The sequence below is a fragment of the Atheta coriaria genome, unplaced genomic scaffold, assembly GCF_025399875.1.
Source record: "Atheta coriaria isolate IRGN ID8LTWV9N9 unplaced genomic scaffold, Caltech_Dcor_3.1 hic_scaffold_3_pilon, whole genome shotgun sequence".
Taxonomy (NCBI): domain Eukaryota; kingdom Metazoa; phylum Arthropoda; class Insecta; order Coleoptera; family Staphylinidae; genus Dalotia; species Dalotia coriaria.
Window position 1 is genome coordinate 5677833 of NW_027045445.1, and position 501624 is coordinate 6179456.

General features: G+C 35.9%; 70 protein-coding genes, 15 long non-coding RNA genes and 6 other non-coding genes across 137 annotated transcripts; 52 read left to right on the forward strand and 39 right to left on the reverse strand.

Annotated features, from left to right (window-relative positions):
* Window positions 1-18398: 18398 nt before the first annotated feature.
* On the forward strand, window positions 18399-19765 carry LOC135789534 (homeobox protein MSX-1-like). The gene is given in 2 exon segments (XM_065299393.1): window positions 18399-18970; window positions 18973-19765. Coding segments are annotated over 2 exon segments (828 nt in total). The 5' UTR covers window positions 18399-18568; the 3' UTR covers window positions 19399-19765.
* Window positions 19766-31702: 11937 nt separating this feature from the next.
* Window positions 31703-35152, forward strand: Trc8 (TRC8 ring finger protein). The gene is given in 3 exon segments (XM_065317512.1): window positions 31703-32218; window positions 32829-34223; window positions 34226-35152. Coding segments are annotated over 3 exon segments (1992 nt in total). The 5' UTR covers window positions 31703-31926; the 3' UTR covers window positions 34531-35152.
* A 7-nt stretch (window positions 35153-35159) lies between these two features.
* Window positions 35160-36433, reverse strand: LOC135803810 (uncharacterized). The gene is made up of 3 exons (XR_010550875.1): window positions 36419-36433; window positions 35379-36091; window positions 35160-35324 (listed from the first exon to the last, which is right to left on the reverse strand). It is a non-coding gene; the product is annotated as an uncharacterized lncRNA (long non-coding RNA).
* LOC135803811 (uncharacterized) lies at window positions 35922-37571 on the forward strand. Of its 16 annotated transcripts, none has more exons than XR_010550879.1 (9): window positions 35922-36061; window positions 36144-36199; window positions 36308-36359; window positions 36472-36527; window positions 36635-36690; window positions 36800-36855; window positions 36965-37020; window positions 37129-37183; window positions 37450-37571. It is a non-coding gene; the product is annotated as an uncharacterized lncRNA (long non-coding RNA). The 16 variants fall into 16 exon arrangements; XR_010550877.1 differs by having other exon boundaries at window positions 36965-37016; XR_010550883.1 differs by having other exon boundaries at window positions 36800-36851.
* A 14970-nt stretch (window positions 37572-52541) lies between these two features.
* Window positions 52542-55516, reverse strand: Ifrd1 (Interferon-related developmental regulator 1). Its single transcript, XM_065317261.1, is given in 6 exon segments — window positions 52542-53107; window positions 53169-53387; window positions 53445-53939; window positions 53990-54153; window positions 54156-54449; window positions 55114-55516. Coding segments are annotated over 6 exon segments (1281 nt in total). The 5' UTR covers window positions 55145-55516; the 3' UTR covers window positions 52542-53029.
* A 127-nt stretch (window positions 55517-55643) lies between these two features.
* Window positions 55644-57417, forward strand: beta4GalT7 (beta-1,4-galactosyltransferase 7). Its single transcript, XM_065317263.1, has 3 exons — window positions 55644-55990; window positions 56058-56490; window positions 56546-57417. Exons 1-3 carry the CDS (start codon window positions 55885-55887, stop codon window positions 56931-56933), a joined length of 927 nt encoding a protein of 308 aa, XP_065173335.1. The 5' UTR covers window positions 55644-55884; the 3' UTR covers window positions 56934-57417.
* Window positions 57418-57479: 62 nt separating this feature from the next.
* On the reverse strand, window positions 57480-59193 carry Nmnat (nicotinamide mononucleotide adenylyltransferase). The gene is given in 6 exon segments (XM_065317262.1): window positions 57480-58028; window positions 58144-58301; window positions 58354-58455; window positions 58507-58859; window positions 58862-58924; window positions 58995-59193. Coding segments are annotated over 6 exon segments (1281 nt in total). The 5' UTR covers window positions 59071-59193; the 3' UTR covers window positions 57480-57499.
* A 272-nt stretch (window positions 59194-59465) lies between these two features.
* Window positions 59466-64243, forward strand: lqfR (clathrin interactor lqfR). Its single transcript, XM_065299627.1, is given in 5 exon segments — window positions 59466-59712; window positions 60110-60582; window positions 60641-61450; window positions 61607-62012; window positions 62014-64243. Coding segments are annotated over 5 exon segments (3927 nt in total). The 5' UTR covers window positions 59466-59662; the 3' UTR covers window positions 64202-64243.
* Window positions 64045-66227, reverse strand: LOC135789682 (uncharacterized). The gene is made up of 3 exons (XR_010547636.1): window positions 65870-66227; window positions 64253-65643; window positions 64045-64163 (listed from the first exon to the last, which is right to left on the reverse strand). It is a non-coding gene; the product is annotated as an uncharacterized lncRNA (long non-coding RNA).
* Window positions 66228-66751: 524 nt separating this feature from the next.
* On the reverse strand, window positions 66752-71025 carry LOC135789677 (cilia- and flagella-associated protein 58-like). Its single transcript, XM_065299628.1, is given in 5 exon segments — window positions 66752-67107; window positions 67482-68353; window positions 68356-68664; window positions 69608-70724; window positions 70780-71025. Coding segments are annotated over 5 exon segments (2661 nt in total). The 5' UTR covers window positions 70888-71025; the 3' UTR covers window positions 66752-66852.
* A 337-nt stretch (window positions 71026-71362) lies between these two features.
* Window positions 71363-72585, reverse strand: LOC135789681 (retinol-binding protein pinta-like). The gene has a single exon (XM_065299634.1). The coding sequence runs from the start codon at window positions 72357-72359 to the stop codon at window positions 71490-71492; it is 870 nt and encodes a 289-aa protein (XP_065155706.1). The 5' UTR covers window positions 72360-72585; the 3' UTR covers window positions 71363-71489.
* A 189-nt stretch (window positions 72586-72774) lies between these two features.
* Window positions 72775-74316, reverse strand: LOC135789680 (uncharacterized protein C2orf42 homolog). Of its 2 annotated transcripts, XM_065299633.1 has the most exons (4): window positions 73359-74316; window positions 73242-73283; window positions 72903-73178; window positions 72775-72841 (listed from the first exon to the last, which is right to left on the reverse strand). In XM_065299633.1, the coding sequence occupies exons 1-3, from the start codon at window positions 74260-74262 to the stop codon at window positions 73048-73050; spliced, it is 1077 nt and encodes a 358-aa protein (XP_065155705.1). In that variant the 5' UTR covers window positions 74263-74316; the 3' UTR covers window positions 72775-72841; window positions 72903-73047. The 2 variants fall into 2 exon arrangements, with proteins under 2 accessions (XP_065155705.1, XP_065155704.1); XM_065299632.1 differs by having other exon boundaries at window positions 72903-73283.
* A 1-nt stretch (window position 74317) lies between these two features.
* Window positions 74318-76537, forward strand: LOC135789679 (TGF-beta-activated kinase 1 and MAP3K7-binding protein 1-like). Its single transcript, XM_065299631.1, has 4 exons — window positions 74318-74470; window positions 74544-75267; window positions 75328-75584; window positions 75634-76537. Exons 2-4 carry the CDS (start codon window positions 74583-74585, stop codon window positions 76078-76080), a joined length of 1389 nt encoding a protein of 462 aa, XP_065155703.1. The 5' UTR covers window positions 74318-74470; window positions 74544-74582; the 3' UTR covers window positions 76081-76537.
* Window positions 76396-80221, reverse strand: LOC135789678 (4-hydroxybutyrate coenzyme A transferase). Its single transcript, XM_065299630.1, has 4 exons — window positions 79884-80221; window positions 77232-78062; window positions 76937-77170; window positions 76396-76876 (listed from the first exon to the last, which is right to left on the reverse strand). Exons 1-4 carry the CDS (start codon window positions 80044-80046, stop codon window positions 76692-76694), a joined length of 1413 nt encoding a protein of 470 aa, XP_065155702.1. The 5' UTR covers window positions 80047-80221; the 3' UTR covers window positions 76396-76691.
* Window positions 80222-80673: 452 nt separating this feature from the next.
* Vha55 (V-type proton ATPase subunit Vha55) lies at window positions 80674-83182 on the forward strand. Its single transcript, XM_065317777.1, has 3 exons — window positions 80674-80863; window positions 81111-82243; window positions 82291-83182. Exons 1-3 carry the CDS (start codon window positions 80773-80775, stop codon window positions 82555-82557), a joined length of 1491 nt encoding a protein of 496 aa, XP_065173849.1. The 5' UTR covers window positions 80674-80772; the 3' UTR covers window positions 82558-83182.
* A 1516-nt stretch (window positions 83183-84698) lies between these two features.
* On the forward strand, window positions 84699-86306 carry Mlc2 (myosin light chain 2). The gene is made up of 3 exons (XM_065317971.1): window positions 84699-84851; window positions 85141-85592; window positions 85664-86306. The coding sequence occupies exons 1-3, from the start codon at window positions 84849-84851 to the stop codon at window positions 85824-85826; spliced, it is 618 nt and encodes a 205-aa protein (XP_065174043.1). The 5' UTR covers window positions 84699-84848; the 3' UTR covers window positions 85827-86306.
* A 2247-nt stretch (window positions 86307-88553) lies between these two features.
* On the forward strand, window positions 88554-97389 carry LOC135804157 (uncharacterized). The gene is made up of 4 exons (XM_065317929.1): window positions 88554-88736; window positions 92874-93536; window positions 96831-96984; window positions 97058-97389. The coding sequence occupies exons 2-4, from the start codon at window positions 92912-92914 to the stop codon at window positions 97275-97277; spliced, it is 999 nt and encodes a 332-aa protein (XP_065174001.1). The 5' UTR covers window positions 88554-88736; window positions 92874-92911; the 3' UTR covers window positions 97278-97389.
* Window positions 97390-98152: 763 nt separating this feature from the next.
* Window positions 98153-101351, reverse strand: Arl8 (ADP-ribosylation factor-like protein 8). Its single transcript, XM_065317930.1, has 4 exons — window positions 101219-101351; window positions 100980-101134; window positions 100708-100869; window positions 98153-99289 (listed from the first exon to the last, which is right to left on the reverse strand). The coding sequence occupies exons 1-4, from the start codon at window positions 101339-101341 to the stop codon at window positions 99169-99171; spliced, it is 561 nt and encodes a 186-aa protein (XP_065174002.1). The 5' UTR covers window positions 101342-101351; the 3' UTR covers window positions 98153-99168.
* Window positions 101352-105896: 4545 nt separating this feature from the next.
* Window positions 105897-106907, reverse strand: LOC135803974 (uncharacterized). Its single transcript, XR_010550941.1, has 2 exons — window positions 106509-106907; window positions 105897-106442 (listed from the first exon to the last, which is right to left on the reverse strand). It is a non-coding gene; the product is annotated as an uncharacterized lncRNA (long non-coding RNA).
* A 3298-nt stretch (window positions 106908-110205) lies between these two features.
* On the forward strand, window positions 110206-121969 carry LOC135803973 (uncharacterized). The gene is made up of 5 exons (XM_065317725.1): window positions 110206-110946; window positions 117635-117815; window positions 120392-120588; window positions 120654-120831; window positions 120892-121969. The coding sequence occupies exons 1-5, from the start codon at window positions 110673-110675 to the stop codon at window positions 121283-121285; spliced, it is 1224 nt and encodes a 407-aa protein (XP_065173797.1). The 5' UTR covers window positions 110206-110672; the 3' UTR covers window positions 121286-121969.
* Window positions 121970-126938: 4969 nt separating this feature from the next.
* On the reverse strand, window positions 126939-151946 carry LOC135803902 (uncharacterized). Its single transcript, XR_010550908.1, has 4 exons — window positions 151700-151946; window positions 142009-142070; window positions 127821-127950; window positions 126939-127203 (listed from the first exon to the last, which is right to left on the reverse strand). It is a non-coding gene; the product is annotated as an uncharacterized lncRNA (long non-coding RNA).
* LOC135804278 (putative uncharacterized protein DDB_G0271606) lies at window positions 145318-150757 on the forward strand. Its single transcript, XM_065318099.1, is given in 6 exon segments — window positions 145318-145439; window positions 147239-147420; window positions 147477-147621; window positions 147894-148550; window positions 148553-149728; window positions 149731-150757. Coding segments are annotated over 6 exon segments (2658 nt in total). The 5' UTR covers window positions 145318-145408; the 3' UTR covers window positions 150198-150757.
* Window positions 150845-151155, reverse strand: LOC135789763 (uncharacterized). Its single transcript, XR_010547651.1, has 2 exons — window positions 151063-151155; window positions 150845-151008 (listed from the first exon to the last, which is right to left on the reverse strand). It is a non-coding gene; the product is annotated as an uncharacterized lncRNA (long non-coding RNA).
* On the forward strand, window positions 151281-151711 carry LOC135803901 (uncharacterized). Its single transcript, XR_010550907.1, has 2 exons — window positions 151281-151497; window positions 151566-151711. It is a non-coding gene; the product is annotated as an uncharacterized lncRNA (long non-coding RNA).
* A 613-nt stretch (window positions 151947-152559) lies between the features above and the next one.
* On the reverse strand, window positions 152560-173093 carry LOC135789616 (mucin-4-like). Of its 2 annotated transcripts, XM_065299537.1 has the most exons (7): window positions 172940-173093; window positions 169274-169320; window positions 161071-161120; window positions 157417-157475; window positions 156398-156574; window positions 156232-156340; window positions 152560-156174 (listed from the first exon to the last, which is right to left on the reverse strand). In XM_065299537.1, the coding sequence occupies exons 3-7, from the start codon at window positions 161105-161107 to the stop codon at window positions 152693-152695; spliced, it is 3864 nt and encodes a 1287-aa protein (XP_065155609.1). In that variant the 5' UTR covers window positions 161108-161120; window positions 169274-169320; window positions 172940-173093; the 3' UTR covers window positions 152560-152692. The 2 variants fall into 2 exon arrangements, with proteins under 2 accessions (XP_065155609.1, XP_065155608.1); XM_065299536.1 differs by lacking the exons at window positions 169274-169320; window positions 172940-173093 and adding an exon at window positions 165785-165998.
* Window positions 161505-162062, reverse strand: LOC135803713 (kallikrein 1-related peptidase b8-like). Its single transcript, XM_065317389.1, has one exon. It carries the CDS (start codon window positions 162060-162062, stop codon window positions 161505-161507), a length of 558 nt encoding a protein of 185 aa, XP_065173461.1.
* Window positions 167216-168875, reverse strand: LOC135789476 (uncharacterized). The gene is made up of 3 exons (XR_010547579.1): window positions 168352-168875; window positions 167813-167904; window positions 167216-167763 (listed from the first exon to the last, which is right to left on the reverse strand). It is a non-coding gene; the product is annotated as an uncharacterized lncRNA (long non-coding RNA).
* A 5715-nt stretch (window positions 173094-178808) lies between the features above and the next one.
* On the forward strand, window positions 178809-181958 carry Git (ARF GTPase-activating protein GIT1). Its single transcript, XM_065299538.1, has 10 exons — window positions 178809-179085; window positions 179196-179326; window positions 179422-179528; window positions 179588-179905; window positions 179977-180151; window positions 180213-180285; window positions 180441-181042; window positions 181102-181278; window positions 181334-181513; window positions 181581-181958. Exons 1-10 carry the CDS (start codon window positions 179028-179030, stop codon window positions 181770-181772), a joined length of 2013 nt encoding a protein of 670 aa, XP_065155610.1. The 5' UTR covers window positions 178809-179027; the 3' UTR covers window positions 181773-181958.
* On the reverse strand, window positions 181905-182304 carry LOC135789619 (dynein axonemal light chain 4). Its single transcript, XM_065299540.1, has one exon. The coding sequence runs from the start codon at window positions 182302-182304 to the stop codon at window positions 181975-181977; it is 330 nt and encodes a 109-aa protein (XP_065155612.1). The 3' UTR covers window positions 181905-181974.
* A 38-nt stretch (window positions 182305-182342) lies between these two features.
* LOC135789615 (glycogen debranching enzyme) lies at window positions 182343-190083 on the reverse strand. Of its 2 annotated transcripts, none has more exons than XM_065299535.1 (4): window positions 189996-190083; window positions 186846-188207; window positions 186555-186793; window positions 182343-186493 (listed from the first exon to the last, which is right to left on the reverse strand). In XM_065299535.1, exons 2-4 carry the CDS (start codon window positions 187719-187721, stop codon window positions 183016-183018), a joined length of 4593 nt encoding a protein of 1530 aa, XP_065155607.1. In that variant the 5' UTR covers window positions 187722-188207; window positions 189996-190083; the 3' UTR covers window positions 182343-183015. The 2 variants fall into 2 exon arrangements, with proteins under 2 accessions (XP_065155607.1, XP_065155606.1); XM_065299534.1 differs by lacking the exon at window positions 189996-190083 and adding an exon at window positions 188267-188804.
* A 219-nt stretch (window positions 190084-190302) lies between these two features.
* On the forward strand, window positions 190303-192957 carry Lkb1 (Lkb1 kinase). The gene is made up of 5 exons (XM_065299539.1): window positions 190303-191005; window positions 191063-191369; window positions 191425-191747; window positions 191811-191977; window positions 192182-192957. The coding sequence occupies exons 1-5, from the start codon at window positions 190605-190607 to the stop codon at window positions 192313-192315; spliced, it is 1332 nt and encodes a 443-aa protein (XP_065155611.1). The 5' UTR covers window positions 190303-190604; the 3' UTR covers window positions 192316-192957.
* Window positions 192958-193492: 535 nt separating this feature from the next.
* Window positions 193493-195553, forward strand: LOC135789620 (uncharacterized). 6 transcript variants are annotated; one of them, XR_010547615.1, is made up of 6 exons: window positions 194073-194111; window positions 194225-194276; window positions 194390-194609; window positions 194718-194769; window positions 195244-195299; window positions 195408-195553. It is a non-coding gene; the product is annotated as an uncharacterized lncRNA (long non-coding RNA). The 6 variants fall into 6 exon arrangements; XR_010547617.1 differs by having other exon boundaries at window positions 195244-195295; XR_010547614.1 differs by lacking the exon at window positions 194073-194111 and adding an exon at window positions 193493-193847 and having other exon boundaries at window positions 195244-195553.
* A 1515-nt stretch (window positions 195554-197068) lies between these two features.
* On the reverse strand, window positions 197069-201986 carry LOC135789661 (uncharacterized). Its single transcript, XR_010547633.1, has 3 exons — window positions 201777-201986; window positions 201646-201685; window positions 197069-197900 (listed from the first exon to the last, which is right to left on the reverse strand). It is a non-coding gene; the product is annotated as an uncharacterized lncRNA (long non-coding RNA).
* An 857-nt stretch (window positions 201987-202843) lies between these two features.
* LOC135804002 (cilia- and flagella-associated protein 58-like) lies at window positions 202844-206350 on the forward strand. Its single transcript, XM_065317754.1, has 6 exons — window positions 202844-203053; window positions 203109-203473; window positions 203527-204278; window positions 204692-205703; window positions 205759-205930; window positions 205999-206350. The coding sequence occupies exons 1-6, from the start codon at window positions 202934-202936 to the stop codon at window positions 206272-206274; spliced, it is 2697 nt and encodes an 898-aa protein (XP_065173826.1). The 5' UTR covers window positions 202844-202933; the 3' UTR covers window positions 206275-206350.
* Window positions 206351-206369: 19 nt separating this feature from the next.
* On the forward strand, window positions 206370-209719 carry LOC135804003 (cilia- and flagella-associated protein 58-like). Its single transcript, XM_065317755.1, has 5 exons — window positions 206370-207107; window positions 207166-208754; window positions 208807-208975; window positions 209034-209414; window positions 209486-209719. Exons 1-4 carry the CDS (start codon window positions 206454-206456, stop codon window positions 209289-209291), a joined length of 2670 nt encoding a protein of 889 aa, XP_065173827.1. The 5' UTR covers window positions 206370-206453; the 3' UTR covers window positions 209292-209414; window positions 209486-209719.
* On the forward strand, window positions 209501-210238 carry LOC135803714 (copper homeostasis protein cutC homolog). Its single transcript, XM_065317390.1, has one exon. It carries the CDS (start codon window positions 209501-209503, stop codon window positions 210236-210238), a length of 738 nt encoding a protein of 245 aa, XP_065173462.1.
* Window positions 210239-213333: 3095 nt separating this feature from the next.
* Window positions 213334-227074, forward strand: snu (ABC-type transporter snustorr). The gene is made up of 8 exons (XM_065317476.1): window positions 213334-213644; window positions 223707-223955; window positions 224012-224326; window positions 224384-224585; window positions 224654-224947; window positions 225005-225530; window positions 225587-225773; window positions 225833-227074. The coding sequence occupies exons 1-8, from the start codon at window positions 213517-213519 to the stop codon at window positions 226398-226400; spliced, it is 2469 nt and encodes an 822-aa protein (XP_065173548.1). The 5' UTR covers window positions 213334-213516; the 3' UTR covers window positions 226401-227074.
* Window positions 227075-227111: 37 nt separating this feature from the next.
* Window positions 227112-233349, forward strand: LOC135803715 (ABC transporter G family member 20-like). The gene is given in 10 exon segments (XM_065317391.1): window positions 227112-227328; window positions 227331-227388; window positions 227454-227768; window positions 227823-227899; window positions 227902-228023; window positions 231530-231575; window positions 231578-231711; window positions 232078-232436; window positions 232488-232576; window positions 232638-233349. Coding segments are annotated over 10 exon segments (1782 nt in total). The 5' UTR covers window positions 227112-227225; the 3' UTR covers window positions 233117-233349.
* A 136-nt stretch (window positions 233350-233485) lies between these two features.
* Rala (Ras-like protein A) lies at window positions 233486-235449 on the forward strand. Of its 2 annotated transcripts, XM_065317898.1 has the most exons (4): window positions 233486-233820; window positions 233901-234396; window positions 234614-234714; window positions 235278-235449. In XM_065317898.1, exons 2-4 carry the CDS (start codon window positions 233908-233910, stop codon window positions 235297-235299), a joined length of 612 nt encoding a protein of 203 aa, XP_065173970.1. In that variant the 5' UTR covers window positions 233486-233820; window positions 233901-233907; the 3' UTR covers window positions 235300-235449. The 2 variants fall into 2 exon arrangements, with proteins under 2 accessions (XP_065173970.1, XP_065173971.1); XM_065317899.1 differs by having other exon boundaries at window positions 234614-235449.
* Window positions 235450-236181: 732 nt separating this feature from the next.
* Window positions 236182-238986, reverse strand: LOC135804129 (kinesin-like protein KIF9). The gene is made up of 6 exons (XM_065317897.1): window positions 238641-238986; window positions 238491-238584; window positions 238072-238428; window positions 236898-238019; window positions 236569-236838; window positions 236182-236512 (listed from the first exon to the last, which is right to left on the reverse strand). Exons 1-6 carry the CDS (start codon window positions 238892-238894, stop codon window positions 236264-236266), a joined length of 2346 nt encoding a protein of 781 aa, XP_065173969.1. The 5' UTR covers window positions 238895-238986; the 3' UTR covers window positions 236182-236263.
* Window positions 238987-238995: 9 nt separating this feature from the next.
* Window positions 238996-239691, forward strand: LOC135804131 (uncharacterized). Its single transcript, XR_010550981.1, has 3 exons — window positions 238996-239186; window positions 239238-239519; window positions 239574-239691. It is a non-coding gene; the product is annotated as an uncharacterized lncRNA (long non-coding RNA).
* A 113-nt stretch (window positions 239692-239804) lies between these two features.
* Window positions 239805-241100, forward strand: bic (bicaudal). Its single transcript, XM_065299129.1, has 3 exons — window positions 239805-239942; window positions 240007-240123; window positions 240215-241100. Exons 1-3 carry the CDS (start codon window positions 239841-239843, stop codon window positions 240635-240637), a joined length of 642 nt encoding a protein of 213 aa, XP_065155201.1. The 5' UTR covers window positions 239805-239840; the 3' UTR covers window positions 240638-241100.
* Window positions 241101-241530: 430 nt separating this feature from the next.
* On the forward strand, window positions 241531-242887 carry LOC135804059 (structural maintenance of chromosomes protein 1-like). The gene is made up of 5 exons (XM_065317820.1): window positions 241531-241690; window positions 241905-242004; window positions 242062-242378; window positions 242430-242642; window positions 242701-242887. Exons 1-3 carry the CDS (start codon window positions 241542-241544, stop codon window positions 242305-242307), a joined length of 495 nt encoding a protein of 164 aa, XP_065173892.1. The 5' UTR covers window positions 241531-241541; the 3' UTR covers window positions 242308-242378; window positions 242430-242642; window positions 242701-242887.
* Window positions 242888-243650: 763 nt separating this feature from the next.
* LOC135804058 (structural maintenance of chromosomes protein 1A-like) lies at window positions 243651-246009 on the forward strand. The gene is made up of 5 exons (XM_065317819.1): window positions 243651-243742; window positions 243811-244121; window positions 244174-244411; window positions 244477-244787; window positions 245171-246009. Exons 2-5 carry the CDS (start codon window positions 243912-243914, stop codon window positions 245708-245710), a joined length of 1299 nt encoding a protein of 432 aa, XP_065173891.1. The 5' UTR covers window positions 243651-243742; window positions 243811-243911; the 3' UTR covers window positions 245711-246009.
* A 631-nt stretch (window positions 246010-246640) lies between these two features.
* On the forward strand, window positions 246641-248093 carry LOC135803700 (gustatory receptor for sugar taste 43a-like). The gene is made up of 4 exons (XM_065317375.1): window positions 246641-247461; window positions 247519-247758; window positions 247819-247911; window positions 247962-248093. The coding sequence occupies exons 1-4, from the start codon at window positions 246721-246723 to the stop codon at window positions 248013-248015; spliced, it is 1128 nt and encodes a 375-aa protein (XP_065173447.1). The 5' UTR covers window positions 246641-246720; the 3' UTR covers window positions 248016-248093.
* LOC135803702 (uncharacterized) lies at window positions 247373-247954 on the reverse strand. The gene is made up of 2 exons (XR_010550849.1): window positions 247812-247954; window positions 247373-247747 (listed from the first exon to the last, which is right to left on the reverse strand). It is a non-coding gene; the product is annotated as an uncharacterized lncRNA (long non-coding RNA).
* A 680-nt stretch (window positions 248094-248773) lies between the features above and the next one.
* Window positions 248774-249118, forward strand: LOC135803716 (rhinocerosin-like). Its single transcript, XM_065317392.1, has one exon. The coding sequence runs from the start codon at window positions 248774-248776 to the stop codon at window positions 249116-249118; it is 345 nt and encodes a 114-aa protein (XP_065173464.1).
* A 514-nt stretch (window positions 249119-249632) lies between these two features.
* eIF3a (eukaryotic translation initiation factor 3 subunit a) lies at window positions 249633-253784 on the reverse strand. The gene is made up of 4 exons (XM_065317374.1): window positions 253595-253784; window positions 253166-253511; window positions 250156-253105; window positions 249633-250071 (listed from the first exon to the last, which is right to left on the reverse strand). The coding sequence occupies exons 1-4, from the start codon at window positions 253641-253643 to the stop codon at window positions 249976-249978; spliced, it is 3441 nt and encodes a 1146-aa protein (XP_065173446.1). The 5' UTR covers window positions 253644-253784; the 3' UTR covers window positions 249633-249975.
* A 300-nt stretch (window positions 253785-254084) lies between these two features.
* Window positions 254085-256675, reverse strand: LOC135789368 (calcium homeostasis endoplasmic reticulum protein). The gene is given in 5 exon segments (XM_065299159.1): window positions 254085-254170; window positions 254268-254319; window positions 254424-255590; window positions 255593-256417; window positions 256570-256675. Coding segments are annotated over 4 exon segments (2043 nt in total). The 5' UTR covers window positions 256598-256675; the 3' UTR covers window positions 254085-254170; window positions 254268-254296.
* Window positions 256676-256746: 71 nt separating this feature from the next.
* On the reverse strand, window positions 256747-258519 carry Skp2 (S-phase kinase-associated protein 2). The gene is given in 5 exon segments (XM_065317887.1): window positions 256747-257215; window positions 257274-257401; window positions 257474-258239; window positions 258242-258264; window positions 258324-258519. Coding segments are annotated over 5 exon segments (1353 nt in total). The 5' UTR covers window positions 258398-258519; the 3' UTR covers window positions 256747-256853.
* Epac (Exchange protein directly activated by cAMP) lies at window positions 258514-320192 on the forward strand. 4 transcript variants are annotated; one of them, XM_065317883.1, is made up of 16 exons: window positions 258514-258572; window positions 278667-278809; window positions 311525-311616; window positions 313902-314048; window positions 314488-314539; window positions 315512-315679; window positions 315740-315910; window positions 315972-316304; window positions 316364-316508; window positions 316576-316929; window positions 317006-317364; window positions 317437-317687; window positions 317749-317861; window positions 317911-318102; window positions 318155-318504; window positions 319107-320192. In XM_065317883.1, the coding sequence occupies exons 3-16, from the start codon at window positions 311566-311568 to the stop codon at window positions 319229-319231; spliced, it is 2811 nt and encodes a 936-aa protein (XP_065173955.1). In that variant the 5' UTR covers window positions 258514-258572; window positions 278667-278809; window positions 311525-311565; the 3' UTR covers window positions 319232-320192. The 4 variants fall into 4 exon arrangements, with proteins under 4 accessions (XP_065173955.1, XP_065173954.1, XP_065173956.1 ...); XM_065317882.1 differs by lacking the exon at window positions 258514-258572 and adding an exon at window positions 264028-264676; XM_065317884.1 differs by lacking the exons at window positions 258514-258572; window positions 278667-278809 and adding an exon at window positions 309912-310062.
* LOC135789535 (uncharacterized) lies at window positions 259238-262240 on the reverse strand. The gene is made up of 3 exons (XM_065299394.1): window positions 261642-262240; window positions 259717-259902; window positions 259238-259657 (listed from the first exon to the last, which is right to left on the reverse strand). Exons 1-3 carry the CDS (start codon window positions 261859-261861, stop codon window positions 259389-259391), a joined length of 675 nt encoding a protein of 224 aa, XP_065155466.1. The 5' UTR covers window positions 261862-262240; the 3' UTR covers window positions 259238-259388.
* Window positions 269287-270646, reverse strand: LOC135804235 (alpha-latrotoxin-Lh1a-like). The gene has a single exon (XM_065318038.1). It carries the CDS (start codon window positions 270619-270621, stop codon window positions 269299-269301), a length of 1323 nt encoding a protein of 440 aa, XP_065174110.1. The 5' UTR covers window positions 270622-270646; the 3' UTR covers window positions 269287-269298.
* Window positions 280257-281058, reverse strand: LOC135804138 (pupal cuticle protein C1B-like). Its single transcript, XM_065317906.1, has 2 exons — window positions 281006-281058; window positions 280257-280927 (listed from the first exon to the last, which is right to left on the reverse strand). The coding sequence occupies exons 1-2, from the start codon at window positions 281015-281017 to the stop codon at window positions 280340-280342; spliced, it is 600 nt and encodes a 199-aa protein (XP_065173978.1). The 5' UTR covers window positions 281018-281058; the 3' UTR covers window positions 280257-280339.
* Window positions 288206-289088, forward strand: LOC135804137 (pupal cuticle protein C1B-like). Its single transcript, XM_065317904.1, has 2 exons — window positions 288206-288258; window positions 288337-289088. The coding sequence occupies exons 1-2, from the start codon at window positions 288247-288249 to the stop codon at window positions 288922-288924; spliced, it is 600 nt and encodes a 199-aa protein (XP_065173976.1). The 5' UTR covers window positions 288206-288246; the 3' UTR covers window positions 288925-289088.
* On the reverse strand, window positions 289762-295595 carry LOC135803610 (uncharacterized). Its single transcript, XM_065317277.1, has 5 exons — window positions 295516-295595; window positions 294963-295459; window positions 294038-294262; window positions 293871-293985; window positions 289762-290520 (listed from the first exon to the last, which is right to left on the reverse strand). The coding sequence occupies exons 1-5, from the start codon at window positions 295525-295527 to the stop codon at window positions 289924-289926; spliced, it is 1446 nt and encodes a 481-aa protein (XP_065173349.1). The 5' UTR covers window positions 295528-295595; the 3' UTR covers window positions 289762-289923.
* Window positions 293512-294257, forward strand: LOC135804135 (cuticle protein 16.5-like). Its single transcript, XM_065317902.1, has 2 exons — window positions 293512-293574; window positions 293631-294257. The coding sequence occupies exons 1-2, from the start codon at window positions 293563-293565 to the stop codon at window positions 294255-294257; spliced, it is 639 nt and encodes a 212-aa protein (XP_065173974.1). The 5' UTR covers window positions 293512-293562.
* Window positions 297084-297830, reverse strand: LOC135804140 (larval/pupal cuticle protein H1C-like). The gene is made up of 2 exons (XM_065317908.1): window positions 297749-297830; window positions 297084-297676 (listed from the first exon to the last, which is right to left on the reverse strand). The coding sequence occupies exons 1-2, from the start codon at window positions 297758-297760 to the stop codon at window positions 297140-297142; spliced, it is 549 nt and encodes a 182-aa protein (XP_065173980.1). The 5' UTR covers window positions 297761-297830; the 3' UTR covers window positions 297084-297139.
* Window positions 299882-300621, reverse strand: LOC135804139 (larval/pupal cuticle protein H1C-like). The gene is made up of 2 exons (XM_065317907.1): window positions 300522-300621; window positions 299882-300466 (listed from the first exon to the last, which is right to left on the reverse strand). The coding sequence occupies exons 1-2, from the start codon at window positions 300531-300533 to the stop codon at window positions 299903-299905; spliced, it is 576 nt and encodes a 191-aa protein (XP_065173979.1). The 5' UTR covers window positions 300534-300621; the 3' UTR covers window positions 299882-299902.
* On the forward strand, window positions 301833-302600 carry LOC135804136 (cuticle protein 10.6-like). Its single transcript, XM_065317903.1, has 2 exons — window positions 301833-301884; window positions 301941-302600. The coding sequence occupies exons 1-2, from the start codon at window positions 301873-301875 to the stop codon at window positions 302535-302537; spliced, it is 609 nt and encodes a 202-aa protein (XP_065173975.1). The 5' UTR covers window positions 301833-301872; the 3' UTR covers window positions 302538-302600.
* LOC135803611 (cuticle protein 16.5-like) lies at window positions 303045-303687 on the reverse strand. Its single transcript, XM_065317278.1, has 2 exons — window positions 303642-303687; window positions 303045-303587 (listed from the first exon to the last, which is right to left on the reverse strand). The coding sequence occupies exons 1-2, from the start codon at window positions 303651-303653 to the stop codon at window positions 303045-303047; spliced, it is 555 nt and encodes a 184-aa protein (XP_065173350.1). The 5' UTR covers window positions 303654-303687.
* On the forward strand, window positions 306426-306499 carry TRNAI-AAU (transfer RNA isoleucine (anticodon AAU)). Its single transcript has one exon. It is a non-coding gene; the product is annotated as a tRNA-Ile (tRNA).
* TRNAI-AAU (transfer RNA isoleucine (anticodon AAU)) lies at window positions 307632-307705 on the forward strand. Its single transcript has one exon. It is a non-coding gene; the product is annotated as a tRNA-Ile (tRNA).
* Window positions 320193-320557: 365 nt separating the features above from the next.
* On the forward strand, window positions 320558-321281 carry LOC135804292 (uncharacterized). The gene is made up of 2 exons (XR_010551010.1): window positions 320558-320800; window positions 320892-321281. It is a non-coding gene; the product is annotated as an uncharacterized lncRNA (long non-coding RNA).
* AP-2mu (adaptor protein complex 2, mu subunit) lies at window positions 320978-323134 on the reverse strand. The gene is made up of 3 exons (XM_065318117.1): window positions 322998-323134; window positions 322634-322829; window positions 320978-322577 (listed from the first exon to the last, which is right to left on the reverse strand). Exon 3 carries the CDS (start codon window positions 322206-322208, stop codon window positions 321438-321440), a length of 771 nt encoding a protein of 256 aa, XP_065174189.1. The 5' UTR covers window positions 322209-322577; window positions 322634-322829; window positions 322998-323134; the 3' UTR covers window positions 320978-321437.
* A 395-nt stretch (window positions 323135-323529) lies between these two features.
* On the forward strand, window positions 323530-336967 carry Frl (formin-like protein). The gene is given in 14 exon segments (XM_065317776.1): window positions 323530-324054; window positions 329676-329759; window positions 332029-332115; window positions 332875-332954; window positions 333017-333365; window positions 333431-333548; window positions 333551-334192; window positions 334251-334531; window positions 334591-334963; window positions 334966-335099; window positions 335157-335436; window positions 335494-335765; window positions 335827-335940; window positions 336287-336967. Coding segments are annotated over 14 exon segments (3216 nt in total). The 5' UTR covers window positions 323530-323865; the 3' UTR covers window positions 336500-336967.
* Window positions 336968-341624: 4657 nt separating this feature from the next.
* LOC135803875 (uncharacterized) lies at window positions 341625-343361 on the reverse strand. Its single transcript, XM_065317595.1, is given in 4 exon segments — window positions 341625-341954; window positions 342020-342222; window positions 342283-342639; window positions 342642-343361. Coding segments are annotated over 4 exon segments (1455 nt in total). The 5' UTR covers window positions 343308-343361; the 3' UTR covers window positions 341625-341725.
* A 485-nt stretch (window positions 343362-343846) lies between these two features.
* Window positions 343847-347997, forward strand: LOC135803874 (uncharacterized). The gene is made up of 4 exons (XM_065317594.1): window positions 343847-344065; window positions 344126-344684; window positions 344746-344935; window positions 347585-347997. Exons 1-4 carry the CDS (start codon window positions 343855-343857, stop codon window positions 347798-347800), a joined length of 1176 nt encoding a protein of 391 aa, XP_065173666.1. The 5' UTR covers window positions 343847-343854; the 3' UTR covers window positions 347801-347997.
* A 37-nt stretch (window positions 347998-348034) lies between these two features.
* On the forward strand, window positions 348035-349251 carry LOC135803718 (uncharacterized). Its single transcript, XM_065317393.1, has 3 exons — window positions 348035-348314; window positions 348379-348934; window positions 348993-349251. The coding sequence occupies exons 1-3, from the start codon at window positions 348047-348049 to the stop codon at window positions 349249-349251; spliced, it is 1083 nt and encodes a 360-aa protein (XP_065173465.1). The 5' UTR covers window positions 348035-348046.
* Window positions 349252-349255: 4 nt separating this feature from the next.
* LOC135789611 (uncharacterized) lies at window positions 349256-349817 on the forward strand. The gene is made up of 2 exons (XR_010547610.1): window positions 349256-349406; window positions 349465-349817. It is a non-coding gene; the product is annotated as an uncharacterized lncRNA (long non-coding RNA).
* A 213-nt stretch (window positions 349818-350030) lies between these two features.
* Ptr (patched domain-containing protein) lies at window positions 350031-366072 on the reverse strand. The gene is made up of 12 exons (XM_065299109.1): window positions 365866-366072; window positions 355840-356110; window positions 355542-355756; window positions 354453-354631; window positions 353948-354132; window positions 353733-353891; window positions 353479-353679; window positions 353290-353421; window positions 352360-352666; window positions 352080-352299; window positions 351793-352002; window positions 350031-351461 (listed from the first exon to the last, which is right to left on the reverse strand). Exons 2-12 carry the CDS (start codon window positions 356108-356110, stop codon window positions 350451-350453), a joined length of 3090 nt encoding a protein of 1029 aa, XP_065155181.1. The 5' UTR covers window positions 365866-366072; the 3' UTR covers window positions 350031-350450.
* On the forward strand, window positions 362537-362620 carry TRNAL-CAG (transfer RNA leucine (anticodon CAG)). Its single transcript has one exon. It is a non-coding gene; the product is annotated as a tRNA-Leu (tRNA).
* Window positions 366073-368719: 2647 nt separating the features above from the next.
* On the forward strand, window positions 368720-368803 carry TRNAL-CAG (transfer RNA leucine (anticodon CAG)). Its single transcript has one exon. It is a non-coding gene; the product is annotated as a tRNA-Leu (tRNA).
* Window positions 368804-369377: 574 nt separating this feature from the next.
* EcR (Ecdysone receptor) lies at window positions 369378-402292 on the forward strand. 8 transcript variants are annotated; one of them, XM_065299813.1, is made up of 8 exons: window positions 369378-369940; window positions 383635-383730; window positions 385806-386300; window positions 397401-397858; window positions 397906-398055; window positions 398119-398271; window positions 398335-398557; window positions 399174-402292. In XM_065299813.1, exons 3-8 carry the CDS (start codon window positions 385946-385948, stop codon window positions 399422-399424), a joined length of 1590 nt encoding a protein of 529 aa, XP_065155885.1. In that variant the 5' UTR covers window positions 369378-369940; window positions 383635-383730; window positions 385806-385945; the 3' UTR covers window positions 399425-402292. The 8 variants fall into 8 exon arrangements, with proteins under 8 accessions (XP_065155885.1, XP_065155882.1, XP_065155888.1 ...); XM_065299810.1 differs by having other exon boundaries at window positions 369380-369940; window positions 397906-398058; XM_065299816.1 differs by having other exon boundaries at window positions 369380-369940; window positions 397401-397828; window positions 397921-398058.
* Window positions 381304-383221, reverse strand: LOC135789794 (uncharacterized). 3 transcript variants are annotated; one of them, XR_010547654.1, is made up of 4 exons: window positions 382798-383220; window positions 382386-382747; window positions 382086-382327; window positions 381304-382023 (listed from the first exon to the last, which is right to left on the reverse strand). XR_010547654.1 is itself a non-coding variant. In XM_065299821.1 (3 exons), exons 1-2 carry the CDS (start codon window positions 382816-382818, stop codon window positions 382424-382426), a joined length of 345 nt encoding a protein of 114 aa, XP_065155893.1. In that variant the 5' UTR covers window positions 382819-383221; the 3' UTR covers window positions 382045-382337; window positions 382386-382423. The 3 variants fall into 3 exon arrangements, 2 of the variants coding, with proteins under 2 accessions (XP_065155893.1, XP_065155892.1); XM_065299821.1 differs by lacking the exon at window positions 381304-382023 and having other exon boundaries at window positions 382045-382337; window positions 382798-383221; XM_065299820.1 differs by lacking the exon at window positions 381304-382023 and having other exon boundaries at window positions 382045-382327.
* A 133-nt stretch (window positions 402293-402425) lies between the features above and the next one.
* Window positions 402426-402509, forward strand: TRNAL-CAG (transfer RNA leucine (anticodon CAG)). Its single transcript has one exon. It is a non-coding gene; the product is annotated as a tRNA-Leu (tRNA).
* A 299-nt stretch (window positions 402510-402808) lies between these two features.
* On the forward strand, window positions 402809-407324 carry l(3)80Fg (dnaJ homolog subfamily C member 16 l(3)80Fg). Its single transcript, XM_065299822.1, has 9 exons — window positions 402809-403174; window positions 403272-403526; window positions 403840-404301; window positions 404361-404547; window positions 404604-404814; window positions 404883-405076; window positions 405134-405564; window positions 405829-406033; window positions 406095-407324. The coding sequence occupies exons 1-9, from the start codon at window positions 403008-403010 to the stop codon at window positions 406299-406301; spliced, it is 2319 nt and encodes a 772-aa protein (XP_065155894.1). The 5' UTR covers window positions 402809-403007; the 3' UTR covers window positions 406302-407324.
* A 939-nt stretch (window positions 407325-408263) lies between these two features.
* LOC135804352 (uncharacterized) lies at window positions 408264-409521 on the forward strand. Of its 4 annotated transcripts, none has more exons than XR_010551053.1 (3): window positions 408264-409025; window positions 409135-409186; window positions 409468-409521. It is a non-coding gene; the product is annotated as an uncharacterized lncRNA (long non-coding RNA). The 4 variants fall into 4 exon arrangements; XR_010551052.1 differs by having other exon boundaries at window positions 408265-408623; window positions 409135-409190; window positions 409468-409497; XR_010551051.1 differs by having other exon boundaries at window positions 408265-408623; window positions 409468-409497.
* Window positions 409522-415231: 5710 nt separating this feature from the next.
* LOC135803722 (putative serine protease K12H4.7) lies at window positions 415232-416636 on the forward strand. Its single transcript, XM_065317406.1, has 5 exons — window positions 415232-415523; window positions 415584-415731; window positions 415797-416195; window positions 416254-416423; window positions 416481-416636. Exons 1-5 carry the CDS (start codon window positions 415232-415234, stop codon window positions 416591-416593), a joined length of 1122 nt encoding a protein of 373 aa, XP_065173478.1. The 3' UTR covers window positions 416594-416636.
* Window positions 416637-417135: 499 nt separating this feature from the next.
* LOC135803723 (uncharacterized) lies at window positions 417136-417815 on the forward strand. The gene is made up of 4 exons (XM_065317407.1): window positions 417136-417313; window positions 417370-417498; window positions 417565-417748; window positions 417808-417815. Exons 1-4 carry the CDS (start codon window positions 417167-417169, stop codon window positions 417813-417815), a joined length of 468 nt encoding a protein of 155 aa, XP_065173479.1. The 5' UTR covers window positions 417136-417166.
* Window positions 417816-429875: 12060 nt separating this feature from the next.
* Window positions 429876-431167, forward strand: Ntf-2 (nuclear transport factor-2). Of its 2 annotated transcripts, XM_065318137.1 has the most exons (5): window positions 429876-430137; window positions 430205-430276; window positions 430330-430428; window positions 430609-430721; window positions 430894-431167. In XM_065318137.1, coding segments are annotated over exons 1-5 (393 nt in total). In that variant the 5' UTR covers window positions 429876-430029; the 3' UTR covers window positions 430895-431167. The 2 variants fall into 2 exon arrangements, with proteins under 2 accessions (XP_065174209.1, XP_065174208.1); XM_065318136.1 differs by lacking the exon at window positions 430609-430721 and having other exon boundaries at window positions 429886-430137.
* Window positions 431168-431224: 57 nt separating this feature from the next.
* LOC135804304 (uncharacterized) lies at window positions 431225-432990 on the reverse strand. The gene is made up of 3 exons (XM_065318134.1): window positions 432403-432990; window positions 431978-432227; window positions 431225-431914 (listed from the first exon to the last, which is right to left on the reverse strand). Exons 1-3 carry the CDS (start codon window positions 432672-432674, stop codon window positions 431321-431323), a joined length of 1116 nt encoding a protein of 371 aa, XP_065174206.1. The 5' UTR covers window positions 432675-432990; the 3' UTR covers window positions 431225-431320.
* An 88-nt stretch (window positions 432991-433078) lies between these two features.
* TRNAC-GCA (transfer RNA cysteine (anticodon GCA)) lies at window positions 433079-433150 on the forward strand. Its single transcript has one exon. It is a non-coding gene; the product is annotated as a tRNA-Cys (tRNA).
* Window positions 433151-433201: 51 nt separating this feature from the next.
* Window positions 433202-442138, reverse strand: LOC135804293 (uncharacterized). Its single transcript, XM_065318118.1, has 8 exons — window positions 441968-442138; window positions 441724-441912; window positions 441482-441652; window positions 441182-441415; window positions 436051-436242; window positions 435821-435982; window positions 434481-434708; window positions 433202-433625 (listed from the first exon to the last, which is right to left on the reverse strand). Exons 1-8 carry the CDS (start codon window positions 442028-442030, stop codon window positions 433554-433556), a joined length of 1311 nt encoding a protein of 436 aa, XP_065174190.1. The 5' UTR covers window positions 442031-442138; the 3' UTR covers window positions 433202-433553.
* A 2511-nt stretch (window positions 442139-444649) lies between these two features.
* LOC135804324 (superoxide dismutase [Cu-Zn]) lies at window positions 444650-447615 on the reverse strand. Of its 4 annotated transcripts, none has more exons than XM_065318156.1 (5): window positions 447471-447615; window positions 446832-446890; window positions 446569-446760; window positions 446256-446506; window positions 444650-444853 (listed from the first exon to the last, which is right to left on the reverse strand). In XM_065318156.1, the coding sequence occupies exons 2-5, from the start codon at window positions 446883-446885 to the stop codon at window positions 444766-444768; spliced, it is 585 nt and encodes a 194-aa protein (XP_065174228.1). In that variant the 5' UTR covers window positions 446886-446890; window positions 447471-447615; the 3' UTR covers window positions 444650-444765. The 4 variants fall into 4 exon arrangements, with proteins under 4 accessions (XP_065174228.1, XP_065174226.1, XP_065174227.1 ...); XM_065318154.1 differs by lacking the exon at window positions 447471-447615 and adding an exon at window positions 447007-447143; XM_065318155.1 differs by lacking the exon at window positions 447471-447615 and adding an exon at window positions 446957-447047.
* Window positions 447616-448937: 1322 nt separating this feature from the next.
* Window positions 448938-450515, reverse strand: LOC135789404 (uncharacterized). The gene is made up of 2 exons (XM_065299206.1): window positions 450293-450515; window positions 448938-450237 (listed from the first exon to the last, which is right to left on the reverse strand). The coding sequence occupies exons 1-2, from the start codon at window positions 450354-450356 to the stop codon at window positions 449252-449254; spliced, it is 1050 nt and encodes a 349-aa protein (XP_065155278.1). The 5' UTR covers window positions 450357-450515; the 3' UTR covers window positions 448938-449251.
* A 693-nt stretch (window positions 450516-451208) lies between these two features.
* Window positions 451209-455526, forward strand: LOC135803708 (zinc finger protein Xfin-like). 2 transcript variants are annotated; one of them, XM_065317381.1, is made up of 4 exons: window positions 451209-451708; window positions 451977-452126; window positions 452187-452255; window positions 452333-455526. In XM_065317381.1, exons 1-4 carry the CDS (start codon window positions 451565-451567, stop codon window positions 455312-455314), a joined length of 3345 nt encoding a protein of 1114 aa, XP_065173453.1. In that variant the 5' UTR covers window positions 451209-451564; the 3' UTR covers window positions 455315-455526. The 2 variants fall into 2 exon arrangements, with proteins under 2 accessions (XP_065173453.1, XP_065173454.1); XM_065317382.1 differs by having other exon boundaries at window positions 451210-451708; window positions 452360-455526.
* On the reverse strand, window positions 454830-460821 carry Suv3 (Suv3 helicase). Of its 3 annotated transcripts, XM_065317385.1 has the most exons (8): window positions 460437-460821; window positions 459982-460373; window positions 459809-459920; window positions 458981-459726; window positions 458748-458927; window positions 458339-458684; window positions 455562-455613; window positions 454830-455238 (listed from the first exon to the last, which is right to left on the reverse strand). In XM_065317385.1, the coding sequence occupies exons 1-8, from the start codon at window positions 460738-460740 to the stop codon at window positions 455208-455210; spliced, it is 2163 nt and encodes a 720-aa protein (XP_065173457.1). In that variant the 5' UTR covers window positions 460741-460821; the 3' UTR covers window positions 454830-455207. The 3 variants fall into 3 exon arrangements, with proteins under 3 accessions (XP_065173457.1, XP_065173456.1, XP_065173455.1); XM_065317384.1 differs by lacking the exons at window positions 454830-455238; window positions 455562-455613 and adding an exon at window positions 458042-458283; XM_065317383.1 differs by lacking the exons at window positions 454830-455238; window positions 455562-455613 and adding an exon at window positions 458042-458283 and having other exon boundaries at window positions 458336-458684.
* LOC135803711 (uncharacterized) lies at window positions 455912-458114 on the forward strand. The gene has a single exon (XM_065317387.1). It carries the CDS (start codon window positions 456500-456502, stop codon window positions 458042-458044), a length of 1545 nt encoding a protein of 514 aa, XP_065173459.1. The 5' UTR covers window positions 455912-456499; the 3' UTR covers window positions 458045-458114.
* A 3088-nt stretch (window positions 460822-463909) lies between the features above and the next one.
* Window positions 463910-470839, forward strand: IA-2 (tyrosine phosphatase IA-2). The gene is made up of 8 exons (XM_065317912.1): window positions 463910-464256; window positions 464977-465070; window positions 465893-465946; window positions 466011-466203; window positions 466331-466563; window positions 466631-467401; window positions 467462-468010; window positions 468080-470839. The coding sequence occupies exons 2-8, from the start codon at window positions 464980-464982 to the stop codon at window positions 469405-469407; spliced, it is 3219 nt and encodes a 1072-aa protein (XP_065173984.1). The 5' UTR covers window positions 463910-464256; window positions 464977-464979; the 3' UTR covers window positions 469408-470839.
* A 410-nt stretch (window positions 470840-471249) lies between these two features.
* Window positions 471250-486390, forward strand: LOC135803728 (plasma membrane ascorbate-dependent reductase CYBRD1-like). The gene is made up of 5 exons (XM_065317411.1): window positions 471250-471408; window positions 475206-475688; window positions 484113-484336; window positions 485262-485473; window positions 486139-486390. Exons 2-5 carry the CDS (start codon window positions 475528-475530, stop codon window positions 486388-486390), a joined length of 849 nt encoding a protein of 282 aa, XP_065173483.1. The 5' UTR covers window positions 471250-471408; window positions 475206-475527.
* The last annotated feature ends 15234 nt before the right edge of the window (window positions 486391-501624 follow it).

Here is a 501624-nt window from a genome sequence, read left to right on the forward strand (position 1 = left end):
ATTCTGCGCCAAACAAATGCACAAAACGAATTCTACACAACTACATATTGACTGTGCATAGCTGCACATAGTGGGAAGAGTCAATTTTCGTCTCAATGGGAACATCTTCACGGAAATTACGCCCGAGGTCGTTGCGGTAGGTCAGAATCTATTCACAATCACTTTTCACGTTTTATTTGCGTCGAGCACCACTTCAGCATGGTGTACTCATAGGGACAATTGACAAGCGTGCTTCTAACCTCAATTCATTGCTCGTGAAGATAACACCTACACCTTGACGCTTGATATTCGCTTGTATTTTGTGATTTTATTGTCGATTGTGTTGGGATTGTGAGTTGGAGTGCGTGCGGTTTGTGAAAAAAGATGTTTTCCAAAATAGAGAGTGATGTGTGTGTGGTCGATGGGATTGAGATGAGAATTGGACATTTGGATATTATCATCGATCACCAGGGACAGTTTATGTCATGGATTTGATGATGGTACAATGTTAAAAAAACATCTTAATATTTTTCAATGAAAAAATTGAATTTTTTGATAGTTTTTTGCAGATTATGACTAAAATATAAAAGTTAGGTTATGTGTTTAAAATTTTTATAATAGGCTTTGTTGAGGTCTATTTATTGTAGAAAAAATTAGGTTTTTATCTTTGATAGTTGTTGAGTTATAGTGATTTTTATGATTTTTTTGATTTTTGATACATTTTTGTCTGTCACGTCAAAATGGCTTAATATAAAAAATTGATTTAAAAACAGTTTAAATCTCTGATAAATTACCTTTCTAATGATACCTTACTTAATACTCTACCATTTAAAACAAATGAGTTATTTCAAATTTTTTAGCCCTAAACTTATTTTTAATTTTATTTTTTTGCAATTTTTCACATTTTTGCCTCTCACGCAAAAACTATTAAATTTATATTAAATATCTCTACATAATTAAAATCCCAGATAAATTCTCTTTCTAACAACACCAAATTAAATATCCTACCATTCGAAATAGATGAGTTATAGCGCCGACAATTTACTCCTAAACGAATATTGAAAGAGAACAACACCGTATTGTGGTCTGCGGACCGGCGCAACACACGTGCTGCTCTCCATCGCGGTCATCTTCAGTTCTTCGGGCATATAATGTAGCCTTGTGTGCTCTCACAAGCGCACACACGGATGGTCTCCTCGATGGTCGCGCTAATGAATGCCCCGGCGCATTGTCCGCTGCGCCGTGAAATGATCCCTAATTGCACGACAATCGCGTCGGCTCGCACGACGCATTCCACTGCTCAATACGCTGTAAATTCACTCCTCGCGCCGCACCATTATCCCTTCGCATTGATTTTGCCTTGTTAGGCAATGAGCACACCGCCACACCATCGTTTAAGACCATTTATATTCATTTTTTATCGGAGGGAAACTTGTTTTTTGCGCGAATAGAGAATTTTGAGTTTAGTTTTAAGTAGTTTGTGTTTAAACGTCAATAACTATTAAAGTTATCAGTGGATTATGATTAAAATTTGGATATGGATAAAGAAAGTGTTTGTTTAGAGATTGTTGAATGATTTATCACAAAATATTTATAAATAATTGAGTTATTGATAAATTAATGAGAAAAAACACTAAAACTTTTAAAATTTGCATTTTTCTTGAAAATTTGGTTTTAATTGCCAATAACTTTTAAATTAATCGGTAGATTTTCTCTAAAATTTGTTTATAAATAAAGGAAAACTTTATTTACTAAATGTTGAAAGAATCAAGCGATAATATTAATAATCGTTCGAGTTATAGTTGTATCAGTAACAAAAAAACAAAAAATGTTACAATTTTCATTTTTCTTGTCTTCTTTTGTGTTTAAACGTCAATAACTTTTAAACTAATTGATAGATTTTGTTTAAAATTTGTTTGTATCTTAAAAAAGTATTTCTTAATTTAATGGTAAAGGAATGAAGGGAAAATAATTATTATTATTCGAGTTATAAACGAATTAGTAACAAAAAACTAAAAAAATGTTACAATTTTCATTTTTCTAGTCTAATTTGTGTTTAAACATTAATAATTATTAAACTAATCGGTCGATTTTGTTTAAAATTTGTTGGTCTATGAAGAAACTACTTCTCCATTGAATTTTGAAAAAATCAACTAAAAATATTAATAATTATTCGAGTTATAAGCAAATTACTAACAAAAAACACAAAAATACTTCAACCACCACCTATTTTACTTATTTTTATACTTAACATAAGTCACCTTTACACTTTTATGATTTTTTAACACTAAATATTTCATTTTATTTTCTTTTTCAGATGGAAAAATCTTGGAGTCAATGCCAGCCGGGTCAGTGCCAAGGTAATAAATCATGATTTTGAAAAATTAATAAAGAACCACACACGTAATTACGCATAATCAGCCATAATCCTTTGATCTATTCAAATATCTTGCCGGGCCCGCCGACGACTCACAAAATACTCAAACGAGCGCGCTGTTGTCATTTCGGATTACAATATTCACACATCTACACATCGTGAGTGTGAGCGTCCACTCGATCATTTCACACACAATACCGCCATATTAATATATTATACCCACGTTTTTCACGTTTGTTATTATTCACGTTATTCACGTGTATTCACGTGTAGTCGACCGGAGACTTTAAAATTTTATACAAAGTGTTCCAGAAAAAATTTAGAAATTTAAAAATTGTTTTATTTTATCAAAAAACTTCATAATTTTAGTAAAAATTTAATTTTTTTAAATAAAAATTTATGATTTTCGCGAAACACCTTGTATATTTTACATAAAATATTTTAGAAAAAATTTAGTAAATTTTTAAATCAAATAATTTATAAATTTATATCAAAATTTAATTTTTTCATGAATTTCATGTAACACTCTGTATACTTTATTTTTCCAAAAAATATTTTTTATTAAAATTTAATATAATTGCATTTAATCACAAAATTTTATAAATTTTTAAATTTTTTTGTTAAAATTTTTTAATTTTCTCATAACACTCTGTATATTTGATTGTTACAAGTGGCAAGTTGGCCACTTGAGCCGACTAAACGCGCGCAGTATTATTACATTCGAATTTATCACTTTTGTCCACTTATTATTATTATTATCCGCGTTTCTCACTCTCTCTGTATGTGTATGTGTGGAGTTCATTAAGAAACTATTCGCGGCTCATCGCCGCCTCGGCGCACCGACGAACAATTCCTGCCGTTGCTTATAAATTTCCACACAATTTATACACACATGCTCGTAAGCATCGCGGTGTGCTCCAATGATGGGTCGCTTCCTAATTGCGAGCGAATGGGCTGCTAATAAGCGTGCGCGTCGCCGCCGCTGCGACAATCCGCACAAAGGTGAATAATTTATTTTTAATGACACTGGCGTATAAATATCGGATTAACGCGCGGGCGTGTGATGTACGGCTGCGCGCGTTGAACGTTTTCACCTTTTCGAAAAGGCTGAAATATTCGAGGATAACGCTAATTGATTAAAATTACTATAATGCGACAATACCAATGATACATAGCGGATGTTTCATGAAATTTTCTAGTTTTACGGTTTTTGAGGCATAAAAAGTGATATTTTAAACATGGACGGGCAAGGTTGTGAGTAAAGTACTTTAGTCACGGGTTTTAGTCACGGGGTGACTTAAAGAATATTAACAAAAAACGTTTTAAAAATACATTTTTTCAACTTCCAGCTGTAAAGCATCAGTTTTTTCACAGTTTTGAGACATAAAGTACTTTAGTCACGGGCGTTAGTCACGGGGTGAAACTACAAAATACAAATACATAACTTTAAGGTGGAAATAAACTAGAAATAGAAAAAAATAGTATAAGTATCACGTGGCTAAACCTTATTAAACGCTCGATTTACTTTAGTCACGCCCGTGGCTAAAACTCCATTTTACCCACTTGGTACTTAATACTCTATTATTTTTTATTTATTTTGTACACTCGGTGTACAGTTGAGTGTAAGCTGTTTATATTTGTTGTATTGTGGGCTATTGTTGCGCGCGCGATTATTTATCGCCTCGAGTTTGGGTTTTTTGTTGCGTTTGTGTTGTTGTTGCGTGGAGGAGCAAAGCAGAAAATTATTATCGCGCGGTGCGGTTTGATGACGCGATTTATAGGCCGCCGGTGTCTTCATTGTAATATTGTAATATTGTAAGAAGTGCATGGCCCCCACGCGTGGGGCGGGGGCACGTGCGGTATTAATGCGGGTTTAACACTGGAGGTGATATGTTTACACGAATTACATAAAAACGGATTTTAGTTTTGAGTGTATAATGAAAATTGATTGTCAGGGAAAGTTTTTAAAGTTTTCTGGGTTTTGTAAGTTGAAATATTTAACGTTTTTGTTAATTATGGAAAACTACTTGGAGGAATTGTTTGAAATTTGGTAGTTTTGTTTAGGATAAAATTATCTGTAGAATTATTGTTTAAACAATTAATTTCGATAATAATTAGCAGAGTTATAAGGTCCTAAAGTTTGATTATTTTTAATTAAATGTTATTTGTGTTTTATTTTATATTTTTGTTTATAACTTTTTAATTTATTAATATTTTGATGTTTTTTTCTTAAGTATCTTAAAGTCAAGACTGTAGGCTATGTTTTAGACTGAAAATTATTTATTTATTTCTATTAGTTTAAAAGTTACAACAATTTTTAATTTGTATTGTCATAAAACTTCAATTTAAAAAATGCATTTTTGTTAGTAAATCAGAAATAACTAATTGTTTATTAATTATTTAATATTTATTTATCAGTTTTATAATAGATAAGATTGTGGGCTATCTTTTAGAGCAAAAATTAATAATTTATCCCTATTAGTAGAAAAGTTACAACAACTTTAAATTCGTATTGTTATAAAACTTCAATTTAAAAAATGCATTTTTGTTAGTAAATCAGAAATAACTAATTGTTTATTAATTATTTAATATTTATTTATCAATTTTGTAATAGTTAAGATTGTAGGCTATCTTTTAGAGCAAAAATCATTAATTTACCTCTATTGGTTTAAAAGTTACAACAAATTTTACTTCGTATTGATACAAAATCCCAACTGAAAACCTTCAAAACTCATTTCTTGTGTTTGTAAATTAGAAATAACTAGCTGTATCCATTGATATTACCAATGGTATTCCACACAATTCAATTAACAGTTAATTTAGCCATTTAGCGCAAGATTTACGACAATCATTTACGCTCCCATTTGGCAATCGCTGCGATCGCGCTATTACACAATCGATTCGCCGGCCGGCGCCGCGCGCGCTCACTCGTTCGGTAATTAGAAATTCCTTAAAAGAGAGTACCTAGCGATAATAATTAAAACAAACAATCATCCATCCACTCGCACATACATAGGTACATCACACCACGACAGCCATTTAAACAATATAATTGCTTAATTAAAAAAAATAGAAAACAAAAGCGAATCCACGTGAAACACAGGAACAACTTAATTACATAATTACATAAATTACACATCGTTCTAATAATAATCATAATAAATGTTTGAGGAATGTTAACGCATGTCAATGGTGTTGTTTTATCCGGTTTTAGTAAAATACCTACTCGAAACTAGTGAATTTGTTAATTGCGTAATGATGCAATAATTTAATGATTAGTCTAGTTTTGACAATTACGCGCTTTTAATATCGACGCAGTGTGCGTGCGCATGCTGCGCGCCGACGGTAATTGGCTCGTAAAACGACTAATTAAATTTATATCGGTTTTGCTCCAAACGCGACAATACCAATAACGAGTCATTGGTTCAGTGTAGAGAGAAGAAGAAAAAAAAGTTTTATTTTTTGCACACGCGACGGGTTGGCCGATTATTCAATTAGCGTTTTATTTTATTTTATATTTTACGTTTACGCATCGCAATATCTTGTTTAACAAGCTGTAAAAGTTTCACATGAGGTAAATTATTGTTGTTTTGACATTTTGCGGGTTATAACGCGCGCCATCTGTGTTTTAATTATTTTTCTTGTGTGTAGCTTATTTTTGGGTAAATTATCCATCTAATGATTGTTTAAACAATAAATTTTGATAATAATTAGCTGAGTTATAAGCTAGTAAAGTTTGTAAAGTTACTAAATTAAGTATTTTTTGTGTTTTTGTTTATATTTTTGTTAATAACTTCTAAATTTATTTATTTTTGGATGATTTTTTTGATTTAGCTTGAAGTTAAGAGTGTGGGCTATGTTTTAGAGCAAAAATTATTAATTTATCTCTGTTAGTTTAAAAGTTACAACAAATTTAAATTCATATTAATACAAAATTTCAATTGAAGAACCTCAAAAATTCACTTTTTTCTTAGAAAATTAAAAATATCTACTTGTATTATAATTATTAGGTGTTTTTCTATTAAATATCTTAAAGTTAAGATAATTGGCTACGTTTTAGACCAAAAATAATTTGTTTATCATTATTAGTTTAAAAGTTACAACGAATTTAAATTTGAAAACTTCAAAAATTAATTTTTGTGATGAAAAATAACTGGTTTCTATTACATTTTAACAGTAAAGAATTCACCTAACCTAACTTTTAACCTACTTGTTTTAACTTTTGACATTTGACACTCAACAACGCGCGCCATCTGTGTTCAATTCTCTTTTTTTCTTCTCCTGCTTCTTTCCGTAATGATTTTTAATGATTTTTAATGATTGAAACTCGAAACTTGTTTTGGTCCATGCGTCCGCGATGCGCGTGATTGATGATGGTGCAAAGGTTAATTCGATAATCATTCATTATTCATTTTCGTCCGCTCGTAATCTCTGCGTATACATTCCTCTAATTACTGATTAATATTTCACATAATTCCGTTTGTGGTGCGCGCCCGAGAGTTAATTACGATCATCGTGCAATAATTAAATTACCAAAAGGTAATTAGTCAATGTACAAATTAAAAGAAGCAAAACGAAAGAAGAAAAAAAGAAGAAAATGTTGAAAAATGCATGCGCACGTGGGAATAGTGTGGTTTTATTTCATGTTTGGATGAATCTTGCGATTTATGGTGCACACATGTCAATTATGTGTGAAGATTTAATTGGCATCCACCTAGTTTCTGGTTTTCGGGATAATTAGCTATTTGACACTTTCGATAGGGCGGTGCGAAATTTGAAAACGTTTTGCTCCATTAGGACGAAAATGGGAGCAAAAATGAGGAAATATCGAATATCAACAAAGAATTAATTTTTGAAATTCGAAAATTCAAAGAGAAAATTTTTTTTAAAGTTCCTGACACGATAACTCAAAAAATACTTAACAAAATTGAAAAATTTTCTTCTTAATTTGTTCCCAATAAAATAAAGCAGGTTTATAAGCAAAGAAAAGTTAAAATTACTATTAATTACGATTGTAAACATAGATGGCGCCGCCTACAAACAAAAATTTTAACTTTTTCTATATTTTTAGGTTATTTAACACGAAAAATACCTCAAAAATTCAAAAATTTACAAAAATTGACTGAATTTTACAACTTTACACACAAAATATTAAATACTACACTTTATACACCCTTAATTATTTTACTATAGATTTTTAACAAGTCAAAAGCTAATTTAAAGTTATTAATTGAACGGAAATGACTGCACGAAAAACGTTTCTAAATCCACTAGCAACAAACAACGCAGTAATTGAATTAACAAACCCGCTGCCGCCTGAAAACCGAAAACAATAGCCTCGTCGTGTGTAAAGTGTGTGTATATGTGTATAATAATGTGCAATAAATTCAAACGGAGCCGAAATCACTATTACGTACCTACGTACTTACAATTGTATTGAAATGCAATACAATACCATGTTAATAAGCCGTTTACGCTATGTTAATTACCCTAATGAATATATGCGTAATTAGAGGACGCGTATTAATTATATAGGTGACGCTCACGTTTACATTTTCCCATTTGCCTCTGTCTGCGAAATATTTTAATCAGTTAACAAACAATAGATATTTATTGCTTTCGATTGAATGGTGACAATACCAATGACGCATTCGCATGAATTCAATTTTTTGTTTTTGGGCGGTGAAAAATTATACTTAAAATATATTGGGGAAAGTAGAGCAGGTAATAAATCATTTCGGATGAGATTTTATGAGAATCTATGAGAAATTTTACGCTTTTCAAAGCGACGCCGCTTTTTTACCTGCGCGTCAAGCGAAATTTTGGGCGCGCCTTGGATCTCGGATCTAATAATTGCAAGTTGTTAACAATATTAATGATTGTGATTATTGGTGATTAATCAGAAGGAACGAATCGTTATAATTACGATCTGTAAAAGCATAGTTAACGTTCCACTTAATATTATTGATGATGTTATAAATTGATTAACGTGTAACATCTAATAAAAAGAGAGAAAAAAATTAAATTTTTAGAAATTTAAAGGTATTTAGTAAGTTTTTGGAAAATTTTGTAATTTTTCATTAATAAATGTCTTGGAAAATTAATTTTTAATGAAATTAAGTCAGTTTTTCGTCATTTTTTGGGTAAAAACATGACTTAAATTACATTTTTTCCCAAAAACTTAAAAAATTTTTTACTTACTTTGACCCTAAGAAACTAAAAATTGTTTAAAAAAACTTAAATTTTAAGAAAAATTCGTGAAATTTTGAACTTTTTCAATGTTTTTACTTAAACTTTCCTCGAAAAATTCTAATATTTTAAAAACCTGACTGTTTAACAACTTTGCAACTCCTGTTATAACAAAATATTAAATTATTTGCTCAATACAATGACAGCGTACATTTTTCCAAGGCGTCCAAATGTCGCCGACCAAATGGCCTCACATCACTAATGAATATTCCATTGATTGTTTGCCGGTGTTATTAGGCATTGTGATAATTTCCAATTTTGAATGCTTATAGAAAACTAAAGTAAGTACTTACCTAATTAAAAACAAGCGCGTCGTTTAGTCGTCAACCCGCTGAACGCCGCTGAATTAATTGAAGGTTGCATACTATTACCAACAATACTATTTTAATAATATGTTAAAATTTGAGCGTTTTCACCATTAATTACTAAAAAATGCTTAAATGGGCCCGGAAAATGACTTAAGTACCCTACTATGATAAGATATAGTTTAACTTATACTTATAAACATAACTAATATTAATGATGTGATAACAAAAATCAATCATTATGTTGTCACACTAAAGCATCTACTTAACTATTAAGTACTTATTTCGAACAGTTTTCTTTTTTTAATTTCGGTTTATGGACTAATTTTATCTCTGGTTTTATGTGAACTTGCACCCACTTAATAAAAAGCTTCGACTTACAAGATAATGATTGTTTGGGAACGCAAACAAACTGAAAAAGTGACATTCTAGTCTCGCTCGTCTAGCTGCAGATAATTGTTAATGACTTATTATACGGATTGCCACCAGACGATGACCGTGGCATGGCCCATGGCGCCTTGCTGCTCCACCCTCTGGTCTTCTTTTTGCCGAAATTCCAACTTGAGGCGGTGTGTGCTTTGCAATTTGAGACATAAACGAAAACGCCGCTGAAGTTGTCTGAAACAGAAAAAAAAGATACAAGTTACATGAGGTTTAAACATGTTTTACACATAATTAATTTCCTGTTGGGTTAGAAAAATTAATTTTGCTTTAATTTATATTATTTATGATTTTTAGTGTTGCGCGTTGTGTGTCTCGAATAGAAGTGTCGTAGTTGTAAAAGTGAAGGGTATGTTAGTGCGGTTGTTGATTTTATACGATAGTTGCTATGACAACGCTTGCGTTGCCACGGGTAACCGTCGGATGACTCAACATTTGCAACGTTGATGCGTCGCAACATACACACTAATTCTGTGTTCTAAGTTACTTCAACTCCAACTTTATAGGAGTAAAGAGCGTGTGTTAGTGCGGTTGTTGATTTTCTGCGCTGGTTGCTATGACGACTATCGCGTTGCCACGGGTAACCGCCCGATGACTCAACATTTGCAACGTTGATGCGTCGCATCACACACTTTCACTCTACGTTTTGTTACTGCGGCTTCAACACTTCTAACGGCAACACTGACCATAACCTCAAATATTTAGTTTCTGCTGCAATATTTCCCTGTTTTTTGTTATTCAAAGTAAGTTTTTTTGTATAAGTAACTATTTATTATTTTGTAGTTATTTAAAAAATACGATTTATGAATTGTTCGCAATGCGAATTATTTGACTTGTTAGAAAGTTACCATTTAGACTTGCATAATAGCCTCGCGTCAAATAATTTTCATTCGTTAGCAGCAACGCCAAGCGCAAAAAAGCAACGAAAACATTTACATTTTCTCGAGAATATGTTAATTGCGCGTAATTTATTCGCGAGCCGATGATTAGTTGATTTACAATCGGCCGACATGCATCCAACTAACTCTCTTTTATACACGGCGCAATAATTGCCATCGTTACGACAAACTCAGCTCAACAACATTGCAATGCAATGCAATCGAATTCTTGTTTTCGGTGTGCAGTGGAAGTAATTTTTTAATTGATTGAAAATTAACTGCCGAGCGTTTTTCACCAATTAAGCACGCAGCGCGGAACGAGAAAAAAACGCACCGAAGACGTAGGAAAAAAATACAAACAGAGTTTGCTGAACAAAATGAGAAAATGTTACGCGCACAGTTGGAAAAAACGACTCTATCAAGCACACAGCTCGCGGGGAATTGAAAATAAAGAGACAAGCGAGAAGCCGAGAGAGGCTTCATTGAAAACGCGGACGTTTTAATTAGCAAATGGCAGCGAAAAGGGATCATTAGCGACTGGTAATTACATACGTAACAGTCTTCCACTCATTGCTCACTACGCCTATGCTACACCAGCGCAAATATAAAATAAGTAATAGTTTTAAAATACTTAACCTTAAATTTTCATTTCAGATGTCGCCACTTGTCTTCCATTCCACTACAATCAAAGTAAGTGCATTTTTTATTTATTTTAAAAATATTTCGGGTAATATTATGACTATTTGTGCGTGTGGCACACTGTACACGGGGTAATTTGTGACCCTCGAGGAATCAGACAGTAGCCGTTTTGCCGTTTGCGTTGAATAACCCATTCGGCAGGAAAGAAACCGAAACGATTGGCTAAATGCGAAAGAAACTTCCACCTGAGCGTTGAACATAAGCGAATTGACAGAAATTATGTCCTCCTGTCTGTCTTAACTCCTTACACACGCTCCCCTAGGGATTTTTTTTTTAATTTTTTTGTTTTCTCCGGCGGAATATGTTTATAAACAAAATTTCAGTTGCAATTTTGCGCCACACTACGCGTAGGTATAAAACTGGTCAATTAATTAACGACCAATTGGATGAAATTTACAAACTCGTTAATGACCAGCGAAGAATTTTTACCTAATTAAACGTCAATTTTGTTTGTGAAAACATCCCGTATAGTTAATTAAATACATATCATAAATGAAAAACGTATATTTATCGAAAGATAATTAAGTCGATGTGAATGACAACTTAATTAATGAAGAACAAAAGCGTGCGGAAGCATAAAAAACCCGAACGCAGTTAATTAATTGCTTTGGTCATATTTTTCGTGTGTTAATATTATTAATCCTAATGATATTATAACGCAAACATAATAGGAAACCAGATGTTGTCTTTATCCTTAATTCCACCATTCAATTCCCAATAAAAGCTGCGTTTAATTACCGCGTGTAATAAAAAAACACACCGACGAGAGGCAAAAACAATCGAACGGTTTGTTAATCATCGACGATTCATTAGTCGCAAGCCTTTTGCCCCGGAGTTAATTAAGACAATTAAAAATAAGATTAAAGCAACGACTCAATCATTCATAGACGAATGGTGACGCAGCGCAAAGTCGATTTCAACTCACAACGAACTCACAGCGCTTTAAGACGTTTAAGAAGTCGAAGCAGATGTTACCGTGTCCGCCTGTGCGTTAATCACCGTTCGAACGTCGATAATTTCCACCCTTTTTTTCTGTTACCAGATAGCTGTCTAGGTACGAGCATTACCGCCGTCGTAAATTCGTTAATTTCATTAATTTCCTTGCGCTGTTTACATACGCCGTGCGAGAAACGGCCGCTCGGCACGAAACACGCCGGCAATAATTTTGATTGCGCTAATGTCTTTCATGACATAAGTGCCAGTGCCGATATCGGTGCGGTGTTAACACCTTGCCTTAAAATATAGGTTAGGGTATGGCATGGCGGCCATCTTGAATGTTTGCAATTATTGAATAATTAGAAGGCGTGTCCGGCGCCGTGCGGGCATCACTTAAATTAGCCATTAAATAAATAAAGAAATTTCAGCGCGCGCGCGCGCCCGCTGAAGGACAACTGGTGAACAATAAACGTTGCGTTATACGACCGGGGCGCGCTATATAATCACGACGTTTAATGTCTTACTCAATTATTGAGAGCCGCGAGGGCGAGTGTGGAACAACAACAACAACCAGCGAGAATAATTGTCTTGCCAAAGGCAGTTGGATGTTTTTTTTGTGTTGGTGAATACATTGGTATTGTCGCTTTTGGAAAAAATTGTTGAATTTAACAAAGATCATTCAGAAATATAGAAAATGATATAAATTATGTCAAATTCTCGAAAGTTTTTCTATGGGGTAATGTCCAGATGATTAAGTATCGATTTATTTACCGAATGCTTTTGAAACGTGTGGACGAGTTGATGGCGCGTAGCGACATCGATTTGTTACCGATTGTGCGCACAGTTTTCAGTCTGTCACATTATAGGATATTAAGAATCCATTGAGTCATTCATAAGATATTCAAAGGCACACCTGGTTTCAATGTTAATATGTATTAAGAAAAATCAGATAAAATATTATTTTATTACTCATCCAACCAAATTTTTTGTGACGTCATAGTTGAGTATACAAAACAAAATTTTTAATTTTACTAAATACATAATTAAATAAAATAAATAAATCATGGTAACCAGCATATCGGAGGGTAAATTTCATCTATTTGTTGTATGAAAGTGAGTGAATGCATTTAGTAAACGTTTAAGCACTCATTATACCCGTACCACCCCTCGGATGTTGGGTCCATGCAGCCAGAATTGGCCGAAATCACTTTATGATTAGTTGCCGTGAAGTGCATCAATGCGAACGAGAGTGTATCATTCTTTGGTGTTCGGTGTCATTTATTAACTCGACGCTGCACACACATCTGCCCCGAAGCCCGTTTTGTTAATGGGACGCGTGAAAGGAACACGGGGCGTCATGGTCGTTGAGCAGTGGCCATTCAATTTTGATTTCGGAGGATTGACTCCTCTCGCTTTCCAGCGAATAAAAACCCCGGTGCGGTGCTTTATTATTCGCGATAAATAAATTTATTGTATTCTCGGCTGTATTGTGCTCAATATTCCATTGAGGGTTAATACTTTTAATATCAAATTAGCTTATGGTCCTCTAGTGACACTTCAGAATGTCTTTTTTTGCGGTGTTTTAAAATAATGAAATTTTTTGCTGGATTTACTGACACATGTCAGGTGTTAATTAAATTCACATTTGTTTACACATAATAGCCGAGCACTTCAGATGACAATAGCACACAAATGTGTCCCGAAAGCCTCCCACGTCCTATATCACTTGTCAGCCTATTGACAATCGTGACAATTGCCAGTCGTACCTACACCCTGGCGAACAGTTGTGAAAATCCGCAAATTCGATTACCAATCACATTATCTTCATCTCATGACTTTCTGACTAAATCCGATTTTTACGCGTTCGTAGAATGTTTTGCCATGAATATGTAAATAACTACACTTTTTGGCCACGCGTTTACTCGCCCAACAACGTGTCTTGCTCGTCTGATGGGATTTCTAGAATTACAAGCGTAATCCGATAAGTCAGCGCTGCTTAAGCGGGCTTAAACCAATAAGCCAATCATCGCTTCTCCGGCAATTCCGAACTCGAGACATACCTACACTTGCGGAGTATTGTGTTGCATGGGCTTTACCTTGCAAGCAAGCTGCGGAAAAGTCAATAAGGCATGCGGAGATGGAGGTACCTAGGGCTTGGGTAAAATCCGGAAAAAGAGGAATTGCTTGTTTTCAAAATAGAGATTAGCATGCGTAAAGTGTGTGTACAATAAAGAGATTATTTTTTTGCATTCCATCAGGGGCGTTTCACACTTAATTTATTCATGAATGTGATTGCTTTGGGGGTTTTTGGAAGGGTTTGACAAGTTTTTGATTGAAATAAGAAGGAAAATAGGGAAAAATTGACTTTTTTCGAACAAAAATCAAATAAAAACATTTGTAGTCACTCCTGATTTGACGCAGCTATTAAGGAAGTGACGTCAATGTTGAGTTTTTTGGTTAGATTGGTAACTTATCTTCTTTTTCATTTTTTTTAAGAAAATTTCCAAGTTTTTTATTGAAATATTCAAGAAAATAAAGAAAAAAATCGATTTTTTTGGCAGTTGTTCAATTGTTGAAGTTCAATTGTTGAGTTTTTTCTTAAATTGGTAGTTTAACTTTTTTTTAGAAAATTTTCAAGTTTTTTATTGAAATATTCAAGAAAGTAAAAAAAAATATTTTTGACAGTTTTTTAAAAAAAACTTTATATAAAAACATCTCACCCCACTCCTCGTTATAGGGGAGAGTAGCCATATTTGGACCATTTTTATATTTTTTGATTTATAGAGCCACATATAAACTGTCAATAAAAATTAAGTAGCGGAAAAGTAACTCACAAGGCTTACCAACAAAATGATATTTTTGGTTTAAGTAAAAATTATATTTATACCCCTCAAATTTCAATTTAAAAAAATTGTGTTTTTGGTCCAAATTAAGAAACCGGTTTCCTAAATTGGACCGCGCGGTTTCCTAAATTGGACCATGCTTTTTTAACGGCAATTGACACAATAGTAAATTTTAGTTTTAGCAGAAACACAAGCACATTTTGTATAAACCAAAGTGCGGCATTTCATACACTGCATCATTTCGAAGATTTGTGCTCGCCCACAAGCTTTTCTAAGAGATCAAAAAAATGATATACGTTTTCCCTGTTAAAACCCGGTGCCTGTCTCCGGTCCAACTTGGGCAACTTGAAGAATTTTTCTTTAATGATCAACGACAATCTTAATATAACATAACCTCTCCAAATTAATACTATAAATTATAGATAAATAAATAAGCTTTCTGATGATATAATTATAATCGTGAAATCTAACGTTTAAACAGCTTGACAGCTTATGCACTTACGTAGTTATAATAGATTTGATAATCAAGGATACAAAAAGTTGTTGTCACGACGAAAGCATGCGGCAAGTTTTAACCCAAATAGTTGCATCAATTGTTTATAAATACGAGTAAAACAAGGGGCCTGTCTATTTTTGCAAAAACATCAACAGTCCGCGGATATCGTGGTGGTCCAACTTAGGCGCTGGTTCAAATTAGGCTACCTTCCCCTACCTAGCTATAAGAAAAGTGACGTCATAGTTGAGTTATTCACTCAAAATGGTATTTTTCTCTCGTTTTGTTTGTAATTTGCAATTTTTAATATTTAAAAACAATTTCAGTAGTTTTCCAATTAAATTCTTGGTCTATTTGTCTTCAGTTGATTCCTTTTTAATTTTTTTCGCTTTAAGAAGCAGTAAAAAGAAAATAATGTGATTATCTTTAAGTGCTACCATTTCGAAAACGTACGTACCTGGCCTACACTATGATTAGTTGCCATTAGAACCCGTAATTATATCCAACGATGGACGCACACAATAAACGCTATAATTATAGTATGTTTAACAGATTAGATAGGTAAACATTCAATATACTCAACGTAATATTTAGCGCGCCGTTGGTAATTATTTGTTACAATCAGCAGCAGGCAAAATTACCAGTTTAAAAAGTTTGGGTAAAAATAGCGCGCGCGCAAAGCTCAGCGGCATTAAAATGCGTCTCTGAAAAGATATTGCGAATATTTATACGCGCCGGGGGCATTAACATAAAAAGGCGCGCATTGTCGCCGTCGACTACATTTCTGTCATTGTAATAATCATAATAATAATAGATAACGATATGGTCGGGGCGTTTAGACGCTCGCAAAAAAAGACATTGAATATTATTACGTTATTACGTGTAAATTTCCAAGTGCGCCATTAAAAAAAGCGCGCAGCCGGACGGTAGGACGGGAAGAATATGAAAAAGTAGCGAAACACAAAAGCCTACGAGTACAAAAAATAATCGCAAGCGTAGGTAATGTAATAATGGCGGGAAAAAGGAAACGCAAAACGCTAAATGCTGAATTAAATGTACCAGAAAACGAAATTAATACACGCGCTCGCATTTTTTTCCCTCTTGAGTGAGAGTCGTTAAGATTAAGACCAGCAAACCAGCGCGCGTTCATCAGCGGGAAGAAGCAGCGAATTTTTTTCAAGTTTAGCAAAATTTACATTCGCATAGAATGGCAGGGAAGAATTTAAAAGTGGAATTACGCTGGCCGCTGCCCGGCCCTCTAATCATTACAGCGCCACTGCCCACTTTGGATTATGCAAATCGACGGTGCGGTTATGGAACCGCTGAAAATCACATTAAACGTTGATTCATTGCGCACGAGCGCGCTCGTAAGCTTATTAGCTTATTGAATGTTATTGATTTTTGCGGCACGGGGGGAGGTTGTGTCATGGATACGCAAGTTGTGTGTGCCCTTCTACGTAAAACTGCAACAGAATGCCAATTGCAAAGTGCTAATCACTTCCACGCCCGTCGCATGATGGATAAGTTGATAATTTATGATCGGGGCCATATGGAAATTGGTTTTGGATGATATAAACGCTTCAATTTGCAAGTTGTGACTTGTGAAAAGCGCGCAGATTAGCAAAATATCCCATTAGGAAGTACAAGTACAAGATACACGCAGTGTTGTATCAGTTGTCAGTGTTGTCACAAATCACGCTCTCTGGTACCACGAAGCGACGAATTCTCTGTTCAGTGAGGAGGACCACCGGAGGTGCGCTGCGGTCGGACCGCCCGTCGACGGCACATCGCGATGTCAATACAATGTTTGACTTACGAAAAGGATTTGTTGTTTCCTCCACCTCCACCTTCGCCTCTAGCCTTAGGAAAAGTGAAAGGGTTGCGAAATTTACATATTCTAAAGTTTACCACCCAAAAATATTTGTTAATTAGACATTGGATCTCATGGGAATGAGTAGACTCAGATGTTTGCTGCAAATGCAAATGGCCGCGTGGTCTTTTTTGGGATTGAGATGCAAAGCAATTGTGTTTAATTAAATGTGGCGCAAGAAGATATCGAAACGTTTTTTTGCGCGTCCCCTACGGTTGTAGGCTGGCTTTGTCGCCAGCTCGAGAGAGCGAGCGACTCGCGAGAGGGTTTTTAAGCAGACTGTGGATGTGCTCGGCTCGTAAATCGGGTCCGTGCGGCTTTAATGGCCGTCTGCCTGCCTGCGCTCTTTGTGGTTGACTTTCAGTGGCTGCTCCCGCAAAAAGAGACGTTTAATTAACGTCAGCATTACTCAATTATCTACTACTAATAGGACTGCGCGTTCTTGGTTTCTTCATTTCTTCATTCGAACGCAGTTTTTTCATTCAACTCCAAACAACTCTTCTTGGTTCAAGTAGTTTTCATCCACACACAAAAAAAAAATATCCCTGGGACCTTTGTATTTATAATTTTTAGGTTAGATTTGATACTAATTTTGATCAATCAATGTCTGCACTTGTAGTTTACTAGAATATGCAATGCACCATTTCATGAGTCGCTTGCGTGTTGATACGGGAGCATAAAATTGATTTTATTATCCCCCCCTCTCCAACACGTCTCCTGCCTAGGTCTCCTCTGCACCTGGCGGGAGCGGAACGCATCGCTCACAATTCACCACGTCTACTCCACCTTCCAATTTCCCCTCTCGAATTTTCTGCCCGCGCGAAACTCGTCTGCATGCCGCGCGCGCAAAAAACCAGAAGATAGAGAGCGAGGCGGCCTGCGGATCGAACCTCTGCTGGCTGTCGAACCAATCGACAAGCGCGGCAGGACGGCCGAAAACTTATGCAACTCCTGCTCAACGCGCTCACCTGGTGGTTGATGAATTGCTCTCCCATAGACCATTTTCTATTCTCTATTGCGGATAAAAATTACTACTAGTTAGAAACAACTCGTTGGTGTATGATGTGGTGTGTGGTGGGGGTTGGGAAACAAGTAATCGAGTTCAAATTAGTTATTATCTATATTCTCTAAGCTGGTGGTTAGCGAAAGAGGGTAGTCGTTACTGTGGCAACGAGCCGTGACGGCGCAGCGGAATCAAAAACTACCTGTAATTGTCCCGGCGTGCGTTTTGGTATTGACGTGGTGGTGGGGTTCGCAATGGGAAGGTCTTTTGTACGCGCGCGGAGGACGACCCGGACGCTCCGCCTACTGGTCTCCCATAAAGTAGACCCCGGAGCTCGCGTCGGACAAAAAGTCAGTCGAGCAGTGAACGCTGAGAGCGACACACGTTTGTTCAGTTCAAGACCACAAACATACAACCATTAAAAAAAAACATAGTGTTCAGTGTAACCCTCTTTGTTGGATTTCTGGATATCAAAGTGAAAGTGTCACCATACCAATGATCATGATGGAGGATACCAAGTCCGAGATCACCGCGACGAAGGCAAAGATCTCGTTCAGTGTGGAATCACTGCTAGCTAAACAACCCCCGACTAGTCCAGTGGATTCATTGAAGGACGATGATGATCTCCCTCAGCATCCTAGACTCCGTGCGCCTACTGAATCCGAGGAGGAAGCTGATGAAGATATCACCGTTGATGATGATGATATGGACGATTTGGAAAGTCGTGAATCTCTATCACCTCAGCAAGTGATCATCCCACAACCACTGCATCCGTCGATGGCGAGTAGATTGATGGGTTCCCCAAGTGGTCCACCGCATCAATGGCCCTTCCCTTGGCTCCAGCAACCGAATGCTAACTTCCCGGGAATAAAATGCACAAACTCCCAGAGGGTTTTGCTGCAGGTATGGGTTTTCCTAATGTCAACATGAATACACCTCCGATTGTCCGCTGTGCTCTGCGTAAACACAAACCCAATCGAAAACCAAGAACTCCTTTTACAACTCAACAACTGCTGGCGTTGGAGAAGAAGTTTCGGGATAAGCAATATTTGAGCATCGCTGAACGCGCGGAATTCAGCAGCTCGCTGCGGCTGACGGAAACGCAAGTGAAGATCTGGTTCCAGAACCGACGGGCGAAAGCCAAGCGCTTGCAGGAAGCCGAATTGGAGAAGCTGCGATTGAGTGCGCGCCCGTTACTCCCGCCGACGTTCGGACTCTTTCCGGGCGCGCCGGGACATGCGATATCGCCCTTCCTGGCGGCGGCGATGGCCCATCGGCCACAGTTTGCCTTCCCGCAGGATGCCATCATGAACATGCATCATTAACCAGCCAGGGGAGATTTCGAGAATCAGTGGAAACCAAAAATTAATATTACGGTTGTGCAAATTGTATACAAAGTTTCTAGTGCAAATCTAATAATAATAATAATACTAAGAATAATCCAGATAATGTACATTTTGTATATAAGCTTGTATATAACATAATTTTTTATAAGACTGATAAATCTAGAAAGGAGCGTAGATGATTTAGCCCGGCGACAATTCCAATGCGAATTGAATCTCAGATGAATCTCATGTAAATAAAATATTTATAAGCATATTGTTTGTATATGTGACATATGTAATATACTTACCTATTGTATATAAATGAAAATGAACACAGACTAAAGACGATAAAAAAAATTAAAAAATATTTCGTTTTTTTTTCTTCCCAATGCGACAATACCAATGCATTTTTGGAGGGTTTTAGTGAGTATTGATGATTATTTTGTGTGCGGCTCGTAAAAAACAAATGACGATGAACCCGAGAACACTTTAAACACACCGCCGGAATCTTATCTCGGCGCAATAACAATTTAACGAAGCCGTGTGGAAGTAGGCACGCCGAAAATCACCGAAATAGTGTTTTCTGCCAAGTATTCAATACACCTACGCGTGCACGCCATTAAAACGAAAAAAATTAGAAGCCGGTTCGGGCAACATTTTAATTACACCTCTTCGTTTCGAAATTTGAAATGTTAAAGATATACATAATTTAACGCAGCCGTAATTATGTCGGATAGGAGCGTTTTTGAATGAGTTTTCGGTTTTTGTCGAAATCTGGGGAAAATTAAAAAAGCCAGGCGTAAAATTAGCTCGTAAATTCGTGTTCACTTTGCGCTTGGCGGCGATTTTTAGTGGCAATTACCGTTTGTCCTTTTTGTCCACGGGCCTTGTGCGCCGTGTGAAACCGACACGAAATTACAATAACAATGCGCGCTGGTCTAGAAAAGGCAAAACTACCTGCTCCGGTTTTTCTCGGGTCAAGAAAATGACAAAATTTCACCATTGCACAAAAGAAAAAAATTTGTTACGCCATTCAAATAATAAAAATAACCAAATCTTTTATTTTCCATGTTTAAAATTATTATCATCATGGTATTTTAATATTTTTACATATAAATAATATTAATTAATCACTAATTAATATCAATAAAGCGAATTCGCAAAAACGTAAAAATAAAAATAAAACCAAAAGCGTGTTTCTCGTTCGGTCGTTCGTTAAGTTTCGTTTCATGCTTCAATAAATTCGATCCGTTCGAAATTAATTAATTACACAACGCAACACAACAAACAAGGCATCTTGGCCTATTGGCATCTAAATTAAAATATAAAAATGTCATTAGAAGCGGAATTGCGACATTCATTAACCGGTAGCCCGGGCGCGACACACACACACACGTATAACATCGATCGAAACGACGGATTTTAATAAATTACTCTCGGCTCGAAATCTAACGATAAAATTTAAATTAACTCGCGAGCGCGCTGCCGCCGACGAATTAAAATATTTCGACGAAATTTAACGACTCCCAGCTTCCAAATGAATATTAACTAATTAGCATGTCGCTAACAATCCGATCGCGATGATGGAAAATCGTTAATTGGTTTGTTAGGAATTTATGTTTCTCAAACGAGGCATTAAAAATATTTAATTTCGGACTGTTTTAAGAGGTTTATTTATGTCTACGTATTCATCCGGCACAATAATAGATAATAATATATATAAAAGTAGCGCCATCTAGCGAGGAATAGCTTTTAAATATTTTTGTCAAAAATAGGCAACCAGATTTTAATTTTTTATGTTTTTAAGTAGCGCCATCTAGCGTGGAATAAATTTTAAATATTTTTGTCAAAAATTGGCAACCAGAATTTCATTTTTAGGTTTTTAAGTAGCGCCATCTAGTGGGAAATAGCTTTTAAGTATTTTTGTTAAAAATAGGCAACCAAAATTTCATATTTTAGCTTTTAAGTAGCGCCATCTAGTGGGAAATAGCTTTTAAATATTTTTGTCAAAAATTGGCAACCAGAACTTCATTTTTTACTTTTTAAGTAGCGCCATCTAGCGGGGAATAGATTTTAAATACTTTTTGTCAAAAATTGGCAACCAGAATTTCATTTTTTAGATTTTTAAGTAGCGCCATCTAGTGGAAAATGGCTTTTGATTATTTTAAAACTGCTACTGGATTTAAATTTTTTTATTGAACACACTCTGTATGTGTGAGCAAATGAAGATTCTTAGATGTCTCTAGAATGTGGCTGTTTGAAGATGTTTAACTGAAACTAATGGGCGTCACTCATTTTCTCCGCGCTTGAGCGCACGCCGAACGGGCGTTAAAAATATATTAAGGACGCTTCGGAGATGTAACTAATAGCCCCCCTATTAACCATGCGCTTAAAAGATGTATGTGCCTTAAAATAGTAAAGGAAAATTTATTATTGAATTTTTTTACGTTTATGTTACGCGCGCGCGGAACGTGTAGGCCGCGCTTTGTTAGTCACAGCTTATTCAAAATTCAATCAATGCGCCTGAGTGACAAGCGAATGCGAATACGAATACCATATCCGCATGCTGACGAGTTAAAAGTTAAAAGAGTCGCGCGCTGGATATCAATGGCGTCAATACGAAAACGTCGCGAATGACCAAAGACGGTTTGTGGGTATTGTTCGGCCGAAAAACGTGCCGTGCCGCGCCTGATGGGTATGCGTGGTGTATCTCTTGTAGTAAATAAGCGCTGCGGCGAAGAAGTGTGGCGGCGGCAGCGGCGGCGACATGTCCGACGACGCGCCTGCCTATTTAAATCGAGTGACGAACGCCTGTCGATCGCGCGCACATCCTCTATCGCCGTGTGTCGATCAACCATCATCCATTTGAGAAGACTGTTTGTGGATTCCCTATTTTCACACAGTTTAAAATAAAACAAAGAAAATTTATCAATTTTAAATATTTTAAGTGTCAAGTGTGCTAAGTGACACTTTAATAACATTTAGAGCTATTTTTTCTACTTCCACGTTGAGATTTTTGTATTTGAAGCTCCATCTTATGACTAAAGTACTTTAGTCACGGGTTTAACTCCTACGTGACTAAAGTATCATTTTTCGTGTCTCAAAACCTTGGAAAAACGGGCTATTTTAAAAGAGGAAGTAGAAAATAGTATATTAAGTATTAAGTGGCTAAACGGGAGTTTTAGCTTCATCCCATGACTAAAACCCGTGACTAAAGTATTTCCGTACCTAAAATACAATTTTTTATGTCTCAAAACTGTGGAAAATCTGGCGTTTTAAAGGTGGAAGTTGAATGAATATTATTTACTAGTAAAATTATTAGTAAATGAAATAAAAAAAAACTTTGGTGACAATACGTATTTTATGCAAATTTCAATAGCTGGGTCCCTGAATACTGCGCGAGGGTTGAATGCATCCGAGCGATCGCTTTCGACGTTATAGGAAATTACGGCCAGGCGGCTATCTTTCATTTTACGCCCGAAAATTTCTTATTCCAATTTCCCGTTCGCGTCTGTCAGTTGTTATGACTCATTTTCTGATAAGAACCCACCCTCCGGCCGCGCGCGGCGGGCTTCTTTCTCCGCCGAGTTCATATCCTCTCGTCCTCGTCCTTCCGCCGGCGTATAACAAGGCGCCGAAGCTGCCGCCGCCTCCTCTACCGCCGCCGCCGTCGACGTCCTATTCTATTGAGTTGTTGCCGTTGTGTGCAGATTGGGTGCGCTCGGCGAGGAAATGGAGCCGCACGAAGAGAAGACTATTATGCAATAGAACTATTATAAGTGGCGGCACGGGGCGCAAGCCGTTATCGGTCGCTATATGTCACGATGCGGAATTGCCGCCCCACCAAAACACACACTTACACATTCTCACACACAGAGGAGTATAATACCTTCAAACCGCAGTGTAGGCAAAAGTATAGAGGGTTGTCTACCTTGGACGCGTTGCGAGTTAATTAAGCTGTCAGGTTCTTGAGAGGAAAAATCACTTTCCCTATAAATAGGCAACCCCGGATGCTCGTAGGTGTAGCGCGGGTTGCAAAAACAAACCCGTTTCTCGTCCCGCCATTATCATCCGGTGCCTTTCCCTGCACAGCGTCAACCCTTTAGCACTTTTGTTCTCGTCGCGCGGCGGTGGCAAGATTGTAATTTTATTAGGGGTTGGAAAATTAGGGGTTGGTTATTTCGAGTGAGTCTAGCGCGCGCGCGCGCGCGCGAACAAGCGTATCGCCGACGTTTTCCCAATCACACTTGACTTACACCCAAGATATACTGAGTGTTTCAAAAGTTATTTTTAAGAAAAATGTTTATAAATTCATAAAAATTAATTATTTGAAAAGGTAAAATATTTTTTAGTATTTTAGAACTTTCTCTTGATTTATTCTTAGATGGATACACAGAGTGTTTCAAAAAATATTTTTAAAAAAATATTAATCACCAAAAATGTTTTTAAAATCGTAAAAATAATTTATTGAAAAGTTTTGTATTTAATTCAGGTGGTTTTTGTATTTTGGAACACTCTGTATGTGTTCATCCTTGGTTACACTGCTGATTGTGTGCTCGTGTGGTGTTATAAACAGTTTAAGGGTTGTTTGCGCGTCGCGCGGCGCGTGTGTGTAAAACGGAGCGGAAATGGCGTCGTTATCTCGAACACGACGCGCACTAAAACGCCCCAATGCCGCCGCCGCCGCAGCGCGCGACGAAGACGCCCCCATTCGAAAATAGTTTGTGTAATTTCCGCCACTTCTCGCCACTTTGCGCGAGAGCGCGCGCGCTCATCTCTTGACGCGCGGAGCCACTTGTTATAATGTAATAATACACCCTCCGCCGTTGCCGCCGCCAGCGGCAACAATCCGCCGCCCCGATAAAGACCTTTCACGCGCGCCCCTGTTTAAACATTTTCCGTGAAGCGCTTTTGTATCTCTCAACGTTTTGAATTTCTAATATTTCTATTAATAATTGTATAGAAATTCTTTCTCGAGCAGACATAAAATTTGTAGAATACGAAATTAATGAATTGTCCTCGATGACAATTCATATCTCAAACATAATTCATTTCTGGAGATGTTTTTCGACGCTTTGAATCACGGATACCCTTCTGAGCTATTGTGCGCGTGGTGATTTCATTCACTCCGGATTCATTCAGGAGATGTGTGTCCACCTGTGATGGTCCCACATGTGACAACAAATCATATAATGGACGCGGAATAATACGATAGACTCCGAGGCGTCCCCTCGTTGGGAGACTTGCGCGCTGACCAGTCTCAAGACCTGCGAAGTCATCGATGTCCATTCTTGGACGTGTCAGTTTTCGTACACACACGCGTTGTGTTGGCAATTGCGTCGTTATGACATTTTGCGTTCGCAGGTACGCATTCAGCTTTTGTGCCATTTTACAAAACTTGACTTTTCTGGGAGAGTAACTTACTTAAGTCACTTGTGGATTATTTACGAGGTCATTTTGTGTTCAACCACAATGGATTGCACTTCATTTTTCTTTTCATGAATCAAAAATATTTCTCCTACAAACACTCAGTATAGATGCTGAGTAAGTGTATTATTATTATTATTAGTATTGACTTCATAATTCACTTATTAAAGACTTACTTATGACTTAAGTCATATTGAAGGGTTTATTTGTAGGTTTAGAAATGTATTTCTTTGAATTTTTCTGAAAATTCCTACGTTTTGGGTGGCAATTAATCAATGACAAGCGTGAAATAAAAATTGCACGCCATTCAAAAACTATTAACTCATGAATGGCGGACCACTCGAGACTCCCGATACAATGGTAGATGATGAAAGATGAAAGATGAAAGAAATTGACGAAGCGTTCGTTCGCACATTGTGTACGTCTGTGTAAAAATGCGAGGTAAGAAAAAAAACAGGGTTGTGAGTTGTGAATTAAGACGTTTTCGGTGCGAAAAGTGCCGAAATCACATCCACACACTGCGAGAGATTAAAGCTTGACCACATTTATCGCCGTTAATGGGTCGTAAAATCGATAAAAAGCTGGAAATCAATGAAAATACATAAAAGCAAAAATGCCAGACGAGAGATTCACAGGTTCACATGACACTCGAGTGCATTTTTAGCCACTTGAACATTTTCAAAGTGATAAAATTAGTTTTTTTAGAATGTGTTTTTTCTTTCTAAGGTATACCTACAACAACACCTGTTTTCCTCACTTTTCTTGTGATTACCGCCTCAAAATGGAACGTTGTGATCAATTGACATTTTTCTGGCGCATAAAATACTCGTACAAATAGGCCTTCGCCTAATTAACTAACCTCTCTGTCTGTGGTGCGCGCGCTCGCGGATAAAAAAGGTGTCCCCGGAATGCGGTCCTTTTTGTAGCGTTTTCTGTTTTTCGTAGTTTTATGCGGTCGTCGTAAATTAGGCAGCAGCAGCGCAAGACGGCGAAGCCCAGAAGGAGAGATGCGGCCGGCGACGACTGCAGCACAACGCATTAAAATTTATTGGGCTTCCATTTCGTCGCGAGGCTTTTATTTTAATTTCATCGGCCGATTCGGCCGATCGTTTAACGCCGCCGCGTCCCATCCGGTCCAGTATACGCTAATTAGTAGATAAATCAGTAGCAGTGGGCCTCCGAGGACTCGATTATCTACCTGCATAGTTTACAAATTTTCGAGAAGTTGAAGAAGCTTCTGAATTACTTACTTGCCACATTGTAACAGAAATAAGTGACAGCTATCCGTCGGAAGGTGGCAGCACATGTTGAGATTTAAAATGTGTAGTTTGAATGGTCATTAATTGTAGTTTTCAAAACTTTATTTTAGTTTTTGGATTTTTCCTTCAAAAATTTTCAGTTTTGTTTGATTTTCTCGGCGATTTGTAATGACAACTATTCATCGATAGGTGGCAGCACTTGTTAAAGTACTTAATATACAGAACTTTTATGTTTCTATATTGATTAATTGTAGTTTTCAAGTTTTAGTTTGATTTTTTCGAGTTTTTTTTCTCAAAATTTTAAGTTTATTTTAGTTTTTATTGATTTTCTGACACTTTTTGAGCACAATGACAACTACACATCACTAGATGGCAGCACTTATTGAATTTTAAAACGTGCAACTTGTAGGTATATTTCTGTGGTGATTAATTAAATCAAAAATGTTTATCGCCTGTCTAATTATATGTGTTTGCTCTGCGAGCGCGCGCGTGAGTCCTTCAGGAGTCATTACGTGCGCAAATCAAGATCCTTAATTGGAATGTGACACCGCGCGAACAAGATGGCTACATGGCAACCGGAATGCGCGCCCGAAAATAATACAAAAAAAATGAGAAATAAAGCGGAACAAATACACAAACGGCGCATCGCGCGCTGCTGAGCTGCAGCTTTCGGTGGCTCGTTAAAGATCCGATCTTTATAGAGGTGGACGACGACGACGAGTGCGATAAGTTGGTAACTGGTAGGTCGTATAAGTAAGTGGAAATGCTATTGTGTGTGCGTTCCACAATTTCCACCAAACAAAAATGGACAAACGACGCGTCGACGGGAATAATTCGCTCGTCGCAATTAATACCAACAATAAAAGTAATTAATTCGGCGCGTAGAAAGGTTTCACACAAGATATACAGGGTGTTGGGTTTTAAGAAATTTTTCTTTTCGAATTTCGTGTTTAATTCTTTGAAATAAAAGTTTTAAGCTGAAATTAATAGAACGTGTCTAAATGAGACATCGCTCGCGGACACAATTAACATCTAATTAATAATTATAAAATCGTCGTCTTCCGCAATCGGATCCTAAATTAAGATTTAAAAGTTGGTAATTTTATTTTCTAGTCCTGATTGCGAGAAACACCGTTGCGTTTTATAGCGTTTTGATTTCGGTTTTATTCGTTTCTTATTATTCATCGATCTCGTGCGGCTGAATAATAAAGTTTCGCGGTCGATTAGTTTCGGATACATTAATTAGTAGGTTTTATTAAACTTGTAAACGACTAATCTCGCCGGCTACCGAATTCGCGTTCTCGCATACATTATAAATCTCTACGTTTTAATGAATTCGTTTATTTTTCCATTCGATTTTGTTTCTAAAAACGAAATAAAATAAAATAAAATAAACAGAAGTTTGAAAATGGTTTCTGGCGGTCAGAGATAAACGCACGCGGATGGTTTATCTTGCGTCGGTGACGTTTTGTTGGTTTTTGTGCGGGAACAAAAGACAATCAGCCTATTAAAATCGGACACACCGTATACGCGCGCGCGCGGAGATACATTTATTCGCGAATACGATTTATTGTTCCAATTAGCCAAATGGCGAAACTACGTGTTTCGCCAAACCAATGTTAACACACCACGCACAGTGTGTTGCCTACCTTTTACATTCCCCAACTACCCACTTGCCTATCACTTAAAAATATTTTTCAGCTTTAGAAACACCCTGTATGGACTACCGCGCAAAAAGAATACGAATAAAAGTCGCCGGACACAAGTGCAGCGCGGTGGCTAATGTCGCTTGTTAAAATAACCGGTATATCCTCAACACACGCAGGATTTTATTGAGTTTATTGAGTTTAATTTGTTGCAAATGCGTGAAATTCGTCAACGCGTTAAGATAGCGTCCTGCCGATTAAGATAACATTTCGTAATTAACGCCGGCTTTCCGAGAGCGCGCTGCGTTTTCGTCGAATTGTTTAATTAATTACTCATTAACACGTTTCCCGCGATACCCGCCGCGCAAGCGCTTTTTATGGAAAATTCATTAATGGCGCAGCGGACGGACGTGTTAATTGCACGCAACGACAAGAAAATCAACCGCAAATACACAAAAATTAATTTTTATTCTATGTTTAATTAATTACAACCATAATATTATGATTATGTAATATTATTTAGAAATGTGCGTAGAAAAAGTTTAATTGCACAACGAAAACGTTTTGTTCTTGTGTGTTTCAGTGCTTGAGAACCGTTTTCATTGATTCAATGTGTGTGTGTTTGTGTGAGGTTCTTGTTCTTCTTTTGGTTTGTTGCGCTTCGAAAACAGTGGAAGCTGTTACACGGCGGTAGCTGCAGCCGGATCGGTAGCAACTTGTAATTATTATTCAATGGACATTCGTCGTTCGCCCGTTCGTCCGTGCAGAGCGACTCCCTTTTAATTGGTCGTTATCTCGCAGCAAATATCACTCTCTATAATTGTCCATTCGTTGCTGCAACTCCTCGCTTCGTCCTCTTCGGTCTTCACGTACTTCTTGGCGTTTCCAGCGGTGGTGTATTCGAATTTTTAATTTTTAATTTTCTGTTGCGCTCGGGGCGCTGCTCGTGAAAAGCAATTTGTATCATTAATTAACGAAATTAACATTTAAATTATTGATGGTGCTTCTTTCCATGTAGCAACACGATCCATTAATTAAAAATATAAAGTTTCGGTTTTTCACATTAATCAATAAAATTGATTTTTGGTTTGGAAAAAAACTTTTAAAAAGTATATTTTGGTTTTGTTTGATTTTCTCGGCGATTTACAAAGGTAGCAACGCAAACATTATATTGTTATGCTTAAACCTTTGACGCGAAGCGTGGAAAATTAGCCAATATAAGTGTCGGACACACGCATCGTCCGCAGCGGGCGCAAATCAAACTTCAAAGATTTGCCAGCGCAAACACAAGAAGTCCTCATTGGTATCATGTTTCAAAAAACGCTTTTTCGGCTTTCGCACGGCTGCCACTTACAAAATTCAATTTACTTTGTGTAGCGACAATTCCAATGCACCTACCTCTACCTAAATCTTTCCCCGATAAAAATCACGTTGTTTTATTTTTATTTATTATTTTTGGTGACCGTAGAAAATTTCAATAAAATTAACATGCACCGAAATTCACGGAATTAATTAGGATTTGATCCTCGGCGAGTTAATTAATTTAATTGGATCCAAAACGTCCAAACGTTTTGTTCACCATGCACGCGCGCGCTTAAGAGAAGAAATGATTCTTTTATAATTCCCAAGTGTATAATACTCGGTATTTAATATTATTTAGAATGTTCAATATTGAATAATTTAATTATGCAAATACAATGCATGCGTAGATTTGAATAGCACGCCTCGGCCGCCGCAGCGAAATTCATTTGCATTAATTAAAATTATTCAACAGCCATTCAAAATTATCTATTTATTATAATGCGATTCAATAATCGATGAATTTTCGGTGCATGCATGAATTATTTATTTATTCATTGCATTAGTTGCATTGTCATTTATAGCGAAATAAATTATCGAGACAATGTGATGTGCATATTGTATTGAATTGTTTTTCTAGCGAAACAAAAAATAAAATTTTAAATTTATTTTTGAAATTTTGAAATAAATGTACCCGGCTGCTAATTGTAAATAAATCCCGAGGTGTGTGTGTACCTGAATTGCTACCGGCGGTAGCAGGTAACGCAATGGCGACGATCGTTCGTAATTAATTCCGCTCGGCGTTATCGCCGATCTGATCTTCATTCAGCTCCCAGGTCTTGGAGACTACCACGACCATTACGCAGCGAGGAAAAATAAAACATCGTTTTTTTTTCTTTCTTTTTTTATTCTTTAACTCAACTTGAGTGCGTTTTGTTCCATTTTGTCTTCAACCTTCTTTTCCCTCTTCTGCTTCTTCTTCTTCTTCTTCTTCTGCTGCACTTCGTGGTTTAATTGTTGCTATAGTTGGAAACAGCTCACGGAGCGAAATAAAAACGCATTCTCTGGAACTATAAAACTTGGCTTTTCCTCTGCGTGTCAATTAACACTCTCTTCGGGCGGCGGTGGTGGTGGTGGTGTGCCGAGAGCACGCACGATATAATTATCTCACTAAACGCCCGCTTGTTGCGTGCTGCCGGGAGAAAAACAAATATGAGCGTCGATAGCAAACGAGCATATAACTCGAGACGCGCACCCAAAGAAGAGAAAAAGACGCGCGCGCGCGCGCGGAAGAAGACATCGTTTATGAAAGACGCGCGAGACAAGTCATTAATAATTTCGAAGTTTAACTAGCAGCGACGAACTATATTGGTACGTATTAAGCCGTCTGAAAGTGAGACGCACAACTCTTTGCCGGTGTCTTTCCAGACTTGTGTTTAATGCGTTTGGGTTTATCCACGTCCGACGCGATAACTCTGATGATTTAAAACGCGTTAAACTATGTACGCGCATAAATCTACTTGATAATGAGCAGCGACATGAAAATTTACGTTATTTTTGGATGAATTTCCAAGAAAAACATAGTTTTTTATTGTTTTTTTAAAGAAAAAAATCAAATTTTTAAATTTTTTGGTTTGTAACTTGGCTATATTCAGATGTAATGCGTTTGTGTCTCATTTGTATTTGCGGCCGAAAAGTGCAGGAGTCGCGGTGAAGCGCGCACTCGGCAAAGAGGTCTGCGGCGCAGGCAGTAACGCTGATTAATTCGTTATTTTGACGTGCGGCTTGTAAACGACTATTAGCCGGATAGCGGCGAGCGCGACGCTCAAACGCACATCGCAAACGAGACAGGCGCAAAGCGGGGAAGAAGTGCGCCGCTTAATGACCGGTGATGGCATATTAGTGGCTAACACATGTGCGCCGACGCTTTTATAACTCCATTTAACTCCTAGAATGCGCTCACACTGCGCCTTTGGCTCAAAAATTAACACGGAAAAATCAATTTGAGCGCGCGTACATTACTTATTCGGCTGCGCATGCGCGTATTTTTTTCTCCTGCGCGTTTTAACAACTTGCAGTGAAGTCGTAATTACGCCGTTTACTAAATTTATAACGCCAACAGCTGAATGAAACCGAAGCCGGCTGCGGGGCTGCTCGACTTCTTCATGTTGAATACGCCGAAACAATCAATCAAGACGTGGCGAACGACACACTTACTCTCCAGCGCTGCGAAAAATGACACTCGGCATTAAACGCGTACAATTTCGTGCGAAACAAATAAAAGCCGGCGGCGACGTACGCAGAATCGCGCGCAATACGAGCTGGAGCGTCGCGTGGAAACGCGGAAATTTGCGGAAATCATTAAACATGATATTTACGCTTTAATTACGCACGTAAATTATTCTCTCTCTTATTTTGTGACTTAGAGTGTAATCTACCGGCAAAGCTTGGAAATTAGTTGATTTAGTACTGCTTGCGCCCTCTAGTTGTCATATTCATAACTATTCTTTTAACTTTTATATTTTCGCATGGTAGGCAACTCAAATAACATCAATGTCAAGTGACATTGCAGAGTGCTGACACCTGACTAAACTCCTGTCATCTGTCGCAAACGTCGCGTAAATATTACATCGGTCGTGAAGGGAAGCGAAGTTAGTAAACGCAAACGTAACAAACGTTAATAATCTATTCCACCAGCTGCGCTCGACTAACACGACCTTTCTTCGATTTCCAGCTCACACGACCTTCTCGCCGAGCGACGTCAGTTTGGGCCAGCTGGAGCAAAATTCGCAGTGTGCAACACACAAGGCGGCCCCCACGCTCGAGACTCGTGCAGGCGGTGAGTCGTGCCGCCGGAGAAGCACCATCAGGCACGCAGCACGGGCGATTGAGATGAGATGTCGTTGAGAACGCGTGTCCTCTGCCTGGTGGAGGTCGTGCTGCGAGTGCCGCCGCTCTTCGTCATCGATGAGATCCTCAAGCTGGGGCTCGGCGTCGCCGAGTTCACCGAGGGCGAGTTCGTCGAGCTCAACGGCTATGATCCCGGCGAGCATGCGGAGGCGGGTGCCGCCGCCGCCGCTAGTTTTCTCGCCGACTCCTTCAACTACACCGGATCGCGGCTGCAGTACGATTCCAAAGTCTACAAGTTTGTTTTGATTTCACTCATGAGGGTCTTGCTGAGTGCTTTAGGTGAGTACAAGTATGACTAAGCATAAATTTGAAACCTTTAGAACTAAGATTAGTGGTAGACTTTGGTAAAAATTGCTGTGATTTGATGGAATGCGTCAACAGGAAGTTGTTTGATTCCATGCAAATGTAAACATGCAAGAATTACAAATGGAAGGTTTGCAATATTTGCATGACTTGCGCGCTGGTGGTTGCCTTGAATGTTGAGCAGTTGGACAAGTTTAAGCTGATAACTGCTGTGTGGGCTATATGGCTACACTTGTTTTAATTGAATTATTAATTACGCACGCGCGTTGTTTGTTTGAATCGATATCTCATCTTGGTGCAACAATAATATCATTAAATAACGTGTTTTCGGTTAATGACTTGGTCAGTTTTTCAATTACATATGTAAATCCAGGTCGTTACACGTTTTTTAATGAGTGTTTTGGGTCATTTCGGTTTCAAAACGACATTTTCTTTTCTCTATTCATTCACTATCGAAATATTTAGGTTTTTTGGGCTATTTTTGTTGCAGGCACTTCACTTTTTGCTAATATATTGCATATCGCCACGAATTACCATTTTAAACTACTTTGTATGCGTTTCTATAGCTAAACAATATGTTTTTTAGGATGTTTGGTCGCCCTTGGTCTGTTTGTGCTGAACACAAAGCACCTTATGGTCGTCTACATGTATCTAATGTCATTGGGGATCGTTTTCGTCTCGTACTGGACGAATGTGTCCACAATGCGTAGCGTCATCGGCGCAGTCGAAAGCGAGCAGATCAAGTCTTCGATTCTCGACGAGATTCTCTCGCTGAATTTCGGCGAGATTATGCGCCCGGATGGTTGCGCCTACTACGTCGGGCAGAACATACTATTCCAGCTGGCGATGATGTTCCTTTTCTTCAATATTCACCTTGGACCACGCTACGGCTCCCTACAGCGGCTTCTACCTCTATCGTTTATTGGTCCTTCAATTCTGGCTCTACTACCACTGCCAGTGGCAGTGTTCAATCACGCTGCTGTTTTCGCTGCTCTGCTACCATTAATGATGGTGGTGTTTGTCTTATTTGCGTCGATATTCTCCATCGTGCAGACGGTTTTACATGGGTACAACTACGCGCGGACGTATGTGAGCAATTTCGGCATGTCGGCACTCATCGAAAGCGAATGGTTGCGCTTGAGCGTGCCGGAAGTCCTGCGCACGTTTTGGTTACTGCGTGTGTTGGAACACACTGGGTTGTTTTTCATCGCTGGATTATGGCAGATGGATGATTCCGGTTTGACACCGGCGTTCAAATGGATGAAGAATACGATGATTACTGGATGTGACACGCTCATTGCCGTGCTGGGGATTACCAGCGTGGTTTCGTATCTTTGTCATCACATCGGTAAATTCTTCCAGTGGATATTACTCACGCAGGATGAGAATGACAAAGGCATAGGCGCTGTGTCCGCCATTTTGTTTTATATCCTCGCGCTGCAGACGGGCTTGACTGGTTTGGAGCCGGAGAAACGCTTTGTGCGATTGTGTCGCAATTTCTGCCTGCTCTTCACTGCGCTGCTACACTTTATACACAACATCGTCAGCCCGCTGCTGATGAGTCTCAGCGCGTCGCATAATCCGTCACTGAAGAGACACATACGTGCTCTGGCGGTGTGCGGATGTCTAGTCCTGTTTCCTATTTTACTCATGACTTATCTATGGTCCAACCATCGTGTCTCCACTTGGTTACTGGCTGTGTCCGCTTTCAGCATTGAAGTCATCGTCAAGGTCGCTGTGAGTTTATGCATATACTCGATATTCTTATTGGACGCACGCAGGGATACATTCTGGGAGCGTTTGGATGACTATGTATACTACATCCGGGCGTTTGGTAACACCGTGGAATTTTGTTTCGGGATTTTCCTCTTCTTCAACGGCGCATGGATACTTGTCTTCGAAAGCGGCGGAGCCATCCGTGCAGTGATGATGTGTATCCACGCATATTTCAATATATGGTGTGATGCGAAAGCAGGCTGGCGGGTTTTATGAAGCGGCGTACGGCTGTTAACAAAATTGACAGTCTGCCCGAGGCTGAGGAAGAGCAACTTGAGCGTTTGGACGACGTTTGCGCAATTTGCTATCAGGAGATGAAGTCGGCGAAGATCACGCGATGCAATCACTTCTTTCACGGTGTTTGCTTGCGTAAATGGCTATACGTGCAGGATCGTTGTCCGCTGTGTCATGAAATCCTGCACAGCGTCGAGTACGATCATAAAACGGAGGAGAACGAGGAGGAGGAGCAGCATCCGGTGCCCGAGGAGGAAATCTTCGACGATTATAGGTGATGATAAATTGATTTATGAATAAATGTTTGGATTGTGTCGACGTGGACCTCTCGGGCACACACATACACACACACACATTTGTTGTTGTTTTCGTTTATAGTCTCTCAATATATAGTTAAGTGATGCGCGCCGAGCATGAAGCCGAAACATACACGAGGGAAATGAATGTGATTGATTTGTACTCTCAAACGTTAATCTTGTCTTATTTATATATCTCTGGTTGAATAACTTTGTTAAATCGTATATACTTTTGTAATATAATTAAGTAGTAGGCTATTTTTAGGCGATAAGTTTGCAGCGCAGTCACACGGTACTTACTACTGACGTGGAATCTTTATTAAGTTTTTGATTTTTGTTTTATGTTGCACGTAGCTGAATGATGGGCAGCTGAATTGGTTCGTATATGTATATATTTCGAAAACTATAACAACGCAAGTGATAAAACCATGTAATCTTAAGTGCGGCAGGATTTAGCGTGTGGAATTTTGTACATAAGTAGGATGTTTTTCAACGGGCAACTATTGCGGTTTATTCATCGTTGATGTTTCTGTTCAATTTCCGGTTGAATGAAGTGACGTGCAGCTTTCTGTCGAATGGAATAAATATATTTTACAAAGGGCAATGCGGAGTTTATTTTTAATATGTATTCGTTTTATTGTGTCCATTTGTCTAGTATAATGTGTGGTTGCCCCGTGGGATACACTCTGGACAAACGAAACATGTAAGTGGTCTGTGATCCATTCCAATTTCGTTGCATTCTTCTTTTGTTGTTAGATTTTCACAGAAAACGCACGCTGAAATTGAAATTTTTAATTCGTTTTATGCCATTTGATGGTGTAATTTCTTACGTTGCGGTGGTGGTTCTGTAGTTGTGGTGCCATACTTTTCAGTAACTATTAAATTTATACAAAAAGCGAATGTGATTACAACTAATGCAATAGTAAATTGCTTCATATTTGGTGTTTGGATTAGTTTGGTGTTCGATTGTTTACTGCCAGTGTATAACCATAGCGCATGGTTATTAAGGTAAAATTTCACATTCTAGAAATGACAATTTAAGTAATTTTATCTTTGGAATTTAAAGTTCTATATAATTATAATTATTTATTAAAGTAATTTCAGTTGCGTGATGACGTATTGGAAAATATTATTTGTTTTTAAGGTATTTCAAGATCTAGTTAGTTCGGTTTTAGCGATTGGAATCAAAATCGCGAAATATTCGCGCTTCTTTGCATGATTTGTCGCTCTTAAGGTTGATTTTTGGTTGCGCGTTTGAGTTGCGCACCTGTGCACAATCACGCGCACACGGCTTAAGTCGAGTTGGTCTAGTCGTCTTAATCGCGCCGGTGTGTCCGCACGCGTTCCTCTTGCTAGTCTCGTTTTTGGTTGTAGTTTGTCATCGATCGAAAGTGCTAATAAAACATTATTTTCATCTTTACGCGTTTAACGGTGTTTGTGTTGTATTATATTATTTAATTGACTTGAAAGAAGGCGCGCACGTCTAGTATTTCCTGATTAATTATATACAAAGGCAGGTTTGTGGGTTTATCCCTTGGCAAACCTACGAAAATGCATTTTTGTGTTTTTTTGTTGTCTAATTTTTACTGTTTTAGGTGTCTATCGGCCGAACCCGATGTCGTAGCACCACGTCTTTTTCACCAAATTGTAGGTACTAAAATTCTCTATCAATTTGTATATAACTTGTGGGTTTATCCCTTGGGAAACCTACGAAAATGCCCTTTTTGTGTTTTTCGTTGTCTAATTTGTGCTGTTTTAGGTGTCTATCGGCCGAACCTGATGTCGTAGGACCACGTTTTTTTCACCAAATTGTAGGTACTAAAATTCTCTATCAATTTGTATATAACTTGTGGGTTTATCCTTGGGAAACCTACGAAAATGCCATTTTTGTGTTTTTTTGTTGTCTAATTTTTGCTGTTTTAGGTGTCTATCGGCCGAACCTGATGTCCTAGGACCACGTTTTTTTCACCAAATTGTAGGTACTAAAATTCTCTATCAATTATGTATATAACTTGTGGGTTTATCCCTTGGGAAACCTACGAAAATGCCCTTTTGTGTTTTCGTTGTCTAATTTTTGCTGTTTTAGGTGTTTATCGGCCGAACCCGATGTCGTAGGAACACGTCTTTTTCACCAAATTGTAGGTACTAAAATTCTCTATCAATTATGTATATAACTTGTGGGTTTATCCCTTGAGAAACCTACGAAAATGCCATTTTTGTGTTTTTCGTTGTCTAATTTTTGCTGTTTTAGGTGTCTATCGGCCGAACCTGATGTCGTAGGACCACGTTTTTTTCACCAAATTGTAGGTACTAAAATTCTCTATCAATTATGTATATAACTTGTGGGTTTATCCCTTGGGAAACCTACGAAAATGCCCTTTTTGTGTTTTTCGTTGTCTAATTTTTGCTGTTTTAGGTGTCTATCGGCCGAACCTGATGTCGTAGGACCACGTCTTTTTCACCAAATTGTAGGTACTAAAATTCTCTATCAATTATGTATATAACTTGTGGGTTTATCCCTTGGGAAACCTACGAAAATGCCCTTTTGTGTTTTTCGTTGTCTAATTTTTGCTGTTTTAGGTGTCTATCGGCCGAACCTGATGTCGTAGGACCACGTTTTTTCACCAAATTGTAGGTACTAAAATTCTCTATCAATTATGTATATAACTTGTGGGTTTATCCCTTGGGAAACCTACGAAAATGCCCTTTTGTGTTTTTCGTTGTCTAATTTTTGCTGTTTTGGGAGTCTAGCGGCCGATGTCGTATGACAACTCTTTTTCACCAAATTGTAGGTACTAAAATTCTCTATCAATTATGTATATAACTTGTGGGTTTATCCCTTGGGAAACCTACGAAAATGCCCTTTTTGTGTTTTTCGTTGTCTAATTTTTGCTGTTTTAGGTGTCTATCGGCCGAACCCGATGTCGTAGGACCACGTTTTTATACGTTTTATATAACTTGTGGGTTTAACCTTCGGGAAACCTACAAAATTAAAATAAAAGTTCGGTAATTTAATTGCTTCATATCACATCATTTCTGTTATTACGTGCGTTGTTGTTTTCAACTTACGAACATAGATTGTCGTCCGTCCAACTGTGGGTCGGTTATCAATTGTCGTTCATGTTTAGTCCGGCTTAGTCGTTCGTGCGCCGTGGTGTGGTGTGCACGTGTTTTGTTCATTAATCAAACTTCGTGATATTTGTTAGCGTTACTAAATGTCTTAATTCCGTAATTAATCTAGAATTCTGTAATTAAATTTCAGTAATAACAGACCAGTGTAGTGGTTGTTTGTAGGACGTACGTGGTGACCGTCGGATAAGTATGCTCGCGTGGCTAAACATATTTATTATTCATGTATTAAATTTATGTGATTGCACGCTGCTGTGTTTATCAATCGTGGATTAATTTTATGTTCACCGGTGCGCGCGTGACCGTTGACAATCAGTTATCGTTTCGCACATAAGAAAAACTTGGATTTATAATTAATTCCTGCAAATGTTTGTGAGTGCACGGATTGAGTTTGCAATATCTTTAGCTCAAGTGTTGGAGATGTGCGTATTTTAAGGCAAGTTTTTACTACTCCCGAATTTGATAGCTGACGATTTTATTATTTAAAATAATGTGTCTATTGTTATTGTTCTCAATAAAACACATTGTAAAATTACAATCTGATTCATATTTCTTTATGGTATCCTCTTTGTCGTTTTCAGTATTGACATCTTAAGTCATGTTGCATATAAATCTTATGCGCGTGAAGCTAGGGCAACATAGCTGTGTTGTGTTGTTGTTTTTAAAAGTAGAATGAAGTAGAAACATAAATAGAAGAATCAAATATTAATAATAAAAACACTCGGTGGTCGAGTGGGTACGTGCACCTGCTAGCATGCTAGTAGACACGGATCGAATCTCAGGTACGGGAGGCATTTTTCTCAAATATAAAAATAACAGGTGTAATTTGGGTTGCATATGTAAACTCAAATGAAATATAGGAGAAATTGCAATACAAGTGAAGGCAATATGAGAAGCAAGGAAGTAGGTAGAGAAACGGAGAACAGAGAAATAGAAGAAGAAGGAGTAGTAGAGAAGAGAAGGAAAAGAAGAGGAGAAGATTGAAGAAAGAGAACAGGAGTGGATCAGATTTTTAAATTTTTTGGCACGTGTCGTTATAAGACAGTCACAGGTCGATCTCCCAGAGCGCCTCCGGCGCTCTGGTCGATCGCCCACTGCTTCGATGCGTCCATTGCTCCCGGCCCAACCTACAGCTACGATGTCTCTGCGCTTCATCCCCGAAATTATCAGGCATATCAACAATTTTTATGGTGGGGGATCACCCCCAGAGAGAGGGAACTCCTTATAAGGACAATCCTTATAAGGTCTTGTAAAAATATTTCTAAGTTTTAAGTCGCCTCAAGAGAGGTGACACTTAAAAATATTCTTACAAGTTCTGACCTGTAGCTGAAATGAAAGAAGGAGCACACAAATCACACAGGATACCTTAACAATTTTTATAGTGGGGATCATCCCCTGAGAGAGAACTCTCATGTAGGAACTCTGCACCTTTAGAGACCTGTTCCTGAAATGATAGAAGAGGTACACAAATCAAAGAAGTCAATATATTTTACTATTTCTTTATTAACAATAGAATACAAGTTTATATTTTACAAGTCAACAGAATACATGTCGCCATATTGAAACATGACTTACGACCTGCATAGCCGTGCACAAGCAAGCAAGTTACACTTCGGAATGTACTACCGGGATAAAGAAATTAAGAAATAGACCATTTTCTGCGTGAGTGAAAATGGGAACAAATATACAGGGTGTTACAAATAGAAAATTCAAAGTGCAAAAAAGAAAACCCTAAAACAACAACTAAAGCTAAATTTTCACGTACAAAAAGAAAAACAAATATACAGGGTGCTACAAAAAGGAAATTACTACATCACAAAAAGAAAATCAATAGTACAAAAATGAAAATAGTCGAGAATACAAATTTAGAAAACTTATAATAGGAAATAAAAAACATACAGGGTGTTACAAACCGGAAATTCCTAAATTTAAAAATAAAATACAAAGTTTAAGTAGAAAACGACCCAGAAACGACAAATTTAGTCAGTTTTACACGCAAGGTAAAGTAGAACATAGGATGTTATTAAACCGATGATTGACACGACTATACTCTGCGGGTAGATCCAAGTCGCATCCGATGGCACGCATCAATTTTGTGTTGTTACGGTATTCACGTTACATGCAATTTTAGATAAACATGAAAGTATAATGTAATAACGTTTACAAACTTACCAGTTCATCAGGTAATCATAGAAAGTACTGAAACAAAAAACAACAAACAACAAATGATGCACACTTATTTAAATTTGATTTGAGGGATAATGAACCTGCACTATTTTAACACACAATTAGGGCTTCACGCGATACCGAGACTTTTCTCGCTTTTCCGAGACGATACCGAGACGAGACGTGTTTTATCAATTTCTCGGCGATACCGATACCACAGTCCGAGTCTCGTTTTTGGTCTCGTTATTGGTCTCGTTACTTTTTTATGAAGTTGTTATTAGAAAATGGGAAAAGGTCCAATATATGAAATCCAATATATGACCATCTGTGAAATATTTCTTTTGTATATTCAAAATAACAAGTCAGTAACCGAATATCATGACCTTTTTGACTTTTTGAAAGTTTTATGAAAATTTTGTCTTTGTTTACACATCCGGAGACATATTTTTGTGTTTTTCTGTACTTCTTGAAGCAAAGATATTGTATACATCTGGGTAAGTTAGGAATTGTAGACGTGCGCCGCTTACTTTCAACACAAATCAACTCGACTATTGTACCCTAGTATACATTATCGTTTTAAAATTTGAAACATTAAAAAATATATTTTCAATTAAAAGTGATGCAATTAAAAATTAATATTTTAAACTATGTATGTATTTTGGATTTACTTTACAATACATGCAATTAGCAATTAAATGACTAAACTTTTGAACTGCAAAGATCTAAAACTGAGTTCTACTTAAAGCTTCACACGATACCGAGACTTTTCTCGTATCGTCTCGGTCTCGTATCGCTTTTGCGAGACGATACCGAGACCGAGACGATACCTTTGATAGTATCGTCCAGTCTCGTCTCGTGTGAAGCCCTACACACAATTTTCCCGGAATATCCTGCCAAGGACAGTCGTTAATTACACTTACTTAAAATTACGAATAGAATACATATTTCTAAAACCAATTCTCAACATCGAAATATTACAATAGCCGACACGCACATGGAAACACTAGTTTTATAATCATTTTACGCGTAAATCATCCTTAGCAAAACAATCTACATGTCTGTTGTCATTAGGTGTCGTTAGAAATACTCATTTTTAATCAATAATAAAACGTAATGTAATCGGAATGAATGAAAGAATGATGCCGAGCCGCGTGCAGGTAAGAACAGACTGAAGCGGTCGAACGTTCGTAGCATGAGAGGCAGTATTGTGCACGTTTATAGCGAGATAAAAACTTGTTTATACACAAACCCCGATATGCGTGTAGAATTGAAATAGCACATTTTTGAAGTGCACTAAAATAAAATAAAATATAATAATTCAATACATCAGTTGTTAATTTCAGCATTTGGTTCGCGCGTTATAAATACTAACGAAACTACGAGTACTATTGCGTATATGCGTATACACACAACTATCACTATAACTCGCGTTACGGAATTTTCTCGCAATAAATTCCAATACAGGGAGATTAAGAATTAAATTCTGCTTCTGGGAGAATTAATCCAAACCTAGTTTAAGACCGCGTTCGCGTGTTATAATATTAAGAAAGTACAATTCCTAGCGCTACGAGTACTATTGCGTATATGCGTATACACACAACTATCACTATAACTCGCGTTACGGAATTTTCTCGCAATAAATTCCAATACAGGGAGATTAAGAATTAAATTCTGCTTCTGGGAGAATTAATCCAAACCTAGTTTAAGACCGCGTTCGCGTGTTATAATATTAAGAAAGTACAATTCCTAGCGCTACGAGTACTATTGCGTATATGCGTATACACACAACTATCACTATAACTCGCGTTACGGAATTTTCTCGCAATAAATTCCAATACAGGAGATTAAGAATTAAATTCTGCTTCTGGGAGAATTAATCCAAACCTAGTTTAAGACCGCGTTCGCGTGTTATAATATTAAGAAAGTACAATTCCTAGCGCTACGAGTACTATTGCGTATATGCGTATACACACAACTATCACTATAACTCGCGTTACGGAATTTTCTCGCAATAAATTCCAATACAGGGAGATTAAGAATTAAATTCTGCTTCTGGGAGAATTAATCCAAACCTAGTTTAAGACCGCGTTCGCGTGTTATAATATTAAGAAAGTACAATTCCTAGCGCTACGAGTACTATTGCGTATATGCGTATACACACAACTATCACTATAACTCGCGTTACGGAATTTTCTCGCAATAAATTCCAATACAGGGAGATTAAGAATTAAATTCTGCTTCTGGGAGAATTAATCCAAACCTAGTTTAAGACCGCGTTCGCGTGTTATAATATTAAGAAAGTACAATTCCTAGCGCTACGAGTACTATTGCGTATATGCGTATACACACAACTATCACTATAACTCGCGTTACGGAATTTTCTCGCAATAAATTCCAATACAGGGAGATTAAGAATTAAATTCTGCTTCTGGGAGAATTAATCCAAACCTAGTTTAAGACCGCGTTCGCGTGTTATAATATTAAGAAAGTACAATTCCTAGCGCTACGAGTACTATTGCGTATATGCGTATACACACAACTATCACTATAACTCGCGTTACGGAATTTTCTCGCAATAAATTCCAATACAGGAGATTAAGAATTAAATTCTGCTTCTGGGAGAATTAATCCAAACCTAGTTTAAGACCGCGTTCGCGTGTTATAATATTAAGAAAGTACAATTCCTAGCGCTACGAGTACTATTGCGTATATGCGTATACACACAACTATCACTATAACTCGCGTTACGGAATTTTCTCGCAATAAATTCCAATACAGGGAGATTAAGAATTAAATTCTGCTTCTGGGAGAATTAATCCAAACCTAGTTTAAGACCGCGTTCGCGTGTTATAATATTAAGAAAGTACAATTCCTAGCGCTACGAGTACTATTGCGTATATGCGTATACACACAACTATCACTATAACTCGCGTTACGGAATTTTCTCGCAATAAATTCCAATACAGGGAGATTAAGAATTAAATTCTGCTTCTGGGAGAATTAATCCAAACCTAGTTTAAGACCGCGTTCGCGTGTTATAATATTAAGAAAGTACAATTCCTAGCGCTACGAGTACTATTGCGTATATGCGTATACACACAACTATCACTATAACTCGCGTTACGGAATTTTCTCGCAATAAATTCCGATACAGGGAGATTAAGAATTAAATTCTGCTTCTGGGAGAATTAATCCAAACCTAGTTTAAGACCGCGTTCGCGTGTTATAATATTAAGAAAGTACAATTCCTAGCGCTACGAGTACTATTGCGTATATGCGTATACACACAACTATCACTATAACTCGCGTTACGGAATTTTCTCGCAATAAATTCCAATACAGGGAGATTAAGAATTAAATTCTGCTTCTGGGAGAATTAATCCAAACCTAGTTTAAGACCGCGTTCGCGTGTTATAATATTAAGAAAGTACAATTCCTAGCGCTACGAGTACTATTGCGTATATGCGTATACACACAACTATCACTATAACTCGCGTTACGGAATTTTCTCGCAATAAATTCCGATACAGGGAGATTAAGAATTAAATTCTGCTTCTGGGAGAATTAATCCAAACCTAGTTTAAGACCGCGTTCGCGTGTTATAATATTAAGAAAGTACAATTCCTAGCGCTACGAGTACTATTGCGTATATGCGTATACACACAACTATCACTATAACTCGCGTTACGGAATTTTCTCGCAATAAATTCCGATACAGGGAGATTAAGAATTAAATTCTGCTTCTGGGAGAATTAATCCAAACCTAGTTTAAGACCGCGTTCGCGTGTTATAATATTAAGAAAGTACAATTCCTAGCGCTACGAGTACTATTGCGTATATGCGTATACACACAACTATCACTATAACTCGCGTTACGGAATTTTCTCGCAATAAATTCCAATACAGGGAGATTAAGAATTAAATTCTGCTTCTGGGAGAATTAATCCAAACCTAGTTTAAGACCGCGTTCGCGTGTTATAATATTAAGAAAGTACAATTCCTAGCGCTACGAGTACTATTGCGTATATGCGTATACACACAACTATCACTATAACTCGCGTTACGGAATTTTCTCGCAATAAATTCCGATACAGGGAGATTAAGAATTAAATTCTGCTTCTGGGAGAATTAATCCAAACCTAGTTTAAGACCGCGTTCGCGTGTTATAATATTAAGAAAGTACAATTCCTAGCGCTACGAGTACTATTGCGTATATGCGTATACACACAACTATCACTATAACTCGCGTTACGGAATTTTCTCGCAATAAATTCCAATACAGGGAGATTAAGAATTAAATTCTGCTTCTGGGAGAATTAATCCAAACCTAGTTTAAGACCGCGTTCGCGTGTTATAATATTAAGAAAGTACAATTCCTAGCGCTACGAGTACTATTGCGTATATGCGTATACACACAACTATCACTATAACTCGCGTTACGGAATTTTCTCGCAATAAATTCCGATACAGGGAGATTAAGAATTAAATTCTGCTTCTGGGAGAATTAATCCAAACCTAGTTTAAGACCGCGTTCGCGTGTTATAATATTAAGAAAGTACAATTCCTAGCGCTACGAGTACTATTGCGTATATGCGTATACACACAACTATCACTATAACTCGCGTTACGGAATTTTCTCGCAATAAATTCCAATACAGGGAGATTAAGAATTAAATTCTGCTTCTGGGAGAATTAATCCAAACCTAGTTTAAGACCGCGTTCGCGTGTTATAATATTAAGAAAGTACAATTCCTAGCGCTACGAGTATATATTGCGTATATGCGTATACACACAACTATCACTATAACTCGCGTTACGGAATTTTCTCGCAATAAATTCCAATACAGGAGATTAAGAATTAAATTCTGCTTCTGGGAGAATTAATCCAAACCTAGTTTAAGACCGCGTTCGCGTGTTATAATATTAAGAAAGTACAATTCCTAGCGCTACGAGTACTATTGCGTATATGCGTATACACACAACTATCACTATAACTCGCGTTACGGAATTTTCTCGCAATAAATTCCAATACAGGGAGATTAAGAATTAAATTCTGCTTCTGGGAGAATTAATCCAAACCTAGTTTAAGACCGCGTTCGCGTGTTATAATATTAAGAAAGTACAATTCCTAGCGCTACGAGTATATATTGCGTATATGCGTATACACACAACTATCACTATAACTCGCGTTACGGAATTTTCTCGCAATAAATTCCAATACAGGAGATTAAGAATTAAATTCTGCTTCTGGGAGAATTAATCCAAACCTAGTTTAAGACCGCGTTCGCGTGTTATAATATTAAGAAAGTACAATTCCTAGCGCTACGAGTACTATTGCGTATATGCGTATACACACAACTATCACTATAACTCGCGTTACGGAATTTTCTCGCAATAAATTCCAATACAGGGAGATTAAGAATTAAATTCTGCTTCTGGGAGAATTAATCCAAACCTAGTTTAAGACCGCGTTCGCGTGTTATAATATTAAGAAAGTACAATTCCTAGCGCTACGAGTATATATTGCGTATATGCGTATACACACAACTATCACTATAACTCGCGTTACGGAATTTTCTCGCAATAAATTCCAATACAGGGAGATTAAGAATTAAATTCTGCTTCTGGGAGAATTAATCCAAACCTAGTTTAAGACCGCGTTCGCGTGTTATAATATTAAGAAAGTACAATTCCTAGCGCTACGAGTACTATTGCGTATATGCGTATACACACAACTATCACTATAACTCGCGTTACGGAATTTTCTCGCAATAAATTCCAATACAGGGAGATTAAGAATTAAATTCTGCTTCTGGGAGAATTAATCCAAACCTAGTTTAAGACCGCGTTCGCGTGTTATAATATTAAGAAAGTACAATTCCTAGCGCTACGAGTATATATTGCGTATATGCGTATACACACAACTATCGCTATAACTCGCGTTACGGAATTTTCTCGCAATAAATTCCAATACAGGGAGATTAAGAATTAAATTCTGCTTCTGGGAGAATTAATCCAAACCTAGTTTAAGACCGCGTTCGCGTGTTATAATATTAAGAAAGTACAATTCCTAGCGCTACGAGTATTATTGCGTATATGCGTATACACACAACTATCGCTATAACTCGCGTTACGGAATTTTCTCGCAATAAATTCCAATACAGGAGATTAAGAATTAAATTCTGCTTCTGGGAGAATTAATCCAAACCTAGTTTAAGACCGCGTTCGCGTGTTATAATATTAAGAAAGTACAATTCCTAGCGCTACGAGTATTATTGCGTATATGCGTATACACACAACTATCGCTATAACTCGCGTTACGGAATTTTCTCGCAATAAATTCCAATACAGGGAGATTAAGAATTAAATTCTGCTTCTGGGAGAATTAATCCAAACCTAGTTTAAGACCGCGTTCGCGTGTTATAATATTAAGAAAGTACAATTCCTAGCGCTACGAGTACTATTGCGTATATGCGTATACACACAACTATCACTATAACTCGCGTTACGGAATTTTCTCGCAATAAATTCCAATACAGGGAGATTAAGAATTAAATTCTGCTTCTGGGAGAATTAATCCAAACCTAGTTTAAGACCGCGTTCGCGTGTTATAATATTAAGAAAGTACAATTCCAAGCGCTACGAGTATATATTGCGTATATGCGTATACACACAACTATCACTATAACTCGCGTTACGGAATTTTCTCGCAATAAATTCCAATACAGGGAGATTAAGAATTAAATTCTGCTTCTGGGAGAATTAATCCAAACCTAGTTTAAGACCGCGTTCGCGTGTTATAATATTAAGAAAGTACAATTCCAAGCGCTACGAGTATATATTGCGTATATGCGTATACACACAACTATCACTATAACTCGCGTTACGGAATTTTCTCGCAATAAATTCCAATACAGGGAGATTAAGAATTAAATTCTGCTTCTGGGAGAATTAATCCAAACCTAGTTTAAGACCGCGTTCGCGTGTTATAATATTAAGAAAGTACAATTCCAAGCGCTACGAGTATATATTGCGTATATGCGTATACACACAACTATCACTATAACTCGCGTTACGGAATTTTCTCGCAATAAATTCCAATACAGGGAGATTAAGAATTAAATTCTGCTTCTGGGAGAATTAATCCAAACCTAGTTTAAGACCGCGTTCGCGTGTTATAATATTAAGAAAGTACAATTCCAAGCGCTACGAGTATATATTGCGTATATGCGTATACACACAACTATCACTATAACTCGCGTTACGGAATTTTCTCGCAATAAATTCCGATACAGGGAGATTAAGAATTAAATTCTGCTTCTGGGAGAATTAATTCAAACCTAGTTTAAGACCGCGTTCGCGTGTTATAATATTAAGAAAGTACAATTCCAAGCGCTACGAGTATATATTGCGTATATGCGTATACACACAACTATCACTATAACTCGCGTTACGGAATTTTCTCGCAATAAATTCCGATACAGGGAGATTAAGAATTAAATTCTGCTTCTGGGAGAATTAATTCAAACCTAGTTTAAGACCGCGTTCGCGTGTTATAATATTAAGAAAGTACAATTCCAAGCGCTACGAGTATATATTGCGTATATGCGTATACACACAACTATCACTATAACTCGCGTTACGGAATTTTCTCGCAATAAATTCCGATACAGGAGATTAAGAATTAAATTCTGCTTCTGGGAGAATTAATCCAAACCTAGTTTAAGACCGCGTTCGCGTGTTATAATATTAAGAAAGTACTATTCCTAGCGCTACGAGTACAATTGCGTATATGCGTATACACACAACTATCACTATAACTCGCGTTACGGAATTTTGTCGCAATAAATTCCAATACAGGGAGATTAAGAATTAAATTCTGCTTCTGGGAGAATTAATCCAAACCTAGTTTAAGACCGCGTTCGCGTGTTATAATATTAAGAAAGTACAATTCCAAGCGCTACGAGTATATATTGCGTATATGCGTATACACACAACTATCACTATAACTCGCGTTACGGAATTTTGTCGCCATAAATTCCAATACAGGGAGATTAAGAATTAAATTCTGCTTCTGGGAGAATTAATCCGAACCTAGTTTAAGACCGCGTTCGCGTGTTATAATATTAAGAAAGTACAATTCCAAGCGCTACGAGTATATATTGCGTATATGCGTATACACACAACTATCACTATAACTCGCGTTACGGAATTTTCTCGCAATAAATTCCGATACAGGGAGATTAAGAATTAAATTCTGCTTCTGGGAGAATTAATCCAAACCTAGTTTAAGACCGCGTTCGCGTGTTATAATATTAAGAAAGTACAATTCCAAGCGCTACGAGTATATATTGCGTATATGCGTATACACACAACTATCACTATAACTCGCGTTACGGAATTTTCTCGCAATAAATTCCGATACAGGGAGATTAAGAATTAAATTCTGCTTCTGGGAGAATTAATCCAAACCTAGTTTAAGACCGCGTTCGCGTGTTATAATATTAAGAAAGTACTATTCCTAGCGCTACGAGTATATATTGCGTATATGCGTATACACACAACTATCACTATAACTCGCGTTACGGAATTTTCTCGCAATAAATTCCGATACAGGAGATTAAGAATTAAATTCTGCTTCTGGGAGAATTAATCCAAACCTAGTTTAAGACCGCGTTCGCGTGTTATAATATTAAGAAAGTACAATTCCAAGCGCTACGAGTATATATTGCGTATATGCGTATACACACAACTATCACTATAACTCGCGTTACGGAATTTTCTCGCAATAAATTCCGATACAGGGAGATTAAGAATTAAATTCTGCTTCTGGGAGAATTAATCCGAACCTAGTTTAAGACCGCGTTCGCGTGTTATAATATTAAGAAAGTACAATTCCTAGCGCTACGAGTACTATTGCGTATATGCGTATACACACAACTATCACTATAACTCGCGTTACGGAATTTTCTCGCAATAAATTCCGATACAGGGAGATTAAGAATTAAATTCTGCTTCTGGGAGAATTAATCCGAACCTAGTTTAAGACCGCGTTCGCGTGTTATAATATTAAGAAAGTACAATTCCTAGCGCTACGAGTACTATTGCGTATATGCGTATACACACAACTATCACTATAACTCGCGTTACGGAATTTTCTCGCAATAAATTCCGATACAGGGAGATTAAGAATTAAATTCTGCTTCTGGGAGAATTAATCCGAACCTAGTTTAAGACCGCGTTCGCGTGTTATAATATTAAGAAAGTACAATTCCAAGCGCTACGAGTATATATTGCGTATATGCGTATACACACAACTATCACTATAACTCGCGTTACGGAATTTTCTCGCAATAAATTCCGATACAGGGAGATTAAGAATTAAATTCTGCTTCTGGGAGAATTAATCCGAACCTAGTTTAAGACCGCGTTCGCGTGTTATAATATTAAGAAAGTACAATTCCTAGCGCTACGAGTACTATTGCGTATATGCGTATACACACAACTATCACTATAACTCGCGTTACGGAATTTTCTCGCAATAAATTCCGATACAGGAGATTAAGAATTAAATTCTGCTTCTGGGAGAATCAATCCAAACCTAGTTTAAGACCGCGTTCGCGTGTTATAATATTAAGAAAGTACAATTCCTAGCGCTACGAGTACTATTGCGTATATGCGTATACACACAACTATCACTATAACTCGCGTTACGGAATTTTCTCGCAATAAATTCCGATACAGGGAGATTAAGAATTAAATTCTGCTTCTGGGAGAATTAATCCGAACCTAGTTTAAGACCGCGTTCGCGTGTTATAATATTAAGAAAGTACTATTCCTAGCGCTACGAGTATATATTGCGTATATGCGTATACACACAACTATCACTATAACTCGCGTTACGGAATTTTCTCGCAATAAATTCCAATACAGGGAGATTAAGAATTAAATTCTGCTTCTGGGAGAATCAATCCGAACCTAGTTTAAGACCGCGTTCGCGTGTTATAATATTAAGAAAGTACAATTCCTAGCGCTACGAGTACTATTGCGTATATGCGTATACACACAACTATCACTATAACTCGCGTTACGGAATTTTCTCGCAATAAATTCCGATACAGGGAGATTAAGAATTAAATTCTGCTTCTGGGAGAATTAATCCAAACCTAGTTTAAGACCGCGTTCGCGTGTTATAATATTAAGAAAGTACAATTCCTAGCGCTACGAGTACTATTGCGTATATGCGTATACACACAACTATCACTATAACTCGCGTTACGGAATTTTCTCGCAATAAATTCCGATACAGGGAGATTAAGAATTAAATTCTGCTTCTGGGAGAATTAATCCAAACCTAGTTTAAGACCGCGTTCGCGTGTTATAATATTAAGAAAGTACAATTCCAAGCGCTACGAGTACTATTGCGTATATGCGTATACAAGTTATTACAAATATATAAGTTCGGAAAATTCTCTATAAGATAAGATGAGAAAATAATTAAAATACGGAGTGTAAAGGTTCTGAAATTGTGTATAAAAGTGCAAAAACGCAAATTTTTTTCATTTTTGGAGAGTTTTCAAACGCGACTGTCTTGTGTCTTTGCAATACGCGGTGGAACGCAAAAAAAACTACGTAAATAAAAACTTGCGTACGACGCAGGAATTAAAATGAAAAATATAATTGAATTATAAACTTACCAATGCAGATCCAAGGCACGGCATATACTGTAAATAAGAAAAGAAAACATTATATTAATGTAATATTATATTCAAACAGCAGAGAAAAATAAACATCCATGCTGTTTACGTAAAAGTTACTTATTACCTGCAATCAAAACTAAAATATGATGCAGCAATGCGATAAGAAAGTGTGAATTGTGTTCAAAACAAACACACGACTCGTGTCGAATGCTCGCGCTTGCCGATAAATATAGAAATATACAATACATATCTATTTTACGATTTTTGGGTCATGGTAGGGCCATCTATGAATGATACAGTAGTTTCAAAATTTAAATTATTAAAAAATAATGAAAAATTAAAATTCGATTTGTGTAATTCTGATTTCTTCTGCTGACAGAGTGCAGATTTTACATAAAATACTTAAGTGATATCTGTTTCAGTGATCTGCTGATAATAAAAATGTTTTGCATTATTGATGATTATTATAATAAACTATTAAAATCAATATAAAACTGTTAGTTATATTCATGAAAGAATTGAAGAATATTTGCTTAAATTTACGAGGCTAAAATAACAAACAGCCACGGTGTGTTTTGATTCCACGAAATAAAGATTCGATACCAGCAGGTAAACAAACTTATCTCTTGCGCGAAATCGCGTGATCGTACACGGACACGAAAGAGTGCACACTACCACCGACAAGCAATATTTAACGCGAAAACGTGCATCGTAGTGCCATCTAACCGACTATCTAGTAATGACAGGTTTAAATTTAAAACACATTTTATCAAATATGCAACAACTTTGTTATTTTATGAAAATGCCAGTCATAAGCAATTTAATAATGCCCATCAGATCGCAATATTTCTAAGAAATCTAAGAGATGAAATTTTAATTCTTAAGAAAAACAAGTACTACGGCGCACACACACACAACTTTCAATATAACTCGCGTTACGGATTTTTGTCGCAATAATTTTCGATACAGGGAGGTACAGAATTAAATTCCGCATCTGGGAAAATTATTCCGAACTAATTGTGACACCGCGGACCCGTGTTATACTATAAAAAACTACAATTTCTAGCGCAACTAGCACTGTGCTAGAGTTTTTGAGTTTGCGATTTAAGAGCGATAAGCCGGGCCCCGGGGAATTTATCCCAGTTGACCCCCCTTTATTATGTGCCAATATTTATGCCGATTTTTAATTAATAACTTGTAATGTAGTTAATGTAATCAAAATAAATAAAAGGAAGATGCCGAGCCGCGTGCAGGTAAGAACAGATTGAAATGGTCGAACGTTCGTAGCGTGAGTGCAACATTGTGCGCCTTTATCGCGACACAAAAACTTGTTTATACACAAACCCCGATAAGCGCGTAGAATTGAAATCGAAACATTTCTGATGTGCACTAAAATAAAATATAATATAATGTCTCACATCAATTATAAACTTCGATGCAACTTTACAAAGAGGATAAAAACTATCGCATCGTATAACATGACTCTCGTACATACTCCCCATACGATAGCGAAGGCGTGATGAAGATTTAATTTAAATATTTGAAAATAAATCAGGAATATAACACAAATTTTACCTGCAGATCGATGGGAGACTCTGATATCCCACGCGGTTTGCATCACGCGTCGATTAACTTCCAAAATCGCGAGAAACAAGAAATGAAACGAGAGCAAGTCGCTAAGTTCGTTTGATGTCACACATAAACACGAATCCGCCATCTTCAATAAATAAATAAAACCGGCACGCACACAACCCACGACTATGACCAACTGACTCGAGTCAAGCCAGCTGTGCCGGTAGTACTTGCGCCTAGAGCCGAGTATGCGTGGTGCGACCGAACATGCCAAAATCAATTTATAGTACTGCTAGCGCCATCTATCCGCATCAAAATAAATCAACATTAAACTTAACTTTTCTACACGAAATCAAGGTCAACGCTTCTAAGAAATATAACCGAAATTATTAACAAACTTTAACGCCAATAAATATATCTGACCGATTCATTAGTATGCATGTATTTGCCAATCGAAGTAGACGTCAATTCAAACATTCGTCCCTCAAACAAATTTAAACTTCTAAACGTTCTACATAATTATTCAAATACTTAGCCAAAGACAACTAAATTACGCCTAAAACTTGATTACAAACATCAAATCGCAAACAGTGTCGAATTGAATCTACTTCTTACAACTAGCATTAGGTGCGTCATGTATTATATACATTTTTACATCATCACAACGAACTAATTAATACACGCATTAGTTTCGTATGTGTTCAAGTCACATATCAGCAGTGATAGAGTAAGTTTCAACGTCATTTAAATAAGAGAAACGTCAAGAAACATAAAAAGAACGCAAGTAAAGTGAAGGATTCATGTAAATACAACTATCCGGAGAATGAAGTACACATGTATAATAATCAATAAAGTGATCACATCACTTTTCGTGATATTATATTACTGCCTAAATTTGGTTGTCGTGTCGTGCCTCAGAAATCGCAACGTTTGTCACGATTCTTCCCTCTGGATATCGTCCTCGCCTTAAACGCCGCAGCATTCACCAAATTCTAAATACAAAACTACAAAATTAATTATAAGTTTTAAAAATCACATATAATTAATACATACGCGTTCTAATTTTGACGTTTTTGAAGTGGGCACCTCGCCGATGACGACTTTATCTCCCAGCTCGAAAATATCGCGCAGCAATTCATTCTCGGCCAAGTGCGTGTTCAAACCTGAACCTAAACTATTGCACAACGCATCATACTGCTTATGACGGCACCAACTATCTAGATAAAGAACTTCCTTTTGGAATTTCACGCGTTCTTCCGAAAACTGATCATTCTGAAACAATACATTTGTTATTTATGATTACATTTTATAAAATATACAAAAACAAACCTCAATATAGTTGAGAATATCCCTGAAAGTAGCACGTTGAGCTTTCCGGTCCTTTTTCGCGCGGTGTTTATTAGAATCCGTGGCCAATTGATGCAGCGCATCTACTAATTCATCTATATAATTTTCAGCAAAGTCATCGCGACATGACCGACCCAATTCAAACACAAGCGCCAGCGCTTCACCTGCGGCCATGCGCACATCCAAATGCGGCGACGTCAACATGTCCGACAACTGTTCAATCGACGGCGAGAATGAACCCACGCCACTACCAAGCATTGAATAAACATCACCGGGAGACATGAGCGTGAAAAGCAGCCCCCATGCGTTTAGGGCTGCAGCGTGAAGCATTCCAATGTCTACCGAGACATTCGGTACAGTTCCACCGCCTCGAAGATAACTACCGGAGAAAATATGCTCCATTTGTTTCATGATGTCCAAAACATCGCCCATTTCACCGCCGGAGAGGAAAGTTATCAATCCCAGAGCACTGCAACACTAAATTACAAAAATAAATACATTTTTTTATAGAAAAATAAAAATATTACCTTGGCGCGTACTGTGGGTTGCATAGAGTTGTCGTTCGCAATTACAAGTAAAATTGGCTTGAGACTTTTGCACACCTCCTCGCTGCTATCACCAGCGCCAAGTTGTACGCATAGCAAAGATGCTAACTGCGCAGCCGCAGCCTGCTCAGCGCCACGACCCTTTTCAAACCTCTCTCAACGCCGTCACATACAGTCATTTTGCGTTCCTCGACAAAGTCAGGGATGTATTTTTTCTGGAACGCCTTGCACAATCCTTCGTAGCAATTGGTGCGGCCTTGCGCTGATTTTTGCGAGAGACCGTCGAGCGCTTCAGCGATGCGTTCTTCGTACGCTTCCTGCTGTGACTGCTCTTCTTCTTCATTATCTCCATCATTGCTGCGTACTTCGGAACCCATACTGAATACGCTTGCGTTATCATTGCAGTCGTCCTCTTCCGATGTTTGACCGGAACCATTACGGTCTAAATAAAAGATGAAAATTGTTATTATTTATGTAAATGTTGTCATAACAATGTATTGCAAGTGCATATGACGCGGTATTGCACAAGTTGCGCATGCGCAGCATATGTTTTTAATTTTTTTATGCCAAAATTTCCACTGCGTGTTTCGAATAATCACAAAATTCGTAAAACTTTGAGAGCGAATTTAAGGCACTTCTAACGTGATTTTGGGAGGTTGCAATGGCACATCCAATAAAATATCTCTCAAACTATCCAAATATTAAAAAATTATCAAAATCGCACAAACGGTTCCCAAGATAAAGCCGAATTTCCACCTCAAGTTCAAAAAAATTCACGAAAATCATGAACATGACGCGTTATTGCACAAGTTGCGCATGCGCAACACCTGTTTTCCATTTCCTGTACACGAAAATTATCAAAAACAAAAATAATTATACACACACAACAATCAAAAGTAAAACCTAGCCGTAAACAAAATTTAAATTTAGAGCCAAGGTCGCACGAGGTGGTTTCCACCAGTTAGAAACCGACCGTGTTTTTTGTTCCATTCCGTGGTCCATATGTTCGAATGGAATTTAAGGTTGTGCGGTTGTGCAACATGGTGCGGCGCGCGCGCGAGACACGACCTTATGCGGTAATACGATAAGATTGCCACACCACTCACCATACTTTCCCTTTCGCTTCCACTTCGGCATGATGCTGGCGGCTGCTCGACGCTGTCTGAACCTGAACCGGGACGTCGTCCTCGAAATATGCCTAGAAACTACGTATCACGTGTGTCGATCGTGCGGGCGCGCGCGATCGAAATTCGCTAATAATTCTAGTGTGCACGCACGATCAAGACGACGGCGGCGCGCGATTGTTGCACCACTGCGAGCCTCTTTTACCACGTATGCTGCGACTGAGGAGCGCGTTCGCCACTTGACATTTACGGTACGATGCGTGAATGGTGCTGGCGGAGCGCATAAACATTTTTCGATTCGCGATGCACGAGCTGCGGGGGCAGACAGGCGAGCAAAAACGGCGCGGACACAGCGGGAAAAACACCACAAGATCGCTCGTTGCTGCCAACGAGCTTTCTGAAACGGACGTCACTAGCGCGCGCGTTTTTAACCAGATTTGGAGGGGGCGCTGCGGAGGCACACAACTAACAGCTTTACAAATTATTGTGCAACGTTGACGCTGACTTCCGAAAATGCACAATGACAACATTCATCACTTGGCAACTAAATAACATTGCACAATAATATTTATACCGTCATTACTTTCACTTACTACAAACTATAACTATTCTTAGACTTTCTTAGGTTGGCAACACTGATGTTGCACGAGCTTTTGACATCTCAAGCAAATTGTTAGGTTATATACATATTTGCATGTAAATATTTTTAAAATTTAAGAAGATGACTGATAACACATAGGAAAATGCCGCAAAATGTCCAAGAAAACACGGCCAGTGAACCCGCTCCACTGTTTGATCGCTATCACAATTTCCACGTTTATAATCATCGTTTTAATTCTATTATTCCTACTTCCAGGTGGTGAGTCATTTGTTTTCCCATAGAAAAAAACATTCAACTGTTTCTAAATATTATGAAATTGTTGTAGACCACTGCAATTGTCCCAGCAATAGGACAGAATATATAATAGAGAAACAAGTACTCACAGCATCAACCAAAACCTTTGACAGCGCACATAATCTGGCTGTCCTGGTGCCATTCAGAGAGCGCTTTGATGAACTGCTAGTCTTCGTGCCATACATGAGAAAGTTCCTCCATGATCAGCATATCAACCATCATATCTTCGTGATCAACCAGGTGGATTCCTATCGATTCAATCGCGCGTCATTAATAAACATAGGATATTTATACACAAAAACAGATTATGATTATGTTGCAATGCATGATGTTGATCTGCTGCCGTTAAATAAGAATTTAAGCTATGGTTACCCACATGAGCAGCCGTTTCACGTCGCTGCGCCGCATCTTCATCCACGCTATCACTACGCGAACTTTGTCGGCGGTATTTTATTAATTAACAGGTAAAATATCTAAAAATAAAGTAAAACTGGTTAATAATTGAGGTTATGTTCTCAGGGATCATTTTAAGTTAGTGAATGGAATGTCAAATAAGTATTGGGGCTGGGGATTGGAGGATGATGAATTCTTCGTGCGTCTGCGCGATGCGAAACTCGGCGTTACGCGTCCCACAAACATCGCCACTGGTATCAATGATACTTTTAAACATATTCACCCTGCGCATCGTAAACGTGACACAGCAAAATGTTTCAATCAACGTGATGTGACGCGCAGGCGCGATAGGCAAACCGGTTTACACGATGTCAACTATCGCCTGATAGGTGTTTCTAGTTTAACCATCGATGGTGAACCGGTGACGATTATCAACGTTGAATTGATCTGTGATCGAGCTGTCACTCCGTGGTGCGACTGCAGCGCCAAAGCGGGCAATAAAAACAAGACATGATAGATTAACAGCGTCAATTCATCTTTTTCACAACCTTTTACAATAAGTCTAACAAGAAGACATTCACATGTTTACAAAATCACAGATGTGTTCCTCCATTTTGTTTTTTTGTTTTAAAACCTCATCTAGACATCTTTGAATTTAAAGCTAAACACCGTTTATTTACACTTTTACATCTAGTATGATGGGTTGCATACGTTTTCATCTAGAGTAGGCATGCAGGACGCTCTAATAATGCCTGAAACAGAAACATTTATCATGCAACACTTATTAGATCAACACCAATATCGGATGCAAACGTGCAGCTACTTTTAATTTTATTATGTGCTTGAAATATTTGTGTGTGTGAACATTATTGTCCGAGTTTCAAGTCAAGTTTTGATTTTACACATGCAGAAATTGTAGAAATTCGAAAAAACGCGTCAAAATAAATCAAAATACTTGCATATTATGAAAAAATAAATCAAAATACCTGGAAGATTTACGTTTGGTTCTCTTTTCTACTGTGCGCTCCTTGACAAAAGATTTCCTGCCACGAAACTAAAAACAAGATCAAACACAAAAGACTAAACAATCGTCTCCACATCACTAATAACCTGAATACCATGCTTTGTAAAAATAAACCGAATCAAATTCTCATCGCACGATTTGCGATCGAGGAGGTCATCATTCGACCTGCTTGTGTTTTTATCACCGCCTGATTTGCCACCTCCTGCAAGCTGTGCCAGCTCTGTGCAACTCTTTGAATTCTTAAGTGCGGTGCTAGGCGTCGTAGCAGGCGTACGTACCTCTTTGACAACTTTCGTAACGATCTTCACCGCCTGTCCGGGGTGCTTCACGCTGCCGCCGCAAGATTTCGCCGCGGTTGCAGACACCACAACGGTGGGTTTCGGCGTAGATAATATGGATTTACCTACGTCGGGCACGTCGATCGATAAACCCGTCGCTGGTACAGCGGTAAACAAGTTGTTGTTGCATAAATTCATGCAGCTCATCGGCGAGGGCGTATCGATCGACATGTCGCTCGTGCCAGTCGGCGACGGCGTGAGGAAGTTATGATTGTAAGTGTCTAATGAAGGCGGCATTAGATACTTACTGTTTTTCCACGAGAGCACATAACATTTAATCATTTTTAGTTATGATTTTTATATATAGGCAACCAAAAACACAAGATGTATATTTGGTTGCCTATAGTGTAATAAAGACTTACGTTTTATTGCTTGTTCCAAACAATGTGTTATCCTGAATGTAATTGATTACTTTATCAGGAATTAAGTACTTGACACTCTCGGATCGGCGCAGTGCTCGGCGTATTTTTGTCGATGACACTTCATTTGTTATCCATTCAGTGACTATTATAATATTACCCTTGAAATTAATCACTTATTAAAAAATTATTTAAACACTCTGTATAACTTACCATATATTTAGTTAGTATATCAGAATTGTAGATAAATTTAAGTGGATTTGAGTTTTCTCTTGTTATCACCACCAAACCATATTGTCCAACAATTGCTTCAATCTAAAACATTAAAAATTAACATAACCTCAAAATAAAACGCAAAATACTTGCATCTTCATTTGCCCAGAGACCAGGCGTCCCAAAACTCTCCAATAAATCAGCCCCACATAATAATTTCACCTGCACAGGACTATTTGTGTCCAAAATATTTTGATAATAATCAGGAACTATTGAATGATACAGATGATCACTCTCATTGCTATTTGCATCGAAACCATTCACATTCAGCTTGGAATTGATGGCATTCTGATGATAATTTAAAGATTGTCTTGTCCTTGTCCAGGTTTCCTGCCTACTCTCCCAGTCTGAGACTTTTATCCATGAATTATCATCGAGAGCTAATTTTAACATTGCTATTCTATGTTTTGCTGAGACTAGATCTGTTTTACCGTAGGAATCGTGTACGGGGAAATAAATCCGCCAACGACAAGGTGATTACCGAGTCGGTGGAGATGATCTTTTGCTAGTTCTAGAAAAAAATTAAGAAAACAATTGAATGTTGATTTTTTTATGTAAAAAACAAAAGAAATATGACTTACCAAACATTCGTAGATGCATGTTTGTAGGTGGATTGAAGGAACCACACGCGAGTAGAACCACTTTGTTCAGAGACATATTTACCACTTTCTTGCACTTTCATTCACAAATTACGCGTTTATCACACTTGAGTTTACTTATACTTATTCGTAAATGACGAAAACATTCCTAGTCAGTGACATGTGTTCTCACGTCAGCTTTTATACACCAAGTATATAATAAAAGCCCACAATGAATAAAATACACGCGAAAAACTTATTAAAATTAAATAAAAATGGCTAATTTTGTTTAAAAACTTAATTAAAAGTGTTAAAAAAATTATTTTGTTGCTAAAAACCCATTAAAAACATTAAATAAACATAATATTTATGATGACACTCTGTAAATATCTAGTGATATTTTAGTTACTGTTGGCAACACTGACAAAAGTGGGAGGTGAAAGCTCCAAAAGCTTGATAAAGAAGGGCAGGAGTAGGAGGAAAACTGACAGTTGACAGAATTGACACCGCAACACAGATTGCAGCGATTGCAGCGAAACGTCACGTCTGTAATATGGCGCACAGCCAAATCATCGCGCATTAGCCTGGTTGTGTTTTGCTTGCCGTTTCGCGTCGCGCGCGTCTTTTCCTATTATTTGCTCTTCTACCGAACGCGCAGTGAACCCGCCGCCATGGACAATTTATTTAGCATGTGGAAGGTGCGCGAGCTTGCGGACAAAGTGTAAGTACACGAGTCACCTGTGTGCATCTTCAGATTTCCGGTGACAGATGTTTATCTCTCGTCACTTTACCTTCCAATTTATTAGCTTCAGTAAAGTTAGGGCATTATTTCATGCTTGAGACTAATTAATTCTAATAGATTTAGCTATCTGTGCGTTAGAATATTGGTTTTGTAGACTTAAGCAATTAAATATGTGTGTTTGGTTGCATAAACATTCACTACAAGTGGAATATTTCGTAAAACTGTGTCATTGCCGTTTGCAAACACAAAAAACACGTTTAGAATAAACTATAGAACCAATAAATAAACAAATTTTGTTTATAACGAGATTTTAAGGTTATGTTAGGTTAGGAAATTTATAAAAACATAAAATTTACACTCACCATTTTGTTTACAGCACGAATGTAGTCATGAACTACACGGAGATCGAAGCAAAAGTCCGCGAAGCGACCAATGATGAACCCTGGGGTCCAACCGGCCATCAAATGCAGGAACTCGCACATTCCACCTTCACCTACGAGCATTTCCCGGAGGTTATGTCGATGCTCTGGAAGCGCATGCTCCAAGACAGCAAACAGCACTGGCGCCGCACATACAAATCCCTCCTCGTACTCAACTACTTGATCCGCAACGGATCTGAACGCGTTGTGACTTCATCACGGGAACACATCTACGACCTGCGCTCGCTGGAAAATTACACATTCGTTGATGAACTCGGCAAGGATCAAGGCGTCAACATTCGACACAAAGTCAAGGAATTGATCGACTTCATTCAGGACGATGATAAACTGCGCGAGGAGCGCAAAAAGGCGAAGAAGAACAAGGATAAATACATCGGGATGAGTTCGGAGATGATGGGAGGTCGATTTGGTAAGAAAAACATCATAAAATCATTAAATCACATTAAAATATTTTTTTTCAAATAAAGGTGGTGGGGGTATGGATCGATGGGATCGTGATTACGGCTATTCCGAGCGTTCGGACAGTGGACGCGACCGTGACGGCGACAGCAACAATCGTTACCGCGATAAATCATACGATGAAGATTACGAAGGCGAAGCGAATGATTCAGATAACGAATCATCGAGGCGTTATAAAGATACCGACCGGGTTGGCAGTCCGACGAATAACAGCCTGGAGCGCAGCAGTAATCGCGTCAATCTAACGCTCAACCAATCAGCGCAGAAGTCGCCGAGCAAACCAACGAAACCAATCAAACAGGTTGATTTGGGCGCTGCGGCTAACTACGGAAAGGATGGAAGAGACACGTGCCAAATGAAACCGCCAGTCGTCAGTGGTGATCTGCTAAATGACGATTTCAATCCGCGCGCGGATGAAACACAAAACACTCAGGAAAAGACTCAAGTTGAGTTTGGTAATTTTGAGGCTGCATTTGGTTCTTCTACTATTTCTACTGCTACAAGTGGTGAACCTGTACTAGCGCCACCTAGCGATGATGGTTCAAACGATGACTTCGCCGATTTTAGTTCTGCTTTCACCGCAGCGCCAGCGCCAATCACAAGCAATAATTTAAATCTAAATGTGGGCGGTGATTTGTTCGGCGCTCCGAGTATACCAACCGCCATTCCACACATGCAACATATGCAACCTGCATCACTACCGCCCTCTAGCGGTGGCAGTGATCTCCTCGGCGATCTTTCGTTCAATTCGCTCAACATCAACACGCAGCCCGCACAAACGAATGGAAATCTTGATTTGTTCGATGGATTATCAACAGGTAAATACAATTTTTTCCATTTTGGTGAAGGAAATTTAATTTTTTAAAGTAGTTTAAGTTATTTTTCACCCACCTGCATTTATTTCAATGAAGGTGGGGGTAAAACAGCGCGAGATAACGATAACCGGGAAACTCATTTGAGTTTTTCGGTTTCAGGCACAAAAGTAGTGCAAACACGTTTAGATGCCGTGGGTGAATATCTCTTCAATGCGTTCAAGGCCGAGAAAAAGCTTAAGTCAATCGAAGACGTCCATCGAGTGTTGAGTGCAGTTGAAGACTTAAACCAAGAATTACCAGGACCTCTAACCGTTCAAAGATTACTGAATATTGATGACATCTCAACTCCACAACTTAATTTCGTACAGTTAAACAACTACCGCTACATTCTACAGTTTCTAATCGAAGTTTTCGATCATAGATTTCCTTATGTTGAGGAAAACTCAACTGTTATACATCCAGTGATTATTTCACTGTTTACAATCGAAAACCGGTATTATTTTCTTGAATCTCTTGAAGTTCTTGTTACATTTTGACAAATGACCAGAAAAATCCGAAATTTTGACGGAATTACTCGAAAAACTCTTAAAAAGTGAAGCGTTATTCGATGCGATGATTTATTTCTTTAAATCTGACGGAATTGACGTTGAAGATCACTACGAGAAGTTTCTACAGTTGATGATGTCGCTACCAAGTCGCGTGGCGAATGTTTTGGCACAAAATGGCGGCGATAACCTCACTTTTTTCACAATCGAACATTATAGTAGATTTTTACTGGCGCAGATGATGAAATGCTTGGAATTCTTCACCGCAAACAAAAACAATGACGATATTTACCACTACGAACACATGGCGTTGTTTATGAATAAATATTTAGTGTTATACGGCGCTGCCAATGTGGAAACATACTGCAAACTTATAAACATCACCTCAGAAACGTCGCCAAAGTATAAAAACTTACACAACAATATTCTCATGCGGTTACAATCAAAACCAATTGAAATACTTGCTGTGAATTTGTTTAAACACGTTGATATTGATTATTTATCAGAAGATTTACTTAAAAAAGACAACTGGATATTTATTTTGGCGAATAAATTACCATTGATGATGTTTAAAGAAGAATTCACGAATGATTTCATCATTAATTTGGTACAATTCATTGAAAAATCATCGAAAGTGATTGAGGGGTTGATTGTTGACTTGATTGAATGCTGGTGCAGTAAATCATCACTGATTAATACAAGTTTCGAGCAACATTTGTACATCACAAAGTTTTTAATCGCATCTACAGCCAGAATAATACCGAAATGTTCTAAAGAATTTCGAAATAAAATAAACCAGAGTGTTTATTCTGGTATACCTCTACATTTACAATCAACCAATGAAGGATTGAGATGTATCGGAATGACAACTGCGGAGATTTTGTTGAATTTACTACGTAGTAAAGACGAAAACAAAGATAATGATATAAAATTACACTTTGAATATGATAAACTCTCACAGGAGAGTCAAAAGATGTCTGCGGAGTTGTTCAAGATGGCGACGGATTGTACAATCAAACTACAATCACCAAAAGATTATAACTATAAAGATTTGATTGATAGTTTGGTTACAAACCCTGAAAAACCTGAGTATAACTACAAACCACCTACAAAATTGAAGAAATTTAAAGAAACAAAGACTACGAATGAGTTTATAGCTCCTAGTTTATCAAAATCAAAGAATATGCATGTCAAGATTATTGACGAAGACTTCCAGTTGGATTCTGATGATGATTTGGAAGAGTATGATACATCTGAAGATGTGAAAATGGAAAAAGTACCACCGCCTGCATATCTGCGTGATTTGCGTGATGGGTTACTAGAAACAGAGAATTGTGAAGTGTTTACGCAAAGTTTAACCGCTGCGCATGATCTTATCAGTAAACAACTGCACAATGATGATGCGAGTATCGGGATTGAGATATTAAAGATATTAATCTCTCTACGACCGAATTTTTACGTTGAAAATTATGAGGATTTGGTTTTCAACGCTTGTGTTACCATAACCTGTGTTTATCCAGCGATTTATGCTGATTTTCTTTGCAAACAGTTTCATGCAGATACAGGAATCTACAGTATTTCACACCGGGTGCTTATGTTGCAGATTTTGCAAGCTTCAGCTAAAGAATTAGCAAGTATTACTAAAAATACCAAGAAAAGCGATGAAAATAGTGAGGTTATAACCAGCAGGTTAAAAACTAGATACTATGAGTCCTATTATGCGAAACAAAGGTCTAAAGATAAGAAAACGGTGATTAATCGCTTTGCACAGGCTGCTGGACACTTTTTCTTCCCGTTGATGCATGGTTTTGGCTCGAATTACGTTATGAGTGGCCCGAAGAACGATGACGATTACATTTTACTGGTTAATTATGTGAAAACGCTGGCGATTGTTATGTACTCGGCGATGAATTGCCCGATCGCGGTTAAAATGGCGAAAGAAGTGTTTAAACTTGCCTGGGGGTTGAAGTTCCACAAGGAGGCGAAGGTGCGCATTGCTACGTTGGAGATGATCGCTGCGGCCATCTTGGTTATACCACAAGCTATACTTTTGGACGATTTCGTTGGCGAATTGATGGAATATCGCTTGTGGTTGGGATCCATGATGAATCCGAATGTGAATCGGGGAGAATCGGACTCGGAGTGTCGTCTTTTAACTGCGCATGTGTTGTCTATAATCGAGAATGTGTTGAAAGTTTCTACTGAATAAAAAGTTGCATAACCTTGTAGTATTATGCGGTTAATACTGAAACTAACTTACTTTTATTCTTCTAAGGATGATTTCACTCTGTAGGGTTGTGATGGTGTATCACTGGTTGCCTATCACTTCTATGATTGAGTTTACATTAGTAAAGCTAAACCTAAACTTATTTTCTATTCACTCACTGGATATTTCTAGGTTATATTTAATTGTGTTTCTTCTTGCAGGTCCAATGTTAAGTCCGCAATCAGCGCAAGTATTACAACCAATGTCTTCCAATAACGCAAACAATTCCAACGTCGACGCGTCCAACACGAAGCCGACGAAAACCCAGCTCGCCGATGTGGGCGCCACGTGGAGCAACTCCGGTATTAACATTGACTTGGACAACCTGCTCACCAACTCAAACAAGAACGCGGCTGCGCCGAGCATGAACCAACTGGCGAGCAACCCCACCTCGCCGGTGAATCAACCGCGCATATCCGGTTATGGCGGCGCGCCACCCATGAACAACTTCAACAATCTGAACATGAATATGAGTATGAACAACGGTCAGAACGCAAATCAGCCGTTCTTCGCCGCGTTCAAATGATATCGGGTCAGCTAAACCCTCCACTACCCTCCCCCAAAGATAAAGTCACGATTTCTACGCAACCGGAAGTGTCCCAGCAGCAGCATTTATCATACTCGTCCTAGTCTAGATAGTAAAATTGATTTTAGTGAATTTCTCGGGCAGCGGTAGCAAATTCAACGATTTTTATGTGGTTTTAAATAATTGAATTGACATGTTTTGCGGTTGTGTAGAGATTGTGGCGCATGCGTGTGATTTGTGGGACCCTTAGCAGTGTATAAATAAGTCGACGATGCTCATACATATTTGGAGGTTATACTAGGTGCTGGGCATACTGGGTATATACAGAAACGATTCAATAAAACAAACTTAAAGCATTAATACATATATACAAAGAGAAGCGAAGACAAAAAGTATGAATATCTTTAAATTATATATATGATGAAAGAAACAAACAGATGAGATACCTATTACACTATGTTGTTGAATATGAGATGAAATTACTAATTTTGTTATTTATATTATTACGTTTAGCGTTTTTTAGATGATTGTACAGGTTTATTTTCATTGGTTGGTGGGTACTGCACGTTCGAAAACGGAAATCACTTATTTAGATGATAGGTGTACACTATGAGTGGCTATTTTTATCGATTGTATACTTTCTCTTAACTTATCATTTAAAGAAATATAATTAATTGATATTATTTGAGTGTTGGGCATGAGCGGAAGCAAACATAACCTTAAAATTATGTTTTTATGTGTGGCAGAGTGAAAATCCCTGTTTTATCGACATTTTAACCTAAAATTCTTCTCATTCAGCAATTTCTATCACATCTTTTATATTTTCAAAGTCCCCGAATGCATTTTATACATTTTTAACCTAAAATCACAAATTCTTGATTTTTTTCTGCTCTACTATAAATTATCACTATTATTGCGCATGCGCTGATTTAAAAATAATATTTTTCAAGAGTAAAACGCTCGGAAGCAAACATAATGGCAAAGTGAAAAACCCTGTTTTATCGACATTTTAACCTAAAATTCTTCTCATTCAGCAATTTCTATTACTTTTTCGTATTTACAGACTTCCCGAACGCATTTTTAACCTAAAAATCACAAATTCATCATTTTTTTCTGCTCTACTATAAATTATCACTAATATTGCGCATGCGCTGATGAATTATATAATTACTAGCTTTAACCCGCGGCTTCGCTCGTGAATATCTAAAATAATGAAGTTGCTTCCGTACGCGTCTGTAGTCACAGAAGAAGTAACAATGAAGTAGAATGGCGGGAAGTTTAAAATGGCTGAAAGTATAGTCTATGGAAGTATAGTGTACAGTCTCCATGGTGTAGTCAATTGGATTTGATGTTGACGTAGCTGTCGGTAATACAGTGTGATAATACAGTGTGATGGTACTATAGTACTTAGGTTTGAGCTTCATTGCTGGAATGCTAGATGGCGTTAAAGTAGTCAAATAGCCAGATGCAGAGGTATTATTGGCTAAACAATTTCTTTATTTTATTTCAAAAATAATTTTTTTTATTAAATAAAAAGTAGCCTATAACCATTCGGGGACCACTAAGAATATGTGTACAAATTTTCATGATGATCGGTTAAGTAGTTTTTGCGTGAAAGTGCAACAAACATCAGGACGTTCGCTTTTATAATATTAGTAGGGATTATTTTAAAATAATATTTTTCAAGAGTAAAAACGCCCGGAAGCAAACATAACCTTAAAATCATGTTTTCATGTGTGCCAGAGTGAAAAACCCTGTTTTATCGACATTTTAACCTCAAATTCTTCTAATTCATCAATATTTATCACTTTTTTCGTATTTACAGACTTCCCGAACGCATTTTACACATTTTTAAACCTAAAAATTACAAATTCTTGATTTTTTCCTGCTCCCCTATAAATTATCACTATTATTGCGCATGCGCAGATGAATTTCACAACTTATCATTTAAAAATGATATTTTTTTCATGTAAAAAACGCTCGGAAGCATACATAACCTTAAAATAATTATGTTTTCTTTGGTGCAAAAGTGAAAAACCCGTTTTATTTTAATTTTAACCGTTAAAGTTTAGGACATACTAGTATCGGAAGTTTTCATAGCAATAGTCAAGATAGTTTTATCGCTGAGCAACTTCGCCATACTGTTCATAACCTCTTGTCCATACGCTTCCACGCGCCGCAAGTTCTGCATGTTTCGCCGCCGCATTTTCTTCTCGTTCAACAACTTCTGGCGCTCTTTGCGTAATTCCAGACTCACCGTTTTCAATTGCAGACTACACCGGTTAAATTCATCCTCTGTTTCTTTACGTTCATTTGTCAAATACTGGAAACATCAAAAACAACAAATTTTTTGTACTTTTATCTTTAAATCACCAATTTCTCGACTGTTTGAGGAACAAAAAATGGTAATTTAAACACGGACGGCCAAAATCATGACTAAAATACTTTAGTCATGGGCTTTAGTCATTGGGTAGAGTCACACCATTCATAACCTTACATTTCCCAGTAGTCTACGAGCGATTTTCGAAGATTTTAAAATAAAAAATTACAAAACAAAAACTAAACATAAAAACTCCGTGGAAATAAAAAAAATAGCATAAGTATCCAGTACCTAAACGTGATTAAAGTACCACTTAGCGCACTTGATACCAAATACACCATTATACACAACTCATAACCTAAAAAAAACCAACAAACCCTCGATTGCATCTTGCTCTCCTTCAAATTGTCACTAATCGACCGCATACGCTGATGAATATTCGGCCCCGGCTGCTTGGCCGCCATCTTACGCATAGTCTTATACAACTTCTTCATCTCCTTCAACTGCAACCCCCTGGCATTAATCTCATCCGAATGCCTCAGCACACGCTTCTGCATAAGCAAAATCTTCCTCATCAAATTAAACATATCCGGATCCGACCCCTCCAGCTTACTCCACCGATGAATATTCATCGGACTATGCATTTCCGCCCTTAACCTCATCGACTTAACCCTCTCCCTTGTCAAATCCTTCTCCAAGGCCAACACCTCAGCCTTAAAATCATTCATGTTACTTATCTTCTTCTCATACACCGATTTATTCTGCCTGATGTGCATGATCTCACGCTTGAGCAATGTAAGATCATCTAGACGACGTGAATACTGCGCTTCACCATACTCCAACATAGTTTTTAACAAGTGCATTTTACGATACAACAAAGCAAGTTCTTCATTTCTTCTTACCAGCTGTGCACTCAACACATCTCGTTCATTTATAAAAGTCGCGATGGTTTTATCATCTTCACGCAGTTTGAAGTCAGCCTGTTCAATTTGCAACAATAAATCTTTAGTAAACATCTTGTGATAAGCAATAGCCTCTTTTAATTCATGTATTTCTTTAGTGTTATCAACTAATTCCTGTCGCATATTCTCAACTTCAACTACTAATAATTTATTATAGTTTGCGCATGCCTGGGTTTCTTGCTCTTTATAAAACACTTCATTTTTTATCAATTCATTATTACGCGTGTAGTCATATACTTTGTTTTTTAACGCTTGTGCTTGTGACATGTTTTGTCTCAGTGTTTTTCTAGAAAACGTTTGTCACTACGACAAGCATCGAATGCATTGTGTTGCATTTGTAGTTTATTCTGACTCTCCAACAGTCTTTTCTTACTGTCAAACATATGCAACTTCTGCGCTTTTAACTCATCCATTAAATCTTCGATTTGATTGGCTTTCTCAACTGCGTCTTCTTTCAACCTGTCTCTTTCACGTTCAAGGAAAGCCATGTGTCTTTTCTGTTGTTTTTGTTGTTCAACTTGTGCATCTATTTTATACTCTGTTTTCTTTCTTTCGCCTTGTTGCAGAGCGATATGTTGTATAGTTGTGTTTGTTATAGCTAAAAACAAAATATTTTGAGGTTAGTTTTGAGGTTTTTAAAAAGTACTAGCTGACCTGGCGAACTTTGTACCGCCTGATTGATTTTTTATTTATTTAAACTTTATTACACAATAAAATAATATTTATATTATTTTAATGCAAAATCACTAAATATTATCGTCTACAACACAAAAAATCAAATTTTACCTAGAAAACACAATATTTTCATGTTTTACTATAAAATAACCTCAAATATCAACAGAAATTGTGTTCATATATGTTATTTTCATGTAAAATCGTAAAATAACATTTGAATTCTCTTAAATTTTACTTAAAACATTGTTTTTTATGTTTTTCCATAAAATAACCTCAAAAATTCAAAGAAATTGTATTTATTTATATTTTTATTATGCAAAATCACTAAATATTATCTTCTACAGCACAAAAAATCAATTTTTCTTTAAAAACATAATTTTTTCATGTTTTTCTATAAAATAACCTCAAATATCAACAGAAATTGTGTTTATATATGTTATTTTCATGTAAAATCGTGAAATAACATTTGAATTATCTTAAATTTTACTTAAAACATTGTTTTTAATGTTTTTCCATAAAATAACCTCAAAAATTCAAAGAAATTGTATTTATTTATATTTTTATTATGCAAAATCACTAAATATTATCTTCTACAGCACAAAAAATCAATTTTTTCTTTAAAAAACATAATTTTTCATGTTTTACCATAAAATAACCTCAAATATTACCAGAAATTCAACTTATTCTTATTTATTCCTAACATTTTCCTAACATTTTTTTCCGTAAGAACCTTCTACAGAGTATTAGAAAACTGCCAAAAAAAATCAGCCAAATCGGTCTAGCCATTTTCATGTTATGGCTTGACAACGCGAAACGGGTTTCATTTTTATATATAGATAGATATATAGAAGAAGATATAACCTTACCATGTTGCCGTGTAAGATTGCGACTGATCATGTCCTTCTCACGTATGCGATTGACAATTTCCCTCTTGGATGTGTCATTCAACATCTTCTGATTCATCACGATTGCTTCTTGCTGCGCGATGGCTTCACGTGTCTGATTACGGTCTTTTATTGCCTTCTCAGTTTCAAGCAGCATGCGTTCATTGGTGGCGAGCGCGGCGTGTTTTTGCATCGTGCGCAACTCGATATCTTTCTTAATCATGTCTTGTTCGTGTGTTTGTAGTCCAAGCCGACGATTGAGGTTTAGATGTTCGCGTTTTTCTGTGTTAGCCGAGTACAGAACCTGGTTTAGATCGTCGGCCATCTTGCAATACCGCTGGTTCCATATTGCCAACTCGTTTATACACTTTGACGATGATAATATTTGTTCTTTTAAGTCATTTTCTAGTTTTACAACTACATGTTGATCAGCTGATACTGTTGTGGTTTTTTCTCGGATGTATTTCGTTAATCCTTGTACATCTTCCGATAAATCTTCAAGTTCTAACTCCAAACGTTCTTTGACGCGTTTGTTTTTCTGTAATTCGTTAGTGGCGTCCTCTAGCTGTTCAATTACGTCGTGTATTTGTGCATCTGTCTGATCAGTGCGTTGTTCCAACTCTTCTTGATACTCCAAAGCTGTTTCGAACTTTTCGTTCATTCTCGCCACTTCTTTCAAGAGTTTTTCACGTTCGCGTTCTAATCCTTGTCGATGTTTAGCCACAGTTGGGTTTTCGTCGTCTTCAACCACAGTCATCTTGTTTTTAAACTCGATTTCTCCTTGTAGGCTTGTGATGGTGTGTCGTAGGTTGTCTATCACTTCCATGGCGGCTTGTTCCTGCTCATGCGCAGTGTCTAGTAACTTGTGGGAGATCTGCACTTGATTTTTTAATGAGCTTATTAAATGCGAGTCTTTGATGAGAACTTGTGAGGTTTCCACGAGGCGTTGTTCTGTACTGTTGTATTCCTCTTCGAGTTGTTGTTTGGTGTTTTGCAGGTTGAGGGACTTGACGTGGACGCCGTAGGCGTAGTCAAACAAGGCGGTGTATGCGTCTGCGTATTTTGACAGGGCGGGGTCATCACACAAGGTCAACATTAGCTATTTTTAATATAAAATTGTTTAATTTTTTAATTAGGATGTGAATGGATGGTACCTTGTTGTAATCAGCTTCTATTTGCGCGAAAGTATTTTCCTGGTTGTCGGAATCAGTGAAGATCTCGTCCATGGAGTCTATTTTTATGCTTTCCGTGTCGTCCATCATGTTTAATTGTGTTTTTAATTAGTTTCCCAAATATTTTTTACTTTTATGAAAATAAAGTTAGTGTAAATCAATTGTAAGCGTTTTGGGTGTTTTGAAATTGTATGAGTGATAAATTATAAACAAAACAATACAATTGACAGAATTATATGAAATTAGATTACTTGATTATGATATTATCATTTTTTAGGCGAATATCATAACAATTATTATTTAAAATGTTTAAAAACTCAAAAAAGAAGCGGAAAATTAAGGTTTAGAGAGCTGCGACTGGACTACTGGACGACTCAGGCACGACTGAGCGCAGCGCGTGTTACGCGCCCCCTTTTATACCCCAGCCGGCGCGTAAGAGTAGTGGGGGAAGACGCGACGCGTGATTGGTCACACGCAGCGTATACCAACCTCTGTAGAACGACGCTGAAGGGACCATGCATTTTATCACGTTAAACACACAAACTAAACAATACAAAATTCGCAATTATACAGGGTGTACCAATAAATCGAGTATTAATATCATAATAATAAAAAAATAACACATAATAAAACTAATCGTATACATTTCCTTATAATAACCTTAAATATAAACAAAAAAATATTAAATAAAATTAAGTCTCCTCATTAATATCCTTATAAACCCTAAACTGTTCATCAAACTTCAACCACTGCCCATACTCCTGCACCTGCCTCCTCCAAAAATCCACATGCTGACTAAACTTCCCATCCTCCCCTCCATACTCCTCCGGCAGCGCCGCCTTATCCACAAACTCATGCAACGCACTATTCCCACCGAAATGCACCCGAACACGCTCCTTCAACTTCGCCGACATAAAACTCTTAAAAATATTCAACACAACACTAATATACATCGGCGCATTGATGAACTCCAACTGTTTGGGTCTGCAGTGGTAATTCTCCCATGAATGCACCATATGTTTGATAATCGTCGGTGTCATCGGTCGCGCATGCGCAAGCCCCACGCCTTTCATGTCAAACACTGCGCATACGCCGTACACCTGCATCGCTGGACATATTTTACTACACACATCCAGCACAACATAACCAATCTTTAAAACTTCTTCAAATTTAAATTCCTTGGGTGAATAACACGCAGGACGGATGATGATTATAATACGACCATCATTTGTTTTTCTTAATGGGACAAAAGCACCCAGGGATAATAATTCAACCATGCGTGGGTGCATCGGATCACGTTGTGAGAAGATATTCGGAAGATCCGAACGCATTTTGTAGAACTTGCAGAGTTTCACGATGGTTTTTTCCAGGTTATATTTACATCCACGTAGGAAGGCAACCAATACATCATCATCGGATGTTATACGGGTTGCCTGCTCATGTTGCGCGAAGTGATCACGTATTTTTTGTATGTATTCCGATTGTTTTTCTTTTGTTTCATTGAGATTATCGCGAGCGAACGCGATTGCACTGTCGTCGAGTGTGAGCGAGTAGCGATACATGTCGCATAAGGTTTAGAAGTGTACTGAGTGCTGTCTACGACTAGTACTAGGGGAACAAGCGCGGCGTGACCTCGAAACACGTGCATTAATAATTTAATTTTTTGCGAACAGAGTCCACTTGGTAATTATGACTGGTTGACCAAAGTGGGACAGTTAACAATAAAAAAATAACTTACGACTTATCTAATCAGTTAATTAACTTAATATTAGTCATGTATGAAATCAGTTCAGTTTCGTTTAATGAATGTAAACACAAGCTCGCCAAATTTACTTGTTTCGTATAAACTAGACCAGCTGATACGAAATGGATATTGCTCGTTAATTATCAACTGATATGAATTAATTTTTAATTCCATCACGGGGAATAATTGTTCTAATTGTGCAATGGTACTTATCGTGTAATGTAGTGTGGATGTATTGACACAGAATTCATTCGGTTGGAAGTAGTCGCGAAGATGATGTTGCAAGTTGTGGAAAAATTTCTGAAAGTAATTTTGGTGTATAACTGGTTGCCTATGTTATATTGAAAATATGTTCACCTACCTCGTGAATGTGAAACTCTAACTTGATTTCTTGCACGTCCACAATAAGTTCATCCAGAATATTCTCGTTGAAATATGTTTCTGTTGCTTGTAGGTTTTACTGGAGTTGATTCTTTCGATGACATAGCACAACCATTCTTCATATTCTAACCTTTCATTGGTTTTATTGTTGATTTGTCGTTATTTTCACTAGTTTTGATGATATTATCAGAAATCACTTTGATTTGTTTCACTTTTTTCTTAGTTTTGTGTATTTTTGCTCTTTTTAGTGGTAATCCTAATAAATCAGGCCGTAGAATTTCAATTCGTATGTTTTCAAGCGGATATGTTGCATCTTTACCTTCTTCGAGTAACGTGGTTATATCGTACGCAATACAGGAATCTGTAATTCACAAAAAGTAATGCATTACCTCAGATGGCGCTGTAGTATGTTAATGAAATAAAAATATATACTAACCAAATTCACGTTGAATAAACTGTGAATATTTATGTAGAAGTTTAACATCACTAGCGAATGCACACACGCATGCGTAATAATGTAAACATTTCCCTTGCGCAGAACACTCACAATGAAACCGCTCCAATTCTTCTTCACTGGCATTACTCACACTCTTTTTAAACTCAAGCATGAAATGTAAATAACCCAGCGGATTACCAGAGTTCACAAAACATTTTATAGCCAAAACATTACGAGCAATACGCTGCACAAGTGGCCCCTCTGTAGACTTCGCCAATGAACACAGTTTCTTCTTCATGTCATCACAAACCTTCAGATTGTTGATCAGATCGTGTTTGAAGTCGAACGCATGCGCAACTGATAAACTCTTCACTGCTGCTTCGATATGCGCGCAGAAATTCAACACGTTTAGTGTTTTATTTGTTTTATTCGTGTTGGTATCCTCGTCGTCTTCGTCATTCTCATGACATTTGAGAATCGAATAAGATCTCTCGCAGTTATCAACGAAACAAAGCGCGACTTCGGAGAGTTTGTCGCTTTCGTAGATCGCGCATGGCAATTGGACGAAACCGCGTTGATCGGGATGATCTGGATACAACCCATTTATTGGCCCACCCTTTTCACGCACGCGTACTGAATAGATTTGTCGTGTTGCACCACTGACGAGTTTTATCGCGTCGATATGCACGCCTGGTTTGTGTTTGTCGGCGATTTTAAGAACACGATTGCACAGCGGGTTTTTACACGCATAGCAGCGTATACCATTTATGTAGCCACAATCTGGACACTTTTTTGTACCGCGTTTTGTTGCTTTGCCTAAATCCCATAGTATATTATCACAATTTACACTCTCACATGATTCTTGTGTGGGTAACGGACAAATTAACTTGTGTTTTGTCGACATTGCATGAAATATTGATGATTTTCTCGGGGAATTGAGAATAAACTGAGCTATTTTTAAATTTATACGCAGAATATAAGCTTTCATGGTAGGCAACCCACAATACACCAATGTATAATAAGTTAAAGTACAACAACAAAATTATAACATTTTACTGAAAATAAACAAAGTTAAAGATAAATATTAATACAGATATTAATATTATAATAAAGTAAGTTTATTTATAGTCATTTTTTCGTTTAAAACGCGTGGATTCGTTTAAAAATTAATTTTTTCTCTTGTAGGTTATGCATTACTGTGATTTTTACTTGTAAAACAAAACAATGCAATCTGGTAGAGACTCTCGACTGAATTACTCCTCAACATGTTGGATAGACGACCTGCCCGTATGCAAACAGTCCGGAATCGGTTTCTCTATGAATCAGATCTACAGAGAGGATGGCAACAGGCAAGAAGAACATGCTTTTGAAGACAGAAGCTTCCACTGTGGCTTCCACAATGATAACAATTCATTTCTCTACGGTGTATTTGACGGCCATGAAGGCACCAAAGCAGTAGACTACTGCTTTCAGAAAATGCCGGCTGAAATACTCCTCGGACAACTAAATCCGTCAATGAATGATGAAGACATCAAAGAAGTGCTCAGACAAGCTTTCATTGGTGTTGAGAATGGTTACATGGATTCACTCAATGATTTACTAGCAGAGAGAGCTGCTTATGATGTACCTGAAGGTGTAAATCCATATGATTACTTCAAACAAACTGAATTGGAGCATTTACATCAACTGAACGCGAATATATCATCAGGAACAGCAGCTGCAATTGCATTGATATACAATAAAACACTTTTTGTGGCGAATGTAGGCAACTGTCGAGTCTTACTCTGTGAAAACGACCCAAATGCAGTGTTAAAAGTGATTCAGTTGAGTATTGATCATGATACGAGGAACGAAGATGAAGTTTTGCGGATGTCTCAGCTTGGTTTACAGGCGGATCGCTTAAGAAAACGTAATTATTTCTATAAAATCTGAAAAATATTTATTGACAGGTTGGTTTTTTTCATTGCAGATGTCAGGCTAGGCAACCAAGAGAACACGCGGTGTTTAGGCAACCATTCAGTCAAGGGTGGGTATAAAGAAGTGGAAGATTTAATGAAAGCCGCGCAGGAGCCGATCATAGCCGAACCAGACATCATCGGCGGCATAAAACTAAACGATAGTCATCGTTTCTTACTTCTAATGTCTTCTGGATTATACAAAGCAATCGAAGAAGCCATGGGCACTGATCAAGTCAATAAATATCTCGCTCAGAGTGTCGTAGATCAGGTAAATATAAAAAACTCACCAAAATTATTTAAAAACACTCAAATTTCAGTTTAGAGAGCAGACAAACATCACTGGCGTGGCCCAAGCTGTCGTTGATAAAGTCGTTCGTCTGCATCACGATTGGCACATGACTAATTCATTATCCTACGATAGAACACGAGAAGATATCACGTTAGTCGTGCGCAACTTCAATTTCCCCATGCCGAACGCAATCCGCACGCCAACTGTCAGTTTCAATCCGCTGGTGGCGACATCTTTAATCTCCACAACGCCTCAGAGTACACTAACCAACTCAACGAGTCTCTTCAACAGTGAACAGAGTAATACTAACACAAACAACTATGATAATACAAATAGTAGCTCAAGTTCCGAACCGGCGCTGCCGTTTCCCGATCCGGATGAGAAAATCAAAGCGTATGTAAATTTTAAGGATTTCTACAAAAATGTTGAGATTGCGAAGAAAAATGGAACGTTACCACACGGATTACTGTTATAGTTGTAATATTAATACTTTTTTTCGGTTAAAAGTGCCTCGCGTCCTGTGTGATATTGATATTATTAAATATTGTATATATTTAATATTTTATGTTTAATTGACTTATTAGACCGCCAGGGGGCGTTGGATTTCAGTTTGGATGAAATTCAACGCCATCTGGTGGTAAAATTAGTAATTTCTGTGTTTTTAGGTTAAAATATTGCGATTTTTGCAGGAAAAGTATCTTATATCCTTCATAATACCTTTTAAAACATGTACACAAAATTTCATGATGATCCCATGTGTAGTTTCGGCGTGAAAGCGAAACAAACATACTTTTCATAACTTTCAATCTGGTTTATTAATATTCTTCCATCATTTGCCGAACTGATTGTGTAACCTCGCATTTGTTATTAAAAAACTTGAAATGTACAAACAGATTGCAGATTGTTGTGCAGCAGGTGAACGTGTGTGTGTGTGTGAAAAATGGCGGCTACCCGCCGCTAGACGGCGCATCAACAACAGCTACACCTACACTCGACTCGACCATGGTAATTAATTTATATACCTATATATAGTAATAATAAAAGTGCGTTTCATTTAGAGTTTAATAGGTTGGTGTTTTTATCCTTTTAGGCCGATGGCATGACCTTGAGGCGCTCGAAGGCTTCCTTCTCGAGGTTCTCGCGGCAGTCGGGGTGCGCGATGTTGATCAACGCATGCGCACGCTGGCGGATGTTCTTTCCGAACAGCGAGGCGATACCATGTTCAGTTACAACGTAATGCACATGCGCACGGCTCGTCACAACACCAGCACCTAAATTTTAAACATTTTTAAGTTTTATTTATTTTTTTGAGGTTATTTATGAGTACTAACCTGGTTTGGGCACAATGGAAATCTTACTCTCGCCTTTCTTCGTAGCTGATGGCAGTGCAATGATTGGTTTACCTTTCCCATCGAAACCCTCCGCCGCCCCGCGGATAAAATCAACCTGCCCGCCGAAACCCGAATACATACGAGTGCCAATCGAGTCGGAGACAACTTGACCAGTGATGTCAACCTCAATCGCTGAGTTAATAGCTGTCATTTTAGGTAATTGCGAAATAATGCCTACAAAACACACAAAATCATCAAAAATTCATCTAATAACCCATTTAAACTCAATACTTACTTGGTTTATTGACATAATCCACTCGTAACATCTCCAAATCGGGATTATTATCGATAAAATCATACAATTTCTTCGTGCCGATAAGGAAGGAACCTACCAGCCGGCCTTGATGCAAAGTCTTGCAGTGATTGGTCAACGCACCACACTCAACCAAATCAATCACACCACTAGCGAACATCTCCGAATGCACACCGAGATTCTTATGATTCTTCAACTGCGCAAGCACAGCGTCGGGGATATTACCAATACCCATCTGTAAAGTGGCGCCATCTTCGACGAGGTTATCCGCGATGAGTTTACCAATCTGCGCTTCGATCTCCGATGGTGGTTTGCCACCATGCGTAGGCAAATCCACATCACACTCAACCGCATAATCAAAATGTGATTGGTGAATAATCGCATCGCCGAAAGTCCGCGGCATTTTTGCATTTATCTGCGCGATGATGACTTTCGAATGGATCATGGCCGCGCGCACACAGTCTACACTGGTGCCAAGCGAGCAGTAGCCATGCGTGTCAGGTGGCGACACCTGGATGAGCGCAATGTCAGGCTGGATGAGTTTCTGATAGAAAAGCTTGGGGATTTCATGCAGGAAAATGGGTATGCAATCCGCACGACCTTCAGCGACGGCTTTACGGACATTCCCACCCATGAAGAACGAATTCGACCGAAAGATGCCTTCGCAGTCTTCGGCCGTGTACGCCGCTTTGCCTTCGGTGTGCATGTGACACACTTGTATGTCGTGGAGTTTTTTTTCCTTGCCGACTTTCGTCATTGCTTCGATGAGGACCACTGGGGTGGCGGCTGCACCCTGGACGAAAACAGTTTGGCCTAGAATATTGAAAATATGAAATTAGATTATTGCCAATTTGTGTTTTAGTGATGTAATTGCGTATTTTCGACTTTTCATGAGTCATTGACGTCAACGTTGGAAATAATTTATTCAAACATGCGAAACGGGTTATAAATATCGAGAAATACCTCTGGATAAAAATACGCACACACCAAAACATCATATCGATATACTTTGAACTTAATAAGTTGAGATATTGTATTGCACGTGATTAAGTTTATCAATTTTATCTGTATTTACACTGCAGCGTCATGTGAAGTTAATTTTTCAACGCGATAAATATCTATTATCGCTGGTTTGACAATATAATGACAATATAATGACACATACCAATTAATTATTTGTTTAGTGTGTAGATTATGCGTTGTTTGAAATGTTTTTACTGTTATTTGCAGTTATGTAAGCAAGTTATCGCTTGAAAACGCTTTTATACACACGCAGTAATTTTAAACATGTTTATCGCAGTCATAACATTCGTAAAAACGGCTAAAACTGTGTGTTTTTATAGGTTATTATACTATATTGCTGTGTAAACACAATAGGTACAAAATGGTGTCGCGTCTGCGCAGTATTTTGTATAATTTGTGTGTTTTACATCTATATACATCTTAGTTTTATGATAGGCAACCAATGTTACACCAAAATGTCAAATATGTTAGAGAAATCGCATGAAAACGCTTAAAAACCATTTAACTTTACTTGTTTTACATCAAGCTGCATCAATCTGCAAGATAGGCAACCAATTAAACACAAAAACGTCAAATATGTTTGAGAAATGCATGAAAATGCTTGAAACTGATAATAATTTACTAGTTTTACATCAATCTGCATCAATCTGTAAGATAGGCAACCAATTAAACACAAAATGTCAAATATGTTAGAGAAACCTCATGAAAACGCATAAAAAGAAGTTAACTTTACTTGTTTTACATCAATCTGTAAGATAGGCAACCAACAAAACATCAACATGTCAAATATGTTGTAAAATCGCCTGAAAACGCTTAAAAAATATTTAACTTTACTTGTTTTACATCAAGTTGCATCAATCTGTAAGATAGGCAACCAATTAAACACAAAAACGTCAAATATGTTTGAGAAATGCATAAAAACGCTTAAAAACAAGTTAACTTTACTTGTTTTACATCAAGCTGCATCAATCTGTAAGATAGGCAACCAATTAAACACAAAAACGTCAAATATGTTTGAGAAATGCATGAAAATGCTTGAAACTAATAATAATTTACTAGTTTTACATCAATCTGCATCAATTAGCAACAAAACTTAATTAAAAACACAAATGTATGCACACAGCGCGAAATAATTATTAGACGTGCTGTATATTCGATGTAAACGCGACCTTTGTATTTTATATCAATCTCATTGTCGCCGTGTGGCTTAAAACTGGACTTGAAACAGTTGAATCAATGTGTGCCATTGCCACACCACCGACTCTAACCGCTGTTTGCCGTAAACAACTTAAACAAACGACGATTGCACGAACTTTATACTTAATTTGATAATCACGCAACGAAATAAGTTCACAATTACATCAAAATAATGAATTAAATCATAAAATCCGCTTGTATTTTGGTTTTTAATTGGGATTCAAGGCTCGATTGCTCAATTCCCGCTGGCAATCGGCCAAAAAACGATTGGAAACACTAACAAGACGCCAGAAAATCCACGCAATGGCGTCAAATAACAAACTGTCAAAAGTTAACATAACCCAACAAACTAACCTTAATATTTTTATGTGTAAATTGTGATTATATTATTTTTGTGTTGTGAATATAACTTACATGATTCTAGTTTGGCAAAGGCCTCCTCCGGTTGAACGATTTTCGGGCAACTACCCCGAATGGGCATCGCCGGCTCCGGCGTGTACGTGTACAGATTCCGCTGGTTGTGGAAATTCCGCAGCCGCGAAATCGCTGAATTGAATCTCGACGCAGCGCCGGCCATCTTCGGATTGTGCGTACGATGAATTTGGTGAATGAGAGACGAATGAATTTGCGCTGCGTGTCGTGTTGACTGTCGGACCCGGACCGCCAAACGTCGCGATGATCACACACTGACTGTTTGCCTGCTCTAGCAACGCGCCGCGCGCAACGACGCAAACATCAAACACGTACGGCCACCGATTCAAACTATTCACGTTCAAGTATCACGCAGTCGTGGCCTTGGGTTCAATTGCTAGTAAATCATGTAGATACCGACGCGTACTTATGTTTCTAGTTTAAACAAACTTAAAGATAACAATAAATATTACTGTTTTGAGTTTATCCTTTGGGTATACACAATGGTTACGTAAACGATTTTCCATAAAACTGTCATGTTGGTTGCCTAGTCAACATAAAACATAAAAATTAACTTTATTAACTAAATAAAACAATATTTAACAATAAATATACATTAAACAATATATTATTATAATATAAAACTATTTCATTAAGTTTTAATCTGATTATTATCAGTTTTATTAATTTATTGTTATAATATAAGTTTTAGTGTACCTAGCGACATCTGACGGTGAAAGTTGGAAGTTTTCAGTAGAGGTGGTAATCATGTGACAGCACGTGAAACAATTGCCTCTCGGTATTGGTATTGCTGTTGGTAGCTGATTGTCGTCCTGATTTCACCGTCGTCCGTGGTTGATTTCAGTGCAACTCTCCTGTGAACGCCAGAAAGATGTCGTATCCGAGTTCGATGAGCGCCAGGGCGGCGCACAAAGAGCACGTCCTCGCCGTGTCGCGCGATTTCGTCTCGCAGCCACGTCTGAGTGAGTAAAAATTCATTTCTATCGCCACCATAACACATACACTGGGCTGGGTAAAATAGGTCATATGATCACACAAATTTTCATTAATTCAGCTGTTTAAACACACAAATCAACATCAAAACTATCATAAAATAGTATAATACTCAAAATAAACAAAATAAAAGTAAAAATAATGAATTTACACCAATATCAGCTGTTTGAGGCATCACATGATCAAGCCACTCCTAATAATCTCAATCATTTTCAGCCTACAAGACAGTCTCGGGTGTCAACGGCCCACTGGTAATCCTCGACGATGTAAAGTTCCCCAAATACGCTGAAATCGTGCAGCTGAAGCTCGCCGATGGGACTTTGCGCTCGGGTCAGGTGCTTGAAGTCAGCGGCTCCAAAGCCGTCGTTCAAGTATTCGAAGGCACATCCGGTATTGATGCAAAAAACACGCACTGCGAATTCACCGGAGACATCCTCCGCACGCCTGTATCCGAAGACATGCTCGGTCGTGTCTTCAACGGCTCAGGAAAACCCATCGACAAAGGCCCACCAATCCTCGCCGAGGATTTCCTGGACATTCAAGGTCAACCTATTAATCCATGGTCGCGTATCTACCCCGAGGAGATGATCCAAACTGGCATTAGCGCTATTGATGTGATGAACTCAATCGCGCGTGGGCAGAAGATTCCGATCTTCTCCGCTGCGGGTCTGCCGCACAACGAAATCGCCGCGCAGATCTGTCGTCAAGCCGGTCTTGTAAAAGTCTCTGGGAAATCAGTCCTGGATGATCACGAGGATAACTTCGCTATTGTCTTTGCTGCCATGGGTGTTAACATGGAAACTGCAAGATTCTTCAAACAGGATTTCGAGGAGAATGGTTCCATGGAGAATGTTTGTCTGTTTTTGAATTTGGCTAATGATCCGACTATCGAGCGTATTATTACGCCGCGTTTGGCGCTGACAGCTGCGGAATTCTTGGCGTATCAATGCGAGAAGCATGTTTTGGTTATCCTGACTGATATGTCTTCGTATGCGGAGGCTTTGCGTGAGGTGTCAGCCGCTAGGGAGGAAGTACCCGGTCGTCGTGGTTTCCCTGGTTACATGTACACTGATTTGGCGACGATTTATGAACGTGCTGGGCGTGTTGAAGGCCGAAATGGGTCGATTACGCAGATTCCGATCTTGACTATGCCTAACGATGATATCACCCATCCTATTCCTGATTTGACCGGGTATATTACCGAGGGGCAGATTTACGTGGATCGCCAGTTGCATAACCGGCAGATCTACCCGCCGGTTAACGTGTTGCCTAGCTTGTCGCGTTTGATGAAATCGGCTATCGGGGAGGGGATGACACGTAAGGATCATTCGGATGTTTCTAACCAACTTGTAAGTCTTTTTAATTTTTTAAAAAAAAATTAAAATTTTTATTTTAGTATGCGTGTTATGCTATTGGTAAAGACGTGCAGGCAATGAAAGCCGTGGTTGGTGAGGAAGCCCTCACACCTGATGATCTTCTGTATTTGGAGTTCCTCACCAAGTTTGAGAAGAATTTCATCACGCAAGGTAACTACGAGAACCGCACCGTCTTCGAGTCGTTGGATATCGGCTGGCAGTTGCTGCGTATCTTCCCCAAGGAGATGCTGAAGCGTATTCCGGCGACCACGCTCGCTGAATTCTACCCGCGAGACTCGCGTCACTAAATTTCATCCACACACAACACACACACACAGCGTTTGAAACATGAGAAACCTAAGTAATACAATAAGTAGATACGTTTTAGTGCAGTTGCGCGGGCGAGTTGTAAAATGTAAGTGTAAGTAATGTAATTACAAAACAAAACCGAAAAAAAAAAACCAGCGACGATTTTCATCTGCAAATGTCTTCAACATTCAACCATATATTAATTACTTAGTCTACCAGTGGATGAGTTCGTGTACAGATTGATATTGTTTATAGGTTTGTTGTTAGTTTGTATATTGTTAGCTGAAGACACACGCGACACAGAGATTTTATTGTATTTAACATTCCAGGCGAGCTGCAAGCGATTTCTGTGTTTTTTTTTTGGAGAGCAGATTTTGTTCAAATCGGAAACTTTGTTCTCTGTCAGTATTTTTGATTCACACCGTATACTAACAGCGTTGTTTCGATGTGTGCAATAATGAGAGGCGGTTTTCGATAATAATTCGCGGTCATATATGTATGTTATTGTAATATGATGCAGTTTGCTAATTTTAATTGTAATCTATGAAATGAGATGTTAACTTACCAATGTTAGTAGCCATCGTACTTGTAGTTCAATGAATAAAAGTATGAATATTGCTTCAATTGGTTCATTTCAATTATTTTAGCAAGGTTTTAGAGGTGTTTGTGTGGTAGGCAACCAGTTATACACTAAAACTGTGAAAAATTATGTTTTTGTTTTAAGAAAAATGCAGAAATAGAAGAAATGACATCTAATTTGCTTTAGGGGCGTTAAATCTTCTTAAAAATTTGTTTTTAATGATGTATACATTAATTATCAATGATATTCCATGATTTTGTGTTGTTTATTTTATTTTATGCAGTTCTGAGGTTAATTGTATGATAGGCAACCAATTTATCACAAAAAATATGAAATATTCAACAATTTAGCGTTCCACTCTTTTGCATATTACACAAAAACGAGAAATCACACCTAATTTTCCTTAGACAGAATAAATCTCCTTTAAATTCTCTTTCTAACGATGTCTAAATCAATTCTCTACGTTATTGCAAACCGTACTTATTACAACGAGAAAATGTGAAATGTGTTCAATTCAATGACAAAATGTTACGTTGTACTCTTTTGCTGATAACAATAAAACAAGAAATCATACCACATTTTCCTTAGGCAAAATAAAACTCCTTTAAATTCTCTTTTTAATGACGTTTAAATCAATTCTCTACGATTATCGAGACCAGAGTTATTGCATTTTGAAAATCAAAAAATTAAAGGTTATATTACTTTTATTAATGCTTGATTATAACAACGCAGATTTTGATTTTTAAACATCTACGCGAGCTTACGCCCACGGCTAATTATAGCCAAGGAACAAATGCGACGAATTGTTCATTCGCAAGCTTTGCAAGCTCTGAATACAAACCACACTACTATTGTAACTAAACTGTAACCAATTAATTACGACGAACTTTTTTCTTGGCAAACTGAACATCAACTCAAACTAAACTTAAAAAAAATACAAAAATACAACAAAATAAATCAAAATATTCAAAATAAATAAAGTTATCATCTTTTAAATAAATAATATTGATGTTATTGTTATTATTTATGTTGTTGGAAGTAAAATTGGGCTTAAAACTCAAAATATTGAGTGTTTTTGCGTATTTTTGATTGAATCCGCAATTTTGCCTTCAGATGAGCCGAAGAGAAATGTTTATAAATACAAATGTAGGTGAATATCTTGTAAAAATAGACCAAGTTATATTTACGTGCACAGCGCCGTCATCGCGGGCCAACGCAGCTCAAGACTTTTTGGAAAGTGAAAGAAAATACAATTTTCACATTTTTTCAATGAAAAACAAAGAAAAAAATGGCGTCTTTCCTACATCCACCATTTTATAATAACCATACTAAACACACCCCAATAACCTCAAAAACAAACAAAAAACCCTTTAAAACACAAAATATTCAAAATATTTGAATGAAAATGACACGCCACGTATCAAATTGACTTAGCTAATCAGGCTTTGTCCTGGCCGTAACATAACTATGGGCATACGCGCACACCGACGCGCATGAGCCATGCGCTGAGTAAAAAATACTTATTATCGTGCGCCTATAGTGTTTCCACGGCGGCGGCGGCATGCTATTCCCGGCTGGCGCTATATAAGGCAGGCCGCCGCACACACACGCGCCCGCCGCCCGCCACGAGGTTATTTAAACCGAGCGCCGCCCGACCAGAAGGCAGTCACGGGTCGAACTTGGTTAGAGCATTAGGTATACTTCGACACAATGGTAAGTAGTGTTAGAATCTGCAACAAAACCAACAAAAAACACATTCATTCACACCGCATCGGGAAATCACACAGTGCAGTGACCAAAATTATTGGATTACTTAATCAACCTAACAGACTTAAGCAAAAAACGAAAAAATTTGTATTACGTAACACGAGCTATAAATAACTGGCCCCTTGGCATCATGTCAGACTATATTTGGACCTGTGTACGGAATTACACTCTGCGCCGCCATTTTGAATTTTTTTTTTGATGAAGATTCAAATTGTTTTTTTGTGTAATAATTTAGGCGGATAAAGAGAAGAAGGTAAAGAAGAAGAAGAAGGAAGACGCGCCCGCGGACGCGCCTGCTGCCGCCCCCGCCGCCGAAACGAGAACCTCCAGCAAGGGCTCGTCGAAGAGCTCGTCGAAGAAGGCGAAGCGCTCCGGCTCCAATGTGTTCTCCATGTTCTCCCAGACTCAGGTGGCCGAATTCAAGGAAGGCTTCCAGCTGATGGACCACGACAAGGATGGCATCATCAGCAAGAGCGACCTGCGCGCCACCTTTGACACCGTCGGTAAACTATCGAACGAAAAGGAGCTGGACGAGATGGTTAATGAGGCTTCCGGTCCCATCAACTTCACCCAGCTGCTGTCGCTCTTCGGCAACCGCATGGCTGACTCCGGTGGCTCCGATGACGACACTGTTGTCATTGATGCCTTCAAGACCTTCGATAAGGACGGCACCATCGATTCTGAAACGTAAGATATTCACTCTACGCCATTAGAAGTTATAAATTGAGGTTATGTTTATGTTTTGTTGGTTATTGCAGCTTCCGTCATGCCCTGATGACCTGGGGCGACAAATTCACCGCCAAGGAAGTGGACGACGCGTTCGACGCCATGGAGATCGATGACAACGGCAAGATTGACACCGCCGCGCTCATCACCATGCTCACCGGCGCCGAGGAAGAGGAGGGCGGCGAGGCTGCATAAGAATGCGTTATCTAATAAATCAATAATCATCAAATTGTTATGTCAGACAAGAAAATCCAAAACAATTCTTCAACTATCATTCTTCATCCTATTATAACAGTTATTGTTGTAATACCAAAAAAAAAACCAACAACAACACACTCATCGTTATTTTTATTGCGCCGCGTAGCGCGCATGCGCAATAAACTCATCCACACCAAATATTAAACAGAAGCGAATAACAACTCGGCTGTATTTTACCAACGCAGCGAAAACACAAGAAGAGCGACTCTGTCGTTGCCAAACGGAAGCCATGTCCGACACCCGGTGACACGTGTAGGCGCAGCACCAGCGACATCTAGCAACATCATGCCGGCCTACCAAGTGTGCGACCACACTTGCGTTTGTAACCAATTAATTGTTATTTATAAAAATAGAAAGATACGTTTATTAAAAATATTATAAGAACTACGTACATCAATATATTTAACTTACATCATCGGTAACGCTTGTTCTTTGGCCTAAAAGTGATGAAACATTAGCTATGCAACCAAATATAGTCATGTGGTTTGTAATTTTACCGATAGGTGGTGTTAGCGAGCCAGAAACATCGAAAATTTACGTCACAAGTGAAAAATTCGTATTTTTGCTTTTATTAGATTGATTTCTATATTTTTTGATAAATATTTAGTTAATTTCAGTAAAAAATGTAAAACATTACATATGCAACCAAGTACAACCAAAATAATTCACAATTTGACCGCTAGAGTGCGCTAGTGATTCACAAACATCAAAAATTCTCGTCTTAACTGAAAAAATCATATTTTTGCTTTTATTAGATTGATTACTCTATTTTTTGATAAATATTTAGTTAATTTCATTAAAAAATGTGAAACATTACATATGCAACCAAATACAACCAAAACAATTCACTATTTGACCGCTAGACTGCGCTAGAGATTCACAAACATCAAAAATTCACATTTTTTACTTATTTAATCAACGTGTAACCAACTTAGACACTTAAAATTGACAGAATATTACCTATGCAACCAAATATAATCACCAGTTTCCCAATTTCACCGCTAGAGTGTGCTAATTAGTCACAAACATCAAAATTCACGTCAAACGCACAAAATCCTCATTTTTCATGATTTTCATGTTCATTGCCATTGATTACCATTGAATAAGATCTCCGCAGCGTGATGCAGCCCAATAATTACGTCCAAACCAAATCTTCCAAGCCCAAAGTGAGTTTCAACGAAATTGCGGTTGAATATCATGGAAAATACATGAAACTATCGCCGCAATATGTGCACCTCAAAGATGTTGAATGTTTGCAACCAGCGTCACAATTCTCAGCGTTTTTGATGACAAAATGGACGTTGATGAGGTGGACTGTGAGTTGCCACGCGAGCCGTTTTTCTTGGTTCAAATGGACACCAGCTAAATAACAATATGATAATCATGATGATTTTATCTAAGAAAAACTAAATATATGCATTAAACCATTGATTTTTTGTATGTGGCATTAGGCAACCCAACATACACTTAAGCTAAGAGTCGTTTTTATTAATTTACAGGTAAATATACGAAGTGCTTCTATTTTTGTCAAGAAAAACTTAAATATTTACCTAAAACATTAGGCAACCAAATATACACTTAGCTAAAGTTAGATTTATTTCCGTTTTTCTTTTAAAATAATAATTTACAATAAATATATTGAGTTGTTGAGCAGAAGCGAGTTTGACGGACATAAACAGGCAGAAACTTTCACTCGCTGAACGTGCCTGTCCATTAATAAAACATTAATTTAATTAAATTCATTAATTACCACTTGTACCACTCGTTTTGTTCCAAAGTGGTTGTGCAGTTGATTAGCATACGCACATGTGTGAAATTAAAGAAATTCACTTTCTTTCTGTAAATAAATAATATCAAAACATTTCAAACGTTTTTTATTGATAACTTCTCTTTACTTTCCCCAAACTTCATAAAACACATATCAAAGTAAAGATAAAATTATAACCAACAAATACACAAGTGATTTTTATCAAAATTTTAAGTTTTTGTGTGTTTAAACTTAAAAAATATTAAAAACTAGCTTTAACCCTTGGCTTCGCTCGCGAATATCTAAAATAATGAAGTTGCTTCCGTACGCGTCTGTAGTCACAGAAGAAGTAACAATGAAGTAGAATGGCGGGAAGTTTAAAATGGCTGAAAGTATAGTCTATGGAAGTATAGTGTACAGTCTCCATAGTGTAGTCAATTGGATTTGATGTTGACGTAGCTGTCGGTAATACAGTGTGATAATACAGTGTGATGGTACTATAGTACTTAGGTTTGAGCTTCATTGCTGGAATGCTAGATGGCGTTAAAGTAGTCAAATAGCCAGATGCAGAGGTATTATTGGCTAAATTATTTCTTTATTTTATTTCAAAAATATTTTTTTTATTAAATAAAAAGTAGCCTATAACCATTCGGAGACCACTAAGAATATGTGTACAAATTTTCATGATGATCGGTTAAGTAGTTTTTGCGTGAAAGTGTAACAAACATCAGGACTTTCGCATTTATAATATTAGTAGGAATAAATGAAATATTAAGTAATTAAATGACATTGTAATGTGTTTAGTGTTCAGCAGACGAGCAAGGTCCAGAAATGTTGTTTATTCATACCATGCACCTGATACAGTAGTAACATTAGTAACAGTAGTAAGAAAAGAAGTAGTAGCGCACCGCAGGTCGCGAAGAACGCTGTTGCTGAAGTTGAGTCGGTGAGTTAAGTCAGTCAGTCAGTCGCAGTCAGTCGCGCGGTGTTTACGTGCGCGGACGCATCGAAACGCGCGTGCGGGCATTACTCTATGGTGAATTAAGACTTAAGAAACACATTTGTTCTTTTAATTGAGTGCTACAACACGGAAAATCAATGTAAGTGTTTAAATTTTCTTTATTTTCTATTAAAAAACATCATTTTTTAATGTTTTTGTACAAAATAACCTAAAATATTAACAGAAATTGTGTTTATTTATGTTATTATCATGTAAAATCGTAAAATAACATTTGAATTCTCTTAAATTTTACTTAAAACATTGTTTTTAATGTTTTTCCACAAAATAACCTCAAAAATTCAAAGAAATTGTATTTATTTATATTTTTATTATGCAAAATCACTAAATATTATCTTCTACAACACAGAAAATTAAATTTTTCTTTAAAAAACATAATTTTTTCATGTTTTACTATAAAATAACCTCAAATATCAACAGAAATTGTGTTTATTTATGTTATTATCATGTAAAATCATAAAATAACATTTGAATTCTCTTAAATTTTACTTAAAACATTGTTTTTTATGTTTTTCCATAAAATAACCTCAAAAATTCAAAGAAATTGTATTTATTTATAATTTTATTATGCAAAATCACTAAATATTATCGTCTACAACACAAAAAATTAAATTTTTCTTTAAAAAACATAATTTTTTCAAGTTTTATAATAAAATAACCTCAAATATTACCAGAAATTCAACTTATTCTTATTTATTTATATTTTTATTATGCAAATTTACAAAATCTCATCAAATGAAGCATCTCTAAGTGTTTTTTAATGTTCCACTTGTTTCACTCCAATGTTTACGTCTTGATTTGCGTCTACTTGTATTGCAACAACTTTTGTTTCTTTTTTTTCTGCGCGCGTTGTTAATAAGCATCTAAAGAAATGCAAGAAATGCGATATTATGTCACCCGAATGATAATCGACTCGAACATTATTCAAACCAGAGAGTTTCTTTCTTTCTGTGCGCTGCATTAACTTTTTCTTTGAATATTATGTCGTTGATTGCGTTGCACCGCATTGCGTATTGTCATTTACATGGTATTTTGTTTTGTCTTTAAACGATTGTCTCGACAGAACAACAAAAAATAAATTATTCACTCAATTTAGTTGTGGTACTTAGATGTAGAAAGTTTAAATTTATGAGTTTTGGTTTTGGCATTAAATTTTTAGTTAAAATAATTAGTTAGTAATGATTGTTCTTACATAACCTCAAATTTAGACTATTTTTAACGTTTTTCACGATATAATTATATTAAAATTACTATTTGTAGTGTAAATTTATGAGTTTCCTGCTTTGTCATTACGTTTTTAGTCAAAATAATTAGTTATTGACGGTTATTCTTACATAACCTCAAATTTGAACTATTTTTAGCGTTTTTTATTGTTTAATTGTGTTAAAACTGTTATTTTTAGCTTTAATTTATGAGTTTCCTTACTTGTTATTAAATTCTTAGTTAAAATATTTAATTATTAACGCTTATTGTTACATAACCTCAAATTTAGACTATTTTTAAAGTTTTTCTCGGTTTAATTATATAAAAATTGCTATTTGTTGTCTAAATTTATGAGTTTTCTTATTTATCATTAAATTTTCGGTTAAAATCATCAGATAGTAACGCATTTTTTTTACATAACCTCAATTTTAGACTATTTTCAAAGTTTTTCAACGTTTTCACGTTTAAATTACATAAAATCATTTATTTATAAATCCACAAATCTATTTTTGACTATTTTACGTTTGTCACACGTAATTTAAAACCAATTATCACCCAAAAAAACTTAATTTAAGTACTACGTGTTTATCTGGTTGCCTAGTTAAGTTAGTGTTTGGAAATCCCGACGAAATGACATTTTAATTTCCAAAAAATCATTAACTACACTATTACTTCACCGATACATTCCACACACACATATATAAACATTTATATAAGAATCAACGAAAAGTTCACTTGTTTAAACTAGACCTACTTGTTTCTACCTACTATCATACTCATAATCACGTTAGGCAATTCATAAACAATTAAAAGACTATCGTCGTGCAATAACGCAACCGAAAGTTGTCTATATGGTCAACTACAACTAGAAATCGAACGTGAAGAATATTTGTGTCATGAATGCTTGTAGAGAAACCAAGAGAAGCAAAAGAACCAAGAAGTAGGCGTCAAGTCAAATATTTGAGGTTATAATGATGTCTAACGAGAATTTAATCGATGTGGCTAACCAAACGTAACACTTTAACACTTGTTGAGACTATAATTTGCACTCGACATTACACATTACTCTAAATAATCTAAATTGATTTATTTTTTGTGTTTTTATATAAGTTATGAATTGTGCATTGCATAACTGGTTGCATATCGTTAATAAATTTGCAAAGAATGTGAAATATTAAGAATTTAAGATGAACAGCTATAATTATGGAACTGATTTATGGAACTTTGCAATTTGCTTGATAATTTATTACAAATTTACGCATAGTGCTTGGATTATATAATTATCTGTATGTTTTTATTGAGTATCAATCAGGAACTGCAATAATAGTAAAAATATTCAATAATAAATACGGAATTAACGGTGCTATGAAGAATGCGAACCAGTTACTGTTAGTTATAATGGTGTAGTGAAAGGAAAATCACTGGACAGTGGACAAAGAAAAAAAAGAAAAATTTCTTAGTGAAAATAAAATTATTTCTAATATAGGCAACCCAACATACACTTTAGTAATGCAAAACATATAAAACTCTTAAATTTTTGTTCAAAATTTTCTCTTTAATTGTTTTTTTTACGTTGTAAAAGTTGTGTTACGTATTTTGTTTGATTTTATACTCGCTTTGTTTACATTTACTCACGCACTACGTACACGTACTCGCAAAACTACAAAAATAGAATTTCCTCACTGCATTCACAGATTTTCACACAAGATCGTGTTTAATCCACGATTTACAATCCACATTGTGTTCATACCGCGTATTTAAGCTATGTAGTAACATGTAACTTAAATAAAATGTTACTTTTCTTACATATCTGCAACTTTAGTTGAGTGTAACCATAGAATTTTATGTGTTTACAATTGAACAACTAAAACAAACGATGCTCATGAATGTAATGTAATGTAATGAATGTAAAACAGAATTACTCGAACATTTCATTTAAGTTTAACAGTTTAACTGTTTTATTTTATTTGCATTTAAGTTGAATTCCAATTCAAATTTAAATCTGAATTTGAATTTCGTACGTGTTGATGTTGATGTTGATGTTATTGTATTGCACTTGCATGGAATAATGAAGCAGTTATTATGTCACAATTCGTACGCGTACGTACATTCAGCGGTGTTGGGAATACGAGTGAATATCGCGCAGAGATTCGATTACATGCGACACGCGAATTTCATTATTCATCGGCGTGTACGAAAACAAAACGGTACAAATCTACAAATGAGTTGTGTATTCGTATGTCGTACATGATTGCCACATAATGTAGATAATATACTCGTAAATTGCGTGTCAACTTTCCACGCAATGAATTTTCACAATAATCATTTTGTATTTGTATTGTGTTTGTAAAATTATAGATTTTGTTTAATATCTGGTAAAATTTAATATTTGAAACAATTTTTTTAAGAGTATCTTATAGTTTAGGGTAATAGCTTCAAAATGGCGAAAAAATGGCGTCGTTATCATGAATAGTTTCTGAGTTATTGATGTTTTTATCAATTTTTAAGAAAATTGCAACGTTGCACATTTTTACTCTCACGTAAAAACGGCAACGTCTTAAATTATAATCTTTTGCAGGTTAAATCTATAATAAATTCTCTTTCAAATGATATCAAATTCAATATTGTAGGACTTTAAATAACATAGTTACAAGACTTTGAAAAACGCACTTAAATTAAGTCAATAAAATTATATATTTTATTAAATATCTGATAAAATACAATATTTTAAAAACTTTTCAAGGTCTATCTTATAGTTTAGAGTAATATCTATAAAATAAAATTAAAATGGCGTCCATATCATAAATAGTTTCCAAGTTATAGACGATTTTATACGCGCTTTCCTTTTATACCTGCAAACTACCCGCAAAAAGTGGTGGGGGTAGATGCATTAGCCTCTCCCACCCTTCCTCTTCTTTTCCAAAATGTTCCCTAGACTATACTACAAACATAAAACCCAAAAAACCTAAATTATAAAATTGTGTAATCATAAATTTGTGTTTTTTATAATTTCCAGATGCCGACCGCGGCCCCGATGATTTATACTGGAATCCAATGGATTTAGACAGTGATGAATCCATGCCGTACCCCAACAAACAATACATAGACCCCTGGGACCTGGAAAACTACGCCTACATCCGCCAACACCTTGATTCCGTCGACCTCAGCTCCGACCCTAGTAGTCTCGGAGAACCGCAGGAAACCTCCGCGTTCTACTACATCCCCGCACGTCCCCTTGAACTACCCCCTACACATCAAGACGATGAGAGTATTTACTACCATCATCGAACCATGGGCGGAGAACGTCTTGAGAAGATCTACGATACGCAACACTCACAACACTCGCAGTATAACCAAGATGCTGAGTATTATTATACTATGAGGAAGGTGCCCACTGTACCTACGACTAGATATGATACGATAGCTAGGTCTGAGAGGGATAGAGGGTTGAGGGGTGGAATGGCTGGGAGTTATGCGGCGATTGATGAGCTCTTGATTCGCAACGAGATTGCGAGCTCAAGACGCCATCGGAGAGCGTCCCATGCGGGGTCTATTTATGGGGGGTCGTTGCCTGTGCAACCACCGGCGCAGCAATATGGGACTTATGTCAGGAGAGGGTCAGGGAGTAAAGTTATGCCCAGGGAGGATATTTATGAGCAGTACAACTATGAACCAACAGGTAAGTTATGAAAATTTTCATATTTTTGTAAATATTTGGTAAAATATGTTGTTTTTAAAATTTTTTTGATTCCTATCGGGTAGTTTAGGTTAATATCTATAAAATGGAAAAAAGATGGCGTTGGTATCATGAATAGTTTTTAGGTTATAGAGGTTTTTATTTAAGTTTGGGGAAAATTGCAACGTTGCACTTTTTTTGGTTTTACCGAGAAACGGCAACGTGTAAATTTATAATATTTTGTAGGTTATATCTCAAATAAATTCTCTTTCTAACGATGTCAAATTTGATAATTTTAAATAATAAATAATTGAGTTACAACAATATAAAAACATTAATACTGAAAACTAAAAATCAAGTTTTTAAGTTTTCAGATTTTGTTAAATATTTAATCAAATACAATATTTTAAAAACTTTTTTGAAGTTCACCTTCTAGTTTAGATTAATATCTATAAAACAAAATTAAGATGGCGCTGTTATCACTAATACTTCCTGAGTTATCAATGTTTTTATTTAATTTTCAAAAAAATTGCAACGTTGCACTTTTTATCTTCTCACATAAAAACGACAACATATAAAACTAAATCCTTTTTACACGTAAAATCTTAATTAAATTCTCTTTCAAATGATATCAAATTCAACACTTTACGACGTCAAATAACAAAGTTACAACGCCATAAAAACACTCGTCACTTAAACCACATAAACCCAACATAAATAGTGATATGTCTAAATTTCTATATGTAATAACATCCATGGCATCTAAAGTATCAATTTTTTTCCATTTCAACTTGAATGTCCGACTTTCCTTTCGTAATTACCTGTGTACACAAATACTAACTATAACTCGTACCTGGCTGCTACGAATTTTCTAGTGACCGGTGAGCGGTTTTATTTCCTCGTGCTCGTGCTTGGTGGCTTGTGAAATTGTAGGAAAAGATTCGATAAACTTCACCAACCGACGGAAATCAAGCAATTATATCATTACACTGGCCATACACTTGTTACACTTGTGTCACGCTGCTAATAATTGGGCGATTTTACGCTTTTAAATTAAAATTACGTAAAGATACATTCAGATACACGCTGAGATATGCAAATTGGTTTTGTTCCGGCTTTCTTATGCTTTCTGTTTCGTTACGGTGTTAAATATTTATTACACAAGGGTTTAAAATAGTTAAACACAACATTTACATCTTAAAAACTTGATTTTTATTGTTTTTATGCAAAATTTTGACGCCCTTGATGATACAATGCATAAAACACGTTAACCTAGGCAACCTTCGCTACTAATATCTAATTGTTCAAACAAATCATAATTTCACCGGCTGTAGCAATTAGCAAACAATAGAAATATTAATAATCGTCACCTTGTAACTTTTGTAATGCTGTAAATGTTGTACGCGCAGAAAAAACAAACAAATTTAGTTCTTCTGTTGTGTTTTTCTTCTTGGCTGCGTTTGTAAATGTTGTAAATGCATGAATATTGTATGTGTTTGCGGTGTGGTGCGCACCGGCAATTTCTAATTGTGGAGGACGTGTGCCAAAGAAGGTTTATTGGTGTAGGAAGTGGCACATCCGTGCTGAGCGATAATCAGCGATCATCATGATCATCGTGATCACACACGCTACTAAAATGGAAGATTGCGGTGTTTAACGTGTGTGGATGGTTCAAAACATTACACAATCTGTAAATGGGACCTTGTTGCATATTAATATATTTGCATTACATGGAAAGAAGGAATAACTAACGGAGATTAATTTATTTTAGTTTATTTTTGTGTTTTTGTGTTATTAGGGTTGCCTAGGGTGTCAGGTTTATTGAAATTGCATTTGTTGCACTTTTTTGCTTTTTACGTAAAAACGGCAAGGTATAAATTTATAATCTTTTGATGATTAAAACTAGAATAAATTCTCTTTCTAATGATATAAAATTTAATACTATAGGACTTTAAATAACAAAGTTACAAGACTTTAAAAAACGCACTAAAATTAAATCATAAAATTGGCAGATTTTATCAAATATCTGATAAAATATAATATTTTAAAAAGTTTTTCAAAAGCTATCTTATAGTTTAAACATATACCTATAAAATAAAATCAAAATGGCGTCCTTATCATAAATAGTTTTCGAGTTATTAACATTTTAATATATTTTTTTGAGAAATTTATCCAATTTACACACAAAACAACATATTTTCATCTATTTTTTTGTTCAATATGTAAATATAGTTGCCTAGATACTCACACATAACCTCAAATCTATCCTCCTAACCAGTTAACCCATTATCTTAATCTGTCGTGTGCATCAACGCCTTTTCACGCCTCGAAAACCCAACATGAATGTCACGCGAATCTCTTCCACTCTGATAAGCCACAAAATGGCGACCTTTGTTTCACACGCGCATGCACACACATAATACACCTAATACACTTCATTTTCTTCATCAATGCACCATTTTAACCAATAATAATCATCCAACAACTTCATACAATTGCAAACAATATTCCAAACCACAAACCGTGAAGTTCACAACTTATTCTAACTAATTACTACTAATAAACTGTTAATTACACGTATTAATTAAAATAAGTTTTGATTTCATCAAATTTTTAATTGCGGACGATTTAGTGATTGTGATAGTGAAAACAATTACAAAACAATTTCGCAATGCATCAATTAAATTATTTATGAAAATTGTCATGGTCAAAATGGCCGCCATGGCCGCCGGTGGGAATTCGAAATGCTGCTTTAAGTAAAGCAACTTTCGCTGCCATAAAGTAAAGCAGCTTCAATAGCTTATTGATCCAGTGTGTTACTTTAGCTTTTTTATTTTCATCTTCGTCGCTTCGGATGACCGAAAACAAGTCTTTGGCCATGAATATGGACGACAACTTTCCATCTTCGACGCGGCGAATGAAATCGTAAAAGTAATGCCTTAAAAATACTCAGCTTAATTATACCTGTGCTCCATACCGAAATTTTATGACTTATTACTTTCTTTTTCAATTATTTTATGTTTTTCTATGATATTTCAATGGAATTTTGCATATTAGTCTTGTAATTCATCCGTAGATGGCGTTGGAGTATAACTAACCTTAAAATACGTTTAATTTATGTTTTATCTTGTTGTAAATAATAGAAAATGAGGTTTAATCGAGTTGTTATTCTCTAATTGTCGTGTTATAGCAGGCAAATGCGTGAAGAAGATAGAAAGCATTAAATGCGTTGAAATTCTGCGCTGTTATGCCTTGTTAATGCAGCTAATTTCGCGTAACTTTTGTGTTGTGTTACAGAAACCGATTTGTATGGTATTCCGGAGAATACCAGCATGCAAATCTACGAGAAGAATAAAACTCTGCGACGACAACATCAGATGAGTAAGAATGATGGTCCTGTGGCCAAAATGGCGAAGTCAAGGAGTCATAGTTTCTCAGTTGGGGATTTAGAGTAAGTTAAGTCACAAAATGGCGGCTTTTATTGTTTTTGTTTATTTTTTCTTTAATTTTTTTTATTAATTTAGGTATGATTCTTATCGTACGCATCAATCGATCTACAATGATGATCAATACATGCGTTCGGATATATATGATTCGACAGGATCATCTCCGATTTACGATGATATCAGGAGTTCGTTATCACATCGACCTAAACCCAAACATTTCAAGTTAAGTAACTACGGTCATTTGAAGATTGATTATTCTTTTAGTTGGAATAATCTGAATAAATATATTTACAATTAAGACGTTTTATTGATTTTATTGATTGTGTTTTATAATTTATTATTTTAAGGCAGCACGCTGTACTGATAGGCATATATTTTGTTTAGAAAGTATAATAAATAATGTTTTAATATGCTATGTGTATGTAGGCAACCCAACTTACATGCAACTGTTCCCACTCTGTTTTTAGTCGTGCACAACTAAGAACATAACCTTGGTGAGTTTATATTGTCCCATAACTTTGTGCGGGTTGTCTGAAGCTATAAAAAAGTATGAAGAAGGACAAAACAGTGTTTAGAAGGGCCGGTATTATCAAATAGAACAATCACAGGTATGTAGCGCCCTCTTTCTTGTTTATTTTTGGTTTATGCAACTAATTTTTGATCAAAACATCATGAAACAAGTTTTTTAACGTATTTCTTTATAAAATTGAATGTTATTGATTGTGTATTGATAAAATATCGTAACAATTTTGTGTTAAATTAGCAATATATTATGTTTAGAAATGATTGTGGTGTAAATAAACAATATTTTATGTTAACGTAGGCAACCCACACAACGTGTGACTTTCCCCACTCTGTTTAAGTCATGCGCAACCAAGGACATAACCTGTGTGAGTTATTATTGTCCCACTACTTTGTGCGGGTTTTCCGAAGGTATAAAGGGCATCGCACAACGCCAACAGTGTTCAGAAGGACTGGAGTTATCAACCGGAACAGTCCCACGTATGTAAACATCATATTTCTTCTGTATTTTTGATCCATGCGTCGAAATTTCAATCAAAACATGACAAAAACAAATTTATCAATGTATTTTCATAATAAAATAAAAATGATCGACTATATAATGATAAAATATTGCAAAATTTTCTTCTGCAATTAATAAAAAAACATAAATAAATGTTTATTACATTTTATTTGATTCATGATTCATGTTGGTTGTCATTCTATACATTTTTATTTATTATCAATAAAGAGAGCACAGTCTCCTCACAAATTTCTTACACTTCGATTACTATTACAAAAAATAAACAAAAACAATCAAATACATTGCAATAAACAAAACCATTTTCGCATTTTATCAAAATATAAAACAATCTATTGCATGGACACATAAAAAATATATTGAAACAATTGCTCAGCCACAAAATCACAGAAACGCTGAACAAAAACCCAAATTAAATCAACTCAAATCCAGATTTTCGTGCGTCTTATTCAATATTATTAATCATACGCACTACGTATTATAATCTTTCAAGTATTAATCACTACTGAATGAGACTCAATTAAAAGTGTTTAATATAATTGGTTGTTCTTTGTGTAAATTAAACCTAATAACTTGTATATAACTTCGAAACTCAATGCTCATACATTACTCTAATTAGTATTTAGATTAATTATAGATAGTTATACCCTAGGTATCTTTTTATATGTTAATCAGTACAAGAGGTTCCATCTGATATTTCGTGTCTATCATCTTTGACATTCTTGCGGTAATTGCATCCAAGCCGATTTTTTGTTTTTGTTTTTGAAAAGGTAAATGCATTGAGAATTGAGATTATAAAAACAAAATATTTCAACACGTACATTACACTTATGTACATTTTACACGCAACACGCATTCATCTTGCCTCTTGGTTGCGGTTGCAGTTTAAGCATCATATAATTTGAATCTTTGTGCAATTGATGTTGTTATCAACCAGCTAAATTCATATATAATCGATATAGTAATTAATTACATTTACATATTCTTGAAGCCTTTATACAAAACGTTGCGGTTTGCATAAATGTAAATTCTAGTTGTTTTGTTTCTATTATGTTTGCTCGCGCTTCATGATTAAAGTGTTTCCCCTTAATTGGTAGGTTTATCAAAGCACAAGTGAAGCAAGGTTTTTTTTCATAGAAAAACGCGTCTAGCGCATGCCGCTTTTCGAGTGCGCGATCAGCCATTGTAGTGTGATGTCGATGTTGTCTTTCTCCTTACACGAAATTGAATAACAGCAGATTTCACGGTCTTGGATCGCTGACAAGTTCCTAGTAGACAAGAAATTTTGTTGAAATTATACTTTGTTGGTTGATTATGAGAAAACTAGTAGAGATATTTTAAAATTTCAAAAATATTTTGAAAGAATGTTTATTTATGAGTTAATTTGTAAAGTTTTATGAAAATCTGCAGAATATTTTAATATTTATTGCAAAATTTGTTGATAAAAGCACTTGGAGTGTATTCCGCGCTTAATTACAAGAAAAGTAGTTGAGATATTTTAAAATTTCAAAAACAATTGAAAAGAATATTTATTTCTGAGTTACTTTGCAAAATTTCAAAAAAATCCGCCTCATACTTTAATAATTATCGAGTAAATTGTTTAAAAAAAGCGCTTGTAGAACATTTCGCGCTTAATTACAAGAAAACTAGTTGAGATATTTTAAAATTTAAAAAACAATTGAAAAGAATATTCATTTATTAGTCACTTTGCAAAATTTCATGAAAATTCGCTGAAAACTTTAATATTTATTGAGTAATTTGTTGAAAAAAGCACTTGGAGAGTATTCCGCGCTTAATTACAAGAAAACTAGTTGAGATATTTTAAAATTTCAAAAATATTTAGGAAGAATAGTTAATTCTGAGTTGATTTGCAAAATTTCAAAAAAATCCGCTTCATACTTTAATAGTTATCGAGTAATTTGTTTAAAAAAAGCGCTCGCAAAACATTTCGCGCTTAATTACAAGAAAAGTAGTTGAGATATTTTAAAATTTAAAAAACAATTGAAAAGAATATTCATTTATTAGTCACTTTGCAAAATTTCATGAAAATTCGCTGAAAACTTTAATATTTATTGAGTAATTTGCTTAAAAAAAGCGTTTGTAGAACATTTCGCGCTTAATTACAAGAAAACTAGTAGAGATATTTTAAAATTTCGAAAACAATTGAAAAGAATATTTATTTCTGAGTTGATTTCCAAAATTTCATGAAAATCCGCTTCATACTTTAATATTTATTGAGCAATTTGTTTAAAAAAGCATTTTTGGAACATTTCGCGCTTAATTACAAGAAAACTAGTTGAGATATTTTGAAATTTAAAAAACAATTGAAAAGAATATTTATTTCTGAGTTGATTTCCAAAATTTCATGAAAATCCGCATCATACTTTAATAATTATAGAGTAAATTGTTTAAAAAAAGCGCTTGTAGAACATTTCGCGGTCAATTACAAGAAAACTAACAAAGATATTCCAAAATTTCAAAAATATTCCAAAAGAATATTTATTTCTGCATCAACTTCCAAAATTTCATGAAAATCCGCATCATATATCAATATTTACCGAGTAATTTCTGATAAAACCGCATATACCGCACTTTACACTCGATAACAATGCAAATTTTTGTTTGCAAAGTCATTAAAACCCCATTATCATGTTAATCATAGCAAATATTATTCCTATATACTCACATTCTTTCAATTAAACCATTCTCATCCAGCGCATGTGGCAAGTCCCTTTTATTGCCCAAAACCAGCACTGGAATCCCAGCCAACTGTGGCTTATCTAACAAGTTATGCAGCTCATTCCTTGAAGCTTCAATCTTATCAGAGTCGGCTGCATCCACCATATAACTACAATAGAATAATGACATCAACATAAATCAATGGTGGTTTAACACATCAATCACATGACTCATACAAAAATTTAAAAATAAAAAAATGATTTAATTACTTATACTCACACAATAGCATTAACACCCCTGCAGTACCTCTCCCACATGGATCTGAATCGGGGTTGGCCGCCAATGTCCCACACTTTGATGGTGACATTACCTTTGGTGATCTTCCTCATGTTGAAACCCACAGTGGGGATCATGTCTTCACTGAATTGTCCACTCTGCAGATGAAAACATGAATTATTTGAGTGTCTTTGTTTGTACTAGGATTTTATTGTGGTATTGAAATATTTAGAAGGACTTACAGCTATAACATTAACAAACGTCGTTTTGCCGGAGTACTGCAATCCGACGAGTGTTAATTCCATTTCCTCCTTCCAGAAGAGGCTGCGGAACCAGTCCAGTATTCTATTCATAAGCGCCAACATCTTGCCGCTGGCTGTCACTTTTCTCTTATAAAAAAGTGTTTGATGGCAATGTGTTTGGTTCTGCGATGAAACTCCGGATTTTGTGCTAGTCTCACTGCTGCAGAGTTGTCAACTTGAATGACAGGAATATTCCTAAGTTTCACAATCCCTTGAAAAAGTCTGCTTAACCAAACTGCTTCTTTGGCTCCTTCGTTTGCTGCAATAATCTCTGCTTCGGTGGTTGAAGTTGCAACAACTGCCTGTCGCTGACTCATCCAGGAAATTGCACCTCCTGCATACTTTACGGGAACGCCAGAAGTGGAGCGCCCTGTCTTACAGCAACCGCCAAAGTCTGCGTCACTGTAAACTTCTAATACTCCCACTTCTTTATTGCTTTGATAGGTTATTCCAGAGTCTAGAGTACCTGCTATGTACCGAAAAATTCTCTTGACTCGTACAACGCTCTCTTGAGTTGGATTTTCGAGTGTCCTCGAAATGAATCCTACACTGTAGGCCAAGTCTGGTCTTGTTCCAAGCATCAGGTACATCAGGGCTCCAACTGCCTGTCTATAAGGAAATGTGATGGACTCATCAACTTTCCCTGATCCTAAAGTCTCTGTCCCTTTGGACATAGGAGTTGACACTGGTTTGCAATCTAAGAAATTGAATCTCTGTAGAATTTTCTTTGCATAAGCCTTTTGGCTAATCCTAATGCACTTCTCTTCTTGAGCAATTTCTAGACCCAAGAAAAAATTAGCTCTTCTCGAAACAATCTTGAATTCCGACTTTAATTCTTTAATGAAGTCGTCTGAATCTTGCTGATCGGTCGTTGCTAGAAGACCATCATCAACATAGATCACAAGTATGAGCTTCTTACCATTTCTTTCCCTAATATACAAACACGGATCAGCTTCGCTGGCCTTGAATCCATGTTGTTGAAGAAAAACTCCGATACGCTTGTTCCAACATCTAGGTGCTTGCTTAAGTCCATATAAACTCTTTTTCAGTAAGCAAACCTTGTTGGAACCATCCTCATATCCTTCTGGTTGCTTCATGTAGACTGTTTCCTCAAGGTCTCCGTACAAGAAGGCTGTCGACACGTCAAATTGTGTCAGACACATTTTCTCACTTGCTGCAATACTGAGAACCGAACGAATGGTTCCCAACTTTGCCACTGGACTAAAAGTCTCACTATAATCAATCCCGTAACGCTGACTGAATCCCTTGATTACAAGTCTTGCTTTGAACTTGTCAATGCTCCCGCCTGGATGATTTTTCAGCCGGAAAACCCACTTGCATGGAATTGCCTTTGCACCTGGTGGAAGATCAATCAAAATCCAGGTCTTATTTTCTTTCAAAGAAGCAATTTCACAATCCATGGCTTTCTCCCACTGAGCTGAGTTCTCACTCCTCAAGGCATCTTCGAAGGTCTCAGGATCTTTAGGCATTAGATTCACGAACTGATCTATTGTCATGGCGTTAGCATCAAAATGCTGGGGCTTCTTCAGAGTCAAACGATCTCTTAGTATTTTCCTGTTACTGGTCTCAATCTTATCTTCAATGTCAACTGATGACTCATAATCCTTTTCTTCTTCTTCGATCACATCCTCATCACTATCGTCATGTTTTTTGATCTTACCTTGACTTTCATATTCAATGTCTCTCAATGGTAAATCAACTTTACTGTCACATTACGTAATAACATGATGATTACTTTGAAGATAAATTCTGTAACGCTCATCACCATCATATCCGACCAGGATTCCTTTCACTGCCTTCTTGTCCATTTTCTTCCTCTTCTCAGTCGGTACATGAACATAGCAGAATGAACCAACAATACGCAGATGTTTAATTCTAGGTTTCTTCCCGAACCACAACTCGTAAGGACTAACTCCCTTCTTTGATGATTTACCTGTCCGATTTAGTACGTAAATCGCCGTAGTTACCAGCTCTGCCCATATTGCATCTGGAAACTCAACTTCGCGATTTGAGTACTTAAATGTTCTTGCCATCTCAACAACCGTACGATTATCACGTTCACTCCCACCATTCTGTTCTGGGGTGTATGGTGCTGTCAGTTTCTGCACGATTCCACTCTCTGCTAGAATCCTCCTGACTTCTACACAGTCAAATTCCCCTCCATTGTCACTGAGTAGCTCTCGAATATTGTGTCCAAGTGTCTTCGACTGTGCCAAAAACTGCTTTAACACAACCTTAACATCTGATTTGTGTTTAATCACATACCCGCTGCGAAACTTAGTAAAACTGTCTTTAAACATAACTAAAAAACGTTTTTTGCTAAAAGATTCGCAAAATGGACCTACAATATCAGCTGAAACCAATTCTCCAGGTTTCGTTGCTGTCACTCTGGTGCCAAAAGGTAGACGATGTGTTTTGCCAAAAATACAAGGCTCACAAATCTCTTTGACTAGCTTCACATTGATGTCCAACTCTCTTTTGAGCATCTCCTTTACATGTCGCTTATCCTGGTGACCCCATCTCTCGTGATACAATTGCAGTGTCGAGCTTTCTGCTTCTGAGATATTTACCCTTTCTTCTCTTCCAAAAATTACTGGTTCAATGGCTGCCTTGAACAGAGTTCCACCCTTTTCTCGATTTCCGCACAGCACTACTTTGTTATTTACTTCTAGCCAGCACTCAGTTGCGGTTGAATGAAATCTGCTATTTTCATTTTTGTCTTGGGCAGCTAGAACGGAAAGTAAGTTTCTAGAAATTCCTGGCACATACCAAACATCAGTCAAGGATAATTTCAAGGTGGCAACTTCAGTAAAGGATAAAATTTCTACGGTCCCTTTGCCAACGGCCTTAAGGGTTTCTTTTCCAGCAGCCTTGATGATGCGAGGACCTACAAACTCTTGGAACTCAACGAACTGATCCGGACAGCTAGTCACGTGCTTCGTCGCTCCATTGTCGATCCACCATCCTAAATCTTCCAATGAACTGGTATCCATTTGAAGCATGTCTTCATCGGTGATACTTAAGGCTACATTGGTACACACAGTGTTGTTCTGAGGATTACTCTTCTTCGGTCGTCCATCAGAAATCCACTTCTGACACTGTGTCATCCAATGCCCTTTTTTCTTGCAATAATAACAACTGTCATTTTTCCTGGACTTTCTAATAGGTTTGATTTTTGCACTTCTTGCAAATAACGCATCTCCGGGAGCATCTTCTGTGACCGTGACCTCTTTGAAATTTCGTTCGTACATGCATAGTTGTGCTATTAACTCTTCAACTGTCTTATCATCGTCTTTTGATAATAGCAACCAGCTAGACTTGAAATTTTCAAAGTTACTTGGTAAAATATGCAAAATTTTACACACTAGTATTAAATCTGGTAATGCAGCCAAATTCTTGGACTTTAAACCATTATTCAGCTCATTCCACAGACTTCTTAACTTTGCCACCTGAAGTGAAACATCCTCTCCATTGACCCAACAAAATGCAAACAAATCAGTGCATTTCTTGTAGAGCTGATCTTTGGATGACGCTTCAAAATTTAGTTTTAATGCCTCCCATGCTTCAAACGCTGTCTCCTTGTCCATAATTTTCTGGTAAACTGCGTCCGTCACCGAACTAGAAATCATTGATTTTGCATAACTATTTGCCTTACGAAAAAGGTCACACGCCTTCTTATGCGTTTTGACTTCCTCCTCCGTAGCCATAGCTGATATGGGCTCAGGTTTGCTTAACCTCCCCTCAATGACGTCAACGGCGCCTTCATGATAGTCCAACATATCACGCAACTTTCTTTTCCAAATGGGCCAATCCACTTCTCCAGCCAGGGGTCTTATACTCGTATGTTTCGCCAAATCCATTTTTTTTTTTTTTTATAATGCTGCGTTGACGACACTCCACACAAAACAGAAAAATTCAGCAACAATTGCACAAGAAAAAACTTTTTTCTTTGCACCCTCTTGTCTTTACTATATCCTTGAGCTACTAGCGTTATCTGGGCCCATAACCTATTGAGGTTTTTCTAAACCTATTGAGTTTTTCTAGTTAAAGAAAAACACAAGCTCAAGTTTTAATAACGACAATTTATTGCCACAATGACTGTAAGTGAAATGACACAAATATCACTGTTTATATCTGTAAGGTTAGCGCGTTTGCCGTGGAAAAAACAAACACACAATACAAATATATGCCAGCGCCTACTATAGGACACAACATCGAATTCAACTTAACTAAATATAACTTCAACATAATTTAAGATTGAATTAACTCTGAATTTGAGAGTAATGCAAGTAACGAAATTACTTACTTCTCATTAAATTAATTACGATTCCTTCGAGTGAAATGATGTTTGATTATGCGGCGCGTTGCGCGGTGCCTTTTGGCATTGTTTCGTTTTTGTTTTCTCGTCGGCTCAATTATTGTTGGCTCGGTTAGCTTCTTCGTAAGATTCATGCTGAGTCATTCGTCCAGATGAGTCGTCGATGATCATGCACGATTTACAACATCACTACTACCACCAGGGACGGGACGGAAATTATTAACTGCTACATATTTAAGATTTCTGCTTCAATTTATGTTTAATGAAGAAAAACGTTGATTTTTTTATGGAATTGATTTAGGTATTTATTGAATTACATTCTTGCTCTTGGTGATATTATATACTGATGTATATAAATGTTAAGTGTACTTAAAAAGCTTATCATCGAAAGCTTTTATGCAGTTTCCTGAAAGCACTTTTATTGTCGAGGGATAAACAAACACACATAAAGGTAGTGAATTGATGGCGGTGGCGAGTGGCTCATCATTATGTTGCTGTTCACGCCGGGATCCATTCAGTTCCAAGATTTCACTTTGCTCGAGAGCATATATTGTATCATATCATATCGTCGCCGGTTGTTTGTGGTTATTATGTCGGAGAAGAAGAGGCTGGCGGCGTTAATGCACACGAAACTGAAAATGTATTAAAGGTTTCGATAAAGTGGGCACCGCGGGCGTTCTTATCGTAAAAACCGAAGGAGTAAAGAAGACCGCTTTAATGTGGTCCGGCGCTAACGAGGACACAGTGGTTGTGGAGTTGATAACAACCCGAAAACACTCAGAGGTTACAACTTCAATGATAACAAACCACTTTGCGTTAAGTGCACTGCAAAAAAAAATTGTATTTGCTTAAAAAATTAGCAGTGTTGAATCATGTCAAATAAATTCTTACTTCGATTGGATCGTAACATCCTGCATTCATGCGGAATTACAACACGGTATCATCGGATCTTGAAAACATATTGAATTACTTCAAGCTTCAGCTTCTGCGTTTTCTTTTGTAAGGTAAAGGTGCGCGCGCGCGCCGTAAATGAACTGAAAAAGGCTTAATGCGCGCACGGCGTGCGCGGAATCTACGATCTGAACATGCCTGACGAGGAAACACTACTGATACACCATAGATAACGCAGCGAAAATCGAATAAACATCGCGATATTTACAACGCCGGCGTCCGTTATCTTTTAATTAGTGAATTTCATACAGTGTGCATTTGACACGCGATTATATCACTCAACGTCGGATATGTTGCATACAAGTTGAAATATGATAACAAAAAAAACCTGGTTCTTCATGGAGAAAAAATAATTCATTAACTTTTAATGGTCGCGTAGTTTGGCTTGTATTATAAAGCAATTATGAAGATATAAATCGTTGCACGGCACGGCAGCACAGGAACAAGAAAACAACAAGAAGAACTTGAGAAGAGCACGCATGCTGTGTTTGGATCTAAAATCAATATATAACGAAGCTGGATGAATAAATATCAACAGTGTGGGATTATACTGAAAAAGTATAAGAAAAATATTTAAAAATTTTGTAAATAAATCCGGTCCTGTTTGATTAATTCACATGGACGATATTCACATCCAAGTGGAAAGCAGCACGCTGCAGGCGCACCGCGAGCGGTCCAAAAACTGAAGTATTTCTCTACCATGGGCCCTTCGACGAGCAAGCGCGCAAAGTTATGAAGCCCGTCTCGAGCCGCGCGCATTCATCACTCATCCAATTCGAGCGTGCGCGCGTTCAAGCTAGAACAAATAACGAAGCATACCTGATGGAGTGCCGCGCGAGTGGGAGAGAAACGGTGGAGAACGGCTAATGAACCAAATAAGTGACTTAACTGGCGTACCCAACCGACGCGCATACCTTGATATCCAGCGAATGGGACGAAGGAGACGAAGATGATTGGAAGCGAATCATTGCAACAATTGCAACAATTGCTACGTCATCGCGCCGCGCTTAATGCAATTCCCATGGTATAGGTGGTCTTTCTATTTCTGAATAACACGGAATTTTAAATTTTATGTGGATCATGTGTGGGATATTTGCAAAAATGTGGCATTAACATAATTACAGATGATGGTGAAGCGACTCTATAATATCGAGGGCAATAAAAATTTTCGAGAAACGCGAGTGGCACTTATCGTCTGGTCTGGTCTGCCGATGGGTTATTAGTGTTGTCTTATTACGACCCTATATTAACCTGACTTTTAATGGTTCTTGGTTTCTTCTTTGATGTCGAGGACAAATTTTTATTACCCGGGGAATCAAAATTGCAGGGGAGACACTGAAATAAAATAATTGGGGAAAATTATGCTTCGATTGCAACTGAGGTTACCGTTAATCATAGGGTCTACTTGGGACCTGTTGGAGTTTTGCTGAAAGCCATTAGAACAAGTTAAACACATACCTTAGTCAGAATTTTAGTCAGGTAGACATTTGGAGATGTCGTTTGGATGTGAAGCTAAGGAAATAGTCGTCAAACCATCCGAAGGGTCTCGAAATGTAATGACTCACTGGTCTATTGACAGCCGGATCTGAAATATGCGCTGATAGCAATCTAGGGCTACAAAAAAGTGGTGTAGGTATCTGCAAAATGGACACGCAAGGAAAAAATGTCTCCGGACCATAATTTTATCTAAAAAAATATATGTCTACAAAAAATCAATGGCATTATTTACCTATATCTCCTAATTTAAAGTCTGGACATGCTGAGCAATTTTCTCAGTCAGCGCCAGTATGTTTTACGATCGGTAATTACCCCGGCATTTTCCACTTACGTAGGGTTATTGCAAATATTTTCGGATAATTAGACGCTCTGCAAAAAAATAAAATCTTCATCCTCAATCATCGACAGTAGCGACGTGCGTCGCATGTTTTAAAAATCTTTCAATGCGAAAAAAAAGGATTGCAGGATACGGGTACGTAGGCGCATGCTGCTTGTAATTGCTCGTATTAAGATTTTAATTTATGCAGAAAGCGTCATTCTTTTTCGAAATGAACGTTTTGCCAACTTTGATATGACTGAGTCGGTAAACACCGCGCAGCGTGCGCTTAAGCATAGTTTTAAACGGGTTCCAAACGCGTTTAGCTTTTTATCCGCGCGCTCGGTGCGCACGCAGGATAATCAGCTCACCTTCGTGGTTTGACTAACGAGCGCGTAATAAGTATGCAGGCAATAGATGCGAGCAAATAAAAATCGCTGAGAACAAAACAAACTGCGGTATGCAAAGTTATGCGAAGACACACAGGACATGCAGTGATAAACACTATCTGAATAATTTATTGATTCAGAAAATACCGAAGAAGAAAAAAGTGATTTTAGTGACATTTGAGGTTAGGTTATAAAATTAAAAATCAATTTTAGAATGTTTTTTATTCTTGATGCTTCGAACGCAATTTGCCTCGTATGTGTCTTCTTGGTCTCGTGCACCGCGGCGCATCGATGAAAACCAGACAATAAATAAAAAGCCAGTGCGGGCCGCAGTCGCCCGAAGTCGAAGACCACGAAGAACCGCATGCGGACAAAACATGTTTATTATAAATATACGCTATGAGCTATAAACTATGCGCGAGTGCTGAGCAAATACAAATAAAGGCGAAGCAGGAGAGGAGGACGGAGGATTGGAGCACGCACACGTCGCACGCTTCGGTGAAATATCAAACCCAAACGAGCTCGTAATCATGCTGAAGACACAAGACAAACAACCAGCGTGTAGCCAGCCCACGAGATGAAGAGGAAAAATTAAAAGCTCACAATGAACGGATCATCTTTATCCAAGATGGCGGCGAAAAATAGGTAGCTGAGTATTATACTTGGCAAATTCCTATCGCATGTAGATATCGAAAGATATTCATGTGAGATAAGAGATAAGAGATTGCAGTGGCAATGCATGTCATGAATGTTTGTTTTTTGCACGCCGCTGCTGGTTGTGCACATCGCATGTGCATCATGTATTTATAGTTCGCTTGCTACTTCGTTAATCAAGGCCTAAGACAAAAGCACTAGTTGCTTGTTTTTGTCGAGCTGGCAGATGCGAGTTGCAAGTACTTTAGTATCCAGTACTTGTTCGCTGTTTTTGCGCTCTGGTGATGCTTCACTGTCTTGTTTGCATGTTGATTCTTCACTCTGCAAGAAAGGGAAACGTTTAAAAATTTTTAAATTAAAAAATCGATGATGTAAATGAATTCTTCGGGAGGATTTTGAAAAATTTCAAAAATTACTCCACTAGTATGAAATATGCGATGAAATATTAGTGCAATTAACATTGGCATCTCTGATACATAGGTAAGTGAGTCTTTTTTAATTTTATTTTCTTTCTGTTCGTAATTGTGATGGCATTCATTAGCCGAGGATCGCAGTTTATTGTCGCGTCGTCCACGGGCGCTCGATAAAAGCGCGATAGCGTGCGCGCCGGCCGAGAAACACAAAATTTCCATTTAGACCACTTACGCCGGCAGACGAGCCACTTTTGCATACGCGAGATAAAGAAGGAGCAGGCTAATGGACTTGCGTCTTCTTGATTCAGCGTGCTGCGCATGCGCGCGCCGCTGAGCCACATGCGCTAAGGCGCCTTGCGAGTGAGCGGCGCCCGACAAGTCAGTTCGCAGTGAGCGTGCGTTTCGCGCGGTCACGTCCAACGATCCACTCAATTTTACAAACTCGAAAAAACGTGTTGTGACATGTCACAAACCACAAACTTGTAATATTTACGCTGAAAATAATGTGATAGATTATAGAGTGACTTAAGTTAAGTCAAGCGCCAGTCAACTGCAGTGTGCGTGCGTTTTGCGATGAAAAACTTGTTTGGATTCGGCGTGATTTCGACTCGCCGGCGCCGAAAGTGAGCGCGCATCGTTTACGTTTCGGCAGATAATTATATATCGCCGCTGTAAACAAACACAGGCCGAGTGTGCGTAAACTGTTACACGAAGCGTTCGTGCGCATCGATCGTGTAATTACACAACGCGATTATAAACAAAAACGTGTTTCTCCTGTCTCTGTGTGTGGATTATCAATACTTTATATATATAGTTATTTATTGAATTGGACAAGATGGAATTATTGAATGTCGCAATATTGTGCATGATGGCCGGGGTTGGCGCCGTCGGCGCCATGGAAAGCGAGGCGGCAATGCGCGAGCATGTGCTCGACACCGCCAACGAGCGCAATCGCTACGAATCCATAACGATCAATAAGCCGGTGATGCGCTTCGATTATAATCGCGCCCGCCAGCCGTCACCTGTCGCGCTCTCTCAGCAAGGGGATATTCAAACAGATGACGCCCAGGATGATGGACACGTGCGACAATTCGACGACGACATCACTGGTAAGTTACCAAAGTGACTTAAGTTAAGTCATTTCTGCGCTGCGGTGGAATATTATTGATTCTTTGTTAGCAGCTGCATTAATGAGTAATGTGAAAAGCCAAAATATAAATAACTTGTACATTCGGGTGTGTTTTGCACTCCTCGCGCATACGAATATTTTAATTCGGCGTGTAATGTTCGCGTTTCGCTTTCTTTCGATGACTCAAGTCACACGCGGAATGTTGGTTTGGTTAATTCGGTCCAACATCTAAGTATAAAGCGTGTTAAGTGTAAAACTATGTCTGGAAACTTTGATGTCACACTTGTAATTAATTTATTTGTCATCTCTACCTACTTGATTCTGATCCCGTGCAGAAAAAAAAACACAGTTCAATAAACTTGCGCGCGATAAGATTATTGTCATTAATTGAAGTCGGCAAGTCACCAAAAAGAAGAATGCAATTAATTACGGCCGCGCGCAAGCGTAATTAATCGGAATTAATATTAATAATCATTATAATAATTATCAATGCTCTCAATTCACATTTGATCAAGTCATTAATCACACTATCAGTTACAGTTTACAGTATGATCATGTTTTTGTGAGTGAGGAAAATATTTTCTATTTTGCGCTGGCAACGAACGCATAAACGACGATTGAGGAATTTTAAGTGCCTTTAATTGTCGATTCATTAACATCCGACTGTTACTTCTTCTATCCAAACACCTCGCGAGTGCAGTTTTCACATACAGCTGTAATTTCCTGCGTGTGGTATTTTTTAAGTCGACTTATTGTTCTTAAGTAGCTCGCGCATGGTAATACGTGACTAATTCGTAAACAAATGTTTGCGTATTAATAAATTATATCTTATTTTGACAAGATTCCGTTGTGTGCGCAAATATTACGAATTATGATTACATAATAAGTTGATGCAGGAATTGGATTAGATTATGTTTAGAAAGCTGAATATCGCGTGAACATGAATGAAAATTGTCGGGGCGCCGGGCGTGCCATAACCTGAACTGCAAGATCAACGTGCGTGGTGTGTTGCAGTTGCATTCATAGGCCGTGGTAATTCAAGCGGCGTGAAGCGCTAAACTTAAAACCCGACGCGCGCACAGAGCGAAGAGATGCAAAGATATTTCTATTACGGCAGGTCTATTCCCGGTCGCTTCATTTTCAGAATTCATTGCGAGCAGATGCAACCACCATTTTGAAATTGTATATTTTTAGAAATATCTTATCAGTGAGTAGTGTTTTTTTTTAATTGCTATTTAGGCATGCGGGTTGATTTGTATTCGCGGGGAACAATGGCGGGAATGTTAATGAACAATCCCGTGCGACGCGCAACTGACACGATACTGTTTTTAGCATTTGAACAGCGTCGTCGGGGCGCCACTCGGACGCGCGCGCGGTTAAGGCATTTGCATTTACTACGCATATCCACACACATTGGCTCATCGGTGAGTCAAGCGTGCAATTAGGACAGGGGGAACCATGGCCGAATGAGCAACAATCACTTTTGTTGTTTTCGGCCACGATATGCATACAAACTTTGTTTTCATTTATTTCATTGGTTACATTCGCACTCGAAAAAGTCGATACAGGAAGCCACTCGAGGCACTTAACTTAACTTAAGCCATGTGCGCACTTGAAGAGACACGCAGGCGAATTGTATTGTGGAAAAAAGGCACAAGTGTTGTATCCAATTGTGTCCGATACACATTGTGGCGTCGACGTCGGTGCCTTGTCGCCTTTTCGGCGTCTGGTCTTTGCCTGTCACAAGCGCCAGCAAGTCACTGGTATGCTGGGTACCGAAACGACCGGCGCCTGTTTGCTTATCTAATAGACGCGGCTCACTAATGCGTTTGTCTACCCCCCGAAACTTTGCCTTCGCCCTCGCCTTCGCCTATTTCTGTGTTATGTCTAGGTTGCTTTTAAGTTGACTCAACACATGACTTAAACCCAGGAGGCGCATAGTCGTAATATTTATATGGCTATATTTTTACTGTTTCAAAACACACCGAAATTTATTGATAGTTATTTATAGTGACTTCCAAGTTGAGTATTAATATCAATATCAATTTTAGCGCCTTAGATTGCGTAAAATGTAGTATTTTCGCACGCGCTTTGTTGGAAAACAATTTTATGCGTCGTGTGTTGTTTAACATATTCCTGCATGAATTTACTACGCTCCGGTGGCTCTCAATTACTGCCGGCGCCCAGGCGCCACATAATCGCGCACGCAGCCGTCGCCAACAACATGTATTGTATCTAGTTAGTAGCATTTTTTTCCTAACAAATAGCGGTGGGAGCGCATATTGTCTATTAATATAATTAATTCGTGCACGCAAGCGCATTGCGCACATTGGCAACGTATAGTCATTCACACGACGATGATTTAATTATATGAAAAGCAAAACATTGTTTGAAAAATTGTGGTGTGTGTGCGCATGCGCGAAACAATCTTCCATTCTGCATTCTTTACTTATTATCGCATTACGTCGAACATTTTCTCATTTAATTCTTTGATTTTTTGCTCTTGCACTCACGCGTACAAGAATGGCACTTTCGTCGCGCTGGCTTAAACTTCAATTATTATATTTATGCCTACGCCATTCGTTGGCAGGCTGAAGACGAAGTGTACGTCGTATTGGCTTCTAATCAACGCAATAGAATTGCAAAGTGCTGGTGGAATTAACATGAGCAATCTGCGGAACCAATCGAGCGTGAAAGTTTGCGATTTCGTTTTGCGACAATAGAGCCAAACCGTACCTGTTTGCAATTAGCTGCGCGATTATGCGTTGAAATAAAGTTGTCACATTGATAAACGATAAATTTTAATTCAAAAATATTCGCGCGCCGAGGTAGAAAAAATTAATGTTCAACTTCGAACACACAGCGAGTTTTACGGACAACAAACAAAAACAAGTTGAGGCAAGAATTAAGCAACAGAAAGAGTAATTAAAACAACATGATTCGGCCGTTGTTCGTTTCTTTTTCCCATCGAATAGCAGGCGAGGTTGTAAAAGCAAACCGATAATAAAAAGCCCTTCGCCAAGTCTCTCGTATGTGTGTGTAAGTTGTGCTTAAGCTCACTCTTCGCATTGCTGGAGTGTACATCGTGTGTTTGCGCATGCGGCATGCCGCATGCAGAGGCACGGAATATAAAAATAAACAAAGAATTTAATTAATTATCCCGCGGCCGGCGGACGGTGCATGTTCGAACCGGAGGAGGTCTTAAACAAACCCAATCGAAACTCGCTCGGCGTTGTTGCTTGCGAAGGTAGCACACTCGCTTGCTTGGGTCGTGCATGTTGTTTTAAGGCAGCCCCAACAATGACTAAGTAACTTATGAACACACTCGGGGCCCGCAGCATGCTCTCTTGCAGTGTTCTGTTCGTCTTCGGCCGATGCAGGAATCCCGAAACGCAGTGCAGGAACAAAAGCAGCGCGAGACCATGTGGGGCAGAATCAACAACGTGACTTAAGTACACACCTGGGCGCGCGCAGGGTACGAAACGATGGCGAACTGTTCTGCATGTCGGGTTGTGCTGGCGTTTTTTATTCGTTTTCGATTGCCGCTCGTAAGTCGGTTGTTAGCTCCTCTCTACAATGGAAATTCCTTTTGTCATCATGTCAATGCCGCGGAATGCTTTTTAGCGTTTCTTCGGCGCATTTTTTGCGCATTGCCGGTTTGATGAAATGCCAAAGTGGTATTTCGTCCACTAAAGACCTCGGGAGATGTTTCTATCACTCGGGGACGATTTCTGTATCAATAAAAATATGATTACGCTTCGGTGGGTGCATATTCATTAGCCGATATTGAGTAATTAAGATTGCGTCTAAAAGTGTTCTCGTGTCGTGCGCGATACGGCGCTATCTGACATCAGAAATTTTTCTCCTCGAATATATAAATATCGACTTGCATACATGCTTGGCCATGCGGTGGGTCTCTCTCCTTCTTCGCCTTTGGATGCGCGTCTTTATCTCGTCCATTAGATCCGAGACTGGCCCGGGTCCGAGTGCACTAAAACCCGAGATAACTGGGCATCCTCTATCTCCAAACAAGGTAAAGCACTTACGGGCACTTCTTCGTTTTCTTCTTCGTCTTCTGTTCTTCAGGTAAATAAGTAAGGCTTATGCGTCTGTTTAGCGTGCGCACGACACACGTGAAAACAAACACCGAAAACTATTCATAACCGATTTCTCTCTCGTTGGGCCCTGGTAGCAGGTAGTATTGTGTGGGACCTCTGTGCTTCAGTTTCATTGAGAGGTAATGGTGGTATAATTGATGTTCGTAAAAGTTGGAATCTTTTACGTTGAATAATCGCTAAACGGTGTGGAATTTATGCCACATAAAAAAAAACTAGAATTTTTTTGTTGTTGTCTAAGCTTGTCATTTGGGTTTCTAATTGACCAAGTTGGCAAAAACAGCTTAAATTAGGTTTTGAATGATTTTGAGGCTGGTGATGTTGCAACATCGAGTTGATTTTTCGAAAATATGTGAAATCGCTTAATATCTCATACGCGCTATACAAAAATACCGCGCCGACGAATGACATGAAACACGTTGGCTTGCTCAATCGCTCGTCGAGCTTTCGAGCCAGCGACCAGCAGGTTATGTTAATTCCGGCAAACGATTAAACATATTTTCAACGAGTTATTAATACCCTATATTCAAGCCGACCGATTCCGATATCTCGTTGCGCTCGGTGCAAAAAAGGGACTCGAATATGTCATGCGGAAAAAGTGTATATCCATTACTGCGAATTGAAGAAGTCAAGAAGCAAAGGAACGACCAAGAGTTGCGCGTTTGTTGAATGTCATTTTATGGCTTCATTTCTCATTTACTGCACCACCGCAATGGGTTTTAATTGATTTCGAGAAAAGAAGACGCCAACTTTTTTCCTATATATTTTTTAACCTTTAGAACAGAAAAAACGTATTCCCTAGTCACATAAGTACACTATGGACGTAATACTTCCGGTTGCCTATGCTTTGACTTGCGGTACGTGCAACGAACATCATAAAAATTCAATTTAAATTCACGCTGAAACATTAAGCAATCAAATTAAACGTTTTATTTGTTTATTTCGTGTTTTTTTGCCTTTCACGTTACACACATTCTCTTCTGGCACGAATTTGGCAAACATTTGAATGCGAGAAGATTAATGATTGCGATGATCCCCAGCGGAACACTATTCATTGTGTAATTGCGCGTTTATTCGCTCGCAGCTCGATTTGTATTCGTAATACGTGCGGCATTAGACTAATGTTAATGCTAACGTTAATGGCAATCCGACAAATTGCTAATTGCTAACGCAATTATTTATTTTTGCCCCGCGTTGTTCGGTGCGTGGACCTGCTGTGGCTAATAATGGCAATTCTAATCGTAATTGTTGTTGCCGACTGACATTGCATGAACCTACGAGTGTACGCACGCTACGCGAGTCGCGATTTAGATTTTCAGATCGCGCGCCGGCTTTAATTGCGTTTAATTGTTTCGACGGCGCCATGTTTTTACGTTCCAAACAGCAACTCATCATGCCATACTCGTACTCATACTGTAATTCTTGTCAATTCATTTCGAAACATTAAAATTAGATTAGATCAGCTGCGCAGCGTGTTGTGTTTATTCCCATGATTAACAATAGCAACAACCCTTCGTCCCTAGGCGGTTGTCGTCTGAATCTTCTCAACACCAACAATTAACATAATTACATTTTGAAATTTTTCCTCTTTTCGTGCGATTGTTAACTCCCAAAAAGAAGAGAGGAAAAAAACCACGGGATAAATACATGGTACGAGTTGGCAAGTCGGTTATTAAGCTATTATAAACGAAGCAAACGAAAGGAGAGGGATTCTAATTGCATATGGTGTATTCTGCGTGCCCCTTGACCATAACGCGTTCTTCAAACAACCACCAGTGCGGGGTTCCAACAGCAGGTAAATAATAGTTGGAACGTGAAGAAACCGCTTGCATCTAGAACTCTAGAACTCTAGTCCTCGATACAAAGCGTCGAAAATGTGTTTCTAATTTTTTGCACTCCAAGCAATCATTTCTAACGAACCGGAAGACGATGGAGCAAGAAACAAAGTGCATTAGTTGTAAACTTTGAAAGCAATTTCCTAGTAATTTCAAAGCACTTAAGACGGGTGAAAAACTAGTGTTCTGAAATTTTTGTCCATGAGGTGTACCTATGAACGCGGAGGTGCGCTGCAATCATGTTGATTGTTTGTCTGAACGCCGGTGTTTCGGCCGAGCTAAAGTACTTACCGATGCGAAATTACAGGGAAGAGAATCCGCCTTGGGTCAGATCCTTTCCTTCTACGCTTCGAAAACCTCTATACCAAATGATACAAACTCAATCTCCTACTGATGAATCATATTTTGTGTTGGTGTGTTTTGAACACTCTGTATGGCTCGTGCATTCTCATACTCATGCTTATGCTTATAACTGAAAGTAAATAGATATAACGACGTCTGGAGAGTGCATTCATTTGGGGCCGGCGCGCGCACCGTATACTTTCGTGTAATTTACAACGGCTTAAAGATCTTCTTGAGTTTCCACTAACTGATAAACGCAATGTGAAGAAAAAAAAACATTGTTATTTGATTAGTGTGTGCGCTGTGTGTGCTTAAAAGCAAATTAGGAAGCACAGCAACGATTTCAATCGAATTATATGATTTTTTTTTGTTATAGGTCCGCCATCTGCTTCGGTGAGATGTTTCTGTAATCTGCCGTCTTGTATTTCGACGGGGTACATGTGCAAATCGCATTTTGGGGGTTGCTTCTCGGATTTATTCCAACAACATCCTCCTGCATCTGCGGCGAAGACTGTGTATCGAGGGAGACATGGATGTATTGAATTATTAACAGACAAGTAAGTTAAAAATTTTGTTTTTCACTTCCAGCTTTAAGGCGTCACTTTAGCCACGGGTTTCAGACCGGAAATGTAGCACTTTAGTCACGTAGGAGTTAAGGCCATGGTTAATCTACTTTAGTTACGGGTAGAGCTTGCCAAATTTGCCGCTACACGTTGTTTTTCTAATTCCATGTGGCACTTTAGTCACGTATGGTTAAGGTCGTGACTAAAATACTTTAGTCACGGGTGGAATTTGACAAATTTGTCGCTAAAAGTTGTTAAAAACTAAATTCATTAAACGCTCGTTACGCTAACGTGACTAAAATCTACTCTCGTGACTAAAGTGACATTTAGCGCACTTGATACTTAATATACCGACAAATAAAATTTGACCAAAGGATTTCCTGCTCTTGGTTTCTTCAAAAGTCAATAAAGAAACCGGTCACAACACACAAATTATGAAAGTAATTAGTTGGCTAATGAAAACGAAGTTTCGGAATACTTTTATGTTGTCGGTATTTTTAAAAAAATATTTTTTGTGCCTCGTCCGCAGCGTGCGGCTAAAGATCGTGTGTCCAATTCGCGGTCTGCGAACACTTGCCGTAGATGGCAATAATTATATTACTAATAGCTAATAATGTGAAAAAGCCTTGAAAGAACGCCGATGCTATAATTATCGACTGCTGCTCCGGGCGCTGCGTGTCGCGCGCATGGCGCTTGCCTTATGCCATTATGCATTTATAAATATAAATAAATAATGACGCTCGTCATCGCCCATAGCGAGACGTTTTTTTGTTGTTGCTGCTGCGGCTGCTGCTGTCGTAACCAGTGTACATGTTTTGTTTGTTTAATGTGCATTGTTTGCCTGCAATTTGGCGCCGCTGTGTCAGATTATGCAATACGAACACGACTTTAGCATGTTTAATGAATTAGTAAATTGATTAACGTATTGGTATGCAGCAGCTGCGTATCGAAATTCGTTGCTGTTCGAAATGGCACGCTCTTCGGCGCACGTACGCACGCTGGTGAAATTCTCACAGGTGCTCTTTAACAACCTGTTGGCTTCGAAAAAATGCCTCGTATCGCGTTTCGTCTTTCTCTCGGCGGCCGCGCAATTTGGGTCATTGCAAAGTGCCGTTTGATGCGAGCGCGTGTGTGAATGCAATCATAATAAGCGCGCCGCATTATAACGATGATAATATTGAGATAATGCGATCGTGACTCGCGCTGCCTTCTGTTGCGTGTATGCAATTGCACTTGCGGATGGTAATTTACAGTTTTGGATGCTGGATGCCCCGCGGTGTCAACAGTTTGCTGTCCAGCGCGCAGCGCACAAAAGAAGTAAAAGTAAGCCGCTACACGTGTGTGGTGTCGACAGTGCGAAAAACGACTATCTAGGATCTCTGCGTTGCTTCCTCCGTTATATAACGAATCACTCGATTTCTACACATTCGCAGCTTTCGTTTCGCCTTTCTTATTTCATCCGCAGCGCAGTGCATTTCGTGATAACTGTAAAACCAGAATGCACAACACATCGCGCGTTACATTATCTCCTCTCTTCCTGAACCGTTAATTCCTGCGCTTCGGACTTCGGACTCGCCCGATTAAAAGCCAATCAAATCGCATATTGAAACAAAAACTTATAAATTGTTATGTGGGAGTGGTCCATCTCTCTTCGCCGCGGCCTCGATTAGATTGTTTGTGGTTTCTATTATGCAGCGCTATTGTATTGTGAGTTTAGATTTGATTCGATGCGCTTGCGACGCATTCTGATTCAATAAATAATGCACAATGCTTTCTTGAATGGCTGATAGAGACGATAATGAGCTTCGATACACTCGCACGATAATTGTGTATTAAGCTAACAATCAAAACACGCAGCGCATCGAAGTTGAATGAAACAACGCCGAGAAAAAAAGAGCAGCAAAATATCCGCAGAGCTTTTATTGCGATACAAATCGTTCGGGAGGGAATCGTAAAAGTCACAAAATGCATCGGAGTCGATTAAAACGTGCGCCGATAATTAAATTTCTCGGAATTTCAGCAATCATCCACCGCACACCGAACGGTGCGTTAGTTGTTTCTTTAATCAATTTTGCAACGTGAGCGCGCGTTTTTGTCATTGATTTAACTGTCGCTAATAAAACAAGTTTACGCGTGATGGAAGTGCGTGGCACGCTGCATCATCTCGCGCTCTTGCAATTAGCATTAATAGGGTGTATTAATATTGATCGGTTGCTGTATTAACGATATGTTGATGATGGCGTAGGCACAGGACACACGGGAGAATACGGAAATATTACGTATTCCTTCTTCGCGCAAGTCCATAATAACTGCGAAGCGCTTATTAAAATGATTCGATCGTAGGAATATCAATGCGGTGGTAAAAACACCGAATTCCAGCAGAAATCGCACGGCCGTAATATGCGCTGACATGATTGCGAGCATTTCCGCGATGTTTTTTGCGTTTGGTTTATTTACGACTTCCCTAAAGACACGCGCATCATAACTATTCATCAATTTCCTTTCGAAATCGAAACGTTTGTGGTTTAATGAGTCGAGTTTATGCTGATTTGGATGTTTGTGCTTTGCAGGGCGCAACGAGAGCGTTGTCAGCGGCTTCCCAACGGAAACCGATATCCTGCCTCGGCACGAAGCGCCAGCACCGCCGGGGGCTTCAAGAGCGATGAGTATGACCATCCTCGGTCGCTGGTTCATTGCTGCCATGAGGATATGTGCAATCATGCGGATAATCCACAGACCAAGGATCTCATTAACGACACCACTTTAAGTATGTGAATGTGAATGTTAATTTCTTAATCGATTACAGAAATATTAATCTTGATGGTTTTGTAGGTGATGTTGATGAAACTCGTGTGATTGGTAGTCCTGGGTATAGTGATTCGGATGTGTGGTTCAAAGCTGCTACCATTGCAGTGCCAATTTGTGGAGCTGTTATACTTTTTGTTCTGATTGCATTGGCAATGCATCTCCTCAAGAGTGAATCCTTAAATAACACTAATTATAAACTTGGGTAAGTAATTTTTATAAAATTTTTATTTATTGTGTCTAATTTTGATTGTTTCGATTTTAGTTGTACATATCTCCATCGCAAACATGGTCACAACTGTAGGAAACACCATGATCAACCATATTGTCAACCTGTGGCTGCAGAGCCATTTTTACGAAAAGGTTTGGTTGTCCATGAACATCCTGACATGGCGTTTGTACCACCACCACCTGGACCCATCAGGATAACGAAGAATATCAACGAGCGTTTCAACGCCACGAATGATAAACAGTACAATTACAATTTATTACCTGTACGTAACAATAACGACGTGCGGGTACATGAAATGTCCCCAAGTGTTATGATAATAAGGTGTCCACGGCGTTTGGTTCCTTACCGCCGCCATCACAGTCGTTGTCGTACGTTGTCTGTGATGAGAATCATCCGGAGGAACGTGAATGGAAACCTAACAATTTGACATCATCAGCAGCCCACGAGGATGCATGTGATATATCCTTACCCAAAAACGCTAACATTACTCATGAAGAGACCCACCCCAAACCATAATCGCCAATCTTCATTTCTGTCTTGCGTTTCGCTTACTATAGTTTTATTATTTTGAACTGGCACTGATTAGAACGCATAACGTAAAGAAAATCATCTCGAACGGCTGTGATACTGCGAAATTTCATTATATGCATGCGCGCATTCAATCTGGGAAGGGTAGAACGATGGATTTTTAAAATTTAAGAACAAGGATGGTTTGTTTCCATGGCGGATTCTTTGTAGACATGTGTGGGAATAATTCGTGATGATTTGTAAATTCAATTTCATAGTTTTCTGTATGGTTTGTATGTTAAATTGTAGTATATTATATCAACTGGACTGCTCAACACATTTTGGATGTTTCGAAACTGATTTCGAGCCAATCTGTATGTAATCTTTAATTATTTATCAAAGAATTGTCTTTGTTTTTTTGTAAATATGATGTAAGTGTACATTTTATGGCAATTATTTTATATTTGTTTATATATACTGCTGATTCATGTAACTGTAACAGTTTTGTAATTTTCCAATCAGCAGAATTGAACAAGCGATTGAGAAATTGTGTATATTTATTTAATATTATTATATTCATAATATAAACTATTATTGTGAGTGATTTAATGTGTTTTATTACCTTTTTTTCGCAAATTTTCCTCATTTTAGGTGTAAAACACCCTGTATTTCCTATAATATACCAGCAATTTGTGATTTCTTGGTGTCATATGGTAGATGAAGAGTCCCTTTACAATATGCACACCCTTTTTCCTATTTACACCCTTAGGAAGTGCCCTTAATTTCCATTTTTGTTCAAAAGACAGGCTGAAACTTGTTATTTTTGCTCGAACGACAGGGTCGGACTTATTAGTTAAAAAATATTTCGGTCGAAAGACAGGGGCGAACTTTTGAGTTAAAATTTTTTCAGTGCGAATTCAAATATTTTGTTAAAATTGCCAATAGGGCCTAAACGGTCACTGCTAGAGGATAATTGTTCTTAAATAAATTAATTAGAATTCAATAAGCTATCTGAATTCGAAATCAGATTTGAAAGATTCCAACTTTTAAATTTTAACATAAAAAAGAGAAAAGTTTTGCCTTTTTTATGACGAAATCTTTTTCGAGTGTTTTCGACCTCAAAAAAAATGGAACATTTTTTATTGCGGAATATTAAAGAAAACGTGATTTTAAACACTTTATCTTAGTAAATTTTTGTTCTATGATGCATCGTTTAGATAATAATCACCATATTAAAAATCGTTTTTGTGCGAAGTCAAAATTTTTGTTAAAATTGCCAATAGGGCCTAAACGGTGAGTGCTATTGGAAAATTGTTCTGAAATAAATTAATTAGAATTCAATAAGCTATCCGAATCCGAAATCAGATTTGAAAAATTCCTATTTTTAATTCTGCATAAAAAAATGAAAAGTTTTGCCTTTTTTATGACGAAATCTTTTCACGGTTTATGTTTTTTATAGCATAAATTTAAAAGTTGGAATTTTGAAATTTTTTCTTCGGATTATGATAAAACAGGCCATTATAAATCATTTATTTTAGTAAAGTTTTTACCTACAACCGTTATTTAAGGCCCTATTGACCAAACTGTATTCAATTGTTTTATGCGAATATCTTCTAAACTATGCGACTAATTAAAATAATTTATGAAAATATTCCATTCATATAATTGTCCTCTTTCATAATCAGTAATAAAATCTTAACTTTTTTAATTTATAAAAACATGCAAAAAATTAACTAAAATATGGCGGAGGCGCCTGACATTTTATCACGTAATTCTAATTATTGTATGTTTAAATCTTTGAAACTACGCAACGGATTTTGATGCGGTTTTTAATAGATAGAGTAATTCAAGAGGAAGGTTTGTATGTATAATAACATCCATTAAATAGTGGAGAAGTACTGTTATTTTTGAGGTTTCTAATATGATGTTGTAAACTCTGCCGTCTACTCTTTGTGCGATGCTTCGTAGCTTCCCCCCCCTAAGCACAGACGTGTGCATGGGTGTACGTGTGGGTTGAAGTTGATCGGTTGATGTTTTTGTTTGGAGAAGGAAAGTCGCCTTCTCTGTCTGTCCCTTTGTATGCTTAAATCTTTGAAACTACGCAACGGATTTTTTAAAAATTGCGGACGTAGCGTTTTCGGCGGTACCGGCCGGCCGCGGTTTTCTGTAGCACTTTGAATTTCGCAGCGATCGGGCACGTTTATTATATCGGAGCTCTCCAGCGAGGAAAATAGCAATACTTAATAAAAACGTGCTTTTCAGCGCGACAACGTATCAGTAATTATAAGTAAGTTACGATAAATAATTGTATGATAGTAGTTTTAAAATATAAATTAGAGGTATTTCAGTAAAAAAAAAAGAACTGAATAGAATAGGTATCTTTTGTTTTTTATGATTGTTGATTATCTTTTGTTTCTAAATGGTAAGAATTTAGATATTTTTTACTGCGGCACATACTATAAAATGTGAAAAGTAAATAAGTAAAAATGTAGTGTATGAATTTAGATATTCCAAAGATAGCAGGAAATCTTCATGGTATAGGGAAAGGGGGATTGTTTTACTCCAAATTTAACGCGTGCGGGCCAGGGGCAGTAATGAATAAATCAAAACTACTGGATCGATTTTAATTACATGGGCTATATATTTTGTAAAACTACATATTACCATAGTGTTGAGAGACTGTTATTTTTGAGGTTTCTAATATAACGGATTTTTAAAAATTGTGGACGTAGCGTTTTCGGCGGTACCGGCCGGCCGCGGTTTTCTCTGTAGCACTTTGAATTTCGCAGCGATCGGGCACGTTTATTATATCGGAGCTCTCCAGCGAGGAAAATAGCAATACTTAGGTAATAAAAACGTTCTTTTCAGCGCGACAACGTATCAGTAATTATAAGTAAGTTACGATAAATAATTGAATGATAGTAGTTTTAAAATATAAATTAGAGGTATTTCAGTAAAAAAGAACTGAATAGAATAGGTATATTTTGTTTTTATGATTGTTGATTATCTTTTGTTTCTAAATGGTAAGAATTTAGATATTTTTACTGCGGCATACTATAAAATGTGAAAAGTAAATAAGTAAAAATGTAGTGTATGAATTTAGATATTCCAAAGATAGCAGGAAATCTTCATGGTATAGGGAAAGGGGGATTGTTTTACTCCAAATTTAACGCGTGCGGGCCAGGGCAGTAATGAATAAATCTAATTCATTACTCATTAGTACTTACCGTTTATCCAGTAGAAGCATTTAAGTGAATCGTATACTTCCGGCAACACTTAATTACCGATTATCTCCGGAACTAATAGAGATATACAAAAACGGAAAACTGCATTGTGTTCAGCAAACTATTCTATATATGATAAGCTTTTAAAATTTCTACTTTTGAAAAGTGAAAAGTGAATTTTCCGACCCGTTTTTCTCGGAAACTATAAGAGTTGCAGAAATTTTTTTTGCAGTTTCTTCATGCCATGATAAGGATCTATAAAATGGCAGATTTAGTTTTTTGATTCTAAGAAGTTGACCAAACACCACCCGAAAAGTATCAAGAGGTTACACTTAAGTATTTTGTGGCCTAAAAATTGAACTTTAAGCTACAGGAAAATGGAAAACGCCATTCGATAGAGAATAGCAATGTGATGAAAGATATCCAGTCAGTTTTCTGATAACACCAATATTTCCCAAATTACCTGTGAAAATTTAAACAGGCTAAAATGAACCACAACTCAGATTTTCTTCAAATTTTCCAATATGATGTAGAATGATGCCCAGAATCCATTTATCTAAGTTTTGTTCCGATATCTTAATTAGTTCTTGAGTTATTGACCATTTTCAATTATTACATAAGTGTAGAAAATTTAATATTTTTAAGTACTAAATGATGTATAATTATGTCCTCAATCCGAATCTGAAAACCGTTTTTCTTTATCTTTATTAATTTGCGAGAAAAGCGCGATAAACTGGATTTTCAGTTTTCTCCATTATTTCTTATGAGAAAAATAAAAATTGAAAATTTAAAGTTTTTATTGCTGATTATTATAGAGAACAATTATACAAACAAAATATTTCAGTAAATTTTTTAATTAGGCTTTTAGTTTAGAAGATATGCGGATAAAACAATTAAATTTGGTTCAAATCAACCGGCGTCAATAGGGCCTTAACTAAGGGCTGTAGAAGAAAAATTTACTAAAATAAATGATTTATAATCTTTTGTTTTATCATAATCCGAAAAAATTTTCAAAATTCCAACTTTTAAATTTATGTCATAAAAAACATAAACAGTGAAAAGATTTCGTCATAAAAAAGGCAAAACTTTTTCATTTTTTTATGCAGAATTAAAAATAGGAATTTTTCAAATCTGATTTCGGATTCGTATAGCTAATTGAATTCTAATTAATTTATTTCAGAACAATTTTCCAATAGCACTCACCGTTTAGGCCCTATTGGCAATTTTAACAAAAATTTTGACTTCGCACGAAAACGATTTTTAATATGGTGATTATTATCTAAACGATACATCATAGAACAAAAATTTACTAAGATAAAGTGTTTAAAATCACGCATTCTTTAATATTCTGCAATAAAAAAATTTCAATTTTTTTGAGGTCGAAAACACTCGAAAAAGATTTCGTCATAAAAAAGGCAAAACTTTTCTCTTTTTTATGTTAGAATTTAAAAGTTGGAATTTTTCAAATCTGATTTCGGATTCAGATAGCTTATTGAATTCTAATTAATTTATTTAAGAACAATTATCCTCTAGCAGTGACCGTTTAGGCCCTATTGGCAATTTTAACAAAATATTTGAATTCGCACTGAAAAAATTTTAACCCAAAAGTTCGCCCCTGTCTTTCGACCGAAATTTTTTTTAACTAATAAGTCCGACCCTGTCGTTCGAGCAAAAATAAAATTTTCAGCCATCTTTTAAAATAACAAAATGAATTTTTAAAATCAAGTTTGACTGCATTTTGATAGAAAATTAATTTAAAGGTAACTTTCACCCTGTTTTTCGACCGAATTTACAAAAAATGACGCTGAAAATAGCTATTTTTAGTGATCATTTTAGGGCATTTCCCAAGGGTTTAAAGGGTCGGAATTAAACTCAAATTATAGAAGGACTCTTGAACTATCATATGACGTAGAGAAACTTAAAATATCTTCATTGGTGTAGGAGATACAGGGCGTTTTCCACAGCATGTTTTGAAAATTTGAGAAAGTTGACAACTTTTGGAGGGCATTTTAGGGCAGTTCCCAAGGGTTTAAAGGTTCGGGAGTAAAGTCAAATTGTAGATGAACTCTTAAACTATCATATGACGTAGAGAAACTTAAAATATCTTCATTAGTGTAGGAGATACAGGGCGTTTTCCACAGCAAGTTTTGAAAATTTGTGAAATATGACAACTTTTGAAGAGCATTTTAGGGCACTTCCCAAGGGTTTAAAGGTTCGGTAATAAACTCAAATTGTAGATGAACTCTTAAACTATCATATGACGTCGAGAAACTTAAAATCCCTTGATTGGTGTAGGAGATACAGAGCGTTTTCCACACCGTGTTCTGAAAATTTAAGATAAATTGCGAATTGAGCTCTAAAGTGCTTTATTGACTCAAAACAAAGAAAGTACATTCCAAAATTATATTATTTCAGTTTTACATTAATTACAGATAATTTTCGAAAAATTGCACTCCTACGAAGGATCGTACCACTCCTAGAACCCAAAATGCTCGTCGACTCCTTTCCGTACCATAAGGCAAGCAAGACTGGTTGCCTACGTTGAAACTCCACATCCTACAACGACGATTGGCAACATCAAGTCCCGCATTCACTTTTCACCAGAATAGTGCACCTACAACAAGAAAAGAAAACAAATAAATAATCACTATTTATGAATTCAATAACTGGCGAAAAACTGCCGTTATTTTTGCACAAAATAAATTTATTCCTTAGCTGGAATTTAGGTCGCGCCCAAATAATAATTGTTGCGAGATATGGATTCAATTTGAGAACGAAACGCGCAAATACAACGATTACCATTACGGTATAAGGTATAACAATAAGAGCAGCCAACAATGGCCATAGATTTCTCAATTTGGCTGAAGAAATTCACGCAAATACGTGTCGATGCGAAACAATACAATACTTGATGTTCCTTAATCAAATTTCAATCAAAAACAACTAAAACACAACTATTTTCAAACATTTGCAACAAATTTTCATTAAAATCTATCTAAATTAAAATATTATGAATCAAAATCAACTAAACTATAAATAAAATCATTATTAAATTATCCTAAAGAGAATATTCCCAGAGATATTTAGTTTAATTCATTTTTTAAATTTAAAATTCAACATTTTAGCAAAAAATCTTGTGTGAATGTAAAATGTTTGAGTTTTTAAACAATAAACCAGCAAAATAACAAATTCACATCAATAGAATAACATATTAACTTATATTATACTTACAAATAATGTCGATGAAGTCTCCTTTGCCATCACCATCCAAACGTGTCGTTGCAGATTTCCAGCGCAGCGCTGACAAGCAATAATTGTGTTCCTATTGCGATCGGAAAAGGTTAACAGCCAGCCATCAGTCCTAAAAGTAGAACCAGATTGTTTATCGAGAGTATGAAACAAGAAATAGACTGCACGGCGTGCAATCGAAGGCGCATCGATTCCATTCAGTGTGCCTGATCGCCGCCGGCAATCGCGCCGCATCTAATAGAAATATAATTTATAGTTTCGGTAGTTCGATTGTTTTAAACCAGGCGCTTCATGTATAAGTGGAGCACTTTGCCAATCGAGAGTCGAATGCAATCGCTCACTTTAAAATATTCCGATTCGGCGATTGAGATAAACACAGAATTGCATTATATTCGCGCAATAAAATTTAAAATTGGATTCATGCCAACAAAACCAAATATGGAAATTTAAAATATGCAATATAAAGATGAAAAAATATACTTAGCCATTCACAAAACATATTTTTAATTATTTACGTTATATTTGAATTAATTATTAACATCTTCCTCGACAATTACAAAAAGTATAATATTTGTAACGTAAGTGTAGAACAAATTTCCGAAATATTTTTATTTATTCTATTAAAAGCAATAAATAAAAACTACGTCTCTGCTCACTTCATACAACGCAGTAAATATAAAACACGTTATAGTTACGCGCTAAGCGGGGTTCCGACGTTGCCCGGTTAATCAATAATGAATTGCTAGAAAAAGCAGAGAAACAGTTATGGTCATTTATGACAACAACCCTCACCGTGGCAGCGACTCTGGCCCCATTTTACTATTTTATTTTTAAAACCTCAATCATTATAAACAAATAAAATATAAACACAACTAAAAAGATCACGATGAAACACGACGTGTGCTTTATTAATAGATTTCATCGTTATGCGAAGATCGCTGGCATCACGACGCAGCGAAACATGTCATTACAATTGCGTAATTACAATCATTACAATGCATCGCCGCCGAATGCAAATGCGCACGTCAATAACTAACCATATAGTTGGCTGTAATATGCAACTATCGCGCATCATTTGCATTTAAATATTACTTTACACTACAGGATAATGCAACAATCTTCTCTAATTAGTTCTAGGCGTGCGTATGTGACTTAAGTCATATCCGGTTTGACGAAAGCAGAAAACTATTTGACATTTACGTGAAAATATGAATCAGACAATAACGTATGCGGATTTCTTCGATCCGCATGATCTGCATCGACTTTTATTCGCTGTAATTGTGCGAAACAAACAAACAAACAGATTAATGGCAAAGAAAACAAACAATAAAGCATTGAGTTCGATCACGATCGGACACTTAACTCTACTTTACTAAATTTGATGCTTAAAAGTCAATTTGTTTAATTATTTCCTGTTTTTGTTGAATTTTTTGAAGTGAAAACTTCTTAGAATCGTTGTGAATTAAAAAAAAAAACGTAATATTTCGTAAACTAAAAGAGATAATTAAGATCTGATCGCAGCGTCTTAATATATTAAAAGGGAAAAGGGAATAATTAAAAGGGATAGTTAAAAGGGAAATCTGAGAGATGAAATTTTAATTTTTAAGAAAAAATTGCCAAGGGGGGGTGCTTGATACTTTTTTTCGACGATTTTTGATAATTAATATCTCCTAAACTAAAAGCGATAGCTACCAACGAATTGCTGATTCTGATAGATTGGAAAATTCTCTATCAGATAAAAATATAAAATAATTATATTTCCTACAGTAAAAGGTCGAAAAACGCGACTAAAAGTGCTAAAAAGTGACATTTTGCAATTTTTGACGATTTTCTTCAATCGCGAATATCTCGTAAACTAAAAGAGATAATTAAGATCTGATCGCAGCGTTTTAATCTACGAATTATTTTCTATAAGATAGAATAGTTAAAACGGAAATCTGAGAGATAAAATTTTCATTCTTAAGAAAAAAATTGCCTATGGGGGGGTGCTTGATACTTTTTTTCGACGATTTTTGAAAATTCATATCTCCTAAACTAAAAGCGATAGCTACCAACGAATTGTTGATTCTGATAGATTGGAAAATTCTCTATCAGATAAAAATATAAAATAATTATATTTCCTACAGTAAAAGGTCGAAAACGCGACTAAAAGTGCTAAAAAGTGACATTTTGCAATTTTTGACGATTTTCTTCAATCGCGAATATCTCGTAAACTAAAAGAGATAAATAAGATCTGATCGCAGCGTTTTAATCTACGGACCAATCTCTATAAGATAGAATAGTTAAAACGGAAATTTGAGAGATAAAATTTTCATTCTTAAGAAAAAAATTGCCAAGGGGGGGTGCTTGATACTTTTTTTCGACGATTTTTGAAAATTCATATCTCCTAAACTAAAAGCGATAGCTACCAACGAATTGTTGATTCTGATAGATTGGAAAATTCTCTATCAGATAAAAATATAAAATAATTATATTTCCTACAGTAAAAGGTCGAAAAACGCGACTAAAAGTGCTAAAAAGTGACATTTTGCAATTTTTGACGATTTTCTTCAATCGCGAATATCTCGTAAACTAAAAGAGATAATTAAGATCTGATCGCAGCGTTTTAATCTACGAATTATTTTCTATAAGATAGAATAGTTAAAACGGAAATCTGAGAGATAAAATTTTCATTCTTAAGAAAAAAATTGCCAAGGGGGGGTGCTTGATACTTTTTTTCGACGATTTTTGAAAATTCATATCTCCTAAACTAAAAGCGATAGCTACCAACGAATTGTTGATTCTGATAGATTGGAAAATTCTCTATCAGATAAAAATATAAAATAATTATATTTCCTACAGTAAAAGGTCGAAAAACGCGACTAAAAGTGCTAAAAAGTGACATTTTGCAATTTTTGACGATTTTCTTCAATCGCGAATATCTCGTAAACTAAAAGAGATAATTAAGATCTGATCGCAGCGTTTTAATCTACGAATTATTTTCTATAAGATAGAATAGTTAAAACGGAAATCTGAGAGATAAAATTTTCATTCTTAAGAAAAAAATTGCCAAGGGGGGGTGCTTGATACTTTTTTTCGACGATTTTTGAAAATTCATATCTCCTAAACTAAAAGCGATAGCTACCAACGAATTGTTGATTCTGATAGATTGGAAAATTCTCTATCAGATAAAAATATAAAATAATTATATTTCCTACAGTAAAAGGTCGAAAAACGCGACTAAAAGTGCTAAAAAGTGACATTTTGCAATTTTTGACGATTTTCTTCAATCGCGAATATCTCGTAAACTAAAAGAGATAATTAAGATCTGATCGCAGCGTCTTAATCTACGGACTATTTTCTATAAGATAGAATAGTTAAAACGGAAATCTGAGAGATAAAATTTTCATTCTTAAGAAAAAAATTGCCAAGGGGGGGTGCTTGATACTTTTTTTCGACGATTTTTGAAAATTCATATCTCCTAAACTAAAAGCGATAGCTACCAACGAATTGTTGATTCTGATAGATTGGAAAATTCTCTATCAGATAAAAATATAAAATAATTATATTTCCTACAGTAAAAGGTCGAAAAACGCGACTAAAAGTGCTAAAAAGTGACATTTTGCAATTTTTGACGATTTTCTTCAATCGCGAATATCTCGTAAACTAAAAGAGATAATTAAGATCTGATCGCAGCGTTTTAATCTACGAATTATTTTCTATAAGATAGAATAGTTAAAACGGAAATCTGAGAGATAAAATTTTCATTCTTAAGAAAAAAATTGCCAAGGGGGGGTGCTTGATACTTTTTTTCGACGATTTTTGAAAATTCATATCTCCTAAACTAAAAGCGATAGCTACCAACGAATTGTTGATTCTGATAGATTGGAAAATTCTCTATCAGATAAAAATATAAAATAATTATATTTCCTACAGTAAAAGGTCGAAAAACGCGACTAAAAGTGCTAAAAAGTGACATTTTGCAATTTTTGACGATTTTCTTCAATCGCGAATATCTCGTAAACTAAAAGAGATAATTAAGATCTGATCGCAGCGTTTTAATCTACGAATTATTTTCTATAAGATAGAATAGTTAAAACGGAAATCTGAGAGATAAAATTTTCATTCTTAAGAAAAAAATTGCCAAGGGGGGGTGCTTGATACTTTTTTTCGACGATTTTTGAAAATTCATATCTCCTAAACTAAAAGCGATAGCTACCAACGAATTGTTGATTCTGATAGATTGGAAAATTCTCTATCAGATAAAAATATAAAATAATTATATTTCCTACAGTAAAAGGTCGAAAAACGCGACTAAAAGTGCTAAAAAGTGACATTTTGCAATTTTTGATGATTTTCTTCAATCGCGAATATCTCGTAAACTAAAAGAGATAATTAAGATCTGATCGCAGAGTTTTAATCTACGAATTATTTTCTATAAGATAGAATAGTTAAAACGGAAATCTGAGAGATAAGAGAGTGCTTGATAACTTTTATCGAGGATTTTCGATAATTAATATCCCCGAAACTAAAAGCGCTAGAATCTAACGAATTGTTGATTCTGATAGATTGGAAAATTCTTTATCAGATATATAGAATAATTAAATATTGTAGGGTAAAAGGCGAAAAATGTTATTAAGTCATAAATATTGAAATTTTTCTTGTATATTGTTGTTAAAAACGTTTTATCCCAAGAGAAATTAATATAAATTCCCGGAAAAACAAAAATCGTATGTAACTCTTACTTTTAAAGACGATTTATGTCATTTTAATAACATATAAGGCGCTTAACAACAATTTCCTTGTGTTACAAATCCGTAAATCGCACCAAAAGAAGACTTTATTGTTTAAATAAATTGCTACACGGAAATACTCTCCACGCGTGGATTGTTTAAATAAAGATAAAACGACGCAACAATGCCGGAAGGTTAATCTTCGTCTACGTCCATCATCGCATCATTAGCAACACAATTCCAGTGTGCACTAATAAATATTAATAAAAAACCACACGCTCCGTACGGTTGGCTATCATCAATAATGCGCTAATCTGTTTGTTCATGTTTTGGAGATTTTCGCTCGCAGGTAAATTTCTACTTCTCTCCGGATGAACAAAAGCACTAAGCTGAAATTCGTGAGACGTCAGCCCACACATTCGCGTTTTTTGTTCCAAACACGCTGAAATTTTAATTTGCGGATGTGCCGCCAGCACACAATAAGAATAGTGTATCATCAAATTATCATTGCAACGAATTGTGTTTTTCTATCGCGCTAATCACCATTATTACGAGCGATTTCTACTTGTTTGCGTCAAATTTGACGCGTTTTATGTAACTTACTAGTAAAACAAAGAAAGATAATTTAAATGTGTGTTACGCGCATCAATCTCGTTCACAATTTGACATTAATGACACACCCTGTATGCGTCATGAAGTAACTTTCTGTTCAGTGGAATTTGATTAGCGTTAAATTAATTATTTTGCCACAGGGAAAATTTTTCAGTGGCCGAAAGCAAGTAAATGATGTAGAAATAGAAAATCTATAATAATACTTGAATCATCATCCGCGCAACCTTCGAAGAAATAATTTTAATTAAATGCAACGTAATGGATTCTCATGCATGTAATGAATGCAACAATATGGCTGTCAATATGCAGTAGCTGTAACTCACAGATTGGCCAACTGGTTGTAAATTTAAATTCATTTCGATCGACAGACAGCTCATGTTGTTCAAATTGCGAAGCTGCGACGACGAGCGGCACTAAGGTTGGGTTTTATTGTTTTGCGCGTGTTTGGTCTTTCAAAATTCTCGACATTTTCACCGCGCGCGGCGCGCGCTCTGAATCCGGGTACTGATCGAAATTGCAAATATTAAATGCCAAATTTTTAAAATTGCATGTCGCGCATACGCGGCTTATTCACGACCGTAGTCAAGTCATAAAATATACAAACAATAACAACTTAAATCGTTAAAATGCCAAATGGCATTTGAATGCTTTTCCGTAAATTTGAAATGGATGATCTTCAAACGTGAATAATTACCTGGTGCAATTAAATAAAGAATTTTCTAACCGAATGGGGGAGTTGAGTTGGAGTTAGACTTAGAAGTCTAGACGAGAGAACAAAACAAAAGTTGAGCAGCGCGCGCACGCGCATCGCGCCGCTCGTGTGCATGAATCGTCTTCACTTTCTCTATCGACCTTTTCACCTGACGCGAAAGTTCCCATAATATTATCATGTCGATAATGTCACACAAATGCACACGTTCATAAAGCACCGCAAGCAGATTAGACGCCGAACTGCGTGCGGCGACCTTCCGGGTCGGCGTCAAATATCAAAAAATGCAATTTTAAAAACTAATTAAGCGTAATAATTAATATTTCCTGTGTAACTTTGAAAAATATTTTAATTTCAAGCAATTATGATCTAAAATATTTTTTTCAAAGACATACAATTAATATTTTGATAAATAAATGAATTTTTATTAAAAAACAAGCAAAAAATCATAAAAAAATCAATTACATCATATTATAAGGTAACCACTAATTCAAAGAAGGAAGCATCATAATCGCCTAATGAAATTGATAAATTACGCGCATGATGTGTGGTCGAAACGATATAATTTAATTTAATCGGAGCGTATTTGAAGGAAATAATGCTTTCACCTATCTGTGCGGAACGATCTATCATATGCGCTTTTCTATTAGCTGGAACATCGTGCCAAATCAGTGCAGAGCAGTAATGCGCGCAGTTGAAACTCGCAGAGATAAACGCAGTAATGAGCAACTGAAGATGAGAGTACGAGTATCGTACTTACACAGTAAGTGTGACGCAAAAGGTCAAACGTTGGCACTCATCCAATGTACGAGTATTCTCATCCAATATCTGCGATAGAATTCCATCGGAATTTCTAACAACTTCTTTTACTCGTAAAAATAACAAAAATAAAAATAATAATTTTAGCAGAGATTTTACAGAGGAATCTTTGGGTTAATCGCATGCGATCTTTGACATTTCAAATAAAAATGACTTTGGCATTGAAACATTCATAAAAATCTGCATACAATCAACATATTACGAATGTAAATCATTTATTATGAATCAGAGCCCATCATCGACTTCCTCTTTATTAAACACTAGCCTTAACCCGCGGCTTCGCTCGCGAATATCTAAAATAATGAAGTTGCTTCCGTACGCGTCTGTAGTCACAGAAGAAGTAACAATGAAGTAGAATGGCGGGAAGTTTAAAATGGCTGAAAGTATAGTCTATGGAAGTATAGTGTACAGTCTCCATAGTGTAGTCAATTGGATTTGATGTTGACGTAGCTGTCGGTAATACAGTGTGATAATACAGTGTGATGGTACTATAGTACTTAGGTTTGAGCTTCATTGCAGATGCAGAGGTATTATTGGCTAAACAATTTCTTTATTTTATTTAAAAAATAATTTTTTTTATTAAATAAAAAGTAGCCTATAACCATTCGGGGACCACTAAGAATATGTGTACAAATTTTCATGATGATCGGTTAAGTAGTTTTTGCGTGAAAGTGTAACAAACATAAGGACATTCGCATTTATAATATTAGTAGGGATATACACTTGATGTTGTATAATGTAAGTGTATAATGTAATGTATTCTAATGTACAATGATGAAGGCGGAATTTAAAAATAAATTAACACGCGTCGTGTTTGTCTTCTGCGTCGTGCCCGCATGCTAATGAAGAGACTCGGAAGCCAAACTTTGAATCGTAGGAAAAAGGAACTCGTCTTAAACAACGTGCGCCGCATCGCGGATAATAAATGAGAGTTCAGTTAGAATGTTATGCGATGAAGTGAAAGATGCGCACATTTATGTAACCGAATTATAAAAGCGGCGTATGATACGCCAGCATCTGTACTTATGTACAAAAAGAAAATTACAGCTTTGAAATGTATTAATTTCGATGTAATAATCAGCGAAAATGAAATTTTGATAAAAAACTTATCTGGGTTAGAATACAATCGGGACAAAAAGCAATAAATTAGCAATAACAATTTCCAATCAATGAAAACGCATAAATCTAATTGAATTGTGTAATGTCGTAAACACAAAGATGAAAAGATATTCACCGGCGAGACGTCGCGCCATGCACAAATTGGAAAATAAAACCCAAACCCAAACGCCAAACCAAAAGCCGAAGAAGAAGAAAAAGTTGTTAATTTGTTTTATAATAACTTTCGATTCTTGTATTGTTTCTAAAACCGAAGAGAAGAGATTACGCATCAAAGCGGATTTAAAGAAATGCTTTGAGTATGTGTGAATTTTGTTATTCAATCACATTTGTTGGTTTTGCTTTGAAAAATCATTTATTACTTTTGAGACGTTGTGATTCGGTAGTGCTCGTAAATGTGTTTGGAAATATAATTGTGAAACAATGTCGCAAGGCTGTAAATTGTGTTTGAGGAATCTAACACTTCCGAAGAAGGATCGCAAATAGCAAGGTGATTTGTTTGCAACACTGGTAATAAACGTATTAAAGTAAAATGGCGATTATATTATGGTAAACAATGGGAATATTATTGCCAAACGTGAAATACTGAAATTCTCGCTTCCTTTAACGGAATTGCAAGGTTTTTCTTAAATTACGATTAAATGACTGTATTATTACAACTTTTTCATGAGTAATCTTATAGTTTATTTAATAATGTATCAACTGACGATTAAATTAACGCGTTATCAGTATTAGTTTTTGAGTTATCAGTGCTTTTGTAAACTTTTAAATAAAAATGCAATTTTTACTTTAAAACCTTATAAAATAAAAACTATGATAGCTACAAGTATAATCTTTAGTAAATTATTATCTATGTTAAATTCCCTTTTAATAAATAGTCTAAAATTCCAATTATATTATTATAAACAATGAGAAAATTATAGCTAAACTTAAAATATTAAAATTCTTCAAATTTTTCTACGAAATTGTAAAGTTTTTTGTTAATAACAATTAAACTATTAAATTTTATCGATTTTTTCAAGATAATCTTTATACTCAACATAATTATCTACGTACTAACAAAAAATCAACCCTTTATCTCTTTCAGTTCCCCAGTTATCACGAATTTTGTAAAACTTTTACACTAAAATGCAATTTACACTTTAAACCTTAATAAAACAAAAACGACAATAGTTACAAATCCAACCTTGGATACAATTTTTATCACTAATAAATTCCCTTTTAAAAGACATACCATCCATAGCGCTGCGACATTAAATCGCTGAATTATAGCGACTCCTATGTTGCAAGTCATAATGAAATTTCAAATTCAAATGGCACCTTTGTAAGTGCTGCGAAAACACGCGAATCACCGGGTCGAATTTTATGACGACCACATTTAATAGCGCTTTGTGCAAGCCAGTACCTAGAGGCAATGACAAAATGTTAATACAAATCGGATGTAGGTCAAAAATATGTGCACAACACACCGCACACAGCACACGAAAGAAGTAAACGCGCGCGCTCCGCGTCCAAGCGCATCGCCAACAACCTGAAAAGAACACGCCATTCTCAGCGCAGTTGCTTCTTCTTTGGCGAATGAACATGCATGCACGCGTCGTTGTATAAATATGTCTAAACAAACGATCTCTAATTGCCCGCGCGGCGATGCTGGCGATGTTGCGGAATTACGGGCGACGGACGCGTCCATTACCACACACACGCTCGCTCTCATTTTTCGATCTCGGCTTGGTTTTTTGCCCGCTACGGATACTTTATTGCTGCAATTACGCTTCTGTAAGTTACCGCAACAGAAACTAACGCCATCTATCGGCAAACTTCAAATCTACTTAAAAACACATTTTTCCATGAATTGACTTAAGTAATACAACAAATTCCTCCATTTTACTTAATTTTCTTGACCGCCATAAACACTGTATTGCCATGGTAATTATCTGCTGGTTTCAGCAACAAAAAGTAGCGCCATCTATCGCCAGAAACATCAAATCTACTTAAAATTCATTATTTCAACAAATTGACTTAAGTAATGTATCAAATTCCTCTATTACTTGAATTTTTGGATACTTTATTGGTTTTAGCATCGGAAACTAACGCCATCTATCGGCAAACAACCTCGAATCAACTTAAAACAACTTTTCTGTACTACTCAACTTAAGTATAATTAAAATTCCTCTCTTTTTCCTCTTGTTAGCTTGCTAGTCACGTCTCGGTCAATCCTGATTTATTAATTAGCAGTTGATTACAATTAAAAAAGTAAGCGTCTTCTATCTTCTGCGCAAACTGGTTTATTTGTGTGCTAATTGTGAGCGCAGATGTGTGGCAACTTGTTACAATAATTTATAAATGCCATAAACGTTTCAACGTAGATGTAAATAAACTATCCGAGTTGGTTATGAGGTTATATAATGAATGTTGACACACTGGGTCAGTTTTTGCCCGAATTGTAAGATTTACACCTTGTCTTATGTAAATTATGCGCCGATATCGACGAAAGTTTTAGATGAGCGAATCTGGAACGGTCGACAATATTTGGGTCTTGGGTGCGTTTCATTAAATGCTTTTGAAGCAATCGAATGTTTGGTATTACACTATACTGACAAGTGTGGCGCATCAAGGACGTCTTCGTTTTTCTTTGCTAATAATATGCGCAAGAGTGTAGATGAAAAAAATTTACATTTCTTATTTTGTTCGTAATTTATGATCATTTTTATTTGTTTCGTCGGTTATTACGGAGAACAAACACTCCTTTATTTTTTTCTTGCAGATTTCGTAGTGTTTTATGTTTTTGTGTTTATTGCAAGAGCGTTGCTGATGGTAATATTAACGCATAAATAAATTTTATTGTAATTTTTCATTTTAGACGCAGCTGTTTTTGCGGTAATAATTTTAGTAACGCAGAAAATTACGTATAACTCCGGTAATAAAAAAGATAGAGCCGCCATTTTTGTTGTAATTAGTAAATCTTTATTAGGACTATAAGACTGAGCCGTTAAAATTTTAGAAAATTATCTAATTCTTCCGTAATTCGAGAAAAAATAGTGAAATTTTCGGAAATTTTTCATGAAAATTTTGTAAAATCAACTATAACTCCAAAACTAAAAAAGCTAAGGCAGCCCTTTTTATTGTAATTAGTAGATCTTTACTAGGACTATAAGTCTGCGTCGTTAAAAATTTAGAAAATTATCTAAATCTTCCGCAATTCGAGAAAAATAGAGAAATTTTCGGCAAATTTTCATGAAAATTTCGTCAACCCTGCACCTTTATAACTCAGTAAATAATTAACATAATAAAATTATCCAAACATCATTTAACTAAAAATTTAATTATAAATCAGCCACCCAAAAATGAAAATCCTACCTTTTATCATTTTCCTTTTACACAGAAAAAACAAACGCACTACACCGAAAAATACCAAAACTCAATAATTAACCTAAAATGATATTTAATCATTTATAAAAGTAATATTTTTGATTCAAACGAAGAAAGTCGTGACTTAATATTTCTCCAACTCGCAATCGCTTATCTAATTATACACATACACATTTTAATTATGCCTAACAGTAGATAAAGTAATTTCATTAATGATCGAAAACTCTAGCCGGTAACCGCTTCACCAGCGCTTTGATATTACACATACATTTAACATTTACAATCATTTAATACTCTGGCATTAAAATATAATACTTAGGTTTTTATTTACCGTACCTAAAGAATTTCGTTTTGCGCGTTTGGTTTTTAATTTCAATCGGCGTGTGTGTTTCAAATGATGGGAATTATACTTTTTTGTTATTCCATCGCCGTGTGGTTCTCGTATCTATTTATAAAATTGAAACGTAAACAACTTTCATGCTGATGCGTCGATATTTAATTATAATTGTGTTATTAATTTGAATTAAAATGAATAAAAAAAAGTTTGAAAAGAATTTGGTGTGTTGCATCATCGGAGAATCAAATATTAATTAATTAATAATAATTTCATCGCTAGATTGATAATTTATTCATTAGCGCGTGGTTATTATTAAAAAAAGATGTTGGAAGTAATTTATTGTGAAGCTGTGTAATATTTTATGTTTCACATCATGGAATTTGAAGAATTTAAAAATATAATAAAGAGAAATGTCAAGCGATCGATTTTTTTTTTCATAATTTTTCTTAAAAAATTATGTAAAATCAACAATAACTCCGATACTAAATAAGATAGGACAGCCATTTTTGTTGTAATATCGAATTTAGTCGAAATTATCCGATTTTAATACTTAAGTCACTTTGACAATTTTGACTTAACTTAAGTCACATTAAAAATAAAATAAATATTATATACTTTATCTAAACTATTAAAAATTATCAATATTATACACTTAAGTCACTTTGGCAATTCTGACTTAACTTAAGTCACATTTAAAAATACTACGTATTCTTATTCATGATCATCTCAAAACCCAAGCGGATGAACAAATAAAATGCTAATTCGTTCCCATTGATTTTGACTTCGATGCTGAACTTAAAAATGCAAATAAAAACATAACAAAAAAAACCATCAACGACCTTGCGTGGATCCTTAAGCGTATCAGATCGTCGCAATTAAAACCGAATTTACGTGCGCCGCTCATATATTATGCAACAATAACGAATATGAAAAGCAGTTTTTGTTTATTCTTCTTCATATACCTTCATATATCCATACTTATATTTTTTAATGGTCCACTTGTTTGGTATTTAACCGATCGTGATGCGCGAGATGAACTTGAAACGCTCCAACAATAATTAATTTTAATCGAGACCACGATACCGGATTTTGCAATCCATACGATGATAAATGGAGCGTTTCGCACCTGACTAATACGAGAATGATGATTGTGCAATATTAAATTTAAACAAATATTCATTTTAAAGTTGACATTGTGCTATTTATTGATCTAGTTAATTGAGAAAGAAAAAGTCAAACAGTCGAAGAGTCGATATGGCAATTTAAAATTAAAATAAATAAACTTGAGATGAATTCAAAGACATGCCACCTGCGCACGCCGGTAATGCGTTAATGAATTTAATGAACATAATAGCCGCCAACAAACGCCAATTAGCGTGCAAACTCAGCAGTTGGTAGTTAAGTCAAGTCGACGCACAACCACTGTGTTGAAAATCGCGTAAAATCCGTTTCGGAAACTGTGAGATATTTTGCACGCCGTGTCAAAGGCCATTCGCAATCATGTCCATTATATACTTAAGTCACTTTAACAACTTTGACTTAACTTAAGTCACATTAAAAATTTTAAATAGAAAAATACTATATTTGAACCAATTTATTCGAAATTTCTATAGTTTTTACTTAAGTCACTTTGTCAACTCTGACTTAACTTAAGTCACATTAAAAATAATAAGTAAAATTCAATATTTGAACCAATTAAATTGAAATTATCCATAAAATATACTTAAGTCAATTTGACAAGTTTGACTTAACTTAAGCCACATTAAAAATTTTAAATAGAAAAATACTATACTTGTACCAATTTATTTTAAATTTTCCATAGATTTTACTTAAGTCACTTTGTCAACTATGACTTAACTTAAGTCACATTAAAAATAATAAGTACAATTCTATTTTTGAACCAATTAATTTGAAATTATCCATAAAATAGACTTAAGTCAATTTGACAATTGTGACTTAACTTAAGTCAACATCCAAAAATCCTATTCTTTATCCACTCTATTTCTAATATGCTTAAATGAATGTATGATTGTGATAAAACCCGTAGGCGTTCGAACAATCATAAAATGTTTCGAGAAACTCTCCTCCGATTTTTAGCATCATTCACACGGGAATCAAAAACCCGCACCGAGCGCATCTTCAGCTGAACACAACTCTCGAATACATAGAGAAGTTTAGTTGGACGTCGAGTTCAACCTAGAAATTGTGCACGATTGTATTGGCATGACCTTACCGAACACAAGCTCGAAGGAATTCGAACGCGAGAACGTACCACGAAGAAGAAGAAGTAGAAGGAGGATGTGATGTTGGGCTATGTATGACTCTCTGCTGTGTTCTATGGAATCGAATTTAAAAATCGTTTAAAACGTTTTTAAAACGACGCAACTTTCACTGCGCGCACATTGTAATTTCAATTTTACGCCTTTACCTCTTAACCGCGGTCGCGTATCAAGTTCGTAAAGTTCATTAGGGAAATTTGTTAATAAAAACTTTTACCTTTCGGTAGTGAAGTCCTGGTGATGTCATTGTGTCAACCAGCGGCATCTAGATGTGGAAATCTGAAATTAAAAGAAAATTAAACGTAAAAATTAAAATTTTCATAAATTTTTTATAAAATCAGCAAAAACTCCGATACTAAAAAAGATAGAGCAGCCATTTTTGTTGTAATTAGTAGATATTTATTAAGGCTATAAGATTGAGGTGTTAAACAATTAGAAAATTATTTAAAAATCCCGTAATTCGTGAAAAAATGGTGAAATTTTGGGGAAATTTAGATAAAATTAGGTAAAATCAGCAATAACTCCGATACTAAAAAAGATAGAGTATCCATTTTTGTTGCTATTAGTAGATCTTTATAAGTACTATAAGATTGAGTTGTCAAACAATTAGAAAATTATTTAAATCTCCCGTAATTCGTGAAAAAACAGTAAAATTTTGAGAAAATTTGCAAAAAATTACGTAAAATTAGCAATAACTCCGATACTAAAAAAGATACAGTATCCATATTCATCGCAATTAGTAGATTTTAATGAGTACTATGAGATAGAGTAGTTAAAAATATTTAACTCTTCCGTAATTTGTTAAAAACAAGTAAAATTATGGGCAAAAAATTCAAATTTTTCAGAAAACTCACGTAAAAACCTAAAATTATTAACTTAAATTTACAGTATTTTAATATAACATTAATTTATGCGCACACATGTTACAACTTCGCACATTTTGATAAATTCACACAATCTCTTCCAAAAGCAGCGCGGTAAAAGTGTGAAAATATCTAATCGACAACTCCCACACTCTAAAATCCAAATCTCCTCAAAAATCAACTTGTAGATGTTTTTATTGTTCGTTTTATTTATGACTAAAAGATTATTTTATGATTATAATATATTGTACAACACTCTAACAGTAGTATAAAAATAACAACAATAAAACATTTAGAAACATGTGAAAATGTTTTTTCATTATGTTGAAATCAATAATAAAATTGAAAATATTTCAAGAACAAAATTGTGAATTGAATGAAAAGGTTATTGAATATCATCATATCATCTTTCTAAATCTGTTATTGTTGCTTCTTGTCCTCTGATGCTGCGAACATGAGACATAAAACATGCAACGCATTCATCAAATTATCTCTTTTAACAATCCTGCTGGTATATTGTCCTTCACTGCGTTAGTTAGTTATTAATAATTAAATTTTCTATTCATGGTAGGTAGATGAACGCCTACACGATGTTTCGATGGGAATTAATTTGCTTACAAGCGGCGTGTTTCTGGTGCCATTCGCGGTGGTTATTTTTTAACAAGTTAATTAATTTGGCAACTGCATTCAGTTGGAGTTACCGAAATGTTTGTTAGGTTTGCAATGCCATTGTTTGCGATACAAAAGAGCATCGATTGTTTGGGAACAGTGTTTGAGATTCAATTAATAATGCATTCACATATTGTGGAGATTAAATGGGATCAAAGTTTTTGAGGTTTCGGAATTTTATATTGCATATTGTTGCGAAAAAATGTTTAAAATTGGAAAAATTAATAAAAATTTATAAAAATCTAGCTTTAATCTTCGCTCGCGAATATCTAAAATAATGAAGTTGCTTCCGTACGCGTCTGTAGTCACAGAAGAAGTAACAATGAAGTAGAATGGCGGGAAGTTTAAAATGGCTGAAAGTATAGTCTATGGAAGTATAGTGTACAGTCTCCATAGTGTAGTCAATTGGATCTGATGTTGACGTAGCTGTCGGTAATACAGTGTGATAATACAGTGTGATGGTACTATAGTACTTAGGTTTGAGCTTCATTGCTGGAATGCTAGATGGCGTTAAAGTAGTCAAATAGCCAGATGCAGAGGTATTATTGGCTAAACTATTTCTTTATTTTATTTAAAAATTAATTTTTTTTATTAATTAAAAAGTAGCCTATAACCATTCGGGAACCACTAAGAATATGTGTACAAATTTTCATGATGATCGGTTAAGTAGTTTTTGCGTGAAAGTGTAACAAACATCAGGATTTTCGCATTTATAATATTAGTAGGGATTAAGTTTTTTGAAGTTTTTTCTAAAGTTTTTCGAAAATTATGCAAAACTTTCAATTTTTTTTTCATTTCATAAATTTTACAAAATGCTTAAAGATTTAGTGAAATTTTGTAAAATTTCGACAATTTTTCCCCAAAAAAAAAATTTTTTTTTCTAAAATTACCGAAATTTTGCTAAAAATACCAAAAATTTACAAAAAAAAAAAATCAATTTTTTCGCCTAAAACCTCAATTTTCATCAAAAATTACCAAAATTTTGCTAAAAATTCCTAAAATTTGCAAAAAAATGAATATTTTCACCTAAAACCTCAATTTTTATCAAAAATTACCCAAATTTTGCTGAAAATTCCTAAAATTAGCAAAAAAATTTAATTTTTTCCCCAAAAATCACAATTTTTTCCTTTTTTTGCTAAAATAAACTTTTTTTCAACCTAAAATAGCAATATTTGTATTTTATGCCCATTTTCTCTCTTTTCGTCAAGTTTCCAAACAGCAGACCTTTATTACCGCATCTAATACCACTACCATATTAGTCTGCATGATAGGAAGATGATTTTTGACGCGCGTGAATATTAATTATGAATTTATTGCCATTGCTGCCCTGCCTCGTTTCAAAACACGCGCATAATTCCAGATTGCACAACGCGCATTGCTCACAGGTATCGTCTTGCGTTCTCATACCGCCGCAGAAACGCAAAAATCATGCGATAATCACCAACTACGACTACCTTTTACAGAATAACGTCTTTATAATCATAACTAAACACATTCCTGTCTCATGACGTCACAATTAATAAAAATTGATTAAAAATAAACTTTCTACAGTTTCATTTATTTTCGTTTATTTAAATGTTGTAATAAATTAATTACTAATGAAAAACGCATAAATCACATGAAAGCACTTTCTTTATACGAATAGCTAAGCTGCTGACAGCAGAAGAAAATCTCAAATCTTGATTGAGAACAAGAAGTAGACATAAGTAACAAAACAACATCCTGAATGTTGTATGGATGGCATCTTCAAATCTGTCTTGCTAGATGCAACCGAAAGCAAAAGTTGTGTGTGAAGCCGTCGTTGCCGTTTCGGTTTCCACGGATATTAACACATTCGCACGTAACGACCTCACCTCCACCAAGCGAAGTGAGTATAGTGGGAGTCTACGGCCTAGACTCCTAGAGAATCAAAGAGGATCTATTGCCACCATCTAGCCTCCTGCAAGACGAAGACAAGAGAGACACGATTGAGAAGAGAGGACAAGCCTTTCACTTGAGCGCATCGCGCATCGGATAAGCCCCTGTGCGCATCGAGATGCGTTCGCAGAAATTCGTCTTCTTCAGTCTCGCCGTGACTTGCAAACGATGAGGGGTGTTAGTGTATTACTTGTTTTAGGTGAGTACTATCAAGTGGACTACAAGTGGATTATAAACATCACACGAATTTTAAAGTTGAAAAAATTAATTTTTTTGAAAACGCAAAGTCTGGTAATGTACCTATTAGTATTAATTATCTATACGCGGAGTTAAAACTAGCGCAAATGATGTAAGACTGAGACGATTGGTATGTAGATTAACGACGCTACCGATGTTGATGTTGCGTAACTTCGATGCAACATCTTCACATTCACACGTTGAGAAATTGCAAAAATTTAGAAAATACGATGGGAAAATTTTAATTTTTATAGAAAAAAGGTTAAAATATTTTTTTTTTATAATTTGTCTTAGTAAATTCATGTCGAGAATATTTTTCAATTTTTTTTTCCAAAATTTATCAAATTTTATCAAAATTTTTGCAAAAAATCAAACTTTTTCAAAAATAACTAAAATTATGATTAAAAAACAGTAATGTACGGTTAAATACAAAATTTTATAAAATTCATGTCTAAAACTCATATAAAACATTTTTTTTCAAAAATTTTTCCAAAAATTTTCAATTTTTTTCCAAATTTAACAAAAATTTTCAAAAATTTTTAAGAAAAATCTAAAAACTGAACTATTGTACACTTCAAAACAAAATTCTCTACAATTCATGTCAAAAATGAGAGTAAAAGTATTATTACATACTCGCTGATTCGCGTCTTGAAGTCTCCGGTGATACACAGCAATAGTAAAAGTGATTATGATGTAATTGCGCGTACATCGCGAGCGTAACGGATGGCACTAGTACTTGTCTAACATCTTTAACTGATAGTTTCATTATGCAATACAAAACCAAAACAAAAATAAAATAAAAATATTTTCACGTGAATAAAGTCCAGTATTTAATATTACTTTACTATATATGTAAAATTTAAAGTCTCTAAAATATTTTCCTTCAGAATATACAAATAATAATATGTGAACACGACGAAAATGTTCATCCTTGACATAATTACACAGCGCATAGTAAACAAATGATAAATTACACGCGAATGCATGCTTGATGCTCACCAACTCTTTAACTTCTTCGTTAACTGGAAGCTGAAATTATTTCCCACGCTTAGGTTAAGTAAAACTAATTTGTTTGCACAAAAATCCACTCGCTAGACGTTGGATATTGCACCATTCGAAAATTACCAAAATAAAAAAAAGTCTCAAGCATATAGAAATATAAAATTTGCGCAATATTTGCATTCATTCATACTCGTACGAATTATACCGAAGCGATAAATTAATGAGTCGTGTTAATAAATAAATTGTAGCGATTATATAAAAGTCAAGCTCTTACACGATTTGAAATCCATAGAGATTTCAATTGCGTAATGATCGCTTCGAGTTACCGTAATACAATTGATGCGATGAGGAATATAATTACTGTCTGCAACTGTCACAACACAACTCCAGTCAAATCAAATAACAAATCGTGCGTTTTATTATAGGTTATAGACATTTCCGGTTGTTGAAGTTAATGTAAAATTAAAGTAAAAGTCAAAAATTGAAATTTCCACTGTTTTGAGGTTAAATTCATTTAGTGTATTGTTTGTTCAACGTAGAAATTACACACGGCTTGTTCTCACATGCAACTTTTGTTTGTTTCACTTTCGCTGGCGCGCACATCATCTACGCACATCATCTCATCATCTCCTCCCAAAAGGTTATATAATTGCAGATGTAATAATACGCAGTTCACACTATTCTATTTAAATCCCAACGCAATACCACTAATAGAAAATCAATTATGCATTCAAATGTTTTCACTTTTCGCGATTGCAGGTTTAGTAGCGGGATGGGGGGCCGCAGGGTTCTTGAACAATCGGCCGTATCCGACGTACAGTCTGGAGTCGATGCCCGATACGGATTTCACGTGCCGGGATAAGATTCTTGGAGGTTACTATGCGGATTCGCAGACGCAATGTCAAATGTTCCATATTTGCGTGAAAGTCGCCGGAGTTGGTGTAAGTTTTGTGTTTATAAGGTTTAGAAGATGAAAATTGAGGTTATGTGTGTATAGGTGCAAGATTTCCGGTTTCTGTGCCCGAATGGAACAGCTTTCGATCAAGATCATCAAATCTGCGCCGAGTGGGATGATGTCGATTGTGATGCCACGACGTTGTACTACGCCAGCGACAACTTCGACCTTTACCGTCTCGGTTCAGGTACAAACGATGCGCACAGTATGTATACGTGTCTAGTGTGGCCTAACACACAGCTTCAAAAACCGCCTTTGTTGCGACGGAGCTGCTGCCGCTGAGTGAGCTTTTAACACACACTTTCACTTTTAAGAAAGGACAAGTAACGACATCTACACTATGCTGGCGTAAATGATTATGGTTGTGGTTTGCTTGTGTGCTAACAGATGCTAAGCAAGCATTTTTGTTTTTTTATAATGTGGATTGGATTTTATGAGATTTTTGTGGTTTTTGTATAGGGTTCGAGTCCAAGGCGGTGAAATATGGTGAAGAAGAAGAGACGTTTGCGCTGCAACGCGCTGAAACTGGTGATGCTCGTTTGAATAGAGAGCACCAGGCAGCTAGGGTGAACCAGCAGAGAGAGTTCAATAACGCAGCCCCATCCCAGCGCAGACCAAACAATCAGAATACTAATAATAGCGAAAGAGACATCTTTAAGACTTCTAGCAGCTCCAACTTCTTTAACAATCGCAATGGTGGCAAAGAGGTTGATGATGATGATGAAGATGAGAATGTTAATGCCAATCAGAATAGGGATAACTTCCAGAAGAGGAAGTTGGTGAGGAAACAACAGAGGAGGCCAGTTGAACAACAGAATCAACAGCAACCTGCTCAACAACCGCAGCAACAACAGCAGCAGCAGGTAAGGCAACAACAGAGGCCACAGCAGCAACAGCAACAACAGCAGCAACAACAGAGACCTCAACAGCAGCAACAGCAACAACAGAGGCCTCAACAACCAAGACCTCAACAACCACAACAACAACAACAGCAAAGGCCTCAACAGCAACAACCACAACAACAACAACCAAGGCCCCAACAGCAACAATCTCAACAACAACAATCAAGGCCTCAGCAACAGCCCCAACAACAGCAAAGACCTCAGCAACCCAACAACCCCAACAAAGACCAATTCAACAACAGCAACAACAACAGTTTAGACCACAACAGTCTACAACAATCCAACAACAGCAAACCAACACGCAAACAACTGCAAATCTTGAAACACAAACTCCACGCAACAACCGCCCAACTGGTTTCGTCAACAACTTCGCAGGTAGTTTCCCTACTACCTCCCGCCCTGCATCCCAACCTCCAGCATCAGCCTCCACTGCAAATCTTAACCCCGACCAATACTCAACCGCTATCAACAACTTCCGTCAACGCAACTCTCAAAGACGTCCAGTCAACCGCAACTACAACGACGCTGATAACTTCAGACAACAAACAACTCCATTGGCTGCTGTAAGCACCCCAGCACCTTTCCGTCAACCACAACATAAACAAACAACCTACAATAACGGTCAATACAACCCCACAACCTTCAGTCCAAAAACAACTCAATCTCAAACAGAAAATTATCCACCCGCATTCAACAAACAACAGTTCCAAACAACCCAAGCAAAACCAGCACCTTTCAAGAACCAACAACCATCATCAACAACAATTGCTCAAAACAATGGCGGAGTAGATACACATTACGATGTCCCGAAGATTAAGGTCAAACAACAACAAGTGACAAAGGATATCTACCCAACAACCTTCACACCTAATACTAAACAACAGAAGAAGGAACAGTTCTTGCCTACAACGTTTGCCCCTAAGACTCAATTCTACAACAAGCAAACAACGCCTTTTAACAATGCGCAACAATTCAACAACCAATTCCAACAACAACCGCAACAACCAAAAGTAAAACCACAACAACAACAATTTACCACCCAGAGTAATAACAACAACAATAACAACAACCAACAACAAAATACGCAGTTTACGCAACCACCTTCAACCCCTCAGGCATTCAACCCTACAAACCACTTCAGCAGACCTTTCGCTAACCAATTCTCACAGAGCCTAAACCAAAACTTCGAACAGAACAACAACAACAACAAACCAGTGGAAACTTCAACACCTAAAACCACCCCTTTCACTCAATACACCCCAACTGTACCAAAAGTATCTTCTACAACTCCAATCGCAAGAGCTAACCGTTTCGATGAGACCCAATACGATGATGGTTCCTACAACGCCAAGTACGACCACTACGACGATGGATCCAACCCTGGGGATGAATTTTAAAGACAGCTCATAGTCAAAACATCGCTAGCAGCCGGAATGAATTAGCAAAGAACGCAGCAAAGAAAACAACGATAACCAGCACCCAGAAACCTTTCTACAGTGAATCACCAAGACCCTTCTCGACTAACGCTAACACCTATAATAATAACAACAACAACAACAACAACAACAATGGTGGTAGCACAAGAGTGACTGAGAATTACCCCAAGACAACTAAACAGGTTGCTACTCCACGACCCCAACAACAACAACAACAACAGCAGCAGCAGAGGCCTGTACAACAACAACAGCAGCAGCAACCAAAAGCGCAACAACCACAACCACAACAACAATCAAAACCAGCGCCACCTGCCGGTACCAACGAAAAGAACGCTTCATACGACTATGCTTACTATGACACAAACGTAGGCCCCGAACCAGAATATGACATCGAGACCGACTTCAAGAAAACAACATCGGTGTAAACCACGCGCCGCCCAGCTATGGAGAGCAATAGGTCACAATCAATTTTTTTATTATTATAATATTATACTATCGAACTGAAGCAACCGAGAGCTGGTGAATGTTGTCTGTTGTCTGTTTTTTTTATTGCCAAAATTATCTAACACTCAAGTTAGGTTATGTCTGTAATGGATGTGAATTATGTGAACCATCATCATCACGACCACCGAATATCAATCAATCAGTGCCTTGTATGTAATATAATTATCTGTTTGCCATTTGCACTGACTTATGTATTCCTAAAATTTGCACTTTACACACCACCGGAATTTTTAACACACTCACACACACATGCGGTACTGTTATTACCTATATATTGATAATATTTTATTTAAATTACCTTTTTTGTTCTTCTATTTTTTAGTTTTTAGCGTAAAAATATTTGAATGCATTTGAAAATTACCTGTTACATACCAGTATTCGTATATCTTCTCTTTTGTAACAATTGTTTTGTGTATATATTGTGTATTTTGTATTTTTTAAATGTATTTGATAAGAAATAAAAGTAAACAAGTGTAGAGAATGAGTTGTGATTGAGTATAACTATAGGCAACCAAATTTACTGGTTAGGTCACGGGGTTGTGATTGAGTGAAACTATAGGCAACCAAATTGACTTGTTAGGTATTCATTGTGCGTTTATTCTGACACTCATAGATCTATACATAAAGCAGCACAAAATTCTTTAAAATATGCCAAGTTCAAGAAAGTGAATACTTCTTGAAGTGCTACACATCCACCGACACAGTCCGCATCACAGACACGATGACAATAGCCTGAAATTTATAAGTTTCTTGTGATTTAAACTTAAAATTTAACTTTTCACTTACTTTCAGCGATGAAAACTGTCACCAGAAGAATAGCGGTGTAAATTAATGATTTCATCATTTTGTTAACTCTTGAAGGATTGAATAATCTTTTAAACTAAATTCTTAGCTACCTACAAGGTTTATATACCGAAATTTTATCTTATATTTACAAAAAAGTCACATTTTCTTTAAATTTGCAACTTTAATCGTCAAAAAATTCTAATCAGAGTCAAATTTAATACTTTATAGATTACCACGTTCCTCTGCCCAAGATCAATCATTATTCGTGACTTTTTCGCAAAAATATCACTATATATACTTGACTTATTCATGTGACTTAACAGTTAAAGTTTTCTGTAAAATTCACAACAACTACAACGATGAATCTAACTTATCTTGTGCTTTTGTTAGTCACAATTTCATTGTGTCTAACAACAACACTGGCCACCCGGTCCGGTGAGTTAATCTAAATAGTTCTGCTTTTAACTATTGACTTAAGTATTGACTTAAATATTTATTTCTAGATTGTCCGACTATTTGCCTCGCAGCTTGTTATAAAACTTGCGAACAGTACTACTCTTGGTACCTAGGTTATTTGCTCTGTGGCGTATTGTGCATTTAATCGGTAAACATGCAGATAATCTAATAAAGTACTTACCAAGTCTGTAAATCTTGTTGTTTTTATTGTTGTATTGACTATAACCTGCGCATGTTACACGTGAATGTTTTAATGTTATAAAAAGCGAAATACACTAAACCACCAGGTGAAATCACTTCCCACAAAGGTATAATGTCACTATAGAACAGTTTTCAGTTATTTTAATGTTTATTAATGACTTGAAACACAATTAAACACGAATAAACGGACGATATTTTGCGCGCGGTGAAACGACGGTTACACAGGTTAACGCGGCGTGGTTTATAGATAGGATTGCTTCTAGTCTACGCCACCAGATGGCAGCACGTGTATCAAAACTAAAGAAATTCAAACAAAATTTCTAATAAAACAGTAAATAATAAACAATCTACTTGAAAAATACTTACAACATGTTTAAAAATTCAATTATTTTTGTTCACTTCATATATTCATCGATTAACAACACAAAATACAAAAAAAATATCATAATTATTAAACATAAAATGGTAAATGTACAAATTATCGTAAAATAGTTTACAGTTTAAAACGCAGTTTAAAAACGTAATAATTAATATACAGAGTTAACATTAACAGTAGATACATAGGTGTGTGTAAGGTGTATATGTGTAAATTCGTTGCTAGTCTTTAATTTAGGTTATCTTGAATTGCACTAAGGGTCACGCACATCGCGCCGGTTTCGCCTCGGTGCAGACCAATCTCACATCGTCGAAGAACGTCCCCAGATCGCAGACGAACTTCATATCTAAGTATTGCGTCCGTGTGAAGCCGCGAGTACAGTAATGGAAGAGGCGACAATCTCGGGGGTCTGAATAGAAGTGGTTTACTTCTTTATCGACGCAGTTGAAGGTATACTTTCGGTTTTTCACTTGTTTACGGACGTTTATTGCGGTGGATTGGGATATTGGTGTTGTTGGTAAGCGATTGGTGCGTCGGAGGTGTTCATTGCTTAAGGTGGGTTGGGCACTGCGAGCCATTGGTGGATCTGTTGGTAATTCATGGTCTTTTTCTTTTTGGGTTGTCGTCTGATGGGAGGAGGGTGAGAGGGGTTGTTTTTATTCTGTAGGCAAGATTGGCAGTGTATGCGTTTATGTTGAACTCGATCTTGTGGGGATCGTGGGAATCATGGGAGGCCATTTTGTGTTTGATCGCGCCGATGATTTCTTCATTTAGGGTTGGTTTGCGTTGGGTTGTTGGTATGGTTGATGTGGAATATGAAGGGGAAGATGGAAAATCTGTAGTGTTAAGAGGTATAACCTCTATTATTGATGTTGCACTACTACTAGTACTAGTACTGGTTGAAGGTAGGTCTGTTGTTGTAGTTGTTGTTGTTGCTGTGGAAGATATTGGTCTATAACGACTTTTGGATCTTCTTCTAGAGTTGAATTTTGAAGAATTTCTTGATGGGTAAGTATATGGCGTTGGAGAAGGTGTTGTAGTAGTACTAGTTAATGTTGTTGTTGTTGGGGTAGTAGTAGAAGTTGTTGTGACAACAGTAGTAATACCAGGTGTTGTAGAAATTGATTCTGTAGTAACATCAGTTTCCATTTCAGGAATTTCGGAAGTACTAGAACTAGAACTTTCAGGAATCAATGTTGAAGGTGTACCTGTAATAGCTGCAACTTCTAAATTTTCTATAAGTGTTGTTGGGACAGTTGCCGTTGTAATACTGGCAACCCCAACAGTATTTTTAGTAATATCTTCCAACTTTTCAACATTTTCAGTTGTATATTCTGTTATTGGTATTGTTTCTGCTTCAGTACTTTCACCAAGTTTAGCAAAGTCTATTTCTTGTTGTGGTGCTGTACTCCTTTCGGTAGTAACAGTAGGTAACATGGTTTCTGTTGTTTGTACAACACCATCATCTATATCATCTGTTTCCATTTCTTGAGTTCTTCTATTTTCATTGATGGTATACTGAAAATGTTGTGTTGTTGTTTCTATGGTTTTAGGGAACGTAACAGGAGTTTCTGTTGTTGTAGTTGTTGAGGTGGAAGTAGTGGCAGTAGTTGTTGTTGTAGTTGTTGTTGATAATGGTTTTCTGACAAAAACTGAATCATCAGGTACATCCGCAACGTCCTTCAAAGAAAACCTAGTCTTACCCCGATGATGGACTTGATTAACCTGGGGTTTCCTAGTTGTTATACCCAGAATACCCAAAACCTGTTGATAATTTTCAGTTGTAGTAGATGTTGTTGTTGAAGGTGTACTAGTAGTACTAGTTTTATCAACAAAATCATATTGATTTCGTGAATATATCGGATATTCTTTATCCTGAACAACTTTATAACTGTCATAGTCGGGATAAACATCAACAAATGGTTTCAATGTTGTTGTAGTTGTTGAACTACTAGTAGTAGTTGCTGTTGTTGTTGTAGGTACTTGATTATACCTGTCATAATAATAATTCTCTCTAACATGATTCCCATTATCAACAAAAGGTACTTTAAGGGTTGTCAAGGTATCAGGAGTGGTAGGACCCTCTTTAATCCCTTGCTGGTAAACCACAGGTTCATAATTATCATCCACATACTCTGGAGGAGAGTAATTCTGATCACTTTCTTTAATATTTATATTGTTGTTCTGTTTATCTTGAGGGTAATTCTGTACAAAACTCTCTTTGAAGTGCTGGTAATCCACTAGGGCTTGTGATTGTTGAATTTTAGCTTCCTTGGCTTGTTGTCTACGTAATTCCTCTTGATAAGTCAAAGGTTCATAATTATCATCAACATAATCATAATAATTTTGATGTGGAAGAGGTGCGGTTGTTGTTGTAGTTGTAGTAGTAGTACTAGTAGTTATTGGTTTCTCAGTGATTACAACCGGATCCTTTGATGTCACTATCTGCTTCTCAATTGATGGTGACTCAAAGGGAGGTTTCAACAACTGCAAACTCAAATAAGGTCTTTCAAATTCATTCCTCTGGGGAACACCAGCATATTGTTGTTTAGGTTCCACATCAAAATCCTCATAAAGGTAATCCCTTTGTGGATTACTTTGATGATCTTGTTGAGGAGTCAATGCATCATTAATCTCCGTAATGGTTTCAGATTTAACTGGAGAATTCTGTGACCCTTGAGGAGTCTTTTCATGGTTATTATACCAGTTAAAAAGAAATTTCAAAACATCAATAGCTTCCTTCTCCCCAGCTTCCTCAACACTAGGTAGAGTATCCCTTTGGGTACCTGGTTGACCCACCTGCCGTTTTAAACGTATTTTGGGTACATCATGATAAAAGGGATCAGAACCCACATCATCTTCTTTATAATCATCATAAGACTGAGGAGCTTGACCAAAGAATCTGGTATCACCAATGGTACCCAAAGAATAATTAAATTTCCTTCCGGTAGCATCACTTACAGAAGCACTAGCGGATATTACAATTCTTGGAGGTTGATGGTGATGGACCAATTGTTGTTGACTTGCTTGTTGACTCTGTTGTTGCTGTTGTTGTTGTAACCTCTGCTGATGTTGTTGATGTTGCTGTTGTTGTAACTGCAACTGTTGTTGTTGTTGTTGTTGCGCACGATGATCAATAAACCTCTTGGTCTCAACATGTCTACTAAGAGAAAATGGCGCCGGGGAACTAAAAGTCAACGGAGGAATAGTCGGCAAAACAGGTCCCCGTTTCTCCTGCTTCAAAGGGCCTTGATTAAAATACCCGTAATGATTCCTATAAGTGGTAGGTCCCCCATTACCCCCACTTCCACTACTCCCCCTATGATTATAATTAACCTTCAGGGGATTATTCGTAGCTGGATGAAACACCGATCGATACGTATTGGGTTTGTAGGAATCGTCTAGGACCTGACTGGGGCGAAATCCAGGACGGAACTGGTACGTCTTTGGTAGCGCTTCGGTTTGACTCTGATACGCGGACAACTTGAGCGTTTCCGGTTGATGCTGCTGACTATGATATCCATAACTGTAACTATCCTCAGTGGAATCCGACAACTCGGAATCATAATCTTCAAGTTTAATATCATCAGCTTTCGTAGGTGGCGCTGGTGTATTCGCACTTGTAACCACATGCAACGGTTGTTTCTCACTTTTATACACCGTGGTATGCGTGGTCACGATCACTCGCTTGTTATTGTCACTAAATGTCTGAAACGATATCGGTTTACCGTTGTTAGTATTGGCACTGTTTGAGTTTACGTTCACATTGGTCCTTACGCTAGGTGGACCACCACTACTTAACGAGATTTTATACTCCTCCGGGTTGAAGCGGATATCCGTTGATGGGCGTGAACCGAAATGGAGTTGTGGTTGGGGTTGAGGTGGTTTCGGCGGTTGTGGTATCTGCACTTGCGGTTGAGGTGACCTTGAAGCTAATGTAGTTGTTGTGGGTTTCGAAGTGGTGATTATATAACTAGGACGAGGTGTTTTTGACACTGTCGGGCGAGATGTGGTCGTTGTTGTTGTCGTGGTCAACTTTTTGGGGGTTTGCAATTCGGGTTGTTCGGTTTCTGATGATTCTACAACGAAATATATGATTTATAACCTAAAAAATTACAGTTTTCTGTAATTTTTACCTTCTAATATTGGAGGTTGGGTATTTCCATATAATTCCAGGTTTAAGCTGTAGAACTGTTCGGATTTTGAACAGTCAACTTCATCAATACGTTCACATACACGGGTTTCCTATAAAAATAACCTCAAAATTGAAATTTTTAAAAATTTATTTAAAAATTTGAATACCTGATCAAAAACAGTTCCATTTAGACATAGAAATCGTATATCCATGGGTTCATCCAGTTGACCAATGGTACACACATGGAACATTTGACAGGACGTCTCCAGATCAGCATAGTAGCCGCCTATGACCTTCCCCACGCATGAGAAATTCGTGTCGGGAAGATTATCAAAGTCTAAAAACTATAAAATATTCTTTATTAGTCATCATTTTATTATGTGCGACCAAAAGAAATTATTGTAATTGACACCGACGCCATTACATAATACGATGTGTCATTCTTTATAACCTAACCAAATATAACCTTAAAAATGTAGCCTGCAGCCTACAGTCAGTGTGCAATTAGTTTGTATGCGGATTAAAAGCGCCCCGAGTGATTAGAAAGGCAAAATATGCACCAAACAAGAAGAAAAAGTGCTCTTTATCGCAAGACTTGACTTAAGTACGACTACAAGTAAGTAAGACACGACATGAGTAACGCAAGCGTACATTTACGCTGATTATTCATTTATTCAAATCAATAGCTAGACTATTTAGAAATCAACTTAAATTGACAATTTCAGTTGTAAAATGCAAAAAAATTAAAAATGAATTTATGTTGTGTTGTTTGAATCAAGGACATTCTTCTATTGCTGTTGTGGTAATACAGTGTTGGTAATTGTTGTTGAATCGTGTCGGATTCGTAATTGCGTGCGATTGTAATTTCGGCCGCGCAAATTGCGCGCGCGCGCAAATGGTAATTAAGCGCGGAATTAGCAACAACAATGCGATTCGCGATAGAAACGAGTGCGACATCGGTTATAACCTCGCAACCTCTCACCTTCCGTTTGGCGTAGGACGAGAGGAAGAAGTAAACAAATGTAAATGAATTGTAAACAATTGCGCGTGGACAAATTCATTATTCCGATGGTGAACAATGACCAAAGACGAGTTTGGAGTTAAGTTAGGATGTGAATAGTCAACTTCTGCTGTGTTTTAATGATAATTAGGAGTAATTAACATATGTAAATGATGTTAGACTTACCCCTGGTTCAAGTGATGTGACCATGAAACCGTATTCCAAAATAAACAACCATAGAAGACCTAAAAACAACAAAAAAACAAAAAGGTTAGGTTTAAGAGACTAGTTAATGTATGCAACCAAATTTACAACTTGTATTACGGAATGTATGAGTCATTAAATGTCACGCTTTTAATTACTTGTAATAGTTGTAAATCGTAAGCATTCAATGAATTTACATCAATTTATAGTTAATTAGTCATTTAATTAATCAATTAACATTGATTTCTCATCGTTTTTACATTTTTAACATTTTAAAACTATATCAAGGACATGCATCGTAAAATTCTATCATCTGATAATCAATAACCTAAAAACTTGTTTACATTTCTGACCCAGTTAGACAATACTAAGCATATTCTAATTTTGGTGATGCTCATTAAAAAGTGAAAACAAGATTTATATTCAAATTTATATTCAATTTCAAGTTTTCTGATTGTTGATAGACTGATGGATGTTACTTTACTGGTTTACGAGTTTATAACCTGTTTTAGAACACATGCAGATGTTGATATTGCAAAAACATTAACAACAATAGCGATGCGACGGGTGTGAAAAACAATCGAGAGATAACATAACCTCTCGTCGGGTGTGTGTTTTCAGGGAAAAGTTTCCCATCGTTATTTCGCAAGTTGAGAGATACAATTGTGGTATCGGTATTGACAAAGGTCTAATTTAAATACAAGATGGCGGATCATAAATTACCTAGTTAATAGTTAAAGAGAAACATTTTGAAAGTATCTCATCAGGTAAACAAAAATAAAGAGGTTAGAAGAAAGATTCTTCCGGTGGACAATGCTTTGAGTTGCAGTACAAGTATCGAACATAGTAATAGAAATGATTTTAATACCAAATTTTCTTTTGCATTCGACTTTTTTAAGTATTAACCATAATATTAAGCTAGGTTGATATTTCTATATATATAAAAATGAATTGCTGTTCGTTAGTCTCGCTAAAACTCGAGAACGGCTGAACGGATTTATCTTATCTTGGTCTTGAATTATTCGGGGAGGTCCTGGGAAGGTTTAAAAGGTGAGAAAAATTCGAATAATTGCCGGGAAAATCCTCAAAACAGCTCTTTTCTATAGAATAAAATTTGACATTGAAATTCAATCATAGTTATAGTTAAATAGTTGAATTCGAGATGGCGCACTGAAGTGCATTATTGACAAAACTTTATATAATTAATTTCTATAAATTAAAATTGCTAATCTTATTGATAGAATTGATTCTTACTACGAGTATGTCTAGAACAAGAGAGTAAAAACGAATTACATTTTTATTAAACACTGCCGGAACGAAGTCGCGGGCAACAGCTAGTTTTTAATATTTTTCAAAAAAACTCTAAATTTGTACAGAAAAACACCGAAAAAAATGGTTGTTTGTAAAGTAGGTTTACGATCGAGATGTTTACGTGATAACGTCTTATTGGTGATATAAGTTTTTTTTTGTTGCAATTGTTGTAACACTTCACTTGCACTTCACATTTTGTGTCACTGTTAAACATTCAACGAAAACTTAACCGCACGAGAAAATCTCCATTCGTTTGTATGCCGCTAGAGTGAGAGAGACGGAAGATCGGTCCACTCACTCGAACGCTATGCCTGCCTCCGCTCGTGTGGATTCCGCGTGACAAGTTTCACGGAATGACTGGCAGCGCTCGAGATGAGACGGGAGATCGGTCCGTCTCTCTCTCGTTATAGCGATCGACCTCGAGAGGCCTCGTGACAAGTTTCTGAACATGTCACCCGACTAAAACGATTTTAAAGACGTTATCACGTCAAAAAAAGCAATAAAATTAATTCTTCATGTTGACAATGCTTTGAGTTTAAGTTTAAGTACCGAACATAGCAATTCCTATGTTTTATTACAAAATTCTTGAAACGTTTACGATGTCATGCACTAAATACCTGCCACACGACATTTGGTAACTCTTAGAGAAACATTTAATATGATAACATAATATAATAACAATAACAATTCATTTGAAACCTTAATTTTCCATTTAATTATCCACTGCTGTAAAATTTTCGACGCTGCATGTTCTGTTCTTATTTCAAACATACTGTAAACTAATTTAATGCTTTAATGGCCGACACAACGTATTAGAATAGAAAGGAAACACGTCCATATAAGGAAGAATAGTCATTTGGTTTAATTTCAAATTTGTATCGCGAAAAATTAAAAATCTGATGAAATATGAGCAAAAAACGAAAAAGAAACACCAAATTAATTAAAATTTAACCAAATTAATTCAATAAAATTAAATTTTAATAATTTAGAACAAAATTTTTAGTTAAAACTAACTTCCTCATTTTGTAAGTACTTATTACTAAGCACAATTGATGACAATAGTAGTTAAGAGTACAGTGTGTAAAAGAAATAATACTGCGGCATTATTTATACAGTTGAACTGTTTATACGAATACTGTTTACACGATTTTATAAATAGCCGAATAGCTATTACCCTATTACCTGCCGCTTACAAAGTGCTTACTTTCACTCTCTGATGTTCGGTCGCTTCTTCGATTCTCCCACGTCCCACGTCTGTGCGGTGCGGATGCCACAAAGAAGCTAAGTGCTAAGTACCAAACACCGCTAAGTCATAAACGATTTTTTGCGATTTTCTAATTTAAAACAGTTACAACGCAGCTAATTTTATGAAATACAGGTTACTTCCGTGTTGCAACGCCATCTAGCTGTGAGTAGCTTAGAAATTTATTTGTTTTTAGTCTTAAAATCTACAGGAAAAATTGTTTTGTTAATCATATGAGATTTTAATCATGACTTAAGTAAAGTTAAGTTACTTTTTATGTTTTTTGTTGTTATTCATAATATAAGAGGTAATTAATATGTTATTATATAATATTATGCAATATTACGGCTTATAATTTATACTGTATCAAATTCCGTACATTTTTACACTAATTAGTTATTAATCTAATGAAAAGAAAAGTAGTTTTTGTATAAATTCCACTAAAAAACGTAAAAATATTTTTTTAAATTCATTTTTTTTCTTTAATTAACAATAAACTTAAAACCAATTAAGATATTGACTTGAAATTAACTATGGTTATAGATAAATATATTATTTACTTATATACAAAATTTGATCAATATTGCACGTATAGTTTTTGTGTAATTCAGGGTAAAAGTCCAAAGTAACAAAAACTATTTTAATAAATAGAAAGTCTACACAAACGCATATAAATCAGCATCTAGCATACTTAAGCTATATCAGTTTTCAGTTAGTTGTAGCTTATAGCATTACCGCATAATAAAGCGCATAAAACTCCGCAATCAGTTTACCGCACATAACGCCGGCTCATTTCGCGTGATTTATCTCCACGAGCAAATTAAACCGGCCGCGCGATAAGCCTAATGGTTTAATAGTTCTAAGTGCACTTAAATCCGCCATTGCAGCCATTTGCATTCGATTGTTAAACGTATTTACGAATTAACCATCATTACATTTGGATTAGTATCGGATTTAAATTCGATTAATTCCTCTAAAGCATTTAAAATTCACTTTAAATTAAATTAAATTAAATTCAACAAAATCAATTAAAATTAATTAAACTAATTTATTTAAAATTTAATTAAAAGAAAGTAACTTACCACGTAACAGTAATTTCATTCTTGTATGGCAAGGCATCGCTGCTAATCCGCTGGAAAGCAAAGAAAACAACAAATAATTAATTAACATCATTAATTAATTAATAAATAGTTTAAACTTTGACTTGATTGTTACTTTTACCAAAGGAATGTGAATAAAAGTGAAAGAGTTCATAAATTTACATAAAAAACACATAAAAATAACAAAAATTATTTTTTGTATCAACTAACGCCATCTATGTATATTTTACTGAACTATAATATAACCTATAATCTGTGTCATACTGTTAAGAAACAGTTCCGGAGTCGTGCACAGCGTCTAAACTTTCATGTATCAAGTTGCGCATGTTGTAACATACTTAAGTCATCACCCAAGACGACTTAAGTCAACAAAACTCAACACAATTTCTATATTACTTATATTTTCTTATAAAACCTTATAAAATAAAATGCACTACAACATAACCAATTCCAACTGCTATCACTTCTAACCATATCTCAGGAGTTGCCCATTTTGATGAATCATAACCCCCACCAGTAACCCTCTCCAGAAACTTATGAAACGCCATCAAATTCTCAAATTTTGCTCGACCCATCCCACTCCAACAAAATGGAAACTCCGCACCATGGGCAATACCAACCAGAACCCCCGAACATATCAGAGGACCTCCTTCATCACCCGGACACAGATTATGCCCCAATGAATCAGTCCAAATCTCTGATTCAGTCGTCAAATTCTCATTGATGATCAACTCACCAACGCGTAGTTGAAATTTATGTTTATGTGAATAAGTATCTTGACCCCATCCGGGTACTTGACACTCCACCCCGTAATAATCAACTATATCAAAGGGTTGTATAGGGATAGGGAAGATTGCTTGGGTGTGAATGAAGGGTCTGTCAAGGATCAACACGAAGATTCGGTTGTCGGTATCCGCATCAATTACAACCCGCCAGGATAGGCGAAAGATGGGGCAGAGACCCGTGTCGGGCATTGTGCTATAACCCATGCAGAGTTTGATCTTCTGGGCTTCAGAGGGCGCGCCGAAGTTGGTGCTTAGGACGTATTTTGCGTGGATGTAGGTGCCGCCACAGTAGGACCTCTCTTGAGGGTAGTAGATGTAGATAAAGACCATGAAAGGATAGTCGTCGATTTTAGCGAGGGGACCGTGGTAGATTTTACGGTCGTCTGTGCTGGAGAGGTTAAGTTTTATGTTGGGGTTGATTTTTGGGGGTCTTGGGAGGTCGATTATGATTACTTTTGATTGTACGGAGAATAATATGTAGATTGATATGAAAATTAATTTCATTTTGACAAGATGTCAAAGGTTATGATGTGTTATGATGGTTATGTCGTGTATGTTTGGTTGCATACGTTACATATACGTTTTGGAGTGGTGGAGTGTGAATGGGAGTGAAAATAATGAAGGAGACAGGAAATTAATTATATTTTAGTCACAAAATAATATTTATAACACGGGATAAATTTTGTTTAGTAAATAAATTGGTTTCTAAGCATTTTTTTTTTTGAAAATTTAAAGATTTATTAAAGACTAGCTTTAACCCGCGGCATCGCTCGTGAATATCTAAAATAATGAAGTTGCTTCCGTACGCGTCTGTAGTCACAGAAGAAGTAACAATGAAGTAGAATGGCGGGAAGTTTAAAATGGCTGAAAGTATAGTCTATGGAAGTATAGTGTACAGTCTCCATAGTGTAGTCAATTGGATTTGATGTTGACGTAGCTGTCGGTAATACAGTGTGATAATACAGTGTGATGGTACTATAGTACTTAGGTTTGAGCTTCATTGCTGGAATGCTAGATGGCGTTAAAGTAGTCAAATAGCCAGATGCAGAGGTATTATTGGCTAAACTATTTCTTTATTTTATTTATAAAATAATTTTTTTATTAAATAAAAAGTAGCCTATAACCATTCGGGGACCACTAAGAATATGTGTACAAATTTTCATGATGATCGGTTAAGTAGTTTTTGTGTGAAAGTGTAACAAACAATCAGGACTTTCGTATTTATAATATTAGTAGGAATTTATTAAAGGTCGTGCAATTACTCAACGTTTTTTGGCGATTAAATACCTGACACACCTTCTAGTCCAGTCTACTAGTGGGTGAGTGAATTATTAACATGTCCTTTCATGTCATATGTCACAACCTTTAAATTTATTACGAGGTATAAACCATAATCGATTTTGAATTATAGTAATATGATATATTTAGGCCACACGCAAGTGATTTAGGCATAGGTAAGTATGGCGGGTTGCAGAGGTAGAAAGTGCGCATGCGCATTGGATGCTTATATAAGTTAACCTATATTAGCGCACCGAGTTGAAAGAAAGTATATTACGAGTACAAATACGACTTTTATTTGTGTATTAGTCGCGATGACGACTCGACGCGCGCGCATTCATCGCGTTTACTTTCTTTGGCGAACAAATGCTGGGTCTAATGGTCTCATGTAGGAAGAATCAAGTTGTCGCACGATTATTCTCATAACAAAAACATTATCAATTATAAGAACAGCTTTTGAAATTTGAATGAAGAAAATTTGCTTTTTTGTTGTTTTTTTGTTAATTATAAACAAATGATTATGTTTTATAAATTTTTATTAGCTATAACTAATAGTTAATTATAATACGGATATTTTGACGTAAAAATCAAATTTCTATCTTTTATAGTTTCCGAGTTATAAGCGTTTAAAGTTTATACTTAAAAATTAAAACTTATTTCACTTTTTTTTTAAATAACACAAAAACTATAATAGATACAAACAAAATCTTTTTTCAATATTATTTCCAATTAAATTATCTATAAAATGATATATCATTCAACATCCTCCGATAATTATTCCCGGAGTTATCGCGTAGCATACACACGAAACTCTTCCGACTCCAAAAAAAAAGTATGAGTTGATTACGCAACGTGAGCGTGCAGATGATGACGACAAGATGGTAACTTTTAAAGGTCGCCGGAACCGACCGTCAATGTACACCTCCTCTTCTCGTGACTTGTCTTCATACAAATAATCGGAAAGTTTTAATAAGCACTATAAATAAAATACCGAATACTTAATTTCACCTTTTTACATAAACGCCAGGTGTAAAGTAAAGTTGAAAGAAATTTGAACTTCATTGTGCTTCCACTAACCACACAAATATTTACTAAACACACACTTCAACAGAAATGTGTTAATTTTAATTTTAAATTTATTCTTTTGATTTTTTATTGTAAAACTTGTTAAATATCGGTTATTTCAGCGCTAAATGTTGATAATTAACAAGTTTTCTGTGTAGAAATTCCATGAAGTCAATTAAGTCATAATTTCATCTCCGCTTGTCTAGGAAAGTAATATAAAGTTGTAAAAATGTAAAATATCACTACCCACGCACCTCGGACGCAGCCAGTTAACACTTAAATCACTTAATTTCACGCGTCTGGTCATTTACGCAACCAGAATCAACCAAAATCAACAATTTACGTTCTGAGCACTTTGATTCGCAAAAATTTAACCTCTGGTCACCTCGTGGTAATTTAAGCTGACTTAACCTAACTTAACCTCACTTGTAAATTGATTGAGACAATTTTGAATGATTTATTTCGTTAAAATATCAATTTAATTGCTGTGGATTACACAACACGTGTTTTGTGGTATTATGTAAAGTGTATATATCTAAATGAATGATTTATTATGATCCAAGTCGTAATTGTTGCTGATGGCGAAGAAGCGCAGTGCGCAAATTAAAAAGCGTTCGATCTATAAATAGAAGAATCGACGAAAACCGCTTATTAAGTCGTGGCCAGCGGTTTTGCAGCGGAGAGTTCGGAGTGAAAGTGAAAATGTAATTTTTGTCGGCGTACACATATATCAATATAACTCGGAAACTATAAGAGATAGAGATGTGATTTTTTGTAAAGATGTAGAACATTATAAGGACTATCACTTAAAAAAGAGTTTTTGATGTTAACTGTTATGGTTTTTGTTTTATTAGAAGAAAACTTGGTGAAAATTCGACAAAAATGCAAAATATTTTCATCAAAAATGTGATTTTTCAAAACATTGTAACTTTGTTAATAACAATCACACAATGTTGTGTTATACGTCATTAGAAAGATAATTTCAAGGAGCTTAATTTTATATTGTTGTATTTTTATTTATTTATGATATTACTAATTATTTTGATAAAAAAGTGAAATACTAACTTTTTCCCATTTTTTTAACAAAAATCTGGAACTAAAATAATGAATATTTTTTAAACTAATAAAGATAAAGTTATAAACTTTTCACTTATCGATAGAGTTTTAAAAGTTCTATAAATACTACCAATAAAAATGTTGTTTTTGTTAATAACTTTTGTGTAAAACACTAAAAACGTCTCAAAAATTGGAGAAATCTTGAGCGCACCTCATTGCAATTGGAATTATAGTCACATGCCGACACTTTGAAATCAATCATCGATGTGGAATGTAAATTTATTTCGTCAACACACTATCTAGCTCGCAGGTGGAGCGCCGCCGCATACTTAAGCTCTTTGACTTAGAAACTCTCGACGCGGCGCACAAAACCTCGAAAGTTACCATCGTACAAGTTCAACACACACACACAACACACGACAATAAACAAATTAGGTAACTTTCCATTAATACATCCTTAATAAATAAATAAATACATATTTATAAATAAATAAATAAATAAATTAACTTACAGTGATCGGACACGTCGTCTTCATCCATAATAATAAAAATCGAATTAATCCGAGCTGTGCACTTGTTTTCACATTTTGTTATCCGCATTAGAAATATTCACACTGAGAGATTATAACGTGATGGTGATTTTTGCGCACTTGCGGTGAGTGAGTTAAGCTGCGCGCGCACTTGAACGAAACCGAAACCGTCGCGTACGCACGCGTCGAGAGCTCAGCTGGTTCTGGCGAAGAGAATTGGGTTTCTTTTCTTCGACGGCGCGCGGAGTGAGAGAACGCGTTGCCTTGCCGATGGTGGTAGGTGTGTGGCTGAGTGTACTTCACGTGATTGAGAAAATGCAAAGCATGCTAAAGCCTTGCAGTCACTTGCAGATGATCATAGAAAGTCATTTTTGTGCTTAAAACACATAAAAACAACCAAAATCATAAAAATTTTCATAATTTTCGTTATTTTTATGATCTAGCGCCATTTATTGATGATTTTTAATTATTTATGTTTTTAGTTTATAATACAAGTAATGAATACGCATGTCTTCTTTTACGTCTTCGGAATCATCCATGGGATTTCATCGCAGTGTGAGAATAAAATGACTTTATGTCTGAGCGCATGCCGCATGCGCACATAACGCGCTTAGAAATCCAAGGCTTACGACTCTTACTTTATACTTATATTTTAGCTTTTGCTTATTTGTTATTTGCCTGCGCGCCGCCGCGCGACTTTATGTAACTTTTTTTTTTCTCTTCGCGCACAGACACACACATTGCCGAATTGTGTTTTGATTGTTTCACTTGGCTGCTTTTTTCGTCTACATATATCAGATTCAACGAATTTTATTCGATTGTAATTGCACGTCTAATGTGCGGTAAATTCGAAGGCGCTCGAAAACGAGAGCAAAAAACATTACGTCTCCATTTGACGTGATGAATTATTACACAAACAGGACGAAATTTCTTTCGCTTTGATTTAGATTTTGAAGTTTGCGGAATCATGGGAAACTATTTCGACTATTTTGCGAAAATAAAAAGTGGAAAAAATGAGAGATTTAATGATTTAATGTGGGAGCTTGAACTTTTACCTTAAACTTCTTTTTATTTATATTATATAGCATTTTTTGCTTTTGTAGCAGTTTATATGAAAACCTTGAACTTATAATTTATTCTAATTACTGGACATTTATCAAAAACACTTTGAAAAGAACAAAAAATATCAAAATTACGAATTTTACTCCAATTTTTTGAGGTTTTTTGTTAATAACTATTAAGTTATTAGTTTATATTAAATTTAAAATATGTAACCTTATAGATTTTGGCGAGATCTATCCGTTAACATAAAAAAATTGTTGTATCTCTTTTAGTTTAAAAGTTATAAACAATTTTCTCTCCTAATTTTGGTAAAAAATCTCAAAAAAATCAAAACTTTACTTTTTCTGTTATAAAATAAAAACTAACAAACCTACAAATTAATCCTTTCGCATAATTATTCCCCTTTAAATTCCCTTTCCAACCATACCACATTCAATACTCTACGATTATAAACAAATGAGTAATCAAGCACCAAACTCACCGCACTCTCCCGTACTCCCCACAAAAACCAAAATATTTACTTTCGTTTTTACATTTTAACGATTCCATTAATATCCAGACATATCAATCACTCCCAAAGCTTCTGTTCTCTTGTTACACTGAACTCAAACAAGATGGTAATACGCCTTGTAATTAATGTTGAATGAACGTCTATCACAATGATTAATCTTGGAATGCTTCGCTTTCAATTCAATCTAATACATTCAATATAAACTAAAAAAAAATCGTAATAAAAAATCTACCTTTGATTTTTCGATCGGATCAAATCAAAAATGGCCTAGAACATGAATAAATCATGTGTTTACGATCGCAGTGTCACGGTTTCGACTTTTGACGAGCGGAAATCACATTCATCAAACTCGTAAATCTAGTGAAAGATATTAAATCAAACATGGCGGCTGAAACGAAATTGATTAAAACTTCATTTTTTTCTGCATTGTAACTCACCTGGATATTGTGCAACACTAGATTATAACTTAATAAAAGCATAATAAATTGATTTCACGTTTTGACGTTGATGAAAGTGACACTAACGCCATCTACATTAATAAAAATAAATTATTCTTTATATTTTTCATATTTATATAGAAAAATATGAAAAAAAAAAATGTGATTTTACACTGGATAATAATAAATACAAATAATTTTTGATGTGTGATTGTAATAGAGACATAATAAACCTAAATTGAGCAACAATTAATCGTCCCAGACCGCAGCAGTCAGAAATAAATCCAAATAAATCTCACTCACACAAGTCGACGCATTCGAGAGCTGTGTGATCGTGCTGCGTGTGATAATGTGCTCGTTTATTGTCAGTAAAAGTTGTTTCGGACCAATTCTCAAGTGACGAAATAATTTAATCGCGTCCGCCAACGACTCGCCGCAGTGCAATATTTGCAACCACACACATTCATACACACACATATACAGAACTTGTATGTAAATATACAAATTCCACAAGAGTAGAGTAGAGGACGTGTACTTACATAGAACTAAATTATGTATTGCCTTGTCAGGAATGCGAAAATGTCCACTCTGTTGCCATGGATACAATCGCGATCACATACGAAACAAATTCATGAATTGTGGTAATTTCTTCATTTTCTCATGATTTTCGCATGATCGGCGTGACCTTCGATGCGTGAAAGGTAAAGTAAACGCGTTTTGATACGATTTAAGGATATATTGCGAGCAGTGACAAGGTTGTAATTAAAATTATGTAAGTTTAAAATATTGTGGGTAGTTTTTAGAGTTGTTTTAGGAGAGATATTTGTGGAGTGATGAGCAGCGTGATTCAGCGTGCGACTTGCACCTACAATCACCCCACACCCGTTGCTATTAGCAACCGACGGGGTTACTATAGTAACAGCAAACAAACTTGTAGCTGCTTAGTCATCACGCTCAAATTTTACGGATGAAACTTTATAGAAACGATTCTGTATTTGTGTTTTCCATAGAACGATGCACGAGAGTGGGGAATATGCAGCGCGCGATATGCACTCACACTCACCCCACACCCGTTGCTATTAGCAACCGACTGGGTTACCATAGTAACACCAAACAAACTTGTAGCTGCTTAGTCATCACGCGCAAATTTTACAGATAAAACTTTGTGTTTTCAACAGAACTATACGCGAGAACGAAACGAGTGCAGCGTGCAACATGTAGTCACCCTCCTCCCTCCACACCCGTTGCTATTAGCAACCAACCACGTTACCATAGTAACATCAAACAAACTTGAGACTTCATAGTCATCACTCTGCTATAAACCCTTCAATACTAATATTTAATCAGATTATTTTTGGTTTCGCTCACAAACGCATTCTATTTTAAGTCACATTCTACATAATTTAATTTAAAACGTGGTTATGTCTTTTTTGTAAGTTATGCAACCATATATACACTTACCTGAATTAATTCTCTTCATTCTAGTGTGACAAGACATGTCTAATCTCCTGCAAATAATAAAACGATTATTAAGATTATTACGCAATCATCAAATAATTCACACTATCCAACTATCCATATTTAGTTTAAAATAATTTGCATAAATGACCAAATTAACTATTAATTATTCCACTAGAAACAGTGGTAACAAATCACCATTGCCAATATCCGGTTAATTAACTTATTAATTGATATAAAAAATATTTATTTTTCATTCACAAAAAATAATTTTTTGAAAAGAGATTCAACTCGTGCCTTACATAATTTTATAATTGACGCAAGCGTAATAATTAAATTCCGTAGAATAATGACTCTGTGATTAATTATCGTAATTAAAAATTTAATTTACATACGTATATAGTTGAGCGTATTTTAAGTGAATTGTTTTTAATTGTGCTTCCGGTGAGAACAATGTGTTAGATATTCCTGCTCGGCTTTTTTGTATTTTCGTTGCTTGTCGGACAATTTCTCATTTCTTGTCATTTTGCGAAGTGAGCACAAAACGCACGAAAGTGAGGTGTACTCGTTTGCATTTCGCCGAGTGTGGCGCGCGGAGATATCGCGCGTCGGTTTTCATTACATTACTTACGATTACGTAAAACTGCGTTTTAAATGGCGTGCCCTGCCCCCGTGCGCATAATAAGGAAACTAAAGCCGGAATTAAGTCCCACATGCAATCAAAACTCCGTTGTCGCCTTCATATTCATATTGTATAGTCACCAGAATGAGATATTTCAAAGAATTTCAACTCTATCTTTAACTGTTTTGAAGTTATTCAAGATTTTTCAAAAATTTTGAGGTTAAAACCTTATAAAACGTATGAAACCTTCATATTTATATATAATATAGTCACCAAAATACTATTTTTCAAAAAATCATCACTCTATCTTTGATACTTTCTGAGTTATTGATGTTTTTCTCAAAAATTTTGAGGTTAAACACCTTTAAAAGCTCTGCAACCAATTCAACTCCCGTAAATATTTGCACGTAGTGACAATAACAGTTACTAATTTGTCAGATAAGGAAATAAAAGCCCATTAACATTTTTTGACAGAATTAAATCCACAGAAACACAAACAGCAGACATAATAAAAAAACAACCAACAATGGCGAATATTTTATTATGCATACGACGACATTCCATTGTTTTGCACGAGAGGTCCGCCTAAATACTTAAATAGATATTAAACGACTTTTAAGGCCTCGTTAATGCGGACATTTAATACAAAACAGAAAAATTTGTGTTCAGCAGCGCCCTCGCTCGCCGCTTTCTAAAAATATTTTATCTTTTTACCGAAATGAATTGCGTGCGGTGAGCGCGGCCCAAATACGCCGCGTTTATATTTATTACTGTCATGATTAACGTTGTGATTACATTAACCACATTGCGACAGACAACACCGCACCACCTTCACTTCAGCTGGATATGTGTGATAGATAAATGATATTAGAATATTGGTTGCACAATGCATCGAATAAAACGTAAAAAATTTTTTATGTGAACAAATTGCGAGTTATAGACAATGGTAACTGACCTTTGCTTTCATCATCGCGATTAGAATGTGTTCGGTGTCCGAATTATTGTGATGAATCATTTGATTTAATCGATTAGTATCGGTCGAAGGTTAATACTCACCTAACCTACAACCTACACTGATCTAGATATCGCAGCAAATATGTCGCGCACCTTTTTTTTTTCTTGGAGTGTTTATGGTTATGTTTGATAATGGTTAGGTATGCAACTTAATATACATATAGGGGAATATAATTAATTGAATATTGTGGCAAACAATGTGATAGAAATTTATTCGCAGAACAAATTGCAACAAAAGGAAGAAAATTGGAAAGCTTTCCGCAGACAATACGCAATTAAGACAACACGCGTGTTTCTGCTTAAATGGCGCAAATTAATCGACCTCGTATATTCCGACGAAATTAAAACGTGACGCTAAATTATATACGGACTACAGGAAATTCAATAATGAAACAATATTTATTTTATAATGAATTACCCACCGACACGTTTTATATGTGTTAAATTGCGTGTGTTTAGAATAATTGTCGGTGAGTTTCTGATGCAGTTTGTGAGTGTTTCAGTGGAGTGATGAGTAAGAAGTTTCAAGTTTGTTTGGTGTTGTTATGGTAACGTAGTTGGTTGCCAGTAGCAACGGGTGTGGGGTGAGTGAGATTTTACGTCGCGCATTGTATTTGTCTCACTCTCGTGCACAGTTCTCTAGAGAACACAATAAAGTAGACGTTCTTATCTAGTTTTATTTTGCGCGTGATGACTAAGCAGTTGGAAGTTTGTTTGGTGTTACTATGGTAACTCAGTCGGTTGCCAATAGCAACGGCTGTGGGGTGAGTGTGACTGCACGTCGCACGCTGCATTTGAGTCATTCTCGCGTACAACACTATACGAACACAAGCAAGAAAGCGTTGGTGCCTAGATTAATCTGCAAAATTAACGTTTTAAAATTCTCTTGTATTTGCATTCCACGCAAACGCACTCTAATTAAAACCCGTTTATAAAGAGTGTATCGTGTACGCTAATAGAAGTACGTAAATTAGTTTATAACTATTTTAAACTATAGCGAAAGTTCTTATTAATTCATGTAACTAACCATGCGTACAGCGTAGCCGTGTACAGCGTTTTCTTTCGCTTGTGTTCTTTTTCTTTCAACTCGTTTTGCATACTTTAGTTTTGTATAAGTTTAGTTGCTTTACTACCGTTTATTATGTTATGAACATTAACGCGCGATTTCCGACTTTATCTTTGACAGTAGTGGTAAGTAAATCAAGACTTTTCTAAGACGTAAATTATTAGAATCGGGAAAAGAAGCAAAATAGTTTCCTCCTAGTACTTCTAAAGAGAAACATATTTAAAAAAAAATGTTTGCAATGTAAGTTAAAGAATTAATATTTATAAAGCGGAAATACCAATAATGTGGCGACATCAAGTAGAACAATATTTATTAACTGAATATTCCGAATCTCAAGTGTTGAATCTTCGTATATATGCAAATAAAAAGGCATCGGCGCATAAATTCACAACGACCACTTGTTGTGACAAGTGTCACTTGCTAAATCAACCGACACGCGGTTCTCGTATTAATTAACAAGCCGGAATGACCAGCGAGACTCCAGTCTCTGGTCCGGAGTGAAAGTGAAGAATCATTAAAAATGATTCTAGTAGATTTACACCAAAAATCAACACATTACTAACCTACATTATAAAATCCTAACCTAATTTGTATCCTACTCAAATACTACTTTATTTTATGTTATAATTTGCAATTACGATTTCTGCTGATTCTGTTGAGTGAAATTATGTCTACGAGAAATTAGGTATTAACCTACAAAATAATGTTTAAAAATTCTATCTATGCGCACGCGCGTGCTGCGCGCGGAATGCAGACACGGCAGACACACTTCTTCGCGCATGAGCGACTCTTCTTTTCGTTCATCTACCGAACCAGCGACCATTCATTCCTCCACCCATTCTACCGGTTTCGAATCGATGCGCGTTTACTTTTTACTTTTTAATGATTAAACACGATGCACGCAACTCAACTCAGTGCACGTACATTAATAAATTAAAAAGTTAAAAAAGAAGAAAATCGGACTTACCGGACACTACACTTGCATTCATATTGTTTATTTATCCTTTATCCTCTTCCAAAAATTAAATAAACAAAACACTACACATTTTGCACACATTTAACACTAAATTAATAAGTTAGGTTAGGTTAGGTTTAAGTAACGCGTCTGTCTCTTGCTTCGCGACTTCTGTCGGCATGTGACTTGTCTCGGTCAGAAACGTCTCGATTTCTTTCCTTTTCTTTTTACGGAGTCTTCGTCAGGCGCATGTGCGACTTGTGCACGTGATATACACATTAATGCACGCATACATGGTAAGTATACATTCATTATACCACTTTATACATTGTAGAAAGTAATATGGGTTTACTTTTTAGTTTTACAACAAGTTTTTGAAGTTGACGGTCACAACAAAATTTCAACCGCTTAGAATTTGATTATTATGTCATTTTCTATGACATTTATTACCGCTTCCAACGCTTCCAACTTCTGATGACTTGACTTAACTTAAGTCAACTTAATATCTGCTTAAGTAAGTATGGTGTAATCATTATAATCATATTTTCAGATTTAAGTAATTCACTGACATTTAGGTGTGTAAAATATGCGACATTTTGTAAGTAAGTAGAAATAAAGTTCATAAATTGCACTACTTAAGTATAGGTAAGTATGTGATGTCATAGTGTCATATAGAATGCATTTATGAGTAATAGGAACAGGGTGGGTTTTCCTTGTGTTGACATTTTGACATATTATGTGTGTTTTGTGAATAAAATTGACGTCCTGACTGCCGGCTACTGTTGATCTTGCATTATATCGCAATATCGGTACTTGTGATACGCCTATACCAATCATATATTCCAAGAAATCATAGATTGATTGTCATTTCTAAATATAGGTTAGGTTACTTAAACTTTGATATTAAGTTGTAAATTTCATAACACTCATTGAAAAACGATTAAAACCATAAACAATAGACATAATTAAATTAATAGCGAGTAATAAAGTCGTAAAATCATATTGTTGTGACTGTAAACCGCCGAAAAACACGCGTTGAACTTGTTCCACATGCTTTATACTCCATAAAATTGCCTAATTACGAATTTTAATTACTGCCTGGGTGCGTGAAAGGCTTGAATTGGCTGAAATCGAAATTCGAGTTGAAAGTGAATGCCAAGTTTACCCGTGGTTAGCATAATTGTATTGACGCATGTGCGCATTAAGTCATGTTTTCACACCGGTAACCTACGCACTTTTTAATTTTCAATTTCAATTCGCCGTAAAAAGTGTACTTAAGTGGAAACAATCAATGCATTCGACAATGAATAATCGAATGGAGTATTGTGCTAAATGCGTTTTCGAGTGTAATTAAAAATTAATAACTACTTAGTGAAGTGAAGTAGTAGTGAAGTGACTTAAGTCATGTAAATCGGTTTTGTTATTCGTATCATGGTCATTGGAAGTGATCACGAACGCCTTCAAGTATATCACTATCACTTTATTATAAAAAAAATTAAAAATTTTAAAATTTATATAAAAATTTTGTTAGGTTAAGTAGGGTTATGTAATTTTTTAAGGCAATTATCATTTTACTTAACATTTTCTACCAAAAACTCATATAGATTATAACTATGGCTCATTATAAAGAAATCAATGTCAATCAACAATTGTCGAAGCTAAATTAACTCGTCGACAACAATTTACAACTGCAACATTTTCCACAATAGAAATCCAGCGCTACTGGAATAAAATGATGCAATAAATGAGCAAAAACCCGAGAGTAACTAGAAAATATAAATTAGCAATAAAGTCGTCATTTGTGCTCTGTCAGTTTTTTGCGATTGATTTTGATGGCGCAGTTGACGACACAGGAATTTCTTTTTGTTGCATCAGAAAACAACAAAGTCACACAACGTTTTCTATCTTGATTCAACAAAGCGATCATCACGGAACGGAATTATCACCGGTGTGACATGTGACGAAAGTAAAAGTCACTGCAGCGACTAACGAGACGCGAGGTTAGACGTGATGTGAGGTTATGTTAACAGTTAACACAATGAATCATATAAAGTTCAAAGCGTTCAAAAGCTTAAATCATTATATTAATGCATCATTAAGCAATTATCATGTAATACTGCAAGCAGACGCACAACATGAATGCGAATGTCGTTCATTCAGAGAAGATGGTTTTTTTCGCTTTCGAGGGTTCCCACAAATGTAATAATAATTAAAATTATTAGACTGTCTTTTATAATAACTCTTGGAACTTTGACTTTTGGAAACAAAACTTCATTATGAATAAGGTAATTTTTTTTAGTTTTAATTGGTTGCGTATTAATATGAAATGAAAGTAAATTTTTGGTAAAAAGTGAAAAAAGTGAAAAATTTCATCAAATGTTTCGTAATTTATAGGTTAAGTGATTTTTTTGGTTAATTTCTTCATAAATCGCTTTAGATACACACAATACAATACTTTATACACTATAGTGAATAATATATGACCCTATGACACTTTTAATAATAATAATATATCGATTCATGAATAATATGAATTTTGCAATAATACCACTTGGTCTGCAGGCAACGCACAACTTTCTGTGCTCTTATTCCCAGCGCAAGAAAATAGTAAAAGTAAAATATTAATATAAATGCAAACAGCGGACATATTTTTGATTTTTAAGCAATAAACACACAACATTCAAATCTTGAGTATTATTTTCTGTTACGCAAAATCAGAAACAAAATCAATTTTGAATCTGTATGGCATTTCTTTTTGTGCGGCGTGTCTATAATCCGCACTTAATCTTATTTTTATTGCGTCGTACACGATGATAATTGCAGATTGTCAATGGGCAATCAATCATATGCGTAAAAGCAATTTACTTTTACAATTACATTTACAAATTCAAGTAGGTACTAATAATCGTATTAGTTATGCAATAATAATAATAATAATAGGAATAGTGTCTACAAAGGCGGAGATAATTATAATACAAGTACATATTATTATTATCATGATTTTGTAACTTTTGTGATTTGAAAGGGTAACAGATGGCGCTACTTCATAAAAATTTGACAAGTTATGTAATTTTTTGAAGGGTTTTGACTTTATTTTGACCGTAAATTACATAACCGCGTTTTTACTTAGTAGAAAACTGCAAATTGCAGTTATTGAACACGCAGCGCCATCTATCGTATAAAATGTTAAGTAAAATGCAAAATGACGTATAAAATTACATAACCTAAGTTAACCTATCAACATTTTTGTTTTTTTGTGTATTTTTCTTGAAATACTACTAATTATTCATACTATTATCATAAAAATTGATATTTATTGCAATAAATTACATTTTTATTGCTTATTTTTGAAGATAAAGGAAGTTAAGTAAATGTACAAAGTAAATTTATAGTGCAACACGTAAATTAGGGTCGTGCCAATTAAAAAATCGAAATACTTGCATTTATAATCTCGAATCTTGGTTGGATAATAATGCAAATACTTGTAGATGCAGGTGCGCAGTACACACTTATAATTATACACTAACATATGCTTTCAGTTAAAGTCTAAGTCTCAACTCTTGAGTTTGAGTGCAATTTTGACTTCGTTTGGTTTCATTTTACTGCATATTGAAAATATAGAAAGACTTCCTGTAGTAACAAACAAATTTCCTTGTTAATACCATTCCTCCACTCAAAAATAATCAGAATTTATTATGGAATAGTAATAAAATGTATTTATTGTAAAATAATTTTGAAAAGAAGTGGTTGTTAAGTGTTCTTGATACAAAGTGAAACTTTGTTCTACGTTTTTGTTTCGTTTCGCCGTTTTCTCGCCGTTTTTTTTCGTTGTTAACTTGCCTGCTGCTCTAATAATGTAGTCATTATATCGCTTATGGGAATTGATTTGCATTCTTCGCGTTAACGCAGCCAGCAAAACATTGCCTGGCATGATATGATGGTGAAAGAAGAAATCGAAAACAACTTCACACCGTTCACACTGCATGCGAAGAAAACCGAGACAATAAAAATTTATTCAAGTACAAATCGGAAGCAAAAAGTCACAGAATTTTACGTAGAAATCAATAAATAAATAAATTTAATTGATTTTATCTTTCGCGTGATTTATGACTCAAATTTATTCATCTTACATGAGTTTTTGCTTGTTTGCGTTAATGAACACATCTTTTACATTGATGACATAAATAATTTATAGAAAAAAATTATTTAGTAGCTGTAGGATTACATATTTTACTGAATCCCAACAAAACAACTCATTAATAACATTTTTAGTAAAAGTTTAAAGCCTGATTGATTATAAAACAGTAATTTATTGATTTCTATGCATAAATCAATTGAAAATATCAATTGACACTGTTTTTTGTAATTTTAATTTGTTTATGCTTAGATTCAGAACAAAGAATCAACAAATAGTCGCTAATTAAAGTTTTTGTTGGTAATTTATTGTTTTTCTTGTCGTTACAGCCTTATCTCTATTGCTGGGATAATTAACACACTCGCCGACGACCGAAACATTTGCTGTATAAGGAGAATTAAGCAAATTAAGCGCGCTGAAGTTGCTAATGAGCTAAAGTTATAATCTACACGATAAACACACATTGTTTTGTGTTTTTATTTGGTAGGAAACTGTAAATTGTGATAATTGAACGTGCAGCGCCATCTATGGCATAAAATGTTATGTAGAATACAAAGTGACGTGTAAAATTACATAACCTTACTTAACCTGTCAAAATTTTCATTTATTTTTACATTTTTCTTAAAATCTTTGTAATTGTTTATACAACTGTCACCCAAATTGACATTTATTACAATAAATTACACAACCGCACTTAACCTCTGCAACAATAGGCCATAAATTAATATTCACATGAAAATTATGAACTTTGATGCGATTTCTTGACGTTTTTTTTGACCACCTACGGCGATTTGAGTTTGAAAAATTTGCATAAACTTTGAAATGTCATATTTTATCCACGGATGATGATAATTAACTTTGTTTCTCCAACATTTCTTCTGAATACAAGAATAAACACGCAGAGAGAAACAAAAAAACAAGAGTCATCTAATATCTAATTGAACCATCATCTTCGCATACATTATAAGCCACGCTGAGAAAAATAATCAACTAAATATGTTTGCATAACTTGCGCTGCGAGTTTCGAAGCTCAATCAAAGTTAAAGGTTAGCGTTTACGAGTTTAAGCTGGAGATGAGAGTTAATTTCGTGTTTTGGTGACTTTTGCCGATCATCACTGCTCATTCATAAACATTTTCAATAAAAGTAAAAGTAAAATGTCGTTAAATACTTAGTAATACTTTTAAATCAATAAAAATAGAATTAAATTAAGTTTTTATTAAATATGTGACCAAATATACACGTTAGGTGTTTAGATTTACAACTTTGGTTGCCTATTTTATAAAAATTATAGAAATGATAAATTATGCGGTTATTTGATTGGCCATTTCTGAATGTAATCATTCATACGTAATATATGTTACTGAGTAACATTACCTTGAAAGACTTTAACGAGAAATCAACTTATTATTGCAATAAAGATTCGCCCACGATTACTGACGATGATGAGTGCGTTTGTTAACCAATAATCAATAATTCTGTAATATGGTAAAAGGTAACAGTCAATTGATGCATGACATTTAAGTTCAAGGCTTTTAAAGCGTATTTTAATATGAAATTAATGCATTTAAATTAAAATTAAACAACCTATTAAAAAATAAAAGTTAAAATCACACATTTAACGTATGCAACATCATAAACACATTTTACAACTATATTATATCAATATTTACAACTCTACATGTGTTGTATGATAAACATAACGTGTAAAGTTGTAATAATAATAATAATACTAAACAAAACTATCTCTACAATAAACTAACATAGTATTTATTTCATTTTTAGTAGTTTAACATAGGCAACTTTCAATACACATCCGCACTGTTTTTAGCCTGACTCACAAAATGGACGCACACTCGTTCGACGTCAATTAATTCCTCCTAGATTCGCGACATTCTAATTAACGGAACAAGCGTCTAGCAGCCTGTAACATTTATTTGATTGTGTAGAGTGAACACGCCCAGACATGTCCAAGAGTAAATCGCGTCTAAACACGGATGTTTGCGCCGATTGCGGTGCAACAGGTGAGTTAATACACTTGACTATCTAATACTTAAGTAGACTTAAGTGTTGTCCATGTTGACTTAGGGCTTATTTATGAAAATATTTAATTTTACGTGTTTTTATTTATTAGATCCAACATGGGCGAGTATAAACCGTGGTATTCTACTGTGTGTGCAGTGCTGCAACACCCACAGAAGTCTTGGTCGACACATTTCTATAGTTAAGTCACTTAAGAGCATGTGGCCAGCATCATTATTAGCTGTGAGTAATATTTTATTCTATTTATTTGCCATATAATTATTTATATTGAAATTTTGTTATATTTGGGGATTTTATTCAAATATATTTGACTTTAGATGGTGCATGCATTAAACACTGGAGGTGCGAATAGTATTTGGGAGTACGCATTGGATAAAGACTCAAAATTGAGCAAGCGAAAGGCACAACCAAATGATTCATTAGAGTAAGATTAAATATCATCAAAAAACAACACTAATCTATTAATATCATAAATTTATATAGAGATAAAGCGAAATTTATTCGCGCAAAACATCAACACAACGAATTTCTCCAACGTCCATTGCGAGATGACACATTATGCATGGAAAATGAACTTGGGAAACAACTGCATGCAAGTGTACGCAGTAGTAATGTTATTATGTCATTGAAGTTGTTAGTACAAGGAGCAGATCCTAATTATTTTCATGATGAAAAAGGTTCTACTCCTTTGCATGCCGCGGTGAAAGCGAATCAGATCAGTCAATGTGAATTGTTGATTACTTATGGTGCTGATCCAACTTATCCGGATGCCAGTGGGAATACACCTATACATTATGCTAGGTATTTTTTATCTTTTTCCTTAAAAAAATGTTTTTAAATTGATAATATTTGTGTTTTTGACGTTTTTAAAGGCAAGGAATTAATACAAATGTGTTGAATCGTTTGGTGGAGGCGCAATACGAGGTCACCGATAAGTTTTATCAGTTTTTATGCATGCGGAAGCCCGAGCATCAAAATGGCGTGCACTTTTTGGTTCCAAAAGTGTTGACGCAATCATCACCGTCAGCATCAGAGAAATTGAGAAAGGTAAGTTACACAACACAACAAAAACTGTGGTAAACATGATAAAAACACATTTATTACCTAGCTTCCGAATAATATATTTGAAGAACTTGTCAAAGATGTTTCTGATGAAGTGGATCGACGTGAAACTGAAGCTTGTAAGTAAATAACTTTAATTTTATCATAACTAACTAATAAAATTAATATTATTCGATTATATTATGCTAACAAGGAGTTTAAGTAAGTTTTTTCCTCATACCGCGCGCCATTTTATATAAATTTAATTTAAAAAAACAAAATGGCGTCTTTTTAGCATGGTTGGGTAGCTCAGACACAATCGACCTCCCTGTCGTGCCATTTCTGCCTGTAAACCACGCATTTTCAACCACACGCAATCAATCACGCCAAAAACTCGCGCGTTTCGCCACACCTGAATTGAAAGCACTCGTCCGCGACATTTTAGACGATGTTCAACGCAGAGCTAAAGCCCGAACATCTTCTGAACTGACAGATGAAGATCCTCTCTATGATTCTGTAGCTTCTGATGATGATTACGCACAGGTTGCCTCTGATGATGAGAAATCATCAACGGCAACCAAACAAAAACAATCTCCTACACGAGATGTGAATCAGAATGTAAAATCACAAACAAAAACAAACGCACAGGCGAGTAATCATGTAGACAGTGAAAAATATGCGGATTTAATGAAGAAATTACGTGAATCTGATAACACTATCACAGATTTGAAGGGAGAAGTTGGTAATCTAAAGGCGTTGGTGGAACATTTAAGTATTATCAATCATGATCTGAGGTCCCGATTGTCACATGTGGAGATTTCATCGAATGGTAACAGAATGTCACCATCACCAGTCAGGGACAGTGGGTCACAATCATTAGATCCCGGTTTATTACACGTAAAGTTTATATTTTAATTGTTTTCTTTAATTTTATGCAAAAAATTTTAATTTTATAGAATCGACATGAAGATTCTCATTCATTATCATCTCTTACAAATGATCGTGTGTTGGTTGGTGATAACAACAATGAAATTGATAAAAATACAACATCGAAACGTATCCAGAGGCCCAATTCAATGTATGAAACCCGTGAGGGTCTCAGGACATTAAATTGGCAAACAATGAAAAACCAGGTAAAGTTTAACAACATAATTTTATTTATTTTGTGTTAAAAATTGTTTTTGACAGATTAAACAGCAGCCATTACAGAGCCAAAAGAATCAAAACGTAATGCAATGTATTGAACCAGTAACTCGTGGTATTTCTGATTTGTGGAAGTGTATTCAAGGCACAGGACGTGACAATTGCATTCATCATGCTGACCGCATTTGTTTCGCGGTTACAAATCTAACAAAAGCAATTCCTGCGGTAAGTTAATCAAAAAAATGTAAAAGTAATAAAAGTGAGGTTATAAAATGTAAATTTTTATCAACAGGAAGCTGGTAGTGATGTAGTAAAACAACTTTTAGACAGCGTGGCGCAGTTGCAAGCGAATTGTATCGGATTACAAAACGCAAAACCCTCTGACACGATACAATCTGAAAAGATGATGACACAGGTACGTACATGCGCGTATGAAATAGCAAAAGCCACAAAAGAACTCCTTACGAAGTACAACACTCATTAAATTTAATTTTTTTGAGTTTTTGCTTTAAAGTTTTAATATATATAGAAAATAATGAATATCGAAGCTTTAATCAATAAGACTGCAGTATAAGTGCAACGTACAAGCTTCTATCATGGACTGAAATATCATGTATTTTATATTAGTAGAGTTTATTTGAGATAATAATTACACTTGTACACGTTTTAACTGAATGCTCTACTTATTACAAGCATTTCCACACGACAATCGCCATGTTGCCGCCGAAGAACATATACAGCAGATTGGAGCACTCGTAGGTGATTTCAAACCCGAAGCCTTCACCCACCACGACATGAAATGGCGGCCCAAACTTTTTATCCATTTGTTCTTTGATCATCTTCGCAGCTGCTTCGTTATTCGCCGCGAATTTCTCGCATGCAGTCACTGCCATTTCCATTGATTCTTGTTTCATTTCCTCGGGCATATCTGATTCTCTGATTAGCGGATAAGTGTGCACGATTTTTTTCACTTCTATGGGTGCTACTAGTGCTTCATCGGGTACAGCCGTCGCCATTTTATAAATCTTTATAAGACGAGATAAAAATTGCGGTGTTTTCGGTGTCGCTTTGCAAAATATTTATTTCGTGAGCGTAACTATGGTGATATATAAATAAGTATTGATTTTGGGATACAATCATCTTAGGTATAATGTAAAGAATGAAATAACCAACAAACCGCAGATCAAAAACGAGTAGGAAATCATCAATCTGACGTTTTTCTTGTGTTCCTGATACAATTGTCGTTTATTGAGGCGTGGATCCGTGCGGCTTTTGCGTAAAGGCATCATTTGTAACAAGAGTGGTTCCATTATAACCACTTTAGTTGATGAACATGACGCCAATTCAACTGTGGCATCATCATCATCCTCACCCAAGGTCATGGACCTATCTTCATCAACAGGTGATATTTCATCTAAATCTTCTTGTATTTGACGTTTTTTAGATACCAATACAACTGCGTTGTTTTTAAACTGCAGTGGTACACGATTTGTGTGTTTATCGAAAGGTAGATTCAGTAAAGTTGTGAAAGAGCATTTGAAAATTGGCGCTGGTTTATATCCAAGTATTTGACAGAATTGTGAAGGTTGTGTAGATGTTGAAGGTGTAGATAAATCAGTACAAGATTGTGTGTGGTTGCGGTAGTGCTGTGTGGTACTAAGATGTGGGTTCAAGACAGGTTGTGATTGACTGCGTGATGTGATGGGTTCTACGAGTGTGCGGCAGTGTCAATTAGACATTTCAATACGCTGTAAGTCATGCAGAACTTCTAGGATGCTACTCATACTCCACGCCTGTGTTCGACAACTGTCCCTGCAGTAAGCGCCATCTGCGTTGGTCAATTCAGGTAACCCTCGCCATTCAGAGCTCTGTAAGTCTACGAAATGATTCGCGAGTACTGCTTTTACATGTGTGATTGCTTCCGGGAGTTTGTTGACCTTCGCTCCAAAAATCAATTTGGCTCGTAGGTAATACCCAGTGGGCCATAGCCATTCGGGGCCTTGATGGTAGTTAAACCCATGCGCGATTGTTTTATCCTCGGAATCATTTGAGTTGTCATAGTCTCCTCTATAATTCCAATCTTCAGAATCTAGGGTTTTCATCCCGAGTGGACCTAGGAGGTATTTCTCTGCTTGTTCAAGTGCTTTCCATGCTTTTGTAGGATTGAACAACTCTGGGGCTGTTACCATGGCAACTGGGAAGTTGCACCGTAGTTGGTAATCAGTCCATGGGCGACTTGCCCCGTAGCAATCCTTGTAGACATTCTTTTTGTGGATTAGTTTATTCTCAACTTCAGAATCTGCTTCATCAATCCAGAATAACTTCTCGAAGTTCACTTGGATTTTCTCAGCCCATTCTTTGAAGGTCCACCGGACAAATGTACCATTTTTCTGTTTTCTTTGTACGGAATTATGTGGGTAGTAGTGGTCGTCATGCATCTTGGTCAACCACGTGATGACCCCTTTACATAACCCTATCAATTCCACAGCGCTGCCATCCCTAGGCGTTGCAACCTTCCCTTTGATACCCGCTTTCTGGGACGAACCCATTTTATCCATCCATGTCCCACAGTTGTGTTCATTCCCACCGAAGACAAACCCTGTCTCCGGATGGATCCCAATTTGATTGTTGAAGCCCTGATCCACCATGTGTTCATCAATCTTACTCCCAGCGTTTCTTTCCCTGAAGGTCATCCCTTGGAAGTGTACCTCTAAAGCCTCATGCATTACTCTATGTAGAGGTTGATCACAGGTACCCGGGGAATGGGCTTCGGAGTCATCTTTCGGGAATATCCTACTTACAGGGTCTTGGAAGATGCTTTCTCCTCCGGGGACTTCTTCAACGTAGGATTTTATGCTGTACAACCACCACCAGACTGCATCCCGACAGTTGAATCGTGAATTCTTTCCTCCGTCTAGTAAATTCGGGATCAACCCATGTCGTAAACAAGCCGCGTATGCAAGAATCATATATCTAGCATCTTGATACCTCCCAGTTAGGATGTACAACCCTCTCAGGGCGATGAAAGTATCCCTTCCCCAGTTTCTCATGTACCCCGTGGCGAAATGTGGAAGACCTGCTGATAAACTGGAAGTAATCTCAATTTCATCCCCGATTATTACAATATTCGGAGGTGGGTCCTTCAATTTTGGTGATAGAGTGGGCAAACGGGCTGATTTTACAAACGCCCCAAATTGTACAGACCCCAGGGCCAGTGCCCTTACAAACACAGACCCATGTTTAACAAAATCGCCCATTTTCTGGGCAGATGCCTCAATCAACTCCACGTAAATCTTGGTAATAATTGCATCAAAATACGCAGGTATCAAATACCTAGGAATCTTCTTCAATTCCTGTGTGTTATCTTCAATCCAATCTCCCAGGAGTTTGGTGGTTTTGTGGAGTTGTAATCTCCTATGTATATACTCCAATAACCAATCACCTTTCCTGAGGTTATCACACAGGGGATGCCCCAAATCATTATTGGGTCTTATCGTTGCCAAAAGGGACATTACTCCTTGTAGACCCGCATAGACCAACTCCCCATGACCAGGGACATTGTAACAACCAATATTGAACCCGTCATCGTACTCCTCCTGACTACATCTGTACAGAGCACGGTTTAAATCATTCAAGGACAAATCATTAATAATAGATTTTAGTTCCACTTGTGGGGATTCAATTAGATTTCTCAGAATCTTTACAGAACTCTGCGCGCTTTTTTTGAGGGAAACCCTAATGGCTACCACTGATCCCGGATGAAAGTTCTTAAACCCAAATTGTAACATATTGCAATCCCCCGAGGGTTGTTCAACGAGAACTTCTGATTTTTCCAATGGGAAATGCTCTTTTACAATCACCTGCATATTTCGCAATCCGTTGATATATCTATTATCCTTTTGAAAGTCATGTATATAACTATATTCATCTTTATCCGCAATGGATGCTTCGAATATAACCTCATCTAAAGTCCCTTCAACTCGTAAAGGTTTAACAGATCTCTGTGACTTTATATCGCTTTCTTTTGGTGTGGAAAACGAAGTGAAGGCAACCAGTATAACACTACTATGTGTAATAGGGTTATGTCTAGTAACGGCAACAATATCCGCGTCCATTTGATCAACGTAGACTTGCTCATAACCTTCAAAACCCAACGTGTGATGAAGTTTGTTAATAATTTTCTTCGCGTGCAAAATTCCATTGGTGAAGTTAACATATCTGACATTAGTTGGATCTGAACCCCATTCGGTATATTCACGTGTTTCTTCTACCACGTGGATATGATGTGGGACAAGTTCATCATAACCTCTTGTAGATCCACTGGCGCAGCACGCCATGTTGACCAGTGCAGTGGTAGGCAACAAGTCATACGCGGAGCGTTTCTCCACCGGGCTGGGATTATCATGTGTAAGATCCATGAACAGAGCATGCGCGATCGTAGGTGTCAATGGACGTATAGAAGGTTCATAGAAAGCACCTACCGGACTCCCTCCATATCGATAAACAAGTCTTCCTTCTTCATGTGAATCCCAAGCAGATGCCGCTTCACGGATTAAACTGGTAATACCCAATCGATTAACAAAAACATTATCCGTCAAATCTGAGTTGGTGAATAGTTCAGCCACGACGTATAAATTCGGTTTGATTATCCTCGCACAATCTAGTAAGTATTCCGCGACTACCAACGGTGTGGAATGACAGTTGTCTAACCTCACTCCATCGAAGACCCTCGCTGTTTCTTCAACATAAGTCTGCATGTGTTTCCAGAGGAATGGACAGTCTTCCGGACGTTCACCATATCGTAACTTGACACTATCACCCCAAGCGATCAATTCCCTACGTAAGTAGACATTTGCATTTGATGCAAAATTGGTTAGAGGGTCAGAATTCATCACCCAACCATTGTGGGCCATGAGGTACTTAGCATTGGGTGAGTACATTATTGATTCATGCTCAGCGTAGGTTTCCGGTTTACCATAATCGGTAAAATAGCGATAAATCAATGGTTTATCTTCGGAGATTTCTTTCCATTGCATTCCATCCGGTTGGACTCGGTAGTATCTTATCCCGGCGATTGTGTTTTCTACAGCGGCGTTCAAATCATTTTGGAGGTTATCTTCTAGGATTCTGTTGAGTTCATCCAGGGTGTTTTTGAATTCTTCTGTGCACTTTTGTATACGGGTTTCTTCATCAAAACAATCACTCCTGTGAAAAGGTTTATTTTTTAATTTTTTAATTTTGAGGTTATGAATGAGGTTATAAATACCTGTAGACATTGTAATGTTTAAGGGCTAGTTCCATATTTACAGTGCTTTTCATTCGTTTGTATTTTCTATCTGTTATAATTTGTATCCCTGGTAGATTTTCACCATTTCCAGCTGGATATGGTGATCTGGTCCTTACCAAAACCAAAAATTCGCTGACTAATTTGGTCACGTCACAAATAATCAACTCTTGAAGCCTTAGTCTTCTTAAAACCTCTGTTTGAAGACAATGCCTCACAGCCTAGAATAATTTTCGTTAAAATATTGAAGAAAACCTTTTTGAACCCACTTACATTGAGGTGATCCTCAGTAGAAATCTCTTTCGGTATCCCGGAAGTCTCATAAACTCCATCCCTGACATCCCTGGAAAACTGATACAAAGCCGCATCCAATAAATACGCAGGTCTCAAATACGGACAATTCAAACAATTGTAAGTCGCTTCCGGATGGTCCACCAACCATGGACTCTCATTAGCTGTATGGTTCAATACAATATCACAAATAGAAAGCATCTTCCATTCACTCCTCAACTTCTCAATAAAATCACTCAGTTCCTCTTTGGTTACGTGATGTTTATCATTAAACTGCGGGTTGAGTTTGAGTTGATCCCTTAGGGAGTACGAGGAGTTAGAATCTCCTAGTTCTTGGATAGGTGTGAAGTGAATCATGTTGTATCCGGCTTCCTTGGCCACAAGGAGTTTCCCAGGCCAGGTGTTGAAATGTCCAAGGGACTTTGCCAAAACAGTTTGGCATTGGATACAGTCCAATGGCAGGGGTTCATTTGGACCGAAACTGAGTTCTGGGTCAACCAAAACATACCCGGAAGCTAGAATTGATTTATCTGATCTGTCTTCCAGATAATAATGATATCCACCTGGGAGAGTCAACTTCAACTTGGCGTAGTAAGCAGTATCATCGGAGTTTTTGCAGTTGTCATCCAACCTCCATTCTAGGTCTTGGTATTCATCTCTTTTGAAGAGTCTGATACCAACTGGGTAGTTAAAAAATAACTTTCCGCGTTTCCCAAAGAGGTTAGGACCTAACCTGAATTGTAGACTCGTGTTTCTTTTGATTCTGTATATCACAGAATCTTGGTGTTGTCCGAGGGATAAATTCAGGACCCGCACAGGACCTTTATCCTTGCGTACGTCCTGCATTTGTCCACCCATGAGAGTTTTTCGTAATTCTTCACTTCTCGAGAGGATTTGGGTTAGGGTTTTGACGATTTCTTTGTGGGTATTACTAATATCACTTTGGAGGTCTTTCGGGTCCTTTTTAGGTGTCACCACTTCTTCGCTAATGGTCTCAATACTTGTCTGACGTTTAGTTTTGGTTTTTATGTGAGTTATACTCAATTGTTTTTGAAGTGGTGTGGATTGTGGAGGTTTTTGTTGTTGTTGTAACTTTCGGCTGGTTCTCTGACGTAGATTATGATAATTGCCGTAGGTATTGGCGAATTCTTCGCGAAAAGTGTCTTCAATAATTTGATTGAGTGGACGGCTCAGTTGGAGAGTGGCAGGTTGATTTTGATTCGTTTGCGGGGTTGTTGGAAGCTTGTGTATTGCCCCACCATTTAATTTTGGTGCTACCAAATCATCCCGGATTAGTGAAACTTGATTTTGGCGTTGTTGGCGTTCAACATCCGCACCTGTAACCTAAATATTTTATTTAATCTTTAAAATTAACTTCAAAACTCTTAAAAAATTTAAAATACGTTTTCTAGTTGTTTTGATATGGTTAGCATTTGATTAAGACACCATCTTGGCAGCGCCAAAGTGAGGTTAAATGTGTGTTCTTTAGTTTTCTTTATTGTGTTGCCAATTGCACCGATTGTATTCACTGCAGAAGTTAGTAAAAACTGATTTATGCCCCAAATTCGTATCCATTGTCTCCAAATGAAATTCTCGCGTTCGCGGCTGTTGATTCCGTGGTTTTTATTTCGATTTTTGCGCTTTTTCGTCGGCGGAATCAGGCGGTTTTTAACCATTTTATTTCGATTTAACTGCCGCAATTGTTTTGAACTTGTGCAAGTCGCGCGCTCGCGGATAACACATATCGAATTAACTATTTTGCACGGCGCATTTCAGTGATGTGTGATTTGTCATACACACATTTAGCTTAATCGGCGCGCGGCTGGTTGAAAGGTCGGCTGGATCACGTAAAAATCCATTCAGCGCGGCCGAATGTATCGAAAATTTGAATTTGCTCTGCAACGCGATAAGATGGGCTAATGTTGTGTTATGATGTGATGTGTTGGCGCACTCGGTCAAACGATCAAAGCTTAGTTTATGTAATGAGTTTGTTTTGCACGCAGACTAAATAAATGAGTCAATTTTCATTAATAATTTGCATTTGGAGAGAGACACATCGCATTTTCTGATTACTGGGTTAGTATTACATCTTATGCTATTAATAGGTTTTGCTTAATCGTAGATAATTTGTTATAAACAAGTTATTTTTATAGATTTACCACGTGGTTATTTTTGGACTTAATTTTTTGATATTTTTGCTTATAATTCATGAATGCCTTGCGTAAATTCAACAATTTTGGTTTCAATTTGAAGATAATTTATTTATAAATCATATTAAATCATATTAAACAAGAATTGAAGTTGTTAAACCCATAAAAAGTGCGATTTTATGCATTTTATCATATTATGGATAAGAATTTACGTATTTAATGTATGCAACCCAACATACACATAACTTTCACTTAATTAAATTAATAAATAATTAAATTTATAAGATTACTTATAATTTATTAGCAATAAATAAAAATTAAACGGATGATTAAATTACAAGCATTACACAAAAGATTTCCTGAAGAAATAATGAAATCTTGAAACAAATTTAACGATTTCTAGATAAGCATCGCACACGCAAGAAAAACATTGCGAACTAAACGAACAAAACGCATAATTAACACAAGCACGCATGCAATAAATATTAGTTAGTTTATTTATAGGCAGTAACAATACAATAAGAAAAAAAACATACCTTTAACGATCAAATACAACTACACACTTTAAAGTTGTTTTCAGATGCATAAAAAACAACTTTTCAGCTACTTTACGATAAGAGAAACTTGATTGTAATTAACGCCGTCCTGTGGAGTAAACGATAACGCAACGAAATCACCGGAGAGTGTTGATAACGCATTCGATAAAATGCAAATAAATCGCAATCGCGGTGCGCACTCCTTCGAACTCTCGCTGAATTCGCGCCGCTGACCTCTATTCGAAATCCTTTTGGCTCTCGCACGCGTAAATAGTGCGCGCACGGCAATATCACGGACGGGGACACGAGGCTTTTCAAGGTGACATTGAAAAAATTTATTTCCAACCGGTTTTATCAGTGCTACCTAAATAAACGTCATCGATTGATGCGCATTCAAATCGGGCATGCAGACGGCGTGTAAATAATGTGGTAATGATGCGAATTACCTGTTGGAAGTGTTGCTGGAAGTTGTAGGGTGCATTGTTGTGGGCGGAAGGCGGAAAATTGGAAAATTCAATGGAAATTCCAAGGTCATGTTAGTAAAATAACATTTTGCAGTGTTACCAATGAAAGGAAAACAAAATTCCCTAGAAAACCAGCTGATTTTATTGTTTTTTTATAATAAAATCAAGTTTTAAACAATAAAACCTTATAAATATTAACTAAAACGATTGAGTTTTAATTAATAAAGAGTATTTTGATTAAATATTCTATTAAATTTATGTTTTGTTAAAGATTTTAATAATTTAAACTTTGTTTGATTTAGTTTCAATTTCCGCCGATAGGTGCTGCATGCACCAGCTTGCAAAGTGTCAGCGAGTCTGCTAGTTGTCTCTTGAATACAGTTTTCGGCAAATTAAAAATTCCAAACTCTGGTCGCGCATTGCGTGAGCACAACTATGTCCAAAGTGTCGTAAATGATCTACGCGCGAGTCATATTACCCCCCAGCTAGCGCACGGTGGCCGCGGCAGCTTGCCTCGCACATGTCGTTCGGCGGCTAGCAGACGGCATCCGTGCGTGTGCGGCGGACAAACAAACGCGCGTGCACGTAACCATGGACGAGGACACCAGCAGCCGCACCAGCCCCACAATGTGTAACAGCGAACTCGAGATGAACACGCGCATCTTCAGCGTCAACTCCGAGGATGGCGACGAGGAGCGCGCACCAACCACCGCCACACTAGACGAATGGCATGATCCCATCGACGATGACCTGGACAACCTCAACATCAACAGCTTCTTCCATCGGGTAGGCAGTGACCAAATCATCTATGCAGTCAAACCGCGTCGGCTGAAGATGATTGGTAGATATGTCATGGGTGATCTCCTCGGAGAAGGTTCCTATGGAAAGGTGAAAGAACTCATGGACACAGACACACTCTGCCGGCGCGCTGTGAAGATCCTCAAACAACGCAAGCTACGCCGGATACCGAATGGTGAACAAAATGTACAAAGGTTGCCTTCACTTTCAGCACCCAACAAATAAAACTAATACAATCTATTATCTTCCAGTGAAATCAAACTGCTGCGACAATTGAAACACAAGAATGTGATTCGATTAGTTGATGTGCTTGTTAATGATGAGAAGCAGAAAATGTACCTGGTGATGGAGTTCTGCGTTGGGTCGCTGCAGGGCATGCTGGACTCAACGCCGAACAAAAAGTTTCCGCTTTTTCAGGCGCACGATTACTTCACGCAACTGATCGACGGGCTGGAGTATTTGCACAGCATGCGTATCATTCACAAAGATCTCAAACCGGGTAATCTGTTGCTGACGCTGGAGGGCGACTTGAAAATTAGCGACCTGGGTGTTGCCGAGGTGCGATCGCGTCATTAGCACCGCATTGCTAAGTATCTAAAAACTTACATTTTAGACAATTGATTTGTTTGCGCCGGACGATACGTGTCACAATGGTCAAGGCTCGCCGGCGTTTCAACCGCCCGAAATCGCCAATGGGTTGGAATCTTTTCTGGGGTTCAAAGTGGATATTTGGAGCGTCGGGGTTACTTTGTACAACATTACCACTGGTATCTATCCCTTTGAGGGCGATAATATTTATAGACTGTTTGAGAATATCGGTAGAGGTGAATTTACGATACCTGGTGATATTATTGATCCTCTGAGGGATTTACTTTTGGGGTTGTTAAGGAAGGATCCCAATGAACGACTTAGTTTACAACAAATTCGCCAACATTCGTATGTGTTTTATTGATTTTATTGGGAAATTAAGGATGTTTTTATTTTTTGGGTGATTTTTAGTTGGTTTTATCGGAAACCAGCGCGGAAATCGATTGAAGTACCGATTCCAGCGCTCAAAGGTGGTGATGAGCTGCACAACATGACTGTGCTGCCCTACCTCAATGATCATTATTATGAGGAAGCCGACAATAACGACGACGTATATTACACTGAGAGGGAATTAAATGGTAAAAAAAAATATTTTTTAAAATGTTTTTGTGCATAAAATTAAATATTCTGCCGTTAAAACAATTCTAAACCTTTAAAACTATTGCATTTTGATTTAAAAAAAATTAATTTACGGTTTTTACTGTTTAAAAATCAAAATTATTGATTTTTTGTCTAAATTTCTCCTCTGGATGTATTTTTCAAATAAAAATTTGATGTTTCAGAGGAAAGACAAAGACTAGAGGATACAAACAAGAACGGCACGACGTCGACGTGCTCGTCGTCATCGAAGCGCCGATGGAAGAAGCCGATTTCATGTATTACGGTGAAACGACTGCCCGGCTGCAAGCAGTCGTGACTATTCGCTTGTGATATATTTTAATGATACGAAACTAGAAATACAACTATAGAGACACTTAAGTAAGAGTTGATGGTACTGTTTCTCGGACGAAATGAGACGTATTTTTCTATTGCGCAATAATTTTGAACGTGTTTGCCATCATATTATGTATAGCGATTGGAACACCAATACCGAACTCCGTACAAATTAGTTTTTCATATAGACGTATGTACATATAAGCGCACAAGAGTATGCGGAGCGTGTTTCGATTGTTTCAAGCACTGCAACCATGGTCCAATACTTATTTCGTAACGTTTAAGCTTGCGCTACATTTTCGATCGATATTTACGAGCAATCTCACACTCGCGCGAATTGGAGAAATCAATTATTACGGTTAATTCTATCAATATTATTGTATATGTATGTATATTATTGTTGTTGTTCACTCTTTAAGTTTTATTACACCGTTGTTGATATGGTGCGAATGGCGGCGCACGCGAGATGATTGCGGACTGAGTCTGAATTTAATGTTATTGATGTGTGAATGTGAAATGAGAATTGCGTGCGGAAAGATATTAAAAGACTTAACTTCAAAGACGAGAGTGCCATAAGAAAAGAAAATCGTGAAAAGATATAAGAAATAAACAAATTGTTGAATAATTCGTTTCTTTGCGATATTTATAATAAATATTCCTTGTGAGTTAAAATAGAGAATAAGCGTAGAGACCTTAGGGAGCTGCGACTGGACTGCTGGACAACTCAGGCACGAATGAGCACGAAGCGCACTGTGCGCGCCTTTTAAAACTGCGTAGGACCAGCAAAAAGTGGTGGGGGTATGCCTGGGATATTCGATTGGTCGCGTGTGACTGCTTGTAGTAGTGGGGGATAACCCATGTAGAAAAAGAAAGAGAAGAAACCATAGGACTCGGCTATACCTGCAAAAGACCCGCAAGAAGTAGTGGGGTAAGCTGGGCCCACAAGGGTTACATACTGCGTTGTGCGCGAGGGTGCGAGCTATTAGTACCTGTGGAAAACAGGTAAGACAAGGAAATTCAGCTCTCACATGATTTCCTAATTGAATAATAAATAGAAATTAATTTATTTTTAAGGTTTAAATTTATAGTTTTATTTATACTTATTGCTATTATGTATAAAGAACTTAAAGTTGCATATCTTAATGTACACGCCTAGTGTACTGCGTGATCGTTGACCTTGAGAACAGAAACGCGCGCGTATGTTGCGCACAACTTGTGCGCGCTGCAAGCACCTTCGGCGCACGCGACTTGAGTTGAGGTGGCTTAGCCGCTAGCGCCGCTAGTTTGCCCGCACGCGTTGCTCGAGGCGCTTCGCATCGTTTCTTTTTATCATCTGTGTTTTACTAGAATTATTTTGACTTCGCGCTTATCGAGATTTGTGTTTGTGAAAACTTATAATTCGCCACGTCTTGGAAACGGAATTCGATCAATCGTTACAATCCAACATCGACGGCATGTGCAGGCTGCAAACCCCGTGCAAAACCGTATCAATTAATATTCGCCATCATTTCACTGGTAGGTGCAATTGAATTAATATTCTCTTTTGATTTTTCATTTCTAATTAACTTTGATCTGGGTATTGAATACGGCGTATTTGGTCGTTTTATATTCCCCTCGTTCGAGAATATTTCAACATTATGAATATTCGCCAGTACACGCTTTTTAACAAATAAAATTCTCTATCAATTGTTATCGTTTTTGTCTCTACGCGTTTATCAATGTGTGCCCCGTGTTTAGCGGGAACCTGTTGTCGTAGGACAACGCTTTTTTAACCAAATTGTAGGTACTAAAATTCTCTATCATTTACGTATATAACATGTGGGTTTATCCCATGGGAAACCTACGAAAATGCCCTTTTTGTGTTTTTCGTTGTCTAATTTTTGCTGTTTTAGGTGTTTAGCGGCCGAACCTGAAGTCGTAGGACAACGCTTTTTTAACCAAATTGTAGGTACTAAAATTCTCTATCATTTACGTATATAACATGTGGGTTTATCCCATGGGAAACCTACGAAAATGCCCTTTTTGTGTTTTTCGTTGTCTAATTTTTGCTGTTTTAGGTGTTTAGCGGCCGAACCTGATGTCGTAGGACAACGCTTTTTTAACCAAATTATAGGTACTAAAATTCTCTATCATTTACGTATATAACATGTGGGTTTATCCCTTGGGAAACCTACGAAAATGCCCTTTTTGTGTTTTTGGTTGTCTAATTTTTGCTGTTTTGGGAGTCTAGCGGCCGAACCTGATGACGTAGGACAACGTTTTTTCACCAAATTGTAGGTACTAAAATTCTCTATCATTTACGTATATAACATGTGGGTTTATCCCTTGGGAAACCTACGAAAATGCCCTTTTTGTGTTTTTGTTTTCTAATTTTTGCTGTTTTAGGTGTCTAGCGGCCGAACCTGATGACGTAGGACAACGTTTTTTTCACCAAATTGTAGGTACTAAAATTCTCTATCATTTACGTATATAACATGTGGGTTTATCCCTTGGGAAACCTACGAAAATGCCCTTTTTGTGTTTTTGTTGTCTAATTTTTGCTGTTTTAGGTGTCTAGCGGCCGAACCTGACAACGTTTATTTCGTAGGACAACTCTTTTTTTAACATGTGGGTTTATCCCTTGGGAAACCAAATTATAGGTACTAAAATTCTCTATCATTTACGTATATAACATGTGGGTTTATCCCTTGGGAAACCTACGAAAATGCCCTTTTGTGTTTTTGTTGTCTAATTTTTGCTGTTTTAGGTGTCTAGCGGCCGAACCTGAAGTCGTAGGACAACGCTTTTTTCACCAAATTGTAGGTACTAAAATTCTCTATCATTTACGTATATAACATGTGGGTTTATCCCTTGGGAAACTTACGAAAATGTCCTTTTTCTGTTTTTGGTTGTCTAATTTTTGGTGTTTTAGGTGTCTAGCGGCCGAACCTGATGTCGTAGGATAACGTTTTTTTCACCAAATTGTAGGTACTAAAATTCTCTATCATTTACGTATATAACATGTGGGTTTATCCCTTGGGAAACCTACGAAAATGCCCTTTTTGTGTTTTTGTTGTCTAATTTTTGCTGTTTTAGGTGTCTAGCGGCCGAACCAGGCACCGTAGGACAACGTTTTTTTCATCAAATTGTAGGTACTAAAATTCTCTTTCATTTACGTATATAACATGTGGGTTTAACCTTTGAGAAACCTACAAAATTAAAACAAAAGTACGGTAATTTAATTGCTTCAAATCACATACTTTCTGTTATTACGTTGTTGTTTTCAACTTCCAACATAGATAGTTTCCCCTCTAACTGTGGGTCGGTTATCAATTCTCGTTCTTGTTTAGCCCGGTTTAGTTGGTCGTGCGCCGTGGTGTGGTGTGCACGTGTTTTGTTCTTAATCAAACTTCGTGACATTTGTTAGCGTTACTAAAGATCTTAATTCTGTAATTAATCTAGAATTCTGTAATTAAACTTTAGTAATAACAGACCAGTGTGGTGGTTGTTTGTAGGACGTGCGTAGTGACCGTCGGATAAGTATGTCCGCGTGGCTAAACCATTATTCATGTATTAAATTTATGTGTTGCACGCGCTGTGTTTATCAATTTAATTTTATGTTCAGTGCGCGCGTGACCGTTGACAATCAGTTATCGTTTCGCACATAAGAAAAACTTGAATTTATAATTAATTCCTGCAAATGTGAGTGCACGGATTGAGTTAGCAATATCTTTAACTGAAATGTTGGAGATGTGCGTATTTGAAGGCAAGTTTTTACTACTCCCAAATTTGCTAACTGTTGATTTTTTTTTAATTAAAAAAATGTATCTATTATTATTGTTCTCAATAAAACACATTGTAAAATCTTATTCATATTTCTTTATGGTATCCTCTTTGTCGTTTTCAGTATTGACATCTTAAGTGCAACATAGCTGAGTTGTGTTGTTGTTTTTAAAAAGTTGAATGAAGTAGAAACATAAATAGAAGAATCAAATATTAATAACAAAAACACTCGGTGGTCGAGTGGGTACGTGCACCTGCTAGCATGCTAGTAGACACGGATCGAGTCTCAGGTATGGGAGGCATTTTTCTCAAATATAAAAATAACAGGTGAAATTTGGGTTGCATATATAAATTGCAACGAAATATAAGAGAAATTGAAATACAAGTGAAGGCAATATGAGAAGCAAGGAAGTAGGTAGAGAAACGGAGAACAGAGAAATAGAAGAAGAAGAAGAAGGAGTAGTAGAGAAGAGAAGGAAGAGAGAAGATAGAAGAAAGAGAACAGGAGTGGATGAGATTTTTAAATTTTTTGGCACGTGTCGTTATAAGACAGTCTACGGTCGATCTCCCAGAGCGCCTCCGGCGCTCTGGTCGATCGCCCACTGCTTCGATGCGTCCATTGCTCCCGGCCCAACCTACAGCTACGATGTCTCTGCGCTTCATCCCCGAAATTATCAGGCATATCAACAATTTTTATGGTGGGGGATCACCCCCAGAGAGAGGGAACTCCTTATAAGGACAATCCTTATAAGGTCTTGTAAAAATATTTCTAAGTTTTAAGTCGCCTCAAGAGAGGTGACACTTAAAAATATTCTTACCAGTTCTGACCTGTTGCTGAAATGAAAGAAGGAGCACATAAATCACACAGGATACCTTAACAATTTTTATAGTGGGGATCATCCCCTGAGAGAGGGAACTCTCTTAGAGACCTGTTCCTGAAATGATAGAAGAGGTACACAAATCAAAGAAGTCAATATATTTTACTATTTCTTTATTAACAATAGAATACAAGTTTATATTTTACAAGTCAACAGAATACATGTCGCCATATTGAAACAGGACTTACGACCTGCATAGCCGCGCACATGCAAGCAAGTTACACTTCGCAAAGTACTACCGGGATGAAGAAATTAGGAAATAGACCATTTTCTACGTGAGTGAAAATGGGAAAAAATATACAAGGTGTTACAAATAGAAAATTCAAAGTGCAAAGAAGAAAAACCTAAAACAACAACTAAAGCTAAATTTTCACGAACAACAAGAAAAACAAATATACAGGGTGCTACAAAAAGGAAATTACTACATCACAAGAAGAAAATCAATAGTACAAAAAAGAAAATCAAGAAAAACAAACATACAGGGTGATACAAACAGGAAATTCCTAAATTTAAAAATAAAATACAAAGTTTAAGTAGAAAACGACCCAGAAACGACAAATTTAGTCAGTTTTACACTAGAACGCATGGTAAAGTAGAACATAGGGTGATACAAGAAGAAAATTGCTACATTTTACAAACATTTTACAAATATTTTACTCTCAATAATTAATTGCAAAATTACGAAAATACGTTAAAGAGCCGCAGATTTAGGAAATAAAAATAAAAATGCGAGCAAGGAAAATTTCACGTTATTAAACCGATGATTGACATGACCATACTCTGCGGGTAGATCCAAGTCGCATCCGACGGCACGCATCAATTTTGTGTTGTTACGGTATTCACGTTACATGCAATTTTAGATAAATATGAAAGTATAATGTAATAACGTTTACAAACTTACCAGTGCATCAAGTAATCATAGAAAGTACTGAAACAAAAAAAAAACAACACGTGTGTGAGAACTCGCACTATGATGCACACTTATTTAAATTTGTTTTGAGGGATAATGAACCTGTACTATTTTAACACACAATTTTCCCGGAATATACTGCCAAGGACAGTCGTTAATTTCACTTACTTAAAATTACGAATAGGATACATATTTCTAATTCCAATTCTCAACATCGAAATAATCCAATAGCCGCCACGCACATGGAAACACCAGTTTTATAATCAGTTTACGCGTAAATCATCCTTAGCAGAACAATCTACAGGTCTGTTGTTATTAAGTGCCGTTAGAAATACTCATTTTTAATCAATAATAAAATGTAATGTAATCGGAATGAATGAAAGAATGATGCCGAGCCGCGTGCAGGTAAGAACCGACTGAAGCGGTCGAACGTACGTAGCATGAGAGGCAGCATTGCGCACGTTTATAGCGAGATAAAAACTTGTTTATACACAAACCCCGATATGCGTGTAGAATTGAAATAGCACATTTCTGAAGTGCACTAAAATAAAATAAAATATAATAATTCATTACATCAGTTGTTAATTTTAGCATTCGGTTCGCGCGTTATACTAATGAAACTACGGGTACTATTGCGTATATGCGTATACACACAACTATCACTATAACTTGCGTTACGGAATTTTCTCGCAATAAATTCCAATACAGGAAGATTAAGAATTAAATTCTGCTTAAAGGAGAATTAATCCGAACCTAGTTTAAGACCGCGTACGCGTGTTATAATATTAACAAAGTACAATTCCTAGCGCTACGAGTACTATTGCGTATATGCGTATACACACAACTATCACTATAACATTATATTCATGTAATATTATATTCAAACAGCAGAGAACGCTTGCCGATAAATATAGAAATAAACAATACAAATCAATTTTATGATTTTTGAGTCATGCTAGGGCCATCTATGAATGATACAGTAGTTATTAAATAGTAATGAAAAATTAAAATTCGATTTGCGTAATTCTGATTTCTTATGCTGACAGAGTGCCAGATTTTACATAAAATAATTAAGTGATATCTGCTTAAGTGATCTGTTGATAATAAAAATGTTTTGCATTCTTGATGATTTTTATAATAAACTATTAAAATTAATATAAAATTGTTAGTTATATTCATGAAAGAATTGAAGAATATTTACGAGGCTAAAAAATCAAACAGCAACGGTGTGTTTTGATCCCACGAAATAAAGATTCGATACCTGCAGGTAAACAAACTTATCTCTTACGCGAAATCGCGTGATCGCACACGGACACGAAAGAGTGCACACTACCACCGACAAGCAATATTTAACGCGACAACGTTCATCGTAGTGCCATCTAACCGACTATCTAGTAATGGCAGGTTTAAATTTAAAACACATTTTATCAAATATGCAACAACTTTGTAATTTTATGAAAATGCCAGTCATAAGCAATTTAATAATGCCTATCAAATCGCAATATTTTGTTAATTAATATTCTATGGTACACCATAATAATATTATATTCACACATCGGAGAAATACAAACATTCTGTGCGGAGTATCGAAATGGTGAGATAAAAATTACTTACTCAAGCACGAAGGGACCTGCTAAGAACGGGGAACAACATGGCAATCAATCCAATTGATCTAGCGACCGACAACGTCACACAGATTGGAAGATTCTCTATCAGATAAAAATATAAATTAATTATATTTCCTACAGTAAAAGGTCAAAAACGCCACTAAAAGTGCTGAAAACTGACATTTTGCAATTTTTGACGATTTTCTTCAATCGCGAATATCTCATAAACTAAAAGAGATAATTAAGATCTGATCGCAGCATCTTAATCTACGGACTATTTTCTATAAGATAGGATAGTTAAAACGCAAATCTGAGAGATAAAATTTTCATTCTTAAGAAAAAATTGCCAAGGGGGTGCTTGATACTTTTTTCGGCGATTTTCAAAAATCATATCTCTTAAACTAAAAGAGATAGCTACCAACGAATTGTTGATTATGTAAGATTGGAAGATTCTCTATCAGATAAGAATATGAAATAATTATATTTCCTACAGTAAAAGGTCGAAAAATGCGACTAAAAGTGCTAAAAGTGACATTTTGCAATTTTTGTCCATTTTATTCAATTGCGAATATCTCGTAAACTAAAAGAGATAATTAAGATCTGATCGCAGGGTTTTAATCTACGGATCAATCTCTATCAGATATGATAGTTAAAACCGAAATCTGAGAGATAAAATTTTAAGTCTTAAGAAAAATTGCCAAGGGGGTGCTTGATACTTTTTCGGCGATTTTCAAAAATCATATCTCTTAAACTAAAAGAGATAGCTACCAACGAATTGTTGATTATGTAAGATTGGAAGATTCTCTATCAGATAAGAATATAAAATAATTATATTTCCTACAGTAAAAGGTCGAAAAATGCGACTAAAAGTGCTAAAAGTGACATTTTGCAATTTTTGTCCATTTTATTCAATTGCGAATATCTCGTAAACTAAAAGAGATAATTAAGATCTGATCGCGGGTTTTAATCTACGGATCAATCTCTATCAGATATGATAGTTAAAACCGAAATCAGAGAGATAAAATTTTAAGTCTTAAGAAAAAATTGCCAAGGGGGTGCTTCATACTTTTTCGACGATTTTCAAAAATTCATATCTCTTAAACTAAAAGCGCTAGCAACCAACGAATTGCTGATTATGAAAGATTGTAAAATTCTCTATCAGATAAAAAATAATTTAATTATATTTCCAACAGTAAAAGGTCAAAAACGCCACTGTTGTACTCAAAAATTACAATTCCTAGCGCAACGAGTACTACAGCGCACAGAATATACGAATATACAGCATTCGGTACGAGGAGATGGCATCGCAATTTTGCAGAAACTAAACGCAATAGATAAGTACGGATTGAATATTCTTAATTGTCTACAAGATAGACGAGTTAAATTAAAAATCTAATAAACGAAAAAAATAATTTAAAAAGGGTAGCGGTGGAAGTGACTCCCATTCAGGGCACCGTACGAGGCTAGCGGTAAAAGTGACTCGTGTTCAGAACACCGTACGAGGTTAGCGGTAAAAAGTAATGAAAAATTAAAATTCGATTTGTGTAATTCTGATTTCTTACGCTGCGTTTTACAAGTTTGTTTCCAATATTAAATCATAAATTGTATCGTATCAGCGCTTTTCTTGCAATTGTTATGACCGTTGTCCCACCAATAGATATCATAGATAGCAAAGTAGTAATTAAATTTTATATTAATTAGCGATTAAATATTTGTGTATTATATTTGCGTACGGCATGTTAAGTTTCCAAATGATGTATTCTTCCTTTATCACATTTGCCTCTGCTAATCGGTTGTACTAAGGCTTCAATCGTACGTCATTACTTGGACTCTTGTACATGACGTATTAGAGATAAACATATTAAATAGGAGCGAATGGAAATAATAAATCCACCGTGTGTAACCGAAGTCGCAACATCGACTAGGCCACAACACAATAATGAAATACAACCGGGTAGAAAATTTAATTATGCATATTTGGACCCCGCGTCCAAGTTTGTAAGACTCCCAATAACAAAAAAAATTAATTATTTCATGCTAACGCTTTAGTAGAAGGCTTTACACAACGCGGTTGACCACGACAAAAGAAACGTAAATGCAAAGTAATGATCGACACAGAAAATGAAACGAAATATATAATTGAATTATAAACTTACCAATTAATGCAGAACATCAGACTCCAAGCCTCGGTAAATACTGTAAATAAAAAAAGAAAACATAAGTAATATTATATTCACACAGAGGAGAAAAACAAACAATCTATGTTGTTAAGTTAAAAGTTACTTACATCAGCACGATGGGTCATCCAAATAATGAATAAATCAACATGGCCATGAACACTTACGCGCACATAATAAATAACTGTACTAAATTTACTAAAGTCAAGTAAAAATAAAATCATCGATTGATAATCAAATATAATACGAATTGGAAAGTAGAACTCCGGATAAACTATACGAGTCGCGCAAAACACGTGTGGATCAAGCAGAAACCGGCACGAAACTGGCTGCAAACTGCGTAAGCAACGACGAGGCAGTTTATGATAAGAAGCAAGAGGTGCGCAAAGCCGGCGCGTCGATATCACGCGACCTTGTTAGATGCGCAAACCCGGCAGCGCGTTGGTAGCACACGACCTTGTGTACGAATTGCATTTGGCACTTTACTTGGGATCAAAACTAAACTAAGATGCAGCAACGTGCGGCGTGAGGTGCTGGCAACGACGACACACGGCAATGCGATAAGAAAGTGTGAATTGTGTTCAAAACAAACACAATTCTCGTGTCGAATGCTCACGCTTGCCGATAAATATAGAAATAAACAATACAAATCAATTTTATGATTTTTGAGTCATGCTAGGGCCATCTATGAATGATACAGTAGTTATTAAATAGTAATGAAAAATTAAAATTCGATTTGCGTAATTCTGATTTCTTATGCTGACAGAGTGCCAGATTTTACATAAAATAATTAAGTGATATCTGCTTAAGTGATCTGCTGATAATAAAAATGTTTTGCATTCTTGATGATTTTTATAATAAACCAATAGAATTAATATAAAATTGTTAGTTATATTCATGAAAGAATTGAAGAATATTTACGAGGCTAAAATATCAAACAGCAACGGTGTGTTTTGATTCCACGAAATAAAGTTTCGATAGCTGCAGGTAAACAAACTGATCTCTTACGCGAAATCGCGTGATCCACACGGACACGGTGTGCACTCACTACCACCGACAAGCAATATTTAATGCAAAACCGTACATCGTAGCGCCATCTAACCTGTGAAAATATTTATCAACACAACACAACACATTTATTAAATATCCAAAAAAAGTCAATACATCTCTGGGTTGCATACATCCAGTCATCAATTTGATGAAATATTTGACACATTTTTAATTAAATGATTTACTCGATTCTACAATAATTTTACAAAATACAATCATGGAAGAAGAACTAACAATCAATGAAGAAGCAAGCGAAGAAGAAGAAGAGGAGCTTGAAAACATCCCTCCAGCTAATGATGATGAAGCATTCGCGCGATTACAACAGAGTTTCACAAAAGTGTGGCCAATTTAAAAACCGCACATTTATTATTAATTCAAATTGTATTTTATAGATGGTTGCAGAAGCTGAAGAAGATCCATTACAAGCAAGATTCCTACAATGCTACTCAAATCTTTTCGATTACATGTGCCATACTCGCGAGCGCACAATAGAATTAGAAGAATTGCGCGAGGAACTTGTCGGCGCTCTCGCCTTCAATGAAGAACGCCTCAATGAAAGTTCCAAAGCGATTGAAGCAGACGCAACACAAATTGAAGACTTGAAAGCCGAAATATCAACTTCAAAACTATTAGTAGACAATGCACAAGCACGTGAACAAGCAGCCCAGGAAGTTATTGATAACTTACGCAAATCTATCGCGAATTTAAACGCTGATATCGATGTGAAAAATAAAATGGCGCAAGCGGAACTTGAAGAGTAATACTTATCTTTAAAATATTAAACAGTTATATTAATTTTTGTTTATTTAGGAATCCACAGGCGGCGAAACACCGCGAAACTCTTGAACGTGAAAAAACAAAACTCATTTCCGAAGTGTCAAAGTTAAGCGAGAAGTTAACCAACGCATTGGCTTATCAAGAAGAGTTGGAGCGACGCACGTCGCTTACTGACCTGCGCATAACCGACATCAGCACACAACTGGAAGAAACACAAGCTGAAGTTAGTAAATACAAGCGACACAAGGACAAGTTAGAGTCGGATATTATTGATTACACTGAAGAAGTGGAGAAGAAAAGTGTTGAAGTAGATACATTGCGTGATCAAATGTTACTTAATCAGAAACTCATACAGAGGTATGATACGCAGTTGAAGGAGCAAACGCAAGCAGCGCAGAAGTGTTTTCGTGAGTTACACATGTGGAATAAACGCTATGTCAAGATGCAGAAAGATTACGTGACTGTCAGTAAACAAGCCGAAGAGTTGCGGCGTGTGAATGTGAAATCTATTAAAGAAATACGCGTTAAAGACGATAAGCGGGTTAAACTGCAGATTGAAGTGAGTAAACTTACGCAGGAACGTGAACACGCGGTGCATAAATCGAGGTTAATCGAAGCGGACAAGATGAACATTATTGAAGATAAGAATAAGTTGAAGGAGATTGTGCACAGCATGCAGAAGGATAGTGAGATACAGAAGTTGGAGACGCAGCATAATAAAGGGCTGATTGAGGAGCACCTGAAGGAACGGGATATTCTGAATAGGAATCTGCTAAGACAACAAGGTAAGATTTTGGATATTTTTTGTTTCTGGAGTAAAAAATGACTTAAGTTGGTTTTGAACATAATGTCCTGCATTTTGTTTTGAACCAAAGCAAGGGTGAGTCGTGGCTGAGTTGTAGAGAGCTTGTCTATGAACTGCAAGGTCCCGGGATCGATTCCCGTGTGGACTGAGGTTAATAATGGGCACTTTCCTTGGTACATTTGATTCCCCTTAAATGTAATACACACTCCGAACAAATTAGGTAGGCTTGACTGATGTAGAGTGGGGGAAAGTGAAGACGTTGAAGAGCGTTAAGTTGAGGTTAGATTAGGGCGGCCATAAACGGATAACTTTATACGTTAATACAGAGACTAAGGGCAACACGATCTCTTTTTATTTAACATTTTTTAAATTATTTAAAATATTCCCCTGTAGCTGTTGCAAAAGATCATCAAAAAGTACTAAAAGTCCAAGACGAAACAAAAAAGCGCCTCAATCGTGAAATCGACGATCACGTCATTGAAACCCGCAAACAAGCCAAACAAATCCTCTACCTTGAAAAAGAACGCGACCGCCTAATGGAAGAATCCCTAGAAAAAGCCAAGCAAATGGAAAACACCAAGGAAGAAATCAGTATGCAAAACAAACACCTTGAAGACCTGAAAAAACTCTTAGTTCTAAATGAAGCACGATACAAATTTAAACAAGAATTATTCGATGCTGTTCGTGCAGATAGAAACGCTCTACAAAAACAAATGCAACAATGCAATGCAGACAATCACGATATGAAAGAACGACTTAAAATAAATCACAGACAAAGCGAGCAATTGAAAGAAGGCGTCGGTACCAAAGAAGGCGAATTAATCAAAGAAGAAACAATTAAAAGAAAAATCACAAAAGAGAAAGAAAACGTTAAAATTGATTTGAATAATAGCATCGACTGGGTACGAACGCTGAAGACTCAAATCAACGAAATGGTCACTGAGGAAAAACGCTTGGAAAAAGTCATAGAAGCCAGTGAAAAATTAACAGCAGAACAGGCAAAAACAATTACAGCTTTGGTGCGTGAAAGAGACGTGCTGGGGTCACAACTAGTCAGAAGAAACGATGAAATATCATTGGTTATGGAAAAGATAAAACTGATACGCACAACTTTATACGGAGGAGAAGCACAGTATGAATCCCGATTGGATGATATAAGGTTACTTAAAGTGGAAATCAAAAGATTAAGACAAGAAAGCTTTTTATTGAAGAGATCCATCGGGAATTCAAACGAATTTAAAGTGCAAGTTTTCCATTTGGAGCGGGAACTTGCCCGGGAAAGAATGAAGAGTAAAGCGATGGAGGACGAATTACACAATCCTATGAACGTTCACAGATGGAGGAAATTGGGTGGGAGTGACCCGGAAATGTCGGAATTGTTAGCGAAAACTTCACAATTACAAAAGTATTATATTTACCTTAATTTTTTTACCAAAAAAATTATAAGTGATTAATTTCAGACGTTTACTAAAACAAGCAGTGGTACAAATCAGCATCGAGAAAGAATTGAAGGAAACTGAGAATTTATACATGAATCTACGTATTTTATTATCACAACAACCCGGTGCGGATGTGCAAGAAACCCTAAACAAAACCCAGAAAGCTTTGTTTGGTAAAACTGTGCAAAACAAGGTAAATAACCTAATATTACTAGAACATAACCTTAAAACTCTATACTAATCAATTTATTTATTTTTGAGTGTTTAATATCCGAATTAAACATGTTGGAAGTGTCTAATCGTCGATGTAATAAAAACCTAACACGAGCCATGAATCAACTGCGTGATGTGAAGGAGCAGTTGAAATACGAGCAGCGTTTACACGCAAACGAAAGAAGAACATTGATGGAGAGCAAAATGATGATTGAACGATTGAAAGGGGAAGTTGAGATGCCACCGGGGACTGATAATGAAAATGTTAGTGAAGTGCCATCTTTAACAGTGGGTTCATTAACTGTCGTCCCACAGCGGAAGTAAAATATTTCCAACGTATTGTGAGAATGAATAAAGCCCTTTTTGACTTTTATTGATTAAACATCGTCTTGGAAACGTGTTTTCCCCTTGTCGTAGTTATGTATAAAATGGTGGGAATCAGTGACACTTTTGTCATTTATTAGTTAACATAGGCATAATTTTTTTGGGGAAAGTTTTTCATCATGGACCAAGAAGAATTCGATTTGATGCCGGAAGAAGCCCCGGAAGAAGACACTCTGGATCCGAACAACCCGGATGATGCATTCGCAATACTGGAGAGGAATTATCTCAAAACTGTTGCCGAAATGGAGGAAAACCACGCTGCTGCAAAATACCTCGAGGAATTTAATAAATTATTCGATTATCTTCACAATATACGTGAACAGGGTATATATTTATCGGAACAGAATAAAATCATCTCTGAAGAACTAGCTGTTACTGATGAACAATTACAAAACAATCGTGAGATGATAAAAACAGACACAAAGACGATTACACGATTGGAGACTGATATTGAACAATCGCGGAAATTAATTGACAATGCACATTCACGTGAGCAACACGCGCAGGAGATTATTGATAATTTAAGGAAACAGATACAAGCGCTTGAGAACGAGATTGAGTTACAGAATAAAATGGCCGCTCCGAGTTTTTTCGATGAAAATCCACAGGTTGCCAAACAACGTGCAGGAATTGCACGTGAGAAAGACGCGTTGAAGATTGAAGTTGCTAAATTAACTGAGAAACTCAACAATGCTTTGATGTATCAAGAAGAATTGGAACAACGTACTTCTGTGGCGGATTTACAAGTTGTAGCTATTGGAGAAGAAATGGAGGTTTGTGTATAACCTACAAAACTTAACCTAAAAATATCTAACCTTAAAATATTTTTAGATTACTTCAGCTGCAGTCGAGAGACTGAGACAAAAAAAACTTCACATGGAATTATCAATCAATAGATTAGAAGAATCAAACACATCCAAAGATGAAGAGATTGCACTTATGACTAAATTATTAGCTGATACAAAAGTAGCACTGGATGAATGTTCAGTTAAATTAGCAGATCAAACACACAAAGCGCATATCTGCGCTAATGAAATGAAAGCAAGTAATACACGTTATTATAAACTAAAACAGGAGTATGATGCTCTTGTGTTTAACGCGGACAGTTTAAAAAAAACTATTGAACTTGCGCAGAAGAAACTACAGAGTAACGAACATGAACAAAAGCAAATAAAAACAGATACTTCTTTGATAGCAAAAGAAAAAGATGCGACTAATAATAAAATAGCAAGACTCCTCAAAGAAAAAACACACATTCAGATTGAACGTGATAAACTTCGAGCACAATTTAATGGAACAATAAAAGAATCTATTGATTTAAAAAAGCAAATAATCGATACCAAGAGACAAGTTATAGAGCACACCAGAGATAAAGAACAGCTGAATATAAGGGTTGCAAGAATGGCAGAAGTTACAGCGGAAAATCTAAGAGAAATCAAGGTTAAAGATCAAGAACACCAATCATTAAGAGAAGAGATTATTAATTGTAAGAATTTGAAGAAAAAACAAGCGAAAATAATCGTGAGATTAAATCAAGAACAAGAAAGATTAAACGAACAACTTTCAATCAAGAATACAGCTATTGAAGATGCACAAGATCTTTATAAAACAGAAAAAATAAAACTTCAAGAATTAAACAAATCTCTAACGGAAAGTGAAAATAAACTACGCACGGCGAATAATCTCATTGAATCAACCAAGTCTGATCAGAATAGATTAGTTTCAAGTATACGTGAAATGGAAGCAAATAATAAACTCACCCAAGAAAAAATATACAATAGTAATCTAATAAACACCCAATTAAAAGAAGATATAAAAGCTAAGACTCATGCTATAATCAAGGGACAAGCAGACGTGAAAGATTTGATACAGCAAAGAGATGATTTACGTCTTGAACTTAGTAAAAGTTTACAAGAACAGAAAAACCTCCGAGTGGAATTGCATGAGGCGAAAGCTACTGAGCGTAAAGCGCATGCGTGTATCGCCCTTAATGAACGCAATATACGCAATCAAATGAAAGTCATCCAGACCCTGATGAATGAACGTGATTTATTCAATGCGCAGCTTATGCAACGTGATAAAGAAGTTCTCCTCCTCCAGGAGAAGGTTAAATTGTTACAATGCACTTTGAATTTCGGTGATGCACAATATCAGCAAAGAATTGATGATATTAGATTGTTGAAGATTGAGATTAAGCGTCTGAGACAGGAGAAAGCAATGATGACTCAGACTATTCATATTATGACTGATTTGAAACAAGAATTGATTCATTTGGAGCGAGATTTGACGAGGGAACGTGTTAAGAACAAAGCGTGTGAGGATGAAATGTGCAATCCGATGAATATTCACAGATGGCGGAAGTTAAAAGGGAGTGATCCGGATGTGCTTGTTCTTATGCAAAAGATCTACATGCTACAAAAGTAAGTTTTGTAGGTTTTAGATGAAAATATTCAAATTTTGAACATGTTACAGAAAAATATTAAAACAAGATAGTGTTTTACTTGAAAGAGAACGGCAATTGAAAGAATCACAGAAATTATACATGTCACTACGTAAAATGGCAGCTAAACAACCTGGGCCTGATGTAGGACAAGTTGAAACTTTGAAAAAAGAACTTACGAATAGTCAGAGCCTTTTGAAGGTTAGTTTATGATTTGAATTCAAGTAGAAATCAATTTAAAACGATTTTCTTTGTTTAGTCGCTTAAATCAGAGATGTGTATACTTGAATTGGAGAATAAAGAGTCTACTCAACGATTGAAGAAAGTGAATACAGAATTACACGAAGCCAAGCGACAACTTTTAAGTGAAAAGAAAAAACGATCGAAAGATTTGGAAGCGTTGCGTGCGTTGCCTGTACCGGTGCCGCCCTCTACCGCTGTTGTTAAGTACACAGGCGGAGGTTTCCGTATGGCTGTAGTTTCAGCCGCAGCCGCCAGTCTACCGAAAGTACAGTGAATCTTCTCTTGCATTTTACCGCGCAGAGTAACACCGTTGTTTGTTATAAGTGTAACAATTGTAGACGGAATTAGTTGGTGTGTTTGATAGTCTGAATCCAGTATTGAGTGACGCATCGTGTAGGTAATACAAATCGTAATCGAAATCAATAAAGTTGAATACGATTAAAACATTTTGTTTGCTCGATTTTGTAGGTTACGATTGTAGCTATGCCAAGGTTGTTGGAAGTGTGTGTGGACAGTTTCGAGTCGGCACTCGCCGCGATTACAGGGGGCGCTAGTCGACTAGAACTCTGTAATTCTCTTGCTGATGGTGGACTTACACCATCACCAGGATTATTAATCCAAGTACAAAATGCAAACACAAAGAAAATACCTGTCTTTTGTCTCATACGATGTCGGCCTGGAAATTTTGTCTATACTCCTGAAGAGATTGAAATAATGAAAGAAGATACAAAGATTCTGCGTAAATATGGCGCTGATGGTATTGTTTTTGGTGCTTTGTTACCCAATGGCGACGTTGACATGAAAAACAGTCGTGAGATTGTCAAAGCGGCATTTCCGCTTCCGTTGACATTTCATCGTGCGTTCGACTTTTGTCGAAGACCCACGATCGAAATCGAAGTGATTATCGATCTGGGATTCACTCGAATCCTCACCAGTGGTAAGCAACCCAACGCACAGCTCGGCGTGAAACTGATCAAGAAACTCATGGAACAAGTTGGTAATAGAATCATCATCATGCCAGGCGCAGGTATAAACGCTGAGAATATTAAGTTTATCATTGATAACACCGGCGCGAATGAATATCACGGTTCATTCAAAAAGGTAAAAAGTTTGCAACAGGAACAAGATTCTGAGGTTAAATTAGAAGGCGATGATCGTGTTGTTCATGTAACAGATCAAAATTTGGTCGCGCAAATTCTACAAATATTATGGTCCGAATAAAAACCAGAAATAATTAATAAATATGCATGTTAATTGTTAAATGTGCACTAAAAGTCAATATACTGCGTGTATCAGTAAGTATTTATTAATTTGGAGAGCGAAAATGAAGTTTTTGGCGTTGTGACGTTCGAAATATTTTTGTACTGATTCAGACTGATATTTTTTAGATGCGCTTTACATGTTTTTGCCTTTAGTTGTGACTTTGACTCAGATAATTATCCAACACACGTGAAATAACGATAATAATTACTTATAAATGTAATCCATCTTTATGTATCCGTATTAGCTGTAATTCTATATGCGTAAGAGCAGGAAGAAGATGCGGAAGATTGTTTGGACTGATGAAATATGATATTTTCGTAATGTTACTGTTGAATATTGTAAGATGTACCAGAATGACTAAAGCAACAAAAAACTCACTCAACATAACCTTAATTTCTTTTGCGTATTAACCTCAAACCTCAATTCAATTGTTTTGAGTTTTTATTTTGATTGCTCACGAAAAATACGAATTTATTGCTTTCTTTCGGTGAATATTTCTTTGTTACACATTTTCATTGTCTATATAAATGTGTATTTGATAAATGATAAATTTGAGTGCAAGACAAATGTTTTCAATGGTAAATTGCACAAGAACATAGAGTTGAGTTCTTTGTGGTAAAGAGCAAAGAGTTAAATTAGTGTAATCGGTGTAATTCACGACAACGTTGACGAAACGAACTTTTTCCGGCGGGCGGTGTTAACGTACGATAAACTACGGTATAACGGGATGTGCTGAAATAGAATTGTATAACTTTTTGTTTTTCGAGGCGTGAATCATCGGGGTGTTAAATATTTATGTGTGGGTACGTCAGTTTAACATTATGAAAGCATAAACAGGTGGAATATGCGTAGAAATGTTTGAATTTTTAGAAATTTTGAGGTTTAGTGATGTATAGACCAGGGGCGGGGACTAAAAATAAATTTTTAAGTATCATAACCTCTAATTATTTGAAATAATTTAATTTAAAGCAAATTTTCATTGAAAATATCGTATTTTTATACATTTGGCGATTTTTAGCAAAAAATAGATATTTTAAAACAAATTCTGCTTTTTTGAGGCTTAGAATTGAGGTTAGGTACTCCACAGACCAGTGGCGGCGACAAAAAACACTATTTAATGATTAAATTCCGTTTGCCGGTTAAGAAATGTTTTGTAACCTCTAAATATTTGAAATAATTACGTTAAAAACTAATATTTATTCATAAAAACACAATTTTGATAATCATGCAAAAAAAAACTATATATAACCGTCTGATATGTAAGTTTTTTAAGCAATTTTTTAAAATTTGTATAATTAGCACAGTATGTTGTTAGCGCTGAACGCGAACGTAACACTTCCGTATAATAATTTTTGATCCTTATGTTATAACATTCATTCTGCTTATAATTACTAATTAATGTTTAATATCAGTGGCATTTAAAAAAAAGTTTAGTGACGTCAAACATCAAGAATCTAAAGAGTACGATGACTGTTAAACTGTAAGTTTACAAACAATTTCCCGTTTTATAACTTTTGGTATAATTTATTGTTGTATGTATGCAACCAAAGTCACACAAAAGGATTTCAACCCTTTCTAACCTCAATTAAACACTAATTTCACCATTAATATAATTTAAATACTAATTTAACCTAAATGACTTCTTAACATGAAGTTAATTACAAAATCCATCGACATTTATTAGTATTACCGATCGTAATCTATGCTAATAATGCGATAATGTAATATTCATGTCTTCAATGTCAATTATTCCAACGCAAACCACGTTAAATAATTAAAAACCAGTTAAATATTACAAAATTAGTCTGAGGTCATGAACCTGCTGAAATATTAACTCTTTCTGCCTCTAAAAACACCTAAAAACAAAATTTGTGATTAATTTATCGATTGTCAGAGTAATATTCGGGCTTAAATCATTGATACCATCGATGCCATCGTCGAATAAATTAATACTTAAGAAGTCACGAACATTGAACAGTGAATCATTAGTACATTAGCTGTACGGCAGTCATCTTGGTAACACACGTGTTGATTTCCGGTTGAAATAGCAAATAATTGCAAATAAATGCAATGCGAACGCGAAACAAGTTAATTTAATTATAACAGGCGTGAATATTGCGGAAAGTAAAGGGGATCGAAGTGCAAAGTCCAAGGTCATCAGAAATCTACTTAAATACGTTTTATGCGCTAAAGTTTAAACAATAAAATGCAATTAACGTGTATGTTATGTGTGTGCGTGGTGACACAGCGCACAGTTTCAATTGTAAATTGATCAATTTGAATGGCAATGTGCCGATTGCGTAATGGCGAACGGGAACGCAAAGAGCTGAAACACGCGTGTGATTGCAATAAATTTCTGCAGTAAAAGCAAAAGTTTTGTGTCGCGCTGTGTGCACATGCGTGTGGTTCTATTACGGATTCACTTTCGAAAATATAGGCAACCCAACATACACATTTATTGTGTTTGACAGTTAATATAGGCAACCATAAATACTTTTTTTCATTTTCACACACATTACTACTAAGAATTCACTTTGGAAAGTATATGCAACCCAACATACACATTAAAATATACATATAACCTTATAACTTTATATTTTTGATATTTAAAAGTTAATATAGGCAACAATAAATGCTTTTCGCATTTTCTCATAAATGATTAGTTATTATAAAATAATGACAGACATTCCTGGCTTGCATGCATTATAATTTATAATAATTACACAAGTTATAAACGTCGGTGATGCATTAAGCAATGCGCAAAGAGAAACGAACATAATTCCCTTACTAAACAACACCTTGTATAGAGCTAAGCGTTGTAATCTTGTCTATTACTCTTGCTTTTGCATCGCGCTTGTTGCAGTTGTTGCTAATCTGTCCGGAGAAGGAGATTTCATGAACCAATAGAAACATCGCGTGTATCACACACACATGTACATCGCGCTCGAAAAGTGCAATTGCATTCGTATCCACTTTCTATCGCAAATAATATTCTCTTCGCGACTTTCAGTTACGCGAGCAGGTCGTTGCTGCACCTGCGCGAATTTTCCGCGTCGGAAAATTCACTTTTTTTCAACGTTAAATCTGTGTGCGCATGTGCAAGTGATTTACGGAAATCTGCGGTGTTTTATGTGCGCGTAAATATTTGCGTTTATTAAGAACACGGGAAATTTTTGTTTGAGTGTTGAGTTGAATCTGCGACATTTGTGCAAATATTGTATTTTCCACATCGCAATATGAGTAATCAACAAAATATGCCTGGACGCGTCCGTTCGGGTGATAGTATCCGAACACTGGAGTCTTTCGATTCGGCCAAGGAGGAACGCATTCGGAAAATGTTTAGTTGGAGTAGTAATGCCATACGGTGAGTTTACGCACGCAATGACGACGCGAATTTATAATTATTGGTGATTTATGTAACTTTTGCAATCGTTTTGCAATATGGCTACCTTTAAAGACTTCTTAAGTTTATATTACACCAGACGCCATTTTGTAAATATAAATTTCACGTAATCCATCACTCAAATAGGTTGTTTTTAGTTAATTACTTATTAAATTATATTTATTCATCGTGTTTTGTATATATTACAATTCAATAGTGTGAAAAATATAATTTTGAGGTTAATACACTTAAAAAACATGTAAGTCTACTTCCCAGCGTACAAAAATAACAATGGAAGTGCGTAGAATGTAACCTAGAGGTATTTCGGTGGTGTATGTAGGCTAGGCAACCAAATAAACACATTTCACATTGGAATTTACGAATATTTGACCTACAAGAGAGAATTTTCACGTCTTTTTCTTGTTGTGCGCGTCAGGTAAGACTTAAGTGGGTTACAATTTACATTCAACATTATGTAACTTATAATCACATTTGTGAGTACACTTGTATGAATTTAGAGAGCTGTAAGCAGGAAACACAATTATTTCTATTTATAAAATTCAATACAATCGAATTTTTACTTAAAAATTTATTTATATATCTTATAAATCTTATAAAATTGAATAAAAAGTGAAATAGTCTTAAGTCTGGTGATCGGCGTGCGAGAAACTGTCGTGTGCAGACGGTGTTTCATTGCGCGTGCGCTGTGTGCTTAGCATGTGAGTATAATAACTTTCTCTCACCCTCGGGCACATCCTATAATGCTCTTACATATTATTTGGTATGTTGCTCGAACAGACGCGAAACTTATGATGTAAACGCGATGTAAACGCAAGCGCGACATTAAATTCCGCTTAAATTACAACTTAAACGTAAAATGCTGAGTATCAAGCACACTTTGCGCTGTTTTTGATCAAAATTTGACTTAATTTATAGGCGAAGGTTAAGTTGCATTTAATATGCGAGAGTAATAAACATTTTCAGCCATTTAAGCATGGTTATCATTTATTTTTAGATTTAAATATGTCAATGAAACACATACTAATAGATTCATTGTGTTGGACAATGCTGACTGCGTTTTAATAGCGTAATTATTTAATATTTATTCGAAAATATTAAAAAATATATTTTTTAAGGCATAAACTGTTGTTTTTAATGTTTTTCTATTTATTTCTTGATGAATAATTTTTTGTGAGTGTTATGAACGTCATAAATAAATTACTGGCGGCCATTATGATGCGCAGACATGTTTTTCAGTACATTTTATTTTTATCAGCGAGAAAACGCGTTGTCACCATCGTAAAATCAATAAAAACTCATCTTCGAAGGCATGGAACAAGTCGCACCTTTGCACAATTTGCACAATTTGCTTAATTTACAAATAAAGCAAAAACTAAACGCTTCGACACGTGTATCTGCATACATTAAACACAAACACACAAAAAACCTGCGTCAGGCCATCATTACGCCTCGCATTAATTAAATAATAATTAAATAATCAATAAGATAAAAAGCAAAAGCAATAAAACTGTGAAAATAATGTACCACGGCTATTTTATGATGTTCTGTGACGTAAGTTGCCTATATTACTGCAATTAACGCCATCTGGTGTGATTTTTCAACGAATCGCTGTAATATTTAATGGAAATACTTTGTTTTACTTGCTTTTAAGTTGTGACTCGTTGGTTGGACTGATCGAAAGAGTTTGTCCTTGGCACAATTTACTTGAGGCTACTTCACACTCGCGTCTAGCGTGCATAGAAATGAAAATAAAATCAAACTGAAGTTGGAAATAATTCGTACAATAGATTGGATGTTATTATAATTAAATTAAATGCTAGTGAGTGTTATACAACACTTTTGACCGACATTATATTACGATGTATTACGACTATTCACACATTATGTACGGACACAAGTACGCTGAGTTTATGATGTGTTTTGTGTGTGTAATTGTGCCGATCATATAATATCAATTTCGTCGACGCAATGTGTGCAAATGAAATTAGGTAAGTGCACACGTACATAACCTACAAATAGGTAAAATAATATTGGTTGTTAGGGCGCCATCTGTCGGAGTTTTAAGTAAGTTGGTTTGAAAATAAATTTTGTTTTGAGTTTTTCTTTGGAAATTGAGTTGTAACTCGAGAACTAATAATGATAGAGACTTCATCTTTGTTTCTATTTATAGATAATGTTATTGGCTATAAAAAAGTATTAGGATGTTATTTTGTAAAATTTGTGGATTTTCTTTAAAAAAAGAAAAACTAATAAAAATCAATAAAAAATTGTGTTTTTGAATGACAACTTTAAAGTCTTGTAATTATTTTACAAAATGTGATAAGATAATTATTTAAACGTCATTCGGAAGGTTTTTTAAGCATAATTAATCCTACCAAAGGAAAATTTGATACAACTTTTAGTTTTTGTGTAAAATGCAAAAAACTAACGCAAAATAAATTTGAAAATTTTTGTGATGACATAACTTATAGGTTATACCTAAAATGACATTAGATGTCATTAGAGCGCCATCTATTGGGTTTATAAGTAAGATGGCTTAAAATTAAGTCATATTTTCGATCTGAGTGTGGAAATTCCCATGCAAAGCGATAACTTTCTCTTGCTTGCAAGTTTTGATCTCGACCAGTGTTATTAAATACTGGCCGTGTTACAAAATGTACGCCAAGAGTAAAAATCACTCGGTTGCATAAGCGTTTATTCTGGAAATAATTCGTTAAGCTTAAATTAAGTCTGAAGTCAATGAAACAAAATTCATTGATATCCGAAGTTTTTTTCCTTAATAAATTCACGTATATATCTTTAATTTGCTTGGTTGCTGGTCGGTTGCGTGATGACTTTTGATTTTAGCAATTCGCGAATTTTATTTGATTTTATTTACACGCCGCTTTCTTTCCGTCAAATATTTCAAGCGTTTGAACGATTGAATAACACTTGGCCAGTGAGTTTGCGGTTGGATAACCGCCGAAAAAAAAATGGATTACATTTGTTGTAATTAAGTTGGCTGGCTTTTTATGAAGCTAATGTGTGACACACATTTCGTGTCGGATGATGATTATTCGGGGGCTTTTTTCCGCGTTCACGTATTCGGGCCGCGACCGCGCAATACCACGTCGCATAATCAGCGCCGCGCCAAGACGGTCTTGCAGTGCAATATTTGCTGATATAATTACAAGCGCAACAACAGCCATCGGCAGGCCATCGGAAAGAGTCGTTACGAGACACCGAATGGACACAACCTTGACGTCTGTGTGAGGTTACACAACTTTCTTTCTATTTGCATTTTCGTTTTTCGTGCCGCGGTTTGATGCAAAACAAATTCGACATTTTTGCGACGTCATAACTTATGTATTAGAGAAGGTAGGATATTGATTAATATATCATTAGAAAGGGAATTTAATGGGGAATAAGTAGGGTAAATAGAGATTTTGTTAGGTTTTTAGTTTTTTTATTATTAAAGAAAATGTAATGTTTTGATATTTTTAGATTAATTAAGTTTAAAGTTTTATAACTTTTAAACTAATAAAGATAGAGCGGCCATCTTGGTTTCTATTTATAGTCCAATTTAATGTTTATAAAAAAGTATTAGGATGTTATTACGTAAAAATTGTTAGTTTTTGTAGAAATCAGAAAACCTAACAAAAATGCCGCTGAAAAAATTGAAAAATTGTTGTTTTTATCTACTAACTTTAAACTCTTGTAATTATTTAACTAAAAATGATAAAATAATTTTTTAAACATAATTAAAAAGGATATTTAATTGCAATTAATCCTACCAAAGCAAAATTCTCTACGACTCTTAGTTTTTGTTTAAACCTTAAAAAACCAACGCGTTACAATTTCACCTCGCAATATTCAATTTGTTTTGATTCTCAACATCTTATCTTCTTTATCTTCCAAACTATATAAGATAAACAATCGCCGTTTGTACCTACATATAAATCAGATCCTCAACAATCGCCACAACTAAAAATAAACACTAAATACGTCAGAAATGAATCAAAATTTGAAGAAACAAAAAAATTCACAGAATCGTTAATATTATGTATTTAGAAGTGAAGTAGCCGCGTTATAATTTGTGTGTCCTCGCCGCCACGAAGGCAAAGTCCGCGCGCGTCCAGTGTCCAGTCCGGTCCGGTCTCTCTCTCGAAAAAACTTGGACGTCTCGCCGGGGGACCTCCTCGAGCGGGCCGAGCGCGCGGCGCTCTTCGGCGTGGCGCGCAGTCAGCTCCTCGTCGTCGTCGCGTTTCCACCAGTCCGACGCTTCGGAACGGAACCGAATATCGCGAGGAAGAACTTTTCAAGTCGGCGGCACCGCGCCACGCACCGCGCGCCATAACCATAGTGGAATAGTGTTGTGCGCCAAAGCGAAAACGAAAAGCAAAAGTAACGCGCCGCGTAATCACCGGAGCAGCGAAATCGAAAGTCAGGTTGATATTCAAGAGACTGGATTAAATTCAAATCGCAACAAGGAATAAAACACGCATCTGGATTTAGTGTATGTGTAAAAATTTAAAACCCAAAAATATTTCGCAATGAAAATTATTAAAAATTCAAAATGGCGGTCGGGGATTGCGAAATTTGCGTAAAACGAAAAATTTCTAAACTTGTTTATTCAGAAATCTAGAGAAAAAAACTTGTAGCGTTGTACATTTCACAATCTGAAGTTTATAAAATCATAATTAATTTATTATTGTGTTTATGTCGACGCGCGTGCAACATTTAACGATATCGGACGTAAATATAAGGTTTTTTTTGCAGAGTATTATTTTTTTTGCGATATTTTGTCACCGTCATCGTCGATTTATGCAATGCAGTAAATTTTTACGTGCGCGATGACGTTGTTTGCAATAAACGTTGATTAAACGAGAGGAAAAAATTAATTATGAATGAATGTTTGCAGGTTATGTACGTTTTATAACCTATTCATCAGTTTATGACGGGATGACAGCACGTATAAAAGATGAGAAAGTGCAATCTCATTCACTGATTGCAGCGCGTGTTACGCATTTCGGTGAAACATTGACATTCTTGCTCGCGAATTATTCAACCAAACTACGCATCGCCATCTGACGCATGCAAATCGCATGCTAATCACATTACGTGTCTTCTCCGACTGCTTGTATTTATTGTTTAAAATATTTCGTGTCTGGAATTTGGGATTTTTAATTTTCATTGCGATAAGATAGGATTTAATAATAAATTGAAATTAAATTCTTGTAGTTCTAAATGTGTGCGTAATTGATTGTTGATTAACGACGCCCCGAAAAGTATTTCGACGACCAGGTTTCTAATTGCACAACGAGCGAGTGACGACGACTTGAGGAAATATGTTAATAACGTAAGTTGCTTTTTGATTTTATTGAATCAGGTTTTTAGAAGGTAAAATTTTTGATTTTTGTTAAGCGTTTTGATGCGAAACTTTATACGGTAGTTTTGCGACGTCATAACTTATGTATTAAATGAGGTAGGATATTGATTGATATATCATTGGAAAGAGAATTTAAAGGAGAATAACTTGGGTAAATTGAGAAATTTTTGGATTTTTAGTTTTTTGTTACGAGAGAAAATGTAAAGTTTTGTTATTTTAACATGAATAAAGTTTATAGTTTTATAACTTTTAAACTAATTGAGATAGAGCGGCCATCTTGGTTTTATTTATAGCTTATTTTAATAGTTATAAAAAAGTATTAGGATGTTATTACGTAAAAGTTGTTAGTTTTCTGTGAAAATCAGAAAAACTAACAAAAATGCATTTAAAAAAATTGAAAAATTGTTGTTTTTATCAATTAACTTTAAAGCCCTGTAATTATTTAACTAAAAACGCTAGAATAATTATTTAAACATTATTAGATAGCATATTTAATAACAATGAATCCTACCAAAGGAAAATTTGATACGACTCTTAGTTTTTATATAAAACACAAAAAACCAACACACTACATCCATACACTTCTCGCGGAATGGAAAAATTTACTTTTACGGAATAATTCTCGACGTATTCTTATTATTTTCATTTTTCTCACAACTCATAAGTCTGTACGAAACACTTCCTCGCATTCTTTGTTTCCTACTTTTATCGCTTCCTACGCTTCGTATTTTTATATATTCATTGCGTTACCAATAACAATCAATGCAATCGAACAATGCATTTATATTTAATTAATAATTACAAAATAATAATTAGCGATAAAGCAGGAAATAACGAAATGCATTTCCTTCCTAATTACTGCCGCGTTAATTGCGCCAATAGTTAAAAACATTTTTTCGTACAAATTGATGCTAAACGTTTGGTTTTTTTGCGCTGTCGCTGGTGAAATAACACGTTTTTGACTCTCGCGCACGCATTTCCAGCCTTGGACTTTGTCGTTCATCACAATTTGCAATATAAATCAATTTTAATTTCAACGTTTTAACGTTTCCACTTTATGTCACCATGGTGCAGGAAAATGCACAACGCTTAAAAACGCTTCAATACTTTGGTCATTCGTAATTGCGATTCTATATAATGAGCAATTACGATATGAACGTGTGTAATTATTGTGCGGAGAAATTTTTTCCACCAGACAATGTCGATGCGTTTAATCAAAACTGTAAAAATGTAAATGGCGTTTTAATTCGTGTGCACTCAACGCCACAACTGGTTTCTTCGATTAACAACGAAAATATTTGACATTTGATTGTTATTCAAGCGGAAATTGATTCGACAATCAGTGAAGACGTCATTTATGTAATACGATGTGAAATCGACGCGAGGAAGTTTTTAACTTTGACCTCTAGATGACTCTCTATTCTTCGCCTGCAATTGAATTGTGTCTAATTGCGAATTTATTGTGCATATTGTGGCTTTCAACGCAACAAGTCGAAGTTGGAAGTCAAGTAAAGTGATTACTTTCACTTGCACGCGCGTCGCTGCAGCCACGATGAAAACGAAAACACAAAATTTAATAACGCGTCAAATGTCAAAACAGACAAGATGGCCGCCGCGCACGTCAACCCGAACCTAACCTAACTTTCATTATGAAACGATGCATTTCTTCACCATTTCTTCATAAATTCACAACGCGTGATTTCGTATTTCTTTCATTATATAATCAAATTTCGACAGGTTTTTCTTTCGTTGTTTTTACACCATGTGAATTACGTGTCTAACCTATATCTCTCAGGTATAAATAAGTAGACTTAACGTAATCAATTTGTTTTACTCGTGGTTGAATTGCGAATCATATATGGGTCATGATGGTAATTTGTGTGCAGCTCGACAACAAATAAGTTAATTCATCAATTTGCGAGCGGCGCACATCGAATCGCATGACATGCTAATCACAATCACGAATGTTTAAGCCACAGAATTATTTTTTGTATTATAACGTTAGAGTTGTAAGTATTGAAGTATTTTATGTTCCTTTGTGGATGTGAAACGAAAAACCAGTTGAATTTTTTTGTTTCGTGAGTGTGTGATGCGTGTGACGGTGAAAAGACAGGTATTTGTATGACTTACGTCAATGGCGGCTGCGCACAAGTAGAACTCGCATCTCTACGTCTTAAATTAATAAATAAACACATTCAAGTATAACAACTCTTCAAGTTGACATTTTGTGATATTTTATCTGCCTATGCAACCAAACTAACATGTTTAATGTTTAATATTAATTATTATGACTTAAGAATAATGTGATTTACGTCATCGGATGTAATTCATACCAAACGCATAAAAAAACGTTTTTATGATGGTTTTATTACTTTTAAAAGTTAATGGATTATGATTTCTGTTTGGTTAATCAGAGGTCATGGTGCTCTCGTGTTTCTTGCCTACCTGAGTCACTTAAATTAAGTCTAGCTCACATGCGCATTGAAAAAAATAAGTAGGTACTCAGTAAAAACGTAGAGAAGGAAGTGGAAGATTACTAAGTAGAGAAAAAACGGTCCAAAAACGAAAAAAAGAGTACAGTTCGACCTTCACAATCAAGATTGTATTTTAATGACGTGCGCAGACGCTGTAAATAAAATAAAAATAGTTGTCTGTACTTAATATTAACTCTTTACTCGTACAAGCCACGGGGGCAATGTTTCTTTGAGGGCTGAGACACGATATTTATGATAATTGCTGTGCGTATCAGAAACTTGTTTCTCGACCCTCAAAGTGTAGACGCATAAAGTAACTTGGATGTAGATTACCAATAGTGTTGTATTAATGTATCTTTGGTTGCCTATGTATTAGATTAATTTACTTTGTCGTGTATTGCTGAACTTCTTATGTCACACTTTTCGATTTATGTAACGCTCGACGGTGTAAATGTAAAATGTTACTGGCACAGTCGGAAAGTGCGTCGAGCACATAATAAAATACTTTTTGTTCGAGCGCGAGCGAAGAAAGGCGAAAAAAATACGCGAGGAAGAAGAAACTCGAACGATAATCAGAGGATGCAATAAAGTTGCGATTGCGTCACGCATACAAATAAACCGCAACCAAATACACACACTCAATATTAGTATTACTTTGAAATTTTGTTTTCTTTTAAAGGAAAAGTACAGCGATGATTATAAATTTAATGAGAATTAACTAGAGCGCTACGAAAGCGAATGGTTAATAATTTTGATAAATACCTCTAAGTGTTTATTAAATTTTTAATTTAAAAATACCAATGAATATTCATGTCGAGTGGTAGTCTGCCTTGGCGCTGAGGCTGAACATGAAGTTGAAGACTTTGAACTCGAGGATTTTAAAAAACCTACTTTTGCATGCGATCTACGCGTGCAAAACATAAACTTGAACACATTTTTAACCTTCAAATTGAAATTGTGTCAAAAACATGCAAATGGAACAAGTGCATTTGACATCTTTCAAACTTAACCTCTAAAAGCACTTATATTAGGTTATGTTTTGTGATTGTTTCATTTTCAATAAGTGAATGTTCATCACTTTCAATAAAACGTATGATTCATATTCGATAGGAATTATTACAAAACGAAGTCAAATATAAATTGAGAACGTGACAGGAAAACGCATCGAGTTACATTCGTAACAAGTCAACAATGTGTGCAGTCTCGTTCTCAGTCTTAAATATTAATTAGATTGCATAGAGTATAATATGTTAATTAGTACGTAGTGACTAGTGAATTGCGCACCAATAAACGTTGAAACAAAGCACATTTTGACAAGGTTAACTTCTGTTAAGATAAATTAAATTAAATTGGATAATAAATAATTTTGTTCGAGTAAAGTACAAGAAAAACATCATTTTTGCATTTTTAATTAAATAATTAATTAAATTACAAGCAGAAGTTCAAAAAATTTATAAATCAATAACTGTCAGGGCAATCAAATACTCTTTGTAATTAGGCACCCTGTAGTCGGAATACACGATGTGTATCTTCATAATTTATTAATTCATTTCTCATTTAGGTCGCTTCCACTTTCGATCGTTTTCCTAACTAACTCAGTTCATAATATTCAGTTAAACAGAAATGTTGTAAAGAATTTATCTAGTTTAGAATTAATGTGTAACTGTAAGTGATATCAAGGTCAGTCTAAAACAATTGAAAACAAAATGGTGCTTGCATTGCGATGAAATTCAAAATGGCGATCACGTATTCACACTCGAAGGTTTTTTTTCGTGTGTTTTGTTTTAATATTTCGATGTAATCGTTTTAGTTCTTGATGTGATACTGATTGCACACGTGATTTTGCACAATTGCACGCGCGATGCACAAAAGTAACGACAGCGTCCGCGTCAAGGCCGTTTCGACATCAAGACTTTCATTTTTACGTCGATTACCATTATTTCGTGCGCCGTAGTTTATAAATTCCTAGTTTAATGTTTCATGTTACTAATTTTTATATTAATATTATTGATAATTAACTTTTTTTAATGTTTTTATTAAACCAGCTTGGGTTTCACTTCGAGATGATGTGAGGTTTCGTAAAGTAAAAGTGGAAATTTTCCTACCACTGACATAATATGTGTGCCGATCATCTTCGATGATGCAACGCGTTTAAAACTTTCTTTCCTTTGTTTGTTGCAGCGACAATTCGGCGATGAGCGAGCGCGTGGAGCCTGTAACACCAGGCCCGGATTTAGTCGATGTGGATGTGCAAGCACCACCGCCTACAGGCGGCCATCTTCCTCCGCCATTGAACACGCAGCAGTCGACGATATGGACGCGCAAATCGCAGGCGGTGTGCGTTCGACACGCGTACAAACATTATGGATCCAACAAGAATCCGAATCATGTTCTCAGCGATTTGAATATGACAGTTCAAAAGGGCACAATGTAAATTATTATAATTTTTTTAAATCAAACAAAAAATTAAATTTTTTTAAATTTAGTTATGGATTGTTGGGTGCTTCCGGATGCGGTAAAACCACACTCCTTTCATGTATCGTCGGTCGAAGACGACTGAACGAAGGTGAGATCTGGGTCCTCGGAGGTCGACCAGGTACTAAAGGTTCAGGTGTGCCTGGTAAACGAGTCGGGTACATGCCGCAAGAAATTGCTCTCTACGGAGAATTTACCATCAAGGAGACCATGATGTACTTCGGATGGATCTTTGGTATGAAGACTGAGGAGATCAACGAACGACTGCAGTTCCTGCTCAATTTCCTTGACCTTCCCAGTCAGAATCGCATGGTGAAGAACCTCAGGTACCATTTTAAACATAAAACCTTTTTTTAAACTTTTAACATTTAATTTTCTTGTAGTGGAGGTCAACAACGTCGTGTATCTTTCGCTGTGGCACTTATGCACGACCCGGAACTGCTGATTCTCGACGAGCCGACTGTTGGAGTGGATCCTTTGTTGCGACAGAGCATCTGGAATCATCTGGTGCAGATTACCAAAGATGGTAACAAGACCGTCATTATTACCACGCATTATATCGAGGAAGCACGACAAGCACACACTGTAAGATCTATTTATATTTTTATAATAAAAAAAAACATGTGGTGATAACCGCCAATTTGTTGTTTTAGATTGGTTTGATGCGCAGCGGTAAACTTCTCGCTGAAGAATCACCTCAACGTTTGTTGAGCATCTACAACTGCTCATCACTTGAAGATGTTTTCTTGAAGTTGTCACGTAAACAAGGACAAGTCACCGCAGCAGTTCCAGAGAATACCAATATCAGTACCAATATGAACATGGCGCTCAACTGGGATAAAAAGAATGAATCTGTTTGCGTTACTGATGAGAGTGGTGTTGTTGGATTGAACTTCCACCAGAGCAAAGAAGTGCTTATACATGAAAGTCAAAATGGACATTTAGATGTAAGTCTTCTAACAATTATCTCTAATAAATTTAATTTTTTTGTGTTTATTTATTAGAAAATTGGTAAAGGAGGACCAAAAGACGATTCGCCAATGTGTGACGATTGCAGCTGCTCGGATATAACATCCGTGGGTAAAATCAAAGCCCTTCTGCAGAAAAACTTCCTGCGGATGTGGCGTAACGTCGGCGTGATGTTGTTCATCTTTGCGCTGCCCGTGATGCAAGTGATACTCTTCTGTTTGGCCATTGGACGCGACCCCACCGGACTCAAGCTGGCCATCGTCAACCACGAAGCAAACTACACGAATATGACCTACCAGGGCTGCATGTATGAAACCGGGTGTAAATTCTCGAATCTCAGCTGTCGATATCTAGATAATTTGAAAAACACAACCATTGTCAAAGAGTATTATCCTGATCCGGAATCAGCTATAAATGCTGTTAGAACGGGGAATGCTTGGGGTGCATTGTATTTTACTGAGAACTTTACTGATGCTTTGGTTGCAAGAATGGCGCTGGCGAAGGATGCTGATGAGGAAACATTGGATCAGAGTGAAGTGCGAGTTTGGCTTGATATGTCAAGTAAGTTTTTGTGGTTTAGAAAGTGTTTAAGAATGGTTTTAATGAATTTTTTATAGATCAACAAATTGGAATCATTCTTCAAAGAGATTTGCAGTTGTCTTATCAGGACTTTGCTAAGAATCTGTTGAAGGAGTGTGAACAGAACACTGCGATCGCCGATGTACCAATCAGCTTCAAAGAACCCATTTATGGAAGCTCCAAACCATCTTTTACTGATTTTGTTGCTCCTGGTGTTATTTTAACGTATGTTAAACTGTTTTACTCAAAAACATCAAAATAATAATGAAATATTATGTTTTTAGGATTGTTTTCTTCTTGGCTGTCGCTCTGACATCCTCAGCTCTAATCGTGGAACGCATGGAAGGATTATTAGATAGATCCTGGGTCGCTGGAGTCTCCCCAGGTGAAATCCTCTTCTCCCACGTCGTGACCCAATTCGTAGTGATGTGTGGCCAAACCGCCTTGGTGTTAATCTTCATGATCCTTGTCTTTGGAGTGCAATGCAAAGGTGACATCGGTTGGGTCATCTGCCTTACCATCCTCCAAGGTCTCTGCGGAATGTGTTTCGGTTTTGTTATCTCCGCCGTTTGTGAATTGGAGCGTAATGCTATTCAATTAGCTCTGGGTAGTTTCTACCCAACGCTACTGTTGAGTGGTGTCATCTGGCCCATTGAAGGTATGCCAACGGTGCTGCGCGCTGTTGCTACCTTCCTGCCATTAACAATGGCTACCACTGCGTTACGAGCAATGCTAACGCGTGGTTGGGAAATCGTCGAGAAGGATGTTTACATGGGTTTCGTCGCCACGATCACATGGATCGTCCTCTTCTTGTCAATCAGCTTCCTCGTGCTCAAGTTCAAGCGCGGGTGAATGCGGCATTTAACTTATATAGCCTTATATTAATTACTTAAATTAAAGCGAGAAGCGAAACGTACGCAAATGGCGACCGAGCCGCACACAAATTCGGAATTGGGGAATTAAAAGAGATAGCTTTCAATGGAAAAAAATTAAAATGAAGATTCAAGGATGTTGTAAAAGCGTTTCGAAACAATTCTTGTTATTATACAACGAAATGAAACATTTAGTCATTAAATGTCAATATTTTCTTGTTTCTTGACTGTTACCGTAATATTTATCTGATAGAAATTGTTCTTTCGCTTTGTCTCTGTCACAACATTTACTACTTAACGCACTACTTGATTGTTGTCTTTTTCTTTGCCTCTCTCTCTGTACCTTAATAACATTTGGGTTTTGTTTATTTTTTTAATATTGTGTGTGTGTGTGGTTTTCTACTAATTCACGAGTGTGTTGCTTTTGTATAGAATGTGTGCGTGTGGATTCAGACGTAATATCGATCGAGTGCTCAATAATTGTTTAGTTAATTGTAATTTTCTTATTATTTCTGTTGTTAAACAAGATTAGATGTATCTTAGGTGACGAGGAGGTGTGATGAATGTGAATATTATCATATATGATGTGTATATTACAAAATTTAATTGATTGTGAATTTTTTAATTCGAAATAAATTGAATATTTTAAACAAATTCATAAATCTGTCATTTTATGCACTTTGTCAGTGTCAAAAAACATCATCTTTTTATTTTTTAATCCTTTTTAAAAGTTACAACGTCTCAAACTCCTCCATCTACATCCCAACCCACATCTTCTGCAGATGAGTCTTCTGATGAGGTCACAATGCCAAATTCCATTGATAAAACTGATCCGGATTACTTAATATCTCCAGATGTGGGTGATGATAACGCTATATTTGTCCGTAATGGTTTTAAGCACTATGGATCAAAAAGAAGCGAATTGATGTCTTGGCTAACTTTAACATGACTGTTCGGCGTGGTACCATGTAAGATCCGCCATTTTGGACCGTTATTTTGATGTGTTGTGTTAATGAGAATCATAATTACACAGTTATGGTTTGTTAGGCCCTTCTGGAGCTGGCAAAACATCACTTTTATCTTGTCTGGTCGGGCGTAAGCAGTTAAACGCCGGGGACATTTTGGTGTTCGGAGGGCGGCCTGGTACAAAAAATTGTCCGGTACCAGGAAGGAGTGTGGGATACATGCCACAGGAGCTGGCCCTTTATGGAGAGTTTAATATGAATGATATGATGTTCTATTTTGGGTGGATTTATTGTATGACAAGAAGGGAGATTGAGAATCGGAGTAGGTTTTTAATGGAGTTGTTGGAGTTGAAGAGCAAATATAGGAAAATTAAGAATTTGAGGTGTTTATGAGGTATATTTAAATGTGATTTATGTAATAATTTGTTTTGTGTAAGTGGTGGTCAACAACGAAGGGTTTCGTTAGCTGTGGCGTTAATGCACAGTCCTGAGTTGCTTATCCTTGATGAGCCTACTGTGGGGTTGATCCTGTATTGAGACAAACTATATGGAAGCATCTTGTTGATTTGGTTGCTGCTGGACGAACGACTGTTATAATTACCACGCATTATATAGAGGAAGCACGGCAAGCACATACTGTAAGTATTTTACTGATAAAATTATATATTTTTAAATTTATTTTTGCTCGAAGAACAGGGTCGGACTTATTTGTTAAAAAATTTTTGGTCGAAAGACAGGGCCGAACTTTTGGGTTAAAATGTTTTTAGTGCGAATTTAAATTTTTTGTTAAAATTGTCAATAGGGCCTAAACTGTGAGTGCTATTGGAAAATTGTTCTTAAATAAATTAATTAGAATTCAATAAGCTATCCGAATCCGCAATCAGATTTGAAAAATTCCAACTTTTAAATTCTAACATAAAAAAGAGAAAAGTTTTGCCTTTTTTATGACGAAATCTTTTTGGAGTGTTTTCGACCTCAAAAAAAATTGAAATTTTTTTATTGCAGAATATTAAAGAAAACGTTATTTTAAACACTTTATCTTAGTAAATTTTTGTTCTATGATGCATTGTTTAGATAATAATCACCATATTAAAAATCGTTTTCGTGCGAAGTAAAAATTTTTGTTAAAATTGCCAATAGGGCCTAAACGGTGAGTGCCATTGGAAAATTGTTCTGAAATAACTTAATTAGAATTCAATAAGCTATCCAAATCCGGAATCAGATTTAAAAAATTCCAATTTTTAATTCTGCATAAAAAAATGAAAAAGTTTTGCCTTTTTTATGACGAAATCTTTTCACGGTTTATGTTTTTTATAGCAGAAATTTAAAAGTTGGAATTTTGAAATTTTTTCTTCTGATTATGATAAAACAGAACATTACAAATCATTTATTTTAGTAAATTTTTCTTCTGCGACCCTTATTTAAGGCCCTATTGACAAATTATGTTACACAACTGAAATACTGATTATTATCAAAATAATCAGTCTGATAACAAAATGTCACTAAGATAAAGTAATCAGAATCACATTTACTTTAATCTTTTGCAATAAAAAGTTTAAATTTTTGGTTTTTATTTTTTACATATAAAATGATGGAGAAAACTGAAAATCCAGTTTATCGCGCTTTTCTTGCAAACGATTAAAGTTAAAGAAAAACGGTTTGCTGATATGTATATAGGGTATAATTATACATCATCTAGCACTTAAAAACTTTCAATTTTCTACCCTTATGTAATAAGTGAAAATGGTCAATAACTCGAAAACTAATTAAGATATCTGAACAAAAACAAGTTTATTGGATTCTAGGCATCATTACGCAACAGATTACAAAGTTTGAAGAAAATCAGAGTTGTAGTTCTTTTTGGCTTGTTTCGATTTTCACCACTCATTTTGAAAATTTTAGAGATATTGAAAAACTGACTGGATATCTTTCATCACATTGCAATTCTGTATCGAATGGCGTTTTCCATTTTCTCCTAGCTCAAAATTGATTTTTTAAGCCACAAAATACTTAAGTGTAACCTCTTGATACTTTTCGGGTGATTTTTGGTCGACATCATAGAATCAAAAAACTAAATCTGCCATTTTATAGATCCTTATCATGGCATGAAGAAAGTACAAAAAGTTTTTCTGTAACTTTTATATTTTCCGAGAAAATCGCATCTGAAAATTGCTTTTCACTCCGTCCAAATTAAAAATTTTAAAAGTTTATCAGATGTTGAATTGTTTACTGAGCGTAATGCTGCTTTCCGTTTTTGTTTATCTCCATTAGTTCCTGAGATAATCGGTAATTAAGTGTTGCAGGAAGAACATGCTTCACTTAAATTCCTTTACAGAGTAATCTGAAAGTACTAATGACCAGGATGTTGTACCAATAAGGGTACTAAAAGGCTCTCTATCTAAGGATGTAATTAGTTTTGGAATTAGTTTTAGAATAACTAGTCATTAAAATGTCAGGCGCCTCCGCCAAATTTTTATTAATCATAATCATTTTTACAAAAATATTAAAATATTACAGTTTTTATTATAGATTATTAAAGAAAACAACATCATTGATAAATTATTTAAATACATATTTGAAATTGGTCAACAAATTTAAAAGTTATACATTAAAAACAATTTAAATGCAATAAAGGCTAAACTCAAATGGTAGGGCATAAAATTAAAAATTAGAATTTTTTTTGTGAGAAAAAAAAGAAGAGATTTTAATTTTTTATGACAAAATATTTTCGTCAATGTTTCGACAAAAAAATTGTACTCGAAAATATTCGACCCCGAAAATATTAGGCTTCAAAAATATTCGGACCCGAAAATATTAGGCCCCAAAAATATTCAGCCTCGAAAATATTTGGTAATTTTAACCCAAAAGTTCGCCTCTGTCTTTCGACCGAAATTTTTTTTAACAATTAAGTCCGACCCTGTCTTTCGAGCAAAAATAAAATTTTCAGCCTGTTTTTAAAATAACAAAATTAATTTTTAAATTCAAGTTTGACTGCATTTTCATAGGAAATTAATTTAAAGGTTACTTTGACCCTGTTTTTCGACCAAATTAAGAAAAATGACGCTGAAAATAGCAATTTTTGATGCTCATTTTAGGGCATTTTCCAAAGGTTTAAAGGGTTAAAATTAAACTCAAATTATAGAAGAACTCTTAAACTATCATATGACATAGAGAAACTTAAAATATCTTCATTGGTGTAGAAGATACAGGGCGTTTTCCACAGCATGTTTTGAAAATTTGAGAAAAATGACAACTTTTAGAGGGCATTTTAGGGCACTTCCCAAGGTTTTAAAGAGTCAAACGTAAATTCATATTAAAGAGGGTTTCTTGAGCTATCCAGTGACGTTGAGAGACTTGAAATCCGTTAACTGGTTTAGGAGATACAGAGTGTTTTCCGCAGCAAGTTTTGAAAATTTTAGAAAAGAAAGCAAGTTTTAATGGGCACTTTAGGACACTTGCCATGGGTTTAAAGGGCCAAACGTAAATTCATATTAAAGAGGGTTTCTTGAGCTATTCATTGACGTTGAGAGACTTAAAATCCCTTGACTGGTTTAGGAGATACAGAGTGTTTTCTACAGCATGTTTTGAATATTTAAGAAAAGAGGCAAGTTTTAATGGGCATTTTAGGGCACTTCCCATGGGTTTACAGGGCCAAACGTAAACTCATATTAAAAAGGGTTTCTTGAAATATCAAATGACGTTGAGAAACTTAAAATCCCTTAATTGGTTTGTGAGATACAGAGTGTTTTCCACAGCAAGTTTTGAAAATTTAAGAATATAGGCAATTTTTGATGGGTATTTTTCGGCACTTCCCAAGGGTTTAAAGGGTCAAACATACATTCATATTAAAGAGGGTTTCTTGAACTATCCAATGACGTTGAGAAACTTAAAATCCCTTAATTGGTTTAGGAGATACAGAGTGTTTTCCATAGCAAATTATTACAATTTGAGATAAATGCATCATTCGGTGGTCATTTTAGGGCACTATCCAAGGGTTTAAAGGATCGGGAAAGGATGCATCGTTTTATATCTTATTATTCCTCTTACATAACAATGCATGACAAATAATAATCTTACTGACACTAATCCTAAACATAAACAATCCAATATTAACTTATTTCAAAACAAAATGTTATAACCCCAGATTGGCTTGATGAGGAGAGGAAGACTTCTAGCAGAAGATTCCCCGACAATCTTCTAAAAATCTACAACTCATCTTCTTTGGAAGCTGTCTTCTTACAGTTGGCTTACGACCAAGCGCCCAACACGGAGAGCGATCTTGTTCCCATTAAACAAAAACCTATTATGTCCTCCAAACACCACCCCGTAAGTCCTGTAAAACAAATAAACATCGCCCAATTAACCAATTTCATCACCTAGAAAAAACAAACCTAAAAAGTCGCAAGAACCGGCTTAAAATACTCGAAAATCAAATGCGAGCCCTAGTTTTCAAGAACTTCCTCACCTTGTGGCGCAACCCCGGCATCCTCCTCTTCTTTTTAGCACTTCCCGTAGTGCAAGTAATCTTATTCTGCACAGCAATTGGCGGAGAACCATCAAACCTTCCCCTGGCAATCGTCAATGACGAAATCAAAAACCTAACAATCACAAATGAATGCAATTTTCAACCTGGTTGCATATTTAAAAATTTAAGTTGTCGCTACTTACACCATATGGACGCCACCATGTTAGGCATTATATATTTTGAAACCAAAAGAAGCTTTAAAAAGTGTACAAAATGGCGACGCTTGGGGCATTGTACACTTTCACGAAAAATTCTCTTCAGCAACAATGATGAGACAACTCATGCCTAATGAAGACAACATAAAACAAAGCACTATTCTTATCAATCTAGACATGTCAGATCAACAAATTAATTATATGATTCAACGGGATTTGATTCAGACGTACATGGAATTTGGAAAAGCGCTTTTATTGGATTGTAAGAAAGATCCAAGAATAATGGATTTACCGATTGCTATCAAGGAACCGATTTACGGAACGGACAAACCTTCTTTTAAAGATTTTGCAGCGCCAGGGATTATTTTAACGTAAATATTAACTTAAATACTTATATTTGGTTATAATTTTGATTTTTCTAGAATAATTTTCTTTTTATCCGTGGGACAAACCGCTATATCTTTGATAAGTGAACAAATTGAAGGCATGCTAGACCGGACTCTCGTCGCAGGTAACCGAAACAAATTTTTATTTATTTATTTATTTTAAAAGTTAATATTCTCTTACCTTAGGAGTTTCCCCAACGCAGATCTTAGCTGGGCATGTCCTATGCCAATTCATAATAATGTGTCTGCAAGTCTTCCTCGTCTTGTTCTTCACCCTGCAAGTATTTGACATACGATGTGAGGGTTCCATAATCTGGATCGTGATCCTCACCATGTTGGTGGGGGTATGTGGGATGTGCTATGGATACGTTATTTCTGCAGCTTGTGACGTGGAGCGTACTGCAATTGAAATTGCTTTGGGGAGTTTTTACCCGTGTATAATTCTGAGCGGGGTGATATGGCCCGTTGAAGGAATGCATTACATTTTAAGGGTCATAGCATACTGCACTCCTTTGACTCTGGCAATTGGTAGTATCAGAGCTGAGATGAGTAGGGGTTGGGGTATCTCTATGTATGCGGTGTATATGGGTTATGTTGTGCCTTTTGTGTGGATTGTAATATTTTTGGTGATTGTGGGACTTATTTTGAGGTTTAAGAAACGATGAAGAGATGTAACTTGGTTGTATGAGTCTTGGACAAATTATAAGTTTTGATGGGGGTTTTAGGGTATTTCCCAAGGGTTTAGAAGATTGGTAGTAGATGCAAATTATAGAAGGTCTCTTTACCTACGGAATGACGAAGGGAAACATCAAATCCCTTGATTGCTATAGGAGATACAGAGTGTTTTATACTAAAATAACAAAAATCGAAGATAAATTCCCCCATTTTTCAAAGGCAATAGCATTTTTCACTCCTCTGACTCTAGAAATTACTACTCCCAACAAAAAATATTGACCTCGTGGAGTTGCATACCTTATAAATTTAAATTTCGCGCCAAAATGGTTCGCGCATCTGCGTAGTACGAGCACTGGGATTCGGGTGCGTCTGACATTGCCGCACAATTTACGGTACACTTTATTATTCTCCGCAAGTACCCACATACTTACGCGGTACTGGATTGTTGCGATCGTGGCCACGGCGATAGTGCACAGCGTATCAAATCATACGCTTCGCATTGCTCATCAAAGGTGGGAGGCGTTCGTACATACATTCATCATCCGCATCGATTGCGCCTCTCGCAACCACCAGTGACGAGCAGTAAAAAGTGAAAACACGACCAAAGGATTAGTCACCTTTATTGGGCCAATACTAATCAGTGCTGCTCCATAAACAAACACCTACCTTAGAGGTTCCCCAAGTGTCACACAACGTAAGTAATCCCAGTACAATAGACATCACTTGACCTGGAAAAGAAAAAACATTTATTATTAACCAATTCTTTTGTTTTAGTTCAACCATGGCAAAGAAACCATCAGTACAACCAGCCCTGCACAAAGTGATAATGGTGGGCAGTGGTGGTGTGGGCAAATCAGCCCTTACTCTACAATTTATGTATGATGAATTTGTTGAGGACTATGAACCAACCAAGGCAGATTCCTATCGGAAAAAGATCCTCCTTGATGGAGAAGATGTACAAATTGATATTCTAGATACAGCAGGTCAGGAGGACTATGCTGCTATAAGGGACAATTACTTTCGAAGTGGTGAAGGTTTTCTGTGCATATTCTCCATCACAGAGGATGAAAGCTTCCAAGCCACTCAGGAATTCAGGGAACAAATTTTACGCGTGAAAAATGACGAGAATATCCCTTTCTTATTGGTCGGAAACAAATGTGATTTGGAGGATAAGAGGAAAGTGACTTTCCAGGACGCCAGCGAGCGCGCAAAGCAATGGGGCGTCACCTATGTAGAAACCTCGGCTAAGACACGGGAACATGTGGACAAGGTAACAAAATCCGCTTTTGTTATAATATCTCTTAGAATGAATGTGGGTGTATACATTCATATCTTAATACAATGGAGTTTCCCGTAATGGTTCCCGCAATTAGGCGCCGAAATTTTACGCCTCGTTTCACTCCGCAGCGTGCACAACACATACATACACTATGTTTTTACTGTTTGGTACTTATACCGCAACTCAAACATTGTCTATTTTGTTCTAGGTGTTCTTTGACTTGATGCGTGAGATCCGAGCGCGAAAAGTCGAAGAGAACAAGATGAACAACGGCAAGGGCAAGGATAAGAGCAAGAAGAAGAAGCTCAAGTGCGTCATTTTATAATTCCGCTTGTGTGGGGGGCTAAGAGAAGGACAATCCTGCAAAAAAAATCTCGTTCATATACTTTTACTGCTGTATAAGTCGGTGCCGTCTGTCGATCATCGTTTATTGTTTGTTCGGCGCTTGCAATTTGGTGTTCATCTAAGTTTCTATCACCTATCTGTCTGTCTGCTTCTAGATATGTTCTCTAAGCGTGTAAATATTTCTCACAAACGAGCGCCTAGTGTTATAATAACGAGTATAATCAGATAAGACTAAGTCATAATCGATATTTTTACCTGTAATCATAAAACTAACACTTAAAAACAACAGCGGAGAAGAGGAACTCACTATTAGTGGATGCAATTGTACACTTTTATAATTTTATATATGCGCTCATCAAACGTGTTTTTGATACACTCACGTATCAGAGGATAGGAATACTCTTACGTTTCGATTCCTAAGTATATAAGAGAGACATTTATTTATGTAAAATGTCAATGTTTGCGTTCTGTTTCTTGTCCACACTTTACTTTGCATTACGTTTGATTTACTACTCATCTATTTTCAGGTTTTTATGTTTTGAGTGTTGATCAATCAACATCACACAACCACGGGCAACACACGGAGACTAACGCTGCGCAGATGAATTAGTTCAAAGTAAGATTTACGGACAAAGAACGAACAGAATTGATGTATATTTATATTATTCCATTATTATTCTATTATACGATAATATAAAACGTTTGCTTTTATTGTTTCACGGTGAATTTCGCCTCGAAACAACTCTTACCCGCTGCATTTCCATGATTTAATTCGGTTTTCATGAATGTCTCGCCGGAAAATCCGGATTTTTGACTGTCTGCTGGGATTTCCATTGATTTTGCTTCATTTGCACATATTCTACCCTAGTATTTTATAATTTGATATTATTTTTAGGTTATGTTGTGTTAGCTTGTTATATTTACTGCTTTTGTGGACATTGTAAACCCAACATGTCGGAAAACCTTCCCATGACTTTTTTTTCGTTTGTGAGGTCTTTACACAAGTCAGTTTTGATCGGCATTGTCATTCCATTAAATTTCACCTCAGCTTTTCCCTAATAATCAAATAAAATCATTCAAATAACTTCCAGAAGTGTTAAAATTCAAAATGGCTGACCTTAGCTTCCGTATAACCTCTTTCAATCATCACACAACCTTTCAAACGAATTCTACAGTTGTTATCCAACCTCACAGACAAATTCTCCGGTTTCATATTACTCGCCGATGAACATTCTCGAATATAATTCACTTTAAACGCGTCTTTGTTCTAAAAACATTATTTTTTCAAAGAAAATAAAAAGTATTACACCAAAATAATATTTACGCAAGCGCCTGTGACATATGCAACCAAACACATCAATAATACACTATTGCCAAACATGATTACGACGCAACTGCATAAAATGCAAATTTCCAAGCATTTATAATGCATTTTAGCAATAAAAATAGAGAATTTAATGACCCACATATAATTTCCGGTGTCAATCAATGATAAACACATAAATTTTCATGATTACATGCACTTCATGCACTTGAAAGTCATTATCCACTTTTGTTTGCGAGCTTTGCGCTTCGAAACTCTCGCCAATTCGCGTTTCATATAAGCTTTCAACTCTTCAAAGCGCTGGTGTTTCAAACAATCGATATTATCCACGGTTTCATTGTTGATGCTCATCATTTCCGATGGTTTTGCATTGATATTATCTTCATCATTATTTAAATTGTCTATTGCAATGACACTATTACCAGCGTTTTCATCATTCTTAAATATTTATAAATATTTATTTGAATTTTTATATTTTTATTAAAATTAATTACCTGCCCGGTAATATCTTCATCAGTTACATCCGGTATTAGAACACCATACCGTTTCAAACAATACTCGTCAAACGCTTTGTTTAATTCCTTCTGAAGTTTACTTCGATAGTCAATATTCACTTGCATATCAGCTTGCAGCGTGAGTAATTTTTCTTTTTGTTCAATTAATTGCCTAGTGGCTTTGTTTAATAATTGCGTGCAATCCTCTTGAAAGTCATGCAGATCTTGACTGATATGAAGAGTTGTATCAATGTCTCTTATCATAATCGCCTTTAATTATAATAAAAATTAAAACTAAACCGCGAAAAGTTAATTTTTAAATATTTTACATGTGATAAATCATTTTTTCGTTGATTTGCGATGTTTTTCAACTCTTCCAACACAACAACTTCTTTATTATAATCTTTAGTCATCGTATCAAGATCCGTATCAAGCGATTTTAAAGTAGTATGAGTCTCTGTATATTTTCCGTTATTATCAACTTTAAATTTACTCCATGCAACCGAAAACGTCGGAATCTCTTCCGGAACTCGGATGACAGCAGTGCTAGACCCTGTTGAAACCCGCTTCTTTTTACCTATTTTCGACGTTGTTTTACTCTTAATCGAATGAACACTTTGAGCTTTGAGAATCTGTGATTTACTTTTGACATCGAACGTAGCCTTCGACGTAATGATCTTCTTCAATGTCTTTTTCGCGTGATTACTGCGTTTACTCTCTTGGCTAACAACACTTGCAATCGAATGCATACGTTTTGAATTTTTTGATATTACAGTCATCCCGTCATACCCTTTGTTAGACACCGAACGTATTTTAAAATCAGAACCGTCCATTTTCGAAAATTTCGGATATGATTTCCTAGGTTCCAAAGCAGATTTATAAAACGCTTTGATCACTTGCATCATTACAACCGTGTCTGTGGTGCTCAATAAAACAAGTTCACTTTTATCGTTTGATTCTAAATATTCCTTTGCTAAGCGTTTGATATAATCCAGACGTTCGCTGGATAAATCGTAAGTCATGTCTTCGTTACAAAGCATCGCATTTAGATCCATTTCTTTTCGCAGGGCTTCAAGTTGTTCAGTGACAACTTTATACTGTTCATTGACAGTATCCTCATAGAATCTGTTTAGTTTCTTGGGGACCATTCCTTTAAACGCGCATCCTAATCGGAGCATTGATGTACAGATTTTTAAATCTTCGCGTTGTATTCGTACATGAGTTATTATACGGATTAAACTGTTTGAGTTTAATGTATTGCGCAGGTAATGTATAATTATACAAATGCGTTGTTTTAATTCGGCGGTTTTTGAGAAATTCTCGTTGATTACGAGCACGAGTTGTTCGATTTGTGACTTTGCGAGGTTTCCGTTGCCAACTTCATATCCGGTTTTGTGTAAACATGAATTATTTCCGATTGTGTCAATGCCAGCGAGATCCACAACATGCAACTTTAATTTTCTCTTAAAATCTAATTAAATTTAATATAATTTAATATCTTACAGTTCCTTCTGATACAGCCTTAGTTCTTCCTTTAGAATAAATCAAAAATGTTACAATTGTGTTACCCATATTTGATTTATACTGTTCCCGAGTGTTTGCATTAGTTTGCCGCATGGTTTTTCGGGCTTCCGCTTTGAAAATTAACTTTAAACCGTCATACAATGATTTCACCTTAATCGCTTTGATATTATTGTAAGTATTCATATCGTAGATAGTGTCATCATCACTCAATAAATCCATCATGTAATTCCGATTGGTTTCGACGTATCGCATCTTGATACTGATTTTGTATCTGTCGTCGAGTTTTTGTTTACTGTCGAAAAGTGTCTCGAGGACTCTTGGTAATATTCCTCTATCCTAATATTTATTTTAAAATATTTAAGTAAAATTTAACCTAGTTTAATGTTTATTAACCTAACCTCAAATGTACTTTCTAGACCAGTTGTTGTGACTGTTTTGCCACTTCCCGTTTGTCCATAGGACATAATTATACCGTTGTAACCATAAAGAAGTCTATAAACATTTTTTAATGTAAAAGGAATTTTAAAATTGCTTTGTTTTAATTTTACCGGTCAAAAAATCCATTATCAGCTACAGTATTGAATATTTTTTCTTGTGATGCATTGTAAAATATACCGTTTGTTTTAAAGACGAGGTAATTGGGTATGCGGCCTTCATTGCTCTTTGCGAAATCTTGCCAACTACGAACGTAGATAGTTTTTTCGTCGTCGAGAACACGAAAATTCTCCATGCTGCAATTTAATTCGGGTAAAATACGCACGTAAACCTCCACATTCGACGCGGTTGGATTAATATTCGACATTATTTTATATTCTATAAATTATTTTACTTAAATGAATTGAAAAATGTCAATAAAGTCAGTTTGACAGAAAATAATTTTGTTTTTTAACTCAAACACGCAAAGTTTCAAGGTTATTTGATTATTTCCTGTGGGTTTTATCTTTTAATTAATCATAAATTCAATTAGTTTTTATATAAAGCAACTGAATTTTACCGAATTGTTTGCAAAAATGTTGAAAGAAACCAGAGAAAACGTTGTTTTCCTCATTTTTACGTTTGTAATCATAAAATATCGCATTGTAAATGGAGAATGTGTAATTGTTTATTAAATATTGTAAGAATATTTTAATGAAACATTTTTTCAGTCGCCAGATATGCTACAATTCATTTATCTGAAAGATTGTGCACCTGAGACTCTAATTGGACAACACAACTATTCAGTTTACATGGATCGCGACTGCAGTATAAGATTTAACGGATGTTTCAAGATTCGAAAGTTTGCAAATGAATCCAAGGGAAAAGTTGAGACAAAATTTGGAAGAATGACAATACCAATAAAAAGCGACTTTTGTTTAGACGCGACTAAACCCAGAAAAATCACTGGGAAAGTTCTACAGGCTGTGGAATTAATATGTCCCTATCAACCAGTAATTAAATAAATATTAAGATATACTTAAAATTATTTACAAAATTATTTATAGGGTCTACTATGTCCAAAAGGATCAATTAATCTAGCAAAAGAAATTTCACAAATGGGCATCAAAGGAGAATTTACCGAACGAGTAGAATTAAGTCATGAAAATGGCGAAATAACGTGCTTTGAACTAAAAGCTGTATTAACTTAAGTCAATAAATAAATCATTTAAAAAAAAACTCATGTGTTGTGCGGATTGCATACATTAAATTAAAGTAAATTTTGAATTTCGCGCGGTGTCAAGGGTATGAAGCGGAACGCGTGATGCGTGCGCATGCTAAGCCCTCCCGGGAGAAAAGGAAGTCAACCATTTTCTCTTCCCAGCGACCGGTGCCGAAGCACATGTGCGTTCGCGACAAATCGACGTAAATTTTTGGTAAATAATCAACAAATTCACCACCCACAAGTACGACATCATCACAATAATCATCCATTTGCAGTGCTTTAGGTTTCACCAATCACACCAAACAACAAACACAATGAATTCAGAAAAACTGAAGAAATTGCAAGCGCAGGTCCGCATCGGCGGTAAGGGAACCCCCAGGCGCAAGAAGAAGGTAAGCAAATTATATTTAACATTACATAACTGTAAATAATTATAAATGAATTAAAAATATCTTATACTAATGTGTAAATTTGTTTGGTTAGGTCGTACACTCGACCCAGGCGACAGATGAGAAAAAACTGCAGTCATCGCTGAAGAAGCTCTCAGTAAACACGATCCCCGGCATCGAGGAGGTCAACATGATCAAAGACGACGGGTCCGTGATACACTTCAACAATCCCAAGACGCAGGCGTCGCTCGCAGCGAACACATTCGCCATCACCGGCCACGGTGAGAACAAACAAATCACCGAAATGCTCCCCGGTATTCTCAACCAACTTGGACCGGAGGGTATCAACCAATTGAAGAGGATAGCAAGCTCTGTACAGGGCATGGAGAAGATGGTGCCCGAGGATGAGGAAGGTGTCCCCGACCTGATCGGTAACTTCGACGAGGCTTCCAAGCAGGAAGTCGCCAAGAAGGAAACGCCAGCGGCTGCTGCGCCGCCGGCGGACAAGAAGGAATAGAAGGGAGCGCGCCTGGATGGAAAACAACTAATTGCTTTACGTTTTCGATTTTCTTCAACTGTTTGCATTACTTTTGAAACCAAACACACCTAGCTGTTAAGTGATAGCTGAAAAGGAGGGCTCAGAGACGGGGAACCGCTACATTATTAATTCTACTGCTAAAACATCTACATCTTGTTTAGTCTTGTATAGAATATTGAATATTTGAATATTATAGGATACTGATTTGGATGCAAATACACAAATATTCTGATAAAATAACACGCGCATATAAAAACAATTTCGGTGTTGCGGACATTTATATTCTAAGTGTGTGTAATGGCGGCGGCCATTTTTACCAAAACTAACTAATTTGTCAGATTTTTTGGGATTTTTACCCATGACTTGAATAAATGTACAAAGAATCTGATAATGTCTCTTGGTAATTTGCAATAAAAATTGAAACTTTCTAAGTATCACAAAATTCTTATTCAGAGGGAATATTTCAATCAAATTCTCTTATTTTAAGATTTAAACCTTTCCATTTATACATTGATGTATATTTGGTTGCCTATATCACGGTATACTTTATACTCATTTTCTTTAACTCCCACTGTATACTTGCTTGCCTATCAATCAAAAAGGGCGAAATTAAACTTCGCGCGAATGAAAATTCGTTAACTCTTGCACCTCTGTTCTTCCCTCGCTCTTTTTCTATTGACTTACGCTCTTTGAATTTCGCAAATCACGTTGCAGTCGCGTTTGAATGTGAGGTGCAGCAGGAAGCGTTCTACGAAAAATTCAGATTTTTACTCTCAAGATGGAAAATGTGAAGTTAATCAGCATTGAGCTGACGAATTTCAAATCGTTCGGGCATCTACAGCTCGCCGATATGGAAAAATCATCGCTGTTTGCCATTGTCGGCATGAACGGCACCGGCAAATCGAACATCATCGACGCGTTTCTCTACGTCCTTGGCGAAAATCGAGCGCATAATCTGCGGATTCGTCGCTATGTTGATTTGATTCGCGTTAATGCAGCGTCAGCAGAAGGAAGCACGCCAGCTGCTAAGAGGTATTGTAAATATTTTGCGAGTTTATCAATTGTTTCAGCTGTTTTCAAGCTGCGCGCAAAAACACGCAACACGTGCTTTGAAAAAAGTGAAAAGCACGTTTTTTCGGCGGACATTTTGATTTTAACTAGTTCCTGTTCACCCTGATCATGAAAAATCATGATTAATTAAAATTTTAAGAATAAATTCATTTTTTATATTTTTTAAATGTTTTAGTTGTGTTGTTAAACTTAAACTACGAAAAGGCACAGATACGTTGCTGTTTGAACGCTCTACCAACTCGGATGGATTAAGCACTTACAAAATGGACGGCATGGTAAATATCCACCATTAATATTAATTTTAAAAATTAATTTACCGTAAAATATCACAGACTATTTCCTTCAATCAATATTTGGAAGACCTGCGTGTAATCGGCGCGAATACAGCCGTGCAGAATTATTTCATCCTGCAAGGGAACATCCAAGATGTCGCCAGCATGTCTGATAAAGCAATGACGATTTTCCTTGAACGCATCTCCGGTTCGATTGAATACAAGAAAGAACACGAACGTTACATGAAACTACATTCAGAGGCGGTTGAAGTTGTTCTTAGGAACGAGCAACAAAGAATCGCTTGAAGAAATTCGAGAGGAAAGCGCGCAAACAAGTTGAAGCGCATTTGAAGAAGACTGAATTAGAAGAAAAGCTCGTAATATTTATACAGTTTTAAATATTTTTTGTTTAATTTTATTTATTTAAGGAAAAACATCGCGTTTCCCTTGCGTTATTCCTCAGTTATCAATTATCCCATGAAGTTGCGAACTGTAACAGTGTCTTGGAAGGTAAAACGCGTGAATTTGAAACTTTGAAAAGTCAAAGGAATAAATTAGAAGCGGATATTGCGCAAAAACCGAAAAAAGTCGCTGATGCACAGGGTGTTCTCCAACGCGCTAATGACAAAATTACTAGATGTGTAAGTAATTAATAAATAAACTTATTTTGAGATAAATATTTTCTTCATTTGTGTGCAGGAACAAGATATTGAGAGGATTAGTAACGAAGTCGCACGTTGGAAGCAAGAATTCGTCGCGTATGTGTCGAACACAGAGAATATCAAAAAAGACATCGATCGGTTGATAAAATTACAAGAGTTATGTCAAACTGAATATTTACGCAATCAAAATCTCTTGAAACAAACCAAGGAAAACGCCAAAAAAGTCTCTGAAAGTATTGAGCAGAGTATTGTACCAAACAATGAACAAATGGCGGAATATTCGGCGTTAGTTGCGCTTGCCGCACAAGAGAGACGCACAGGAGTCACTTTTCAATCAGCTTCACACACAAGAATTATAAAATTGAGGATTGAATTGAAAGAACAACGAAAGAAGAGGATTGAAAAACGTTTAGCGAGGATTTTAACCACGCATGATGATTACTACGCAAAATGCAAGGAATTAGAAGAAGAACTTCGAGAGTTATCTGTGCCTGATGTTGAAATGACTGCTTCAGTGAAGAAACAAAGCATAAAACGAGATAAAATTAACAAGGAAATACACAAAATTCAATTGGATATTGATAATGTCGAGTATGGTGAAGAACCATTGGATTTAGAAGAGTTAAAGTATCGTTTTCCTGGAGTTGTAAGTATTTTTTTAAATAATTTTTATAAAAATAAAAAAATTATTTTTTTTAAACAATTTTTATGTTTAGATCGCGAGGATGTGTGAATTATTAGGTTTACAATCAACTAGAAAGCGTCATCAGGCCGCTTTAATGTCAAAACTCTCCGATAACTTGCAAGCTATCGTCGTAGACAATCCAAACACAGCGATACGTTTCGGGCAGTATTTGAACCTCACCGGATTCGGTGATGGACGGTTTTTAATCACCAGTAATGTACAGATTGACAGACCCTTGGTACACGCCAATATTCCACATTCTGAGTTGTTGACAAGTCTTTTCGAAGATGGAATCGCTGTTAATATAGTGCTCAGGATGGATCAGGACGCCATTCTTGTCAAGGATGTTGAACAAGCCAGGGCTATATCGCGTGAACTCGGCAGGAGGATCAACGTAATATTTATTATGTGGAATATTTAATAAATTATTATTTAACCGAACAAATGTGTTGATTATTTCAGACCGTGGCAAGAAATGGGAGGTGTTATGAGAAGAATGGCATGGTTATTGTTGATTTGCCGGTTTCTAAAGCTAAAAATGTTCGAAAGATGCAGTGAAGGGGATGATTAAGAAGAAGAATGAGTTGATTGATAGTAGTTTTTTATGCCAGAGGCAAATTATGAAGAAATCTGATGAAGCTAAGTGTAGATTGAAGAGATTGTTGACTGCAAATACAAGTCGGGGAAAACTTGAACAAATTGAGTTGGAATTAAAGAAGATTTCGATGGAGAAGAGTCAGTTACAGGCGGAATTATCCCAAAAAGAAGTTGAGGTATATTTTGGTGATTTTTATGAATTTTGATTAATAATGTTGTTATTTTAAGATAAATGAACTTAAAAATGAATTAAACTCTATTGGGGAACAAAGTGAAGTTTCCAAGCGTATTACCGATGAAATATTTGCTGGTTTTTGCGAGAAATATGGATTTGCAAACGTGGAACAATTCAAAAACTCGTTGGAGAATAACCGGGCGAAGCAAGTTAAGGAATTGAAGTCTCTCCAGGCTAAAGAAGGTGATTTGAAGAAAGTGTTAGAGACTATACAGGAAGAAATCACCAAACGTAAGTATATTTTTATACAAATATAATAAACCTTTTAAGTGTATTATTTTTGTTTTTAATTGAAGATGCCTCAGCAATTATTGCACGTCAAGAAAATATTCAACAGATGCAGAATTATCAACAAGAAGTGCAAAGTGAATTGCAAAAAAACGAAAAAATGCACACTGAAATGGTAAAGAAGCTCCGTGATTTGTATGCTTTCAAGGCGACAAGGGAGAATCCTTTGAGAGAGTTACGCAATGAAGTGTTGCAGCTGCACACTAGGAAATCTGAAGTGGATAATGCGATTGAAGTTCTTAACGAGGGTATCATTGCTACGCAAATTGAGATTGAGACTGTGAAGGGGAATCTCGAGCGACATTATCAAAAATGCAGGGTGAGTAATAGTAGAAATCAAGACCCGAGGAGAAAGAGGAGTGGGGAGACCCTAAAACCTTGCGCGGGGCCCTTTTATACCTGGGTTTTTGCGCACGACCCGCTAAAAGGGGTGGGGGAAGATCCACGCGCGGTAATTGCAGCAGCAGGTACCTGGCGCGTCTACCCCCACTACTTTTTGAGAGTCCTGTGTAAAACCTCAGATATAAAAGGCGGGCATGCAGTGCGGCTTGTGCTCAGTCGTACCTAAATCCTCCAGCAGTCCAGTCGCAGCTCTCTAGTGGTCCTCTCTTCCCTCCTCCTTCTTTTCCTGTTTGTTTTGAGTCAATCGCGAAAGGATAATCGGCATTTAATGCTCTAATTATACAAATTATTCCCCAACAGAGTAAAAATATAGTCCTCCCGACAATATCCCAAGGAGAAACAGAAGAATACGATTATGATCAACTTCCACTCGCACTCCTGACAACAATGACCAAAGAAGTCTACGAAGCAAAAGTACAAGAACTCAAAAATGAATTAAAAAGCATCGAAGATGAAATCACAAGACTGGGTCCAATACACCCTGGTGCAATTGAAGAACGAGACACCTTTCATCGTGAATTTCTAGAAGCTGTCCAACATTTGAATGACTCCATCGCAACACTCACAGAATTAGAAAAAAATGTACAAGAGTTGCATAACCAACGCACAAAACGCCTTAACGATTGTCTTCGCCACTTATCAGACGCTGTTGATAGAATTTACAAAGAGTTAACACATTCGCAATCAGCGTGCGCGCAGATTTTAGCTACAGATCCAGACGCTCCTTATTCTGGAGTCATTTCATACATGTGCGCTGTGCCTAACAAACGCTACTCCCGAATTGCTAACTTGTCGTCAGGTGAAAAAGTATGGCGGCGTTGGCGTTGTTCTACGCGTTGAGAGAATACAAACCAGCGCCGTTGTTTTTACTCGACGAGGTCGACGCTAGGCTCGATCCGGATAATTTACTAAAGTTGGCTGATTTTTTGCATGCGCATCGCGGTGAGGGTTTGCAGACTTTTGTTATAACGCATAAACCGCAACTGGCTAACCACGCCGATGAGTTAATGTCGGTGGTTGAAAGTGACGCGGTTGAGGGAAACCAATTGGAACAACGTATCATGAGATTGGAGCTCAGTGATAAGTTTTAAACAACGTTGTTTCATTGTTTCATTACTTATTTATAGAATAAAGTCGATTTTCCAGCATAAACTATGCTTTATACCTGTTTAGCCATTTTTGTAAAAACTTACACAGCCTGCGTGCGTGCGGGCTTGCTGTGCACGGTAGAAGTTATCAACTTCAGCGCAGCGTAAACAAACGATAAAAACATGCGATGTCATTAAAGATTCACTAACCTGTGCATGTTTCTGGAGTTTCTGGACACTTTAACTGGATTAACTGGATTTATTTCTGAAATTCTTGAAGAGCGTCGGTTAACGCCGTTTAACTTTACTTGTTGCAATACCGGATATGAAACCATCTTGGGATGTCGGTAATACAGGTCGCGTGACCTGCGCAGATTTGACTTTAGCAAACACACCACTTTTTCAAAAATATAACTCATTAGATTTAAACTTATTCAATATTTATTATTAAAACAATCAATTTTTAAACACGCAAGTTTAAACTCAACGAAAAAATTGATTCTTTTACGATTTAACACAGGTTATGCAGTGTAACCTGTACAGATTTTACATATGCAACCAAACATACACCTATTAAAACTCTAACTCTATAAATTCAAACTTATTCATTATTTATCACAAAAAAATCAATTTTAAACACGCAGTTACCACCCAAACCAAACAATTCAGTCCTCCACGATGTTTCCAAGCGATAACCACATAAGTTCTTATTTTAAAGAATCATTTCGTTTGATTTTCATCCTTTCACGTTTTCTTGGCTTAATGCCCTTCTATTACTTCCAAGACAAAGTAAAATACGTCTACACATTCAAATTCTCCCCATTCTACGCCTTTCTAAGCCTTGGAATGACTCTAGCCTTATCTGCACTACTCTGGTACAGTATGATACAAGATATAATCGATCCCAGTCGATTTGTGAAGTCAATCGACAAGTACATGGCTGTTTCCGACGCTGGATTGGTTAGCGCATGCCTCATAACCTCAACAGCAGCAACTATTATCCTCCGAAGGACAATCCTACAATATATAAACCATTTAATACTGGTTGATGACATGTTACAACTCACAGATGCAACCAAACCAAAACGTCACACTTTATTAATGATTCTCATCACGACTTGTACAATGTCGTTCATGGCTGGTTACGCATTCTATGTTTTTAGTTATGTGACTCCACAAGTAACACATTATAAGTTACAATATATCAGTTTTGTGCCGTATTTTATTTCGTATTATATTCTGTTGATTGTAAGTGTTTTATACTGGAGTGTCTCGGATGGTTTGACACGACGTTTACGTGCGTTGAAGAATCAGATGACGCCATTGTTGCAAACGCAGGATGAATATCCTGTGATGGTGAAGAGAGGTGAGCATTTGATGGATGAAAGAAAATGGCGGCTTGAAGCGTTGGATGTGCAGCACATGGTGGATTTAATGCAGTTGTATGAACATCTTATTGAAGCTTTGGCGTTGTTTAACAAGTTATTTGGACCTACAATATTAGTAAGGTTATAATATGATTTAAAATGGTTGTTTTAATGGTGTTTTTGTTGTTTTTAGATGTTATTGGTTAATATATTGATTAATATGATTCTGCGGCCGTATTTTGTGTTTTTTCACATGTTGGGTAATTCTATGTTTGTTATTTTGTTCCTGCACTTCTCCTGGTTGTTATTTCATATTTCACGGTTGATATTAATCGTGGAACCCGCGCAGAAGTTGACTGATGAGCTGGAGGATATTCGTATGGTTGTTAGGAAGCTGTTGTCGGGCATATCCAACAAAGATTCTGACCAAGAAGTAATTTTTATAATTTATAACCTAAAATAATGTTTTTTAACTGATTTATTTACTTTTTAGGTTGAAATCTTTGCAAAAAAGATTATGTTGTTGTCTTCAGCTGCGTTTAGTCCTTGTGGGATGTTTTGTGTCACACGAGGTGTTTATAGTAGTGTAAGTTGTTGTAAAACGTCCGCCATTTTGTGTGTAACTGATTTTTTTAGGTTTTGGGCACGGTTATAACCTATTTGGTCATTGTGATTAACTTTTATAAGTGAAATCTTATGAAGGAAGCGATACTTACTATAATTTAAGTTTTATTGTTGATATTGTTATTGAAATTCAATGCAGATTGTTTTTGGCACGTTCCATTGGAGGCATTTGCCTTGTTGCCTACCACGCACACAAGCTTCACCTTTTAATATTTGTAAAAATATAATTATTAGTAATATTATTAATAATAATAGCGTGTTGGAAGACATTCTGACTTAAGTGAGAACTCAACTTGTTTAAACTTGAATATGAAGCAGTTAAAGTTATCACAACTGTAATATAAGAATAAACATGATCAAATTACATTGTAGACAATGCACAGACGCCATTTTGAAAAAGAAACAGTTTAGTACGTGCCTTGAGGTTGAAATTATTTGCTTTAGTGAAGTACAGTGTTATGGTGATTCCCAAACATTATAATTTATCGATTATCGCTCATAAATTATAAACACACATAAAAACTGATGAACTCTACGAATGTATTGTACTTCCCAAAGTCCCCGCGTGTTGTGCTGCTGTAACTTTCGCGTTCAAAGCGATTAAAGCAGATTAAAACATCGCTGCTTCGAGTATAAAAGCCGAAACACTTTACCAATCAGCATCAGTTCAATAACTGCTAATATTTGAGTAACTACTACCTCAAAACATCTCTAAACACTTAAAAACAACCAAAAAACATCAACAAAGTAAGTTTTTACTTCTAAATACTTAAACTTCTCTTCTTTTATGAATAAAAATATTAATTTTATGGTAATTTTTAAAGATGTTCATCAAACTGGGTCTTTTCCTCGCTTTGGCCGCCATTGCCGTCGCCTACCCTTCGAATCTCGACGCCCTCAACGCTTATGAAGATGAATTCAATGGAGATTTGAATCAATATGTACCTTTGGAGGACGTTGATGAGTATGAACCGTTGTATTTGGTGCGTGCCCGCCGTGAGATCCAAATTGATCCTCATATTAACAAACAAGACGGTACCACCAACGCCGGCGGGTCAGTCACTCACCGTGGGGATAATCACGAGGTGACTGGTCATTGGAACAAGAATGTCGCTGGTCCCGGTAGGTCTAGGGCTAATTATGGTGTTCGCGGCAGTTTCAAATGGTAAACTTTGAAGAAGATTCATTTCTCACATGCTAAATGCTTTAATTTTTCCTATTTATATTTGATATTGTAATTTTTGATTAATAAAAATAATTTGAGATAAAAATATTGATTGAAACAAGTTATTTTACCAAAACTGAAAGGAAAATTGAGATTTTACCAATGAAAAAGTAGAAAAATTGCCATTTTTCATTATTTAAAACTCCCCATGACGAAATTTATAAATTTTAAGCCTAGAAATAAGTAAATAAAAGACTTTAGATAAAAACTTTCTTAAAAAAAGTAAATTCACACAAATTGATTAAAAAATGGCCTCTTAACCTATAAAAATATAATTTTCAATGATTTAAAACTCCCCATGATAAAATTCAATGAATATAAGTCTAAAATAATATTATTTCTATAGAAAATGATGAATAAAAATCTACTAAGATAAAAATAATAATAAAAACAACTCAATTCCCACAAAACAAGTGAAAAATAACATTTTCACCAACAAAAAACATAAAAAACTCATATTTCCATGATTTAAAACTCCCCATGTTTAAATTTATTCAATTTAAGCCTACAATAATATTATCCACGTAGAAAAACTCACCTTACAACATAATTCTACGAAATATCAACACAAATCAACGTTTATTGCAAGAATGTACAAAATGGTTCCAGCTTTAAGCTATGTAATTTAATGCAAACAACAATCGGCTTGTTACTTGTACTCCAAAATCAAAAATAAAACAAAAATCCGGGCATAATCGAAAGAGGTGAAAGTAAACAGAACGGTAAACAATGTGATGCATAAAGGCATGCAAATTGACTTGCAATAAAACGCGAGTTTGTATTTGTATTATAAAATTGTATCTACGAGTGTGAATACAACTTGTGCTGTCGATTTGAGTCACTAACGCCTCTTGGCCACAGACCATCCTTCTTCACCTTCAGCGGCAGGTTCCCGTGCTGCATAAAAACAAAGAAAAACATAAAAAATTATTAGTTTCACATGAAAAACACACAAAAATAACAAAAGAAGAAAAAACTTACGTTTTTCAGCACGTGGTGGTGCTCGACTATCACCATCACGACTTTCCCTTTCTCGCCCTTCCCACGACGGATTTCCTTCCTGTCATCATCCCGACGAATATCCCGGACATCCTTCTGAGCTTCCCTCCTAATCGGCGCACCGGAATCCCTCGCTCCACGTCCACCAGAAGACTGCATACCTCTCCTCGGGCCATCGCCATCTTTCGGCGCGGAACGATCCCAGGTCCTTTCACCCCCAGCCCTTGGACGATCATCCCTCCTGTCACGTGTATCTCTTGAATCCCTGTCTCTATCCCTATCATCACGACGATCATCACGCCGTTCTGGATCTTGTGTACGTGTTCTCCAACTACCTCCATCAGCCTTGGGACGTTCCGGGCGTTCAGACCTCTCTGACCTTTCACCACGTTCCGGACGCTCCCGCTCGCGCTCCCCACGGTCAGCATCAGCATTCCTCAGACGTGGCTTCCAAGGTTCGGACTCTTTCTTAGCTCCTCCTGATCCTCCTTCATCAGTTGCTCCCCTTGTTTCAGTATTACCCCCACCACCTCCACCTCCGCGTCTCCATGGAGCTGGCGCCGCAGCAGGTGTAGGTGCTGAAGCAGCCGCAGGTTCATCCCCAGCCTTCTCACCGGTCTTACTACGCCAAGTGGTGCGTTCCTTCGGCGGCGCGCGTTCTTTCGTCGATGCTTCACGATCCTCTTGCAATTTCCTTTCAATTTCTTCTTCTCTAGCGCGTTTTTTAGCTTCAGCACGCTCCAACATTTCAAGTTTCTCCTTTGCAAGACGATTCCTCTCCTCACGTTCAACACGTTCTTTCTCTTCACGCTCCCTGTCTTCTTGTTCCTTCCTAGCCAAACGCGCTTCTTCCTCCAGACGCAACTTCTCCTCACGTTTCCTCTCCTCCTCTTCTTCTTTTTCTCTCAAATACTTATTCCTGCGTTCCTCCTTACGCTTCTTCTTCCTCTCCAATAAACGAATCCTGCGTTCCTCAGCCAACATCTTCTCAAACTCCTTCAATTTATCCTGATAAACAGCATTACGCTCACGCAGAAGATTCTCCAAGAACGCATCTTTATCAGGCTTCATTCTTACCAGGCGTTCACGTGCTGCTACAGCCTGCTTGCGTTCTTCAATCGCATGCGCAATCTGCTCCTTCTCCTCCTGCTCCCAGAATGCTTGATCTTGTAATTGACGTTCTTTCATACTAGCCTGCAGTAGTGGGATTTCCTCTAAACGTTTAGCACGTTCAAAGTAATCCACCTTCTTCTCTTGACTCTTCAACTTCGCCTGCAACTCACGTCGTTCCTTCTGCAGTTCCTCAGCTTCACGAATCGCAATCTGCTCGGCATCCATCTTTTTAATGTCATCCTCATCCAGCTTCTTCAAAATCTTCTGTCCGTGACTCGTCTGTGAAATCTGCTGCATTTTCTCCTTCAAATGCCGGTCTTTAATCTGTTGGATCTCATTCTGGGCGCGTTTCCTCTCGCGTTCTTCCCGTTCATGCTCCAAACGCTTTTGTTCAGCTAATGCTTGCTGTTTAACCAACTCCTCCAACCTCCTGTGCTCTTCTTCCTCACGCACAGTGTTCAATTTCTCAATGTACTCCTTCCTATCTTCGATTATCTTATGCCGCAAGAGGATACGTTGATGTTCACGTACCTTATTCTCATGGTAGTTATTAACCAGCGCAGCGCGGACCTTCTCACGTTCCTGCTTCTTCTTATTCGGGTTAATCACCGCGATGGCTTGATGTAGCACCGTCGCCATGTTCACCAACTGGCTACGAATCTGCTCGCTGGGCATGGATTGCAATGTGGGACCTTCGGGTTTATCCTCACGCTGACTCTCGCTTAGATCCATCCCGAAGTGCACGCATTGATTACCATGATCAATACGAATCTGCATGTCATTGTGACGTACACAATCGACCAATAAACGCTCAAGATGGAAACTAGTGGTGAACTTGGCGAGTTCAATCAACCGGTCGAATTTAATCGTTTGGTAAACCTGCGCGATTTGACGGACAAGACGCACGAGTGTTACATCTTGCAACTGTGGGACGTACAGTTGCAAAGCATTACCTTCATCAGCCTGCAAGGAATCAATCACTGTCTGTACGCGTTGGCATAACAACAATGGATGAAATTCAACCTCTAACCAAGTGTACAAATTCTGTAGTTGTGGGGAAGCTAGATTTAAAACATTGAAACGTGCGACGTCTTTCAATAAAGAAGCGCGTGTCGGAGGTTGTTGAAGACCTAACAAAACAGCCAAACGCTGTGCCTTTTCCAACGGAGACTTATCTGTTTCGATAAACCTATCAAACTCAGGATGTGCGGATGGTAGAGGTATGGCTAACGTGGCAATCAACACCCGGCATGCCATGCGTTGTAATTCCTCCTGGGTGATGTTCTTCTTCATCTCCTTGGAGAGTTGGTATAATTTAAACAACGCAGCTGCGTGGTATAAATAATTCCCTGCTTTCCAGAAGACCATGGCTAGTTTTTGATAGTAATTAGCCATGGTTTTCGGCACGGGCATCTTCTTCGACATGTTCATCAAGTTGTGGATGTCCTCGATGGCTTTGTAGGCCTCCTGCCAGAGTTCCATCTGAATCGCTGAGTCGAGTTGATACAAACGTGTCTCTAGATTGAGTTGTTGCGTCTCTGGTTTGGAGATTGATACATTGGCGACCTGTACGGGGAGTTTACAGATGTCTTCCAGGTGTTTGCGGAGTTTATCGCAGAGTTTACGGAATTCCGTCTTGCGGTTGTATTTCAAGCAGAATTGGAAAGCCATGCATGCGATGTCGTGGTATAGATTCTCGACGTGGGCGTTGGTGCGTAGTAATTCCAGGCATTGACAATAGGATTCCCAGAGGAATTTCACCCAGGGGGTGAGGATTGTTCGGTCGGAACGGTCTTGAGCATCTTCGCCGGAAACAGCGCTGGATATATAAATATTTATGTTATTATTTTTTTATTTTTTGGTTGTTTATGTGATTTACCTTAATAAAATACTTTCAGGTGTTGCTAAATTGTCCAAGTCATCAATATCGATAACAGCTTGAGCTGACTGCTCCCTGGCATTCTCAGTCTTCTCCTCAGCCATCTTCAAATACCCCCGGATGACATTCTCCAGCGATCCCACATTGACGGATTGAAATAAGTTCCTGTACTGGAACAAACCCTCCTTGGCAATGTGTGACTTCTTGAGTTCGACACACAAATCCAAGTATTTGAACATGATGGGTTCCAGCACCAGCTCCGATAGGTTGTAGGACCATTTCTTGTTGCGGAAGACCTCTTGCAGGGTGTCCAAGGCTCTCGCCGGTTTGCCAACATCGATGAATTCTGCAGGGTGGAAATTGAAAGGTTACATATTGTATGCATGCGACCATATTGGAAGCCGGTGTGTATATGTGGAGAAGACGTACCGTTTGCGCGCTTGAGCGCGTTCTCCGGACGCTGTCCGAATCGAGCCATCTTCACGGGTATTTGTCCAAGGCGTCGTCTAGAATATTAGCATCAAATTCACGGGAAATTATATTTCGTGCGGACGTTTGCAGTGTAGAAATGCCGCGGCACTTCCACAACACACGGTGCACGAAAGAAAATGGCCGCCTGTCGGAAGTCTACAAGTTGTCACATAATAATCACCCTAGTGTCATCTAGAAATACACTTATTTCATGTTTAAAATTAATAAAATCAATAGAAAAAGCATAATAAACAATAAATCAACTAAAAATATATAAAATATAAAGATATTAAGCAAAAATATGTAAAATTTTAGTAAAAAACTTAAAATTTAGTGGAAAATTCAAAATGTTGAAACAGTGTTACCAACCTAAAAACTACCAACCAACATATAATGACCCTGATTGGTTCAAAATTCAAAATGGTTTCTCACACAAGTAAAAACCATAAATCTTTGAAAATTTATTGAATACGTACAATTAAATAAATGTAATTATTTATTTTATAATGAAAGTATACACTATTAAAGTCCAATCTGTAAAAATCATGTCGGATTAATCACAAGAATCAAACCAATTGCACGCAGCGTAAATAAAACCCAAAAATCAAAGAAATAAATAAAAAATACTTACCTAAAAAGCACATCAATCCATCCAAACTATTAATAATCCGTTGGCGCTTGCTCTAAATATAAATATTCATTAATACACACATTTCTCAACAATAAACAAAATAAAATCATTCAAATACAACTCAAATTAATCCAAATTTGAATAAATTCTACTTACTCTCTTGCGCCCTTTCTTCAGCCCTCGCTTTCATCCTCGTAATAAAAGCAGCGCCTTTATTCTTGCGGAAATTCTCATACGGATCATTCAAATTACACCCGACTCCTTTGAACTGATCCTGCCTGTCTCTCACATCTCCACCACTGATGGGCGCGTCAATTCCTTGCTCATTAACACCCAAACCACTGCCACCCCAACCCATCCTCTTCATCATCTGATGTCCTTTATTCGACGAGTCTAAACTCTCCGCCGCGTTGAGATTAATCGGCGCCATTGTATTCGACGGTCTAAAAAGCGTTGGCGAAGGTGACCTTGACTTTGACCTTGAACAAGACCTCGTCCGTTTTCTCCTGGACCTCCTTTCACGATCCCTATCTCTATCTCTGGATCTATCTTTATCTCTAGACCGTTCGCGATCACGTTCTCTGTCACGATGTGGCTTCCTCGGCGGTGTCCTTGACCGTGACCTTGAATGACTGCGACTTCTTTTGACCGCAGGCGATGGACTTTTACTGGTATATCGTCTCCGAGGCGGAGAAGGACTTTTTTCATGGATTATCTGAACAGGACTGGGTGATCTGGACTCTTCTCTCAACCCATTCGCGATTTGTTCCTCTTTTTCTTTCTTTGCGAGGTTTTTCGCTTTGTAATACTCATATAAACCCAATTTTTCCCATCCTTCTGCATCCCTAGGCCTGTCATGTGATGGTAAAGCATAGAAAGCATCCACAGCAGCTAATAATCGATCGCTAGGTGGCGCTGGCGGCGGTAAACGTATCATTTTAGCATCCAGCGGCTTAAACTTCGTATCGTCGAGTTTAATCAACGGAACCATCAACCCAGCGGGTAATTCATAGTAAGGAACAGTCGGCATCAACTCCTCTTGGAGTATCTCCGCTGGAGGCGGGATAAAACCAGGCGGAGGACGTGAAAAGTCCGGAAATATCGGTGGAGGAGCGAAAAACCCTGGCGGAGGTTGTGTGAACTGCGGAGGAGGAACTGACGGATTTATCGGCGGTGGTAAAGTCTCTTCAGCTGTAATCCTCGCTTCTAATTCCTGAATCTGTTGACTTGCATGCAAAACAAACGCTTGATGCTGCGCGCGATAACCTTCAAAAGTATTCTGTGTGTTTTGCGACAACAGCGCAATTTCCCCGCTGAATTTTTCAATTGTTCAGCTTTGAATTGCTGTAAACTCTCCGCAGGATTACGCATGGCTTCCACCGTGAGTGGATCGAGATAATTCGCTTTGGATTCCCAAAGTTGGAGGAGTTTATCGAGTTTAGTTCGTTGTTCGTCCGTTGCTGAGCTACTGGCGCTGCAGAACATCGGAACAACGACGGATTCAAGCGCGTCTTTCAAATCTGCGGCGTTTTTACGTGCGCAATGGTGTAAAACATCATTTACAAGGTAAATTATGTGTAAACGATGCGTGAAAGTAGGCGTACCTTGTATTACCTTCAATAACAGGCTTCTTGCAATGCATAAAGCCTTTTCTTTATCAGTTGCATGCTGTAAAATCCAAGATTTTCCCGTTTGTATGCTGTCTTTTGTACAATTATCAATGATAGGAGCCAGTAGACCATTTAATTCAGTGAGTGTGATCTGTAACTCGTCTGCATCCTGTTGATTGCCTTTGATTTCACACTCCGAGAGCACCACATCAACTTGCGCTTGCTGTTGTTGCATTAAAACAGCATGTTGTGCTTGTAAATTCTGCTCGCTTTGCTTTATTTGCTCCTGGAGGCTCTCAATTTGTGTGCGGAGTTGTATGATGTCTATACTGGGTGTAATTATGGTGGTTAGTGGGGGTGGTGGTGGTGGATTGGTGTTTGGTGGTTGTGTCCATGCGCCTTGCTGTTTGAGTACAACTTGCTCGGCTTGTACTTTATACTGGTAATAATTGTAGTATTCGCCGCCGTAGAGGAACTGAAACTTGGCGTTGCCCTTCTGCTTGTTCTTGGTCATCTGCTCGAACTCGGGGCCATTTCTAGCTACAAATTGCGCCAGTTTGTCTATTATATTTCTTAATTCTGTGTCTGTAAACATAACCTCTGGGTGAGTGCTGGGAATGTTTTGAGTTTGTTTGGATAACAGAAGAGTAAAAATTGCAACGAATTGGTGGAGATATGTCCGGCTGGGTTACCTTGCGGCGCTGGCGGTAGGTCCATCATCCCGGCGGTGGATTTACCATCGTTTTATTAATAAATTTAAATAAAAACTAGCTGCACAATCGCCGCTTGATGTTAAAGACTCTCAATTGGTGTATAACTGGTTGCCTATATTCAGGATAATGCATAAGTTATATAGGCAACCCAAAATATTAATTTAAATATTTAAAGTTTAATAAATGAGGATTAATACATTCTTTTATAAAATGAAATGTTTTATCACAACGCACACACGTAGAAACATTAGCAAATAGAAACATTAGACGTAACAGTCGCGAACGCGAAGATTCCAGATAGATGAGCGCCGTGCACCGACTGTGGGCCTCGCAACCGAACTAAATTTAAACTTGTTGACTTGCACATTACCACCGAGAACCTCCTGTAATTTTCGTAGTTCAGCTAGTTCTATATAACCCCCGTGCACGTCTAGAAACAGCAATGATTCACTTTTCTTCAGCGACAACAACGCGCGATAAGGTATAAGGTAACAACGCGATAACGCTAAGAAATTCAACTCTGTGAGCTTAATTATGTGTTGAATAGCAAAACCAGACAATCCTGTGCAGTCAGAAAGATCCAATTCACGTAGATTCGGACAGGATTTGACTAAATCTGCAACATCTAAGCAGAAAAACATATTTTACTACTAAAAAGACGCCATATTTGAATTAAAACTTACTTAAATCACCAAGTAACTTCCTACAACCAGAAATATTGAGTCTGTCGACTGTAGGCGGAAGATTCGCACATAAATATTTAATACTTTGCGCATCCAGATAAGTCCATGCAATATTTAACTCTCTTAACCTATAAAAACAAATTATAACAAACTATAACCAAAAATCAATTTTTAGGTTATTTTAACCTAAAATAACATACTTGCGACATTTTGTTAACAATGCAGTTAAACCCTCGACATCTATACCCTCAGCCATAGCTAAATTCAAAACTTCCAACTCTGTGCTCCTCGCTAACATCTTAAACACTTCTGCATTGAGTGTAACACGCTCCAAATTGACTTTTTTCAATCGCCGACATTTTGAAAACATCACAACGAATGTTTCTGGTTCCGCATGCACCATTCCCGCATCTAAATACATCAATCTCGCCTGAAAATTCTCATTCGCCGCACGTGCATGTGGAAATATAATCGGGCCTTGAATCTCGCATTGTGCAAGTCGTAAAATGATGACTTGTCTGCTCAAAAACGCCCCTAAAACTCCTTCTGCTAACAATCGACCTGAAGCATCTATACGAGCCCAAAGACTTTCATCTTTTGTCAATCGCTCAAACCTTGTACACACTAATGAAGTACTCAACAGATGTCTCATCGGCAGAAAGTGAAAAATGTGCAGAATAACTTCATCAGATAACATATTGAAATAATCTATTGCAGGTGGTTGTATCTCAGCTTTCTTGACGAGGAATCCACCCCATTCTTCAATGGATATTTGGCATGTGTCTCGATTGGGAGTGTTGCCTCCAAGTGCATGTGGCGATGAATTGTTTTTCTCAAACTGTTCTTCGGTATTCTCAACATTCTCAACCTCACTCAGTGAATCTGAGTCGTCTTCGAGTACACTCACGCCGAAATCGTACACATCGTCTAATTTGACTGAATTGTTGAGACTCCAGCGTTCTTTTGTGGCGAATCGAATCGTGCGCGTTTTCTAATGCAACAGGTTAATTATTTTCGTGGATTTTTATGATTTTATGCTGTATTTAATACCTGGCTGGCGAACGATCCATGTTGGTGTTGTTTACATGTAGTGGCTGGCGTGCGGGAACGTTTTTTGTGCTCATTTTTGCTTAGATCGGCTGGAATTTTGGTTTTGCAGTTTATCACATAGCAGTTGTGGTTCCCTCCAAACGCTGCAAAGTTTGTGTGGATTGGTGAATAGGTTAGGTAGAAAACAGCGCGAAAAGTGAAGTTGGTGTGATTGACGAGTGTTTAAATTTGTTTTGAGGCATTATTAAGGTAATTAACTAAGTATATTTTATATTATAAACATTAAAATTGATGTATTTTGTTTGTATGGTTAGTAAATCAGTGATTTTCGGCGTTTAATTCGGTTTTTTGATGAATTTTGAAGGAAAATTGATGTTTTTGTGTCAAATGACTTTGAAAATGATTTTTTGGCTATAAAAGTGATAAAAAATGCTCATTTCAGTTGATAAATACACAGATAATCATTATTATTAGTAGATATTATGTGTTTTCTATGTTTTGAAGCAAAATTTACGTTTTATAAGTAAATTTCTTTAAATTTCTTTGAACTGTCAAAAATTGACACAAAAAATGCAAATTTAACTTAGATTCTTATCAAAAACTGCTGATTTCTACTGATAAATCAACTAAATATGTTTATTACTACATAATAATATACATTTTGCATGTTTTGATGAAAAATTAACGGTTTTAAAGTAGATTTCTGTAAATTTCTTTGACCTGTCAAAAATGGACACAAAAAAATGCAATTTTAAGCCATTTCACAATCAAATTTGATTATTTCTCAACAAAGAATCAGTAAAACTACTAATTTTCTATCATATTAACGGAAAAACAAAGCGGAAAACAATTTCCTGTTCTTGAAAACAACTTAAACATTAAATAATTATAGGTTAGGTTAGTTAAACACAAAATCCTCGTAAATTTCAGTTTATTTCGTATAAAAAAGTACACATAAGTGCTAATGGCGCGCCTAGTACATCTACTTAACCTCTCAACACACACATTCGATTCGAAACGTATTTACAAAGTCCAAAAATAACCTAAAACCTAACACAATACAGATTAGTATAACATAATGGCTCCGTTCGTCTTCTCCTCAATCATCGGAATAATCGGATCAATCTTCTTGTCACTATTCGCAATATAAATAATGATAATGTTGATGAAATGCGCGACTGTGGCGCCCACTACAAACCAAAACGAATACCCCAACTCAGCCATATTCAGCGATGTCCAACTATTGTCCAAATCCTCTAATGATAACACATTATATTGGATTTTCATGTAATACTGCGCAACCCACAGTGCAATGGCTCCCAAATTACAGAAAACTGTAAAAATAACCAAAAAAATTAATTTTTGTATAAAATTGAGGTTAGGTTATACTTACATGATAGTATATTCCATAAATACAATCCTGGAGTGCCAGAGAAACAACTATTACTCGTAGCGGCGTTAATGGCGGCGAAAACCGCGGCTAAATCAGAGAATAACAACGCTCCACAGACGCATGTGACAGTTCCAAGCCAAAATCCATAGATGAGAAAGTCCGGTTCGTATTTTAACATATGGATAACTGCAAAAGACAAATAAAAAACAAATCAATAAGTATTATTAAATTTTTAACTTTCCACGGTTTATTCTAATCAATTTAATGTCGCCGCGCCAGTTGTTGACGGTTTATCTCACGATGAATGCCAATGTCAGCTGCATGCGTCTGGAAATTTCATTGGAATGTCGGTAGCCGTTTAGAAACAGTGAAATAGTGAAATAGTGAAACAGATTGCTGTGAATGTTTATGCAAAGTAGTTTTCTGCATACTGGCATAATTAACGATATCTAGGACATCTGTTTTATTAATTTTACTAATTGGATTGAAAAATATTGATTTTTTGAGGGAAATTGTGAAATATTTAAATTAGGCAACCAATTATTCATGTTTTAGGTTATATACTGTCATTATCTTAACCAAAATTGACAAAATTATTAAAAAGTGATACAAATTATATGATTAATTAATATTTATGGATTAAATCAGTGTTTTATCACTTCTATCCAAGTTTTTTTACTAATTTTGAATGAAAATGAACATTTTTATGTCAATTTTACGTAAAAAGTGATTTTTAACCTCAAAAACAAACAAAAACAACAAATTTTCATCCATAAAACAACTAAAAATGATTTTTCCTTTAAAACTTATGAATTACATAACTTAGGCAACCAATTACACATATTTTAGGTTAAAAACTGTCAATGTCTTAACCAAAATTGACAAAATAACTAAAAATGCAACAAATTGGATGATTAGTTAATATTAATTCATTAAATTGATGATTTTATACTTTTACTTCAATTTTTTGACTTATTTTGAAGCAAAATTAACATTTTTGTGCCTATTTTAAGTAAAAAATTATTTTTAACCTTAAAAACAAATAAAAACAACCAATTTTCATCCATAAATCAACCAAAAATGATTTTATCTTTAAAAACTAATGAATTTCATAACTTAGGCAACCAATTACACATGTTTTAGGTTAAATACTGTCAATATCTTAACCAAAATTGACAAAATAACTAAATAATGACACAAATTGTCAAATTAATTAATATTAATTAATTAAATCAGTGTTTTTTCACTTTTAATCCAATTTTCCAGTAATTTTGCAGCAAAATTAACATTTTTATGTCAATTTTACTTAAAAAATGATTTTTAACCTCAAAAACAAACAAAAACAACCAATTTTCATCCATAAATCAATTAAAAATGATTTTATCTTTAATAAATAATGAATTACATAACTTAGACAACCAATTACACACGATTTACCTTAAATACTGTCAGTATCATAACCAAAATCACCAAAAATGACAAAACTATCGAATTAACTACCGAAACAAAAGAATGTCATCAATGTCTTTATAAGAATAGTTTCGTTTTCGTCTCAATTAACTCCTTTATTCATTCATTTACGGTGAAACGACACAAACGGCGTGACAATTTCACTTTTCATGCATGCGCATTCACCATACGCGTGCGCGCGCGTTTCTATTCTTGTTCTTGTTTTCACCGCACGCATCACCACCATAAACATTCATGGAAAATGTGCTAATTATTTCTCCCAACAAACAAAAAACCTATTTTTATGCATGATTTACTAAGAATAATCCAAGATTTTATTGAATTTATACTTTATATTGAATTATAGGCAACTTACATAACACTTTTGTATACTCCATAAGAAATTATAGGAAATTATCTAATCTAACCTCAATTATCACCTTTATATAATAATTTATTAATTTTTTTGCACTTACTATCGATGTCATAACTTCTCCATCCGTAAGCGACATTTAGGTCCTTTTTTCCACTGAAGAGGCCGTAGTTAATGCGTCCATTGGACTCGTGCGGATTGAGAGTGCGTTTCGCATGCGCATTCACCCAGTGTTTCGTCCCTAGGCTCGCCACCAGCAAGGCAATTGCAATACACGAGCCAAAGAACGTCGCGAAGATCATCCCGCGTCGAAACATGTGCATTTTGATGCTAATTTGTGTTTTTTACTACAGAATAACTAAATTTCAATTGTTTGTGTCTAGATTGTGCAGTGGTGAGCAGTCGAGCGTAATTCCTTCGTTTCGACCAAACACACTCACTGGACTGGACTTTAACTACCAACACTACACGTTACTAAGGTTTGTTCAATCAATGAATCACTTGATTATTTACTTTGTGGGACACCAGGAAGAATACCTCCGTAGCACACCACTTGACACATTTTTCAGAGCGGTTTCACATTGTCACAGAGCCTGAGGTTGCACATCGCGTTGGAGGTGAGTGGATGCAGTGCAGAAAGGTGTGTTCGGGTGTGCTGCGACCGCGGACGTCAGCGTTGTGAATGTGAATGTGAAAAGAACCGGTATGGCGGTAGTAGGTAGGTAAGAGAGTTGATGATGGTGATGGTGTGTCTGTCGGCAATGTCGGCATTCTACGCTGGTTTTCGGGTCACGTTTTGCTGCACGTTACAGTCGACTGACAATTTCATTAGGTTTTTGTGTTTTGTTGGAGTTTTTATTATGTTGTTGAATGGTAGACATGGTAGGCAACTCAAAATACACAAGAGTGTGTAAGGTGATTGATGGTAGGTAGATGATATGTTTGGTTATGTTTTTAGGAAGGTTTCTGGGTGTTTTAAGTAATTTTTAAAGTAAATTGACGTTGGTGGGTATATTATTAGTTTGAGACATGGTCACGCGTGAATTACTTAACGGTTTTTTATGGTATTGACAAATTTTAACGGTAAAAGGCGATGAGTAACAATATATTGCTGTTTTTGTCGTCAAAACGAAGAAAAATGGTTGAAAAATGACTAAAATTGCTTAAATATCTATTAAATTGATAGTTTATCATTGTGTGGATGAATATTTGGTGGTTTTTATTAGAATAATATTGTTTTATATTATTTAAAAGTCTTTTTGTGGTCGAGGAGCAAAAATAATGCGAGAGTAAAGAGTTTTACCAGAGATACTGTCTAGTTTAATAATTTGCAGACAGATGGCGCCACGCATTCTACCTGCGTGCAATAATTGCTGAATGCAATACGAAAACAATAAAAAAACTTGCACTGCGTGTGATAACAATATCGAAACGTAAATAAATAACATTGCACGAATATTCAACACTTAGAAATCAACACAAAACACATTTTTATTTAGTTTTATTCGCGACATCAACGAAACATAACACAATTTTGTTATTCATTGATTCCAAAGGCATAAAAACATTTAAATAAGTGAAATATAGTTTAACCCTTGGCTTCGCTCGCGAATATCTAAAATAATAAAGTTGCTTCCGTACGCGTCTGTAGTCACAGAAGAAGTAACAATGAAGTAGAATGGCGGGAAGTTTAAAATGGCTGAAAGTATAGTCTATGGAAGTATAGTGTACAGTCTCCATAGTGTAGTCAATTGGATTTGATGTTGACGTAGCTGTCGGTAATACAGTGTGATAATACAGTGTGATGGTACTATAGTACCTACTTAGGTTTGAGCTTCATTGCTGGAATGCTAGATGGCGTTAAAGTAGTCAAATAGCCAGATGCAGAGGTATTATTGGCTAAACTATTTCTTTATTTTATTTCAAAAATAATTTTTTTATTAAATAAAAAGTAGCATATAACCATTCGGGGACCACTAAGAATATGTGTACACATTTTCATGATGATCGGTTAAGTAGTTTTTGCGTGAAAGTGTAACAAACATCAGGACTTACGCATTTATAACATTAGTAGCGATATTTACAAATTACATTGATGAAAGTCAAAGTACAACAATAATTTGCAATTTTTGCTATTAGAATGACGAAAATTTATTTAAAAACCACCAAAATTAATAAAAGTGTTAATTAATTAATATATTCGTGAAAATTTAGTGTTTTTAATTAATAAAACATTATTTTATATTGTTTAAATGTCAATAGTGGTCTAAAAACAAGAGATTTGTAAGAGATATTGCTTAGTTGAGTAAATAACCACAAGATGGAAGCACGCATTCTACCTGCACGCAATATTAATCAAATACAATACGAAAGCAAACAAAAAACTTACTCTACCTCTGATAACAATATCGAAACATAAACAAATAACATTCTACGAATATCCAACATATAAAAATTAACACAAAACACATTTCTATTTAGTTTTATTCGCGACATCAACGAAACACGTTGTAAATTTACTATTCATCGACTTAATTAAAACGACATGAAAAACATTTAAATATCTCTGCATATACAAAAATAAATACAAAGATAAAGTTGAATCTAAAGACATCCGCTTCCTCCGGGCGCCGGATGCGCACGAGATTGTTGACGCGTAGACACACGTAGAGTGAGTCGAGTACAGCCTGCCTGCCTGCCGAAAGGTGAATTCCGGGCGGCCAATAACGCCCGCCCCAGCCGCCGCCAGCCGCAATGCTGATACATATCCATGGTGTTGGCCGGGGGGTGGCGGCAAGTTGTTGCTTCGCCTCGCGCGCGCGGCAGTTGTTGCGCCGACATCGAACATGCCGCGTCGCGCGCGATTCCACACGCATCTGATTAACGTTTACGTCGGTGGCGGCAACGGCGGCGGCGGCAGCAGCAGCAGCAGGTCACACGGCGGTCGTTTCTAATTATTGACAATTGGTAAATAATTACGCGCGTGATTTCATCGGCTACCAGCTGTAATTGTGCATCAAACTATCCGAATACAAATTAGACAATAAATGTTTAATTAAAATGTGTTTAAATTAATTAGTTGAGACATTAATTTGTGTATTGTGCTACAATGGAGTGGATTACAGCGATTGACAAGCGGTGAGATTTTTATTTTTAAGTAAAAATTTAGTTTTTTTGATTTTTTTTGTGAAAATTTTATGAAGAAGTTAATAACTTTTGTTGTAAGTTGTAAAAAACTTTTTACTTGTACGTTTATTGCTGCTTGTATCCTAACAGAAAAGTTTTTAGGTGAATTTTGGTTGCAATCGTTTAGGAAAGTTCACAAAAGTTTAGGAAACTTTTAGTGTTATAGCTTTTCTTGATTTATTGATACTTGTTGAGGTAACTAGAAAGAAAATACGTCATAAAATAAATGAATGGAAGAATACTGTGTGTGGTAATGTTAATAATGTTATAAAGTATTGATAATTAAGTTTATTATCTTTTATCAGAGGGATTTTATCTTGTAAAGAGCGATTTTTTGCTTTAATTTTGTTTAATTTGATTTTTTCTTTGAACTTTCATTCCTGAAAGGGTTTTTCCGAGTGGTTTCAATCTCTTCAATCAATCACATTGAACTCGTTACTGTAGGTTTAGTGTCTACGTGCTCGGTTTTTACTTCTTTTGGTTGATTTTTATATTTAATCAATGTTTTCTTTCCGGTAAAGATGTTGAAATAGGATAAAATGTAGTTTTTGGGAGAAAATTTTAGAAAAATGCAAATATTTTGGTGATCTATTGATAAAAGTATGGTATATTTGATATCAGGAGATAGGTAATTTAATTACGCGTATGATAAAGTCAGATTTGTTTATTTTGTGGGACTGGTTCAAAAGTTACAGGGTGTTGAAGAGAAAATAATTATTATTTTGATAATTTTCGGGAAAAATGCCAGGTTTTTGGCTGTTTCAGTCATTTATTTACAAATATTCTTCAAATATTTGATATAACGGGATTGGTAATTTAATTACGCGTAATATAACGTTTTTTCTGTTTGTTTATTTTGATTCTTTCAAAAGTTACAGGGAGTTAAAGACAAAAAATCGATATTTTGCTAATTTCAAGGACAAAATGTAATATTTTTGAATTTTGAAGCATATAAACAAATATATTACCAAATTATTTAATATAGTGTTATAAAGAATTTAATTTTACATAATATCTACTATTTTTTATCACTTTATCATCAATACTTCAAAAGTTACAAGCAATTAAAAACAAAAAACAGCAAATTTTCCCGTTTTATGCAAAAAATACAAGATTTGCGTTTAATATAAGATTTAAGACCTTTTAACTAAAAAATGTCTAAAATATTTAATATACCCTAATAAAGAATTTAATTCCGAACATTTTGCAACAAATTTCATCATTCTATCAATTCCCATCTTGAAGCTGTAACGATTTTACTCTTTTATTTCGCACTTTTTTCTTAATCGCAAATAAATGAAAATGCAAGATGTAGGCGCTTAGACTCTCGATATAAAAGCCGAAGGTATTACTGAAGTAGAATGCAGGAGGCATGTCTCGACGTCACAGCATCCCAAGAGTTAAAGAGTTTTCCGGACGTGTCGGGTATTGAATTTTTTTTTGTTTGCGTTTTTGTTTGCCTGCAGACGTGCCGGCGAAACTGCAAAAGATCTTAACTATTTCACCGGAATTCTCTACTCGTACACTTACATACACAGCTAGTAAGAGTAAGAGTAAGAGTTGAATTTGTTTTTCTTGCTTTTCATCAACAGGAGGGAAGGATATTTAAGTTATGTTGAGACAAGAAGCAATTTCAAACAGTAGTAATACGAGTAAGTGGTAATTAAGCGGCTGGAATTCAATTATGCATTGTGAAAAAAATCATCGAAAAACGTGAAAAATGTGATTTTGTATGTTTGTAATTGTTTCACGGCTAAACTACTTCAACAATTTTGATGAATTTTGGTGTGGAGATAGATTAGAGTATAGAAAATAACATAGGCTACTTTTTTCCCGAAAATAAAGTGATAAAAGCCTAAAAATTGAGGTTAAAGTTTGTATAACACATAAATCACAATAATACCTATATAATTTGGATCTAGATGGCGTTCTAATATGCATTTCACGATGTTAAAGAGACAAATTCATCTTTTTTAATACAACGTGACTTTTTCTGCTTGTATTTTCGCATAGCGTTAATTACGTACTAATTATAATTACGTAAACACACTCACACTCAGCATGATGATTGCGTAATGTTTTACATAACCACAAAAACCACCACCACCTTTACACTTACACATCGACGTGAGTCTGGTTGCCGCAGTCGTTAGTGCTTGCTGGGTGCGCTACACCCGGCGATAATTGCATGTAATGCGAACATTATGCTTCATTAGATTGTCCGCCATGACACGAACGTGATAAAGTTAATAATGTTGACGAAAACTTAATTAAACGAATCTGGACATGTTAATTAATTCGCATTTCGAGCTTAAACCGAGCTCAAAGCCCTCAAAGTTCGGCTAAAACTTAAAAAATTAATTAAGTTAATTATTCATGATTTTAATTAAATACTTATTAAATGGATGATAATTTAGGATTTGATGATAAATCGCGTTAGTTAATCAAATATTTAGGGTTAATTTACTCTAGTTTATAATAGGTGAATTTAGGGGTGAATAAAAGGGGTGGTAGAGGAGTAGTTGGGTTGTGGGGTAGTAAAACCAACATTATAATGAAATACGATCATGACTATCATCAAACGGAAGCAGTAAATATTCACCTCCTATAATATTACACATAAAATACTGTATTTTATTAACTAGTATCATATTTGCTTATTTTTATTACTTTTTAGTTAAAATATTTGTGTTTTATTGACAAAAATCGACAATTTTAGTTGTTTCTGATGAGAATATCAAAAAATATTGGAGGAAATTTTATTATTTTATGAATAAATTAAGTAAAATGCATGAAAACGTAAAAATACATGATTTTTCATGTTTGTTACTCTTTCGCACCTAAACTATTCAAACAATTTTCATAAATTTTTGTATTGAGATAGATAAGAACATAGAAAATAACATAGGCTACTTTTTTTCCCGAAAATAAAATGATAAAAGGATGAAAAATGAGGTTAAAATTTGTAAAATGCATAAATTTTAGTTATAATCACATAATTGGCGTCTAGATGGCGCTTATATGCATTATAATCACATAAAATACTCTACTTTATTAGCTAGTATAATTTTCCTCCATGTTTATTACCTGATACAAAAAATATTTACCTCTTACCAACTTAAATCTTCAACTTTAGTTGTTTCGAAACATAAAGTTGCCGTGTATTTGCATGAGTGACCATGCTTGTTAAATCTTCTTACTGGCTGCTTTCTGGCGTCTTTTTCTCATCACGTCTTCACTTTGTCGCTTTGTGTGTCTCTTTGAATTTCACTCGCAACTTGCGCTCGTGTTCGAACAGACGCAATTCTTTTTTCGACTTTTTTGCCATTTTGGCGAATTTGTTGACGGCTGCAAACGCTTGCAATTCTTTCGAATAGCGTATTTGCAATTTTATTCTATTTGCATCACCATTATTCCTCCTTTTGTCTTCTTACCTTTTTTTTTGCTTTGCGACAGACTCAGTCATGGTGGATGTGCGCAATTTATTAAACTCTTTCAATTTTTTCAATTTCCTGCGGAATACAAATGTATTTAAGCGAAAAAAGACGTGGAGACGTCTAAATCCTGGAAATAATGTGGATAATAATTTTCTTTTCAATTCATCCTATCGATAAATCTTTTTCTTTCATATTTCCAGTTATATTTTTTATCATAACCTATTTTTTCATTCTTTTTGAGGTTATTTATTCACAGAACCACACTTTAGACCTTCTTGTGTGTAAAACCCTTTATTTTAAAGATTCTGATCTTTTTTCTTTCATTTTTATACAAAGAAAGTCATATTCTAACCTATTTCTTCCAAATTTGAGGTTATACCTTGATATAACCACACTTTTAACATTTTTTATGTAAAAATCCCTATTTTACTGATTATTCTTTTTCCTTTTTAATTTATTTTCAACTAGCTTTAACCCTCGGCTTCGTTTGCGAATATCTAAAATAATGAAGTTGCTACCGTACGCGTCTGTAGAAACACAGAAGAAGTAACAATGAAGTAGAATGGCGGGAAGTTTAAAATGGCTGAAAGTATAGTCTATGGAAGTATAGTGTACAGTCTCCATAGTGTAGTCAATTGGATTTGATGTTGACGTAGCTGTCGGTAATACAGTGTGATAATACAGTGTGATGGTACTATAGTACTTAGGTTTGAGCTTCATTGATGGAATGCTAGATGGCGTTAAAGTAGTCAAATAGCCAGATGCAGAGGTATTATTGGCTAAACAATTTCTTTATTTTATTTAAAAAATAATTTTTTTATAAAATAAAAAGTAGCCTATAACTATTCGGGGACCACTAAGAATATGTGTACCAATTTTCATAATGATCGGTTAAGTAGTTTTTGCGTGAAAGTGTAACAAACATCAGGACATGCGCATTTATAATATTAGTTGGGATAATCATGCATATCATAACCTATTTTCTTCGTTTTTTGAGGTTATATCCTCACATAACCACACTTTTGACATTCTCTCATATTAAAACCCTCAATTTTAATGATTTCTAACCTCCCTTTTAATCTTTTTCAAAAATATGTCATAATATAACCTAATCTTTCAATTTTTAAGGTTATAATGTTACATAACCGCATTTTGTACATTTCTCCGTGTAAAACTCTCCTTTTTAATGATTCTGATCCTTCCACCATCTGGTAAAGTACAATAATCCCTAGGTTTCTTCCCAAATCGATCAATTTCTTCAATATCAGCTCCCAAATTAACCAGGGCCGTCGCCAAAGGCCGACAAAACTTCTGATATGCAAAATGCAACGGTGTACGAAAATCCCTATTAGCTTTCACCGCCAATTTTTTAAGGTTAAGTTTCAACAGTGTATAAAACACATCCATCTTGATTTGTGCATCCAGATTAGCTGCAGCTAGAATATGCAGGATATTATCACCAAAATTAGTTTGTTTATAATAATCTAATTTATCCAGATCAATAATTTGTTGCTCTTTAGGTAAATCTTGAGTTTCCTGCGGATTTTTTGATTTTACTTGAGCATTTTCAATGAGAATATCCAAAATCTCTAAATATCCATTTTGAATAGCCAGATGTAACGCTGTATAACCATCAACATCTTGTTTGTTTATATCTACGTGTTTCTTTATTATTAATTTAACAATTTTTGGATGATTACCTTCTACAGCCCAGTGTAAAGCTGTTCTTTGTTCATTATCCACCATATTAATACTTAAATCATCGATTAAAGCTTTTGTTACTTTAATGTCACCCATCTGTATGCTTTTGAATAGCACACAAACATAACCTTCATATTTACTGTCATTTTTATCAAAATTCTTAGCTCCTGATGCAATTAACACTAAAGCAATATCTGTATTCCCTGAAATGATAGCTGTTTCAAGTGGACTTAACCTCCAAATATTCCTCTCGTTGATATCCACTCCTTTTTGTATGAAAAACATAACCAAACCTTTGTGGCCATTCCGCGCGGCATGATGCATGACATTCTCGCCGATTTTATCTTTATAACTTAAATTGCACTGGTGATTGTATAACAGTTGTACCATTTTGATATTTCCTGATAAAGTGGCGTAGTATAATGCAGAGTGGCCATATTTGTTAAGGAGGTTAACTTCGGCGCCATGTTTGATTAATTCTTGAGTTGTTTCGAGGTTTTTGTGGATTACTGATAGGTGTAGTGGGGTTTTACCTTCGTTGTTTCTTGTGTTGATGTCTATGACTTTTACTAGGCGAGATATCAAGTTGGATGTTATATCTGATAATGGTTCACGTGCTAAAATATGCAGCATGGTGTTTTGGTGTGCGTCGGTGTCGGTGAAGTTGTAGTATGTTGGATGGTTGAGGCACATGTTGAGTAGGATCCATTGGTGGTTTTTTGTGTAGGATATTAACACTGATTCTTCACTTTGAGACATTTTTAGTCGTAGTACGAGAATAGTAATTTTGCGAGCAATAATAGAATTGTGTGACAATATTTTGCGTTGGTGATAAGAGATTAATGATAAGAGATAAGAACTGATAAGAGTATTTTAGTATAAATGATCTTGAGTTGGATATTTTTAGAATTTTATGAATAAATTAATTAGGATAAATGAAAAAAAGTAATAATTTGTGGTTTTTTGTGTGTTTGTTTCTCTTTCACGGGTAAACTACTTTAACAATTTTGATAAATTTTGGTATAGAGATAGATTAGGTCATAGAAAAAGACATAGGCTACTTTTTTCCCCGAAAATAAAATGATAAAAGCATAAAAATGAGGTTAAAGTTTGTAAAATGCATAAATTTTAGTTTTATTTCAATAATTCACATCCAGATGGCGTTTGGGTGTACTCAAATGTATCACATTCACATAAAATACAATATATTGTAATCCAACACTAAACACTTCATTATACCTACAATACATACAGTGTGTTTCCACCAAAATCAATTTAATTAATGATAAGAGATAAGAACTGATAAGAGTATTTTAGTATAAATGATCTTGAGTTGGAAATTTTAGAATTTTATGAATATATTAATTAGAATAAATGAAAAAATGAAAATTTGTGGTTTTTGTGTGTTTGTTGCTCTTTCAAGCCTAAATTAACCAAACAATTTTGATAAAATTTGGTATAGAGATAGATTCGGTCATAGAAAAGGACATAGGCTACTTTTTTTCCCGGAAATAAAATGTTAAAAGCATAAAAATGAGGTTAAAGTTTGTAAAATGCATAAATTTTAGTTTTATTTCAATAATTCACATCTAGATGGCGTTTGGATATACTCAAATGTATCACATTCACATAAAATACAAAATATTGTAATCCAACACTAAACACATCATTATAACTCCCATACATACAGTGTGTTTCCACCAAAATCAATTTAAAACCTCAAAAACAAAAATATTCAACTTCTGTTTCATGTAAACTCATATAAACTTGTTGTATATGTAAAATATCATATTCCATGACGTCACTTCCTTTGTGCCCGCCACACCTGAGCTCTTTATGCAAAATATACTCTTCTATTATGTGTTGAATATTATATGACAAACTTTAAAACACTTTATACCACACGACCATCGCCATCATATTTATTTGTGTGTAATCAATAAAACGGTCAGCGTTTTTTCTTGCTTCTGAGAAAACTGCGCAACCACAGATATTAATAATCCTTTGAAGTGCGATGAGTCGTGCACAAATCGGATAAAAGCCGCCCGATCGTACTGCGTCCTTCGTCGCTGCGCACGTTTCGCATTTCGCCTCGCACGAGTGGTGATTGTCTCATTTATACCAGTATCGATAAGAGTGGAGCATTTCGGTAATCGTCGTTTAAAGGTTATATTGTGTGACGTTATAAACTGCGCATGCGTAGAATCAACTTTGGGAAGAAGTAGAATTAAGATTGAGGTTATGATAATGCTGTAAGATTACAATATAGATGAAGGTGGTTATTATCGTAAAGAAAGCGTCGAATAAATGTCTAATGAAGAATGCAAAACGGCTGAAACCTTTTCCCTTGCGATGGCGACGCGGGGATAAAAGTGGTCCAAGCGGTGAGTGAGAAAAATGGGAAAATGCCTTGATTAAAGCTCAGCGCGGAGAGTTTTGCACCCGCATAAAAGCCACCGGTGGCTGGGAGACGCTGAAAGGGGTTTTTAATGGCCGGAAGGTTTGCTTAATTCTCTACACTACCACCGAAACCAGAAAATCGTAAAACTAAATTCACATTTTAAGAAAATTTTAAGGTAAGATTTTAAGTAAAAAAAAGTGATGAATATTAAAATCGGAGTTTTCCACTTTAAATTGTGACACTGTGGAAAATTTTTACAACCTTTCCGGAAGTGTAGTTGTCATGCGGGTGGAAAACTCACTAGACAATGCACAATGCATCAGAAAGAATGTTGCAGTTTAACTACACTGTCACCGAAGTTAAAATGCAAGTTTTCCGGTTTTCCGGTTTTACTGTTTTGTGTCAATCTATCGATTTTGTACATCTACGGATCTTGAAGTGTTTATTCATGATGAAAAGTGGAAAAATTTGAAACCGGAAAACCGGAAGTGTAGTTTATTCACCGGTAAACTCTAACATTCTGAATATACTTTTTAATGACCGAGAATTTTAAATTTCTAACTAAAAAAATAAGAACCTAACCTATTTAACTTCTTAGCGACATGAAAAGCGTCTAATACCCCGAGGCATTCGAGTCACGAAAAAAATGTTGATAGATAAAAACCGGCTGAGAGAAAAGCCCGTGTGGAAAATCCGATTGTGCGTGCACAATAAGAACAATAGGCTTAGAATTCCAAGCATCCAGAGTGAATAAAACGTGAAAATGGCGCGGATTCCATTGAATTAAGATAATAGACAGAAAATGCGAAAGAAAAACGCGCAGATGAAAACATTTTCTTAATGATGGAACTATAAAACTTACGAATTTCCTAATAGCAGATATTATTTTTAGTATTTTTATTGTCTGGAGGAGTAAAAGTCGTTAAAAGCGCACTAATTGAAACTCTCACGCTGATGGTCATAGTTTTCCACAGCCGGAAACACGGAAAACTAATTCCTGGACTAATTACGACTTTAATTAGTTTCATTAGTTTCAAAAACTGAATTAAAACAAGCATAATATCTAAAAACTAGTTTTTTGCTTATAACTTTTTTGTTTTTAAATTTTTTAACTTTTTTAAAGGTTAATATTTTATTTGAGATAATAATTCATCTAAAAAATCAAAAATGATAAAAATCGGTCCAGGCGTTCCCGAGTTATTGCGACACTAACATACTTCTGGTTATCCGCTGATCCCGTTTGTAGCTCGAATAAGCACGCATGTGAACTTTTTGAACTTTATGAACTGAATGCATGCATGGGATGAGAGTGGTGCCTAAATGGGTAATGGTAACGTAAGCCAATATCGATTTTGCATTCCGGCGGCGGCTGCTCCAGGGTGGGTGCAGCCCCCCACCCCACCCCTGAAAGTAATCGAAAGTTATGGGCGTATTATATGTCGACGTGATGCCTATTATGAATATTGAATATACATCGTATATTTTCACGGACTTTTACTGTCACAAAAAAGGATAAATCACGAAATAATTTTTTTTTTTCATTTTTTTTTGAATTTCCACGACGATAAATAACAAATTACAAAAGTTGGGAAATTTAAATCACCACTCAGCTGGAATTCGAAGCCGTTTACGTTTTGCTTACGTTTGATTTATGATTTATTCAACTGCAAACACAAACAGTTTAAATACTTTGATGTATACAATGTGTTTAGGTATATTTAATCACTTATTAAGTATCAAGTGACTAAAAAAGAGTTTTAGTCACGGGTGTTTAATGAGTCAAGGGTTTAATAATGTTTAGCCAAGCGATGCTTACACTATTTTGCGTTTTGTGAAGTTTTTATTTTAAATTTTTGCTGCCTGTGACTAAAACCCGTGACTAAAGTACTTTAGTCATACCCTTGGCCGTTCATATTAAAAACACCAACTTTTTATATCTAAAAGCCATGGAAAATCAAGTGGAAGTTGAAAAAACCTTTAAATACTTAGTTAAATATACAATGTGTTTAGTTTTATTAAGTATCAAGTTGATAAAAGGGTGTTTTAGTCACGGGCGTTTAATCATTCGAGTGTTTAATAACGTTTAGCCACGTGATGCTTACGTTATTTTGGTTTTTTGAAGTTTTGATTTTAAATTTTTGCTTCCCGTGACTAAAACCCGTGACTAAAGTACTTTAGTCATACTTTTGGCCGTCCATATTAAAAATACCAACTTTTTTATGTCTAAAAACCATGGAAAATCAAGTGGAAGTTGAAAAAAACATTAAATACTTAGTTAAATATACAAAGTGTTTAGTTTTATTTAAATTATATGTTTAAATATTTTTGTGTTTCGGTGTGAAATGGTTGAAGCACTGGAAAATTGCGTGCGCTTATAAATTATTCATGCGTTTGTGAGTCATGACGGCATGCGTGTACCTCCACCACCGCCTCCGCCGCCGCCAATAAAACCACCCCTCAAGCAATGACAACGGAAAACGTGCACGAGAGCAGCGGATTCTAGATGAGTGCAGGAGTGAAAGAAAATGGGACGCAATAAATATTTAAACGTCCGGCATGCTACACCACCGGTTAAGGGGGATGAAAAAGTGAAAAATGAAGAATGAGAAATGATAAATACGTGTGGAGATTATATGCTTGACTATATAAATATTATACTGCAAAACGATTTATATTTTATGTTTATTATAAAGTAGTGCATTTCCGGTTTTCCGGTTTGTCACGCTTGTATATTTCTTCATGAATAAACATCAATAGGATTCGTAGATGTACAAAATCGTTAGATTGACACAAAACACTGAAACCGGAAAACCGGAAAACTTGCATTTTAGCTTACTATACTGTAAAACTATTTATATTTTATTTTATTTTATTTTATTATAAATAAAGTAGTACATTTCCGGTTTTCCGGTTTGTCACTTGTGTATATTTCCTCATGAATAAACATCAATAGGATTCGTAGATGTACAAAATCGTTAGATTGACACAAAACACTGAAACCGGAAAACCGGAAAATTTGCATTTTAGCTTCGGTGATGTAAAGTGAAGTAAAACTGCAACATTCTTTTCGACGCATTGTGCATTGTCTAGTGAGTTTTCCACCCGCATGACAACTACCCCTTCGTAAGGGTTGTGAAAATTTTCCACCGTGTCACTCTATGGAAATGGGAAACTCCGGTTAGCTGTATGATTACGTTTACGTTTCCGTTCCAAACGCATCACTTTGTTTCCTCATCGATTTTTTTACTTTTCACGTTTAAAACTGAAAAACAAAAAAAATTATAAAAATCAATTAATTTTTTTAATTAAGTTTATTATCAACACAATTTTGACGTGAAAAATCTTGAGATAATCTGCGAATTAATTCGGATTTTCTGGTGTGGATGAAGCAAGGATGAAAATTAATACAAATCTGAAAACTGAAAGTCCAAGTGCGTGCTTGAAACCAGCAAACTGAACATTTCGAGGGAAATGCGAGGGAATGATTTTCTTCTTTCGGGGGCGAATGAAAATGAAATATGTATACGGCGATATTTCATTTCGAATGACGCGCAGCGCGCACCGGTGAAAATGTTAATTTTTCGTTTTAATTGCCTTCGCGCTGAACGCAAATCCGATTTATTAACTCTAGTTGTACGGCCTCCGGGGGGCACTAAGTCGGTCACGATTGTATACATGAATGACTAATCAAATAAATAATCAAATGTGGATTTATTTTGCAAAATGGTTTAGTTTTTTGCAGTTTAAGAATATAAATAGAATAAAAAATAGAAAAAAAAAAGAATTTTTTTTAGGAAAAAAACTGATTTTTTTTAGGAAAAAACTGAATTTTTGGGAGAAAAAAAAAAGGAAAAAAAGAAAATTTAAAGAAGGGATGTTTATTTTTATTTCAAAATGGCCGATATTTTTTATTTTACGTTTGAAATTTGAAGTTTTTCTGATTTTTTACGAAAAAAATGATTTTTTGCAAAAAAAAATGGTAAATAAATTGAAAATTAAGAAAAATGTGATAAATTTTTGCAAAATGTTTTCAAATTTTGAAATTCACGTATGATTAAAGATAAAATGTCCCAAAACCTTCAATTTTTTTTTAAATTTTCAAAATTAATTCCAAAAATCAATTTTTTACCAAAAAAATAAATTACAACAATAAAAATTGCCTAAAGAAAAGGTAATCCCTTCATCCGGCTTTAGTGCTTTCACTCTCCTCGCACCGGAAAGACCATATTTAAAGGTATGAGCCGCCCTTAGATGTAGGTCGTAAGACCCTCACAACTTACCGCCCTTTACTGCATCTGTTCCTCTTCTCTCTTCTCTCCTTTCTCCTCTCTACTCAAGAAAACCAAGAAACGCAAGAAAATCATGCGAAAGCACTAAATCTCCCAGGTTACAACTACAGTCCTAATATACGAGTAGAAAAGGACGAAATACAGAAGGACAAATCCCAAATGTCAATATGAGCACGCGCTAGGTCCAAACTTCAATTTTGGAGTACGTGTACGAGTATCTTGCAAGTCTGCTTCTGCCGGCTCCAAGGGGTGCGTTTAAAGTTAAACCGACCGATGAGGTCGGGATATACTTGAAGGCAAACCGGAACTGGACATGAATCCAAACGGATTCGATTTGCGAAGTGAGTGATGTCGGGTTTTGAGGTTTATATGCACTGCGAACGCGGTGAACCCTGCACCGGGCGGGTCAAAGGCGATTTCAAGCCTTCGGGTTTCAATTGGAGCAGATCTTAAATACACAGAGGGAAAAATAATCAATATGTGTTTATTTTTCACTGTCACGTGAAAGTTATGAGAGTAAAATGATGTGGAAAGCAGAAAAACACTTTTTGAAATTTTTGAAAAAAATATTTTGAGTTTTTTAGGTTAGGTGCAGAAAATAGGTTATGTTTAGTCATAAAATTAAAAATTTAGGGAAAAAAATTGGAAAATAATAAAAACTTTTATAAAGTTTTTTATAATTTTGATTTTTTTTGAGGGAAAAGTGGAAAAAAATCGAAATTTTTCGAAAAAAACTGAGTTTTTGCAAAAATTTTGAGGTTAATTTCTACAAAATGTCCCCAAATTTAAAGTTTTCTACTTGGAAGTCTTAAATAAACATAGAAAAATCTGTATATCTTTATTTTCCACTGCTACGCAGAAATTCCGAGCGTTAAAAGATGTGAAAAGAAAGAAAAGAAAGAAAAGAAAGAAAACATTATTATTTCTTGTTTTGTTGACGGTACAAGACGTTGTTAGTGTATTTTGGGAAATGGGGATGATTTCGGTAAGATGACACTGTATTATTTTCTCTGCTTTCGACACTTTCTCAGAAATATTTCATTATTTTTAGGTTATATGACCTAAAACACATTTTTTTAGGTTAAAACACAAAATATCAGATTTTTTTCCCAAATTCAACAAATTTTCATCAAAATTTATACAAAATATTATATAATACATAGTGTAGTCAATTGGATTTGATGTTGACGTAGCTGTCGGTAATACAGTGTGATGGTACTATAGTACTTAGGTTTGAGCTTCATTGCTGGAATGCTAGATGGCGTTAAAGTAGTCAAATAGCCAGATGCAGAGGTATTATTGGCTAAACTATTTCTTTATTTTATTTAAAAAATAATTTTTTTTATTAAATAAAAAGTAGCCTATAACCATTCGCGGACCACTAAGAATATGTGTACAAATTTTCATGATGATCGGTTAAGTAGTTTTTGCGTGAATGTGTAACAAACATCAGGACTTTCGCATTTATAATATTAGTAGGAATTACGTGTTAAATTTAATATAAACCCTTTAAATATATTACTTGTGAACAATTGCATTCCGCACTACACGCGACTTGTATCCGTGTTTCCGGTTCCTACATTTCTCCATTTCCCGTCCTGTTCCGTTCCAGTTTAGGTCCCAACCAGGCTTTAGTCAACGAAATTCTGCCACATTAGAATATCTCAACGTCGAGCTTAAAGCTCTCAAGCTCGCATACACCTTAGTTTAATTTAATTACTGCCAAAGTTTGCACAGATTCGAATTAATTCCAAAATTTCACCAAACAAAACTTACAACAAGACAAAAATGAAATCGAAAACTTAAACGTAGCGAAATAAAACTTTCCGTAACAGGTTTACGCAATTTATTTCGATGTTTTCACGTAAGTTTTCCACGTATTGGATTTTTCCCGTCTGCGCCGCTACATAATTCATGCTTTTCGTGCGAAAAAAGTTGCCGCTCTAACAATGTTGTGTTACGCCCGCTAGACACACACTCAACTTGTTTATTCTGCTTCACATATCAAGACAATTGTTTATTTATAACATTTCACATCGAAATAAACATGATTTTAACGTATTTTATTAAATTTTTAATAAAATATTATATTTTGTGTGTATGTTGGGTTGCAGGCCGTGCGACAGAAACGTCAAGGACGTCGAATTGATTTCAACACGACTGCGACGCGTCGAGCAGCTGTGCAAGCTGCCCAACTCTGTAATCCAGCAGCTCGCCCTTTGTGGATACTACGAAGACCTCGAGAAGGGTGTAACACGTAAGTAGGACATATTTTTCTCTCCCCTTCGGCCGGCAAAATACAAAAAGCAGCGCGGTAATGTGATTTATGTTACGCAAAGTGACAGAAAACATAAAACTAGCACCATCTATCAGGGAATTATTAAACTACTCGAGTCGTGTATTGAATAAGTACGTGATTCAATTTCTTCCGGGAAGAGAGGTTAGGTGTACTCGAGTTAATAACACAATTTTCATGTTTTCCGCGTTGCGGGCTATGTCAGAGTCTAAGATTGGATGCTCGAGAGTTTTTTATCGAATCCTGGAGTATTCCGGGTTTTAAATATCGACATAATCCTGCTGATAAAACGCGTCATCGGCAGGAGAGTGCTCTAAGAGGTCCCAGGATAAGATGAAATTTAATCAATGTTGTGAGAGGAAAAAACTCACAGATTTATATATCTGTAAAATATATATAATATAAAAAAACTTCCGGTTTTCCGGTTTTGGATTTTTGGGTGTAAATGCCACAAAAACGACATTGACGTATTTTTGCATTTTTATTTTTTTAAGTAAACATATATGGTAAAATAACTTCCGGTTTTCCGGTTTTGGGTTTTTTGGTGTAAATGCAATAAAAACGACATTTAGGAGTTTTCCACTTTTATTTTTACTAAATATATATATTATTTCCGGTTTTCCGGTTTCCGGTTTTCTATGTGTAAATGTCACAAAGACGTCGTTCAGGTGTTTGCCACTGCATCGTATTCCATTTCATCTCGGTTTCATTCACTAAGTGAACCAGAATTGTCTCGGGAGCTCCGCCTACTTTATGGGCGGAGCTTAAATTCAAAGAGGCGCGGATATCTCGTCTTCCAGTGACGCTAGAAACTTGATAATAACTGCAACAGCTTGTGATGCTGATGATGATTACGATGTAGAATGTGGAAGCAGATTAATTCTACATCTTGGATTATTATGCGCAGTCATGCTCTGTGCGAGCTGGGCTTAGAATATCTTATGTAAAACTTAACTAATCTTCGTATCAAAAACTCAATTCATAACTAGATTAACTTTCGAAGCGGTCATAAATCATTCCCGAGTAGATTTATTAAAATGTGGAGGATTACGAAATGATTTAGTGCCTTTGTAGCAACAGTTGGCACTTATTCGTACAAGTTCTTATTTGTGTCTCCTCTGGGAGAGGAGATGTGAAGTGAGGTTATGAATGAATGTGAGGTTATGATAGTGGTGTGGTTCGGTGGAGATTTCTCAATTATGTGAACTTTCCCTGGCGATTTGTCGGCGGCAGATAGCGAGGCTTAAGGTTTTCGGGTTTATCTTGACGGAGGCGGCTGTGGGGGTGGTCTGTGGAGCTCCGGGGTAATTTATCGCGGAGATGCTTTGCGTAAGGGAGACTTATGGAGTGGATTAAGGAGTTTTGGCGTGAAAAGTGGTTTCTGGTTGATTAATACACAGTTTTGAGGTTATGTGTAATAATTTAATAAATATTGCACTTTTTATGTGTTTTTTGTGTTGTGTGTGTTTTTATTGTGATAGTGGTGATTATTTACCATCCGTAGTTGGTGGCGTAGCCCAAAGATGGGGAAGAGTAGGAGACATGGGCGACTGGAGCAGCAATGGCGGCCTTGGCGATGACAGGGGCGGCAGCATAGTGAGCTACTGGAGCGGCATGAGCGTAAGTAGCGACTGGAGCAGCATGAGCATAGGTGGCGACTGGGGCGGCAATGGCGGCCTTAGCAATAACTGGAGCAGCAGCATAGTGAGCGACTGGAGCAGCATAAGCTACAGGGGCGGCAATGCTCTTGGTGACAGTGGAGTGAGAGTAGGAGGTGGCTGGGGCGTGAGCATAGGCGGCAACTGGTGCAGCATGGGCGTAACCAGCAGAGTAGGTGGCAACTGGAGCGGCATGGGCGTAGGTAGCGTATGCTGGGGCGGCAATGGTCTTAGCCACAACTGGAGTATGGATGGCACTGGAGTGGGCGTAACTCACAGCTGGGGCGGCACTGTAGGCAACAGCTGGGGCAGCATGGGCGTAAGCCAAAGGTGCGGCATGGGCGTAACCAGCGGAGTAAGCCAATGGGGCGGCGATGTTGCCAGCCCGGGCGACGGCCAAAGCGGCGCAAAGGACGATGAGCTACACACAATCAAACAACAATTAATATCAACCACGCACACTTACTCTCCACACACATCGTATTTTATTCATGCTTACCTTGAATGCCATTTTGATTTTATGGATTTGTATATTTTACTTTGAGATTCAAAGAGAATATGCTCCTGGTGCACTGACGCGGTGTATTTATACTCGCACATAACCCCACCTCAACGCTCCAGCGGATAACTTTCAAAGTCAAATCGCAAAATACGTACAACATCGAAAAAAAAATCATTCGCAAATCGTGCATCATAAAAACTTACATCACACCAAATATTCTACTCAACTTAATACAGCACACATGTGTGATAATAAATTTGCGCCTAATAAAAACCTAATTTACGAGCAAACATCCACACGCATGTAAATTGGGTTGCCTACACACACTCATCATCTCCTCCGCGGTCACCGAATGTGAGCAAAATCGAAACCAAAGCGGGAAGCAAAAGGTAAAGTCAAAGGCAAACATTCATCGTGTCACTCGTGTGTATGCCCAACGAATGAGGACATAAGTGTACGCGTAGAAAACACGTTATTAACCAAACACACACACACACATCAATACACCAACACACAAATTATATCTAGTCGCATGCGAACCGCAAAACCGACGACATCCGAGTTGAGTCGCCGAGTGGGTGCAATGCTGCAGCCGCCCCCCGAGTGCGCCGAAACCGCCCCGGCGGAACGTAAACACATAGTAAAACCGAAAATGTAATTAACGTATGCTACACACACACACACCACCGAACACATAAATTACACGTACGTGTGCTTAAACTAGCATTTAGGGCGTGCGAAGGCGTGCGCTGGGGTTGGTTAAGGGCGAGAGAGCATAAAATGTCACTTTATGTACGGCACCGAGAGGTAAATTTAATAGTTCACGACAGGATCGCATTTATTCATCGTTTTCTTATTTTTAATTTTGATTTATAATGATTAAACTTGCAAGCGTGCTTTTCACCTCTCTACAAAGTTGCAAGTTACAGAAATCGATAATACCTGTAGCTCTGGGTCTAAACACGACTACAAGCTTTACCTAGTAATATGCTGCAACCCAATATACACATATAACCTTAAATTCTCTATTTTCATCATTATAACCATTATAACCTTACAATATTTAATTATACATTGATTTATCGAGGCAACATCTAAATTTACAACCGAAAATAACAATTTGCACAAAATTTAATTGAAAGATTTTTCTTGCTTTTAGGAGCTTTTCCGAAGCTTTCCAGAGCTTTTCTAGGCTTTAGACATAATGACAATGTGTTAAAGGTCACAATATATTTGTTTTTCTATTTTTTCTATTTGTTTTCTTTTTAAAATGAGTTTAAGTAACTTGCGCATGCGCAGTACATAAATGGGCGTGGCTCCCATTGACTTAACTTGTTATATCATCGTTATTGAAGGAATCAAAAAGAGAAAATTAAATTGAAAGATTTTTCTGTTTTTAGAAGCTTTTCCCGAGTTTTCCGGAGCTTTTCCGAAGCTTTCCCGAGGTTTTCTAGGTTTTAGACATAATGACAATGTGCTAAAGGTTACAATATATTTGTTTTCCTTTTTTTCTATTTGTTTTCTTATTAAAATGAATTTAAGTAACTTGCGCATGCGCAGTACATAAATGGGCGTGGCTCTCATTGACTTAACTTGTTATATCATCGTTATTGAAGGAATCAAAAGCAGAAAATTAAATTGAAAGATTTTTCTTGCTTTTAGAAGCTTTTCCAGAGCTCTGGGTCTAAACATGACTACAAGCTATACGTAGTAATATGCTGCAACCCAATATACACATATAACCTTAAATTCTCTATTTTCATCATTATAACCATTATAACCTCAAAATATTTAATTATACATTGATTTATCGAGGTAACATCTAAATTTACAACCGAAAATAACAATTTGCATAAAATTAACTGTAATTGTTTATAATTATCTATGGGAAAATGTTTATAATGTGCATAAGTGGTTGTACTTGTGCTAATTTAAAGTGTGAGTTGGTTCCTCCTTTGTTTCTAACCTTAAACCTGCGTTAAAGACATTGAAATTGTTTTCTAAACGAAATAATTGCAAATCATCAAATCACAAGCATAATCGATTGGATTGTAATAATATTTAAAGGTCACACTCGAAATTATTGTTTATCGATGTTTATAATCTTCGAATCGTGATGGTTTCATTTATTTATGATTTATTTGGATGCAATTCGATTAGGTTGTCATTTATCATAATTACAGAGTTCTGTAATTTGAATTTGAGAAGCGCTCTGTAAATGACTGAAATGTCACATGTCAATTTAATTAACTGCACTAATTATCAAAGTTTAAAGTTGTTCATTCAATGAAAATCGAATAAAATTGTTTTTTTTTTTAATAAAATTTAAATAAATAAATTATTCACCAACGAGATGAATTCTTGCGTAAATTTTTGATTTGACTTAAGTTAAGTCACATGCAGACCTGTGACTTGTGACAAATCGATAAAAATCAAACAATAAATTACACAACTCTTACCAAATAATATTCTATGTCAATCTGGTTTATAAACAAAATCAATTTTGACATATTTACGTCATTTTACACTAAAAAACACGCAAAATGCCTTCTGGCCCTTCGTTGAGCTCCTCCTCTGTTGCTTCGCAATTAGGGCGGGACCAAACATCGAAAATGTCCAAGCACCAATTAGAAGCCTTCATTCGACGCATGCGCAGTGAAAAAAATAGTCTGGAAGAGGAGAAAATCACTCTGCAAATGGAGCGAGAGGAATTGCAAGCGAATTGCACTGTAACCCAACAGGAATTAGACGAAGTGCGTGATAAGATCAGAGATAAGGAGCACGAGTTGCGTGACAAACAGGAGCGGCACGTGCAGGATGTGCAATTCTATCAACAACAGGTTGAGTTTTATGAAAAGGACTCCCAACAACATCTCGAGTATAAAAATGCAATTAATTTATTAAATATTAAATAAATGCTGATTTACGATGGGAAAATATCACTGACATTAACAAATTTTTAGATTTATAAATAAAAAATAGGTGTGGTTGAAAAACGTGTTTGAATAATGAATGAAATCGATAGAAATGTTAGATGCAAATTTCGTATTGTGTAAAACAAGTGAGCGACGAGTGGGCGATGCCCCGAACCTACTTAAAATACAATGTTACTTAAGTTAAGTCAAGTTAAGTCAAGTGACTTAAGTTAAGTAATATACCTATAATAATTTTAAAATGACATAGTTTATTTTATAAAGTGATAAGAGTGTAGAGAGTTGAGAATAGTGTGATAGCAGGCTTTTAGTGTTTTTTGTGGAGAAAATTGAATTCAAAGCTTTTAGCAGCTTTTCAGGGCTTTGGTGAAGCTTTCGGGAGATTTTCTAGGGTTTAGACATAATGACAATGTGCTAAAGGTCACAATATATTTTATACTTGATTTTTATGTGATTAAAATAAGGTTAAGTAAGTTGCGCATGCGCAGTACATAAATGGGCGTGGTTCCCAATGACTTAACTTGTTATATCATCATTATTTAAAGAAATAAGAATAGAAAATTGAATTGAAAGATTTTTTCTGGTTTTAGAAGCTTTTCCAGAGTTTTCCGGAGCTTTTCCGAAGCTTTTCCGAGTTTTTCTAGGTTTTAGACATAATGACAATGCGCTAAAGGTCACAATATATTTGTTTTCCTATTTTTTCTATTTGTTTTCTCATTATAATGAGTTTAGGTAAGTTGCGCATGCGCAGTACATAAATGGGCGTGGTTCCCATTGACTTAACTTGTTATATCATCGTTATTGTTGGAATCAAAAGGAAAAATTAAAATTGAAAAATTTTTCTGCTTTTAGGAGCTATTCCAGAATTTTCCGGAGCTTTTCCGAAGCTTTTCCGACTTTTTCTAGGCTTTAGACATAATGACAATATACTAAAGGTCAAAATATATATTTTTCTATTTTTTTCTACTTATTTTCTATTAAAATGAGTTTAAGTAACTTGCGCATGCGTATAAAGTGAATAGGCGTGGCTCCCATTCAATTAACTCATTATAACATCATTATTTATCGGCATAAAAATTTAATTCTTGTTTAATTGCATTTTTTAGTGCGTTACAGTTTAAATACGAAATTAATCTACTTTGTGAGTTGTGCAAAACTCTCTCAGTTCCAAGTGGAGCTCCAAGCGCGCATAATAATTACGGCATAATTCGAACGTCCTTGACCTTAAAAAAACAAACACGTATTCTGTCTTCGGCGGCTTCGGCATCGACAGTGTCTGGCGCGACTAAAAAATGTCTTTCACTTTTTTACGTCTTCGCTTACATCTTCGCTCTGGTTTCGTTTTCGTTGTGTTCTCGCACTCACCGACAACACAAAGACCGCAATAACAACTTGAACGTTATAATTTATATTTGTGATTATGAAGCAGTTAATTCTTGTAATGACACAATTTTCCATTGAACTCATTGAAATTATATTAATTTTATTTATTTGTAAGAAGAAAAAAATGAAAGAAAAAATGAGTAAATGTTTGTAGTAAATTTGCTAAATTATATTTGGCGGTGTCGATTGATGAAATTTTGGGAGCGTCGTGAGATATTTATCAATATATCATTCCGTGGCTCATACTTTAGTTAATCAAAAAAGTTACAAGCAATTTCATCATTAATTCAGATGAAATAAAGCTCGCAGGTGACAAAAAGCAAAAAATCATTTATCAAATAAAAAAAAATTAAATAAATTAAAAAAAATATATAAAAATACAAAATATTAGTTTAATTATAGATTTTTAGTGATGCAACTAATATCTGCAACTTTAGTTTTTGTCCCCTCCAGCCTTTATTTTACTTAAGAACTTTAAATTATTACAAATTTTGTTTTTCTGCAATTTTCTGTTATTAAATATGAGTTTATTGATATTATGATGCAACTAATATTTGCAACTTTAGTTTTTGTCCCCTGCAGCCTTAATTTTGTAAATAATTGCAAAGTAATACAAACTTTTTTTTCGGTGCAAATTTCTGTGAATCTACGTTGTAGTAAAATAATTTACATAAATTATATTGAAACAATTTTACGAGTTTAAGTCGACTTAAAAGTTACAAAAGTTATGGTATCCGACTTAAGCTAATTAATAATCTGCGTGATGTGATGGCAAGGTCGTCGCTGGAGATATTTATTCGACAGCTGCATTTCTGCCATAATTCACAGATTACGAGTAAGTCTACTACGTGATCAATAATATTATACTTTAAATTGGTGTAAAATTTCGCAAAAAAATTGCTTTCGGCAAAAATCAATCAAAATAATCGAAATAATCAAAATAATTATTTAAAAGTCATTCAGAACAGGAAATTGTTTATTAAAATCACATGATTTGATAATATTTAACGTTATTATAAATATTTTACCTTCAATTATTATATTTGGACCTTTAAATTATCATATTGTTTAAATAATAGTGTTTTCATCTTTGGTGATTTAATATTTCATAACTTTGTGGCTGATTATTTATTACTGTATTCTTTTGTTGTGTTATTTACGATTAAAATGAGTTTAAGTAAGTTGCGCATGCGCCGTACATAAATGGGCGTGGCTCCCATTCATTAAACTCGATATATCATCATTATTTAAAGGAATAAAACTTTTATTTTTGTTAAATTGCATTTTTTAGTGCGTTGCAATTTAATTAGAAAAAAAATCTACTTTTAGATTTAATTTAAAAAACTTTTGCATCAAAAATCAAAAATGCAATCAAAATAATCAAAATAATTTCAAATAAAAAATACAAATCAGGAAATTATTATTTATTAGTTAATTTTAAACATTTCAACAAATATATTACCTTCAATCACCATATTTGGTCCCCTATATTACCATATTATTTAAACAATGTTGTTTTCATCTTGTGATTTAATATTTCACAACATTCTGCCCGAATATTTATTACTATGTTCTTTCTATTACGTTATATTCGATTTTTCATTACGTAACTTGAACCTAACCTCACATAACCTAAAAAAATAAAATTTAAACACAAAATATCTCCGATCTACAATACCGCATGCATTGCATTCTCATATTATTGTTTGTAATTAACGATGAAACTGTTTGCATTGTTTGGGCGAACGCGTTTTAATTAAAGCACAATCGAGTTAAATATCGAGCGAAGAATATCCTTGAATAAAATTAAAGTCTCGGCAATTACCAACAAACAAGAATGAAGTTAATTAACAAACATATTTTAATTTTAACAAAATATGCTTGAAAATTTTATATTTTATTTTGTATTTTGTTTTAAATTTAATAATTTATATCCGTATTAGGAAATATTGGCAAAAAGTTTAAATTTAATTATGTTCGGGGAATTTACTCGTGGTAATGAATTGATTTACGTGAATATTTCGAGGACATTTTAACATTTTCACTTTTTATAATTTAGGTAATTATTATCGATTGGGTACGACCCTCGCGTATCGCGTAATATTCGCCGAAGAGAATTCGATGCTAATGTATTGACTAATTTAATTACTTACGCAGAATTAAATTTGATCGAAATTTATTTTTGAAACAGATCCGTATTTATTTTTATTTTTATTTTATATTTAAAACTTTTAATAATATTTTTGTTCTTTAAGTACTTTAGTCACGGGTTTTAGTCACGGATTTTAGTCACGGACTTTAGTCACGGTGTGGAGTGTGCGCTTGCGCATTTGCCTACGGTGCATTACCAGATCATATGAAATGTCATCACGTGACTAAACGTTATTATGCACTCGATTGATTAAACACTCGTGACTAAAACTCTTTTTAGCCACTTGATACTTAATATACTATTTTATTTTATTTCTAATTATGTTGATGGTTATTATCGATTTGGTAATATAATAAAATGTTGTGAAGAATGTTTTGACAGGTGGCAATAAATAATAAATAATAAATTGTTATTAATGATAAATGAATATCGATATACAATAAATTAACCTAGTTTTTCCACGATATGTCAAATCAAAGTGTGGTGCTAATAAACGACCGCAATTGGAATCTAATTATTTATTATTTAATATTTTTGATATTTTAACGTTTGAAATGTCATCAGAAGACCCTGACGAATTCGCCGAGTAAAAGTGGAAGTGGAAGTGTTGAGTTTTTAATTTTTTAGAACTGGTTATTGACTTTGCTTACAAACTCTCTCATATTGCCCCACCTATATAATAAAACTGAGTATAAATACACCGCGTCAGTGCACCAGGAGCATATTCTCTTTGAATCTCAAAGTAAAATATACAAATCCATAAAATCAAAATGGCATTCAAGGTAAGCATGAATAAAATACGATATGTGTGGAGAGTAAGTGTGTGTGATTGGTATTAATTGTTGTTTGATTGTGTGTAGCTCATCGTCCTTTGCGCCGCTTTGGCCGTCGCCCAGGCTGGCAACATCGCCGCCCCATTGGCTTACTCCGCTGGTTACGCCCATGCCGCACCTTTGGCTTACGCCCATGCTGCCCCAGCTGTTGCCTACAGTGCCGCCCCAGCTGTGAGCTACGCCCACTCCAGTGCCATCCATACCCCAGTTGTGGCTAAGACCATTGCCGCCCCAGCATACGCTACCTACGCCCATGCCGCTCCAGTCGCCACCTACTCTGCTGGTTACGCCCATGCTGCACCAGTTGCCGCCTATGCTCACGCCCCAGCCACCTCCTACTCTCACTCCACTGTCACCAAGAGCATTGCCGCCCCTGTAGCTTATGCTGCTCCAGTTGCTCACTATGCTGCTGCTCCAGTCATTGCTAAGGCCGCCATTGCCGCCCCAGTCGCCACCTATGCTCATGCTGCTCCAGTCGCTACTTACGCTCATGCCGCTCCAGTAGCTCACTATGCTGCCGCCCCTGTCATCGCTAAGGCCGCCATTGCTGCTCCAGTCGCCCATGTTTCCTACTCTTCCCCATCTTTGGGCTACGCCACCAACTACGGATGGTAAATGGTCTCACCAAGAACGCTGTTTAAATTTTTAAATGCCATTTAGAAACAAAAAAATGTAAATAAATTAGTAAAACATATTTATTTTATATGTTTCTGTATTTATTCGATACAGAAATTTATAAACTGTAAATATACTTTTATAAAACACAAAAAAATGAATTTTATTAATTTTCCATCACTTAAAACACATATAAGTAACTTGCGCATGCGCAGTACATAAATAGGCGTGGCTCCCATACAAATAAAACTCTTTATCAATTAAAAAACGTTTCTTTTACTTTCCTCAACTATTATCACAAATTATAACTCTTTAACAATGCCCACAATTAATTATATCTCATTATACGTGATTATGAAGGATTATGAGTGATTACGACCGATTACGCCCGGTTACGAGTCATTAAAAGTTGCAAGCACGTGCTTATACAGTTGTTACTTGTTTGTTGTTACTTGCTGACACTGCTATCAACACTAAACTTTGTTAATTAATTAATTACCCATTTAAATAACGTTTTTCTCCTGCTGTAGTGTTTTTCACACCGCGAGATAGTTTTAAAAACATAAAAATTGAAATTTGCAAACTTTCAGAAAAAAGTTAATATATTCCATTAGATTACACGCCACAAGAACTTGACAGGCAATTACCATCATGCGAAAAGTTTGTAATTTATGCTAAACTTAATTTCTAGTTAAAACTTTTAAAGTGATTTTATGATTTTTGCGAAATATTTACTTTAGCTGCTTACTACCGCCATCTATCAAGTTGAAATTGAAGTAAAACAAGAATTTAAATAATAAATATTTATTTTGTTTTGTTTTGCATTTTTGGGCTTTTATAATATATACATTGTGGTAACAAAAATATACAAATAAATATAAGTGATATTATGGTTCAGAATTAATAACTTACGCCATATTTACTGTTTTTTAATTAAATAAAACAGTATGACGTTGTGTGGCTAGTGTTGTGCATAGAGGTTAAGTTCGTTGTTTTCGTTTAATAATGATGAGCGTAGCCAAGAGCTGGCGCGGCGTAAGCACCATGAGAGTAGGCAACTGGAGCAGCATGAGCATACCCAGCGGAGTAAGCGGCGACTGGTGCGATAGTCTTGGCGATAGCTGGCGCTGCGTAGCTAGAGTAAGCAGCGACTGGAGCAGCGTGAGCGTAACCAGCAGAGTAGGCAGCCACTGGAGCATGGGCGTAACCAGAGTAGGCAACTGGAGCAGCGATGGATTTAGTCACAGTGGAATAAGAAGTGACAGCTGGAGCATGCGCATAACCAGCGGAGTAAGCAGCGACTGGAGCGATGGACTTAGCTACGACTGGAGCAGCAGCATAGGTGGCGACTGGAGCAGCATGAGCATAACCAGAGTAGGCAGCAACTGGAGCATGAGAGTAACCAGCAGAGTAGGCAACTGGTGCGGCAGCGTAAGCAGTCTTAGCTACAACTGGAGCAGCGGCGTAGCCGGAATAAGCCACAGGGGCGTGGCCATAACCGGCGTAACCCAAGGGGGCGGCGATACCGGCAGAGTATCCCAAGGAAGCAATGCCTCCAGCGTTGACACAGGCCAAAGCGGCGAAGAAAACAACAAACTAAACAAAAAAAAAAAAAAATTATTTTTTCTCAAAATTAAAATTATTAGAATTAATTACCTTGTAAGCCATTTTATAGTAGTTGTATTACTTGTATTCTGAACCGAATATGCTCTCAATGAAACCACCGCGCGTATTTATACAAAAAATCAAAATGGCCCCACCTTTCTTTCGATCTGATCTGATTCGTATCCAACTTCCAAAATCCTCTCGTCAATGACTCTCGTGAGACATCGTTCTCATTAAAATCGCGTTCAAATCATACACATACATACATACAGTGTGTTTATATAAGGTAACGACATCTACACCCAAGCTACGTAATGTCGAACGCTCGTAAATCACAATTCACAAATCAGACCGAGAAAAAAACTAGTATTACGTAACTCTGAGCTAGTTTCCAGCGTAAAGTTTGCCAAATAATCGCCATCGGCGATAATTTTATAATTTTATTGAAATGTTCCAAGTTATAATCAAGTAATTTAATCTCTAATCAATTTTTTATCTTTTGGATTTATTTTATTGAATATTGTCGATAATTTTAGGTTATAAATTTGTTTTGTAACCAAAATGATGATTACAGGTTTCTGTTTTATTAAAAGTGTGTTTATATGTGGATAGATGGCGTTACTTGTTAAGGAAAGGTTAGAAATGTGTAAAAATGTTTCATTTTAAGCACGAAAATAATACATTTTTATGATTGTGTCTGATTGTGTGATTCTGTTGCGTTTTATTGCTCAATTTGACTTTTATTGTGCGAAGCAGAAGCAGAAGCAACAAGGTGTTTGGTTTAACGATAGCAGCGTTTGCGCAATAACCGCCAGCCGTGCTCTTGCGTCTTAAATTACGCGTCGCAATTGACAAATTGATAGCCAATTATACTCACTGGGGGCACTAATCAAAGTTAGGCAACGTGTTTTATAACAATGTAGTATAAACACATAAAAATAAACACAAATAATGTTAAAAGTTCAAAACGTTTTTATTCAAAAAGTTTTTATTAACATTTGGATTTTATGTTTTTGGTTTCGTTTTCATACGAAAGAAAGTTATAAATGATGTAAATATGTAGTAAGAGTTAATAATATTCAAGGTTAGGCAAGGCCAGTGCATCGATGCATGTCTGGTTGCATATATTACAAGATTATGCAGTGTGCAATCGTTTTATTCGTTTTAAACCGATTATAAAGTGAAAAAAGATAAATTTTAGTGTTAATCAGATGAATAATGAAGTAAAACACTGTATTATTGTTTATTACATCATATCTATATATATAAAAAAAATGAATTGCTGTTCGTTAGTCTCGCTAAAACTCGAGAACGGCTGAACGGATTTATCTTATCTTGGTCTTGAATTATTCGTGGAGGTCTAGGGAAGGTTTAAAAGATGAGAAAAATTCGAATAATTACCGGGAAAATCCTCAAAACAGCTCTTTTCTATAGAATAAAATTTGACATTGAGATTCAATCATAGTTATAGTTAAATAGTTGAATTCGAGATGGCGCGCTGAAGTACATTATTGACAAAACTTTATATAATTAATTTCTTTAAATTAAAATTGCTAATCTTATTGATAGAATTGACTCTTACTACGAGTATGTCTAGAACAAGAGAGTAAAAACGAATTACATTTTTATTAAACACTGCCGGATCGAAGTCGCGGGCAACAGCTAGTAATGTTATAAATATTTTTTATTTTATAAATAGGATATAATATAATGAATTATTATAGTGTTGGAGGCTGTAGATTAAGGTTAGGACACTGAATGAAATTAAAATTAAAGTTAAAATTAAACCTTTCAAGAGTATTATTAGGAACGGATGTTGTTGAGTTTAATAATTATCACATGTATTCTGTTGTGTTGTGTGTTATTATTTATTACATTATGACAAGTATCTGTGGCTGTGGCTGTAGCTGTACAGCGGTAACATTGTTAAATTGTAACTTTTGCTTTCTCTCAAACAAGTTAGTCGTGGACGTAGAGGTAGACTAGAAGTCTGGCTATAACTAAATGTTAATGTTTCTAGTTCAAGTGCAACGGAAACACTTACGAGGTATGATTCGTAATTTTTGAGACCTATTTTTAATTATAACCTAATTTTTGGTCTTTTAAACTTTATAACACGGTGTATTTATGAAAATTTTATAAGTTTTTACTTAAATTTTAATGTTTTTAGTTACACCCTGTATAAATTTAAGAATTTATTCGTTTTTACACAATTTTTAAGTCTTTTTCTTAATTCTAGAGACAAAATGTATGCCATATCCTATTTTTTGTACTTCTAAACATTATATTTTTCAAAATTAATCTCTTTTCACTTTAATTTGATTATTTTGTTATATACCCTGTATAATTTTATGAAATAATTTATTTTTACATTATTTTAAATCATTTTTTTACTTTCCGAAACAAATTTTCGACCATAACTTAATTTGTATGCTTTTTAAGTCTTAAATATGAATATTTTGGTACATACCTCGTATAAATTTATGAGTGTCACCGTTGTTACATAATTTTTAAGCCTCATTCATTCATATTATGCCGTATACCTACTTAATTATAGCTGCCGTAAATGTTTCTTTCATGCGACATTTCATTGCTCATAAACTAGAGTAATTTATACGCGTTATTCGTTAATAAACTTAGGTTAGATTACTTAACTTAGTTTAACTTGACTTAACTTAAGTAATATAAACTTATTAATAAGTCACATGACTTCCAATTTGGTAGTGACTTTGAAATTCTTCGATTTCATTCGTTTCGGTGATAGTTTCTGCATAAATTAGTTGTTAACATTATAAAAATTAAAGTTGATTAGTAGAGGTTATGCAACACATTGAACTTAAACCAGTTAAGTAAAGAATTAATAATGCAGATTTTGATCTGATTTAAATCATTGGTTACATGTGTGAGCTTTTGATCCTTTGATATTTTAATTTTTGTAGTTTTTAGAGTGGGATATTAAGTATAAATAGTTATTTGTGTTGTGTTTGGGGCATATTCACTTGAATAATCAACCAGTACACATCCCAAAACAAAATGGCCGCTAAGGTAGGTTATAAGTGGATATCTGTGTGATTTTATGTTTAATTTTCATTTTTGTTTAGTTTGTTGTTTTCTTCGCCGCTTTGGCCGCTGTCAATGCCGGAGGTATTGCTCCATTGGGATACTCTGCTGGTATTGCCGCCCCCTTGGCTTACTCTGCTGGTCTCCATGCTTCTCCATTAGCTTATGGAGCTGGTTATGCTCATGCTGCTCCATTGGCGTATTCAGCTGGTATCCATGCCCCAATTGCCTCCCCATTGGCCTATGGTGCTGGTTATGCCCATGCCGCCCCTCTGGCTTACTCCGCTCCAATTGCCCACGCTCCAGTTGTTGCTAAGACCATCGCTCCAGCTGTTTCTTCTTATTCGACTGTTACCAAATCGATTGCTAGCCCAGCTTACGGATATGCTGCTCCAGCTATTGCCAAGACCATTGCCGCCCCAGTAGCTGCTTATTCTGCTGGTTATGCCCATGCTTCTCCATTGGCGTATTCAGCTGGCATCCACGCTCCAATTGCCTCTCCATTAGCTTACGGAGCTGGTTATGCTCATGCTGCTCCAGTTGCCTATTCTGCTGGTCTTCATGCTTCTCCATTGGCTTATGGAGCTGGTCTTGCTTCCCCATTGGCTTACTCTGGTCTCCATGGTGCTTATGCTGCCCCAGCTCTTGGATACGCTCACCATTATTAAGAAGCCTACAAAATTGTTATTTATTTATTATATTTTTATTAATTGTAAACAACATGTATAAATATCTGAAAAAAAAACAACAAAATGCAATAAAAATATAGATTAACCAAAAATATTGATATTTTGTTTATCTAAACACTCAGTATAATAAAAAATTATGTAAATTTTCTATTTTTGAAGTAAAATATGGAAAACTTGCTTCGTTTAAGGTGCAAAGTAATTATTTTATGCACTAATACAAAAATAAACATGTATACTCTTTGTTAACAACAATTAACAACAAATAACAAATGTATTATTAAACTTTTAAAGTGTTTTTTAAACTATTTAATTTTTTGCGAGTTTTTATCAGTTTTGAAGTAATTATTACCTACACTATATCATCTACTCTAATTGTGGCTATAATTATGGGAATTGTTATAAACAATCCAAATTGTTTCAATTGTTTAATAATTACCATTGAGTTACGAAACAAAAACAATTGAAAGTGTTTTAACGGTACCGTTATTGACCTTGCCTCCAATTTTTTATTTAAATTTATTATATAATTATTTGCAGCAGGATACACTGAGTGTTGCAAATTATATTAACAAAAGAAAAACAAAAAATTTGCATTTTATGTTTTTTATTTTAAACTAATGGCATTTTAAACATGTACAAAAATTATATACAGAGTAATACACGAAATAAATTACTATTTAATAATGGAGACCGGAATAAGCCAATGGGGCGGCAATTGGGGCGTGGATACCAGCAGAGTAAGCCAATGGAGCAGCATGGGCATAACCAGCAGAGTAGGCGGCGACTGGAGCATGGATACCAGCAGAATAAGCAGCAATTGGGGCAGCAGCAATGGGGGCGGCAATTGGGGCAGCAATAGCCGAACGAGAGATTTGATGACGGTAAGAGCTGGAGTAAGCTGGGGCAGCGATGGTCTTAGCAACAACTGGGGCGGCAGCATAGGCGGCAACGGGGGCGGCATGAGCATAACCAGCAGAGTAAGCCAATGGAGAAGCAACAGGGGCATGGATACCAGCTGAATACGCCAATGGAGCAGCATGAGCATAACCAGCTCCATAAGCTAATGGAGAAGCATGGAGACCAGCAGAGTAAGCCAAGGGGGCGGCAATACCAGCAGAGTATCCCAATGGAGCAATACCTCCGGCATTGACAGCGGCCAAAGCGGCGAAGAAAACAACAAACTAAACAAAAATCAAAATTAAACATAAAATCACACAGATATCCACTTATAACCTACCTTAGCGGCCATTTTGTTTTTGTTTTTGTGTGTTTACTCTTTGTGAAGTCAACAAAGTGAATATGTTTTGTTCTGTGGTCAACACGAGTATTTATACTAGAACACCACTACCTTCCCTTGGCCGCCAGAAAACAAAATGGCGAAACGTGCGCGCATTACACTTTCTTCATGCCATTAACATTTAAATCTCGATCGAGGCGTTACGAAAATTCGGTAACACACTCACTCAAGTATAATGCAGATAACATTTGCCATAAACGCAATGAATTCGTTTGTTGTCTGGAATATTAAACAAATGACTAATACCCATACATAACAAGTGACAATCGGATAAAAAGCAAAAAACTAGTTTACGTTTTTTATAAATCAATTTTTTCGCTTTTAAAATTACGCAATTTGCGTTAAATTAAATGTCAAACTGTTAAAATACACATGGTTGATATTATTGAATAATTTTATAAATGTTTCATTAGTTATTTTGGTAATGAAATGAATTTTTTAATTAAAATGTTATAATTAAATTCGAAAACAATGAAAATCAATGAAATATTTGCATAATAATTATATAATTAATTTATTTGTTTATGAGTTTTATTATATGCATGGTTAAGAAACTAAATATATTAAATTTGTTCATGGTCAGTGATTGTTTTGTTAATTAATGGCGAATAAAAATAATTAAAGTCAGTTTTTGACAAAAGTATAAAAATTTCAATGATTTTTGCTATATTTTTGTTTATAACTTTGTTAATATTTTCTAAACTAAAAGCGCTAGAATCCAACGAATTGCAGATTATGAAAGATTGGAAAATTCTCTATTAGAAAAGAATATAAAATAATAAAATATCCTAAGTTGAAAGGTCGAAAATTGTGACTAAAGTGCTAAAAATTGAAATTTTTTTAAATTTTGAGGATTTTTTTCATTTGCGAATATCTCGTAAACTAAAAGAGATAATTAAGTTCTGATCGCAGCATCTTCATCTACGGACTATTTTCTATAAGATAGGATAGTTAAAATGGAAATCTGAGAGATGAAATTTTCATTCTTAAGAAAAAATTGCCAAGGGGTGCTTGATACTTTTTTTCGACGATTTTCAAAAATTCATATCTCTTAAACTAAAAGAGATAGCTACCAACGAATTGTTGACTATGAAAGATTGGAAAATTCTCTATCAGATAAAAATATAAAAAATTATATTTCCAATAGCAAAAGGTCGAAAAATGCGATTGAAAGTACTAAAAAGTGACATTTTGCAATTTTTGATGATTTTCTTCAATCGCGAATATCTCGTAAACTAAAAGAGATAGCTACCAACGAATTGTTGATTATGAAAGATTGGAAAATTCTCTATTAGAATAGAATATAAAATAATTAAATAACGTAGGGAAAAAGGTTGAAAAATGTGACTAAATGTGCTAAAAATTGAAATTTTTTGACTTTTTAAATAAGTAATGATTTTTTTTTATTGATTATTTATCAATAACTTTTTTACTAATAATTCTACAATATTCACTGAATAAACAATAAATTTCCATACAGGATGTTGGTGTAAATCACATTCAAAAAATATTTTTCAAATTTTTATTCTTTATAATATTTACAAAACAAAATAAATTAAATCATTTAGTAAACATGGCCATAAGTGGCACCATGGAGACCAGAGTAAGCCAATGGGGCGGCATGGGCATAACCAGCAGAGTAGGCGGCGACTGGGGCAGCATGAGCGTAACCAGCAGAGTAGGCAGCAACTGGAGCATGGATACCAGCAGAGTAGGCAACTGGAGCAGCATGAGCATAACCAGCGGAGTAAGCGGCAACGGGGGCGGCATGAGCGTAAGCAGCAACTGGGGAAGCAATGCTCTTAGTCACAGTCGAGTAAGAGGAAACAGCTGGGGCGATGGTCTTGGCAACAACTGGGGCGGTAGCATAGGCGGCAACGGGGGCGGCATGGGCATAACCAGCGCCATAAGCCAAAGGAGAGGCATGGATACCAGCAGAGTAGGCAACGGGGGCAGCATGAGCATATCCAGCTCCATAGGCTAATGGAGAAGCATGGAGACCAGCGGAGTAAGCCAAGGGGGCGGCAATACCAGCAGAGTATCCCAATGGGGCAATACCTCCAGCGTTGACAGCGGCCAAAGCGGCGAAGAAGACAACGAACTAAAAAAATCAAAAATTTATTAAAAAAACATCAAAAAACATCAAAAAACAAAAAAAAACAATAAAACTTACTTTAGCGGCCATTTTGTTGTGTGGGTTGTATTGCGTTCTGTGATACTCGACAGAATGTACTTTCTGCAACAAGTCTCGATTATTTATACCAATGTCGAAGGATTATCTGGACCCCTTCTATTTTTTCAACTCGCAAGAACCAAAAAAGAAAAAGAAATAGCAACAATTGTTACTACCGGTTGTCTAGCAACAACACTCAAGCATGTAATAAAAAAATAAAAATGGCATTTGGTTGATCTGCACGCAGAAACAAAAAAAACGAGTTATTTTTTCTATCCAGAGAGCAAGAAATAAAAATTAACTTTTAATTTTATTACATTTAGACGTTTTTGGCAAATGCAAACCACATGTTACTACTTGTTACCATTTTTGACAGAAAGTTTAAGGTTAACCATTCATTATCTACTAATAACTCACGATTCTATCACTTGTAATTAGTATAAATCAAAATCACAACTAAAATAACTTAAAATTTAAAATTTACGTGTTTGACGTTTTATTATTTGACATTTTTGACATTTATGACTTTTGACATTTGACATTTGACAAATAGGTTAAAATTTGATCTAATTTCAAACAATTTAGTTCTTTTTTTATTCAACTGCTCGTATTACTTAAAATTGGGTTTCGTAATGTGAGTTAAGTGTCGCGTTTCGAATGTTGATCGAGTTGATTAAATTTAATTGTGTTTCGTTGACACCGCATACAAAATGTCCGCCCCGCCGGCTGTCAGCTGTCATTTTTGTACTGAATTCAATGATTTATCGGATTATCACGCCATTTATACATTCAATATGTTAATATTTGTGCAACAATAACAAAAACGCCCAGCGTCGATTGTTTAAACTGCGTTTTGTTTATTTATTAACAAATCGTATTGTTTTTGAAGGTTTGGAGTGATTTAAGGCAAGTAAACATTCAAAATTAATAAATTTCATTAAACAATTGAGAATAAACAAACAAAATATTATTATACAGGGTGTTAATATTGTTTATATGATTAAAATAGCAAAAATCAATTGTTTAAACATTAAATTGTTTATTTATAATTGTTTATATTTATTTATAAACAAATTTTTATTTATTTATTGCTTTTGAAGGCTTAAACCAAGTAAAAATTAAAAATTAATAAATTTCATTAAACAATTGAGAATAAACAAACAATATTAATATACAGGGTGTTACTATTGTTTATATGATTAAAATAGCAAAAATCAATTGTTTAAACATTAAATTGTTTATTTATAATTATTTATATTTATTTATAAACAAATTTTTATTTATTTATTGTTTTTAAAGGTTTAAACCAAGTAAAAATTAAAAATTAGTAAAATTCATTAAACAATTGACAATAAACATAAACAATATTAATATACAGGGTGTTTTTATTGATTTTATTGTTTATTTTGTTAATAATGTAAACCACTTTTCGATAATTGTGCATTTGATAAACTGTTACAGTTTGCGATTGAGTTTAGTAACAGACGCGCAACACGCCGTGAAACTTGACATTATAAATCACGAATCACGACATCGAGCGAGCGAGTCTTGCATATAAATCAGGTATAAATCACACTTTAACTTACACGCATACAACACACCAAACTACACTCGTAGTGTTACATCAATTATGTAACGAAACGATGGAAATTGCTTTCAAGCTGGTTGTGTATCAATATAATACAAACACTTAACTCTTAGCTTTTACTATTACTATTCAAACTGGTATGTGTGTTATGCGGCAACCCAATTTACACAGTGTATAATTACATGCAATATAGGTATACGAGTATTTTAAGATGGGAAGTATGGAAGTATGGGTTTAAAATGGATGAAAACAAGGTGTAATTATTCATTTTTTGACCTTTTACTGGAAATATGTATCAATAAAATCTGTAATTTTAGTTTTAGATTTGGTAAAAGATAAGAAAGATCAAATTTTAGAGGAATTAAAGGTTTTCATAAATTAAAATTGAGTTATTTGTGGTATTTTGATATACAGAGGTAGAAAAATAAATATTTAAGTTAATATGGATGAAATTTAAAGTAATATACAGGGTGTTCTTTAAAATATCAAAGACATATATTAATTTTATAATTTTTATTTATTCTTTTAAATATCTCTTAACTAAATCAAATTTTTCATGGAAAAAATTAATAATAACGGCCATATCCGTAGCCGAGGGCGGCACCATGAAGACCAGAGTAGGCAGCGACTGGAGCATGAATACCAGCTCCATAAGCCAAAGGAGAAGCAATTGGAGCGTGGATACCAGCAGAGTAAGCTAATGGAGCAGCATGAGCGTAACCAGCAGAGTAAGCGGCGACGGGGGCGGCAATAGCAGTCTTGGCAATCACTGGAGCAGCAGCATAGGCGGCAACTGGAGCAATCGACTTGGTAACAGTAGCATAAGAAGTAGTCACAGCTGGAGCAGCGATGGTCTTAGCAACAACTGGAGCATGAGCAATTGGAGCGGAGTAAGCCAGAGGGGCGGCATGGGCATAACCAGCACCATAGGCCAATGGGGAAGCAATTGGAGCATGGATACCAGCTGAATACGCCAATGGAGCAGCATGAGCATAACCAGCTCCATAAGCTAATGGAGAAGCATGGAGACCAGCTGAGTAAGCCAAGGGGGCGGCAATACCAGCAGAGTATCCCAATGGAGCAATACCTCCGGCATTGACAGCGGCCAAAGCGGCGAAGAAAACAACAAACTAAACAAAACACAAATTAAACATAAAATTACATAAATATCCACTCATAACCTACCTTAGCGGCCATTTTGTTTTGGGATGTGTACTTGGTGATTATTCAAGTGAATATGCCCCAAACACAGCACAAATAACTATTTATATCAAACAAATAAACCCCTACCAGTAATATAAAACAAGTGAAACCATAAATTGCATAATTTTATTTAAAACAAGAGCAGAAGCAGAAATGGCGACAGATCGATTGCGATAAAAATAAAAATCGAGCAAGCTTTGATGCTTTGACATTTATACTACGAGTAATAAAGCGTACAAACGCGGCTAACAGAGTTACACAAGTCGAAAATTTACATGAAAACTTGTTTTCCACCAATGTACTGCTCAAATCAAAGAAAACAGCAACATGGCCGACCTGTCAAACGTCAACTGTCAATTTTCTAACCTAATTTTTTAATGCAATTGAAACTATTCATTTGTCACTCAAAGCGTGGTATTTTTTAACATTTAGGTCATTGCAAATTATTTTTTGCAGCGAATTTGTTTATTAGTGGTCTAAATATTTATAAATATTTGAATAAACCACTTTTAAACCGCAGAAATTTAATTTTAGTTTGATTCAATCTTGGTTTTTACAATCAATGAATCAAAATGGTTTATGCATTCAGTTTAAACTTGATTTTTTAATTAATGCACAACAGATGTTAATAATAAATAATAAAAAGTAATAAAAATAATAAAAAATGAGTAGTATTATAATTTACGTTAGAATTTACAAGACATTGGCATTGATTTTATCGATTACAACCATATTCATTCAAAACATTGAAACATTCACATTCACTTGTTCTTTATTAATAACAATAATAACAATAATGCTTTGGTTTATACTCATATTGGATCAATGTCAATCTATTTTATTATTATTATTATTTTATGTTTTAATGAGTAAATGAACAAATTCAATGTCAATTGTTAATTTATTCTTGTGCTATGTATTTAGTATAATATAGGCAACCAATTATACATTTTAATACGTAATAGGAAGAAAATGATTTAAATGAGGTTATGTAACATGCAATTTGTATGATATTTGTAATGAAAATCAAGTTTGACATAGTTACGTCTTGAATTTAAGTCACTTAACCTAAAAGGCGTGTCTAAAACTCTCAAAATGTGTATCGATATGTCTTGCGAAAAATCTAACATTTAAAAATGTTTATGTTAATCCAAAGTAAACTGGTTGTTTGTTTAAATTTATGCAAACGAGACAAATGTTTCACTTTACTTAACTTTACTATACTTAACTTAAGTGCAGTGGAAGGAGTTTTTAGTTAAGTATAAATAGTTATTTGTGTTGTGTTTGGGGCATATTCACTTGAATAATCACCAAGTACACATCCCAAAACAAAATGGCCGCTAAGGTAGGTTATAAGTGAATATCTGTGTGATTTTATGTTTAATTTTTATTTTTGTTTAGTTTGTTGTTTTCTTCGCCGCTTTGGCCGCTGTCAATGCCGGAGGTATTGCTCCATTGGGATACTCTGCTGGTATTGCCGCCCCCTTGGCTTACTCAGCTGGTCTCCATGCTTCTCCATTAGCTTATGGAGCTGGTTATGCTCATGCTGCTCCATTGGCGTATTCAGCTGGTATCCATGCCCCAATTGCCTCCCCATTGGCCTATGGTGCTGGTTATGCCCATGCCGCCCCTCTGGCTTACTCCGCCCCAATTGCCCATGCTCCAGTTGTTGCTAAGACCATCGCTGCTCCAGCTGTGACTACTTCTTATGCTACTGTTACCAAGTCGATTGCTCCAGTTGCCGCCTATGCTGCTGCTCCAGTGATTGCCAAGACTGCTATTGCCGCCCCCGTCGCCGCCTACTCTGCTGGTTATGCCCATGCTGCTCCATTAGCTTACTCTGCTGGTATCCACGCTCCAATTGCTTCTCCATTGGCTTATGGAGCAGGTATCCATGCTTCTCCTTTGGCTTATGGAGCTGGTATCCATGCTCCAGTCGCCGCCTACTCTGGTCTTCATGGTGCCGCCCTCGGCTACGGATATGGCCGTTACTATTAATTTTTCCATGAAAAATTTGATTTAGTATAAGGATATTTAAAAACAAATAAAAATTACAAAATTTATATACGTCTTTAATTTTTTGTGTAAAAACAAAAATATTTTAAGAACACTCTGTATATTATTACAAATTACATAAAACAAAGCAGAAATATTATACAAACACGTTTCAATGAAGAAATTTGTTTTATATTACTTATATTCTTCGATATTTGATTAAACAAATGTTTTGACCACGCCCCACGCCTATTAAAACGCATGCGCGTAAAGTTCAAGTTCAATTATTACCTCACACAAGTTATAAACGATCGCATAATACCTCACGCACTCAACGCAGCTCTTGACATTAATAAAACACGCATTTACAACATATGCTACAATTACATAACCTCAAACCTTAAAATAAAAATAAAAATTAAAAAAAAAAACTTAAAATTTGTTTATAACATTTTTATTTTACACATTTATACATAATACATATAATACTGATTATCATGAATACAATCCTTAAAAATGATATTTAGATGCGTAACCATAAGAAGGATATCCATAACTTCCATAACCCAATCCATAACTCTTACTAATAATCGGCGTAGACACATGAGCAGAATACAGAGATGGCGCTGCATACGCATGAACAGCCGGAGCGTATGTTTTATGAATCACCGGAGTAGAAACAATGGTTTTGTGTACAACCGGAGCAGCGACGACAGTTTTGGTTATAATCGGTGCGGCAACATGATGCGCATGAGTAGAATACACACTAGGGGCGTGGTAATGCGACAAACCAGCTGAGTAGTGGGAGAGTGGGGTGCTATAAGCCAGTGGCGCAGCAGAAATTGTTTTGGAGATAATCGGCGATGAATATGAAGACAAATGCGCATGCGCACCACTATAAAGTCCAGCTGAGTAAGCCAGAGGCGTGGCATACGAATGGGCGTAACCTAAGTTACCATAACCTCCATATCCAAGGGAACTGTAGCCCAGGGAGTTGTATCCGCCAAGGTAACCAGCATTTACAGCTGATACCAAAGCAATAAACACAAAAATCTAAAAATAATTATAAATAAATAATTTATTATTAATAATAATTAATTTTGTTACCTTAAAAGCCATTTTTGAGGTTATGTTGTTTGTTGGAGAGTATTCAGTGTGTGACTGATGATTCCTCATAGTTTCTGCGTCCTTTTATACAGAATTTCATCGATGGAGCTTTGGAGAGCAAAAACAAGATCTTGATAAAGTTGCAAAATATCCATATCTTTGGTTCTTGCGTTGTTGCGTTGCGTTAATTACGCCGAGACATTGAAATAGCATGTGATCGACGAAGCGCAACGACTTTGCTCTGCTTGCATTACCAAACATTAAAATTAAAGGTTTTCTCAGTGTTTAATTGAAATTGTTGGGTTAAATAACGATAAATGCTGCGTCACGTTGAACATATGTTAAACTTGAAATCGTCGCATGATGTTGATTGAATTTGGCAATAATTAACTGGTTTATTTTTGGGCCGCGCAATAAAATCTGTTGCGATTAATTAAAAGTGATGAAGAAATGTATAAATTATTAAAAATAGTTTAATGGTGTCTAGAAGGTATCAAAATAGGTTAACAGTTACAGAAATCTGTAAAAATAGGTTAAAAATTATAGGAAACTGTAAATTTTTTTAAATATTGGTTAAAAAATTACAGGAAACTGTAAAATTTGTTAAAATTTGGTTAAAAATTACAGGAAACTGTAAAATTATGTAAAAAATTACAGAAAACTGTAAAATTTATCATTTTTACAGGAAATATTAACATAACCTAATATAAAACTGTCAAAATATATGAAAATACAAAAAATAAATAGATTTCTATATAAATTGACAGCAATACAAACGAAAATAGCGAAATTCTTATCATAATAGCATTCAATTTTAAATTTAAACGCTGCAACAGGTTATCATTGGTTTCAAACTCAACTGCACTCGTACTGTCATCCGCACACACACCCATCACATGTAGATAAACACCCTACGAATGAATAATGGAATAATCGTGCGCGGGGGCGCGTCGGCCGGCCGGAAAACTGGGCGGAAATGCGGAAATAAGCAAATTGCATTTCGAATATGCATTGCGACCGCATTTCTCATTTCATATTTTCCACATTTCACATTTCACATTCATACATAAATATTTCTCATTTTCTCATATTAAATTCTATTTTTATTTAAATATCATAAATACACACTGTATATTTTTAGATATTTTATTTTATTTGCGGAATATTCAGGTGTATGTTGGTTAAATGTGAAATTTCTGGCTGTTTCTGTGTGTTTGTAAACGTTGAGTGCTTTCAGCGGTCACTCGACCGCCCCACAACCGCCCCCATTGACCACAATCATTCGCAACGATTAAGAGCGCAAATTTTCAGCCAACACAAATTACACCCAACGTGAACCATGCTTCACACCGAACCACAAATGACGCTCGCGTTTCACAAACGCCACACACGTTACAATAACGTGTACGTTTGGTTGCGTACGTTAGCTGCTTTACGAAATATATATATTTATGTCACGTATCTCAATTTCTCTTCGACTCTGAGCTGCTATTTTTATTATTTCTCTTTATTTGTTTCCACGTATCCGTTTTATTGCGTGTTGTGTGTGTGTCAACGAAAAAAGCGGATGAAAAATGTCGCCGGCGCAATTGAAAAGCTTGAAAAGCGACGGGAGGAAAAAAACATCGACGATACGAAATAAATACACATGCGGAGAGCACATGTGATAAACTAGAGTATAAAGGGCTGGAAAAAGGGATGAAAAATGTCACAAAAACGCTACGGATTACCATAACTCGTGTGTGATGCACACACGAGTGTAAAATCCGGCGGCCAAATCATAGCGAATCACCTGGGATGGGTTTTTGGTGTGTGAATAAAAGTCATCATAAATTTGTTTCACAATTTTTTTTAATGTCAAAATTTATATTTTGGACATGTTGTATGTTTGTTTGTGATTTTTATGTTGTGTTTGTACAGGTTTTATAATTCTTTGATCTTTAATTGAAGATTTTTGCAACGTAAACGAAGTTTTAATTAAAGAAACAGTAAAATGTCATTAATTATTAGTTTGTTTGTTGATATTAAATGATATTTGAATGGTATTAAAATTGTCAAAAGACTTTAATAATAATAAAATCTGTTTGTAGTAATTAAAACTGGTGTAAATACTGATAAGGGAATTATGAATATATAAAAAAATGGTTTTGTGTGGTCTAAAAGTCATAAAACCAGGTTAAAAATTACAGGAAACTGTAAAATGCGATTAAAAATTACAGAAAACTGTAAAAATCGATTAAAAATTACAGAAAACTGTAAAAATACTTAAAAATCATCATAAATTAGGTTTTACAGATTTTTTGATTATAAAAATCCAATATTTTGAACATACTGTATATTTTATGTATATTTTACTTTGTTTACATAAATTTTTATAATTCTTTGATCTTTAATTGAGATTTTTGTCAAGTAAAACGATTTTTTACTTAAAAAACACTAAAATGTCATTAATTATTATTTGTTTGTTAATAATTAGTAGTATAAGCTAAAGTGAGGTTATTTCTTGATCATTTCGGCTTTGGTAGCTACCGTAAATTGCAAATTACCTAGTTTTAAGCTCGAAACCCTTGTCTGTTTCACGTTTTCGTTTACGTTTGCTCTCAACCGCACTTAAAACTCAAGCAAATGGATTTTAATTATTCATTCCACTTGTATCCCTTGAATTTCATGTACATAGCTACATTTGAATTAATATGTTTTAATTAATATTTTGGGACGTATAGTACATATTTTGGAAATTAGAAATTTTTTTAAGTTTTTTAATTTTTCAATAAGAAAATGTGTGGCCCATTAGCTCAGTTGGTTAGAGCGTCGTGCTAATAACGCGAAGGTCGCGGGTTCGATCCCCTCATGGGCCAAGTACATTTTTAGTTAAATTTCTATTTTATTTAAAGACTAGCTTTAACCCATGGCTTCGCTCGCGAATATCTAAAATAATGAAGTTGCTTCCGTACGCGTCTGTAGTCACAGAAGAAGTAACAATGAAGTAGAATGGCGGGAAGTTTAAAATGGCTGAAAGTATAGTCTATGGAAGTATAGTGTACAGTCTCCATAGTGTAGTCAATTGGATTTGATGTTGACGTAGCTGTCGGTAATACAGTGTGATAATACAGTGTGATGGTACTATAGTACTTAGGTTTGAGCTTCATTGCTGGAATGCTAGATGGCGTTAAAGTAGTCAAATAGCCAGATGCAGAGGTATTATTTGCTAAACAATTACTTTATTTTATTTAAAAAATAATTTTTTTATTAAATAAAAAGTAGCCTATAACCATTCGGGGACCACTAAGAATATGTGTACAAATTTTCATGATGATCGGTTAAGTAGTTTTTGCGTGAAAGTGTAACAAACATCAGGACTTTCGCATTTATAATATTAGTAGGGATAATTCGACAAAAATGATAAATAATGAAAATTTGAATTTTTAATTTTTTTTCTTACTTTAGTTGCTCGTAATTAAGTTTCTAATAGAAAATTATAATTTGCTATCGTTTGCAGTGATTGCAAACAAAATAGCGACGCACAAATGCTCAATTTGTAATTACGCCGAGTTTGTTTGACATTGACGATCGCACAAAGCCCGCGACGCGGACAAAATGCCGCACAAAAGCACAAAGAATCATTCTGAGAATTCACTGAGACTCAAAAGGCGACAAAATATTCAAAACATTCAGAAACTCGAATAGAAATAGACTCCGAGCTTCAAAGCGAAGGTTTTCTTTAGTTTAATCAACACAATCTTGATTTTTATCAACACAAGACGAAGAATAAAGAAAAACAAGAAATAAAAGTTAAAAGTAAAATTGACAAAGTTTCCACACAAGATACAAACTTTTACTCTACATAAACTGTTACTTATGTAAATATAAATCAAAAGTTTCTTATTTACAGATGAGAATTGAACATTACGCTAATCTTATTTAATTTAACTTAGAATAAATTTAGATTTGCTTATTTATTACTTGTAATTTTTTATGTTGTGCGCATCTGGCCCATTAGCTCAGTTGGTTAGAGCGTCGTGCTAATAACGCGAAGGTCGCGGGTTCGATCCCCTCATGGGCCACAAATTTTTACCGAAAAAATTAATTATTTGTTCACATTGATTTTTGCCAGCCTCTCCGGAATTAATTTGATCGAGTGAGTTGATTTCACACCGAACAAAAGCGTAATAAAGCCTGTAGGGCCGAGAATAAGCCTTCATTAGTGTCGTTTCTTCAGGCAGTCGGGCAGTCGGGCGCAAACCCGTCGGGAACTAAATACGCGTGCACGTGCTACGTTAAATCAATCAAAATAACTTAATTAGACATGTATACTCACATACAGGGTGTTAAAAATACACAAAACCTAAAATAAACACAAAATATTTAATTTTTTATTAAAAAACATAAAAATTAGTTAAATTTTAAGATAAAATTATGTTTTTAGTTTAAAAATGTGTTATAACACGGACATATTGTATATTAAATGGTTTAAAACAGTCTTTTAGATGCTTTTGTATCCAATTTTGTTTTGTTTGCGTTGCAGAAGTGAAAGAAGCAAGGAAAAAGGGAGAAAAACGTGACAAATGTTTTTAATTTTGAGCTGCGACATTGCCCCCGTTATTTTCTTCTCTTCTTGGTGATTCTTGTGAATCGTGCTTGCCGATCGCCATTAATTGCTGACTGTTTCTATTTTTATTTCAATTTGTTGTTTGTTTCTTACATAGACTACTCCTATTACATTTTATGTGATTATTTGGTTGCCTACCATACTTATGAAGTCAAAAAACAAAAATTAAAAAATAGCTTTTTTATCAAAATTTATGATCAGAAAGGATAAATATAAATATATTTGACCTAAATTCTCTTAATGATCACCTTGAGCGCAATAAAAACCAAAATTTAACTGCAATTAACAAGAATAACAACACTTTGTGCTACGTAATTAACGCGTTTTAATTTTACGCGTCGCCATCTTCCTTTTTTCCCCGCTTGTGATTTTTTACTTTTACTTTTCGGCTGTGTGAATCCAGCTTCCGGTTTCCTACTTCCTTCCGGCGTCGCGCTTTTAATTAAAGCCTAGCGAAAAGTGAAATGCGCGTCAGGCCGGAAAATTAACCTTTAAACTTTCTTTTTTTTATTTCGTTTAACGAAAAGTAAACTTTTGAGAATTTTTCGAAAGAAAAACAAAATTAATATGTTTTACCCACGAGGTAATGGCGCAGATAAACAAAATAATTGAAATAAATAAGTTTTTATCAATAAATAACTGTGAAAATACTTAAAAATGCGAATAATGTATTTCAATGGAAGAAAACACTCGAAAACAATTGAATATCGAGTTGTGTGCTTGAATTCAAGAGTATTGACTCTGTAAACGTCATGTCAAACATCAATTTCGCACCCAGAGACGAGAAAAACCAATTAATTCTAAATTAAATGGCCGCCTCCATCACACCACAACCATTTCGTGTTCAAATCGTTGAAATGAACAAACAAGTGATGAGTGATAGGCTTTAAAAGTCCATACATAGATGGTGCAAGTGAAAAATTACATTTTTAATAATTTTGAGGTTAAAACAATATTTTATAACATTATTTCCGCGTTACTGGAAAAACCGAATGAAATACGATTAAAAAATAAATATTAAAGGATGAGTGTGACTGTCACAAGTCTAATATTAGCTTTAAAAACACATACATAGGTGGCGCAAGTGAAAATTGTAATTTTTTAATATTTTTTGAGGTTAAAATAATATTTTATAACCGTATTTCCTCGTGACCGAGGGAAAATTGTGAAATGCGATTAAAAAATATGTATCGATCACATCAAATCGAATTTCGAGCGCAAATATTTGCTCGCAGGCGTGAGAATTGAACGAAATTGAACGCTAGAATCCAACGAATTGTACATTATGAAAGATTGGAAAATTTTCTATTAGACTAGAATATAAAATAATTAAAAGACTATTTTGATGAATTTTTGAAACACCCGGTGGATATTTGGCTGTATCTCGAGATCAGATGGTACGATAGTTTTATCCTCTCTGTATAGTTGCGATGCAGTTTATTACTGATGTGAAACATTATATTATATTTTATTTTAGTGCACATCAAAAATGTTTCGATTTCAATTCTGCGCGATTATCGGGGTTTGTGTATAAACAAGTTTTTATATCGCGATAAACGCGCACAATATTGCATTTACGCTACGAACGTTCGACCGCTTCAGTCTGTTCTTACCTGCACGCGGCTCGGCATCTTCCTTTTATTTATTTCGATTATATTAACTACATTACAATTTATTAATTAAAAATATCGGCACTTAATAACAATAGACGTGTATAGTGTTTTGCGAAAGATGAGTTTCGGGTAAAATGATAATAAAACTTGTGCTTTATCTATGTGTTGGTGGTCCGCGGGCTATTGGATTATTTTGATGGTGAGAATTAGAATTAGAAATATGTATACTTTGGATAGTTTTGAGTAAGTGTAGTTAACGTCTGTCATTGGCAGGATGTCGCTGGAATATTGTCGGTTAAAATAGTGTAGTCAAATATTGACGATGTTTTTCAATCGCGAATATCTCGTAAACTAAAAGAGATAATTAAGATCTGATCGCAGCGTCTTTATCTACGTATTATTTTCTATAAGATAGAGTAGTTAAAACATAAATCTGAGAGATGAATTTTTCATTCTTAAGAAAAAATCGCCGGGTGCTTGATACTTTTTTCGACGATTTTTGAAAATTCATATCTCTTAAACTAAAAGAGATAGCTACCAACGAATTGTTGATTATGAAAGATTGGAAAATTCTCTATCAGAAAAAAATATAAAATAATTATATTTCCAACAGCAAAAGGTCGAAAAATGCGATTGAAAGTACTAAAAAGTGACATTTTGCAATTTTTGATGATTTTTTTCAATCGCAAATATCTCGTAAACTAAAAGAGATAATTAAGATCTGATCGCAGCATCTTAATCTACGGACTATTTTCTATAAGATAGGATAGTTAAAACGGAAATCTAAGAGATAAAATTTTCACTCTTAAGAAAAAAATTGCCAAGGGGGGGTGCTTGATACTTTTTTCGACGATTTTCAAAAATTCATATCTCTTAAACTAAAAGAGATAGCTACCAACGAATTATTGATTATGAAAGATTGGAAAATTCTCTATCAGATTTGAATATAAAATAATTAAATATCATTGGGTAAAAGGGCAAAAAATGTAACTAAAAGTGCTAAAAACTGAACTTTTTCAAATTTTGACGATTTGCTTCAATTGCGAATATCTCGGAAACTAAGCTTGATAATTTTTTCGACGTTTTTTTATAGTGATAACAATAGCTGTGAAGTGTAAACAAACTAAAACAAACATGGCTGAAACATAAACCGGTGAAAATCAAACGTGAAGTTGAAATAAACGAACAATAAATTCAATAGAAACAAACTACGAGTATGGGAATAACTGATAACACTATGATTTGTTTTTTCATTTGTTTTATTCCTCGCATGTTTAGAAACGTGTTTTATCTACTAATAAAAAATTGAATTGAATTGGAAATTTTGTTTTCGTCCAGTTTCGTTGAAATCGATTTTCTGTTTCAATTCGTGTATAGTTGGTTGCGTTCATGTTTTCAATTTTACGTGATTCTACTCGTACTGCAGTGATTTTAATAGCAATGTCCGCAGTGTTCACATCGACCACAAATACGATTACAATAATTAATCCGCGGTGCGGTTTACGAAATTCGGCGCTCGCATCGATTGCAGCTGTCACGCGAAGCTGAGCGATGTGTTGCGCCGGAAGCGCGTGGCGTATATAACCGGATATCTAATGCATTTACGCGGCGTGTTCAATTAAACATTCAAATAATGATGAATTTATTTGTTTCTGTTGCAGTTTTTCGTCAGGGCGACACCGGAAAATGTTGGTATGCTGTCATGAGTGGAATATTGGATGTGCGGATTGTTCAACAAGACTCTGAACCAAAGGTAATTAGGAATTAATTAATAAACAAAGGGAAAAAGTTGGGAAAAGTGAATTGTAGACTGTAGGCAACCTAATAAACATGTAGCGCGTGTATAAAATTAAATTATCTTGAGACGTGGTTAAAATTTGGAGTTTTGAAGTGAATTTACGTGAAAATTATGCAAATTTGTTTACTTATGCAAATGTTTTAATTCATTTATGAGGTAGGCAACCAAGTAGACAGGATTTTCATGCTTTGGCACTTGGGATTCATTATAATAAATCAATTCTTAACTTAAAAAACAAGTAATCCCTACTAATATTATAAATGCGAATGTCCTGATGTTTGTTACACTTTCACGCAAAAACTACTTAACCGATCATCATGAAAATTTGTACACATATTCTTAGTGGTCCCCGAATGGTTATAGGCTACTTTTTATTTAATAAAAAAATTATTTTTTAAATAAAATAAAGAAATAGTTTAGCCAATAATACCTCTGCATCTGGCTATTTGACTACTTTAACGCCATCTAGCATTCCAGCAATGAAGCTCAAACCTAAGTACTATAGTACCATCACACTGTATTATCACACTGTATTACCGACAGCTACGTCAACATCAAATCCAATTGACTACACTATGGAGACTGTACACTATACTTCCATAGACTATACTTTCAGCCATTTTAAACTTCCCGCCATTCTACTTCATTGTTACTTCTTCTGTGACTTCAGACGCGTACGGAAGCAACTTCAGTGATTTCTAATATTTATTTGATGGATTCAACGCGAGCGAAGCCGTGGGATAAAGCTAGTTAATAATAAAAACACAAAAAACGCAAAAATACAATTTATTTCATTTGAAGTTGTTTTTTTTACTGTAGGCAACCCAACAAACATGTTTTTAATGTACATTATTAAATTATCTGGAAACGTGGTTAAATTTTAGAGTTTTAAACCAAATTTACGTTAAAATTATGCAAATTTATTTACTTATGTAAATGTTTTTAATTCACTTATAACCTATGCAACCAAAATCACATAATTTCACATTTTGACACTTGTGATTCGAAATTCTCCGAAATTCATTATGACAAAATCAGTCCGTGACTTAAAAAAGAAACTACACCACAAAAACGCTTACTGAACAAAATCCAGGCGCGTTTAGCTCAATTATGGATGCTGTGTAACTCACTCGACGCCGAAAACTTATACAACGTCGAGAATCTACGAAAAAAATCCCAAACACAACCTAAAAGTGAACCTGTCACACAAAACAGTGCTCCTACTCTCAAAACATACAAAACATCAAATAAAACCTCAGCGGAGACAGCATTATCAAGTGCTGCATCTTTAGGCACTTGTACAGTACCTATACAGAGTGATACAAGCACACACACGTGTAATAGTAATTTCTATCTTGGAAAATTTTAAAAAGAAAAAGAAAAAATAAAATGGACGAGGCGATTGTGGCTAACCTACCAAAATGGCGTCTGGTCACCGATGCGATCCGTAAAGTCTTCCGCTTCGTCACCGACCACTTCCTAACCTGGATACAATTATACATGTATTGTCGGCCTTCGATTCAGAATAATTAATATTCAATTCGGTGTGTTATGCAACCAATTATACAATAAAACAATATCTGGCGAGTATTCTCGTGGGGATGATTATACAGTTGAATAATTTAAGGTTTCTAGTGTTGAATTGTGTGCAAAATGGCAGCTGAGAGACATATCCGACAAGACAATCGAGAGCAAAGGTGAAAGGGTTGCATATATATAGAAATAGGACGCGACATTTACATCTAACCTAAATTGCGGCTGAATTCAAGATAACTTCGTGTTATGTACAGTGTGTCCGGTGATTATCGACCACAACTTGTTTGTTCGGGTTTTGCAGTTAATATTTAATGTGAGTGAAGATGAATAGACGTGTAGAACAGACTTGGATGTTTGTTTTGTGGTCTGGGGATGATTTTGATTGTTTTAGTCTGTCTAGGTCAGCGTTTAAGGTCAAGCAAGTTGAAATTCAGTCCAGATATAAATAATTAATCTAAAAATAGTATTAAGATGTGTTTTAAGGTTAGTTTTGCGGTTTTAAAGTAATAAAAATGTTGTTTTACGTTACCAGAGAGTTTAGTTGATATGATAGTCGTAAAATTAGTAATGTATCCCGCGTTTCAGGGATGAAAACGGTCGGTAATGTCGTAATCCTTTTAGGGTGCGCGTTGGGTTGCATACAGTATCAACTCCAATCAACAAAAAACATTTAAACTCATTTTATCTTAAAATTTGTTTTTTAGATTCCTGTAACACTCTGTACGTTAAGTGTGGGTAACACATTCGGTGAGTCGATCCTTCAGGACCTGCCCAGGGACACAACTGTCGTCACACAGACAACTTGTGAGTTACTACGCGTCGAACAACAAGATTTTAAACTCATCTGGGAGGTACGTATGGAAAATACACTCATAACTTAACATAGGCAACCATAAATACACATATTTTAACTTAGGCAACCCAAAACACACAAAACACGCATTTTACTAGCTTAAAATAAATTTTCAGTGGATTAATGCACATAAATACTGCACAAAGTGTAAATATGCAATTATTTGACTAAAATACGGCGTGGGTGACGTGTGATTCGCAACGCGCGACTTAAAATAAACACCAAAACACCGAACATGCTTCAGCGTTACCTGTTCCCGTGCCAATTAGGCTCCCACTTCAATTCCCGTCTCTATTTGAGCTTTTAATAATTGAACGCGTTCCAAACTTTGCTGTGTCGAACTAAACATGACAAAACAAATGCACGCGCGTGCCCACAGTCGTTAATTAACCTAAAAACAATCGAAAATGTTCACATGTTGTGGTGTTCTCTTGCAGAAGAACAAGGATCTTATGAATGAGCTGATAAGTAGCTGCAAATTCAAAAATGGTGAGTTTTTTCACTAAAATAGCCATTAAAACACTTTGTATATGTTACATAGGCAACCAAACATACACAATATGTGTGATTTATTAATCTCGAGGAGTTTATTTGTTTTATTTCGTGTTTCGAGTTTTCGTGTTCATTTGGTTGCCTATATTGTTTGTATGTTTGTTTGTTTAAGCGTCCTACTTAAACACAAGCATTGTTAATAACTGGATATTAATATTAAACGCAATGTTGTACGCGGCGTAGTAATCGTACACGTTTCTGTTTGGTCAAGTGATGTTAATTGCGTGCAAACAATGCTTACGCACGCGCTCGCGCTGCAATTAATACTAATTTAACTAATTTAACAATTTAAACCGAATTGAACGTAATCATTCATGTGCAAACAAACAAAACGAATGAAATACGTCCCGTTCGGCGATATTATATCCTCCAAGCACGAATAACCTAAATATAGAATTAATATAGGCAACCAAACATACGCGCAATTAAATATTGTTGTTTTGCGTGCCACAATTGGTATTTCACTGCCACTGCGCTGCAAAACAAATGATTATATTGACGATTTAGGTCAGAGTACTAATTTCCAGCGCGGTTAAACGTCGACGCGACGATTTTTCGACGTTTTCGGTGCGATAAAATGTAAATGCATGCAAATTCTACACAAAAACCAAACAAAACACGTGAAAAACAAGTGAATTGGATTGAATTACAGTGATTTACGCAGAAAACAATCCAGAATCAATCGGAAAACGATTCGAAAGTGATTAAAACAATACATAACCTCATTTTATAACTTTTGTTAGTGTTTATTGTGTTTGGGTGTGTTTTATTTAATGTTTGCAACATGTTGCGATCCGAGCATGTCGATGATCAGTTGTCGGCTCGGAATCTGTCGGTTTTCATTCGGAAATGGTCAACATCCGCCATCTTGTTGTTACCGTGGTAAATCACAGAGCACTTTCTACGTAGGTTTTGGACCGAGTGTCACTGCGTCTACTAAAATGCAACAACAACCGATTTCGCCGCCTCCAAGGAGGTCTTTATCACCAGATCAACCGAATCCTGCGGAACCAATTACAGACACGCCGAGTATTACCATCTCTAAGATTGGAAAGTCACTAAGAACACTTTTACTAAGTAAATATTAAGTTTTTTAATGTTTTTGGTTATAATTCATGTGGAAAACTTGTTTTTAAGGTGAAAATACCTGTTTAAAAGACAGAAAAGTCTCTGGACGGTTAGTGAGGCGCTGTGCGCCTGGAACGGAGCTCGTTGATTGGTTGCTGGAGCTGTCACCGGGGATTCACACGCGTGCGCAAGCCGCAGGCATGTGGCAAGCGCTTCTAGAAGAAGGAGTGATCGCCCACGGTGAGAATAATAAAAAAAACTTCTTTAAAACAATCAAAAACTGAATATTTTTGTATTTAAGTATCACGTGAGCAACCTTTCAAAGATAAATGCTTCCTGTACCGTTTCTGGGCGGATGAAGAAGGAACGGCACCTGCATTACCGACGCATGAAGACGTCGCTGCTGCCGAAGTGCAATTACAGGAATCTATAGTTACACTTATCAATCGTGGACCAGACGCTGTTCTGCGCATGATTATGCGTAAACCAAGTCATGAAAGAAACCAAGATGACTTGGAAACAATCTACGAGGAGTTATTACACATTCGTGCGCTTGCGCACCTTACTAATTCAGTAAAAAGAGAATTAGCAGCGGTTTTACTCTTTGAAGCACATCCCAAAGCAGGCGGTGTTTGTAAGAACTAATAAAACGCTCTAAAAACAAAGTTTTTAATTAAAATTTTGTTTGTTTAGTGTTTCATCAAGGAGATGAAGGCAGATCCTGGTATATAATCCTTCGTGGATCCGTTGATGTGGTGATTCACGGTAAAGGTACAGTAAATACTCTTCAGGAAGGCGATGATTTTGGTAAACTTGCTTTGATTAACGATGCACCAAGGTACGTAACCTAAAATAACCTAAAAATGTCAAAAAACATAACCTAAGTTAACCTAAATGTATTCCAGAGCAGCGACGATTGTTCTGAGGGAAAACAACTGTCATTTTCTACGCGTAGACAAAGAAAACTTCAATCGTATCCTCCGAGACGTCGAAGCAAACACAGTCAGATTAAAAGAACACGGAAAAGATGTGCTTGTCCTTGAAAAAATCTCCCCACAGCAAAAAACAGCGTTTTCCTACTTTAAATACACCGTAATGGCGGGCACACCGCAAAAAATGCTTGAACATCTGCTTGAGACACGTCTGGATAACCTCGCAGGACAATCCAACACTGCGCAGGATCCTTTCCTCGAGGATTTCCTTCTTACGCATATTGTTTTCATGCCGACGCATCTACTCATCGATGAATTAGACAGAAAATATCCTTTTCATGAATTTTGTGTATAACTGGTTGCATAGCATGTTTTTATATATTTCCTTAATGTAGATGTTTACTTATCATTTAGAATCACCGAATCAGGATCGGGATTTTGTCGTGGCGTGTAAAAAACGCGTCGTACAATTTGTTTACCGCTGGATTGTGATCATACGACATCCGGTGTTTGAGGATGAATCCGCCGTGGAGTTTATCGAGGATTTAGCCGCGGAAGTGGAACAGGATTGTATTCAGTACGCTGAGTTACAAGAGGATTGCTCGATGATCCATTATGTGATGACGCAATTGAGACGGTATCAAGAAGATTTGAAAATGCACGAGCAAAAGTGGAAATTGCCACCGTGCGGACAACCGATTAGTTTGTTCAGTGGTGGGGATGAAGAAAATATACGACAGATGATACATCCACAAGATGATAGTAAGTTTATGCAACATAACCTTGTTTTTTTATGTTTTTAGTAACATAACCTCAATTTTGAACTATTTTTAGTTATTTTTCGTGTGTATTGCGCTGATCACACATTCTGCACACTGCGATTACCGATTGATAGCACAGCGGAGACGATAAAACTCATTGCAGCGGATAAATTGAAGCTGCGCGCGACCCATGAGCTTTGTTTGGTTGATGTGCGCTCGAATGGCGAACGTGTTTTCTTCAAGGACAACGATATCAGCGTGCCGACGGCTTTGACACTCAATGGGAGGATATTTGTGTCTCCTAAAGATCATTTAGATGCTTTGGTAAAAAAATTACATCATTTTATCTAACATAACCTTAAATTTAATAAATTTTTGTTTTAAGACGCCATTAGCTGAACAAGAAGAACCTACACAAGGAATTGACAGTGATATTGAACTCTTCAGCACAAAAGAACTTGCGTATTACATGACTGTGTTCGATTGGGAGTTGTTTTGGTAAGTTATGTCGGTATTATAGATTCCTGTATTAATATTTCACCTCTAGGTGTGTTCACGAGTATGAATTGATCTACAACACCTTTGGTCGTCATCATTTCGGGCAAATCACAGCAAATCTCGACGTTTTCGTGCGTCGCTTCAACGAAATTCAATATTGGGTTGTGACGGAAGTCTTGATGTCGATTTCTCTGAGTAAACGCGTCGCCATCTTGCGGAAATTCATCAAACTCGCCGCATAGTAAGTGCTAGGCAACCATATATACATATTGAGTTGATTTGTGCTGTTTTAGTTGCAGGGAATACCAGAATTTGAACGCATTCTGTGCGATTGTAATGGGTTTGAGTAATGTGGCCGTGTCACGTCTGTCAATGACTTGGGATAAGCTTCCGTCGAAATTCCGCAAGTTATTCACCGAATTCGAGGCGCTCATCGATCCCAGTCGCAACCATCGAGCTTATAGGTTAAGCGTGGGGAAAATGCAACCGCCCGTTGTGCCATTTATTCCACTCCTGCTGAAAGACATGACTTTTACGCATGAAGGCAACAAAACATGTCTGGATGGTTTGGTTAATTTTGAAAAGATGCATATGCTTGCGCAGACAATGCGCACGATACGTTTTTGTCGAAGCCGCCATCTTGGTAAGTGAATTTTATTGTAAACTAGCTTTAACCCTTGGCTTCGCTCGCGAATATCTAAAATAATGAAGTTGCTTCCGTACGCGTCTGTAGTCAGAGAAAAGTAACAATGAAGTAGAATGGCGGGAAGTTTAAAATGGCTGAAAGTATAGTCTATGGAAGTATAGTGTACAGTCTCCATAGTGTAGTCAATTGGATTTGATGTTGACGTAGCTGTCGGTAATACAGTGTGATAATACAGTGTGATGGTACTATAGTACTTAGGTTTGAGCTTCATTGCTGGAATGCTAGATGGCGTTAAAGTAGTCAAATAGCCAGATGCAGAGGTATTATTGGCTAAACTATTTCTTTATTTTATTTAAAAAATATATTTTTTATTAAATAAAAAGTAGCCTATAACCATTCGGGGACCACTAAGAATATGTGTACAAATTTTCATGATGATCGGTTAAGTAGTTTTTGCGTGAAAGTGTAACAAACATCAGGACTTTCGCATTTATAGGCGAAATTAGTAGGGATGTGTAAAAACACACTGTATATGATGGTTTCTAATTGTAATCAAGCTGGAATTTGAATGTGAATGATGCGTTGATTAATTTTCGCAGTGTTGGAGCCGCCGTCGCCGAAAAGCGAGGGCGAGGTGAAGTCGTACATCTCGTGCCTGCGCGCCATCGACAATCAGAAAGTGCTTACGAACATGTCGCAGAAATTAGAACCGCGACGTTCGTAAAACACCAACAAAAAAACCAGTAAAACAGTAAAGGTGAAGTATTTTGGGGGTCCAAACATTAAAACTGCGTCTCAAAATGTCTTAAAATGAACAATCAAATTTGTAACACTAGAAAATTAAACATTTGATCAGAAAAACGTGCAGAATTCAAGGTGATGATGATGTAAAACAAGTATTTTAAGTAATATATAACCTAAAAATCTATAAAACTATAAATATGAGATGAATATTGTTGAAAGCAATAATAACTTTAAAACTTCTTGAAAATTTATCGTAAAATTGAAATCAAAAGGGCAAAAATGTTGAGAAACAAATAATTTGTTATGACAATCAATGCTAGTCTTGTTTAAGTCGTGTGAATCCGTGCAAGAACCATTTAACCCCATGAAATTCTTAGTTTAGAGGCGTTCAAAGTTTATAATCCAACTCTGTCTTTGTCTAGTCTAGCAAAAACAAACATTTTCTGTATATTTAATGTGAAACGTCTTCAAATTTATAATCCTAACCTAACTAGTGAACTAGTTGTAGATAGGCGCCATCTTGCTGAAGATTTAGGTGTAGCATAACCTTTTTATACAATCTCTGTGTATATTATAACAATTTGAATGTTTTGTTGAGATTTTTTCATGTTGCGCTTCCATGTTTTATGTTTTTATGGATTTTTTTTTGTTTGTTTTCAAGAGTATTAACAATTAAATTATTTTATTAGTATAGTATTGTATTGTAAAATAGTTCTCACGTCCGTTTATCACTAAAATCTGTAATTATTCCAGTGATAAAACTTGTAAGGTGACACTCCAAAACAAAATATGAATATGTGAGACTTTTAACACAGGAAAAACACGATGAGGTGAAAGTATGAGGTGCGTATGATATGTAAAATGATATGAAATAGGCAGTACATGCTATATATTTGTGAAAAAACGACATAATAATAAATAATAAACATCTAAATACATGATTTAGACTTGTTTATTTACTTTGCAGCTAACTATAGGCAACCTTACTAGCATGTTCAGTGTTCATGTTCCAGCCGTTGCCGGTGCAAGACGTGTTCTGAGTTTTTAATGAAAAAAGTGATAAATAAAGTGTTTTCAACGCTGAAAAAGGGTGCAGGCATACAGGTAAGGGTGTAAGCTATCTAAAACACTATAATACAACCCTTGGTACTTAGTTATTAACGATTTATCGTCAATTTTCTTATTTTTATTTACTGAGTCAGTCTGACCAATAGGAGCACAGCATTGCTGTCTTCCGATGTGTTTACTGTTTTGTTCGTATTCGTTTCGGTTATAAAGTCACTGTAAAAGAAAGTAAACAAACTCAAAGCGTTTATTATCTACCTGGAACATATTCATGGTTTTTGTTTTACAATTTAGTTTAATTTAGACTTGTTGATTTACAGCACACTATAGGCAACCCTATTAACACCTTTTAAGTTGAACTGAAATGCTAACCAAACAACATGGCCGCTCCAACCGTCGCAGATACAAGACGTGTTTCTCGTTTTTAACGAAAAAAGTAATAATTAAAGTGTTTGCGAAGCAAAAAACAGGTGCAGGCATACAGGTAAGGGTGCAGCCTATCGAAATCACTATAATTCCACCCCGATGGTCAGTTATTAACGAATTATCGTCAATTTTCTTATTTTTACTCACAGAATACAAACGACTAACACGAACCAAGCATGACTGTGCATTTCCGTCAAATAGTTCCAGAAAAACGTAAGTAATCAAACTCAAAGCATTTATTATCCACTTAGTATATATTTATTGTGTAACATTTTTTGCGTTTTACAATCCAGCATAATGAGTACTCGTACAATGTAACATGCAATTATATCGCGATTATTTATCTAGTGTTGCACTGACCAGTCACAAAGTTCACTTTGATAACATGAGTCTACTTATTTCATAGAGCTAGGCTAATATTCAGCATGATATTTGCATAATTTTGGCTAAAACAATCATAATTGAAACATAATTCATGACAATAAACTTAAACTCTAATGGAATCATGGGTTTCTCATCTAGTTTCTAAAACATTTACATCAGCACAAGATACAATGGGTTTTTAAAATAATAGGTGGTCAAAATCGGTAATAACAATAATTAAAATTTAAAATATTGTTCTTTGACTAAAGTTCCGTTGTTCCATCCTTCTGCTATTCGAATATCAATTTCGTGGCCATTGAAAACATCAAAATTTAACACCGCGTCTCATACAGACCGCTCTTACCGATGTACCGCACCCATTTGATCACATCATGATCCGAATAGTTGAGTTTCGGCTCGAAGACTTTGAGGTACCTCACTTTGAACCCGGACGGAGCGAAAGGTACCTCGAAGTTCATCGAAATCGGCGGACGCGTCCACTTTTTCTTCGTGTCTGTCTCCAATAATTCAATCTCCGCGGATAATTGCGTCTCTTTCATGCCTGCCAAGCGTTTAATCTTCCAAACAATCGCGTTTTCAGACGCTTTATACTTGGCTTTGCCTTTTAAGCAGATCAATTGTACACCAGAAGTGTTTAATGGCGTCGGGATTTTCACTTCTATCTTCTGACCCAATAAAGAAGGCTTAAAGTTGCTTTTAAGCACAACTTTCACCTCCATCTTGGTCCTTCCCACTTCCCTAACCAAGGGTATAACCCTAAATGGTAGGGAGATATCCTTAGTGGTGCGATAACGCATCAATTCAAACTCCTGATCGGGTGGGATGAAACTAATCGCGTGTTCGGTTTCGAATTTGCTCAGTTTCACACATTGGTGGAACTGGCAATCATCGATAACCACAACAGGTTTACCGGAACGTGTAGCTTCAGTTTCCGCGGGTCCACCAAGTCCTCCTTTACCCTTGGCTTCCATGACGATCTTATCATTGATGCCGAATTTACATTCGGGCATTCCAGAGAGATAGGACTTCATTACGACTTTCCCAGCAACATGAGCAGATAAAACTTGTCCTTGAGGAGACATGAGTAGATTAACATGCTCCAAAACATCAAGGAACAGCTCATTCCTTCTATACTTGATTCCTTCCCTTCTCCAGCCAATTTGTCCAGTAACTTGGGAGGTTATCTGAGCCTGCTCTTCTTTGGTAGCAGATTTGATGCCTTGCTGAGTAATAAACGTTTTCAAAACACCTGTGTCTGAGTTTTGTGGATACCCAAAGTCCAGGATCTCATCCAACAGCTCATAGATCAAGACAAAGTTGCTCTTGATGTTCTCCTCACTGATTTTTCCGAAATAACTTTTGCATTACTTGATGAATTTCAAGAGAAATTCAAAGACCATGGCAGCATTGACATTCTGCTTTGTCACTGCAGCTAGCCAAATGTTAGCTCTCTAAAATAATCATTAAATGGTTAATAATTGTTTATAAATTTAAAATTTGTGCTTACTTTGATGTGAAAGAAGCTGGTGCGAGCAATATTCGTCACTGGCGATCGCACTTGCTGCCTGGCATGGATGACATTCACGCGGAAAGCATCCACTGCGTTTCGGCCGATATCATCGCGATAAACGCGTGATATCAACACCTCGCCCTTGTGGTTGTAGATGAAGAGTCCTCCGATCATCTTGGAGGCTCTACTCTACCTAAAATTCCACAAGAAACATTAATAATCGACCTTAATGCGTGCGCCCGGAATTATTGATTTGTCAATCAATTTAGACTTTAAATTCAAATATTTAAGGTTTTGGAGTGAATTTATATGAATTATTGGGTTTATAAATTAGATAAGGGGTTAAGAAAGAGATACTTACAGTTTTTAGTAAACTGGAGTGATTTCTTCGGTGGTTTCGAGGGCGTTTGGTTTAGTTTACTGCGGACTGTCGCCGACAACGGCGGCCATTTTCCACCCACTTTTACACGTAGATTCATTGGTAGCCCGGGAGATTCTAGCAACTACCGAGTGATTCCGAAAATAAAGGAATTAAATTTTATTTTATTTTAGTAGTAAAATACTAAAATTTAAGGTGAGTAAAACAATATATTTTACTTTAAATATATTGTATTAAAATATTAGTTGTTAAAAGTTGTTAAAATAATTTTTTAACGATTTTTAATTATTTATTTTAAAAATGTGTTTTTAACACTTTGTATAAAGTGTTTAAAAGTTGTGGTACTTTGCCGCTAGGTGTCGCCTTTCATAAAAGTTGTAACCATTTGGAATCAACTTTTCAGTTTAAACACTAGAGGGCGCTAGCAGTATTAAAACTTGCTATTAATTCCAAAAAAACATTCGGTATCCGTCCCGACCGGTCGCACAACTCGCCGCGCCACTCATCACGCTCGACACTCCGCACAGTTGAATTCGGTTCGTGTTCTCGCGCGTATGTTTCGGACAAAACTCCGATAACAAACCTGTTGCGCCGCGTCGAAAGCAACAATGCACAACATGTGATCCTCAACGAAATAAAACCGTGTATTTTGTGTGTTGTTTTGATTGTTTGAATATAACTAAATAGTGGCAATGCGAATACAGCGGACGTGCGATGAAGTGAAACAACGCGCTTTTTATGTGCGTGTGAATGTGCAATAGTGCAGCAATACAACTTTAATCGCTGGAGTTTTAATGTACTATGGATGCGCACGGTGTTTGGGCTTAAGTTGCGGAGGTTAAGTTAGAAGATGGGCTCCTCGTCGTCCAAAGAGGAGCCGCCAATGATGCAGGCGCAGCATCCGTTGTCGGCGGGCGGTGACCATTCTCGGCCGGAGAGCGTGCTCAGCAAGCATCATGCCCGCCAGGCAAGCATTCGCGTCAAGAGCAAACCGATGCCGGATCCATCTGAGCTGGAGAAGCGATTCGGCAAAGTTCTCGTAAGTAATACCTACTTAAACAACTTAAAAACATTAAAAAACACATAAATATCTTACTTATCATACAGTATGTCCCCATTATGAAAATATCAGTGAGTTAGTGAGTAGTTTGTCCAGTTTTGGCTCGTTCGTTAAATATGCAATGTAAACAACTTTTGTTTTCGATGTTGCATTACATGAATCGCATGAATCATGTGCGACTGCGCAACCGTCTCTTCGTGTTCACATGTGTTCATTCATTTGAGGCGCTGGAAAGTAAACTTTTGTGGTTTTATGTGGTGTTTCATGCTCGTTGGTTCCGGGCTTTTAATTTCATCAACAAATCGTCATAGTATAAAGGAAAAATCACGTACATATTCTTTCGTGTTGAATTCGTTTATATTTATTTCTTTATCACTTCGCTTGATAAGGCAGGTCTGTAAAGGCGTGCAATTTGTGTTTGCAATCGTTCGATGCATATTTTGCCGCATGATAAGATTGCGGTTCTTATTAACTTGTTTTTGTTATCGAGGTATTGCGTTGTGGCGCGGTATGAGCGACTAATTATTTACTTGCGATTAGGCAACCACGGTTTTTAGATAATGATTGAAGTCATTGTTTAATTTGGATACTTTTTTATGTGAGTAATATCGATTATGTTTGGTGAATTCTCAGGATATTAGTAACTCCCGGTATTTCTATTTATTTAAAACGTGTTTGTTGCTTTCTGTCAATTGTAATACGTGAGTACGTGAGTTATTTCCGTTGGAATCAAAACCGGGTGCTGTGCATTCTTGTTTGTAACAGTCGCTTTGTGTTTTCGTGGGGTTTGGAAGAAGGGCTGTGGTTATTTTTACTTTCAAACGTCTTAAAATAACTCCCAGAGAATAATTTTTGAGATTTTTTGATTTTAACGTTAAAATAATTTAATATTTTATGGTAAAAAATCTGTAGTAGCATTTTTGATTGTTTTTTAGCCGGTTTGAGGTTATTTTTACTTCCCAACTTCTTAAAATAACTCCCAAAAACAAATTTAACTTTTTTTGCATTTTTTATTGCTAAAATAATAATATTTCACTTCACTAGTATTTTTATTTGTTAAATGTTCATTGAACCACGTTTCATGCGCTTTTATCCACATCAGTTCGTCAGGAAACGTTGGCCCTGTGGAGGGCTCGCCCTTTTTTCTATGTCTACGTACGGTAGTAAATTCCACGCGCGTTTTTTTTTTCAAAGTATTCCCTCAACTAGTTTTAATATACAGTCTGTCCTAATTTCAGTAATTTTCCTCATTAACTTTATTAATTTCATTATATAGTAATAGCTATATCAATTGCTTTGGGACCTGTCGGTGTTAGGATTGATTAGGTTACTTCTCTTGGGCTCTACCTCTTCGGGTGGAGGTGTAGACGACGGGGCGAAGCTCGAAGGTGCGATGCACTCGCCGGCACGTTCCTCCACACGCACACCAAACCAGAAGAAAGCATCGAACACACCTACGATTCTATGAACGTGGGTTGCTCTTGCTGTATACTGGTTGCTGGTTGCTGGTTGTCCTCGACATTGTGCGTTTCGTATCGCATTGCTATCGTATCAGAAATATGCATGGCATACGTAATATACAATGTGTTCGAATATTTAATTTTCTTTTATTTTGATTCCCCGTTTGCTGCTTCTGGTTATTGTTTCGGTTTGTGGTGAAATTTAATAATTTCATGTTATCCCTCCGCTTGGTTTTGTTTTTATTGCGAGCCCCACCCTGTCTAGACGATTCCGCGGCTTTGCGTGCCCTCGCATGTGCCTCCGGAGCTTGTTCACTCCTCGACTCTTCTTCGTTTTGCTTCTCTTTATGAATCGGACCGTATGCATGACCATGCGTGAAACGCGATGCCCATTTCATCCATGGCTATGAAATACACCTACCATGCCAGCCATGAGATTAAGGAATTTCAAAGAATTCAATTCCAACGGTTCATTCATATTATAACAACGAACACATTGTATACGCACTTCAAGGGGACAATTTGTGAACAGATGTTCGATGTGCGGTATTCAATTGGGTGCAAATTTAGGGTATTTGGAATTTCCGTGTTTTGGTCAATAAATTAAGGGTGGAACCGCAAATATTTGCACACAATGCATATTTCATGTTGAAAAATTGATAACGTAGCAGACAGACAATTTACATACGCGCGCACAAACATTTCGCTGATTGGAAAATAACTCGACTATAGCATTAATACCCATTGAAAATATAACGTCCACACAATAATAATTGAACATTCCCGAAGTTATTGGCCATCCTGTCACACGCTGGTTTAAACTCGAGACGTATAAATTAAGTTTATGTTTTTCTCGGCGTCGCTGTCATTCGATAATAATTTATTGGTGGCATCTTAAGTATACACGAGATTCTCCCATTGTCATTATTTTTATTATTATTATTTTTATGAATTTGTTGTTTGTCATGTGGTCAACCAACCACATAATATAAATATAGTCAGGTAAGTCTTTATTTAACAATTTTCTAGGTAATTCGAAATAAATTTTCAATTAAATTTCTTTTTAAATTATTGCTAATATACCGCGATTTTCTGTGGAATAGAAAGTTTAATTTTAATTTTATTTTCATTAACTTTTAATTTTATGTCATTTTCAATTCGACGCGGGTGTATTCATGGTTAATCGTTGATTCCATCGCGCACATTTCCGGTTTGTATTCTGTACTCACTCGAATTTAGTTCCTCTTTACTCTTTCGGTGCTTTGTAGTTAAAGGTAAAATGGAGTTCGTGTTTAGCGTGCTTAATTCCACCTTTCAACCGTCACCGCCACATCCGCAAATGAATATGACTCGGAAATATCATACTTATCAACATTTACGCATAAAACTATAAATATTATTAACACAACATGTGCTAAGGTCACTTCCTATTTGATAATTGTTTTATTTTGACCTAAAAACATTTGCTTTATTATTTATTTAATTAAATTAGTTTGATATGTTATGATTCAGTTAGGTACATAGGAAATACTCACCGAGATAAACAATTGTTAATATTTACGATATCGGTTCATATCTGTGACTAATTTATTTTTGCGGTTTGCTGGGTTTTGGCATGAAATAACGGCGTTATCAATGACGGCAGTACTTGACGCTTTTCCTCGAATAGAAACGTCATTTGCGGTTAATTTTAATTTCGCTAGTGCAAAAAGTGAAACGCTGACACAAGTGCCCACTTTAGGAACTTGCAGATGAAGCAATTAATTAATAATTGGCTTATTCATTAATGCGTGCTTAACTTTCATAATATTTATCTATCTATAAATTTAAAAAAAGAAAAGAAATTCATGTTTAAGTTGTAAAAATTTGCAAAAAGCCTTCAAGGTATAGGATAAAACAAAGAGTCGGTAATTGTATACTAGAGTTTACATTTACCAGCGAAGCGTACAACAAAGTGAAAGATGAATGCCGAACGCGGATGGAAGCGTAGAGGTAGAGGTATCACGCGAAGGTGAACAAATAATTAGAGTGAAACTGGCACATCGTAGACTCGTTCACCTTTTTTTTTCTATCTTGGGTTTTAAAGAATTAAAAAAATAGGTGAACCAGTAATAATTATTATTTTATCCATTTGCGAAAAAACGTTCTTTTGTTTTGTATATTAATTCCCCACAATGTGTTGGGGGACATGTTGGGTTGCTATAGTGATATATCCATCCTCATCATGATGGTGGTAGTGTTGGTGCACATGCCGGTAGTCATCGTTGTCATGTTGTCAAGCGTGAACCGATGCGCCTGATGAATTAGTGCATTGGCGGTGTTTACAAACGCCATGAATTCATGATCATGGCCATGAAGCGTGAAAACTGCAGGCGGGAAGGGCTTGGTACCGAGGGTGAGATTGATTATCACCAGCCCAGCCAACCCAACAAGTCGTTTAACCATAGGGGAATTTATATTTTTTTATTTTTTACAAAGCGGGTTGGTAATATAATATCCGTTTTAATTTGAGGGAGAAAACGAAATAGTTTTGTTCTGATTAGTTAACCAGCTGAAGAAAAGTGTCTACGATACGCGAAATGTAAACAGATGTACTTGAATGTTGCATATACTTTGAACCCACGCTTTGACCCGCTCACTGACGATTTACTGTGTGCATAGGAGTACTTATGCAGCGAAAAGTTAAAAGTTCAATTCGTGCTTGCATGCTACTCACTCCGCTCTTCTATCTATGCAGCTAGACTTTCTTCATTCAATTCTGTTCTCCAAGATGAAAGCTGCCACATGTCGCTACTCACAATGTGACATCTTAAATAATGTTAAGTTAAGCAATACAATGATGTGATAAATTATTTTAAACATAAAAAAGTTTTTAGATAAAAAAAGTGGTGACATCTATAGTTCACTAGCCTTTGCAGTATTTACTCATAGATGGCGCTACTTGGAAAGATAAACACTTATCTTGTATTCATTTGCAATTAGTCATTATTTACTGGCATGATTTATTATTTCCGTTCAATTAATATCACATTATCATATTGAGCAAATAAAAACACATTTTTGACCGGCTGCGTATTGTGAAATTGTCAAGAGAACATAAATTAAACCAATTGCAGTCACGCTATCTTATGAATATGATCGTGATGCATCCGAGTTGCACGTTTTATTGCGTCGTGATTCAACTTTTTTTATCGGTTTTAATACAACACTCTGTATAATACTCGGTTGAATACACTGTGAATTATTTGTCTGGGATAAGGATAACAATGAGATGATTGTTGGCAATTTGCAGTTAACGACTTAAGTTATCAATATCTAGTCGAGTGTCATTTCTATATAATAATCGCGTTGCAATATAAAATGTATGCACTTTTATTTAATAAGAAGGAAAAAAATACAAACAAGTGACACTATAACCAGTGCTGTGCTTGTACGTCAGAGGATTGAATTGAAGGAAGTATCTAATAATGCGTAATGATGCTCTTGTATGTGTACATATTCATAAACACGACGCCATTTATGTTTCATTCATGAATGATTAGTTTTAACAACAGAATATTTATATTTATTTCTGTTGGTGAGATTGTTGCGGCATGATATTTACTTTTTTAAGTTTAATTACTTTATTTCTGTAGTTTTTGTTAGTTTTTTTTATAACTGTAATTTATTTTTTTGTTTTCTTCTTGATGTTCTTCGCACAAATTGAAATTTTTAGGTGCCGTGTTAAATTACATCCGCGGACACCGTTCTCATTCAACCATCTGAAACTGGAAACTTGAAAAAAATAATTACAACCAACATTTGTCCTGTTATTTTGTGATATTTTCATATTTTTTACCGTTTTTTGTGTGATGTTTTAGTTGTTTTGCATGATTATGAATGGAAATCAAATATTAAAACAAGCCTGGAGATGCGAGATGTTTATGTAGACAATGCATTTTTCTCTTGTCTGACGAGATGCACGCGCGCAAAGAGCGTGACGAATTAAGACGTAATTTGTTATTGTCATTGTTTTATGTTCGCGATGCTTTATTGTGTGTCTGCGACTGTCATGGCAAATCACTGCAACACACAATGCATCATAACCTTGGTTAACCTTATTTTTTCCAAAATAAACTATTTCTGATTATATCTTTACAGGCTTCTATGGATTTACCTCCTGATAAAGCGAAACTACTCAGGAATTACGACTCTGAAAAGAAATGGGATATAATATGCGATCAGGTTTGTAGAATTTATTTTTTACGTGAAAAACTAGCATAAAACACATTTTTTTCATTATTTTCTCGTTTTCAAGCGTAAATTATGCGTGACAAGTATCGTTTTAATTAAATTTCATTCCCACAGTTGGTACTTATTTTCTACTATGCCTAATAAGGCAGTTAACTCTCGACATACATAAATTGACTTCATATATTGACGTGAATAGCGCACGTACCGACTAAAGTGGGGTTAGAGTACTATGGCCCTAAACTAGGTTACCTACCTCTACAAATATATATATTTTTTCGTTGCAAATTACATCTGTTTTGCATTAATTTGCGATTTAAATACAGCCGCATACGTTTTAATTATATTACAACAAAGAATGTATTTGTGTGCTTATCGTTTAATTAGTTGCCGAGTTATTTATTGCTATGACTAGGGGCTAGTTGCTTGTAGTGGCTGTATTTATCGACAATCGTAAAATTGCGAAATATTTGTGAAATGGACGAAATATTTACGAGACACGAAATTACGAGGTGCGGCAACTTATTCTACACTACATACGGCACTACTACTAATACATATTTTTTAATTTAGATTAAATGCCGAGATAAATGTAATGATAATAATGGTTTTAGTGAATTAACCAGTTAAATATATTTCCTAGGTTATTAAATATTTACGTTTTTAGTTGGAGATTTTATTATAGTAATGTTTGGATTGATTTTCATGCGATGATTCATCGTGTGTTTATGGCGGGAAATTCTGCGAATTTTATAGTTAAATATTGATAATGCTGCGATAGGTAACTTACACAATAACAACTACATTTATATGAGTGGAAGCAGTTGCAGCAAATAATACTTTATAATTTACGTTTTAGTAATCGATGAAATATTCCGCGGGAGTTTTTGATTTGCGTAAGAATTGATTATGGTTTATTCGCAGTTGTTGGTCGCATGATTTACGACTTTCACTTTATTCTGTGTCTAACGACGACATAATCATGGTCAATTTACGTGTAATAACTGTTATTAATTCAGTCATTCGTGATACGCACAAAACCGCGAAATTTTACAATTTATTTGAACACCCTGTATCTCCTGACCCCTTCTTTTAGTTTTTTAGTGTTTTTATGTGTAATTTTTTAGAATTATGGTTACTTTTTTAATCCTAGACTAAAATTAATAAAAAAATAATAAGAAACACCCTGTAGATCCTGCTATAACAAACTGTATTTCGAGATATTAGCGTTAACTATCCCAGCTAATTGACAATGATTGTCAATTTGTTGTAAGTAATCACCACGTTTAGCAAAGGTCTCTTAAACATGTGCTACTATTACTTAGTCTACTTCTACTTCTACCGTACATTTAATAATAATAATTCCCGTAGATGTAGATTGAAGGTGATTGAGCACGTTCAATAACTATTTTGTTTTCGTGTTTTTATATAGGCTATTACTATAATTTTGCCTATTCATAGCGTATTTGTTTTGTCTGATTTTTACGTGTCCACATTCATGTCGAAAATATTCTTACTTAAGTTAAGTCCAAGTTCATGTTTTAAGTCTTGCTGCTTTTACTGCGCTTGAGATCCAATAGGGAGTGAGGCGTTGACTGGCAGCACTACAGTGCTAATAATAATTCCGTGAAAATAAAGACCGGAGCTAGTCACCCGCAAGTCAACTTGACTTAAGTCAACGCGTACTCTTCTGCTTTACACATACGAGTACACATGTGTGCTATACGCATGGAATACGAATACCAAACTGACTTAAGTCATGTTCATCGATGACTCAACGGTCTTAACACAGTTCTAAACTGCACAAAGTCCAAAATTACAGTTTAAGCACTTACTTTAAATTGTATTTCAGTTATAGTTATTGAAGTGCTAAATTTAATTCATTGTACTTAAAATTCACGTTTTTTTATTTTTAGCAATTTTTTAGTTGAGTAAAAATGATTCATATGACATTGTTAATTATTACGTACATAACTACGTCATTTTAAGTAATTTGCATATACGCGAAACTTGTCAAGTTGACTCAACTTTAACGCAGAAGTTCTTGACTTAAGTCTTAAGTCAAGTCCAACTTGAGAATGACCACAAATTATTATTATGATTGTTTAATGTTTGGAGTTGGAAACGAGACTGAGGCCATGTTGCTGCATCCTTGACAACGATGAAATCATCAGTGAATTAAATGACTCGACTTGATTTCACTTTTTTACAATAAATTTCAATGTGTTTATAAATTTTTTAAATTTTACCTTTGTAAATTTAGGAAATGGTCCAAGCGAAAGATCCCCCTTCCTATTATCTCAACAAATTGAAGACTTATCTGGATCCAAAGGCTTCTCGAAGTCACAGGGTAAGTCATAATAATTTTTTATTTGTTTTATCAAGACGTCCTTGTACTTTTGTACAAATTACAATTACGAGAACGTGCACACGAAATTTACATTTTTCGCAATGCACCACATAAAACACAATCGAGTGCATAAATAAAATGCAAATTGTCTGCGCTGTGTGCAATTTGCATAATTTTCATGATGCGAATAAAAAATGGAAGAAAGAAAGTTGCATGTTGGTTGGCACAGATTTGTTTAGATAACAAGCTCTACAGTACTCTTATTGCAAATATGCAAATTTTCCCAGTGTTGTTCTAAAATTAAAGCGTATTTTTATGTCAAGGTGAAAATCCCAGTATATAATTTAACTGGAACATAGGGTTAATTTTATTCCCGTTGATTGATACAGCCTTGACTCTAATTTATTGGCCGGAAATGCAAAAACGTGCATTTCCTTTCTGCATTCTCTCCCTTTTAATTAATAACTCTTTCGATTCTATTCGCGTAATATGAGTTTTAATTATTTTTGAAAGTTTAAACACCCTGTATATATTAGTTCCGGCGTATGTTCTTTCTGGATGCGTTTAGGAATCGTTTCTTAAGCCAACCGGCAGCGTAAACAGACCGAATATAGGCAATAAACTCGTTCAACCGGCCACATCTGCGAACCTCATGAAACATCATGATGAAATTGTAAAATCCTCTCGCGGCTTTTACACTGCTCGTTAGAAACACACAATATTTTCCATTCATTTCATTCGGTTATTGCGTTATTTCAGAAACGAAAAATGGTTGGAGAATCAACATCGACACAAGTTCTCCGTGATTTGGAAATATCGTTACGTACTAATCACATCGAGTAAGTAACCCGTAACATAACCTCAATTTTGTTCTATTTTCTATGTTTTTGTGCTTTACTAGATGGGTCCGTGAGTTTTTAAACGATGAAAACTTAGGTCTGGATGTTCTCATTGACTATTTAAACTTCCGGTTGGGTATGATGCGGCACGAGCAGCGTATTGCCGAGTTTCGCAGCGAATCTGAAGAACATCTCAATCATAACACAACAGCAAACGCGACAATTGGTCATGTGGGAGGTGGAAGTGGTGAGAAATCGTTTAATAATGGTTATATTCGCCCGCCGCTTGACATGACGGATAGTCCTAGTATTCGGCGGCGGTCGAAACACGCCGCCAAATTAAATATGGGCGAAAGTAAGGATGATATACATGTGTCCATTATGTGTATGCGAGCTATTATGAATAATAAGGTTAGGATTTGTACAGATTTTGTTTTATAGATGGCGTTACTTAAGTTTTTTTTGTTTTCTTGTAGTATGGATTTAATATGGTGATTCAACATCATGAAGCTATAAATTGTATAGCGCTGAGTTTAATTCACAAGAGTTTACGAACGAAAGCTCTTGTTTTGGAACTCCTAGCCGCCATTTGTTTGGTAAAGGCGGACATGTTATTATTCTCTCTGCGTTTGATAATTTCAAGGAGGTTTTGAAGGAAAGATATCGGTTTCAAACACTGATGGAGTACTTCCTGAACCCCGAACTGTTTCATATTGAATTTATGGTTGCCTGTATGCAATTTGTGAATATAATCGTCCATTCGGTGGAAGACATGAACTTCCGGGTTCATCTGCAATACGAATTCACCGCGCTGCGCCTTGATGAATACCTGGAGCAATTAAAACTCACCGAAAGTGAGGAGTTGCAAGTACAAATCTCCGCGTACTTGGACAACGTCTTCGATGTGCAGGCGTTAATGGAGGATAGCGAGACCAAAACGGCCGCGTTAGAAAAAGTCAACGAGTTGGAAGATGAGCTGGGACAGGCTCATGATCGGCTCGGTGACTTGGAACACGAGGCACTTGCGAAAATTGGTGAATTGGAGACGGAACTTTGTACTCTGAGGCAGGAACGTGATGAGTTGATGGAATGGCGGCGGCAGGGCGAAGAGGAAATGTCTACGTTGCGTAAAAAGGTACAGGAACATCAGCAGGAGTCGCAGAATAGGCAAAGTATGCTGGAATCGAAGATTATGGAGCTGGAAACTATTACAAAGACATTACCCAAGGGAGCTACATGTAAGTATAATTAAAATTTGATTTTTAAGGACGAATTTTATGTTTTTTTTAAATTTAGTATCAGATATGACTCCGCCCAGTTCGTCGTCATCTACGTGTTCGCCAATCAGCACACCAGTGATACCCCCTCCACCACCGCCTGTAGCGCCACCTGTGGCACCACCTCCACCTCCTTGTCCTCCGCCACCACCTGCGAAACCAGGAGGTGGATTTTTACCGCCGCCACCACCTGCTCCTGGTTTCATGCAAGCGCCTGATGGGGCGATGACCATCAAACGCAAAGTACAAACGAAGCACAAGTTGCCTACGTTGAATTGGATGGCGCTAAAACCCACACAGGTATACTATTAATTTTTAATGTAATTACCAAACCTAATATTTAATTTTATTTGCTTTAGGTGAGAGGAACGATATTTAACGAATTGGACGATGATAAACTCCACAACGCGATTGATTTCAACGAATTTGAAGAGCGTTTTAAGATTGGTCCCGGCGGTGCGTTACTAAACGGCGCCGGAAACGAAGTTGATGGTTTAACGAATATGCCAAGTAAACGATACAAGAAACCAGAAAATATCTCAATGTTAGAACACACGCGGCTTCGTAATATTGCGATATCACGACGAAAATTAGAAAATCTTCCAATTGAAAAAATTGTCAACGCGATCAATCAACTTGATTTGAAAGTGTTATCTCTTGAGAATGTCGAACTTCTGCAACGGATGGTCCCAACCGAACAGGAAGTTAAGTCATATCGGGATTTCTTAGCCGAAAAAGGAATCCTAATCTTTTGACGGAGGAGGATCGATTTTTGATGCAGCTTGCTAAAATTGAAAGGATTTCCGCCAAGTTGTCAATTATGTGCTTCATGGGCAACTTTTTCGATAATGTGCACCTTATTACACCGGTAATTTGTTTATTTATTAAAACTTATAAACATAATATTAATATTTATGATTTTTAGCAAATTAATGCGATAATATCCGCTTCGAATTCAGTGAAAAACTCGCGAAAGTTGCGCAGTGTTCTTGAGGTGATCCTTGCCTTTGGTAACTATTTAAATAGTAGTAAAAGAGGTCCTGCGTATGGATTCAAGCTTCAATCATTGGATTCTCTGGTTGATACTAAGTCCAATGACAAGAAAACTTCATTGTTGAACTATATTGTTGCAACAATTCGACAGAACTTCCCTGATCTTGTTAATTTCGACTCGGAATTGAGTTTTATTGAAAAGGCAGCAACCGGTTAGTTAATTATTAGTATTTACAAATATTATTTTAATCAAATTAATTGATTTACAGTGTCTTTGGAGAATATTATAACAGATGTGCAAGAACTCGAGAAAAACATGGAGACGGTTCGTAAAGAATCCGAACTTCGTGGTAAAAACGCAAATCCTATTTTGCGGGACTTCCTTGCCAACTCAGAAGATAAGTTGAAAAAGTTACGAAACGATTCGAAAACATCTCAAGATGCATTCAGGGAATGTGTGGAGTTCTTTGCTGAATCACCTCGATCGACAGACGCCAATTCATTCTTTTCGTTGCTTGTCAGATTTGTAAAATCATTTAAGGTAATTCTTTTTGTTCTACTAAACTATGAACATTGCTTAATATCCTTTTCTTTAATTTTAGACTGCAGACCAGGATAATGAAACGAGGAGAAGATTGGAAATCGCCGCGTTGAAGAGTAATCAATCGAATAACAACGTGGAGAAGAAGAATAAAGTCAATCAAAAGAAACAACAGGTACTTTTTTTATATTATTTTTTATTTTGGGTGTTATTAACACAACTCTGCATGTATTGTTTGGTGGTTCAACTTGTTTCTGTTCTATTTTGAGCGTGCGACTGTTCCGTATATCGGCGAACTAAAACTTGTCTTAGAGGACATTTTGCTGAACGGTTACGCCTAATCAACGCCCCTTGCATTATTATTCATCTTTTCTAACACTTGCACTTTCCTGAGCATGCGTATGCATATTTAACACCTAACACACGTAATACAACTGTAAGTTAATTTATTTATTTAACACTTGATGTATACTTTGATTATATTTCGCTAATGTGTTTTGTTTTTCTTGTTCGATTAACAGGACGCTGTGATTAACGAACTCAAACACAAAACGAAGCTAGTGCAAGAAAAGAAACTGTTGCAACAGGATGAGGTGTACAATGGCGCGCTGGAAGACATCCTCCTGGAATTGAAAAACGAGCCCTATCGACGAGCGGATGCTGTCCGGCGCAGTCAACGACGACGAATCGACAGCAATCGACTTTCAAAAACCACCGAAGAATTGAACTTTTAACAGTTATCACATATTTTAATGCAAGTTAGCTTTTAGAGTGGATTGCGCACATTTTTTAAAACATTCCGCTTATATGAGACCCATGAAAATTTTTACTTATAAATTTATTTATGTTTTATGTTCAAACTTTAAAGAAATGAATTTTATTTGCACTTGATTAGAGTGCAACAACTTGTAAATAGGAAAAAGTATAAGAAAAGCTTAAAATTCTAATTTTATATTTTTTGATATCGAAATATTATAATTATCTCTAAACAAATGAACAAGACAATTATTAGATGCATAAAAAAATGTTAATGCAAATGCGTGATGAGAAATCACACAAGTGGAGTGATAATTCCAATTATGTACATATTTATACCTATGCTTATTGTTAGCAATTAGTAGGAATATGACAGTAGAACACACACATTCTATTTGTAAATCGTTACAATTGCAACTTAAACAAATTATATTACTCTTTGTTAATTCACTGTGTTTGATTTAATCAATAAACCCAATTCCTATTCCTTTTCTTTGAAATTTTCAGGAAGCGCCTTCAAATGGTTGTTGATGTACAAGTTCAAACCATTCCTCAATATTATTTTCTGTTGAATTACTCGAAAAAAGATTTGGCCACAAAAAAGGCAAAAGATTTCTCTTTTTTATGTTAAAAATTAAAAATTGAAATTTTGTATTTCTTTTTGCGGATTATGAACAAGGTAATTATTGTGAATAATAAATCTTAGTGACATTTGTCTCTACCATTCTTCCTTATGCCCTAAAATTTGAATTTAGTGAATGCATAAAAAATAAAAAATAAAAATAAAAAATTATATTTTTTTATTGCAGAATATTAAAGAATATGTGATTTGGAATGCTTTATTTTAATTAAGTTTTGTTCTACGATGTACCGTTTTGATAATAATCGCCATAATAAATTTCGTTTTCGTGCGAAGTCAAAATTTTTCTCAAAAATGCCAATAGGGCCTAAACTATCAGTGCTACAATGAAATTGTTCTTAAATAATTTAATCAGAATTAAACAAGCTATCCGAATCCGAAATCAGATTTTCAAAATTCGCATTTTTAATTCTGCATAAAAAAATGAAAAAGTTTTGCCTTTTTTATGACGAAATCTTTTCACGGTTTTATGTTTTTTATATCTCAAAAATTAAAAATTGGAATTTTGAAATTCTTTTTTCGGATTATGATAAAGCAGATGATTATAAATCATTTATTTTAGTAAACTTTTCTTCTACAACCCTTATTTAAGGCCCTATTGACGCCGGAACTTGAAAAATTGAATTCGCACCAAATTCAATAGTTTTATGCTTATATCTTCTAAACTAAACGTGTAATCAAAATAATTTACTAGAATATTTTACTTGATAAGATTCCTCTATAATAATCAGCAATAAAAACAATACATTTTCAATATATAAAAACCTGCAAATAATTATAGAAATTATGGAGAAAACTGACATTTTATCCAGTTGATTCTAATTGTTTCTAATAATTAGTAACACCATAGTGTAGAGAAACTCATAATTTCATTAGAAATATCATTTTAATTCATTAGATATTTTTGTTTGTCCTGTAGACACATTTATGTGAAATGTGTACTTCCAGCACCACTTAATTACTGATTATCTCAAGAACTAATAGAGATAATCAAAAACAGAAAACGGCGTTGCGTTCAGCAAACAATTCTACATCTGATAAGCTTTTAAAAATTTTAATTTGGAAGGAGTGAAAAGCGATTGACCAATGCGATTTTCTCGCAAACTATAAAAGTTACAGAAAAACTTTTTGTACTTTCTTCATGCCATGATAAGGATCTATAAAATGGCAGATTCAATTATTTAATTCTAAGAAGTTGACCAAAAACCACTTGAAAAGTATCAAGAGGTTACACTTAAGTATTTTGTGGCCTAAAAATTCAACTTTAAGCTACGAGAAAATGGAAAACGCCATTCGATAGAGAATAGCAATGTGATGAAAGATATTCAGTCAGTTTTCTGATAACACCAATATTTCCCAAATTACCTGTGAAAATTGAAGCAGGTCAAAAAGAACCACCACTCAGATTTTCTTCAAATTTTCCTATATGATGTAGAATGATGCCCAGAATCCATTTATCTAAGTTTTGTTCCGATATCTTAATTAGTTTTTGAGTTATTGACCATTTTCAATTATTACATAAGTGTTGAAATTTTCAAAATTTTAAGTGTTACATGATGTATAATTAAGTGCTGATTCCAAATCTGAAAACCGTTTTTCTTTATCTTTGTTACTTTATGAGATAAATGCAATAAACTGGATTTTCAGTTTTCTCCATCATTTCTTATGAGAAAAATAAAAATTGAAAATGTATTGTTTTTATTGCTGATTATTATAGAAAGTAATCTTCTCAACAAAATATTTTAGTAACATTTTTTATTTAGACTTTTAGTTTAGAAGATATAGGCATAAAACTGTTAAATTTAGTGCGAATTAAATTTTTCCAATTCCGGCGTCAATAGGGCCTTAACTAATGGCTGAAGATGAAAAGTTTACTAAAATAAATGATTTATAATCATCTGCTTTATCATAATCCGAAAAAAGAATTTCAAAATTCCAATTTTTAATTTTTGAGATATAAAAAACATAAAACCGTGAAAAGATTTCGTCATAAAAAGTCAAAACATTTTCGTTGTTTTATGCAGAATTAAAAATGCGAATTTTCAAATTCTGATTTCGGATTCAAATAGCTTGTTTCATTCTTGTTAAATTATTTAAGAACTATTTTATGATAGCACTGATCGTTTAGGCCCTATTGGCATTTTTGAGAAAAAATTTGACTTCGCACGAAAACGATTTTTAATATGGTGATTATTATCTAAACGATGCATCATAGAACAAAAATTTACTAAGATAAAGTGTTTAAAATTACGCTTTCTTTAATATTCTGCAATAAAAAAATTTCAATTTTTTTTGAGGTCGAAAACACTCGAAAAAGATTTCGTCATAAAAAAGGCAAAACTTTTTCATTTTTTTATGCAGAATTAAAAATTGGAATTTTTAACATCTGTTTTCGGATTCTGATAGCTTGTTGAATTCTAAATAATTTATTTCAGAACAATTTTTCTCTAGCACTGATAGTTTAGGCCCTATTGGCAATTTTAACAAAAAATTTGACTTCGCACCAAAACGAATTTTAAGGAAAAATACGTTCCTGTCTTTCGGCCGAAAAATTTTTTAACCAAAAAGTCCGACCCTGTTCTTCGGCCGAAAATAATTTTTTCAGATTCTCTTTAAATTAACATTTCGTATAAAATTAAGTCATTTTTGTTTATTAATGGGCATTAATTAAAAAAACATGTCAAACCCAGTGTTTTTGGCCAAAATATTAACAATTTTATTACAAAAAGGGCATTTTATGGCACTTTTAAAGGGTTTAGGAAGTTTTAACAAAATGCAAAGGGTAGAGAAACTTTCCTTCTATAATCTGACGTTGAGAAAATACAAATCCATTGATTATTACAGGAGATACAGGGTGTTTTGTATCCAAAATTGTTAAAATTTTGCATCGTAATTATTTTTGACTGGCATTTTCGTGCACTTTCAAAGGGCTTAAGAGGTATAAAAGGTATGCATGTTGTAGAGGGACTCTTTATCTATCATATAACAATTAAAAACCCTAAATTGCATTTGATTTACAGAAAATACGGGGTGTTTTCCAAACATATGTTTTGAGACATGCAACAAATTCCAATGTTTTCTTACCTTTAAGGGCACTATCTTCGGGTTTCTGTAATTTATAGGTTATGTATGCTATACAACAGTTAATCAAGAATTATATGACGCAGATAAACTTAAAATTGCTTTATTTTTACATAACATATAGGGTATTTTAACAAGCTTAACATCTAAAAAGTGCATCTATGACATTGTTTCATTAAAAATCCTACTGGGTGTTGCCGATGCAGTCCCAGCAAACTGAATAATAACTATTATATAAGTCGCAATTAAATTTACAAACATAAACAACATTGCATGGTCCACATTGAACAATCCAGCCGCTGAGATATTCGAATGTGTGGCGGTTGTCTGCTGAGCCAAAGCAAACATGGCGTCACGCAGAACCGGAACTGATGCAAAACGATTCACCATTTTATATGCAAGAGCAACAGTCTTCCGGCCTTCATTTTGAACTTGTTCACACTTTGATGCAATGGCAACACCATGCGCTATTGTAAATGTTATCCAAAAGGCAGTAATCAATATGTCTGTTAAGGTAGTCACAAAATTATCAACAAGGATCATATACAAGTACATAAAGATGTATAACATGATATGCATCATCAACACAAACAAATGCATACCAAACGCCTGCTCAAAATGGCGGCTGGCCATCATGGCTGTCACAAACGCCATTTGGATTGTCTTAATCTTCTTCAATATACTCAGAGTGTAGCCATCTTGTTTTCTAGAATATACTACAATGTGTGATTGTTTTGTCTCTTTAAGATTCTCAAACAAATTATTAACATCAACAAATCTAACTTGAATTTCCCCAAGAAAATCCTCAATAAACAAGTAAGATACAACACGTAATAACATTTCATCGTATCACAAACAAAATACATTTGTTGTCCAAGAGTTGAATAGTAATGCCAAATACTATACTCGTAACAAGTGACACTTGTCATTACAATAGCAGCAAAACAAAAGATATAAGTACCATTTTTAGTTTTGTTTGTTTTTGTGTCTTTCGTGTACAAAATGGCGTCTAATTTGGTCACAGAATTAAAAACGTCACTAAATTTACAAAGTTCCACGTTGAAGGACCAAGAATCAACCAAATATCAGTAATATAATTATAAACAATTAAAATCTGCAGGATGATTCCATTGTAATCACCAGCACCCTCTCGTGTCATTGTTAAATAAGAACTACTCGAGACAAAAATCACAAATGTCACCACACAAAACGCTGTATAAACTTTAGTTTGATAAAAACAATGTTTCCTTGCGTTGTAAAATGGTAAGAAACAAATTAACGGCGCTGTTTTTATGTAGAACCATGGACACAACATGGCGGACGTTCTCAAAATGTCAGCGTATCCGCTTTGTGTAATCACAACAATGTACAACGAGGAATAATTACTGTTTGCGCGTGGTTTTCTATTCTTACGTTATAATTCTACACTAATCAATCATAATCTATTTACTACATGTTACACAACAATCAATGTTGTTCATATTCAAGCCTTCACAATCAAAGCTTTCCTCAAAAGCTCGGCCTCCCTGTAACCAGTCTCAATAGCGCCGTGGACAGTTGAATAGTGTTGGAAATTGGTTGCTTCACCAGCAAAGTGTAAATTCTTGACTGGTTCAGCGATAATCTTCATTGCGTCCGGTTGCATTTTGCGAGACGCTACAGTTTGGTAGGAATATGTTCCACGGAAATGTGGGTTTGAGTACCAGTTGTTCCTGTATATATAGGCAACCAAATATACATTAATATACTAATAGTGTTATAGGATGGTTATATTTACCGTAAAATTTTATCAGGTTTCTGAAGTTTGTACAAATGTCCAACGAATCTCTCCAGGGCATAGAAAACACCATCCATGATTTCCTCATCAGACATTTTTTCAATTTCCGGGATGAATTTGCCGGAAAACCAAGCGGCAAGCACGTTGGGATTTGCAGGTTCATCAATAACACTGAAAAAGTCATTCAGCCATGATTGACCATTCTAAAACACACAAAAATAAATATAAATAAACAATTATATAAATAATTTAAAAATTTATACCTTTCTAGGTCCTTTTGGATACTCCGCAGCGAGAGTCATTCGATCCTCACAAGTCCACGAAAGAGTTATATCAGTAAAGTTGTTTTTCGGCCACCAGGGCTCAGCAAAATGCATCCACACCTTAGCAACAGCCCCAAAACCATGTGCCTTAATCGCCTGGACTTTCTGCTCACTCAAAGGAGGTTCAAACAAGTTCTGATGATCATGTTTCAACACTCCAAGAGACGGAGTGAATAAAACATACTTCGCTTCATATTTGAAGTCATTTCCTTTGACAACTGCCTTGGTACCATCGTATTCAATACGTGTGACCACTTTATCAGTAAATACTCTCCCAGTGGTGTTGAAATCCTTCATTAAATACTCCAGTGCTGTAAAATATCCTTTTCCGTTCCAATGTGTGAAGGAATCTCCTGACATTCTACATGATCACTGATTGCTGATGGTTCATGCCAGGTTGGAGAAGCTTCCAAACTACACACATACTTTTCAAACAACGGTAACGCTTTCAGTGCAATATGCATTTTTATTTTATCTTTTGCGTATTTTTCTTTGATGGTTTTAACGTATCGTCTTACAAATGTATCGTTAATTGTTTCATCAGCAGTCGCATTAGGATCATTTGTATCATACAACTCTAAGAAGAGATTTAATAACTCTCTACTGAATTCCCCACTGACGTCATCTCGGTTTGATGGGAAAATCTTGTATGGTTTATCATCTGGGTGATGGTGTAATAATCCAGTGTCTTTTAACATTTCATTGACGATGTTACCTTTTTCTCCGTGGACCCATTCTGCGCCGAGGTCTACTTTTGCATCACCAAAAGGTACGCTGTACACACGTCCTCCTAATCTTGGTTCTGCTTCCAAGAGGATTAGATTTACGCCGTGTTTGTTTAGTTTTGTCGCGGCTGCGATGCCTGAAGCGCCTCCACCAATGATAATCACATCTAAATCTTCTGTGCAGATAGATTTTTGGGTGAATATTAGTAATAGTAATGGTAGTTTTAGCAACAAAGACATTTTTGGATGATGTATGTTGGAGAATGGTTTGTGATCAACTGATGTTGGGAATAAATGGTTCCAAAGAGCAAAAGTTGGTTGCAGGGTTATGTGAATTATCTAATATGCGATAAGGATGGAATTTCCGCGATGAAATCCATAAAATAATCAGCTTTCGGTTTGTTTACTTGGAATGAAATGTGTTGTAAGCATAAATGTATTATTAATCGTTGTTATTAATTGGATTATGTTTGTTTTTGATAAAATATTCAGTAAAAACAATAAAAAATAATGTTTTTGAATTAATTTCACGGTTTTTCTTTGAATATCAAAAGAAAACATTGTAAAACAAAAACAAAAAGATGTTAAATGTCTATTGTCTATTAATTATCAATTTTTATAATTTACTTTGTCTTCAATTATCAATTTTTTAATTACTCTGCTAATTACAACGTTAATTTCGTTTAATTCTAACATCTGCAGTATTTTACACGCGTTTCTAGTATAAAAACACATTGAAAAACGAAATCTACATTTGATTCTGGCAAAAATGCAGTTAATCAAAAGAATGGAGACGTATTTCCGCAAATTTATCAAAGTGCAAGAAGTAAAAGACGACCATATTGCATTATCTCGATTCCTTATCAAATTTTTCACTCTTTATCATATGTGGGTACCCGGTGAGTTTACCCGTTTTCGCGTCGTGAAAGGTTATGTTGTTCTCTTGTTATGCAACACTGTAATCATCTGCCTTATATGGAAAGACATCTTATACATACGTAAATATAAATTAAATAAAAATATGACTTTTAAATATTAATTAATTTTCATACTTACAGGCAAAACAGATAAATTTAATTTTGATGACATAGCCAACGACATTTTGGTCATAGCAGGAAGTCCAGCTGGTTTTGCGTTCTTTCGAACCTTCTTCAGTCAACAGAAAGAGTTCCAGGCCTTGCTCTATGACATGGGGGATTTTACCGAGTATGAAAAACCGACTAATATTGAGTTTGTCGATGCAAGCTATGAATTCTACAGTCAGATTTCAATGTTGATTATTGCGGTACCACTTCCCTTTCTATTCATCACAATTGGTTTGTCAAATTGTCCGGATGTAGATGATCACAAATGTGGGATGATGTTTGGTGGATATTTTCCTGGTTGTATGTCACCACGTCCCCGGAAATTTTGCGCTCTAATGCAAATTGCCTCTGGGTATTCTCTTTCGTACGTTGGGTTCCTCTCATCGTGGTTTTTCCTGCAAATGAGTGAGCATATTGTGTGTTATATTAAGCATCTGCATGGATTGATTGCGAAAATTCCTACGATTGCAAAAGGAGAAGAACGTAGAGCTCATGTTATGAAAGTTATTAGATATCATCAACATATATTAGAGTAAGTTGTACTACTGGTAAATGCGAAATAAAAGAAGTTAATTTCAGTTTTTTTTTTGTAGGTTGTATGAAAGGTATCATAGTTTGGTGAAGAATACATTCTTGACGCATATAATTGTCACTCCGGTGGTTCTGGGCCTGCTGGCGTATTCAGTACAGATATATTTTGAAATACAAAACATTGCGTATGGTATGTTGTTTGTTTTGGCGCTTTCAGTGGTGTGTTTTATTGGTCAACGGATGATTAAAGAGGTAAAAATTGTAATTTTTTAATGTTAAAAAATGCTTTTAATTTTTCAACCATATTTCTATGGTGGATGTATCAGAAACTAATAGTAATAGAGAGTCCTAATCTATGGACAATTCTCTATCAAATATGCTAGTTAAAATGGAAATCTGAGAGATAAAATTTTAATGCATAGAAAAAAAAGGATAATTTTTTCGACGATTTTTGATAATTAATATCTCTTAAACTAAAAGCGACAGTAACCAACGAAATACTGATTATGATAGATTGTAAAATTCGCTATCAGATAAAAACATATAATAATTATATTTCCTACAGGAACAGGTCGAAAATGCGACTGAAAGTACTAAAAGTGACATTTTGCAATTTTTGACAATTTTTTCATTCGCGAATATCTCGTAAACTAAAAGAGATAATTAAGTTCTGATCGCAGCATTTTAATCCACGAATTATAATATAAGATATCTATAAGATAGAACAGTTAAAATGGAAATCTGAGAGATAAAATTTTCATTCTTAAGAAAAAAATTGCCAAGGGGGGGTGCTTGATACTTTTTTTCGACGATTTTTGAAAATTCATATCTCTTAAACTAAAAGCGATAGCTACCAACGAATTGTTGATTATGAAAGATTAGAAAATTCTCTATCAGATAAAAATATAAAATAATTATATTTCCTACAGTAAAAGGTCGAAAAATGCGACTGAAAGTACTAAAAAGTGACATTTTGCAATTTTTGTCCATTTTTTTCAATCGCGAATATCTCGTAAACTAAAAGAGATAATTAAGATCTGATCGCAGCGTTTTAATCTACGAATTATTTTCTATAAGATAGAATAGTTAAAACAGAAATCTGAGAAATAAAATTTTCATTCTTAAGAAAAAAATTGCCAAGGGGGGGTGCTTGATACTTTTTTTCGACGATTTTTGAAAATTCATATCTCTTAAACTAAAAGCGATAGCTACCAACGAATTGTTGATTATGAAAGATTAGAAAATTCTCTATCAGATAAAAATATAAAATAATTATATTTCCTACAGTAAAAGGTCGAAAAATGCGACTGAAAGTACTAAAAAGTGACATTTTGCAATTTTTGTCCATTTTTTTCAATCGCGAATATCTCGTAAACTAAAAGAGATAATTAAGATCTGATCGCAGCGTTTTAATCTACGAATTATTTTCTATAAGATAGAATAGTTAAAACAGAAATCTGAGAGATAAAATTTTCATTCTTAAGAAAAAAATTGCCAAGGGGGTGTGCTTGATACTTTCTTTCGACGATTTTTGAAAATTCATATCTCTTAAACTAAAAACGATAGCTAACAACGAATTGTTGATTATGAAAGATTGGAAAATTCTCTATCAGATAAAAATATAAAATAAATATATTTCCAACAGTAAAAGGTCAAAAAACGCGACTATAAGTGCAATTTTTCTGTTTTAGCCCTGTTTTTGAATTGGTAATATCTAGTGTCACAGATAGGTCGCACGTAATTAATGCAAAACTTGTTTATAAATGGCAAATGTAAATTTGACCGAAAAACATAATTGAATTATAAACTTACCAGTATACAGCTTATCGGACTGCCAGGCACAACAAGTGCTGTAACTAAACGAAAACATAAATTAAAACAAAAATATTTCATACAATTGAATTATGTTATAATTAACAATAAACACAAAATAAACAATCTGTGCTTTTAGTTAAAAATACTTCCACGAGCCTGATGGATCATTCTTAGTGATAAGAATCAACATGAAGGCGATATACGTATATCCGACTTGTAATATACATAACACATGCGAACCAAAACCGGCATTTCCAAACATTAAACAAATTACCATAGTCGCAAAGTACAAATAAATAGTCGATAAATAGTCGATATAAGTCTCTCAAAACACGACTGGATGAACAAGCGACCGGCACGAAACTGGCTGCAATTCACCGATAGTGCAAGCCGAAACTGCGTAAACAACGACGGGACAGAATGTGATAAGAAAGCAAGAGATGCACAAAGACGACGCGTCGAAGATACGCGACCTTGTGTGCGAATTTGCAATAGACACATTACCTGTGATCTAAACTAAACTAGATTTCGCTGCATGCAGCAAGTTGATGCGGCGCTAGGAGACAGCGCGCGGGACACATGCGTTAAAAACGTTGTTTACACCGAATCGCAGATAACAGCATTGTATACAAAACTATTCTCATGCCCACGTTTGTCGATAAATATAAAAATAAGCCGCAATAACTCGATTTTATGATTTTTAGTGCATCCTAGTGTCATCTATGAATGCGACAGATACTAGTCCCATAATTTAGACTTTTATAGTCAATAATTAATGCTAATGAGAGTCAGCTATACATTAATTCACTTACGGTGCCCTGAATACCTGCCACTTCTACCGCTACCCTCGTACGGTGCCCTGAATCAAGTCACTTCTACCGCTAACTTCATACGGTGCCCTGAACACGAGTCACATCTACCGCTACATTTGTACAATGCTCTGAATACGAGTCACGAGTAAGAATTAAAAATAATATAATTTCGGGGTAAAGAAGCGAAAAACGTGTCTAAAAGCTAAAAAAAAAATATATTTTTTTAATCACTTTTTGTATCTATCTTGTAATATTGTTTGTTTTTCTTTCTTAGAGTGAAAAAATAGTCACCATCGCATATGATTCAATCCCTTGGGACGGCGACATTCGCACTGGCAAAGACCTCGCCTTGCTAATCCTACGCAGTCAGCGAGTAATGCACACACCTGCCGGATCTCTCACGTACTGCGGGAATGAACTGTTTGTGTCCGTAATGAAAACAACATATTCATATCTCGCATTAATCCACAGCACCAGCAACCAACAGTAAATGTAAACACTTGGAATTATATAAATTACAACCACACTTATTCACATCACATTTACTTATTAATTTATTACTATATCAACGTATCAACACTATTAATATCTAAACACTTTACCTTTTAATTATAAAAAATATATCTATGTTATTTTATTGTACTACAAATAAAATAAATATTTAACGAATAAAACTATCACTATAAATACAGCAGATTTAATTTATTTTCCCTACTTGTGTGTATCTAGTCTCAAAATGGCGGAAATTGTAGCTTACGAAGATGAGTCCGAAGATCGTTCGATTGAAGAAATCTTCGAAGCGTTTCTTTTACGCTATGCCACCGTACGTGAGATGAAAAACAAACATGTTGAGCTAGCGACTTTTATCAGACGCTTCTTCATCTTGCATCAATTCTGGATTGAGGGCGAATTGACTTATTGGAAGTTGGCACGAGGATGGTTAATTTACACAGTGTCAAATACAGAGATTATTGTCACTATTTGCCACATGGTTCGAGTAACAAGTACAAAAACACAAAATTTTAAAATCAAAAACATTTATCACTAATATTATTAATATTATTGCAGTTTTAACAAAAGAATTTCATCTCGGTGACTATACAACCAACCTAACCTTAATCATAGCCCTCCCATTGGGTTTCTACCTCTTTCAAACCTTATATCTGCAGCAAAAAGGTTGGCAAGCGTTGGTTTTAGAAATGGGTAATTTTGAAGTGTACGAAAAACCTCCGGATTTAGAAGTACGCGCTGCCATGTCGGATGTATTGATAAAAATCACTTTATTGATCATATTTCTACCGGTGCCATTTTTGGCTTATTATATTATAACAGCAAATTGTCCGGATCCTGAAGATTATGCGTGTGGGATTATGTTTCCGGCGTATTTTCCGGGATGTATGGGACGTTTTCGGCCAATTTGTGGACTTGTGCATCTTGCTACTGCGTACTCAATTGCTTATATTGGATATTTATCTTCGTGTTTTTATAGTCAGTTATCGGAGTTTATTGTGATATATTTGCAGTATTTTCAAACAATGTTGAAGAAAATACCGACCATTGAGAATTGGGATGAGAGATGGGCACATATGAATATGACTTTGAAGTATCATCAAAGAATTTTAGAGTATTGATTTTTTATTAATTTTTTTTTTGGTTTTTTAATTTTTTTAAATTTTTTGTAGATTGTATGAAACTTATTACTTTTTGGTAAAAGATGCGTTTTTAATTCATATTTTCGGAACGCCTGTTGTACTCGCCGTGTTGATTTACACATTTTTGACAGATTTTAGAATTCAGAATGTTGCTCATTCTCTTTTGTGGGTGTTTTCATTGAGTTATGTATGCTTTTTTGGACAGAGAATGGTGGATGAGGTAAAATTTTTTTCTATTTTGACTAAAATTTACTTTTTTACGCTTTTTCTGTTAATTATGCGTTTTTAGAGTGAAAACGTTGTGGAAATTGCTTATCAATCTATTCCTTTTGATGGAGATAATAGAACAGCTCGTGCTTTATTGTTTTTGATCCACAGAAGTCAAAAACAATGCATACACCAGCAGGAACACTCACATATTGTGGAAAAAGTTTGTTTGTGGCTGTAAGTGCTAAAATGCTATCAAATTTTTATTTATTAATGTAAAATTTAATGTTTTAAGGTCATGAAAACAATGTATTCGTATTTGACAGTTATGCAGAGCACAGGCGCTGTAAATAAAGAAGTGGAAAGATTGAATGCAGAGCATCAACATTAGAAAAAAAAAAAAAGAAAAATGTTCTAGATGGCAATTTTCAGCTGCACAAAAATACACACTAATCAATTAATAATTAAGTGTTGGGAAATTTTGCAGCTTGCAAAATATCACCTTAAACACGTGGTAGAAGATAATTACAAAGCACAATGATTAAAAAAAATTAAATATTTCTATTTCTGCACATAAGTAAAGTTAAAAATGCAAAAATTGTATTTTTTCACAAAAAATAAAATTTTCTCTTTAAAAAGGCACAAAAATATATTCTTTTCAACTTCCACCTCTTAAACACCAGATTTTCCATGATTTTGAGACCCAAAAAGTGAAACTTTAAACACGGACGACCAAAACCGTGATTAAAGTACTTTAGTCACGGACTTTAGTCACAGTGTGGTGCTCCCTTAATACCTAACATACTATTTTATTAGGTTGATTATAAAACCACAAAAATTTAAATCAAAATGGCGTCCAAATTATAATTACAACGTTTATTCAATTATAAATATTTACAAACATGACTTACGAATGGTCCATAATCGCTATAATTTCTAATAACAATGTTGAGCAAAGTGTATTCCATTCTCACTAAGTAATATAGTAAAATTCGTGCTTACTAATCACGCCCAATTAAGAACACGCCCAGACTAAACTCATTAAACCACTACTACAACTACACACATGACTCGTTTCCTTTTTATTTATATTCGTGAACAAAAAAATTAAATAACTTAATCCAGTCGACGTGTAGACTAAAACTAATGCTACTACAATAGAAAATCATAACCTAACTTTCAACATAGCCTACATAACCTACATTTTGGGGTATTTACAGGGTGTGCATGAAATGACAAATATTAGTAAAAGAAAACTGGGAAATAAAAAATCGACTAAATCTATGGAAACCGTAGTTCCTGAATATACTTCGGATGTTGTAGGTTATGATGTGATGACGAGCGTTGTAGATCCTGTCGTCGACGTGCATTCGACGCAGGCGCATCAAATCTCCCTGCTGGAGGTTGTGCATTTCGTCTTGCTTCACGTCTTTGATACCAATCTCTTTCTGCGTCATTCCCGTAGATATCCAACACTTGCTGAGCGTGGAATTCATTCCTTGATACAGGGTAATCAGAAGCAGAACTACGTCTCCATCTTTCTCTATATCTTCTTTCAGTCATTTCATCTTCCAACATTTGTTTTTCTTTTGAATTATTTGATCCTGATTCACTAGAGTTTTCTTCTGATGTACCAAGTCCTAAATCTTTTTCCATATCGTATTGTTTATAACTTTTTGGTTTCAGATTCGTGGGTGTAAGACTTGCGTTTAAGGTGAATTGTGGGTGTGGTATGCAATATGGATGTGGAAGGGCTTTTTCAATGGAGGACATTTTAATAGCGTCGTCTTCATCCCAATCTGTGCAGGATCCAGGACCAAAGAGTGATAGTAGAACCGGAAGTAGGAAGAGGCCATGCATTGCTCCACAGAATACTACCAGGAAGACCATTTTGAAGAAGACGAGGAATATGTAGTTGTTTGCTAGGAGTAGAGCGACCATTCCTAAAATGGTACTGAATGCGCCTTGGAAGATAGGCAATCCAAGAGCGTAGAGGCTTTCACGTACACGTTCATCAGGACGTTTTGCTGTGGAAGACATGTAGGCGTAACAGATGTGTGCGGTGAAATCAACACTGAATCCTATACACATTATGAGGTTGATCATTGAGATGGAGTCGAGGTTCACGTGCCAGAGGGCCATGTATCCAATAACTCCGATTTCTATGGAGATTATACTGAAGGCTACCCAGAGGGAACAGAGGAAGTTGGGAATGAATAAAAATGAGATTATCATCATCACTACAGCTCCTACAACCATATTTTGGAGGGATAGTGGTCGTACTAGTTCAAACTGAAATAAAAAATGATAATATTATTAATAAATAATTTTTTAGTGTTTAAAATGAGTTTTTCTACTTCTACCAGTTTTTTCACGGTTTTGAGACACCAAAAGTGGTATTTTAAACACGGATGGTCAAATCCGTGACAAAAGTACTTTAGTCACGGGCTTTAGTCACAGGGTGGAGCTCTTGTATCAACACCAAAGTTTTTCCACGGTTTTTAAACATAAAAAGCGCTACTTTAAATACGATTGACTAAGGCCGTGACTAAAGTCAATGAATCTCGTGACTAAAGTGTCATTTAACTCCCTTGATACTTAAAACACTATTTTTAATACTGACCTGATCAAAGAAAACGAAATAAGGATGAAAAACAGTAATATTTAGCGCGCTGTCCTGACAAATTTTCCGCAGTGCCCGCACCATTTCTTTCTCGTGTTCAGTTCCGGAAATGTTTACCGCTTGGATGAGAAACCGCATGCCGATGATTTTGGTGCCGTCATCGTTGAATTTAACGTCGAGAGTGAAAGGACTCGCATCAGTCAACCAATACTATAAAAAAAAAAATAAACAACAACAAAATGATTGATTTCTAAAATTTAAACATAATTTATTTAATGAATAATTACCTCTTTAAGCGCGTCCAAGAATCCTTCCTCGGTTTTAATCGAAATGTTTAAATAATCTTCGTTACGTTCGGCATATTGCACGAATGATCGCAGCCATGATTCCGTATAAATACTGTTTGAGATATACGAAGTGTTCTCGAAAGTCTGAGTGATATTTTCTATCTGAAACTGGACTTCCGGATCGGAGTAATTCATTTCTCCACTGACAATTACTTGAACTCTAAATTTAAAAAAAAAAATTTAATTAAAAAAAAAATAAATTTTTGAGGTTAAAACTAACCTATAAGGAAATTCACGGAAATAATCATCTTCTCTGTCAAAGAATTCAATGGCGTATGAATCTGACTTGGCTACTTTCCGTCTTTCAAGTCCTTCCTCAATTTGGGTGACGCCATAACCCGCACCGAGGAGATAAACACCAAAAATTAATATAACCAATACTTTTATACAACTATTATTCAAAAATGCGGCGAAATAATCCCTGAACCAGACCATCATTGCATGATCACGATTATCTTCCGGATTGTTGATGTCTTCCGGGTCTACGCCGCCACTGCAGAAGAATCGGTAGAACCACGAACGATTTTCTACAAAAATTTAAAAAATTAAAAAATGAATTATAGGTTATTATTATTACATTTTAAGTAAAACAAGTTAAATTTATGTGATTGTCGAATGACTTAAGTAAGATGAAGGTGGAACTTTCTCTCAAGACTTGCAAGTTTTTACTTAACGTTACGTAAACAAAATATTTATTATTATTACAGAAGCAATATACACGATAATGATAATAATCATTATCATATCATCCAAGGCCGGAAGATATTTTTAATATTTAATTATCATTTCAAACACTCTGTATATTACCGTGTTGATTATGTAATTATTTTATCGGAATCGTTTCGGTTGCATATTGCATAATGCGCAAGAATAACTTAATGTGACTTAACAGTAAGAATTACTTAACATACAATGTGTTTTTGTTAAAATTTTATAATTCATTGAATAAATATTGATTTATATTTAGTATCACCTTGTATAATACGTTCATTGGCACACATAAACAACGGAACCGGTTGTCGCACACCGCACAACAATTCTCCGAATTATAATCAATAACATAACACAACATGATACGGTTACGTATTGTGGGGAAAATAACTTTCTTGTTGTTAATACCAGTATTTAAATTGATTATAAAATTACTCACTTGACTTCGATACTGGTTGCACACGAATGCACACGACGGAATGCAGATTCTTCTGCTCGCAATAACCAGAGATGGCGACGCATGCAGTGAAGAAGGTTATGTGCCATACAAATGTAAACATTGTAGCGACACCTATCGGCAAAAAATAAAAATTTAATTTGAATTTATTTTAAATTTTGATGTAATTACCTGAATAAATGCAGAAAATCGTAACAGATGGAAACGGTGAGAATACACCGATAAAGAAGCTAACCATGTCTGTGATTGAGGTTATGGTGATCGACACAGCAGCTTCACTCAACATTTTAGCCATGCGTTCAGGAACACTGTCTTTTATAGATGTACGACGCCATGCAGCCAACATTACAAACGTATCATCAATACCAATTCCTAAATAAAAATAAAATTAATATTTTGAGGTTATGTTTTGAAGTAATACTAACCTATCATAAGAAAAGGCGCAGCTAAATTTAAACCAATGAAATCAACGCCCATGTAAACACATAACCCGAACGCTGACAGTGTTGCCATTGACGCGGAGACGTTGCCAAGTAACCCGAGCCATGGTTTAGACCGTACCCAATCAGACATCATACAAGTTACTTAAAACATAAAAATTAATATAAAACAAAATAAAAACAAAGAAAATAATACGTACCTACTGAAAATATAGCCATTATTAAAAACGTTGATGAAAAATACGGAATAACTGAATTCGTATTCTTTTCGAGTTCTTTATCAAGTGTCCTAGATGCAAATCGAGCGATGCGGATGTGTTTAAACATTCCTTTATCCTGCGCTTCGCCTACTTTATCTAAAAACATATCTTCCCAGGCAACACCCCTAAAAATAGCAGAAATAAGAGGTTATGAATTGAGTTATGCAACCATTAATTTTCTTTTAAGCTGAACCTAATAATTAAGAGCAGTAAAAGCAGTTTATCGTATTAATTGTCTACAATGTTGTGAAACGACAATTTTCATTCGATTGCATGAAGCAATCTACAAGCTATAATCGCACGGAATGACAGGTTATGTAATTGAAAGTGTGCGGCTGCATGCGGATTAAGCACTTAAGTAAGTATGCAAATTACAGACCGTATAGGAGATTAATAAGTAACTAACGCCATCTATCGGGCAATAGGTCACTGGTGTTTTACTTACTTAGCGTCTAGTTTTTTATTGTCTGCGTTTGCAAAATAGACTAATTGTGTGGATGGCACACTGACTATAATGCCATCCCTGACGACTGTTCCGCCGAAAAACACCGGAAACGCATGCGCATCCCATGTTTCCGGGTTAAACATCAACGGAAATGTTAAATTCAATTCACCTCTTTCGACCTATAAACATATAACATAAAAATTTGTTTAAATAAAAATATCACACTTAAGTCATACACAAAATGACTTAACTTAAGTCATGACTTGAGTTGACTTAGATTTAGATAAACCGGAAGATATTAATAAAATACAATAGAATCGTGTAAAAATTCTATATGAAAGTACGAAATGTGTGAGAAATGTGTCGATTGTTTAAATTTGTTGTTAAATTACACAGAGTGTTCAAAGAGGAAAAAAAACCTAATTTAAACAAATAGAAAATCTGAAAGTCGTCGTTTTTTATTACAGTTTGAAGTGTTTAAGTCAGTTTGAGTTGCGTTCAGTTGACTTAAGTGTATTTACTCGGCGCAATTTTGCGTTTGTGCGCATGGTTATTACTTAAATTATGTTTTCTTGCTGGTCGATGGTAACTTTTTCCACGCAGACACGCGATAACCATCGAAACCGATATGCAACCGCGGCACACAAAACCGACTTAAGTCTTATTATAACCAAGTAAGTAAAATCGACACGAATGTGCAACGACGAAGATCGATCACGCACGATACACTTACATATATTATGTAAATTAACATAATTTTAAATTATTTTCATTTTCCTTTTATAGAACACCCTGTATAAATTTTACAAATAATAATTTTAATCTTTTAATATTTTTTCTTTAAAAATAAATAATTTTAAGTTATTTTAAATAATTTTTGAAAAATATTTTGAACACCCTGTAGCTTAGGTAGAATGTGGTACAATTTGTTAACTCGAGCGTTTTCGCACCGGTGAAAGTAGAACGAAATCGAATTTTCGGTGCGAAACGCGTAAACTCGTAAACGATTACACCGTTAATCCAGAAATCAATATAAAAGATGGCGCGATGCAAAAATAGCATTGATTTGAGGTTATGTGCACAACTTACGTCATCCAATATGTAATCAAGATTCAGAATGTCGTTTTTGAAGCATTCGTTGATCCACTTTGCGCAGATATCCTGATAAGTAAAATATTCATCTTCATACTGCACTGTGGTGTTTTGTATAATGTTGTCGAGCATGCGCAGTTCCGCCCACACTTCTTTACGTAGAATATTCGGGTCGCCATCTTTTGACGTTACTATTACACGTCCAAAACGACCTGGAGATTTATTTATTATATTTTATTTTAGTTAATTTAAAGAATGGGTTATGCATGTGTGTATATTGTGTTGCATAACTTACCAGCTCTAGTAATACGCGCCACATTGAATCTACTCGAATAGTTAACCTTAAAGTAGTTCTCCACCACCTGGCGTTCGTATTTGCCAGCGCCGTTGATTGGACTGAAGAGATACTCAGGATCTATGTTGAAGTGGATACGTTGGTAGCCAGTGATGAAGAACATTGTTAACAGGATGGGTATGATGAGGAAATAACCAGGATGGCGGCCGACGATTAAACCCAGCCGGAAAAAGGCGCGATTTAGTAGTGCGTCCAAGCATTTTAATCCCATCTGCAAGAAAATATAAAAAAATCAGTAAGGAAATTAAACTATCAGGAAATTTAAGTAATTTTACTTAAACTAAGTATAAAATGGATTTTTATATATGATTTAGACATATGTCCAGAATAGGTGACGGACAATGTAATTTTAGTAGGGATAGACCGCTCTCCTGGACATATGTATAAAAATATAAATTAAAAGAATGAAATAACAAGAAAATGTAAATAAATCAATAAGGAAATGAGTATTATCCGGAAATTAATTAAATAATGTTACATACGCGTTGCGTGTACAATTATGTTCATTATTGTTTATAACAAATTAATATTTCTACCTAAAATAATTTAAATAATTAAATTATTGCTAAATTTCACGAATATAAGTATCCATGTCAATGTCATACAATTTTTTCTAATTTATTCTTCCGTAATCACGATAAAAAAACGTTATAAACAAATTTAAGTAGACTTAACCATAAATTAAGTGTAACACATTACGCAATAGTAATTAATACCATTAATACCATCATTGACAACTAATAATTAATAATTACTTGTTTCGGCGCCATCAAAACTCAACTTAAGTCACTTAGGATGACCTTGACTATTCAACCATAGATGTCGCAACACATTAAGCATTCCAATTGGCGGAATTACTAAACACCGCCATTTTTGCATGTAAATTTCTTAATTTATTAGGATGTTGCATAAAATTATTTGACATTCCACCGGAAATATTAGTATGTTGATATAAATCTATATTTTTGATAGTGTAATTAACTTATCACAAAAATCTTATCGCAAAATTACATTCGGACAAAACAACAAAATTAAAAACTAATTTCATTTCGATAAATTTTAATTTTATTTCTATGAACAATGAGTAATAAATTGCAGCTGCGTTGTAATTGTGCATGATTCTTTTTGCGCATGCGCGTGAAAAAATCGCCGCAAATGTTAGCCAGCTGCTTGCGGCATTCGAAAGGAGGTTAACACTGCGGGTCGAAGTCGAAGTCTAAACCCTACTAAGCGCTAGTCGCGCTTGAATCGCTCGAAGAAGTCGAAGAACTCATTGAGTCGGTCTCATTCTTTGCACTTGCGCAATAGTGCAATAAAATCAACCACACACACACGCTGCATATACGGACAAAATAGGTTATTTATTATGGTTTTTCACTGATAGATGGCGCTTTTATTAAAATCATTAAATTCTATTTTTAACTTTGTGTCAATGTGCGGATGCAAGAGATGAAAATTATTAAATTAAATCCGGACGATTCAATTACGCCGCATGAAATCGTATTATTAAACGCTTGTAATTCATTCAACGATTCAACTGGGATTTATTATAGAATGGCCGACTTAACCTTAAATTGCATATTAAATAATATTCTTATATAATATGGATGCGATCGCACCGAATACGTATTGAATTGTATAATCTGTTACGTTTGAGTAAAGCGCGCATGCGCAACGCGCGCAGTGTGTGTACGTGATGGCGACCCACGGTGCGCTGACTTTCGCTTTCTTCCGATGCGCCGTCGTCTTCGATTCGTGCTTTCCACTTTCATCTTTATGACATAATAATCACCTGCAAATCAGCGCGACGCCATCTTGTTATACATTTGATTGTCTCTTTGTGCGTAAAATTTAATTTCGGCGAAGATGACTTTGTTGTCGCCCGATAATGATGTAATTGTAAGCTGGGCGTTAATACGGATGTCATAATAGAAGTGTGTGTTTGATGCGCGCGCTGCTCGTGATAAACTGTTCCTAGTTGGACGTATCAACACGTTAAGCCGACATTAGGACGTCTATCAGAGCGTGATTTTAACTTAAACAAAAGAGCATTGTACGGGGTATTAATGTATTGCACTTAAACATAACTAAATTTAAACAATTTCGATTTTAAAGTGCAGTTTTAGTATATGTCCAGAATAGGTGACGGACAATGTAATTTTAATAGGGGTAGACCGGTGTCCTGGACATATGATAATAATGTGAATCAAAAAAATGTTTTTTATTAAAACACAATAAAAATGCAAAAAATATTTAAATTCTTATAGAAACATTATAGAATGATTTATTAATATTTATTGCAATTAAACATAACTAAACTCTAAAAAATTAATTTTTTTGTTTTCAATTAGATATATGTCCAGAATAGGTGACGGACAATGTGTTTTTAATAGGCATAGACCGGTGTCCTGGACATATGAAAATAATGTGAATCAAAAGTTTTTTTTTTTATTAAAACACAATAAAAATGCAAAAAAATATTTAAATTCTTATAGAAACATTATAGAATGATTTATTAATATTTATTGCAATTAAACATATCTAAACTCTAAAAAATAATTTTTTTACGTTTCAATTTGATATACAGTAGAGTCCGGTTATAATGACATCGAAGGGAATTGACAAACACGTCATAATAAGCGGACGTCATACAAAGCGTTTTGTGAAATGAAAAAGAATATGTCCAGAATAGGTGACGGACAATGTGTTTTTAATAGGCATAGACCGGTGTCCTGGACATATGTATAAATGTGAATTAAAAGTATTTTTGTTATTAAAATACAATAAAATGCATAAAATTGCCACAATTTGCATAGAAAGATTGCAAAACGCCTCATTAAAATTGATTCGCTTTGTTTCATATTTAATTCCTCGATCTTTCTTTTGTTTTCCATGATATTTCTCCTCGTTTAGTTTCTCGTCGTTGTTGTGATCGTGATTATGATGAATTGCGGCATAATAACGTCCGCAATGATTGTAACAAACGCATGTCGGTTGCCGGAGAATGTCGAATAGATTGTCCCGAGAGTGAATGCAAAAATGTGCAAGAACGCAAGAAAATATAATTGAATTATGCAGTGAAACCTGCACTCGCGCCAAATTGCAAAATGCGCGCGCAGAAATAAAAAAGCGTGGCGCGCATTTTTCAATTTTGTTTAAATTTTACCATTTGACATTTACTTGCTGAGAAATTATTAGTTAGTGGTAGACATTCACTTCGGTTGAGTTGTTTAGTGGAAAACGATTATCTCAGGCACACTGGCCACGCCCTGCGCACGTTGCATTGCCGCCATCTTGGCTATACGGCGTTTATTATAACATCTCGAACGATTGCAACTATTGAAAGTACATAATAACGCGGTAATAGAGTGTTGGAGTGTGGGGTTCGATCTCGATATCGACCATGCACGAAGCACACGTTTTCAGACACGTCGTGTCTCGTTAAAATACCAAACAATACAGACTTAAGTCAGAAGTACTCAGCAACATACTTAAGTAGTGAAATTAATTTTGATAGAAAATTATTAATTGTACATGTACAGGAAGTAATTTTATTTCATTTTATTTTCATTTTAACAAAAAATTTTTTTTTAAATTAAAATGGCGGAATTTTAAAATTTAAAATGGCGACCTTGTGAATGCAATAATTTAGTTAAAAAATAGATCAAACGATTGAGATTGAGTTTAATATCTTAAGTTTTTACTTAACTTTTATTTTATTTTTTTTTACTTAACTTAAGTAATCTTTACTTAACTTAAGTCATACACGCAGAGTTTTATTTCAACTTTCGATTTCATATTTCGTGTCAATGGATAATTACCCAGATGATTTTAAATGTGTTAATATGACTTAATGCGCTTTTAATTTAAGTCAACTAATACTAATGCGGCCATAACGACTTAATTTTCGCAATCTGTGCAATGATATTGACATTCATCATAAATTACCACTTGAAATGTGACTTTTGACAGGTTAAAAGTAGGTTATGTCTAAATTTTGACTGATTTAAATAAATTTAAGTAAACAAAATGGCCGCTTGGTTACTACACGTTTTCTTAGCGTATTAGCTTCATGTTTATTCGATTTGTTGCTGAACAATTAGTCCGAACGTAGAAGTGTGGCCTTGTGACGACTTTCGAGCCAACGCAGTAACTGACTTAAGTTAAGTCAAGCAAAAAATCTAATTAATACATAACTTTACTCTAATTTATCTTAAGTCTTAAGTAATTTAACGAACAATTATCAATAAGATATAATTAAACAATTTTATTTGAGGTCAGTGTAATAAACATTTTGTTTTATTACAGAATAGACAATAAACAAACAAGTTTACGCATTGGATTACAAAATGGCCGCGGTCATAACCTCCTAATCCACGTCAGCACGTCTTCATTATTTAAATTTATTAAATTGTTTACTATAGAAATAATCATAATTTGTTTTGATGGAGTAGCTGATAGACTTAAGTTAAGTCAAGTTGAACTTGAGTTGAATTATCCAAGCGACTTTATTCAATTATTCGTTAAGTAATTAATAGCATGCGCGGTCGTTGGGACAGTGTATTGAAAATCGTTTAGTATGCAACTTGTGTGCCGCCTGGTGAACGCGCACGCCATTTACTAACCTCAAAACGTAACACGAGCGTTGGACGACGCCGGCATATTAAATTACGATGATTACTGAATAGAAATTCAAGATTTTAGAACTAAACAGGACAATTATATAATTATCTATTGTAAAATCAACATAGAATTAAATATTAACTTGAATATATGTCAAAAAATTGAATTTTGACAATTTTTTGACAGAAATTACAGAAAACTGTAAAAATTTTTATGTTTTTAAAGAAAAACTTAAATAAAATTACTTCTACATGCATTGTAATTGTTTTGTGATAAACATTGATAACCTCTAATCAAGGTCAAACCAACAACGCACATAAAAGCGATTGTTTAAGTGTTATCAGACGTTGTAACTTTCTCATTAAATCAAGATCAATAGGCACAATCGACGCTGTATTTTATTTGCATTGATTACGTTTATTACGTTTGATTCAGCGTTTGTAATTAAAGCAATACGGTTGTAAACAAACGCATAAACGCAGAACTTGTCTACGAAAGAATAAAAAATTGTTACAAGGCAGGCAGGTAAGAGAAAACAGCAAAAGCAAGGAAAACACGAGCTACATACGTAAATTTACACAATCGCATTCAAAATGGCCGATATTTTATAAATCAAAATGGCTGCTTCACATTTCTTTAATTTTTGAGTGGTTTTACTGGACATCCCTACTAATATTATAAATGCGTAAGTCCTGATGTTTGTTACACTTTCACGCAAAAACTACTTAACCGATCATCATGAAAATTTGTACACATATTCTTAGTGGTCCCCGAATGGTTATAGGCTACTTTTTATTTAATAAAAAAAATTATTTTTTAAATAAAATAAAGAAATTGTTTAGTCAATAATACCTCAGCATTTGGCTATTTGACTACTTTAACGCCATCTAGCATTCCAGCAATGAAGCTCAAACCTAAGTACTATAGTACCATCACACTGTATTATCACACTGTATTACCGACAGCTACGTCAACATCAAATCCAATTGACTACACTATGGAGACTGTACACAATACTTCCATAGACTATACTTTCAGCCATTTTAAACTTCCCGCCATTCTACTTCATTGTTACTTCTTCTGTGACTACAGACGCGTACGGAAGCAACTTCATTATTTTAGGTATTCGCGAGCGAAGCCGCGGGTTAAAGCTAGTGTTGTATATTTTTGAGTAAAACTTAGTGTAAATCGTGTGGAACGTCCGTTTCTTTTCGTAAATTAAACTTGAGTCACTATAATTTTGTTTCTAATTTATTTTTATTTTACAGCAAAAACCAACAACCGTTGTTAACGTTTACTAATGTCATTCGGCAAACACTAACAATTTTAAGCGGTAACGCATTTCACTTCGCTAATTTAACGTTATTTATACAGGGTGTACTCAAAAACATATTTTTAAACTAAAATCAACTAAATTTCCTTTTGTTTTACTTGTTTTCTTTTCATTTCTTTTCTTTGGCTTTCTTAACTGTTAGTTGGAATACAAAATGAAAGTTTTTATTTTCTTTTCTTCACAAATAATTTATCATTATATTATTAAACTAAATAAAACGTTTGCAAATCGTTTTACTAAACTAAACAATAATTTGCTACTTTTTCTAACCTACCTTTTACCAGTTTTATTATTTTTTTCTTTATAGTGAATAATGTGTATTAATTACGAGCAACAGACTGTCGTAACACTTCTCATTGTATTAAAAAAGAAAAAATCAATTCACCTATAAGAATATAACAAATTAATTACACGTATGTAAGTTATGTCAAAAGCAACAGGTGTAACATGTGGCGTTAATTAAAAGTTTCCTTTTGTTTAATTTGTGTTCGCCTCATGCGTAAATTACAATTTCAAATTTATTGTTTGTGTAACACAAACAATTGTTCGGTGACACCTCATTAAAACAAATTTAATTTATTAAATTACAGCTTTATGCGTGTAAATCAAGGTAACAAGTTGTGATACTTGGTTAGGTTGGTGACGTCACAGCCGGCGGATTACGATGACAGTTAAGTGTGAGTCAGGATGGCCGAGTGGTCTAAGGCGCTGCGTTCAGGTCGCAGTCCACTTCTGTGGGCGTGGGTTCGAATCCCACTTCTGACAATCGCTTTTTTCAATAAAATTTTACATCTTGTAATGAGTAATGTGAACAATCGAATGTTTTGCAAGTGAATCAATATGTGATTCAGTTGTGGTGGTCAAAACAACAATAGAAAATGAATATATTGAAAGGGAACTTGCAGATTTTATGCATAAGGAATGCATAAAATAATGGCACACCTTTTGATCACGTCCAGACGACGCCATCTTGATATTTTTCTTTTCTTTTGTTTTTTTTTTGTTTTGCGTGGTTGAAATGACGTGCAAGAAATTAATGATTCATTTTTGTGCGTATTAAACTCGTAGGTAAACATATTCATAAAAAATTTATAATTTTTTAAACAATTTCATTGTGTTTTTAGTGTTATACTTCGTAAATTGTTTAATTCAATTGTTTGAACTTGAATAACTTAATAACTAATTGAGCTACACGCGTGGAACAAACGTCATTTTATTAAGAATTTAATCAAGTATGATATTATACAAAAAATATAAAATTTAAACAATAATTATTGTTTAAATTAATTTTTAAACAAATTTTCATGTTTTTTATGCAATTTTTTGTTTAAAACAATTTTAACAGGTTGATATCAACAATTAAATAATTATTTAAAAAATGCTTTTGTAGCTGATAAAATTTTCTTTCGAATGACGTATTCCACGAACTGATTACTCTCATAGTTTCCAAGAAAATCATCATTAAAGTACGCATTCTTTGATAAAGAAAATTTAAAGTGCTTTCGATTAGATACCGACTTAAAAACCCAACAAAAACATACAAAGTGTTCACATTAATCCAAAAAAAAACTAATTTTACAGCTGTTTTACTAGTTTATCAACTTGTTAATGACTTAATCACTCATTTACAAAACTGCATCGCGTGTAATACCGTTGTGCATATTAGTAAGTAGTAAACTTACTTATGACGCCATTGACATTCAATCAATACAGGCATTTACAATGAAAATGAAGAATTGAAGAAATGCAGAGGATAACGGTAAACCATTAAACCACAATGAAAGCTATTTGACATGTTGGTTGCCTACCATAAACGGCACGCCGTTAAACTGCAAACAAACAGAATCACGCTCGGCACGATGGAGATCAATTAATATCGAATTAAATCTCTTGGGTAACACGTCTTTTCAGTTATGGCGTTGCGATTTAGCATGTTGTGTGGGCTGGTGGCAATTATTCGGGTTAATGTCTTTGCAAACATGTGTGGCTAACGTTCCAAGACGACGCAAATTTTTTTGAACTTGAAACTTGAAAACCGTTATAATTTAAATCAAATTTAAAAAAATAATAAGTTTTATTATAATTTTGAGTTTAATACCGGTATTTTTTAAGTAAATATACCGGTATTTCGGTTAACCGGTATTTTTCAATAAAAATTTTAAAATTTTGGATTTTTTTTATTTTTTGAATAAAAATATCAAAATAATTTTATACAAAAAAATACCGGTTAACCGAAAAACCGGTATTTCTCCAAAAAAACCGGTATTTCACTAAAAATCCCAGTAAAATTAAACCAAACCAACATAAAATTGAATTCAGCATAAATTCGATTACATAAACTGACACATAACACACCGAATATGTAAATATCTTCGCACATTGCTTTCTTGTCCGTTCGTTCGAGTTCTTTTCCGTGTGCGTTGTTTCACTTCTGATTCTGATTCTCGAAAACTCTCAATTCCCTATGCATACACATAACAGCAATCCACCTTGCCTTTGGCTATCTCCGGCCACTTGTGAAACGCCAATCGAAACGTTAAACTCAACTCGCATTGCATAACACCAAGCGGTAGGATTGAATATTCTTCGGTGCGCAGTGCGCACACCACGATTAATTTCACTTTAATGAACACGCCACATATTGAGCAGGTAGAGGTACGAGTAGAATCTAGAATGTAAGCTAGAGCTACAGGTAGAGAACCTATTCGAGTGTGCGATAGAAAATTTCGGAGCGCTTTAAAATGCTGACCCAATAAAATATGTTGGTTAGGTCACAATGTCATAGATTGCGAAGATGGCTGCCGGCGGACTACTTTCTTCTATGGTGTGTGCACTCGAGAATAATGTGTGCGTTACCATTGTAATTAAAATTTAGAGTTTGGAGAATTTTTTGGATTTTTGTGCGAGCGCAGGTATTTTTCGGTGGAAATCTTTAGAAAAAATTTACAGGGGTTGAAAAGGTGGGTGTGAAGGGCTATAAACTACCTAATCTGTAATCTACCTGCATTTTACAATGGAAACACCTGAATTTTTAGAGAAAAATAAAGTATACTGAGTGTTAAAATATTTTTTCATTTTTTTTTTTCGAAAAAATTGATTTTTTGCCATTTTTTCAATTTTTTTCTAGAAAAATAATTGAATTTTGCAAATTTTGTACATTTTACAATAGGAACACTTCATTTAATACCGAAAATAAAATATACTGAGTGTTAAAATATTTTTTTCATTTTTTTTCGAAAAATTTGATTTTTTGCTATTTTTTCAATTTTTTTTTAGAAAAATAATTAAATTTGCAAATTTTGTACATTTTACAATAGGAACACTTCATTTAATACCGAAAATAAAATATACTGAGTGTTAAAATATTTTTTTCATTTTTTTTTCCAAAAAATTTGATTTTTTGCCATTTTTTTTCAATTTTCTTTAAGAAAAATAATTAATTTTGGAATATTTGTACATTTTGGATGGTAACACTTAAATTTTTACCAAAAAAATAAATATACAAAGTGTTAAAATGATTTTTTCAATTTTTTTTCCTCTAAAAATCAATTTTTTGCATTTTTTCAATATTTTTTGCTATTTTTCTATATTTTACATTAAATATTTAATATCTGAGTAAAATAGCATGCACGCCATGTGCAATATGCACAATAGCAACAATAATCACAACGGTAATATTAATATTTCCGTTTTTACTACAATAAAGTGAAAATATTCAAGTTTTTGCAACAAAAATGCAATTTTTAGCAAAAAAAATACAAAAATAATTTAATTAAATACAATTCATTATTTTATTTTATATTTAAGTGTCTAACTTAAGTCTGATTCATATACAACGTGTAACGTGTAATGATCGCTCGTTAAACACGAAATTAAATTAAATTACGTCCAACACTAATCGTAAATACAAAAATAAATTCATCGAATCGTTGCGAAAGTGCATATTTCATACGTTTTAAACAAAAAATTAGAAACTGTGCTAAATTAATTAACTTATAAAATAATTTTACCTTTGATTTATTTTTCGTACGTAGAAAAAATTCCTTTTTTGTTTTTTACACTTTAAACTTCACTGCACTTTTTTTCTTATAAAATTTATTATTTTAATAATTAACACACATTTTATTTAAATTTTCTGTTTGAAAATAAAATTGTTTATAACTTAACTGTGAGTGCGCACTGAATGTTCTCAACCACGTCGAGCCTGCGCGAATGTTTTAAGCCGACTGGACTGAGTCACAGCGTCGAGCGCACAAGAACTTTCGTTACGAGCATGCGTGACAAAGAGCGGCGATAACCGAACGCACTCTACACACGCACTTAACTCAACTTAAGACGTCTTCTCTTTCACTGCGCATGCGCGTCAAAAATATCGCGATTTATTTTGATTGATAATTGATGTCTGTGACGACTTCAGACAACAATTAACAATTAGCATTCGTATATTTTATGCTTTATGATTTCTAATGTAGAATTTTTCTACGTCTGTCGAAATAATTAAATTGCTTTTATTACGAAAGGATGTTGATTATCTCAGACAACAAGCCGTAAATTTAAATATTCAAATATTAGCAATTAACTAGACAAAAAACGTTTACAAATACATTTCCTCAAAAAGGTCACGACAAGGTCAAACGTGCGGCGAATAAATTAAACGTCTCAAAACATTTTGATTGATTTTTCACTTCTTTAAACACACATACAAAGCGTTCATATATTTAATTACATAATATTTTTTAACATACAGTATAAATTTTTTGCTTCCGCGTAAAGCACGAAATTTCTTCGATTTCCGCGGTGAAATTCCCGACATAATTTTAAACACGGAGTTATTTACGTGAAATTGCAGGTTATAAACAAAGACATAACGCAGAGGTAATAACAAGTGACGAATGGCGCATTACGAATACCGATTCAAAATGGCCGCTGAGTAAACAAACGACAAACGATGATCGAGTGTGTAATCAGTTGCCGGACTTTCTGATGATCGGGTACTGCACACACGAGTGCGATGCGCATGTGAAATGTGAAATTTTATCGTCGAAGAAAAGCACAGCGGCGTATAAAAGCAACAAAACGTAACATTAAAGTTGTGTGGCATTGTTATTTATTTATTTACTCGACTCGATGGCATTGCTTATTAGTTGTTACGAAAAGTGCGAGTTTTGCGCTGGTTTTCATATGTTTTTATGGGTTAGAATAGCTGAGATTATTACACACTTGTTATGCAACTCTAAATACACATTATATAAATGTTTGATTTTATTTGATTATAACTTTGGGGTTTTTTGTTGGATTTGAGTGAAATTTTGTGCGAATGTAGAGGAGATTCAGAGGAATGTTTTATTTTAATAAAATTTTAAGAAATTTTTAGTATTTTATAAGATATTTGATGTTTAAATATAAAATTGTTAAATTTTATTTAAAAAATTAAATTTTTTATAATGTTAATAAAATGATTAATGTTTTTCTTACAAATTATTTTGTTTTACACTAGTATAAGCATGTTTTTACGGGTTATAACATTACAAAGTGGTTATGCAACCCAAAACACACAATATATAAACGTTTAACTTTATTGGTTTATAACTTTGGGTTTTTTGTTGGAATTGAGTGAAATTTTGTATGAATATAGTTGATAATCAGTAGAATATTTTATTTTAATAAAATTTCTTAAAACCTTTAATATTTTACGAGATATTCGATGATTAAATGCAAAATTGTTAAATTTTATTAAAAAAAATAAATTTTTTATAATATTAATAAAATGATTAATGTTTTTCTTACAAATTATGTTGTTTTACACTAGTATAAGCATGTTTTTACAAGTTATAATATTACAAAGTGATTATGCAACCCAAAATACACATTATATAAACGTTTAACTTTATTTGCTTATAACATTAACAGTTTTTATTGTATTTAAATGATATTTTGTACAAACATAGATCAAAACCAATAGAACATTTTATTTTAACAAAATTTCTTAAAATTTTCAAAATTTTCCGAGATATTCAACAATTAAATAAAAACCATAAATTTTTCATTATAAAACCAAAGATTTCTATAATATTAATAAAGTTATTAATTTTTTTCCCACAAATTATGTTATTCATCGTTTACATGCTTTGGTCATTGTGGTTTTTCAATTATCCTAGAACAAATTGTGTGCACAGAATGGATCTGCACCAGATACGAATATAATGATGATCTCCGGCAGCTCTCTATGAAATTGACCGCGTCGCGATTGATTCCGATACGGAATCGCCGATTCAAACACAATCAGATAGACGACTAGACAGATGGACACGCAACGCGATTGGAAGCGATTTCCCGGCGGCTGGAGATTCGTTATCGAGATTTCCAAACGCGCACGCCCTGCCTACATGTCTAACGACGCGCAAAATTACTTTTCCACGCTTTTGTGCGCCGCATCGTGCTCAATATCACCGATATGTTTCTATTATTGCTTGTTCGACATGTGGGTTGGATTCATTACATTGCTTCATCTTATTTGGTGATTAATCATGTGTAATTTACAATATAATTTGTGTTTTGTGTGTTTTTGAGTGTAAAATGCATAAAATTGTGTTTTATTGTGTTTTGTTTGTTATTGTAGTAAAATGTTATCGTGTTGGTGTGTTTACATGTTTTTATATCACTTTTATGTTCCTTTTATCTTTTAAAGTATAAACAATTCAAAATGTATGTTTAACATAGGCAATTCAGGCAACTTATGCATGTAATAGCATGTGTAGTATGCTATTCTACTAATAGGTGGCGCAACGTACACGTATACGACACAAAATATTCTATAAATGATCCGTACTCTGATTTACGGCAATAATCTCTAACTAACATGTAGTCAGGATGGCCGAGTGGTCTAAGGCGCTGCGTTCAGGTCGCAGTCCACTTCTGTGGGCGTGGGTTCGAATCCCACTTCTGACAATCGCTTTTTCTAAATTTATTTCAGTTTAAACAATTTTTACAGCTCAAATTATTTATTTACCACGTATAAATATTTAAAAAATATATAATCCACAAATACACTAACTATTCAGCTTCCTTCAAAGTTGCAGCATTGTAAAAACTAAAAATAAATAAAATAACGAAATAAATATACGATTTAATACAGAGTGGGAGTGAGCGAGAGTGAAGTCTGAAGTCGTGAGTCGCGAATGTATATCGCGCTGCGCCGCCGATCGCCGGTCGTCCTTGATCGGCATCGCGGCACTCTCGCCGGTTACAATCAGCAAACATCCACACATCTCACTTCATTTCAACCGCGACAACATAACACTCTCTCCCTCCTTAATTCACTGCACGCCTGCATCAGCAAAACTCACCAGTATCGGTCCTACAACACAAATCCCACACATGTTAAATTCCCCTAGAAGCGTACAATATAGATCCACCACTGTATCCTCCAGTAACCTACGATCACAACCGACGCGAGCCGAAGTTCTCGGCGTGCTGTTCGTGTTGCTTCTTGCTCTTGCTAGTGCGTCGCGTACCGTCTTGTGTGCATGACGCTACGACGCGTGGCAGTGCATCTCACACACACACACGAGCCAAACATACACCACACATGCGCGCAACGAAACGAAACGCGAACAGCCGAACAAAACAAAACACTCGCGTGCATCTGCATTCATATTCCACCAATCACACACATCATCCTAACGAGGAGCAGGGCTTCAGTATTATTCACGCAGCAACGTGTGCTGCGTGCGCGCGTGTGTGAATCAAAGAATATATATAAATAGCGTGAGTGAGTGTGATATCCGAGTGTGTGCACGGTGCATTTTCGCCCTCTGCGCTCGTGTGTGTGCGCGCCGGCGGGATGTTTACGCGCTTGCGATGCGCGCGCGTCGCGTATAAAATCCAATTGGAATTTTCGTTGCTATAATACTCTAGCAATAAAAAAAAAACAAGTGAATAACGCCAAACGCCAAACGCCGGGGTTTGATTGTTGCGTGTGCGCGCAGAAACAAAAACATACAGTGTGTGTTGTTGAGTGCAATTATACATAAACTTGGATATTGAATACTATATACGTTTTTATCATCTTGGACAACCAAAAAAGTGAGTATACATTCGTCCACCATTTTTGTTTTTGATTTCTAAACTTGTTCTCTCATCATTTGTGTGAATGACTTGAATAAAACGCGCGCGCGTGTGTGTTTCACATTCGATTATGATTATTATGTCCACCTACTTTCGGAGTGATTCAATGTTACACACACTAACACTCACACACAGCGTCTGCACGGAATTTTTTTCTTTCAACTTTTAACTTTCTTATTTTTATTGTGTGTGTGTTGAATCGTGAAAGATCGGGTGGTGGGGGGCGGCAGCGTGAGGCTCGGGGGGCAGACAGTGCGCGACGGCGCGTCCAACGCGACCTACTTTCGGAGGTTTTATTTTAAAATGCACGCCGCGTCGCACTACTACACATGCGCCGAGTACTTGCACATGCACATGGCTTATTAGGATTGTTTTTTCGAATTGGAATTGAATGTTAGGGGGAATTTGTGTTGGATTTTGATGAAAAATTTGGGATGTTGAAGTTTGGAGACGTGTAACTTTTTTTGTAATTGATATTATTTAAATATTTTTGAAGGGATGGGTTTATAAATTAATTGTTTATATGTGTAGGAAATTCGGTGGAAAAATCATTAAAAATGGCGGAGTTATCGCTATTTTATTGAAAAAATGCTGGTTTATTGGTGTTGAACTTTAAAGTCTTGTAACTTTTTTAATTCTTAATATTTTTTAAAACTGTTTGAAGGACTAGATGTATAAATTAATTGTTTATAAGTTTACCAAATTTGGTGTGGAAATAATTGAAAATGGCGGAATTATAGGCGATTTAATAATAAAAAAAGTTAAATTTTGATGAAAAATATTTATGTTGAACTTTAAAGCCTTGTAACTTTGTTAATAACTAATATTTTTCAAAATTGTTTGAAGGACTAGATGTATAAATTAATTGTTTATAAATTTACCAAATTTGGTGTGGAAATAATTAAAAATGGCGGAGTTGTACGCGATTTAATAACAAAACTTTGAAGAAAAATATTGATGTTGAATTTTAAAGTCTTATAACTTTTTTAATAATTAATATTTTTCAAAATTGTTTGAAGGACTAGATGTATAAATTAATTTTTTATATATCTACCAAATTTGGTGTGGAAATAATTAAAAATGGCGGAGTTATATGCGATTTAATAACAAAAAAAGTAAAATTTTGAAGCAAAATATTGATGTTGATGACTTTAAAGCCTTATAACTTTTTTAATAATTAATATTTTTTAAAACTGCTTGCAGGAATAGATTAATACATTAATTATTTATATGTCTGCCAAATTTGAGGTTATAATAATTTAAAATGGCGGAGAAAACATAAAAATTCTTGCAGTAAACTTTCCGAGACGACGTTTACTCTTAAACGAGTATTAGACGACCGGAAATTAATAATCGCCGGATGCGGCTTTTCTTTACTTTAAAGAATTTATCCGGATACATAAAAAACATAAACAAACCAATCCATTTACCTAAATACACAAAACAATCAATTTCCCTTCAGTAAAACCCTTAAAAACACCAAAAATTCGTGCAATTCTTACATTTTTCACAAAATCCTAAACTTTAAAAATCCACAACGTTCGTGTCTTATTATATTGATTGTTTTTGTCTCAACTTAAAAAAAGTCTCAAGTGAAAGCGCTCCAACTCGTTTCTCGTCCGAGACGTCTCGTCAAGACAAGAAATTATACTAATAATTGACTTTTTGCCAAAGCAGTCTCGTTTCATGCTTTATTAGCAAACCCACTCTACAAAACACACTGTATATTATTACCACGTGACACAATGAAATAGTAAAATTTACCGCATGTCACTCGGTGTTTTATGTACCAAAGCGTAAGTGTATCAGGAGACAGGAAGTAGCCGAGACTAAAACACAATGAAAACGAAGCAAAAGGGGTGTGCGGGGTTGGCGGCGGCGGTGAAGAAAAAGCTAGTTTATCGACCGCCACACGCCACCACCATTCGTGCAGCGTGTGCGACGTACAGCGCCGCAATTTATCGAACACCGAATTGCTGCTAATAACATTTGTTATGCGGTTACGTACGATTTGAGGTTAGTGGCAAGTGTCAGACTGACGCGTCATTAAATTAGTGAATAGGGTATAGTGGGTTGCATAACACACTTGGCAGCGGGAGGAAAATAAAATTAAATTTAAACTCATTTTTTTTAAGAGTTGAGACGTAGATGTGAAAAAATCTAGAGTCGAAATATAAAAAAATCATGTTACTTTCGTCATCGACGCGCGCGCGCGCGCTGCGACCTACTTTTACCTCGCGAACAACAACAACCAATGCCGGTGTGTCGCTCGCTTGGCTGGAAATAAAAGTTTAAACTTCTGAAATCGGTCGGCGAAAAAATATATACGTATACATAATAATTATTACAAATGGCACGAACGTAACTGTTATTTTTAGTGTTTGCTTGAGTAACTATGGAAAAAGATTCAAAGTAAATAAATATTGTTTAAAATTTTTATATTTTGCATATAGGTAGATGAAATATTTCTTAGAATTTTATTTTAATATGTTTTTTATTAGTTTTTCTTCTTTTTTGAAGATATTTTGATTTAAAAATGATTTTTTTTATAAAAGTAGCGATAACTCCGCCATTTTTAATTATATTAACATCAAATTTGGTGTGTATGTAAATAATTAATTTATTAATCTATTTCTGCAAGCGGTTTTAAAAATATTAATTATTAAAAAAGTTATAAGAGTTTAAAGTTTAACAACAATAAAGTAGTACTTTTTTTCATTAAAGTAGCGATAACTCCGCCATTTTTTATTATTTTAACACCAAATTTTGTAAACATATAAATGTTTAAATTATAAATTCATCCCTTAAAAAAGTTTTGAAAAATATTAATTACAAACAAAGTTATAAGACTTTAAAGTTTATCTTCCACATTTCTCAACATTATACAATGTGTCCAAAGAAAAATCTCCAAATATTTAATTTTAACACACAAAACACTCCCAATAAGACATCTGTATGCACGTGTACTAAGTGCATTTTCACTTAGTTATCACCCAAATCACTTTATCTAAATGCATATAATCTATAAACAAACTATTAGCGCTATATAAATATCCCAAATCGTTAAAATGCAATTAAAATAAACAAACAATGTTTTTTTCTTCTTCTAATTTTAATGAAATGAAAGTAACTACACAAGTTAACACTTAAGTTAAGTCTTAGGACTTAAACTTACTTAAGTAATTTATTTAATAATATCGAGTATTTGCATAAGACATTGCTAATTGAAAAGTTGTTGGTTGTGGTATAACCGTTAAAAGTAAAGAGTTGGCAGTTAAAATGTGAAATGTAAAATGGCACTTGTTAAGTAGGTGCTACGTGTCGGAACAATTACTCGAGCAACTTTCTCAGGAAGAAGAAAATAAAAATCGACAAATAATATTTATCACATTTATTTATCAGCCAAGTTAATATTAACTATGGTAATTGATACAAAGAAAGTTCATTTTAATTAGACAATACTCGTATACAGATAATTATTGTACACCTGCAAGAAATAATTAAAATTAAATTAAAATTAAAATTATTTCTGCTTATTTAATTTTAATTTCTTAAAAAACATAAAAACACAAAAATATTTTATTGTTTTATGCTGGTAGGAATTAATTTAATGCGTAATATGTGTGACACACTAAAAGCCCCTATTTTTCACATTCATTAATATTTATTACAAGTTATGCGGGTTGTAATCAAATTTCAATGAAAAACATAAAATAATTATTTATTACGGGAATAATTTGAGTTTAATGTAATGGGAGCTCCGCCTATATTTTTAGTGCGCATGCGCGGGAGACTTAGTCGGGTTGTGTTGGTTGAGATGTTCGCAGTCGCGTCGAGTGCAGCAAAATCGCAAACTCTTACACTCGTTCTCACTTGACCTCATTCTGCTGACTGGAGAATTTCTATCTGTGGAGAGGATACTTCATGCTGCATGCTTTATACTCGTTTATCATGATTACGATTATTGCGATGGTAATCACAAATTGTAATAATTTGAATCATAATCATATATTGCACAATTTTAAATTAAAATTTAGAATAAGAAAAAATGTTTTGGAGGTTATTCAAGGTCAAATTAAATATTCATATGAATACCGGTATTTTGATAAACCGGTATTTTTTTATGAAAAATATTGGAAAAATTATCGTGTTGAAGATAAAAATACAAAAATTAAAAAATAAAAATACCGGTATACCGGTTTTAATACCGGTTTTTCGATTAACCGGTATTTTTTAAATGCAAAATATGCGAAAAAATATTATGTTGAGAATAAAAATAGCAATATTAAAAGATAAAAATACCGGTATACCGGTTTTTCGGTTAACCGGTATTTTTCTAATGCAAAATATACAAAAATAATGATTTTGAGAATAAAAATAGGAATATTAAAAAATAAATTCATATGAATATTTAATTTGCGTGTACTTAAATTGCACCACTTTAGTGTAATGTGTAATATAAAATCAATAAATCATTATTTTTCATTATGGGTTCGGACACATTGTATATTTAAAAGGAGGTTATGTATAGGTAACATCAGTCGATCCGTTTTACGTCCGCCGTGTTTGTTTGTAGGCAGATGGGTAAATAATGAATGAGGGCATTTGCGTGCGCTCGTCCGCCCCGGTTTTCCGCTTTTCCTGTTCTAAGAACTCGCGCACGAAATGTTCTTATCGGTCACAAGTCACAGGTTCACAAGTTTTGGTCAAGTTGTTTCTAAAAATAATTTAATTTTAATTTTTTATTTTTTTTTGGTGTGTTTTATTATTATTGTTATTATTAAATAAGTGAGGCGCCTCATTTGTCTTCATTTGTTGGCACAAATTAAGTTTTCGGCGAGAAATTGCGAATTTACTGCGAGAGTTGATTAAATTAATTTATTCATAAGATTTCAGCGCCTTCGGGGGCGTGTTTTCGGCGGTAAACTTGTTTACGACTCAGTTTCAAGTCTGCGTCTGCGTCCGAAAGCGGATTATGTCATAATTAATCCGGACGGTTTCCAGTTGATTGCTTGGGTGATACTCATGCCATCTATGTGTTAATAGTTTTAATTTTGTTTGTTTTTTGAGTGTTTTTGAGTTAGAGATGTGAAAAACCGGTATTAAAACCGGTATACCGGTATTTTTAGTTTTTGATATCGCTATTTTTATTCTCAATATGATATTTTTGTAATATTTTGCATTAAAAAAATACCGGTTAACCGAAAAACCGGTATTAAAACCGGTATACCGGTATTTTTATTTTTCAATATTGCTATTTTTAATCTCAATATGATATTTTTTATATATTTTACATTGAAAAAATACCGGTTAACCGAAAAACCGGTATTAAAACCGATATACCGGTATTTTTATTTTTTAATTTTTGTATTTTTATTTTAAATCCAATATTTCTTCAAATATATTTTTCATAAAAAATACCGGTTTATCCAAATACCGGTATTTTCACACTCATATTTCACACCCTTATTATGAGTATGTTTTCGCAAGTTGTTTGCGTGCGGTTTCTGTTTACGACGCAGCAATCAAAGCAAATGTCTGCTGTCACCTGTTGTCATGGCAACATGGCCTCCACGTGCGTGACGCGGCGCGAAAAACAATTTTCCAATTTTTCTAAAAATGCCTTGATTTTATTTTTTCCGCGATGTTGTTTTGATCGTGAAACGAAGGAAGCCCGAGAATAAAAACAACAAATATTTGTCGGTTTGCGTACGCTCGATTTGAGTGAATTGAGATTGAGATTGAGATAAACAAAACACGAACGCAGAAAAAAAACACAGTAGCCGTTATTAGTTTTCCCGGAAAAGTCGATCAGAAATACACAGAAAAAAAACATGAGAATAAATACTTTTCCATTGCGTTGTGTAACACGAGGTCATCAAGGTCAACACACTTTACTTCGGGGGCAGTGTGCTTAGGGAACAATTAACATACAAGGTGTTGTGGGAAAAGTTTAGAGAAGTGGAAATGTTTTTGGTGATGGTGATTAGTTTTGGGGAGCATACTGTATGTTGTGGTGTGTAAGGTACGTTAACACCAAATTTACATCGTGGTGATGGATGTGGAGCGTGAGTGTTTCCAATGTGGTGGAAATGGTAGCAGTTTGCCACCGTTTTTTATTGCCTAGACTAGTTTATGGGACGTTTGAAGGTCAGCGCCGAAAACGGAAAATGTTCGTGTGGTGCGTCAACCTCCCGTAGGTCAACATTTCTTATTCACGTATAGGATCTACTTTTAGAATGGGGCAAAGTATAGGTTAGGTTTGGTAATTGTGCTGGTTTATTTATGGGAATCAAAATGCATGAAAAATTAACAGATATTTATAGTATACCTTATTATATGAGTAAATCAGTGATGATTGATTGAAAATGAGGTTTTTTTAAAATTTTTTTCTACGTTTTTTGATAGTGAATATCTTCTAAACTAAACGCGCTATAATCCAACGAAATGCAGATTATGAAAGATTGGAGAATTCTCTATTAGACTATAATTTAAAAGAATTAAATATTGTAGGGTAAAAGGGCGCAAAATGTGACTAAAAGTGCTAAAAATTGAAATTTCACTTTTATCGCTACCCTCGTACTAACTTTGTACGGTGCCCTGAACACGAGTCACTTCTACCGCTAGCTTCGTAAGGTGCTCTGAATCGAGTCACTTCAACCGCTAATTTTATACGGTGCCCTGAACACGAGTCACTTCTACCGCTACCCTCGTACGGTGCCCTGAATCAAGTCACTTCTACCGAAAAAATTGAAATTTTTCAATTTTTGACGAATATCTTTTAAACTAAAAGTGCTAGAATCCAACGAATTGCAGATTATGAAAGATTACAAAATTCTCTATTAGACTATAGTATAAAATAATTAAATATTATAGGGTAAAAGGTCGAAAAATGTGATTAAAAGTGCTAAAAATTGCAATTTTTCAAATTTTGATTTTTCTTAAATTGCGAATATCTCGTAAACTAAAAGAGATACAGAGCAGCAGATTGAAAATTCTTAATCTTCGTGAAATTACTACGAATTTAATTCTTTATTTTGCATTTAACTTCTCCTCAATCAGCAAATTTATTTTATATTTTTTTATCCTTTTTTTTTAATTCAATGTTTTGCTTTTTCATCACCCGAATTACATCCTTCCGTTTTTCCCTAAGTATATTTTTACAACATTCGCTTGTTGTCATGCAGATGACGCATTAGCATCCACCGAAAGCGAATTGCTGAGCGCGCAACCCATAAAACACGAAATTGGTGCGCTTGTGCTTTGTGGGTGGCCGAGATACGCGCGCCATCTTCGCAACTCTCGCAACTTTTGCCAAGGCCACCGACCGTCATTATTACACCCGCAGCCATTTTCTACCCATACCCACACAAACAACCAAAAATAAAAATAAAAATCATAATAATAAAAAAGTATTTTTGCTACTTCTCTCTCCCTCTCTCTCTCTGTTTGCAAAATTGTGATTATCTTTAGGCGCTGTTTCTAGCACGCATTAAATGTCACAGTAAATGTCATGCCTTGTCATGCGACACGCTGTGTAATATCAAAATATTCGAAAAACATCTCAATCACGATTAGACTCGTTACAATTGACGTGACTTTATTACGCACTTCTTTAATATTTAATTCGGTGACCTTGGCGCTTGTTTGCAGCTTCTTAACTGGTTGCCACTGGGAAAAAACCGATTCATAAACTTGTTTATCACAACAACTCACAAAATAATTAATTATAATTTATATTAATTAATGTTTTCTTTGTTACAGGTGAGTTTCTTTATTATCTCCGTCAATATATTGATTAAAATGTGTAAGTACACAAAAATTTCATCGAAAAATTAGGTAGAAGTGTGAAAAACCGGTTATTTTTAAATACCGGTATTTTTTCATTATATATTTTTTTAAATCACATTTTTTCTAATATTTTGATTTAAAAAATAACCGGTATATAGAAATACCGGTATTAAAACCGGTATACCGGTTATTTTTTAATACCGGTTTTATTTTCAATATCGGTATTTTCAAATTTTATATTGCTTCCAATATTTGGATTGTAAAAATAACCGGTACACCGAAATACCGGTATTAAAACCGATATACCGGTATTTTTACTTCCAAACATCGGTATTTACTTAAACCCACAAAAATCATATGAAAAACATTCTGTTGTTAGTTTAAATTATTTTCCATCAACATAACCTCACTTATCCACAATATAATACCCCTAGTCGTGTTTTAAACAACTTGTTGTTGTTTACATGTTAACTCCAGACGTGCAGTTCGCCTTGGACTAAGTCAAGTCAAGCGCCGAGAATGCATTCATTAATGCGCGCTGACCATCTCTCCGAACATGTTACACAAATAAACACACACTGCAACAGTGTAGTTATGATCATATTATGATTAATAGCGCCATCTGGTTGTGAATAGTCGCTGACGATTGCTGTTACGAAATGAATAGTGACATGCGTGTACATACGCTGCTCGCCCGGGGGAAAAAAATGAAGCACAAGCGAGAGTTGAGTTGAGCATTGCGTTCGGGTTTGGAAAGGCCGCGGCGGTCGTTAGCGGGTCAGCGGTCGCCTGCGGGCCGCCCCGGCGAAAACGGGGCCGCACGTCTCCACGATTCACACTCGCTCGATTTGATGACCTACTAACGAATTAAACAACGCACGCGCGTGTGCACACACAATCAATTCACACATGGACTCATTTAGATTATTTACAATCAAAAATATTACTTCATTCACTTATGTGCTATTAAAATGGCGGAAAAGGGTGATTTTGAGTGTTTTTAATGTCACCCTGTATGTTTTTCGATTTTTTTAAAAAGATTTCTTCATTTTTTGGTTCACATTTTATTTTGAAGCTATTAAAATGGCGGCAAATATCATTAAACAGTGTTTTTCGCGACACCCCGTATATTTTACAACGTTTTTACAAATTTCTCCACTTTTTCAGCTATTAAAATGGCGGAAACTGACATAAATCGCTGTTTTTGTAATTTTTTTTTAACTTTTTCTACAAAATTCACTTCCAAAGCTATTAAAATGGCGGAAATATTAAATTTTATTGTCCCCCTGACACACTGTATGTTTCACACGTATTTATTCCACGGATTCTTTGTGTTTTTATGCGCCTGCTTCGTTTTTCTTCTCCTTTTCGTTTTCATGAATGTTTTTCTCACGAACGCAGCGAATGGCGGTTCAAGTGCAAACAAAGTGCAAGAGCGCGCCCGAAGAACAAGCACATCACTCTCCATGCGGCGCAATGTGCAATGTGCAACGTACTTGCTTGGAATATATGCACGTGGATAAATAGACGTGTGCTTCGCGTACGTCAACACGAATGAAAGCAACGCGCGCGCAACGCCACAATGCGCATTCACATTCACATTCAACATTTACATTCGCAAAGTTCAAGCATCGCATAGCGTAAACACACACTGAACGAGTGGAGAGAAAAAATGAGAGAAAAATGCGTTCGAAAATAAACTAAAACACATTGTAGGCTTATTTTAATATTGTGTGTGTGTAACGGAAGTGCATCGTTTTTAACTCACGTGCGCACTGCGCATGCAATTTGACTTACGAGAGGAGTAAAGTTAAGGCAAGTCGTGACATATATTTAGATTTTACTTGTAGATGCGGCGTGATGGGAAAAATGAAACTTAAGGCGCGATAATTTATAATGCGCTTTGATTTTTTGGTATTGCTGCTTTGATGCTTTGCCAATTTGGTTTATAGGTGTGGATATTTGTCATTTGCTGTCAAAATTAGCGATATTTGAGCGGAAATTAGATTTTTTCGGTGGAAAAATTATTTTTGACTTAAAATTAATTAATTTAACATATTATGCAAGATACCAACCTACTAACGCCATCTGTTGGGCCATAGTCTATAATTTTAAGTTATGCAACTCAATATGCAGCATATAATCCCTACTAATATTATAAATGCGAATGTCCTGATGTTTGTTACACATTCACGCAAAAACTACTTAACCGATCATCGTGAAAATTTGTACACATATTCTTAGTGGTCCCCGAATGGTTATAGGCTACTTTTTATTTAATAAAAATAATTATTTTTTTAAATAAAATAAAGAAATTGTTTAGCCAATAATACCTCTGCATCTGGCTATTTGACTACTTTAACGCCATCTAGCATTCCAGCAATGAAGCTCAAACCTAAGTACTATAGTACCATCACACTGTATTATCACACTGTATTACCGACAGCTACGTCAACATCAAATCCAATTGACTAATCTATGGAGACTATACACTATACTTCCATAGACTATACTTTCAGCCATTTTAAACTTCCCGCCATTCAACTTCATTGTTACTTCTTCTGTGACTACAGACGCGCATGGAAGCAACTTCATTATTTTAGATATTCGCGAGCGAAGCCGCGGGTTAAAGCTAGTAGTCTATTAGAAATAGATTTTAAAACAAAAATTGTAGAAATTTGAAGAAATACTTGTAAAACTTACAATTTTACACTAAAAATCAAGTTTTATGATATTGCCCGCCATTTTAATAGCTCAGAAATTAATCTCATTATTCCAGATATATTACCCAAACACCCTCTATTGTTTTTTGTAATTTAAGCTGAATATTTCAACGAAATTTAATTTTTTTCTTTCACAAAAAATATTCCTTGACTTTAGGAGTCCTAAATTAATTAATTCAACAAATTAACAATTCACAACGTCTTCTCCTCTTACTAAACTTGATCCCTTTGGGCATTACATCAACAAGGTCAAACTTCGCATCGGAAACAAAAAACGTTTCGTTTTTGTGTCTTATCAACGTCTTAAAACAGACATTTTTCGAATGTAAATATGTGCGTTCCCATTATCATTATCTTTATCGCTCGTTTTTTGTTGGTGTGTGTGTGCGCGCGCGCCAGGAACTTCTAAGCCGTGTGTGCGAGTATTTCGTGAAGCCGAAACTGGGTTATCGCCGGTGACCCGTTGCCCGTCCGGAGACAGTCGCGCGCGCGGCGTGCCCGCTTATCACCAAACACTCACTACACCGCGATAGCGTCGCTTGATGTACAATGTTAACAGCACACAATATTCCCAGTGATAAGACACACAATACAACTGCATAACTAGCCAACTACTGTTATGCATCGCGACATGAATTCAAAATTTTTGAATTTTTTTTTGTGATTTTTGAATGTTTTGCAACATTTTATGGATTTTTGTGTCTTGCGGGTCACCGCAGCCGTTATGCAATGCGTTATTCTCGTGCACGTCTGTATTTTTAGCCTCAATGGCATTACCCGAAAATAAAAGATCAGCTGAACGAGCCGTTGGCGACATGTGTTGGCTTATATTTACGTTTTACATTCGCACGCCGGCTATAATCAGGAATGACAATAAGAATACGACAAGAAAACATTATTTTAGGTATATGTGACACTAACGCCGTCTATTGGGCATTAGTTTACAAAATTAACTTATGCAACCCATTTTACACGCTTATAAATACATTTAAACTTAAAAAAATGTAGAAATCTGTAAAAATTCTGGTAAAACTTACAATTTCTCACTAAAAACAACGTTTTATAATATTTTCCGCCATTTTAATAGCACAGAAATTAATCTAACCTAAAATTTTATTATTTTTTTACAGAAAACTTATTATTCTAACGCCATCTATCTCTTTAATAGCTTTTAAGTTACCTTATGCAACCCAATATACACCTTTGATATTTTTGAAAGTCTTAGCTGCCAATTGACACCGATTTCACACACGGTAGCCGCGAGAGTGATCGTCGCGTGTTCGTTTTCACATCAAATAAGTATTTGATGAAGAAATTGCGCATAAATTACTCGGCGTCTTCTAATTAATCAGCATGATGCTGCGGATTTTCAGTTTTCATTCAAAATGGCCGCCGTTAGTCATCAAATTAAATAATTCTGCTGCTGTGTAGTAAGATTAGAAAGTGACACACTAAAAACCAATGATTTAGCGATTGCGACGCGTCTGTTAATGCCAGTAAATGCTAATAGCAATAATTGCGCAGCTTCTGGAAATCAACAACAAACAATAAGTTATATAATCATATATTTTTTGTGTGCGTGGACAGACTGTATGTATTTACGAACGCATTCGGTTTGTTCGTTCGCCGAGTGTCTGAGCCGTTGTGTGGTTGTGAGTGGCTGGCAGAAGGTCAAATTGTTTAGATTTTACGACGCGCCGGCCAACGAAGCAACTGGTGCACTGCACTGCCAACGCATCCAACAACTCTCGCGAATTGAAACAAGAATCAGTTGTCTATTTAGCAAAGCAAGAGGTTTTCATACAATACCCGGCCATTTTAATATTTTAACCTAAAAAATACTGTCAAATTAATTATTTGTGACCTTGGGAGTTGTATTGATTACTGACCTACGCCATTTTGTGTTGTATTTGAAGGTTATGATGATTTAATGTTTGTGTTTTTCTTTGCGTTGCATCTCGGCCCATTTCGCTTTGTTTTCCTTGCTGTTTGACAAGTTGGAGATCTTTTTAAATACTGGTATTGATACAATAACAGCGATAAAGTAATATTTCCATATCCATTGATTTCGGATGTAATATTTCCATGGGAATTGTATTAATTTCGCTGTAAATGTGTAGGGAAACTTCATCGGCACGCCGGAACTTATACGTACAGGGCCTCCGTATGACGATCGTGGCCTTCGCATAGCTTTACTCAATTCACCGGTGATCATTGCTTTGATATCGGCGATTTTTTGCTTCATTTCAGCCTGAAAACGTTTTTTAGTTTAAAATTTGAGGTTAAAATTAAAATTTTTACCTTTTTATCCTGTTCAGCCATCTTGTTTGTTGTTTGTATGACATTTGTGGTGTGATGTGTGTTGCCTATATGTGAATTCTTTCCCCGGCCGACTGTGTTTGTGATGATATTTGAAAAACGCTTTGAATTTGTGTTGCATTGTGCTGTGTGCACACCCACTCTGCTTTTCTAGTTTACGTTTTACGCGCCGTCACCGCTCGCGCTTCGCGTTGCGTTTTATAAATAGTCGCATGTCCTTGAGATGCAGACGCGCGCGGTGTGCGCGTGCGCGCGTTGCACGAACGTTGCACCAGCCGCCGCTGCTCTCGTCGGCGTTCGTCCTTCGTCGCGCATTCCCGAGCGGTGGGCGCTCGCGACTCACGCGAACCCTTTTTCAGTCTGCTCGGTGCGCCGCAAAGATTCACTCACTCACAACAACAAAAAAATTAGTTAGATATACAAATACAGAAATTAACCAACAGCAGTGTATTGTGTTGTGTGTTGTGTGTAGATCTCTGTAATCGTGTGTATACGATGTGATTACTCGTGACTAGTCGGCTGACATCGTTATGAGGATTATAGAGAGAAAACAAAAGTTGTTTATCGGTCGGCGTGCTGCGGGTAAAAACACCTAGAGTGTGTGCAACGCGAGTGAGAATTCATTGTCTTCATTAGTGTGTTGCAATTGCGATGCAGCGCCGCCGTACGTCAGTCGGGAGATGCGTCTGCCGTTGCTGCTCCATGTGCGTTCAATTTTTCACATTCATCATTTTTCACCACACCACACAAACGAGACATCCGACACTCGGAATATTCTAGAACAAAACAAAACACTAACGCTCTCTTCGTTTGTTTCAGATTGGCGACGACAAGAAAGCGTTTGATTGGACGAACATTCTGAGTGCTTTTGCTTTTTGGTATCAAGCATTACCAATCTTTGGAAAAGACTGTTATGTGAGTATACATAGAATAGAATTTAATTGATGAGGGTTCAAGATCATTACTACTAGATGTACAATTAAGTTGCACTCGTTGCGACACTCCACACAGTCAGTAATTAATAAGGATGTGGGTTGTTTATTAAAGATATACAATGTGTTCAAAGTCATTTGAAAAAATATTTCAAGGACTTTCCAATTGGGATTGAGTAGTAGAGTCACATTTTTGAGTACGTACACATATTTTCTATATTTAGTCGGTGCGTCCAGGTTCAGGGACGTTGTTCGCTGACGCGATGTTGGCCCAGACCTACCCTAACACCGAAAACCTCGAGCGCTTTCAACCGCGCGACACCATGCTCGCTCATACATTGATGAGGTCATTGTCTCATCGTGCATCTCACTTTTTCAAAATTATTTTTTTCTTCTTTAACATAACCCGGAAAATATTAGGGTAACTTTTAAATTTTGATGGGGAAATATTCCCCCTTAGTTTATGGTTCAATGGGTGGAATATTCAAAGGGGGATTTTTTATTTTTTTGAGGAAAAATCAAAAATGAAATTTTACGAAAAAAGTTTTGGTGGAGGCGCCGGTTATTCCGAAGTAGGTCGTCGGTTTCGGATGCGTTGGCGGATCGCTTCTGAGCTCTGTAACCAGCGGGGGTGGTCTGTGTGTGGGCGCCGGTGGGATGCTGCGTGCGAGGTCGCGCGTTCGGTGCGGGCGACCTACATTTCGCCGTCCCAGATACGCAGAGCGCCGAGGTCACAATCATCTCGTTGTTTCTCAAGGTGATTTCTACTCACCCCTTCATTTTTATCATCCCTCTACTCCAAAAACAACTAAAAATTAATATTTTGTAATAAATATACATTTCCAAGGTCTTTTTAATTAATTTTAAGGGTTGAGGGGTTAAAAATTAAATCTGGGTCGTAGCCTTCAGAGGTCATGAGCTGCTGCACCTAAAGGTAGAAGGGGATTTGTATCTCAGAAAGCAATCCATCCACATCTAAATTCTACACTTATTCTAAATAAAGCCGTTGGGTTGATATTGGTGAGGGTTGTAGAATCGCGCAGGGGCGGTTGAAAGAGATAGCGGAGAGGTGGCTCGGTGGGTCGATAATGCCGGCCAGACTGTGCGGCTGAATGGGGCCACCCTTACACCCGTACAGCGCGGCGTGTTTCATTGATTTCTACTTGTCGCAGATAGGGGTTGTGTAGCAAATTGTATCACAAGGCCCTCTTCTCTATTCTATTCTATTCATCAACATAGCGAATATCATAAATGTTTTTAAAGGTCTTTTTGGTATTTGCTACCAATATCAACCCTCGTGAATGGCGCCGTCAGGGCGACTGCGCCATCAATGTGAATCCAGGTCATTTCCAACCCTATATGGAAATGAATGGCAACGTTGCATGTTGCACCCTATAGGTTATTCATAACGCTTCGCATGCTTATGAAAATTATATGCACTTATATACAGAGTGTTTTTGTCGTAATGAAATTATGGCGTCTAGCCGACGTTCCTTCCACCACTCCACTCTCGGTGCTGCTTTTCGGCGGCTGTGGGCGATCGATACTACCAGACACAACACTCACACAAACACGCGCTCTCCCTCGACGTGTCTAGCAGCAGTCACATCAAATAATAGCGCCTGGGAATGCAGGGGATGATATTTACTCCTACTACTTTTACTAGGAAGATAACTAGAAGGGTTTGAGTTGTGGAATTATGAGAATTGTAGAATATTTGAATACCAACCTGTGGAAAGGGTTTTTTAAGGGTGCGGGGGGTGTTAATATAGTTGGTGGAACGTCTGGCGGCGGTCGAAAGTTCATTACCATCGGCTAGGACCAAGGCCACCCCCCGGGGAGTTCATCACACCAGACGCATCGCCAGACGCACAAAAAACCTATGCGTGTGATTCAACTCTTGTTGGGGTTGTGGGAAGAAGTGGGGGGGGGGTGGAAATTTAATTTGTGCAGGAAATAAATTTTTTTATGAAGTCTAGACTACTTGGTCCTGACTCAAACGTCCTTGACCTTTTTATTTATATTTTAAATTTTTTTATGGTTGTGTGTTTGTTGCAGATTTGTGATATAGTGCAGAATATCTCCAGAATGCCCGCGTGATGCCTCGACCCTCACGGTGCGCGAGTGCCGCCCCCTGTGACACCCTGCAACTGTGTGTATAGTGTACCCCAGAGACATTAATCTCTCCTCACCCGAAAATGGAGTTGAAACATGATTTACTCTACGGCGAGGAGCGCTTGGTGGTGAAGACGGAGCCACGCCTCCATTCGCCGACCAGTAATGGTGCGCCGCCCCCGGCGACAAATGGCGTCGCCGGATCCAATGGTTTCGCGCTGAATGGCGGGCCGTTCAGCGGGTTGGGTAAAAGGCCGCGCACCGACGAATGGCCACCGACGAGTGGTGGCGGGCAGGCGACGCCCGGGGGCGGTGGGAGTGCGCCGCTTACGCCTTCGCCGGGACCGCCTTCGCATTCGTACACGGTCGCTAGTAATGGTTACTCCTCGCCCATGTCCTCAGGCAGCTATGACCCGTATAGTCCTAATGGTAAAATAGGTAAGTTTTATTTTTTATTTCCTAAAATTTTATTTTTTTTTTATTGTGTTAAGTATGACAACCACGCACGTTGCTCATTTGTTTTGCGTGGTGCGTGCAGAGGAAATATTCTAATGCAATAAGCGCATAGCGTTGCACGCCGCGCAGTTATCGATTACGCGCACACGGCGCGCCCGCACATGACTGAATGACACGCTCATTACCATGCCAGGATGCGCGAGGAGCGCATGGGAAATGTGCTGAAGGGTTAATAACCTGACACATTGAAATATTTATGCGTGGAATTTTCATTCCGGCTACCACCGAAGTCGTGTGGCTGTAGATGCATAATATATGCGACGTATGTTTGGTTGCATACGATAAATATTAATATTTCAATGTTTGTTTATCGAGGTTTTGCGCTTCGGTGTTACTTTGGGTGATAACATCCATTCATATCCATCCGGTGCGCAAGTTTTTATCAATAGTTCATGAAAACATGTTAAATGCCATAAGGAGACGGGGCAAAAACAGTTTTTGTAGAAAAAAGGGAATATTAGGTTGCATATGTTGGATATAAATTATTTTATTGATAAATTATTAGTTAGTTTTTATTATAAAACGGAAATTAGTTTTAAAAAGCTTAAATTCACGCGTTTTTATTGATTTTATGAAAGGCCAATGTTAATGTCCATAAGGAGGCGGGGCATAACGTTTTTCAGTAGAAAAAAGTGTATATTATGTTGCATACGCTTTGTATAAGTACTTTTATGGATAAATTTCATTCATAGTTGCTTTTAAAACTCAAAATCCACGCGTTTTCAACATTTTTAATTAAATCCTATGTTAAATCCCATAAGGAGGCGGAGCATAATATTTTTCAGTATAAAAACTGTGTATTAGGTTGCATTCTTTACATATAAATAATTTTACGGCTTCATTTTTGTGTTTTTCGATAAATTTAGGCTGAAATTACTTTTAAAAATTCAAAATCCAAACGTTTTTATCAATTTTCATGAAAACCCATGTTAAATCCCATAAGGAGGCGGAGCATAATTTATTCCACTATAAATCCATGTATATTAATTTGCATACGTTAAATTCTCCATATTTATTCTCATATTCATCGATAAATTTCATTCATAACCATTTTTATTTACATTTTCATATAAATTACATCTAAAAACTTCTAAATCCCCTGACCTAAGTTAATATTTAGTGATTCTACGCCGTTAGAATCACTTTTTATGGAAACCAATGTAATCGGCCATAAGGAGGCGGGGCCTCCAACTCATGAATCGTCTCCGTGTGCATTCGTATCCGCGGCGAGTCAATGTTATAAATAGAAATAGAAATAGATGCTTCGGGAGCATGCACAAAATCTGTGCGCGTCGAATACCCACACACACACCAGTATTAAATGTGTGCGACAGGAGCAGCAACTCAGCAGCCGCACGGGAGCAGCAGACGTATTATAAATAAATAATCGCGGGCAGTGTGTGTGCAGGCCGGCTGCGCACACTACACTCACACACACACACACATCTATACACAACATTATACCAGTAAACGAGCGCGGTTGCGACAGCCTTGAACTTGAGTTTATCAACCGACCGACCGACACAACACACACATGTGTGCGTATGTATAATATATACGTTTTGCCAAACTCTCCGGCCGGCGTTTTAAAAATGCCGCAAATGTTTTGCCAACGTGCATGACTACGCCAATCGCGTTTCGAGTGCACGAGGCGAAATTTTCCAACAGATAAAGGTTTATCTATTTTAATCATTAAGAAAATAGCTTTCTATCGCACGCGCCGGTTGAGATAGGTAAGTGTTTTTGATGCGTAAATGTTTCAATTGGATTTTAAATCAAGAATAAAATTGCATTTTCTGCATTGGCGCGCCATCCACACGCAACAGGTGGAAGCGTCAAGGTCTTGCGTCTTTGCAAGAATTGCTTACGGTCGCCACCGGCAGATGGAGCTACCTGTATTATCTCCACCTGTTTAATCCATTTATTCTTTGTGTTTTTCATACAAAAAAAAAACTCAAAATATTTTAATTTTTTTTGATGTTTATTGATAGTTTTCTTTAGAAATTTTATGTTTTTCTTTGTCTGAGGATGATTTAGTGTTTGGGTGGTCTATTACTAAGCTTTTGCGGTTATACTCTTCCACTCCACTCAACTCGAAGCAACAAAACCAGCGAGATCGAGAAGGAATGTCAATGCCGTTCCTCGCGCTGCATCATCTTTTACTTTTTAGCTCGAGATTGAGAGTGAGTCTGCGCGGCAACGTCGCACATTGTGCAACAGTAACATATCTAGGTATCTAGAAGTAGAACTGCGGAACTGGTAGTGGAACTCGTACGAGATGTTCAACATAAACGTAAAACTAGATAATTGTTACATTACATAATCTTGAAAGTCACTTAATACCTTTTTTTTATATTTTCGGTTTTATTTTTATTTATACCTGCGTAGGTTTAATCAAGAGAAGAAGGAGAAAATTATCTTTGAGTCATCTTTCCAGTAACGGTTTATTAGGGACCTGAAAAAAGGTTTGTGGTTTAAAAAACGCACTTGACTTAACTTAAGTCAAGGTCTAAGTTATAGGGTAGATAAAAAATTTATCGTGTGGGTAGTCTAACGGTATTCTAACCAGTTTTTAGGAGTTTTTTTAAGTGACTTAAGTTAAGTCATATTTTTTTGATGTGAGGAATTATTGCGGAAGGTCCGCACCGGATATTATTGCATGCTGAATCATAATTGTGGTGAAATAAATTAAATTCATTCACAGTGATGATTCTTTTTTATTCGTTTTAATCTCAGACTATGAGTTTATGTGGTCGTGACACGGTGCCATTGTTGTAGTCGTAGTAAAATGTAGATTGTAGGAAATTAAGTCGAGCGTGTACACAGCGCAGTCGCGACCGGCTCTCGGCTTGGTTAACCCGACTAACACGAACATATTCATTCGTTCCTCTTTCCCGGTTTTCCTCGTACTCTTCCTTCACATTTGATCACCTTGTGTGCTGTGTGCTTGTACTTTGGACCTGGTTAGATACACGTTACTTTATGTACTTTTCTAAGCTCTTTGTTTATCCATCTGCTGCAAGAGCGCCGGCCATCTTGTAACGAGGACGAGGCATAAAACATTCACTCATGGAAGTGAACGTGAAGAGATGTTGAGATGTTAAGTAAGATTCCACGAGTAAGATTCAAGGTTATGAAGGTCTTAACTCATCAAAAAGAAAAAAAAAAAAATTTTTTCTTCTTAAAAGTTTAAATGTTATCATTTTATGATAAAACATATGTTAAATCTCACAAGGAGGCGGAGCATAATTATTTTTGGGAAGAAAAGTGAAGGAAATTAGTTTTAAAAAGTTTAAATTTGCGCGTTTTTATTGATTTTTAGGAAAGCCAATGTTAAATCCCATAAGGAGGCGGGGCATAAGTTATTTTACTATAAAAAATTGAATATTAAGTTGCATATTTTATCTATAAATAATTTTATCGATAAATTTTATTCATAAGTATTGTTATTATTTAATTATTAGTTAATTTTCATAAACAGACAAAAAATTACGTCAAAACAGTAAAAAAAAAATCATAAAATCCAAAATTTTATTATTATTATCTTTGGATATAAATTGCGGAGCGTGCAACATCGATTCGAATCGTCTTTCACTTTTCGTTTTGTTATGTTACACAAAGCACGCTGGCATGTTGAATGCCGTGATTGTTTATAACAATTTCGAGGTGAAGCCGCATCCAAGGTTGTGGCGACGCGCCACGCTTCACAAACAATCATTATGCGCTATTATATGCGCGCAGACAGTCTGGTGCAAGCGCATTAATGTTTCCTCACACTAATTATCCATTTATGCTCCGCCCACCCCGAAGGCGGGGCATATTTTCCGGCGAAAATGACGTAGTTGTGTTTATTTTTTGCGCGATTTCGAGAGGAATAACCTCGAATAATTGAATTTAACGATGAAAGCGCGCAAATATTGACGGCGAAGAATTAATAAGTATAAAAGACGCGCGGAGAAAAAAGTTTCACAGACTTCTTGATTTTCAGGTTTTTAATGAGACACGAAAAATGGAGTTTATTGAGTTTCAAGGATGCAAAATGTAAACGCCCAAGTTTAATATACTTTAAAAGTAATATTTAAATAAATAAATAAACATTATTAATAAAATTATTTATATCTTAGATATGCAACTTTATAAACACATTTTTATAGTGAAAAAATTTAAGCTCCGCCTCCTTATGGGATTTAACATTGGCTTTCCTTAAAAACGATAAAAACACATCGAAAAAAATAATAATTATTAAAAAAATGAATACATTGACATTAAACTTCCAACTATTGTTTAACTTCGTGATTTCAATCGACAAAAAACTATTGTACGATTATTGTAAGTCTCGTCTAGTCCAGTACTCTTGTTTTCAACCTTCCGTGTCGGGGCGTCACGCTCCGCTGGACCGGCACAAGATGGCCGCCGCATACCGCCATTGACGCATTCAATAAAATAAAATAAAATACTTACTCATTTCACAATCACTCACCTACCGATAAGAAAATATAAAATATAAAATATAAAATATAAATTTGCGCAAGGGTATAAGTTTCGCTGACGCTTCACTTTCGACAATAAACCAACCTGTACTTTTATTTTACACCTGTGCGCTTGCGTAATGATTTTATTTCTTCTATTTGTTATTACCAAACATGTGTCGGTAGTTAAAACAATAGTCGTGACACTTTCGACACTGTTAAGCAACATTACCACATACAGTAATTGCTAATAAACCAATAGATGGCGACACACGATAAAAGCAATAAACAATTAAACAATTTCTTCAATATTTGCAAGGTTTGAGTTTTTTTTTTGAGCAAGTAATGTCGGGTAGTGATAGTGATATCATTTTTATTAATATATTAATATTATTGACACAATATCAATAGTATTATCTCTGTGTGTTTTATATTTAATATAAATTCACAATGGTTATAAATGTTTGTTTACAGATGTCGGCTGACGTTGATTTTCTTTTGTGTTTTTATGTTTTCGCCGAGCGGAAAATAAATGATACCGGCGTATATCGAGCGTTGACGTCTGTAATTATCGAAAATTTACGCAATTATTGCGTTTATTGTGACTTTTGTGTATTTATGCCCCGCCCAGTTAAAGGGCGGAGCTTAAATCATCTCAAAACGTTTATTTGCTTTGAGTTCATTGAATTTTTGTAAAAAAAAATTCAATTATTCCCTTTTGTGGGTTTTGTTTTCGACGTTTGTGTTAATCGGTCGCGCACTTTTACTTCTCGCTTATTCAAGGTCATCCGGCAGCACACATCCGGCGCACGGATAATTCGGTTAAAAAAATCTACATTCATCAAAATACAGTTTGGTATTTATATAAACCTAAAAATTCTCACGTAATTCACATAATTTTAATGTTTTTGTGTAAATATTTAATGCGTCCCTGTATAATTCGATTGTTTTTCGGTTCAAACACCTTTTCGATGGTCGGCCGGCGATTTAAATGAATATTAATACAAATAACACATTCGTGATCATCATGGCGGTGGAGTATGCGTATAATGGGGCCAACATGTGGGTTAGGGGGTTAGTATCGCTTCACGCACGGCTTAAAATTCCGAAAATTAACCCCTGGACCCCTATTATATACAGAGTGTTGAAAAAAACCATCTAAATTAAATTAATTTATTTTCTATAGTTTTTTAAGGGCTTGGTATAAAAATATAAGGGTGACTTGGCCTTGGCCTAGTGCAGGTGCAAACGTAACAAGGGTAACAACCCCTATGCGTCCGGTTCAGAGCATATGTTTTATTTTTTATTGATGCAACGTCATTCAAGAACAAGAAACAAAATTTAGAATATTCACCCCTTGGGTTTAAGGGTAGCAGCAGAGGAAAACCAGTTATTTATAAATGTAAGTCGTGGAACAGATGTTTTTTTCTTCTTTTTTACTTGCATAATATTACAAAAAATGTTTCCAGCATGTTTTCGATGCACTGCATCAACACGATGCATGTTGTACTATTTTTTATTCACATTCGCTTCCTGACGCAACAAAAAAAGAGAAAAATATATCTCTGGATAATGTGTTAGACGGAGAAATAGATAGAATGCAAGATGCGTCGCAGGACGCTTGCGCTACGCCTCTTCATACACACGAGTACGTCCGATTGGTCCCAGTCTACGTACGCTTAGCTTAAGCTATGAATGTATCACTATCGCGCTTGCACTGGTTAGATTCAAGGTGTTACACTGTCGGTCGGTCCGAGAACAACGAGTTGTTGAAACGTTGAAAGCGAAACGCGAAACGCACGAGAGTGAACGAGCTGCGCGCCGCGCGACTGAAGCTCACTTCACACTTTATCCGTTTTATCCATGTACGAGTAAAGTTTAGTCACGTTGTGGACGTCGGGCGGTGCACATCGCGCGCGTTTTATTTAAAAAAAAATACATATCGCGTCTAAAAAAATTAAATTAAACATAAAAAAATATTTTTATTTTTTTATTTAAAAAATGTTTGTGTAGTGTATAAATTTTTATACAGTGTGTTGCAAGAAAATGCATCTTGAATATAAAATCCAATCGGATTATTTTTACACGTGAATTTTTGTGCATAAAAATGAAACGAAGGTGGGCGGGTCAGCAGGGGATGCGCGTCGCCGGCGACGAGAGCTCCTCGGAGGTGACGTCCTCGTCGGCGACGCTGGTCATGTCGCCGGCGCATTCCCTTGCCTCCACGGATATCGCCGATGTGGACCTGGAGTTCTGGGATTTGGATTTGAATAATCCGCAGGGTAATCACGTGCGTGGCATGACCATCATGCAGGCGGGTTATCCACCCGGACAGACTGTTATTAATCTGCATTCGAAATCCGATACCAGTTCGATATCAGGTAAATGCGTGTTTGGTTTTTTTTGGAAAAGGTGATCGAATGCGAAACGATGCATCGAAATGTGCATCGGCAATGAGTGCGATAAGTGTTTATCATCGTGCGAGCGCGGCGAGGCGATGTTTATCGACAGTCTAGACTCGCAGACGGACAAATAAGTCCGCGAGCAGGAAAGCGATTAGCGCACATACAGAGGCATGCAGCGCGACTTGTAGACCTGCTTGGAATTAATTAGTAATTAAATTATTACTATAGGTAAAAATTTTTGGGAAAAAATTAAGAAAAACAAAATGGCGGTTGTTTTTTATTATTTTATGTTTTATTTTTTGTGGGCCGAAAAGTAGAACGGTTACATCATGTAACTGAGACATACATACATATACAGGACCGTATTCAGTAAAATTTATGAAAAAAATGAGTAAAATTTAATTTTAATACGGTCCTGTTAAAATATTTTGTATTTTAATAAAATTTGTCAATTTTTACGACTGGAACATACAATAAAATTCATAAATTAAATAAATAGCCGCCATTTTTACTTATTAAGTGTCCTGGGTAATGATTTCCACAAATCCAGGACCGTACTAAGTATAAACTTTGTGAAAATAATGAATAAAATTGATTTTAATACGGTTCTGATCAAATATTAACCATTTAATTCATTGATGAGTCTATGGTGAGATGCAATGTTTTAATTTTAAACACCGTGTGTGTCCCACTTTCGGCCGACGAAAACGGTGTCACTTTCACGGGTAGACTGGAGCACAAGTTAAGTCAAGAGCGCGTGTACATGCACACGCGCGTAATTTCTTGAGGTCATGCCGGGAAGATGACGTAAGGTGATGGTGAAACATTATTTCATCACGTTTGATCACTTGATTCATCTACTTTTGGATTTTTGGAATTTTTTACCTTATTTAAGTCATCTGCGCATGCGCGTTAGCGCATATTATGCTATAAAGAGAATTTTGGCGCAATTTCAGCGCGGGTTTAGTTAATTAAAGGTGCGAAAAGATGTTGTGCACGTAAATTTTTTAATTAATTAATTAAGCAGGTAATTAATTGTTGTTTTCTTTTGTTTCAGGTAAGTTTCGCTCATTTTTTGGGATTAATATTTCATCAGTGACGGATTACACGCCGGTCGTAAAGGAAAGTTTCGTTGAAATTGTTTTTTATTGTCGTGTGTGCGAGTGCATTTTTCCACTCGTTGGAAAAACAACCGGCTATAAATAGCGCAAAACGCGTACGGGTACATGTCTCGCGACGTTTTTATTTTAATTTTAGTCCTGTTTACGCTCGATGTACTTTTCGCTACCTATGTACACGCCAGACTGACCAAAGTCTATTGACATGTCTAAATTTATATTTATTGCGCATGCGCGGTAGCGCACACATACCACAACACATAGCTACATTGTGTGATTTTGAAAATTTATTCAAACACACTGTATGTGTTTTTAATGCGAGTGAAGCTGGTGTCCGCTGTTTTGTAATCCTAAGCGCGTTTTTGCGCTCACCAGGCGCGCACGTTGCAGATGTCGATGTGGTTGGCCATGACCATGACATTGACGCGACCTCTGCAGGTCGTCGATGCGGATGGGCGCTCTAACGCCGCCGCGACCACGAGACCACATCAGGTGCACGGTGCACGGCATTTTCTCTTGCGCGCCGGCCGCTCTATTCTAATGCCTCTCTTCGTCTTCGTTATTCCTCTGCTTCGCATCGCTGCATTCTTCGCGAAGAAGAAGACTCGTTTTCACACACACACATACATTAACATAACGCACACATGCATAAATCCTCTAACAAAGGAAATAGCATTTTAGATTTCTTGTGGTATTTTGAGGTTAGATTACAAAAATGGCGACGTTCACTTTTTCGTGCGCATCAATTAAAAGCAACAAGTCAGTAGATATGTGGAGTAGTTCTCGACGCGCAGCGAGACTTGACTTAAGTTAAGTCAAGTCGACTTTTCCACACTCTCGCAGCCCAGGCAACTTCACTCTCAGATCGCCGGGAGCGATCGCCGGCCTTGACTCTTAATGCTACACTACACTGCTACATTAGTTTTAACGTTGTTTGTTGTTTGCAGTAAACATGACTTAAGACACATCCACTCTCCGCAACGCAGGAGACACACAGAAAAATCCACTCGGTGTAATCAACATGACATGAGCTTTTGTTTTTTTGTTTTTGACGCGACTATGGCGGCCATTTTGTGTTCTTGCATGATTCATTTGATTCATTTTATTCGTTTTGTTGTTTTGCGCATACAGTGTGTTAAAGTGCGAAACATTGTCGTGCACGCAAGTCGAACATCGATATCAAGGTCGCGCGCGGTGTTAACACTCCGCGGGCGCATTAAATATACGTCGAATGTCGATGGTCGCTCATTTCTCAGCGTGTACAAACACACGAATGCGAGGTTTTGTGTGTTGTGTGTGCGTCGGGGAGAGTCATCGACTTTATGGGCAGTCAGTCACTTGTATGAAGGTCGCACCAATATTCAAACATCAAATGACACATAAAATGCAAATTTAAGTACGGCCCTGGTGGACTTTTCATTAATTTTTACTTTTAAAGCCTTTAAAATGATAGTTTTATACAGGGTGTTGACTTTTTGGTATGCCTTCTTCGTTATTTACCTTTAAATTCATTAAAAAGGGAGATTTTTATACAGGGTGTTCGAGTTTTAACATATTTTATCTTGAAAAAATAATTTCCTGTTTTTTATTTCTCAATTTCACAACCTAAATTTAAAAATTAAGCATTAAAAGCAATTATAAGTACGGTCCTGTTATATTTTAACTTATTTTACTTTTAAACACCTTAAAATAATATTTTTTAATATTTTTATACCGGGTGTTTCCTTTTTACGTTTTTTCTTCTTGATATGACCTTAAAAACTGACTTCCTGGCAAAATATTTCATAATTTTAGTAAAATTTCATAACCTGCGTTTAAATTTTTGCATCCTTCATAATTTTTTTCCTTTCCGGAAAACGTGCCGTGCCGCGCGAGTGCGCGTTGCGCACCAGGTTGAAGGCCACGATTAAACAATTACACCAACACTAACTCACCGGTTATATTTTTGTACTTCGCTGTGTGTGTGTGCAATAGAAAAAAAAAACACAAGAGAACGACGTGTCGAGATCGTTGATATTAATCAACTTGCGCAGTTTACCTTCAACTCCTCGACTTAAGTTAAGTTTCAACTCTTTTTTTTCTTCGCTTGCGCGCTGTTTGCTCTTGTGGTGTGAGAACCGCGCACCGAACGAGAACAATGAGTGTTACGCAATGATTCCCACAGCCGGAACTAAATATGGTTCGTGTAACGCACATCCATTTTACGAGTAGTATTTTGTTATTTTTTGATTCGAGAATGAAATAGTTTTATTTTTGTATTATTTTTGATGGATGAGTTTATGTAACACCCTGTGTGACCATGTGAAAATTGTGTTTTTGATGACTTGAGGTTCTTCAACCTCTCGAACGTTGTGTTTCAATTTTCTTCGGATGGAAATCACCCAATTACGCAATTTCCACATGGCCGCCATTTAGGCACTCGAGAGTAGGTACTCGCCTGTTTATTGCCTTCTGCTTCTGCTCCATTGCTCGTGATGTCCGCGAAATTAGAATCATTACCAACTCAATTAAACTTAACCTTGCCCGCCGCCGCGCTTGTTTTCCCTTCCTTCTTATTACAAGGTGCCGAGATGTCCTTGCTGAAAGCTAATTACATAATTACCGCAGAAGCCACCGACAAACAAACAAACACAAACATGTTTTCAGCTTTTCTTCATTAAATAAAATTTAAAACGGCGAGAAAACGTAAAATATATTCTGGGCGGCCATTTTGTGTGTCACACACGCACCGCGCAACAAAACCGAACCGAACGTAGGCCGATGATATTCCAGTCACGTTTCACGTAAACTTGCGCTTCTGTTTCGAATGTCAACTAGAAAACAAAAGAAACAACTAATGCGGACACACTGTAGACGAATTATTATGCGCATTGAGTTTACAACAATGCCACTGTCATCTTTTATTGTTTTATAGCCTGATAAATAATTCATCGGACGTGCACAACGTTTAAAACATATTTTATTTTATTTTGTTACAATTCACATCAACAGATGGCGCTGGATACTAAAATATCATTTTCTATTGTCTAGGTCGTGAAGATTTATCCCCTAGTAGTTTAAACGGCTACAGCGCTGACAGTTGCGATGGCAAAAAGAAAAAAGGTCCCACACCGCGTCAGCAGGAGGAACTCTGCCTGGTGTGCGGTGATCGCGCATCAGGTTATCACTACAATGCGTTGACATGCGAAGGCTGCAAAGGGTTCTTCCGGCGGAGCATAACCAAGAATGCCGTCTACTCCTGCAAGTACGGCAACACGTGCGAGATTGATATGTACATGCGACGCAAGTGTCAGGAGTGCAGACTGAAGAAGTGTTTGGCGGTGGGCATGCGCCCTGAGTGCGTCGTACCGGAAGTGCAGTGCGCTGTCAAACGCAAGGAGAAAAAGGCGCAGAAGGAGAAGGATAAACCGAATAGCACGACGAATGGCTCGCCGGATATTATTAAGATGGAACCCGAGGTATGCAACCACCTCCTACAACCACTCAAAGTATAACCAAATTCGTCGATTGAGGTTAATTCAATGTTTCTGTAAAGAGTGTTTTCTTGCAGTTGTCTGACAGCGAACGACTGCCGACCGTCAATGGCGTGAAGGCGATCTCGCCCGAGCAGGAGGAACTCATACATCGATTGGTTTACTTCCAGAACGAGTACGAGCACCCGTCCGAGGAGGACGTGAAACGAATCATTGTAAGTTGGTATGTGATGACACTTCGTCATAATGTCCGTGTGTGTTGTTTGTGTTTTTAGAACCAGCCGCTAGAGGGCGAGGACCAGTGCGATGTGCGTTTCCGTCATATTACTGAGATTACGATACTCACCGTGCAGTTGATTGTGGAGTTTGCAAAGAGGTTACCTGGTTTTGATAAGTTACTGCGTGAAGATCAAATTGCGCTCCTTAAGGTATGGACATTTTAAAATTTTGAGGAGAGTGGGGGTTAAGTTATGTTTGGTTATGTTTTGTAGGCGTGTTCAAGTGAGGTTATGATGTTCCGAATGGCGCGGCGGTACGACGTCCAATCCGACTCCATCCTCTTCGTCAACAACCAGCCGTACTCCCGCGACAGTTACAATCTCGCCGGCATGGGCGACACCATTGAGGACCTTCTGCATTTCTGCAGAACTATGTACTCGATGAAGGTTGATAATGCCGAGTATGCGTTACTTACTGCCATCGTTATTTTCTCCGGTAAATATTTCATTTTATTTAAAATGCGGCTTCGCTCGCGAATATCTACTCGTAAAATAATGAAGTTGCTTCTGTACGCGTCTGTAGTCACAGAAGAAGTAACAATGAAGTAGAATGGCGGGAAGTTTAAAATGGCTGAAAGTATAGTCTATGGAAGTATAGTGTACAGTCTCCATAGTGTAGTCAATTGGATTTGATGTTGACGTAGCTGTCGGTAATACAGTGTGATAATACAGTGTGATGGTACTATAGTACTTAGGTTTGAGCTTCATTGCTGGAATGCTAGATGGCGTTAAAGTAGTCAAATAGCCAGATGCAGAGGTATTATTAGCTAAACTATTTCTTTATTTTATTTAAAAAATAATGTTTTTTATTAAATAAAAAGTAGCCTATAACCATTCGGGGACCACTAAGAATATGTGTACAAATTTTCATGATGATCGGTTAAGTAGTTTTTGCGTCAAAGTGTTACAAACATCAGGACATTCGCATTTATAATATTAGTAGGGAAGTAGGGATGAATCAAAATGGTAGGCAACCCAATCTACATCATTTCTTATGTAATTGCTGTAAATGTCAATAAACACAATTTTTAAACTTTTTTTTTTAATTCCAGAACGACCCGCATTAATTGAAGGCTGGAAAGTGGAGAAAATTCAAGAGATCTATCTGGAAGCACTGCGAGCGTACGTGGACAACCGCCGGAAAACAAAACCCGGCACGGTGTTCGCGAAACTCCTCTCCGTGCTCACCGAACTGCGCACGCTCGGCAACCAGAACTCGGAGATGTGCCTCACGCTGAAGCTGAAGAACAAGAAACTGCCGCCCTTCCTCGAGGAGATCTGGGACGTCGACCAGCGGTTATAGTAGCCTCACGGCCAGCGCACGCATGCGCCGCGCGCTTACACGTCTAGGAGCATAAGATATCGATCGATTGATGAAATCGTAGGCTGTGAAAACTAATTCTTAGTAAGGACTCTAAAAATCTCTACACAAAAAAAAAAAAACGATAAACAAAAAACTACTCGAAAACATCCGGTGCGAGAGCGGGGCGGGCATGGCCGCCGCAGAGACGACTATTAGACACTAATACTAAGAACCTAACTGTATGTATTGTATTGTATGTTGCGTCGGTTGAGAGTTTAACCAAGTTTAAGCGCGGTGCGGACAGATGGACACACTGTATGTATAGTAGAAGCAAAGCTGGAAGAGAAGAGAAGAGAGAGGGTCTCATTACGTACGTTATTTAATTTTTTTCATGTGTTTTTTTTTATGATTTTTATTTTCTATTAAGACTGGATCGGACTGATACTAGAAAAAAAAATGAAGAAAACTTACAAGGTGCCTTTCGCAGACTGAGAGAGGGCCACGGATTTTTGTGCAATTTTGCGAGTATCGGTATATTTTCGGCGAGAAAAACACACACACACACGACACTCACACGCAGTAAGAAATTAGGTTAGGTTCAAAACCGACATAACCCCACCGAAACACTCCTAAAAACAAACAAAAAAAAAAACAAAAGAATTGCAACACGTAGACTGAGCCGTCCTAAAAAAATGTAAATATTATTTTAAAACACACTTTTTTATTACCGCAATGGTAACGAAACACACCCATACACACAAAACGGAGCAGTTATAGGGTATAAAAAAAAACCAATGGTAGAAACGAATCGTACTTTGAAGAATCGTACTGTGAAACCGAAGCGTCTTTTTAAATTTTATCGAAGTGGGACTTAATTGTAACCGCGAGTGTTTGACACACGAGACAGAAAGCGAGAGGATTGCAAATCATGTTTTGTACTATATTATATTATAAATATTATACATACCTTTAATCTTAGTGATTGCGCTCGATTGCATTGATGTAAAACCGATAAAAAGTTTATTGCGACAATGACAACAATGCTGTAAGAAACTGTACACTGCGTAGCATGTAAAAACTCACGTATTTTTCATATATATTAATTGATATGAATTTCGCGATCATCCCGCATCGTAGGCATGCATATTTTTCATAACCTCATCTGAACGCCAACCACCTTCATTCTCGTGAGACGTTTGTAACTAGAATTTATTATTATATAGGTTGTTTGGAGCCAGCAAATGCCTTAAACGAAACGAATCCACAAGTGCGGTTAGGTTGCTGCTTGTGGATTGGTTTCCCGGTGAATAACAGACCGTCGACCGCCCGGAAATTCGTTAAAAACACAAGAAATTATAACAAATCGTCATTAATTACTACATAATATATAAAATATTCTATATATATCTATGAGAAATGAAGATGAAACAAATGAATGTACACTATAATATAAACAAAAAAAATTATGCGCATGCGCGGTGGGACAAGTGCAATATTTTCAATTCGACGCCGTATTTTTGTGTCACCGGTTATTACCTCTGATCTATGTGTAGAGGTTATGTTATGGCAGGTATATCGATGTACAAAACGTATAATTGTAAGGTACAAAACAAATTCAGGACTTAACACGTGAAGTTGAAGGAAAAAAAAAACGTTAAAAAAACAAACAATACAATTGTTGAAATAAATATACTACATAATTAATAGATATTAAATGTGTAATAAGAGAAATGCGCGCGTCGACGGTCAGAACACTTTTAACCTCAAAAAAAAACGAAGAAATAAAAATAAAAGCAAAAACTACGCACTGCCGTTGTGAGAGAAGTAAAAAGATGAAGAAAAAAATAATACAACAAAACAAAACAAACATAATACACACTTACACACCGATTGTTTGCCGTTTATTTATCGTCTCAGCGAACACTCATCGTCATCCATCTTTGTCATCATCATCATCATCATCACAAAACAAGATGTCCTCTCATCTAGTCTCATAACGATAACTAGTAATTATGCTAAACGTAAAACCTAAGCGTAAAATACAGTAAGATATACTCTATGGCGATTTAACAACCAGACAACGTGTCCGTGCGTAGGTACACCAATTCGGATTATAGATGTTTGATTTCTTCATTTTGCTGTCGAAAGAATTATTGTAAATTAAACCACACACTGCCAATGTTCATCTCGCGTAGTATACATATTGGACTGCCACGCATATGCAACCCAACATACACACAACACACAACTAACCAACAAATGCTCATCGTGCACGGACACATTCACACACCACACACACACACATGGAGATAATTATAACGAAGAAAAATACTTGTACCAGTTTACGCTGTCTCTATCAACGTCGCAAGCCTCTTAAAACTCTTTCAAAACGAAAAACACACATGGCGGATTGTTTCGGTTTTGTATTTGTATGTTACTGTTACAATCGATGATAACCGATGATAGACAACCAATCAGGCAATCAGAATTCAGTTTTCGTTAACTGATAAGTTTCTACGACACTTTTGTATAACCATTTTCATTCCCGAGCGATGCCGAGGGTTCGACGTAGGCAACCAGGCGATATCACAGCGCAGCCATTTTGTTTCGTGACACACAACCCACTTAAATTTTGTACATTTTTGGATGAGAGGATGTGAGCAGTGAGAGAGGAAAGCATACATGATTGTTTGTATTGTGGAAAACGTGCAATATGTACAAATTTTACTAATTTTACTTTTTTTATATAAATATTCTACGGATAATTAATATTATTACTTGTTTATTATTATTAATAACTGATATGATTGTATATGAGATGATTATTACAAATAATGAATATAAATTAAAACAATTATGTTAAGCAGACGCGCTGAGTTTGAATTTCATGTTATATACTACATAACATATGGTATACAGTGACTACTACTGCAGTATTATGGAGTATTATTCTTTTTAGTGTTTATATTCAAATGTGGTAATAATTGACGACGGGATATTAGTCAGGATGGCCGAGTGGTCTAAGGCGCTGCGTTCAGGTCGCAGTCCACTTCTGTGGGCGTGGGTTCGAATCCCACTTCTGACATTAACTTTTTATTACTTTTTTCTACTTTTTAATATTTTTCATTACTTTTTTAATAATTTTACAACAAAAATAACAATATTTATTAAAATAATCAATATTTTTACGTATTTTAAGTAACATTTTGACAGTTTGACATAAAACAACGTTTTTTTGTGTATTTTTTACAATTTCCATCCATTTTTCCTTATTTTCCGCGTAAATATCGATGACAATAGTATATTCTCACGCGCCTCGTGTTTACAACGCAAGGTGAGCGCTTTGCGCGTTTGTCAGCGCGTTGCGAAAGTCGTTGACGTTTAAAAATAGTCGGCACGGCCACTTTCTGACATCCACCAGCGCCGAGCAGAAGCAGAAGCAACCTGATCAATATACCACCACATCACTCCGAGCGAGGCGAGCGGTGGCGGCGCAGTGTGCGGCTGCAGTGTAGTATTTGTGTGCGTGCGGAACATCGTGGCGTGGAGCTGGATGGCGGCTCTGCTGTGAGAGCGCCCTACAATGAAATGGTTGCCGCCGCCGACGCTCGTCCTGCTGGGCTGCTGCTTGTTCTGCCTGCTGGGCGCCGCGCTCGCTCAGCTAGGTGACCCCTACAAGATCCTTGGCCTGCAGCGGTCTGCCACCCCGGCGCAAATTCGCAAGTCCTATCTGAAACTCGTCAAGGAATGGTAAGCAAATAACACCACAGTCATTTTGTAGTCTCACATAACATTCATTTATTAGAAATTTTGTTGTTTTATTAATATAACCTCTGAATTATTTTAGGCATCCGGATAAATCAGCAGATCCGTCTGCTCAGACGCGTTTCGTTGAGATAAAACAAGCGTATGAGTTGCTGAGTGATCCAGACAGGCGTTTCAAGTATGACCAGAAGGGTATAACTGAAGAACAACTTCACAATCGAGAGTATTATCATTATACACCCACGCCAACGCCCTTTGAGGAACTCTTCCAGAATGGGCACTTTAATTTCCAAGAGAATGATATCACATTCTTTCATAAACTGTCGATTACAACCAGGTAATTCTTTATTTAAATTAAATTAACCTACAAAATTTTATTATTTTCTAAGTTGAATACGTAATCCATGGTTTATAAAATGTATTTATTAAAATAATTGTGTGATTTTCTTGGATTTTACAATTTTGTATGCGAGTTTTACATGTTTCGCCCTGAAACTTCAGTTTCTGATGATGGCCACAAGGTGAAACATGTAAAACTCGCATACAAAATTGTAAAATCCAAGAAAATCACAAAATTATTTTAATAAATACATTTTATATCCTACAAAAACTTAACTTTTATTCTATTGTGTTTATTTTAATATTTTTAGACAATATGATAAAGGTATCCTACCAAAGAGCGCCCGTACACCATTCCTGATATTCTTCTACACGGATTGGTGTTTTCCCTGTCTGCAAACCGCGCCGTATTTGCGAAAACTTGTTGATTATCTGGAACCGCTCGGTGTGAATCTAAATACAGTACATTCAGCTCGTGAACCAAGTTTGGGTCGAAGAATGAATATCCACGGTTTGCCTTGTCTTGTACTCCTTCTGGATGGTAATACCTATGTGTATAAAGATAGCCTGACGAGTATTCAGCGTATAATTGAGTTCATACGTCGCAAACTACCTTATAATCTGGTGCAGAGGATACACGATGGTGAAACTGAAGAGTTTTTGAATGGATGGGAGGATAATCGTGTGCGGGGGCTTATTTTTGAGCCAAGGGATAACATTCGCCTTCGATATTTGATTACTGCCTATCATTTTAGGGATCGTGTTGCGTTCGGGTAAGAAATTTTAACAAAATGTTTGTTTTTATGTTTTTTTTTATGAAATTTTTCTTTAGTTTTGTAGAATCTAATGAAATACGTGAAAGATACCAAGTGTCGCGTGAAATGGACACTGTTTTGCTGTTTAATGAGAATACAACGCGGCCGGTGGCAAGTGTAAGCATGAAGGACATTCCAACCACCACGTTGCATCATATTATTTCGTCGCATCAATATCTTGCGTTGCCACGACTTTCTTCACAGGTATGACTAAATTTTTATTTTTTCTACGTTTTTTATTGTTATTTTTTAAATTTTAGGAAGTTTTGGAGTCGTTGTGTCCATGTGAATGGAACAAACCACGAAAACGTCTGTGTGTTGTATTAGTGACACAAGCATCCAGCAGTCATGATGTGCACAGACAGGCGTTCCGAAGTTACGCGCAGGCAGCGCCCTACAGTGCCGAAAAAGTACGATTCGCGTACATTTATCATGACAAACAGTCGGAGTTCGTCAATTCGTTAATTCCAGGTTAGATAAATACATTTTTAGGTTAATATTTTGAGATTACGTTATGTGGTTTATGTTTTTATGTATAGATGGCGAAGATGTCGAACCAATTCTTCGCATTGTCATCATCTGGCGCATTGATACCACCCATGTAAAATACGAATGGGTGCGTGACAAATGGGAATCCGAGGAGAATTTCAACGATACAACACAGAAACTTGAAACTACCATCAGCCGTCTTCTTAGGTCATCTGAAGCTTTAACATATGAAGCATTCGTCAAGGTAGGCAACCCAACTTACAAATAATGTAAATATATTGATTTTATATAATATTTAAAGGAATTATTTGATGAACATGCCAAAGGCATCTTTGGCCGCATATTTACGAAACTGATTATCATGACGAGCACGATGTATGACAGCCTGGACAAGGAACAATTGCTTCCTGCGTTGTCCATAGTTGGCACTGTGGTGTTTATTGTTATACTTGGTTATGTCATGGCGTATCTAGTCAAGTTGGAGGAGGAAAACGTGCAGAAACAAACGGCGAAAATGGCGAAGGGTAATAACAATAACGAAGCAGGCGGTCCTACTGGTTCCGCTCCCGGTTATCAACCGGAATTAAAACTGCACGAGTTACGCGCTGAGAAGTATAATGGATTGGTGCGCTTATTGAAGCCTGGATGTCGAACAATTCTCTTGGTTTTGGACATGCAGTCGCGGCAGACGCTCATTCCGCCGTTTCACAAAGCCATGTGGCCTTACAGGAAGTAAGTGTGGTTGCGTCCCTTTGTTTGTCTAGCACGCATTGCGCCATAGTTGTAACCTCACTGTTTTCGTTCGTTTTAGTTCTCGTTCTAATCTAGTGGTGTTCTAGTTTAAGAGTTCTTAATACTTGCATTTTGAAGTTTTTCCTTTGTTTCAGAATGTGAGTGCTTTTCGTATGTTTTGGTATTTGATTATATACTTGCGGTGGTGGGTTAGGGGTTAAGGGGCGTGGCTAAACGGTGTGTTTTTGTTTGCGCTGTTCGCAGGAATAAGACGCTGATGTTCTCGTACATGTTTGTGGAGCGCGGGCTCAGCTGGTACAAGGAAATTCTGGAGCTGTCTCTACCCGAAGGCACCGAGTTGAATATCAATCCGCGTAACTGCGTGGGTACCGTACTTTCACTCAATGGACACCGGAAGTACTTTTGCATGTTTCACGCCAAGCATACCGAGCGACCTAAACGGATAAAGGTGCGTTTGTTGATTGTTTGTTTTAACAAATGCAAAATAATTTTATGTGGGGAATTTTTAGGCCAATCAAAAGTCGACCAAGTTTGAACGCGACCCGGAAGCGGGACGTTTTCTTGGTTTCGATACGGACTCGTCCGAATCGGAAACGGACGAAGTACTGCTGCAGGGTAACCTGCTCGATGGGTTGCCTAACTGGTTGGATCGGCTCTTTGAGGGCACCACCCATCGCTATCACATCAACTATTGGCCCGACTTTCCCAACAAATGATCGCCGCGGTCTTGGTTTGTGCATTTTTTTCAGTTGGCGCATATACCGATGCGCCTCGTAAGGTAAACTATTAAGACATATACGCCCCATTTCTACCCTCCTCTTCCTCGCCAATTCGAGTGGATTCATATCTAATACGACCGCGATGTTGAATCGATACAAATTTTGGCAGCTACGTAGAAATTCTTTACATTGCACCTCTATCTCGAGTATTGTGCACACATCATACAGCATTCATGCAAGCATACACAATTTGGGACTAAACCTAACCTAATCCTGCGTTAGGTGAGGTTATGTGGCTCTCTAGTCAGAGGATTCAGAATGACCGAGTGTAAACTAATGGTATAAATTTAAGGTTAAGTTTCTAGTGCTAGGTTAAGTAGGGAAATGAACAATCATCACATACATACTTAGACAAGACACACACAAACATACATACGTTGAATTCATTCTCAGTTTTCATTTGATTTTATTTATTGCATCCACACACACACACACAGACAATTCGACATTTCGTAGTTAGTTTTAAAGGATTGTTAGTATAAAGCCTTATTGAAACCAAATGAACAAAATTCGAGCGTAAAAATCGTTGAAAATTTTTTACTCTATCGTATGCGCCTACGCAGGTCACGTTGATCTCGCCGGCTTGCGTTTCGATTTTATTGATGTTGATGATTATCTTGATATAAGTCCAGAAGAAAATGCAAACCAACCCTGGTGTAGTGTATCCGACTTGTAACTGATAATACTTGATATACTGATAGTGAAATTTTGTACATTACTAAACGGTTCACATATTTAAATCTTCAACCAAACTAATAAAATGGAAGCGAAATATAATCTAATTATATATTGATTACATATATATATTGATAGTTTAAAACGCGTTTAAAGATAAGCATACGAATTAGTCTTGCTTTTACTTTCGGACATCAGTGAAGCAGCGTGTAGCAAGACAACACGGCACGCGAATTTTTCAAATATTGTATATTACATGAATAAAAAACATTGAAATGATTAAAACGGTGCAGGTTTTCCTTTAAGTCATGATATATTACGATAACTGAGTGCCCAGACCCGCAAAAAGTGGTGGGGGAAATTGTGCCCACAAGGGTTACATACTGCGTTGTGCGCGAGGGTGCAAACTATTAGTACCTGGGGCAAACAGATAAGACGGGGAATTAATTTCTCACACGGGTGCCTGATTGATTAACAAATATAATTATGTATAAAGAACTGAAAGTTGCGTATCTTAAGGGGTATTCTACTCTAGAGGCATGAATTTCATGTGATTTTGAAAGGCCGTAAAAAATCTATGAAGAGTTTTACCATCCATTTTTAACACTTATTTATTAATGTTTTGAGAATACAGAAAAAATAAAAATTGAAAAAGTTCAAAATTTTAAATTCCAGCAGGTGATAAAGTGGGGGTCCCAAAAATTGGCACGTGACCGTACCCATGATTTTAGCCCTCCAAGGGATATGAAATGAAAAAAAAAGATTGTTAATCTAGAAAAATGTCGCAATGGAATGAACTACGGACAAGTGAAAACATTTTTTTTTACAAAATGGCGACTGTTTGAAAAAAGTGATTTTTTCACCCTTGTTTTTGATATACTAGATTTTTTGGAATAATTAAAATCGGAATTTAGGGATAAGCGTAGTTCATTCTAAAGAAAAGTCTATAAAGAAGACTCTATAAAAATTTCAAGTAAATCGGTTCAGTAGAAGTTGAGGAATCGTGGGTACCGTCTCAAAAATACAGTTTCGAGAAAAACACGTTTAAAGTTTCGCGTCAATGCGAACCAGTATGGATGCCGCGTCACCAAAACGGCTATATCTCGGAAAATATTTTAAATTTTGAAAAATCCTCTTGTACACGTATTCTTGAATAGTTAAACTTTGAAAATATCAAAAAAATCGATTTTTGAAATCTCTAGAGTAGAATACCCCTTAATGTACAGGCCTAGTGTACTGCGTGATCGTTGGCCTTGAAAACAGAAACGCGCGCGTATGTTGCGCACAACTTGTGCGCGCTGCAAGCACCTTCGGCGCACGCGACTTGAGTTGAGGTGGCTTAGCCGCGTGCACTGTTAGTTTGCCTGCACGCGTTGCTCGGGGCGCGTCGCATCGTTTCTTTTATCATCTGTGTTTTACTAGAATTATTTTGACTTCGCGCTTATCGAGATTTGTGTTTGTGAAAACTTGTAATTCGCCACGTCTTGGAAGCGGAATTCGATCAATAGTTACAATCCAACATCGACGGCATGTGCTGGCTGCAAACCCCATGGACATCAATTAATATTTGCCATCATTTCACTGGTAGGTACAATTGAATTAATATTTTCTTTTGATTTTTCATTTCTAATTAACTTTGATCTGGCTATTGAATACGGCGTATTTGGTCGTTTTATATTCCCCTCGTTCGAGAATATTTCAACATTATGAATATTCGCTAGTACACACAATAGAATTGTTGTCGTTTTTGTCTCTGCGCGTTTATCAATGTGTGCCCCCGTGCCGTTACAGTATTCAAGCGTGAATTTATTGTTTACATTAGTTTCTAACTTGAAGGAAAGTTTTCTACAGTCATTATTTTTGACGATTTATTTCTATTACGAATATCTCGTAAACTAAAAGAGATAATTAAGAACGAATCTCAGCGCCTTAATCTACGGACTATTCCTGATGTCGTAGGACAATGTTTTTTTCACCAAATTGTAGGTACTAAAATTCTCTATCGTTTACGTATATAACATGTGGGTTTATCCCTTGGGAAACCCACGAAAATGCCCTTTTTCTGTTTTTGGTTGTCTAATTTTTGGTGTTTTAGGTGTTTAGCGGCCGAACCTGATGTCGTAGGACAATGTTTTTTTCACCAAATTGTAGGTACTAAAATTCTCTATCGTTAACGTATATAACATGTGGGTTTATCCCTTGGGAAACTTACGAAAATCCGGGGTTTTTCTCTCTTTCTGGTTGTCTAATTTTGGGGTTTTAGGTGTTTAGCGGCCGAACCTGATGTCGTAGGGACAAATGTTTTTTTAACCCAAATTGTGTAGTACTAAAATTCTCTATCGTATATAAGGCGGGTTTATCCTCTTTGGGAAACTTACGAAAATGTCCTCTTTCTGTTTTTGGTTGTTCCACTTTTTTGGTGTTTTAGGTGTCTAGCGGCCGAACCTGATGTCTTAGGATAACGATTTTTTCACCAAATTGTGGTGGTACTCAAAATTCTCATCATTTACGTATATAACATGTGGGCTTCATCCCTGGGAAACCTACTGAAAAATGCCCTTTTGTGTTTTTGCCACCAATTTTTGCCGCCAGGCGTCTATGGCCGAACCAGGCACCGTAGGGACAACGTTTTCACCAAATTGTAAAAATGTTCCCTTTCATTTACGTATATAGCGGGTTTATCCCTTTAGGAAAACCTACGTAGTAAATTTTGTGTTTTTGTTGTCTACCTTTGCCGTTTTAGGTGTCTAGCGGCTGAACCAGGCACCGACAACGCCTTTTCACAAAACACAAGCACTAAAATTTCTTTCATCCACCTATATACGGGCTTTATCCCTATAAGTAAATTCCTACGAAAATGCTCCTTTTTGTGTTTTGTTGTCTAATTTTTGCCGTTTAGGGTCTAGCGGCCGAACTCAAGTATCGTGGCGACAAACGTTTTATCAATTAAATTGTAAGTAATAAAAATCTCTTCATTTACGTATATATAACATGTGTTTATCTCCTTGGGAAACCTACGAAAAATGCCCTTTTTGTGTTTTTGTTGCTCATTTTTGCTGTTTTAGGCCCAGCGTCAAACTGATATCAGTTTACAACGTTTTTCACCAAATTAAGTAATACTAAATTACTTACGTATATAACATGTGGTTTATCCGGGGAAACCCTGGCGAAAATGCCTCCTTTAAAGTTTTTGCTCTTCTTTAATTTGGCTGTTTTAGGTGTCTAGCGGCTGAACCTGATGACGTAGGACAACGTTTTTTCACCAAAGCAAAAATTAAAATTCTATCATTTACAGTATATAAATATAGTTTATCGCTTGGGAAACCTACGGAAAATGCCTCCCTTTTGTGCTTTTGCTTGCCCACCTTGCCGTTTTAGGTGTCTAGCGGCTGAATCCAGGCAACGTAGACAACGTTTTTTCACCAAATTGTAGGTACTAAAATTCTCTTTCATTTACGCGGCAACATGGGTTTAACTTTGCAAAACCCGCTAAAAATTAAAAAAACAAAAGTACGGTTATTTAATTGCTACAAATCACAAACTTCTATATTGCGTTGTTGTTTTCAACTTACAACATTGATTGCTGGCTCTAAACTCTGGGCTGGCGACAATTCTCGTTCTTGTTTAGCCCGGCTTAGTCGTTCGTGCGCCGTGCGCAACGTTTGCCCTGAATCAACTTTCGCATACTGGCGCCAAAGCGACCGCACTCTGTCAGTTGGGTCTGTGCGTATTGCTTATGTTATTGCACGCTGCCGCGCTACCAACGGATTCATTATTGGTTCACTGGTGCGCGCGTGTGTTCACGACATTCAGTTATCGTTTCACACACAAGAATAACCTTTGATTTAGAATTCAATTCCTGCAAATGCTGTGAGTACCGTCAGAGTTTGCAATATCTCAGCTGGAAGTGTTGGAGATAAGGGTATTTTAGGGCAAGTTTTTACTACCCATAATGTTCTAACTAGTTAATTTATTTTATTTAAAACGTCTATTATTATTGTTCCTACAAAACATAATGTACCGGCGTCTCACCCTACATTTACCATGGCAGGTCCTATCACCGTTTCTGGTACGATGGTCCTTTGGCGCACATAATATTTGTGTTGTTGCTTTTAAAAAGTTGAATGAAGTAGAAAACATAAATAGAAGAACTGTAAATATTAATACTAAAAAAACACTCGGTGGTCGAGTACGTGCACCTGCTAGCAGACACGGACCAAATCCTCAGGTATGGGAGGCATTTTTCAAATATAAAAACAACAGGTGTAATTTAAAGGTATGTTATATGAACTGCAAACGAATGTAAGAGAAATTCGCAAATACAGCGGCCATGAGTAGCGAAGCGTAAGTAGAGAAACGGTTGAGAAAATATAAGAAGACAAAGGAGTGTGCAGAGAAGAGAAGATAGGAAGAAAGAGAACAGGGGTACTTTACTCTTTAAATTTTTGGCACGTGTCGCTTATAAGACAGTCAGCCGACGCTCCACCGCTTCCGATGCGTCCATCATTGCTCCTGGCCCAACCCGCGAAGCCATGATGTCTCTGCGGTGCTTCATCCCCTGAACATTGTGGCATATCAACAATTTTTATGGTGGGGATCACCCCCGAGAGAGGGAATCATATAAGGACAATCCTTATATGTCTTGTAAAATATTCTGCTTGCCGCCTAAATAGAGGTGCGTGACACTTAAAAAATATTCTTACTCAGTTCTGGCCCAGCTGAAATGAAAGAAGGAGCATACAAATCATATATATGCCCAAAACAATTTTTATAGTGGGATCATCCCCTGAGAGAGGGAACCTTTTTAGAGACTCAGTTCTGAAATGATAGAAGAGGCACACAACCAAATATATTTCAATATATCAGTATAAATATGTCAGCCATATTTTACTATTTCTTTGCCAACAATAGAATACAAGTTTATATTTTTACAAGTCAACAGAATATGTCGCCGCTATTGAAACATGACTTACGACCTGCATTGCGCATATGTAAAGCAAGTTTACCGCACACGGATAAAGAAAATAGAAAAAATAGACCATTTTCTACGTGAGCAGTGGGAACAAATATACAGGGGTGTTAAGCAAAAGAAATTCAAAGTGCAAAGAAGAAAAAAACCGCTCAACAAACGCAGCCAAATTTTCACGGACAACAAGAAAAAAAAATATAAGCAGGGTGATACGCAAATTACTACATCACAAAAAAGAAAATCATACAGTACAAAAAATAAAATAATCGGGAATACAAATTTAGAAACTTATAATAGGGAAATCAAGAAAACAATCATCATACAGGGTGATACAAACAGGAAAATTCCTAAATTTAAAAATAAAATAGCAAAGTTTGGCGCAGAAACGACCCAGAAAAGCCCACGTAAAATGTAGAATACCACAATTAGAACGCAAGGTGTAAAGTAGAACATAGGGTGATACAAGAAGAAAATTTCTGCTACATTTCCACAGATATATTACAAATATTTTGCAAACAGTGTCATTCCCCACAATTAACACCTGCCGCCGTTATTGCGCCAGGTACGGTGCTGGTAAGCTGTCGCTTGTGTTGTCGTAACTATGCCTGCTCAGATGTGCGCACCACTTCGGCGCGATCATCGCTGCGCCGTTCACGCGATTGGAAATCCGCCTTTGCTATTTTAGTGCATTATTTTAAGAAATAACTTGGTTACTGGCGTAGCATATAATTGTGTATGGAATAAAGAGATGATTTATTTTAAATTGTGAGATTGAAACGTTGAAATATATTCATAACTTCAATCTAATGTAATCCGGTGTGCGGTGTGAAGCCTGACGCTAAAAGCGTTCCATTCTCGCGCGACGCCCGTCCAAACCTGAAGTTGTTTTGAGAGGTTATAAACCCGCGGGCGAGCGAGTTTGATTGGCCGGCCATTCATCCCCAATCCAGTGGGGTGCTGATGCGGTAAACTTACCCGCTGCCGCCTCTAACTGCAACCGCAAATTCGCTGGAGTTCAGAACTGCTTCCAAGACACTTTTTAACGGAGTATGTTACATTGTATTTGAATAATTTTTATCACTCTATCAATTGAATACACTGTATTTCATGGCAAAATATATCACCGTTAGAGAATGCGAGGTCGTTAATTTACGCAAATGAAAATGAAAACACGAAAATGATACGTTCCTCATAACAAACGGCACAATTACGCTATGAAGTTCAACCGCTGCCATTATCACAACCACCCCACTGCAGTTTTATTCCGCCGCAAAACCGACATAACGAATTCCCGAAAGCGACCGGTGGATGCAAACATGCACGCTACTACGGACACAGGTGCGACCAAACTGATAACGGACGCAAACAAACAAGCTACTTCTTATAGCACGGTGCGCGGATCACACAGCGCAAATAGCACATCTAGCGGAGAATTCAGCTGGAAATATATTTACGTAATTAGCTTTTACCCGTGGCTTCCGCTCGCGAATATCTAAATTCAGCTAAATTACAAAAACAGTAGAGGGCGTTAGTGTAATATATATCATAAATACTTGGGATTTAATTTCTGAGCTTCTTAAAATGGCGAAAACCATAAAACTTGATTTTTAGCCTTAAAATTGTAAATTTACAAATATTTCTTTCAAATTTAAATTCCTTTGCCTTTAAAATCTATTTCTAAGGTATTACAAGCTGCAAATTGAGTTGCATAACTTAAAATTATAGACTACTAGGCTTAACTCCAGGCTTCGCCTGCGAATATCTAAAAATAATGAAGTTGCTTCCGTACGCGTCTGTAGTCACAAAAGAAGCAAATAAATGAAGTAGAATGCTGGAAGTTTAAAATGGCTGAAAGTATAGTCTGGTGGAAGTACAGTGTGCCGTCCAGTGTAGTCACTGATTTACGTTGACGTACGCCGGTAATACAGTGTGATGTTACGCAGTGTGATGTGGTACTATATATAGTACTTAGGTTTGAGCTTCATTACGAACGCTGGCGTTAAAGTAGTCAAATACGTGATGGCGTATTATTACAAATATTTTCTGGTTTGTTTTAAAAATAAATGGATTTTATTAAATAAAAGTACGCAACCATTCGGGGACCACTTAAATATGTGTACAAACTTTCAAGCGATGATCGCTGCGAAGTTTTGCGTGAAAGTGTAAATGCAAACATCAGACCGCATTTACAATATTAGTAGGGATACAAGAAGTGAGCCCTTCCTTCATTGCCGCTTGGCTTTAATAACGCAAACAAAATGCATAGTTTTGAAATTCCTGCGCAATTGTTATTAACAAATATATAAACTTCCCGTGATATCTTTAAATACTATACATTCCACGCGGCTTACCACTCTAAATAATTTATAAAAATGCCGGAAATGTGAAATCAAGCAGCACTTCCACGTGTTTCTTCCAAAAATTCCCCACTTTTAACGCACTCAACTCAACAAATTAAAACTACTTTCACTCGTGGCGGCTCGTTTTCATCCTTCGACGTGCCGTTGAAAGAACGAAACGCCGTAAAACAAATCGTGTTGCGAAACAAGCAAGCACGACCTTCGCCGCAGCTCTGAGCGTGTGTGTATAAGTTAGCCGGGGCCTGCATCTCGCCGGAAACAAATGTCACGATATAGATCTACTGCAATTGTGGAATTTTGTTTGCACTTGCGAAATGCCTTGTTTTCTAACTGTTGGGTTATAAACAATTGCTATAAAACAGAGTACAAACAAAGCGTCCTGAAAATTCCAAGCGTGGTTTTTGCCGCCTTGGAATTATCTGCTGGTACAGCCAGCCCAAAAGTATGCACCCAACGGTCTGTATAAAGTTTCAAGTTTATTATGCATAGTTCTGCCGTTTCGGCGTTTATTCTGAAATAAGTCGAATACAAAAATAATTCAAATATTAACAATAATTATGAGCCAACAGAGAGACAACCCTTTGGCCTTTACCCGTCATGAAGCACCAAAAAATCTCCCCACAATCCGCCCTATCAACTTGGACGTTTATTACGCCTAAGTCGACAATTTTACCACAGCATACCTACCAAGCAACCCAACACAAAACCTAACCTATAAAATAACCTATTTCATTTCAAGCAGCGCTACGTTCCACAAACGCATAATTTTGTCAACAAGATGGCTGCCCACCTCGTAATCTACAACGGTGATTGGGAAATTAACGAAGGATGGCTAGAACAAGGTCAACAAATCTACGAATACTATGTCGGTCGCCATGTTTTACACCGAGCATCGTTTCTATGGCAAATCTATGCCCACAACTGACTTCACCTCCGAGAGTCTTCGTTTGTTACACAGTAGCCAAGCACAAGAAGACCTCAAAGGGTTTATCATGATGTTAAAAGAGTTTGATCGCTATAAGAATAGTAAGGTTATGTTGTTTGGTTGTTCATACGCCGGTGGGTTAGTCGCATGGATGAAACAAAAGTATCCCGAGTTGATTCAAGTCACTTATTCTACCAGTGGACCATTCTATGCTAAAGACAGTATGTTTGGTAAGAAATCAAGAGTAAATTTCAAGTTTAAACAAAGATAACACCCTGTATATCCTTTAGAATACCTTCAGGTGATTTCACGTGTGATTTACAACCTTCCAAACATCGGAAAACAATGTTTCGATGGTTTATTTTATGGAATTCAACAATTGGAGCAGGAGTATGACAGTGGGCCAGAGGGCGCTGCGTCTGTCATCAAAAAATTAGGGTTAGATACCAGTTTAACCTCAATTAACAAATTTTTTGAATTTTTGTTTCTTTTATGATGTTTAGGATCTGCCCACCTTATGACCCTAAAGGAGATTATGACAAAGCAGCAGTTTTTCAAACATTCGGTGTAGAATTCGGTAAAATGGGCCTGGAAGATCCCGAAAAACTCTCTAACGCATGCAATAGGTTAATAAACGCTACAGGTGAAACCTACGCTGAGAAATTTGTGAATTACCGTACAAATGGTACAACACCCATTTTTTGCTACCACACTGTTGATTATGATTCAACTGCTGCGCGTTGTGCGGATACTTCATTGAATGGTAAAGAACGTCCATGGTTTTACCAACAGTGTAATGAATTCGGATGGTTCGTAACCACCGAAACCAATACACAAGTATTTGGTAAAAGTGTTCTTCCCTTTTTCTATCACCAATTGTGTAGAGATGCTTATGGAGCGACGTAAGATATCTGAAAACACCCTGTATAAAAATGGTAACTGAGATTATGTATGTTCCAGGTTCACCGATGAGAATATTTTATTAGCACAGGAGAATACTAATAAGGTTTATGGTGGTTATACTCCAAATGTAAGAAAATCTGTGTTTGTTTATGGTTCCAGTGATCCATGGGCCCCTATGGGTGTCCAGGAGTCTTTGAATGATGAAGCGTTAACGTTTTACATTCAAGGTAACTAATTTTATCATTTTTTCTAAAGTAAACATTTAAAATTTGTATTTTGAATAGGTGGGGGCCATTGTTCGGATATGTTCCCCCAAAGTGACGAAGACAGTGAATCAATGACATATGCCAAGGTCAACTCACGTGCCTGGGTGAAAAAATGGTTGTCAGAGGATTAATATGTATCTATTTGATTCAAATAAAGTAAAATAATTATTCCAACGTAATTTGTTTGTGAAATATTCAAATTTTTGTAGTTACCAATGTTAATCTCCATAAGGAGGCGGAGCTTACGATTGCCATCATACATAGATTACTATTTGAAAATTACTTGCATAAATTTTCTTTATCGCGGCATGTTTCATTCTTATTATTCGACATTGGTATCTAACATATTTTAAAATAATAATCAACTTGTTTTGCCAACAATTTGTTCATTTTTTTATTGTTTATTTTAAATTAATTGCATGTTTTTCTATAATTAATTCTTTATTTCCATTGTTTTCTTCAATCTGTATTATTTTATTGCCAAATGCAAACACGTAGAAATAAATATTATAAATTTATAACCATGAATGAAGTATTGAACAACGAAGACAAATTTGTTAATTACTTCAAGTATGTTGTCATGACATGTTATGCCACACGTCGGTACTGATAACTGATAACACCTGAATTTGATTTGTTGCAACTAGTATAAATAGTTTACTCAAATATGGATTTGAACAGTTTTTGGTTTACTGTTAACCAAAATGAAGTTGTACGCCATTTTGTTACTGGTGCCATTTTGTTTTGGTGGCATCATCCACCCAGAAGATAGTTCTCAAGATGAAACTTCTCCTGAATACGACAACAACGCTTCCGAAGATGAAAATTCTTCTGAATATGAAAACCGCACTGTAAAACATAACCGCAATTTTTTAATTGTTTTTATAAACACTTTGTATGTTTATAGATGATTCCCGTAAGGGGAATTATTGATAGGCCACCAACATTTCCCGTAATGCGTAATTCTCAAGAACAATGGTCGTATGTAGTCTCAAAAATTGATAATTTTAACGCAAACTCTGGTACATACAGACAGGTATATAAATAATAGCAGATAAACCACATTGTATGTATTTATAACCTCAAATATTTAATTTTACAGAGATTTATCTACAATACACAATTTGCTAAACCTAATGGTCCTATTTTCGTTTACGTTGGTGGTGAATGGACAATCGGTGTTGGTTCCCTTAGTTCCGGACAAAACTTTTCGAGATGGCGCGTGAGAACGGCGGCGCCATGTTTACCTAAGAACACCAGATTCTACGGAGAAAGTATTCCCACAGGTAAAACACATTTAAAACCAGCTTTTCATTATGGCAATTATTTTCTATTATTATTATAGTGACTTAAGTACAAAGAAACCTTTTGCAACACATTCAAGTCGTCAAGCAATCGAAGACATCCGCCAGTTTTACAATTGGTTACGCACTTCTAGATACTACCGCAGTAAAAGTAGAAAAACTTGTGTCTTGATGGGTTTGTTCATACTCTGCATCTACTTTCAATGTTTACCAAACAGATTTGCGAATATGGTCACCGCAATTAGCCATGCAACCAGTGGACCATTACTTTCTGCACGATATATCGTAAGTTAAACTAAGAAATTGAATATGATTGTAATATTTGGTGGTATACGCTGATATAGAGTGCGGTAGGCATACTTACATTCGAAAGAGTCAACCCACAAATGTAGCAAAATATCATCCTGGAAGCGCAATCAAACCACTTGCGACTTATGTACCTCAACGGACAAAGACCGTCTACATCAATTGATATATTAGGTTTGGGGTTTTCTTTTGACAAATTTATCCTTTACAAACACTTTGTATATCCAGGGTGTGCGATCATCTCAAGTCCAGGAGGAACCTTTTGGACGGACCGCGCCGCGTTCTTCCTGCGTTTCATTTTGTTTGTGGCTGTGGTCCAAAGTGCATCAGCACCGTGACCTCTCAATGTCAACCTTGACCAACTGTGAGGAACCGCAATCTGGATAAATTCGTTTCCTGCTTTCCAGCGCGTGTACTTCGGGTGTTTGCCCATCACTTACCTGGGTTCCTCAACAGCACCAACAAGGACCAATCTTCTAGGTCATGGTTTATGGCAACAGTGTAATGCTGAATTCGGTTGGTTTATGCGCACGGTAATAACAAGGTTATGGATCATCTGTGCGTCCATCAATGCTGCCTGTCGGGCGGTCTTTGGTAACGCAGGACAATCAGATGCACAGTTGAATGCAAAATAACAGCGACGGCTCAACTACAATGTTGTGGTAAGGGGGCGGGGCTTAAGAATATCGCATTCTTGTACTTAGTTCGGATGATCCATAGGCACCTATAGGGGTATAATATATGTTGCCCTAACTCTCTGAACGTCGCGCGTATTGAAGGTGGTGGACATTGCTTTGACGTAATAGTTCATCTGCTAGTGATTCGGCGGCATGCTGATACTAAGAGGCAACCAGGGGGCATTGATTAAACAATGCGGACGCAATAATTACAAGAATAAACATGGTTTTGATTTATGTTTCATTTTGCACTTTATTTACATAGATGCTCCATTGCTCCCACGGCCCAACCTACAGCTACGATGTCTCTGCGCTAAATCCCGATTATCGGGCATATCAACAATTTTTATGAGGTGGGATACTTTAGAGAGGAACTCGCCTGGGGACGATACCTTATAAGGTCTTGGCTCTAAGTTTAAGTCGCCTCAAGAGGGTGACACTTAAAAAATATTCTTACAACGACCTGTAGCTGAAGCTGAAGAAGGAGCACACAAATCACACAGGATGCCTTAACAATTTTTGTAATTGAGGATCATGCACTTGAGAGGAACTTCTCTTAGAGACCTGTTCCTGAAATGATAGAAGGGTACACAAAATCCAAAGAAGTCAATATATTTTTGCTATTTCTTTATTAACAATAGAATACAAGTTTATATTTTACAAGTCAACAAATACTCATTCATATATTAGAAACAGGACTTGACCTGCATTTACTGCTACCCACTTATACCCAAGCAGGATTACTGCGCCATAAGGGATAAAGAAATTAGGAAGTAGACCATTTTCTACATTGAGTGAAAGTAATGGGAACAAATATACAAGGTGTTACATATAGGGTAAAGTGCAAGAAGAAAAGCCACAAAACAGCAATAAAGCTAAATTTTCACGGACAACAAGAAAAACAAATATACAAGGTGCTACAAAAAGGAAATTACTACATCACAAAAGAAAAGAAAATCAAATTGTACAAAAAAGAAAATAGTCAGGGAATACAAATTTAGAAAACTTATAATAGAATCAAGAAAAACAAACATACAGAATTGATACAAACAGGAAATTCTGTTTAAAATAAAATACAAAGTTTAGGTAAGAGAAGCATTTAGGGCGATAAGAGTATAGAACGCAGGTAAAGTAGAGACAAGAAGCAAATTGCTGCATTTACAAATATATTACTCTCAATAATTAATTTACTTAGCAAACTACGAAAATACGTTAGGCGGCAGATTTATGAAATAAAAATAAAATGCAACAAAAGGAAAATTTCACGTTATTAAACCGATGACGTATTGCCTCTACGGGTGAATCAGAGTCGCATCCGACGGCGCATCCAATTTTGTGTTGTTACGGTATTCACGTAAGCCTTGCATTTTAGATAAATATGAAAGTATAATGTAATAACGTTTACAAACTTACACACCAGGGCATCAGGTAATCTTAGAAAGTACTGAAACAAAAAGCAACACGTGTGTGAGAACTCGCACTATGAGTACTTACTTATTTAAATTTGTTTGAGGGATAATGAACCTGTACTATTTTAACACACACAATTTTCCCGGAATATACTGCCAAGGACAGTCGTTAATTACACTTACTTAAAAATTACGAATAGGATACAAATTTCTAAACCAATTCTTAACATCAAAAACAATCAGCCCGACACGCACATGGAAACACCAGTTTTATAATCAATCATTTTACGCATGTAAAATCATTCTTAGCAAAACAATCTCTACATGTCTGTTGTCATTAGATTTTGATTAAGGAATGCTCATTTTTAATCAATAATAAAGTATGTAATGTAATCGGAATGAATGAAGAATGATGCCGAGCCACACGTGCAGGTAAGAACGGGCCCAAGCGGTCCGAACGTTCTGGCATGAGAGGCGCATTGCACGTTTATAGCGATATATAAAAACTTGTTTATACACAAACCCCCGTTGCGTATGATTTAGAAATGTACATTTTTGGAAATTACGCTGGAAGTAAATAAAAATATAATAATAATTCATTACATCGGTTGTTAATTTCAGCATTCCCAGTTTCGCGCGTTATACTAACAGAAACTACGAAGTACTACTATTGCGTATATGCGTATACACAACTATCATTATAACTCGCGTTACACCAATTTCTCGCAATAAATTTATTTTACTGGGGAGATTAAAATTAAATTCTGCTTCTGGAGGTGAAAATCCCGAACCTGAGTTTAAGACCGCGTTCGCGTGATGTTATAATATTGAAAGTACAATTCCTAAGCGCTACGGTATTGTGCGTATGTGCGTATACACACAACTATCGCTATAACAGCGTTACCGGAATTTTCTCACATAATGGAGATTCAATACACAGGGAGATTAAAATTAAATTCTGCTTCTGGAGAATCAATCCAAACCAAGTTTAAGGCCGCGTTCGCGTGTTATAGCTATTAAGAAAGTACAATTCCCTGGCGCTACGGTATTGCGTATATGCGTATACACAACTATCGCTATATAACTCGCGTTGCAGAAGGGCTTTTCTCACAATAAATTTAATGCAGGAGGTTAGAATTAAGATTTAAAGCTGCAAATTAATCCAAAACCTATTAGTTTAAGACCGCGCGTTCGCGTGTTATAATATTGAAGTGCCGTTTTACTGGCGCGCGGTAGTACTATGCGTATACGCACAGCTATCGCTATAACTCCGAGTTACGGGAATTTTTTCTCGCACTATATTTCCATACACAAGGAGATTAAATTAAATTCTGCTTCTGGAGAATCAATCAAACCAAGTTTAAGACCGCGTTCGCGTGTTATATGTAAGAAAGTACAGTTCCTAGCGCTACGAGTATTATTGCGTAGCGCGTACACACAACTATCGCTATAACTCGCGGTACGCAACATATGACCGTTCCGTACAGGAGATTAAGATTAAATTCTGGCTGGAGAATTCAATCCAGAACCTAGTTTAAGACCGCGTTCGCGTGTTATAATATTAGAAATTACAATGATTCCTAGCTGCGGTGGTATTTGCGTGCGTATACACACAACTATCGCTATAACTCGCGTTGCAGATTTTCTCGCAATAAATTCCAATACAGGGAGATTAAGAATTAAATTCTGCTTCTGGGAGAATCAATCAAACCAAGTTTTGAGCCGCGTTCATTTATAATGTAAGAAAGGTAATTCCTGGCGCTGCGGTATTTGCGTATATGCGTATACACTGGCTATCGGCTATAACTCGCGTTACGGAATTTTCTCACCAATAAATTGGCGGGAGATTAAATTAAGAATTCTGGCGGGAAGGTAATCAAGCTAGTTTAAGACTCCGCGTTCGCGTGTTATAATATTGTAAGAAAATTGCATTCTAGCGCTACGGTATTGTGCGTATATGCGTATACACACAACTATCGCTATAACTCAGTACAGGAATTTTCTCGCACTATATTTTACATACAGGAGATTAAAATTAAATTCTGCTTCACCAGAGAGAATCAGTCAAACCAAGTTTAAGACCGCGTTCGCGTGTTATAATATTAAGAAAGTACAATTCAACGCTACGGTATTGTGCGTGGCATACGCACAACTATCGCTGCCAGCTCGCGTTACGCAATTTTCTCGCAATAAATTCAATACAGGGAGATTAAAGAATTAAGTTCTGCTGGGAGGACTAATCCGAACCCTGGATTTAAGACCACGCTGTTATAATATTAAGAAAGTACAATTCCTAGCGCTACGGTGTGGCAAATATCTCCACTTCTCCCCATAGCTATAACTCGTTTTTGGAATTTTCTCGCAATAATTCAATGGGGTGGAATTAAATTCTTAGCTGGGAAGTCAATCCGACAAGTTTGAACCCGCGTTCGCGTGTTCCATAATATTAAGAAGTACAATTCCTTTGCAGTATTGCGTATATGCGTATACGTATAGCTATACAACTTGCGTGCGTTTTTCACCGTAAATTCCAGCAGGGAATTAAGAATTAAATTCTGCTTCTGGAGGTGTCCAGCCTAGGTTTTAAGACCGCGTTCGCGTGTTTACATAATATTAAGAAAGTACAATTCCTAGCGCTACAGAGTATTGTGCGTATATGCGTATACCACAACTATCTAACTTTATAACTCAGGTGCGGAGTACTACTCGCACTATGGCTTCCATACAGGAGATTAAGGGTAGTTCTAGCTGGAGAATCAAACCAAACCAAGAGACCACGTTCGCGTGTTATAATATTAAGAAAATTACAATTCCTAGCGCTGCGAGTATTGCGTATATGCGTATACACACAACTATCGTTTTCTCTCGCAATAAATTCAATACAGAGGAATTAAGAATTAAATTCTGCTTCTGAGGAAGAATCAATCCAAACCAGAGTTTAAGGCCGCGTTCGCGTGTTATAATGTTGTTAAGAAAGTACAATTCTAGCGCTACGGTATTATTGCGTATAGCCGTATACACGCACCGTATCATACTAACTCGCGTTACAGGTTACTTTCTCGCAATAAATTCCAACACAGGGGAAGTTAAGGTTAAAAATACCCAGCTGGGAGAATTAATCCAAAACCTAGTTTAAGACCGCGTTCGCGTGTTATAATATTAAGAAAGTACAATTCCTAGCGCTGGTATTATTGCGCATATGCGTACTTCTGCACAGCTATCACTTTCTGCTCGCGTTACGCAGATTTTCTGGCACTATATTTCCATACAGGAGATTAAGGAATTAAATTCGCTGCGGAATCAATCCAAACCAAGTTTAGGGCCGCGTTTCGCAATATTAAGAAAGTACAATTCCTGGCGCTGCGGTGTTATTTGCGTATATGCGTATACACAACTATCCTTCTCTTTCGCGTTGCGGAATTTTCTCGCAATAAATTCAATACAGGAGATTAGAGTTAAAGTGCTTCTGGGGAGGTAAATCAAACTGATTTAAGACCGCGTTCGCGTGTTATATGTTAAGAAAGTACAGATTCCTAGCCTTCCAGGTATTACATTGCGCATATGCGTATACACACAACTATCTATATCGCGTTACGGGTCTGGCACTATATATTTTCCAGCCGGAGATTGGTGGATGCCGTAGTCAAACCAAGTTTAAGACCGCGTTCGCGTGTTATAATATTAAGAAAGTACAATTCACAAGCGCTACAGGTATAATGCGTATATGCATACGCACAACTATCACTATAACCGTACGGAATTTCTCGCAATGGCATTCCAATACGGGAGATTAAAGTTAAATTCTGCTTCTGGGAGAATTAAATCAAACCTAGTTTGAACCGCGTTCGCGTGTTATAATGTTAAGAAAGTACAATTCCTGGCGCTACGGTATTGTGCGCATATGCGTATACACACAACTATCACTACCAGCTCGCATTTACGGAATTTTTCTGGCACTATATTTCCCATACGGGGAGATTCAAGAATTAAATTCTGCTTCTTGGGAAAGTCAGTCCCGGAAGCCAGAGTTTGAGAGACTACGCGCGTTAAGCGTGTTATAATATTAAGAAATTACGATTCACGTTAAGGAGATTGGAGATTTAGCATCTGGGAGAATCAATCCAAACCCAGTTTAGGGCCGCGTTCGCGTGTTATAATATTAAGAAATTACAATTTCCCTGGCGCTACGGTATTATTGCGTATATGCGTATACACACAGCTATCGCTATAATAAGCGTTGCCGATTTTGTCGCAATAAATTCCAATACAGGGAGATTAAGATTAAATTCTGCTTCTGGGAATTAATCAAACCCTAGATTTAAGACCGCGTTCATGATATTTATAATATTAAGAAAGTACAATTCCTGGCGCTGCGGTATTGTGCGTATATGCGTATACACACAACTATCCTTAAGCTCGCGTTGCGAATTTTATCATAATAAATTCAATACAGGGGAGATTAAAATTAGAGATTCTGCTTCTGGAAATTAATCCGAACCTAGTTTAAGACCGCGTTCTGCTTGTGTTATAATATTAAGAAAGTACAATTCCCTGGCGCTACGAGGTATTGTGCGTATAATATAAGCGCCACGCACCTATCCTTTATAACTCACGTTACGGAATTTTCTCGCACTATATTTCATACAGGGAATTAAAGAATTAAATTCTGCTTCTGGTAGAATTAATCAAGCCTAGTTTAAGACCGCGTTCGTAAATGTTATAATATTAAGAAAATTACAATTCCCTGGCGCTACAGGTATTGTGCGTATACGTAGCACACAACCCCTATCGCTATAACTCGCGTTACACGGGGTCTTTTCTACTTAATAGAGGTATGATACAGGGGAGGTGGAATTAGAATTCTGCTTCTGGAGGTAATCCGAACCCTAGTTTAAGACCACGTTCGCGATATTTATAATATTAAGAAAGTACAATTTCTAGCCGCTTTGCGAGTATTATTTGGTATATGCGTATACACACCTATCGCTTTATAGCTCACGTTACCAGATTTTCTCGCACTATATTTCATAGGGTTAAGAATTAAATTCACCAACTACAATTTAATTAATCAAACCTAGTTTAAGACGCGTTCGCGTGTTATAATATTAAGAAATTTACAATTCTAGCTGCAAGGTATTATTTGCGCATATGCGGATACACACAACTATCACTATAACTCGCGTTACGGAATTTTCTCGCGGCCATTCCAATGCAGGGGAATTAAGAGTTAAATTCTGCTTCTGGTGATTAATCAAACCTAGTTTAGACCGCGTTCGCGTGTTATATTAAGAAAATTTTAGAATTTCTAGCGCTACGGTATTGTGCGTATATGCGTATACACCTATCTATAACTCACGTTACGGAATTTACTGCTCGCACTATATTTCCATACAGGAGATTAAGAATTAAATTCTGCATCTGGGAGAATCAATCCAAACCGGATTTAAGACCGCGTTCGCGTGTTGTTATAATATTAAGAAATTACAATTCCTACCGCTGCAGTACCTATTGCGTATATGCGGATACACACAACCTATCACTTTTACTCGCGATACAGTGATTCGCACATTAGAATTTAAATACAGTGAGATACAGACTTAAATTCTGCATCTGGAAAAAGTGTCGAACATTGTGACGCCTCGTTCGCGTGTTATACTAAAAACTACGAATTTTGACGCAATTTGACAGAGATAAAAGCTATCCTTTTGAACGGTGCCTGCGATACTGAACAAATTCCACCGCGTGTTTCAAAGATTAAACAAGTTAAATTGAAAGTACAATAAAGGAAAAAATAATTTAAAAAGGGTTGTAGTAAAGTGATTCCCATTCAGGGCACACCGTACTAGGCTAGCGGTAAAAAGTGACTCGTGTTCAGGGCACCGTAAGGGAGTAACGGTAGAAGTGATTCCCGATTTCGAAAAATGGGCAAAATTTAGGACATATCTTTAAACTAGCGCTGGCGACCAGCCGATCGAAGATTACGCTGAAAGTTTGGAAAATTATATATAAAGACAGAAAGAATTCCAAGGAAATACGGGGTAAGTCTAAAAGTGACATTTGCAATTTTTGATGATTTTCTTCAATCTGGCGAATATCTCGTAAACTAAAAGAGATAATTAAGATCTGATCCTTGTATCGTCTCGAGAATAGTTAAAACGAAATCTGAGAGATAAAATTTTCACTCTTAGAATTTAGAGTTACTTGATACTTTTTTCGACGATTTTCAAAATTCATATCTCTTAGAGCTAAAAGAGATAGCTACCGGCAGGTGATTATGAAGATTGGAAAATTCTCTATCAGATAAAAATACCGAGCAATTTATATTTTCAACAGCAAAAGGTCGAAGAAAAATGCGTTGAAAGTCCTAAAAGTGACATTTTGCAATTTTTGATGATTTTCTTTAATCGCGAATATCTCTCAATAAACTAAAAGAGATAATTAAGATCTGAATCACAAGCATCTTAATCTACGGACTATTTTCTATAAGATAGGATAGTTAAAACGAAATCACAAGATAAAATTTTCACTCTTAAGAAAAAAATTGCCAAGGGGGGGTGCTTGATACTTTTTTTCGACGATTTTCAAAAATTCATATCTCTTAAACTAAAAGAGATAGCTACCAACGAATTGTTGATTATGAAAGATTGGAAAATTCTCTATCAGATAAAAATATAAAATAATTATATTTCAACAGCAAAAGGTCGAAAAATGCGATTGAAAGTCCTAAAAAGTGACATTTTGCAATTTTTGATGATTTTCTTCAATCGCGAATATCTCGTAAACTAAAAGAGATAATTAAGATCTGATCGCAGCATCTTAATCTACGGACTATTTTCTATAAGATAGGATAGTTAAAACAGAAATCTGAGAGATAAAATTTTCACTCTTAAGAAAAAAATTGCCAAGGGGGGGTGCTTGATACTTTTTTTCGACGATTTTCAAAAATTCATATCTCTTAAACTAAAAGAGATAGCTACCAACGAATTGTTGATTATGAAAGATTGGAAAATTCTCTATCAGATAAAAATATAAAATAATTATATAACCAACAGCAAAAGGTCGAAAAATGCGATTGAAAGTCCTAAAAAGTGACATTTTGCAATTTTTGATGATTTTCTTCAATCGCGAATATCTCGTAAACTAAAAGAGATAATTAAGATCTGATCGCAGCATCTTAATCTACGGACTATTTTCTATAAGTTAAAAAAATTGCCAAGGGGGTGCTTGATACTTTTTCGACGATTTTTGATAATTAATATCTCTTAAACTAAAAGCGCTAGCAACCAACGAATCGCTGATTATGAAAGATTGGAAATTTCTCTATCAGATAAAAACATAAATTAATTATATTTCCAGCAGTAAAAGGTCAAAAACGCGACTGAAAGTGCTAAAAATGACATTTTGCAATTTTTGATGATTTTCTTCAATCGCGAATATCTCGTAAACTAAAAGAGATAATTAAGATCTGATCACGGGGTTTTAATCTGCGGACTAGTTAAAACGGAAATCTAAGAGATGAAATTTTCATCCTTAAGAAAAAATTGTCAATATACGTATACACACAAATATCATTATAACTCGCGTTATTGAATTTTCTCGCAATAAATTTCGATACAGGGAAATAAAGAATTAAATTCCGCATCTGGGAAAGTTAATCCGAACTTAGTTTGAGACCGCGTTCGCGTGTTATAATATTAAGAAAGTACAATTCCTAGCGCTACGAGTATTATTGCGTATATGCGTATACACACAAATATCATTATAACTCGCGTTATTGAATTTTCTCGCAATAAATTTCGATACAGGGAAATAAAGAATTAAATTCCGCATCTGGGAAAGTTAATCCGAACTTAGTTTGAGACCGCGTTCGCGTGTTATAATATTAACAAAGTACAATTCCTAGCGCAACGAGTACACTATTGCTTATATGCAATATAATAATATAATCGAATCATAAACTTACCAATGCAGATCACATCGGACTCTAAGGCACGGCAAATACTATAAATAAGAAAAGAAAACATTATATTAATGTAATATTATATTCAAACAGCAGAGAAAAATAAACATCTATACTTTGTAAAATATGATGCAGCAACATGCGGCGTGAGGGGATGGCAACGACGACACACGGCAATGCGATAAGAAAGTGTGAATTGTGTTCAAAACAAACACAATTCTCGTGTCGAATGCTCTCGCTTGCCGATAAATATAGAAATAAACAATACAAATCTATTTTATGATTTTTGAGTCATGCTAGGGCCATCTATGAATGATACAGGAGTTTCGAAATGTAGATTATTAAAAGTAATTAAAAATTATAATTCGATTTGTGTAATTCTGATTTCTTCTGCTGACAGAGTGCCAGATTTTACATAAAATATATAAGTGATATCTGCTTAAGTGATCTGCTGATAATAAAAATGTTTTGCATTCTTGATGATTTTTATACTAAACTATTAGAATTAATATAAAATTGTTAGTTATATTCATTAAAGAATTGAAGAATATTTACGATGCTAACATAACAAACAGCCACGGTGTGTTTTGATTCCACGAAATAAAGATTCGATACCTGCAGGTAAACAAACTTATCTCGTGCGCGAAATCGCGTGATCGCACACGGACACGATGTGCACTCACTACCACCGACAAACAATATTTAACGCGAAAACGTGCATCGTACTGCCATCTAACCGACTATCTAGTAATGGCAGGTTTAAATTTAAAACACATTTTATCAAATATGTAACAACTTTGTTCTTTTATGAAAATGCCAGTCATAAGCAATTTAATAATGCCTATCAAATCACAATATTTCTAAACGCACTATTAATCATTCACAAAACACAGCAGATGCATGTAACACGTCGATTGATGACCGAATATAATGCAAATGTAGAAAATAGAAGAACAATACGCATTTTATTCAATTGCGAATAGATCGTAAACTAAAAGAGATGGAAAGGAACGAATCGCAGGGTCTTAATCTACGGAAAATTCAATAGGTTCAGGAGATATAGCCGAATTTTCACCGGGTGTTTCGAATTTCCAAAATTCTCTATTCAGTTAAATTTGATGAAATTGTATTTGTGAAATGCATATATGGAAAACTGGAAAGCTATAAAGTTAAAATAAATAAGCTAATAAAATTAAAAGCAAACGCGTGCTGTGAACGCTGCAGCCACACGTAAGTTACCTACAATCTAACGTGACTCGCGATAAGGAAAGACTGATAACCGAATACAATAACAATACCGTAAACAATTCAAGCAATGCAAATGCTACGTGAATACACCGCCGAAAATAATAATTTAAATAGAAACTTACCTTTAAATCAGCCAAAAGGCAGTACGGAAACACATCGGCATGAACCTGGGTTGACAGGATACAACGTAACAAACGAAACTAAAAACGCACGAAAAATAAACAGCCACGAGCAACGCAACTGCACTCACCAACGGCCGACGCCAAACTAATCGCAAGAAATAACCGCTTGGAATTACATCGCGCCGAAGGCGCGCAGCGACATCACGCAGCACAAAGACAAACTTCAAACTGTAAATAAAGTTGCCTATGTACAACACAATGTGCCATCTAGCATACAGTATCAAAAACACCCAATTCACAAAATCAACTGAAAACCTGTAAAACATCACGCAATTTATCAACACCGCACTTACCGCATTTGCATTTGGTGGGTATTTGAGCAATTTCCAGGTTAGAATATTTTTACTCACTGCTGTGCGCCTTGTGCGACTCCACAGCTCCTCGAGCACCACGTCCAACGTGCCCTGGCGAAGGCATTCATCTCAACCACCTCTAGCTTCTGGCCGCACACACCCAGTTCGCTCATTCAAGCACAGACAACATGACGTTGAATCCGCAGTATGAGGCCATCGGCAAAAACTTCGTGCAGGCATACTATTCTATGTTTGACGACCCAACGCAACGGGTTAATCTAGTGAACATGTACAATGTAAGCAAAACATCAACAATTCACAACTAAATCAACTTATTAAACACTAATTCCTGGACATTTATAGGTAGAAAGTTCATTTATGACTTTTGAAGGCACGCAAGTCCAAGGGTCAGTTAAAATTATGGAAAAACTAACTGTAAGTATCACAAAAACCTTTAAAAAACAAAATCTACAACAATTTCTTTTCAGTCATTGTCATTTCAAAAAATAAATAGGATAATCACTGCTGTGGACTCTCAGCCCATGTACGACGGCGGCGTTTTAATCAATGTTTTAGGCCGATTGCAGGTAAACAACTAATTTTAACTTAAAATTCTCCAAAAATCTTTCGAAATGGACGTGAAAAATTGATAATTACCAGCCAGTTCGATTCAATTTTCAATTATTAGTCATTCTCGCATTTAAAGTTGCCTACCTTGAATTCCAATCTAGTTGCTCACAAAATACTGATTGATGTTCGTTGTTCAGACGGACGAAGACATACCTCACGCGTACGTGCAAACGTTCGTGCTCAGCCCGATTGCAGGCAGTTTTTTCGTGCAACACGACACGTTTCGCCTCGTCCTACACGATTCGATTTAGTACGTATCACGCACACGAACTAAACCAACGTTTTCTTTAATTCTCTGACCACGCATGACTTGTTTCGCTTGCATAACAAGTTGCCTACCATTAAATAACCCTATTTGCTTGCCGTTGCTTGGCATTTGCTACTCCTACCGAATATCTAACTAATTCCGGTTGTATTTTTAGGCAGATGAAGATCCACCGCACGCTTATTCGCAAGTGTTCGTCCTGAAGCCGTTGGGCAACTCGTTCTTCGTACAGCACGACATCTTCCGGCTGGGCATTCACAACTCCGCCTAATTAACAAATAGCAAACAACAAAAGAACGAAACAATTGCTACACTCACTTCTATGAATAAGTTGTTTCTGCTTATACACACACACACCTTACACGCAGCCTCACAATTACTTCGGTGTAATCATATTCATAATCTAAAATAAAGAGTTAACTTTTACATTATACGCATGCGTACTAGTATTTTACAGATGTGGTGTGGTGGTAAAAGAAAAGTCGCCATTTTTGAGTTTTAGACAACGAAAACAAAATGGCAGTTTCTTTTATTAACTAGTAGTCTGAAATAAATTAAACCTCGTCGACGCTTACTCTCAATAATCATTTCCCACGCTGTCGGCCATTTTTCAGACCGAAACCGCGCAGGGTTTTCATCGCCATGGCTTTGTTAAAATGGCGTTGTACTTTTTGCCCCTCATGACTACCACCGCCATCTGTCGGCGCACCCAACGGCTCCACATTGGTGACAATCACCATGAGTACAATAACGACGAGACACATTATAATTACCAGCGTGTAGAAGTGCACAGCGTCCGCTGGTAGTGCTTCCATTTCTTTCAGCGCCGCTACAGCCAACTCCAGATCCGGCTTCAACTCGAGCGTGTGTCGAAGATGTGCCGCCGCATCTTGGTAATGGCCGTACGTTTTGAAGATCTCACCGAGCGTGAAATAATGCTGCCAGGCGGCTTTGTCAGTCGGTTGCACCTCGAGGGAACGCCGCGTGAGGAAAATGGCGTCGTCTAAGTACTGCAGCGTGAAGAGCACGCGCGCCAGGTTAAGGAGCACGTCGGCTGCGTGCGGCGATACCGAAAGCGCACGACGGAAGCACTCGATCGAGCGTTGTGTGTCACCCTTGTAGTGCCAATAGTTGCCTATCTGATTATACAGATTTACAGACTTTGCTTTCTTGTAAGACTAAAAATATTTCAATATAAGTTATTTTCAAACAAATATTATGTGTTTATGAATGTAATTTACCTCTCGTTTGGCTTTTTTAAGCTTTTTCTCGAGTGCATCAAGGTCAAAATCGCCTTTCATGTTGAGTTTTTTGTACTTGCTGAAAATCAACCCGGCTTGATGTTCGGAGATCTTCGGGTGGCGATGACGATTAGATATACCGACTAGATTGTCATAATATGTGAAGTTGACAGATTTACCGCAGTCCAATTCAACTTCGGCTTCCATCGTGAAACTGTTTCGGTTCCTCATTGACGTTCCGCTTATATTACTGAAGAAGAAAATTCAAAATGACATTTGACATGTGTAACACATAGGCAACCCAGTATACACAAAATAAACAAATACTTACAAAATACTAAAGTCATCAAAAAAATAAAATTTAATAAATATAAATAAAAATATACTAAAATACAAGATAAATATTTATTTATTTATTTACTCACAATGTGCAATCCGAACAGCAATCCTCAATGTGTCTCTTCAACCAAACATCACCCTCGAAATGAACTGTAGACGCAATGATACCGAATACCGTATCACTGACTGGATCATACTCTCTTTTATTACCCATCTGCATCGCCAATGCATCTTCACCGTGTGAATTCACTTGTGCATTGATGATTTTCGTCTGGTCGGCGCTCAGCCGCCACAGCGTCGATGTTCGTGTGCCGCTCAGCACACATTCGAAGCACAACAGCCACAGCAACTCCCGCATACTGGCCACACGTGTTTTTATTGATAATTATTGCTTTCTCTGCAGCGCAATCAATCGCAACACCATCGCACTGCGTCGGATGTTTCGAGGTTATGCGTTGACTTTGTTACATAAACAACTTTTGTTTTTCTGTTTTCGTCGCGCGCACACGTCGACCGCAGTCGATAGCAAACGATTGCAAATTTCGTCGGACGATGTGTGTGGAAATTATCGCACTTGATAACAATGCCGACGTGAGATTGGGAGTGTGTGTCGCGTCAAGGCGCTGTTTATTTTTGTTTGCGGAAGATTCGACAGTCGACACTCACGCACACGGAGAAATGAGAAACACATGGTTGGATTATTGATAAATTTCAACGTGAAGGCTTTTAGTTATAAGCTTAAATTTTAAACGTGTTGACATCGGGGATATAGCTCAGTGGTAGAGCATTCGACTGCAGATCGAGAGGTCCCCGGTTCAAACCCGGGTGTCCCCTAATTTTTAAATTATTTTTATTGTTTTTTCACATAAATAAACAACATATAACACAATATTCACACATTTTTATTGATATTTATTAGTTTTACACATGTAGACATCAAAATACTTAAGAAAATCGTATTAATTACCACAAATATTTTATGAATGTATGATAGGCAACTTATTTATCACTTTGTGCAGATTCCTATTTACCTAATGACTATATATGAAGTTTTTAGTTAATAATATTAAGAAAACAGTGTAAATATTTACATATTAGTGTTGTTTAGGTGTAAAACACTTAAAAAATTACGCTTTTAATATTAACGAGCATTTAAACAACAAAACTTTACAAAAAGCAATGCTAGTTCTCCTTTAGACCCGCCATTTTGATTATCTCCGGTGTTTTTCGGTGTATCCTAGTCCTTTGGGTCGTCTTTCTCACGTTTAATCACTGCAGCCAACCAGCAAGCCAAGACAATTCCAACAATCTACAAAAAACAAATTTAACAACAAGTTTACAACGAAAATAAAAATTTAAATTTATAAAGATTCTCAATGAAATTATCTTCCTAATGATGTCTTCCTTGAAATTTTCTGATTCAAAATGGCTGAGTTATAACGTTTCGAAGTTTACCTATCAAATTTATTCGATTTATTCCGATGAAAACGCTGTTTAAAGTGTCATTAGCGTAAACACTGTTCTAGTTGCCCGATAAAATCTATTCCACTAAGCTGCATGTCATGTCCGTGCACAAAATAAACGCCAATCAATAATGTACTAACAAGTCGTCGAAATAAACAACAAAACAAACAGAAAAACCTCCAAGAATTACCCAGAAATAGACATCACAATACATTCCAGAATATTTTTACTAAAACCGCATGAAAATGAAAATTTAATTAAATTTTATAGGTTATGTAGAGTAGGCAACTTTACGTGTCTATAATGTCTGAATCGCATGTCACGCGTGAAACTACTTTCGATTATCATTATTTCTATTTTTCTAGGCGTGGAATGCACTGGAATTATAGTGTCACAAGTAAAAACGACACAAAATGGCCGCCTGCAACTACACTAACCTAAAAAATAACGAGGGCAATACAATACACACGATAACTGGATACAATGTAAACAAACGGCGGTCAACGCTTGAAAAACATCCCACACGCGTCCATTCCACGCCCGTTGGGCATTGATTAATTGACACGCGGCAGTCAACAGACACGATTTTCCAAACAAGCGCGGATAATCGTTAATATTGTTTGTATGTTGGGTGATATACAGTGGTTATGTTCGATAATGAGTCAGCCATGTTATTCTATGAATTGTATGTGTAACTTACTTCGACGAACGCCAGACCGATGCCAATACCCATTAGAATCTTCTTTCCCTTCTCGAAGTTCATTTTGGTCGCCTCGAAGCAGCCGGTGGAGTAGACATAAGTCATACTGCTGTCTAGACTGGTGCAGCGTGCGTCTTGCCCGCCAGTGCCTTGCTGGACGTTGGTGCAGCAACTTTTTGGGTGGTTACCGCCCCAATCGGAGTAGCCATCGACACCACAACATTGTAACTAAATTATAACCAATGATATTTAAGTAATAAACATGTTTAGACAAGTGGCGACATCTACAGTGGTTAATTTTAACTATTAGCACTTTTATAATCCCTACTAATATTATAAATGCGAATGTTCTGATGTTTGTTACACTTTCACGCAAAAACTACTTAACAGATCATCATGAAAATTTCTACACATATTCTTAGTGGTCCCCGAATGGTTATAGGCTACTTTTTATTTAATAAAAATAATTATTTTTGAAATAAAATAAAGAAATAGTTTAGCCAATAATACCTCTGCATCTGGCTATTTGACTACTTTAACGCCATCTAGCATTCCAGCAATGAAGCTCAAACCTAAGTACTATAGTACCATCACACTGTATTATCACACTGTATTACCGACAGCTACGTCAACATCAAATCCAATTGACTACACTATGGAGACTGTACACTATACTTCCATAGACTATACTTTCAGCCATTTTAAACTTCCAGCCATTCTACTTCATTGTTACTTCTTCTGTGACTACAGACGCGTACGGAAGCAACTTCATTATTTTAGATATTCGCGAGCGAAGCCAAGGGTTAAAGCTATAGTCTATAATTTTAAGTTATGCAACTCAATTTGCAGCTTATAATAGCTTAGAAATAGATTTTAAAACAAATAATTGTAGAAATTTGAAGAAATATTTGTGAAATTTACAATTTTAAACTAAAAATCAAGTTTTATGGTTTTTTCCGCCATTTTAATAGCTCAGAAAGCAATTCAAGTATTCCTGATATATTACCCTAACGCCCTCTATTTTTTTTGTAATTTAAGCTGAATTAGATATTCGCGAGCGAAGCAAGTGCGGTATATATGGTTGCATATAACAAAATTGTATTTAATGAAGTTTTTGACATGTAGTGACATTTAAAGTGGTAAAATTTATGTTTTACTAATACGGTTCTGTATATGTGGTTGCATATATTACGATTTTATAAGGTTCATGTTGAGTTTGAACGTGTTTGAAGATTATGATCATATTTTTAACCTTTAACCTTCAACTTGTTATAGCTGGTGAATTTTTTGTATTGATTTTGACCACTTTCAGTTGAAGGTTAAATATGACGATTGCTCACCAAGGTTTGAATCGAGTCCAATTTGGCTCTGTCCGTCTCACTGTTGAGATTCCTGTTGAAATGTTCCCGAAATGATTCCTGATTCAATTGATCCTTGTTGACGGCGACTGCGATGCCGATCGCCAGCTCGACGATGAAGATGATTAGCAAGAAAACGGCGAACTGTTTTTTTTTTTTTTTTTGCTTTTTTAGTAAAAATTTGTTTTTATATTGAAAAAGTTTTTGTTTACCGTCATTAACATCCCATACGATTCCCGGATAGCACCAAAACAGCCCAAAAAAGCAATCACGAAGATGACAATGCCGGCGACAATCAGGATAATAGACGGGACGTATCGGACGTCATTGTCGGTGATCTCGATGGCGCTCATGGACGCATGAAGGACAATTCCACCAAAAGCAATCAGAAGAATACCGGTTATCTGTGAAAATGTGCAAAAAACATAGAAAAAGAAGGAAAATTATTGTTTTTTTGGTTATTTTTAGGTTAGGTTTGGGTTTAGGTTCAGTTAGGTTATGTATTAGAAGCATGCAGGTTAATTTTACTTAAAAAAATAAAAAAATACCGGTTATCTATGAAAATAACACAAAAAAACTTACAAAAACTAAAAAATTCAATATTTTAATCAATTTTGAGGTTATATTAGTATTTAGATTAAAATAGGTTATGTATTAGGAGCATATAGAAAAATTCCACCGAAAACAATTAAAAAATACCGGTTATTTCTGAAAATACCTCAAAAAACACAAAAAACAAACCAAATTAAATAAATTTTATTATATTGTTAGGTTATGTTGGTATTCAAGTAGAATTGGGTTAAGTATTAGAAGCAGGTGGCTCTAGGCGTGTACGGATCACAAACGAAGTATCTTAAATGGCTGCAGTTGTGGATAAAACCGGTATCGGGAGCGTCACAGGCATAACGTCCATCCAGGGTCACGTGTTCAGGATAACACCTCGGCGGATAGGTCCAGATGGTTGGTGCTTTTATAAAAAGGCCAGGCTCACAAGTGTAGCCATTTTTGCCTGGGTTAAAGGCCGCCATCTTATTTTTCTTTGTTTCAAGATACGTATAATAAGATATTAATAGAAAATATGATAATTGATGAAATTGGAGCTATTTGTCACAGAAAATTTAGTAAAGGATTGAATTTTGACAATTTTTAGTGTGAAATGTCAGGTTAGGACAGCCGCCATTAAAAACAATTGAATTTTGCTAAAATTTGTTGTAGTTAGAGATGTAAAATGTAAAATACCGGTATTAATATCGATATACCGGTATTTTTATTTTCAAATACCGGTATTTTTCTATTTGATCTATTTAATAAATTTACCAATATTTTGATTTAAAAAAATACCGGTTTTTCAAGAAAAACTTTCGACAAAAATGAAAAAATATCGAAAAAAACTAAATTTTTCGAATAATTAAAACACCGGTATACCGATTCAATACCGATACCAAAATACCGGTATTGCACTTATATTCACATCTACAGTCTAATATTGCACAACATTTATAATCACTTACCAAATAATAATAAAAAATGATAAAAACTAAATTTATACACAAAAAAATCAAATTTCCTATAAAAACAAATAAAAAACCTCAAAAATTATAAAAACCGGTTCAGCCATTATTAAATTACACATAAAACAAACACCAACGATGAATTTTACTTACACAGAATATAATATTGAAGGCAAAAAGCAGATATTTCACAAAACTCATTCCACACGACTGCATTTTGACGCTGTTATCTGTTTCCACAATAAAATAACCACAAATACAATTGTCAATTAATAAATTTTTAAACCCGAATAATAAATTGCGTGTGGGTCAGCGTCAGCCGGAAGTCGCGACGTGAATTGCGCGCCAGACAAAGTTTCACCCCTAAACTACCCTTAAACGACCACAACTCCAACCCCCGCCACACTAACAACACAAAAGACCACAAATTGTCGTCATAACAACAGTTCTACTCTATCACAAAACAAAACAATTCCACACATATAAAAATAAAGAGAAAACATATAAAAAAATATAATAAATTAATATTACCCCTGATTATTTATTAATTATTATTATTTTTATCAAATTTTTAATTTTTAACATTTTTTCATTTTGGAATAATCATACGGATATGATTTCTTCTTATACAGCTCCAAAACGGTGTTTTCCAGCGTCTGTCGTGGATGATACATGGCATTCTTCGCCGGAAATGAGAAAGAACCTTGTTTTAGCGGACATCTTTTATCCCTTTCTTCCGGTTTTGGTTTTTCATTGATTTCTTGAGTCATTTGGACGAAAAAATCATGAAAACCATTTTGTTTCAATTTATTTTCATTTCGTTTATCATTTTCAACATCTTCATCTTCTTCATCATCGTCGGCCATGTTTTCCGGTTGGCGTATTTTAGTAGATTTATGTCTATCACAATCAATCATACAGAAAATCGGCGGTAAAGCAATGCAAGTACCGTAGATCAATTGAGGTTGGAAACAAAATGGCAGACAATCGGCGCCATCTTGCACGACGCCATCTTGACCCTCAACATTACACTCCGCCATATTTATTTACTAGAATTTAATGTTTTTATATTTTATTTATGATTTTATGAATTTTTTCCGAAAAAATAATTAAAATGACATGATTAATGAATAAAAATTTTATCAACTGTCAAAATTAGTAACCTGTCAAACCACATTCAACAATTTTCGCATCCTTAAAATTTAAAAGTATTCCCGCGATAATATTCCTCAAAATAAAAAATTTCTTGCATTTACGCTCCGCCCACTTTTACTTATTTCAAGATGGCGTCAATATGGAACCGTGCACAAAGCCGTTCGAACATCCACGAATTCCAAGACCCCGAAATGAGTGAAATGCCGCGTATACAACCAGTGCAAAATGGCCGCTTTTTCTCCTGGCAGCGTTTAATGGACGCCCAAACCACGGAAAAAGAATATTTCCGCGTGGAGGAGACACGCCCCTCGTATACGATGTTCAGCACGCATAGCCTGGCGGATGTGACGCATCTACGCCCCGTTACTCCGTTATTTCCATTGGAAGAGAAGAGGAATAGGTTGGAACGCTCCGCCTCGATGCAAGCCACGCCTCTGCCACCTGCCACGCCCTCGGAGGATACTTCCAGGTTTGAGGATATGCAGAAACGGCGGCAGAAATGGGTGTACAAGTACAATATTTAATATTTCGACATTTTTACGTGATAGGTTCAAAAATATCAATTTTTTTATTAAATGATTATTAATTAATTATGAGTAATTAATTAATGGCGGTTTGAATAACTGGAAAAACCAGGATCTGTGCAACTTCTCCCGTCCATGGTGAACATCCAGTGACCTGCTAATTTTTTATAAGGTGGTTTATCATCCGCCATTTTGTTATTTTGTTCACTGTCAGAGTGGATTTCATCCTGTGAGTTTTGTTTGGTTGGATTTTCTTGTATTTGGGTTTCATTAGGATTAAATTGAGTATCAGCCCGCCCTAGTTTAAAAAAAGTGGGCGGGACTGCTATAAATGTACCATACACGTAAATGGGGCGTAGACAAATCATGTGTGTGATTCGTTCGTGGTCACTGAGGGCGGTAGGCGGGGCATCTTCAGCGAAACAATGATGTTTTTCAGTGTTAGACATGTTTTTTCTAAATTTTCTTTTTTGGAAAATGATTTTATAATGAAAATGATTTTAGTTTACAAAAATTTTAAATGAAATTAAATAAAATGTCAAAAATTTTGATTTGATGTCAAATGTCAAGTGTCAAAATATTTTTTTCTTTTCATTTGAATGATTTTTTTATTTTTGAAAATGAGGACATCACTTCTTAAAATCCAATAGCGACCGGAAGTGGATGATACAAACATAGCACACATTAGACATTTTACTACCCCGTTCACAAAAGGGCTGATGAATTGCCGGCGAAGTAGGACAAAGTCCGCGTGAACCCTCTTCTATCAATGCGCGCAATATGCGCAACCTTATATTATCTATCCATCGTGTTTTTCGTATTTTCAACCCTTCACAACCACCCATAACCACGCTTAGCACTATTTTCAGCATTATCACTCTTTTATTCACTTCACACTGCTTTTAGATTGATGTACACACACAAATACTCGTCATAAACATGATATAAACATGAAATTACGAAAATATACAACGTGTCCAAAGGAAATTGAGGAAAAAATTTAAAAGTGAAGCCTAGACAAGGGAACTGTGACGTTATAACGAGGAAATTAATATATAACTTCAAAGATAGGTGAAATACCGGTATTAAAATCGGTTAACCGGTATTTTTTCAAATTATAATATTTTGCAATACCGGTATACCGATATCTATACTAAAATATTTTAAAAAAATTTGAGTTCAATACCGGTATTTCGGTATACCGGTATTTTTTTTTAAATTCAAAATACCGGTATTTTTTATTCAAAATACCGGTTTTTTTATATAGTACAGAAAACTATAGGAATTTGAAATTTAAAAAAAATACCGGTATTGATAATTTAAAAAATACCGGTATTTTCCCTATATATTTCCATATTTCTCCGTTATACAGGGTGTATTTTTAAATCAAGCATCAATAAAAAAAGCTACACTATAAATAAACGTATAATAACACATAACAAGTTCATATTTTCCTATGAAACACAAAATACCGATTAAATAAATCGTTATTTCCGTTCAAGTTGCCCGGAATTCCAATGAATTATGAACGATGAATAAATTCAAACAAAAAACATTCAATCAACGTGAAAACCGTGAAAATGTTCACGATAATAAAAGCGAATTCATCATAGAAAGCGATTTTAATTAATTTTTATAATAGTGTTGTGTATATTGTATGCGTTTACATTAATTAATTAATTAAACTAATTACTTTTCATATCCTAATGAGTTTTTTAAAATTATTACAACATTTGATAAATTTTTTCCCAGTAATTCGTAACATTCAATATAATTTTCATGTTTATATGTTTATATGTTAATATGTTAATATAACTATCGATATAATGGATACTTTACTACGATATAGGTTATGTTAGGTTATGTAATGTTCTAGCAATATTATTCGCTGCGATTTTTGATGACTGACGCCAGCCAGCATGCGAGTATTATTCCAACCAACTAAAAACAAAATTACCATAGAGTCATTAATAACCTTTTTTAATTCTGCGTGTGTTATATTAACTAAAGTGCGATTCACACCCTCTAGTTCTACTGCGTGACGAAGCGTTAGTGAGTATAATTTCCCTAGGGTGCAATATTGGTTGCCTACGTTAACACAAGTGTGTTTACTCATGCGGTATGGTAATACATGCAGATGATTTTTAGGTTACCTGTAAGAATGCGATGCCCAAACCGACGCCAATCAGTATTTTCGCGTTGCTGTCGGCTTTCATCTGCAGCTTGTCGAAGCACCCATCGGAGTAGAGTATCTCATCACCAGCCGACGCACTCTGGCAGTGGAAATCTTCCGGCGGATCGACATTATCACGGATTGCATGGCAACATGTGTACGGACGACGTTTTTCAGGCCAGTCTGTCGGTGCCTCCACTCCGCAACACTCCAACTACAATAATAGACAACTGTAATGCTAGTATAATAAAAATAAATGAATATAGATGGCAGTACTTACTTTGGTTTGTATCTTATCCCATGCAAGACGATCAGTTTTACTCTCGTGATATTTCCCCATTGATGAACGTAGAGAGTCCTTGAGAATCATTTGAAAGTCACTTTTGTAGACAGCTGCGGCGATACCCACCGCCAATTCAACGATGAAGATGATTAATAAAAACACAGCAAACTGTCGAGTATAAAGTGTGAAGTGAAAGTTAGTTTGACACTGGTGAGTTTACTATAGGCAACCAAACTCACAGCAATGAGAAGGTAGTAATTCTCTCGGATGGCTCCGTAACAACCGAGGAACGCGACGATGAAAATGATCGCGCCTGCGACTATCAAGACAATAGGTGGCGCTATTATTCGACTTTCCATGAAATGCGAGTATTCAGCGACATCTGCCAGGACAATTGACCCAGCCACAACTAAACCAATGCCAGAGATCTATAAAAATTTATTTAAACTTTTTTGTTGATAAAAATATCGTAAATATACTCACGGCAAAAACTAAATTAAAAATAAATAATAAGTATTTAACCATGTTTGGGGTGCAACCCTTCATGATGGTTAATTTCACTTTAATTGTTGTTAGTTTTATTGAAGATTTGTGAAGAGTTTAAGTTTGACTTGTTGTCTGTCCGAGTGTTGAGCGTTAACTGACCGCTCGATTTTCTTTCGCTTGACTTTCCCTCAGAGTTTTCTCAGAGAGTTTCCATCGATTGCGCAAAACATTTCGCGCAACGCAACCCAACAAGCACATGTTTGTTACCTGGGTTACTATGGCAACATACAATGATCATTGGTATTGTCGTTTTTGAAATTTTTGTTAAAATGTCTTAAAAAGTTATGAAACGTGGAGAAATGTTAAAATTTTTTGTTTTATAAAATTTTTATTTTTTAAATTTTCTTTTGTGAAGGCGACAATTCTTTTTTTATTCTCGAGTATTTCTATGAATATATTTGGGGAATGTTAATAAGCGGGTTGAATGTTCGCAGTGGGCGAGTGACAGTGTAAATGTAAATGTCATTATCCTTTGTGGCTGTAGACTATTCTTTGATTTTCCCCACGTTTGGTTGTATTTTGTTTTCCTAGTACAAGCGGCGATCGCGTGATGCGGGAATAATTATATTCGTCCACGGTCAGACCGGAGAGCTCAATAAAATTCGCCTTCGACGGCGTTTTTATTTTTTCATTTTTGCATTGCGCTAGATTTCCGAGTAGTTTAACGACGGGTGAAACAAAAAATGGAACAGAAATGAATCAGTAATCAACTGAAAGGACTAAAAAACGTGTAATACTTGCACATAAGGTAAATAACAAAAGAATAACAAATGAAATGAGTGGAAAATGGGAAAGAGTGTAATTTTTCACTTTGAGTGCAGAAATTTTCTAGATTTAAAGGGAACTTTCGGTGTTTTGTTGTAAAATAAGAAAATATGTTTAATTCTGAATAGTTTATATAAATAAAAATATTAAATATCATAAAAATTGTTAATAATATTAACAAAAACAAAAAAATTTTTGGAAAAATGAAATTGTTTAGTTTTTTGTTAATAACTTTTGTAATTTATATTTGATTTGGATAAAACTTAAAATATATATAAACAAGAACATGTTTTATAATATTCCGTTAAAATTTTTTAAATATTTTTTGTAATATTTGATTTACAAGCGTTTAAATCAATGCTACTTTAGAAAATAACAAATAAAACACGACACAAACTTATTTTTCACTTTGATTGCAGAATTCTTCCAGATTTAAACACATTTCTGAATATTTTGTCGTAAAATAATAAAATATATTTAATTTTGAATATTTTACAAAAACAAAAATATAAAAAACTTGAAAATTTAATAAAAATATCATAAAAAGAAAAAAAATTACCTTAAACTGTAATTGTTTATTTTTTTATTTATAATTCATGTAATTTTCATCCGATTTTAATAAAATTTTAAATATAAACAAACAAAAACCTACTTTATAACCTACAATCAAAACATTTATAATAATTTCTCCAGTAATTAATTTACAAGCGATTAAATCCCAATCTACTCTTGAAAATTTAACCTCCAACCTTATATATTAAACTATCCGTGTTCATCGATTAAGAATGTAGCCAAACACAGAATAAACCAACAAAAGAACAATTTGTTATTTCTATAATTAATATGTGAAATTGGATCGATTCCTAAATGGTTATTAGCATGTATTATTACAGTCATTACACTTGTTTGTTAAGCACATCTTTCTCACGTTCATCAATACGAATACGAGTACATCAATACTACAAAAAATATGTCCTGATCTAGATTCATAATAAGATATAATTTACAGAAAAACAGAAGATGAAAAAAACATCCACAAGGTGGCGTATTCGTAGTAGTAAATAAATCTGAAGTTTTATGCATTGTTTTATGCCTTAGACGATGAGTAATGCTCGATATTTTTAGCTCGTGATGTAAAACAGTAATTCGCACGTTAGGGTGAATTTACCATGAATATTTTATGACTTTCTTTGTCGATACAAAGCTTTTGAGTATTTTAGGTTAATAGAAACGTCAAATGTCATTTGTGATGTGTCAAAAATGTCAAAAATGTTATATGTTGAATATGTCATGTGTTAAACCTGTCAAAAACGTCAAATGTCATATGTTTAATGTCAAAAATGTCAAAAATGTAAAATGTTGAATATGTCATACGTTAAACATATCAAAAATGTCAAATGTCATTTGTGAAGTGTCAAAAATGTCAAAAATGTTAAATGTTGAATATGTCAAACGTTAAACCTGTCAGAAATGTCAAATGTCATATGTGAAATGTCAAAAATGTCAAAAATCTTAAAAATGTTAGAAAACGTCAAAAAATGTTCTTTTTTAGGTTAGATTTGATCTGATGTGATTAAATTTGTAATAAGTTTATGATTTGTTTTGTACCTTTTCGATTCCGTATTAGATTGTAGAAATTGCGCGGCGCGTGCAAATCTAAAATCGATATCAGCCAAGCCGGGCCGAAAAGAAACGTTAATTGTGCGCCGTTGACCTGGTCAAGTTTCACCTTTCACCTCTTACCTTTTTCCAGACACGGAAAGTTTTTGCAATCAATGCTTTTTAGTGTTTCAGTGTTTAATGTTTACATTTTGAAATATTAATAAGAAAAAGGTTATAAAATTACTATTCTAATAATTTTTATAACATTTTATTATTTATTACTTAAGATATTAAAAAAGAATAACGTAAAAATAACAAAAAATTAAGAATTCAAAGAAATAAAAATAAAAAAAAAACAATTTTAAGTTTTAACGACGGTAAAATCCAAGAGTGATAACAAAACTGGTGATAACAGTAAGAAACAGCGATGGCGACACGTTTAATCCACGATTGACTCTAAACAACAAACAAAACAATAATAAATAAGTAATAATTACATACAAAAGGTGAAATTAAATCAAAAAATGTTACATATAGGTTAGGTTCAGTTGGAAAAACAAAAGCGATAAGGAAATTACCATTATTATGTAAAAACAGTAATAATACAATGAAAAAATTAAAGTATGGTAATAATTATAAACAATTTAACGTAAGCAACACTTAAAATGATTGTTTTTGTGTTTTCTTGGTAATTTTGTTAGGTTAAGTGTCAAAAACAATCAAAATATTATTTTTTTGTAAATATTATCAATATTACGTTGAAAAAACTAAAATTTTATGGAAATTATAAACAATTTAAGCTAAAAAACACCTTAAATCATAATTTTAAAGGTTTTCTTGGTAATTTTATTAGTTTTAGTATCAAAAAAATGTCAAAATATTGTTTATCCTTTGATATCTTTAATATTACGTAGAAAAAAACTAATATTTTAAATATTATAAACAATTTAAGGTAAAAACAAGCAAATTTATTGTTTTTTAGTGTTTTCCTCCTAACTTCAAAAGTTTTACTGCCAAAAATTGTCAAAATATTATTTTCCGATCAATATCCTTAATATTCCATTGAAAAAATCAACATTTTGTTAAAATTATAAACAATTCGACGCAAAAACACTTAAAATTATTATTTTTTAAAGTTTTATTTGTGATTTTATCAGTTTTAAGACCAAAAACTGTCAAAATATCATTTTTGTCATAAATTACAGTGCAAAACTAAAGTTTAGTAAAAATTATAAACAATTCAAAGCAAAAATACTTCAAATAATTATTTTTAATGTTTTCTTGGGTAGTTTGATAAGTTTTACTGTCAAAAACTGTCAAAATATTATTTTGCCAATGATATCTTTAATATGACGAAGAAAAAACTAAAATTTTGTAAAAATTATAAACAATTCAATGTAAAAACACTTAAAATTATTATTTTTTAGTGTTTTATTTGTGATTTTATCAGTTTTAAGACCAAAACCTGTCAAAATTTCAATTCTCTCATAAATTACGTTGAAAAAACTAAAATTTAATAAAAATTATAAACAATTCAACGTAAAAACACTCAAAAACAATAATTTTCCAAAGTTTTATTCATAATTTCATCAATTTTAACCCCTAAAACACTCCAAACATTATTCCCCCTTAAAATATCCGACAACAGCGTAATAACTTCTCATAATACAGTTTATTCAAACCACAAAACATACACACCCCACTAAATACATGATAGCAAACAGAAAAATAAACATGGCGTGTGTAACATGTAACAAACAAATAACGTATACTTTTATTTCCAGTTAATTTCAGCCAAGGAAGATGTCATGATAGGTTATGTTAGGTTAAAATAGAGATAATCTTAGGAGATATTTACAATCGGCCAATGATGCCGCATGCCACACGTCCACCAGCGTGTCCAGTGGTGAGTGAATCATCATGACCACCAAGACCGTAGTCATCCTCGCCCTCATGCACTACAATAGCGCGGCCGATGATGTTATTGTCACCCTCAAGGTCAATAACGTGGTCTGTCAGGGAGATAGTGGCGACACCTTTGTCGTCAGCTTCAATGTTGCCGAGATCTCCAACGTGGCGTTCGGTAGCGTCACGGGCGCCATGATTTTTCTATTTTTTTAAATAAAATATTATGTTTTAATTAATATGTGATTATTTTTTGAATTAATTACTTTTAACGGATTGAAATGTCCGCCGGTGGTGGCGCAGCCGTTGCTGAGATCACCGAATTGATGCACGTGAAAACCGTGTTTCCCCGGTGTTAAACCAGTGACATTGCCCTCAACAACGACACCTTTGTCGGTTTTCGTGAACTTTACAACGCCTTTCACTTTCTCGCCGCTCAGCGTCACAGTAGCTTGATGCTAAAGATAAAATTAATATATGCAACCCAATATACACCTACATTACAACTACATATATTAGATTAACTAACCTCAGCATAGACGCAAACCACGAAACACAACGCGAAAAAACTTAACCGCAACATTTTAACTGTAACAGAATTAATTCATTAATTGAAATTAAATGATATACACGTAAGTATAAATAAATTAATACTTATAAGTCGGTCAAGGAGATTAATTGACTTGACTTTAACTTTAACTTACAATATCTTTAACACTTGTTTTCTCTTCGAAGCACGTTGATGTAATGTTTGGCGTTAGCTCTGCGCACTCGCTTTATATAAACATGGCGGCGTAATAATCAACACATACATATGCAATACCGGTTTTGAACTACGCCGGTGTAATAACTGGTTTATCTGTGCAACGTCTCAGATGTCAGACACAATGAGATTTAATCATAATCTGCAATTCTTCACTTAATTCAAGTGATTCACGCGTTCATCTCACATCACAATATAAATACATGCGTAAATCTAATATAGGCAACCCAATACACACATAATAACCTATTTTATTGAATATTTTAATGATTACGGTGATAATTATGCGAATTTAAGTAAAAGGTCACCTTAAACTGGAATTTCTGCAGAAATTTGTGTCACTTGCGACATATTACATTAAATTATACAAATTTCAAGCGTTTTACGCGTGTATTTGTGACATACCTTTCGATTTGTAGTACAAACAACAAAATAGTCTATTAAAGTCACACTTAATCACTTGTAGCACAATATATCACCGTAGAAACACTAAATCTTGTGATTTTTTCGATGTTTTCACTTTGCAAACAATGCAATGACTGATTTTTGTAATCGCAAGCCGTGCGCTTTTTATTAAACTCGACCCAGCACTCCAGATTGTTGTAAAACCTTGTTCAAGTCATATGCTGCGATAATTTCAATGCCAAAGTGTACATAACACAATTACACACGTGAATAACATCTACTAACATTCCTAGACTGTTTTATCACTAAATCTAGGCGAAAATGTAAAAAAAACGTGAAAATTTACATTATTTCATCGTGATATACACTTGAGACGTGGTAATTTGGCCCAATTTATTATCACAATGATGATTTAAGTGTCAACAACTTTTGTTTCCTCTGGAAGATTCCGTTGTGATCAAATACCGCCGTAAAACCTCATAAACATGATCTATCTCAACAAAAATAAACTAAACTATGAATAATGATGACTCCGATGCGATAGTCAAGTGGAAAACAAATTGTTAAAACTGTTTACGATGTAAAGTAAGTGATCATGACCTTGGACGAACGGAAAATCGTAATTATTCACTTTAATCCGGCGTATTGCACATTATGCAATGTAATGTGATCAACATGTATGGGAAAATCAGTGATTGTGGCTGCAGACATTGATTTTTAATGATTTTTAATGATTTTTAATGCGTTTTAGCGGTTTTATTAATGAAATGCGTAAAAAGCAGGTTTCTAGTGCAAGGTCGTTTAAATACGATTAATGAATCACGTATTAAGAAATTATGTTGATTAGTATTTAATAATATTAATAAATCGGTAGTAAAATTATGTTTTTGGTGAATTTAGAGCGATATTTATTGTTTTTTGATGTTTTATGCGTGGTTTTAGCTGTTTTAAGGCCTAAAATTAATAAAATAATATTTTTTCGTTAATATTGTTAGTTTAACTTCAAAAAAATTAAATTTTAATGAAAATTATGAAGAATTTGACGTAAAAATCTATGTTTTAGTTGAATTTATAACGATATACGTTGAAATATAAATAAATAAACGTGAAATGATAAAATTTAAGGTTGATTTGATTACAACGCATCTTGAAAAGTAAAAAATCAGTCGAAATATTTACAAAACAACGTTGAGAATGATATTGCTGAGTATTTTTAGTTAAAAAGTGCATGGCAGCGCCATCTGTGGACATTTACGAAAGTACTACAGATGACAGGCTTGTTGTGTGATGTGAGTGTACACTGCGTGCACGCGTCAAGGTCATAGAAACAAATGTGAACACTTTGTTGCTTAGAATACCCACTAGAGGACGCTAGTATGTACTTTTCATGTTAAAATAACGCATTTAACTTATTTTCCCATCACTTTCTTAATAAATATTATTTTTGAATAAAAAGCGCCCCAAAAATTATTTAAACTTAGATTTTATTCGTGCTTCCATAAAAATTCGCACTTCTCCCGCTTCAAAATAATATTCCTTATATATAAATATCAAAAAAACTAATCTCTCAGATCATTCGACTTGATTCACCCTCATTATCACATTTGCACATCCAAATATCATAAATATACGCTACACGTTGAGCAAAAATGGCCGCTCACGCACTCATAACCTAACTTACGCACCCTACACTACGATATGTACAAAAATACAATTAGGCCTTTACATTGCGTATTATTAGCATAAAACAAGGCATAAAAGAGAATTTTAGCTGTGAGTAATCATCTGGTAGCGCCCGGGGGGAATAAACTCTCATAAGATGGCGGCATATCTTTATCCTCCGGTGTAGGTGCACTTGGAACGGCCGGAGTGTGTAAATTCACAGTTTCAGCCACAGAGGGCGCAACCTGTGCATTGGTCTGCGCTGGTGGTGGCCTAATATTCGGCGGCGGACGTGAGAATTCCTCAGACCAACAAAACTTACCATATTTTCGGCAACTATACAGGCAAAGTACAAAAACAATGAATGATACAACCAAACTAGTCGCAGATCCAATCAAAATGTGACTTCCAATCGTCAATGGTTTATCCACATCGATGGGTTTCAACATTTTACAACCGCCTTCATCCAGACAGTCGTAATACGGACAGTTGACAACGCCATCTTGGAAGAACGCTTCGTAGATACATTTACTCTTGTCAAAATCGCAACTTTTATAACCAGAATTCCGGCAGTGTTTATAACCAGTAAACGCAAGAGTAAAATCAGTGTGTTCACCACGCTCCAATGGTTTGCTATCAATATAGATATAAACCGTTAAAAGTCCATATGGATCATCAAATGTCAAAAATGACACTTCATCATGGTAGCCGAATAAATCCGGCGCATCTGATTCGTCGGAGTCTTCATCCGAGCTGTCAAATTTACCGTCCATTGCGTACTGCGCATTGAGATCACCACATAACCTCAACGATGTGCGCCCACGACTGTCTTTGAACTGAATGTAATCAATACACTCATGTGTGATTGCATCCCGGCGCAGATTCATGCTCTGCACCACGGCGAATATACCAACTGGTTCATCTAGCAGTGATGAAATGATTCCTCGGCTTTTAATGTCGAATGAACACTTGTAGTCTTTGTTCCATTCTATTGTGTGGTCGGATAATCTTCTTTGTGTGATGAGTACTGATGAGTCTGTGCCGGAGCCGAGTTTTATCGTTCGTTTACTCACGGATGAACACACGCTGGGGTTTTCTACGGTATCTACAATAAATATATGAGTATTTTTTTTGTGTGTAAATATAACCTAGAAGCTTACAGTTTTTGTACGCCCAGAGCTCGCTGAACGAGCAGAGGAAGACGATGAAGACGTGTTTGTTCATGGTGACGGTGGTGAAGGCACTAATATTCGATTTGGGTTTAATTACAAACGTTGAACCGTTTAATGAAGTGATTCACACAATGAACCACAAGTGAAGTTTATGCAAATTAGGGGAATGTTATGTTTTCAGGTTGGTGACATTGCAGTGACAGTTATGTAACAGGGAATTTGAATATTTTTTGGTTTTATGAGTTTTTCATGATAAATAAGCAAGTTTTACAGAGTTTTATGATGAATTTAGTTAAAATAAAGAAAAATTTATGTTATGCAAGAGTTTAAAGTGTTCTAACATACTTTATATTAGATTTTTTGAAGGAATACACCAGTGTGGAATCTAGTGACTTTTGGATGTTATGACATTCATCAACAATCGTTTCTTGGTTGGCAACACTGTGACAACAGTTATATAACAGGGAATTCAAATATTTTGATTCTTTTTGGGTTTTCCATCATGAATAATCAACTTTTACTGAGTTTTATGATGAATCAACTTAGTATAATGATAAATATACATTATACAAGAGTGCCACTAATTGCAACACTCTTTATAATAGCTTTTTTCAAGAGTATTTCATCATTCTAGGGAAATCTAGTGACTTTTAAGGATCAAATGATGATCATTCAAAGACTAAGATTGATTAATGATAAAAAGGGTTTAGAGGGTTCACAGACAAGTCTCTTTTGTACTTCTACAAATATTCCCTCTAAAATGTCTTTAGGAATCAATAAAACTCTGCATTTTGATAGAGGTCACTGTTAACTAGACCTGATCCAATCATGATCATCATCATTCCTTTCACCATAATGAATGAATGAATCTTTACAGTCCATTATCATCATCTTGAATTCTATTTATCCTTCAACAAGGCCCATGCCCATAGATTCCGACCATATCCGTGTAGGCTGCCTGTTTGGAGAGGAGTTTGTTGTTGAGTCAGCGTCCACTCTACCCGCTTGGAGTGGGGCGAGCTGTGACCCGCCGGGACGCCAGTGCGGTCGTTGTATCAGCAACATCGGCAAACATCTTGTGGACTTGTTGATGCCTCCGGTAGCGTCATCCATTGTGTCGCGAAGTTCAAGTTGGGGAATGCCCCGCGCGGCGATTGGGCCGGCCCTAGCAACGGATCATTAGTGTATAGATCCGAGGTGGCTCTGATCGCTTGCTTCACTGCTTCATCATTAGGGTAGTAGCAGTAGAGTTACATCAAGATGGAGCAATCAATGGAGTACGTCAACTTCCGCACCTGCTGCCGCCTCTGCCTCGACGAGAAGTGCCAGATGGCCAACATCTTCTCCGCGAAGAACAGACCCGCGCACATCACCGAGAAGATCCTCTCGGTCGTCGGCATCAAGGTACTACTATGTCTACGTAGCGTGCTCAGGTTATGTTGGCATCAGCATGAAATCTTCTAGTTTTTTGTTGATATCTCGAGAATTAAAAGAGCTAGAGTCGCCATTCTTTCACTATCGTATTCTTTATTAAATTCTACATCTGAAAACATCAGTCTTTTATTGTTTCCTGCTTTAATTGACATTCTACAGGCTTGTAAAGTTGAAATATAAAATTATAAAATGTTCCTTTGTAAAATTGAGGGTTTTTATTATGATTTTCTCTATTTAGGTGACGCTACAAGACAAAGTGACAACAAATATTTGTGATAGATGCTTCCTGTGTGTGAAGAACTACGACAACTTCAAGAAACTCTGCCTTAACAACCAAATACAGCTTGCTAAACATCTGAGTGTTTTTGAGGCAGAACTCTTGAATGAGGTAAGAAACAATCATCACCAAACTCAATCAAAAACTAAAACCATCCACAATGACTTTTAGAGTATACAAATCAAGGAAGAACCTGCATCTGATGATGAAGTTGTCTATGTTCCTTCTCAAATAGGCAGTGTAAGTATAAAAAACCTCTTAAAACCTCTCCAACGGTCTAAATTCCCGTTGTTTTCAAAACTTTGAACGTTTCACAGCCTTTATCAGTAAAAATTGAATCGCAGGAGACTCCAGACCAGCCCCAGGACGATGAACTTCCACCAATACTCTCGCCAAACCTCCCAACAGCCGAAATGCTGCGGAATCTTGAAGTGGAACCAGCTGAATTGATACAAACCATCGAGGTAATCACAGAAGAATCTCCCCCGAGTGATACTCCTGAAGTATCAGTACCAGTATCAGAAAAACCTCCAGATGACACTTTTCGAGTCCCTGAAGCTCCCACAACCCCAAAGAAAACCATAAATGACTCCCGGGAACAGATTGACTTCGCAGCTACGCTCCAACTAGCAAAAAAGATGGATTATGTCAATCTGGAACCATTCACAAAGACAGAAATACAATATTCCAAGCGTATGAAGTTAATATACACACAATTGAGTGAGTATATCTGCGCATGCCATAATAAAGTGCAACCCAGTCGCAAGGCACTCCTTGGACATCTGAAAAAGTACGAAGGAGTGTATCTACCGCCGTATTCCTGTCAGAATTGTTGCACGACCTTCACAAGGTCAGGCTTTTCCAGGCATCGCATCAGTAGTAGTTGCAAATGTGATGATTTTGAATACATGCATGATGTGAGCAATTGCATCGAGCGTGGAATCAATAAACATCGTAATTATCAAGCGTTCAAATGTAAGATCTGTCATTGTACAGCGAGGTTGTTTGATTCCTACGCGCAGCACGTCGAGGAGCATTTATCTCAGAGTCTGAGCATGCAGTGTATCTGCGAGAAGCAATTCACAAACTCAACTGCATTCAAACAGCATTTACTCAGCTCCTGCGTGATGAAACCCAGCTGTGACATGTGTGACTTAATGTTTGATACTCTGGAAGAGTTTAAACAACATTGTACAAGCACACATGATGATGAAGAAGGTGAAGAGTTCATGGTTGATGACAGCTTTCAGATTAAAGAGTTGCCGTTTGTTGCGTTGTACGCATGCGTGGAGTGTAACCTCAAATGCAAGCAGGAGTTGTTCCTCGTGCGCCATCTACAAACCGAGCATGGGTATGATTTGGATGCGGCGAAACGTGTTGGCGTGGATTGTTACATAGGACCACAAAATGGCGACGCTGCTTCACCATTGAATAATAACGAAACAGATGGACCTCCTGCGCTTGTTTATGAATCAGAAGATATTATCCCTGAAGAGAATCAAGCGAAAGTTATTGAAACTACTGAACCAACTGCGTACAAACAAATAAATTCACAGTTTGAATGTCAGGTTTGTTTCAAATCATTCAGCAACGCAGGGAATTTCCGCAGGCATTTGAAACAAGCACATCAACTGAATAAAAAACAACGCATGAGTACGTTTAACTGCGGGAATTGTGAAGGTACTTTCTCTACAATGGAAATGCTTCAGAATCATCTCATGAATAATCACATACACGCGTGTAAGGAGTGTGGACGCAAATGCGCAAGCGTTGAAGAGCTAGACAAACACCGCGCTAGTCATTTGAAGATTTCCCTCACAAGAGATCCGAATACTTTGAATTATCGCCGGTCTAGTGGAAGGGCTGATGATGATGACCTTGATACAATGCCTGTGTTGTCTTCTATTGATGAAGAAGATATAAAAGCTTTGAATTCTCAATGTAAACTATGTAAAAGATTATTTGCGACTGCGCGTGGTCTTGGTGTGCACATGCGCCGTACTCACAAAGACGCTGTTGTGCATAATAATGACTTGACGAGTTTTCCACGGTTTTGTAAGCGTACAGGATGTCACGTGTCGCTGAAATCCATGCCTGATTGGTCCCTGCATATGCAGATGCATGCGGAGAGTGACGGCGTCAATGCGCAGGCGTCTAGTGATAGCACAAGCCCTGCACACACGGATGACACAGATTATTCAACGTGTAATAAATGTTTCAAGGTGTTTGCGAATAGAGGCAATCTCAAACAGCACATGCGCACACATGGCGTGGGTTCAAGTCCGCCGAAGTTCAAGCGGTACTTTTGTAGCATTTGTAAATACGTGAGTAAATCCAATCAGGAGTGGATCAAGCACAGGCAGAGCCATCTGGTGAAATCTACGGCGATACAGTGTAAATTCTGTAAGGTTGGGTTTGCGTCCGAGGAGGATTTGAATATTCACATGCGTGATGAGCATGCTGTGCAGTGTACAACTGCGAAGGTGAAGGAACCGGATGTTCCGCAGATTTGTGAGATTTGTAACAAGAAATTGCCTTCGAAGGAGAGTTTACGCGGACATATTGGATGGCATAAACGCACGGGGACTTTTAGGTTAAAAAATGACACTGTTGGTACTACTGGGGCTAGTAATCCATTTGAACCACAAGTTACTATCAAAGAAACCCCTGCCACGTTGAATATCAACAAAGAGAAGTTGTTCAAGGATAAGACTTACATCTGTATCACTTGCGGTAAGTTGTTCCCGAGCACCACGGCGCTGCAGTCGCATCAAACGTCAGTTCATGGTAAACTAAGATGTCCGACATGTTGGAAGTTTTTCGAACGTGCGGATGAACTCAATGAACACATGAGACTCGCTCATGTTAAAGTTGAATCATCAACAGGGAAGAGACCTGCATTGGAACCACCAGTGGTGACACAACCTAAAAAGAAGTTTAAGAAAGGTTATGAGTATTGTAAGATCTGTGGCGCGGAATTTGGAGGTGAGGAGGAATTAAGAGATCATACAAGGGATGCACATCCTGGGGTACCTTTTATTCCCAAAGGATGTTGTGTGTGTCCGATTTGTGATGATGAATTCCGCAATATGGCGGCGTTGTCCAGTCATGTGCGGATGCATCAACGACGGGGTGATACTATGCCCTCTGGTGGTAAGAAGTCTACAGGAGGTAATAAAACTTCTCCTGTTGTTATTTCAAAGAGTCCTGCGACGAAATTATTCTGTGGAGTTTGCAAGAAAAGTTATGAAGATAGATCTGATCTGCGCAGACACATTCTCGATGAGCATCCATTTTGAGACTCGATTGACACTCGCTAGATGTATGCTATTTTTACGTAGTTGTAAGCCTGTATTGTTAATGTTTATTGGTAAGTGAGTTACCCAGCGATTAAGTTTGCAAACCATGTTTGCGTTTCCCTCTGTGCATAGAAGTATTACAAATGATTTGACAATGTTTATAAATATATAAAAATCTAATAAATTTCATACAGTTTTGTAACAAAAAACAAGTTGTCATCTGTCAAATATTTCACACATTTTTTACCTTTTTATAAAACAAGATGGATGCCAACGACCCATAGATGTGGATATTCCTTCTAAACAAAAAAGTGAGGTTATATAAGATTATAACTAATGAGGTTGTGTTACCACGTAGATAATTTCGTTGTTTTCTTCGTAAAGCGTAAGCTACGACATGTTGGATCATATCAGCAAGGAACTTAAAATCTTCAATGTTACACATAAAGTACAAAGAATCATCTACAGTTGATAAACTGACGAAAATTTCCTGTAAAACATGATTTTTAGGTTATAATAATAGATTTTCATGCAAATTCTTACCATTAAGTTGAATTTGGGAGGTGATAAGCGTATAATTCTATTTGTTCAGCTGTTGGGTGAAGCCCAGCTTGTGTTATGGGTTCAGTCGGTGAAGATAACAAAGTTTTCAGTGTGTTTAAGTCTTCAAGTTTGAAAGTTGTGACAAATCCTTGCTCCCATTTTGTTCCGTATCTCCCAGCTCTCCCTGCTATTTGTAATGCTTGTGATACAGACATGGCGTCCATTTCTTTTTCCCCTTTTTCATTGATTACTGGTTTTATCAACGAATGAAAAATGATTCGTCGAATGCTTAAATTTAATCCCATGCCTATTGCATCTGTGGCTACTAATATCTTACAACTATTATCAACGTCGTTGAATTTGGCAGCTTGTGCAAGTTTTGTATTAGGCGGAAGTCCGCCATAGATGACTGCGACTTCCCTTCCGGTGGCTTCTATCCCACGTGACACTGAATAAATGTCGTTTTTGCTGAAACAAACGATGCAATCACCCAGTTGGACGTTGTCTAAACCTCCTAGAGTTTATAAATATATAAAAATCTAATAAATTTCATACAGTTTTGTAACAAACAAAAAAAAACAAGCTGTCATCTGTCAAATATTTCACACACTTTTTACCGTTTTTACCGTTTTACAAAACAAGATGGATGCCAGGTCCTCACGTACTGCAAAATCCATCCAACAAGCTGGTCATCCACTTACACCCACAACAACCTTGAACCAACTCGTAGGTGATGGTATAACACGTCCCAAGGTCAAAACCTACAAGCAACGCAAAGCTATGCGTGAAAAACACTATCAACTCAAAGAAATGCGTGCGAATCTTCCGAAATTATCAAAAACAGAAATTCGCAGGTTTAGGTTACCATTCCATGAAGCACTCTTAGCTGAGTTGGAAGAAGATGGCTACTTCCACACCGCGAAATTCCTCTCACAACTCATGGAGTACCAAGAGGCTTACCGTGCTGATCATAGCTATGATGTAATCATCCAAGCACGACCTGTTCTCAAAGAAAGCAATGATCAACTCACTTATCTCTATGATAATCTGAAGAAAGCAGAAACAGCACATATACAAGAAGATATCGAATTGGAAATTGAAGAGTTGTTGAAAATCGCTTATAAGAATGCATTTGGTCCTGTTGATTGGTGGTGGTTAGGTGAACAAGTCTTCGCACAGTGTCTAAACATCACCACGAATTACCGCGCTGATGACAGATTCAGACACACGATGACCTATTACCTCTACGGGAAGTACCTCATTGAACAACCGAGGATTATCCCATTGGGTATGCAGTTCCTGAACATAGCAAGAGAATACAGTAAAGATAAACTATGGTCAGCAGGGAAGATCACTGGTCATATTGAGAAGTACATCTTCATTGAGGTATCCACTGTGTTGTATCATACTTTAATGGATCAGGCGAAAGCTGTGTTGTCACGGGACCCAGCCTGGGCTCTGGAGTTAACCCTGGAAGCACGTGAACGTGGTATTGATGCTTGTCTCCCCCGTGCGGATGTTTTTCATTTACTGGGACAATGTGAGATGGCTAATCAACAAGCGGATAAAGCCGTGAGTAATTTCATGAAAGCCTTCCTGTTATACAAGACAAATCATCAGATGGAGGAATGTTGTGAGGCTATGATTGGTCTTGCACAAGCTTATTATGTCATGGGTGATTTTTATCAGAATAAAGAACAGATGGAGAAGTTGTTGAAGTTTGCGCAGAAGCAGGGATTGAAAAGTTACATTGGACAGGCACATCTCTACATAGGGCAGTATTTCCTCAATGAAGGATCACCGGAAGCTGCTTCTCCGTATCTTACAAATGCTTTGAATATTTTTCATGAGATTAATGATGTCGCAAGGCGTGAATTCGTGAAAAACTTAGGTGCGGTATCAAAAGGTCAGTTAACCTTTCAATCATATGTCAAACTTATCCTGAGATGTGAGGATAAGTCAGATAGTTTGAAACGCAACAGGAATTTAGCTAGATTATTGAAATGGAAGGATTCACGTGAGCCTTTCTGGGATGATTTGTCTGAGAGTTGTTCATCTGCATCACTGGTTGCAGAAACAGAAGAGGAAGATGAGTCTAAGTTTGAAGCAACTTCACAAGTTGAAGAAAAAGTAGCAGAAGAGACTTGGGAGGAAGCACCACGTGATGAGCACTCCATTGGTGGATAATTTTTCATTTTTTTGTTTTATTATAAAAAAACTAAGAATTTATACGAATCAAAACTTTGGTTTGCGTTTACGACGCGTTTTCTTCGCATCGTCGAAATACCCTTCATCAATACCTACATTTTCATCTTTATTAGCCTTCCATTCCTTTTTTAACTCCTGTAGCATGTTGGGAGTGATCAATCCTTGCGCTAATAATCGTTCTGTTAACCTACCACGACCCAAAGACGCAGATTTTCCTTCTAGAAAAAAAAGTGAGGTTATATATGGTTATAACTAATGAGGTTATGTTACCACGTAGATAATTTTGTTGTTTTCTGCGTAAAGCGTAAGCATCCTCATCGGGAGCAGCTGCATCACCACTAGCAATACCAGTTTCTGAGTTTCTCAATAATCTGGTAATCTGTACAACGCCTTGTTGTATAACAGCGTCGAGTTCCTTCTGCATGTCACGCACTTGCGCTGCTTCACCGAACAAATCCATGAAGCGATAACTCAACCAGAGGTATAAATCCAACACATCGAAGACAGCTTCCAGGTGAACGAGATCTATGATGGTTTTTGGTGTTTGTACAGGCCAGTTGATGTTTCTACACAGCCAGTCAAAGGTAATTCGCTCGTTTTTACTGTATTGCCTTGCATACTGCACAAACACAAAAAAAAACATTTTTATTGAGTTTATAAGTTGTTTTGGGTATATATTTACCTTTAGGAACATTGTGCAGACAAATGGTAACTTTTTGTTGATAGGAGCACAGCAAAACACGTATCTTGCACGTAATGGCAGCGGGACATGTTGGATCATATCAGCAAGGAACTTAAAATCTTCAATGTTACACATAAAGTACAAAGAATCATCTACAGTTGATAAACTGACAAAAATTTCCTGTAAAACATGATTTTTAGGTTATAAAAATACATTTTTTTGCTGATTCTTACCATTAAGTTACTTAAAGTTGAATTTGGGAGGTGATAAGCGTATAATTCTATTTGTTCGGCTGTAGGGTGAAGACCAGCTTGAGTTATGGGTTCAGTCGGTGAAGATAACAATGTTTTCAGTGTGTTTAAGTCTTCAGGTTTGAAAGTTGTGACAAATCCTTGCTCCCATTTTGTTCCGTATCTCCCAGCTCTCCCTGCGATTTGTAATGCTTGTGATACAGACATGGTGTCCATTTCTTTTTCCCCTTTTTCATTGATTACTGGTTTTATCAACGAATGAAAAATGATTCTTCGAATGCTTAGATTTAATCCCATGCCTATTGCATCTGTGGCCACTAATATCTTACAACTATTATCAACGTCGTTGAATTTGGCAGCTTGTGCAAGTTTTGTATTAGGCGGAAGTCCGCCATAGATGACTGCGACTTCCCTTCCGGTGGCTTCTATCCCGCGTGACACTGAATAAATGTCGTTTTTGCTGAAACACACGATGCAATCACCCGGTTGGACGTTGTCTAAGCCTCCTAGAGGTGCGTCTTCGATTTTCAGCTCGGTGAGGCGTTTGTATTTGCGTACTTCGACGTCTTCACCGGTGGTGAGGCAGAGTTGTTTGATTAGATCTATTGCGCCTGGTTCACCACAAAGGTGGATTTCTTCAGCGACGATTCCTAGTAATGCTCGTGTCCATGCCCAGCCACGGCTAGGGTCTTTTATCATTTGGATTTCATCGATTACAGCTACTTCATCTTAAAATATTTAGTTTTGAGGTTATAAGTTATAATTTGAGGTTAAGTTTAGTTTAGATTTTTAAGGTTATAATAAACTTACATGGGGTATTCACAGAAGTCATTTCTACTGTGCAGGAGACATGTGAAGATGCACTGCCGCTCGGATCAGCAAAGTTTCGCTCTTCTCCAGTGACCAAATCACAAGGAGTGCCCTGGATTTAAGATTTATATTCATTTAACACATATTTAATGATATAATCATACAAAACTTACATTATTATTTGATTTATTAAATACTTCACTAGCTAAGAGTTTCAATGGGCCACAATACACACCACTCTTTGCTGTCATGAATCTTTCAAGTGCATGATAAGTTTTACCACTATTTGTAGGCCCAGCGTGAAAGATTATTTTCCTTGTTATGGCCCTAGCATCTGGATACCAGTTAGCAGGCGTTCGTAAATCTGAGATTTTCTTAAGGTCATCCATGCAGTCTAGATGTGGAAACATTTGTTTTGCATGCCTTAAAAAGTATGGAAGAATATCTGAAGCATTCGCTGCTCCCTGGATGATATCACTGATTACTATGTGAAGATCCACTGGAAGATTCTGAGCTTCCAGGCAGTATCTCCTGAAGCTAATGTAGGCCTGATGTTGTAGAAAGTCTAAAATAATAAGAATAATGTATAATAAAGCATTGAAAGCATTTTATTTCGAATAAAACTTACTGTCAAGTCCATTTTCTTGTAAAAGTAGTTTTATTTCACGTTTTTGATAGAATTTATTAAGGATTTTTAGCAAGTCAGCTTTGTTTATTGTTCCTGTGAGTTCTGCGCCTACATTTTCATCATCGGTGTTCTGTTGGACAGTCACTGGAGTAAATAGAGATGAAATTGGTGCAGAATTGTTACGCTTGCCCCTTGAAATGATGAAATTAGCTGGGATAGCAGTGTTAAATAATGGTTTTCGATGCAGAGAGCTGGAACGCATCAGCTTGCATAGCGTTCGGAATTTTCTTGAGCTTTGTAACATTTTATATTCTTCTAAATACCAAAAAAACACTTTGAATATTTCAAAATATGAACAGCATGTTGAAAATGTATGGTTAGATAGTGTATAGGTATTGTCAGTGAGAATGTGTAGGAAAATATATAAGAAAATAATTGTTTTACGGTCAGAAAAGATGAAATTATTGCTAAATATTATTTAATTCATGTTTATACATCATTAGAAGTCTTTATTGTTGATTTTGTAAGAGTTTATAAATAAAATTTAAATTTAACTTCAATTTTTCACTCAAGATGCCGCTGAGATGTCCTTTTTAGAATTAAATTCATGAAAAGAATATCTCAGCACAAGGCTGACTACTGATAACAACCTGTGGGTTGCTTGTTTGTCTCCACCAGGTAAAACGCTACACGATTATCAATGTTTACATGAATATGCAAGGCTGAATATAAGTTTAATGTTTCACGCAGGATGTCGCTAGGATGCACTTTTGCACATAAAATTGCGAGTCGAGATTTCTAAGAAACTGGAATCGCGTGTTGCTTGTTTCTTGTGTGTGGTAGTGCGTGCACTCGTGTACATGTGAAATCACGCGATGCGAATGCAATGTTTACATTTTTTATGAAGATTATTATTGCTGTCGTAGCACAAACTTGTATTTTACACTTTGATAACAATATCACAACGTAAAACTACGAGAATATTCTTGAATTGAGCCGTTTATTTTGAAAGTGACCTAACTCCGTTTTTCAATTTTTGCCGGTTACCATCGTTACATGTACAACTTCATGTTATTTATCAGTGACGCACTTCAGATTGCTTATATTCAGAGAAAATACGGTACATTTTTACACATAGGTTTCCCGAATTAATTGAATAACTGACCCGTGTGGTTTGAAAGTGGCCTAACTCCATTTATAGTTACATCAAGGTATTTACTATTGATAATGGCGGAAAGCAGCGATGAAGGTAATTTCAATTAATTAGTATTTACAAGTCCACCTCATTTTTGGGACAATTGCGTTAGTTAATTAACCTGTACGTTTAATTAATATAAAACTTAAAATTTAATATTAAATTATAGAAATTATTGCACCCATGAGGAAGAACCGAAGAGGACCACTTAGTTCAGATAGTGAAAAAGAAATAGTAATTAATAAAAATAAGCGAATAAGAAAAAGAGTTATAAAACAATATTCCTCGTCAGAGGATGAAGATTCAAATAACAATGGAGAAAAGATTGATGCACCATATATCCAAAAAGTGCGAAAGATAAAACGGAATTCAGGAAAAAGATATTGCAGTTAAACCGGAAGTATTGTTCATGAAAAAAATTTCGAAAACAAAGATTGTGGTTGTCGGAATGCGTTTGGCAGATTTTAACAAACAAAATGTATTACTTCACGAAGCTGTCTGTGAAACGAAGACGTTTTTTTTCTTCAATTTGAAACATCTTAAATTATGTTGAATGGACTTGGGCATCTTCAAATTTTATAATGAATCTGGCTGTTAATTTTGAAAGTGGCCCAACTCCATTCTTGATAAGGAAACGCACGTTATTTACTTAATAATTGCCACTATTTTAACAGGAACTTTAAATTTAACATCCTAAGATATGCTTAAGCAGTATGACTCCTTTGTATCTTATACGTATATTTTTAAATTCATTGAAACGCAAAACTTTCAATATCTCGATTTGAAGATAAATGGAGTTAGGCCACTTTCAAAATAAGCGGCTCAATTCTCATGTAAATAAATTGTTTATGGATTTTATAATAATTTTATATTTATAAACATGAAATAGCAAGAATTTGTTGTATTTTTAATTATTAGTTGCATTTTTATTGATATTATAACTTAGTTAAAAGACTTAAATCATTAGATGAAGTTTTATTATTTTTATAGAAAAAATAATTTCACAGCTTCCTAATTAACAAAATAGAAGAATAATTAATGATTTAGGGCTTGTATTGTAGTAAAGTAGTGATTGGACATCCTTTAAGAGCGATTCAAGAGCAAAAAAGGGTTTACGATAAGAAACGTGGTGGGGGTACGACCAGAACTAAACCAAAACCCTAAAATTGAGAAAAGAAGACCCTTAAACCCTACGACTACACCCCTGGACGTCCCAGGCACGACTGAGCGCAGGGCCCACTCCACCCTCGCCTTTTATACCTGCGAAGACCCTCAAAAAGTAGTGGGGGTATTCCCGGTGCGCCAGTAGTAATTACGTAAGTACCTATGCACGCTAGTAATAGGAGGGGGAAAATTAGCGTCATAAGGTACCCTTCATACCAAACCAAACCGCCAAGAAGTCCCTAATCACTCTCAAAACCCACTTTTACTTTAATTCAACTAATTTCAAATGACGTAAATTTGTGTTTGTTTCCATTATAAATTTTAATCAAAAAAAGCAAACAAAATTATACGCAAATATTTTCCTCTGCAAAGCGATAAAAACCAAGCACAGTACCGAAAAGTCATTTAATTTAATACTAAACTTATACAAAAAGTAAGTGTTAACAAAAAACTTTATAAAACACATCAAATCTTAAAATAAATAACAATTTCATTATAGAAAAGCATAAAAATGTCAAACTGGTTGCATATCATACTGGTGTTAACTCTGCTGTCATTACCTAATCAAAATGGCGTCCATGCAGCACCAACTGAAGAAACCAGCAACCTAATGGACATGATTGACATCGCCAGTAAAATGATCTCAATGCAAAACCCACAAATGGGTCACATGATCCGCAAAGTTCGAAACACCGTAGAAAATGTGGATTTAGAAGAACTACGATCAAACTGTCAAACGATGGACATGCTTATTCAATGTATAAGTGCCCTGAAGACTCCGATAAGTCAACTTTACGAAGCGGGTCAACTCCTACAAGATATGTTTTAGGTTATGTTACCAAAATGATTTAATTATAAAATTTCATTGTTTTAATAGAGTTTACGTGCTGAAATGTGATTTATTCGCAACTGGTGGTGTTAATTAACGTCCTTATCGTGTGTTTTGGGTATCGTAATGAACGGAAGTGACGCTAGTCACCGGATGTGTACACGCTGCGCATTTGTTTCAATAACGTCCAAGTTTTTCGTTGATCTTCGTCAGTTCTCAACCGATTTTCATGATTCTTTCACTGAATTCACATGTAATTGTTCATGTTAATTAGTTTCTTGTGATGTAATCGTTGAAATTAAGATTTGTTTCGGTGCGTGAATAATTGACGTGTGTTTGCGAGTTGAATGAGTGTGCGCCCGCCCATTATCGATCGGCGGTGCTTGGGCGGCCCACGCACGCACGCTCACTGTGTTGTAGCGGTCGCGGCCGCCTCCGCTGCCGCCGCCGTCGCCGCCAAACGGCGTCGCAACGTCGCGCGGAACAGCTGCCGCCGTCGCAGCCATTGCTCCGCACCGTTTGTGTATTGTTTAACAGCGTTTTTTCAGTGGCGTGCGTCCGGATTGTTCCTCAGGGCGACGGTGCATCGTTTGTGCCGGCGATGCTCTGAATCGCCGCGGCGTTAATTGCAGGTGAGTTGGATAATTTTGAAAGTGTTTTGAGGGGAGATTTGAGAGGCTATTTATATCACGCGCGGGGGCTGCCAGCCGCCATGGCGTGTGGCGGTGTGTCGGCGTTTATGTTGAATGTGGTGCATCGATTTTTACCCGCGGCCCGCCGACGTTCGACACCCACCTGTTCGTCGATGTTGTTACAATTTAGCTGGCGATAAGCGACGCAACATAACAAATCGTTATTTTATGTCTAATTTCTTTTAAAACACATTAAAACCTTTTACTTTTATGTGAATTAGTAGATAATTTAATTATACACAATTATATTGAATATACAATGTGTTTATTTTGTTTAAATTTAAATTTATTAAAATAAGTCATTATGGCACTTCTATACAACTTGGGCTTATTCGATGGAGAATTTAATTCTGAACAACTTTTATATAATAAACTATATGTTTATTTTGCTTTGTTTTTTTGTTATTGCGTTTTGAAATTTTTTCGCAAAAAAAAAAACGCAAAAAATGCAGAAATTTTGCTGGAATTACATTCAAAACACATATGAATGTAATATTTATGTCACATACACATTATGTGACATTTGACCATCGTTCCCTAATGGAATACTCTTGTTCCCACCATTTTGAATGTTTATATTCGTCGCAATTCGCTGCGTTTCTGCGCGTAAATTCGCAATTCTCGCACGTTTTTTCTATTGTTTTATTTCTTCCATTGCAGGCCATGCACTGGTCTGGCAGTTTACTAGGTTGGGCCCTGCTGTTGCTGGCGGCCGTCGTCGGCCCGCCGGGCGCGCACGCCGAAGGATATGTCGGTGAGTGTCTCCATTTTGTTTTCATCCTTCAAAGGAAAACAAAAATCCCGCGAGGAAATTCAATCCAATCAACACACTTTCATCCCGAATGTCTTCGTTTCGTGTGTAGGTTTTTATGATTAACGTCACACGCGCATACATACAGTGTGTTCAGCGCAAACAATGTAAACACGTGTGTACACAAATATTTAATTAAAACCACGCATTACTTTGGCAATAAATTAAAACGCTGAAGCGATGAAATTTCAGTGCTCGCGTTGAGAATGATTTACAAACGAGGACGCGACGAACGCGGCCGCAAAAGTTTCGCAATTAAAATGCCATTTTCTTTTGCGCACGCAGACGTCACAACTTGTTAAGTGGTTAATCATTTCGTTGGAGTAAGATGCCAAACGAGAAAATAAGTATTATCCACTTTAAAATGATTTTTAAAGATTATACAGTGTGTCCTCAAATGGTCCTCAGATATAACTTGGTCTCAATCGATAGATAATTTAATTTTAAACATTTTATTCATAATACACTATATGTCTATCTCTTATAGTTTTTTGTGTACAGAGGTTTAAAGTTTTATTCTCTCAAGAATAAACAGGCAACCTCCCACACACAATACTTATACGTGCTTCGTAGGTCGTTTGCGGACGAATCGTTACACTCTGACGTCAGCAACCCGTCTACTCACGTTTTCATTCAACCCATTCATATTTCCCGCGCGCCGCCCCCGCACACTAATTTCATCGATTGCTTTTGTTTCGACTGAAAACGACCCTAATGGATTCCTAACGACTTTTAATTCTATTTCCGTTTGTGTCTTGCATACAGGGTGTCTCTTCAGCGAGCGATTGTGTTTGGAGCAGGTGGAGTTTTGCTATGACGGTGAGTGTTGCATGATTACAAAATGGCCGACGTTAGGTTATGTTTTGTTGATGTTGTTGTTTAGACTACGCGTTCGGAAGATGCCTGCAGGCCACCGGCGACCTCGACGAGGACGACTACTTTCGCTTCGACCTCGACAAGGACGAACTGCACGACCTCAACCACGAATTGAAGCGGCTCTTTGCGCTTGGCTATAGATGGAGCCACGCGTATACTCAGTGCCGCCTCCAGGGCTTACTCTACGTCACCAAAAACAAGTAGGTTTTGTACTATTGAACATTCTAAACAATTTGTTTATAATAAACTATATTGATATTTTGTGTAGTTTAGAAGATATTTGAGGTTAAAGTAATTATACAGAGTGTTTTGTTTTTAATTTATTAGTTTACCATTGGATCCCAACTTATGTTTCAACCTGGCCGATCAAGATCTCGAAGGGGCATTGAAAGCTTTAGAAGGGGAGGACGATGTGGACCCAAAAGAGGTCGCGATTGTAAAGTTTACCCCCAGCGAAGACAACCCCGCTGGGAATTTCGCCGACGAAGTATACTATCCCCCGATGGTCGACGAGCGTCAAGCCGCACGGAAAGTCATTCTTCCTGCGGAGGCGGTTGATTGTAAATATTTCAACCCATTTTCTTTTATTTTTCAGAAAATTAATTAAATTGCTTTCTGTTTCCCCAGTGGATATGGAAGACCCCTATGCGGGTTACTCGGTATTGAAACGCTCTCCATGGTTACCCCCGCTGCTACCACCCATGCGGCGAAGATCCGTGCCCAATTATTACCAACATTTCCGCCCGGAAGCGGAAAACGCAGCGGGTGGGTACTTCCCAGATGTCACAAGTACCTACAACCAACCACCAGCTATCTCTGATGAGGACGACGCCATCTTGGGAGAATACCTACGACGTATCCCACTGAGTCCTGAGAATTACGAGGAGATCTTACCGTTGATTTATGGTAGGTTGCAATATGATCGGCAACGGGAGTTGGAGCAGGAAGCTGAGCAAGCTGAGGAAGAAGAATTGCAAGCTAGGCAGGAAGCGTGGAATGAACAACAAGGTGGGAACTTCCCAGCAAGGTTTAGTTTTAGTTACAACACTCCGGATAAGTTTCGGGAAGGGTGGGAGTCCAGGGATTTGGTTGATGATGATATTATGACAGATGACATCCCGGAAAGCAGGGTTTATTTTGATGAGAGGGATAGTGGTGGTGGGGGAATTAATGAAGATATTGACGAATACGGAAGTGGAGCTGAAGAGATCTTCAGGGAGTTGAAAAACCTAAACCTGGGAGACACTCCAGAAAAACCGGAAATCTTCCGGGAACTCGCACAAATCAAACAGGCACAATCCGGGGAAGAAAGTGAAGAAACCAACAAAGAACCATCTGGAGAAGAAAGTATCTACACAGAAGGAGGTGTTGTCTACGTTCCAGACCATCAACTAGAAGGTAAACCTAATATAACCTCAAAATTAAACCTAACCTTAAAATCATTACCATTTTTGACAGACGAACGCAAGGCTCAGATGAAAGCAGCTTTCACTCGCACACTCAACGAATTGTTACAAAACTACGACATGACAGGCGGGTTCCAACGCCCCGAACGTCTAGATGTCAAAAAACCAGGCCCACCTTTTGACACACCAACAAAATTCCGCAACCAGTATCACACAGAGGACTCTGACCTTGACAACAATATCCCCATCACAATGAATGATCTAAATGAAGATGACGTTGATTTGAAACAATTGAATCTGAACAAAGATGCACTTTTGAAGAATATCCTGCTGCCATCTATGATGAAGAAAGAACCAAGGGGTGCACATCCTAACCCCTCTCATGAGATGTACTACGTGGACACAGATTACGTCTATGTTACCATCAAGGATAAACTGACAACTTGGAGGCAGGGTGATAATATCATCAAAACCATTTCAGAGATTCTAAGTCTCCCACCAGGGGTTCTAAGTCATGGAAGGGTGGATCATAATGAGGTCACCTTCAAGGTCAATTCAAATGAAGAAGGGATGACGGCCCAGGTCCTAGCAAATAAAATTTGTAAGTATTTTCTTCCGGGGTTATAAAAGATTAAATTTATACAGGGTGTTTGGATTTTTTAATTTTCAGGGGAAGTCCGTGAGAAATTAGCAGAAATGACAGGGTTCCAGATAACCTCAACAGGTGTAGGTGACAAAGAGAAACATCCAATTTCCGTGTTGAAAGCCCCTAAGGATTCCACCTTTGAAGATTACCTCTATTGGTTCACCTTGATTGCAACGGTAGGTGGCGCCCTCATTGGTGTGATTGTTGTGGTGGTAGTCAACTGGCACGTACGACGTCGTTTGAACAAATTGAACAACGTGGTCCCACCTGACCCGGAAGCTTCCAAAGTCTATCAGGACCTCTGCAGGGTCCACATGGCAACCAAAACAACTTGCCCAGCAATTGAAGATGGAAGGATCGCATCCCTGACAAAGGAATCTGAACAATCTCCTTCAAGCAGATCCAGTACATCATCCTGGAGTGAGGAACCTGCCCTGCATAACATGGACATATCCACCGGACACATGGTCTTAACCTATATGGAGGACCACCTGAAGAACAAAGACCGTCTTGAACAGGAATGGGTTGCCCTTTGTGCGTATGTAGCTGAACCCTGTGAGACCACAATTGCTATCCAGAAGGAAAATGTTGAAAAGAACAGATACCCTGATGTGTTACCCTATGACCATGCTAGGGTTGTCTTGAATGAGTTGTCCAATGCGGTGTCGAGTGACTACATCAACGCTTCAAGTATAACTGACCATGACCCAAGGAACCCTGCTTACATTGCTGCCCAAGGTCCTCTCCCCCACACCGCCGCTGATTTCTGGCAGTTGATCTGGGAGCAAGGCGCTGTTGTCATTGTAATGCTGTCAAGGTTAACTGAAGGTGGCGCTGCTATGTGTCACCGATACTGGCCAGAAGAGGGTTCAGAGTTGTATCACATCTATGAGGTCCATCTGGTCAGCGAACACTTCTGGTGTGATGATTATCTGGTCAGATCCTTTTATTTGAAGAATGCAAGGACCAGTGAGACCCGAACTGTCACCCAGTTCCATTTCTTGGCTTGGGCCGAAGCGGGTATACCTGCTTCCACCAAATCTCTTCTGGAATTCAGACGCAAGGTCAACAAGTCATACAGAGGTCGTTCGTGTCCCATTGTGGTCCATTGCTCTGATGGGGCAGGACGTACAGGGACCTACTGCTTGATTGATATGGTCTTGAGTCGTATGGCGAAAGGGGCGAAGGAGATTGACATTGCGGCGACCTTGGAACATCTGAGGGATCAAAGGCCCAGGATGGTTGCTACCAAACAACAGTTTGAGTTTGTTTTGACAGCTGTTGCTGAGGAAGTGCATGCTATCCTCAAAGCTCTACCCCCGCAGCAGAACTCACAGGATAAGGAGAAGTAAAAGGGAGGTTAGGTTTATTTTGACAGTTATGACATTTTTAGGTTAAGTTTCCCAAAACAAAACCAGCCTTGTTGGAGGAAACTTTGTTTTTGGTTGCGTTTATTAACTGAGCATATCTATGAGTATATTTTGACAGATGTCAAAATAAAACAAATGACAGATGATATAATTTTCAATTAGACATATTGATGAGCGTGCGCAGTCACACGTTAAGTATTAATAGCATTAATTAAACAATTAAATTATGCTTGATGTCAAAAAAGTAACAAAAAACACAAATATCGCTATAATGTGTTAGATGAATAACATAACATATATTTTGTGTATGGATGTGTAACATATATTTTTCGAAGAATTCTAAGAATGACAGATGACAGATGACAGTTGACATCAGGTGCAGAAAGCCAAACAGATGAAGTTTTAGATAATTTCCTGTCATGATATCATGTTATTTTTATATATACACATTGTTTGAGGTTACGGAGAGATATCACAGATGGCGTTTCAGTTTTCTATATTGACTTAGGTTACACAAATGACATTTATCGAATCGTTGACGCTTGAGAAGTAATTTAACACTTTGTTGACTCTTAACCTTAAAATCTAAGTTTAATTATTTATCCGGGAGATGGAGAGGGGGAATATTTTAACCATGTGGTTATAAATTAACAATTTGATCTCTTATTATCAAAGCCTATTATATTATTGTTAGAATAGGATGATAAACAAAAGAAAAAAACAAAAAAGTTTGATTTTAACATCATGAAAGTGAACAACATGGCGGATAATGACAGCGGGGCGTGCGGAGCTTTGGTATCCAGCCTCCCGAAGCGCCGAGCGCCCCCTAGCGGCCATTACCTAACCTAGAAAACAAAAAGAAAAACGCAAAACATCACAAAATGCGTAAAGATATTAAAAATAATTGACTGATGTAACAAAATGACGATTGACGCATACCCCAGGTAAAACAAACAGAGAAAACAAAAATAATTATATGAAGTGTTATTATATAAAGAAATTATACATATACATAAAGTCTATAAAGAAATATATAAACTGTAACCTAACCAAAAAAAAACAAAACCAAACAAAACTATTAAAAGAAAACATATTTTGTCAGAATATCTTAAGACGATGATACGATGCAATTATTAACATGTACGATGAAGACACGACAAGATGGCGGGCAGTGTGTGCAGTCTATGCGTAACTTAACCTAACTTAACCTAAAATCTAAGCTCACACAATAATCGTACGTGTTGTCTGATATGATATGATATGAAATATATGCATTGACATTTGACAGCATACAAACACAAAACATGAAACACAAAACTCTAAACAAAAAACAAAAAACAAAAGTATATAGAATAGTTAATGTATTTATGTAGACAAAAACGTATACAACAAAGAGAGCATCATCTGGTTTCAATTTTTTTCTCATTCCTTCAAATTTACAAATTTTTAAAATTTAATTTTCAGGATTTTAAAGTTGATTGACCTTGTCAAGGTCATTTAAGTGTTTTGGGCGTTTAGCACCATTTATGCAAAACAGGATGAAGGATGTGATAAAGGGGGAGAGGGTACAGGAGGAAAATGGCGTAATGACCGACGAGATGCTGCGTTGTCATGACAACGCGCTGGGTCGCGCATCGACTGTGCGACGGCGCGAGCCATTTCAAACACACCCTGCACGCATACATTGGGATAACAATGAGTATCCCGCAGGATTCGACGGGAATTTGCGACGGGGGTGTTTGTGTGTGTGATTCGGGTGGTTTCGGCCGGCGGGCGGTCGAGATGCGGCGCGTTCGGCGCGTCCGGCTCGGTTAGTTCGTTCCGGAGGCGAGCAGGAGCAGCAGGAAGCCGGCGTTGAGTGCAGTGTGTGCTGAGAGCTGTGCGGACATTGTTCTCGCTCTCTGGATCGGGGCCCGGAAGTGTTGAGTTTGTGAGGTGCTGGTCAGCGGAGACAATCGAATTATCATCAGGAGGAAATTATTGGTGAGTTTTTATTAGGTTTAGAGAAATTTTTAAAACCGGAAAACCGGAAGTTGTGTTGGAATATTGAGTTGAATTTGATTATATTGGATTTTATGTTGATATGAATGTAAAATTGGGTTTTTGGTAGAAATTAGAAACCGGAAGTGATGGAATATGTACAGGATTCACTTGGCGTAATCAAATAAAAAATGTAAAAAGTGGATGTTTAGTTTTAGGACACTTTTAGCGGTGGATTTGTTGCGGTTTGTCGACGTGAATCTCTCTCGCGTTCGGGTACTTCATTAAATTTTAATTGCACTCGTGTTGACTAGCGTCCGGGTCGTTGGAAGCTCTTCACATCGCTCACATCGCATCCCTAAAATCTTGTCCTCATTGTTTTTTATATGCTGACACCGTTAAACGCACCAAACATTTATTTTTTAATTTTTTTTCTGGACGCATTGTATATAATTATATGTTTAATTAAAATAACTCGGGTAATTATTGCTGGATTTTAATGAAATTTTGTATACTTATAAATCATAGTATTCTGTATACAGTTTGTGAGTTTTATGTTATTATCTTTGTTAGAACAAAAGTTATTAACAATCAAAGTTTGAATTGCAACTAATTCCGCTTTATTTGTATTTATAGTAAACAAAATCGATTTGGAAACAAAGTTTTATGATGAATTCATCAATGCGATCCGAAAACTTTTTACTTTTACGTCTTGGATACTTCCGGATACTTTTTCATCAATTTCTCGTCCTTTTATCGCGTTTTTATCTTCTTTTCTCGCTTTTAAGCGGAAAACTCTGCGAATGTTCAAAACGTGCTTAACGTTCGGGCACGAAATCCCGAAAGATAAATTATTCCACACGAACAGGCACAACAAACAGCGAAAAACTTCACATCAGTGGATATATGCAACCAACATTACGTTACGCAACATAACCAAAAAGCAACGCTCGCGTCAAATGATGCGCGCAGGTCGTTATCGGTCGGTAAACATTTGTTCTCCAAACAATTTTCAACTACACGACGTAAATCGGTGATTTCCGGAAGTTTTACGGGAATAATCTGGAATCAAAAAGATTTACAAGCGAAATATATGAATATGCGATAAAAATTTAAGTGAAAAGTTATTTCAATCCTCACTAACCGCAACCGCGGCACCCGGAAAACTCGAAACTCAATTCCCACAGACCGGAAACCGGAAACTTTTTGGATTTAGCCGGAGTTTAACACCACACATGCTATATATTCATTAAAAACTTTGAGAATTTGAGTATTTTTAATTAACACGGACATAGTGTATGTTTTGATAGGTTATGTTAGTTTTTTAGGTTATGTTGTATCTATGGATTATTAAAATAAGTTATGCAGGGTGTGTAATATCTACCCGGGAGATTGGTGATGTATGACAAAAGGTCAACGCCTTTGCGCCGCCATGATGGCACGAATTCGCGCGCTCGGGACGTGATTCCTCCGCATTCCTTGTTCTACTTCTTCCTGCTGTAGTTTAAATACGTTTTACGACTGCCATCTTAGAAAATAAAACCGGGCGGAGTAAAATGAAGTCATAAAATTCAATTGCACAAATCACAGATTACAAATACAAATAAATTGTTTAACTTTTTTCAAAAAAAAAAAAAATTACAGTTTTCTGTAATTTTTAATTTTTTTTCAAAATTTATAACTTGTGGGTTATGTTCGGATGGCACCTGCGTGAATTAGGAAACAAGCCAATTTGTGAAAGTGGGCACGCCGGTTGTTTTCATTATTTTCCCTCCGTGGTCCTGGATTTTCGCGTCCGAGGTCGCTTACCCCGAGATCGGCTACTGGGGCAGCAACCTTCAGCATCCCGCACACAGAGAGAGCGAAAAACGCTGCGTTTACAAACCTATACATACACATATACACATAGCGCGATGTATGCTAGGCAACCAGTCGTGTGTTTTGGTGTATGTTGGGTGGTATGTGTGCGTGTGATGCGAGAGAGGAGCACGCCCGGAACGGAATCGGGGCGCGCACGGCGCAGCTCTCGTGCAAAGGGCGTGGCAGTTCTGCCCGGGACCGGGAAACCGCCACCAGCAGCCGCCGCCGGCTGACATCGACTACTCCCGGACCACCGCCGCCGCCGCCGCTGCTTGATTCTGACTCTGTGGGTTTACATAACTACAACTATCATGATATATTTACGCAGTGATTAATATCATGGGAACACATTGTATGTTATGCTTTTCATTAGTCAGCCATTTTGTGTTTTTTTTTGTGTAGCAGTCATTGTCTATCATCTGTCATTCTTATTCAACTTGTTTTTGTTTTTATGTTATATTTTTGTTTTTATTCAGTTGTGATGAAATTGTATACAGTGTGTTTATGTCAAGATGTTTTATGTTGGGTGGAAATAAGCTGAAAGTGACGTGTATGGGATTTTATGGCTTGGTGCAGCTCTCTATGGAATTTAGTTAGTTTTTTCTTTGTTTAACCACCCCTAAAAGACGGTCCCGGAAGTGGGAAGTGGGAAGTGAAAAGTGAAAAACTCGGCGTCTTAGAGGAAGACAATGGAATGTGTCATAAATCTTACAGTAGTCGTATACACACAAAAAGCACAAACCCGGAAAACCGGAAAAATAAAAAAGAAGTATTTATTTCATTCGAAAGACATAAATAACAAAAACGTTTTACATTTCCATTAAAAAAAAATACGGAAAAGAAGCAAAAACACACTGTATATATGAAAATATTACAACTTAATATTAAAAGCGTGTCCCACGTCGGCCATCTTTCGCCCCTTGTCTTATTTTATCAACTTTCATGTTAGTGACACTTTTTCAAGTGCATTTTCACCTTTTTTCCGTGAAAACCGGAAAACTTTTATTCACCTTTTATCAACTCTTAAATATTAACCACATTATTAACTTTTTTCCATCGCAAACTAAAGATCTTTATTGTTTTAATGAAAATTGGATAATAAATTATCCAGAACCCCGCCCCGATTAAAATTTATTACCGAATTACCCAACAATACCGGAAAGGGGTGGTTGAAAGAGGAAAATGGATAAAGGCTAGTTCCAAGTGTTCAAGTGGCTATCGGCCGATTAATTATTCGACTTGTTCGACTTGAATGCGTTTACAACCCTTAGAAATCTGCTACCCTTAAAGCCCTTAGGGGATTCAATGTTATTATAGTCTCTCAAGTCGTTTAAGTTGGTATACTTGAGTGTCGCTTAACAAATAGTTTCAAATCTGTTGATTTATTTGAATTTATGTGTTTTATGTGAACACTCTGTATATTTCACCGGAAATGGGACACAGTGACATTTGGTGTTCGGTTTGTTGGTATTTCGAAACAAATAGAGGTGAAGCCAATGGCCAAGAAAAGAAGTTGAGAAATTAATTGCTTTTTTTGATAAAAATGTGTTTGTTTTAGGTTAGGTTAGGTTAAGACATAATCTAAAAAAATGTAAAGATCAAGATATTAATAATTAGTGATGGAATGGACTAATTATATTTTTAAATGTCAATTTTTTTTAATTTCTTTATTTTTTTAATAAAATAGTTGATAATTGAGGTTAGATTTGGTTATAAATCAAAATGGCGGGTTATTTAGTGTTGCACTTTATGTTTATTAGATTAAACTGCGTTGGAGTGATGTCAATTTGCTCTAATTCAAGCGCAATTTGTTAATCTCAGCACAAACAACATAAAAACATAAACTTTTATAATCTTAAAAAAACCACACTGTATATTTTTATTTATGTGTTATATGGTCTAAGTAATGTATTAATAATATTTAATTGTTTAAATTTCAGATTGAAGACGTGATTCTCCCTTGTTGGGTACACGGGAGCCACGCCCCCTTCGGCCATTCCGCGTGAGTTCCGTGCGTGCGTGCGTGTTTACCGTGTTCAGTATCGCTCGGCATTTCGTACGGACACGACGTCGATTTCCACCCGCGTGAAAAACACTCAATCATGCGTTCACTAACCTAACTTAACAGATAACAACCACACTTGTGTATTAATTAAATTAATCAATTAAATAATTAAAACATTAAGTGATAAAACAGAAATCTGTAATTTGAGGATATACACACAATACAAAAACAGCATAAAATTGAGGTTAAGTCGGTAAATGGATTCGAATTCAGTGTCACCCATGCCGGAAACAATGGCGCCCATGGCGGAGTTTGACAAGACACCACCAACACCACCGGAGGATACTGTCCCAATGGATGATTTACCACCGCCACCCACTGCGGTGAGCATTGCTGAAGAAAAGGCTGCTGAAGCTGCGTAAGTAGAAAAATATTTAGTAAAAATTACAGGGTTCTGTACTTTTGAAAGTTGAAATGATGGGTTATGATGGGATTTGTAATTATATAGTACTTTTACTTTCGGTTTATTATTATTTGCGTTTGGTAGTGAAAGTATTTGTTGATTGCTATGTTTTATTTCTGCCAATCATAATAAAACATGATGAAATGTTGTAAAGATAAGTAATTGTGTTTGCATAGACATCTAACGGTCAATTTTTAAAGTTTTTATGTCGTTGTTAGTTTACGGTTAAGTTTTGTAGGTTATTTTTAATTGTTTTGCTATTTTAAAGTTTTAGAGGTTAAAAATATAGGTTATTAGTTAAAAGTATTGTATATTGCTTTGTTTTCTTCTTAAAATTATCATAAAACATAATAAAACGTTGAAAAATTGACTAAATACGTTTGTATAGCCATCTAGCGGTGAATTTTTGAAGCTTTTGTGAGATTGCTAGCTTCTGCATGTAATTTGTAGGTTGTTTTCGATGATATTTGAATCAATTTCAACCAATTTCAACTTATAACCTCAAATTTTCTCGTTATTGATTGAAATAATTGCAAATTACTTTGTTTTTCTCTTAAAATAGCAATAAAACACAACAAATCATTAAAAATTTAACAAATTATGTTTCCATAGCCATCTAGCGGTGAATTTTAAAAGTTTTATGACCCTGTCATCTTAAGGTTATGATTTATTCGCTCTTTTCATGTTATTTCCACGTAATTTTCAATTGTATTGCCAATTTCAAAGTCATCGACCTTCCACAAACGCGTTTATGTGTTGTACAAGTACGTTGCGCGTCGTTACGAAATTCTATAAATAATTCGATTTGTTATCACTGCGGGCGTACGTTTTCAAACACCAGCTAACGATCGCCATACCCATGCATAATTTACACTCAAAAAACATTTTTTTGCAAAAACACGCAAAAAAAAGAAAAACAAATTAAATATTCGTAATTTCTAGGTTAATAACTGACCTTCCATTATATTTAAGGGTTGTTATATTACTTCCTACTACCCTCAGTCGCATACGTAATATATTCCTGTACTAATCTATAATTAACGCATAAGTTATGACCTAATATACAGTGTGTTTAGTTTATATTTAAATAATCACTAAGTGAATAGTGATATCTTTATAAATTATGTATCATGACAGCAAAGGGTGAAGTTGTCTGCAATTGTGGCGTTCACCCCTTGATTTCTGCGTGGGCGGGACACCCTTACCTGCGTCCGGAACCCATTAGACCGTATACACAACGCACGCATTATAAATGATAAAAATAAAGCGTCAGTAGAAGGTTTTTTTTTTCAACCCTTAATTTAAACCTCACACAATATTTTTTTATTTTTTTGTTTCTGGACTTTTATATTTTATCAGGGGGTTAATAATTGCGTGAAGGTGTGTTCCTAGTCATAATTCATCCACGTGCGGACATCACGTGTCGTTTTTACACTCCTTGGTCATCGATATTCGATTATTACTGCGTGGTGATAATAAACTCATAGGTTTCTGGCGTTTTCTTTTGTTTTCTTGACCTGAATTACTCAAAATAACCTATAATATAAGTTTGGTTATGTTTTGGGTTTTAATATTGGTCAACAGGTGGGGTTGTGATTGAGAGCTATTTTTAAAACATTTCCTGTCGTTTTTTGTGAACATGTGGTAACATGTGGCTTGTTAGGCATTAAAAGCGCGTTCAATTGTTTACTCTCAACGTCGAAGCTTCACCACAATTCATCTATGTGCGGATGTGTTCAATCAAGACGACAAATTCGAAAATTAAATCACATGCAAGCAAGCAAGCAATGCAGCGATGATTAATCTAATTTAAAACATATTTTTATTACTTTAAAATTCTAAAATGATTTTATATCATAGATATTGATTAGATATTTATATTTTTGAAAGAATTTTTTAATTATTTTTGATAGTTTCCAAGATATTTAAATTCTAAGATTTATGACAGTAAATTTGGTTGCCTATGATAAATTCCAATTGTAAAAACACTTTGTGCATAATTTTACACGCGATACTTAATTTATATTAACATAAATCTAATTTAAAACATATTTTTAAATATTATATACATAAAAACATTTTTGTTTTATAAATATTGATTAGATATTTATATTTATGAAAGAATTTTTCATCTATCTCAAATATTTCCCGAGATATTCAACTTTAAAGATTTAAGTAAGTTATTTCAGTTGCCTATATCAAATTCCTTGCATCTAAGCACGTCGCGCACCCTCCTCACGCGTTGCCATGCTTTGTTTGCCCGTTGCTATGCATGTGTGCGTGGTGTCTTCGTTTGTGTTCGCTGCGCGCAGCGTTCAACTGTTCAACTGTTCACCATTCACCTCAGTCCGGGTTAGCGCGCAGTTGTCGACGGAGTTTCGCTTGTGGCGCAACATACTTGACCTGCGTCCACCAACAACAACCTGTTCTCTTTTGACGCTGTGACTCTTCGGCAGTCATCTTCGCGAGTGCAACACTCTTGCCACGCATCATTAGAATTAAACTTTACGTGTGTACTACTCTCACTAAAACATAAAAACTAAAATCAAAGGATTAAAACGTATAAAAAATAATCTAAGATGGGGAAGAATAAAATGCATACTCATACGTAAGTTATCTTTATTACAATGTATTTGATTATGATAAGAGTAAATACCAGGAATTATTCATAGTTTCTTATCGTGTTTAATAAATAATAGTGATATACATGACACCATCTATCGGTGAATAGTTGCGAACTCATGGGCGGGGCTTAAATGTATAAATTTTTGTTTTTTTGAGTTTTAAAATGCAAAAATGTGTATTTTTTTGTGTGAAAATGTTTGAGTGGTTATGTAATCGATCAAAATATCACTTTCGGTTGTTCAGCGCACGATCATCGAGTAAAATAATTAACAACAATAAATGCCGCCGCATGCCACGCGAATACTAAACAACAAACACAACAGGTTTACGTGTGGTGTGATGTCATCTCGCGGATTATTGCCAATAACATTTGTAAATATGCTAATTTTTATTTTTTTCATATACAGGCGATTTAAATCTGTAAAAAAAGATGAAAGTTGATTTTTAAATTATCAACGCTTTCGATATTTTTATTTGTTTTGTGGTTTTTAATATACCGATAAATTGTTGTTAGTATTCATGGCGTTTCTCATCCTTCCGATGATTAGGAAGTGTTTAACACGCCTGTTGAAGCGTGACTTCCGGGACAAGTGTTGTGAATCTAGGCGGAAAAATAACGATTTTATTAATAATGTATTTGTTGATTGTGATAAATTATTTTATTGATTTATTTTGTTGTTTTTGATGTTGTGAGTTTGACATTTCCGCTATTTGGTTGCATTTTCCGTAATTATTGTTAATTATCTATGAGAATGTGTTTACTGTTAGTGCAGAAAATAACTGCAAACGAAAGTAAAATGCAAATTGCAAAAGGAAAATTGGAATATATTAATAATAATTATTCTTACTGTAAATTGCAAATGTCGGACTAATGAAAAGTGAGTTATAAATTCCATGAAAGTAGATTAATAGTAAATCTTGTTATAATTATTTATTAACGTGAAAAATTAATCAAAAAATTAATTTTTACTAAAAAATAAATAAATTTTTAGGTTAAAGAGAGGTTTTGTTTAGTTTTACTTGAAATTTCTTTGTTTTTATTTGATTTATTAAGAAAAAAATCAATTTTAATAAAAAACTCGTTCAAATTTTAGGTTAGAATGAGGTTATGTTTAGTTTTACTTAAAGTTTCTTTGTTTTTAGTTGATTTATTAAGAAAAAAAATCAATTTTTATTAAAAAATCGTTCAAATTTTAGCTTAAAATTAGGTTATGCTCAATTTTTATTAAAATTTCTTTGTTTTTATTCGATTTATTAAATAAAATTCATATTTTAGGTTAAATTTTAGGTTAAGCTTGTTTTCCGTCATTTTCTTTGTTTTTATTTCCTATATTTACGATCAGAGTAAATACGTAGTAGTAAAAATGATAGTACGATTGTAATCACGCGTATCCGAAGGGACAGTGACCCGTCAACCCGTCTAGCAGCCATGTGCACTCGGACGCACGCGTATGCATTAATAATGCGCCGCCTGTCGCCCCCTCTAGCAAGCGGGCGCGATAATAATCATTATGAAATTAAACTAATAGGGGAATCCCCGTTGCCGCCCGATACTTAAAAGGAAACAAAGGGTCGCACAAAGAAAACAAAGAAAATGCATACGTTGTGCTAGATCCGGGGTGGTTTGCATTTTTAATGCGGACGTGCATCGACCGGCCTCAACTTATTTTTAAAACAAGTTTTATCCAACAAAATCATCAAACAAAGAAGAAGAAAATTACTTGTGAGGAAAATTTGTGTAAACAAAGACGTAGCTCTTAAAATATCATTAGTGTTAGCATGGGGTTAGATGGGAGGATATACAGGGTGTTTAATTTTTTTTATTTATAAAATATTATTGTTTAATTGGAAAAATAGATACGAATATAAAGATAACAATCAACTAATGCATAAATGCATGTTTTATTACCGGCGCACGAAGTATTATCCTATTTAAATAAAATAATTGCCGTGAAAAAATGAAAACGCACACAAGGGAATTAATAATGAAGAAAAAACGCGCTTGTTGTGAGCGAGCGTGTCCAGTAATTATTATCGTTACTCATTTACTCATTCACGCGGTGGTTTTAATCGTTTCATGCTTAGAAAACTCTGGAAATGTTGGAAATAAAAGTGGGAGGAGAAAAATACACTTTATTGTATTTTTTCTTAAAAATTTTTGTGTTATTTTTTTATTTTTGATACAATTTTGCATATAATGTGGTTTAGGATGTACGCCAGTGGAGTAATTAAACTAATTTATTTCAATTTGTAGCCTCATCAGTCGTAATAAGTTGAGTTTAGTCTAGTTTACGCATACGCGACTTAAGTTGAGTCATTCTTTCTGAAATAAATGTTCCCACACGGTAATTTCGGTTGGTATGAATGAAATTGTGTTGCGGGATAGGATGTGACGTCATAAATTATATTAAAATGAGTTTTAACTTATTAAAATGCAATTTAAAAAAAATTTAGACACACTGTATATATTTTGGTCATTGCAACACTGAAATACAACTTGGGGTCAATCGATAGGGAATTTTATTTAGAACATTTTTTATATAATAAACTATAGCGATATTTTGCTTAGTTTTGTTGTAAATCGTAAAAATGTAAAATTTTGCTCCGCCCCTTTGTTTTCACAGTTTTAAGTACGTTTATTTTAAGTTTTTAACTTAATTTTTAGATTTTTAAATTTAATTTTGAAGTTATTAAACATTTTAAAAGCCAATAGTTAGTCGTAAGTGAGTGAGGACAGAAGATCCGAGTGAATTATTTCTAGGTCAGCTAGAAGGCAAAGTAGAAAATCTACCGTTAGTGTGTCAAACATGAGACAAAAACTAAATGCGCAAGTTTAGACTTTCAAACAGTTTCGAAGACTTCAAATTAATAAAAATTTGAAAAATCCCTGGAATTAAATAAAAAAAATTCTAAAAATTAATTCACAGAGCCATAAAATTAGGTTAGAATATTTTGACAGATCATTATGCAAATTATTTTAGCAATTTTAATGAATTAACGAAGATATTGCTAAGAATGAAGAAGTAGCGTGAGAATTTAATTAAATTTAAGCAATTTTACAAGATTTATTGAGCTCAGGACAGAATTACAATTGTTTTAATTAAATCTAACACATTTTAAAACATTTTTTAGGTTATGAAACATTGAAATAGTTGTGGTTTGAGGTTATGTTTTCTCCAAACTGAAAAAACTTTCACTAAATGCTTGTTTTCATTTCCATTTAACTCATTGTTTAATCTTCTGCAGCTAAAGCAAAAGCAAAACGCAATAATATTTATATTTTCTGCTCTGGCGATCGCACCTTGCTCACGCAGCGCGCTCAATTGTTCGCTAAACGCTAAAAAACTTGTACAACAAACAAAACATTCAACTTCAAAAGCGGCGTAGTAAACATATCGCTCAATTTTCCATTCAAACGCACTCGAACAAATGAATTATTACTTTTTTTGCTTACCAGCGGCTGTAAATTTCACTATTGACAAGATGGCCGCCACACCAGATGCAAACTTTCATATATTTCACATATTTTTAACCTAAAATAAAAAAAGAAAATTTTCATAGTGAAATATTTGATTATTTTCTTAATATGGTAATGTTATAATATATAACCTATAAATATACAGTTGAGGTTAGGATATCAGCATGTGGGATGTCTGTATATGTACGTATTCAAAACTCAAAAAAACCTACGCCTTAGATTGCAGTAAAAAGAAGTGAAGTGAAGTGGATGGATAAGGAAATGCGATTTCACAATATCAAGGCGTATGCGCATACAGTGTGTCCGTATTCATACTGATTTATTAACGTTTGCATTTCGATTTGCATTGTTGGCGTGGTCCGCCGTAAACGCTTGGCCTAGATAAATAAATGCACGTGAATCATAAACCTAACCTAAGCGAGAATGCGCGATTGGAAAACAAGTGGGATTCAATCAGGAATTCACACACACGCTGCATAATCGACCTTTTCATGCAGTAGGAATATACAGTGTGTTTGTGTGATGAATTTGAACTATCGTGAGATAAAATTTAATTATAAATGTTTCTAGTGTTGCATTGGGTTTGTTGTTATACACAAACGTCAAAGTCACGTTCTGTAATTTATTTATCGAGCTTTTACCGATTAGCAGGCGGTTGCACAATCACATAATGCACCTTGCATTACAAATTAAGGCTAGCTCTGCTTGTTTGTTAGAACATACGTGTTAATAATCATCAAACAAACGCTAATAAAGAAATAAATTCAAAAATTCAGTTCACGTTTTGTGTTTTTGATGTTTTTTAAGTTGTTAAAGGTTTAGAGTGAAATTGCTTCAGTGAACTGTGAAATTTAAGTCTTTTTCTATTGTTGTAAAGTTTACTTAAGCTGAAAAGTGTAAAATATCATCGGCTATTACATCGTAAATTTGCGAAATCGCACTTCCTAGCTGTGTCTCCTTTAGTTTTGTGTTTTCATTTTGTTGTTTCGATTTATTTCGTCGTGATGTTCGTGATTTCGTGTACTTTCATCTTTACAAGGAAGACCTTTTACGTTGCTAATGATTGTGATTATTTTTGGAGTTTTAAGATGATGGTTTTGGTATTTAACACTCTGTATATATTTTTGTTATTAGAAGACTAAAATACAACTTAGCGTCAATCGATAGACAATTTAATTTAGAGGATATTTTATATAATAAACTATAGTGATATTTTGATTAGTTTTGTTGTAAATCGGAAAAATGTAAAAATTTGCTCCGCCCATTAGACTTAAGTACTTTTACTAAGTCTGATGCGTCAAGTAAAACCTAGAGACATCCCTAGGCGAAAACTTGGCTTGGTTTATCTCTAAACACTCTATAAAACCTCAATTATATTAAAAACTACTTAATAATCAACACTCTGTATATATTTTGGTCATTACAACACTAAAATACAACTTGGGCTCAATCGATAGAGAATTTAATTTAGAACATATTTTATATAATACACTATAGCGATATTTCCTATAGTTTTCTTATAAATCATAAAAATATAAAAATATACTCCGCCCCTTTGATTTAAGTAAATTTACTAAACCAACTGCGTCGAGACAAAGTCAAGCCCTGACCTAGTGACATCCCCCGCTGAAAATCCGGCTTAGACGCCCTAGAAAACCTCAATTCAATTCAATACCATTTAAGCAACATCCGTGTCTTCACAAAGACTACTTAAATACATACAAAGTGTTTAAAACACGCAATAAAATTGTATAAAAACTAGTCTATCGATAAAGAAACGGATGTAATCTGCCCTCCAATGTGGTGTTGTAGTAGTACTCCTCGACCGGCGACTCTTCTTTCATTTCCTTCGCTTCTTCATTCTTCTCAAAGCGTGAAACTTGTTTGTTTTTTTGTTGCGCTTGTGTCTGTGCTCCGATTTGTGAAGGCCCGACTTGACCATCGCCGGCCAACAAGTCATCAGCGCGTAATGCAATCAGTGAACTCTCGCGAGAGAAGAAAACGCCTCGGGAAAATAAGCACCTTCGCAGACAAGTGTAAAAAGAGTTGCAAGACGCGCAAGACAAGAAAACACGCGCGGTGTGTTGCTATGGGTCAATGAATCCTAGCATACAGTATGTCCCAAACAAGTATCATCTGTCAAAGTCACTATGATTACAATTCACACATCAAAATCATCATGTTTAACGTATACCTCTCAATTTTTGTCGTTTTCTGTCTTGATTTGTTCATGTATTTGTATAAAATTGATTTTTGGTAAAATTGATTGTTTGCAGTCACAGAGAGTACGAAGAGGAGAATGAATGGGGATGCGGCAGCTGGTTGGAGTACACCTTTGTTGTGATCATCGCCAGCGTGCTGCTGTTGGGCTCCCTGGCGCTGACGCTCTTCTGGGTCATCTACTACCAAGATGGCTTCGCGTGGCGTGACGACATCAAGAAGCAGTTCAACCTGCATCCGGTGCTCATGGTGGCCGGCTTCATCACTTTCAGCGGTTTCTGTAAGTAATTATTTTCTTTGGACACATTGTATATTAAAATGTCATTAGGGCCCTTCTATACAACTTAGGCTTAATCTTTAGAGAATTTAATTCTTAACAATTTTTATATAATAAACTATGTGTCTATTTTGCTTTGTTTTTATACAAAGTGTCCGTAAAGTTTTGAAAAAAAATATTATTGCTTTAAGATGCGGGTGTTGTGAGATTTGAATCCGTATTACATTGTTAACGTCATTAATAAACAACTTCCTCGATGCGATGCGAATCTGGCGTCTAACAACGCACTGCAAATTGTTAAATAACACCGAACCGTTCTCAGATGACATTGAACGCTACGTGCGCTGTTTACATGCAATTGTTTTATTAAAAACATGCATTGTATAATAAAGTTGAATCCTTGAAACTTCATTTTCACAATTTCAACCGGTCGAAATAAATTTTCTTATTTAAATTAATGTCAATCGCACCATTTAAAAGTAGAAATCTGTATTTTTAACTTTTCAATTGTTTTCTTTATCGTAGTGCGATTCGCATGCGCACTTTCTGTTAATTACACGCAGCGGCGCGATAAAGGCAAGTGGAACACGAATATGAGCTTTTCTATAATCTCAGCGCGTTTGAATGTTTGCGAACGCTTTTCAGATTTCGATTAGTCATATTTTATGTGAGTGAGCGGCGCAAATTCGTTGCCAATCGTGTTTTCCAATAGAAATTGTATGCATTCGCGTTCCACATTCGATTATTTTCATTTTATAGTGTTTTGGACACATTGTGTACGCATGGGTCATTACCGCCCTTCTATACAACTTGATCTTAATCGACAGAGAATTAAATTCTAAATAAATAATATATAATACACCATGTGTCTATCTCTTATAGTTTTCTTGTAAATTGAATTTAAAATTTTTCTGTTTTTTTTTTCTAGCAATTCTCTTGTATCGCATCTGTCGCTGCGGTCGCCGGATCTACGTGAAACTACTGCACACTGTGTTCCACGCCCTAGCCATACCATGCGTCGCAATTGGCTTCCTGGCCGTGCTGGATACGCATAACCTCAAACGACCGGAACCCATTCCGAACTTTTACTCGCTGCACAGCTGGATCGGCCTGGTCACCATGGGACTATTGCCATTTCAGGTACATTTATTTTCTCCTGAAATAAATAAATTATACTTATTTATCGCTCGTTCGTCCGTTTGTTAAATAACAGCATTAAATGGCACTAAATGACCTTAAAGTGACATTATAAATTTAAGCGCCTTTAAACGATCAGGCCGTAACGTCCGAATGAGTCATTAGATGTAATTGACGATGAATTGCTAGCAAATTGTCTAATGGTTAACCTACTTTACCTAAACGGTGTTTTATACAGGTGTTTTAGTATTAAAATATGTTTTATGGTTGTAATGATTCGCTAGTTTCCTGGTTCTATGCTGGGGCGCCACCATGCATTTCCGCGCCGCCATGGTACTTAATTCACGCGTCATTTAGGGTTGACTACCTTCTACTACAGCCCATTTACTGCCTGCGTCACTGGTCTGACTGAAAGGTGCTCTTGCAGATTAAATTTTGTATTGAAAAATTAAAAAAGTCCAACAAAATCCACACATTTAATTATTTTCTAACCTAAGTTAAGGATGTTTAAGTGTACTTAACCTTATTTTAACCTAAAATGCTTTAGTATACTTTAGTAAGCTTTAGTAAGCAGTAGTTTTACATGCATACAGTATGTCTGTGAAGACCGTATCTCTGCATTGTGTCGTTGTGTTGATTTCTGTTCGTTTGTGTTTGCGCATGCGCAGCAATTCGTACAACCGCCACCGGACGAAGCAATCGTCATCAATGCGATCAAGCATGAGCCTCTATCCGGGCTGGGCATCATCGTGATATACATCCTCCTGCAGGACAGCTTCCGGTATCGGACACAGATGACCATTCGCGACTCTAAGCCCACGCCCCCGCCGTCATTTGACGATCACATCACACACCACAAACACACATCAGAAATCAGCGATATCATCAAAACGCAGAAGAATTTTTTTAATGGCAAATAAAGCTACTAAGGCATCCCACTCTATTCTTGCATCCATCACACTCGTGTCGTGCGTGTTGCCTACGACCCTTTTTCAATCATCGTTTTTATACTCGATTTTTCAGCATAATTGTGAGCGACGATTCTAAATTTTTATTCATTTGTTGTAGTCTGTAAGTAACTTACTTTTCAGGTTAATGTAATCGATGGTAGGTGGTAAAATGGCGGACAAGTTATTTGTGCGATTGAATTTGTCTGTAGAGCACGAATAAATTCGAAAATGGATGATATATATACTCAAAAGCGCTGGAATTGACTCTTGGTCAATAGATGGCGCTACGATTTAAAGAATGTACGCCATTGTGATTAACGCATCCCGCATGTGTCTTGTTTTATTTTATTTGATTTTAGGTTTTAAGTATGTGTTTTATACTCTCACAATATACTGATTATTGGATTATACAGTACAGGTTTAACGATAAGTATGCATTTGCTAAGATTACCAATTTGGATTTATAAATGTAATAAATGACTGGATTTACGAAGTTCAGAACAATAAGAAAGCATGTATTTTGATATATTCTGTTATGTTGTGTTTGTTGCCGAGGAACATATGGTATGTCAGCATGTATAATAACCTAATATAAAATGACTGTATATTTATTTTTTAACCTAAAATTTTTTTTGGTTTTAAAATGGTGAACAATTTTTTGTGTCTTATTGGGTTGCCTATAGGGATAGCTATTCGAGTTCCCCAGGCAGGCAATTGTGGTAAACGCCCACTCGGGATGTGTTTTCATCGCCCTGGGGTATGTCTCCTTCGCCATTTGCGCATTTCCCAATTTGGCTGAAGGTGATAGCCAGGGTGTTCGTCAGGCGGGCCTACGACCTCCTAAGGAATGGCCTGCGCCTCCAAAGCAGACTCGGATCAGGAGGTGAGCGAGAGCCAAAGAGAAACCTGTGAAAGAGCTGACAGCCGAGGCCCAGAGCCAGCAAGGAACCCAAAGAACCCAAACCACTTACCCAAGAAGAAAAACCCAAAGGGAAAAGTCCAAGGATAAGGAAAGAAAGAAAAACAAGACCAAAGATGGAGAACAAGCCCGCCAGCTGAGGAACCTCCCTGGGATGTCCCTTATTGAAGAACCCAAGTCTGTGACGAAGGCAGAAAATGGCGCCGCTCGACGAATCCTCGAACGCTATTAGAAACGCATATACAAAAACTATGCACACATAGAATACTGCAAACAACACGTACGTTCCAGTACATTTCAACTTTTACTCTTTATACCAAAACAAACCAAAAAAACGAGCATTAAAACATTACCAATTAACAACATAACCTAATCTTAAATAATAGTAAATATGTAAGTGTGGTTGCATACGCCCAGCGAGCGTGTTCCATCTATGCAACCTGTGTGGCAGCTTTCCGTTTTGTCCGTCTGATACATTCAAAATAGCTGCTCAAAAAATCGATGTAGAAATCAAAAAAACAAACATAATTAGGTTGAATAATCAAAAAAGATTGTCCAATAGTTTTAAAAACTACATAGTCACAGCCAGCATGAAACAATTCTCTAGTGCAATCAGATGCTTTAAAACTTATCTAACCGTGTGTTATATTGATAAACAAACAATACGAGCAACGTCGTGAAAATCCTTGGACCTTTAGATGGCGTTAGATAGGATTTTTGAATGTCCATATGGAAGTGTTGTCACTTCTATCTAACCCTATAACTTGACCCGTGTGTGTAGGCACACCACTTTTACAAGATAGCGGCTAGGGAAATCAGATGTAGTGTAAAAATACTTTGCAGAAATACATATTGTACAATTTGTTTGAAATATGGATAGAACATAGGTAAAACAAAATGATGCGCATACATAAAAACACGAATATAAACAAGAATAATATTTAAACAAATGGAAATAAATGGGAAACAATTTTATTGTACAATTTTTTCAGGTACATCTTATTGCTTGTTTTAGGCGTATTGTACTTACATTGCTGCACGATGCAGGAGTTGAAGATTATATACCAACTGGCTATATTTATATTGCAAAATAAGTTTAAACCTCTTTACAAATGATATTAAACACACACAACACACACACACACATGAAATTGAGAGACACATAACACATAACAACGGTCCATTTTTTAGAAGTTTGTGTTGTCACGTTGAGATAATTGGCGCCACCTGTTGTTCGGTAGGCCACGATTTTAGACTCTTTTCATCTTTGTACAGAAGGTATTTAACATTCTTTAAAATATATATAAGCAACAACATGGACAGAAGTTAACTGTAAGAAATATTTATTAATGTGAATGCTATATTGGAATTATTATACAATTTAACAACAATAGTGTGTTGGTACATCACGTAGCTAAACGGAGTTTTAGTCACGGGATTGATTAGTATCATTCGAGGTGTTTATGCGGTTTGGTCACGTGATGCCCACGCTATTTTCTACTTCCATTTATTTCCACGATACGGTTTTCATTTAAAAGAAATTGGGAAATTGGAAATTCGTGACGCGTTGACACAAGCTGCGGCTGTACATGCGCAAACTCTGCCAGCCGAGCTAAAACCACGTGACTAAAGTACTTTAGTCAGTTTGCATCTATCTGTATTTTAAAATACACCACTTTTTTTGTGTCTCCCAAACCGTGGAAAACTGGAAATGAAAAACCTTAAATTAAATTATAATTAACAATTTACCATTTTAGACTCTAAAGTTTTGAGTGGAAATTTGAAACAAATTTACTATGTAATGATTTACGCTATGAGACTGTTTGATGGAGTAAATCTGTTTTAAATTAATGCAATTCATAAATTGTTGATTAATTTGATAATTTATTAATGATTATATACATGACAGTTGCTAAGAATATTTAGATTTAAATTGACAATTGAATAATTGATATTTACTAATATAAGCAATTATTAATGGGTAATAAATGCGCGTCCGTCGCGGCGCGTCTCATAATTAAACTTATAAAATGTAAACATTTAGTAGCGAGACGCATGTGCATATTACCATACAATACACATTCGTATTAATAATAATAATCTTGTGTTATTTTTAATTCCTTTCATCATTTGAAACCTCCTGTATATTTTTTTTGGGAAAATTATTTTTGGCGTTCGACACAGGGGTTGGATTTTTTGGTAAGTGCTGTCGAAAGAAGACAGGGTCCGTTTTATTTAAAAAATTTTATATGAAGGACAGGGGTCGGACTTTTGTTTAAAATTTTTTGGTCAAAACATGAGGCGAACTTTTTCGGTAAAAAATTTTCAGTGCAGGTAATTTTTTTTTTTTCTCTTAAAATGTTAATAGGGCCCTAAACTATCAGTGCTAGAATAAGAATTATTGTGAAATAATTTAATCAAATTTGAAATACCTCCAGAATCTGCAATCGAAATTGAAAAATTAACTTTTAATTTGTTACCAAAAATAGAAAAAGTTTTGCCTTTTTATGAAAGCGAAATCTTTTCACAGTTTTATGTTTTTATAGCGCAAATTAAAGTTGCAATTTTGAAATTTTTTCTTCGAATTATGATAAAACAGACCTTATAAATCATTTATTTTAGTAAATTTTTTACCTACACCCATATTTAGGCCTAATATTAGAGTGTATTCAATAGTTTCTGCGAATATCTTCTAAACTATACGTCATTAAAATAATTCTATTAAAATATTCATTCATATAATTGTCCTCTTTCATAATCAGCAATAAAACCTTAACTTTTGAATTTATAAAAACATGCAAAAATTAACAAAATATGGCGGAGGCACTGACATTTTATCACGTAATTCTAATTATTCTTAAAAATTAATAATACCATTACGGCCGTGGCTCTTAATACACTTATAAATTCATAACTTCTTACTTATTAGTATACCGTTTGCAGTAGAAGCATTTAAGTGAATTGTATACTTCCAGCAAATACTTAATTACCGATTATCTCCGAACTAATAGAGATATACAAAAAACGGAAAATTGTGCATTGTGTTCAGCAAAACCATTCTAAATATGATAAGCTTTTAAAATTTCTACTTTGAAAAGTGAAAAGTGAATTTTCCGACGCGATTTTCTCGGAAACTATAAAAGTTGCAGAAAAACTTTTTGCAAAATTCTTTCATGTCATGATAAGGATCTATAAAAACGGCAGATTCAGTTTTCTGATTCTAAGAAGTTGACCAAACACCACCCGAAAAGTATCAAGAGTGTTATCTCTAAGTATTTTGTGGCATAAAAACTCAACTTTAAGCTAAAGGAAAATGGAAAACGCCATTCGATCGAGAATTGCAATGTGATGAAAGATATCCAGTCAGTTTTCTTGATAACACCAATATTTCCCAAATTACCTGTCAAAACTGAAACAGGCCAAAAGAACCACAACCAGATTTTCTTCTCAAATTTCCAATATGATGTAGAATGATGCCTGAATCCATTTATTTAAGTTTTGTTTCGATATCTTAATTAGTTCTGAGTTATTGACCACTCTTTCAATTATTACATAAGTGTAGAAAATTTAATATTTTTAAGTACTAGATGATGTATAATTATGTCCTGAATCTGAATCTGAAACCGTTTTTCTTTTATCTTTATTAATTTGCGAGAAAAGCGCGATAAACTGATTTCAGTTTTCCATCATTTTATATGTAAAATCTAAAAAATGGTGTACCTAATTTTTAATGGTAAAATATGAAGAAATTGTGGATTTGTTACTCTTATTTTAGTAAAATTCTTTTATCAGACTGATTATTTTGATAATAATCAGTATTTAAGTTGTGTAACAAAACTGGGTCAATAGGCCCAAATACTGGTCGCAGAAGAAAAGTTTACTAAAAATAAATGATTTATAATGGTCTGTTTTTATCATAATCCAAAGAAAAATTTCAAAATCTAACTTTTAAATTTATGCTTATGCAAAAACATAAAACCGTGAAAAAGATTTCCGTCATAAAAAGGCAAAACTTCTTTTCATTTTTTATGCAGAATTAAAAATAGGAATTTTTAAATCTGATTTCGGATTCGTATAGCTTATTGAATTCTAATTAATTTATTTCATAGAACAATTTTCTAATAGCACTCACCGTTTAGGCCCTATTAAGTAATTTTAACAAAAATTTTGACTTCTCGCACGAAAACGATTTTTAATATGGTGATTATTATTCAAAACGATGCATCAAGGTAATCACAAATTTACTTCAAGATAACGTATTAAAATCACGTTTACTTTAATTTTTCTGCAATAAAAATTTCCATTTTTTTTGAGGTCGAAAACACTGAAAAGATTTCGTCATAAAAAGGCAAACTTTTTTTCTTATTTTTATGCAGAATTAAAAATTGGTTTTTTAAAATCTGTTTCGGATTCGACAGTTTGTTTAATTCTGCTTAAATTATTTCGAACAATTTTATTCTAGCACGGATCGTTGAGTCTCCCATTGACATTTTTAAGAAAAAATTTTAATTGCACTGAAAAATTTTTAACCGAAAAGTGCCCCTTGCCTTTCGACCAAAAAAAATTTTTAACAAAAGTCCGACCCTGTTCTTCGAGCAAAATTAAAATTTCAGCCTATTTTAAAATTACAAAATTCGTTTTAAATTAAAGGTTGCCTTTAGTTTTGATTTGAAACTAATTTTTAAAGATAATTTGGACTCTGTTTTCGACCAAATTAGAAAAAAAACGTTGAAAATAATACTATTTTGATGAACATTTTAGAGCACTTCCCAAGGGTTTAGAGGGGTTAAACATAGACTCAAATTAAAGAGGGTCTGCTTGAACTATCAATGATGTAGAAAATTAAAAATCCCTTAATTACTTTTTAGGAGTACGGTTTTCCTACAGTAACTTTTAAAATTTGAGAGAAAACGACCACTTTTTGGGAGGGCATTTTAAGGCCCTTCTTAAAGAGTTTAAGGATCAAAAGGTAAGCAAAACTTAAAAGAGTGTGTTTTAAGCTATCCACGGTGATGTATCAAAACTTCAAAAATGGTTTGAGTGGTATAGAAGATACAGAGTGTTTGCAAGCATTAAAATTATCAAAAATTACAACTTTTGATAGGCATTTTTAAGGACTTCCAAGGAGTTCAGGGACTGAAAATAAACTCATATTAAAGAGAATCTTTCCCACAATCCAACAGTGCCAGAAAATTCAAAATCCTTCAATCTGTATAAAAGGTATAGGGTGTTTTTTATACAGCAAGTGTAAAAAATTTTGAGAAGTATAAAACTTTTGATTGGTATTTAGGGTTCTTCCCAAGGGGTTTTAAAATTGGAGTAAACGTAGATTGTAAAAAATTGTCTTTTTTGAGCTATTCAATGACGTTAAGAACCAAAAAATTCACTTAATTTGTATAGGAGATATAGAGTGTTTTTGGTAAGCAAGTTTAAAAATTTAAGACAAAGACAACTTTTGATGGGCATTTTTGGGGCACTTTCAAGCATTTATAGGGTTGCAAAGTAAATACAATTCACAGAGAATCTCATAAACAATCTAACAATGTATGGACACTTAAATTTCCTAGTGATATAGGACAATATAAGAATTTTTGGCTGTTTTCACCGGAAACACATATATTTAACAAAAATGTTATCTATTTATCAATTATAATAAACCTTAGCTTTATAATTAAGTACTATTATGAAAAATTATTGATAATAAGTCGAACAAACAAAATTCTATTTAGATATATTTAATCACTTTTAATCATCACTCACAATCATCATTTGTCGTAATTCAGGATTCTACGTTATTTTCAGCACCTAGAAACACCCCTTGAAACCTCAGTGTCTCATGGCAATCATAACAAACATAGAATTCTATCGTCACAATCAAATTAATTAAAGTTCTATTCTGGGACATAGATTATTACCGGACTTTGCCAAGTATTGAAAAAATATAATAAAACATAAAAATAAGTCATTTTTTGTATTTTTGTTTTAATACTTAAAGCAAATCAATATCAGTTTGTGATGGTCCAACCAGTACCGAACAGTAAATACTGTTTCGTCTATGAGGATTTCATCAGTACGACTACGCTGTGCCATCACTAACCAACCGGAATTTAGTAGAATCTTTTTCCTTTAAACAATACGACGCACTTTTAAAGTCAACCATAATAAACTCAAAAGACATCGCCACAACACACGTACATAAACTTGCAAATATAACATTCAACTTATAATAACCATCTAGACTGATGACAACATCTGTGTAGCTCTCAATGTTGAATACTCACAACCATTAACTTTAACATCTTCTTCAACTTCTTCTACTTGTACTTCTACTTCTACTTCTTCATGTACTTCGGGTTTTACTTCTTTTCTTGAATCATGGCTTCAAAATTTAAAAAGCTTTCGCCATTGGAATATTCTCCAGAGCTGTACGGTAGTAGTAATCAGCTATTTGTGGAAGAATTCTCAGGAAACAATAGGGTATCCTGAACGTAAACCTTAGATACCTCCTGCATATCTCCTCAATCCATCACCATTATATTTCGCAAACCGGAAATCAATCAGTCTTAACTTTGGGTCTCCAAGATCAACTTATCAATAGTATTATTAGTCAAATACAGTTTCTCTAAACTAGAAGACTTGATATGCACAGTGCGCGCAAATCAGAATTGTGGATAAATCAGCCCTTTTTAAGTTGGGCAACTTGGTAGACAAATCCCAGTCAATCTTGGTTAATTTATTTCTCTCCAAAAATAATTTCTGCAATTGTGGTAACCCATTAAAATCTTCACCTTCAATCTCCTGGATTAGATTGTTGTTAACCTCCAAGATAGGTTATACTCTCAGAATGAACATTCAGACGTCCTAGGCTGTTGTTAGATAAGTACAAATGTGTCCAAGTTTGGTAAACTAATGAAATCATCATCTTCCAACGCTTCAATGCCACATTGATTCCAAATTCAGATCGGTTTTCATTTGCATATGGATTTCTCGGGTCAAACATGACTCCCCCTACTTCAAGTGGGATGCCTACCATGAACAACAAAATCCACCATTTTTCAAAAATGTCTTCCATTTCCATTTATGTAAGTAATAAAAACAATCCAAGGTGTAATATGATTGTAGTGATTGTAATTTATTACAGATGATCTTGTGTCCTTTGGTGATTCTATTTCATTACCAGATGATGTTGTTTTCTTTGGAGTTTGGCGTAGCGTAGTTCCCATTGAATTTCTCCAGTTTTCCAACTTGGTACATACTTCTTCATGTGAAGAAGTAAAATTAAGAACCTGTGATGTTCAATGTTTCAATTGCTTCATAATGTCTAAATTTGATTTTCCTTTTGTGGTAGTGTTGTTAAGCTGCAGTTTTTAAGCTACAGCGAGGATGTTGGAGGGAAATCTGCTGCGTCGCCAAATAAGTCGTTCAGTGGTTATTGTATCAGAATCAATGTGACTAAACGATTGAGGGTTTACCACCCGGAATCCAATTAAATGAGAGGCAGGTTTAATTGGTCAACCTCGAATATTACAAGGATCTAAAGTCGTCAATTCCTCCAGGTTAGGATTTCCTTTTTTTGAGAGATAGTTTGCAGTTGTTTATTGATGATATTTTTTATATTATCTTTTATCATTATAGTCTACCAGGTCTACCAGTTTTTCGTTTAAAATGTTCCGGAGATGGTCCTGTGATTATCAAAGAAGTGTCAGATTTTTCGGCAGTTTCGAATCTTCTCTTCATGAATGAATTCATTTTCCGTTTCGGCTGTGGGCACGGCTTTTTGTAGAACTTTGCCTAAAATTCCACGAAATGAATATTAATTTGAGTGTTTTGTTAGTGATTAAGTATGATTTGCGACGTAGACGCATGATTATTGCGACTCAAACAAGGTAGATATCCGGTAGGATAAGCAACTTTATACAGCAACATACTAAATTTTATTAGGTTTTTCAACAAAAGCAATTTACAGAAGGAATTTAAAGAAAGCGTTTCATATTCTTTGTATTTAATTTAATTAGTAACAAAATAAGAATATAAGGTTATTATATACCTTATAAGACGTGAATCTGTTAAGGGAAATATTGCGGAGTGGGTAAAATGTTGTTTATAAGCTGAGTATTTTTGCTTAACAATAACGAAATTAGAGTTAATTTGAATGGAAACTTTACCAAAGTAGGGAAAATGAGGGAGGAAAACAACGGCTCCCTTCATTTTCGGTTGAAATTTAGATTGTTAAACACGACTGTACCTCCACGATAGCTCGTATACGTTAATGTTAACAGATGATACGGTGATGATAACAGAATATGAATAACGTTCGTCTATACAAACATTTCAGTGGGATAAATCGATGAAATTGAGCGAAAGTATGAGATCCACTTTTTATTATACTTCTGACGTAGATTAATTAATGTAATGTAGATTAGACAATTTATATAAAAGCATATTGTCTTGGTAAATTTTCAGTTATTGATAAGCTGTGGTTCGGTCACAATCAATTTAATTCAGTTACACAGCTTAATTCAGTTAATATTACATAATATTTGTAATTAATAATAACGAATTACAATTTTCTTATATTATTTTCTTAGATATTATTTAACGGTACATTTCATTTATATATTGCTGAAATGGTGAAGGTAAGGTAAATATTCATTCAATGTACTTTTACTTAAAAAAATTATATTTTCCAAGCGCTATAAAATCTATTAAGTTTCTACGTATGTTATAATTATTATAACCATGTTATTTTTTACTCATGACTATTGATATATTATGAGCCTTATTCGAAATCAAGTAAGGTATTATGTGTGTTCCTGAATGCAGGTATGTCTGGTACTAAATGACAATTTCCCTTGATCCTCGTAAGAGTTTCCCTGACTGACTTCTTTGACTTCACATTTTCCTGCAGTACTCCCCCATTATAGCTCCCAAAGATGACAATTTTACATACTCGTACATTTTAGAACTGCCAATATAATCACCAGTAATATATAGATGTTTTAAACGTGTCTCATAATATGCAGAAAGTGGTGTTGGGAATACTTTCAACATGGTATTATTCAAACTTAATGTCTCCAATGAAATTTTGCGCATCGCTGACCAATCCCTCAATTGATTATTATCCAAAATCAACGTTTCCCCAAACGGGGATTGCTTGGTTATAAAAGACAAGTCAAACCGAGTTAAATTTGATTTGTGTCATTGCTAAAGCAATCTTAAGTCGCCAAATTGATCAAAGATATTATCACGGAATCTGCTGCAGCAGCAAACTTTCATTGTCTTGGTGGGATCCTTATCCAGTGGAAGCCAAGATGTTTCTTGCAGTGAAGTTGTGAAGTCGTTTTTCCACATACGACCACATTAAGCAGTTCTCTACCACCTGGCACGTCCCTGCATTTTTGTATCGCATCGGTTGTACCACCGTTGACAAGCAACAAAGTTTAAAAATGCTGAAATACAAAATAATATTCAAATAATTCAAAGTGAAATTACTATTTCGAAGTTGCTTTTTTGTATCCGTGATATGTCGTCCATTAATAATTACATGCGTGAGGCAATTCAGGAACATTGATAAAGCGTTTTAAATGCTCAATAATATAGACCGGGGTGGGTCTATTGTATCAAAATCATATTTTGATAAGATAAAAAAGATAGCAATCCTTTCAAAATATAAAATTATCTTATTTCCTTACCACCAATTAAAAATTAAAAGAATACGTCCATAACTACGACGCTTAATATACACACGCCCAATGTTAATCGTGCACTTTGTACTTTTACCTTACATCGTTTCTATCGAAGCGCAGTAACTTATCAGTCAAATTATTAGATATCGCGATATGTATATCGTTGATAAGGAAATTCAAATAAAAGGCGAAAATTATTCTTCTGTAAAACAATTTAGTGGTTAAAAGAAACGTGCGCGACGGGGTCACTGGCAAAACCTAGTAATAAATAAATAAAATGCACATAATTTATTTTTCCTACTTTATTAATATTATTAGTTTCTTACTTCTACATAAACGTATCTCAGTTGAGATTAGCGTATTTTTCATCCTGAGAGTTATTATTAAGTATATTTTGGTATGAGACCCAGTTGATTTTATAATAATTATAAGTTATTAGAAACAATCAAAATTGGTAATAAATATAGCACACAGCTCTCACAGGGTTCCACTGATGCCCAGATGAATCTTCTTTGTCACTCTGCTGTTGTAAAATTCCATAGGTATCCTATCCATTGCTCGATTGCAATGTTCACCATTAAACCTTTCAAAGAAACAAATTTTGAACACACATCTTTGGGACTAGCTCAAATAATATCCAGAAACATATAACAATTTCAAATGTCTCTGCACTCCAACGTTGCATCAGGAATCATCCGCAAACTGGTATTCCTTAGACTAAATCAAATTCTCCAAATGTAATTTGTGCATCGTTAATCAAATTACCACTTGGATTACATTCCAAAATCAGTGTGCGCAAAATTAGGTAGTTTGCCACAAGAGACAAATACCAAAAGTTAAATTCATTGCTGTCAATGACAAATAATCTTAAATTTTTTGAATTGAGTCAAGTCACTACCGCAAGTTTTGCAGTAAATAACTATCATTGTTTCGGATCCGATCTATCGGCTGAAGATGTAGCAGAAATGGTGGCTCTCACCATTTCCACTTACAAATACATTGAGGAGGTGATCACGTACCAGGCAATGCCGCGCATTATTGAGTCACAGCTGCTTGTGTTGTATTGAGCATTGACTTGCAATCTTCAGACAATGGACGCTTTCCTAAAAAATATTATGCGAGATAAAAATCATTATCAAAATTATTTTATTAAAATTAGATATTATTTTCATCGCAGAATACAAAATTGATTCTTGATATAATATTTTTAATTTGATTTTGATTGTCTTACCTAGTATATCCATAAAAAGTAATGTAAAATATCATTTTACAAGGATTCTTATGTCAATTTTCATAAAAATCATCACATACACCTTTTAGAGCTCTGTATTAAATTCGAACCAAATTACGCAGTTTGCAAAATTATATTGGTGCAAAATTTAAATTTGAAATGTCATTGGACAACGAGTACAAAGGATATTGTGATAATATTATTATCATGTTTATATTTTATTTACTCCACCAATCAATAATCTTGTAGGATCTTGTAGGACTAAAAACATAATAACCATCTCTATTATATATCTAGATATAAAAAATTAAAAATTAATTCTAAAAAATCCCAAATCCCAAAAATTACAAAAATATTAAATCCATGCACAATTCATCAACAAATCACATAGTATTTAAAAATGCTTCTAAATATTAATTTTAACAAACAAGAAAAACTGTTTTCCACCCTTTTTGTCTTAAAAAATCACACAAACTTGATGAATACACTCTGATTACCACATAACTGAATAAACACAACCACACACAAAATTAAACTAATAATGCCTACGGACAAGGACAGTCCAAATATTCCACACACTGCCCATCAATGCCATTACCACAAAAAAAAAAACGAATTAAAAACACTAATGCGTTCAATCAAATTACTAAAAATACGAGTACAACGATAATGAATCTTATCGCGCAATAAACTTAAATTGTTATATTATTAGTCCCACACGCAAACACAAACAAAAAAAGCATAAATAAAACAGATTAAAAACACAATCCAATCCAGTCTATAACAAGTAATGAGTAGATATTACACAAAAACATGCGTACGTGAGAGAACAAACTTGCGGAACCGCACAGACTCATAAGCACCAATCAATACGAGTAGATCAAGTGGCACTGCCTATTGAGCAATTATTCGATGGACAAAGTGTAAAGTACGTCACACAGGTACGTGGGTACCAAGTGTAAACTTTGAAGAGAGAGTGCAAAGTGTCTGAGTGTCGGAGCTGCGCATGGTAGGAGCATCACGATCATAAATTAGTTTCACTCGCTCAGTCAGTCATCAGACACGAAAATACAACGTGCAGAAAAGCAATTAAAACAAACCAGTGGTGAAAACAATAAAAAAAATTATTAAACTTACATAAATGGAACTACTCGAGGATTTACCGCATGGTCCATTGACAGGCATGAAATCGTGCTTCACCACTGGAAAAAAGATGCGGCTGTTTTAGAAAGTGAAGATCTTGTCAGGCACAGCAAGTAACGCCACTCATGTTTATCCTTTGTAAGTTTTATATATTAACTCTAATATAACCTTTCTGCATTATTTTAATATAGAAAAGCTTAGTTGATGTTCTGCAAAGTGATCCACTCTATGACCCTAATAATTCAGACCGATTGTCTTTTCGATGAACAACATCGGAGGCGGTCAATGCTCCGTATGAAAAGCGATCGGTATGACAGGAAAGAATTCGCGATTGAGAATTTCATCGCTAATTTTAACACCAACCTCGCTGGGTACTTTGAGGTGCCATTCCTCTTTGGGACCCTAGCGTTGGTGTCACCCAGTGGATTGAAGATGTCGCTGTTCTCTAACGTGATCAAAACACCTCGGCACAGAACAACATATGCATCTTGCTGGATGCTTCGGATAATAATGAGTTGTTGGGTTGTTTTACGCTGACTGAAATCGGGCACGGGGTCAAATACGAAAAATGATGCAGACTAAGGCAACGTATGATAAGGGATCTCCGCAGGGTTTTAGGATTCATTCGCCGAATTTCCCCTGAAGCGGCGAAGTTGGAGTGGGTTGTTAGGTCAGGAATGCAACGCGCATACGGTGTTGTATGCGCAGTTGTACACGCCAGATGGCGTTTGTCACGGTTTACATCAGTTTATTATATTAGATCAGGATACCACCACACATTTACCGCTACCTGGGTTATTATTGCTGATATGGGTCCTAAAGGTGGTATGAATGGGATTGATAACGGGTATTTACTTCCTTAAATTTCTATAAAACAGGTTATGTTTATTTTCGACATCATTTTAGGTTATGATGTTTAATAACCATCGTGCGCCTAAATCAGCGCTTCTAAATCGTAATGTTGATGTTCCCAAGATTTATGTCTACTTCCCAAACTAAAAGACCCTAAAAATGTTTGGGTCGTCGTTGCATGCATTATCCGTTGGAAGAATCAACATAACCTGTAATTCGCTCCAATGTTTCCTGTCAAAACGTATCAGTATTGCTGTTCGTTATGCCGCTGTACGTAAACAATTCGGTCCTGAGGGATCCAACGCAGTTGAAATTCCCATCTTAGAATACCAACTACACGTAAATATTTTATTTAAAACTTAAAAAGACATAACCCAAAGCACCAACAATTTTGACAGCAATATAGGTTAATCCCATACATTGCCAACGCATACGTAAATCAAAGTCTTCTCCTACTTTATCGTCGCTGATAATGTAGAAGCAACTGTCGAGAAGTACATGAATATGGAGAAACTGATGTCGCTGAGCGTGGAATTGAAATCCATGCGATTTCTTCAGCGTAAACCATCTGCCGCGTGGTTAACACAAAATGCTATTCAAGAATGTCGAAGCATGGAGGACATGGCTACCAAAGCTTCCTGGTTTGACGGACATGCGCGGGGATAATGACGCGAATATAACCTATGTGAAGGGGAGAATAATGTGTTGATCTAACAGACGAGTAACTGGTTGCTGAAATTTGGCCCCAAGCATTGAGTGAATGAACCAATCATAGCGCCTTATAATTCTATCAACTTTTTAAGTAATGCAGTGCAATTACTCAAAGAAAAATGTGGTTTTAATACAACTGAAGAGTTTATCCAACCGGAAAAGTGTTATTTTAATAATTTTTGAGGTTAATTTGTTTTAATGGGAATATAACCTATTTTTGTTTATAGATGTGATCAAAATGTACCAATGTATTGATAAGTCACTTACTTAAAGTGAGTTATGAGCACACCAACGTAATATGTCGCAAGGTCAAAAGTTCTTTTCTGATGCAAAGAATAATAATCAAGTAAGTTTTTCGCTAAAGATTTAAGTGATGGCGTATATTCAGGCTAGTAAAGCTGCTCAACACAACATAACCTTACTTATAACCTATATATTTTCCCACAGCACTTCTTTTGTTGACTTTTAAATAAGTTTATTCAAACTGTGAAGACAAAAACATGAAATTGGTGCTGACACGCCCTTTGTTCTCTTTTGGGTTGTTCCATCTGGAGAAACAAGTCGGCCATCTTTACTAAGGCGGACATTTCCTAAGTAAGAGAAACCTAGGTGCTTCTACAGGAAGCCATTTAGCAATACGTAACTGAACGGAAGCATACCGT

Bases quoted from the DNA above. Each gene is read 5' to 3' on its own strand.
- beta4GalT7 (XM_065317263.1), top strand. From the start codon at position 55,885: ATGTCCAAGAAAACACGGCCAGTGAACCCGCTCCACTGTTTGATCGCT. The intron at 55,991-56,057 runs GTGAGTCATTTG...AAATTGTTGTAG, and splicing joins ATTATTCCTACTTCCAGGTG to ACCACTGCAATTGTCCCAGC. The intron at 56,491-56,545 runs GTAAAATATCTA...TTATGTTCTCAG, and splicing joins GGTATTTTATTAATTAACAG to GGATCATTTTAAGTTAGTGA.
- LOC135789681 (XM_065299634.1), bottom strand. From the start codon at position 72,359: ATGTATCGCTACTCGCTCACACTCGACGACAGTGCAATCGCGTTCGCT.
- LOC135789680 (XM_065299632.1), bottom strand. From the start codon at position 74,262: ATGTCGACAAAACACAAGTTAATTTGTCCGTTACCCACACAAGAATCA. The intron at 73,284-73,358 runs GTTAGTATATAT...TGTGAATTACAG, and splicing joins GTTTATTCAACGTGAATTTG to ATTCCTGTATTGCGTACGAT.
- LOC135789679 (XM_065299631.1), top strand. From the start codon at position 74,583: ATGCAATCTGGTAGAGACTCTCGACTGAATTACTCCTCAACATGTTGG. The intron at 75,268-75,327 runs GTAATTATTTCT...TTTTCATTGCAG, and splicing joins GGCGGATCGCTTAAGAAAAC to ATGTCAGGCTAGGCAACCAA. The intron at 75,585-75,633 runs GTAAATATAAAA...CTCAAATTTCAG, and splicing joins CTCAGAGTGTCGTAGATCAG to TTTAGAGAGCAGACAAACAT.
- LOC135789678 (XM_065299630.1), bottom strand. From the start codon at position 80,046: ATGGCCGGCGCTGCGTCGAGATTCAATTCAGCGATTTCGCGGCTGCGG. The intron at 78,063-79,883 runs GTAAGTTATATT...TCAATATTCTAG, and splicing joins CTTTGCCAAACTAGAATCAT to GCCAAACTGTTTTCGTCCAG. The intron at 77,171-77,231 runs GTAAGTATTGAG...TGTGTTTTGTAG, and splicing joins GGATTATGTCAATAAACCAA to GCATTATTTCGCAATTACCT.
- Vha55 (XM_065317777.1), top strand. From the start codon at position 80,773: ATGTCGTATCCGAGTTCGATGAGCGCCAGGGCGGCGCACAAAGAGCAC. The intron at 80,864-81,110 runs GTGAGTAAAAAT...AATCATTTTCAG, and splicing joins CGTCTCGCAGCCACGTCTGA to CCTACAAGACAGTCTCGGGT. The intron at 82,244-82,290 runs GTAAGTCTTTTT...TTTTTATTTTAG, and splicing joins CGGATGTTTCTAACCAACTT to TATGCGTGTTATGCTATTGG.
- Mlc2 (XM_065317971.1), top strand. The intron at 85,593-85,663 runs GTAAGATATTCA...TGGTTATTGCAG, and splicing joins GGCACCATCGATTCTGAAAC to CTTCCGTCATGCCCTGATGA.
- LOC135804157 (XM_065317929.1), top strand. From the start codon at position 92,912: ATGGATTTAGACAGTGATGAATCCATGCCGTACCCCAACAAACAATAC. The intron at 93,537-96,830 runs GTAAGTTATGAA...GTTGTGTTACAG, and splicing joins GTACAACTATGAACCAACAG to AAACCGATTTGTATGGTATT. The intron at 96,985-97,057 runs GTAAGTTAAGTC...TTATTAATTTAG, and splicing joins TTCTCAGTTGGGGATTTAGA to GTATGATTCTTATCGTACGC.
- Arl8 (XM_065317930.1), bottom strand. From the start codon at position 101,341: ATGTTGGCGCTTATGAATAGAATACTGGACTGGTTCCGCAGCCTCTTC. The intron at 101,135-101,218 runs GTAAGTCCTTCT...TTTCATCTGCAG, and splicing joins CGTTTGTTAATGTTATAGCT to AGTGGACAATTCAGTGAAGA. The intron at 100,870-100,979 runs GTGAGTATAAGT...ATTCTATTGTAG, and splicing joins AGGGGTGTTAATGCTATTGT to TTATATGGTGGATGCAGCCG.
- LOC135803973 (XM_065317725.1), top strand. From the start codon at position 110,673: ATGGAATTATTGAATGTCGCAATATTGTGCATGATGGCCGGGGTTGGC. The intron at 120,589-120,653 runs GTATGTGAATGT...ATGGTTTTGTAG, and splicing joins CATTAACGACACCACTTTAA to GTGATGTTGATGAAACTCGT. The intron at 120,832-120,891 runs GTAAGTAATTTT...TTTCGATTTTAG, and splicing joins AACACTAATTATAAACTTGG to TTGTACATATCTCCATCGCA.
- LOC135789616 (XM_065299537.1), bottom strand. From the start codon at position 161,107: ATGCCTTGCCATACAAGAATGAAATTACTGTTACGTG. The intron at 156,575-157,416 runs GTAAGTCTAACA...AATATTTTATAG, and splicing joins TCACATCACTTGAACCAGGG to TTTTTAGACTTTGATAATCT. The intron at 156,341-156,397 runs GTATTCAAATTT...TTATTTTTATAG, and splicing joins ATGGAACTGTTTTTGATCAG to GAAACCCGTGTATGTGAACG.
- LOC135803713 (XM_065317389.1), bottom strand. From the start codon at position 162,062: ATGCCCGACACGGGTCTCTGCCCCATCTTTCGCCTATCCTGGCGGGTT.
- Git (XM_065299538.1), top strand. From the start codon at position 179,028: ATGTCCAAGAGTAAATCGCGTCTAAACACGGATGTTTGCGCCGATTGC. The intron at 179,529-179,587 runs GTAAGATTAAAT...AAATTTATATAG, and splicing joins CAACCAAATGATTCATTAGA to AGATAAAGCGAAATTTATTC. The intron at 181,514-181,580 runs GTAAGTTAATCA...TTTTATCAACAG, and splicing joins TAACAAAAGCAATTCCTGCG to GAAGCTGGTAGTGATGTAGT.
- LOC135789619 (XM_065299540.1), bottom strand. From the start codon at position 182,304: ATGGCGACGGCTGTACCCGATGAAGCACTAGTAGCACCCATAGAAGTG.
- LOC135789615 (XM_065299534.1), bottom strand. From the start codon at position 188,539: ATGGTTAAAAACCGCCTGATTCCGCCGACGAAAAAGCGCAAAAATCGA. The intron at 188,208-188,266 runs GTATTTTAAATT...TAAAATATTTAG, and splicing joins TATCAAAACAACTAGAAAAC to GTTACAGGTGCGGATGTTGA. The intron at 186,494-186,554 runs GTATTTATAACC...ACCTTTTCACAG, and splicing joins AAACATTACAATGTCTACAG to GAGTGATTGTTTTGATGAAG.
- Lkb1 (XM_065299539.1), top strand. From the start codon at position 190,605: ATGGACGAGGACACCAGCAGCCGCACCAGCCCCACAATGTGTAACAGC. The intron at 191,370-191,424 runs GTGCGATCGCGT...CTTACATTTTAG, and splicing joins GCGACCTGGGTGTTGCCGAG to ACAATTGATTTGTTTGCGCC. The intron at 191,748-191,810 runs GTATGTGTTTTA...GGTGATTTTTAG, and splicing joins CAACAAATTCGCCAACATTC to TTGGTTTTATCGGAAACCAG.
- LOC135804002 (XM_065317754.1), top strand. From the start codon at position 202,934: ATGGAAGAAGAACTAACAATCAATGAAGAAGCAAGCGAAGAAGAAGAA. The intron at 203,054-203,108 runs GTGTGGCCAATT...TGTATTTTATAG, and splicing joins TACAACAGAGTTTCACAAAA to ATGGTTGCAGAAGCTGAAGA. The intron at 204,279-204,691 runs GTAAGATTTTGG...ATTCCCCTGTAG, and splicing joins GAATCTGCTAAGACAACAAG to CTGTTGCAAAAGATCATCAA.
- LOC135804003 (XM_065317755.1), top strand. From the start codon at position 206,454: ATGGACCAAGAAGAATTCGATTTGATGCCGGAAGAAGCCCCGGAAGAA. The intron at 207,108-207,165 runs GTTTGTGTATAA...AAATATTTTTAG, and splicing joins CTATTGGAGAAGAAATGGAG to ATTACTTCAGCTGCAGTCGA. The intron at 208,976-209,033 runs GTTAGTTTATGA...TTCTTTGTTTAG, and splicing joins ATAGTCAGAGCCTTTTGAAG to TCGCTTAAATCAGAGATGTG.
- LOC135803714 (XM_065317390.1), top strand. From the start codon at position 209,501: ATGCCAAGGTTGTTGGAAGTGTGTGTGGACAGTTTCGAGTCGGCACTC.
- snu (XM_065317476.1), top strand. From the start codon at position 213,517: ATGAGTAATCAACAAAATATGCCTGGACGCGTCCGTTCGGGTGATAGT. The intron at 213,645-223,706 runs GTGAGTTTACGC...TGTTTGTTGCAG, and splicing joins TGGAGTAGTAATGCCATACG to CGACAATTCGGCGATGAGCG. The intron at 224,586-224,653 runs GTAAGATCTATT...TTGTTGTTTTAG, and splicing joins AAGCACGACAAGCACACACT to ATTGGTTTGATGCGCAGCGG.
- Rala (XM_065317898.1), top strand. From the start codon at position 233,908: ATGGCAAAGAAACCATCAGTACAACCAGCCCTGCACAAAGTGATAATG. The intron at 234,397-234,613 runs GTAACAAAATCC...ATTTTGTTCTAG, and splicing joins CACGGGAACATGTGGACAAG to GTGTTCTTTGACTTGATGCG. The intron at 234,715-235,277 runs GTGCGTCATTTT...ATCTATTTTCAG, and splicing joins AGCAAGAAGAAGAAGCTCAA to GTTTTTATGTTTTGAGTGTT.
- LOC135804129 (XM_065317897.1), bottom strand. From the start codon at position 238,894: ATGTCGAATATTAATCCAACCGCGTCGAATGTGGAGGTTTACGTGCGT. The intron at 238,020-238,071 runs GTAAGATATTAA...AGAAAATTAAAG, and splicing joins AGGCTGTATCAGAAGGAACT to TTGCATGTTGTGGATCTCGC. The intron at 236,839-236,897 runs GTAAAATATTTA...TTATAATTAAAG, and splicing joins GAAAAAATGATTTATCACAT to GCGATTATGATAAGAGACAT.
- bic (XM_065299129.1), top strand. From the start codon at position 239,841: ATGCTAAGCCCTCCCGGGAGAAAAGGAAGTCAACCATTTTCTCTTCCC. The intron at 239,943-240,006 runs GTAAATAATCAA...ATCCATTTGCAG, and splicing joins CAAATCGACGTAAATTTTTG to TGCTTTAGGTTTCACCAATC. The intron at 240,124-240,214 runs GTAAGCAAATTA...TTGTTTGGTTAG, and splicing joins CCCCCAGGCGCAAGAAGAAG to GTCGTACACTCGACCCAGGC.
- LOC135804059 (XM_065317820.1), top strand. From the start codon at position 241,542: ATGAACGGCACCGGCAAATCGAACATCATCGACGCGTTTCTCTACGTC. The intron at 241,691-241,904 runs GTATTGTAAATA...TAAATGTTTTAG, and splicing joins AGCACGCCAGCTGCTAAGAG to TTGTGTTGTTAAACTTAAAC. The intron at 242,005-242,061 runs GTAAATATCCAC...AAAATATCACAG, and splicing joins CTTACAAAATGGACGGCATG to ACTATTTCCTTCAATCAATA.
- LOC135804058 (XM_065317819.1), top strand. From the start codon at position 243,912: ATGATTAAGAAGAAGAATGAGTTGATTGATAGTAGTTTTTTATGCCAG. The intron at 244,122-244,173 runs GTATATTTTGGT...TGTTATTTTAAG, and splicing joins TATCCCAAAAAGAAGTTGAG to ATAAATGAACTTAAAAATGA. The intron at 244,412-244,476 runs GTAAGTATATTT...TTTTAATTGAAG, and splicing joins ACAGGAAGAAATCACCAAAC to ATGCCTCAGCAATTATTGCA.
- LOC135803700 (XM_065317375.1), top strand. From the start codon at position 246,721: ATGCCCTTCTATTACTTCCAAGACAAAGTAAAATACGTCTACACATTC. The intron at 247,759-247,818 runs GTAATTTTTATA...TTTACTTTTTAG, and splicing joins ACAAAGATTCTGACCAAGAA to GTTGAAATCTTTGCAAAAAA. The intron at 247,912-247,961 runs GTAAGTTGTTGT...TGATTTTTTTAG, and splicing joins CACGAGGTGTTTATAGTAGT to GTTTTGGGCACGGTTATAAC.
- LOC135803716 (XM_065317392.1), top strand. From the start codon at position 248,774: ATGTTCATCAAACTGGGTCTTTTCCTCGCTTTGGCCGCCATTGCCGTC.
- eIF3a (XM_065317374.1), bottom strand. From the start codon at position 253,643: ATGGCTCGATTCGGACAGCGTCCGGAGAACGCGCTCAAGCGCGCAAAC. The intron at 253,106-253,165 runs GTAAATCACATA...TTATATATCCAG, and splicing joins CCTGAAAGTATTTTATTAAG to CGCTGTTTCCGGCGAAGATG. The intron at 250,072-250,155 runs GTAAGTTTTTTC...GTTTTTATGCAG, and splicing joins ACCACCACGTGCTGAAAAAC to CACGGGAACCTGCCGCTGAA.
- LOC135789535 (XM_065299394.1), bottom strand. From the start codon at position 261,861: ATGCACATGTTTCGACGCGGGATGATCTTCGCGACGTTCTTTGGCTCG. The intron at 259,903-261,641 runs GTAAGTGCAAAA...TGTCTTTTGCAG, and splicing joins GAGAAGTTATGACATCGATA to TTATCCATATGTTAAAATAC. The intron at 259,658-259,716 runs GTAAGTATAACC...TTATTTTTACAG, and splicing joins TTTATGGAATATACTATCAT to TTTTCTGTAATTTGGGAGCC.
- Epac (XM_065317882.1), top strand. From the start codon at position 264,648: ATGGAGTGGATTACAGCGATTGACAAGCG. The intron at 314,540-315,511 runs GTGAGTTTTTTC...CTTTCTACGTAG, and splicing joins TAGCTGCAAATTCAAAAATG to GTTTTGGACCGAGTGTCACT. The intron at 317,862-317,910 runs GTAAGTTATGTC...TTTCACCTCTAG, and splicing joins TTCGATTGGGAGTTGTTTTG to GTGTGTTCACGAGTATGAAT.
- LOC135804235 (XM_065318038.1), bottom strand. From the start codon at position 270,621: ATGTCTCAAAGTGAAGAATCAGTGTTAATATCCTACACAAAAAACCAC.
- LOC135803610 (XM_065317277.1), bottom strand. The intron at 294,263-294,962 runs TTATTAAATAGT...ACAATTTTGTAG, and splicing joins TTGGCTTATTCCGGTCTCCA to GCTTCTTAATAATGGTGAGC. The intron at 290,521-293,870 runs GTAAGCCAGAGG...TTTTTTGTTTAG, and splicing joins GCGTGGGCAATTGGAGCGGA to TTTGTTGTTTTCTTCGCCGC.
- AP-2mu (XM_065318117.1), bottom strand. From the start codon at position 322,208: ATGTCTCCTCAAGGACAAGTTTTATCTGCTCATGTTGCTGGGAAAGTC.
- LOC135803874 (XM_065317594.1), top strand. From the start codon at position 343,855: ATGGAGACGTATTTCCGCAAATTTATCAAAGTGCAAGAAGTAAAAGAC. The intron at 344,066-344,125 runs GTAAATATAAAT...TCATACTTACAG, and splicing joins GAAAGACATCTTATACATAC to GCAAAACAGATAAATTTAAT. The intron at 344,936-347,584 runs GTAAAAATTGTA...TTTCTTTCTTAG, and splicing joins GTCAACGGATGATTAAAGAG to AGTGAAAAAATAGTCACCAT.
- LOC135803718 (XM_065317393.1), top strand. From the start codon at position 348,047: ATGGCGGAAATTGTAGCTTACGAAGATGAGTCCGAAGATCGTTCGATT. The intron at 348,315-348,378 runs GTACAAAAACAC...ATATTATTGCAG, and splicing joins CCACATGGTTCGAGTAACAA to TTTTAACAAAAGAATTTCAT. The intron at 348,935-348,992 runs GTATTGATTTTT...AATTTTTTGTAG, and splicing joins TATCATCAAAGAATTTTAGA to ATTGTATGAAACTTATTACT.
- Ptr (XM_065299109.1), bottom strand. From the start codon at position 356,110: ATGGGATTAAAATGCTTGGACGCACTACTAAATCGCGCCTTTTTCCGG. The intron at 354,133-354,452 runs GTAAGTAAAACA...TGCTATTTTTAG, and splicing joins AATAAAAAACTAGACGCTAA to GGGTGTTGCCTGGGAAGATA. The intron at 352,667-353,289 runs GTGAGTAATTTT...AAATTTTTGTAG, and splicing joins GCAACCAGTATCGAAGTCAA to AAAATCGTTCGTGGTTCTAC.
- LOC135789794 (XM_065299821.1), bottom strand. From the start codon at position 382,818: ATGGCTGAACAGGATAAAAAG. The intron at 382,748-382,797 runs GTAAAAATTTTA...AAACGTTTTCAG, and splicing joins TGGCTGAACAGGATAAAAAG to GCTGAAATGAAGCAAAAAAT.
- EcR (XM_065299810.1), top strand. From the start codon at position 385,946: ATGGAGTTGAAACATGATTTACTCTACGGCGAGGAGCGCTTGGTGGTG. The intron at 397,859-397,905 runs GTATAACCAAAT...GTTTCTGTAAAG, and splicing joins ACCTCCTACAACCACTCAAA to AGTGTTTTCTTGCAGTTGTC. The intron at 398,059-398,118 runs GTAAGTTGGTAT...TTGTGTTTTTAG, and splicing joins AGGACGTGAAACGAATCATT to AACCAGCCGCTAGAGGGCGA.
- LOC135803722 (XM_065317406.1), top strand. From the start codon at position 415,232: ATGTCGGTCGCCATGTTTTACACCGAGCATCGTTTCTATGGCAAATCT. The intron at 415,524-415,583 runs GTAAGAAATCAA...TATATCCTTTAG, and splicing joins TGCTAAAGACAGTATGTTTG to AATACCTTCAGGTGATTTCA. The intron at 415,732-415,796 runs GTTAGATACCAG...TATGATGTTTAG, and splicing joins TCTGTCATCAAAAAATTAGG to GATCTGCCCACCTTATGACC.
- LOC135803723 (XM_065317407.1), top strand. From the start codon at position 417,167: ATGAAGTTGTACGCCATTTTGTTACTGGTGCCATTTTGTTTTGGTGGC. The intron at 417,314-417,369 runs GTAAAACATAAC...GTATGTTTATAG, and splicing joins CTGAATATGAAAACCGCACT to ATGATTCCCGTAAGGGGAAT. The intron at 417,499-417,564 runs GTATATAAATAA...TTAATTTTACAG, and splicing joins ACTCTGGTACATACAGACAG to AGATTTATCTACAATACACA.
- Ntf-2 (XM_065318137.1), top strand. From the start codon at position 430,030: ATGACGTTGAATCCGCAGTATGAGGCCATCGGCAAAAACTTCGTGCAG. The intron at 430,138-430,204 runs GTAAGCAAAACA...GGACATTTATAG, and splicing joins ATCTAGTGAACATGTACAAT to GTAGAAAGTTCATTTATGAC. The intron at 430,277-430,329 runs GTAAGTATCACA...ATTTCTTTTCAG, and splicing joins AAATTATGGAAAAACTAACT to TCATTGTCATTTCAAAAAAT.
- LOC135804304 (XM_065318134.1), bottom strand. From the start codon at position 432,674: ATGCGGGAGTTGCTGTGGCTGTTGTGCTTCGAATGTGTGCTGAGCGGC. The intron at 432,228-432,402 runs GTGAGTAAATAA...TTTCTTCTTCAG, and splicing joins TGCTGTTCGGATTGCACATT to TAATATAAGCGGAACGTCAA. The intron at 431,915-431,977 runs GTAAATTACATT...AAATATTTTTAG, and splicing joins TTAAAAAAGCCAAACGAGAG to TCTTACAAGAAAGCAAAGTC.
- LOC135804293 (XM_065318118.1), bottom strand. From the start codon at position 442,030: ATGAAGGGTTGCACCCCAAACATGGTTAAATACTTATTATTTATTTTT. The intron at 441,416-441,481 runs GTAAGTACTGCC...CTATTATTGTAG, and splicing joins GGGATAAGATACAAACCAAA to TTGGAGTGTTGCGGAGTGGA. The intron at 433,626-434,480 runs GTAAGTTACACA...TGTTTTTTGTAG, and splicing joins TCGGTCTGGCGTTCGTCGAA to ATTGTTGGAATTGTCTTGGC.
- LOC135804324 (XM_065318156.1), bottom strand. From the start codon at position 446,885: ATGTTGCGGTTAAGTTTTTTCGCGTTGTGTTTCGTGGTTTGCGTCTAT. The intron at 446,761-446,831 runs GTTAGTTAATCT...TTTTATCTTTAG, and splicing joins TGGTTTGCGTCTATGCTGAG to CATCAAGCTACTGTGACGCT. The intron at 444,854-446,255 runs GTAAATATCTCC...TTTGTTGTTTAG, and splicing joins TGCGGCATCATTGGCCGATT to AGTCAATCGTGGATTAAACG.
- LOC135789404 (XM_065299206.1), bottom strand. From the start codon at position 450,356: ATGAACAAACACGTCTTCATCGTCTTCCTCTGCTCGTTCAGCGAGCTC. The intron at 450,238-450,292 runs GTAAGCTTCTAG...TATTTATTGTAG, and splicing joins GCTCTGGGCGTACAAAAACT to ATACCGTAGAAAACCCCAGC.
- LOC135803708 (XM_065317381.1), top strand. From the start codon at position 451,565: ATGGAGCAATCAATGGAGTACGTCAACTTCCGCACCTGCTGCCGCCTC. The intron at 452,127-452,186 runs GTAAGAAACAAT...AATGACTTTTAG, and splicing joins AGGCAGAACTCTTGAATGAG to AGTATACAAATCAAGGAAGA. The intron at 452,256-452,332 runs GTAAGTATAAAA...AACGTTTCACAG, and splicing joins TTCCTTCTCAAATAGGCAGT to CCTTTATCAGTAAAAATTGA.
- LOC135803711 (XM_065317387.1), top strand. From the start codon at position 456,500: ATGGATGCCAGGTCCTCACGTACTGCAAAATCCATCCAACAAGCTGGT.
- Suv3 (XM_065317383.1), bottom strand. From the start codon at position 460,740: ATGTTACAAAGCTCAAGAAAATTCCGAACGCTATGCAAGCTGATGCGT. The intron at 459,921-459,981 runs GTAAGTTTTGTA...TCTTAAATCCAG, and splicing joins TTAATAAATCAAATAATAAT to GGCACTCCTTGTGATTTGGT. The intron at 459,727-459,808 runs GTAAGTTTATTA...AAATATTTTAAG, and splicing joins GACTTCTGTGAATACCCCAT to ATGAAGTAGCTGTAATCGAT.
- IA-2 (XM_065317912.1), top strand. From the start codon at position 464,980: ATGCACTGGTCTGGCAGTTTACTAGGTTGGGCCCTGCTGTTGCTGGCG. The intron at 467,402-467,461 runs GTAAACCTAATA...CATTTTTGACAG, and splicing joins TCCAGACCATCAACTAGAAG to ACGAACGCAAGGCTCAGATG. The intron at 468,011-468,079 runs GTAAGTATTTTC...TTTAATTTTCAG, and splicing joins GGTCCTAGCAAATAAAATTT to GGGAAGTCCGTGAGAAATTA.
- LOC135803728 (XM_065317411.1), top strand. From the start codon at position 475,528: ATGGATTCGAATTCAGTGTCACCCATGCCGGAAACAATGGCGCCCATG. The intron at 484,337-485,261 runs GTAAGTAATTAT...TTTTTTTTCTAG, and splicing joins CATCACTTTCAGCGGTTTCT to CAATTCTCTTGTATCGCATC. The intron at 485,474-486,138 runs GTACATTTATTT...GCGCATGCGCAG, and splicing joins TGGGACTATTGCCATTTCAG to CAATTCGTACAACCGCCACC.